At 40.3% G+C, this 576,716-nt stretch overlaps 6 protein-coding genes and 3 long non-coding RNA genes across 10 annotated transcripts; 3 read left to right on the forward strand and 6 right to left on the reverse strand.

The window, feature by feature from the left end:
• The first annotated feature begins 13,900 nt into the window (after positions 1-13,900).
• On the forward strand, positions 13,901-142,442 carry ubr1 (ubiquitin protein ligase E3 component n-recognin 1). Its single transcript, XM_048227879.1, has 47 exons — positions 13,901-13,969; positions 22,806-23,068; positions 38,156-38,234; positions 38,383-38,493; positions 39,205-39,332; positions 44,395-44,533; positions 44,704-44,766; positions 45,140-45,263; positions 45,397-45,504; positions 50,794-50,882; positions 56,717-56,815; positions 57,023-57,180; positions 57,330-57,429; positions 58,015-58,143; positions 59,361-59,541; positions 60,141-60,202; positions 60,319-60,429; positions 63,907-63,972; positions 64,080-64,181; positions 64,323-64,386; positions 68,568-68,692; positions 69,490-69,542; positions 75,656-75,758; positions 75,849-75,897; positions 76,456-76,610; positions 78,646-78,745; positions 81,995-82,098; positions 94,251-94,331; positions 94,633-94,826; positions 102,644-102,843; positions 106,609-106,702; positions 111,464-111,616; positions 112,109-112,209; positions 112,678-112,774; positions 114,108-114,256; positions 114,606-114,661; positions 114,749-114,845; positions 117,165-117,232; positions 121,424-121,571; positions 121,800-121,887; positions 134,597-134,733; positions 135,234-135,342; positions 135,464-135,520; positions 135,618-135,695; positions 137,132-137,302; positions 137,399-137,500; positions 141,597-142,442. Exons 1-47 carry the CDS (start codon positions 13,925-13,927, stop codon positions 141,736-141,738), a joined length of 5,232 nt encoding a protein of 1,743 aa, XP_048083836.1. The 5' UTR covers positions 13,901-13,924; the 3' UTR covers positions 141,739-142,442.
• Positions 142,443-158,394: 15,952 nt separating this feature from the next.
• Positions 158,395-314,530, reverse strand: LOC125291159 (basal body-orientation factor 1-like). The gene is made up of 12 exons (XM_048237750.1): positions 314,434-314,530; positions 313,964-314,216; positions 301,039-301,104; positions 251,154-251,297; positions 250,991-251,071; positions 249,181-249,251; positions 242,520-242,664; positions 207,035-207,387; positions 200,762-200,902; positions 182,136-182,240; positions 166,435-166,494; positions 158,395-158,653 (listed from the first exon to the last, which is right to left on the reverse strand). Exons 1-12 carry the CDS (start codon positions 314,472-314,474, stop codon positions 158,563-158,565), a joined length of 1,551 nt encoding a protein of 516 aa, XP_048093707.1. The 5' UTR covers positions 314,475-314,530; the 3' UTR covers positions 158,395-158,562.
• A 47,007-nt stretch (positions 314,531-361,537) lies between these two features.
• Positions 361,538-379,838, forward strand: LOC125289375 (ectonucleoside triphosphate diphosphohydrolase 5-like). 2 transcript variants are annotated; one of them, XM_048236163.1, is made up of 14 exons: positions 361,538-362,101; positions 362,513-362,592; positions 362,785-362,928; positions 363,426-363,501; positions 364,004-364,039; positions 364,472-364,560; positions 366,099-366,178; positions 366,272-366,333; positions 367,097-367,198; positions 376,614-376,757; positions 377,529-377,585; positions 378,308-378,423; positions 378,573-378,584; positions 379,269-379,838. In XM_048236163.1, exons 1-14 carry the CDS (start codon positions 361,741-361,743, stop codon positions 379,308-379,310), a joined length of 1,401 nt encoding a protein of 466 aa, XP_048092120.1. In that variant the 5' UTR covers positions 361,538-361,740; the 3' UTR covers positions 379,311-379,838. The 2 variants fall into 2 exon arrangements, with proteins under 2 accessions (XP_048092120.1, XP_048092111.1); XM_048236154.1 differs by having other exon boundaries at positions 378,573-379,838.
• Positions 379,839-409,470: 29,632 nt separating this feature from the next.
• Positions 409,471-498,261, reverse strand: igsf5a (immunoglobulin superfamily, member 5a). The gene is made up of 8 exons (XM_048237730.1): positions 498,210-498,261; positions 497,047-497,098; positions 436,131-436,457; positions 434,358-434,648; positions 434,060-434,185; positions 411,299-411,394; positions 411,158-411,192; positions 409,471-409,585 (listed from the first exon to the last, which is right to left on the reverse strand). Exons 2-8 carry the CDS (start codon positions 497,084-497,086, stop codon positions 409,487-409,489), a joined length of 1,014 nt encoding a protein of 337 aa, XP_048093687.1. The 5' UTR covers positions 497,087-497,098; positions 498,210-498,261; the 3' UTR covers positions 409,471-409,486.
• Positions 441,375-462,070, reverse strand: LOC125291147. Its single transcript, XR_007192938.1, has 3 exons — positions 461,909-462,070; positions 460,977-461,283; positions 441,375-441,738 (listed from the first exon to the last, which is right to left on the reverse strand). It is a non-coding gene; the product is annotated as an uncharacterized LOC125291147 (long non-coding RNA).
• On the forward strand, positions 464,462-465,455 carry LOC125291148. Its single transcript, XR_007192939.1, has 3 exons — positions 464,462-464,542; positions 464,953-465,012; positions 465,308-465,455. It is a non-coding gene; the product is annotated as an uncharacterized LOC125291148 (long non-coding RNA).
• Positions 498,262-501,708: 3,447 nt separating the features above from the next.
• Positions 501,709-506,706, reverse strand: LOC125291336. The gene is made up of 4 exons (XM_048238046.1): positions 504,695-506,706; positions 504,314-504,541; positions 503,985-504,129; positions 501,709-502,503 (listed from the first exon to the last, which is right to left on the reverse strand). Exons 1-4 carry the CDS (start codon positions 504,961-504,963, stop codon positions 501,709-501,711), a joined length of 1,437 nt encoding a protein of 478 aa, XP_048094003.1. The 5' UTR covers positions 504,964-506,706.
• Positions 506,707-517,765: 11,059 nt separating this feature from the next.
• On the reverse strand, positions 517,766-536,661 carry ei24 (EI24 autophagy associated transmembrane protein). Its single transcript, XM_048237618.1, has 11 exons — positions 536,524-536,661; positions 526,896-527,025; positions 525,790-525,935; positions 525,034-525,094; positions 524,882-524,948; positions 523,167-523,291; positions 522,885-523,004; positions 522,445-522,556; positions 522,229-522,340; positions 518,550-518,624; positions 517,766-518,440 (listed from the first exon to the last, which is right to left on the reverse strand). Exons 2-11 carry the CDS (start codon positions 526,935-526,937, stop codon positions 518,296-518,298), a joined length of 1,005 nt encoding a protein of 334 aa, XP_048093575.1. The 5' UTR covers positions 526,938-527,025; positions 536,524-536,661; the 3' UTR covers positions 517,766-518,295.
• A 15,527-nt stretch (positions 536,662-552,188) lies between these two features.
• On the reverse strand, positions 552,189-552,985 carry LOC125291400. The gene is made up of 3 exons (XR_007192977.1): positions 552,917-552,985; positions 552,726-552,796; positions 552,189-552,237 (listed from the first exon to the last, which is right to left on the reverse strand). It is a non-coding gene; the product is annotated as an uncharacterized LOC125291400 (long non-coding RNA).
• Positions 552,986-576,716: the final 23,731 nt, after the last annotated feature.

Consider the following 576,716-nt stretch of genomic DNA (forward strand, 5'->3'; position numbering starts at 1 on the left):
CTGCCACTGGATTATTTTCATCTTTGAGCCTTATACTGATTCTACGTATCAGCAATACGTGTTTTGAGGCATCGTGTTGTCTTTCCAATATAAGCTAGACCACAAGGACATTTGATTATATATATTACATTTTTGGTATTGCACGTTATGACTCCCTTTATTTTGTGTGCCTTTCCTGTATGTGGATGGTTAAAGGTTTTACATTTATATGTAAAGTTACATTGCGCACAATTCGCGCACCTGTAATTGCCATCAGGAATAGGAGGGAAGAATTGCGCTGCGTTATCTGGTGGTCGGTCTGCTCTGACAACAAGGTTGCGTATATTACAGTGGGCATCGATTTCAAATGGCCACTTCAGTAGCGCATTACGAGGCGTGAAGCTGCGTGAAGCTTTAGTACCACTTTCAGCGGTGCGTGCCACTGTACATCGCTCTGCCTGCCGCCCCTTCTGAAAAAGCTCAATTTAACTCGATTTAGGCTACTTGGGTATGGCTTAAGGCTTGACTACACGGTGGTAACGGAAATTTGCTGTCTACATTATTGTCAGTGTTGGGTTAACGCAACTACGCAAATCAAAACAGTGCTGTGATAATCGAGCCAGTAGAGAAATAACTGTTCAGAATTAATCTGTAGCCTTGGGTAGGCTTCTGCGACGTTTTTAACCAGATGGGAAGTGTCAGGAATTTTCATACGAGAGACGCTCTCATTGGTGGTTATATGAAGTAGGGAATTGACAGCAACATATCCAATCACATTATGAGAGATGCTGAATTTAACATAAACTGCGATGTTTGATTTTAAATGAATGTAAATTTAGCGGGACTGTAAGCTGGCTGCGTGGGTGCTTCGATGTTTTCAGTGGGTGCCCGAGAGACGGAGCACCCACGGTATCGGCACCTATGACAAGCGTATCTCGCGATTGCATCCATTACACACAAACATGCAATGTGAACGCCTGGGACTGGGGAGAGCACTAAATGGTCTTCTGAATAAGCACGAAGTCAAGCCTTTAAATGAAAAACACTCTTTAATAATCAAAGAAATAAACGCTAATGAAGTAAACTTGTGACCATCAAAATAGTTTATCGCCTGTAACTCTGTGATAACAGGGCCCGTAACAGGAAGGCATTTGGCTGAGCAATGGAGGTTAATATGCTCTATATTTTGTCCAAATGATGTCTGTCTATCATCGTTGCACTCAGAGAAAACCAGAATGTTTAATTGTTCTGCGTTTCTTCTACGGCTGCAAACGGGATTCACTTGCCGTTAACCTAATATTTCTTTATTAGGGCAGGGCAGGTATATTTCTGGCTACTAAATTATTTCTAAACCAGTCTGCTAAAGTCTGTAGTGAAGTCTGTGTAGGGTTTTCCAGCTCCATTTCTTTTTACGAGACACCCTGCTCACTTGAGACCTCTGCCGGTTGTTGCAGCGTCACTGGAAAAAATACAAATTAAAGTCGCGTGATGCCGCGTGATCCCGCGCACAGACCACAAGGGAAGCTGGCCAAGTCGAAGCACTGCCCACTGTAGGTGAGCTTTTAAAGACAAAACGTGGGGGTTGCCTGAAGGAAACGTCTTTTAGTGTAGGGTCTGAGCTAAGGATATGCCAGTGTCTTCTCACTATCGCTTCAAACTCTCTACTTAGTGGCGAGTACTGTGGAGAGTCATCTTTTTTATTTCTCTTTCTATTTAGGCAATGCACTTGGGCTGTGCTACTAAACCTCTCTACTGCATTGCTTATCCATGCTTCTGTATACTCTCGATCCCTAAAGCGCTGGGACATAGAGGCACACTGCACATTATAGTCTTGATCGGAACTGCAAATGCGTCATACTCTATTAAATTGGCTGATGGGTAGACTCCGGCTTTAGACTAGAGGGGTGGTAGCTTTTCCCATGTAAAATAGTATTCCTGTCTGTAGGCTTTTTATAGAGATCCGTTTTTAACACATCGGCGTCTTTGGATATCATACTATCCAAAAAGCTGATTTCCGCATTGTTAAAATCCCCAGTGAATCTCAGATGTTCATTCTTGCTATTTAAAAAGTCTTGAAAATCGGAGAGTTTGTTTTCTGTACCCAGCCAAATCAAAAATATGTCATCAATATACCTGCGCCAAAGGACAATCTTGTAAAAGAAGGGGTTGACAACATGATTCAAAACAACATTGTGTTCGAAATGGCCCACAAACAGATTTGCATAGTTAGGTGCCATAGTACTTCCCATAGCAGTCCCTTTGATTTGCAAGAAAAAATCATCCTAAAACATGAAGAAATTCTTGGTTAGCACAATCTCAGTCAACATTTTTATGCAATCAACACTGGGGGTCCTGTTTGAATGATGTTCTCTTAAAAAGAAATCAATAGCATTAATGCCCCCATCGTGCGGGATGTTCGACATCAAAAGTGGCCAATAATGTGTTCGCTGGCAGTCTTACTTCATTAAGAAGTTTGATCATGTCCATAGAGTCTTTGATTAAAGTGAAACCACAAGTTTTCCCACATCTCAACTTTGGCCAAAGTTTTCAGAAATAATCGTTTTCAGTGATACAACCTCATAAAATAATATGAATTTTCCATATTGGGTCTTAAAAGCCATGTATCCTTCTAGCCACAGCGTTTTTTTTCAAACATAAGCCTAATCAAAGCGTGCTCAGATGACGTGATAGACCAGGTGCTGTTGCTCACCTGTCCATCATCGTAAAGCCTGATTTGATTGGTCTGCCCGATATAGGACGAGCATACTTCCACCACAATGGAACAATGCCAGACCGAACTTCCCGACCTCAAATGTTGTGGGCGGGACTAAGTTCGGAATGGCACCCAGGCTAACTTTCCTTAGGAACTCCAGACACATCTTACTCTTTACTGTGGGATACCCTCAAAGCTTACCTTAGAGGATACATTTTATCATATGCGTCACACCAAAATAAAATTAGGAAAGCTAAACAGACAGACCTTTCCAGTGCCATTCTTGACATTGATCGTCAGTGTGAACTGAACCCATCTCCTGAGCTTTATAAACAACGCCTTGACCTTCAGGCAGAGTTCGACCTCTTGTCAACAGGGGTAGTAGAGAGGTTATTGCTTAAAGGAGAACTTTGGTGTGATATTGACCTAAAGTGTGTTGAAACATGATACCGAGTGTGAACTTTTGTCTCATAGCTCATCTCTGCTTGTCCCCTGCACTCCGAAATCTGGCGCTAGTTAGCCGATGCTACCAACAGGTTTTCAAAGGGTGCCTCGGGCATCGGCCTAGCCATAAATCACTGTTTTACACCATTTACGAGGCTCAAAGTAGCTCCTCATTGGTAGACTTCCGAGGGCCCTGACATTTAAAACGAGACATTGAGAACTTTGAAAAAGCACTGGTAGTTTATTTACAAGACGATTTATACAGACAGTACCTTCAGGAAGTTTACCGTTCGCCGTATGATAAGGGATCAGATTTAAAAACTAATTCTGTGAAAATGCAGGGATTCCAGTTGCTGCAACTGGAATCCATGCATTTCCACAGAATTATTTTTCCACACTCGGTATCATGTTTTAACACACTTTAGGTCAATATCACACCAAACTTCTCCTTTAAGTCTCGTGGTTCTTACTATGAATATGGTGATAAAGCCAGTTGCCTTCTAGAGCACATCAGCTAAAGCGTCATGCAGCAGGACGCACTATTCCACAGATAAAAAATATGTCCGGTACATTAACGCTCAACCCTGTTGAGATAAACACTGCTTTTAAGTCTTACTATTCTTCTCTTTACTCCTCTGAGTTCCCACCCAACTCCGATAACATGATCCATTTTCTTAATAACTTGGATATCCCCAATATAGATTCCACTCTAGCTGATCAACTTGATGGCCCTATAAATTTGAATGAGGTTGTGTGTTCTATCATGTCTTTGCAATCAGGCAAAGCCCCTGGTCCAGATGGTTTCCCTCCTGAATTCTATAAGAAATTTCACATTCAATTAGCCCCGTTACTTCTTTCTGTGTTTGAGGAATCACTCCCCTCCACTCTAAGACAGGCTTCAATTTCTCTCCTGTTAAAGGAAGGGAAAGACCCTGAGCTGTCTCCTCAATACTGATGTTAAGGTCTTAGCTAACATTTGAAAATGTTCTTCCTTGTATAATATCTGAAGAGCAGACTGGTTTCATAAAAGGCAGACATTCATTTTTCAATATTAGAACCCTGTAAAATATAATCTATTCCAAAGACACGTGTGAACTCCCTGAAGTAGTCATCTCTCTGGATGCTGAAAAGGCGTTTGACAAAGTTGAGTGGGAATACCTTTTCACTGTTCTGAAGAGGTTTGGCTTTGGGGACACACTAATATCCTGGATATGCCTCCTGTACACCTCGCCCCCCGCCTCTGACGACACCAATAATACCAAGTCTGAATATTTCAACTTATTTTGTGGTACTCCTCAGGGTTGTCCACTTTCTCCCTTGCTTTTTGCCATTGCTATAGAACCCCTCTCCATAGCTGTCAGGAAGTCAACCTCATTCCTGGGGATAACCCGTAGGGGACGGTGAACACAGGTTTGTGTTGTATGTGGATGATTCACTTTTGTACATTACTGATCCTCTTTCTCAATTACCCAACATTCAATTACGGTCATTATTACAAAACTTTGGCTCCTTTTCTGGGTACAAGCTCAATCTACAAAAGAGTGAATGTCTCCCCATAAACTCAAAGGCTCTCCTGCTTTCGCAATCTGATCTACCATTTCAACTGAATACCTGTAGCATCAAGTATTTGGGAGTAACTGTTACTCGTACACTGTCTGCTTTATTAGATGCCAATTTTACCCCCTACTCAGCTATATAAGGTCTGCTTTTCAGAGATGGTGTAATCTGCCCCTGTCAATGCTCAGCAAAATTAATGCAGTCAAGATGAACATTCTTCCAAAATGTCTATATCTTTTACAATGTATCCCTCTATTTTTACCAAAATCATATTTTAAATCTATTGATCAAGCGGTCATTTCCTTCATATGGAGTGGAAAGACTCCTAGGATTAGGAAGTCCCTCTTGCAACAGTGCTCACTTAGTGGAGGACTGTCTTTGCCAAATTTTATGTATTATTACTGGGCAGCAAATATCCATAAACTTCTGTTTTGGGTACGTAACCCCCAACCCCTGTGGTGCCAACTTGAGTTGACGTCATGCGTGTCACTTCCGACATCTCCCTCTTGTTACACAGATAACCAAATTGTCTGTAACTCCTTGAAAATTTGGTATCAATTCAGGCGCCATTTTAAGTCATATTCCCCCTCGACTCTCATGCCAATAACCCACAATCAACCACCTTCTTTTCTAGATACTGCATTTCAGTTGTGGGAGAGAAATGTTATACAGACGTTCAATGACTTATACTTAGGCAGAGTTTTTGGTAGCTTCACAGACCTATCTGCTTTACATGACTTGCCTAAGGGTATGTTCAGACTAAGCGTCTTTTTCTCAGCTGCGGCGTCCGTTTTACATTATAACCCTATGGAGTAGACCGTGTTTTCAAAAAAGTCATCGACTTCTTTTAAAACGTGACTGCAACCGTCTTTTTCTGCAGCTCAGAAGTTGAGAAATGTTCAACTTCTAGCGGAAAAACGCCATACGTCATGCTGTCTTTTTTACGGATGACCAATCACAAGCAGATTACCGAGACCTGTGGTTTCCCATCACCGGTCGAGAGACTCGTTTTAGTGTCTGAGCATAGGGAATTGTTTGACATGACTTCACATCTTTACCATAACATACCAAAAGCAATAGCCAACTCCATTTTTTTCTTCCGCAATATTTTTTATCCACACATAACGTTAGTTACTTTGCCTATCGCGAAAAAAACGCTTCCGGCTGCTTTTTGAAAGAAGAACGCTGGCAGATTTTTTTTCCAAACTGAAAAAGCGGTCTGCATAACTTCTTTTGTCAGAAAAAGACGCGAGAAAAGAAGTCTGAACGTACCCTAAGGCACACTTATTTAGATACTTTCAAATTAGGCACTGTGTCTTAAAAACGTTTACGGACTTCCCCGCTTTATCCTCTAAGCAGCCATGGGAAGACCTCTTTAAACTCCAACCCAATCAGAGGTCACTTGTTTCCCACATTTATCGGGCTCTTCTGTTGTTTAACACAGAGCAGTGCTCTAAAAGTGCTGCTGCCTAGGAGCAGGAGCTGGGTGTGGAATTTGAGGTAGATTTCTGGGAGAGGGCCATTAATAGAATACGCAATTCTTCATCATGTGCCCGTTTGGGCCTGACTCAGTTTAAAATTGTTCAAAGATTGCATCTGTCAAGTTCAAGGCTATCAAAAATGTACCCTGACACTGAGGACATTTGTGTTAGGTGTAGAGGTACACCCTGCCACTTGTTTGCATCATGCACCAAACTTAAGCATTACTGGAATTACATATTTAAAATCCTATCAGAAATGTTAGGAATCACTTTGGAACCATGCCCGCTTGTAGCCATATTTGGTGTTTCACCCACCCCACAAGTCCTCAGCAAGACCCAGGCAAATGTTTTGGCATTTGCCACCCTACTGGCTAGGCATAGAATTCTACTTAATTGGAAATCACCACAGCCCCTCTTGTATCTGTCTGGTTGACAGACATCATGTTTTTAAAATTAGAGAAAGTCAAATTTACTCTACGTGGGGACACAAGTAGATTTTTGAGCACTGGCATCCTTTCATACAATATTTTACAGACTTACAAACACTCCCATGACCTGACTTTCTATGCTCCTTCTACATGCCTTATAGGACATATCTATATCTCAATAATAGGGTAGTTGTGAACTCTTCCAAACCTTCACTTTAGGGCCTCTGACCCCCATTTTATGGCATTAGCACAAGCACATCATACTGTGATTGTTATGCAACCAACCACCAATGATCTTTCCACCATGGTCCCTTTTTTGGTTTTATTTATTATTTTTATTTTATTTTATTTATTTTGTTTTTGTTTTTTGTGTGTTTTTAGGTTCATCTTTACTGTGCTTATGATCTGTGTGTCTGTGATGTATTTGTATGCCTGTAGTGTCAAGGGAGGGGGACTGGGTGGGTGTGTGGGGAGGGGGTGGGCGGGTGGGAGTCTGCTCCTTGATTTTCTAATGAATATTTGTAAATGTAAAATTTTTGCATTCATGCTTTGAAAATGAATAAATAAACCGTGACCAAAAAAAGAAATTATTGCATTTCAGCAGTGGTGGAGGAAGTACTGAAACTCAGTACTTAAGTAAAAGTAGAAATACACAGAGAAATATTTACTTTAGTAAAAGTAAAAGTACCACAATGACAACCCTACTTAAGTAAAAGTAAAAAGTACCTGCTTTTAAATGTACTTTAAGTATTAAAAGTAAAAGTATTTGCATAATGATTTATATACTATATTCTAAAACGAAAAATCAGTATGGGCTGTGGCATTTTAATTAAGCTAGTTTTAGGTTATAGTCAAGTCAAGTCAAGTCAAGTCAAGTTTATTTATATAGCACATTTCATACACAGAGGTCATTCAATGTGCTTTACATAAACAAAACCAAACGATAATAACAAATAAAAGCATAGAAGGGCAATATAGTCAAAGAATAGTTAAAAGGTAAAGATCATAATAAAAAGAAAACATAAAACACAAGGTAAAATCATTTAAAAAATAAAGAATAATTAGTAAAAAAAACAAAGGCAAAAGTAGTAAAAAAAAGTAATAAAAGACAAAGTAGAATTATCGAGGCAGATTCAGAATTTGTAACTTCGGCACAGTTAGCAGAAAGCGCCTGAGAACAGTTTGGTCTTAAGTCTAGATTTAAAACTGGCTACAGTTGGGGCCTTTTAATGTCATCCGAAAGTTGGTTCCACAGCTGAGCGATAGCAGCTAAAAAGCTGCTTCACCATGTTTAGTTCTAACTGTAGGTTTTACTAGCAGGTTTTTCACCTGGGACCTGAGAGGACGAGAAGGTGTGTACTGCTGAAGCATGTCTGACAAGTATTTAGGTCCTGCTCCATTTACTGATTTATAAACAAGCAATAGTGCTTTAAAGTCAATTCTGTGACTTACTGGAAGCCAGTGCAAGGACTTAAGAATTGGAGTAATGTGGTCAGTTCTTTTTAGTTTTGTTAGAGTCCTAGCTGCTGCATTTTTGTATCACCTGAAGCTGTTTAATAGTCTTTTAGGAAGGCCTGTGAACAGTCCATTGCAGTAATCAACCCTGCTGGAGATAAATGCATGAATGAGTTTTTCTAAGTCATGTTTTGACATCAGCCCTCTGAGTTTGACAACATTTTTGAGGTGGTAAAAAGCTGATTTAGTTATCGCTTTCATGTGGCTGTTGAAATTTAGATCACTGTCAATTAATACACCAAGATTTTTAACAGTATCCTTTGCCTTCAACCCTTAGGTTATACTCGACTAGATAGTTTTAAGCCAATGCAATTGTACTTACCATCTGTGGCCCAGTTTACATTCTGACCTACAATTCTAGAGACTGTAATTCTGGTTATCTAACTAGGGTGATCTGCTGAGTATATCGGTCAGCAAAACACGAGAGCCTGAAGTTTAACGGGGTAGACAAGGGAAACGTCGGGTGGATCGTAATGCCAATTATGCTGATTGAACAGAAAAGTTGCTGAGAAAGGTGTCTTTATGATTAGGTTCAGACGCATAGACATTGAATGAACGCTCACATTACTACCACCCAATTGTAGGCTATGCATCTTTATTTGATCACACACAATTAAGGAGTATTTCCTAATCTGGAAAATGTTACGTTTTTTTCCGGCCACCGGTTCATTAATAGTCTACCATTCATTTGTGCCGCAAATGATCAGACGTGTGACAGAAGCATGGACATAGCCTGTAACTTTGCTGATCCGCGGATAGCAATCTCATCGGAGAGGAGGCCCTAACGCTGCAGATAACAGACAGAGAAAGGCACAGAACACAGTTGCATGTACAGTGTAGCCATGGGTCTGGTGAATATAGCCTACCGAATGCAGATGGCTACAAGCTCACGCTTTGCCTGGTCTAAACTAGAAGCTTATGTTTCTAAGAATGCACGTAGCGCTCCAGAATCTTTGGTAGCAACCCCGCCCCCTGGTAAAACAAACGTGTTTGTCAGAGAGAAAAAAAAAACTGATCATAAAATGTATCGTAAAAAGGAACGATGGTGTTGTAGAAATGTAGCGGCGTAAAAGTACAGATAATTGCTGTAAAATGTAACGAAGTAAAAGTCAAAAGTATGCACTATAAATTTTACTTAAGTAAAGTACAAATACGTGGAAAATTTACTTAAGTACAGTAACTAAGTATTTGTACTTCGTTACATTCCACCACTGCATTTCAGCAGTTACTAGGTGAAATGTAATCTGTCTTTATCTTGATGCCAGCCAGGCAATCAGATTTGGGTAGCTAACCCCATGTGTAATAAAATGACTTTTCATACTTCTAAATATTTTGAGTTACTCAGAATGCTTCAATAGTTTAGGCTACCTCTTCTTGTGTGTGTGCATACATGCACACATCTGTAATTTTGTGATTTTATTTTTTAAATGAATAATTAGGTATTACATTTGTATGATTTTACTGTTGTTTCAGATGGAGGATGACAAGACCTACACAGACCTTTTTGCAAGCCTGAATAGGAAGAGGTAGCTGACTGCTGATGAGCTTGCATTCACAATGCTGAAGACCATGAAGAGATAGAGGAAGAATGTATAGATTTAGGTGGTGTGCATAGGGTGGTGCAGACTGCCACTAAATCACTGTGTGAAATAGACTTGTTTGGTGTTTTTTACTCGTTATTGTCTCAGGCATATACCAACCGGAAGGGGTTTTGCAGGCCGTCGTATGCAAACAGTGCAGGGGCATGGGACGAAGAGACCCTAGAAGAGTTTCACAGGTTTCTGGGATTGATCATTTATCCCTTCCCTCCCTAATATCCTAGCCTTGCGAGACCATCCTGATCTTGCGAGCTTCAGGTTTCCACTCGCAGATCAGTCTGGCATCTTTTCGATAGAGAAGATTTGGAGCAGTTCACCAAACGAACGGCCAATCAGCGTTGGTTTTGAGGCGGGTTTAGGTGTGACGCAACGTACAACATGACGGCATGAGCAGCATCCATCTGGCATCCATTGCTACTGGGGAACCAAGTCTCTGCAGGGATCATGGGCGAAATTGTTTATGTTGCGTTGTGGCGATCAAACCTGACCCCCTATAATAAAATAATGTAATGAAAACATGGCGGCTACATACAGGAGATGGTCAGTGTCCATAAATACCAGCCCAGGTAGCGGTGTCTCCGCCTCTCTCGTTTCCCTCTGCCGGTGTCTCGTCTGCTGTGTGTTTCCCCGCTGAACGTGACGACAGGTAGAGTGTTTTGCCTTGTGAGAGCGGCCTGGTTTGGTCCTTGTCTCGGACGCTCCGTGAGTATTGCCTAGCCTCAAAGAACTGTCTTTCCATTGTTCGGCAGGTTGATAGGCCTACACCACCGAGTGGTTCAGAGTTTTGTGCGTGTTTGCACAAGTCCAAAGCGAGCTCCGTGATTGCTTTGCAATATCGAACTGTTTTACCATTGTTCAGCTAGCGATCACGGCAGCAAAGTTGTTGTTCCTGGCTGGTCTTTTGTCTTGCTCCATTCGTTCCGTGATCTCCTTGCGCTAACTGTTTTATTATTGTTTGCAGGAGTCACGCAACGTGGGTGGTAGTAATTTTGTGCGAGTTGTTTGGTCTTTTGGCGTGCACTCCATTCGCTCCGTGATCTCCGTGATCTGAACATTTATTCGAGGGCACATCTATTCCAGAACTATAATGGGTGTTAAATATTCCACAACCACTAGATGGCAGCATGACAGCACATAAAGTACGCCTACGTGTCGCTGCGACCTGAAGGATGACGTGGTTGAATATCCACTTCTCCTGCACTTCGGGTCTAATAGTGGGTGAATTGTATGACCACCAGATGACGCCATTTTACTGCACCTCGGGCCTGTGCTGCAGTAACTTCGTTTAAGTAATAAGCCTCGAGGAGCCGACGGTTACACTTGTTTTAGGGGCGTTGTTAGCCACACTGCGCAAGCCGGGTAGGCTACAGAAGAAGCCCATAGGCTACAGTCGCGTGTGTTTGTGGTGATTTATTTCATGTATTAACAAAATAATAATGTAACATTAAAGAAATAGCCTACATAGATAAAAAAAAGTAAAGAAACTTTATCATTGATATATAAGCTTACTGAAAATCAAATATAGGCCTAGCCTACAATTGTGTTCCACAGACAATATGTCCTACAGATAATAACAACAGTAAGAACATAGGCTAACCTAAGTCATGACGACACGGGGGCTTAAGTCTCATGTTGGCCTATGACTACGTAGCCTAGGCTACCAAGCACGTCTGGGTCTGCGACAGTGAAATAGCTCCAATATTAATTGTGTCGCCAATGAATATATGCTAACATGAATCTCATCAGTCACCTATAGATAAGGGTTAGGCTATAACATATGTAGGCTATAATGTAAAAATACGGTCATATCATATAATGTTGACTTATTAAGATGGGGGAGAGAGCTGAACATATTACACTGAACTAACTGTTCATTGTTGAAAATCAATCAAAAGTTTGTAGTTGATCCGGATGTCACTGGTCGCAAGGACTGTTAACGGGTGAATCCACAATTGGGACCTTGTTACAAGTTGGTCTTTCAGCTGCTATTGCAATCAGTGGCCGTCAGAAAACATGTTAGACAACTGAGGAATGAGATGGCACACATAAAATGTACAGAACGCACAAACATCAATGGGAATCCACCAAACACTGCAGGGAACCATGTTATGGTCAATCACCACTCTGCCACGCTAAATCAGACCCTGCTTATGTTTGTGCAGAGCAGAACAGATATTTGTAGATATGATGCAGGACCTGTTAAGAGAGATTGGCAGCTCAGTCTCCCTCATACCTAGTCCCTACGGTGAACGATGTAATAGCATAGTGCTGCTGCTTCTGATGTGCAAGACAAGACAGGGTATATTCATAATGTGACAGCATGTATTTTACATTATGTTACAACCTCTGTACAACTACTATTGATGTTAGAAGAACAAAACAATACATCTTCAAATGTTAATTGCTTATTACATGTGTTATAAAAACAAAATCCTTGTCTGCTTTCTGTGTTTTTGCATGCACCTGTCAACAGGGGTGTAAAGACATATTTGTTCACCATGCACTTAGGCTGTTCTGAGTTATTGTTTGTATGTTATAGTATTTGTTGATTTCCATTTATTACCCATTGATATTGCATTCACATTATTGTTTATTATTGCTATTCTCCTTATTAATGTAGTGTCACCAACATTTCTTGACCTGTCTCACCACCTGCCTATAGGCTACTTACACCACCTTACTTACAACAGAGCAAAAGAGCAAAAACAAAGCTCAGCACACCTGTTCTGTGCATCAGCAAAGATGGAGGGTTAATTTATGAACCATCACTTCTAGCTGAAACATCACTTCTAGTAGGCTACATATGACGTGTAGGCTAGAAGAGAAGTCTTTATTGTCCATTACTGGGGAAATTCATCGGCAACACTTTATTTTAATGTGTCGCTGTTACAGTGTACCTACCTAATTAGGTACAGTGGTACAACCTGTGTAACAACATGTACTATCAGGTACTGTACTATCATTGTACTATCAAGACACAACATACATGCCATATGTACATGTAAGTAATTAACTGGTACACTTAATAGATTTATTCCACTGTATCAAAGAGTAACAAGGTTGTAGCAGCACAGCTGTTACAGTACATGTACACTGAAGACAATGAGGCCTTGACTGGAGCTAAGAATGGTTTGCATATCAAATCTATCATGACCAGATTTACCCCATCCAGCAGGTTTCAGGTCAGCTCTTGACGGCACGCACTTATAGCGCTTTTCTTAGTAGGCTACTGTTGGATTGACTTTGTTTACTTCTGTTAGATAATCAAAACAGACTAGCGACAGCCTGCCATGAACGTGAGATGACGTTTCATGGCCAAATAACCAATCGGGCGAGAGCCCTTCTAGCCAATCAGAGGCAAAAAAGGCGGTATAGGCCTACTTTCTTTCCCCTACCAACCTGGGAAAAAATATCACTCACAGGGGCGGTCCCTGATATTCCCAGGTGCCATGAACGGACCATTAAACTTGTGTATCACAGGTGTTCAATAGGCTACTCACAAAGCTGCACACTGCTGCAGGAGCTCTCCTATGAAGGATGAAAAGGATTGTCTGTCGAGTGCCCGTCCCCTAGCTCTACAGATACAGATTCTATGGCTCTGGTACGAATCAGTTTTGCACCAAATATCTGTCACGTGTGGAGCAAAAGTGAGAGCTGCAGAAAACAGCATTGGAGAGTATAGCAGCAGATTCAAGCAGTTATAGTTATTGACTTGTGTGCATGCGAGAAAATGGTCACAGACCCAGATGATTAAATAAATGCATTTGGAAGAAAATATTCTACAGATGTGCAACTCTTGTTGCATTAATTCACATGCAAGTTTACAAATGTACAAATTGTTTTCATGTTCTCACATTTTAAATACAGGTGTGCAAATGTGTTTTGCACCAAATATACTGAGGTGATAGTAGCAAAAATGTAAGCACAGCGACCGCTGTGTTGTGTTTGTAGGATAAAACAAATATCTCTGTGACTTCAAATTGACTGATACACATTTGTGACTTTTGGTTATAGGTACAAAATCTATTGCCACAAGTGCTCCGGAGTTTTGCACCAAATATACCTTTTCATACTCTCCGTTCACGAACACCTCATCCACAAGGGGGCACCAGCAACTGCTTCTTGTACTTGTGTAGTGTACGTTCGTCGCGATATAGTCCCTCCACAGCACTTTGCAGTGGGCAAGAAACAGTTTACGGCAGAAGGAACATGGCGGAAGATGAAAAAAGACTGGACGCTCTGGAGCTTAGCAAGGTACATTATCTGTCTTAGAAGACGTGCTTTTGATGTTTTACGCACATACACTGATATTTCACGTTATACTATCCTCTGTGTAAGTGTGTCAACTGCTGGTAGTTCCAGGTGCCTTCGATATCGTTACCCTGGTCTGTATGGCAGATGACACTGCGCTAACAGTGTCATGTGCTAACGTTAACATTGGTTAAAACCTAACGTTAAATTAACAGTAGCCTATGACGTGAATTTTCAATGTAGATAAACTAACCTTAGTTTTAACCTCTTGTATTGATAATTAAGCCTGTGTGGATGATACAGGAAAACACAGCATGCTCCATTAACGTTATCTTTTCATTAACAAGAACTTAAACGCAATTGCTCGTTATCCAGTTTGCTGTTAGTAAACGAACGATGTTCTTTTCTTTAGATTACCTTGTTAATTTAAGATAAAGTAGACACGTTTCATGTGTCTTAAATAGCATGAGCACACACACGTAGGTTTAGTGTAAAGGCCTTTACGCACCGAATAAAACAAGAAAGTGCAACATAATACGAAGCCATGGATGCAGATTTTTACTGTAATTATGTGGTGCCTGGTTTCGTGCATGACTCCCAATCAGTGGAGTGGTGCATTCTCTGAAGGAAACATGTGTGCACCCTGGGTTGTAACAACAATTACAGCTGCAGAAAGGGTCCTGTATTTTGATAGGTCTATACATTGCTTTACACTTCTACACCTATGTCTGGATGATGGCAGCAATGACTCAGTGATATCAGCGGCTGCCCAGAGGGAATGCATATTCAAAATATCTCTTCTTTGTAGTCTATTTATCCTACACACAATTGAGCTCAAATTGATATCAATCATTTTCATAACCTTGTTAGAGAGAAAGCAGCCTGTATGAGATTCTCTAAGCACTGTGCAGCACATCCAGATTTTATCTAGATAGATTCTTGATAGAAAAAATAACACACACATAGGCTAAATAGGTTTTACAGAGGGCGCCTGCAGGAGTGAATGCTATGGTATACACACCCATCTATTTCTGTGAATGTTTCTTCTTCTACTTGCATTGGAAGTGAGTAAATTTGTTTTTGAATAAGTAGGCTAGAAGATGTGCTGAAGATTTTATTTTACTAAGATTTTATTCATGTTTAGTTCATATTAGATGGGATTAAAGTATATTCAATACATAATGAAGACGTGGGTGCGCGTCCATTGCACGAGTGAAATACCAGTAGCCTTAAAGCAACACCAAAGAGTTTTTCTACCTTAAAATAATGTTTCCAAAATTGTTTCAGTGGTTCATCAACTCGTAACAGGGTGAACGGCACTTCTGCATTCGCTTTGCGACCCTCTATCGGCTATAACTGCACTATGTAAGTTTGCCAGATCGGGTAGCGGATCTTTAGTTCGATGGAATGAGACATAAGAAACTACAAATTTGACTTGCATGATGTCGCAATACATCATACTTTCATAAAATCATGCAACATATTCTACCTTGTCTGTGGACATCGTTATTTGCAAAGCCGGAGCTGGATGAACAAATAGCGTGCGTGGCGTGCGACAATTGACAAAGGAAAAGTTCTTTGGTGTTGCTTTAAACGAAATGCAGTTTTACATGTAACCAGTGGTGCAAATGAGTACTAACTGACATGTCCAGAAGTGCATCCATGAAATGAGTCACTAGATCGTTCCGCATACAGTAGCCTAGGTAGCCTACCGAAGATAACTGAAGGTATGTGGCTAAAGCAACCCTAATGAAAGTGTCATGAAGTTTTTTTTTTCTCCGGTAGTGAGATAGTGTTCTTGTATAAGTCAATTAAGCTCTAGGCCTACTAAGCGAGACTAGTGTTATGTTGCGCATAGAGCATGAACTGGGTTCAAGTTTTACAGATAGGAGTGAACGTTCCCGGCAGACTTTCTTTGACTTTTTAAATCTGAATGGTGGTGTCTGGGTTTTCAGTTTGTTTTAAACTGAAAAAAAGCAAAGGAACAAGGTGATTGCCATAGACGTCTACGTCTGCTTGCCTAATCTGAATAATTGACAATAGTAGGCCTAAAAGAGATCTTAATGCATCTCTGCCCGATTTTAAGACACTTTTGCTTTAGGCAAAATTTAACACTTGCTTGGGAGAATAATTTTTGTTGTTATTGCGAGCGTGCAATAGGCTATGATATGGGAAATACCGTATTTTCCGGACTATAAGTCGCATCAGTCAAAAAATGCGGCATGAACAGGAAAAAAACATATATAAGTCGCACCGGACTATAAGTTGCATTTATTTAGAAATGTATTTCACAAAATCCAAAACCAAAAACAGAGACTATGTAACTGGATTATTGAGGCCAAAAAGATTAATGTTAATGAAGACGAAGGAGTCAAGGCAGCCAAGTGGAGGGCAGGAAGGTAATTGCAAAGCAAAAGATTCACTGAAAGAAAATGCCATGTGGTACACCAAAATGTATCTAAAATGTGGAGAATACAATGCAATCAAGCATTTTGGGCGATGTGGAGTCACAAACTGGCATCAGATTAAATGCTCACGAGAGAGAAAAAGATGCAGTTTTAGACGAGACTGAATCAAGCCAGGCGATAGGCCCGACGCTAATTGTAAAGCAATTTACAAAATATTCACTGAACAAAAATGCTGATATGATACATGAAAATTTAGCTAAAAATGTGGAGAATGCAATGCAATCAAGCAATTTGGGCGATGTGGAGTCACAAGCTGGCAGCAGATTAAATGCTCACGATAGAGAAAAAGACGGTTTTAAAAGGACGTGACCGAAGCTGAGGCAAGCCAGGCAATAGGCCCGACGGTAATTGTAAAGCAATTTACAAAAGATTCACTGAACAAAAATGCTGATGTGGTACATGACAATTTAGCTAAAAATGTGGAGAATGCAATGCAATCAAGCATTTTGGACGATGTGGAGAGACAAGCCGGCAGCAGATTAAATGCTTGAGAGAGAAAAATATGCGGTTTTAAAATGATGTGCAGACCGAAGCTGCAGCAAGCAGGTGACATTTAGACATTTATTTCACAAAATCCATGACTAAGAACAGACAGACTATGTAACTGGACACATTGAGGCCAAAAATATTGAGAATTCTACAGGGAATGTTGAAGACGAAGGAGTGAATAGTGGCAAGAGGCAAGCCGAAGGCTGCTGACAAGGGCCCGACGCTATTCTAAAGCAATTTACAAAAGATTCACTGAACAAAAATGCTGATGTGGTACATGAAAATTTAGCTAAAAATGTGGAGAATGCAATGCAATCAAGCATTTTGGACGATATATTGGAACAATCTGGCAGCAGAACAAATGCTCGCCGAGAGAGCGAGAGAAAAAAAAGATGCACATTTAAAACCAGGGCCTAAATTTCAGCGCGGGATTGCAGGTATTGCGCATAAATGATTACTAAGTATTGAGCATACTAATTAAATTAGGTCAGGAACCGTCAGGTATTTTGCAAACACAGAAGCATGAAAGCCTATAATATAACGCGAGAGAACATGGATGTGTTCTCCATTTGAGGAACGTTATAATCGATTGCGGACGTGAACAGTCAGCTACAGACTACATAATAAGGCCTACTTTCACTTTCTGTGCGTATTCACATGAAAGATAATTAGTAGCAAAACAGCGATCAAATATTACATGGCAGTGAGTTTTGTTTTCAAATGTTTTCATGCATGTCTAGATAACGGGTGAGGAATGTTTAGGGGACAGACTATCGTAGCCTAAATCCTCAAATTGGCTGGGCAAAGCACAGCACCTTTATTTGGACCATGGCTTATTCGAGTCAGCTATAGGCCTTTATTTCTTGCGTTTTACTGTGAGACATAGGCCCATACTTTTCGTTTGGAGCGGCATACCGGTAGGCTATCAATGGCAATGGTTCACTATTAAGTTTCATGTATGAAAGAGTGTCGGGATTTCCATCCGCTTATGGCGAGATATAGCATCCGCTTTCATTCATTCAAGGAACGTGTGCTGTGCTGCAAGGAAAACCTTATTCCATATAGCCAAAGAGGTCTAAGAGCCTAAATTTAGTTCTTTTTTAAATTATGCATGATTTACTTTTTTATAAAATTCATAGGCTGATGCCTGGCAGCAACAATTGTGTTTAAATGTAGGTTATTGCTTCAGCCTCTAGCTCAGGGCTGCTTGCGACTGGTAGCTTGAGAGCAACGTGTTGGAGACGATGACTTTTCATTGGCAACAATATTAAACCAACCAACAATATAAATTATTAAGAAGAGCTCTTTTATGAGTTAAATTGAAACAAAATTATACTGGCTTTTATTTGTCTGAATCTGAGGCCCGGCTAGGATTTAAGTAGCCTATGCACGTGTGTTTCAGGCATAGCGCAAGCACTAATCTCTGACTGAAAGTGCACAGGTTTTGTGCATTTGAGAGCGCTCTCTCAAGGCTGTAGACAGTAATGTTTCATGTAGGTTTCATGTCAGTTAACATAAATTAACATTTAAAAACATGTTCAATTATATAATTGTTTTCATATATAAGTCGCACCTGACTATAAGTCGCAGGACCAGCCAAACTATGAAAAAAAGTGTGACTTATAGTCTGGAAAATAAGGTACTTTCAATACAATCAGCTTCAGAAATGAATGTGTTTTCCTTAGCCTGTGCTACACCTTTCCACCAAGTTGTGCGGAAATTTTAGTTTTTGCGATGTTGACAAACATGCGTAGCACATGGAAGCTCTTGATAGCGCATGCCAGTGACGTCTATAAAAACAATATATTTATGGAATAAAACTATACAGGTAGCTCGGATAAGCATTGCTGTTTATTGTTAAACTGCAATTTTCAGCAGCAAGTGGAGGGCATTTAGCCTACTATGCTTCCGGATATATATTTTGTGTCTACCCTAATTCTGAAGCAGTGGCACCTCTAAATGAAGAGGAAACACTGAGAAGAAAGTTAATGTTTTAATGTTGGGCTTCTAGGGCAGCATGACAGCATTGGTTTGGTAAAATATGATGACATTCAGAATGTGAATACACCATAGACTGTATGGAATGCGCACAGCACAGAAAATGTATAGAAATTTTATCGAAAATTATGTAATCTTTGCGGTATGTCCATCGCAAGCGTTGATATCGCGATAACGATAGATTTTAGATATATCATGCAGCCCTAGTAGCAACTGGACAATTCAGCCGTGGATGTGTTTTTTTTTTTGCAAGAGAACATCGAAACTTCCCTACGAAAAAACCCATCACAAATTAGCGCATCCCAAATAACGTATGAGGAGGAGACGCGCAACATATGCCCACAGCTCGCATTCACAGCATAGAGAACAGTGAAGGTGAAGTTTTGGTCATTAATGACTTGGCATAACCCTCCTTCATCAACCCACGACCCACCGGCAATTAACAATTTAGTTATTTTTTCTTTACCCGACCTGCTTAATCCATGGTGTTAGTGCCATTTTCCATATTGTAATTTAGACTCAGATTTAGATAATATTATTTAGATTCATTTTTTGGTGATAGCTTAATTGTGCTATAATAAACAATGTTATAATTGCATTATTGTATTTCATTTTGCATTCTAGTTAAGTATGTTTATGCATTGCATTGCCTAGAGTAACCAAAAGAGCGCGCCCTGAGCTATGACGTGGTCAGTTCACGTGTGAATAGAAAGTGAAACTGTGATTTGTATCTTTGGTCAGTATTCAGTAAGTAAAAACACACTGTTTTCTACCGTCGTTCAACAGTAAACACGTAGAGACTCCTTCTTTCCGTCTTAGAGTGGTTAAGTGGATTAATACATTGAGAAATACTTACCGATGACAAGAAGGGAACTTTCACCACTACACATGGTTTATCCTCAGCCAGTTACAAGTCATCCATGCATCTCTACTGTGTATCCATGCATCTCTACTGTGTATCGTCGAACTAATGGGATGTAGGACCAATGGGCTTCTTTTTTTCAGACTAATGGTATGTCGGACTAATGGGATGTCGGACCAATGGTCCGTCCCCATGCCGGACAGGGCTTTTAAAACCCATATGTCCGGGCCGGCCTAAATTCGAACGTATGGCCACCCTATTGCTAACTGGCTCTTAGGAACAAGCTGTTCGTCCATTTTAAAATCGTAGTTCGCTTTAGGTCGCACTGTCTACGCCGGTGTTCGAGCTGCAAATCGACAGGTCGCGCGGGATTGGTTTGTGAGTGTGTGACGCTTTTTTTTTTGTTTGTTTTTTTACCCCTCAGTCACTCACGTTACTGCCTGAGGGAGAGGGAGAAAGCTACCGGAGATTGTTTTAAACACGAAACCAGGGCAAGTCTCGGCTGCCGCTTGAAAAATGTATGACAATAAATATTCGAAACCTACGATATACTAATTTTATATATCTCACAAATCTATTTCTGAGATATATCGAGTATATTCGATATATCGCACAGCCCTACAAACACTACATAAAAGTACAAATTGACAAACAGGTAAATCCTGCTTAAAGTTCACTGTGTGTGCTGTAGGGATGGGCGATAAAACGATAGCGATATATATCTCAATAGACATGTAATCGATATCAATAAAAAATACGTTCGACATAACATTTGATAATTAAAAGCAACACACACCTCCCGCCTTACGTTGTCCATAAATAAATAGGCTAAATATATCTTGCATTGTAGGTACTTATGTGCAACTCTACCAGAATAGGCGTCAGAAGTAGGCCTACCTCAACCCAGACTCTCAATGAGTCCTTGCCCCGTGCACACTCTCTCTCTCTCTCTCTCTCTCTCTCTCTCTCTCTCTCTCTCTCTCTCTCAATAGGCGCATCCCTCCTCATGCACATGTAATCCAAACATTCACAATCGTGCAAGACAGTGCTGCTTTTCATTCAGACTTATGTGCACATTTATTTATTTGAGTGTTTTTCAAGATTGTGTTGCTATTTCTTTTCCCTGTTTGCTTTGATTGATAACTGAGGTGATTAAAATCAGAGGAAGGTTAAGTTTAAAATAAAAGTGTTTAAATTGAACTTTTTTTTCTTCTGGTTAGTGCTGGGCTACCGAAAATGTATATCACAGTATTTTTCAAAATTCTTATGGTTTCACGGTATATGACAGTGTTTTTTTTTCCATGCATAATCAGATGTTCACATAGTGCTGGGTGGTATGACCAAAAATGTATATCACGGTATTTTTCAAAATTCTTACGGTTTCATGGTATATGACAGTATTTTTTTTTTCCATGCATAATCAGATGTTCAGCATTTTCTACAGGTTGAGAGAGGAATTGCTGCAGTACATTGACTAAGGATGGTCTATTTTACTGTCATGATGTAGAATAACTCCACACTAGTGGTAATGCAGATTTGCATGGCCCCAGAAAATGATGCTGTTTACAGAGCCACTCATGATTCTAATGAAGAATCTAATCAGAATGCAAAGACAAAATACCGAACTTTTACTGTGCAAATTTCACAAACATCTTGTATAAAACCAATACAAAAAGTAGTGCAACTTGCAATAATTATACTTTACTTAAAATTATACAATTTAAAATAAAACCTCTCTGCTAATATGCTTACTCTGTCAAATAGGCCTATCAGAAACATGCCTTATTGTTATTGTGTGGTTTACATGACGTTAGTGGTAGGCTAACGTTAACTTCATGTGGATGTGGATCTTGTTAGCCTGCCATGAGCTTCGGTTTGGTTCGCTAGGCAAACAAAAAAGTTTGTTTTGGTGCACTGATGACAGTCAGGATCATTTCTAACTAGCCAGCTAGTATTGCTCAGTTCATGTCTATAACATGCTTTACTTGCTACCTGGATAATTTCAGCGAATATTCTTAAGGTGAGATGAATGATAAGAACATTAAACTTCACTGTGTTCGGTGGGTTGCTAACTAACGACATCACCTACAGTAGCCTTGTTGAACAATCTCAATAGAATTTTCGTGACGGTAAATCCCTTTCAATGCAGTATCCCTTAACTAATGAAACAATTTAAGGTATTCTGTGCAACACCCTTAAATAAACCCCTTACCTAAGAAGAAATTAAGCCTTAAGGGTCATACTTCAGGGGAAAAACTTAAGGTGTTTGTGTTTACGCTCACTATGCCTGGCAGTCGCACCATGCGTGTATGTGAAAAAAGTCCCGTCTGAAACCCAGTCACACGGCGCAGCGTTCCAAACGTTGTGTAATCAAATACACCGGTATGGCGGTATATTAAAAATTAATATCATAACGAAAATATACACCGGTATACGGTGTGAACCGGTATACCGCCCAGCACTACTTCTGGTCCTTATCTGAAATAGATTTTAACAAAAATCAATAATTATCGATATCGCTGTAACATATTGCTGTGACGATTTAATCTTCACGGATCTTGTCTTGTTTCTGCAAGACCCCACATGAGAGACTAGCCTGGCTAGCGCCACCACTTCTCAATGAGATGTGGTCTGGGAACCAAACGTTCATTTTCTCGTATTTGAAAAAAATGCCCAGATCCGTTTATTGGGTGCCACGGATGTCTATCAAATGCGTCTGTGCATAGCTCATCATCGTCTTGCTTTCCTACCTGTTCTGTGATTGGTTCCCTATCTCAGGTGAAAATTTGCTCCATGGTCTCCAGGCTGCCTTAGCAGCGTGAATCAAATCGCGCGCAAGGCAGCAGGGGAACACCCAGGCTAATGAGAGACAGGGTTTAATTCTTTTTTTTCATTCTTTTTTATTCATTTTTTAATTCAGGGTTTTCAGAGTCTGAATCCCACATGAGAGACAGGGTTTAATTCTTTTCTGCTTTTAGTTCTATATGAAATTGTACTGATTCAAGTTCTCCTATGGGTTTAGAGATGGAAGGAGGCACCAGACAGTGGCACAGCCATCCTTTGCCATTTGATGGAGCAGGTGCCACAAGTCTACTGCTTGGAAGCAGAGCCCCGGCCAAAAGAAGAGGAACTACTGGCACAGGAGCGACTGCTATTGCCATTGGAGTGTTTCCTATTTGGGGAGGAGCCTCATGTTGGCTTGGAGAAAATACAGCAAAGAGGAGGGGCAGCATCACAGCTGTGTGGCAAAGTCTTCAAGGAGGGAGAGACTGTCTACTCTTGCAGGTCAGAGACACATCAGCTTGTGCACTACATGGAAGGTGGTGTCAGCATGGACCCTATAATTCCAGTACTAGTTGCCATGATCGTAAATATTGTTAAGTAATTCAGTTTTGACTATACATCAGATTTCAAAATGTTTATAATTTGCATTTGGAACATACACTACTATTCATGAAACTTTTTTACCATGAAGGAATCCTTGATTTGCAGCAATTGCAAGTGGCCAGTACAATTGTTTTTATAGACTGGAGTGAGACCAAAAACATTTGAGAATGCTCTTGTCATGTCACTGTATCCTTCTCAAGAAAGCGTCTTTGATATGAACATGGAATAGCCTGTAATTTTGACGAACTACAGTAATTCTGACGTAACCTAAAGTGCACCGCATATATACAGTAGGCACTGACATGAGAGCAAAAATACTTTTTAACACTTGCCCAGATAAAACCATTAAATACACAATTTAGTGGCACCAACAAAAATAGGGGTGAATCATAATCTACAATCAACAGCGGTGAAAGGGTTCTCAGGGTTGTGGAGGGCTTAAAGTAGAAATCCAGTGATTTTTCATATAGGTCTCCGTTTCTTGAGGTCATAAGTACTTTCAAACAATTTTCAAACGTCTTTGTAAATGTCGTTTAATTAAAAAACGGTTTTGTTCGCACCTTTCATTTGTTCGCGGCTGTGCTTGCCTAGCGGTACGTGTCCATTATTGCGGCGCGTAGACGCTTGCAGACACCTAGCCTTCTCTCCCGTCACCGCTTGTGGGCGTGTATAGGCTAAAGTGTATGGTGTAACGTTTTATTATGACCGCCGCTAGCGAAGCGGTCATATAGGGATTGTCAAAGTCCCCGTCATCTACTTCCTGAATTTTTGGTCAACGATACCGGGACACGAACCACGGGACACATGAAATTTGGTGGGTATGTAGCCCCACTAGACTTTTACGGAAAAAATTTGTTTTGTCCCTGGGGTCCACTCCCCTCCCCCGAACCGCAAAAAAAGCAGTTTTTCCTAAATAACTACCTGAACCGTGGCACCGAGGATGAAGAATATTTTATGGTATGTTGGTCTCAAGGGCCCACATCAGTCTGGCCCATAATCACTCATTTGTGATTTGCACCCCCCCGGTAAAAAATGAAAATGCAATATTATTCTGCTTTAATCGGCCCTATCTTCAGTTAAGATGTTCAGAACTGCACCAAATTTTATTTATATGATTGACCTGGCATTCTCATGGGTCATCCATGGGGGGGTCTTAAAAAAATAGATTATGTGTACATTTAGTGACTGTACACTCATTGGCCTGTAGATGGCGGTGCACACATATACACATGCACACACACACAGGCACCCACATACTATCGGTATTAGAACGGCCGATACATAATTACAAATTCAGTAGGATTAAAAAGAAAGCCAAAATATATATTCATCATCATCATCATGGCTGCATTTCCAGTATTGGCGATAAGTAGTCGTTTGTCCACTAGATGGCGCATCGTTGCAGTGAGATGTAATTTTGTTGGAAGTTAAACGTGGGTTGGAATAACAATGGACGCTTCCTACAAGGACTATAGTTTACCGCAGAGAACGTCTAATAAGGATAGGATGATGTTCACATGAAATGTAATTCCCATTTCTTCTTGAAGCCGAAATAAATCTGAGGATGTTTATCGGACATGCTTGGTTTTTACTGCAGGTACGTTAATCTTATAATATCAATAAGGACCTAGGTAATGTTACCGTTAAGCGTTGGTGGCATTGATGGAGGCCAATTTGATTGATTGCATTTGTAGAAAACTATAAATGCGGTTATACCAAGCAAATTGATAGCAGCACTGTAATTGTATCTTTCGACTGTCATTTGTTGCACGCGTGCTACAAAAATCATTCTGTGCAATGGAAGATTTACCAACGTTATAACCGGTCTGATACAGTTTTGCCTGTATCGTGAGACTGAGGCGCCTGTTTATTTTGTTTTAAGTGCGTGAGGGGTGTGAGGGGAATCGATGTGCTTTGATTCCAGCTTGGTAGTTATAGTCTGTGAAATTAAAAGCATGTGTGTGTGAAGTATCCAAACAATGACACCTTCATTTCATTATGGTTGCTTTAGCAACACACCTTAAGCTACTGTGTAGTGGGTCCCATTTAGAAGTGGCTACTTCATTCGCGCTTTCCTTGACTCATGGAGCTGCGTGAATTTTATTACAACTTTTCGCCACGATATGGCAGTTTAAGTCCGCTTGATACTGTAAGGCGAAGCCATTGGTTTCAAAGGAGATTTTATTTGTGTCGCCAGCATAGCCTATTGACAATTTATGTTGTAAATAGGCCTACCTTATAAGCCTACCTGTAGCTTAGGGAAGCTAACAGCTTTCTATTAGGATCTAGTGTGTTAGTTACAGTTTTGTCATAACTCCCTGATGCATTTTTGCATTTAGAATAGCCAGAGCGTGAACAATATCGGGTGCCTAGGACTAGGCTTGGTGAACCCAGCCTGATCTGCCCGCTATTTATTTTTTGATTTCTTAAAAGATTGAGGTTGGTCTGGTGAAAGCCAGACTAGCCATGGACCTCAGTTACACAATGCAAGGGAACATGAATCAGCCTATATTTGCACAAACAATAACGGACAACAGCTCTTCAACTTTGGCCCGTTAAAATGTGTATGAACAGTCTAGCGGCGATTTCATCAAGGCCCATTTGGACATGTCAGTTATTTGCACCACTAGATGTAAAACAGCATTTCGTTTCAGACTACTGTTACTTAATTTGTGCATTGACAATAAAGTATTACATGAACTAAAGATGACTAAAATCTTATGTAGAAGAAGAAACATTCACAAAAAAATCCATCCATCCAAAAAATGACCTTTTTTTTTGATAGCTGTTGAAAACGGCACGGAACTGACAGAGATGTTTTTGTTTATAAATAAATAAATAAATAAATAAATAACATTATGCTGATACCTTTTGCTTTTCCCAAATACAATGTAGCCTACAGGTGTAAGTGACCTTTCATCAATCCAGTTGCAATGGATGAACTGTGATGAACTGCCCTACTTGTGATTGTTTAGAGATGTTAAAGGTTTTATAACAATGCTACATCTTCTTTGGCTATTCTACAATCTATTCACCTTTTCAGCACCAGTAGGCTACTCTCTGTGCAGCGACACACACACTCAGGCATGCCAAACAAGCATACACAAAAGTTTCAAGAGTGGGGGATGGAGTAAAATATGGAGACAAATTGAAGTGTGATTTATTTTCGCGGAACGGATGTACAGGACTGAGCGGCGGCCATATTTTGTACCGCTATGCGGTACATCTAGTTTTATCTAATTACACAACGTAGGCTACTAAAGTGGAGGTAGCATACTACTGTTAACATCTTTTATTGAAACACTCACAAATATCATTGACATGTTCCTCCAAAGCACCTTCTGTCTTGGTTCAAGTCGCCAACAAGGTCTTTTTGATGGGGTGCAGTGGCGAACTTGTTGTAAACTTAATGGCTTTGCCAGTATAGCTTAATATATTTTCATGAAACCAACATAATTATCTGGCGGAACAAATATTTTTGGCAGGCTATAAACCTCTCCGGAATAAGTCCCGCCTCCAAAACATCCGGACCCACCCAACTTCTGGGCGTTGAATGTCTATGGGAAATAACATGGCATTTCGAAATATCATACCTGCCAAACATCTGTAGGTGGCGAAGTAGAAAAAAATGGTGGCCCGATTGGACTACACACTTCTGCCATCTAGTTTCCACTGGATTTTTTGATTGTCGTTGCCGTTAAAGTAGAAATATATCAGTAAGAAGCACTTGGCTAACGCACGCTTCAGACGCCGCGACTCCCTGAGTCAAGGTTGCATGGCAACGGCAATGTTTCATAGTTTGTCTTCACCGAAATGGAGTTTGTGGCACCAGAGCCTGTCTATGGAGGTGGCACTAACCCTGCGTGAAATCGTCATGTTTGATAGGTTGTTAATACATTCTGAAAATGTTACTGTTCTGATCAAGGTCATGCAAAATAAAGCTATCGACTCAGTACAACTCTGCCTCTGATTCCTAGTCTGCTTATCATTATCTGTTTTTCGTGAAAAAAAGAATCTCGTCATGTCTTTGTCGGCGATGGGAATGTGTAAAATGCATGATTTCCGTGCAAACAAGTAGCCTAATGATGTGCTGGTAACGTTTGCAAAATAGCAATTTTTGAAAATGTCCATATGAAGAACAAGACCTTTTGATATATGGCCACAAGAATGATTGTAACATAAAACGATGATCGTTTTAATTTTAGAATCCTTATTAATTAGGGCTGTAACCCAAAATCGACACTCATGTCCACAAACCTGTGTCGCGGTATGAAAAGGCAAAACCACAACACACACTTTCTAGTGTTTCACGCAGTGCTTTGCAGCTTACGCGGCTGCATAAGCAACAAATATTTCCCGCTTTACTTACAGGTAGCCTACGTTGTCCAAAAATAAATAAATAAATCATAATTTCATCAGGGCTCTCAAGTTTTGAGGACAGGCAAGAGTGACATTCCCCGTCAACCCCCCCCCCCCCCATATTGTAGCCTAAATCATTTTTATACATCAGATTGTTATGTAGCATAGCCATAATATATATCATTTGAAAGCTTGGACTCAATTAAATTTAATCAGTGTTACCTTGCATTTGAGGCCAAGATTATGCTTCTAAGAGGTTCATATGCAGTGGGTAGATGACAAATGGCAGAATTCAGACTGTCCATGTGTCACACACTTATAAAAAATGGCAATTGTTAAGAATTTATATGGAAATGTTGTAGGTCTGGTAGGTTCAAGTTCTGTCATATTAAATTTATTGGATTTGTATTTCACTTTTGACTTAAAATAATCATCCAAACATAAAAAATGTCATATGGTGTGACTGTCCACCATGTGTGCGAACTTCCTAAAAAGAGTGTATATCAAATAAAAAGTATAATTACTTTAAAGTTTTACCATGCATATAAAATAATTGGATGTTTTTACAACCACAAAAAAGTTTTGATGTTTATGCATGCTGTCCAACTAAGTTATAATCAAATATATTTTGTCCATAAAATGGTTGTCATATGGCGTGACACTATATTGTATATTTTGACTGGGCATTCATTTGGACATTATTATTGTGAAGAGGACCCTGCTTAATCAGGAAGTAACAATAGAATGTCAGGAGTAATTGGCAACGTCAAGAGGTGAGTTCTGCTTTTTAGATTTTTATATAAAAGCTTTGAATTGGACATCATCAATGCATTGGCCAAATTTTAGTGTCTTATGGTGTGACATCATTTGCCTAAAAAAGTAGCTATTTTCCACAAATATTCTTCATGAATTCTTAAAAGCACTGCTGTCATGTGGTCAGTTGCATGCTAAATAATAGTTAGCTGTATTTAACTGTCTAGAAAATTAGCTTAACTGTCAAAATGTCATATAGTGTGGCTGCATCATATGGTGTGACAGCTTTTTTTTCAAGTCACACTATATGACATTTCTGTCACACCATAAGACCAAATTGCATTTTTACATAAAAGTTCTTGTAAAAAATATGTTTTAAATTCAGATATTATATGTTTTTTGTTAAATCTGTGATAATTGGGAAAAAATGTATCTGTACAATTCATATTTCTCATACTTTTTTTCTTTTATGTTACCATGCCATGTAAGTTTAAAAAATAAATACTAAACTTTCATCTATTTTGCTGTTACACGATACACCATTCATAGAGTGACTTCAAAATTCATTGTTAATGATTTTATTGTCATTAAAAACCCTGTTTTGCTCTGACACATGGTGGAGTGGTGCAGTTCATCATATGGCGTGACACCATGTCATTTGGTGTGACATTAAATAATGTCACAAAAAAGACTTTATAATTGAAAAATCATTAAAACATCAATAGCACATAAAGGAAATGGTATCTGCAAGAACCTCAAGAATTTTGAGTGAGTTCTTACAAGAAATGTCAGAATTAAGCTAAAATATCTAGTTACACTTAGGAGCATTCTCCACCTTGACAAAATAACTTGTTAAATTTTAGGTTTTTCTTCTAAATATTCATAAGGAAATGTTGCAAATCAAAGCAAACGTGATTAAAATGTACAGTGACATAAATTAAAGTAGAAAAAAGTATCTAATTTTCATTTTATTTCAAATTATTTTCACGTCACACCATATGACAATTTTAGGCACTAACATGACAAATTGACATATAAATATATATTTCACTTTTTTTTTTTGGAAAAAAAATGTATATTAGTCAAGTTTAGAGATACAGCAACACATATAAACACTTTTTAGGGATGATATTTGAAGTTTTTTTAAATTCCTTTTTTCAGGCTTATTTGTCATCCACCCAGTAAGCATTTCATTGTCAGTATGCATTTTGGATAACCAAAAGTCCTATGGGGAGTTTCCATAGGGCATTTTACAAAACGCATACCTTGGAAAAAAAATGGTCTAAACTCATTTATTTAGTGCTGCCACTAACGACTAATTTTCTAACGACTAATCTTTCGACTAATTTTTAGATTAGTCGACTAATCTAAAAGACTAATTTTAAAAAAAAAAAATCAAGTGTTTGTTATTTCGTTGTGTCCATGTGCTCTGTTTTTATGGAAGTTGCATAAATCCACATTGTTCTATTAAATGTTGTTTCATAATTAAATAGCCTTCCAATAGGCGAATCGGAGCTTTGCTACCAACGTTATCGAGTGGTTTCAGTTTAAGCTTTCAAGACACGCATGCATTGAATAAACGCTCATACCACCATTTAATTGTATGCCTCTATCTTTGATGACACTGATTGCAGAAACGTTTGTTTTCTTTTTCTGTCAGTCCGCGGTTCCTTGATCAATTGCGCAGCAATATTGGTGTATATAATAATGATGTGCAATATTGGGCCAAAAATCAAAATGGGACATACCTAAAATTTATAATTGCTCAGACTTGCAGAAGAAATGATTTGACACATGACACTGACAATTCAATAATGGGCCTACCCTTTTCACCACCTTCTCTGTGCAAGCATCCACTAACCTGGCCTTTTTAGGGGGCTTTCCTCTCAGGGCAAATGAGAGAATGCTTAATTGCTTTTTACCTGACATTTTTGAAAAACAGATGCAATGATTACTGCATCCATGGCCAGGATATAATTATGATAAAATATTATTATTATTATTATTATTATTATAAAATATGACAATATTTTAAAAGTGACTTATAACATTGACTATGCAATACACTTTAATTGATTTAGTATTTATTTACTTTTATTTATTTAGTGCTAATAAAATGATTAAGCCTATTTGGTAAGAGAGAGATGTTTATAATGCAGGGCTTAAAGCAATACAAATTGTCTGTGCCTGAAGTTATCAGACATTTATGAGGATGTCATAATATCAAAGTCAAAGTCAGCTTTATTGTCAATTTCTTCACATGTTCCAGACATACAAAGAGATCGAAATTACGTTTCTCACTATCCCACGGTGAAGACAAGACATATTTTACCAAGTTAGGTCCACAGACAAACATAACATTCAAGTAAACAAAAAAGTAAGTAAATAAGTAAATAAGAGGGCACATATAATAATGAAAAAATAAGAGCAGCAAAATGTGGTTGAAATTGTGCATAGACAGTCAATAAAAATACTAGTGCAAATTCAGGCCAATAAAAGGCTTGGGTAGTTCTGTTTGACCTAAGTAAGAAGAAAGTGGCATAGTGGTGCAAGTTATGTAAGAGCAGCAGAAGTGTTGTGTTTCAGGACAACAACACCAGTTGTAAAAAGTGTACAAGTGTGCAAGTGTGCAAGTGTGCAAGTGGAGTAGTGCAGGCTGCCATTTTTGGGTCCAATGTCCAGGATGTTATGTAGCTGAGGGTGGAGGGGGGGGAGGGAGAGAGTTCAGCATCCCACGGCTTGGTGTATGAAGCTGTTGGTGAGTCTGGTAGTGCGGGGGGCGCAGGCTTCTGTACCTCTTCCCAGAGGGCAGTAGATCAAACAGATTGTGAGCGGGGTGACTTGCATCACTCACAATTTTGGTAAGCCTTCTTGCGGGTGAGGTGGGTGGTGTAAATGTCCTTCAGGGGGGGAGTGAAGCACCAATAATCCCTTCCAGCTGTGTTCACTATGAGCTGCAGGGCTTTCCTGTTGTATTCAGTGCAGCTTCCGCCCCACACAGCGATACAGCTGGAGAGGATGCTCTCGATGGTGCCTCGGTAGAATGTGGTCATGATGGCTGGTGGAGCACTTGCTCGCCTGAGTTTCCGCAGGAAGTACAGGCGGCGCTGAGCTCTCTTCGCCAGTGATGCAGTGTTGGTGGTCAGGAGAGGTCTTCACTGATGTGCACCCCCAGGAATTTGGTGCTGCTCGCTCTCTCCACCACAGCACCGTCGATGGTCAGTGGCAGGTGTTGGGTGTGACCTCTCCGGAAGTCAACAACAATCTCTTTGGTCTTGCTGACGTTCAGCAGGAGGTTGTTGTCCCTGCACCACGTGGTCAGATGGTCGACCTCCAACCTGTATTGAGTCTCGTCGCTCTTGGTGATGAGACCCACCAGAGTTGTGTCGCCAGCAAATTTCACTATGTGATTGTTGCTGTAGGTTGCAGTGCAGTCATCGTCAGCAGGGTGAAGAGCAGCGGACTGAGCACGCAGCCAGGGGGGGCCCCTGTGCTCAGTGTGATGCTGCTTGAGGTATTGTTGCCAACACGTACTACTAGGGGACTCTGACAGAGGAAGTCCAGTAGCGAGTGGCAGAGGTAGGTACTGAGTCCCAGTTTGTCAAGTTTGCAGATGAGTTGTTGTGGTATTATGGTGTTGAATGCAGAACTGAAGTCTATAAACAGCAATCTCACATATGAGTCTCTTTTTTCCAGGTGGGTGAGGGCTGGGTGGAGGGCAGAGCAGATTGCATCCTCTGTAGACCGCTTGGCTCGGTATGCAAACTGGAAGGGGTCCAGGGTGGGGGGGAGATATAATATACTGTTGTCTCATTGCCTATTTTCAAATCTTAAGCATACCAGCTCACGCCTGAATTCAGGCACGGTGCCTGAACACTTTAAGCCTGATAATGTGACGATATGTCAGTCATCATAACGAAAATATGACTAGGCCTAGACTACTTGTTCTGAGCAGGTGTTGTCGGTGAACAGGCTGTTGACACTCATTAACAACTGATGCTAATTATCTGGAAAACATTCTCTAACAGCAGTCAAGTTGTCATTGTTCGTGTCAAACAAGTTGTGAATTTGTTGTAACATTAAAAGATGACTTACTCTGTGCTCAAAGTGATGCTCGAAGCTCCAGTGGTTTACTCTGAGGGTGAACGAAACTTTCGGTAGCAGAATCACGTGAACAATTCCAGGGTATGTTTTTTTTTCATTGGTTGTTGTGTTAAATCTTACCCAGATACAATAGTGCTATTTTCTGATTGGCTATTGTGTAGCCCATTTCTTTTCTTGATTGGCTGATAAGTGGCAGACTCGTCTAAGAACTCCAGGGGAGACGCGCTTGATTCCTGTTGGTTCCATAGTGAGAGCGGCGCAGCCATAGAAATTTTGGGCGTTGCGGCATATATTATAAATAGTTTTTCTGCGTGAGAAATACAATGTGTGGCGGGAGTGCGTGACAAAAGACCGAAATGAGTGACTGTCACGCTCAATGCGTGACACTTGAGAGCCCTGTTTCATACCTCTCGTTGCTTTCATTGTAGACTTGTGTTCAACTTTACCAAACAGTATAGAAGTAAACCCCCTCTCCTTGCCCCGCTCTCTCTCGTTCTCCCTCCCTCCCCCTTCCGCTCAATGGACACGCGCGACTCAGCCAACACAATCCAAATAACATTCACAATCGTGAAAGCAATGACACATAGAAGACGATTAGCTAAATTACTATTAAATCAATTTATCATCATTAGCATGCTGCACATATTTATTTAAAACTTGCATTCAAGTTGACTGATCATCTCAATACCAATGTTTCCCAAAAGGGCCTGTCCCAAGGAGAACAAGTATTACCTTGAAACTTAAACACACATGGGGAAACTGAACAGTCTAATCAGTACACTATCATAAGCTAGCCAACTATGCTACTTTGTTTACAATATTCCCAGGCTTCAACCAGACAGCTGAATTAAAGAGGTAGAGTTGTAATGAAAATAGTAGGCCTAAGCTATAGGCTAATCTGCATATCTATCTAATAATCTGCACGCTATTGAAGTATTATTTAATAAAATGTCTAGCCCCCTAAAAAACCGTGGGTTAAAAATCGTGATACACCAACCTCACGATTCGGTTTGTATCGTTACAGCCCTATTATTAATGCCAAAGTGGTACATTAAAGTGTGCTTGTAGCCAGGCCTCGGCTACTTCCTGGGGGAGTGGCTTGGTAGGGCAGCGAAGAGCTGTGAAAGGCAGGAAGTTATGGGAGTTGTTGGCTTTCATCAACACATTTTTGGCTTTTTCTCGGTCAAGAAGGCACTGGCTTCAATGATTACTCCACATTTCTACTACAAAAATGACCCAATTTAAATACACATTAATCTTCCCAGCAGTGAAACTCTCCTTTAAGTCTGGCATACCCAAGTACCAAAGCAACATGTGGGACACATATTTTTCCAGTGTTATTTTGGTTACACACACATTTATCTAACAACCAGAAGGGTAATGCTACAACAAGATAAATCCTCCTACTTGGGTGTGTTGCTCTTTCTATTTGCGCTTAGCTTTAGGCTACATTTCCTGTTGGCATGGTCAGGGGTCGAAATTAACTTTTTGGCCTATTAGCCAAAGTCTCCATGATCCCTTCTTTTTAAAAACACCAATTTGACTTGTCTAATGCAAATCTTTCTTTTTTATTTTCCACCCTGATCATGGGCAAAATGCACCATTGAGATCAATACGTTTTATATAGAGTTACCACAGTGCCACCTGTGGTTGTATAGAGTAACCTGTGGTAACTACTAAGAATACTTTTCTAACCCCCACAATTGAAATGGACATGGTGTCATTGGAATTTAATGCTTCTTTTTTTATGCCAATCTCAGGCCATGTCCCTGGGTCATAAAAAATTCAGCGAAAGCTAAATTCTTTGTCCAGGTGTGCCCTTATAAAGGTTTAGCTGAGTTGTGCATGTTTGGAGAAGAGTAATCCATGATCAGCATCCAAGATGATCAAGTGATCCATTTTGAGATGGAGTGAACATTTCAACCACCAAAACACCATCCACAATGTGGATAATAGCTATAGAAATGTATTAGTTTTGGGGTTTTTTCAGACAATGGGACCTGGTGAACTTCTCAAAGTAAACGGTAACACTAAAACAAGGGGCAAATTGAGAATTTTGGAGGAGAAGATCAGGCTGTCTGCCGAGAGACCTGCCCTAATAGGCGGCATTGGACACACAATGATCCAAAACATGCAGCTAAACAAGGCAAGAAATGGTTAACCGAGAACAATACCAACATTTTAGAGTGGCCCAGCCATAGTCCAGACCTCAATCCATCAAAAAAGTGAGAAAGGCCAGAGGGATGGCAAATAATCGCTCTTGACTCAAAACCCAGATTGCTGTTAAAAAGGTGCAGTCTAGAATCATTGTGGAGACATGGAGAGGCTTGGTAGGTATTATAAGAACCATTTTGAGAGCTGTGAATGCAAATAAAGATGTTTCCATTGATTATTTAAAAAGGGTATGAATAATTTTGGACACGCCATTTTTCATAAAAATGTTAAAGATCAAAATGCTTCTTTTTTTGATTCCATGTTTCTACCACATTGTCTTACAATCTTTTGACATGTGGTAGTGTAATTTTCAGTCAGAATAAACATATCGATAAAGAGAAAATCAACATTGAATCAATATGTGCCAGGGGTATGAATAATTTTGTTCTTAACTATATACTTACTTATACTTAAGAATTTATTTTCTTAATGCACTAGCAGACAAATTTGCTTGTTTTTTGGACAAATTGCTTAACCAAATAAATTTCAGTGTCCCGCTGGCGGGATGGTTAAACCACTCCCCCACCTCCCCCAACATTCTAAATCAATTGTATGCACCATATTGCTATGTTGCATAGTAATGTTATACACCATTTCAAAGCTTTGACTCTTGGGAATCCAAAAATGACAACTTTTTTTCATGTACCATCTGTATAGTGCTTTACATTCTCAGATTAATTTTATTATGTCTCAATTAAATTTGATCCAAAATGCCCCCCTCCCCCTCCGCTTTTGGTGATACCCTGACTTCTGGCTGCAGTGTAGCTGCAGCACAATAAGTAGATGCATCATATTGGGTACTGAAATATTCACAAGAATCCATAGAAATTGAATCTTCATGTTGTATTATCCAATATTAGTTGTACAGATGTAAAGTCTATCTTATACACACTCATTGAACCAACAAAGTAAATGCAAAAATAGAGACTTTTTTGTAATTATTCCATATTTTGTGTAGTCAGTCTATATCAGAACACCTGACATACAATCGAAATAGTCCACAACAAACCTCAAAGTGTTACCTTTCATTTGAGACCAGGATTATGCTTCTACACAAAGGGGTGTGCAGTAAGCATTTGATTGTCAGTATGCATTTTGGATAACAAAAAGTCCTATGGGGAGTATTCATAGGCATTTTACAAAACGCATGGGCATACCTTGGCAAATAATAGTCTGAAGCACTCATATTTTCATTCTATATTGATCAACTTTTGCACACAGCTTCACGAGACTTGGTGCTAGGGCTCAGTTGTGTTTCTAAGGGATATCAAGTGACCTAGAGGGCTGAAATGTGGTCAGTTCAGAGATGCTTGTAATCCGGCAGAAAGAAAAAAAACTATATTCTGTATTCTTTGTAGTAGGTCACAGTTATTTTGACTGCTTGACAGGGCTTAAAGGTTCTCAGCTTTCTGTAGAGGTCCAGCACTTGATGGTTGACAGGGCTTAAATTTCACTGCGGGATAATTTGTTCATAATTTGTTCAAACTCTAGCCATCATAATGCGAGAAATTCCCGCATACACTTTTACAGCCTGTCTGATGACGTTAATATAGCCTAATCATTAAGTGGCGTGAATGCGGTGCTATTGACCGGACTGATCAACTACCAAGTTGAATTGAACATAGCCTCATGCAGACACACACACACACACACACACACACACAGAGAGAGAGAGAGAGAGAGAGAGAGAGAGAGAGAGAGAGAGAGAGAGAGAGAGAGAGAGAGAGAGAGAGAGAGAGAGAGAGAGAGAGAGAGAGAGAGAGAGAGAGAGAGAGAGAGAGAGAGAGAGAGAGAGAGAGAGAGAGAGAGAGAGAGAGAGAGAGAGAGAGAGAGAGAGAGAAAGAGAGAGAGAGCTACGCTACCATGGCAAACTTTTACATCTGGAAAGAGCTCCTTGGTAACTATCCTGCTAGCTCAGTCAGGTCACGTCAACACTTGATCCCAGAAAGATTGTCTTCGACATGTTAGTTTTTTCAACATTTATTGTATCTAATGACATAGAAAACATAACGATTTGCATACACATACCGCACTGTGCACAACTTTTATTCACTAGCGACTATAGCCTAAAACGTCAGGTTGAAGGGGGGCTAATTACTCCATAGAATTAATCTCACGTATTTTCTTAAAGTGACAGGCACTCAATTACACCTACTCATCAGCAATGTGCACTCAATTGGACCTACACACCACATTAAAGATATGCCTAAGTGTTATAGGTTAAACGTCAATATGAGGCATTCAAATTACTAAATATGTTTAGCTACTAGTAATTACTAGTAAAATGCTATACTTTAAAAAAATGCATTATTAAATAAATACACTCTATATGAATTCAAAAATATATGATAGAAACATATCACATAAGCTATCATTTTCAGTGTGTGTTTGTGTGTGTGGAGAGAGTCAAGCAGAATCTAGGATGTCCACTGTTGTGAATGATCCCACTATAGTATATATTACTGATGACGTCAGGGTGGTGGGGGCCCCAAAATCAAACACTTTCTTAAAAAAAGTATCGAAGTATTGAAATCGCAATTCTTGACTTGGTATCAGAATCGACCCCCCCCTCCCCCCCAAATTGTGTAAATCCCCCCTACATGAATAACCTAAGGGGGGAATTCCCCCCCATTTTGAAAAATGAATTTTAAGCCCTGGTTGACCCCAAAAGAGGTGGGAACAATGCCCTTGTAAACAGGCACAGTGCAATTTCAGGCAAAAACTTGACATTTTTACTGAGAACTATGCCGAACTGGCAGACAAATTTGCTTGTTTTCAGTCTTAAAATGAGTCAAACTCTTCTTAAATTAAGTCAAATTATTTTACAAGAAAGCACTAGATAAGTCTCTTTATACTGAAAACAATATTAACTAGATTTTTTGATCTTGATAAGATTAATAACACTTGGTTAGATTTTATTAGATAAGCAGTTTTTTGCAGTGTAGTGATTGCAAAAAAAGAGAAAACTGTATTAGGCTACACGCAAGGACACAAGCTACTGACAATGACGTTGTAGAAGCTATGTTGGACCCATAGCCTGCAGACAGGACACTTTTAATGAGGAAAGGTAACCCCTGCATCAGTTGAAACACGTCCCATAATCATGTTCCAATCATGCAGTACCAGGCTCAAATTCTGAATAGAATTGCATCTGGTTACATCAGGCTACCAATTTGCATTATTCACACACGAATTTCGCCTATGTTTAGGATAGAAAAAAAGAACATTTGCATTTACAGAACATATGTAAGTAAGTTCTATTTATTGAGAAAGAAGGGACATTGTAGAATAAAGTAAGAAATAGTTAAACAAGATGTGTGGACAGTATGGACAAAGAACAGTCGATACTACGTGACAGTTGGATGCTCGCACGCAGTTCGGATAAGCTGTATATGTGTACACGTGGTAATTGATAATTCAGTATTATTTTAAACCAGAGTGTGTGAGGCATTTTTTTTAATTGACCATTATAACGAATAATACAATAATGCATGTTGTAGGTTTCATTTTGTGTTACCAGCAAATGTCAAGTCACCACTGGATCTTGTTTTGCAGAGATTGTGCCATAGACCCCACATGTGTGCTGTGTATGGACTGTTTTCAGAACAGTACACACAAAGGGCATCGCTACAAGGTAAATTCCAGTTCCAGTTTTCATTAGTTATTTTAGTTATGCTAGTTTGTTATCTTTTACATTCTACTCACAGTATGCATACGGCAAATAGATATTTTTACAAATTCATCTCACTTATTGTGATTTCTCTTGTGTGTGTGCACAACAGATGCACGCCTCATCAGGTGGTGGCTTCTGTGACTGTGGTGACCTGGAAGCCTGGAAGACTGGCCCCTGCTGCTCCAAACATGACTCTGGGGCTTCTATTCCCATGGAAACGGTATGTGTTAGTGCCAGCTATGAGGAAAGAATTATGTGCATTATCTATTGGGAGTGTTTCGATAATGTGTCCCATGTCCTATGTGTTCTTTACGCTCTGGAGTTACACGCATGCACACTTCCACACACACTTCCACACACACAAGGTCAACATTCACTTTTGGCCTCCCATTGGGGAAAACTGATGCGTGAGAATGTGACATTCCAGAAGTTTGCAGTTGTCAGAGCCATCAGTTCTAGATAACTAAAAATAGCTAAATAAACAAATAAAATGAGTCTTCTGAGAGGAAGTACATGAGTTGTTGATAGTGACGACTTTGTGAAAAATCCTTTATTAAAAAACATGTAGACAGTGTATATAATCAGTTTTGCTCATTGCTATGGTTTAAATTCAGCTCCATCATTTTAATGCCTTGTAGTAAGATACGAGAGATTCAGTATATCTAGAGCAATAACCAGAGGAGCTCTTACTTCATGTTACTAGTTTTACAGTAAGTCAGTGTTGTCTCCATGACTCCACTGTTCTTCATAATTTGATAGAAATATTGATAGAGACTTCTGGACTTACTTTCTTTATTTTCATGTCATTGTGATGTTTTTGATCCATTACCTGACCCCAGTGAGTGTTTTTGTGTCTGTGTAAGAGAGCATGAGAGAGGGGAGGACAGAGTGCTGATGCATGATGTGTTGACTGCTGGTCATCTCCTTGCAGGTAGAGTGTGCACTAGAGACAGATCTACAACAGCGTGTTAAGCTGCTGTTCCAGGTCCTTCTGCATTACTGTACGCATCTACTGGTATGGGAAGAGGGCCATGAGCTTTCAGCAGAGCTCCAGCCCAGGTATTATACACTACATACATTGGTTTTCACTGATGTTGTTCATCATAATACCTGTGTCATTTGTGAAAAAGATACTGGCATAATTTAAGTCTCTTAAAGTCTTTAAGTCATTTAGCCTATGGATTGTGTCATGGCAACTGATATAGGACTAAAATTTGGTAAAAAATCTTACCAACCCATACTTAACCATGGTATTTCACTGGTTAAAAAGGGAGAAGTAGGACTTCCAACTTTTGCAATTTATTTGATTTCAAGATATGCATGTGAAATCTGTGTGATGAGTACTCTGGGATCAATTTAACAGAGAAGAATGGGTGAGAATTTGGATGCAATATGCATCTGCCGTATTTTCCGGACTATAAGTCACACTTTTTTTCATAGTTTGGCTGGTCCTGCGAATGATGGTCAGGTGCGACTTATATATGAAAAATATATAATTAAACATGTTTTTAAATGTTAATTCATATTAACTGACATGAACCCTACATGAAACATTAACGTCTACAGCCGCGAGAGAGCGCTCTCAAAGATCAGTCAGAGATTAGTGCTTGCCCTATGCCTGAAACACACATGCATACCTAAATCCTCAAATTATGGCCGGGATTCTATTTATAGCCAGATTCGGACAAATAAAGGCCAGTAATAATTTTGTTTCGATTTAACTCATAAAAAAGCTCTTCTTAATATTTTATATTGTTGGTTGGTTTAATATTGTTGCCAATGAAAAGTCATTGTCCTACACCATGGGTCTCCAACACGTCACTCTCAAGCTACCAGTCGCTTGCCGCCCCCTTCTAAGCTTGCCAGAGGCTGAAGCAGTAACCTACATTTAAACACAATTGTTGCTGCCAGGCATCAGCCTGAGAATTTATAAAAAAGTAAGTCATGCATAATTTAAAAAAATAACTCAATTTAGGCTATCATAGACCTCTTTGGCACAGCACACGTTCCATTAATGAAAGCGAATGCCTTATCTCGCAATAAGCGGATGAAAATCTCGAAACTCTCTCAACTTCATGAAACTTAATAGTGTACCATCAAATACCCCGCAGATTTCAGTGGTCATCAGTCTCCATATTTAGCAATATAATCAAACAGTCCAAACATAAATTAAATCCCAAATCGAACATCTTCTGCTTTTGATAGCCTACCGGTATGCCGCTCCAAACGAAAAGTAGGCCTATGTCTCACAATAAAACGCACCACGTAAGAAATAAAGGCCTAGCTGTCTCAAATACAAGCCTGCCCCAAATAAAGGTGCTTTGCTGTGCCGAAATAAAAGACCCCAGCCATAATTTCAGGATTTACGATAGTCTCTCCTAAACATTCCTTACCCGTTATTCAATCTTTATTTATTCTCGGAGGTTCATTGAGGGTAGTCCTCATTTTCAGTGGAATAACAAGAGATATAGTATAATAATTATGAAAAATGAAACAAATAATAAGATAACCTACATACCATTATAAAGGAGGAAGGGAAATAAAAATACAGAAAATATTAATAATAACAGTAATAAAATAACATTTACATAAAACAGGTACAATTTGACATAGGAAGGTTTGTGATTACAGATTTGAATTGATTATAGGAAAGTAGAGAGTTCATTTTTATGTTACATTGGAGATTATTCCAGGAAGAAGGGGCACAATAACAAAAGGCCGACTTTCCCAAACTCGGTGTGGATACGAGGAACCTTCAGCATCAAACAGTCATATGATCTGGTCTGATAGGGACCACAATTCCAAACAAGCATGTTGGAAATCTAACCTGGTAATTTTCCAACATTACCTTTGTAAAGAGATACCAATGATTATGTCTCCTTTCAGTCAAAGATGACCAACCCACTTTACCATAGAGGACACAATGATGAGTGCTATAGCCATCACCAGTAATGAACCTCAGGGCAGAGTGGTAGACTGAGTCGGAGTCCAGGGCTTTAAGTGAGCAAGCACTAGCATTTCTATAAATCACATCACCATAGTCTAGAACTGACTTAAAAACTGCTTCAACAACTTGTTTCCTACATTCCATGGCTTTGTTTCTGTAGAAGAAACCAATTTTTTGTCTCAGTTTTTTTTACTAGGATGGCTATATGGTAATTAAATGTGAGTTTTTCATCCAGCCATATACCAAGATATTTGTACTTAGAAATTCTATCAATGCTGGAACCATTTACAGTGGTTATTTGCAAACCATTAACCTCAATGTTCCTTGCTCTAGTAAATAGCATATATTTAGTTTTCTTTTCATTTAGTACTAATTTAAGATTGATGAGAGCTTCTTGAAGAACCTTAAATGAAAGCTGAAGATTATCAATGGCAAGTTGAACTGAAACTGAACTGATTGCTGAAAGTCAGCAATACAATAGAAAATAGTGTCATCAGCATGAAGGTGGACTTGACAACCATTTAACCCTCCTGTTATCCTTGGGGTCAATTTGACCCCAAGCAACGTTTAACATCATAAAATATATGGTTCACTTTTTTTTTTTTTGCTTCATGTTTCATGACTTTTCCTCAATTGAAGGGTACAACAGAGTTAGCGTGAAATTTGTACAATAATATGTTTTCAATGTCCTATACAAATATTTTGTACATTGATGTGACCCCAGCTGTATGAAACCTAGGATACATGAATATTTGACACATTATGGATATTATTATTTGAACATATTGTTATTATCATTATTACATACACAAGTACTTATTACATATAAGTCATTTTGGCAGGACTTATAAGTCAAAAGGGGAAGCAACAGCAAGCATTTGGGCTGCTGACACTGGATGGGCAATATTGCCAGCCAGGGTTCCAAGGTTCATAAAGGGGTGTGTGTGTGTGGGGGATTGTTTTGTAGGGGTTTTGGTGGTGGCTATTACACTCTTGTTAAGTACCTGTCACAAAAAAAACTGGGTAACAATATGAATTATAATAATTTTCTGAGGGTTTATTTAGCTGGGGTCAAATTGACCCCAATGATAAAGAGTGTTGGTAAGATTTGAGGATAACACAAGGGTTAAGGAAGATACAATATCATTAATATAGATGGTGAAGAGAACTGGGCCCAAAATGGACCCTTGTGGAACACCCTTTGTGATTTAGTTATCTAGACATGCATAAAAACATTTGAAAACAAAACTCACTGCCATATGTAATATTTGATCGCTGTTTTACTACAAATTATCTTTCACGTACGCACACTAGAAAGTGAAAGTGGGCATACTATGCCCTCTGTGTCTGTAGCTGTCTGTTCACATCTGCAATCGATTATAACATTCCTCAAATGGAGAACACATCCATGTTCTCTCGCGTTATAGGCTGTCATGATTCTGTGTTTGCAAAATTCCTGATGGTTCCTGATCGCTAAACTTTTGTTTTCCTTTCCTGTCGCTAGTGGTTGATGTAGAGGCACCTAGGCTATAATTTGACTTCAGCGGTGACAAATCCTGCTAAGAGAAAGAGAGAGAGAGCGAGGCACCCGCAAAGTGGTCCTGCGAGCGTACATCTCTCCATGGGGCTACGTTCTACGTCAACAGTCCCACATTCAAGCCGCTCCATTATTAGATTAACGTTATCAGAAAGCACTGAAATGTGTACGGGAATTTCTCACATTATGATGGCTAGAGTTGCGGGAATTATTATTATGCACAATACTTAATAACTTAAGCAATACCCTCACTGCAAAAACTGCTTATCTAACAAAATCTCACCAAGTGTTATTAATCTTATATCAAGATAAAAAAAAACTAGTTGGTATTGTTTTCAGTATAAAGAGACTTACCTAGTGCTTTCTTGTGAAAACATTTGACTTAATTTAAAAAAAGTTTGACTTATTTTAAGACATCTCATCCTGAAAACAAGCAAATTTGTCTGGCAGTGCGTTAAGCAAATGTGTCCTAAAAACAAGCAAATTTGTCTTGATAAAACTCCTTAAAATAAGTCAAAGTCTTCTTAAATTAAGTCAAAATGTTCTTTTGGGAGGGTGCTAGGGAAGTCTTTTCATACTAAAAATAATACCAAATAGATTTTTTAATCTTAATATAAGATTGATAACACTTGGTTAGATTTCATTTTTTGCAGTGCTCAATCCCACGCTGAAATTTAGGACCTGGTTTTTAAATGCACATCTTTTTTTCTCTTGCTCTCTCGGAGGTGGCCTGGCGAGCATTTTCTCTGCTGCCAACTTGTGTCAATATATTGTCCAAAATACTTGATTGCATTCCATTCTCCACATTTTTAGCTACATTTTCAGCGTCGGGCCCTTGTTGGCAGCCTTTTTTATCGCCCGGCTCGCCTTAGCTGCCAGCCATTCACTCCTTCCCCTGCATGTTCTTTTAAAACGTGCATCTTTTTCTCTCTCGTTCTGAGAGGTGGCCTCCCGAAAAATTTGCGCTGCTGACGGCTTGTGCCTCCATGTCGCCCAAAATGCTTGATTGCATTCTCCACATTTTTAGCTAAATTTTCATGTACCACAGCAGCATATCTGTTCAGTGAATCTTTTGTAAATGGCTTTACAATTGGCGTCGAGCCCTGGTTGGCAGCCTTCGGCTTGCCTCAGCTTGCCACTATTTACTCCTTAGAATTCTCAATATTTTTGACCTCTGTGTCCAGTTACTTAGTCTGTCTGTTCTTGGTCTTGGATTTTGTGAAATAAATTTCTAACTATCACCTGCTTGCTGCAGCTTCCGCACATCTTTTTTTCTCTCTTGTGAGCATTTAATCTGCTGCTGGCTCGTCTCCACATCGCCCATAATGCTTGATTGCATTGCATTCTCCACATTTTAGCTACATTTTGGAGTCCGGAAAATACAGTAATTGCGTCAGACAAATTATTGCCACTTTTCTGAACAACAGATTTGGATTCGGTTGCAACCCTAGTTTCCATCCATTGTGTAATGCAAATTGAAAGTAGACATTCTCAACTGTGGGATCATATGCATTATGGAAGAAGGTGTGACACACACACACACACACACACGCAAAATTCAATTGATGTAGTACTTTGTCTGTGGTGAGAACAACCAGTTGTTTGTTAACTGAAGTTACTGACTGTTGTGTCTATAGGGTGAAGCAAAACATGTACTTCTGTGTGCTGTATAATGATGAGCACCACTCCTACGATCATGTGATCTACACCCTCCAGCGCTCCATTAACTGTGACCACAATGAGGCACAAGCACATACAGCTCTAATTGATAAGGAGGTACAGTGCCTTGTACAAACACACACACCGTGGCTTATGATTATGTATGATGCCTCTAATGCTTAGATGGTATGCTGTACAGACATTTACCTCTCATTGACTCAAAGGTAATGTATATCAGTGCACACACATTTTAAATGACCATATTGCTTTTTTCCCAACTTCAACAGGGGCGCAGAGCAGTGAAGAGAGGAACTCTAAGGACTTGCCAACAAGCCAAAGATCTTATTAGGGTAAGCCTAAACACACTTCCATCTAGAGATGTGAATCCTCACTGGCTTAATGATTCAGTTCAATTATAGTTTAATTATAAAACAATTCTCAATGCTTCATAATGCATCATCCGTTTTTTGCTTTTTTTCCTGACATAAAATCTGCCCTTATATTATTTTTATATATTAAAAATAGCAGGAATTAGAATAGAACTAGAAATGTTGTAGCCTGAAGTAGCCAGAACTCAATTCTATTCAGAATATGAGTCTGGAACTATGGCTGGGAAGGTATGGATCTTTTCTCTCCGCGGTTGGAAAGCAAGAAATTACCGCGAATGAATGTGTCTTGCCTTGCCTAAATAAGACCTTTGGATTTGTGTGACATCCTCTACAGTCAAACTCAGAGCACATCTCGCTGCAGCCTCTCCGTGTGGAGATCCTACATACAGCAGTCATGGCCCACCAAAGTTTTGCCTTGCGACTTGGGGTCTGGTTTCAGCAGGTCATTGGATACTCTGGTAATAGGCAATTTCTCTTTTTCTCTCCCTCTCACACACACACTTATTTGTACTTGTCTGAAATCTTGTTTTCCATTCCTTTTAACATGTTTTTGTTTATCCTTGTGTGAATGGATGTATGGATTTTTGTCAGTTGGTCTCAGGCAGGTGTTCTGTCAAGTTGCTCTGCAGCCTTCATCTGATGGTGACAAACCAAGTCCAATCTGCCAGCTCATGCTGCATGATTCTCGTCTCTACAAAGGCCAGTACACTTATGAGATAGATAGAGATAGTCTTTAATGTTCCCAGGGGATAATTGTTTTCACACATCATCCCATGTTCCACAGCTAAGAATGTGGGCACAGCACCACACTGCAAAAACTGCTTATCTTATAAAATCTAACCAAGATTATTAATCTTATATCAAGATATAAAAAAAACTAGTTTGTATTGTTGTGACTTTCCTAGCGCTTTCTCGTGAAATCATTTGACTTAAAAGTTTGACTTATTTTAAGACATCTCATCCTGAAAACAAGCAAATTTTCTGCCAGTGCGTTACGCAAATTTGTCTTAAAAACAAGCAAATTTGTCTGCCAGTGCGTTAAGTAAATTTGTTTTGATAAGACTCCTTAAAATATGTCAGTCTTCTTAAATTAAGTCAAAATGATCTTTCGAGATGGCACTAGGTAAGCCTTTTCATGCTAAAAACAATACCAAATAGATTTTTTGAAGATTAATAACACTTGGTTAGATTTAAATTTTTACAGCGCACATATACACTGCAAAAAATGGATTCTAACCAAGTGTTATCAATCTTATATATTAAGATTAAGCACAGGGGTGGTGGTATAATCCCAGATGTTCATTCAATATCTTGTACAAATTCTCATTATCCATTTACTTGTTTGGTATTGTGGTAGTGTTCATGTAACCAAATTTTATTAATATTACCTGGATAATTTCAGCGACTATTAGTAAGGTGAGATGCATGATAAGATCATTAAGCTTTACTATGTGGAGAATTTTTGTGCTGGAAAATCCCTTTCAATACAGTAAATCCCTTAAAGGAACACGCCACCCAATGTCAGTAGTAATATATGTTCTTACCTTAACTTTCACGAGTTGAGTCATACCTCTCCCGTGTTGGTACGTGCACTCAAACGCTCTGGTGCGCGGCGCGAATGTGTTAGCATATTGCTATGCTAGCGGGCTCAGACGTAGCCAGACGTAGAAGTAATCAAAAACATCCACGTTTTCCCGACTTGAATACAGTTGCACGAGTAGTTGATAAAAATGTCTACGGTCACACAACATGAAACGTGGCGATTTTCCAAGCGAATAAACAGGAGAACTACAATGTGTGCCGCAATAGCACTTGGGAGTACTTCGACCTATAGCTTAGTAATATTAATTAACACCTAATTGTAGATCCTATCCACCACAGAGTTTAGAATCCATGCTTGATCGACCCCTCAGCCTCCCCCTCCCCTCTGAGCGAGAGAGAGGCACTCACACTAGAGATGCGCTGATGGGCTATTATTTCAACCATAACTGCATAGCAAAACTTATCATCCATCAGCCATCCATCAGCACCAAAGTTTTTTGACCAATTTTCAAAACCGCACCCGCCCATCATCCGCTGGTTGTTTTAATGTATATGGGTGATGCAGCGCTGCTGACGTGAGGCTAGAAAGCTCTTGCCTGTTCTAGAAAGACTGATCCAATGCAGCAAATATATTAAAAGGCTAAAGTCCTACATTGGCTATATGTTGTAGCCTATCCCCAGAATATCAGCAGCAAACTCTCTGTCTCGCAAAACAGTCTCCAAATAAAACGCACATCGGCATGTTGCCTATTCTGCCAGCTTGTGCCAATATCGTCCAAAATGCTTGATTGCATTGCATTCTCCACATTTTTAGCTAAATTTTCATGTACCACATCCGCATTTTTGTTAAGTGAATCTTTTGTTAATTGCTTTACAATAGCATCGGGCCCTTGTCAGCAGCCTTCGGCTTGCCTCTTGCCACTATTCACTCCTTGTCTTCCGATGTCATTTCTGAGTCATCTATAGATGTTTCACATTCACCTCCCTAAACAGAACCAACTTGACGTTGACTTCAACCTGTGTTATATCCTAGATGAGACTGCCTGGGTTATTTTGTTTCGATATTAGCCTATATATAAAACACATAGTAATTGTAGCCTACCATTCAGGGAATAGGCATTTAAAAGAGAGACAGAGAGTGATATGACTCAGAAATGACATCGGGCGATGGCAGTGCGAGATGTTCAGAACGTAAGAGCTAAAACTTCTACAAACTCAATAACATCCACAGCGGAAAAATAAGGTAAGAAAAATAGTCGGAAAACTTGGATGTGTAAGGCAAGCAAGCAAGTTTGGCGGTTGTTAGGCTACTAAAAATGTGAACATGCACGTTGCACTGTTGTGCGGTGGACTTTCAGAATGAATGGAGTCGGCGTTTCTTTAATATCGAGGCGCCATAGTTTGTCCGATCGGCCTGCTGGTATAAAATTAATTGCGCTGTCTGTCTGAAAAAGACGCGCTTTCTTCCCGTGCAGTTAAAATGAATGGGAGTCTTCAGAACAGGCTTGTCATAGTGTCACCCTGACATGACATGCATAAAGTAGCCTATAATGTGAATGACTTGTTATTGGGGGCCAAGCAGAGAAGCTGCAGGACCCCATTGAGTTAGTAGCTTTTCCTATTATTATTCTGCCATTGGAGTCTATGGCAGCCCATAGAACGCCTGGCAGAAAGTTTCGGGACACTCCACTGACCACTCACTCACACTCATTTACGGACCTCTAAACCCAGCCATCTAGCGCCACCAACAGGTCAAAATCTGTCCGAAAATTGAACCGCTGGGTCTAAAGTTATGAAATTTGGCACACTGATTCAGCACTGTCCCATGATCACTCTCACCAATTTACAGAACTCTATGCCCAACACTCTAGCGCCACCAATGGGTCGAACCTGGATTGCATTCACGCATGTGACCATTGAACGGTGCGTCCGATTTTTACATATCAGGAACCGCTGGAATCCCTGGACCAACCTCAGTTCAATGACCCTATTATGTCACTTTCCGCCATATTGGACCTCCGCCATATTGGATTTAGTCCAAACACTACGAAAAGTTTCCAATCCGATTTTCACAGAACTTGGCGGAGATGATCTTCTGCCCGAGCCACACAAAAGATACTTGTCAGATTTTTCAATTTCATTTTTGTTTGCCCGTGGCAGCCAATCAAATATGGCGATGAAGCCGCCAAACAGGAAGTGGACTAACATCTCCGTGGTACTTTGAGTTAACATAACAAAACTTGATACCATTAGTCAGGATACTGTCCCAATCACTCACAGCAATTTTTATGCATGTACATTGAACACTCTAGCGCCACCACCAGTTCAATGTTGGACATGCGTTCATGTGCGTGATCCTTGACTCTTTTGTCTGATTTTCACAATTGAGGTAGCGTCTGAATCCTTGGACCATCCCGAGTTCATCGACCCCTATCCCGTCACTTTCTGCCATATTGGATCTCCGCCATATTGGATTTAATACAAACTCTATGAAAAGTTTCAGCGGTTACACATTTCATCCGATTTTCAAGGAACTTGGCGGAGATGATCTTCTGACCGAGCCGCACAATTTTTTTAATTTCAGTTTGTTTGCCCGTAACAGCCAATCACACATGGCTATGATGCCGCCTAACAGGAAGTGGGCTAACATCTCGGCTACGCTTTAATGTATGAAGTCCAAACTTGGTATAAGGACCTGCTACCATATTGTGATGACGCACTAGGAAATTGGCACCATTTGCCCTCTAGGGGGCGCTGCAATACAGGAAGTGAACTCGTATCTCAGCAACGCTTTGATGTATGAAGTCCAAACTTGGTATAGAGACTTGGTACCTGATTGTGGGGACGCACTAGGAAATTGGCATTATTTGGCCTCTACAGGGGGCGCTGCAATACAGGAAGTGAGCTTGTATCTCAGCAACACTTTGATGTATGAAGTCCAGACTTAATACAGAGACAAAGTAGCTGATTGTAAGGACATGCAAGGGAAGTGGTCTCATTTGGCCTCTAGAGGTGTTGTAATAGACAACACGTCAGCAACACGTCAGCAGCGCTGCATCACCCATATAGGTTACATTAAAACAACCAGCGGAGGGTGGGCGAGTGCGGTTTTGAAAAAACTTTGGTGCTGATGGATGATAAGTTTTGCTATGCAGTTATGGTTGAAATAATAGCCCATCAGCGCATCTCTAGTGTGTGTGCCTCTCTCTCGCTCAGAGGGGAGGGGGAAGCTGAGGGGTCGATCAAGCATGGATTCTAAACTCTGTGGTGGATAGGATCTACAATTAGGTGTTAATTAATATTGCGACGCTATAGGTCGAAGTACCCTAAGTGCTATTGCGCCACACATTGTAGTTCTCCTGTTTATTCGCTTTGAAAATCACCACATTTCATGTTGTGTGACCGTAGACATTTTTATCAACTACTCGTGCAACTGTATTTAAGTCGGAAAACGGATGTTTTTGATTACTTCTACGTCTGGCTACATCTGAGCCCGCTAGCATAGCAACATGCTAACACATTCGCACCGCGCACCAGAGCGTTTGAGTGCACATACCAACACGGGAGAGGTCTGACTCAACCCGTGACAGTTAAGGTAAGAACATATATTACTACTGACATTGGGTGGCGTGTTCCTTTAACGTTTTTCCTTAACTAAGGAAACAATTTAAAGGGAACATGGATGAATTGAGTATTGTACTGTGTTTTCTGATGTTAAAATAGTATTCAACCGATTTATCAAAAATAAACTCAATTGCAATTTTACAAGCCCAATTAAAACCTTATATTTAGGCTGGGTATTGAAATGGTCCATTTGACTAAATGGCGCCCTCTTTGGCAACCACAATTGAACTATAATTGCTTTGTGATATTTGACATCACATGTAGGCTTTGTTCTAATTCACCCATGTTTTAGTGGCTATTTCTAAGTTCAAGATTTTCATATGAAGGAAGAGACACAACCATGAAAGCTCTTTGATTATGCACAACCTCTCCTAATTCATCAAAACCAAGGCAAAAATTATTTCCATTCTATGTGTTCTTTAAGGTATTCTGTGCAATACCCTTATTTAAGGAGAAATTTAGCCTTAAAGTTTTGTGCAACCAGCACAAGCTTTCCAACCAACCTTCAACCTCAAACCACCAACCTATTCTAATAGGCCCGCACACTAATGGCTGCATTAGCTAACCTATATAGTTTGACATATTCAGGCAACTTTATGCTTGCCATCAGTGTGCCCCAACTACAAGGCACTGGGGCCTCAGATTCTGATCTGTCTAGCATTGATCTTTTGTGAGCCTGCGGATGATCACTTGTTTATGCATCTTACCTACATTAAGGTTGTATATAATATGGATTTTATATGCAATTTGTCTAGAGGTCAGTTGAATTGTAACAATATGGCCCATTTTTTAGAATGTCTGAGCAGTTATTTCTTTATCCAGGTGCCCGAAAAATCATCCATGAACTGATCTTCAGTAGTCTCCTGATGGAAACTGAATACAAAAAGCAGTTTGCAATAGAATTCACTAAGGTATGACCTAGTTTGATATATGACCCTGCAGCTGATTCTTCTAGATGGAATTTATAGGGTAATTCCATGTCAAATCAGATAAGGTTGTTGCTGCACCATCTGAGATTTTGTTCAAAAATTGTCTAGATCATCAATGGGTCCCAAAACCATGGCCTGTAAAATATTTCTGTTCAAATCATATGTCTTCATATTATTTTCAGCCCTTGAAACTATTGTTTTAGCCTGGAAACACATTATTTTGGAAGCAATGTTTGGGCATTAATATCATGAAAAGTATTATTTATAGCCAACACAGCAAAGTATGGTACATAAGCACATGAAAATCTATTGTGGTAGTAGGTCAAAATGGCAATGTTGTACCATAGACAAATAAGTAAATTGTTTTACCACGGGGGGACAAGAATGAAAACACGAATGTAACCAAGTAAGTATATCTATGAATGATACATGGTACATCATTGGCACTTTGTACATGAAATTACTATAAACTGAGCAGTGTTTTGTGCGGTCCACCCGAAATTGAGCGGTCGCCCACGGTCACCCGCGGTTATGAGTCATAAAAAAATAATTTTGATGATATTCGGGTCATTTGCGGGCGGGTCAGTTAAAATTAATTAAATATAGATATTTTTTAAATACTTAAAGTATCACGAGACGGCTAGCATCAATTTTTAACTCATAATTGCTTTTCAAAGATATCATTGGTTGAAGCATACTCACCACATAGGTGAAGACGGTAGAGAAGCTGAGGTTAAAATAATGAAGACACCCCTCCAGAAAAAGCGATATACTGTATGGGAAATATTTGGAAAGGTTCTTAACTTGCACTACAGTCATCTTCTTTATGTTCTATGTACTTCTTGCGAAGAAATGTAAAAGTATGACAGCCACAAAACGGGCACGACCAACATAACTAGTCACAAACGCGGCACTGGCAGACTAAGCCCTCCCAGCCAAACTGAGTAAGTGCAATTCCCAAACCTCAAGCAAGCAATAGATAGCTTTATATTCTACACTGACCTGGAACAGCTTTTTTAGACTAGGCACAAGACCTAATGACAAGTCGCTCAGTAAAATAATGCTGATACTTTGCCCACGTTAAACTTTTAGCCTACAGTCATGAACAGGCGCCTGCAGGAATAAGTGTTATGGTACACAGACTACACAGACATATCTACCAGAATGTATAGGTCACAAGCCAAGGCAGCAATTTCATTGGATCTAAACAAATCAATCTAACCATTGAAATCACCATAGCGGTGGCTTTCTTAATCTATTTCAATAATTTTACAATGTTTCTAAGATGTTAGTATATATTTTTTACACTGTAGGAATCACATACTACAACATATATTCATGCCAACACGGCAAATTAACAATTTATTAGCTAGAAATGATGCCACATGTCTACATTCAATGCTATTTAAGCCACTTTGAAAGTTTGTTTAGATCCAGTGATTCTGCCGTCAGACTTTATTGGTACTCTATTGGTATGCGCAGAAAAGTTACCTTAGTTTGTTGTGTCAGTGACTTTAAACAGTGTATGTGCTTCAGTAAAGCTTTGTGCTTCATTCAGCATTATAAACCAGTTCTTATCTAACGTTTTGACCAGTAATGTATCTCTCTTGCCTACCTTGCTGCCTTCACCATTTCTGTTTTCGAAAGAAAAATGTATGTCCATGGCCATGAAGTCTTGTCTTAGTGTTTAGAATCAGAATCAGTTTTATTGGCCAGGTTTTGTACACAAACAAGGAATTTGACTCCGGTTAATCTTTGCTTGCAAGTACAACATTCACTTAACATATAAGGATAAAAAATAAAAACATAAAAGGAGCAAAACAAATAAAAACAGAACAGTAAGAATAGAATAAAGGCAGTAGAATATGTCTATACATATATATACAGTTGAAAAAGGGTGGGGATAGTGCAATATCAGTACAGACTGAGGTTTAAGATTAAAAATAAATATAGTGCAAGGCAATGATCAAGGCATGATCAATAACACTATTGTAACTGTAAGGTTGTACACATGAGGTACTGTAGATTAGCAGAACAGTGTTGATAGACTTGTTCAGTGTGAGGGTGGGGGCTGTTACTGAGTGTTCAACAGAGTGACTGCTTGGGGGAAAAAGCTGTCTTTGTGTCGGCTGATTTTGGCAAACAGTGCCCTGTATCGTCTGCCAGAGGAAAGAAGGTTTAACAGTTTGTGACCAGGATGTGAGGGGTCTGTAGAGATTTTAGCAGCCCTTTTCCTGACCCTGAACCGGTAAAGGTCCTGGATGGAGGGAAGGTTAGTTCCAATGATCCTCTCTGCAGCCCTAATTTGTGGCAGACCCAAACCAGACAGTGATGGAGGTGCAGATGACCGATTGAATGATGGCTGAGTAGAAAGTGGTCAGCAGCTCCTTAGGCAGATTAAACTTCTTTAGCTGTCTCAGGAAGTATAACCTCTGCTGGGCCTTTTTCTGGATAGTGTCGATGTGGAGAGACCATTTTAGACCATTCATGCTCTCTCCTGCGCAAACATGTCCTGCATGCCTAGCTGTGTGTAGTTCTACTGCATAAGTTTCGCAAATAAATTAGTTTGTTTTACAGAAATGGCCTACTGTCACATTGCATGGTAGGCTATAACCAAAAGCACACATTTTATAAATAAGCGGATCGGATCACAGGTCGGGTATAATTTTTTATAATTTTTTTTTAAGCACAATCTGAGATGGGCAACCATTTTCCTGGATTCTGTCTGATTTGACACAGAATCACCCTATAGTGTTAATGCTGTATATTTTGTTTTGATAATGTGATGAATTGTGGAATAGTGAATAGTTGGCTTAATCTCACATGGTTTATAAAGAAATACACAGCAAAGCTAGCAAGTTTGAATGTATTATATTTAATACATTCAAACACATATAATATCTATCTACTCTATCTATCTATCTATCTATCTATCTATCTATCTATCTATCTATCTATCTATCTAAGTTTTAAGGTGTACAGTGTTTCCCACATAATTGAATTCCATTTGTGATGGTTGGTTTGCAGAATTAAATTGAATACAACAGTTTTTAACAAATTAGCACAGCGTGGTTATGATGCTAACCAGAAAATCATTGTGTGGTGGTCATTGTTGATATTGTGGTGGGCCGCCACAAATAAGTCAATGTATGGGAAACACTGGTGTAATTAATGATATGTCAATGGGTAATTGATAATTTATAACTGCACTAAAGTGTTACCAAGATGAATGGTGAGTCATTGTTTTGATTGTGAAAACTACATGGGCATTTCCAGCATTATGGATGTAATATTATATTGTTATATATAATTCATAATATACATAGGGCATACGGTATGGATGTTTTCTTACCGCGGTTGGAAAGCAAGAAATGACCACGGTTTGGCGGTATACCCCCCCCCCAAAAAAAAATAAATAAATAAATAAATAAATAAATAAAAATAAAATAAAAATCTGATTGCGAGTTATGGATTATGAATTTTGTGCCACTATCACAGCCAATTAAACTTTAGAAAGCCGCAGCAACTTCAAAGATCACTGGACCAGACATGAAAGAAATAAGCACTAAGAACTTCATGTAGCCACCTGCAGACGTCTTAAGCTGACTGCATAACTGCATGATTATTTCTGAGATTCTGCTAAGTTTTTAACCCGAAATTGTGCATATGTCATGGTTGAAAAGAATCTCTGAAATAATCACGTTATGCAGTCACCTTAAGACGTCTGCAGGCGGGTAGGCCTACATGAAGTCGAATCTCCCAAATGTTTCGAAGATTTATTTTTTATTTTTTTGCGGTGATGACGGTGACAAACTCAGACCCGCGGTTACCGTGCCAGCCCTAAATATACACCAAATGTATGTTCATCAATAACCAAACATAGCCATAACACAGCCTAGTTATTCATAGCAGTTTACAGCCTAGTTGCCTGCAACATATAGATAGCATTATCAGCTAAATATGACAGGAAATGTGTACGGTAGATTAATATAGAGAAACTATAGTGCAAATGCAAAACATTATTACCAATTATTACCCATCAACTTAACTAAGAACCATGTACAGTAGTAGTGGGTGGTTTAGGCCGATAATGAGTCAAGATAGAGTTGCATACTTTTTATAACCGTAGGCAAGTAATTCTTAGAAACCCATTTTATATTACCTATCAATTTCTGTTAGACTTGTAGTTATCCAAGGTTAATATTGGTACTTAAAACCCATGTGAGTCAGCTGTGATAAATAGGGGTGGCACGGTTCACAAAACCCAAGGTTCGTTCGTATCATGGTTTTCGATTCTGTACAGTTCTTGTTGTTGTTTTTTCTTTTAATATTTAACACTCCAGAAATATCATTATTCAGCATTTGATGTATCTTAATTATCCACCATTTAGGCTACAGTATTACAAATAATTATTAGGTATGCAACAGTACAGTCTGCACACGGTTTGGTATGCATTACGGTTTGTGGGCCACAATAACGGTATAATTTTGGTGTTTTAATATAAAAAAAAACACTGATTTAAACAATTAACTATATTTTGCCTATAGACAAAAAAGGGTAGTTTGACTGGCTGACTAGACCTAATTTTTAGTATAAAAATTATAGGGTAGTTTATAGGGTAGTTTTCAACTGCTTTGTTCAAACTATCAGTAGATAGAGCTGGGGCGCCCCTGTGTCTATCTATTAAATTTCTCTCACTGCGATGTTTCATAGAATTTAAAAGTTATGTTGCTGCCTAAATGTGCGTGGAGGGGACATTACTGATATAATTGAATATAACTGTCTAGGCCTAGCCTAGAACATTGTACTATTTTTTCCATTGTGACAGAATTCTGAAGCAGTAACGAAATACACCCGTGAATGTGACTCTCCAGCTTTTATTATCATCCTATCTGGGAGATATTAACCATGTTTTTGGTGCTATAAGGACAATTCCAAGCTACCGGCCGAATTCCCATGAAACGCTCTTACAAACATTTAATATAACTTGGCCTATAAGGAGGCCATAAAAACAGCATTACAATGGTGCCGAAGTGTGAACGGGACCGTTACCCATGACCTGGCAGTTCCAAGCCAAGCCATTTTAACATTTAGAGATATGGCAAGCCATCTGAACTGGATAAACTTCAAAGCAGAGGAAAGATTTATTAGGCTACTTTCCATTGTTTGTGCATCCATGGTAAGCTGTTTTAATATTTAAAGTTATGGCAAGCCATCTGGAATTAGAATTATGCCTAGAAACAATAAAACTACACATGTTGATAATAAACTAAATGTACAGTATATTCAATTTCATGTTCAAATTTGTGTTATGAAAAAAAAAAAAAAAGGCTTTCGACCATTGTTTTGGGCACTTTATTTTAAAAACAAAGTACCGGTTCAGGCACCGTTTTGGCACCAGTCCGATTTAAGAGTAGATAGATAGATAAATACTTTTAATCCTCCCCGCAGGGGAAATTCAGATGTCCAGCGGCAGTGTGTTGTCTACCAATAAGCAGTGTAAGAGTATTGGTTTAGCACTAGTATCGGACAAAACACATACCCAACCATACAAATGTCACTGCGAAATTATCGCGATTAATCAGCGTTATTTTTTTATGCGTTATTCTTTCTGAAATTAATTAATCAAAATTAACACATTTTTTTGACAGCCCTAGTTATTTTAACCCACTTTAGATATATTTGAACTAAGGAATGAGTAGAAAGTGGTATGAGCCCCCTGTCTGTATATTTAGCCCCTTACTTCCAGAATCAGGTCGGCTGATCTAGGAATACAGGTGAATGTCTAACTCTGTGATATCTCCTTGCTCTCCAGTTGTATCAGCAGCTCCAGAAAGACTTCATAAGTGATGATCATGAGAGAAACATATCTATCACAGCACTTTCTGTCCAGATCTTCACAGTACCAACACTGGTGAGCACTACTGCAACAGTTTCTCCATATCAGCAATGAATAGTTAATATGCTAAATCTTTGGTTTGATGAGTACAAAAAAGTAGCTGGTCATACTGTTTCATCTCAATCTTATCTCAATCACCCCTAACCCCCTAACCCCCCCCCCCCCCCCCCACCCTACACACACACGCACACACACACACACACACCCCACAAACACACACAGGCCAGGCAGTTGATAGAAGATGGAAACGTGATAGCTGTGATCACAAACACAGTGATGGAAATGCTAAAGGAACATCTGGACTCCAACCAACGATTCCATTTTCAAGGCTACAATTCTGACAAGTTCTTCCGAGTCCAGGTCATCTTCCACGACCTAAGGTGCCTTTCAACACGTGCACATATACTATATGGACGAAAATATTAGGACTCTTAAACCACTTAATCACTGAATTAATTTGTTTCTTTCTGACTGTTGACAAAGGTTTATAAAATAATACTTGATACTTTTATGCTTTAATTATCCATAGGTACATCCTGATCAGCAAGCCCTCTGTGTGGACAGACAAGCTGAGGACCCATTTTCTTAATGGTTTCAAAGTCTTTCTAGACCTCCTTAACTGCATGCAGGTATCTATGTCTATGCACCTACTGTGGGCAGGATTATTATGAGCCAATGGACAAAGGTCAATAAAACGTGAAGATCATCTAGAAATGGTTATGATTGCAGCTGCAGTAGTGTGTTCTTGCATTCTCTCTCAGCAATTTTGATTGAATGATACTCAGTTTCAAGATTGTGTCCCTAGGTAGGTGTGTCCCTTTGTGTTTTTGTGAAATAATTTGACAACCATTGCACCAGAAATTACAAATAAAAATGTGTATGCTCTCTAGTGTAAGCTCTCATTAATGGAGTAGCGCCACCTAGTGAATGACATCAAAGATAAATCTGCGGTGTGCAGGCGGCATTTTGCGCACCTGTCTCCACATCACAGGGTAAAGCGCGACATTGCAGCCAGCAGCTTTCTTACAGCTTGAAGCGGAGGATTCCTAGTCTTTCAATGGGAGAATCCAGTATTCTTTGCGCAAACTTAAGAACTGTAGTATGATTTTAGAATAGTTACACTATTAAATACAAATGTAATGTGATGACACCCAACACTGATGATGACTGATTGATGCCCTCTGTATATTGTACTATTTCTCTTTCATTTGTAGGGAATGGAAGAGGTGAAGAGGCAATTTGGGCAGCATATTGAAGTAGAGCCAGAGTGGGAGGCTGGTTTCTCCATTCAGATTCAGTTGCACCACATTTTGTCCATGTTCCAGGACTGGTGTTCTTCTGATGCAAGTAGTACACATTATGCACATACATACTTTAAAACTCCCTAGCTGGTGTGAAAATATTGTGATGATAATGACATATATATGTATGTTGTTATTTCATGTTATTTTAATTACTCTATCACTTTACAAACATTATGAGAAAAAAAAGTAATAAACTTGGATGAAAATAGTTTTAGGTGATTAACAATGATGTAGGTCCACTGAAATTGATAGCCAGCAGTTCAAAGGAGGATTGATCAAGCATAGTGAGTAGTGTGAGTTTAATAGTCTCCCAACATACCAGTGCAAGACTGCCTCCTCTCCCAGAATAATTGGATTTTAAAGATGAAAACAATCCAGCGGTACTGCTTGATTAAAAGTCATTGGTTTACTGCCAAGTTTCCCTGAGAGTCCAGGTCATGGTCCATAATAAAATCACTGATTGGAGGAGCTTTGTTGGTTAGAGACCGGATGTTATATAATCTAGGGTTCAAGTTGGTGTGTACATCTGACCAGGGCAATGAACCAAATACAGACTAGAGAGAGGGAATAGTTTCTCAGTAATTTTTGATGTGGACTCGGTGGATGTATTTTGCCCATCAAAGAATGTCATGTTGGCATAGGAACTCTACAGGAGGTTCCGTAGCTTTCCCGCAGCCAGTAGAGTTCACTCGCTGAGTAATATCCCTCCTTCTTAATGCAGCAGATGAAGTGTCTATGAACTGATCACTGACAGAATGTAGGATGATCAGTGTTTCATCTAGATTCTTTTAAAATGAATAACATCGGCACTGATTTTGAGCCTCTAAAAATGCCTTATCTTGGGAGCCATGTTTGGAAAGTATTATTGCGCTGTGGTGCAACTGGCTACTGCATTCGTACCACCTTGGGTCCTGGTGCCCACAGGGACCCGGGATGAGTCCGACCTGGGTTATTTCCCATCATCTCTCTCTCCCACTTGCTTCATGTCACTATTCACGGTCCTCTATCAATAAAAGGCGAAAAGCCCATATATTTATATAGACAGGTGCATCTCAAAAATATTTGAATATCATGGACAAGTTAATTTATTTACATCATTATTTTTCCATAATTTCTTTCTTAGATTCATTACACAGCCTAATATATTTCAAACCTTTTTTTTTTTGTTTTAACCTTGATGATTACGGCTCATTTAATTACAAATGCTGGACCATGTTATGAATTTTTTTCATTCTCTTTGTGTTTCTTTCCCACAGGAGATGGTACTTCTCATGGCATTTAAAGAATGCCACAGGGCCCTTATGGGCTGCACCAATCAGCCTTTCCACAGTGAACCAGTAGATATATACATGTGTAAGCATGTACTCAATCACCGGCCCTATAAGGTATCTCAAGAGCCTGTCAGCATCCACCTGCCCATCTCTAGACTGTTAGCAGGTAAATCAAATTGATCTAAATGCCTGGTTATGTCAAAGTGATTAGTGTGTGGGGGTGGTGGTAGTTTAGTGGTTAAGGAACTGGGTTAGTATGCAGTAGCCTGAAAAGTTTTGGGTTCAATTCCCAGCTTCCACAGTTTTGCCCTTGATCAAAAGGCACTTACAGTAACTCGTAGTTGCTCTGGTAACAGTGGCCCTGCAATTTAATTGACATGTACACTACCGGCCAAACGTTTGGAGTCACTTAGAAAAAGCACATAATGTAATCTGAAAACTACTGCCCTGATTAAAAAACAATGCAACTGATATCAGCTGGTATTCTGTCTATAATGGAGTGGAATGGAAATTTCTAAGTGACCCCAAACTTTTGACCGGTAGTCGCTTTGAATAGAAGCCTCTGCTAAATGAACAAATGTAAATGTCTAGTTGTTTTTGTTATTTATTTTCCTTCCATTCTTATATTACTGTCTCTGTTATGCTATGACATTTAGTCTGCAATTGATTCCCTTCCCTATCCTTGTCCTTGACTTGTAGTGGCTGTAAGGGTATAGATAAAACTACATCCTAACTTGGTGGTCTTTGCACTTTACTATTTGTTAGGTCTTTATGTACACTTGTGCAGGACAGGAGCCATCAAACATCTCCCTCAGTATATGGACAAAGTAAGTAGTGCCATATGCTGTTAAATTGTCAGTCTGATACAATATATTGTAGCGTTCATAGTTGTATTGCTTCTTTATAAGATGGTCTGTGTGTTTGTGTGTTATGCATTCTATAGGATAGTTTAGACCTCTCATTCTTGGCTGAGCATCCATTGCGTTGTGTGGCTCTGGCGGCTCAGGTGTCTGCAGAGATGTGGCGCAGAAATGGGCTATCTCTTGTCAGCCAGGTTAGTATTTGAGCACCCTCATCTTTCTATTCTAATCTTTCACTAAAATAGAATGGGAAGACATTTTTATCTTGGCTTTGTTGAATAAGGAGAGTGCATGGTCACAAATCTACCATGAACAGGAAACATGGTTGTTTTCTTCCTTCATGTGAAAATCTTGGACTTTGTCACTGTCTTGGAAATGACCACTAAAAATTGGAAACAGTCAAAGACTGTTGAGAGACACGAGTTGGAGAGTCAGGAAGAAGTTGCTGGAGCCTTTTGTGAACAGTCTTTGGCTGCAAGGACGCCAATCAGCTTAAAGTTCACTTAATCATTCATGTGGATGCCAGATTTCATGAGAGAACGCTAGATATCTGCTAAAATGGGCAATTTGATTCCCCAGCCAAATTATAGGGTAGTAAATTGGCTTGTAAAATAGCATCTGACCATGTTTTTGGTAGATGATGTAGAAGTTGCATCTTCTATGTTAACATCAGAGAAGAAGGTAAAATACTCCATTCATCCATTCTATATTTGGATATGTCACAAAATACATGTACCTGTCTCAAGTCTCATGAAATTGGAAAACCGTACAGATTATTATGACCACCGCACTAGCGAAGCGGCGGTCATATGAGTTTAGTTAGATTTTTTCTTTTATTCCGTTTTTTTTTTTTCAGTGGATTTCCGTCAACGATTGCTTGCTATATGATTGCTTGCTATATGTACTTCTTATGCCTATACCCAGTGTTGGGGGGGTAACGGAATACATGTACCGGTGTTACGTATTCAGAATACAAATTATAAGTAACTGTATTCCGTTACAGTTACAATTTAAATAGTTGGTATTTAGAATAGTTACATTCTTGAAATCAATGGATTACATGATGATACTTCTGTTTCACAAGTTTATTAACTCTCGAAATAAATTAAGGCAACTCCATGTATTTCCCAGAAGCCCCTGAAAGCAATCTATGATGAAATTGTTTCCATGATTAAATCCAAGCCCCGCCGTCTTGCACTAGCCTCACATTGCACCCGTCAAAACACAGCCAGCGCGCATTATGGAGGAGCCATCGGAGACCCTGAAATAACTGTTTGCACAGCAAATTAGGAGAAAAGTAAGAGCTGGTAACTCCTGTTCCTCACTGATCGTGATTCTTGATGTCTGTTCAAAGGATATTTTCCCAAGCAAGTTTGCTGGCAATTGGATAAAGAACGGCTGAGAAATAAGCTCATTTACTTTGTTACAGTGCCTCTAGAGGCCAAATTACACCAATGTCCTTGTGTGTTCTAAAAATCAGCTACCATGTCGCAGGGGTTACAGCCATTGGTCAAGTATTGAGTATAAGGTATTAAGCATCAAGTACGCACACAGTCCAGGAGGGAGGGAGGCGGTTGTGCAAATGTGCTAATATAAAACAGACTATGCATAGAAGTCTATCTCTCCTCTACCCTTAAGTGAAGCGTTGAACAGTGAACAGTTCAATGGCCCTGAGGAATGACTTCCTCAGTCTATCAGTTGTGCATGACAGTGAGCGAAGTCTCCAGCTGATCAGGCTCTTCTGCTTTAGAATAGATGCCAATTTCCTACTGCGTCCTCACAATCATGTACCTTATACCAAGTTTGGATTTTGTACATCAAAGTATTGCTGAGATATGAGCTCACTTCCTGTATTGCAGCGCCCCCTATAGAGGCCAAATGATGCCAATTTCCTAATGCGTCATCACAATCAGTTAACAAGTCCCCTTAGCAAGTTTGGACTTAAAGGAGAATTTCGGTGTGATATTGACCTAAAGTGTGTTGAAACATGATACCGAGTGTGAACGTATGTCTAATAGCTCATCTCGGCTTGTCCCCTGCACTCCGAAATCTGGCGCTTGTTAGCTGATGCTACCAACAGGTTTTCGATGGGGGTGCCTCGGGCATCGGTCTAGCCATGCAAATAAATCACTGTTTTACACCATTTACGAGGCTCAGAGTAGCTCCACACTTCATTGGTAGACTTCAGAGGGCCCTGCCATTTAAAACAAGACATTGAGAACTTTGAAAAAGCACTGGTAGTTTATTTACAAGACGATTTATACAGACAGTACCTTCAGGAAGTTTACCGTTCGCCGGCATCTTGAATTTAGTCACGATAAGTTGAGCGACGAGTAGGAATGAACAGGTATGTCAAGGGATCAGATTCCAAAAATAATTCTGTGGAAATGCATGGATTCCAGTTGCTTCCAGTAGCAGCAACTGCAATCCATGCATTTCCATGGAATTATTTTTGGAATCTGATCCCTTATCATACCTGTTCCGTGAAAATCAAAAGAAATGTGTGACCGCTGAAACTTTTCGTAGAGTTTGGACTAAATCCAATATGGCGGAGGTCCAATATGGTGGAAAGTGATGGGATAGGGGTCGATGAACTCTGGATGGTCCAAAGATTCAGACGCTACCTCAATTGTGAAAATCAGACAAAAGAGTCAAGGATCACGCGCATGAATGCATGTCCAACAATGAACTGGTGGTGGCGCTAGAGTGTTCAATGTATATGCATAAAAATTGCTGTGAGTTTGGACTAAATCCAATATGGCGGAGGTCCAATATGGCTGAAAGGGACGCAATAGGGGTCATTGAACTCCGGTAGGTCCAGGGATTCCAACAGTGCCTGATATGTGATAATCGGATGCACCGTGCAATGGTCCCGTGTGAATGCGAGTCCAATGGCAGATATATAATAATAATAAGAAAAGCTAGTAACTCAATCAGTGCCTTCGCAGCTTCGCTGCTAGGCCCCCAATTATGGTGCAGCCACTGAAAGTGAATTAGCCTATTCTTGCGGGTAGCATATTTTAACGTGCGGTTTTTGATTGTCATTACGCGATCACGTTAATTTTGAGAGCACTGATAGGCTATACAATATAGTATTTATATTTCCTGGTCATTTGCGTCACACCTGTCATATCTCTGCGCCCAGTGTTCTCTGGGCCTAACACATTCAGCCATTTGGAACAGAAGAACACCCCAGAATAGGCCTGTTTAATAAGCAGGATTTGATGGCCGCATTCCTGCACTTATAAAATGCAATTCAATGTGGAAGTAATCCAAGTATTCAGAATACGTTACTCAGATTGAGTAATGTAACGGAATACGTTGCAAATTACATTTTTGGGCATGTATTCTGTAACGGAATACGTTTTGGAAGTATCCTTCCCAACACTGCGTATACCTTATTGTACAGTACCCTTGGGCAGGCTAGTCGTGGCAGCTGCAAGCTGGCCTTCTTTAGATACATTTGGTAATTTTTTCAGTAGCTCTGAAGCTTTCTCTTGTTTTTTGCATGCATTTTTCTTATTTGGGTCTAACACCGAGAACCGAGACTGTGTTACGTGTTACGCTGATGGTGGAAAATGGTTAAAGGTCTGAAATGATTGCAGAACTGATGCATCAAAATGATTTAACACTGTTCACAGTTTCTCCCTATCTTTGTTATTGCGCGACAGGTTTACTATTATCAAGATGTGAAGTGCAGAGAAGAGATGTATGATAAAGACATAAGCATTCTTCAGGTACGTTAACGTTACTGTTTTCTGTGGAGTGCAACATTTGTTTTTGGTATAGACCTTTTTGTTTAGTATACTTCATTAGTACTCTTCTTCCACCCGCTCACATACAGATTGCTGCCTCTAAAATGGACCCTAACCACTTTCTCATGTTAATTCTGTTGCGATTTGAGCTCTTTGATGTTTTTAATGGGAGTTGCTCAAGCAAAGACCAAGTGAGTTGCGCATATCCTGAAATCATATTGTAATCTTATGTAAATATTTTCTGTCAATGACACATTATGCAGAGTTGTTTTCATATTTCGGAGTGGTTACATTCTGGTTATTGGGAGTTTGATCTATTCTTCTTTTTGTAGGAAATTCTGAGACAATGGAACAAACTGACAGAGGAGATGCTGTATCTGCTCATTGTCATCACTGGTAATCCACCAATCTTTTTTATTATTTGATTTATTTTGGATTGACAGACAACATAATCCAAAGGATAACATGAGTGAGAACAATTATTTCCTACATGACCCTTAGACAGTAAAATTTAACACACCATCTACGTCAAGTCCAAATCATTGCTAAAATTAGAAATGGGACAGGTCACATAAAATAATAGATACATCTAAACTAAACAGTTAGATAAGATATGCTGTTCCATAAAAAAGTCTTTACCTGACTTCTAAAAGCCTTTCTGAGATTTAAAGTTTGTTCCATAACATGGTACCTGTGTAGAAAAAAAACAAATGTTTGGATGATTATCATGTCTGAAGGTTCCCTGTATGCAGATTGCTTGCATAAAATGATTCCGCTGATTTTGCAACAACATGCCAATAAACACGGGTATGCAGTGGCTATTCAAAATTGCATAAAAACGATATACAATAAACTGACACTTCGAATAGGCCAGGCTACTTTGGACTTCCGATTGCAAGGTCCCTAATTGAAACGAGCGATAGGCTAATGGTCCCGAATTTAAAAATGTTTCAGAATGCCACACAGCTAGACAACGAATGGCAGACAGAGCGACATGTCATTTATGCTACCAAAGACTGTTTTAGAGTCACATCGTTGCAAATCTCATATAATGATTAGGGTTGGGCACCGAAACCCGATTCTAATAGGGCACCAGCACCAACGCAAACGGTATAACGACATTTGAATAACAACGTGGATTTCGGTGAATAAACTTCAAAGCAGAGTCCCTCGACGTTAGATTAGGTTACTTGCAAATGTCGTTGTCCATGACCTGGCAGTTCCATGGCAAGCCATTTTGGCATAAGTTATGGCAAGCTGTCTACACTGGATTAACTTGAAAGCAGAGCTTACCATTGTGTGTGCATCCAGCACAATGGTGTTTTAAGTCCCCAACGTCCTCTTCCAGGCAGCGCTGCATGGAAGGCACTAGGGTTAGGCAAGAGTTAGGGTTAAAGGTGCGATTTGTTAACCTGACCCTAGCCAGATGAATGTCGTTCCGCTTAGCTCCGCCTAGCTTCACTCACATCCATCTGGGACCTCTTCCATTGAGAGTGATTTCTCCAACCAACTTTATGGTTTAGCCAATCAGGACGCAGGGCGGGAGTTTCATAGATGTGACCTAGCGTAGACTGTGAGTCTGTTATTAGCGTCACGGGTTTGCTTCGATGTGAGTGGTTGAAGTAGCACGTCAATAGATGACGGACAAGTGGCTTATTCAATCATATGCAAGCATTTTTTGATTAGGCCCAGCCTTCTGAAGCAACACTTCAATGGATCGGTTCCAGATGGATGAGTGGAGCTAGGCGGAGCGAAATTCATCTGGCTATTGCCAGGTTAGCGATTTGTAGGATTGTTACCGAACGTTCTGTAGGCCAAAATCAAAACACTGGTGAACGTTCTCAAGAATACCAGACGCGAGCCTCTTCTGGGTTGCCAGATGTAATGAAGACTTAGCTAACGTTAGTTGACCTGCAGCTGCTTTAACGTTTCTCCAACCATGACCCAGCTACACATTACGGAAACAGTGAAAACAAACCTCTCTAACCAACGTAACATATTTAGCTGAAGTTAGCGATGCAGATGACGATAGCCTAGGCTACCTGTTGTGGAGAAATATGGCCAGCTAAAGGCCAGACTTGATATTCTTCGTTTGATGAAGACGTCACCATCTCAGGAAGCTCCTCTGATGTCCACTTAATTTGTTTCTTGTTTTAATTTTGGAAATTTGCCTGCCTCTCATAGGCGTTCATGACTACAACTGACAGCTGTTGACAGTTGGCCTTTGCTAATTTGGCAACCCAAATAGGAGGAGGACGCTAGCCCATTATTAATCACGCTTATTCTAGAATTAATCGTTCAAAACATAAACGAAAATTCCAAGAGATTCCGCCCCGTAACTCTTTTTTTTCATGGGTTTTACGGGTTAGAGTAATGTTGTCAAATAAGCCATTACTTCAATTCATCGTGTTTACTTACTCTCTGACAACATATGGTGATAATTTTTGGAATGGTTACAGTTTATTTTCCATTATTTCCTACATACTGAACCTTTAAAGAAACAGCAAAGAGTTTTTTGTACTTTAAAATAATGTGTCCAAAATCGTTTCAGTGGTTCATCAACTCGTAACAGGGTGAACGGCACTTCGGCATTCACTTCGCTATGGAATCAGAACAATGCCATAAAGATTGTGTGCCCGTGAAAAGATATTCACATGTGTAATAGAGTTTTGTTTTTGAGAATATGATTTGCACAAGTGTAGAACCATTTTGTAACTGTGGAATTAATTTGTCTGTGTGCAAAAAAAATGCGTACCTGCAGAAATATTTTGTGCACTTGTTAAAAACATTTGTCCACAGGGATTTAGTTTGAATGTGTGTGGAACAGCTTTATATAGCTACAGGCATGGGAGAAGTGTGACATCTATCTTTCGTGTGCAAACTGGATCTACGAAACTACAAAACTTTTTTACAGACACGAATTTTGGCAGTGTTTTGTCGTCGTTTCTGAAGAGCCAATCAGCGAATTTTGGCACTGTCTTGACAGTTTCTGCAGAGCCAATTAACACATTGCATCGCCTACTGACTAGCCAATCAGGGGACGTCCTGCGTCACTGCTCTCGACCAGGGTCGGCAGCAAAGATTCTAGAACAGAGCTGGTCGGCAGGCACAGAGCTAGCGAACTTAGGTCGTAAATCTTACAAGTTATGCCTTTTACAACAAGGTTTTTGATGGAACTGTGGTGTTTAATTTCCATAATCTTTGTTTAGTGAACGCATAAAACCGTCAGTTTTTTGCTAAGCAAGAAGAATCAAGAATTACGATCTTTGAGTTTGTTTATCGTAACCTAGCAACCGAGGCTTTAAGTGTTAAAAATTATTGCAGTTCCAGTAGGCCTACAAGATGTGCTGTAGCACAGTGGTTAGAGGAGCGAGCTTTGATCTAAGGATCTTTGGTTCAAGTCCAGCATCAATCATTCTGCCCATGTTAGTTTTGCACTGATATTTACATGCCAACACAAAAGGTTGTATGTTTTAACAGGCTTGTTGTTTATTCAAGGCTGTTTTTTTTTCTCTTGAGGACTTGGTCCTAACCTTAAGAGGTGCTATTGTATTAATAGAAGATTAACAGATGGAATTAAAATGCTCAGTCAGATCATTAGTACAGTGATTTTCAGATAAGGTTGGACCATCACTATCAAATAAAGCACAGAATTTTGAGGCACTAAACTCATTAAAGATGCAGGCGATCGGGGTGAGATTGTCATTAGTAGGTGGTTCATAGCTAAAAAACTATATATTTGTGTTCAGAAATAGTCATATCCAGGCAATTGACAGAGGATATTTCTACACCCAGGGTAAAAACAAAGTCCAGTGTATGGCCTTGGTTATTCGTTGGCTCACACACATAACTTAGTAAACATTAGTTGAGTCATCAACATGGAAATTAAAATCACCACAAAGAAGAATTCTGTCATACTTCAGATGTTCTTATCAGCTGAAGTGAACACATTATGTTACGGCTAATGACACACGGCGTCATTACCGGCAAAAATGTTTTAAAAATGATTTTGATGTAATAACATGGACAACAAGTATTAATTACTTAAAAAGATTTGTTTTTACTTTAGTTGATCCAGCAGTTTCTCCTTCAGATGACGTGAAGATGAGTCATGCATACTGTAGTGCTTCCTGCTGTTTTTCCTCCAGCTGAAGGAGATGTCAACTCTTGATTTTTCTCACTTAGAAAAAGAAGTTCGCACCACAAATCCCTTAATCAATCATATTGCCAGAAAGCCTATGATGTGACGTTTATGAGGAAGTTTTCATTAATAAAATCGGTTGGGGCATAGCAGAGTTATTAAACTGAATGTCCTACTTGAAAGCCCTCATACAGGCATATGCTACTTCCAAACCGAAATTAAAATGGGCCGTCTGCAGGATTAAATCCAATAGGGACTGACTATTAACAGACACTCTATTAACAGATGCTCAGTCTTTTTCAAAAATCTCTCACACAATCACCATAAAAAACTTACTTTAGTTGAATGGTCACAACATTGTTGACTCATTTGGTCAGTGTGTGTTACTGTGTCAAGTACTATAATTTACACTCTTCCCTGAATGGGTGTTGTGCAGGGGAGCGGTATGTTCCAGGCATCAGTAATGTGACAAGAGAGGATGTTACAATGAGGGAGGTGATTCATCTGCTGTGTATCCAGCCTATGGCCCATAGCAGTCTCGTCAAGAGCCTTCCAGAAAATGTGAGCTTCTTGTTTCTGTTAAGTCACTCTACAATGTCAGCTGTGAACATAACAAAAAAAAAACATTACGTTGTATGGGATGCCACCACTACCATACAATCCTATTGTCTGAAAAGCAATAAGCTGTCAGTCAGTTTTGTCTTTATGAATACATTGTTTTCTCCATGAAGACATTATCTAATCTTTATCTGATTATGAAGCATAACATCTACCTAACAATGTGATGACATTTCCACCAAATTCTAACATTAAAGGTAAAGAGAAGACAAAGTGGTGTTGTGACAATTAGTCAATTGATTGACATCGTGTTTCATTGCATGTAAATTAAAGGAATCTTCCGGAGCAAAAACAACCTAGGGTCAATTTCCAGGAGCTAATAGGTTCAAACAGTTGTTTGAGACCATAATTACGTAAATCGGTGCAGTGCAGTGAAGGTTGGCTAAAAAAACACACTCTTCGGAAAATAACATTTTTATTACCTTTTGAAACACTTACGTTTGTAATACTTCGATTTGTCTTTAGAGAACCTCACCACACTACCACAGAAGTGTCGTTCTATTTTGAACATTGTCAATGGTGAAAAATAGAGTTTGTTATGCCCTGGGCACTTGCATTGTAAGACAATTTGGTGTTAATGCAAACCATTGTCTTTCTCAAAACTGCACTACAGTAATTAACATAATTATGCTCTCAAACAACTGTTTGAACCTATTAGCTTCTGGAAATGGACCCTAGGTTGTTTTTGCTCCGAAACATTTCTTTATTATATTTGATCTGTGTGAATTTATTTCATTTAGGAAAGCCATGAGACTGGCCTGGAGACGGTCATCCCAAAAGTCGCCACTTTCAAGTATGTTTCTAATAATGTGCAATGTGCATACTGTACATTCCAAATATATGCATACCAAACAAACACACATATTTATTGAACAGAAGTAGATGTAGTCATGAGGAAATTAGTTTGGACCCTTATTTGAGCTCATTGAAAGAATGCTTAATTTCTTCCTGAAAAGACAAGTGAGGAGTGGCAGGAAACAAGTGGGACAGAGAGGGATTGGAGTGGGAAATGACTGCAGGCTAGGTTTGAATCCGGTTAAATCCAAATTTTCTTATGTTTGTTAGATTCTTTGGTTGCCCAAGGAAATGTTGCTTTGTGTTTTTGTATCAATGTCTATATTGAAGTTGCACTCAAATAAAGCTTGATAGGTGAATCAGGAACATAAATAAAGTGATTTATTGTAGGTGATAAAATAGTTAAAGCAAAGGAAAATGACTTGAACAGTCACTCTACATAGTCTAACAGGCTTCTTCTTAGTTGCTGGTTGAAGACGGCTGACTCGGCACATGGCAGAGGTGCGAGTCCAGTCGCTCCATAGATCCATCTCCTTCTCTCTGTTGATCTAGCTCTATCATTCTATAGATTCATCTCAGAGCTAAATCCCTGAGACAAAGCAATTTAGATTTTAGGTAAACAGACAAGTCTTTAAACGCATTTTGAAGATCCCAAAACTATCGCCAGAATGATTGCTGTGCAGATCTGGCTGAATGTGATGCATGTTTGTAATGTAAAATTCAACCAAATCTGCACAGCGCTGCAAAATATTGAACTCATACTGATTTGATGCTACCGGAACATGAAGTAAGGCAATGCGCTGCCTTCAGAAATCAAGGACCAAATCCTAAATAAAATGAGTTAATATAGGTTTAGAGTTTTTTTTTTTTTTCTTCTTCTGGATGTTTTTTAAAACAAACAAAAAAATTTGTGTCAACGATTCCCGCGACACTGAAAGACCAGGCTGCACAGAAGTTGGTGGGCATGTACTGTAGCCCCACAAGGATGACATGGAACCATTGTTTTTCATTTTGATCCGTTGCTGGGCCCCCCAAAGGAGGGTTGGCCAGACACAGTTTTCTGTGAATATCTTGAGAACCGTTAGGTCTAGGATGACCAACTTTTTTCGAAATACAAATTAAAAGTCACGTGATCGCGCGTGAAGCCAGCCAATTTGAAGTAATGCCCACTGTATATTGGCCTCAAGGGGCCATGTCAACCCATCCCATGTCCACACATTTGAGGTATAGCGCCACCTAGTTAAAAATTAAAAGGCAAAAACGATGCGTTGTAATTGCAGGTTTCTTTGGCTGACAGGTTCAAAACTGCACGGAATTTGAAGCGTAGGATCATTATGACACCCTCTGAATGCATGCCAAGTTTAATGGAATTGACCCGTCGCAAAACCCCGCCCATCGAACGCAGATGAGCCAATGGCAGTCCTGTAGCTCCGTGCAGGCAGACATGGCCCGTCAACTTCACCTAACGGCTCCATAGAAATGTATTGGGAGCCTTGATATTTGTCCGGTTTTATGGGATTTTATAGTGATATTGAGTTGAGTGAGTTGAAAAGGACAGTCAAACGACATGTGGGATTAACACAACACCGATACACAGAAAAATGCCTTTCAATCTTACGTTTTCTGTAATTATGTTAAATTAGATTAAATTCTCTAGTCCCAGATCTCCACTATTTTGTTAGCACTACTCCTTAGCAAACCATAACGAAACAGTGCTCCACCATCTGTGGATTAAGCCACACAGTCAACTCAATGTAAGTAAGATAAATACGGATGTTAATTGTTTTCAGCATTGCCAGCATTGTATATAAAATGATTGTCACTTGGAGGAGACTTGTAGATAACTAACGTTAGCATAGTTAGCTAACCGCTGCTAATAACATGCTAGCTTCGTCACGTCAGAGAAGCATGGGGCTGTGCCACTGATCTTTATAGATCAGTGGTCTGTGCACAGTAGTGTAACATTTATTCACCATATAATAAAGTTGAAGTGGCTCTGCAATGTAGGCTATGTTTCCGTTTTTTGGCAGCACCATGTTCCTTACATGACATGGCCCAGTGTCCTTGTAACATGCATTCAAGTCTATCTAGCACAGCTAATATTAATATCAGTGAATCACACTCGCCTCCCGTTTAAGTTTGTCACCCAACAAAGCTAGATATGAGTTTTTATACATGTGTCTCCATGTCATACTTCAGTCTTTCAACGGATTGTAAATGATTGTAAATTAATTTAGGTCCGTGGCTCTCTAAAAGAGCCTCTTGTTCTGTAACTTTTACAGAGTCTGAACAGCTACTGTACCACTGAATTTCTCACAACTCCGTTGAGTTTGACGGGCGTAGTAACAATAACTTGGAGGCGTGGCTTTCGCGAACGGTCAATTCTGTTCATGCGGGGCCATTTCAGCTACACACACACGCATGCTACACATACACACACACACACACACAGATAAACATATACACACACACATTTTTTTGTGGAGCTAATGTGCAGGACTGTGCAGCGGTCATATTTTGTACTACTTTGCCGTACATGTAGTTGATAAATATGGCTCAACCAAAATTTGGCAAAAACAAGGTTTTAGGCTAGTTGGCTCCCTTAAAGTGCAACTGACAGGTTATGGTTATTGTACAACCCCAAAACAGAAAAAGTTGAGACATTGTGTAAAATGAGAATAAAAATAGAATGTAATAATCTACAAATCTCTTAAACTCATAGTTAGTTGCAAAAAGGACACAGACAACATATCAAATGTTGAAAATGACAAATTTGACTATTTCATGGAAAATATATGTTAATTTCAAATTTGTTAAAAAAAGTTGGGATTGGGCAACTAGCAAGACGATTGGGTATGAAAAAGAGCATCCTAGAGAGGCAGGGTCTCTTAGAAGTAAAGATGTAGGGGTATTTATCACTCTGTGTAAACTTGTGCGCACAAATGATGAAACAATGTAATTTTAATGCTTCTTAACATAAAATTGTGATGTATTTGGGGAGTTAATCATCTATAGGACATAATATTATTAAAACATTCAGATAATCCAGAGAAATCTTTGCAAACAAGGGAAAGAGCTGAAAAACAAAGTGGACGTCTGTAGTCTTTTGGACCTCAGATGGCACTGCATCAATACCAGACCTGTTTCCAGACCTGTCATTGTATGGGCTCAGGAAAACCTCTGATAACCATTGTCTATGTGCACAGTTTGATACTCAAAAACTCAAAAACTGCAGCCAAAATTGTAACAGCTAAAATTGTATTGAGACATGATACACAAAATACCACCCTCTTATCTGGGCCTGAGCTTGTTTAAAATGGACTGAGGTCACATGGAAAAAGGTCCTGTGGTTAGACCAATCAAAGTTTGTCATTCCTTTTGGAAATTATGGACTCATCTGGGCTAAAAGGAGAGGGCCTATCCAAGTATCCATTCTATCCAACTTGTTTTAGTGCTCAGTTCGAAACCCAACATCTACAGTATGATGGTGTGGAGGTGCATTAGTGCCTATAGCATGGGGATCTTGCACATTTAGCAAAGCACAATCAGTTCTGAATGATGTATACAGGTTTTGAGCAACATATACTGCCATCCAGACAATGTCTTTTCCAGGGATGACCTTGAATATTTCAGAAAAACAATGCCAAAAGGAATTCTGCAAATAATAAAATAAATAAAACAGTATTTCTCCATAGAGGAAGAGTTCAGGTGCTAAAATGGCCAGACTGCAGTCCAGATTTGTCAAATTAGGTGCATAATGGAATGAAAAACATGACTAAGAATACCCCATACTGTTGAGCAACTGAAATCCTATATCGGGAAGTAATGGGACAACATTTCATTCTCAAAACTCTAGCAAATGGTCTCCTCAGTTCCTATACATTTACAGAATGTTGTTAAATGAAGATGTGAAGCAGCACAGTGGTAAACATGCTCCTGTCCCAACTTTTTTTGAAACATGTTGCTGGCATCAAATTCAAAATTAACATATATTTTCCATGAAATAGCCCAAATTTTCATTTTCAACATTTGATATGTTGTGTATGTCCTTTTTGCTGCTAAATATGGCTTTACGAGACTTGTATATTATCACATTCTGTTTTTATTAGCATTTTACACAACCTCCCAACTTTTTCTGTTTTGGGGTTGTATTTAGAAGACCAAATCTTACAATTGTTAAGATTAATAGTAAACCGATTTTAAAAGTTGGTGAGCTAAAACTAAGCAAAATAATTCCTAATGATTTACATTTTACATTACATTACATTACATTTGGCTGACGCATTTTTAGCCAAAGGGACTAACAACATGCTAAACAGTTTTAAAGCAATTCTCAACAATTTTAGGACAAACGGTAGAGTACAGTAAGGATAAGTGCATCAGTGAGTGCTGTTTTTAACAGCTACGTGTCAGTTCAGTAATGATAACAATAATGTAAATGCAATTCCAAGGAATTACCAGTGCATAAAAATGCAAAATTGCCATGTAAAATAACTTGTATAGTAAATTATGCTAAATAGCTTATATAGTTCATTATGCTAAATAAAACATTTGATATGCTGATTCCTAGAGTAATCATGTTACCAGTGTTAATGAAATGGTTGCTAGCTTAGATATGGTGTCTGCTATGCTATATAAAGTTGTTGCTATGATGGTTACTAGGGGTATCATATTGACTCAGGGCTCTACAGTGCGCCCATTTCACTCGCACATGCGAGTAAAAATGTGGCATGCGAGTGCAAAAAAAATTTTAGGCGCACTGGTGCGAATGACTTCTAACCATGTCAATGTTTGTCTACAAAATACACCGCAACATCGAGAAACATGTGCAAACCATAGAATCACGTCGCGAATGCAGCATAAAAACTACACCTCCCATCAACGTTAGCAGTTTCGCGTTGTGACTCGCTAGTAATCGCTTCTATCAAATCCAAGAGCGCGCAGAAAAAGCGGAAAGTTAGACTAGCCAGCCAAGATGCAAAGATTGAAAAAATTAGTTCTTCTATCCACCGAATTCATCGGATATAGGAGGAACAGGATGAGATTCTGAGAATGCAGTGAGAGAAGGAAAGGTAACCTAACATGCCTTTTAGCCCAGTTGACGTATTGGCTGCAATATGCAAAATATAGCTGTAGCGAACAGGCACAAAAGTAGCCTCCCGTAATACTCCCATTTTATTCAAAGGTAGAACGCTACTGACAACTCCAGGCTTCCACGCATGCTTGTTTGTTTACACCGAATACAAGCTGAAGTGAAAAACGAAAGTAGGCCTAACGTTTGCCTACTGCCCCCATCAATGCAGATATTTAAAAAAAAAAAAAAAAAGGATAAAAAATATATATTTCTTTGATAGCCTATGTTGGGTTTTGTGGAAGAGAAAATTGACTGTTTTTAGTAGTAGGCTAGTATTAGGCAGTATGCAGTGAGATAGGTCACCATGGGCATATTTGGATTAGCTACAGATGGATTCACAAATAAATAAATTAGCCAGGATACTTGATATACAGGCTAAATGCAAATATGGCAATGTATTATAATATTTTACATTAACAAAATGTAGGAAAATAGAACAGACTGAAAATAAAGTAGGCACTGATCTTTAAAATCCTGTTTCCTGTAGCCTAAATGTTGTCAGTCATTCTTAAAATTCGCAATTGGTACACTGGCATGTTTAACTGTTAGCTGCAGTGTAATGTTAGATGTGTAAGTTAAGTACAGAAGTGACTGTGCGCCCAAATTTTTGTCTGTGCTCCTAAATTTTTTAACTTGGGCGCACAAGTGCTCCTGGAAAAAAATGTTAGTGTAGAGCCCTGTGACTGCTAAGGAGGTTGCTAGGTTGACATTACGTTAGTGGTTGCTAGGTTGTTGCTTGGGTAATTGAGGTAGTTACTAGATTGTTGTTATGGTAGATTGTGTGCATGGATTATATTCCAGCCCTTTTGGCTAGCCATTTGGTAGCCTTTAGAATAGAAACATTTATTCACTCATTACTGCATTTATTACATTATAAATGACATTTCATGTATTGTCTTGTCTCTGATAAAGTAATGAAGTTACTTATAGGGGTCAAGTCCAATTTTCCTAGAATGACAGTTTCCCCCCTGACTCAGGAAACCAGGGGTATCAGGGCATGGACTGTATGAGGTGAAAAAGGAATGTCTACAAGAGTTCAACCCCTTCTTCTATCATTACACCAAGTCTCAATTCAGCAAGGTGATGATTTCTGAGATTAATCAAAACAGCTGGTATACAGTCATGTCTATGCAAACACAAAAACCCTGTCTATGTCATTCTTTGCTCTAGGCTGAAGACACACAGAAGAAGAGAAGAGTGCAGGAAGGAAACGATAAAGGTAAACAGTAGCAGTCAGATGTTGCTAAACCATTTTCTCTCTTAAGTACAACAGTTACTGGCTGCACAATAAAAGTACAGAAAATGTTCTTAGTAAGAAATGTCATTTAAGTATAAGTATATATAGTGAGTAAGTATATATACTCTTTTGATCCCGTGAGGGAAATTTGGACTCTGCATTTATCCCAATCTGTGAATTAGTGAAACACACTCAGCACACAGTGAACACACAGTGAAGTGAAGCACACACTAATCCCGACACAGTGAGCCAGCTACAACAGCAGTGAGGGGTTAGGTGCCTTGCTCAAGGGCTCTTCAGCCGCTTCCTACTGGTCGGGGTTTGAACCGGCAACCCTCCGTTAACCATTAGGCCACGGCTTCCCCACAATTTGACTTGTTAGTTGCATTTTCAACTCTTTGGATCAGATAGAAAGACATAATAGCCACACATAAATGAACAAATACTTATTACTACTAAACCATGGGATATGTTAAATTGTATGGTTAAGTTGGAATGCCAGTTTTTAATGTGCTTGTGTTTTTGTGTTTTTGTACTCAGCGCTGAGGCCCCCTGTACCTCCTGCATTCACTGAAGCCTTCTCCACTGTTGTGTGTCTCCTAAGCTGTGATGTATTTATCCATGTGCTCAGGCACATCCTCCAGAGAGTTGTCGAGGACCATGCCCCTCTCTGGACTGAAGCCATGATTCATAAGGTGTGTACTTTTTTCATTAGTAGAAGACTGTGTTTGTGTAGTGTTTGTGCAATATTTGTACTTGATAACAAGTTGGCTGCAATTCAAATGTACAGTTACAGCCATTGATTAACCTCTAAAAACCCATCTTAGTTCCTGAAAGATAGTTTCCCTCAGTTGGTTGGTTGTCACTAGGGGTGGGCAATATGGACAAAAAATAATATCTCTATTTTTTGTGATTTTGACGATAACGATAATTAGTCAATATCCTTTAAAAAACTGTTTTTAAAAGTCCAAGTTACTTTACAGCTCATTATTTATGAATAGCATTATTACAATAATAACCAATAACCTAACCTATGACTTTTTAACCAAACCAATGCATTGTCACTATGACGACACATTTCCAATTCTGCCCCCACTTGTATGTGTGGCAATGACATGGTCTAGCCAGCTACATTACAGAGGATTGATAGGCCTGACAGTTTCCCAAGAGAAAGTCTGAAGCTGAAGTTCCTTTCAAACCTTTACTTAGGTTTCACCAGAGCCCGTCTATGTCCTTATTAGACATTCTCTGGTTTCACTGTAAAACTAAGCAGACCTTACAGAATAGAAACTAATGCATTAGCTTATGGCTAATGTATATGAGAAATCCCATAGAGATGCTAACGGTTAGCATAATCTATAAAAGTTTATATTTAGAGCGAACTTCAGTCCATTTACAAAAAGGTAACATAAAAAGATTTCTTTCTTTACAACTGACTATTAAAATACACAAAGGCTAGCCTAATGTTTACATATAATACTGTGACTTTAACTCATCAATGCCACTTGAACGAAGTAGCTGCACAAAATAAACATTAGGCTGCGTGTGACAACGTGGACCACTAGCAATCACGTGACTTGCTCTGCTGCAGCCAGGGGCTTCTCTCGCATTCACCTCCTGGCTTAGTGAATGTATGGGGGTTCAATGCGTGATTTCGAGTGTTTTCCCCTTAAGTAATTTAAATACTTGATAATGTCAATTTGCACATTGTTAAAACAGCAATCACGATATTATCACAGACAATATATATCGCCCACCCCTAGTTGTCACTGTGGTGCAGAGCTAGAGTTCAGTAGGATGACAGCCACAGGGAAGAAGTTTCCTCTGATCCTGCTGGTTCAGGTGCGGAGAGACCTGTAACGCCGTCCCGGAGGGGAGTGCGGTGAACAGTCTTTGGTTGTGGTGAAAACAGTCTTTGATGATGCTGTGTGTCTTACTTGAGGAACTGGTGATGCGTTGTACAGTTTTCACCACCCTCTGCATTGCTCTCCCAGGGTCCCAGCTCATCCTTAAAAAGTCTTAAAATGTCTTATATTTCATTTCTGATATTTAAGACCTAAAAATGTCTGGAATTGTATAAGCATTACATTTGATCTGAAGCAGAATGGTTGTTGTTTAGCTTATTCAGACTTGCCAACCTGTACGCATTTTGCATATTAGCTGCGGTTTTTGACCTAGAAAGTGGACCTACGCTAGTACGCTTTTCCCCTTTTTTATAAGTTTGACCTGGTGAACAGTTAGCTTGCCAATGAGCGTTGAGACAGCTGAAATTTTTTTGACCAATCACAACGCAGGATTCATTTCCCTGGCTTTCATCCATTGCCTAAAACAAGCGGGAATGAATGTGTAGTCTAACGCCACAAGTCAGCACCAGCCCTGTTTACCTCTTGTTCCCCTTCTCCCATTCTGCATGTCTGGCTTCTCAAGTAAGGACTGTTCATGAGCTCCTTTGCAAAAGTAAACGGATAGAGAGGGTTATGGAAAACGATTAAGAAATTAAGAATTAAGTTAACATTATGTATGTATTTGCAAGTTTTTTTGGATGTTCATAATCTGACAAAGGAAGTTACATTGTCCCTGTAAGCTATGTTGCTCAAAGTGTTTTCCATAATACTGTTTAACGTTAAATACAAACAAACAAACAAACTGCGGCAAAAATATATATATTTTTTTAACTGACATTGTTTAATAAAATGTTGAGTTTATGGGTCAATTTTGGTGTGTTCATAGGCCCTTCACCTCATAGGTCAGGCGCTTGTGGAGGAGAATTCCCAGTTGGAGGCTGGCAGTGTGGAGGATGTGACCTTTAACTTCAGCCTGAAGGCTTGCAGTGAGTTTGTTTTTGTATTTAATAATGGGTGCATTAGCTGTGATTTGGATTGGAATGGACAGCCCCTTGATTGTGACTGTAGTTCAGAGTTCAGTGTTGCAGGGAGTATTGTAATAGCTGTGCAATGATGGTAAAAGCAATATATTACACCATACTGATGTCATCAAGGTATAAGCATTCTATTATTATTATTATTAGGGATGTCACTTTTGTGAAAAAATCATGTTCGATTTTTGAGACATAAGTGTCATGTCTACCGACGTTTCTATTTTCAACGGCAAATATAGGTCTAGGCCAATTCACAAACAACTAACAGGCATTAGGACGAACGTAAAGTGGGCACTTGTAGACGCAAGCCAGCAATATTTCTGATGATTTATTGGCGTGAAGTTTCGTGCCTGCAGTACTGCTGCAGGTGTTGTGCCTCCTGGTTTTTCCCACCTACTGGTTTCCTTGTGCGTGCTCGTGTTTCTCACCACAGCTGCAGGAGTTGTCAAACATTCACAAACAAGTTGTTTTAGACGGATTTGAAGTCGCATTTCATATCTATCCCATGATCATTACACTACAACCACTCGTACAAAATACATGTAAAATAAAGGCTATAATTTTGCACACTTATAGCATTAAAATGGATTCGAACCAGCAATAAATACGCACACCTATGAATCAGACCGACCGATCAGCGCATTATCTCTTTGAGCCACTCCAATTCGCTGAAAACCGTCATCAAATCACCTATTAATTAACCACGCAAGCAACATTTTGTCTTGCATTAGGTGACACAAATGGTATTGCCTTTATCTTCTAACTCCTTGTCTGAGCGACTACCAGTCCTATGGTTTTGAAAAGTCAAATGTTCCCTGACAAAGACATTCGTAAGAATGTTTATTGACTTGAAAAATACGCTAATTTTTTGCAAACTCCCTTCATTCAACCGCTTTGTTTCTCTCCATAGTTTGATATACCAAAAATCCGAAGTAGGCCTACTTCCACATTGAACTCCTCAAGTTATTAGGGCCTATCACTCGTCTCTCATGTCGCACAGGTTGATCGCGTTGTCCTCCATTTTTTGGCAGAACACGAGCAGCACAGCAGCTGATTGAAACAGCTGTTTCCGGTGCGTAAAATTGGTGGGAATTTTCTTTTTAGCTTTCGCAATGCTTACTGCACTTCGGAATTCTTTTATATTCTTATATTCTTGTTTGTTTTATTTGTTTAATTCGTTTAAAATTAATAGTGTACATATTTGGTTAAAATCGATTCCCTATTTTAGTTTTCGAAACTTGTGTTGTTTGGTCCAATCGATTGTGCAATCGATTTCCGAACGTAAAGTGACAGCTCAAATTATTATGAGTGACAGTAGACCTGGGCAATAAATTGAATAAATTATTATGACCGCAGTGCTATGCACAAAAGCAAATCACACATGCACACACTCATTTATATACACAAATGTTGCAAGAGTAAGGAATGGAGAAGGAGATGGAGACAAATTGACAAGCGTGATTTATTTTTGCGCAGAGACTGTGCAGGACTGAGCGGCGGTCATATTTTGTACTGCTTTGCGATACATCTATTTGTTGGTAGGTCTACTGTACAAACAACCTGAATTGCAAAATCAGCCATCGTTCAGAAATGTATAGTTCCCAGTTTCACAGAATAAGCATGACCTTCTACACCTTGTCGTCTACTATCCCTTACACAACTCTTGATGTTTAATCAGTCATGTTCATGAAGTTTGAACTGTTTATTTACTGCAATAATTTCATGGAATTTGTCCAAAACTTGTCAGATCAACCATTGAATGAAAGATTAGACCAGTTTGACGGCAAAGCAGCCAAACAGGAAGTGTCTCCTTTCCAACTTTGCATTTACAAAAAGCTTTGTAGGAATGCGTAGAACCATGTCCTAAGGGTTTGCAATTACATTTGTGACATTGGGCAGCTGGGTCCAGTATCTTATAAGATCTTCCGATGTTATTTGCTGGTTCCCCAGATTGTCTGTTTTTTAGCGCTGAAAAAAGTAATTTTATTGATTTAAAGGTGGGGTTTGCAAATCTGGTGATTGATTGTTGATATTTGAACAACACTATCAATGCAATACACCCTTCCCAGGGCTCATGTAGAACCAAATGATTGAATAATTTCCTGATAATGTAACTCTCAATGTATGTATCTCCTGTTAACTTCATCCATAAATCTTTAAACCCATCCTCATAGATGGATATGGGCGTAACCATGGTGTAGACGTGCACTGCAAAAAACTGCTGATCTAATAAAATATAGCCAAGTGTTATTAATCTTATATCAAGATCAAAATAGTTGCTATTGTTTTCAGTATAAATAGACTTCAGTATAAAGAGTATCTGAAAGACTGGGGTGCACAAAACTTGGTGTTTGTTTTTAGGACAAATTTGCTTAACACACTGGCAGATAAATTTGCTTGTTTTCAGGATGAGACCTCTAAATTTAAAAGGAGTTTACCTTATTTTAAGTCAGATTATTTTACGAGAAAGCGCTAGGTAAGTCTCTTTACTGAAAACAATACCAACTAGATTTTTTAATCTTGATATTAGATTAATAACACTTGATTATATTTGATTAGATAAGCAGTTTTTGCAGTGAATGCAATAGTAGTACTCAAAATTAATGGAAATGCTCTTAAAGGTAGCCTATTAATGCGTAGTCACACTATCAGAAATTGTGCCGCCGAACAGCCATAACATGACCTCTGTATCATTCACAGCACATGTAGCCGTGAATCGTATCAAAATTTAAAACTGATGTTATCATACCATGACACGGTATGAAGGGATTTGTTAAAACATTTTGTCATTCAGTGTTGAAGTTGCTGTAATATCACAATTTTTAACTAATTGAAAATGCTTCAACCTCTGTGGGAGATGATGGTCAGAATATACTGCTCCACCCAAAAATCATGTTCTTGGCCCAACTAACTCATCACAGGCGAATGGAGGTCAGAAAAGCTGTTTCCAGGAATAACTGAATGACTGTCTGCCAATGTCTGGCAATTTTACTCCGAAGTTCTATGTTCACTTGTCACTTCTATCACAACTTTATTGATTCATTCATTATGACCTCCATGCAAGCATTAATGTTATTAATTAACATTCAGATCATTGGATTAGAATTGCAGACTGCACTTTTTAAGTCATTACATTGTAATACCTTGTAGCGTTGGAAATGATGTGCGTGTGTGTGATATTAGTACTGTTTACATTTTCAGGAATAGGACCTGAGCATGGCAAGTCCTTGTTTCATTTCCTGACCAAAATGAAAACACTACCGTCTTTGGAGGCACAGAAGGACATGATCGCATGGACATTGCAGGTAGGTTGCTACTTTTCTTTAAAAAAAAGTAAGGCACTGACGAGAGTGGCAGCAGTACTTGTAGCTCTGTGTCTTTGTATGTTTTTTTTGTTTACTTTCTTTACTTCACAACTTCGGATTACACACTTTAAGGAGTGTTTTTTATTCTTATGGATATGGATCAGTTATTGCAATGCTCGCACTACGAAGGAATGCTGGTGGTGTTCACGTTAACATCCCCGAGGAATTGTGGTGCTTTCGGGGCTATAGAGCAGGACGAGGCGACAGGAGAAGAAGTGGAGATTCCATCAATTTCCTCAATTCCATCGATAGTGATGGGGGACTCACTGGCTAACAAAACTGGCTGTCCTGGTAAGAAATCAGAAGCTGTACAGAGAATGTAGCCTGATATGCCTTATGGAGACGTGGCTAACTAGCTGCATCCCTACTGCTAACATTGAGTTACCTGGCTTCAGTGTGGCTGGTTAGGACAGAGACAATAAACTTCTGGTGATTTCAACCACATAACGCTGGATTCCACCCTCACTAATTTCTACCAGTTTGTTGATTGCCCAACAAGGAAAAACAGGACAATAGACCACACGCACTTTCAGGAAGTGGACACCAGAAGAGGATGAGGCGTTGAGAGACTGTTCTGTGACAACAGACTGGAGTGTACTACAGGATGGAGAGGATTTGGAGGACTTCACACATTGCACAACTGACTACCTGAACTTCTGTTCCCACGAGAACTGTAAGCTGCTTTCCAAACAACCAGTAATTTCAACACCCTTCTAAATAGGAAAAATATGGCGTTCAGAGAGGGGGACTCAGGGGAACTCAAAGCCAAGGGAACTCAAAGCCAGGCTGAAAGCGGACAAGGAGGAATACAGAAAGAAGGTGGAACAATGTGAAGGTGGTCTGGGACGGAATGAAGACAATCACTGGCCTGAGGAATAGTAGCAGCTCTGTGGAGGGAGATCTGGACAGAGTGAACCAGTTGAACCACTTCTGCAACAGGTTCGGCTGCCCTTTTCCAGCTTCCAGGTCTGTCCACCACTCCCTGCTGACTCAGACACTGCTCTTCTTTGCTTGCCTGCCCAACTTACACCCCCTTCCCCTACACTCTCAGCAGTGTTTCCCCTAGAATTTTTTCCAGTAGCGGTGCTGTTAATCGTAGGATGCCCCCAAAAAAAAAAAAAAAAAAAAAAATATATATATTTTTTTTTTAAATGACTCCTTAAATGGTGACTTCTGGCGGATCTTTAGTCAATTTCAGCATGGGTGTCTTAACTTTTGCACAGCACTGTATAAACTATATAGACTTCTCTTTCATGTCATTACACTGTATTGGTGCTGTGCAAGTCGAATTGAGTGCCTGTCACTTTAATGCCGTGACGGCTTGCTTGATTCTCACGGTTTTAAGCTAATTTAGTAGCGTTGTTGTGCATGGTGCATAAGAATATGTGGATGCAATTAATTATGTTTCCCATGTCATTTGGTAAAATAAATGCTCAAAAACTCTATAATAAACTATAATTTTGGTGAGCTCTACAGGAATTACAAACTATCTCAGATGTAAATGGTTGCGTATCCTATTACTCAAATTCAATTAAACCCACCAATAGGCTAGCTAGACCTTAGTTTCACAGCCTACTGTAGGTATGTTAGCAACACGGCTTGAAAGCATTGCTTGCCCTGTATCACAAACAAAAACGAAATAATGCGTGGAATTTATCTGGGAATAGGCTAGCCTACTGAAGGTAGGGGCGAGCGATCTCGCTGGCGTGTTTAATTTGGTTCCTTGGTTAACATAATGTAGGCTACGTTTTTTTGCATAAAATTGCGTCTGCTAATAAACTTAAACATAAACACAGACAAGCATGATCTCCTGTGGAATCCTGACTGCGCCTTCAACGTTAGCCTACTATTATTTGTTGACATGAAACCTGAACGAACGGCAGCTGTTCCTGAGTGTTCACTTGCGTCTATTTTTTTTTTTTTAATTAGGCAACTTTTTTTGCAGTGGCGCTTGATTTCCAGGAGCGGCGCTGCGCCACTGATGAATACATTGTAGGGGAAACACTGCTCAGTGCAACACGCACCCCCATCATCTCTCCTCCCCCACAAGTTGACCATGAACAATGCGACTACACTGACATTGGTCACCAGTCTCCAGTCACCAGACACCCATCCCCCATCATTACGGCAGAGCAAGTTAGAGGACAGCTCAAGAAACTCCGTCCCAGGAAGGCAGCCTGGCCTGACAGACTGTGTCCAAGGCTGCTTAGGGTCTGTGCTGCTGAACTGGGGGAGCCACTGAAGCACATCTTCAACCTGAGTCTCAGTCTTGGAAGAGTCCCAACACTGTGGAAGACATCATGTCTCATCCCTGTCCCCAAGAAGCTACACCCAAGTGAGCTCATGACTTCAGGCCGGTCGCTCTAACATCACACGTGATGAAGACCATGCAGCGACTGGTTTTGGGGATACTCAGACCACAGGTACCCTATGCACTAGACCCGCTACAGTTTGCATACCAGGAGAAAGTGGGCGTGGACGATGCCATCACATATCTCCTACACAGGATACATTCTCGCCTGGATAAGGGAGAAAGTGCTGTGAGAATCATGTTCTTTGACTTCTCCAGTGCTTTTAACACCATCCAACCCCTCAGACTCGGTGACAAGCTCCTGCAGATAGGTGTGGATGCTGACCTGGTGTCCTGGATTGCAGACTACCTGACAGAGCGGCCACAGTTCATCAGACTGAAAAACTGTCTCTCTGACACTGTGATCAGCAGCACCGGAGCTCCACAGGGAACTGTGCTCTCTCCAGTCCTGTTCACCCTGTACACGTCTGACTTCTGCTACAACACAGAGTCATGCCACATGCAGACGTTTTCAGACGATACTGAAATTGTGGGGTGTATCAGGGATGGGCAGGAGGAGGAATACAGGAGCCTGGTGGAGGACTTTGTGCTTTGCTCTGCTGCCAGTCACCATTGAGGGGGTCAATGTGGAGGTGGTCAACACTTACAAGTATCTGGGGATACATCTGGACAATAAACTGGACTGGTCAGTCAACACTGAAGCACTCTACAAGAAAGGGCAGAGCAGGCTGTACTTCCTGAGGATGCTGCAGTCCTTTCACGTCTGCAGCAAGCTCCTCTGGATGTTTTACCAGTCTGTTGTTGACAGCGTCCTCTTCTATGCTGTGGTATTCTGGGGAGGAAGCATTAAGAAGAGGGATGCTGGGTGACTAGACAGGCTGGTAGCTGAAAGCTGACTCTGTTGTAGGAGCTGAATTGGAATGCATCACTTCAATATCAGACAAAATGAACAAACTAATCAACATCTTGGACAATGACTGTCATCCACTCCACAGCACTATCATAAAGCAGAAGAGCTTTAGTTGGAGACTATGCGCACTGCCATGCACAACTGACAGACTTTAGAGCCTTCTCTGTTGTTGCCCCCCAACTCTGGAATAGTCTACCTGTACATATTAAGTCTTCTCCAACCATTGACTGCTTTAAGTCTAACTTAAAGACTTTCATTTTCTCCCAAGCTTTTAATCTACCTTAATAGCCCCCCTCACTCACTCTTTATTCTTTATTTTATTTGACCAATTTGTTTATTATTTCAATTATTTATTTATTTTCCCCTATGTAATGTTATTATTGTTGTTGTACCATTGTCATTGTTTTATGTTTGTTTGTAAGCACTTTGGTTCAACTCAGTCATACAACTCTTCAATGCTTCACTGAAGGGGAGATTAGAGAGATTTATCTGCAGATCTATCTTTCTACACTTCCATGGCCTCCTATAACAATGTTATATACTGACTGTCCACTGGCCCACTGTGTTAATGCTTATACTGTCTACTGGCTATATTAGCCCACATGCACAACCCATCCCCCCTCCATCATCCACCCAGTCTGGAGCCCAGGTATTGGTATCAGGACAGAACAAAATGCGATCAAAGCATTCCTAATGCAAAGGCCTTTCTTTATGTTACAAGATGTGCAGTTTGTAGTCCTTCAGCTATTAAGGCGAGACACTAGAGGTGAATAGGGTAACATTTTTAACAAGCAGATATCACTATGAAACTTCCCCAGTTGATTACTTACATTAATATGAGAAAAAATGTATTACAAGTTTTCTGTAATTTAATGTTTACATATGCAAATTAGGCATTATCTAATTAAATATGCGCTATTTTGCATACATTTTAAGGCATGAAACCTGAGTATTGGATACAGCCAGGTTCAAAATTATGTTTTCATTGTGTTCAGATATTAGATGGGGGAAAATGTACTGAGGGATTTATGAATATCTACTTTTGTTATCCTGTCAATCAGAATATGCTGTCAATAGCCCTAAAAAATAGATTTTTGCCGTGTTTTTAGGCATAAAATGTCATGTAAGGAATAATATATCAACCAATATATCAATATGTCCATATATGGATCACATAGCGTGATACAGGAAAAACAGAGCTTTCCAACGGTACTACACTGCAAAAACTGCTTATCTAACAAAATCTAACCAAGTGTTATTAATCTTATATCAAAATAAAAAAACTAGTTGGTATTGTTTTCAGTATAAAGAGACTTACCTAGCGCTTTCTTGTGAAATTATTTGACTTAATTTAAAAAAAGTTTGACTTATTTTAAGACATGAGTGAGATTTGTAAATGCATGCTTGTTGCCGCCCCTTGAGTTGGGCCATTACATTGCTCTTTGCCAGACCCTTAATCTTTCTAAATTATCAGGGTCTGGATTAGAGCCCGACCGATAAAGGATTTTGAATCGGTAAAGGATTTTACCCATACAAATATTTGTTGATTTAAAAATCCGATATGCCTATATATATATATATATATATATATATATATTATTTTTTTTTTTTTATTTTTTTTTTTTTTTTTTTTTTTTTATTTTATTTTTTTATTTTTTTTTTTTTCAGAAAGCAAAACAAAACATTAACAGATTTCCCTAACATTAGTTATTTGTAGATATTATTTATGAGTATTGACTAAAATAATATGATAATGCATTTTAAAAACAAACTTGTTTATTTTAAATAATATTGTCACAGTGGAACAGAGGAACATCAAAATATATTAAAGTTCTGATAAATAAAACGTATAAAAACAGAAACTTCAATATGAAACTTAGTCTTTTGAACAAAAACACAATAACAACAACAACCAAAACAAGTTACCAGTATTAAAAGACTTGGTAAGCTTCATAAATATAACTTTGAACTAAGACTGGAGACAAATTCTGTTAAGTTCTGATAAATAACAACGACAGCAAAATATAAATCGCAAACAATATATGAGGTAGTGTACTGAATCAGTCAATCCTCAATAGCTCCAGTCCAGACGTTGCACGTGACTGCACCTGATGGGCCTTTTGTGAAATACTCCCATACTTGACTTCGTCCTCCACTTGCCATCTGTCAAAAAATAAAGTAAACAAGCCAGGTGAGATATACAAAAAATAACATAAAACATAACATAAACATAAAAATAAAATGATTGCTGCTACAGCCACAACTATTACTACCAGCAATATTATTATTATTGACAGTAATAATTACAAAAAATAATGATGACATTATTACTATCATCATTTGTATTATGATTAAACAAGATAAAGGTCACTCCTAAATGTTTGAGTGTGCGTGTGTAATAATTAGTCCCTATTGCCTTATAAGCTACCTTATAATTACAATGTGTCAGCTTGCTTATCCCTTTACCTGCACTTTTAAATTATTTCCATCAAGCTACATCAAACCATTTTCAATCATCAGTTGCTGCCTGCATTCTAAAACCTACTATTTAGTGTAGTGTAGTCTGTTAATGCTGCAGCTGAACGACAGTCTGAAACGCACACTTGGCGTCATTGGATTTCACACACGTGTAAAAGAAAAGCTAACTTTTATGCACAAGCTACGTTTTGCACAAGCTACGTTTTATACTTTTTCTCTAAGTCTAAATGTTCACTCCTCGTACGTCTAACTTACATTTTACAATGCAGGGACTGTAACTACAGATATACTAGTAATAAATACAGTAATCATTACTTTATTTAGGCAGAATAAGTTCATTGTGGTTTCCAATCTCATTAATGTTAACGTTAGCGGTCTTCCACTGATAGTCATGGCATTAGCTAGCTTTGTGGTTAGCTAGTCTATGATGAGCCATAATTTAGCAATGGATAACGTCATACTGCAAATTGTAAAACATACGCTTTCAAAATTACAGGCCGGGGAGAGATGATACGTCTCACTGCTATAACTGTCACGCTCTTAAAGAAATACATCTTCAGTCACATTGTCAAAAGTTAAAAGGACAGACAGTCAACTACACTGTAACAACGTAACATAATTACTAGCTAATTCCGCTTCACTCTCGGCTTATTTAACAACAGCAAAACTGGACATTGTTTTCACGAATTTTGTCATGCTTATTTGAGTTAAGAGAACTGATTGGGATGTTCTTTTAATTGTTATTCAAGCAATGTATGTCTCGTGACCAACTCACCATGAACACACTTCACCGATGATCTCACTTGCGGATAACTGGTTCTCTTTGCCCGACTCTGGCTGGATCAGCAGGTTGCAGGATGTGTGGCGCGTTATACACAAGTGTTGTCAGCAGGGACAGTGTAGAGTGCCCTCTGGTGGACAAACTATACAACGCCAACACTCATGACATGATTGTGTTTCGTCCGTTATTATTTTATTTTTAAAATATTCATTTATTGGCCATTATAAATGCCGATACCGATAGTTTGGAAAATGCCTAATATCGGCCGATAATATCGGCCTGCCAATAAATCGGTCGGGCTTTAGTCTGGATTTTCCAGGCTACTTACCTAGGGCTTTCTCATAAAAATAATTATAAATTATAATAATATAAATTATAATAATAAATAATTTAAGAAGAGTTTGCCAGTCTGCCAGTGCGTTGAGTAAATTTGTCTTGATAAGACTCCTTAAAATAAGTCAAAGTCTTCTTAAATTATGTCAAAATGATCTTTTGAGAGGGCACTAGGTAAATCTTTTCATACTAAAAACAATACCAAATAGAGTTTTTAATCTTAATATAAGATTAATAACACTTGTTTAGAATTCATTGCATGCAAGGTTAGAATGCTAACTTTTGCTGAATTTAGGAGAAATATACAGGCGCGAGTAGACACAATCTAACAATAAACACCTAAATGTGTAAATCGGACTTTTTTGTTGTAGTAGTGTGATGGAATACATGCTAAGGTAACATACTAGCTCAAAATCTCGAAATTGACCAGTGCATGAAAAAACAATGTTTTCACCTGCCGTGTCTCGCCTTAACATGACTACTTGAATGACATGAATTACTGTATTTTCCGGACTATAACTCGCTCTGGAGTATAAGTCGCATCTGTCAAAAAATGTGTCACAAAGAGGAAAAAAAACATATTAGTCGCACCGGACTATAAGTTCAATTTAGACATTTAAGACCAAGGATCACCGAACAAAAATTCATGAAAACATGAAAATTTAGCTAACAATGTGGAGAATGCAATTCAATCAAGCATTATAGGCGATATATAGGCACAAGCTGGCAGCAGAGCAAATGCTCCCTCTGAGAGAGCGAGAGAGAAAAAAAGATGCACGTTTAAAAGAACGCTTTATTAAGGAAGCTACCATTATTTTAGAGAATGTTCACATGCCTTTCTTAGCCAGTATGGACGTTTAATCTGGAAAGGCAAGTTATTCAACTACCACATAGAATAGGGTGACCAGACGTCCCGGTTTTGAGTTGCGTGTCCCGAGTTACAACAAAAGCCTGTCGGGAAGCTAAAATGTCCCGGTTTACACCAACCACTGTTAAAGTTTGGTCTTATAGCCCGATCATTAACTAAACCCATGTAGAATGACTATAGCCTAAAGCGTTCGGCATATCATTTCGATAATTTGTGTGCGCGTGTCAGTCAACCGTAACAGTCTGCGTAATCTTTGCAGCCCACCTTACAGTGCATCTCTGTAAACATTATTGCAATGCTTCGTCATATGCTTCGTTTTAACGGTTAAGACAATGCAGAAGAGAAAGTCATCATTCTCAAAATAACCTATGGCTGTGAATTTTGTTTTTAAATGTTTTCATGCATGTCTGGATAACGGGTGAGGAATGTTTAGGAGACAGACTATCGTAAAATCCTCAAAGCACAGCACCTTTATTTGGGGCCTACATTTCGTTTGGTACGGCGTACCGGTAGGCTATCAAAAGCAGAAGATCTTCGGTTTGGTTTGGGATTTAATTTGTGTTTGGACTGTTAGATTATATTGCTAAATGTTGGGACTGATGGCCACTGAAATCTGTGAGGTATTTGATGGTTCACTATTAAGTTTCATGTAGTTGAAAGAGTGTCAGGATTTCCATTCGCTTTTTGCAAGGCATCCGCTTTCATTCATGGAACGTGCGCTGTGCTGTAATGGAAACCTTATTTTTTATAGCGAAATACAGTGGGTCCCAGTTAAGAATTGACACTTCATTCACCATCAAGGTGATTCACGCAGCTGGGTGAAATGTAAGTACAACTACAGCCGCTCGAACCGGACGGAGCATTCGACAGCAAGGGCTGTGGTTGGCCCTTGGTTGGAGTTTTCAGTGCGTTTCTCTGTGTTTTTAGCAGCCCCTGCAACATAGTCCACTGTAGCCTATAAGCTTTGTACATAATGTTAAACATAGTTTTGGATTCAGTGGCAAGATGTCTTGATTGTACAGTGCCTGTCTCTCAGTAATGTTTTAAAATGAGAGCTTCGTCAGCTGGCAGTAGGCTACTTTGTCGGCAGTCATGAGAAGTTCGCTTGCTAACAGAACATAAATATGCTGCCCAGAAACCTTGTGAATAGTTCTGATTTGTTTTACTACACTAACAGCATCTCCTTAACAGTAATGTTAACAAAATGACAGCATTCATATGACAAAGGAAAATGAATTCGGTCACTCAAGACTGTGCCACAGCAACCAGTGTAGGCTACAGTCTTACCCAATAGGCCTACTCGAAGCAGATAGCGTTGTCTGACGGTCGAGTGGGTTAATGCGCGTATTTCCAGAACAGTTCTGCAACTTTCAGGCAGTTCTGAGTTCGAATCTAGGCAGGAGCAGAGCCATATAAATGCCTAGGCCTATTGTTATAATTTTTTGCAAGGTGTTGCTCCTGGCAATACTTGTTTATAAGACGTTTAGTGATTAGTTGATAGCTGTTTTGGGACACGTTAAACGTTCTTTATAATGGCGATAATGGGGAGTAAAACGACTGTTACGCTGTTACAACTGTAGGCTACAATGATTGCAATACAAAAAAATGTGGCGTGTTAGTTTAGTTAGTTTTGTGATGTTTTGCACTTTTGCCTCATGTGTTTTCAGGTTTGAGGGCTTTTTTGGCAAGATTGACCTTGGTTAGACTCTGCATATTATTTCTCCGTATGGAAAATAAAGTCAATTTTCGACACACGTCTCTTATTAGTTCAATAACCAGTGTTCCTTGTTAAAAAATGTGACTAGTGAAAGTCCTGTACAGGTAAATGTTCAACAATTGCTGGTGTAGGCCTACAGCTATAATCAATTAGGGACTGTTCGTTATTTATTTAAGGGGCTACCGGAGGAGTTTTGGGAGCGTTAGTCAAAAAAGACGTGACCCTCCCTCACCAGCAAGACATTTTTCTATGACCCTCCAAAGTGATTGAGAAAAAACGCATGACCCTCCCCAGTCCCAACAATTTATTGATGCCTTCTGTAGGCTACTGGGTTAATTTGGGAGCTTGCATGCTACGACACCTTCCTTGAAATGCCTTGAAAAGGCTGTCATTTGCACAATTTCACAAATAATCACCGGGACCGAAACAAACCTGTCAACTTTTCCCGGGTTTATCGCGTAGACCTATTTTGACAGATGCATGAACTTACGTGCATGAAATCATGCGATAGCTTACTTTACACATAGCCAAGGCTACCGTCGGTGCATTTTAGTAGCCTAGTCTAATAAGCTACACCAACTTGTCTTTAAGAGGGGAAATTGTATTACCTATAACATTAGCTGAGTCACATATTTGGCCATATGGTGTTTATAGGCTACATCACGAAACCAAATAGTGTAACGAAGGCGAACACTTTAACAGGGGAAATTAATTGGGCATGAATCATTGTGCTGAACGGTATTTGTCAATGAGCAGAAACACACACAACATTTAAACTGTTGAAAAGATGTGCACTATGGAAACTGGTCTGTAGGCATTGGACAAATAAATGACACTGACTCGCCATATCCTGACTCTGACAAAACATTGTCTTGCTTTGCCGCAAACTCAGCAATGAAATCATAGGCCAGTTTGCAGGTAGCATAACGTCTTTTTCAATTCATAGAAGGGAGAGCCCAGTCTCTCCTGTGACATTGAGGTGCGCAAATAGTTTTTAATAGCCTGTTCAACTTCGAAAAGCTTCACCCGATGCCAGTCCCTATATCTGCCCCCTTTGGAATTATTATAGGGGGCCTATTATAGGCCTAAGGTCCAGTGCGTTATGTCCTGGGATTCGGACGTGCTCAAAAAGAAAAGAAAAAACACTTTTTTAATAGATGGTTATGAGGAGCAATATGAGTCTGAACTCCGTGTCATTCAGACTCAACCCTCTTGCTTTGATATCTTTTTCGTTGTCGTTTGAACGTCGGCAAGCAGGCATGTTGCGGTTGCAATTTAAATGAAATTTCTACAGTAGGCCTACAATTAGCTAAATCATTTGTCCAGCTGTTTAAAAAAAAAAATCGTGCTACATTCAAACGCAAAAGGTGCTTTGATATCTTTTTCGTTTGAACGTCAGCAAGCAGGCATGCTGCGGTTGCAATGAATGAGGATAATTGGTTTTATCTGCTGATTTTATTTTTTGCATTATTTTGAATATGACTCACTACAGTCTCAACAGCACGTCTACTTTTTCCACACGCATCTAAGTTCTAACACACATCCCCTCTCGCTTTCTCTCTTTCCATCCCTGCGCACGGGCTTTCTTAAAGGAGCTGCACCATTTTACAACAATTGCGATCTTTCATATTAGAATGTTTTGTCTGTGCGTGTCTGTCTGTGCGTATTCACGTGAAAGATAATAAGCAAAACAGCGATCAAATATTACATGGCAGTGAGTTTTGTTTTCAAATGTGTTCATGCATGTCTAGATAACGGGTGAGGAATGTTTAGGGGACAGAATATCGTAAATCTTCAAATTATGCCATCGGGACGGATGACCTGAAATCTGTGGGGTATTTAATGATTCACTATTAAGTTTCATGTATGAAAGAGTGTCGGGATTTCCATCCACTTATTGCATAAGGCATCCGCTTTCATTCATTCATGGAACGTGTGCTGTGCTGCAAAGGAAACCTTATTCCGTATAGCCAAAGAGGTCTAAGATAGCCCAAATTTAGTTATTTTTTAAATTATGCATGATTTACTTTTTTATAAAATTCGTAGGCTGATGCCTGGCAGCAACAATTGTGTTATTGCTTCAGCCTCTAGCTCAGAAAGGGGCTGCGTGCAACTGGTAGCTTGAGTGCAAGGTGTTGGAGACTCATGGTGTAGGACAATGCCTTTTCATCGGCAACAATATTGAACCAACCAACAATATAAATGTTTAAGAGCAGCTCTTTTATGAGTTAAATTGAAACAAAATTATACTGGCTTTTATTTGTCCGAATCTGAGGCCCGGCTATAAATAGAATCCTGGCCATAATTTGAGTATTTAAGTATGCACGTGTGCTTCAGGCATAGCGCAAGCACTAATCTCTGACTGAAAGTGCACAGGACTTGTGCATTTGAGAGCGCTCTCTCGAGGCTGTAGACAGTAATGTTTCATGTAGGGTTCATGTCAGTTAATATACATTTTATATATATATATATATATATAAACATGTTCAATTATATATTTTTTTTCATATATAAGTCGCACCTGACTATAAGTCGCAGGACCAGCCAAACTATGAAAAAACGTGCGACTTATAGTCCGGAAAATACGGTACTTGATATAGTGATTTATACAAGCAAATGGCAACCTTTGTCTGATAACCACTGTTTGTAAACATTCCTGCTGAGAGCTGACTCATATTTTCTATCCCTTTTCAGATGTTTGAAATGGTTAAGTGCCTTCGTGAAAATTCCAGCCCTGCACCCTCACAGAGTGTTGAACAGTCAAAACTAGAGGAGGTAAGCACACTGCAAAAACTGCTTATCTAATAAAATCTAAAAAGTGTTATTAATCTTACAGAATATCGAGGTCAAAAAAATCTAGTTCATATTGTTTTCAGTATAAAGAGACTTACCTAGTACCCTGGAAATCCAGAGTTCTTTGTTGCTTTGGGAAATAATGATTGGAAAAATTGAAATTTGGAAATTGATTGTTCTCTGTAATGTTAGTGTAATATGTAAAAATAATTTCATGTCTGCTGCTCTTTAATTCATGTACTTCATGTATTTTATTGTTGCTATTTTTCCCTTAATGTCTTAGAATGTACACGATGAGGAGAAGACAGAGCGTAAACGGAAGGCAGAGGCCGCAAAAAGACACCGGCAGAAGGTCATGGCTCAGATGTCTGCAATGCAGAAGAATTTCATTGAGTCGCACAAGATGTTGTATGACAACATGCCAGACAGTGGGAGTCAGGGGGACCCCACCAGTGAACTCACCTCTGCCAGTGAGAGGTGAGATACCATATCAAGCTCAGTTGTAGTTGGCTCTGTCATGTGTATTATAAATACATAGCTGTGTATTTAGGCCTTTTATATTGGCCTTACTTTTTATATGTTTGTAAAAAAGACTGAATTCAATCTTATATTCCAAATCTTGTGTAATTGGCGAAAAGTTAGGTGATATGTTCGATAATTTCTTTGCATGTATTTAAAAAAACTAATAATCTCTTATTAATAATATTGGCAGGGATGTACACCCTCCTCTCAGAGGACAGAACTGGATGATTGTGATACACCTGATGCCACATTATGCAAGATTGGGTGGCCCCTAAAGTTGTAACGTGTACTACTAGACTAATAAATACCAATAAATATAAATTATAGTCTTCACTTCAGAGGTGGACTGGCAACAAAAAGCAACCAAAGGAATTCCTGTCAAGCGACCCCAATATGACACGTTAATCGATCAACTAACATTAAGTAGGCTAATTATTGTTAGTGGTATGATGGATTATCATTTCATAAGGGCTTTCTTCCCTATATTTGTGTACAGAAAATTAAACTTCACCACGAGTCACTACAGTCTTCTTCCTCCAACCTTTCGTTTGTTCTCTTGCGTGTTAGAAATGTCACTAAGAGCCTAAGAGACATTATTTAGTCTATCTGTCATGATTATCAAATGTTAAGCTACGTTTTATCCATAAATTCAGAATGAAAATTTCATTAGGTAGAGAGGCCACATAATGCAACATCGGCTACTTGCCATTTATATCTTATATCAACCCTGTCCTGATCAAATGCATTAATGTGTTGTGCTATGTTTGTCCTCAAAGCAACATGCAATAGTCCCCCCCATGCCATTTGTTGTGATGCATAGTAGCAACAAGAGTATTTGACAATTGAACTGCAAAGTATCCAGCCCCATGCGTTCATTATCCAGGGCTGAATATGCTGTACATCTATTGCAGGTGTAATGTTAAATACTCTCGTTGGTCCTAATCTTGGTTTGGACAAGCCACAGAACTTCGAATAGTATGACACAGTACCATAACTATATTACACATAATACACAGGTCTCTACTTAATATTATATTATTTTCTATTCACACATGCACAGCTACAAAGTCAACTGTGCTGGCTAAATAAACAAAATATAGATGCAGCATTAGCCTCTTATGTACCAAAACAGCACGGCAGTGCACTTCTAATAGTGGAAATCTATGGTGGTCAATCATCAAAATGAAAAAGAGGTTGTTAGTAAATTGGTTGGGGAATGGGGCTGAGGAAAGCAATTGCTTAGACATGCAAGGAATCTCCAGCTTACTTAAGCCAAAGATGTTATAGGCTAATGCTAGCCAGCATTTAAACTTGTTAGCAATGATTAACATACCTTGAAAGATTAACCCACACATAGGTTCTCCTGCTTCAGATGTTAGTATTTCATCTAGTCTGTTATTCCTCAAAGTATAAGCATTCATTGTATCCTGTAGGCAAGCCGGCGACACGGGGGATATGCGGGATATGACACCCGCAGTTTTGAAGAGAAGGCGATCGTCCCCCTCACTTTTGATAAGGAAAAAAGCTTGCACCGCTAAATAATAGCTTATACACTAGGCTAAATAAAATGTATCATTAACAGCATTACTAACCACAGCCATCTAGACTGCACAATCTCACTTTCACTCTGCTGGTAACAGTTGGATATCTGAAATGTTTGATCAGTTTTGCTAACCATCATCATAAACTAAACCAGGCTACTCACTTCTGTAAACCGTCTCCTGCTCATCCCGGCGTTAGCTATTATGTTTAATAACAAACTCAACTAGCCAACTGCTTATCAACTCGTTTTCACAAGACAAAATGAGTAACTCTTACACCACATTTAAGTTCTAAAACATTTATTTCAGACATCATTAAGAGACAATTAATTTACTTGAATTACCTTGGTGCATAAATCCGTTATAGACAGTAAAGGTATCACTGTATCAGCTTAGTTGGTTGGATGTCACCGGGATGCAGAGCTAGAGTTCAGTAGGGTGACAGCCACTGGAATGAAGCTTCCTCTGAACCTGCTGGTTCAGCTGCGGAGAGACCTGTAACGCCTCCCGGAGGGGAGTGGGGTGAACAGTCTGTGATTGGGGTGAGAACAGTCTTTTATGATGCTGTGTGCCTTGCCCTTGATGGCCTCGATGGAGGGGAGTGAGGAACCGGTGCCATACCAAACTGTGACACAGTTGGTGAGGATGCTCTCGATGGTGCAGCGCTAGAAGTTCACCAGGATCTGAGGAGACAGGTGGACCTTCTTTAGTCTCCACAGAAAGAAGAGACGCTGGTGAGCCTTTTTGATCAGGGTAGAGGTGTTGAGGGTCCAAGAGAGGTCCTCAGAGATGTGGACACCCAGAAACTTGAAGCTGGTGACGCGCTCCACCTCAGTCTCGTTGATGAGAATGGGGATGTCTGTGCTAGCTTTAGACTTCTTGAAGTCCACAATGAGCTCTTTCGTCTTCTTGGTGTTGAGAGCCAAGTTGTTGTCAATGCACCACAATGTTAGGTGCTGTACCTCCTCCGCCGTCTCATCGTTGTTGCTGAGGTGAACAATCACCGTAGTGTCATCTGCAAACTTGACAATGGTGTTAGAGCCATGTACAGGTGTGCAGTCGTATGTGAAGAGGGAGTAGAGGGCTCAGCACACATCCCTGTGGTACACCGGTGTATAGGGTCATGGTTGAGGAGGTGTGGTTATCTTAACCTAACAGACTGAGGTCTGTTGGTTAGGAAGTCCCGAATCCAGTTACAGAGGGAGGTATTGATGCCCAGATCACTGAGTTTGGTGATCAGTTTGGAGGGGATGATGGTGTTGAATGCTGACCTCAATCAATGAACAGCATTCTTACATAGGTGTTGCTATTGTCAAGGTGGGACAGGGCAGAGTGAAGTGCTGGCATCCTCCATAGAGATGGCATCCTCTGTGCTCCTGTTCTGACGGTAGGCGAATTGGAAGGGGTCCAATGAGGGTGGTAAGCAAGTCTTGAGGTGGGCCAGGACCAGCCTCTCGAACCACTTCATCATCATAATAATAATAATAATAATAATAATAATAATAATAATAAGCTTTATTTGTATAGCACCTTTCATACACAGAATGCAGCTTTACATTTGGAGCATGTAACACAATAATAAAGTCAGTCAGTCATTATCAATCATGATGATGGGGGTGCAACTGGACGGAAGTCATTAACCAGTTGAATGCCGCGCTGTTTTCAGAAGCTTTGGCTCAGAGTGGCAGCAATCTAGATCATTGTTGACGATTTTTGTAGAGACACAGCGTATTCTATTTATAGCTATGGACACATACTATGGCTCGTTTAAAAGGTGAGACTTTAAGCTCTCAGTGGGTACAAACTATTTATTTCTACATGCCTCCCCAAAAACCCAAGCTAAACAGTGGTTAGTTTTCATCAAAATCCCTGGTTTTTTTTTTTTTTTCTAAAAATGGAGATTTAGTGTATTTTATTAAATATGCACTGTTTGAGCCTGTCACTCTTCTGACACTTACATTTCATTTTTTCGAGTTTTCGATCGTCATGTATTTCAGTTCTGATCATGATAGAGTTCCCAAAATCGCACATAAGGTGTGTTAGAGTGTCTATTTTCGTAATTTAAAAAAAATAAAAACGCAATATTGTGTTTTTGGCACTCAACGCATGAGAACAAAAAACGCAATATTTTTCCTTCATTAGTCCTGCTCAGTGCCGCACACACATCGGTGGTGGAGAGTGTGAGGGGCTGGTTACTGGTGTGACGGGGCGTGGAGTTAGTAGTTTTGTAATCTGTGATGGCCTGGATGGCTTGCCACATGTGTCGGGGGTCAGAGTTGTTGTTGACATGATCCTCAATCTTTAGCTTGTGGTTGTGCTTGGCCTTTTTGATGCCCCTTTTCAGATTAGCCCTGGATGAGCTATAGGCTTGAGCATCACCTGATCTGAATGCGATGTCTCGACTCGTCAAGTCTGACCTCACTGTTCATCCATGGCTTCTGATTAGGGAAAGTCGTAATCTGTTTCAGGGTGGTGACACTTGATGTTGGAGTTGATGCAGTCCAAAACAGAGGACACATATGAATCAATGTCTGTTTGGAAATCATGGGTGGCCTGAGTTGCGAACACTCTCCAGTCAGTGTTTTCAAAACGCTGCTGAAGTGCTGAGTCAGCTCCCACTGGCCACACTTTGACTGTTCTTACTGTTGGTTTCACACATTTGATGTGCTGAATACTTGGCAGTAGAAACAATGAGAGGTGATCAGAGTGTCCTAGATGGTGGAGGGGAGCGGCTTCGTAGGCATCAGCTATGTTTGCGTAGACATGGTCTGAAATATTATCTCCTCTTGTGGGGCATGATACATTTTGATGGAATTTGGGCAGTACAGTTTCTAAATTCGAGTGGTTGAAGTCACCCGCGACAATGTAGGCTGCCTCGGGATGCAGAGTTTGTTGTTTACTGATAGCAGAATGCAGTTCTTTCATGGCAAGCTTAGCATAAGCATCGGGTGGTATATACTGTAGGTTGCTGTTACTACAGTTGATGTAAACTCTCTGGGCAGATGGAAAGGTCTACACTTAACCATGAGATACTCTAGGTTAGCTGATTCAGTGACTCTCGGTGATGGTGGTGTCTGTGCACCAAGTTTTGTTAACATAAATGCACAAGCCCCCACCTCTGGTCTTACCATAGTCAGCTGTTCTGTCAGCATGGAGAATGCAGCTTCCACCTAGCTCGATAGCGTTGTTGGGTATTTCGCTGTTAAGCAAAGTTTCTGTGAAAGTCATGATGTTGTAGTCCATATTCATTCTGTGTGTGGTGATCCGCAGCCACAGTTCATCCATTTTGTTCACCAGGGAGCGAAAATTGGCGAGGAAAAGGCTTGGAAGAGCAAGTCGATGTGGAGTTAGCTTTAACCTCGCTCGAACTCCTCTGGTCCGTCTGAAGTTCCTTTCGGTCAGTGTGGCGGAGTTCATAGGTCTCGTTGATTTAGAAATCTCTGGGATTACGCTGATAATGATGTCGGGATTGCAGGAACCAATGTCCAAAAGTTCCTGTCGAGTGCATGATATGTACACTAAACTGTTTTCACCGAAAATACTTGAAATAAACAAGCATATTACCACTAATTTGCAAAATAATATTCTGACAAGTTTAAAATATTATGATGGTCGACAGTGGGTCAGAAGTGGTGATCTGGAAGCTGGATTTCACTATCTGGGTTTTTGCTCACAATTTGGTCCCCCTCACTTTGAAAATACCTGCGCCCTTGACAATACTGTCTCATTGCAAGTTCTAAACATACTCAGGAAAACATATCTGCCTATCTATCAACTTGGAAAAAGGTCAAATAGGAGATCAAGTTTTCAACATTTCAACATGTTTGACTTGTTTTAGTCCATTTTTTTTAAATACAGTTGACAAAATTATTCAAACCCTTGACAAATATTTTCTCTTGACCAATATGTTTGTTCTGACTGAAAATGGCACTGCCACATGGCTAAAGGTTGTAAGACAATGTGGTAGAAACATGATATTGTTGAAACCCATTGCTCGTGGTGAAATATCTGACTAATTCTTCCCTTAAACACATGGTAAACCATATATCACAATAAGCAGCAGAACTTACCGAATATGAGGATGTAAAACATGTCTCTGTACAATAAGAGGTTCCTGAGTAATCCATAATCAACACATTTCTGCATGGTCTTCGTAACATATTTTAAAGTAAAGTTTTATGTCATAACATTTTTGTAAATTGCTTAGCCATAGATTATCCCATCATCATGGTTCTTATATAGCCAGATTCCAGACAATCCCACGTACACGGTTATGAATATATATTTCTACTGGGATGTTTGACATTAATGCAATAAAAAGATTATTTCTTGATATAAAGCCTGTCATAAGACATATGCAAATATAATCACATCAGAGTTACCCATTATGGGTAGCCCAGACTGTCCAGAAATAGGAAGATATAGCATCTATAGATGGCCATTACATTACAATTAGATTAACTAGCTGAACAGAACAGGTGACCACTTCTGCATAATTTCATGGACTGCTGAAATGTAGCCTACACTATTTTTGACTATTTTTGAACTTTGTAACACAAATGCTTTGTGGTTGTGAACTTGCAGTATCATCAGAACTATTCCACCTGTGTTTGTATAGTTACAATTCTGAAGTGCAAAATAGTTTAGGCTACAGCAGAAATATTTTCAGCCATAGATAAAAAATAGTCTAACCTCTGAATTTCTTTTCAAAGTGCGCCAGACTGATGCATTTAAACGTTAAAATGTAAAAAAAATCTTCCGGGGGGGGCATGCCCCTGGACCCCCCTACCGTGGCTTGATTACAACTTCCGGCATGTAACAGCACTGCTGCTGGAAAAATTTCTAGGGGAAACACTGGATTGAGGTCTTAACTCTGGCTGAGCCACAACACTTAAAATGTTGATATTGTTCTCTGTTAACCATTTCTTGCCTTGTTTTGCTGTATGTTTTGGATCATTGTTTGGTTTAAAGGGGAATGATGCAGTTTGTTTAGCTTAATTTACCTTAACTTAACAGCTTCAGAGTCATTGGAATGGTTACATCACTTCTCAAGGGTTTTCAGCATCTGTGAGTGGAAAAACCTTGCAACATAGGGCCGGTGGGAGACAGAAAGTCTTGCGGTCTCGCAATGTAACAAATTGCTTTATTGCACTACACACATACACATCAGGCACCGGCTAGAACAAGATGGCGATGGAGTTTCTCAGACATTTGTCATGGCAGAGCCAGCGAAAAAGAAGCAGAATGCGAGTAAACCATTGTCGGAGGAACAGGGAAAGAGGAAATGGCAGACTGACCAGGGGGAGATTGTAGGGGGAGATCTGCAGACAAACCTGCGAGCAAAAATCAAAAGAACAGCAAAGAAATTGCCAAAAGTGCATAGGGGGGGCTTTAATGGTCCAATGCATCTATTGTGATCTTTTCCTCCAGAATCTTAATGTAGCCCCTTGTTTTAGTGTTACCGTTTACTTTGAGATGATCACCAGGTCCCCCTGGTTTAAAAACATCCCAAAATAATATTTTTCTCACCCCTACACTCCAACGTAAGCTAAATTTGTATTCTAAAGTCCAGGTCTGCCCTTATAAAGGTTAAGCTGAGTTGTGCATGTTTGGAGAAGAGTGATCCATGATTAGCATCCATGATGACCAGGTGGCCCATTTTGGGATGGGGTGAAAATTTCAACCATCAAAACATCATTCCCACAGTGGAGAATAGCTGTAGAAATGTATTAGTTTTGGGTGTTTTTCAGACAATGGGACTTGGTGACCTTGCAGTCTAGAGGCTTGGTAGGTCTTTTAACCATTTCGAGAGCTGTGATGGCATAAAGATGTTTCCATTGATTATTTAAAAAGGGTATGAATAATTTTGCACACACCATTTTTCATAAAAAAAAAAACACGTCTTTTTCTGATTACATGTTCTAACACATTGTCTTGCAACCTTGTGGCATGTCAGTGTCATTTTCAGTTAGAACAAACATATTGGTAAAGAGAAAATCAACATTAATATTGGCCAGGGGTATGAATAATTTTGTTCTTAACTGTATATATTCTGCTAAGGCATTTAGCTATAATTGCTCATTTATTCATACTTGTGTATGTATTTTCACATACAGTATATTATACATTGTTTTTCTGTAGCTAAACAATCATTTCTTTTCTTCTTTTGTTGGAAAAAATACTCTATATGTTATGTGGGAACTTTTATTTTGTGCTTTTTCTGTACTGTAGTCCCATGGAGCTGAGTGAGAGTCGTGTGGCTGTGGGCCCACAGCAAGGAATGGGAATAGCAGAGAGAGAGTCTCTAACCTGCATTTTATGCCAAGAGGAACAGGAGGTTATGGCTGGTGGTACCTCTATGGTGCTGACTGCTTGTGTTCAGAGGTCTACTGTTCTTACCCAGAGCCATGGCCACAGTTTGTACATACCAGGTTAGTGAGCATGATGTATATTTCTTTGAGTAAAGGGACTGGAAATTAAAAACACAACTAGATTGCATTTCTGAGAAAATGCGAACTGTGATGACTTGTTAGACTGTATATAATTCTGAATAGTATATGCCTTTGGGTTGATGTTAGATGTGAAATTATGATAGCTGTGTAACAGTGTATATTTCCTGAACCTCATTCTCATAATAAAATAGTAATTTGAAGTTTTAAAGCAAGTCTGACTGACAGTCTTTTAATATAAGAAATGTGGTTGTTAACTTTACAGAATAAACAATTTCACCCACATCTATCGTCTGCATACCACCAAACAATTTCTAAATAAAAATATAGACTTCAATGAAATAGTACAGCTACACGTTTAATCTACAAGGGTATTTAGCCTCAGTAAATTAAGAATCTAGCTAACAGTGCCAACATTCGTATTAGCATGTAATGACAGATAGTTTGATAGATGGATGGCTGGATGGATGTAGATAGATAGATAGATACACTGCAAAAAATCAAATCTAACTCAGTGTTATTAATCTCATATTAAGATCAAAACAATCTATTTGGTATTGTTTCTAGTATGAAGAGACTTACCTAGCGCTCTTTCGAAAGATCATTTTAATTAATTTAAGAACACTTTGACTTATTTTTAGGAGTCTTATCAAGACAAATTTGCTCGATGCACTGGCAGACAAATTTGCTTGTTTTTAGGACAAATTTGCTTAACACACTGGCAGCCGTGGCCTACTGGTTAGCGCTTCGGACTTGTAACCGGAGGGTTGCCGGTTCAAACCCAGACCAGTAAGAACGGCTGAAGTGCTCTTGAGCAAGGCACCTAACCCCTCACTGCTCCCCGAGCGCAGCTGTAGCAGGCAGCTCACAGCGTCGGTATTAGTGTGCTTCACCTCACTGTGTGTTCACTGTGTCCTGAGTGTGTTTCACTAATTCACGGACTGGGATAAATGCAGAGACCAAATTTCCCTCACGGGATCAAAATATATATTATATACTTATACTACTTATAGACAAAATTGCTTGTTTTCAGGATGAGATGTCTTAAAAGAAATCAAACTCTTCTTAAATTAAGTCAAATGATTGTATGAGAAAGCGCTAGGTAAGTCTCTTTATACTGAAAACAAAGAGATCGTATCACACTGAAAGCTCATATTTTGTCACTAGCAACCTAGCCTATAGCTGTCCCTTGTCAAATACAGTTGCATTATCAGCCCTGACCAAAACAGTTCAGGAATTGTTTATGCAAAAGTGGAACGTGCGTAATGTTTCATTCTCCCAACTTTTCGGCACGAATGAAACAGCATGAGAGAGCATGAACCATATCGTTTCTCCCTTATTTTATTTGACAGTCAGCTTACATTTCAAATCATAGCCTACTTCTTTCTCTTTATCGCGAACCCTTCTGTTTTGTTGGCAGCATAAAAACAAGCTTACCATCATCCTATCTGCAAATTTGAAACAAAAGGGATGAATTGAACTATGACGAAGTCGGACATATGGGCATAGTTCATATTGAAAAAAGTTATCCAATTTGGAACTTTTCTTTTCTAGCTTTTCCCCACCGCAGTCTTTTAATGCCACCTAATCATAACGTTAGTCCATTTTCCAAATCACAGTGAGTGCAGCCTATGTCAAAGTGCCATGGCTCTCTCCTCTAACCTCGTCTTTGTTGCCTTGAAGATTTCCTTTTATAAGTTTCTTATATTAAAAATGAGATATCAATTATCATCAACAATGACAAGCCAGCTGGAACCTGTCACTCGTTTTCTCTCCCTCTCGTGTGCGCTCAGACACGTTCTCAATTAAATGGAGTAGCATACGTTCAAGTTGGATCGGACCCGAAAAGTATCATCTTTATGTAACATGCTGTTGGTGCATTTTGACATTGTAAACATTCTCTAACAAGAGTGAAAAGCAGTTTGCAATGAAGCTACTATTTATTGGCTAAATGTTGGTCCCTTCTCTGTCTCTTGCCCTACGCACAGTGGGTGATGCGTGTGGTGATAGCAGCAGCACTGATCACTGATCAGACAACTTTTTAAACTAAAACTTTTTGCCTACAAGCTCCTCACATTCCTCTCCATCTTAAGCTAACTCCATAGACAATAAAACAAACTCACAGGTTATGTGGCTTCCGTTACATGACATCAGCCCCCCACAAAGGAATAGGTAAACACAATGTTAAGCGTTAATATTTTGTAACACTTTAACATTTCAAAATTAATCGCAGCGATTAACACGTTAATTTTGACAGCCCTATGTATTAGATAAGCAGTTTTTGCAGTGCATGTTTTTGGAATGACCATTAGAATCCTTGAATCCTTCTCACAAAATCATTAGACTTCATTTAATAAGAATTTGACTTATTTTCAGATGTCATCATGAAAACAAGCACATTTGGCTGCCAGTGCATTAAGCGAATTTGTCTTGATAAGACGCCTGAAAGTCAAACTCTTAAATTTAAATTTAGTCAAAATGATCTTATGAGGAAGCACTAGGTAAGACTCTTTATACTAAAAACAATACCAACTAGATTTTTTGATCTTACAACACTTGGGGGGTATTCCATCAACCTCGCTAAAGGCCAAACCTGGCTTATTTCGATAAGTCTCACTAATTTTAGTGAGAATTCCGTTCCATTAATGAGGTTAACGTGAATCCCAGCTTGGTAACCATGGGAATTTATGCCACAGAACTAACCTGCTCCGTAGCAGGTTAACTTTCAAGCTAAATTAAGTTGTGTTGGAAAAAAACCCAATCTGTCGGAAAACGAGTCCAAAAAGATGGTTCCTTCAACCTGTGCTCTCGTCACCTGTAGCCAACTTCAAAAATAGAAGTAGGCCTATAGAAATGTTTTTTCCGACAGTGCACCAAGCATGGATTTACACATTCACTAGCTCCAAAGAATGTATGAAGATTATACGATTAAAAATGTTTTAACTTCACATGCGTGTGGTTCAAGAAATTGTGCTACTTCAAGGCCACTTACGCTCGGGTGGTGGTGTAACGCAGCTTAAACGGCATAGGAAAGGAATTCCATTTTTGCGTGTTTGCAGGCTACATTGTTTATCACCTTGATAATGGCATTTTTAGTTATAATCTTTGATGAAAGACATATATGTCTACTGCTGATAAAGGGTCATGCACATTTGGTAGGCTGTTCAGTGACAGCTTTGCCAGTGGGGCTATATTATATCTTTCGATGAAAATCCTGTAGATGGCGCTTGCCTATCGAACAGGAATCGTCTAGTATTGTCTTAATTTTACGACATATATCGCCTTTTCGTCAATCTACTGTTTTGGTCTACTGTTCTACCTCGTGCACGAGCAGAGATGAAGCTGAACTAAACCTCGCTTGAACAAACGAGGCCAAGATGCCGCTAACTTGAGTTAATGGAACGGCTTCAGCCCCAAGTGAAAGTCTACGCTAGTTCAAGCCAGGCTATTTCTGTTAAGCGCCGCCTTTATTAGCGAGGTTGATGGAATACCCCCTTGGTTAGATCTTAGATCCTTTCAAATGTTTGTATGGGTTTCTGTGTTACTTCAAATTTTTACTAGATTATTTTTTCCATAATCACTTTTGCAAAGTTGGAAACATTGTTGATAACTGTCTTTCAGTATCACACGATTTAACTTTAGGGGAAGACATGTGCAACATGAGTGTTTCTACTATAAATGACATCACTTTCTCAAAATGATTTAGTTGTGTGTGTGTTGTTTTGTGTGCTGTTTTGTGTGTCTCAGATGGCTACTATCCCCTGCTTATGCCCCCTGGTTTAGTGGTTGGGACACACACAGGCAGCTGTGGCCATGTTATGCATGCAACTTGCTGGCAAAAGTGAGTCATAACTCTCTTATTTGATTTCATGTTATAGTGGAAAATGGGGTAAGTGTGTCTTTGATTACTTCTAAATGAATTCAACCAATAATTGGAATAGTACTGATCATCTCCTTAAATTCCTATTAAAGTGTATCACTTGTCCACCATTGTTCCAATTGTTCAATCATGTGTGCAGATATAGATAGATAGATTGTATTTTATTTAGGAAATTAAAGATTTTACAGCAGCAATTAATAATATTAAGGCAAGACACTATAGGTGAATAGGGTACAATTTTAAGATAATAGATATCACCATGAAACTTCCTCAGCTGATTTCTTACACAAGTATGTATACAATTACAAGTTTTTGATTTTTAATTGGGCATTATCTCATTAAATATCCACAATTTTGCATATATTTTAGATAGATAAAGCCATGGCTTTATGACATTCAAAGTACATGGAAATGACAAGATATTGACTCTTGGACTGTCTTAAGTGTGTCAAAGATTGGATGGCCCTTTCTAATGTTTAATCCAGCGCTTTGCAGCTTACCCGGCCGCATAAGCAACACCTCCTGCCTTACTTACCGGTAGCCTACGTTGTCCAAAAATATAAACATAAATCATAATTTCATACCTCTCGTTGCTTTCATTGTAGACTATGCGTGTAACTTTACCAAACAGTAAGAAGTAAACCCCCTCTCCTTGCCCGCTCTCTCCCTCTCTCGCTCTCCCTCTCTCGCTCAGTGGACAAGCGGGACTCTGCATGCACTATCCAAGTAAAACATTCACAATCGTGAAAGCATGGCCGCATAGAAGACGACTAGCTAAATTACTATTAAATCCGGTTAGCAACATTAGCATGCTGCACGCATTTGTTTAAAACTCTTGCATTCAAGTTGACTGATCATCTCAATACTAATGTTTCCCAAAGGGGCCTGTCCCAAGGGGAACAAGTGTTACCTTGAAACTTAAACACACATGGAGAAACTGAACAGTCCATCCAGTAGACTATGATAAGCTAGCCAACTATGCTACTTTGTTTACTTCCAATGTTTGTGTATTTCCAGGCTTCAACCAGACAGCTGAATTAATGAGGTAGAGATGTAATAGAAATAGTAGACCTAGGATATAGGCTAATCTGCATAAATTGTGCTGTCATGAATATCAGAAATTCGGTATTCTTTCTTTTTATATCAGGATATAAAATATTGAAATGTTATGTAATAAAATGTCTAGCCCCCATCCCCCCAAAAAAAGAAAAAATCGAGGTATGCTTGCCAAATCTATGCGACAACAGGTTCGCGAGTAATTCGAACGAGAGTAATGGGTGCGCAGGTGAACGCAGAGAAGTATAGACTAAATATGATGCAATTTTTTTTAATTTTCATACTTGATCGTACAGACAAGTGCGTAGTCTCGTTGGAAAGCCCCACTTCTGCTCTGTCGCACAGTTTCATCTCGCTGCGATGAACAGTTCCAGAGCAATGTAACAGAGAAGAAAGGGTGTGTTTATTGACACACTTTGCGTCAATCCGGTTAATAATAATTATATTGTTGATGTGATTGTCATTACCCTTGTTATTATGACCGGCATAAGCATAATTTTTTTTTTTCTTTTTCGCGATGTCCAAATTTCCGTCAATGATTCGGGACACTGAAAGACGGGGTAGACAAAACTTGGTGGGCATGTAACCCCATATGGATAGCATGGAACCATCGTTTTTTCGTTTTGATCTGTAGCCCCCTGGACTGGACCCCGAAGGAGGGTAGGGCAGACACAGTTTTCTGTGAATATCTCGAGAACCGTAGAAGGTTTAGGAGGACCACCTTTTTTGTATGTTGATCTCAAGGGGGCCATGTCAACCCATTCCATAACCACTAATTTCATGTATAGCCACCACCTAGTTAAACACAAAAAGTAAAAATGAGGTGTTGTAATTGTAGGTATCTGTGACCTAACATAGTCAAAACATTTAAATTGGAAGTGTAGGATCATTTTGACACCTTCTGAATGCACGTTTCAAGTTTGTGGAATTTTGTTCATGGGGCCACACAATAAATTAATTTATATTACTATACACCAACTGGCCTGTAGGTGGCCGAGACAGTTTTCTGTGAATATCTCGAGAACCGTGGGGCCTAGGGGGTCCACCTTTTTTGTATGTTGGTCTTAGGGGGCATGTCAGCCCATCCCATTACCACTTATTTCATGTATATAGCCACCTAGTTAAAAATTAAAAGCAAAAAATTAAGTGTTTTCATCTCAATATCTCTGGCTGACAAGGTCAAAACTGCACGAAATTAAAAGTGTAGGATCATTATGACACCCTCTGAATACATGCCAAGTTTTGTGTACTTTCGTTCATGGGGGCCTTACAATAAAATAATTTATGTGTACATTTAGTGGCGACATACACCAACAGGATTCGGGACACTGAAAGACCGGGTACACAAAACTTGGTGGGCATGTACCCCTACATGGATAGCATGGAACCGTCATTTTTCGTTTTCATCTGCAGCCCCAGCTGGACTGGACCCCCAGAAAGGAGGGTAGGGCAGAAACAGTTCTCTGTGAATCTTTATGGTATGTTGGTCTCAAGGGCCCACATCAACCTGGCTCATAATCACTCATTTGTGATTTTAAAAAAAAATGAAAATCAGTAGGATTAAAAGAAAGCCAAAATAAATATTCATCATCATCATCATGGCTGCATTTTCAGTATTGGTCGTTTATCGTTTGTCCACTAGATGGCATCGTTGCAGTGGTAATTTTAATTTTGTTGGAAGTTAAAAGTGGGTTGGGAAAAACAATGGGCGCTTCATACAAGGACTGTAATTTACGCGAGCGAACATCTAATAAGGATAGGGACGATGTTCACATGAAGTGTAATTCCCATTTCTTGAAGCCGAAATAAATCTGAGGATGTTTATCGGACATGCTTGGTTTTTACTGCAGGATGCGTTAATCTTGTAATCAATAAGGACCTAGGTAATGTTACCGTTAAGCGTTGGTTGAGTGATGGAGGCATTTGATTTATTGCATTTGTAGAAAACTATAAATGCGGTTATACCAAGCAAATGTATAGCAGCACTGTTTGTATCTTCGACTGTCATTTATTGCACGTGCTACAAAATCATTCTGTGCAATGGAAGATTTACCAACGTTACACGGTCTGATACAGTTTGCCTATACATCGCGTGAGACTGAGGCGCCTGTTTATTTTGTTTTAAGTGCGTGCAGGGTGTGAGAGGGGAATCATGTGCTTTGATTACAGCTTGGTAGTTGTAGTCTGTGAAATTAAAAAGCGTGTGTGTGAAGTATCAAACAATGACACCTTCATTTCATTATGGCTGCTTTAGCAAAACACCTTAAGCTACTGTGTAGTGGGTCCCATTTAGAAGTGGCTACTTCATTCAAGGCTTTCCTTGACTCATGGAGCTGCGTGAATGTTATTACAACTTTTCGCCCGCGATATGACAGTTTAAGTCCAGCTTGATACTGTAAGGCGAAGCCATTGGTTTCCAAAGGAGATTTTATTTGTGTAGCCAGCATACCTTATAATCCTACCTGTAGCTTAGGGAAGCTAACAGCTTTCTATTAGGATCTAGTTTGTTAGTTACCGTTTTGTCGTAACTCCCTGATGCATTTTTGCATTTAGAATAGCCAGAGCGTGTATATCTCAATCGAAAATTAAACAATATCGGTGCCTATGGACTAGGCTGGGTGAACCCAGCCTGATCTGCGCCCGCTATTTATTTTTGATTTCTTAAAAGATTGAGCTTGGTCTGATGAAAGCCAGACTAGCCATGGACCTCAGTTAAACAATGCAAGGGAACATGAATCAGCCTATATTTGCACTAACAATAACGGACAAAAGCTCTTCAACTTTGGCCCGTTAAAATGTATATGAACAGTCTAGCGACGCATTTCATCAAGGCCCATTTGGACATGTCAGTTATTTGCACCACTGGTTAGATGTAAAACAGCATTTCGTTTTCAGACTAGGCTACTGTTACTTAATTTGTGCATTAACAATAACGTTTCAGACTACTGTTACTTAATTTGTGCATTGACAATAAAAGTATTACATGAACTAAAAGATGACTAAAATCTTATGTAGAAGAAGAAACATTCACAAAAAAAATCCATCCATCCAAAATGACCTTTGTTTTTGATAGCTGTTGAAAACGGCATGGAACTGACAGAGATGTTTTTGTTTAAAAATACATAAAAAAAATAAATAAATAAATAAATAACATTATGCTGATACCCAAATGCTTTTCCCAAATACAATGTAGCCTACAGGTGTAAGTGACCTTTCATCAATCCAGTTGCAATGGATGAACTGTGATGAACTGCCCTACTTGTGATTGTTTAGAGATTTTAAAGGTTTTATAACAATGCTACATCTTCTTTGGCTATTCTACAATCTATTCACCTTTTCAGCACCAGTAGGCTACTTTCTGTGCAGCCATTAACACACACTCAGGCATGCCAAACAAGCATACACAAAAGTTTCAAGAGTGGGGGATGGAGTAAAATATGGAGACAAATTGAAGTGTGATTTATTTTTCATGAACGGATGTACAGGACTGAGCGGGCGGTCATATTTTGTACCGCTATCGGTACATCTAGTTACTGTTGTAATTAGCTATGAAAATGATAAAGGTAGTGATATTATTCCAATCTTATTCCTGTGTAATCCAATTGTATGAAAGAGGTGAATAAGCTCCAATTTAACATAATTGACTTAACATTTTTTTTATGGAAGGTATTTTGAAGCAGTTCAGAACACCACACGGAATCGCCTACATGCCGAGATGATTATTGACCTGGAGAATGGGGAATATCTTTGTCCCCTCTGCAAGTCGCTATGCAACACGGTGATCCCACTCATTCCACTGGAGCCTGTCTCCCTCAACTAGTGCGTCAGCTGTGGCTCTTATCCTCTCTCATCTCTTTGGTGGCATTCACACAGAGAACAAGGCACTCAAAATTAAACATAGTTTACATTTTGAGGTTGCATTTATTTCAACATTGGGTCATTGCTTAGCTGTCTGTCTTAGCTAAGTCAGGGAGCTAGCTATCTAGCTAGCTATCAAGTGTAACATGTCAGCAACAGCAAACATGAAACCAATTTTCACTTCACTTTTTTAACTCTCATATTCTGGAATTCGGATTAAGCAGATTGAAGGTAAAAAAAAAAGTGTCTCATAGTCTCAATGTGAATGCTGCCTTAGTTTTTTCATATTTTGGTAAAACTCCACTCTCATTTTTTGAGGCATGCTTGCTAGTATGCCTTAACATTTTACTCTGTTGGATTGCTGTAGCACCAGTCATCTTGTTCTGTCATCATCTTCCTTCCTATCTTTATCTTCTCACTCTAAATATCTCTGTCCCTCTGTCTCTCTCTTAGTGAGAGTGCTGAGATAGTTGGCCAGCTCCTTACTCTTCAGCGCTGGATTCAGATAATCATTGCTCGTATCAAAGGACTCCATGATGCAGCACAGGAAGCTGGTAACATACTCCTACCTAACACACTTTAACACAGACACTCTTGTATTGTAACAGTATAAGTATATATACTCTTTTGATCCCATGAGGGAAATTTGGTCTCTGCATTTATCCCAATCCGTGAATTAATGAACACACACAGCACACAGTGAACACAGTGAGGTGAAGCACACACTAACCCAGAGCAGTGAGCTGCTACAGCGGCGCTCGGGGAGCAGTGAGGGGTTAGGTGCCTTGCTCAAGGGCATTCAGCTGTGGATGTGGGCATGGGACAGCAGTGCTCAACCACTTCCCCTGCCCACATTTTGCCTACTGGTCGGGGATCGAACCAGCAACCCTTCGGTTACAAGCCCAAAGCCGTAACCAGTAGGCCACGGCTGCCCCATTCAATTCAATTCAATAACATTAAATTACTTCACACAGTTATAACAAAGAATCCCCCTCAATATTTTGTGTGCTTTTGTGTGACAGAGGAAAGCAGTGAGAGTGCCACTGTGGCTGAATTGGGCACATTTGGAGAAGAACAAGCTGAGTTTCGCTCCATTCTCAGCTTTGGTGTGCAGGAGCCGTGAGTTTTCTGATACTAATTTTCAATTTTACTGTGATATGTCACTGAAGTTTCATAATTGGAATTTATGAATCTTTGTTGTACTTGCTATTAGGGCTGTCACTTTTGTGAAAAAATCCTGTTTGATTTTTGAGACATAAGTGTTCATTGAATCGATTGTAAAATCGATTTTTTATGTCTAAAGACGTTTCCATTTTCAACGCCAAATATAGGCCAATCCACAAACAACTAACAGGCATTAGGACAAACGTAAAGAGGGCGCTTGAAGACGCAAGGCAGCAATATTTCTGATGATTTATTGGCGTGAAGTTTTGTGCCTGCAGTACTGCTGCAGGTGTTGTGCCTCCTGGTTTTTCCCACCTACTGGTTTCCTTGTGCGTGCTCGTGTTTCTCACCACAGCTGCAGGAGTTGTCAAACATTCACAAACAAGTTGTTTTAGACGGATTTGAAGTCGCATTTCATATCTATCCCATGATCATTACACTACAACCACTCGTACAAAATACATGTAAAATAAAGGCTATCATTTTGCACACTTATAGCATTAAAGTGGATTCGAACCAGCAATAAATACGCACACCGATGAATCAGACCGACCGATCAGCGCATTATCTCTTTGAGCCACTCCAATTCGCTGAAAACCGTCATCAAATCACCTATTAATTAACCACGCAAGCAACATTTTGTCTTGCATTAGGTGACACAAATGGTATTGCCTTTATCTTCTAACTCCTTGTCTGAGCGACTACCAGGCCTATGGTTTTGAAAAGTCAAATGTTCCCTGACAAAGACATTCGTAAGAATGTTTATTGACTTGAAAAATACGCTAATTTTTTGCAACCGCTTTGTTCCTCTCCATAGTTTGATCCAAAAATCCGAAGTAGGCCTACTTCCACATTGAACTCCTCAAGTTATTAGGGCCTATCACTCGTCTCTCATGTCGCACAGGTTGATCGCGTTGTCCTCCATTTTTTGGCAAAACACGAGCAGCACAGCAGCTGATTGAAACAGCTGTTTCCGTTGCATAAAATTGGTGGGAATTTTCTTTTTAGCTTTCGTAATGCTTACTGCACTTCGGAATTCTTTTATATTCTTATATTCTTGTTTGTGAATTTTGTTACATCTATCTTTTTTATTTGTTTAATTCGTTTCAAATTAATAGTGTACATATTTGGTTAAAATCGGTTCCCTATTTTAGTTTTCGAAACTTGTGTTGTTTGGTCCAATCGATTTTCGAACGTAAAGTGACAGCCCTGCTTGCTATACTGATTCATATGAAAAGCTATGGATTTTCTACAATTTATCTTTGTTACCTTGGCTTATCTTTTCCAGGCGCAAGTTCTCAGACAGCATATTGCAAATGGTGCAGGTGTGTGCCACAACTGTTCACCGGGTAGGCCTGCAGGTACCACCTAATGAGCAGTGTCCACACGTACCTGTTATGTCATGGAACACTTGTGCCTACACCATCCAGGCAACAGGTATGAAACTGTGTTTTCTAATCATTTCACTCCTCACTTTTCTCCATATGGTTTAATTTTAGAACAGTTATTTCACTGATTTCACAATGATTTTCTCTGGTAAAGCACAGCATTTTTGGTGTTCTACAAATTGTTCCCAATGGCAAAAGCTTGAAGACTGTGCAATGTTTGACAGACATACCAACAGTAACTAAGAGAGGCGGGACTTGCCAACTGATACATCTGCCCGGCACAATTAGAATTTCTTGGAATTATTTTGTGTTCTGCCACTTCCTCTGTGATGTCTCCATTTATTTTTTCTCTACTATGTATTTATGTAATGTAATGTGAGTCTTTGTCTCTCTTTCAGAAAACATGTTGGTGGAGGAGGGAAAGGCCCTATTTGGCTCCTTACAGGGCAGACAAGTATGTCAAGGATATAGTCTTTTTTTAAAAAAGAAAGATGAGCCTCTTTGTGTGTGTATATGCCTGATTTTGATTACTGTGCTTCAGCTGGCAGGTTTGAAGGCTCTGGTTCAGTTTTCTGCAGCCCAGAGGCTAAGGAGTTCCCAGGCTGTTATCCAGAAGCATTTTACCAACATGTTAACAGGTGTGTGATGGCTGAACAGTTCGTAAATGTGTGTTCAAAGTCCTTAACCCCCTTAGGTAGGGCTGTCAAAGTTAATTACAGCACATGCAAATGTATTGTACTGTTATTTGTAGACTTCTTATCGTCTACAGTGTATGACCATGAACTGTACTGTTATCACTGGACTTCTCTTTACGGTGCATGCAAATGCACTACTGTTATCCGTGGGCTTCTCTTTACGGTGCATGCAAATGCACTACTGTTATCACTGGACTTCTCTTTACGGTGCATGCAAATGCACTACTGTTATCACTGGACTTCTCTTTACGGTGCATGCAAATGCACTACTGTTATCACTGGGCCTTTTCTTCTCCTCCTTCTTCTTCTTATTATTACAGTGCATGCAAAGCAATTCACTGTATTGTAATTCAGTGGCTTCTTCTGACGTATTACAGTGCATGCAAAGCAATTAATATGAACGATGACGTTCACACATACTATGATAAAAACGACATGAAGAACGATATCGTTGGGCATCACTTTCAGAGCGAATTTGAGAATGATAAAAAGCTAACAGCGAATCAGAACCCATCGAATTTTAGCCATCACATTCATTAACACAAGGAGTGACTTTGCTTATGCTTGGTCAGTGGTCGCTTTTATCATTATGGTTGTAGTTATCGTAATAGTTATCATTCCTGGTGTGAACAGCCCTTTACACAGATAAACCTTACAAACATTTAAAAGGAGCATTAAGTAAAACCATCTGTTGCTAATCTTATATGAAGATCAAAAAATAAAATAAAAAGTATAAAAAGACACACCTAGTGCTTATCATTTGACTTAATTTATGGTTGTGGGGTTTGGATACTCTTTTGTCCAAAGCGACATAAATTTAACTATTGTATTGTTGTTAATTGTAAGAGTAAACATTTTAAAGTTCGGTAAGACTATATTAAGGGGAATAGCAATGATAAACAACAATATCAATTCAATCAAAAGAATGAAATTAATCAAATACTATAACATACAAATCATAATAACGCAAAAGAAACATTTAATAATCTAAGTGCATGCTGAACAGATATGCCTTTAGACCCCTCTTGAAAGACCCAAAACTACCACAGGAACGGAGAGCACTGGGCAACTCATTCCACCAACATGGAACCACTGAGGAAAAGAGTCTTGAATTTGACCTAGCGTTTATGGCTGGTTGACACAACAGACGCTCATCAGAAAATTGCAGTGGATGGTTGGGGATGTATATCTTGATCATTGAATTGAGATAGTTGGGAACAGATCCAGTCAAAATTCTAGGTTTTGGAGAAAGTGGTCTTCTATTGCTTGAAGACCACTTTCTCCAAAACCTCTGTCAAGAAATGAAGGGAGACAGGTCTGTACATCAGTTGGATTAAGTGTACTTTTCTTTAGCAAAGGTGTAACCCTTGCCTGTTTAAAACAAGAAGGAACTATTCCAGAACTGAGTGAAGTATTAAACACATGTGTGACAGTCTATGGCATGTGACAGCAAGGGGGGACCCTCTATAACACTTTTTATTTTGAAGTGATTAATTTGGCTTAAAATGTTTTAGTTTGAAATTTTCAATTTCAGCACAGTGAAGCACTTAAAAATAAAACAAAAATAGATAGATAGATAGATAGATAGATAGATAGATAGATAGATAGATAGATATATGTAGTTGTGCTTCAAATAAAGACAAACATTTACCTACACTTTTTTCTTGTTTAAAATCATAATACATATGAATGTATTTGGAGAGCGAGGACAATGTGACCTTGAAATTGTGGCATTATAGGCAACACGATGAAAAATTTGGGTGCACCTAAATTTTGTGCTGGTGCCCCTGAATATAACTTAGGCACACCAGTGCAACCAATGCAACATATTAGTCTGGAGCCCTGCAATGTATTATTTTATACAGCATTCTGCATTTTCATGCACTGTAATTCCTTGGAATTGCATTTCTAGATGAATTTGTTTTTAGTGTTTTAGTGTTCAAATTAGAACACTTTAGAACTTTTTTAGTCTTTTAGTGTTCAAATTAGAACACTTTAGTTAGACCTCTTACATTAAGTTAGCTTAGACCAGTAATGGAGTCACAAATGTCCAAAGTAAATTGTTAAAAATGTTGTCTATGAACTAGAATTAGGCTATCTCATTCGCAGCTGGAATTTCGTCACTAGGATTTATTGTTTGCTGTCATTGTGAGTGAAAATGAAAAGTGTGACAACATGCCGTGCAGTCCCATCTGTTTCTGCTTCTTTTGATACTGTTTTGATTCTAACTGTTGATCTTGTATTCATGGTGTTCTCCTGTAGTCCTGGTGCCTGTTGCTAATGTAGAGGAGTCACCATCTATTCTAGAAGTGGATTTTTTCCACCTTTTGGTAAGTTACTTTATAGCTCCAGTAGCAATTTCTCTAACATTTTTTGTAAAAAAAATGCTAGTTGCTAGTTAATTCACTTATTACTTCTGTGTGAGCAAGTAGTACAGTGTCTATTAATTTGTTTATAAAATAGCCCCACATCATCACATACCCTTCACCATACCTGGAGATTGGCATGGGGTACTTTCCATAAGATCATCTCTCAATGCAAATCAAACCAGCTATTAGGCTAAAATAAAACCATGCCAATCTCTAGGTATGGTGAAGGGTATGTGATTATGTGGGGTTATTTTAATTCCAAAGGCCAAGGGAATCAGGATGCATAGTATCCTGGATCCATGAAATAACTGGCCTTTAATCTGCATTCCTCTGAGAATTTAGGGGTATTCCACCATTAGCTAAAAATGTGGAGAATGCAATGCAGTCAAGCATTATGGGCAATGTGGAGAGACAAGCCGGCAGCAGATTAAATGCTCATGAGAGAGAAAAAGATGCGGTTTTAAAATGATGTGCAGACCGAAGCTGCAGCAAGCAGGTGACATTTAGAAATGTATTTCACAAAATTCAAGACCAAGAACAGACAGACTATGTAACTGGACACATAGAGGCCAAAAATATTGAGAATTCTACCGGGAATGTTATTGAAGTCGAAGGAGTCAATAGTGGCAAGCTGAGGCAAGCCCAAAGGCTGCCAACGAGGGCCCGGTGCTAATTGTAAAGCAATTTACAACAGATTCACTGAACAAAAATGCTATAGGCACAAGCTGGCAGCAGAGCAAATGCTCGGCAGGCCACCTCCGAGAGAGCGAGAGAAAAAAAGATGCGCATTTAAAATCAGGGCCTAAATTTCAGCGCGGGATTGCGGGTATTGTGCATAATTTATTAAGTCCCGCAATTCTAGCCATCATAATGCGATAAATTCCTGCACACATTTTACAGCGCTGTCTGATAACGTTAATCTAATAATGGAGCGGCCTGAATGCGGGACTATTGACTGGACGGACCAACTCTGACTTCAATTGAACATAGCCCCATGCAGAGACAAACACGCGTGCAGGACCACTTTGTGGGTGCCTCTCTTTATCTATCTCTCTCTCTCTCAGCGGATTTGTCACCGCTGAAGTCAAACTATGCTAGGCCTAGGTGCTTCTACATCAACCGCTATCAACAGGAAAGGAAAACATAAGTTTAGCGATCAGGAACCGTCTGGAATTTTGCAAACAGAAGCATGACAGCCTATAACGCAAGAGAACCTGGATGTGTTCTCCATTTGAAGAACCTTATAATCGATTGCGGACATGAAGAGACAGCTACAGACACGGAGCGCATAGGCCTACTTTCACTTTCTAGAGTGCGCACTCATTACGTGAAAGATAATTTGTAGCAAAACAGTGATCAAATATTATGGCAGTGAGTTTTGTTTTCAAATGTTTTCATGCATGTCTGGATAACGGGTGAGGAATGTTTAGGAGACGGACTATCGTAAATCCTCAAATTATGGCTAGGGACTTTTATTTGGCCTGCGCAAAGCACAGCACCTTTATTTGGGGCAGGCTTCCAGACTTTGTTTGGAGCGGCATACTGGTAGGCTATCAAAAGCAGAAGATGTTCGATTTGGGATTTAATTTACATTTGGACTGTTTGATTATATTGCTAAATATCGGGACTGATGACCACTGAAATTTGTGGGGTATTTGATGGGTCACTATTAAGTTTTATGTAGTTGAAAGAGTGTCGGGATTTCCATTCGCTTATTGCGAGATAAGGCATCCGCATTCATTCATTCATTCATGGAACGTGTGCTGTGCTGTAATGGAAACCTTATTCCGTATAGCCAAAGAGGTCTACGATAGGCTAAATTGAGTTATTTTTTTTAATTATGCATGATTTACTTTTTTATAAAATTCGTAGGCTGATGCCTGGCAGCAATAATTGTGTTTAAATGTAGGTTATTGCTTTAGCCTCTGGCAAGCTCAGAAGGGGACGGCAAGCGACTGGTAGCTTGAGAGCTACGTGTTGGAGACATGTAGGACAATGACTTTTCATTGGCAACAATATTAAACCAACCAACAATATAAAATATTAAGAAGAGCTCTTTTATGAGTTAAATTGAAACAATGTAGGCAATTATTACTGGCCTTTATTTGTCCGAATCTGAGGTCCGGATATAAATAGAATCCTGGCCATAATTTGAGGATTTAGGTATGCACGTGTGTTTCAGGCATAGTGCAAACACTAATCTCTGTCTGAAAGTGCACAGAACTTTGTGCGTTTGAGAGCGCTCTCTCGCAATTTCACCACAATGCGTACTGCTGTCTGGTTGCTAGCTAGCTAAAGAGTTAGAGATAGCCAAGATAACATTTGAAATATACGTGTCTGTGTCTGTAAGAGTGCTTCATTGGCATCATATCAAGCAATGACAATAGAACATCACACAAAATTATATTTATCTTCTCTTATTGCTTAAGAACACTAAGGACATGCCTGTTTGGGAGATCAGAACTAAGTGCCATTTCATCCCATTGCCTGAAATGCTTAATCTTGGTGTTCTAAACAGTCTTTGGCTTCATGACAAGCTACAATGACAAGTTTTATAAAAATTATATTGGTCTAGATCAGGGGTTCTCAAACTTTTAGTAGTAGCAGTAGTATAGCTACAACTCTGTTCTATGCAAGTCAAATTTGTGATATCAGTGTGTAAATGGCTTTTATATGGTAACATAAACAATCTAGTAATAATCATAATATGTACATCACATTTAGGAAATCGGTTTGTTAGAATTTTTGCATACGTTAAGTATGGGTATTTGGGGCTATATAGCCCTGGATGTATTTTTGTTAGCCCTGGATCTCTCGCAACCCTTTTTATTAAAAAAAAGAGCAAGTAACACATAACATCCCGCATTAAAACCTTTTTTTCCGATCGCGCATTAAAACCTGGACCTATTTATCAAACATACAAGCAAGATACAGGTGTCCTCTCACTCTTCTTCATGCAGCAGATCTTACTTCAACGTTACTTACCATAAAACATAATTTGGAACGTAGGCTACTTAGAGCGCACACAAGAAAGAAAAGAGACAGAAAGAGCCAGTTCCAGGGCTGGGCATGTCATTGTTTGTGTTTCCTATTTAGTAGTTGTAGGTAGGTATAGGTAGGTAAGTTATAAGGAAATCAAGGCAACGAGGATAAGGAGGTGGCTGAGTTATGCTGTTCTCGTAATTTACAAGTTCAGGTTGGTTATCAACCTGCCCTGCACTCACTAGCCTATAGTTTAAAGCATGGCCAAATAGTGCTGGCATATAGTTACTTTGCCTTTGTAGAACTGAATTCTCCTTAAGCTAAGCATAACATAAACTATATGATATGCATCTTTGCTAATTAGAACATATTCCACTCTGCTAGGTGGCTAGCCTATATAGTTTTTTTTAATAGTAAACAGAAATGTCAAGATAGCAATTAATAGTCATTCAGTGTTTCCCAGATAACTGAATTCCATTTGTGGTGGTTGGTTTGCAGAATTAGCTTCAATGCAACAGTTTTTAACAAATTAGCACAGCGTGGTTATGATGCTAACCAGATTTAAGCACAATTTAGTACAACCTGGAAAGTCATTGTGTGGTGGTCAAGGTTGATATTGTGGTGGGCCGCCACAAATAAGTCAATGTATGGGAAACACTGTCATTACATCCTTTTATTGTCAATGTAATGATGACTGCTTCTGATAAGTTAATTTATGCTTTTTGTCAATATTATGCAATCAATGTGACACAAATGAGGCTACGTGTAGAGTCAGTGGATTAATCTATCAAAAGGGAGCTGCAAGAGCACTTGAATTTCCCCTTGGGGATCAATAAAGTATCTATCTATCTAAAATGGGAATTATGAGAACTGTTTAGACTCAGTGGATTAAGCCCTGAATGTTTTCACCTTCTAGCGACACCCCTGTACTCCTTCTTATGGATAGACGGATCCACCTTACCAAAAACATTATTTCCTGTTTCAAATACAACCCTGTCCCAATTAGCTGTACTGAGAGCTGCTCGATTATTTAAATGGAAATTTCATAAAAACACTTAATTTAGCCTACGTATAACTGCAAGGATACAGCATAGTCCTCACTCTCTGGTTTCAGTAACTTCATTGCTGTCTTATTCTCTCTTTTTCTCTATCTTGGTCTCTCTCTGTCAGGTGGGTCTGGTTCTATCAATCCCTTCTTTGTATCAGGAAGAGACAGTTGATCTGCAACCTTCATCCATAAGCACTGCCTATAACCACTTACATCTGCTGCACCTGGTCATCATGGCCCATGTCTTGCAAATTATGTTGTCATCACAAGGTAATCCATTTAATAGACACATATACATACACTGTCTTACAAACACCCAGACTGCCTGTTCTCTTTCAGTCCAGTTCACTCACAACATTTCCCTAAGACGGGTGATTAGAAACTGGTTCAGATTGGTTACTGTCTCGCGTTGTCCTTCAGAAAACCTACGTTATATCCATAACCATAGGTTTTGTCTAGTTTTGTCAGTCATGTTGTATTATTTGCAATTGTGACAAGATCCTTCTGTTGGGATGGAGGGAGATAAGGAAGAGGAGGCTGAATCAGCAGCCGCTGTGTACTCAACATTGGCCAAATACACTGTAGGGTAAGTACAAAGAATGTCACTTCTTGTTAGTTAGTTCTTCTTGTTGTTGGTTTCACCACATCAAACTGAATGTGCTATCCTACAATTCATGAGTTCGGTACAATGGAGGGAAAAGCAAAACAAAAATGCAGAATGCATTTTTTTTTTTTATTGTGCATGTCTCAGGCTGTACCACCTAGTGTCATACAGTCTCTTCCCTGAGCTATCTGCAACAGCCTGAAGTGTGTAAGATGTAGGCTAAACAGTACAATAAGTACCCAGACTCGTGTAACTTGTAAACAAAATAAGACAGCTATAAACTCCCTGCTCTACAAGATATCTATTCCAGAAGAGTACTCCTAAGAGCCCAAAAGATTCTGAAGGACTCTTCTCATCCTAACAATGGATTATTCCTACCGCTGAAATCAAGAAGACGCCTATGTAGTCACAAAGCCAGAACTGAGAGACTCAGGAGAAGTTTTTATCCCCAGGCCATCCGAACTCTGAACACACACTATACTGACTTTGTAACACACACCCCACACACACACACACACACACACCCACACACACCTACAAGACTTTTAGCACTTTTACATCCCTCTCCCTATGCTACAGACCTTTTATTTATTTTCTTATTTCATCACACACACACAAAAACACACACACACACACACACATATCTGACTTTCTCCAACTTTTTGCACACTTTTTATTTATTATTTTTGATTTCTCCTCCATCTACCCATGTCCTTGACTGCCTAGCCTTTCTGCCACCCCCATCCCCAACACAGACACTTACATCATCACTGTCATCACTTCACATACATACAGCACACTGCTTGCTACAGTAAGCCTCCTCTACATACTTGCTGCACACTGCCCCCACCCCACACACACACACACACACACATACACAGTCTTCAGGATCTTCTCCAACACACATCCTCTACATACTTACAGCACACTGCCCCCACCTACCCACACACACACATACACTACACAGTCACTGCTCCCTCCCCTCCCGCCCACACACACATCTTCACTGTCATCACTCACATACATTACATACAGTACTCTGCTTGCAATAGTAAGTCCCTGCCCCCTACATACACAGCACATTATTTCATCAGGAAGCTTCTCCAACACACATCCCCAACATACTTACAGCACACTGCCCCCCAATACACAGCACATTGTCTCATGAGGAAGCTTCTCCAACACACATATTGCACACTGCCCTCTCCCCACATACACAGCACACTATCCCATCTCCCCTGTCATCCCCCCACATACACAGCACACTATCCCATCTCCCCTGTCATCCCCCCAACACACACACCAAGACCCCTGGCAGTTGGGTTAGCCCCTTGAGCCGTGGATCTGCCCAAGGTTTCTTCCTTGGTAAGGGAGTTTTTCCCTGCCCCTGTTGCTCTTTTGAGTGCTCCTTGTTGGTGCCCCCATTAATGCACAAATAGGCTGACACCAGACATAATTTCACTGCATTTCTTACTTCCAGTAACTATATGCATGTGACAATAAACTTCCTTGTATCCTTGTAAAACTGAAAATAGGCCTACAGCATCTCTTATTTCTGAAAGTGCAAATTAGATAGAATAGAATAATAATTTTTAAAAATCCACTTAAGCAAGACCTTCAACATCTGTGTTTAGTTGTATATGGAAGGGTCTACAATTTGCCTCAATATATTTCAGTGTGTGTACAGTAATAATCTAGCCTACTAACTGTGAAAATATCACACTATTTTACCTTCTTTTAAAAAACTAAATTGCTCCTTTCATTTCATAAACAGACTACAACTAGAAGTCATTGACTTTTTGCCCTTCGAACGTTAACTCACCGTGAGCATGGTTTGTTTATGGTTAGCGTTGACACTGTTCTGTTACTGTCCATGCACTTAACACTACCAGCTCCTCATGTGAGAAGTTACAAGTTACCCCAACATAAAGGTAATTACCAAGCGATTTACATAGCTTTCTGTCATTCTGAAATCGTTTTAATTTAAGCCATAGGTTTTGGCCCTATTTGTATGTGTATCCAAAGGCTTGTGAAGCGCAGGGGAAGTTTTTTTTTTTTCGTTTCAGTGATTGGTAGCCTATCATCTGGGTGTTGGCTTTGAATATGTGTAGCATGTTATATTTCCACTCACATACCCAACAACTGCTGAACAACGCCGACACACAATTTCATCTTATCCACCACTCTCTCGCTCGCCTGTAACTGTAACTGAAGTTCTCAAACTTGTGATCTTAAAGAGACCAGCGGATCCTCTAACTCTTGTGGGTCGCACCTTAGTGCTGCTATCTCTGACTGACTGACTCAACCGACTACCTGAAAAAAAAAAAACATAGGCGCAAATCAGAGCTAAGGAGGCTACAGATTAGCGTTAAGTGTCGCTAAAGAACTCCTGTAACTCTCGTACGGTAGGCTACTTAACAGTAATTGCGCATGACATTAATTAATCCGCACACGAGTTTTATGTATTTTTATACCGTGTATTCTCCGTGTAAATTCATGCACCGAACCGTGACGCCCGTACCGTTTCGGTTCAATACGAATACATGAACCGTTAGACCCCTAGTGAAGAGCATCCCCTCACCATCTTTATCTCATTTTTGACATAGGTGGCATTTAGAGGCTTTTGCATCTGAACCCTTCATATATATAACATTACACATGTTTAATGGCGCATTCAGAGAGAAACATTCAGAGAGAGCCCATGAGTAACAGGGGTGAGGGAAAAACTCCCTAGAATTGGAGATACATATAGGAAGAAACTTCGAGCAGATCCACGACTCAAGGGCCAGACCCATCTGCCTAGGGTTAGTTACAGGGCAGTAAGGTCTGTATACATGATAATGAATAGGTTAGTTAGGGTAGAGAATAAAACATGGTGTTTAAGGCCATGGTATAACCAGTCACAGAAAGTATCAGAAAGTTCAAATAGTCCAGTGTAAGGAATGTATTGTCCATTGGGATTAGGAATTGTCATAGGGACGTAGTGGGTCGCTAGGACCAGGAATCCAGGCAAGGTGGACAGCAGCAGGCGATGGTAGTACAGTCATAGGGAAGGGTCTTCAGGTGCGATGAGGGCCAAAAACAAGGATGTATATCAATGGTACTATATAGTGTTATACTATAGAGAGAAAAGGCAAGAGATGGAGAGTTGAGAGAGGGAGAGAAGAGGGAGTTGAAAGGCAAGACAGAGAGAAGAGGTACAGTGGGTCCCCGTTAAGTTTGGACGGGTTCCTTCAGGAATCACGATCCCCATTTTCTCAGCAGAAATGGCACAAACTGCAGTTGACACAAACAACCACAAGGTGTCACTTTGGAGTTCTGCCACTACTATTTTTGATGCGACTTGACTTACTGCTTCCATGATGCAGTTTCCAAGTCAGTAGAACAATCAGAGAAAGCTGAGCCATTACCAAACATATATGATAATACAATAGCGTGAGTTTAAATATCTTATACCCTATTTGTCACGGTTACTTATAGATTTGATAGTGTAACGATAAGCGCATAAGAGCATATAGAGACTTTCAGCGGGGGCACGGAAACTTAATTTGATCACGGTAGTTTAAGCTTACACTTGCCAAAACATTCTAATATGAAATGAGATGCAATTGTTGTAAGATGGTGCAGCTCCTTTAAGAAAGCACCGTGCAAAAAAGTAGACGTGCAAAAAAGTAGAGGAGCGAGTCATATTCAAAATGCAAAAAATAACACCGCAGATAAAACCAATTATCCTCATTCATTGCAACCGCAGCATGCCTGCTTGCCGACGTTTAAACAAAATATATCAAAGCACCTTTTGCGTTTGAATGTAACACGAAAAAATGTTTAAACAGCTGGACAAATGATTTAGCTAATTGATTATAGCCTGTACACCAGCAATTGTTGAACATTTGGAAAAAGATCGCTCAGCTGTTGCCACAGTCACAGGCAATGTAGAAACAACATGAGAGCAGTAGGCTACACACTTCCCCGAATGTGGATGTTACACTGTCATAATCTACCACCAGCCTTTTGGCAAGTTGAAAAATAGATGACTTCTGTGAAATCTCTGCTTTAAAGCAAGACCTAAATGAGAGGAGTTGTGTTGGGAATGTCGGGTGCAATGTCCATGCTATAATGGTCTGACAAAAGCGTGCTGCCTTTTCAAGCAGTTCATCATCACCTGCGAAGTTGAAGGATCATAGGGCGTAAAGACTCAACCACATAACAAGTTTTCCGCGATGCTTGCACATCTTTGGGAGAGCTGACTGATTATGATGTCCAGAGTTGCATTAAATACCTGCACTTTGAAGTATCTCTCTGCATCGGTTAAGCGTTCATCTTCGATAGTTAAAGATCAAAGTGGCGCTGCACTCTCCGTGCTCTAACATTTTCAAATGTACTCTGAACCCCATTTATTTGCGAGTGTCGCGCTGTAGCCTTGGCCTGGCCAAAGGCACGCAGGTAGTCAGAAAGGACCGGTATAGAATTTTCCAGCAATTGCATTGGGGGGGGTAGCGACGGAGGTCACAGGCCCTGGTGCGACTGCACTTGCTGCACCTACTAGGCCTAGTTACGCCACTGCGTGGGCGCTAATGTGTCTACTGTAAATCATTCATGTGTGAAAGTCATTAGGCTGGAAGCTTAATGTGTCTAAGCTCATTAGTCTACTTTCAATAGGTCTACTGTACAGCCTGAGAGGGGGAACATAACCTATAGCCTAGGCTACTGTAGGCTAAACAATCAGTTGTGAAAGTCTGCAACGAAAGTTTCTAATGGAAGCTAACGTGTCTATTGAGCTCATTAGCCTACTTTCAATAGGCCTATTGTACAGCCTGAGAGGGGGAACATAGCCTACTGTAGAGTAAACAATCAGTTTACTTAGTTACATTTGTTTAGTTAAATCCAGTTTTCTACTCTATCTCCATGATATGCTTAGCCTATAGAAAGGCGAAGTTGGGAAAGTGCTTCAGAGAAAGCGTATTTATTGAAATAATGAACAGTCTACATTCTACATTCTACAGTCTAAATTTAAAAGCACGTTGAATCCCTGGGAAGATCTGCGTGTTGCAGCGGAGGATTCGTTGATCTTATTGATGCAGTCCTTCAGTTCCTCCTCCCCATAGCAGGGAACTTTCGTTGTAGTGTTGAGACCACAAAGTTTTTCACATTTTGGCGGCAGTGCTCGCTTGCCCTTCGGCTCCATCCCAGTTGGTGGTTTTGCTCCAGGCTTTATAGTGTTCCTCTGTGACGATGGACCTGAAGAGCAGGCATCCGTGATTCGCCCACTTGGCGTAGCTCTGTTGGTGAATCTTGGCGTGGTCTTCGGGACCAACATCACGCAAGGTCCGTCTGCGTGTTGACTAGGAACTTGGATGCTGTCGTTGAGTGTGACGGAGAGGGCCAATGGAGACATCTGCAAGGAGGACGTTTCTGGAGCTGGTGTCGAGGTGCACCTGGGGATTGGTCTCTCAGGCGTCGAATAACTTCTCTGCTCACGTGGCCGCCTGAAGTTCTCGATTCCAGCTCTCATCTCCTGTAAAATGTCTCTGTGGCTCTCCAAGTGGCTGCCTCTCGAGTTGTTGAAGCTCTCGTTTGAGGTTTTGACCTCCGCTTTCAACCGATCATTTCGGCGTCTCTCTCGGCTACTCGAGCTTTCTCTGCTCTCTCGGCTACTCGAGCTTTCTCTGCAAAATGTGTGAAAGTCATTAGGCTGGAAGCGTGTCTACTGTCAGTGACTAGTGCGAGCGGGTTCTGTGTTGTAGGCTATGCATTTTTTCCGACACTTGGCTGCAAGCTCCCCTCCCCACCCCTTCTTTCACAAGCAGTGCAGCTTTCTGAAGCGGTGCCTTTTGAAGCTAATGTAACAAATACCACCAATATTGTTGTGTGGCAATAAAAGTATCCAGGGTTTTGCGCAAGTAGCCTAAATATATAAATAAATTAAGGACATACAATCCTTAGCGTGAAAAAGCTTAACGTAGCTTAATGTCCCAAACAACAAGTCGTTTTATCGCTCATTATAAAGAAAGTTTAACGCGTGTCCCAAAACAGCTGTCAATTAATCACCAAACGTCAAGAGGGTTGAGTCTGAATGACACCGAAGTTTTAGACACTGTGTTTTTGAAGTTAAGAAATATTTTCGTAATAAAATGGTCATTTAACCAATAAAGGCTGGACAAATGTACAGTAAAACTAGGCTATACAGTACATGCAACCCAGCAGAAGACTATTATAGGCTATTGGCAAATCATTGAGCATCATTCACACATTGTATTCTGCACAGTCTCTACACGTGGGCTTAATGTATAGGCATACTTTAAATCATTCAAAATGTGTGAAAGTCATTAGGCTGGAAGCGTGTCTACTGTCAGTGACTAATGCGAGAGTTCTGTGTTGTAGGCTATGCATTTTTTCCGACACTTGGCTGCAAGCTCCCCTCCCCACCCCTTCTTTCACAAGCAGTGCAGCTTTCTGAAGCGGTGCCTTTTGAAGCTAATGTAACAAATACCACCAATATTGTTGTGTGGCAATAAAAGTATCCAGGGTTTTGCGCAAGTAGACTAAATAGGCCTATATAAATAAATTAAGGACATACAATCCTTAAAGCTTAACGTAGCCTACATGTAGATTAATGTCCCAAAACGTCAACAAGTCGTTTTATGCGCTCATTATATATGGATTTCTATGAACGTCCATTTAAAACATGCGGCGCAAACCAAGAGGCAGAAAGCACCATAGAACAGCATAGAGCAATGCAAAAGAGCAAAAGAATAAAAGATTTTTTGTGCTGACAACTGCACCAATTCAAAACACGATGGTTAGAGAATGTTAAATATGTTCAATATCCCTAACGGAATGCATGTCTTCGCTTAAAAATGACAAAATAATGATGTTATGTTAATAATGCAAATGAAGCGGCACACTTTGAAATATAGTCGAAATGAGATGTTATCATCATTGAGACAACAGGGGTATACAATACAATCCGATTGTAGCTTACAGCAGCCGGCTATTTAGGTTAAGTTTATAACGTTGTGGACGGCCACTGCCGCCCTTCTGCCCCACGGCTGCGGCACAGTCTTGAGTGACCGGATTCGTTTTCCTTTGTCATATGAATGCTGTCATTTTGTTAACATTACTGTTAAGGAGATGCTGTAGGCAAATGCTATATTTCAACCTCGTTAGTGTCAGAACTATTCACAAGGTTTCTGGGCAGCATTTTTATGTTCTGTTAGCAAGCGAATTTCTCATGACTACCGACAAAGTAGCTTACTGCCAGCTGACGAAGCTCTCATTTTAAAACATTACTGAGAGACAGGCACTATACAATCAAGAAATCTTGCCACTGAATCCAAAACTATGTTTAACATTATGTACAAAGCTTAGGCTACAGTGGATTAGCATGTTGCAGGGGCTGCTAAAAACAGAGAAACGACTCTGAAAAACTCGCCAATCACAGCCCTTGCTGTCGAATGCGCCGTCCGGTTCGACCGTTGAACGCCACAGCGGACTATGCTGCCCCCAAGCGGCTGCAGTTGTCCTTACATGTCACCCAGCTGCGTGAATCACCATTATCGTGAATGAAGTGTCAATTTTTAACGGGGACCCTCTGTAAGAGGGGGATTTGAGAGAGAGAGGGAAAGAAGCGGAGTAGTACGGCATGACACATGCAAAGTCCATGACAGCGCTATGCTATAGCAGCATAACTAAGGCATGCTGAAGGGTAGTCAACACCAACGCAGGTATGGTCAGTGGTCACCATGGCACACATGACTGTGGCGCCAGTCACACGAGGACACAGCAGAGGTGGTCCATTCCAATAAAAACCCTTAGGTGGGTGAAGTTCCACACTGCACCATACCTAACTATGGGAAGCACTAAAGAGGCATGTTTTAAGTCTAGACTTAAAAAATAAATGTAGTTTTTGAAATTCTTGGGATTACAAGAAGATTACGATTCTGTGATCGTAGCGGTGTAGGTGGATTATATGGCACTAGAAGATCTTTAATATATTCAGGTGCCCAGCCATTTATGGCTTTGTATGTTAGAAGTAATATTTTGAAGTCAATGCGACTTTTAACAGGTAGCCAGTGGGTTGGGTGAAATGTGTTCATATCTTTTGGTTTCTATTACACCTGCCAGGGAATCCGTGTTATGTGGCTAGGTTGCTGCCTAGCAGGTAAAACACCTTTAAATGGCAATAGCCTACATTTCAAACAATTTATTAGCTAGGAACCATTTCACATGTCTACATTTAATGCACTTCGAAAGTTTGTTTAAATCCAGTGACACTGCATCATGGAAACGGAACGTCACACTTACGGTACATGGCAAATGTTGATGTAGATTGACGTAATGGAAAAAATGGAAAAAAATCAGACCTCGGTCTGATTTAGGACCACATATGGAAGTGGTCTAAATCTGATTTGAAAAATTCAGATCTTGGCAAGATTTGAGTGTTCACACTACTTCTGAAGAAGTCTGACCTGGTCACTTGACCCCAAAAAAAAATCAGATTTGAGCCACTTTTGCCTGTAGCCTGAACACTGTTTGGCAAGTCACAAGTAGGTCTCAAGTCTTAACGCTGAACGCTGACAGAGATGTCACAAGCAAGTAGTCCTAAGTAAGTCACTGTCATATTATGCAACTGCATATTAATGTCATCAGTCATGCTTTCTATATATCATTCTTATCTATCATACTTGTTGAAGTTTTAAAACACTTACTGTATATTCACAAGCCCAACGGCAAACAAAGTATCCTTTGTTCTCTTACTGAAGAGAAGAAAGATACTGATTTTGAAGATTTTGGAATGAGTTTACTAACTGGTAATACTATGTCCCAACAGTCATGCTAATGAAGCAACTTTAATTGAGTGAGGGGTGAGGTACATATGTGAGGTGTGTGTGTGTGTGAGTGACTTGCTTTTACAGTGTGTCATAATGTTTCCATTAATCATATTAAGAATTTATATTTCAATAAAAAACATGTTTAAAAGGGAACTTGGCAACTATTTCAACGTAATAAACCCATTTAGAAATCATTTGGATGGTTAAATGACCTGTTCTGGTGAAAATGGTGACTTTTCCCGCTGCCCCTAGCGTCCCCAGACGGAAAACCAACCTTGCAGCATTGAGACTACCGTCCCGGAAAGAGAACTGAGAAACAAGAAACTCGTTTTAAATCGTGTTTCTTACCTTGTAACATCCACATTGTCTGCCGAACTTATGCTAACCGTTTTGCTAGCTTGTAAACAAATCCATGTGCTTTATCGTTACCTTTTACCACAGTTTGAAATAGCATAATGCACAATTTCTCCAGCAGAGGGGGAAATCCTGCCAAGTTTCCCTTTAATGTTGAGTCTGTATGAAGCCTTCCGAAATTATATATCTATATAGCCTCGGAAACATATAGACGTCGAGCTATATCCTCACTTGAAAGAGCTTGTGTGGACAAATAGGGTGAAGAGTTAAATGGCAATGATATTATTACATACTCGTTAATCTGACTCCATTTGATTAATAATTTGTATCACCAATCAATTACCAAGTAACTAGTTTATCAGCTATGGAGGAGAATGGCATGGCACACTACGAGAATTGAAGTATTATTCACAACACATAATTACAGAGCAATACTGTATGATAATGAGGTTGGCCTATCTCACCACAAGACATCAAGTAGGCCCAGGACTGAGTTATCTCTCAGTAGAGGGGCCAGAACAAGGAGCAAATGGTCACTTTATGCATGAGTTGCATTGTTGGGGATATTTGGCCATGGCCAGCTAAGACAATACAGATCAAACACAGGCATCCACACATGTAAATTGAATGCAAAAGGGCATTCTTTAGAAATGCATAAGGTTTGGGCAAAAGACGGGCCTTACAAATGTTGGCAAGTTAGGCAACGGCCAAACTAGAATGCAGTAGGCCAACATACAACAAAAATGGAGAGAGGTTTCCCATCTTAGAGATGATAACAGGGGGAGCCACTGAAGCACATTTTCAATCTGAGTCTCCGCCTCGGACTAGTACCAACACTGTGGAAGACATCATGTCTTACCCCCATCCCTAAGAAGCCACACCCAAGTGAGCTTAATGATTACAGGCCTGTCGCTCTAACATCACACGTGATGAAGACAATGGAGCGACTGGTCCTGCGCATACTCAGACCCCAGGTGCGCCGTGCAGTAGACCCGCTACAGTTTGCATATCAGGAAAAAGTGGGCGTGGACGATGCCATCACTTATCTCCTACACAGGACACATTCTCACCTAGACAAGGGGAAAAGTGCTGTGAGAATCATGTTCTTTGATTTCTCAAGTGCTTTTAACACCATCCAACCCCTCAGACTGAGAGACAAGTTCTTGCAGATGGGTGTGGAAGCTCACCTGGTATCCTGGATTACAGATTACCTGACCGAGTGGCCACAGTTTGTGAGACTGAATAACTGTCTCTCTGACACTGTGATCAGCAGCACCGGAGCTCCACAGGGAACTGTGCTCTCGCCTGTCCTGTTCACCCTGTACACATCTGACTTCTGTTACAACACCGAGTCATGCCACATGCAGAAGTGAGGTGTATCAGGGACGAACAAGAGGAGGAGTACAGGAGCCTGGTGGAGGACTTTGTGCAATGGTGCAAACTCAACCACCTTCAACTCAACACTTCAAAGACCAAGGAGATGGTGGTGGATTTCCGCAGGTCAAAGCCCTCTCTCCTACCAGTCTCCATTGAGGCATTCCTAAGGAGGCTGCGGTCCTTCAATGTCTGCAGTATGCTCCTCAGGATGTTTTACCAGTCTGTTGTTGCCAGCGTCCTCTTCTATGCTGTGGTATGCTGGGGAGGAAGCACAAAGAAGAAGGATGCTGGGCGACTAGATAGGCTGGTAAGGAAAGCTGGCTCTGTTGTGGGAGTCGAACTGGAGTGCATCACTTCAATATCAGACAAAAGGAACCTGAACAAACTGATCAGCATCTTGGACAATGAATGTCATCCACTCCACAGCACTATTGTTAAGCAGAAGAGCCTGATCAGCTGGAGACTTCGCTCAGTGACAGACTGAGGAAGTAATTTGTCCCCAGGGCCATTGAACTGTTCAACGCTTCACTTAACGGTAGAGGAGAGATAGACTTCTGCATAGTCTGTCTGCCTCTTCACCTTCTCCATGTTTGTGTACGTACTGTCCACTAGTCGCCCTCACCCGGAACAGGTCAATCAACCCTGTTCTGCTCATCTACCTCATGTGTACTTCAACCTTACAGTTACAATAGTATTATTAATACATGATCATTGCACTGAACTGCCTATTTATTTTTAATCTTAAACCTCAGTTTATACTGATATTGCACTATCCCCACCCTTTCAACTGTATATTGCATCTTGCTTGTGTCTGTTGAGGGGTCCACGACCATGGCACCCTTGACAGGGACAACAAGGAAGTGATCATCCTCAGCTGCACCCCCCACCCCGACTGTTGGACTTACTTATTTGCACCATCACTTATTTAGGGTGGTCCTTATCAAGTCCATTTTTTTTTTTTGCAAAATGTTAGTGTCTTAACCTCTTAAACTGTTCCTTTTAACTTCAGAATTAGAAATATGCAAAAATGTTGACAAAAAATGTATATTTAGAGGTAGCTCAATCATGTGGAAGATTGCCTATGTTAAGCTGTGCTGCGTTATTGTGATATGCAAGTAATATTAAAAGTTGCTGCAAATGAACTACATTTTATTGAAATCAGAGCATGACAACAATGACAACAATCTCAAAAAAAGCACAACGTTTTCAACAATCCCTCATTTCTGATGCTGAGTAGCCAGTGTTGACTTTTTGCAGTCTGGATAGATCCGTCAGTGATCTTCCATTCTAATAGATGGCAGATTTGATCCAACTAATTCTGGTATGTTGGAACCAATCAAATAAACTTCACTTCTTGTTTTTGCCATGATTTTGCTCTTGGTACACAACACAACTGCAAGCAAAGCTGAGCAAGTAATGGTGAAGATGCTTTTTCCTCATACAGTTTTGTAGCACATATTTGGGGTTCCGTGTATACAATTGTTTGAATGTTTTAATGAAGATCAAAAAATGTGCTCTAAACCCAAACAATAACCAAGGTGATCAATAGAAATATGTATTGATTCCACCAGGAAAGGTAAATCTGCTAAACCGGGTCATGGATGGATTAATTTGGATTTAGTTTCTACAATAAGTAAACTGAGATATGAATGTAAAATATGTATCTAAAATACATATTCAGGAATATATGGTGCATTAGATGCTTTTATGGAGATTGTTTTGGAATTTAATTAGCCAGTTACAATACCAATTCAAATGATCTGTTTTTATGAAAATCATCAAACAGAAAATCATCTCAAAGTTTAAAGCTATTGACCTACCAGTAATTATTATGTTACTGCCATAAAAATTGGCATGCTGTATTTTCTTAGATAAAGGAACAATTTGAAGGGTTAAGAGCATGACAATTGGAGACTTTAAAAATAAGGACCACCCAAAATATTGAAGTGGCTACCACACTGTATTGTTAATCATACTAGATGTGTGTTGTAGAGATCAATAAAAACTTTTTAAGCCTAGATTTGAACATGTGTGTGATTGTGTGAAAGTTCCATTGCAAATGCATTTAAGCCCCATTCTGTGTGATATTTGATTTTCTTGCCATGTAATCTCATGTTATTCCTTCTTAGTTTAAGAACTGATATTTCGGGCTATTCTGTGGCGGACTCTGTGAGAAAAGGGGTCCTTCCCTTTCTGCGTTGTGCTGCACTGTTCTTCAACTGTCTGACAGGAGTGCCCCCCCCTGAGGATCTTTTGGATAAAGCAGGTAATGCTCAGAAGTGTGACTAGTAATGGAATGTGAGAGCTCAGTCTGACCCCAGCAGTTTATTGCACCCCTAAAACTCTGTTTGTCAAAAGTACACACTTTCATGAAGAAAAATCCCCTTATGGCCTTAAAATGCCAGTAATAACCAACACGAGCAGTTTTACTGTATATCACAGTCACAAGTTTCACTGCCCTTATCTCTAGCGCTAATGTTTTTTTTTTTTGTTTGTTTGTTTTTTGTTTTGTTCTTTTGTTTATGTGAAGCACTTTGGTGCAATGCTGTTGCTTTTACATGTGCTATAAAAATACATTGACTTGACTTAAAAAGGAGCACCTACAGACTGTAATATGCATGTCAAAAGTACTCAAAGTATGTTCTAATTATGTTGCTTATTGATGACTATGCTACTTAAACATGAAATATGTAGCATACAGTAAATGTGGTTGTGGCTACCTTACTACTGAATGTTGTAAGTAATGTTGTTTGTTGCTGTTTGTAGTTACTTCAGAGGTCCAAGCAGAGGCACTGTGCTGTTACCTTGCTCTTCCCTCTAACTTGTTCCAACTGTTTCACAACCACTCAGACATGGTTGACCCCCTGATACAGAGGTACACAAAACAGATATATCCATACACAACATTTACCCCAGATTGTTATTTTAAACCACATACATATGATGTTTATGAAGCATGCCATCCTGAATTTGGTTTATTTTTATTTTTGTCTTAGATGGTGTGGGAACCCTGCCATTTTCAAAGCATTAAATGGTCAATTGCTAGCCATCAGGTAAGTTTTCCCCTTTCCTGTGATAGACTGAAGAATGATCAGTGTTCCAAAAATAATGCAACCTTAATAACAACTTGACAAATGGTCATGGTACCAGGTATCCAAGGAAACGCAATCGACTAATCAATCTTCCAGAGGATTACAGTGTACTGCTCAACCAGGCCAGCCACTTTAAGTAAGTATATATACATCTGCTGGTGTTGACCTACAGTTGTTTAATTTATGATTTAGCAGAACTTAATAGTCCAGCCACCTTTCACAGTGCTCCATCTGACATTCACAAGTTGTAATCAGTTGCATACACTTGATGACACTTGACTCGTAGCGTCTGGCATCAGGAGTGAATCTTTTGTAAATTGCTTTACAATTACCATCGGGCCCTAGCCTGGAAAATCCAGACCCTGGTAATCTAGAAAGATTAAGGCTCTGGCCAAGAATAATGTAATGGCCCAACTCGAGGGGCGGCACCAAGCATGCATTTGAAAATCTCACTGCACGCAATTGGATAACACTAAACCAATGTTAACTCTGACTGATTCCGGACTTGAACGCTATTGGATAACACGATGACCAATATTTACTGACTGATTCCGAACTTCCAACGTTGCAGCGTTGTCGTCATCTGTTTAGCTTGCCTCTGGCCTGCCTATATCATACACCGATGTGATTGGTAAATCTGCCAAAACAGTTTTATCCCCCAGCCTAATTATAGGGTTGTAACTGGGATTGTGAAATCTGAGCATTTCTTGGACTGACCTAATTTGCATACCTTTTGGACTGACCTAATTTGCATACCTTTTTCTGTTTTTGAGAATGTGTGGTACTATTATTATGGCATTTCACATATGATATCCCCCCTCCCCAATATGTTTATATTTGTATATTTTATTTTATTATTTGTAATGTTGTAATGCCTAATGTAAGGTCTAGGCATTTTGGTGAATGATGTTTGTAATGGATGTTTAAAGAAAAAGGCTGGAAAAGAAAATGAAAATTGTAATTTTTTAATGATACACATTTTATTCTTTGTATTTCCTGTGGAATTTCCATCAATAAACAGATTTATGAAAAAAATCGCGATTTTACATAGTTCATCAGAATCCTGGGATATGCCCACTTGACAACAAGAGAAAGGGAACTAACAACTGGCCTTTGGCCATAGCATCCATCCATTTAGAAGTAGTAACGGGAGTTTGTCCTGTACGTTGATAAGTGGCGGAAAGAAGTGTTTCCCACAGAATTTAATTCTTTTTGTGGTGTTAGGTTTGTAGAATTAACTTGAATGCAACAGTTTTTAACAAATTAGCACAGCGTGGTTATCATGCAGATTTAAGCCCAATTTAGCCAGTCGACTTTTATGGCAACAGTTTTGATTTGTGCCAGTGTGATTGTGTGCCATGTATTTACTCTGCCACTAGCTGATAAACCACTTGGTAATATTGGAGTCCATTTAACCTTAATAGCCAATGCCGTTCTCTTACCGACTTGTCTCGTGCTGCCTTCCACCACAAGCCATTGTTTTTTTTGTTTTTTTCAAATCAATATTTATGGAAAGTGCAAAGCATAAAGTTTTGTTCCCTGTATTTATTTCTGTATTCCTTTGCCCCTGAGGTGCCCTGTGTCATCAGATGATGACCGAAAGCATCCTACCCTGTGTCTTTTCTGTGGCGATATGCTGTGCTCTCAGAGCACCTGCTGTCAGAAGCAGCTGGATGGGGAATATGTGGGTGCCTGCACAGCTCATGCTGCTATCTGTGGGGCCGGAGTGGGATTATTCCTTAGGTGAGTAGGGTCAGTGTAGTTCATGTGACCTCTAAGCAAAGACTGATGATGGTGCTGATCTTTCCTGTCTTTTTATTTTTTAATTCCTTTCAACAGAGTGAGAGAATGTGAGATTGTTCTTATGGCCAGTAAAACACGCGGAAGCACATATCCAGCCCCATATCTTGATGATTATGGAGAGACAGATCCCCAGCTTGGGTAAGACCGTATCTTTGAGTTATTGTTACACCCACTAACGTAATATTTCCTGTAGCACACTGTTACACTGTAAAAAATGAATTCTAACCAAGTGTTATTGATCTTATATTAAGATTAAAAAATCTATTTGGTATTGTTTTTAGTATGAAAAGACTTATAGCGCCCTCTCAAAAGATCATTTTGACTTAATTTAAGAAGACTAACTTATTTTAAGGAGTCTTATCAAGACAAATTTGCTCAACGCACTGGCAGACAAATTTGCTTGTTTGCAAGATAAGATGTCTTAAAATAAGTCAATTTTTTTTTTTAATTAAGTCAAATGATTTCACAAGAAACCGCTAGGTAAGTCTTTATACTGAAAACATACCAACTAGTTTTTTTTTTTATCTTGATATAAGATTAATAACACTTGGTTAGATTTTGTTAGATAAGCAGTTTTTGCAGTGTGGTAAGGATGCCCTCGATGGTACAGCGGTAGAAGTTCACCAGGATCTGAGACCTTCTTTAGTCTCCTCAGGAAGAAGAGATACTGGTGAGCCTTCTTGATCAGGGTATAGGTGTTGCAGGTCCATGAGAGTTCCTCAGAGATGTGGACAACCAGAAACTTGAAGCTGGGGACACACTCCACCTCAGTCCCGTTGATGAGGATGGGGCTGTGTGTGCTAGCTTTTGACTTCCTGAAGTCCTCAACAAGCTCTTTGGTCTTTTTGGTGTTGAGAGCCAGGTTGTTGTCGGTGCACCACGATGTTAGGTGCTGGACCACCTCCCTGTAGGCTCTCATCGTTGTTGCTGATGAGACCAATTACCGTAGTGCAAACTTGACAATGGTGTTAGAATCATGTACAGGTCTGCAGTCATAGGTAAAGGAGAGGGCTCAGCACACAGCCCAGTGGTATGCCGACCAGTAGGAAAAATGTGGGCAGGGGAACTGGTTGAGCACTGCTCTCCCATCCCCACATCCACGGCTAAAGTGCCCTTGAACAAACCACTTAACCCCTCACTGCTCCCTGAGCGCCACTGTAGCAGGCAGCTCGCTGCGTGTTGTGCTTCACCTCACTGTGTGTTCACTGTGTGCTGAGTGTGTTTTACTAATTCAGGGATTGGGATAAATGCAGAGACCAAATTTCCCTCACGGGATCAAAAGAGTATATATACTTATACTATACTTATACTTAACGTAACAGACTGTTTTGTTGGTTAGGAAGTACAGAATCCAGTTACAGAGGGAAGTATTGATGCCCAGTTAACTGATTTTGATGATTTGTTTGGAGGGGATGAGGTGTTGAATGTAGAGCTAAAGTCAATGAACAGGATTCTGACATAGGTGTTGCTATTGTCAAGGTACCTTGTCAGAGTTGTTCTTGAAGGGATCCTCAATCTTTAGCTTGTGGTTGTGCTTGGCCTTTTTGATGCCCCTTTTCAGGTTAGCCCTGGATGAGCTATAGGCCTCATTGGTGAGGAAAAGGCTTGGAAGCTCGAGTCAATGTGGAGTTAGCTTTAGCCTGGCTCAAACTCGAAAAACTCTGCAAGAGCATCTTTGTTTACATTTTCTGGTCTGTCTGAAGTTCCCTCTGGTCGGTGTGACGCAGTTTGTAGGTCTCAGTGATATGGCCATCTCTAGAATTACGCTGATAAAGATGTCGGGATCGCAGGAACCAATGTTCATGTAGCTCAGAATGTATTGCAGGTACCTTGAGCATCAGACAGTCCTTTGATCTGGTCTGATAGGGACCAGAATTCCAAACAAGCATATATGAAACATAACATGGTAACTTCCCAACAACACCTTTGTAGATAAATAAACACCAATATTTATTTCTCCAATTGCTAAAGATGACCAACCCATTTTTATTGTAGAGGACACAATAGGCATTTTTCCACCCCCAGTGAACCAGTTTTTGAACCGGTTCTGTTCAGAATTCTTTGAACCTTGGTGCTATCTAGTGAACCAGCCCGCATTTCCACCAGTTTTGAACCGAAACCAAGGGTGCGTCATCAACAATGAGTGTTGCATGCAAAACAAAAGTTAATGAGATGCATGAACGGGAGAATCACATGACAGTTGTCCCATAAAAATGGCAGAAATTAATATTAGTAAATATTAGTTAATGCCTGCAGACTAATGCTAGTTGACTAGTTTTTTTCTCATGGCAACAGTTGATAAGGAGGGAAAATGCATGGTTTAAGCCAGAGTCCTGCATGGTTCCGTTTTTGGAGACCCGCTGCCGCAGTTCAGCACCAGATCTGACCCGTCACCCGTGATTATATCAAAATTAAATCTGGGCCCGCCCGGACCCGTTAATATTTGGCCCGTTACCCGACCCGTGCCCGCACACAAGCTAAAATCATTCCAATTAAAGTGCTTTATCTTAATCTCGCACCTCTCAATATCACAATATACTGTAGGCTCTCTATGAAACAGCCTAACGAGTGCTTTCTTTCGCGTAATATGACAAACCTAATACAAATATCTAATGCGCCCCTGTCAACTTTCACATTCAATCTAAATCTGAAGCTAATAAACAATATAGCCTAAAGTGCGCTTTCTTTTGCGCGATGCAAGTAGCCTATATCGGCACCTTTAAATAGGCTATGGCACCTGATAACTCGTGCATTTTTCTTTAACATTTTATGTTAGGGCTAAATCTTACAATAACAAACCATAGCCCAGAGCTTGCTGCATCAGAACATTACGCAAATAGACCTATTAATATTACTGTAGGCTACAAGAAAAAATACAACCTGAGCATCACAAACAATAGCTATTGGCCTATGCATATGCTGGCAACGCTACAACTACTACCTTTCTGAAGACTTTGTTTAAGTCATTTCTTTCAGTGTGCGAACTACTCCTCTCTCTCTCTCTTCAATGCTACAACTACCAAATGCATCGAAGAAAGAAGTCGTCGCAGTAGTGACGTGATGGTCAAAGGTCGTAGGCTATCGTTGACTAAAACACATATTTGTGATGTGGTAATGGTAATTTAGACATACAAATATTGAACATATTTTTCAGTTCCTTATCCGCCCGCAGCCCCGCACGTGAATTTTAGAAATGTCACAATCCATCCGTTTGAGCAACTTTTATGTGGGTACCCGATCCGTGGCAGGACTCTGGTTTAAGCCTTCTCCCCTTTGAACGGTAAAGTGACACGCCCGCTCCAGTTCGTAGGAAAAAACAACTATTTTTCTGGTTCAAGCTCCGAACCAAAGTGCCACGTTCCGACCATTTTGGAAAAAGGCTAAAAGTGGAGTACTATAGCTATCACCAGAGTGATAGACTGTCCAGGGCCTTGAGTGAAGAAGCAGCAGTATTTCTATAGATCACTTCGTAGTCGCCATACATAAAAACTGACATAAAAAGTGCTTCAACAATTTGTTTCCTACTACACATAGGGATGGCTGGTTTTGTTTCTGTAGAAGAAACCCATTTTTGTCTCAGTTTCTTTACAAGGTTGGCTATTTGGTGATTTAAATGTAAGTTTCTCATCCAGCCAGATGTCATAATATTTATATTCAATGTTCCATTTACGTTGGTTATTTGCACACCTTGCTCTGGTAAATAGCATATACACAGTACTTAGTTTTATTTTCATTCAGTACTTGCTCTGGTAAATAGCATATACACAGTACTTAGTTTTATTTTCATTCAGTACTTGCTCTGGTAAATAGCATATACACAGTACTTAGTTTTATTCTCATTCAGTACTTGCTCTGGTAAATAGCATATACACAGTACTTAGTTTTATTTTCATTCAGTACTAATTTAAGATTAATGAGAGTTTCTTGAAGAACATTAAATGAAAGTTGTAGATTCTCAACGGCAAGTTGACTCAACAATCCCATACAACATATTTATTTAGGTTTTAGACTGAAATCATCAGTCATTGAAGCAGAATGACCACCACATATTTAGCATATTTGGCACCTAAACTATATATATGTGTGGAATTCATTATGTTTTTGTGATTTTGTTTGTATGTATAACATGTCATGATGTGTTTTCTAAGCTGATGAATAAGTTAAGACTGATGACATTTGTAGATAATAATGGTATACAGCTTTGGAGGTTAAGTTTACTTGTTTTTTTTTCCAGTCGTGGAAATCCTCTGCACTTGTGCCCTGAACGCTACAGGAAGCTACATTATCTGTGGTTGCAACACTGTATCCCAGAAGAGATTGCCCGGAGTCTGGAGGTGCTAAATGTGATGTTCGCCTTCGAGTGGCACACACTGTAAGAATCAGCCAAAGTGCGACAGAAGGGCTCAATGCTCCATTTTGTGAATATGATGTAAACCTTTTGAGAAAAGGGAGTGCATAAACAATTCAACTTTTTAAGTGAAAAAGGATGTTTGACTATGTATAATAGTGTCTAAACCCACACTTAATAATACTTATCCAAAATGACAAAATATATTGTAGTTTTGTCTAGTTTCGGTGTTAATTTAACAATAAAATTATAGCAATATACAGTCATTGTAGCCAGCATTCTACTACCCGCCTTTTCTGTTCATAAATGCTTGTTTGAAGGCATTTTAGGGAAAAATGCTATGAAAAAGTGATTTATATTTTTAAAAATACAAGCACTGTAGTGGTTGCAGTGACACAGCTGTTTATTGGACTACTGTCAAATATAAATTCTGCAATACAAGTTCTGGTTTATAAATTCTAAAGGAGAGGTTTCAGTCAGCCTGTCTCACAAATATCTCACTGTAGTTAACTAGGTAAAGTCAAAAAAGCATATTACCACTAGCTAATTGCACTGTGTTAAAACATACTGACAAGATTTAGAATGTGCATTTCTTAAAAGAAACACACCACATCAACACATGTTGCATACCTCTGTACAAAAAGTGCATATTCATTATCTACAGCATTTTCTCTACTATTGCCTGAATGTGTTACAACCATACAATCCTAATAAAATTATCTCAAGAAATCATTCCCTGTATCCTCATATGTCCTCTCGCAGTGTGCAATACAAATAAAAAAAAAAAAAATCCAGGATTATGGCCCTCATGAAGCTTTGAATCATGAATTGGTTTGTCCTTTACATCAGGAAGATCAGACCTTATCTGACACAAGACCCCACACAACGTCTTGTACAGGCAATGGTCATCTCCAAACTGGTCTGTTGAGATTCACTGTTAGATGTTCTGCCTGCTTGTGTAGTGAGATTGTTACAGTTGATTCAGAATGCTGCAGCATGCCTGGTCTTTAATCAGCCAAAGAGGACACATGTAACTGCTCTCCTAGTTAGTCTTCATTGGCTTCCTACAGTGGCCAGAATTAAATTTAAATCCCTCACCTTGGCCTATAGAACACTTACTCAATTTTATGATCCCGCTCTACATCCCAATCACCCACTACAGTCTTCTGAAGAGCGTCTGTTGTGTTGACCACTGATGTATCTGTTCAGCTAACACTTAATTAATTAAGTGTTTTTTATGAGTTATGGTTTGTATATTTATGGTATTGTTAATTGTCATTATTGATATTGCATTGACATCATGTTATTGCTTTTTTACTTAATGTAGTCTTATCAACTTTTTAAAACTGTTTACTGTTCATTTTTAACTGTTATATTGTTTTATTTTGTGAGTGGATTTGGACAAAAGTGTCTGCTGAATTCCATAACCATAACCAAATCTTGTTTAACATTCAAAAATGGACAGAATGTGTACTGGGCTTTTAATCAAGTCATGATACAAAATAACATATAGCAGCAAGCAGTGATGGTGAGCCCAAGCATCTGTGGTATTCATCGCTTTTCGCATTATTCATCCGGCGGCTGGACAAAAAAAAACTTACAGAAGAAGAAGGTTGTTCTGGCAGGCCAGTGAACCCTTTCTTCTTCTGTGAGTTTTTTTTTGGGCAGTTTGCAAATAGAGTGCATTACCGCCATCTGCTGGACTGAGATGTGATGCCAAGTAGCCTCGTTCTGGCTTACAATGGCTGCTGGATGAATAAGGCGAATTTCGACACATTTCAACGTATCAACAATCCCTTCAACATTTAATTTAATGTTGAAGGGATTGTTGATTTAATGTTGATTTTCTGTTGACCAATATGTTTGTTCTGACTGAAAATGACACTGCCACATGCCAAAAGGTTGTAATACAGTGTGGTAGAAACATGGAATAAAAAAAGCGTTTTTCATCTTTTTAAACATTTTGATAAAAAATGGCATGTCTAAAATTATTCATACCCCGTAATCAGTGGAAACATCTTTATTTGCATTTACAGCCCTCACAATTGTTCTCCATGCCTCCATGTTTCCACAATGATTCTAGACATTTTTAGCAGCAATCCGGGTTTTGCTGGGGGTGGGGGGCATCATACAAGGTAGGACCGCCACTAATTGCAAAAACTGTCACACTCGCACCTACACATACATCGGTGCATAAAGTCAAGGCCAAATTGTTACCAGCTTTGCGAACGTGAAACCAAATTCACAAATCTCAGATTAGCTTAAAAATGTAATATCTTCACCCAAACTACACTTTTCCACCAAAGTTTATGAATATCAGTCCTGTAGCTTTTCATTTTGTTGTATCATACAATAAACAGACAAACCATAATGTAGAGTAGCCTATGTAATCTAGCGTAGTCTAATCTCTAACACATAACATGTGGCATCACTGCATTCATTACCACACAAAAACCATGCCAATAACAGAAGCACACGCAGGATCCACAAACTTTACAAACGCATTCAATATGCTGTGTCCAGTGTAGCTTAAATTAAAGGGGCGTCATATCATTGTCATTGCTTATACTTAAAATGCAGCGGTGCACAGTCAATAAAACAAAACAAAACAAAAAACTTAAAAGAAAGAAATACATTGCAGGCAAGAAAAGAAAGAAAGGTTTTTGTTTGGATGCTGGAAGTTTGGAAGTTGTTTCGTGTGCAGTTTCAGTGTTGGGTCATTGCTTATGGTTAAATATCACTTGTATTGGTTTACTATGCATCAGTGGGGTTTTGGGGGAGATCTGGCTCCTCTAACAAACACCAGGTAGATGGGTGCCACTAGCTAGCCACCTTGTATACATTTTACACAGTTAACAGTTTACATGGCTGTTCACTCCCTTCCAAAACCTCCAAGCACAACAATAATCTTTTGCTCTCTCCCCTTCTCACCCGTGCTTTTCTCAGCAGAGCAGCCAGGTGGTTGCAACCACATTTGCAAATATTAGATGAGTCTGCGCCAACTTCCAGTGTCTTCCCCTCAACCAACAACAAAATGTATTGAGTAATGAAAGCCTTCTCTCTCTCTCTATTTTTAAAGAACTGCATCAGGCCCTTCCAAGGCCATAAACAAGTAACTGCTGCTTCAAGGATCTGTGGGATTATAGGCATAGACACTTTGAGTTGTTTGAGTAAGTTGTGAATGGGACCCATAGAAATGGGACTAAACTAGAACTGCTGTGCAGCTGAGCCATAGCATATCACACACACACACACACACACACAGTCACTGCTACACTCCCCTCCCGCCCACACACACATCTTCATCACTCACATACATCATACATACAGTACTCTGCTTGCAATAGTAAGTCCCTTCACCATACTTGCAGTACATTGCCCCCCCCCCCCCTCTCCCCTACATACACAGCACATTATTTCATCAGGAAACTTCTCCAACACACATCCCCAACATACTTACAGCACACTGTTGCCCCCCCCCCCCGCCCACACACACATCTTCATCACTCACATACATCATACATACAGTACTCTGCTTGCAATAGTAAGTCCCTTCACCATACTTGCAGTACACTGCCCCCCCCTCCCCTACATACACAGCACATTATTTCATCAGGAAGCTTCTCCAACACACATCCCCAACATACTTACAGCACACTGTTGCCCCAATACACAGCACATTGTCTCATGAGGAAGCTTCTCCAACACACATATTGCACACTGCCCTCTCCCCACATACACAGCACACTATCACATCTCCCCTGTCATCCCCCCACACACACACCAAGACCCCTGGCAGTTGGGTTAGCCCCTTGAGCCGTGGATCTGCCCAAGGTTTCTTCCTTGGTAAGGGAGTTTTTCCTTGCCCCTGTTGCTCTTGGGTGCTCCTTGTTGGTGCCCCCCCCCCCCCCAATTCCTATCCTCCCTCACCTTTCTTGTGCAGCCCTTGCCACTTAATCTACTAAACCCCTCTTCTACTGCACTTTTCCCCCCCCCCCCCCCACTTTGCACAAATAGGCTGACACCAGACATAATTTCACTGCATTTCTTACTTCCAGTAACTATATGCATGTGACAATAAACTTCCTTGTATCCTTGTATCAATAATGGTAATATCATTACTTCCACATGAGTTTGGACGGCATAAATTCAGTCAGTTATCAAACTAGTACTTATTTACAAGTCATTTAAATGTACTTAAGGGGCAAACTGTGCAACTGCACAGATACCTTATTTGGGACCATGCAGCAAAGTTGCCCATGATATTTCTACCATCTAACCGGGGCAAAGCTGCGATGGCACTCTGCCTTTCAGTCCAAAATAGAACTTAATGTTTTTTTATGTGATAAAGTTATAAAGTGAACATCACTATCTTTTTTTTCTTCAGTAATTTTGTGTCAACGATTCCCGGGACACTGAAAGACCGGGCTGCACGAAACAATGTGGGCATGTAGCCCAACAAGGATGACACTGAACCATTGGCTTTTGTTTTGATCTGTCGGATCTGCCAGACTGGGAGTGTAGGCCGGACACAGTTTTCTGTGAGAAAAAATCTCGATCAAGATATAGCCTACATGGTTGGCTACTAGTTGGTGTTATCAAGGGCGGAGACACAACATAGTTGGTAGAGCTCAATGTGTGTGCGCGTCTGCAAGTGAATCCGCAACCTGCAGAGTTGCAAATAATCATAGGCTCTGTTCGAAACAGAAGACAGCTGCCCGCTGCCTCCCTCCCTAAATAGAGCCGTCTCACTAGACATGACTTTGGATTGAATGCATCTTGAATACTAAAAATGAGTGTAGTACTCTAGAATCTTTGGTTAACACTACGGTGTCGTTAGCAAAGCCGAAACTTTAATCTAAACTAGCTTACGTAAGCTAGCAGGCTAACGGTAGACATCGGTTTGACGGGCGACACATACAGTATCAGACCAGACACCATCAATGGTTACAACAATGGTATAATCAGATAGTAAAATGTTTATTTCTCTCGCGTCAAATCTACAAATATAAGCAAAATAAGAAGTGTGCACAAGGGGGCAGGCTTCATATAGCATATATCCTGTGCCAACATTGTTGCTTCTGTATTATCTACATAAACAATACAAGGAGCCAAGCATAGAGCCAAGTAAACCTAATGAAAAACGGCTCTAACGATAATCATTTCCGAGGTTTTCGATGGATTTGACCGTAGGTCGAAAAAGTCGAAGATTAGCTTCTAGGCTATAACTTTTTTGTTTTGATTTACCATGACTGTTTTTGAAGATGATCATGTGTGGTAGTTTCAACATTAACACGACTTGATATCACTTGTGAGGATGATAATAATAATACATCAATAACTTAATTTAACGTTTAACTTTGATGACTTTGAAGGCGAAGGAAGTGTCAGAGGAATTTCTGTGTAGCCTATCTATCATATGAGTTACAAGTACTGATAGGCCTACAGTACATCTCCTGCGACAGTCCCAACATTTAGCACTATAATCAAACAATATAAGAGATTAAGATGGGATTTTTTGGTTATCCTGGATGAATTTAACCTGGACTCCGAGATGGCACATAAATTACCATGGGGATTTATTCTCCTAGCCTGGTCCCGAATAGGCTAACAACCAAGCTAAGTTAATTCTAAAGGTAATTATGTTGTCTTATTAGTTCAACTAGCTGTCATTCAAAATCAGACCTCTGTGTGAATTTTAAGGCCTTTATTCCATTTATATAGGCCTACTATTTGTTAAATGTATTGGCTCACAAATGAAAACACATTGGCTGCCTACTGCCTATTATTTTAATTGTGATAGCCTTATAATTATTAACATAGGGTCTACAGTGGGTACTCATTCAATTGTCCGGCTTCACGTGTGATTCTCACGTGACCTAATGTGTGAATCACGCATCTTTTATTTATATTTCCCCAGTGAAGCTGCAATGACCCAAACAACCACCAGGTGGTACTTGTGAGCAGGGTTAGGAACGTCGGCTTTTGTCGCTTTGAGGCTGTATGCGCCAGTATGCTACAGTATGGACCATAAATTTAGCCTACCCAACGTTTGTTTCCACAATATTACCCCCTGATGAGCTTTCATTTCATGGCTGATAGGCCGCCCTACACTAGGCCTACATCTCCTGCGATGAATATCACAGTCCCAACAGTTATCACTATAATCAAACAATCCAAAAGTGAATTACCGGTAGGCATAAATCCTGAAGCAAGCTTCTGTTAATATAGGCTAGCCTACCGATACGCTGCTCCAAACGACATGCAGTCTCACGATAGAACTTGTTATTGTTTTTGAAGGTATCTTTGTTATTTTATGAAGAGGCATCTGGCTGTTTTGAATATGTTTGTTTTACTTTCATTAATGGTTAAGCTCATGAAAATTTTGACTGCTAAAAACACTATTTTAACGCAGTTTTCGGAGGGACAGAAATACCAACAGAGAAATCAGTGCCCGTCTTCTGTCTGAATATTGCCTAGGCTACCTGCAATAGGCTATCACTTCACTGCTTGACACTACCCCACATTCACATGGAGAAATGTTGAACGTTAACAATGTAGAGAACCTCTAATAAATTATTAATTGTGCAAAGGGGTTAGCAAAACCATAGCTTTTGGAGCGGAACGGAGATGCAGATCATCACCCTAATTAATTTGTTTGTGCAACAGCCCGTTCTCCAGCGAAAATGAAATAAATGTTTTAAAAGCGGTGTCATCACCAGGCTATTTGCTATGATATTTGCTACTAAAGGCCTATAACAGTCTAATTTTTTTGCGTGCAAATTCAAAGACCTGTTATTTCCATTTTTTGATTAGACTAGACGAGACTCTATGCTGTTTTCATGGACAGCAAGGATCCACTTCGTTCGTTGTTTCAAATAATGTTGTTTGTTGCTTCTACACACGTCATCTCCAGGTTCAGTTTTGCACAGACGCGCACATAGCCTACATTGAATGAGCGCTGACACCACTACTCCCTAATTGTATGTCTCTTTATTTGATAACACTAAATTAAGAAATATTTCTAATCAGGAAAATGTTTTGTTTCTTTTTCTTTCGGTCCGCTAACCTACCATTCAATTTCTCATTTCCCGACGCACCACAAAACATCTTGCCTATGTCTGGGGCTTTCTATAGTTTCAGTAGGCTATGGGCTGTATCGTGAGAAAACAGCAAGAACAGAATAGGTTGATGTATTTCACTTAACCCGCTGTCCAAACCCCCTGCGCGCGTGGATACCTAACATTTCATTCGTTGCCTACATCTTTTTTTTTGTCTTATTCGAAACAATTCTTGTAGGTATCCATTACTCTACCACCAGAAATAATCATCACTTACGCGCGCGCACTCTTATCTCCCTCTCTCCTAGAAATGCACATTTTTGTCGGAAGATCATTCTTGAGTTCGAGTTGAGGGGGTGGGTCGTCTCACCTGGTGAAAATGTGTGTATTCCTTTTCCAATTATTCTATTCCAATTGCTATTCGTTTTAGCGAACATTTATAATAAAGTAGGCTACTTTTTATATTTTATAGCCTACTATCTCCTGATTGATTCGTGTCCCCTGGGATTTTTTAATATGGAAAGGAAAATATTCACGACACTTTAAGTGTTTTTTGACTCAATTTACCCCTGTGCTGTTCGATGCAAATTATTGGCACTGCACTCCGAGGGAGATTGTTGGTCCACTGTGAAGATTTTCATTGTTAAATAAGTGTCAGGAATTTTGCTGGCCTGTCGCTGCTGGCTACTCTCATGGAAATAAGCTGGGGTAGGGGAGCTAGTGGCGTAGCACGTCTTCTGAAGCGCAGAAGTCAGCCTCATATGAGGGGGGATGGTAGGCTCCAGCACTGGGGTGAAAAAGGAATATGGAAAGTTGCCTTCCTCGAAAATTATTTTACTCGTGTGCGTTACTTGTAACGCATTACTACCCACCTCTGATACATTTTCATGTTATGCTGGCGACCCAAATAAAATCCCCATTGGGAACCAATGTAGGCCTATCAATCACACAGGGACCGCCATCAATTCCTACATACCCCCACTCGGACATTGACGTCTAATTGTCGGAGTGGCGGCCCTTTCATTGTTTTCAAACGTCCCACCACTCCGACAGTTTTTGTTTCCATTGTCGAAGTGGCGGTACTTTACTTTTTTTGAAATGTCCTGCCATTCCGACATGTGGTCATTAATGTAAATTTCATTACTATTATAATTGTACTTATAATACAATTGTACTTGTATTAATGTGATTATTTCTTAGTTTAATGCACTTTAGTCTCCTACACTGACATTCGTCATTGGGGATAGGCGTCGACCCTTATTCGCTGTGGATCTTTGGCCCAAGGCATAAGGCCCTTCTCCAGTCTCTCCCAAAATCCCCACTGACCCAATTAACGCTTGGACTTTTCGATACTGGTTCTAAATGTTGGGACTAATGGAGACTGAACTCTGGGGGTTATTAACAGGTGTTTAACAGTAACACATACAGTACAATAAAGTCCCATAGCTGCTGCTCGTCGTTCTCTAAGTCCGATCAAACTTCATTCAAAGGCAGTCCATAATTCAAATGAAACTGTTTTCTAACGAAAAAGTCCAAACTTTGGCTCCTAGAGCTCTATTCAAGTGCTTCTCCTTTTTTTTTCAAATGTAAGAGACGCCTGCCCGCAACATCAGAGATCGTGTGGTCACAGTGGCAAATGCCTATTGAAGCTTGGCCTCTATGGGCTGCATAGAACAGGTGCAAACAAGACGACCATTGTATAAATGCATAGGCTACTCTGATCCTGGAATTAATATTGCTGCTGCTGAAGCTCATAACTGGCTACTCGGTGGCAGTTCGCCTAGGCTATTTCTTTACGTTTGAGATCCAGTGAGGGCAGACAATTATGCCACCCAACTTTTTTTTAATTGCAGTAACAAAACCAAACTATTTGAAAAATATTAGACATGTTAGCAAATTGGACCAGACAGAGTTTGCTATGTTTCGCTGGTTTAACTTTGCTGGTGAGAACGTCATCAGACACAACCAAGCTAAAACACAACTGATGGGCTTTGAGGGCGAGCGACTAGTAGTGACGTGTCTGCATATAGGCTAGCCTAGGCTACTATAATGAATGATAGCAGGTAGCAGGCAGGTGCGGATATCTGTTGAAAAAAACATTGCTTCGGGTGGATGGCGGGTGGATTATTGATATTTAGCCGCAGGTGCAGATGACATTAGGCCTACAGCTCATCCGCGCTTCTCAGGACGTTGGAATTTGATACAGGAACCGCGGACGCTACCTCCGTTGCACTCCTCAGACGAACGACGTCTAGCTCTACCACCGGTACGCTCAGGCCAATCCAAACTTTTCTTATCTGTTGTTCCTCGTTGGTGGAACACACTGCCAGTTCCTTCAAGGGCAGGGACATCCCTCTCCATTTTCAAATAACTCATGAGGTCCCATCTCTTTAGAGAATATCTCCTCTCATAGCACTACTTACAACAAGTCTTGCTGATCCTAGCACTTACCACCTGTCTTGAACTGACACTCAACTGTTTAAAAACAGCACTCACTGATGCACTTATTCTTACTGTACTCTACCATTTTTAAATTGTCCTAAAATTGTTGAGAGAATTGCTTTAAAACTTAAACTGTTTAGTCGCTTTGGTTAAAAATGAGTCATCCTAATGTAATGTAAATGTAATGAATTTGGGTGACCTTATCCCCAATAATCCGTTGACAAATGTGATTCCATTGCAGCTAAATGGGGACATCCAGCCTTGTGACCCAGTCACATTGATTATTAGAAGGGGGCATTGCCTCAGTGATCTCATAAAGGCCTTCAAAAATCCAGAAATTGTGGACATGGAGGTATTTATTAAGATGCGGCTGCCAAACGGAACATTTGAAGAGGGAGAGGGCAATGGGGTAATGAGAGACTGCCTGTCTGAGTTTTGGGGGGAATTCTATGAACGATGTACACTCGGTGGAGATGTGAAAGTACCATTCTTACCAGTGTGAAGAGTGGCAGGCCGTTGCCAGGATCATGGTTGTTGGCTGGAGGCTTGCACGCCATTTTCCCAAAAAACTGGCACTGGCCTTTCTCGAAGCCGCCATTTATGGGGCAGTTACCAACAGTATGAAAGACAACTTCATACAATATGTTTTCGAAAATGAGAGAGTGGTTCTCTGGAAAACCTTGGAGGACTTTGATGCAGTGGAAAATGAGGCACTTTTTGATGCACTCGAGGCACATGATTGTTTACAAATACCAACAAAGACAATCTTATCCTTCTACTCTCGTAAATGGGACACAAGGCCCTCGTACAGGCACAGACGTATGTAATTGAGTGTTGGTGTCCTATCCTGGAAAAGTTGGCCACTGCCAAGCCCGTAGACATTTTACATGAAACCATTCACCAAAAAAAACTCCATGGGCTGTGAAGGCTCTTCTGGCATTCCCAGCTGACATGTCTCCTCCTCAAACAGCTGTTGCCCGATATCTGAAGAGATACATAGGAGAGGTGGATGTGGGCACACTCCAGCTCTTCCTCCGCTTCTGTACTGGGTCTAGTTTGATTGAGGGCAAAAATATCCAGGTGGAGTTCATTGAGACCTCAGACTTTCAACGGAGGCCTCAAGCACACACTTGTGCCTGCATTTTCAAACTGCCCCAAGGGTACCACAATTATCCAGAGCTGCGCAGCAATTTCAACACTTTGGAAAAGATTTTTGAAAGACTAGTGTCAGACCCTCTCACATCTAAAGACAAGTAATAGAGTTTTAAGTCACAGACTATGATTTTGCAATGACTAGGGATCTTGCAGTCACTATTTACAAGACTGCAACTAGATTCCTTTAAATTATTACCCATCGTGCAATAGATATCAACAGGAACGGAAATGATAGCCTACTAAACTCAGTCATATTTTCGTGTTTCTGCAGCATTGTTTAATGCGAGACAGAACAACTCTATATCGGTTATGTCACGTGGAAGAGCTGACTAATGATGTATAAGAAACGAAATAACAAATTATCATATTCATGGGTTTCATCAGGTCTTGCTACAGCTGTCACCTACTTTGCCCCTTCCTGCTTGGTGTTGGAGAGAAGTCACTATTGTTTTTTATTGTTCACTTCACTATTTGCATGAGCCACGACTAGAAAGACTTTCGATAATATCAAACATGTTTGATATTGTCGTAACGGCAAAACTAGAAAAAGACTGACTCCGACTGACTTAAAACCGCTAAGATTGGCACCTTACACTTAACGATCTAGTTGACGGGAGCACGCCACGATTCCAGTACAACTCCCATGATTTCTGTTTGACTTTGGTAATGTAGTCGCCGATTGTGAAAACAGACCAAAATCGTACAATGTAAGGCCGCCATAAGCTAGATAAGTGTTTGTGGGGAGAGGAATGAATGGATTTCAATGTTTTTGATGCAAGTGAACTATTTAGTGAATTTGATTCTGAAAAATAAAGTTAGTCTTCGGAATTAGGAAAGTTGAAACTTGAAACTGGTATTGAGAACCAATGCGTTAGGGCCAGGCCAAAGTAGCCCATTGTCTTCATTCAAACAATGAAATTTGATGCGTTGGTGATTGAAAATGCCTGTAGACTGGAATGTTTACTCCACTTGTCTACCAGTGCAGGGTGCTTGCATCAAGAAAAGAAAAATGTACATGAAATGAAAGGGATTTCAAAATTGGAGGTGGAGGATCATTATAACACTCTGAATGCATGGCAAGTTTCGTGGAATTTTGCTCATGAGAGGCCATACAATAAATTAATTTATGTGTACATGTAGATGAACGGACTAAGTTTTCTGTGAATATTGAGAACCGAAGGACCTAGGTTGACCAATTTTTTTTGTATGTTGGCCTCCAGGGGCCATGTCAACCCATACCATATCCACTCATTTGATGTATAGCGCCACCTAGTTGAATGAAAAACACAGCATGCACACACACACATAAAAATACACATACAGGCAACCAGGCACACACACACACATATATACACACACCATTACCTCCCCACACACACTCACATGCAGGCAAGCAAGCACACACACACACCATTACCCCTCCCACACACTCACAAGCGAACACACACACACACAGAAGTGAAGTGAACATGAAATGAATAACGCACAATGATAATTTGATTGTTTCAGCACATTCTGGAGAGACACAAGGTGTTCATGGAATATTGCACTTATCAATGTGCATGTTATGCTTTAAAGTAAGCCTAATTTTGGACTGTAACTATAACTTATTTTCACTGGCTGTTGAGTAAGTTAACGTTAACTGACGTGAATGAACAACAAAATAGCCTACTCCCATACCGGAGATTTCAGAGTAGCAGGAGAGGCTTTGAGTTTGTGTTTTTTTTTTTTTTTTAACTGGCTGCAGCTTGAAGTTAGAAGAGAAAATACGGCGCAGTTCAACACGTGTGTGTGTTTGTTTTTTTTTGGTCTCTTGGCATGCATGCTGGATTTGACATTGGGGGTGTGACTGCATCGTCGATTCTACATTTGATTTTGAAGTTCAAGATTGAGATGTAACAGAAATCGTGACACCCCTAATTGGCAAGCAGCAGATTTCCTATTGTAACGGTGACCTCTGACACCTCTGATGTCGGGCCCCAGGCAGGCAGTAAACTGGCATGTCAGTAATTAGGCCCATTCACCCTTTTTGTTTTAAGGTTTAACACAAAAGAAAAAAATCATAACACAGATTATAGTTTTCAGAAATTTAGGTGTATTAAACAAAAAGTGTCATTGAGTTCAAATAGTAAACACACGCAACTGTTCAAAACACTTCAAGTAGTAGTCTTGGGTACATTTGTATTGCACACAACAGTTCAAACATAGTTAAAAAAGTATGCAGCACACGGCGACGCACCCAAACAAAAAAACAAACAGAAAAAAAGAAAACGAGCGGCATAGCTTGCAGGCTGGGAGTGAGAGAGTTTGTGTGTGTGTGTGTGTCGTGAGGAGAGCAGCAGGGGAGAGATGGAAACAATGTAGGCTAGCTGACCAGGTAGGGAAACAAAGGGTTTGGAGGAGTGTTGATAGGTGGTAGGTTAGATTAGCCAGGCAAAGTTGTAACCTCACTCTTCCCACTAATCCTTAGATAACACAGTACCTTTAAAGGGTAACTATGCAGTTTAGTCAAGTCAAGTCAAGTCAAGTCATATTTATTTATATAGCACACTTAAACGCAATGTTATTGACCCAAGGTGCTCAGAAATAAAATGAACAGTAATAAAAACAAAAAAATAGACATAAATGACAAAAAATAAAAATAAATAAATGAAAATACAAAATAATAATAATAATAATAAACAGATTATGATTGTAGATAAAAATAAACATATGGTTACTGAAACTACTACTACTATAGGCCTAGAGAAAGATGTACAGTAAAGATGCCAGTTAATATAATGCAGAAAAGAAATAGAAATAAGATTTAAATAAATAAAAAATAAAATTAAAATAAACAACCAAACAAGGGGAGAAATTAATGGACATTATAGGCCAAAGAAAATAGATGGGTCTTTAAATTTGGGAGAGGACTTATTTTCTATAGGGAGAATTAAAATGAATTCTGTAATTGACAGGTAACCAATGGAGTTGGGCCAGCACAGGACTTATGTGCATATGTTTCTTTGTTCCAGTAAGAAGCCTAGCTGCTGCATTTTTGACGAATTGAAGTCTAGCAAGGGTAGATTGGTTCAGACCTAAATACAGAGAGTTACAATAGTCCAGCCTAGATGTAACAAAAGCATGGATTACAGTTTCTAAGTCAGTATATGAGAGCCAGGGCTTTAATTTAGCTATTTGTCTTAGTTGAAAAAAGCTTCCCTTAACCACACTACTGACTTGCTTATTGAAATCCAAAGAGGAATCTAGGAAAACACCTAGATTTCTGACTTCACCATGGCAATTTACAGCCAGTGGCCCAAGTGCATTTCTTATCTTAGGAACAGAGTTGAGTGGACCAAAAATTATTCTCTGTTTTCTTTTCATTTAATTGTAAGAAGGTTGCAGCCATCCAACTCTTTATGTCATTAAAGCAGAACAGGCTTTCCAAGGTGCAGGCTTGTTATCGGCTGTTAATGGCAGATAAAATTGAGAGTCATCAGCATAGTAGTGATATTGAATGTTATGTTTGTTAAAAATGGAACCAAGAGGCAGCATATATAGGGAGAATAGCAGAGGGCCTAAAATGGAACCCTGAGGGACACCACATTTGATAGGTGCAATGGACGAAGAGCAATTACCTAATCTTACAGAGAATGTTCTATCATTCAGATATGATGTGAACCATTTCAACACCACCCCTTGCAGACCAACTTCATCCTCCAGACGTTTTAACAGGATGCTATGGTCAATGGTATCAAAAGCAGCACTAAGGTCAAGAAGTGCTAAGAGGGCACAAGAACCATTATCTACTGAGCAAAGAATATCATTTTGCACCTTAAGTAGAACAGATTCGGCGCTATGAAGTTTTCTAAAACCTGACTGAAATTTATCTAGGATGTTGAAAGCATTCAAATAAGAAGTGACCTGAGAGAGAACAACTTTTTCCAGGATCTTTGAAACAAAAGGTAATTTGGAAATAGGCCTATAGTTTTTCAGGTCACTGTAATCAAGACTGGGCTTCTTGCAAATGATGTTAAAGACTTCCTTAAACAGGTGTGAAGGTAAAACATCTGAGTGGCAAGAGGAGGATTTCATATGAGAGACCACTTCAAATAGTTGGGAGGGAGACACAGGTTGCCACTGCTGAAGGCAGCTGGGTGAGTTTTATAACTGAGGGATCAGAAATTAAGGAAGGAATTTGAGATTTAATGTTATTAATCTTATCAATGAAGAAATTGAGAAACTTCTCACAGTTTTCAGTGGTAGGAGTAATAAAGAGAACAGCAGCAGGAGGATTTAAAATAGAGTTGATGGTACTTTGCGGTGTTTGCGAATAAAGCCCTATTACTCATGCAGGGCTCATTTTATTGACTCTGTTTGCAAAATCCCGATGGAAATGGAAAAGTGTTTTCCAAGACTCAAAAGTGCTTGTCCAAAGGACAACTGAACTAACTACGTATGAATTGCATCCACACATCAGCTACTTTGCTAAAGTAGTTTAAAGTGGGTTAGCCAGTGATCGTTTTTTGTCTGATATACAGGAGGATCTATGCAACTATATGATCTGGAGGCAGAAAAGGCTAACATATTTCTCTGTAACATTTCCAAAATCCAAAATACAAATCATAAGTAGGCCTATATACTGATATCTTTCTCCGCTGAGCTTGTTCCTACTATTTGCCACTTGCCGTGCCACTAAGGGGCCGTGCACACGACGCCGGTTTTTGTGAAACCGGTGAGGTTTTGTTAACGACGAGCTGAGAAGGGCAGCTCAATGAAATTATTTGATCTTATCTTTAATTTAAATAGCAGGCCTACAACATAGAACATCAATGTGTGGTGGCCGGTTTTGATTTCGTGGTGCCCAGCCACAGATTAGTCAACGTATGGAAAACACTGAAGGTGTAAAATTAAAAATATTTATCAGCACACGTTATGCTTGACTAATCGACGCTCATATTTTGCGTCGACATTTTTTTTGCGTCGACGTCATCGATTTTAACACATCCAAAAGGGCACTGCACTTTTGCCTGTTTAGGCTGTTTGTGTTCTCTTGTTGGTCGTGACTTTTCCATGCTGCGATATCTGGGTTGAAAGAAGACTATCCATGCATGCTAGGCTTTCTTTTATTTATTTTTTATAAGATTTGGCAACACACCAAGGCAGTAACTCCGCTGACACTAACAGCCTATCATCTATCAAAGTTGTGTTTAGTGTGTTAACATTGACATGTCCCCGTGAACGAATAGGGTAGGTTTTTTACCGTTTAGACTGTGCATCGGGGCAGCCTATCCTGCGATTCCCGGGACACTGAAAGACCGGGGTAGACGAAACTTGGTGGGCATGTAACCCCATATGGATAGCATGGGGGTCTCTAGATGGGTGTGCGTACCATAGCATTCATTCCTGCTGGAGCGCCTGAGAGTGATTGCTGTTGTCGCGGTAAGCTTATGCTCCTGTAAATAGACACAGCGTAGACCAGACCTACTTGTGTCGCTTGATTTTCTATTTTCTGTAATAAATGCAGCCTGTAGTCTAGGCTACTTCGGCAAACCCAGACCGGTTGTGGCATCAGTTTCACTTTTAAAACCCAACAGTGTAGCGAGAGGGAGAGTGCGGGCTGTTTACAGTAATTTGCAGTATGACAGACGAACTCCCATTGTGAGCGCACTCTACGGACCAGTGGCATTTTTAGTAGCATTTTCTTTTATTATTTCTTCCCCCTGCAATCAGTACAAATAAGCATCGATAAATACAAAAATTAATCAAGATAGATTTGGCCAAAAGCGGGCCCCCTTTGTGGGCGTGAGCCCGGAGCGACCACCCCCACCGCCCCCGCGCTCCCTCTGCTTATGCCTGTTTATCTTCACTAAGTAGTTAAACTTTTGAACTACTGTAGCCGATAGCCTAATTAGCTCGCTAGCCACCGCTTGCAGTCACTACAGCCAAATAATCTGCTGTTTTCCCAGCAACACCCCCGAGGCCAAATTTCATTGGGTGAAAATTGTGAGGTGTTCCGCTGTGTGGAAACTTACCATTAGAAAACAACAGTATTTTTAGTATGCCCTTTTTTATTTTCATCTGTATGATGTAAAAGTATGTTATTTTCCAAAACATTCATGAAATCAATTCCGGGGAAGTGTTAAGATGATAATCATGATGTAGGATGTTGACTTTCTGTACTCAAGGTATGAATCCATTCAATCAGCAAATCAAGAGGTGTGTAGATCTGGAAGATCAGAAGTCTGGTTCGGTACTGGGGCCTGGGTGATGAAGGTGTGGTGGGAAAAATCATCTGCAATTCTGCAAATAAACATATGACTCAGGAAAACATCCTCTACAGAGAGCTTGTTTGGTTGTCACATTTTTTTACCTCTTCATAGTACAAATCACACCCGACTGTTTAAAAGCAATTCTCAGTTTATATATAATAGCGAGCTGAGTACCATCCTGAAATAAATAAACACGGCAATTTACATCTCTACAAATGGTTTCATGTTATTTCATTTTCATGTAGATGTTGACACCATACAGGTATATGTACATCATTTTCATTTCCTTTAACCCATTGGGACATTGTCTCTTTTAAGGGTAATTTCAATTTGGTCATTAAGAGCCTTATGCATGCTATATATCTTTGAGTTTTTTCAGGAGTCCTTGCTACCCATATCTGGGAATATATGATCTGATAATACTTGCATGTTTCTTGTATTAGCCTTTATATCGTGTTTCAATTTGTGTCTCAAATTGCTTTCATGTTTTTGCATAGGGCAAAATACAGGTACATTTACAAATATATATATAGAAAATTATTTTTTCCCCTGTAATTTATTTCAAAAACTGAAACTTTCATATAATCTAGATTCAATATGCATGAAGTTGAAATGGAATCAAAAATCTAGAACCTCAAAAAATTAGGAAATGTATACAGTCAATATACAGAATTATTGACTGTATACATTTCCTAATTTTTTGAGATTCTAGATTTTTGATTCCGTTTCAACTATATGTTTGTGTGTGTATATATATATATATATACACACACACACACACACAAACACACACATATACACATACAGTTAAGAACAATTATTCATACCCCTGGCAAATATTGATTTAATTATGATTTTCTCTTGACCAATATGTTTGTTCTGACTAAAAATGACACTGCCACATGCCAAAAGGTTGTAAGACAATGTGAGGGACGAAAGAACCTTAAGACGCCCACCCAAAAGCAGTTCTTTTGTCCCTCATTCAGTTCACTCAAGGAACTCAATACCCATGCACGGTTATTAGAACGTTAGAACGTTAAGGCAATGGACTTTTAAGATAAATACTCTACTGTTATTGACCACATATTACTTGCGAGTTGAGACTGATTTCATGTATTTATATGCATTTATTATATTATCTGGATTTTATAGTTCTTTGAATGTCACTGGCACTGTCTACCGTTATTTCACGTCACCTGGCAATGGGTGCGTGTAGCCCAGATGTTGATGCTGGCTGGATTGACCTGCTAATGGGTGGGTTGCTATTGTCTTTACATAATTATTGTAAAATGAACATGTCCTAGGCTCATAGGCGTTGTAGGCTAGCCTATTGGCTATTAGCTAAACTTCATGTCTGATTGGAAATGACAGGGTGGCTGCAGTTTGTGCTGGGTGTTGTGAAATATCGATATGAAGTGAAGGATCCAGTTATGTTTATTGAGTTTGTGGTTGTATTAATCTTGTCAGGTGCATAATGCCTTTTTAAATGTCCCCGCTTGCAGTTGTTTAGGCCTAGGCCTACCTTCCATTCATATTTTCAAAGTAATTTTGTTTGGGAATGACCAGCAACACCTGGCTGCAATACAGCAACAGTGTAGCTGAAGCAAAGATTATACATAGGCGGAGCAAGATATTTCATCAGGATCCACTTCCAGGAACCCAGATCGCATGAGGGGGGGGTCAAAATTCCCCTTTATGCAGACCAGAGGAAGCGACTGTTCCATTCAAGTCTATGGCCATAGCTCAGAATTTCACCACATATGATTAGATTTTGGTTCTATAGAGTTAAGAATGTGAATTGTGGGCACATTTTCATGACCCTCAAACCCTTTTGACCATTTCAGGTACAGTTTCAGCATTTTTGTGCAATCCAGTCTGGAGAAAATCGACCTTATATCAGGTGTGCGCCTGTTATTTTTCTTGCTGCTGTTGGCCGGTTGCTACGTACGCTCAGCAATATGTCAACGATGCGCCTCTTTATGCATACAGGACTCGGATCCCCATTTTGCGCCCGTAGACATGAACTGCGATAGCCTGACATTGTCATTTTCAAAATTCTAGTCAGAATATGAGTCTTATACTGCTCCATTGGGATGTGATTATGTGGTGTGTTTCAACCGATATCCTAACACGCAAACCATCCTTCTTTTCCACAATTGCCTTAACATTGTTTTCTGGTCATTTTTTAAAAGCTATTGCACTGTCAATATCTTCTACAACAGACGCAATGCTGAAATCTAATGTCGACCTATGAGCAACAGCGTTACATCTGCCCTCTGTTAAACACAGTTGCATTTTCAGCTCTGAACAAAACCGTTCGGGAGTTTTTCTGGCCCGAACCACTCTGGTTCGGGCATAGTTGCTCCAGAACGGAGCAATGCCAGACCGAACTTCCCAACCTCAAATGTTGTGGTCAGGGCTAAGTTCGGCTGGCACCCAGGCTAGAACTACGACAAACTATCTTGCTCCGCCTATGTATAATTGTTGGCTACAGCAATGAAAAAAATCCTTGTACTGCCACTGCTCTAGCTGCTGGCTCACCCAGACCTTCTGGCCTTCATGCCAGTTTCTGGCCTTGCAGGAGCCCATGTAATGCATCCTGCATCACCTGCATCTGATGTTGCAAATGCTCAACCTGCCCTACACACAAACTTGCGCTTACGGGAGTGCTTTTTGACAACTGTCCTTCGCGCCCAATCTTCCTCGGTCCCCTCACTTTCAGCCAGTGGCTCCTGACCACTAAGGGTACAAAAGAAGAGAGGGTATCCTTATCCTCCAACATAATGACAGAAGAGGTAATGGTGGGTCGGTCCAAGCGAATCAGTTCGTTCAAACAGGTCTTTAAAGTGAATGAACTGTACTGATTTGCCTTTCCACTTCTTGTTCGTTCGTTCCTTCCTTCCTTTGGTCGCTGTGTTCAGTGGTGAATCCGTGAATCACACTGACCGACAAGAGCCAAACCTATCGTATGCTGTTGTCTGTATTGATCCTAAGACGTTCTCATTGAATTAGCCAATGAGGGGCATAAAAGCATAGCAAAAAAAATCTACTTAGCGAGTTGGTTAAAATTTACAGTAAAAACCATTGCAATAGTAAATGCATGATGTCTATGTATTTTCTGTGTTATGTAAGTTTAATAAAATCTTATTGCCACCTTTTTGAATAGCTCATCAATCTGTCTCGTTCGGTTCGATCTCAGGCACAGAATGGCAATAACATTAGCCGCGCTACTCTGAAGACGCCATTGTTTTGCGCACTAGTCTGCAGTAGTAATATAGGCATTGTAGGTCATTTTTTTAAGTCTAAAGTCTTTAAGTCTTTAAATCTTTATGCTTTTACTCTATTAAAGTCAACCAGAACATCTCATGTCATCTGGTTAACCCTTAGAACCCGAATGACGCAAAGTGCGTCAAAAAACACACCCTTCCTTCTCTGTTACATTGCTCCAGAACTGGGGCTTTCCAAAGAGACTACTCACTTGTCTGTACGATCAAGTATGAAAATGAAAAGAAATCATGAAATTAAATCAAATTGCATCAAATTTACAGTCTATACTTCTCTGTGTTTACCTGCGCACCCATTACTCTCGTTTGAATTACTCGCGAACCCGTGATCACATCGATATGGCAAGCATATCAGATGAAAGAGGAGACACAGGGCTATTCATTGGTACCATGCACATCCTTCTGGGTTATACAAACAGACGAAATGACAGCAAAATAATAACGTCATGTACACAAACCAATGCTGCACACCCATTACTCTCATTTGAATTACTCGCGGACCCGTGATCGGATAGATATGCCTCGGATAGATATGTATGGGTTATACAAACAGACGAAGTGACAGCAAAATAATAACTTCATATAGCTGGACTTACCCCACGTTTTTGTCTGTTCTTGTGGCAAAGCATGTTTATAATCCAACGCTATCGTGTGTCTCTCTATGGCAAAGCATAATACGGTAGATCCTAGCAAATTCCTGCATGGCTTTGTTCATGGCAATGCAGTAAAAAGTTGAGAATCATTATGAGTGCATACACCATAGGCACGCAGGCTAACACGCAACCTTGGGTCAAGTCAGGTCAGATCAGTTCGTGTCACAGATATGGAGCGCAGAAAGGTCATTTTTCATCACTAAATAAAAAATGACATTTATTTCCGTAAATCACACACCACATATTTCTGTAAATTGCTCAGCCCCAGAGTATCCCTCCAACATGGCAATTATATTGCCCGATTCAGGACAGTCTGCCCTACACACACATGAAATGCATGTAGAGCTATAAGCTTGCTGTGGTGAGATACATGTCGAAATATAAGAATTTTTATAATACGCTTTTTATATTTTAATTATATATATAAAATCAATGCTAGTACTAATACATGAAATGATGGCAGATCTGGATAGCCTAGACTCTGCTGAAAAAAAAACCAATATGTGTGTGTGGCACTTACAATGACCAGAATAAATCCTTATGAATAAAGGTAGTGAAAATGCCCTAAAAACAGCTTAGGGTTCTAAGGGTTAAGGCAGATCCATTCATGTCTCTCACATGCAACATGTTTCTCTTTCTGCTTCCTCTTGTTCATCTCGTTCGCGAATCCTTTCGTTCGCGAGTCAGCGTTTCTCTTCGTTCGTAGCTTGCTAGCTCCACATTAGCGGTGTCCCCACCACTACTACTGCAAGCTACTAACGTTTATTTTTTATCGCGTTCGCGAATCAGCATTTCTCTTCGTTTGTAGCTTGCTGCCTTCACTAGCTTGCGGCTTAATTGCAACGGTTCTTTCCTCTCATGTCATTCTAGTTAAAGGGGGTTGAAGCCTTTATTTCATTAATCTCGTGTTTTTGACATGTTATTATGTTTATATTATTATGTTTTGAACTTGCTGCCAGACAATATTGTGCAGAACATGTGACTGAACGAACTGGTGAACGAATCAGAAGAACGAATCATCTTGGCGAACTGAACGACGCAAACTGTGTCATGACAACGAACAATAAAATCCACCTCTTAAAAGAGGTCTAAATTTAGCTAATATTAAGTTGGCTTGAGCACGGACAAAGAGGCCCTCAGAGGCTTAACACACCTTAACAACTACTTGAGCACAATTAGTACCCAACTGCTTTGGCTATGTGCCAGAATAACTAATGAATACAGAAAACACAGAAGTTTTATATGTATAACTAAACAACACTGATCAATAGTCACTATACAAAGGATACGCCGAAGTTGCTGGGGCCTAATGTAAGCTGTGGCGACAATGTAAGCACAGCGCTCTAACCAAGGGGGTGTCATGGCAGGCAAAAGCTTGTCCGTCTAACTGCGTAACTTGCCCAAAATAGCCGTGTTGCATGCCTACTCTGTGACTTACTCTTTAGCAAGAGAGGGTCGATTCTGTTTCCTAACTTGAAAACTACTTACGTGTCTTCGCTCCACTCATTCTAGGAGGCAAAAAAAGGAAGTGCCGGTGTGTACACACCTGTTATATTAAGGTTTTTCATGTGAGGTTCTGTAACACTTTGTTTACCTCCACCTGGTAGGCAAGGGACGTGTTGAACCTATTAAATGTTGTTGTCTGCAGATGCCTCTCGGTAGGCTACATCTCTGCATTTCATCAATATCTGATGTCAAACATCAATATATAATCAACCAGAAAAAGTCAGAATGTGAGATTGTTAAAGCTCATTTATTTTATGAAACGATTAGCCATTGCAGCATATACTAGGCTGTTATGGTAGTAGTGTTAATTTTGTCACCTATTTTTAATTTAGTCTTAGTCTTAGTCTTGTGACGAAATGTCCTTTTTAGTCTTTGTCATATTTAGTCATTCAAATATCATTTTTGTTAGTCAAGTTTTAGTCGACTAAAAGTCTCGTCATTTTAGTCTAGTTTTAGTCAAAAGAAAACTAAAGGTATCTTAGTCTTAGTCAGTTTTAGTCAACACATTTTAGTGTTTTTTTATAACAAATTATTTCTGATTACCATTTGAGTCAAATAGTGTTTCACACACCTCAATTTTCCAATAATATTGTGTGTCCACAGGGCTACTCGTCTGTTATAATTACTCATTCTGATTTTTTGTCAGTCAGTATGTTTACATGCACAGGTAAGTCGAGCTACAGTTATAGCTCGGCTGGGATTTGACCATAGACAGTAAAAGATTTGACTGGACCACTGTCATATTAAGTAGACCAGTGTTTCTCAAAGTGTGGTCGGGGGATCACTGGTGGTCCCTAAGTTATCGCAAGTAGTCCACGAGCAGATGTGGTAAAATATAATATAGCCTATATGAGTTGTTTGCAATATTGAACCAACTTGTATGTAAAAACAGTTCTGCAACACTGTCTATGTAAGATATGTCAGTTTAAATCATACAGTATGAATCCACACAATAAGCAAAGTGCAAAGACAATAAGCAAGGTGGTTCAGTGAGTAGGCCTATTGTGTAGACTAATTATAGGCTACTGTTGAAGTAGGTCTAATCTTCTTTTTTTTTTTTTTTTAGCTAGGGTTAGTTAAGTTGTCCTGAAACTGAAAAAAAGTTTGAGAAACACTGTCATAGGCCAAAGTATTAATGTTTTACTCATACCGCTAGATGGCTATATATAACTAAACACAACACATTCCCCAAACAGACTCTCCATCTTAGCCATAGCTAACTTGCTAGCTTAACTTTCCATATTAGCTTACTTGCTAGCAAACTTTGCATCATCAGTCTAACTAGTTAAATAGTTGACATTACATGATGAACATTTTCGTTTGGACATTCTGGGGGATGTTGATTTGTATGAGAGAAGCTTCAACTTCTGGGTATGTAGCATTGTGGCATAAAGCTTAGGTAGTTAGCTTGCTAACTCTGGCATAAATCTCCAGTGTTCTTGTTCCATGTAGTTTCGTGTTGCAGCCACAGGGTTGCAGCAACAGCACGTAGACTAGCCTACAGGAAAGCTGTTGCGTATGAACTCATTCGGAATATTTTGAAAAGTAACAGCTAGATATTTTGTCTTCTCATTTTGTAGACGAAAATGAAGAGAGATTTTATCTTAGTTTTTATTTCATGCAAAACATTTTAGTCTCGTCTTTTTTCGTCAACAATAATGCATCTTAAGATAGCCTTAGTCAGTGTTTCAGGACATTACTGCCGTCTCGTCATCGTCTCGTCTTAGTCATGAAAAAAAAGGTTGTTGACGAACATATTTCCTCTCGTCTAGTCTGACGAAATTAACACTATATGGTAGCTTACAACAGTGTTTAAATATGCTAACATTATTATTTTGGTCATAATATGGAGTTGATAAAACGGTATGAATGGGATAGTTCATAAATTGCTTATTTCTTATTATGAAGCATTAGTTTCAACAGTGGTGTTTGAAGTTGCTCTGTTAAGTTCAGTTATGTTTCAGTTAGCCATGCTTAAATGTTACACAAGTGGCTGGCATCTCTCGGTTAATTTTTTATAATAAAATGTTGAAGCTATTTGTAACTATTGTAACTGTGTAGTCTATGCAACCCGACTGTTGTAGACTTGCCTACCATTCTGCCTACCATTTCAGTTGTAAACAAACGGTGACGTGACATTATGACGTAGGTGCAACACCTTAATACGGGCTAATTCATTGATTCGGTATTATGCTTGCGAAGACGGTGTCACTGGCCCTTGCCGTTTTTCTGCCATATTGTTTTTTTTTTTTAAAGCGTTTAAAATAAAGGTTGAATGAATTAATTAATAAATAAATGATAATCAAAGAATGTTTCCAGATTTAGGGTGATTTGACATGAAATAATCAATCAGGTTTGATAGATCTTACCCTGGAGCACTGTTGCTTTGGTCCTGTTCACTTAAAGCTTTCAAAGTCTGGGCTGGTTTTCTGTTAAGGAGCAAGAGCAGTTACAGTACACAGTCAGTGGAAATCACAAAGTGGATTCACAATTCTCTGATTTCATATGGAAAATGAGTCCAAAACAAAAAATATCAAGAGGTACCATTTCACTATTTTCTTAGTCCTGTGGTCAATGGCCACTGTCGGCATCTGACAAACATCAACGAATGCCAACGTTTTGAACTCCATTACTTTTAATGGAGCAAAGCCCACTGGTGGCGTCTGACGTGTGTCAACGCCAAAGTTTGGGAAAATCTCTTGAGCGTCAAATTCATAGACTCAAATGTTGCCACTAGTGGCTGTTGGCTTTAAGGTCAGCAAAGTGGGCTTCCTATCTGACCTATAAGCCATGTAAAACTATCTGCCATGTCCACAGTCACAACTGACCCCAGTTCTGTCACTACAAGCCTTTTAAAATGGTTCGGTCTAGGCATGAGTAGCCCTATATATTTATAGTTAGGCTATAAATAAACAACATTTCATTTGATCATGCCTGTACCTAGTCCAGATATTGTTACATATATTGATATTATTACAATATTATACAATTACCTTTGGTTTAAAAGTTCTCCAGGGTCACAGACCCAGGGTCCCAGTCACAGAAGGCACAACATCATAAAAAAAACAGCCCTGACTGGCAAGCAAGACACAAGCCAGTCCAATAGATACCAGACAGACTGAGAGAGATGTACTGCACATCTTATTATTAGGGGTCCGAGCAGCGTAGCTGCAGGACCCCTATTGTTTCTGTACCGTTCATTTTTGGCCAAAATTCTGTAAAAGTCATACTGCAGCCTAAACCGTAACTCTTCAAATTTCCAGGTATGGTTACCAGTACCCCCCTCTACCCATAACCCAAAATTTGGGGTACTGCACCCAATGGTGGCGCTATTGGAAAAAAAAGTTAATTATGCTAATTTCTCCTTACCAGATTGACCTAGACTCAAAATTATTTCATAATATTAATCTCTAAACTCAGATGCATCTTTTTGGCCCTGGTCTTATGGTCTAAAAATGTTTACTTTTGACACAATTTCAGAGAAAAGCCAAACATCATAAAAAGTTTCACAGGCTTCAAAAATTATCACATCTTCACCAAAATTCTCACAGACAATGTTTAGACCAAGCCTCACAAGTTATCAAAATAATTTGGATATGTTGTGCCATTTCACAGATATAGGCCAATAAAGTTCGACCACTCAGCCCATTTCTCCTATATCACCTATATTCCTATATGAGTATTTTTTTTCCCTTGGATAACAACCATACAACCATCATTAGGTGGATACCATTAACAGTGCACATTTTCAGATCTCTATTCTTTTTCATAAAGCCCTTAATTCTATTGTCAAATGTATGCTAGGAATTTTCTTGATGTTGTGTGTTTGCCAACACACATTTTCACCATGTGAATGTGACTGCCCATTATTTAGGATTGGCAGTGGCTCAGTGGGATAATGCCTAGTGCTGGTGTTTGTTAGGTTGAGAGTTTGAATCCCTGGTAGAGCTTTAGGCTCATGCTCGAATGCTATTGGTTATTGAACATTCACACAATTGAACAGCACCTGAATGACATCATGCAATCAAAATACACAGTCATTAGTTGCCAAGAATCAGAATGCTGAGACACTCTGACATTTAGGGGAACTTAAAGTTTTTAGGTGTACTCTTTCAGGTAAGCCCTTCATTTTATTGTCAAATGTATGCTTGGAGTTTTTTTTTACCAACACACATTTTCACCATGTGAATGTGACTGCCCAATGTGTATGATTGTCAGTGGCTCAGTGGGCTAATGCCTTGTACTAATGTTTCTTAGGTTGAGTGTTCAAATCCCGAAAAGTTTATACTTTTTGAGAAATAGGGGATTAAAAATGTTAAAAAGCTCATTTTCCCCCCATTGACTTGAATGGCTGTGTTGTCATAATGGCCTAAAGCCAGCTGCGCTCGTTAAGCTCCCAGAGTAGTTCCCGGGCTAATCAGAACACTGGCACAGGTGTCACCTGTGAAGCCAACTGTCTCAGCTTCTAATGCATACAATCTGGCGCTCCCTAAAACTACACATCCAGTTTAAGTGTTTCCCATAAAAGTCACAGCCATATCTCATGCTTTGCGCATTATATCTCCAGAACGGCTTGACGCATATGCTTCAAATTTGGTACAAGTGTTCGTATGGACTTAAAGATGAAGTGAGTTGATGTTGGAGGTCAAAGGTCAAGTCCATGAATACTCTGAGCGTGATATCTCAAGAATGCCTTGACATACATGCCTGAAATTTGGTATGAGTGTTTGTATGGACTCAAAGATGAAGTGAATTGATGTTGGAGGTCAAATGTCAAGGTCAAAAACACCTTGAGTGTTATATCTCAAGAACGCCTTGACATACAAGGTCTTTTGGTACGAGGGTTTCAATGTTTTTTTTTTTTTTTCCAGGAATCTCCCCACCAACATTAAGCCAGCAGCTTTCCATCCACTATTGTAATTCCTCTGGCATTACATTTGTAGTTGCCTTTTGAAATTCATTCATGCAGGTACAGGTTAATCAAGGCTTCATAGATTCTGACATTAAACTGGTCTTTTGTTATGTCAACACTTTGAACGCCACACTGTTTTCGGAAGCTTTGGGCCAGAGTGCACAATAATACCACATCAGATAATTCCTCCTCCTCTTGATCGGTAACATCTGTGTCGCTATTGCTATCTTGCAAGCGCGACTCGGCCTATCACCCGCTCCGCACGGCCCGGCCCATGGTGGAGATGGAACTCCCTCCTCAGCACGGTGGTCAGTCACACTTTCTAATGTTTTTGATCTGCCGTGTGGTATCCCCTCATTGTCGTGGTCAGTCATCTTGTCTTAGTAGAAAGGTGGACTCATCCAGTGTTGTCTGGCGAAAACGAGCCTGCTGCAATATCTTTTTTTGACCAGAGCCGTATCTGGAAGTGCTGGCGTGCATGCGTCACTGATTCGACCCAAAGCGGCAAACCATCAAAAGCCGATGAAAAAAAGCCGATGATAAAATGTCCAGATTGTGCGTTTTTATGAGTTTTCGATCGTCATTTATTTCAGTTCTATTCATCATAGAGTTCCCAAAATCGCACATAAGGTGTGTTACAGTGTCTATTTTAATAATTTAGAAAAAAAGCTAAAATGCAATATTGCGTTTTTGGCACTCAAAGTGTTAACGTGAGCTAGAACTAGAATGTGAAATATAAACAAAATGGAGCCATCTTTTTGGGAGAATTAACATTATAAGACTTGAATTAAATGCCAACTGAAATCAAATGAGAAATAATGTTAGCTAATGCTAGCTCTGCTTAAGTTGCTCTATGCTGCTTTTTCATAAAAACATAGCCTAGATTGAATGTTGGTGATGAATGTGTTGAATAATCGCCTACATTAAGTAACTTCAATCGAGAAAATCAATAGGCTTACCAGTGATGGTAGGCACATATAAAGTCATCCGATATAAGACCCTAAAGATTACATTAAACTGGCCTTTGGTTATGCTAACTAGAACTAGAACTATAATGTGAAATATAAGAATAAGTGACACTCTTTTCCGGTAAAGACAAAGCTATTTTAGCTGCCTGCGGTCTCCAAAGTTGGAGCCATCTTTTTGGGAGAATGAACATTATAACATTACTTGAATGCCAACTGAAATCAAATGAGAAGTAATGTTAGCTAATGCTAGCTCTGCTGAAGTTGCTCTAAGCTGCTTTTTCATAGAAACATAGCCTAGGCCAGGGGTCGGCAACCTTTTCTCTTAAAAGGGCTTTTTTTTACCAGAAATAAAAATAAATCTGTCTGGGGCCGCAAAAATATCGGAATCAATTGAAAGAAATTAGTTTAAACATCTCTTATCTTTATTAGCCTCAAGCACATGGCATACTCGCCATACTCTGCATATATTCTGTATTGTACAGTATAATATTACCATTAAGTAAGTATATAAGTATATAAGTATATATACTCTTTTGATCCCGTGAGGGAAATTTGGTCTCTGCATTTATCCCAATCCGTGAATTAGTGAAACACACACAGCACACAGTGTACACACAGTGAGGTGAAGCACACACTAATCCCGGCGCAGTGAGCTGCCTGCATCAACAGCGGCGCTCGGGGAGCAGTGAGGGGTTAGGTGCCTTGCTCAAGGGCACTTCAGCCATGCCTACTGGTCGGGGTTCGAACCGGCAACCCTCCGGTTACAGGTCCGAAGTGCTAACCAGTAGGCCACGGCTGCCCAATAGAGTGCGTAGTCGGCAGGATTATTAGCCACTAGAGAGGAGCTAAAGGGCTGCATGTGGCCCTCGGCCTGCAGGTTGCCTACCCCTGGCCTAGACTGAACATTGGTGATGAATGTGTTGAATAATCGCCTACATTAAGAAACTTCAATCGAGAAAATCAATAGGCTTCCCAGTGATGGTAGGCACATAAGCTTAGAGTCATCTGATATCAGACCCTGATGTTACTATCCTAGTTAGCCTCACAGTAAGTGACATCTTTATTGCTTTCAGAATTCAATTATGTCAGTAAACACTCCCGATGTTCATTTTGTGAATGACACAAGAGAACGTACAACCCTAATTCCCAAAAAGTTGTGACGTGTAAAATGCAAATAAAAACAGAATGTAAATATTTTCAAATCTTGTGAACACATATTTAGCCACAAAAAGGACATAGACAACATATAAAATGTTGAAAATGACAAATTATATTCATGGGAAATATAAGTACATTTTGAATTTAATGCCAGCAACACGTCTCAAAAAGTTGGGACAGGGGCAAGGAAAGGCTGGAAAAGTTGTGTAATGATAAAGACAACAAAAGGAGGAACATTTCACAAACTAGTTATGTGAACTGTAACCATGAATGGGGATAAAAAAAAACTCCAATAACCATTGTCTATGAGCAGAGTTTGATGTTCCATTCACAAATGCTAGTGTAAACTCTACCCTTCTAAGAAGAAAGGGTAACCTTTAATTCTCAAAACTCAGCTGGTCTTCTCAGTTCCCAAGCATTTACAGGATGTTGCTAAATTAAGAGGTGGAGCAACACAGGGGCAAACATGCCCCTGTCCCAACTATTTTGAGAGGTGTTGCTGGCATCAAATTCAAAATGAACATATTTTCAAAAAAAATAAATACAATTTCTCAGTTTCAACAACTGATATGTTATCTTTGAACTATTCTCAATTAAATATAGGGCTAACATGATTTGTAAATCATAGCATTCTGTTTTAATTCATATTTTACACAGCGTCCCAACTTTTTTGGAATTGAGGTTGTACAATAAATACTACCTTTACATACAATGTAAATTAATTAGAGGATGATGGGGCAGAAGTTTAACTAACAACAAGAAGTAATCAAGTGACAACCGACGTTCCTTGGAGAAGCGTAGTGCAGAGTCCTGCACGGGTCCATTTTTTTAGACCCACCCAAGCCTGCAAAGTTCAGCACCAGATCCAACCCGTTATCCGTGACAATGTCAAAATTAAATCCACACCCGCCCAGACCCGTTAATATTTGGCCCGTTACCTGACCAATGCAATTAATCACAAACAAGCTAAAATCATTCCAATTAAAGTGCTTCATTTTTATCTCGCATCACTGGAGTGTGTTACAGAATGGACGGGATTTAGAGGAGGGACACATTGCACAACTGACTACCTGAACTTCTGTATGGACATTGTTGTTCCCACGAGAACTCTACGCTGCTTTCCAAATAACAAGCCTTGGATAACCAGCAATGTCAAGACCCTTCTCAATAGGAAAAAGATGGTGTTTAGAGAGGGGGACATGGCAGCGCTGAGGGGGAACTCAAAACCAAGCTGAAAGAGGCTAAGGAGGATTACAGAACGAAGGTGGAACAGAAGTTGCAGGAGAACAACATGGAGGTATGGGATGGAATGAAGGCCATCACTGGCCTTAAAAAGAGCAGCAGCTCTGTGAAGGGAGATCTGGACAGGGTGAATCAGTTGAACCACTTCTACAACAGGTTTGACTGCCCTGCTCCAGCTCCAATGGCAGTGGTCTGTCCACCACCCCCTTCTGACTCAGACACTGCTCTTGCTTGCTTGCCTGCCCAACCCACACCTCCCCCCTCACTCTCAGTGCAACACTCACTCCCACCATCAAAGGCTATCGCACCCCTCCCCCACATGGTGACCACGAACAGTGCGGCTACACTGTCTATAGTCAACAGCCATCAGTCTCCAGCCACCAGACAACACCCTCAGACCTCAGACGCACCACTCCCCCTCCCCTCCTCATCATCACGGCAGATCAGGACAGCTGATGAAAAGGCTGCTCAAGGTCTGTGCTGCTGAACTGGGGGAGCCATTGAATCACATCATCAACCTAAGTCTCCGTCTTGGACGAGTTCCAACACTGTGGAAGACATCATGTCTCACCCCCGTCCCTAAGAAGCCACACCCAAGTGAGCTTAATGACTACAGGCCTGTCGCTCTAACATCACATGTGATGAAGACTATGGAGCGACTGGTCTTGTGTATACTCAGACCCCAGGTACGCCATGCACTAGACCCGTTACCGTTTGCATACCAAGAGAAAGTGGGCGTGGACGATGCCATCACTTATCTCCTACACAGGACACAATCTCACATAGACAAGGGAAAAGTGCTGTGAGAATCATGTTCTTTGATTTCTCAAGCGCTTTTAACACCATCCAACCCCTCAGATTGGGAGACAAGCTCTTGCAGATGGGTGTGGACGCTCACCTGGTATCCTGGATTACAGATTACCTGACCGAGCGACCACAGTTCGTCAGACTGAAGAACTGTCTCTCTGACACTGTGATCAGCAGCACCGGAGCGCCAGTCTCCAGTCCTGTTCACCCTGTACACATCTGACTTCTGCTACAACACCGAGTCATGCCACATGCAGAGGTTTTCTGACGATACTGCAATTGTGGGGTGTATCAGGGACGAGCAGGAGGAGGAGTACAGGAGCCTGGTGGAGGACTTTGTGCAATGGTGCAAACTCAATCACCTTCAACTCAACACTTCAAAGACCAAGGAGATGGTGGTGGATTTCCGCAGGTTTAAGCCCACTCTGCTACCAGTCTCCATTGATGGGGTCAATGTGGAGGTGGTAAGCATCTACAAGTATCTGGGTCTCCACCTGGACAATAAACTGGACTGGTCAGCCAACACTGACGCACTCTACAAGAAAGGGCAGAGCAGGCTGTACTTCCTGAGGAGGCTGCGGTCCTTCAATGTGTGCAGCAAGCTCCTCAGGATGTTCTACCAGTCTGTTGTTGCCAGCGTCCTCTTGCAGTGGTATGCTGGGGAGGAAGCACAAAGAAGAAGGATGCGGGCCGACTTTACAGGCTGGTAAGGAAAGCTGGCTCTGTAGTGGGAGCTGAACTGGAGTGCATCACCTCAATATCTGACAAAAGGACCCTGAACAAACTGATCAACACCTTGGACAATGAGTGTCATCCACTCCACAGCACTATTGTAAAGCAGAAGAGCCTGATCAGCTGGAGACTTCGCTCACTGCCTTGCACAACAGACAGAAGTAATTTGTCCCCAGGGCCATTGAACTGTTCAATGCTTCACTTAAGGGAAGATGAGAGATAGACTTCTCCGCATAGTCTGTCTGCCTCTCCACCCCCTCCATGTTTGGGTACTGTCTGTCCACTAGCTACTTTTTACCACTGTCTTACTGCCTATCTGTTTGCGTACTATATTAGCACATATACATAACCACTCCCTCCATGCCACAGCCGGATTGTGGCCACACTTATACCTTTTCTTAATATAGATTTAGTTATAGATATAGTTTTTTTCTATAGTTTTTTTATATTACCTTGCCTACTCTCTGATGTTTATTTTATGCTGGTCTGTAGACTTTATTCTTGCACTGTTGCACTGTTGGACTTACTCATTTGCACCATCACCATGACACTCACTCACACAGATCACCTTACCTTACCTTACTATGCACAGAGAATCACAGGCTCAGTCCCTGCCTGTCATTGCAAGCGCCTCTTGATTAATCACCCACTATGTGGATACTGTTTTTAGATTGATTTAGAGTGTTATTTAGTATAATTTGTATTTTAGTATATTTAGTATATTCTTTATCTTCTACTGTCCTTATTGCTTAGTTGTGTTTTTTTATATTATATACTTTTAATTACTTTTTTCTGCTGTTAGTGAATGTGTGTGTGATGTCTGTATGCTACTGAGACCTTGAATTTCCCCTTGGGGATCAATAAAGTATCTATCTATCTATCTATCTCTATCTGTACACAAAAACAATTGCTACCAACAAGGGTTGGCAACCCCCTCAAAGGCAAAATAAAGTGTTTTAACCAATAACCGACGAGGGTACTGGTTACCATACCTGAAAATTTCAAATTTCTAGGACTTACGGTTGAGGCAGCAGTATGACATTTACAGAATTTTGGCAAATTTGAGCGGCACAGAAATGAGCGGCACAGAAACAATAGGGGTCCTGCAGCGGCGCTGCTCGGACCCCTAATAATAATAATAAGAAGAAAACTAAGAAACACAATGTTGCACATCAGTTGCAAATGGAATATCCATTTTAAAGGAGCATTTCACCACTGGGAAGATAAATGTGTATTTAATTTGGGTCATTTATGTAGTAGAAATGTGGAGTCATCATTGAAGTCAGTGCCTTCTTGACGGAGAAAAAGCCAAAAATATGTTTTTTGCTCATGTGGATGAAAGCCACCAACTCCCATAATTTCCTGCCTTTCACTGCTCTTCACTGCCCTACCAAGCCACTCCCCCAGGAAGCCTAACTGAACTACAAGCACAGAGGGACTCATTAATGTAGCATTTTGGCATTAATAAGGATTCTAAAATTAAAATGATCATTGTTTCATGTTACACTCATTCTGTCCATATGGACATTTGGTAACTTTATTTTAATGTGTCGCTGTTACAGTGTACCTACTTAATTAGGTACAGTGGTACAACCTGTGTAACAACACGTACTATCAGGTACTATCATTGTACTTGCATTATGTATTTGTGGGTACCTACATATAGTTGTTACATTGTAATACTGAGTGCTTTTACAAAACTTTGCCAATTTGCCTAAATTTTCATCAGAGGCAAAGAGCTGACCTGAGACCTGCTGGATCGGGTAAATCGGGTCATGATAGATTTGATATACAAAGCATGCTTAGCTCCAGTCAAGGCCTCATTGTCTTCAGTGTACATGTAACAGCTGTGCTGCTACAACCTTGTTACTCTTTGATACAGTGGAATTAACTGGAACAGGTCTTGTCTTGGAACAGGTCTACTAATTCACATGTACTGTGTGGTGTAACAGCAGACACGTTTCAACACATCAATTACAGGATGCATAACATCATTGACAGGATGTATATATGTAGATGTAAGTACTTAACTGGTACACTTTATTTTAATGTATCAAAAGAGTAATAAATGTGTACCAACACAGTTGATACATGTACTACAGTATGTAGGGTAATGGCAGACATGTTCCAAGACACCAATGACACAACATATATGTAATTGTAAGTACTTAACTGGTACACTTCATTTTAATGGGTTTATGCCACTGTATCAAAGAGCAATAAGTGTGTACCAACACAGTTGATATATGTACTATGTAGTGAATTAGTAGACCTGTTCCAAGACATCGAAGACATAACATACCTGTCATATGTACATGTAAGTAATTAACTGGTACACTTAATAGATTTATTCCACTGTATCAAAGAGTAACAAGGTTGTAGCAGCACAACTGTTACATGTACTGAAGACAATGAGGCCTTGACTGGAGCTAAGAATGCTTTGTATATCAAATCTATCATGACCAGATTTACCCCATCCAGCAGGTCTCCGGTCAGCTCTTTGATGAAAATTTAGGCAAATTGGCAAAGTTTTGTAAAAGCACTCAGTATTACAATGTAACAACTATATGTAGGTACCCACAAATACATAATGCAAGTACAATGATAGTACCTGATAGTACATGTTGTTACACAGGTTGTACCACTGTACCTAATTAGGTAGGTACATTATAACAGCGACACATTAAAATAAAGTATTACCGGACATTTTCAAAAATTGCTACTTTGCAAACGCTACCAGCAAATCATTAGGCTACTTGTTTGAACGTAAATCACACATTTTACATATTTCCATGTCAGATGTCCCGCGAATTGACAGCATAGACTAGCATATCCGACATTTAACTAATGTGCTAGCCATTTGTGCATAACCTATTCCCTGCTCGAGACAGATTCCCCTGGCACCTTCTCCGTCCCCTTCCCGTGGGTGTGTGAGACCTTGGCACAGACAGACGCCTGCAGTGCAAAGTAGCCAACTAGGGTAGCTTACGCACTGCCCATACAGGAATATATGATCGACTTGATGAGCGATTGAACCGATTAGCGCAAATAAAAGCTAAAATGAAATACTTTGACTTTTTTTTTTTTTTTTTTTTGCGAAAACTCATGCCACACTCGGCGGCTGGCCAAAGCCTACTGCCCATAAGAAAAATTTAGGATCACCAGGGATCAGTATTAGGGCCCCTGCTTTTCTCTATATACACCACTTTCTTAGTCAAATCCATGGGAGCGAATGGTCTCACCTATCACCAGAGAATGTCTCATAAGGGGAGAACTCTCGGAAAACTTCCGGTTTCTGAACTGGTTGCAGTTTCTTCTGTGGTTCCACATGAGGGCGCTCGTCCACGAGTGCAGAATGAATGGAGGTCTATGGAGCTGTACCCCTCAAAATCCACTTTTCTCAGGATATAAAGTAATTTGAATATTGTATTCGAAAGGGCAGGCAAGAAAGAAAATACACTTAGTTGAATATATATATATATTTTTTTTTTTTTTACTACGACATGCACATGAATACTACATACGACAAACAGACGTACATTACATAAACACATACTGTAACTTAACAAGACATAACATTGACTTGGCTTCCACAAACATAACACAACATAACATTAATAACAGAAAGGCTAAGGATGATTTGCGTCCAGGATGATTACAGATATGATTATCAGGGATGAAATTGATGACCGGAATGAAAAGAAGGGGGGGGATGCGGATGGTAGCTCTAACAGTGTGAATGAGGTGGTGTTAGGATGGGGTGGGGATGGGGGTGAGGGGTAGTGAGTATGTGAGGATGTATGTGTGTGTGTGTGTGTGTAAAAGATATGTATAAGGCTGGCTTGCTGTTGGGCCAGGAGGAGAGAAGCTGGAACATAGAGAGGGAGGGTTTCAGAGGAGAGGGGTTGTAATTATTCTATTAATGATAAGTATAATAATAGGAATAACTGATTGCCTGGTTGATTGCCTGACTGATTGCCAACCTGGGCACCCATTAATGGCCACAGTTCCACCCAGCCCCTGCAGTTATACTGCGACGAGCTGACAGAGGGGAGGACCTGTGTGCCACCCATCGCCCCAGGCCCCCAGCATATGCACACATCCCCCACTACCACGACCAACCACACCTGCCCCCAGACCTTCACCCAACACGCCACTCTTGACCTAAATATGTACAGTATGTGAATGGCTAGGTTGAGGGGGGCTATCTAGAGTGTAGCATTAAAGAAGTGGGCATGCATGGTGAATATCTGTCAGGATTTCCCCATGCACACCACACTTACCCTGTGTAAGATGTATGCCTCCTCAATGTGTGCATTAAAATAAGTGAGGCATGCAGATAGACACCTGATGAGGCATCTACCTGCACTCCACTCTTACCCTAGCCTGTTTTGTAGTTTTTGTTTATGTATGTCACCTAACATGTAGTGCGATTAAAAGAGAGTAAAAGCGTGCTGTGTGCTTCCAGGACAAGGCGTGTGCATGAGCTGCATGAGGAGGGGGTGCACACCGGGGCCCAGGGCCAATAGATAACCCACAGGACCCAACCAATGCCAAAACCACACAGCGACCGGGCCAGGACCGAAGTCTCCCAAGCCATCCAATGGGGCCCGGCAGAATAACGAAGGGAGAGGCAGAGAGAAAGAGTGAAATTAGTAAAGTTATCAGAAAATGTAAATAAAAGGGGGAGGGAAAGAAGGGGATGCTATTTATATTACTACTAATAATAATAATAATAATAATAATAATAATAATAATAATAACAACAATAATAGTTCCAGCTACCCTCCCCTGCCTAGTGTTCGATGATATGTGTATCTGTTGATGAAGTGTGTTATGATCGTGTGGAGATGGAACTCAGGCAAAGAGGGTCAGGACTGTGAGTAGGTGATAAAGGGGTACCAAGGAGAGGTTGTATCCTGAGTATTGATTAAGTTTGTAGTTGATAGGTTTTCTAATGATATATAGTCTGTTAACAAGTTTTTCCAATGAGTGATGTGAGCTTTTTTCTTAGATTTCCAGTTCATGAGGATTGTTTTCTTGGCGATAGTCAGCGCTACCAGCAGTGTTTTATTGCAGGAGTTGCTTAAATTGACTGTGGATGTATCACCAAGTATGCATAAGGAAGGGGATGCTGGGATGTGACAGCCAAAGATGGAAGAGAGAGATTTTGTGACACTCACCCAGAAGTGGTTGATTGGAGTGCAATGCCAAACCGCATGAATGTATGTATCTGGGTTATTTTGTGTGCAGTGAGTGCAAAGATCCGAGCCAAACCCCATTTTAGCCAATTTATGTGCAGTGAAGTGGAATCTGTGAAGAACCTTGTATTGTATTTGTTGTAGATTACTATTCTTTGTCATGAGGTAGATGTTTTGCACATTTTGGTCCAGAAGTCGGCACCGGAGTAATTGATAAGTCTGATTCCCATTTGTGATATGGCAGGCCAATTGTTTTTCTGAACGAGATATAATTTTGTAAATTTGGGAGAGTATTTTTTGGGAGAGGGAATATTAAGCAGCTCTGAGATTGGTGGGGAATGTCAAGGTTAGCTGTCTGATGTTAATTTTTCCTAGGATAGATGATTTAATTTGCAGGTATTGTAAGAAGTGTTTACTCGATGCCGTGCTTCTGGACCAAACAGGAAAATGAGGCCAGATTATTGTCTTGAAGAATGTGTTGAAGGTGAGTGATGCCCTTCCCATCCATGTGTGAAAGTTAAGTGTTTTTTATTGACGGTGAAATCTGGGTTATTCCAAATCGGGGTGCGAATTGATGGTGCTATAGGTGAATCAGTGATGTGGTAGAATCTCCACCAGGCTGTCAGAGTAGCTGAAATTGTTGGGGCTTTGAAGGATGGATGTTTTTTGACCGACTGACTGCAGAAAGGGAGATCTGAGATTTTAATTTCTTTACAGATTGTTTGTTCTAGGTCTAACCAGGTGTTGTCTGAGGGGGTGGGGTGTAGCCATTTGTGGATGAAGTGGAGCTGGTTGGCCAGGGCATAGTGCTGGAAGTGTGGGGCCTCTAGTCCTCCCATTGCTTTTTGGTTTTGGAGAGTGGCGAAGTTTGATCCTTGGGGTCTTATCTTTCCAGTAGAATTTAGTTATTAATGAATCGAGAGACTTAAACCAGAGGGTGGTGGGCTGGGTTGGAATCATAGAGAATAGATTGTTTATTTTGGGCAGTATTGTCATTTTGATTACTGAGATTCTGCCCATGATGGATAATGGGAGGTTCTTCCAGCGTTGAAGGTCATCATCTATTGAAGTGAGTAGAGGGGAATCATTTAGGCTAAATAAGTCTGACAGCCTGGGGGAGACTTTTATCCCTAAGTAAGTGATATAGTTAGTGCAGAGTGGGATAGGTGAAGAGTTGGCTGTCACATCCCAGCTGTTGGGATGTAATGGGAGAACTGCAGATTTATTCCAATTGATTGTATTCAGAAATTTTAGAGAATGTGTCAATGAGTTTGATGGTTTCTTCTACTGATGTTGTGGGGTCTTGAAGAAAGAGAAGAATGTCGTCAGCATAAAGGCTGATTTTGTGATGCATATATGGAGTCTGGACACCTTTGATGAGGGGTTCTGACGGATGGCAGCTGCTAGGGGTTCAATGAAGATTGTAAATAGTGAGGGGGAGAGTGGGCACCCTGTCTAGTTCCCGGTGAAGAGTGAAACTTTGTGATGTTAGTCCATTGGTGATTACTGTGGCTGAAGGAGAGGTATATAGAAGTTTAATCCAGTTAATGAACGACTCCCAAGCCAAACCTCCCTAATGTGGAAAACAGGAAATTCCAGTTCACCCCTATCAAAAGCTTTTTCTGCGCCCAGAGTTGCTATGATGGTATTATCTTGAAATTTTGTAGAGTGATACATTATATTTAACAGTCTGCGGGTGTTGGTGGATGAAATTCTACCTTTAATGAAGCCTGTTTGGTCTGGGTGGATAATGGATGGGGTGACCTCTGCTAATCTGTGTGCTAGCATTTTGCGATTATCTTATTGTCCACATTGAGGAGAGAAATTGGTCGGTAGCTGGATGGCAATGTTGGGTCCTTATTGGGCTTGAGGAGCAGTGAAATTGAGGCTGTGGTGGAACTAGTTGGAAGACGCCTTTCTGTTTTGATTCATTAATCATTCTGATGAAAAGTGGAGCTAAGATGGTCCAAAATTGTTTGTAGAACTCAGCAGGAAAGCCATCCGGACCTGGTGCTTTATTATCGGGCATCTGTTTCAGGGCATCAAACAGTTCTTGTTGAGTTATAGGTGATTCTAGGTTTTTATTTCGGTCTCATTGAGTTGTGGTAATTGATGCTGTTTAGGAAAGAGTCTATGAATTCCTGGTTGGGGTTTATTTCTGAAGAATATAGTTTATTGTAAAACTGGTAAAAAACATGATTTATTTCTTCAGGTGAGCTGGTTAGCTTCCCCTGCTGAGTTCTTTATGACCGGATTGTTGATTTTCTTTGTTACGTTGGATTTGATTTGCTAAGCATTTACCTGATTTATTGCTATGGTGGAAGTTTTCCTGCCTTAGACGGTGAATCATAAATTGAGTGTGTTTATTGAGTATTTCATTGAGTTTGAATTTATGTTTCCTAAGTTTTGCCTGTGTTTCTTCAGTTGGGTTGCTTGCATTGGTTTCTTCTAACTGTTTAATTATTATAGTAGTATTATATATTTTTAAAGTCACTTAATTGTTCTAAAAAGCCTTTCAAATGTGTCAATGACGTCATTCATTACCACAATGCTAGCGTGTTATGGGCAACAACGACCCAACCTGTAAGAAAACGAAAGGACATGACTCCCGAATTATTTCACTTTTGATTGATAATCCATATCCATTTTGCGAGGGTTTCAGTCGTTAAATAGGTGAAAACAACAAATTTAGCCATGTAGCTCCATAGGACCCCATGTATTTTGGACTCGCCCACGATCGCCATTTAGGTGAACTCTGGTGAACTGCAGCCAAATTCGGTATGTATGGGATTAATAGAGAGTGGGGAAGGCCCTCCGTAAACGGCTCTGCGATCACTGTTTGACTATCGACAAAGATATGGGACTTCCTGCTTCCTGCTGCAAAATGACTATTTTTACATCATTGTAAGCAGGAACTGCAACACTGAGATCCGTTTTTCTCCCATCTGAGGGGATAATGAGGGAATGATGCACAACCATTCAAAAACATGTTCTAACGATACAAAGCTTAATGCAAATGGGTGAAGTGTCCCTTTAAATCTACTGGTTACCTGTATTTGAGACTGTTCATTTTGGCAAACAAAAGCCGGAGGACCTTTTCTTTCTGTTCCCAGGTGAGCTCAGCAATGTCCACTTTGGTGCTTTGCATGTTTGTCCTTCAAAAAACAAAAGACAGGCTCCCATGTAATATTCAATTAAAGGGAATTTACACAATGATTGAGCACTTGTCTTTTATACATGTTATATGAAATTAAAACATATTTAATTCTACACAATAAAGTTATAATATGAAACCTAAAGGAATAACCATTGCATGGTCAATTATCAGAGTTATCAGTCAGATACAACAATTATGTTTAATGAGTTTGATTATGAGTTGACAAAATTATACAGAATGGACTTTATTTACTCTGTGATTCTAACTTAGATACTAAATTTTGCATTCAGTAATTAACAAACCTTGTAGAAATGGACTGTGGGGAAAAGGTCAAGTACTGTTGATTCTCTTATTGATATGAATGTTCATTTTCACATCATTACAGCTACCGACCTGATTCTTTATATAACTGTACACACACCACCAGATATGGTCTTGCAGCTGGTACGGATACCTCCTGCACTGTACTGTTATCCATCTGCTTCTTACTCTTCTTCCGACCAATTTGTTTGTTCAACCTAGTCTGGCTAGCGCCACCACTTCTCAATGAGACGTGGTCTGGGAACCAAACGTTAATTTTCTCGTATTTGAAAAAAATGCCCAGATCCGTTTATTGGGTGCCACGGATGTCTATCAAATGCGTCTGTGCATAGCTCATCATTGTCTTGCTTTGCCCCTGTGATTGGTTCCCTATCTCAGGCGAAAATTTGCTCCATGGTCTCCAGGCTGCCTTAGCAGCGTGAATCAAATTGCGCGCAAGGCAGCATGGGAACACCCAGGCTATGTTCAACCACCATTGTGTAGGTCTTGTAAATGAAACTTCCGCTATTTATTTTTCATTTTTCAGAAATTTCAACTTTTTAAGATATTTGCCAAAAACGAGCGGAAATGTCCCATTAAAAATGAGTGGTAGAATGTGACTTTAAACTACCGACATTGTAATAGCCGATTAGCTGCTGCACCTGTGTTCTCAACGTAAGGTTTTTACCTTAATATAACCTTTACAAAGCCAATTTGACAGTAGAAAAACTTGTAATAGGTGAATAGTTCACCTAGCATAGCTATACAGCATAATGTAGTGAGCTATACCTGCATAATGTACCTTTAACCACCTCCTAGCTTAACTAGTTGTAACTGTCGCTAAGTTTAATGTAATATAGATGCACGTAGCAAACCATGTTCAATCGTTCTGCCAACATTAATGTTACTGTAACTTAATTAAGTCAAACTTCGATGTTGATCCCGTCATCAGTTTGCACCCTTGATTAACGTTTCTCACAGTAAATGCTGTTGTGACACTTATATCCTGCTTCATATACTGCCAGGATAAATACTATTAAATTATATCCATCTAATTTAGGCTATGTGAGCCTGCATAAATTACCATTGAAGATTTCACCAGTTTGAAAAAGTTTACACAAAATCCACTTATGTTTTGTGATCACTGACTGACATCCAGGCTAACCCCATCCTGTTGTAGAGTTTCTAATCGACCAATATGGATTTTTTAGTGCTGATACCGATTTTTCTTTTTCATCAGACGTAGCCGATGACCCATACGGGCTGCCAATATTTGGAGCCGATACCGCTTTTGCTCCCTTAATTTACATCATACAAATGACACATAATAGTCAGGGGGCCTATGTGGTTTCTGTGGGATTGAAATGTTAATTTTTGGAGAGTGGTTGGACTGTCTCCATTTTTTTTTACCTGTTTTAACCCTATTTTTGTGAATTTGTATATTTCACTATAATTAACACCATACATTTCGCCTAAATCACTGGCTATGTTGAATAAAGTTCACAAAACAGTTATGTTCTTAATTTAAACAGTATGATTGTATGTCAGTATTATGATTGTATGTCAAACAATTAGAGATAAGATCAATAACCAATCAGTTTCACCAAATACACATACTCCATTGCTGAAAGATAGCAAAATCACAAAATCACAGATGAGACCTCAAACAACATTTAATTCATTTACATATACACAACATATTAGATCTCACCTCCACAATTTCGTCATCAAAATCTACAACTAGTCTACTAAACCTTATTCCTACTCACCTTCTTAAGACTGCTCTCCCCTTCCTGGATAATGTTTTGCTCTAGATTATAAATAATTCAATGCTATCAGGGCATGTACCGCAGTCGTTTAAGACATCTGTTATTAAGCCCTCCCTCAAAAAACCTAGCCTTGTATCGATACTGGTCTTCCTGGACCTCAGCGCTGCCTTTGACACCATAGACAATGACATACTACTTAGGCTTGAAAATTTGATAGGCATCAAAGTCTCAGCACTCGCTTGGTTTAGATCAGTGTTTTTCAACCACTGTGCCGGGGCACACTAGTGTGCCGTGAGAGATCATCAGGTGTGCCCCAGAAAATTACCCAAATGTCACTCACTGGTCCAGAAAAGCAACTGTTGCATCAAAGAATTTATAACCACATACTCTCATTGATTGTATGATTGCACTATTTGTGGTATGCACTATGCAGGCATTGTACAACGGGGGCCCCATATCCAGTATTCACAGAATCCTCACATATCCAGTTCAAAACAACAATTAAATTAGATATAGTCACCTACAAATGAAACCGAGGGCGCTTGTTATATTGAGCAGGTCTTGCATAGAAGCCATTATAAGGCCATATCTGTGTATTATTTGAAATTTTAGGCTATGGTATGTTTATTTTTTCTTCACACAGGATTAGTGTGTTAGTGTGCCGTGGGACATTTTAAGTGTCAAAAGTGTGCCGTGGCACAAAAAAGGTCGAAAAACACTGGTTTAGATCATACCTTCCTAACCGTCAACAATTTGTACAGGTCCATAATAAACCATCTACCCAGATTATGGTAAAATGTGGAGTGCCTCAAGGCTCAGTACTGAGGCCCCTGTTGTTTAGCAGATGATACATAACTATACCTCTCCATAAAACCTGATGAATTCACTCCGTTAACCAAACTTGACACATGTATAAGAGACATAAAGACATGGATGACAAATAATTTCCTGCTTTTGAACACGATAAAACAGAAGTCATGGTTTTAGGTCCTAAAAAGACGAGGGATATCCTATCCTCATCACAGGCTACATTTACTGATCTTCGACTATCCTCATCCACAAGTGTTAAAAATCTAGGAGTTACAATTGACCAAGACCTATCACTAAGTAATCACATAAAACAGATTTCAAAGATAAGGAAGTCTTTATCCTTACCAGACGCTGAGAAATTAATCCATGCTTTTGTCACCTCAAGGATTGATTATTGCAATGCTCTATACGCTGGCTGCAATAACACCTGTCTAAAGAGCCTACAGCTTATACAAAATGCAGCTGCTCGCAACTGCTCATTAGAACTAAAAAATATGAACATATTTCCCCTATCCTCGCATCTCTACACTGGCTGCCTGTTAAAAGTCGCATTGACTTCAAAATATTACTTCTAACATACAAAGCCATTAATGGCCAGACACCAGAATATATTAAAGCTCTCCTATTCCCATATAACCCACCTAGACCGCTACGATCACAGAATACTGGCCTTCTTGTAATTCCAAGAATCTCAAAAACTACAGTAGGAGGCAGAGCTTTCAGCTATCAAGCAAGACCCCTCCTCTGGAATAATCTTCCTTCCTCAATTCGACTAGCAGACACCCTCCCTATTTTTAAGTCTAGACTTAAAACATACCTCTTTACTGCCTCCCATAGTTAGGTATGGTGCAGTATGGAACTTCACCCACCTCAGGGATTTTTGGAATGGACCACCCTGCTGAGTCCTCGTGTGACTGGCACCCCAGTCGCGCGTGCGATGGTGGTCACTGACCATACCTGTGCTGGTGCCGACTACCCCTCACCATGCCTGTTATGCTGCTATAGCATAGTGCTGTCATGGACTTTTCATGTGTCACTGCACAACCCCCTCTCCTCTCTCCCCTCTCTCTCTCTCAACTCTCCTCTCTTGCCTATTCTCACTATGATATACTGTAACAATATATAGTACCACTAATTACTTATTGACATTAACCATTTTGATTTTCAGTAATACTAACCCACTCTACATCTTTCTTTTTTGTGAGGTATATCATCACCAGTCATCAACCATCCATGTGTTGGCCCATCCTCACCCATCTCACCTGAAGTCCCATCCTCGACTGCCCTATTACTGTCCCCCTATCTGGATTCCTGGCCCGTACAGCCTAGCGACCCATGACCTGCCTTTGACAATTCTGCCCGGATTCCTGGCCTGTCTGCCGACCCACCACATGCCCCATGACAACTCCCTTCCCCTGGACAAATCCAATGCTGGACTATTTGAACTTTCTCTCACTAAATCAGGATTAACGAATTATCAAACCAGATACGTAATCACCCCACCTCTTGTAACTTTCAGCTCAAGTGCTTTTTAACACCATGTCTTATTCTCTACACCTGACTATCATATGCATTTGTCATGTATACAGACCTTACTGTCCTGTATTGACCCTAGGCAGATGGGTCAGGCCCTTGAGTCGTGGATCTGCTCGAGGTTTCTTCCTATATGTATATCCAATTCTAGGGAGTTTTTCCTCGCCCCTGTTACCCATGGGCCTCTCTCTTGCTTTTCTTTTCTTCCTTTCTTCCCTTCTTTCTCTGATTGCCTACATTCTGTAAAGCGCCATGATACATGTGTAATGTTTTGGCGCTCTATAAGCACAATAAATTGAAATTGAATTGGAAGGAAAGATCTCATTGTAAATGCTCACATGTCAAAGCTTTTGAATCTCACTCCTGTAAAGAAAGCATCTGATGTCAGTGCATTGAGGCAGTTAAATGATAATGATGTGAAATTCAAATCAGAAGCCTAGAATCATTGGGAGTGATATCAGACACCTATGGCGGTATGTTATGCCCAATATTACTCCAGATGATGCCAGACGACATGGCTCTTGAATACAGCCATCACAGAGGAGATGATGATGAGTGGAATGTGCCTAATGTGTTGAAGTTCCTGCAGAAAGAGGTTCAGAGCAGAGAGAGAACTTTACAAATGATGAAATCATACAACCAGAGAGAAAACCAGTATGCTAACAAAACATACAGCAAATCATATAATTTCAAATTTGAAATAATTTCTTTAATTTCAAATCAGCCAGTGAAATTAAAGAAACCAAGCATGACATCTGCAGCTGCAAACATTGCTGACCAGAAAATGCAAAACTGCCTGTTCTGTGATGGCGCTGAACACAAATCTGAAAAATGTCCAGACCACGCGGTGTCAGCACGCAAAGAAACTGAAGAAGCTTGGCAGGTGCTTTGTGTGTCTGGGGTCCAAACACATCGCCAAGTTTTGTAGGTCAAAGGGCATGTCGTGCCACATGTGGAGGCAGGCATCATGCAGCCATTTGTGAGAAAAATGAGGCATCCCCACCTGCTGCGTCAGCCAACATGGACACTGTTATTTTCTCCGTAATTCCCCAAGCAGAGAAAGGCAAACCTGACATTGAGAACACTGTGCTGCTACAAACCGCCAAGGCATGGGTCGTAGGGCCCACAAGCAGGAAGATGGTCCGCTGCTTGCTAGATGGAGGCAGTCAGGGGAGTTTTGTGCATGAGAATGTGGTGAAGGCACTGCAGCTACCTGTTACTAGACAAGGGACCCTTACACACATTTGGCTCCTCTGCTCCAACAACGGTGAGTCTCAACATAGTGAAGCTCAGCTTGGAGAATGTATGGGATAAACAGCAGAGAATTGAAATAGAGGCAGTTGTCACCCCCAAAGTGTGCACAGCCTTGATGAAAGTGCCTGGTGAACATATACAAAAAGAAATGAAAAGCAGAGGTCTTCAACTAGCAGATTGTGCTGGAGATGATAAACTTGAACGTGCTGATTGGCTCTGATTATTACTGGCAGATAGTATCAGGCTGAGTAGAAAAACTGACAAAGAGCCTAGTGGCACTGGAGAGCACCTTCGGATGGGCAGTGCAAAGCCCCGTAGCAGTGTCCAGCAGGCCAGAGACAACCTGCATGCATATTCAGCTTAGCGAGGATGCACAGATTGATAAACAGCTGCATGCATTCTGGGAGCTTGAGTCACTGGGCATCACAAGTGAGAAGTCCGAGAGTCCAGAGGATGTAGAAGCGTTGCAGCGGATGGGCAACACCAAGTGGAGTTGCCATGGCGACATCATCATCCTCCACTTCAAGACAATTACTGCATCGCAAAAAAGAGACTTGAGAGTTTGAAAAGGAAACTAAGCAAGGATGTTACACTCTACAGCATATACAATGAAGTGGTGGAGGACTACTTAAAACACGGAATGGCTGAGGATGTGCCAAGGGAGCATGCATCACCACAAGGCAGTCATATTACTTACCTCATCACACTGTATTGTATAGAGGATAAGGCGACAACGAAACTGCGGGTTGTGTTAGATGCTTCATCCCACGAAGATAGAAGTCCCTCACTAAATGACTGTCTCTTAACAGGTCCCAATATGAATCCGATCTGATGAGTATTTTGATCAAATTTACACTGCATGAAATTGCATATACGGCAGATATTAAGAAAGCATTTCTGCAAATTTCACTCTCAGAAAGAGATCGGAACGCTGTAAGATTTCTGTGGTTCATAGGACCACCAACAGAGGAGAAGGATGTGATGCTCAGAATGACGAGACTGGTGTTTGGAGCTTCGTCAAGCCCATTCTTACTCGCAGCCACCATTAGGAAGCATTTGAGACAGTATGAGCTAGAACACCCACAAGTGGTAGAGTGAGGAGCTGAGGATTTCTATGTCAATGATTTTATTTCAAGTGCAAGTGAGGTGACAGAGGCACACACAGTGACAACAACAGCCAGGAACATTATGTCTGCTGCAGGAATGGAGCTGAGCTAAAAAAAAAAGTGTCAGAAAAGCTCGATGGATTGCACTGTGCAGCCAGAACCACACGGGTCTGTGCTGAAGGTGCTGGGCTTGGTGTGGAGACCGGCCACTGATGATTTTGTGTTCGACCTCAGGGGGCTGCTTGATATTCTGAAAGAAAGAGAAAACACAAAACAAATCTGCAGTCTTCTGCTCGCATGTTTGACCCTCTATGATGATTGCTGACTCCCTTCACCATCAGGATTAAGTGCTTGTTCTAAGAGATGTGGGAGAGAGGGCTCAAGTGGGACGAGGAACTGCCACCTGATCTGACAAAGAAATGGCAACAGTGGTGTTCAGAGCTCCCTCAACTGCATCAGGTCTCCATTCCACAATGGTACAAAATACACATGCCACAGCAGGACGGTCAAGAGTTAAGGCTACATGTATTCTGTGACTTGAGTGAAAGGGCTTATAGTGCAGTTGCTTATCTTCAAGGAGAAACAAGGGAAGGAGGGTAGGAGCACTGCAGCTAGACAAGACACAACTAAGACTATGGACAGACTCAATGATAGTGTTGCATTGGATTTGTGGTTCTGCTCATTAGTGGAAACAGTTCGTAGCAAACTGAGAACAGAAATCCAGTCTCTAACTGACCCACAGTCATGGTCTCACTGCAAAGGGAAAATGAATCCAGCTGACCTTCCCACCAGAGGCCTAACTGTGCAGGACCTGAAGCAGAGTGCATTGTAGTGGAGTGGACCTTGTGTTCTGATGTCACCTGATCGGTCAGAGAGCACTCAGGAAGATGTTCAGGAAGATAAGGTAAAGTCTGAACTCAGATCCAAATACCAGATTGTTGTACAGCTTGTTAAGCAAGACCCGCTCAAGCACAAAAATGAGTGGTGAACTGACAGCAAAAGAGCTAAATGAAGCAGGGAAACATTGGATAAAGGTGATTAAGAACCAGAGTTTCATCTCCGAAATTGATCTGCTGAATGCCCCAACACTGACTTCAGAATCAGAGAACTAAAACCATTTCTGGATGAAGATGAGCGTGGCAGGAAGGCTCCAGCATTCTGATCTCTCTTACAGAAAAAAGCACCCATGGATTTTGCTCAACAACCACAGACACACAGAAATGTTGGTGCAGTATGAACATGAGAAGATAATGCTTGCGGGTGTACGAGACACTTTAGTGCAGACAAGAGAGAAATATTGGATTTTGAGGGCACGACAGGTAGTGAAGAAGGTTGTAACAATTAACCTTTTACCTTTGGCTGTGTTAACTAAAACGCACAAGGGGTTCTTTTGAAAGATTGTGCAGATTAACAATAAACACTGTCAGTTCGGTATGTGATGCATGAAACAACGTACAAATCAGAGTGCATCCGACACTTAATCAAAACTATAGCATTGACAACGGTATCTTCAGTTTACCAGCAGTAAAGGAAAACACGCACCAAACAATAAACCAGAATCGCGCACAGTATAGCGCTTTATATTTTCACACATTAAATGACCCACACAACCCCAAATTATTTCAATGTCCTTTGTTTTAGTCTCAGATATGGTCTCAGATATGTCTACAGAGAACTTCCTGCTAGCGTTGAAAAGATTCATCTCAAGAAGAGGATTATGCAAGGTGATCTATTCAGATAACGCCAGGACGTTCAAGAGAGCTGATCAAGATTTGAAGGAGTTCTGGAAAGGCATTAAAGATCCACGGCTACTGGAGTTCTTCTCAGAGAAGGGCATCACTTGGCGGTTCATCGCCGAAAGAGCAGCCTGGTGGGGGGCATTCTGGGAGTGGCTTGTAAGGTCAGCAGGGCTCTACACTAACATTTTTTTTCAGGAGCACTTGTGCGCCCAAGTTAAAAAGTTTAGGAGCACAGACAAAAATTTGGGCGCACAGTCAGTTCTGTACTTAACTTACACATAATCTAACATTATACTGTTATTATACATACATTATACATTATAACAGTTAAACATGCCAGTGCACCAATTGCGAATATTAAGAATGACTGACAACATTTAGGCTACAGGAAACAGGATTTTAAAGATCAATGCCTACTTTATTTTCAGTCTGTTCTATTTTCCTACATTTTGTTAATGTAAAATAATATAATACATTGCCATATTTGCATTTAGCCTGTTTATTAAGTATCCTGCCAAATGTAGGCTAATTTATTTATTTGTGAATCCATCTATAGCTTATCCAAATATGCCCATGGTGACCTATCTGACAGCATACTGCCTAATACTACTACTAAAACAATCCATTTTCTCTTCCACAAAACCCAACATAGGCTAATCAAGGATATATGTTTTATACTTTTAGTTTTTATTTGAAATATCTGCATTGATGGGGGCAGTAGGCAAACGTTAGGCCTACTTTCGTTTTGCACTTCAGCTTGTATTCGGTGTAAACAAACAAGCATGTGTGAAAGCCTGGAGTTGTCAGTAGCGTTCTACCTTTGAATAAAATGGGAGTATTACGGGAGGCTACGTTTGTGCCGGTTCGCTACAGCTATATTTTGCATATTGCAGCCAATACTTCAACTGGGCTAAAAGGCATGTTAGGTTACCTTTCCTTCTCTCACTGCATTCTCAGAATCTCATCCTGTTCCTCCTATATCCAATGAATTCGGTGGATAGAATACCTAATTTCTTCAATCTTTGCATCTTGGCTGGCTAGTCTAACTTTCCGCTTTTTCTGCGCGCTTCTTGGATTTGACAGAAGCGACTACTAGCGAGTCACAACGCGAAACTGCTAACGTTGATGGGAGGTGTAGTTTTTATGCTGCATTCGCGATGTGATTCTATGGTTTGCACCAGTAATGTTTCTCGATGTTGCGGTGTATTTTGTAGACAAACATTGACATGGTTAGAAGTCATTCGCACCAGTGCGCCTAAATATTTTTTTGCACTCGCACGGCATCATTTTTACTCGCATGTGCGAGTGAAATGGGCGCACTGTAGAGCCCTGGTCAGTCAAAATTATACTCAGAAAAGTGCTCGGCAGAGCTAAACTTTGAAGAAATGTGCACCATTCTGACTGAAGCTGAAGACATAATAAACTTGAGGCCGCTCACTTATGTGCACAATGATGTGGATGAGCCAGAGCCACTAACACCTGCTCACTTCTTGGTGGGTCAGAGACTGACCTGCTTGACTCCTAAGCCATGTCCAGGTGAGACTAACCATCAAACAGCGAACAAGGAGGAGATGACCAGGAGGTGGTGCTACAGACAAAGACTTATGACCAACATCTGGAACGGATGGCGGTGAGAATATTTTCTGGATTTGAAGTCGGCCCATCGCTGCGACACCTCACAGCCTTCTTTGCTGAAGGTTGGAGATGTTGCACTCATCGGAGAAGATAACACCCCAAGGCAGAGCTGGAGGCTAGGAAGAATTGAGGAACTGTTCCCAGGCCTTGATGGCCTTGTGAGGTCATGTGCAGTTCGCACAAGTTCAGGAACTGTTCTGCGGAGACCCATCGCTGTGATGTGTGTTTCCCACTGAGTGAGACAGACCAGACGCACACAAATTTCTGTTTGGTAGCTGACGCTGACTGAATAGCTCAACCACCATTGAACTGGGTTGATAATGATAACGTCAGCAAACGGCTCTAAACACAAGTAAGGCATACACGGTGCACTTATGTCTGGTACATGATAAACGTTAACACAAATGATTAGGGCTGTCAAAATAACTGATTCATTTCGATTAATTAATTTGAGAAAAAATAACTGATTAAAAAAAAATGAGTGCAGATTAATCGATTTCGTATGACCTTTGACCCCGAGCCGTTCTAGTCAGTAAAAATTAGACTGTAAAATGAAGGAGAGAGAAGAAAATGTGCTGCCTGGATCATTGATTGGAACATTTACTTTTAAAAAACGGCCTGATGGTGTTGATAAAAATAAAGTGTTGAAAATAAAGTCCTTTGCAATGTCTGCAAGTGTTGACATTGAGGGGAGTGTTAATTTATTTTCATTGTGTCCCCTAGGTTATATCTGTGGCCTGAAATGCCTTGTATGTGAAAAAAAAACTTCTTCCCGAAGCACTTTTGAATTTATTTCCTCAGCATATTAGGTCATATCATATATTATTATGGCCATTATTTGAACAGTGAAAATAATAATAAAAGAGTTTTTGAACTTTAATGTCACTAATGCTGATTATTCAATGATTCATTTGAATTTAAATATTTAAAATACTTTCACAGCAAAAATTATTTATGTGATTAATTTAGATTAATTAATCACAGAGTATGTAATTAATTAGATTAACTTTTTAATCGATTGACAGCCCTAAAATTAATATTTAACTACGTATAAAACGTCTCATCATTAAAGTTCTGATATCACTGTGATGGCAACTCCGCCCAGCTCAAAGAAGGGAGAGGGGGAGGGAGACACACACACACACACACACACATATATACACACACACACACACACACACACACACACACCCCCGACACACGTCCAAAACTCAGCCAGGAATAAGCTGAATAAAACTCCCACAAATACCACGGAACAACGTCGGCATTACTTAATCATATGACCAGTGTTCATAACAGCTACCGCATGCATACGGATAGCCTACGACTTAACTATTTGCAGCTACCTAAATACAATGGCAAGCAGTTTTATAGATGAGGCATTTAGCATTAAATAATCTATCTATTTATCATTCACGTTTTCCTCAGCTTGCATATTAAGGCGACATGCAGACAAGCCTAGATGATAATTGACCCTTTGCTAAGTCCCGCCCCCTTACTGTAGTTACTGTTGGTAAGGCCAACAACCTCAGACCGGAGTTGACTAGAACGTCAATGGTAGCTGTAAGCCTGTCTGTAAAAGTTACATCCCAAGAGGCACTTTTATAGCTCCTTTTACACTGAGATCACATAAAATTCGAGGGAGAAGGAGACGTCTTTTTGCCGCATCGTGCGTCTAAAAACGAGACGAAAATTTGCCGGCCCGCTGTGTCTGTTCACATGATCCGGCATTTTGGGGAGCCAGGAGGCAGGACCAACTGGCAAATTAAAATGTGACTTGCAACAGGGGCCGTGTGATAAGTGGGCCTTTAGATGCAGCAGGTGTGTGATTTTCAAAACCATGGCGGGAGAACTGACTGCACTTTGGTTAGCTGCTGCCCACATTTTTAGTAGGTCTGCCCTACAAATAGATAGATAGAGATAGATAGATACTTTATTGATCCCCAAGGGGAAAATCAAGGTCTCAGTAGCATACAGACATCACACACAACATGCACTTACAGCAGAAATGGTAAATATAAGTATGAACATATAACCAAACTCCAGTGTACAATAGAGACAGTAGAAGATAAGAAAAACTAACAAAACTAAATACTAAATATACTATATAAATTAAAGAAAAAATCCACAGTGTGCTTGAGGGTGATCAAGCATGAGACGCTTGCAGTGACAGGGCCGGGACTGGCCTGTAGTTCTGTGTGCATGGTGAGGTGCTCAAGAGAGTGAGTGTCATGGTGAAGGTGCAAAAAGTAGTCCAACAGTAGTCCAACAGTGCAAGAATAAGGTCTAGAGACCAGCATAAATAATATGGACAACTAAGAGAGTAAAGTATAATATAGACAAGGTAATATAAAAAACTATGTCAGTGCAAGAATAGGTTGAGGTAATAGGGTTACAGCCATTCAGTATTGTAGCAGAAGCATTGGTCATGTTCGCTAATATAGCATGAAAAACAGTGTAGCAGTAAAACAGTAGTAAAAACATTAGGCTGTGGACAGTAGTAAAACAGTAGTAAAGCAGTAGTGGGCAGTCAGTACTCAAACATGGAGAGGGTGGAGAGGCAGACAGACTATGCAGAGAAGTCTATCTCTCCTTTACATTACATTACATTACATTTGGCTGACGCATTTTTAGCCAAAGCGACTAACAACATGGTAAACAGTTTAAGTTTTAAGCAATTCTCAACAATTTAGGACAATTTAAAAAACGGTAGAGTACAGTAAGAATAAGTGCATCAGTGAGTGCTGGTTTTAACAGTTACGTGTCAGTTCAAGACGGCTGGTGAGTGCTAGGATCAGCAAGACTTGTTGTAAGTGGTGCTATGAGAGGAGATGTTCTCTAAAGAGCTGAGTCTGAGCTGAGTTTTTTGAAAATCTTCCCTTTAGTGAAGCATTGAACCTATTGAACATTGAACAGCCTTTCAGTTGTGCATGGCAGTGAGCGAAGTCTCCAGCTGATCAAGCTCTTTTGCTTTTTAATAGTGCTGTAGAGTGGATGACATTCATTGTCCAAGATGTTGATCAGTTTGTTCAGGGTCCTTTTGTCAGATATTGAAGTGATGCACTCTAGTTCAGCTCCCACTACAGAGCCAGCTTTCCTTACCAGCCTGTCAAGTCGCCCAGCATCCTTCTTCTTTGTGCTTCCTCCCCAGCATACCACTGCATAGAAGAGGACGCTGGCAACAACAGACTGGTAGAACATCCTGAGGAGCTTGCTGCACATATTGAAGGACCACAGCCTCCTCAGGAAGTACAGCCTGCTCTGCCCTTTCTTGTAGAGTGTGTCAGTGTTGGCTGACCAGTTGCCTGACCCCATCAATGGAGACTGGTAGCAGAGCGGGCTTAGTCCTGCGGAAATCCACCACCATCTCCTTGGTCTTTGAAGTGTTGAGTTGAAGGTGATTGAGTTTGCACCATTGCACAAAGTCCTCCACCAGGCTCCTGTACTCCTCCTCTTGCTCTTCCCTGATACACCCCACAATTGCAGTTTCGTCAGAAAACTTCTGCATGTGGCATGACTCGGTGTTGTAGCAGAAGTCAGATGTGTACAGGGTGAACAGGACTGGAGAGAGCACAGTTCCCTGTGGCGCTCCGGTGCTGCTGATCACAGTGCCAGAGAGACAGTTCTTCAGTCTGACGAACTGTGGTCGCTTGGTCAGGTAGTCTGTAATCCAGGTTACCAGGTGAGCGTCCACACCCATCTGCAAGAGCTTGTCTCCCAGTCTGAGGGATTGGATGGTGTTAAAAGCACTTGAGAAATCAAAGAACATGATTCTCACAGCACTTTTCCCCTTGTCTAGGTGAGAATGTGTCCTGTGTAGAAGATAAGTGATGGCATCGTCAAACTGTCACGGGTCTAGTGCATGGTCGCTCCATTGTCTTCATCACATGTGATGTTAGAGCGACAGGCCTGTAGTCATTAAGCTCACTGGGGTGTGGCTTCTTAGGGACGGGGGTGAGACATGATGTCTTCCACAGTGTTGGACTTGTCCGAGACGTAAACTCAAGTTGAAGATGTGCTTCAGTGGCTCTCCCAGTTCAGCAGCACAGGCCTTGAGTACCCTTGGACACAGTCTGTCAGGCCCGGCTGCCTTACGAGGATGAAGTTTTTTAAAATGATAACTTACTTGATCAGCCGTGATGATAGGGGGGGTGAGGGGAGTAGAGGGGGAGGAGGAGGAGGGGTGCTTCTGAGAGGGTTGTCGTGTGGCTAGAGACTGATGGCTGTTGACTGAAGCCATTGTTGCCGCACTGCTCGTGATCACCATGTGGGGGAGAGGTGCGATAGCCTGATCTGCAGTGATGATGGAGGGGGGAGGGGAGGAGGAGTACATCTGGGGTCTGTGTGTCTGATGGCTGTTGACTGAAGTCGTTGTCACCTCGTTGTTCGTGGTCGCCACATGGGGGAGGGGTGCAATATCCAGTGATGGTGGGCTGAGTGTTGCACTGGTAATGAGGTGGTGTGGGGGTGGGGGCTGGGGGATGACCACCTCCTTGATGTCCCTGTCAAGGCTGCCAGAGTCTTGGCAAACAAGAGCAGTACCTGGAGCTGGTGCAGGGCAATTGAACCTGTTGTAAAAGTGGTTCAGCTGGTTCGCCCTGTCCAGGTCTCCCTCCAGAGCTGCTGCTCTTCTTAAGGCCAGTGATGGACTTCATACAGTCCCACACCTCTTTCACTTCTGTTCCATCTTCTTCTGTAGTCCTCCTCCGCCTCTTTCAGCTTATTCTTGAGTTCCCCCTGTACTTGCCCCAGCTCTGCCATGTCCCCCTCTTTAAACGCCATCTTTTTCCTATTGAGAAGGGTCTTGACATTACTGGTTATCCAAGGCTTGTTATTTGGATAGCAGTGTACAGTCCTTGTGGGAACAACAATGTCCATACAGAAGTTCAGATAGTCAGTAGTGCAATGTGTGACCTCCTCTAAGTCCTCTCCATTCAGTAGCACACTCCAGTCAGTGGACTCAAAGCAGTCTCTCAGAGCCTCATCCGCTTCTGGTGTCCACTTCCTGAAGGTGCGCGTGGCAACCGGTAGCCTCTGAACTTTTGGCTTGTACATTGGCTGAAGATGAATGCAAGTGAAGCTGCTTTGCATCATAGTTCAGTAGCCTAGGCTACTATGTGTCGATGCTTAGAATGTCGGATTCTTGCGATCAACGTCTACAGACAAAAAGTCCTTTGTAAGGGAAATTGAAGAGAAGCAGGGAGCAGTTTGAAGTTGAAAGACTCAATGATATGTTAAACGGCGTAGACAAAGACGTTTGGCTCTTCTTGGTCAATTTGCGTTGGGGTCTAAAAGAAGGATGTGGAGCATCCTCTGTCCTCTGTCAAACACAGTTGCATTTTCAGCCCTGACCAAAACCGTTCAGGAATTATTTAAGCAAAAGTGGGACGTGCAACATGTTTCATTCTCCCTCTTGGTTGAGATTAATGAAACAGCATGAGGGATGAATGAAACATAGGCCTAAAGTTTCTCCTGAATTTTGTTTGGCAAATTTGAAAACAAGGAAAAGCAGGTCGAATCATACCCAGGGCTCTACACTAACTTTTTTTTTCAGGAGCACTTGTGCGCCCAAGTTAAAAAAGTTAGGAGCGCAGACAAAAATTTGGGCGCACAGTCACTTCTGTACTTAACTTACACATAATCTAACATTACACTGCAGCTAAATGCCATGCTAGTGCCAGTGCACCAATTGCGAATATTAAGAATGACTGACAACATTTAGGCTACAGGAAACAGGATTTTAAAGATCAGTGCCTACTTTATTTTCAGTCTGTTCTATTTTTCTACATTTTGTTAATGTAAAATAATATAATACATTGCCATATTTGCATTTTGCCTGTATATGAAGTATCCTGCCAAATGTAGGCTAATTTAGTTATTTGTGAATCCATCTGTAGCTAATCCAAATATGCCCATGGTGACCTATCGGACTGCATACTGCCTAATACTACTACTAAAACAGTCCATTTCTCTTCCACAAAACCCAACATAGGCTATCAAGGATATATATATTTTTTATCCTTTTATTTAATTTTTTTTAAATATTTGCATCGATGGGGGCAGTAGGCAAACGTTAGGCCTACTTTCGTTTTGCACTTCAGCTTGTATTCGGTGTAAACAAACAAGCATGCATTGAAGCCTGGAGTTGTCAGTAGCGTTCTACCTTTGAATAAAATGGGAGTATTACGGGAGGCTACTTTTGTGCCTTTCCTTCTCTCACTGCATTCTCAGAATCTCATCCTGTTCCTCCTATATCCAATGAATTCGGTGGATAGAATACCTAATTTCTTCAATCTTTGCATCTTGGCTGGCTAGTCTAACTTTCCGCTTTTTCTGCACGCTCTTGGATTTGATAGAAGCGACTAATAGTGAGTCACAACGCGAAACTGCTAACGTTGATGGGAGATGTAGTTTTTATGCTGCATTCGCGACGTGATTCTATGGTTTGCACATGTTTCTCGATGTTGCGGTGTATTTTGTAGACAAACATTGACATGGTTAGAAGTCATTCGCACCAGTGCGCCTAAATATTTTTTTGCACTCGCACGGCATCATTTTTACTCGCATGTGCGAGTGAAATGGGCGCACTGTAGAGCCCTGATACCCTACTTCTTACTTCTTTCTCTTTGTCCCTATGGTGGTATTGAAAAAAAAATGCATTTAGAAAAGAAGAACGTTCGTGAGCCCTTGTTGACGGCCTATTGCCTTGTCATGTCAAGATCAAATATTTTCTCTAATGTGCAAATTTTAAACAAAATGGGATGAATTGAATGTAGGACATAGCATAGGCCTATAGTCCATATCTATTGTTTGAACAAGAACTCTGGATTTCACCACCATAGTCTTTATTAATGCTATCTAATCAGAAATTTAGCTTGCGCAATCTTCACCAGAAAACTGGCTTAAACAAACAATCTAACAGGTTTTAGGAGATGAAATAGGCCTACAAAAAACAGACCAGGCCTCTATTTGAGACTGGCCTTTATTTATCCAAACCTATAGCCACACCATACGTGTAAAGAGACAGGTGTCTATTTAAGACTGCTTTTATTTGAATTTCTACAGTAAGCAGGTCGGATCGAGGGTAGGGAATCATTTTGTCTTAATATTTGCAGTTCAAGATGGGTGGAGTCAGGGCCAGTGTTGGAGGAAAGAGGGTAGGACCATTTGAGTTGTGTATTTTCAAAATCTGCCGGCCGTTTTGCGAATCCCACACCCCACCTTTAAGTATTTCGGTTACTTTACATCTCTGATAAGCTGTTCTAACATTTTAATCTATGGCAAGCCATCTGCAATTACAATTATGCCTAGAAGCAATGAAACTACAGATATTGATAATAAACTAAATATATAGTTAAATTTCATGTTCAAATTTGTCTTATCAATCAAAAACCAGGGGATGTTAGGATCCTGCTGTAGGACGGTCTGTAATTTGCTCGGCGTGTTGGAGGCTTTTCGAGTGTTGGTTCGAATGATTTCAAATCACTAAAAAAGGATGAGAGGATGACTTTCTCTTGACATGCACTTACAGGACCAAAAAAAAAAATCATAAAAAGGGGTTGTTGGAGATTGGTTCAGATCGATGATGACTGCGGTATAAAAGTAAACTCGGCTGTCAGAAAAGGGCTGTTGGATTGGGAAAAAGAACATGATTTGCATTCCAGTGCTTGCAAAGTATCCCATTGATTTCTAAGAGAAATTATTTGGAAAGTACTTTCAACATTCATGACAAACTAATTAGTACCACAGTCAAGATAGGTAGTAACACTATTGGCTCCTTACAGATCTCCATACCCATCTTTATAATAACTACACACAATTCATAATTTATTAAGCCTTTGTTACCTATTAGTTAATGGTTTGTTCATCATTAGTAATTTATTGTTCATACATAATTTATCATCAGTAAAGCATTTGTTCACACAGTTATAAATGGTTTGTTCATAGTAAATAAGCATATATCTAAAATAAGTTTATACATTATTGTTAATACTTAATAAATGATGCAATAATATGTTTTTGCTAAAGTAATATTTCCATTATTTAACAGTTGTTACATACACATGCACTAATAATTAGTTAGGGTGAGGATACATATTTTATAAACCACTTCCTAATACTATACCTTATGATTAACTCAGGAGTTACAAGTGGTTAGTTAATGATATTTTGTGAGCTCATCTAAAGTGAGGATGTTTTATGCCTTGCAACCTTTTATAACTGTGTGAACAAATGCTTTACTGATGATAAATTATGTATGAACAAGAAATTACTAATGTTGAACAAACCATTAACTAATAAGTAACATAGGCTTAATAAATGATCAATTGTGTGTAGTTATTATAAAGTGTTACCACAATCCATTTTTCTCACCATTTTTCTGCCTCCTCCAAGTCAGCAAAGACACTATTGGTAGAATAGGGCTTCCTATGAAAGGTGCGGATGTGTGGATACTCCTGTCCTCCTGCTCGTGCATCACTCATCCTCCTTCGGTATGCTTCCAGTGCTTCTTGTCTGTAGATTGTACAACCCCATATCAGAACAATTTGGAATGTAGGCGGAAGTTTGAATAAAAACAGAATGTAATCTCGTAAACTCATATTCATTTGCAAAAAGGACACAGACAGCATATCAAATGTTGAAAATGACAAATTTTGCTATTTCATGGAAAATATATGTTAATTTTGAATTTGATACCAGCAACACGTTTCAAGAAATGTTGGGGCAGGGGAACAAAATGCTGGAAAATTTGAGTAATGATAAAGAAAACAAAAGGGAGATTGTGGAAATTGTTTGGGGAGTTCATCCAGCAGGGCCGTAGTCACCATAGACATTGAGGGGGACGTGTCCCCCCCAATATTCAAATATAAACCAAAATAAAGAAAGAAAAAAGCGCTAGACTAGGCCTACAGGAAACCTACACGCATCTGAAATGTAATCAAACGTAAATAACGCACAAATTAGTGACCTAGTGATGGTTCCAGAGTAGCCTAGACCTGAGTGGTTTGTCCTGGTGGTTTTCCGTTTTTTCGTTAGTGGGCGGCGGGCTATCAAAGCTTCCATTTACTGCACCCTACTGCGGTGAGGTAGGGCTGTCAACAATATCGCAAAAGCTACCGGTACAATTTTCACAAAACTTGTTGGAAAGGTGTAGCACAGGCTAAGGAAATCCCATACATTTTTGGAGCCGATCAGACTCAAACATTTGAAACATTTTCCATACTGTATTGTAGCTTGAAACGTTTTATTTTAAATCATGAATTTGTGCAAGCCTGTGTCATTCATTTCTTTCACATGTCTTTCATATGCTAGTAGTAATGCCAGACATTACCGTTTATAGGCCTCTTAGAAATGGTTGTTGCATCTTGCATATTCAAAAGTGCTTCGGGAAGAAGTTGTTTTTCACATACATGGAATTTCAGGCTACAGATATAACCTTTTTAAAAGTAAATGTTCCAGTCAATGATCTAGGCAGCACATTTTCTTCTCTCTCCTTCATTTTACAGTCTAATGGTTACTGACTACAACAGCGCGGGGTCAAAGGTCATACAGAATCGAATAATCTGCGTTATTTTTTTTTCAATCAGTTATTTTTTTTCTCTAATTAATTAATCAAAATTAATCAGTTATTTTGACAGCCCTAAAAAAATACTAAAATACTTAATACTAAAAAAAAACTAAATCAAATATCCACATAGTATGCTTACGGATGATCAAGCATGAGGCTCTTGCCATGATAGGGCAGGGACTGAGCCTGTAGTTCCATATGCATGGTAAGGTGCTCTATGAGAGTGATGGTGCAAATAAGTAAGTCCCAACAGTGCAAGAATAAAGTCTAGAGACCAGCATAAAATAAATATGGACATATAAGAGAATAATGTAGACAAGTAATATAAAAACTATATCAGTGCAAGAATAGGTTGAAGTAGTAGGGTTACAGCCATGGTCAAGTATTAAATAAAAAGTATTAAGTATGGCCACAATCCAGGCTGTGGGAGGGAGGGATGGGATATGCATATGTGCTAATATAGCATGTAAACAGTGTAGCAGTAAAAACAGTAGGCTAGTACGTACACAAACATGGAGAAGGTGGAGAGGCAGACAGACTATGCAGAGAAGTCTATCTCTCCTCTACCCTTAAGTGAAGCATTGAACAGTTCAATGGCCCTGGGGACAAATGACTTCCTCAGTCTGTCAGTAGTGCATGACAGTGAGGGTCTCCAGCTGATCAAGCTCCTCTGCTTTGTAATAGTGCTGTGGAGTGGATGACATTCATTGTCTAATATGTTGATCAGTTTGTCCAGGGTCCTTTTGTCTGATATTGAAGTGATGCACTCCAGTTCGGCTCCCACGACAGAGCCAGCTTTCCTTACCAGCCTATCAAGTCGCCCAGCATCCTTCTTCTTTGTGCTTCCTCCCCAGCATTACACAACATAGAAGAGGACGCTGGCAACAACAGACTGTTAAAACATTCTGAGGAGCTTACTGCAGACATTGAAGGACCGCAGCCTCCTCAGGAAGCACAGCCTGCTCTGCCCTCTCTTGTAGAGTGCTTCAGTATTGGCTGACCAGTCCAGTTTATTGTCCAGGTGTAAGCCCAGATACTTGTAGGTGTTTACCACCTCCACATTGACCCCATCAATGGAGACTGGTAGCAGAGCGGGCTTAGACCTGCAGAAATCCACCACCATCTCCTTGGTCTTTGAAGTATTGAGTTGAAGGTGGTTGAGTTTGCACCATTGCACAAAGTCCTCCACCAGGCTCCTGTACTCCTCTTGCTCGTCCCTGATACACCTCACAATTGCAGTATCATCAGAGAACTTCTGCAAGTGGCATGACTCAGTGTTGTAGCAGAAGTCAGATGTGTACAGGGTGAACAGGACTGGTCAAGAGCACAGGTCCCTGTGGAGCTCCGGTGCTGCTGATCACAGTGTCAGAGAGACAGTTCTTCAGTCTGACGAAGTGTGGCCGCTCTGTCAGGTGATCTGTAATCCAGGATACCAGGTGAGCGTCCACACCCATCTGCAAGAGCTTGTCTCCAAGTCTGAGGGGTTGGATGGTGTTAAAAGCACTTGAGAAATCAAAGAACATGAGTCTCACAGCACTTTTCCACTTGTCTAGGTGAAAATGTGTCCTGTGTAGGAGATAAGTGATGGCATCGTCCACGCCCACTTTCTCCTGGTATGCAAACTGTAAAGGGTCTAGTGCATGGCGTACCTGGGGTCTGAGTATGCACAAGACCAGTCGCTCCATTGTCTTCATCACGTGTGATGTTAGAGCGACAGGCCTGTAGTCATTAAGCTCACTTGGGTGTGGCTTCTTAGGGACGGGGGTGAGACTTCCACAGTGTTGGGACTCGTCTGGGACAGAGACTCTAATTGAAGATGTGATTCAGTGGCTCCCCCAGTTCAGCAGCACAGACCTTGAGCAGCCTTGGACAGTCTGTCAAGCCCGGCTGCCTTCCTATGTCAGAGTTTCATCAGCTGTCCTTTGACCTGATCTGCCATGATGATGGGATGGGGGGGGGGGTAGGGGTGCGTCTGAGGGGGTTGTCGGGTTGGCTGAAGCCATTGTCACCATGTGGGGAAGGGGTGCGATAGCCTATGATGGTGGGGGTGAGTGTTGCACTGGGAGTGAGGGGGGAGGTGTGGGTTGGGCAGGCAAGCAAGCAAAGCAAAGCAGTGTCTGAGTCAGCAGGGGGTGGTGGACAGACCACTGCGCCATTGGAGCTGGACAGGGGCGCAGCTACCCATTTTTTGGGGGGTATGCAACAACAAATTGGCCCCCAAAACAAACAAGTAAAGTAAAACAAAAGGCCAATAATTTACACTAATAGGTTATTATCACTATTGTCACTATTATTTTTAAAGAAATTCTAACAATTTGAACTTAACCAAAGTATTGTTAAATGGTGCATTGTCACTTTAAGCGAGTCTAAACGGTTCTCATAACATCCTTTTACCAGCTGTTGCTCACAAAGGATAAGGCTGATCCAACTCTAGCCTTTGTTTGCCACATTGACAGCACAATATTAAGCTATTAATATTAGGATTGTTAGGAAATGGAAACATGTAATGAGTTGTTGCTAGCGTGACATTTCTGTTTGCAGTTTGCCATTAAATGTTCAGTATGAGCATGGTAGCCACCTAGCTATCTTAATGGAATAGGTTATATTTCAATCGGCATATGCTTAGCAAACGCTAGTTAGTCTGGTAACATGAATAACATGAACATGAAACATGTGCCTCCTCCAAGCACAGACGTCACACTTTAAATCCTACCTGTTGCTTTTTACCATCCACTTATTTAACTGCTGTCGCATCCCATCCTGACATGCCATCTCATTTTCCCTTTCTTTTTCAATTTTTAGCCCCCGACAGCTTTTATGCGTTATCCATCTTTTTCAATAGACGAAAACTCACTACTCGTAGGCTACCTCCTCACTCAGCGCTCACAACCCCCACTCCCTTTTCTATGTCAAAATTCTATGATGAAATCTTATGAGATATAGGCGCCTACTCTAGCCTGTTAGTCCTCTAAAATGCTATTTAACATTGAGGAAATCCAGAAATGATTTAAAAACCTACAACAGTAGCTACATATAGAATATACCAAATATATTATTATTATTATTATTATTTTTACCATCGCTTTGGCGCCCCCACGGTGATGCGCCCCTATGCGCCGCATATAGTGCATGCCCACTTTTTGCGCCACTGGAGCTGGAGCAGGGCAGTCAAACCTGTTGTAGAAGTGGTTCAACTGGTTCGCCCTGTCCAGATTTCCCTCCACAGAGCTGCTGCTCTTCTTAAGGCCAGTGATGGTCTTCATTCCATCCCATACCTCCTTCATGTTGTTCTCCTGCAACTTCTGTTCCACCTTCGTTCTGTAGTCCTCCTTAGCCTCTTTCAGCTTGATTTTGAGTTCCCCCTGTACACGCCTCAGCTCTGCCATGTCCCCCTCTCTAAACGCCATCTTTTTCCTATTGAGAAGGGTCTTGACATTGCTGGATATCCAAGGCTTGTTGTTAGGAAAGCAGCGTACAGTTCTCGTGGGAACAACAATGTCCATACAGAAGTTCAGGTAGTCAGTTGTGCAATGTGTGACCTCCTCTAAGTCCTCTCTATTTTGTAACAAACTCCAGTCAGTGGACTCAAAGCAGTCTCTCAGAGCTTTGTCCGCTTCTGGTGTCCAATTCCTGAAGGTGTGCGTGGCAACCGGTAGCCTCTGTACTTTGGGCTTGTACATTGGCTGAAGATGAATGAAGTTGTGATCTGACTTTTCCAGTGGGGGGAGGGGGGAGGCGCTGTATGCATCCCTCACGTTTGCATACATGAGGTCTATTGTCCTGTTTTTCCTAGTTGGAAGGTCAACAAACTGGTAGAAATTTGTGAGGGTGGAATCCAGTGTTTTGTGATTGAAGTCGCCAGAGATCGCAAAAAAGGCATCAGTGTGTTGAGTTTGAAGCCTTGCAATTGTAGAGTGGATGAGATGTAATACAGAAATACCACCATCTTAGCTGGGCCTGAGCTTGTTTCAAATGGACTGAGGTAGCATGAAAAAAGGTCCTGTGGTTATGCATATGCCCCATTTAGAGTTTTTTTGCTCGACATTGCACATCCTTAAGGGCTCTGATAAGGAATGATACACTGTAACATTTACAAAAAATTCTAAATCTTTACAATTTCTATTTCAATTAAATTGGTGGACTATACATCTCCATAAATAATATTGGATCAAATGATATGAATATTCAATTTCTATGGATTCTTGTGAATATTTCAAGACCCTATATGCTATATCTAGCATATTGCTAAGGATATACACTGCAGCTAGAGGGTAGGGAGGCACCAAAGGCGGGGGAGGGGGGTAAATGACCCGGGGCTGTAACAGGTTAGCATAACGGGTTAGACCAATCAAAATTTGAATAATTTGCAATTATTTTTGGAAATCATGGACTCCTTTGGGCTAATGAGGAAAGGGCCTATCCAAGTATCCACAGTAGCCTACAGCATGGGAATCTTGCACATCTGGCAAGGCACGTTCAATGCTGAATAATGTATACAGGTTTTGAGCAACATATACTGCCATCCAGGAAATGTCTTTTCCAGGGAAGACCTTGAATATTTCAGAAAAACAATCCCAAAAGGAATTTTCTTCATATGTAAAGTATGCTAGTCAGTGCTAAAATGGCCTGTGTACAATCCAGACCTGTCAAATTAGGTGCATCATGGAATGAAAAAACATGATTAATAATACCCCATACTGTTCCTGAACCCCATACTGTTCCTGTTCCAGCAACTGAAATCCTATATCGGGCATCCTATATAACATTTCATTCTCAAAACTCTAACAACTGGTCTCCTCAGTTCCTAAACATTTACAGAATGTTGTTCAGTGAGGTGAACCTCACATGCCCCCGTCCCTGCTTTTTTTGAAACATGTTGCTGGCATCAAATTCAAAATGAATATATATTTATACATACATAATAGTTAATATTTTCATTTTCAGCATTTGATATGTTGTCTGTCCTTTCTGCTGCTACATATTGGTTTACGAGATTTGTATATTATCACATATTATCACGTTCTTCCTTCTATATCTAATTATGTATACAAAGAAAAGAACCAGACATTTTCTTTTACCTATATTGCAAGCGATTGGACAGAATCTCTTGTTTCACATGTTCCAGGGCCCCATGAAGGAAGAGTTCTAGTTCAGTGCGCTGCTCCAGAATTATACGAGCAAGACGCTTGACCCGAGTCATTTCACATTCACGCAGTGCCAATAGCTTCTGCAATTTCTCAAGTTCTGCACAGTTGGTCTGTGTGCTGAGAATAACTTTCTCCTGGATCTCATTCTTCTCATGCTCAAACTGCACTGACATGATATTAAGTGCCCGCTCCAAAACATCGACCTTACTCCTCAGTTGCAAGATCTCTTTCTTTTGGGCAGCCATCTTACAAACGTTCTGTTTCATCATGAACTCACTTGTATCCTGGAAGAATAAAGAAAATGAGAAGAGAAAAAAAAAATCATTATTTCCCATGTTCCAAGTTCCTTTTTATAAATAAAATGTTGTTCTCTGGCCAGTCACTGTAGAACAAATTAGACCAATCTGCGAAACAAATAATTATGGCCAGACTTATGGCATCTCATTTAAGAAAATACTCAAACTATATATGCACGTAGGCTATGACAGATTTAATAGCCACATTTTGCAGGTAGGAAAGTTTAAGTGGATGTGAAATTGAAAGCAAAGATTTTGACATCTATCTAAATAACAGGATCTATCTGTGTGTGTTATTTGCATATCTGTCGAACCATTTGTCCGATTGATTACAAACTTGACAGGTGTATGACATCATGAAGGGTCGTTTAAACTGATTTGCACCTGTTTCAACGGCCATCTGGTCAACTAGGCTCCATTTCTCTCTGTTTCTCTCTCTATTCCACAAGAACACAAGGCACCTTCCATCCAACTGTCTCTCATTCATTCACTTCAAACCATTCATTCATCCATTAAACTATCTATCTATCAACATCCATTAAACTATCTACCTATACATTCATTAAACTATTTGTCTATCAACATTCATTAATCAATCAATCAATGCCTTTATTTGTCCCCCAGGGGGGCAATTAGTTTCACAGCAGTAGCACACAAAATTACAAAAAATATACAAATACACACAGTATAATAAATAACACAATACTCATCCTGGGGCCTGTACTACGAAGTGGGGTTTCTGGCTTATCTGGGTAACTTCGAGAGTAACTTGATCACGTGTGGCGTAACTTCCCGATTAACCCGCATCACTTAAAGGTGGATAGGTTTTAACCGAGGTATGCTGCCATGGCAATTTACGCTTCATCTCAAACCTGCTCCGACCAGGTTATGTTCTTGGTTAACCCTAGGTTTCCGTTAACCACACCCTTTATAAGTACCACCCCTCCTCTAACAATTTCTCCCGAGACATGTCGGCGTACCTGGATGATCCATACGACATTGGAGCGCCAAATCGTGAGGGACTCTCTTCGCAGGGCTTAGGGTTTTAGAGACCGCCAGAAAAATATATATAGCCTACCCGGACAATATTCTCTATGAAGATATAGATTGTCAGCCGAGGGAATTCGTTATCTTTGTCAGATGATCTAGGAAGACGTCTCATAGCAATGCCCGTACGTGGACATTCATGTTTTCAATCGGTGATGCAAGAATACGGTGTGTCCGAAAATAAATCGGACATAGGCCTACATTAAGCTGAACATCTGAGCAAGAATAGCCTAAAATAAATCGGACATAGCCTACAGTAGGCCTAATAAATAAAAATCACCATTTTAACAAACTTGTTGAATTGAATGTCATATTACTGTACCCTGCACATAAAGGCTACACATTTCCACAGCACCAGAATCTGACCGAATGCCTCCCTCAACCCCCTCCATAATCGGCCTTCCACTATTATTTGCGATGGCCAACTCCTCTGCTACTGTAAAACACTCTGGTTCCTTTCCTCCTACAGTAGTGTTCGAAGACACTGTTTCTTGTTAGCTGTAAAACAGAGGCCAAGTGAAGGCTATAAGCTAGGCCTACATGTTTTCATAATTAAGAAATATTAATGCAAGCTATAACTATATAAACCTACTATTCTGAATAATGTTTTTGTGTTTCATTTTCACCTGCTGCCATGTGCGTTTGGCAATGGTGTTGCATCTGAAATGTTCACAGGATTAGGCATTCACGAAATCAGTCAATGGGGGCTACTTAAACATTTAATTATCCTTATTACTGTAATCTATATGCCCACTTCTGAATTGGGTTGCATCTGTAGGCCTTTCTATGAACTCAAATTAGGCTATTTAATTATTTCAACTCATTTCAGACATTCCGCAAGCTACTAATCCTCCGTAACACATATTTGAAGAACATGTGGGAATAAAACTTTACTTTTAGCCATTTAGGCTACCCGATCTGTAATACGTTGCCAACAGCCTTGCTTTGCTCACTGCCGACGTATTTTATTTTTGTCGTAGAGTGGGTTTTAATTCCTCATAACTTGTCATAATAATTGTTAATTTCTATTCTGAATAATGTTTTTGTGTTGCATTTTCACCTGCTGCCATGTGCGTTTGGCAATGGTGTTGCATCTGAAATGTTCACAGGATTAGGCATTCACGAAATCAGTCAATGGGGGCTACTTAAACATTTAATTATCATTATTACTGTAATCTATATGCCCACTTCTGAATTGGGTTGCATCTGTAGGCCTTTCTATGAACTCAAATTAGGCTATTTAATTATTTCAACTCATTTCAGACATTCCCAAGCTACTAATCCTCAAGAACACATATTTGAAGAACATGTGGGATTAAAACTTTACTTTTAGCCATTTAGGCTACCCGATCTGTAATACGTTGCCAACAGCCTTGCTTTGCTCACTGCCGACGTATTTTATTTTTGTCGTAGAGTGGGTTTTAATTCCTCATAACTTGTCATAATAATTGTGCATTCCTCATCCGTAAAATAAGGTGATCGCTCATCATTGAAAGTGGTGACTGGCGCTGCAACCCGCCCTTTTATGTGAACGCCAGCACAGGTTAACCCCCGCTCAACAAATCAACTTCATAATCAGTCGTAGTACCGATTAACGCCACTTAAGATAACCAGGTTTTGTCAACCCTGGTTTAACAAAGTAACCCTGGGTTACATCTGGGTAGGTTAAGCTCCCTTCGTAGTACAGACCCCTGATCAATAATGGGTAAACTACCTCTTCCTCCTGGCATTTAGAAGAGAGACAGCAGAAGGAACAAAGGAGTGTTTAAATCTGTTTGTTTTTGCAAATGGGAGTCTGAGCAATGAACCTGATGGTAGAAACTGTAGATGTAGAGGATGGGAACAGTCAGACAAGATGGAGTTTGCTTTCTTAAGCAGTTGTTCCTGTAAAGTTTCTTGTGCAGACCCAATTATTTTGCTACTAACACTAACAACCTTGTTCAGTAAATTCCTTTCTTTTACCCTTAAGGATTGAAACCAACAAATAAAGGAAAAAGTAATAACAGACTCAATAAAGGAACGATAAAACATAGTCTGCCAACCTGGAATTTAGAGTTTTCTAAGACAAAAAAGACGCTGCAGGCTTTTCTTATAGATCGAGTCAGTATTTTTCTCAAATGTCAGCTTGTTGTCAAGATAAGTGCCTAAGTACTTATAAGTAGGGCTGTCAAAATAACTGATTAATTTCGATTAATTAATTTGAGAAAAAATAACTGATTAAAAAAATTTGTGCAGATTAATCGATTCCGTATGACCCCGAGCCGTTCTAGTCAGTAAAAGTTAGACTGTAAAATGAAGGAGAGAGAAGAAAATGTGCTGCCTGGATCATTGATTGGAACATTTACTTTTAAAAAATGGCCTGATGGTGTTGATAAAAATAAAGTGTTGAAAATAAAGTCCTTTGCAATTTCTGCAAGTGTTGACATTGAGGGGAGTGCTAATTTATTTTCATTGTGTCCCCTAGGCAACCAATACAAATGCAATAAAATAATATTTCTTTTAGTAGGCCCAAGTATTGTGAATATAAATTGCCTACATGCAAAAGCGTGGCTCACTTAAATCTCTACACCATTGGTTTTCGCGATGTCACACTATGGCCTACGCCGTTTCATTCACACAAACTGATAATGCTTTTACTTGGCATGAAGTTCTGGAAGAACTGTGGCCAGATCTTTTCATCCCTTCTCCCCTAGTCTACTTGGTGACCGCGGTCGGAGTATAGAAATTGGTTGTGGTCTATTTAGCATTTTCAAAATATGGGTCCATAACATGGAGACTGATGGTCCTTGAGTCGTGGAGGAAATTTGGCCCGGTGCTTCATTTGATAATTTGCTGCGTAGTTGATCAAGAAACCATGGATCGACGAAAAAATAAAACAAACGCGTTTCTGCTATCGATGTCATTAAACATGGAGCCCCTACAATTAAGTGGTGTGAGCATTCATTCAATGCGGCGTCTCATGGAGTTATATCTGTGGCCTGAAATGCCTTGTATGTGAAAAAAAAACTTCTTCCCGAAGCACTTTTGAATTTATTTCCTCAGCATATTAGGTCATATCGTAGATTATTATGCCCATTATTTGAACAGTGAAAATAACTAGATGTACCGCATAGCGGTACAAAATATGACCGCCGCTCAGTCCTGTACATCCGTTCCGCGAAAATAAATCACACTTCAATTTGTCTCCATATTTTACTCCATCCCCTACTCTTGAAACTTTTGTGTACGCTTGTTTGGCATGCCTGAGTGTGTGTGTGCGGCTGCACAGAAAGTAGCCTACTGGTGCTGAAAAGGTGAATAGATTGTAGAATAGCCAAAGAAGATGTAGCATTGTAATAAAACCTTTAAAATCTCTAAACAATTACAAGTAGGGCAGTTCATCACAGTTCATCCATTGCAACTGGATTGATGAAAGGTAACTTACACCTGTAGGCTACATTGTATTTGGGAAAAGCAAAAGGTATCAGCATAATTTTATTTATTTATTTATTTGTTTGTTTATTTATTTATTTATAAACAAAAACATCTCTGTCAGTTCCATGCCGTTTTCAACAGCTCTCAAAAACAAAGGTAATTTTTGGATGGATGGATTTTTTGTGAATGTTTCTTCTTCTACATAAGATTTTAGATCTTTATTGTCAATGCACAAATTAAGTAACAGTAGTCTGAAACGTTATTGTTAATGCACAAATTAAGTAACCGTAGTCTGAAACGAAATGCTGTTTTACATCTAACCAGTGGTGCAAATAACTGACATGTCCAAATGGGCCTTGATGAAATGCGTCGCTAGACTGTTCATACACATTTTAACGGACCAAAGTTGAAGAGCTGTTGTCCGTTACTGTTCTTGCAAATATAGGCTGATTCATGTTCCCTTGCATTGTGTAACTGAGGTCCATGGCTAGTCTGGCTTTCACCAGACCAAGCTCAATCTTTTAAGAAATCAAAAAATAAATAGCGGGCAGATCAGGCTGGGTTCACCCAGCCTAGTCCATAGGCACCCGATATTGTTTAATTTTCTGATTGAGATATCCACGCTCTGGCTATTCTAAATGCAAAAATGCATCAGGGAGTTATGACAAAACTGTAACTAACAAACTAGATCCTAATAGAAAGCTGTTAACTTCCCTAAGCTACAGGTAGGCTTATAAGGTAGGCCTATTTACAACATAAATTGTCAATAGGCTATGCTGGCGACACAAATAAAATCTCCTTTGAAACCAATGGCTTACGCCTTTACAGTATCAAGCGGACTTAAACTGCCATATCGCGGGCTTAAAAGTTGTAATAAAATTCACGCAGCTCCATGAGTCAAGGAAAGCGTGAATGAAGTAGCCACTTCTAAATGGGACCCACTACACAGTAGCTTAAGGTGTGTTGCTAAAGCAGCCATAATGAAATGAAGGTGTCATTGTTTGGATACTTTACACACACGTGCTTTTTAATTTCACAGACTACAACTACCAAGCTGGAATCAAAGCACATCGATTCCCCTCTCACACCCTGCACGCACTTAAAACAAAATAAACAGGCGTCTCAGTCTCACGCATGTATATGCAAAACTGTAGGCCTATCAGACCGGTGTAACGTTGGTAAATCTTCCATTGCACAGAATGATTTTTGTAGCACGTGCAACAAATGACAGCCGAAAGATACAATTACAGTGCTGCTATCAATTTGCTTGGTATAACCGCATTTATAGTTTTCTACAAATGCAATCAATCAAATTGGCCTCCATCACTCAACCAACGCTAACGGTAACATTACCTAGGTCCTTATTATAAGATTAACGTACCTGCAGTAAAAACCAAGCATGTCCGATAAACATCCTCAGATTTATTTCGGCTTCAAGAAGAAATGGGAATTACATTTCATGTGAACATCATCCTATCCTTATTAGACGTTCTCTGCGGTAAATTACAGTCCTTGTAGGAAGCGTCCATTGTTTTTCCAACCCACTTTTAACTTCCAACAAAATTACGTCTCACTGCAACGATGCGCCATCTAGTGGACAAATGACTACTTATCGCCAATACTGGAAATGCAGCCATGATGATGAATATTTATTTTGGCTTTCTTTTAATCCTACTGAATTTGTAATTATGTATCGGCCGTTCTAATACCGATAGTATGTGGGTGCCTTGTGTGTGTGTGCATGTGTATATGTGTGCACCGCCATCTACAGGCCAATGAGTGTCCAGTCACTAAATGTACACATAACCTAATTTTTTAGACCCCCATGGATGAAATTTACTTTAAACTTGGCATACCCCCAGAGAATGCCAGGTCAATCATACACATAAAATTTGGTGCAGTTCTGAACATCTTAACTGAAGATAGGGCGATTAATGCAGAATAATATTGCATTTTCATTTTTACCGGGTGCAAATCACAAATGAGTGATTATGGGCCAGATTGATGTGGGCCCTTGAGACCAACATACCATAAAAGATTCTTCATCCTCAGTGCCACGGTTCAGGTAGTTATTTAGGAAAAACTGCTTTTTTTTGCGGTTTGGGGGGCCCAGCACGGGGGGGGGGAGTGGCCCCCGGGGACGAAACAACTTTTTTTCCGTAAAAGTGTAGTGGGGCTACATACCCACCAAATTTCATGTGCCCCGGTGGTTCGGTGTCCCGGGTATCGTTGACCAAAAATTCAGACAAAAAAATTCAGTCTTTGACAATCCCTATATGACCGCTTCGCTAGCAGCGGTCATAATAATAAAAGAGTTTTTGAACTTTAATGTATTTTAATGCTGATTATTCAATGATTCATTTGAATTTAAATATTTAAAATACTTTCACAGCAAAAATTATATATGCAATTAATTTAGATTAATTAATCACAGAGTATGTAATTAATTAGATTAACTTTTTTAACTTTTTTTTTCGATTGACAGCCCTACTTATAAGACTAGTGTTGTCACGATACCAAAATTATGACTTCGATACGATACCTGCCATAAATATCACGATGCTCGATACTGAAACGATACTACGGCGAAGAAAGGACTCATACCTCCTCCAAGTGTATTGAGTCATTTGTGTTGAATTCGGTGCACTTTTGTAGTGTGCAGGTCAATTCTGGGTTCTAAACTTAAAAAATAATTATTATTTTTATAGTCAGTAAAATAGTAGGCCTACTTTGTGTGATAAAGTCCTTAATTTTTTGTTATAGTTCATTTACATTGTGTTGTGTTTTGCCAATAAAGTAGCTTTAAATAGCCAAACTAGGCTAGATCAAGGTCAGTGTTGAAATTACTGCATGCTAATCACTGAATGCTATGCAGAGGGGCCTAATCTTTAGGCCATCTGATGTACAGTATAGGCTTCCCTAGGCCTTCCCGTGTTCGTGGGATTTCTTTGACAGTTGCAAAGAGAAAAATGTGAGGATAGTCTTCTTTTGCCCAGTGTACAAGCACGACGTTCCAACCACTCAGGTCTTCGGCCAGATAGGCCTACAGCATTACCTGTTGCAATATGTCTATGTGCATTCCTACATTAGCCTACGTCTATTTCTTTGATAACATGATTTGCTACCACGTAACAATAAGCCGCTATTATTATTAGGACTCAACACGCTTTGGTGGTATTATATGCTGTGGGCTTTAATTAGCGCATTTCGGGTATCCTATCCTACATCTGGGCAATACTTATTGAACAAATTGCAGTCTACATGCCATGACAAATATTACCAGTAGTACTGACCGAACATGAAATAGATTGTTTACAAGTTATGGTAATGTTATTCTGGCGTGAACATTGCGCTTTCATCACGTTAGCACCCTATGATTACAGCTCGTTATGTCTCATCAAAATGATTACAGCTTGTTATGTCTCGTCAAAATTCATTGATGAAGGAAGGTTCGCTTTATCCCAGAGAACCATACTCGTTTCACTTAGGCTAGACTTAGAAGAGAAAAACTTGCCACTAACCATGTAGTCGTGTTTTCTATAGCATATTCGTTAACCTGTCGTTCTTTGAACAAAAATGTTGGGATATGTCTGCGAGGTGTTTAGCCAAGTTCCATGCATTGCGTAGCCTACTGCTTTTAAATGACTTTGAAACAAATTTCACAAACGGGCTTTCTGTGTACCTGATGGCTTGACTTCACTATTCGCGATGTATCCGAAATAGTTGCAGATTTCACTTCACCTTTTGTTTTATCCACAAGGCCGAGGACGGTCGGTCGGCAAAGAACTACTGTATGTTGACATTGGCTGCGCACTCACTAAATTGATCACGGTAGTTTAAGCTTACACTTGACAAAACATTCTAATATGAAAATGTAGATGCAATGGTTGTAAAATGGTGCAGCTCCTTTAAGAGTGCCCCGTGCACAGGGATAGAGAGAGAGAAAGCGAGAGGGGATATGTGTGTTAGAACTGAGATGCGTGTGGAAAAAGTAGATGTGCTGTTGAGACTGGAGCGAGTCATATTGAAAATAATGCAAAAATGAATCCGCAGATAAAACCATTATCCTTGTTCATTTGCTAACCACTTTCAGATAGAGTGTCAGGGAGGAGTTAGCCCCGAAGTTACGGATAACTCCGGCCTGGAGCGGTAACAAGCTCTCCGACTAGGTCAGAGAGCTGTAGAAAATATTACAGATTCACGCCCCCCAGGTATTGATTCGAATGGCATTATACATGTGGATGAGTCTGAGAATGTTTTCTGCAGGGTAACATACAATACTACTGTGGTGTCAAATCCACATTAAATAATACAACATCAAAAGAAGTCCGCACACCGTGGATGTATACTGCAGATGATGGCTTTAATGCACTCCGGAGCATTAGTGAAGCAAGCTAAGCTAAGCAAAGTAAGAAAGTGAGCAGTGAGCAAAGTGAGCTAACATCCTCTGGCTGTTGTCCAGCCTTTATACCCCTTAAAGTCATCCCAGACAAGTCACTCTATGTTTACAGATAACTGACCAAGTAATATATGGTACGTCACCTTTGCCCTCTCATCCTGTTATTCATACATTCTTTAGGTTGTGCCATTCTTTAGGTTTTGCTTACATTTCCTGGCACCAAACCTTGTCTATGCCATTTTCTGCCAGGCCTGCTCTTTCACTTAAACCAGTCTTCCTTTCCCACACTGAACATACTACAGACTTCAGTTTCACAAAACAGTGATATTACACAGAATGAAGATACTACATAAAAGATATATAAACTAAAGGATATATGTCAATAAAAGTCACGACACTACTACCATAGATCAAGCTGTGTCATGCAATAGCATGACTTATGCTTATAGTTCTATTCCAACGTTGATTTCTACCCAACGTATAGTAAAAAGAAAAGACAAATTTAAAACTAGAAACCTAACAAATATTCTTTCCATACCTCAGCATATTCCTCAAAAGCCAGAGGCATTTTCAGCTAACATGGGTTTACTAAATATAGGTGCACTTACTACCAAAACCTTTGCAATCAATGATTTTATTAGTGAAAAAAATTTGGATTTTCTGTTTCTTGTTGAAACCTGGCTGACTTCAGACAGCGAAGCTGTTCTTGTTGAGACTTGTCCCCCAAATTATAATTTCTTCCACTCAATTAGACAAGGCAAACGAGGTGGTGGAATTGCCTCCATTCTCTCAAACAAATATAGTTGCACACGAGTCAACTTTGGCTTAATTCGCTTCCTTTGAGTATATTGCCCTCACTCTGAAGGCTGACCCAGTTGTACTTCTATTAACCTTATACCGCCCTCCTAAACTATGGACTGGCTTTCTCGACCAGTTTTCTGAACTTATGTAAGCTCATCATCACTAGCTATGATGGGATAATTGTAAATGGCGACTTCAATATTCATGTCAATAAGACAACTGATGCTAAAGCCAGTAAGTTCCTTAATGTGTTGGACAGTTTAGAGCTAAAGCAGCATGTTACAGGACCCACCCACAACCTTGGCAACACCCTCGATCTAGTCATTTCCAGAGGGATAGAAGTCACAGACTTATCAGTAAATGATATAAATATGTCTGATCATCATTGTGTATCTTTTAATATTGTACTACATACTCCAAAAATTCATCCCGAAATTGCAATCAAATGTGACTCTTGGACATTAGAGCAGAACAGCAGTTCATAGCTCTTATAGACTCCATAAATTTAGATATTTTACATCATCCCATTGATCAAATGGTAGAAGCTCTTAATCGTGAATTAGGCTCTGCTTGACAGAGTGGCACCCTTAAAGACTAAAAAAAGGCCCTGTAGCAAACTGACACCTTGGATGAACGAAAATATCCATGATCTAAAAAGATCATGTAGGAAAGCTGAGAGAACATGGAGAAAAACTAAGTTACAGGTTCACCGTGCCATTCTAAAAAGAAAAAATTGCAAATTATAATAGAGCTATTCGGGAATGAGAGGAGGAACCACTTCTCTAAGGTAATTGCTGAAAACAGTGGAAACTCTAGGGTGTTGTTCTCTACCATTGATAGGCTATTGCATCAAACACCTTTTGATACACTCAGTCAGGCATCCTCTCTAAGATGCGAAGAATTTGCAGACTTCTTCAAAAAACAAAGTCATTTCTATAAGGGAGGCTATTGGTAACACAAGTAATATGTTTGATAGTACACCCAAAAACAGCCCCCAAAATTAAGGTCCTTTAGCACTATTACTCAATCTGAGCTTGGTAAAATTATAACTCAAACCGGCTCCTCAACATGTGTTTTAGATCCAATCCCTACTACATTCCTCAAAAAAGTATATGATGGCTTAGCCCCTTTTTTTTCTCAAGGTAATAAATACCTCATTAGAAACAGGTATATTTCCAACTGCTTTTAAAACCGCTGTTGTGAAACCTTTACTTAAAAAGTCAAAACTTGACCATACCAATCTGAGCAACTACAGGCCTATATCAAATCTATCGTTTTTTTGAGCAAAGTACTTGAAAAAGTTGTTTGCAATCAGTTAAATACCTTCCTCAACGAAAACAGTATCCTTGAAAAATTCCAATCAGGTTTTAGATCAAATCACAGCACAGAAACGGCTCTAGTAAAGATAGTCAATGATCTCAGACTAGCTACCGACTCAAACAAAGTCTCAATCCTTATTCTTCTGGATTTGAGTGCGGCATTTGACACCATTGATCATAGCATCCTAATTCACGCCTGCTAAGTGGGTGGGTCTCTCTGATAATGCTCTAAACTGGCTTCAAACCTACATTACTGGCAGAGATTTTTATATCAGTCTAGGAGATCATGTATCTGAAAAACATGACTTGCGTTTTGGTGTGGCCCAGGGAGCTGCCTTGGTCCCCTGCTATTTTTCTATATATGCTCCCATTGGGAAACGTCATAAGTCAGCATAATGTAAACTTCCACAGCTACGCAGATGATACCCAATTGTATCTTTCTGTGGAGCCAACTAACCCAGATGGCCTTTTGCTCCCTCACTGCTTGCCTAACCTCCATTAATCAGTGGATGAGCAAAAACTTTTTGAAACTAAATGATGACAAAACAGAGGTACTTCTGGTTGGACCAAAACTAAAGCGAGATATTATTCTTAGTAATCTGGGGAACTTGGCACACCAGGTCAAACCAAAAGTAACAAGCCTCGGTGTCATCTTAGATGCAGAGTTAAGTTTTAAGCCCCATATCAGTAAAGTTACTCAGACAGCCTATTTCCACTTGAGAAACATTGCCAAAGTCGGCCCTTTTAACTCAACAAGATGCAGAAAAACTAATTCACGCCTTTATCACTAGCAGGTTAGACTACTGCAATGCACTTTTCACTGGTCTTCCCAAAAAACATCTAAAGAAATTGGCACTCATACAGAACTCTGCGGCTAGACTTTTAACTAAGACAAAGAAGAGAGAACACATCACCCCTGTGTTGGCTGAACTGCACTGGCTCCCTATTTCCTATAGATTGATTTTTTTAAGGTTATGTTAATTACTTACAAAGCTCTGAATGGCATAGCACCTTCATATATCTCTGAGCTTTTAATATCTTATCAACCACAAAGGAAACTTAGATCATCCAATTCTAATCTTTTAATCGTACCCAAAGTGCTCCACAAACAAAGTGGAGAAGCTGTGTTTATCCATTATGCCCCCAAACTATGGAACACCCTGCCTCTGTACATCAAGCAGGCGCGAGTTCAGTAAATATTTTTAAAAAGATCTGAAAACATACCTGTACAGGAAAGCTTTTAGTTAACTCATCTTATCCTGTAGACTACATTTTCAGATTATTCTACATCTGCTACTATTGAGGGGCGCAGCCAGCCAGAAGCAGATGGGCTCCCCTATTAAGTCAGGTTCTGCTCAAAGGTTTCTTCCTGGAATATGGGAGTTTTTCCTTGCCACAGTTGCCATATGGTGCTTGTGGGGGGTAAGAGGGTTAAGGCTGCCAGTCTTATGACGTCATTTTCTATATTTTTGATATGTTGCTGAGTATAACATAAACAGCAAAGAAAAGTGATTGATAATGACTGACTGTCTATTATTGTGTTACATGCTTCAAATGTAAAGCACTTTGAGCTGCATTCTGTGTATGAAAGGTGCTATACAAATAAAGCTTTTTATTATTATTATTATTATTATTATAGAAGGAAAAAACAGTAAAGGTTAATGCTATCAAACAAACCCAGAAACTACTAGGCCTACTTCTACTACAGTAACTGCGATACGAGACATAGCCTACCTGCGAGCTGATAAGCCATATTTGTCATCGGATGACAGGGGTTAGTGCAGAAGTGAAGTAGACTACGCCACTAAAACCTCCTCTCCATTTATGTGATAGGTGGGCTTACCTAATGTTCCTGATTGATTAGCTACAGAATAATACAGATTTTACAAGTTTTATTTGCTACTTGCTATATTGACAAACTTATACAGTAATATAGGCCTACATTTAATTAGTGATCAAAATCAAATCCATGGGATTGGGGAAGTGGGGTTGGTTGGTGCAGCCAAGCTCGTCCAGGGTGGCCCCCCAAAGCCCATTTTGTTTAACCCAAGTCAGTAGAACAGTCAGAGACAGTTGAGCCATTTGTCACTTCGTTCACATGGAGTTGACAGACTAATGAGAATGCACAGGACTGCGACGAGGGCGAGCAGGGTTCAATTCCTGATCGATGCATAAAGTTTGCCAGGGCAGATAAGCATAGTTGTAAAGGACATGAATAAAAAAGGCAAAAAACATCCTTTGCCGAAACAAACATTTTATTTTGGGCGCAAGAATTTTATCTTAACGAAACAACTAAATATCAGAGTGGGATAGGTTGGGATATTGTAGAACTTTCACTTAAATTGCAACCACAACATGCCTGCTTGCCGGCGTTCAAACGACAACGAAAAAGATATCAAAGCACCAAGAAAGCAACAAGAAGGTTTAGTCTGAATGACACTGAGTTTTAGACACTGAGTTTTTGAAGTTTTAGAAATATTTTCGTAATAAAAATGGTCATTTAACCAAGAAAGGCTGAAAACATGTAGGGTACATGCAACCCAGCAGAAGACTATTATATTGGCAAATCATTGAACACCATTCACACATTAGTCTTTAGGCTGGAAGCGTTAATGTGTCTATTAAGCTCATTAGCCTACTTTCAATAGGCCTGTACAGCCTGAGAGGGAGAACGTAGCCTACTGTAGAGTAAACAGTCAGTTTACTTAGTTACATTTGTTTAGTTAAATCCAGTTTTCTACCCTATCTCCATAATATGCTTATAGAAAGACGAAGTCGGGAAAGTGCTTCAGAGAAAACGTATTTATTGAAATAATGACCATTCTACATTCAACTGTCTCATGGCCGCCGTCACCAGTATTGCCTCGGCAATACTACTTTTCAAAGTAGCCTAGGCAATACTAGTTTTCATACATGAAGTTACACTAATAAACAACGTCACAAACTGCCACTGCGCTGCGCTTATCCCCGAAGGGTTTTTCCTGATGCATAGGCTATAGGCCTATTCTAGCCTACTGTCAGTGACTGATGCGAGAAGTGGGTTCTGTGATGCGTTAATTTCACTGACTGACGCGAGAGAAGCGGGGTCTGTGTTGTGTTGTGACTGCCCTGCCACAGCATAGAGACTGACTAGTCTAATCCAAACAATGAAATAACAGGTCTTTGAATAGAGCATCACAGTCCCGCCCACAGGAGTTTCCGGAAGTAAGAATTCAATGCAATTTCTCCATTGACAATTCGGGTATAAGCCATAAAAACTTAACTGCACATGGTAGACTCAAAACCAGCTACGGCTGTACTAAGCGATTGTGTATGCTCATATAGACGCCAAAAGTTCACGGGGCACTAACCTCGTTTTGAGATAAATGTCTTTTATCCGCGATGTCTTGGATAAGTACTTCATTACCCACAATCCTGAACAATCCCACAGTGATGCCTCTGATTGGTGGAAAGGCCGTTATGATCATAGTTTGAAACTCTTTAGCGAAAATTATTGACAAAGATGGCGGAGTCTTTTACTGCATACGGCGAAAATCTTCATGTGAATAAAAACTTTCTAGACGAACATTGGTACTTGTGGTTTATATATCACACGAACTTAGTCAGGGCCAATACACCATCAAATAGGACACTGTAAATGCTAGTTTAAACACTTAACGAATTCAGGTAGCCGATAGGCTAATCATTAGCCTTTCAGACAACTAGAATGTCATTATAATGCTGCTAACATTAGCCTACATGCTGCAACACAGGTATGACATATATTATGTTTTAGTGACCTTGTTGTTTCTATGAACATGAATTGTTGTTTATAGGAAACAACAACTTAGTCGAGGCATAAAAAGCCCTGTATATCCTCATTAAGTACTTAAACTTTTGAACTAGCTAGCTAGCTGATAGTACAAGCTGGATGCTACCACCGGCTAGAAACTGCAGTACCTGCTAAACTGGTTAGCAAACCGTCCATGCCCCTGTGAATATTTCACTGTTTCAAGGACGAAATCAAGAGTGTCCAAAGGGGTGAAAACCACTTTAAATCGGGTCACATTATTGACTGTTGTGTGTCCGAGGGTCAGCTTGTGGGCTTTGTAAGGGCCAGCATGAGGGACAAGACCTACAAAGTTGTGTGGTGAGTTTTGCAGGGAGGTAGGTAATGCTAGATCTAGTTAACATTAGCTAGGCTACTGTAGCCTTCATACTGTACGAGTCATATCATTAATCATTAACCTAGAAATACTTCTTTGTACATTTAATGAACATTTTGTGTTAATAAACTGAATATGGTGGTCCAAGAGCGGTCCATGCATCAGGATGGCAGTCAGATACGAAGCACTGCACAATGTTGCTAACGTTAACGTTAAAGGAACCGTATGTAAGAAATGTATTTCAATTAGGGCTGTCAAAATAACTGATTCATTTCGATTAATTAATTTGAGAAAAAATAACTGATTAAAAAAATTAGTGCAGATTAATGGATTCCGTATGACCTTTGACCCCGAGCCGTTCTAGTCAGTAAAAATTAGACTGTAAAATGAAGGAGAGAGAAGAAAACGTGCTGCCTGGATCATTGATTGGAACATTTACATTTAAAAAAAACGGCCAGATAGTGTTGATAAAAATAAAGTGTTGAAAATAAAGTCCTTTGCAATGTCTGCAAGTGTTGACATTGAGGGGAGTGTTAATTTATTTTCATTGTGTCCCCTAGGTCAGCGGTCCCCAACCACCGGGCTGCAGGACATTCCTAACCGGGCCATAGCCTACGACATGAGTTTAAAAAAAAAATGCATATAAACGAAACTAAATTTAATTTGCAATAATGTCACGTTTTTACATGGCATAGGCCTATATGCAGTTGTTTGATTGCACGTATGTTTGCATTTTGCAAGGTCTATTTTCTTACGTCTGTCTGTCCCGCCTTCAACACTTTTACATATTGCCTTCAGTGCTGCGCAGCCTCAGGTCAGCTCACTTCACTTGATCAGTTCTTGGCGAACGGTAGTGTCACACGAAGTTAGCTAAACTGCTAGAATGAGCAACAAAAACAAGCATCTTTAGCAGATCACTGGCCAGAGTGTTTGAGTTGCGAGAGCCTCTGCAGAGATTTCTTACAGAAAAAAAGTCACCGTTAGCTGCACATTTTAGTGATGAGGACTGGGTGTCAATTGGGTGACATATTCGGGTTGCTTAATGACCTCAACCTGTCACTCCAGGGGAGAATGACGACTGTCTTTAAACTGGCAGATAAAGTCGCTGCATTTAAAGCCAAGCTTGATTTGTGGGGACAACGAGTGGACTGGGGTGTATTTGATATGTTCCAAACAGTAGTTGGGGTTTTGGGAGAGACTGCAGGGCCCTTTCTCTCGCAGCTGGTGCGCGATCACCTTGTTGCGCTTTCAAATGAGTTTGAGCGTTACTTCCCATCCTCCAAAGATCCACGGCAAACCAATGTGAGTGGGTCCGCAACCCATTTGTCAATATCCCGAATAGTCCTAACTTGTCAGCGCAGAAGGAAGAGCAGTTGATCGAAATTGCAAATGACGGTGGTCTTAAGAGTGTGTATAAGGAAACCTCTCTGGCGGGTTTTGGATCAAAACCAAAGCAGAATATCGAGATAGCCGTAAAAGCGCTTGAAAACGTTTCCCACCACATATCTATGCGAGGCTGGGTTTCGGCAATGACTGCAACTAAGACCAAATTGCGCAATCGACTGGACATTTCAAACACACTGAGGGTGTCACTGTCTTCCATCACCCCCATATGGAATTTATTTCCTCAGCATATTAGGTCATATCATAGATTATTATGGCCATTATTTGAACAGTGAAAATAATAATAAAAGAGTTTTTGAACTTTAATGTCACTAATGCTGATTATTCAATGATTCATTTGAATTTAAATATTTAAAATACTTTCACAGCAAAAATTATATATGTGATTAATTTAGATGAATTAATCACAGAGTATGTAATTAATTAGATTAACTTTTTTTAATCGATTGACAGCCCTAATTTCAATTAATCATAAAATGGCCCTGATATGTCACTAAACATTAAGAAATCATTCATTTCAAATACTTAAATCACTGACAACAGTAGTCCGGCCAGGATATTGTCATTTAAAAAGTGAAGTTGCAGCTCTCAACTGATGTTGATGTTGTGTTTTGTCATGTCATGTTGTGTTTTGGCCTGATGCGCCACCCTCCACTTATCTACTAATCAGGAAGTCAGTGGTGTTTTGGCATCCAGGTTGGCAACCTCGAGTCAGGGGGGAGGGGGAGAGGATACACCGCTCTACAGTAATTTGAAAGTGATTGCAGTACCAGTTTTGGCCACAATCTTACATATGGTTCCTTTAACTGCTTTCACACACACACACACAATATAAAATACACGATGGTAAATATAACATTCAATACCAAAACACTATTATTTACACAATTACTCCTGAAATAACTGCTATTAACTGCACTTTCATTGATTGCCAAAAGACGACGAATCAAAAAGAAACTGGCTCAAGAATTTAAATTTGAAGAACCCGCCCAAATCATTGTTTGTTTGTTAATGCCACTTTGTTGACAAACAGCCAACAGAGGTTAACCCATATCCGACTTTATGGTTGGGCTACGATCGACCACCGGAGAAAAGACGTCGGATCCTCACCTGGATTGACAACACTTCAGGTAAGGCAATGGTAATTAGACCAATTTGTTTTATATAACACCAAAATACAACCTAACAGGTTGATTTTGGTTAGAGTAACGTGTTTGTATCTTGGGAAGACAGAAATTTAACTTTCAGAGGGACAGGGCAAGGCTAGGCTACTACAAGCTTATGCTACTCAGGACTCCGGAGTAGGCTAACGCATTACAGTTAATGTACTAAGACACAACACACAAAACAATCCTGCTGTATTGGTGTATTATTACACAGTTGCCCTATTAACATATTGCACCCCCCTCTACATTGTACGCATCTTGCAAAATATATATATAATTAAACACTCCACAAAGATTCACTGAACAAAAATGTGGATGTGGTACATGAAAATTTAGCTAAAAATGTGGAGAATGCAATGCAATCAAGCATTTTGGATGATATATTTGCACAAGCTGGCACAATAGGCAACATGCCAATGGGCGTTTTATTTGGAGACTGTTTTGCGAGACAGAGACCGAGTTTGCTCCTGATATTCTGGGGATAGGCTAACATAGCCAATGTAGGACTTTAGCCTTTTAATATATTTGCTGCATTGGATCAGTCTTTCTAGAACAGGCAAGAGCTTTCTAGCCTCATGTCAACAGCGCTGCATCACCCATACATTAAAACAACCAGCGGATGGTGGGCGGGTACGGTTTTGAAAATTGGTCAAAAAACTTTGGTGCTGATGGATGGCGGATGGATGATGAGTGTTGCTATGCAGTTATGGTTAAAATAATAGCCCATCAGCGCATCTCTAGTGTGTGTGTGCCTCTCTCTCGCTCAGAGGGGAGGGGGAGGCTGAGGAGTCGATCAAGCATGGATTCTAAACTCTGTGGTGGATAGGATCTACAATTAGGTGTTAATTAATATTACTACGCTAGGTCGAAGTACTCCCAAGTGCTATTGCGCCAAACATTGTAGTTCTCCTGTTTATTCGCTTGGAAAATCGCCACGTTTCATGTTGTTTGACCGTAGACATTTTAATCAACTACTCGTGTAACTGTATTTAAGTCGGGAAAACGTGAATGTTTTTGATTACTTTTACGTCTGGCTACGTCTGAGCCCGCTAGCATAGCAACATGCTAACACATTCACGCCGCGCAACAGAGCGTTTGAGTGCACGTACCGACATGGGAGAGGTATGACTCAACTCGTGAAAGTTAAGGTAAGAACTTATATTACTACTGACATTGGGTGGCGTGTTCCTTTAATGCACCATCAGTAAGGCCCTTCTCTATAGGCTACAGCAAACTGCCCCTCCCCCACCTTAACCTTACTCCCCTACCCCACATTAACACACTGGCCACCCATAGGCGAAGGAACTGAAATTCATTGAATTCTTTACATTAGTAATCATACACATGTGACAAATAAACTTCGTTGTATTCCTTGTATATTGATGTTAAATTATGCACTGTTTTTTTCACCATTAGATAACTCCAATGACTGCATGGCTGAGCCATCAAATAGCACCAGTGATGCTCAAACCCAGTGGTCAGACCCTGCGCTGGAGGACCACACCTATTCAAAACCACCAGGGATGTGTGCAGTCAGTATACCATTACCTGAACTGACACCAACACCTGAACATCAATCAGTTGCAAGTAGCATTTTGGAGTCTGATGCCGATTCTCTGTTGTATACAGGGATTCCACTTTTATAATTTCATACCCTTGTATCCTGCCTTCATCCATTTAGTTCTACATCATTATTGGTGCCTGTTGTGGATCAGATTCTTATAACATTAATGAAATTAAGGCAAAACTTTCTTATGGCAGACTTAGCGCGACGATTTAAAATGTAACAAGGCCGAATAAGCAAAATCATCACAATGTGGATTGACATCATGGCAGAGCACACAAAAGACCTTGTTCCATGGTTACCCCGCGACACCATAAAGGCAACCTTGCCACAAGCTTTTAAAGACCACTTCCCAAACACAACTTGTGCAATTGACTGTTCAGAGACAATCTTACAGAAGCCAAAAAATCTAGACTGTAGAAGTGAGTCATACAGTCACTATTATGCCAACAACACTGTGAAATATTTGGTTGCCATTTCTCCCTCTGGAATTATTATGTTTATCTCAGATGCTTATGGTGGTAAATGTAGTGACCTCTTCATTACTCAGAATTCTGGGTTTTTAGACTACTTGCGTGCTGGGGATGAAGTGATGGGTGACCGAGGCTTCACAGTGAGAGACTTACTGGAGGAGCGTAGAGTGAACTTAACAATACCATAATTTACCCACAAGGGAATCCAGCTCACCAATGAGCGGGTCACTCACACCCGGCGCATTGCTCATGCCCGCATTCATGTAGAGCGAGCTATTAGGAGACTGAAGGTGTACAGGGTGCTCTCTCAAAAGGTTCCAATCAATTTGGCCCCAAAGCTAGACAAAATCCTAAAAATTTGTGCTGGCCTTGTAAATTTAAGAGGTGAATTAATTGTAAGTACATGCAATGAGATTTAGTAGGCCTATTGTAAATACTGTCAATTTAATATCAAAATGTAATATTTACACTGTCAATGTTACACTGTTTAAAATTAACTTTGTAAATACAAATATTTGCTGTAAATACAAACAAATAAGTAATTAAAAATGTAAATGTACATATGTATGATAAATATGTAAATATGTATAATAAATACTAAAAGCAATGTGTGCTTCTGTGTATAATTTCTTGGCACTAAAACATATTTGCTCCTTGTACATTTACAAGATCAACATAGTTTTGGCAGAGTTTCAAAGTTTTTGAGGTGGCACATTTGTGTCTTGGTGTACTCTTTATCATATGGAACCTCAAGCTCCAGGTGCTCAGTTGATGTCCAGATCACAAGCTTGCAGCTCTGTAGTCCTGTAGTCCTGTGCACATCATTGTCAGCTGAACCTAGAAAAGATATGTTAAAAGGTTTACTTTGCTGTGGAGGTTAACACGTACAAGTTCACAATCATGTTCATTTAAATCTAGCCAAATCAAGTCAGGGTAACCCCCACCTAGATAGTATCCATTTTGCCCATTGGGGTGAATGCGGTATTGTCCATTGCTCAAGCATTGAATGTCACAGTTAGGTCGACCAAGAAACTCTCTTATCGACATCTTTAGAGGACACTTAATTTCAAGGAACCTGTGTGTTGTCATCCGGGCTGGCTCCAAACCATGGTTGGTCAGAACAAACGACCAAGCCCCTCCTCTCTACTCTGTACCCTTGAGCCTCCAAGTGCTGTATTGCTATTTCCTCATTATGGTTATGGTTATGGTCATGGATTTAGCAGACTATCTCTCTAGTAGATTATCTCTACTATGTTTCGTTGCTGTATTGCCTGTAAATGTTGGATACATATGACCAGCCAGAAATTTCTGAGGGTTTGTGGAGCTTCTTTTAGGCACTCTTTTAGCTGTACTGGCCGTCAGGCGCAGTTTCCTTGCATCATGCCACAGCTGAGATTCCCCCTGCAACTTTGTCTCTTCTGTCAACCTCTCAATTTGTGCTGGGCTTAGTTTGACAAAGGAGTCATAAAAAGGACAACACTTCTGACATGTCAGTGTTGTGCCATGCTCTGTGTGTGGCATCTGGATCTGAGTATCATGATTGTCAATATTTTCTAAATGTAAATTGTAATAGCGCTGAAGAAGGCCATTTGTCTGGAGCTGTGCCATCGGTGATGAACCGATGTAAGACTTGATTTCTGCATGATTTTTGAAGATTTGGGGGGAACTTATTGCATGATCTAATATTGTTTTTGAGGAATCTGCACACATGATATTATCAGGTTTGCAGTGCTTGAAATGTATGTCCTTAATCCTCTTCTGCTCTATATTTCTCTTCGTGCCTGAATTCCACTTTCTCTGGACGTCTGTACATGCTACCCCTGTCTTGCCCTGTCTGACTGCATTCTCAACCTAAAAAAATCAGATATAGACTAGGTTATAGGCTTAATGGCATGGCTAGCGTCTAGGTTATAAGCTAAATTGCACTGCTAGCGTCAAGGCATTAACAGTGACAATCGTGCGTTAATTAAGCAAGATTAGTTAACATGTAAATAGTCTTGATAACTTACCTTCCACAGTACCGCAGCTGAGTGACTGCAAGACCGCCCCGGTCCAGCGATGCAGGAGCACCCAGCCGTTTGTATCTCTCCGGATGAAGCGGAAACCAAAACCCAGGCCCGGTGATGGGGTGATTTGCAGCTCTGGCTGGGTTCAACGTCAGCTTTTAAATAAACCATACCATTTGCCACCTCCTTCAGGAGAACGGGTCCAATCTTGTGACTATGTAGATATTGATATGTCTCTGAGCTTTTGATGTTATTCATTGCTTCACCGTCCGTTGCAACAGACTGGATGAAATATCTAAATATTTCGCCATACGTTATCCGAGGCCACTTTTTCATATCATCTTCCCAATCCGCAAGCATAGACGGCAGTGGTATGATAACGTTTTCCCTTTTCAGGTATGATGGCCCTTGTTCCCACATATTTAGGATGTTTTGGTCAGCTGAGCTTTGTTTTGGTTTTTAAAAATGCCGGCTCGGAGGCGTAACTAACCGGAAGTCACACCCCTTTTTCGCGCAAGGTATCATGGGAGCTAGGAATAAGGTGGATAGCCTAAGTTAAAAGTTGAATAGGCAGACTTGTTGTAACAGAGGTGGCCTAAATATCATAACAAATAGCCTATGACACAGTGAGTACGGAGCTCCAGGATCGGCCACTGCTTCACTGTTCTCTTGGTTTGTGCTCGCATGCATTTTTCCGACACTTGGCTGCAAGCTCCCCTTCTTTCACAAGCAGTGAAAGCTAATGTAAGCTTTCTGAAGCTAATGTAACAACAAATACCACCAATATTGTTGTGTAGCAATAAAAGTATCCAGGGTTTGCGCAAGTAGCCTAAATATATAAATAAATTAAGGACATAAAATCCTTAACATGAAAAAGCTTAACGTAGCTTAAGGTCCTAAAACGGCAACAAGTCCCAATATGCGCTCATTATAAAGAAAGTTTAACGTGTCCCAAAAACAGCTATCAATTAAATCACCAAACGTCTTATAAACAAGTCTTGCCAGGAGCAAAACCTTGCAAAAAAAAAAATGATAAAAAAAAGGCCTAGGCCTAATAATGGTTGGAATGGAAAGATGACAAATACAAATGCTCCTGTTACCCCGCAGAAGTTTCAAGGTAGCCTACACCCCGCCTAAGCCTAGGTTACTTCAGAACACCTCAACTGTCTGTAGTAGGCTACAACATCGATTCAATAAAAAGATTTCTTAAGAAAAACGTCGCACCATTACTTCTGCCTGGATTCGAACTCAGGACTGCCTGAAAGTTGCAGACCTGCTCTGGAAATGCGTGCAATAACCCACTCAACCGTCGGACAAAGCTGCTTCGAGTAGGCCTATTGGGTCTGTACACTGGTTGCTATGGCACAGCCTTGAGTGACCAAATTCATTTTCCTTTGTCATATGAATGCTGTCATTTTGTTAACATTACTGTTAAGGAGATGCTGTAGGCAAAGGCTAGCCTATATTTCAACCTCGTTAGTGTAGTAAAAAAAATTCAAAACTATTCACGAGGTTTCTGGGCAGCATATTTATGTTCTGTTAGCAAGCGAACTTGATTGCCGACAAAGTAGCCTACTGCCAGCTTACGAAGCTCTCATTTTAAAACATTACTGAGAGACAGGCACTGTACAATCAAGAAATCCTGCCACTGAATCAAAAACTCGGCCAATCACAGCCCTTGCTGTCGAATGCTCCGTCCGGTTCGACCGCGGAACGCCACAACAGACTTATGCTGCCCCCAAGCGGCTGCAATTGTACTTACATTTCACGCAGCTGCGTGAATCACGTTTTTCGTGAATGAAGTGTCCATTTTTAACTAGTACCCACTGTACATGAATGGCATGCTTGAACGGGCACTGCACTAGGATTAATACAAACCACTTTCCATTCAACTTTCTACTTCCAACCATTCATTAATTTATCTGCCTATCAACATTCATTAAACAATCTGTCTATAAATCATGTCAACCTAGCAACCACCATAGCAAACAACATAATTACCCTAGCAATCAGCATAGCAACCGCTTTATTTATGGTGGCATAACAACCACCATATGTACCCTAGCAACACCCTAGCAACCATCTTAATTACCCTAGCAACAATTTAGCAACCACCACTATAATGACAACCTAGCAACCACCATAGCAACCAACATTATTACCCTAGCAACACCCTAGCAACCATCTTAATTACCATCTTAATTGAGGATTACAATTAGTCGATGTGCGTTTGTTCAGCCAATGTTGTCATTGGCTATACTAATTGAAGAAAACCCAGCGTCAGTGAACTACCACTGTTCATTGACCCCTAAAACCTTGTGCTGAATGTGAATGTTTGTCAGTGTGCTTTTGCAACTGTCAGACAAACGACAAACCAACCAGTCGCTGTGGATCACCTGGGGCCTCATGTACAAAGCTTGCGTACGCACAAAAATGCTGCGTACGCCACTTCTCACGCTCACATCCGGATGTACGAAGACTGACTTGAACGTGAGAATGTGCGGTCCTCCACGCAAACTTCATGTCTGGCGTACGCACATTTCCAATGTGTTTCGTCAGTTGGCGACACTTAGAGGCAATGCAGCGCAACAACATTAGTTGATCGCGAGTCTAGGCCTTTATTTGCACAGTATATTGTGAAACGTGGGTTATTAAAAATTATAACACTTTGAAAGTAGGCCTATGTGTCTATATTTAAATGGACATACAACATGCGCAACTGACAACTGTAGACTTATTAGAGGATAAGAATTAAAAGGGAATGTGAAACCTAGCCTACACAGCGCCGATATTTGGTTACACGATTGTTGATTACTGGCTTATCAAACATTTCAGATTTTGAAGAGCTTTCCACAAAATTATTAATTAATTATTAAACTTTGGAGCAGGTTCGAGTATGAATGGATCCACAAATTAGTTTTCATTGTTATTAATATTACGGGATAGGCCATTTTGTCTTCGTGGAGGTCTGCGCTCTCGAGTGGCCTTCTAGTTAGCATATTAAAATGGGTGTGATTGAGGGAGGAGAGAGGGTGGAGTGTAATGCTCGTGCATGTACGCTTAATTTCACGTTAATTGGGATGTACAAAGAAAAGCTGCGTGGAATGCTGCGTACGCACAGTTTCATACATCAGGATTTTTTTGTGCGTACGCTACTTTCTAGGTTTGCACGTACACAATGTTTTAGTATGAAATCCACGCAAGTCTTTGTACATGAGGCCCCTGGTGATTTTTCTTGTCACTACGCACGTGTAGTACATTTCACCTGTTAATCTGCTGAAGCGGACGTGTTAGAGCCAAGTCGCAAACATAAATGATCACATTCATTTAATCTTTCCTAACGATCCACTAGCTGCCTGCCCCATAAGCAGGCCGTCAAAAAAATGCATCTCTGTAGTTAGCTTAGGCTCCGAGATCTGCACACAAAAACAAAGGGTTGGCAACCTAGCCTAGAAATCTAGAAGCACCCTAGCGGCTGCAAATTACATTTGCTTCCAGGGCTAGTCTAGCAACTCTCCGTTGGCTTGTGAGCTCGAAAAATTTAACTTCTATCAGGCCAATCAAATGTATAGTCGTTAGGCGGGCTTAACATAATGTTTGATGGCAGAGTTGCAACGGTTTGGCTTGAATTCCCTGCTACAAAGAAGATGGATGTTGCTGTTGGCCAACAGTGTGACACGAGTTAAGCTTTTTTTAAGTTGGCAAAAGTTTGAACTAGCCAACTAGCTCCGCTGGTGGGAAAACGCATAGTACTCATAGCGCTGTCCTATTGCGTACAGAGGGAATTTGAAAGACAACCAATTATCCCGCCCCTCGGACTGAGCACTGCGAACGGTGAGTGCCCAGACCCTACATTTTAATGTGGGTCTGGTTCATTAGGCTATTGGCAACCCACTCAAAGGCAAAAAAAGCTAGTTCTCTGTTTTCTTTGAACATCAACAGAAGTGTCGTATCCTCGCTATCGCTGATACAACCTTTAGGCGGAGATCCTTGGGAACCTCCCATTTGCCAGTGCAAAGGCAGACGTGAAGACTCAACCCGCTGATAATTCTCTTTGTGTCACAATGTGTGCACCAGCTCTGCTTTAGCATTATTATTGACTTATTACCTGCCAATGCGGAAGTGTAGGAGAATACTCATAATGTCAGAATTTATATTTATAACAGAGGCCAAAGTGTATACTACGTTTCATTATCGGTTCCCAGTGAACTATGTGGCCACAGCTGTGATGAGGGCTATGGTAAAGGTGTTCCCACTGACGTTGAGAAAACAATCCAAAAGTTAATTACCGGTAGGTCTAAATCCCGAAGCAAACAGAAAATCTTCTGTTTTTAATATAGCCTACCGATACGCCGCTCAGTCTCATGATAAAACGTGTTATTGTTTATGAAGGTGTCTCTGTTGTTTTTTGAAGAGGCATTTGGCTGTTTTGTTTAGTCAAGTCAGTTTTATTTTTAAAGCGCATTTAACATGCACAGAGTGCAACCCAAAGCGCTCCACAAACAAGACACATAACAAAAAGACAAAGATGCCGGATGGAGCGGCCTAGTCGCCAGCGTGCCCGTGACATCAAGACATGACAAATACATTTAAAAAATAACAAACACAAAAGATGCCGGACGGAGCGGCGTAGTCGCCAGCGTACCCGTGACACCAAGACATACAAGACAGACAAAAAACAAATTAACAAATAAAAAGTAAAAAGAAAATCAATTTCAAAACAACAACAAAAAAATCATGTTAAAATATAGCTGCAAGCAGCAATGCGGGGGCCAAGCAGTGCGCTATAGCAGGAATGGCATTGCCATGCCATGAGCAAGCACTCACAGCAAGTTTGATTGCCATTGGATAAAGAATGGCTGAGAAATAAGCTCATTTACTTTGTTACAGCGCCCCTAGAGGCCAAATTACACCAATGTCCTTGTGCGCTCTCACAATCAGCTACCATGTCCCTCTACCAAGTTTGGACTTCATACACCAAAGTGTTGCTGAGATGTGAGCTCACTTTCTTTATTACAGCACCCTTAGAGGTCAAATGAGACCACTTTCCTTGCATGTCCTCACAATCAGCTAATATGTCCAAGTATCAAGTTTGGACTTCATACAACGAAGCGTTGCTGAGATAGGAGCCCACTTCTTGTATTACAGCGCCCCCTATAGAGGCCAAATGATGCCAATTTCCTACTGTGTCCTCACAATGAGGTACCAAGTCCCTGTACCAAGTTTGGACTTCATACATCAAAGCGTTGCTAAGATAGGAGCTCACTTCCAGTATTGCAGCGCCCCCTATAGAGGCCAAATGATTCCAATTTCCTAGTGCGTCATCATAATCAGGTAACAGGTCCTTATACCAAGTTTGGACTTTTTACTCCGAAGCGTTGCTGAGATACAAGCTCACTTCCTGTATTACAGCGCCCCCTATAGAGGCCACATGATGCCAATTTCATAGTGCGTCCTCACAATCAGATACCAAGTCCCTGTACCAAGTTTGGACTTCATACATTAAAGCATAGCGAGATGTTAGCCCACTTCCTGTAAAGGCATGCATTGTCGCCATGTGTGATTGGCTGTCACGGGCAAATAAACTTGAAATTAAAAAAATCTGACAAGTATCGTTTGTGCGGCTCGGTCTGAAGATCATCTCCGCCAAGTTTTGTGTAAATCGGATGAAATTTGTAACCGCTGAAACTTTTCATAGTGTTTGGACCAAATCCAATATGGCGGAGGTCCAATATGGTGGAAAGTGATGGGATAGGGGTCGATGAACTCGGGATGTTCCAAGGATTAAGACGCTACCTCAATTGTGAAAATCAGACAAAAGAGTCAAGGATCACGTGCATGAACGCATGTCCAGCATTGAACTGGTGGTGGCGCTAGAGTGTTCAATGTATATGCATAAAAATTGCTGTGAGTGATTGGGACAGTGTCCTGACTAATGGTATCGAGTTTTGTTATGTTAACTCAAAGCGTCACGGAGATGTTAGTCCACTTCCTGTTTGGCGGCTTCATCACCATATTTGATTGGCTGTCACGGGCAAACAAAAATGAAATTGAAAAATCTGACAAGTATCGTTTGTGCGGCTCGGGCAGAAGATTTTAAATTTTACTTGATTACATTTTGAGTGAAGTATTGTACTTCGCTACATCAAAAATCCCATCCATTACTTGAGTAAAAAAAAAAATTAAGACTAACGAAAACAGAAAGGGAGAGAAAAGAAATCGCTCCCTAAACCACTAGCCTAGTGATAATGATCAGCATGTAGCCTACAACAGGACATGAATTAAGCTGGCGCCATGCAGTCTTTCAAGTGATGGAGATGGAGCTGGATCATGAGATGCATCAGATTACATGTGTAGCCTAACCTATGAAAGTGTATTTTCCGCTATTTCAATGGGTTGTCTCAGTTCGTTTTAGCATCAATGATTGCGGATATATTCAAGCAAACACCATAGGATTTCGTGTTTTAACGTTTGTGCTCACCTTTCTTTGGAAAGAAGTTTATTAGCAGTTGTTTCCCCTCATTTTGATGTCTCTCTTTTTTGTAACCGGACTTGGCTTTCTTGGAGAAAGACATTGCACCAGCAGCACAACAATTAGCGGTCCACTACTAGCGATGCTCATGAGTGACCTTAGACAGTTTTCACTATGTTTTGTATACAAAATCCAGTCAATCAAACTTTAAATTCCGTCTGACCTTCATTTTGACATTTAATTTGGAAGTTCAAATATTCAGGTAAAATAAATATATGGTGGACATTTATATATATATATATTTTCAGTAATTAGCTTAAACGTCCAGTGAGTCTATTCAAAATTTTCACCACACATTGTATTAACACACATATAAAAAAATCCAAACATAAGAGTTATGTGTATTAAAGTGGAATGACACAGGAAAAAAATATTGAGCGTGCCTACTGAAATTTCTTCAATACTTTGTGGAAAAGCCTTTGTTTGTAAAGACAGCTTCAAGACATTTCCTGTATGACAAAACGTATTAGTCACAGTATCAGGTGTGATTTTGGCCCATTGTTCTATACAGATTCCAGGGGTCCCTCTTGTGAATCCTGTGAATTGAATTTAATTGAATTGGCTGCCTTCAAGTCTTTCTGGAGCTTTCTCCGAGTGGTCCTTGGCTCTTGGAATTGACTATCCTTCTGACTCCCTGGTCAGAAATATTGCGAGGAGATCCTGCATGGCCGGTTGATGATGCAGTGATGTTTCTTCCACTTGCAGATAATGGCTCCTATGCTGCTTACTGAAGATTCTGAAGTTTTGAAATGCATCTGTAACCAGTTTCATTGATATGTTTTGCAACAATAAGGTTGCAAAGGTCTTGGGAGAGCTTTTTGCTTTTATCCATCATGAAATGTTTCTTGTGTGACACCTTGGTAATGAAAAACCTTTTTATAGCCCATCAATATATAGGCTACTAACCAAGCTTATATTAATTTGCACAGATAGAAAGGATAACTACTCTAATTACTTACAGATTCCAGCTCGTTCCCTCCCTTTCCTTGCCTTAGTGCTTTTTCTTAGCTTGTTCAATACTTTTTCCCTGTGTTATTCCACTTCATTACACATGACTCTACTTATGGAGTTGTTTGGATTTTTTATGTGTGGATTACCTTAGTTATTACTAATGCCTGGTGAAAATGTTGTACCCCCCGTATTCCACTTTTCAAGGGCCCTCTCCTCCATTGGGGCCCTATACTTCCCACTCTCCCCCCCAGTTCGACACCCTTTAATCTGCTGAACCTTCTGCTCGTTTCTAAATATAAAAAAAAACTCTCTGCAACTCAACATTGGCCTGCCTGCCTCAGCTGCCTGTGAGGGGCTTTTCAGTTGTGCTGGATTACTGTTCACTGCAAAGCGACGCAAGGATGAGTGCAACTAACTTTGAAAATCAACTAATGCTCAAACTTAAAGGAGAACTCCGGTGATTTTTCACATAGATCTCCATTTCTCAACGTCACCGAGTACTGTCGGTATGAACAAAACTGAAACAATCGGTTTTACCTAGCTTGAGTTACAGCGCTACACACTGGGAGCATGAACATGGCTGCCTTAGCTGCTGGCTGCAGCAACTCGAGCTAGGACCAAAGTCCTTTTTAAGCAAGTACCTCCACTCGGCGGCCATATTGCAACACTTTTTGGGCACTTATCGTGCATCTATTTCGGCAGAAATGTGTGTGCCGAAGGCTTCACGACACCAATCTTGCTCCAGCAGCGAGATCACAACAGATGATTGGCACGATGTCTTCACAGCACACCACATGATTGGCTCAATGTATTTTACAACACACCACATGATTTACTTAAGTAACTTTTACTTAAAGTACATTTTAAATTAACTACTTTTTACTTTTACTTGAGTACATTTTCAGATCGGTATTTTAACTTGTACTTGAGTAATATTTCATCAAGGTATTGGTACTTTTACTTGAGTACAATATTTTCGTACTTTTTCCACCTCTGATCATTTCAATCCCGATGCAAATGGAAAAGTGGAAAAAAAATGTTCCAAGACTCAAACGGGCCTGTCCCAAGGAGAAAAAGTTTTAAACTTAAACACACGTGGGGAAACTGAACAGTCTAACCAGTAGACTATGATAAACTAGCAAATTAAGCTACTTTGTTTACAATATTTCCAGGCTTCAACCAGTGCTGCTTATCATTCAGACTTATGTGCACATGTATGTATTTGAGTGTTTTTCGTGATTGTGTTGCTATTTCTTTTCCCTGTTTGCTTTGATTGATGACTGAGGTGATTAAAATCAGAGGACGGTTAAGTTTAAAATAAAAGTGTTTGGTAACACTTTATTTTAAGGTTCACATGTTAGCCACCAATACATACCTAATTAATACCTGTATTAGTGACTTGTAAGGCATGTGTTAGGCAACATTAACCATTTGTTAGTGTGTATTCACAAATTTCTTGTTCATGACAAATTAGGCCTTTATTAATGATATAATCTTAATAATGACCTTGTAAGCCTTGATCTCTACATACTAATTCGTAGTAAGTACCAAAATAGAATATGCATAACCTACTTGTCTACTGTCTGAATAAATCCCAAATAGTAGGAGAACAGTTGTAGAATACGCAAGTGTATGGCTTAACCTCATTGCTGCATTTCACTGCCCAGGTTGCTGTGTGAAATAGCACTTAATAACTGGGAAATTGGCTCCCATTCTAAAGTGGAAACTGGTTCCTTGGCAGCAAGCACATTATCATCAGTAATACCTCTGCAGAATGTACTTATTAGTCATGAATTGGTTCCATATTCTAAAGTCAGGCATTATTATTATTAAGAATTATATGATGGGAACAGTCTAGACTACTGTATAACTCCTGGTCAATACAGACATTCTTTACCCTTAATACATTGCTAGTGCATACATTGATCATTCAAAATATGGTCCCTGTTCTAAAGTAGAGGCTGGGAGGGTGTTAACAATAGAAAAGAAGATGAGAAAAGTGACAGCACTGACAATGTTTATTTAACAAGTTCTGTAAACATGTTACATTGTACTCTCAATGAGCTCACAAAGCACAAAAAGACTAGCAAAAGCTAGTTTTAACTAGAATTGACAGGATAAAAACACGTCTTTTAAACAAATAAAAAGGGCAAAAGAATTGTCATTCAACACATCTGTGGTGGTCTTCTTTGAAAATGTCACTTTTCTCATTTTCTTTTCTATTGTTAACACCCTCCCAGCCTCTACTTTAGAACAGGGACCATATTTTGAATGATCAATGTATGCACTAGCAATGTATTAAGGGTAAAGAATGTCTGTATTGACCAGGAGTTATAGTCTAGACTGTTCCCATCATATAATTCTTATTATACAACAATTGGGTTCTATGGAACTATTTATTTGTTTCTGATTGGCCGAGAGACGTTCCATGAGTTGGAATATCCCTGGACATTTCAACTCAGACTCAGCACAGCTAATAATAAATCACTCCGCGATACAATGCGAAGATTTGAGACCCAGCTCTCCACTATTTCAAGCAATGGGTTACTCCTTAGCAAACCATAACGAAACAGTGCTTCACCACATCTGTGGATTAAGCCACACAGTCAACTCAATGTAAGTAAGATAAACGAGGATGCTAATTGTTCTCAGCATTGCCAGCATTGTGTATAATATGATTGTCACTTGGAGGAGACTTGTAGATGCTAACGTGCTAGCATCGTCACGTCAGGCTGTGCACAGTAGTGTAACATTTATTCACTATACATTAATAAAGTTTAGTGGTTCTGCAATGTAGACTGTTTCCGTTTTTTTTGCAGTACCATGTCCCTTACATGACATGGCCCAGTGTCCTTGTAACATGCATGCAGCAAACCTTGATATGAATGTGATTTCAACATTTCTTTCAAGAAGACATGTAAACCACAAAGACCCGTAACGAGGGGTCTGGAATGTTGGTTACCTAGCAACCAAGACGCTGTCTATTGAAAAGGGAACTATTTTTTGATGCGTAAGAACAATGTCGAAATTAACATTTTTAAACAATAATGGGTGTTTTCAGATTATTTAGTTTGTGGTAGAATTGTTGTATAAAAGCAATATAGCACTTGTGATCGTGGGATTGGTCATGGATATTCCCACGGCTGTTGTTGCCTGCGCCACTCGGCCTCCGGCCTCGTGGCTATGGCCGAACAACACCCGTGGGAATATCCATGACCAACCCCACTCTCACTCGTGCTATATTGCTTAAATAATAATAATGCCTTTAGATAATAATAATGACTTTAGAATATGGAACCAATTCATGACTAATAAGTACATTCTGCAGAGGTAGTTTTGATGATAATGTGCTTGCTACCAAGGAACCAGTTTCCACTTTAGAATGTGAGCCAATCTCCCAGTTATTAAGTGCTATTTCACACAGCAACCTGGGCAGTGAAATGCAGCAATGAGGTTGAGCCATACACTTGCTTATTCTACAACTGTTCTCCTACTATTTGGGATTTATTCAGACAGTAAACAAGTAGGTTATGCATATTCTATTTTGGTACTTACTACTAATTAGTATGTAGAGATCAAGGCTTACAAGGTCATTATTATGATTATATCAATAATAAAGGCCTAATGAACAAGAAATTTGTGAATACACACCTAACAAATGGTTAATGTTGCGCATGCCTTACAAGTCACTAATACAGGTATTAATTAGGTATGTATTGGTGGCTAACATATGAACCTTAAAATAAAGTGTTACCAAGTGTTTAAATGTAACTTTTTTTCCCTTCTGGTCCTTATCTGAAATAGATTTTAAAAAAATCAATAATTATCGATATCGACCGATATGAAATACTTATATCGTGATACAGTTTTCAGCCATATCGCCCAGCCCTGGTACACATCCTCCAGACCTCTCAGGTCCCAGGAGAAAAATCTGTTAGTAAAACCTGCTGTTAGAACTAAACATGTTGAAGCAGCTTTTAGCTGCTATGCTTCAGATGCTTTCTGCTAACTGCACTGTTACAAATTGTTACAAATTCTGAATCTGCCTTGAAAATTATTCTACCTTTTGTCTTTTTAATTATTCTTTATTTTTAAATGATTTTACCTTGTGTGATTTATGGTTTTTTTTATTTTTATTTTTTATCTTTACATTTTACATGGGGCAGCCGTGGCCCACTGGTTAGCACTCTGGACTTGTAACCGGAGGGTTGCCGGTTCGAGCCCCGACCAGTGGGCCGCGGCTGAAGTGCCCTTGAGCAAGGCACCTAACCCCTCACTGCTCCCCGGCGCCCGCCGTTGTAGCAGGCAGCTCACTGCGCCGGGATTAGTGTGTGCTTCACCTCACTGTGTGTTCACTGTGTGCTGTTTGTGTTTCACTAATTCACCGATTGGGTTAAATGCAGAGACCAAATTTCCCTCACGGGATCAAAAAAGTATATATACTTATACTTATACTATTTTAAACTATTCTTTCACTATTGCCCTTTTATGCTTTTATTTGTTATTACTGTTTGCTTTTGCTTATGTAAAGCATATTGAATGACCTCTGTGTATGAAATGTGCTATATAAATAAACCTGACTTGACTTGACTTGCATGGACTGGAGGTAACAGACATAGAGAAGCGGGGCACATTTTAATGTTGTGGGAGTTAGAGGCAAAAGGACTGGTTGCCTTTGTAGGTGCCCTGTGCTCCGTGAACTTCTACAGGTAAACTTTATCTTCATCTGTGTACGATTTCACACAAGGAGGGCTTCATGTGAGGGTTGATGCGCTGACACTTCAGCAACAGCCTTCACTGAAATACTTTGAACTTCATTGAATGTGGCTGTTCTCCGTTAGCTGATTGTGATTAGCGTACACCAATATTATTACCAATAATTCATTATACTACACATCTGTGTAGTATCTACTATTTTGCCCACACTCCACTCACATCATTATTTTTTCACATCACATCATTACCCTTACAGAAATTTCAGGTTTCTGGCGAACAGTTGCCGCAAATTTGCAGCAAGGTCATATTTTTACATGCAAATTACATTTCTGGCAAACAGTTGCGGTTAACTTTTGGCAAGGTTGCAGCAAATTTGCAGCAATGTCATATGCAAATTAGGTTCGTCACCAGAAGTTCACTGGAAGTTTACCATTATTGGCTAAATGTGGTGGCAAATTTCTGACGAACACATTTGCCACTAGTGGCAAACTTCTCATTGTTGCCAGAACTTTGTTGGAAGTTTGCCTCTAGTGGCCAACATTGGCAAACTTCTGGCAATATTTTCTAGTGATCTCATTTGTTTCCCACAAATCACCCACAAGTTTACTGCAAATCTGCTGCAAACATTTAATTTTTGTAAGGGTAATCACATCATTATTTTATGGAACAATAATATTATTAATAATAGTATTAAATATTAGTATTAAATAATAGTATTATAATAGGCTATTATAGTGTTATATGAATATATTAAATGTAATACATATACATTTTAACATCAATATCAAGATAACCTGTTTCTTTTGACTTTTTACAAAATGAATTTGATTGAATATTTCATTTAGCTAGTTGCTATTTTCTGTTTTCATCCTTTTCCACCTAACAAAATCCGTATTTGTTGGCTATTTTGAAAAATGGCCACCATGGCCCCCAGGGGCCAAATCCAAGGCGCTTACGGTCCTAAATCTGATCAGACCCCCTTTGTGAGTTTCTCTACCAAATGTGATGCTTCTATGTTGACCTTAAGTTGGCACAAGTGCTAGTACTTGTTAGTACCTTGCATGTAATTTGTGCATATGCTGCTCCCCTCTCTTTATGCTTTATACGTTTAGGCTAATAAAAAGCCATGCTAATGAGAACAACACTCCACAGGCTTTGAATGTTAGAACAGTGTAATGTGTACCTTATGCAGGGTGAGTGATGCATTTTCCTCTTCCAGGATTTCACTTCTCCCTCTCAGGTGTTCCACCTCACTCATGTGGTAGGTGAGAGCCTCATTGAGACGCATATTCTCCTTGAACACTGAACAAGAGGCATCATCTAGTTGCCTGCACAAATAAGAAAAAGAAATAATGAAACAAGGTTTATTTAAACTTGAGGTAGAATAGGTCTTTGGCTGAAACCAAACTCATCCATACTAGCCTATTATATAGATAGATAGATAGATAGATAGATACTTTGTTGATCCCCAAGGGGAAATTCAAGGTCTCAGTAGCATACAGACATCACACACAACATTCACTAACTAGAAGGTGCAAAGTAGTGCGTCACAATCATAGCATGTCCGAATAGTTAGTAGGCATCGAGTAGTAGATGAAAAGTACTCGGATGGCCTACTACCTCCACAGTGTCCAACGGTAGCTCACTGTGCTATCCCACAAGTCAGTGGGAGGCCGATAACAGCAGAAGAAGAGAAATCAACCCCGGGAAAATCAAATCAAACATAAATCAAACATGGCGGAGGTTAACACAACTACAAGAGCCGGCTGCTTGGTGTACAAATGTAAGTATCAAGAACAAAGTTTGAATTTCGGCGCCGAAATTACTTAATTTCTTGTAGTAAGCTAATGTAGAAAGAAGCAACAAAATGGACCATTATAAATTGAATAAATCTTTCTGATGTTTTTATAACGCTCAAGAATAGACTGCTTGAATCAGATGAATCAATGTTTATTTACCAATGTTTATCAGAACATTGTTTGTGGGGCAGCCGTGGCCTACTGGTTAGCGCTTCGGACTTGTAACCGGAGGGTTGCTGGTTCGAACCCCGACCAGTAGGCACGGCTGAAGTGCCCTTGAGCAAGGCACCTAACTCCTCACTGCTCCCCCCGAGCCACTGTTGTTGCAGGCAGCTCACCTTTGCCGGGATTAGTTTGTGTGCTTCACCTCACTGTGTGTTCACTGTGTGCTGAGTGTGTTTCACTAATTCACAGATTGGGATAAATGCAGAGACCAAATTTCCCTCACGGGATCAAAAGAGTATACTTACTTATACTTACTTAGAACATCGTCAGCAAAGAGAGCTATTTTTTGCTCTCCAGCTTCCAATTGTATACCTGTAATACCATTGCTTTTTCTGATCCACTGTGCTAAGGGTTCTATAAAGATTGTAAAGAACATTGGACTTAATGGACAGCCTTGTCTTGTAGACCTCTCCAACTGGAAGGAGTCACTAATATAAGCTCACCATTAATTTTCAGTCTAGCGGCCAGCTTGGTGTATAAAGCTTCCAATATCTTAATGAATCGTTTATTAAAACCAAATATGTCCATAACATCAAAGATAAATTTCCATCTTACTGAATCAAAAGCCTTCTCTGCATCAATACTGATCAACATAATCTTTTAGCATAAATAGAGGTAAATAGTTTGTAGTCAATATTAAGTACGCTAATTGGTCTATAGCTATAACATTGTAATTTATCCTTTCCGCCTTTGGGTATCACAGATATGATTGCCTCCCTCCAAGACGGGGGAATTTCTCCCTTTTGCAGGACCCAATTAAATATCATAAGTAGAATGGGGGACAAAGCCTCTTCCAGACCCTTGTACCATTCTGATGTAAAACCATCTGGACCTGGCGATTTATTAGATTTCAATTTAATTATGGTTGAATGCAGTTCTTCCTTCGATATGGGTGACTTTAATGTTGAATATTTATCTTCTGTCAAAGTTGGTAAATCCAGCAATTTGACTACTTGAGATTGTGAGTATATTGTTCATAATAACCTTTGAAACAACCCTTGATGTCTTTCAATTCGTGGAGGATGTTTTTAGTCTTTGTATCCATTATTTTATAGATTGTGTTTTCTGCCTCTTGCTTTCTTAGGTTGTAAGCTAATAATTTTACTTCCACCCTCATAATATTTTTGTTTTGTATATATCAATTTATTTTGAATTTCTAATCTATATATTTCTTCTATTTGATTTCTTTTCTTTTTTATTTCTGTTTCGATACTTGAGTTAAGGGAGTGTCTATGTTCAGTTTCCAACTTTTTAAGATCAATTTTTAAATCATTAAGCCTCTTGGTTCTTTGTTTCTTTAGGAAGGAAGTTACTGCAATGACCCTTCCTCTCATTACAGCTTTACATGCATCCCATAAAATGGGAGAGGAAACTTCACCATTATCATTCTCTTTTATGTATTCCAGTGTGTCTTTTCCAAATCCTGTCTTTGATCAGTATAGATTAATTTAGTGTCCAATGTGTAAGTTTCTTCCTATACACTTCAGACAGTCATATATACTGGGCAATGGTCTGAAATATCACTGGTTCCAATATGACAGCTATGCACTCTATCAATATAAGTTCTAAATACCAGAAAATAATCGATTCTTGCGTATGAGGAATGAGGGGATGAGAAATGTGTGTAGTCCCTGACCGACGGATTAAAAAATCTCCATACATCAATCAAGCCTATGTCTGACATTATGGTATTCATTTTTGTAGTTAATTTCCTGGATTGAGAAATTCGGCTATTTGAGGAATCAAGGTGCGGATTCAAAGTAATATTAAAGTCGCCTCCACATACTAAAATGCCCTGCGCCTCTGTCACTGTCCTATCAAGTATCTGCTTGTAAAAGTCTGTCCTCGAACCTGGTGGGAAGTATACATTATATAAAGTTTCCATCAACTTTTCTTTTAATTAGTATAAAATCTACCTTCCCTGTCTTTAATAGTAGTAATATGTTCATACACCACTCTTCCTGAGATCAGAATAGCCACTCCCCTACTATGTTTTGATCCATTAGAGGATGAGAAGACATATTTAAATCCCTGTCTTTTAAGCTTTTGATGGTGTACCTCAGTCATATGGGTTTCTTGCAAAAATGCTATATCAATATTGTCTCTTTTAAGCTTTATAACAATTTTGTTACCATTAGAAGCCCATTAACATTAAGAGAAATTAAATTAACCATGTGGTAAGTCTAGTGTTTAACCAAGTTACAATCTCCATTTTGCATAGTGTCACCCTCCATTGGTGCAATTTTCTCACGCTGAGAAATAAAAAAAGATCCCCCCCTCAACTTAAAACAAATATAATTACAATTATAGTGGAACAGAATAAATTTAAAGACTTCCCTGGGTAAAAGGGTCACTAAAGTCCTTGTTGGAAAAGGATGGAGGGAAAACCTCACAAAAGGTGGGGCAGGGGCCCTCCCTAGTGGTGGAATGACTTGTTCGTACATTCCGTATCCTCTAGATAAGTCCAACATAAATGCTGATAAATGTCATATATATGTTAAAATGTCCTTGTGGACTAATGTACATAGGCCAAACTAAACGCAATTTAAAATTAGGAATTGCGGAACATAAAGCAGCAATCAGAAACTTTGATTATGCAATCGCAAGGCATTACAGAGATAAGAGTCATGGACCAAGCACTAACCTTAAGTTTATAGGTATTGAGAGGATCAAACCTCAACCACGAGGAGGTAATTTAATCAAACAACTTTTGCAGAGAGAGGCCTTTTGGATACATGAACTCAACACAGTAGAACCATATGGTCTGAATGAGGTATTGGATTTAAGTGTATTCTTGGGATAAGATGTGTATGTAGAGTATATTTTTGTAAATAGATTATATTTTTGTAAATAGAGTATATTTTAGTATAGAGTGTATTTTTCTATGTAAATGAATTATTGGTTGATGGTAATGACCGAAATTAAAATCTATTGTATTTTTGAACATGCAATATGTTTTTTGATACAAATATGCTTAAATGACATAGATTGTGTAGGCCTATATGTAAGCTAAAATATGCAGGATATTGAATTGATGATATTGATTGCAATTTCTGGTGTGTTAGAGTGTGGAGTACTTTCACTGGGTCTGGTGTGGTCATGTGATGATGTTACCACCTATTTCACCTGTGGGTGTCAGATTGACTGTGAACGCGTTGTTCACGCCAAATAAAGTCAGCAAAATATACCCTCCAGTGTGCGATGTATACTACTCTTTTGACTTATAAATGCTGATCCGTTTGATCTGATTCATAGTATAGTATAGCCTACCTTCTCTGTTGTTTGATCTATGGGGAACAAGGCAAAGGTTAAGAAAGAAACAATACTAATCAGTCCCATCCTCTTTCATGCATTTAAGTCCTCCTCCATGTATTTTTTTCATTATTGAGATAATCTCCTGAATTCCTGAAGTCTCTCCTTCGCCCTCATCTCTACTCGATTCTCCTTCCCTCCCGCGTCTTCTCGTTGCCAATGAAACAAGTTCTGTATGCTCTCCGCCAGATTGGCTCCCGGTTCTTTTCTGAGACTGGCCACTTGAATATGTCTAATAAGTCTGCGGACCAGTGTTCCAATGAATTCGGACCTTTGTGAATGGAGTTTGAAAACGAATGCCTTTCTCTTTTAGTTCTTTATTAACCCCTGCATAAGCTCTGCGCTTCACCACCACCTCCGATGTGTAGTCGTGATCAAAAGAGATTAGTTTATTCGTTATGTAGATCTTTTTCCTTCATGCTAGCGTCAGAACAATATCTTTAACATTGTACTGCTGGAAGTTCACCACGATGGATCTTGATGCAGACTCGGGGGGCGGTTTCTGCGTTAAAACCCTATGAGCGTGTTGAATTTGGAGGGCCATGTCTTCAGGTAGTGGGAGCTGTTCCACCAGAAACAACGACTTGTATTATAGAGTCAACAACGACTTGTATCATAGAGTCACCCTCCATATCCTCAGGGACACCATAAATCCAAATGTTGCATCTCCTGGATCTGCTCTCCAAATCTGTCACTTTATTTTGAAGTTGTTGTCTTTCTCTTAGTAGATACAGCAGGCACTCTTTAGTTACATTTCGATGATAGCTTGGCCTTGAGATTGAAGTGATGTACCTATCTCCGTTAGCTTCTGGTTTATCTCCTGGTTAAAGCTTGTTAGCCCTTCCTTCAGGTCCGACTTCAAATCCTCCTTTAATTCAGAGATAGCCATGTCTTTTTTAAAGTCTTGGAGGTCTTTACCGATAGAGGTCAATTGACGGAAGAGCTGGTCTCCTGATTCGGTGGTGTCTCTAGGCCTGGTTGGGAAGCCATCGTCGTTGGTGCACTAAGCTGGTCTCTTTTCGTCCTTGTTCGTTCCATAGTCTGTTTTTTTCGAGCTCTTTAGGCTTTTCTGCGATTTCCCCACAATCATTACTTTCTTGTATAATACTTTGAATTAAAGGGCTGTATTTTGCACACTGGCGCATGGCGTAAAACTCTTTTTCCACCCGCGCAAAGTTTAATTCGGTATTTTGCACGTTTATTTTTTAAACAATGCGCCCAGGGGTGTGGCAATTAACAACCTAGGGAGGGGCCTGGCGCATTGTCTAAAAATCGCTATTGTACACCTGGTCAGAAGTCTATGGCGAGTTGTTTATATGTTATTTTAAGAGCGCATTGTCAACAGTCATATTGGCAGGTGCACGCACCATCCTTCTATCATTCATGAACGCACACCAGCGCACGTCCATGCAAAACATTACAAATTGCACGATTAAACATAATTAGAATAAAGATATTACGAAATACTGTACATCTCATGATGAGTAGTTATTCACCATCATTTGCAAATTGGTAATGACGGTTAAGTGATTAGGGGAGAGGCGAGAGACACATATGGAGCACAGCTGAAGACGCACTGTCACGAGATATAAGCAACTCCTCTGCAGGATAAATGTTGTTTTACTCAGTCATTTGAGCAATAGTAGGGTAAGTGTTGCTTTTTCCAGACTATGTTTTCGATGGTAACCCATTGTCAGTCAATAGTGAAAGTAACTGCATATAACTGTCTTGTCGTTGACTGACACCTTGGTGAAGTAAGTTTCACTTTGCCAATGAGTTCAAATAATAGACGAGTGCAAATGCGTGAAGGCTATGCTAGGTTTTAATAAAGCATGGTTTAGGAATGACTATTCCATACGGTCTCGCAAGCAGCCTCCTTCAAATGCGCCGTTAAATGCCAAAATACCGATACCGATTATTTGACATATCACGCTTTGCGCTGTTAAAGGGAATGACAGATGTCATTCTTATTGGTGTAAATGATGTTACGCCCCAAACACACCCATATGACTGATTAAAAAACCTAGGAACACCTTGTTGCGCCATGTGCTTCACGTTTGATAACGAAACCCCTCCCAATGTGAACTGGACATCCTACTAAATTTGAATAAACTTTTGACGAGTGACGATGCGCTTTAGAATGTCATGATAGGGCCCAAAGATTTCGAGTAGGGGAATACTTTTAAAGATGGATTGAGACGGAGAGTTGCACTGCACATGTGTTCTCAACATGAAATCAGCCAGAAGTCAGCAACCACTTTATTTGGCATTGCAACCACCATATACCCTAGCAACACCCTAGCAACCTTCTTAATTACCCTAGCAACAACCTAGCAACCACCACTATAATGTCAGCCTAGCAACCACCATAGCAACCAGCATAGCAACCACATCAGCCACCATATCTACCTTGGCCACACCTTAGCAACCATCTTAATTACCCTAGCAACAACCTAGTTAGCATGTTACTAATGGGAAATTTCAAGTAAGTGACAGGGAAGTACTCACACAACAGCTTCATTGTGGGCACGTTCAGCCAACTGAGCAATTCTCTGCTCTGCTTCCTTCTCCAGGCGAACCTGACAAAAGATTCAGCATTTTTTATTTCATTTGTCAGTTTTCTATTATTCTTTCAATTGTCTTCATCCTAAATTCCAGAGAAATCCATAGCAATTCAATTCAATTCAAAAAATGTTATTTATCCCCGAGGGGGCAATTTTCTCTATGCAGGCATAGTGACATATAAGACATAACACAACATATAAGACAAAGAAAGAACAGGACAGACAGGAGTGTGGGGGGGACTTAGTCCCAGGAGATGGAGGAGGAGGGGGCTTGGAGCATATTCAAGTTCAAAAGGTGAATAGCCTTGCTCCTTGTTGGTGCCCCCCACCCAATCCCAATCCTCCCCCACCTTTTTTATGCAGCCCTTGCCACTTAATCTACTAAACCCCTCTTCTACTGCACTTTTACCCCCATTAATGCACAAATAGGCTGACACCAGACATAATTTCACTGCATTTCTTACTTCCAGTAACTATATGCATGTGACAATAAACTTCCTTGTATCCTTGTATCCTTGTAGCCTCAAAAGTAAAGGTGGCCTTCCTCCTGTTAGTCCGAGCCAGAGGACAGCGCAGACGCCTGCCAGATGGCAGCCATTCAAAAACTCTGTGTAGGACATGGGTAGAGTCTTCTAAGACGTAGTTGGCTTTCCTTAATGTTGCCTTGTCATGCAGTGATATCAGAGACTGAAGAGGGTGGCCAATGATTTTAGAACATGTGTTCACAATGCTCTGGAGGTGTTTCTTATTTTTGACTGAGATTTTTGACATTTCCTCAAGAAATACTGCCTCTGTTGACATTTTTTAATAATCACCTCTGTATTAGAGTCAAAACGCAGTTTGTCATCAATGACAGTGCCCAGGTATTTATATTCATGTACAACTTCCACTGGTTCCCCGTGGATTGTAGTTGCAGTCCTGCTTCCTCCATGCTTAGTGAAGTCAATGAACATCTCCTTGGTCTTTGTAACATTTACTGTAGCTCCAAAAAGGAGCTATCACACCATTCCACAAACTCACTGAGGACAGGCCCGTGATCTTGGACAGAACCATGTAGCAGGGAAAGGAGAACAGTATCGTCAGCAAACTTCACTAGATGACGATCAGCATGGCGGCTTCTAGTTATCTGTGTACAAGATGAAAAGTAGTGGTGAGAGGACACAACCCTGGGGTGAGCCAGTGGACGTGTATCTGATGTCAGAGAACCTCTTGTTGACCAGCACCGTCTGTGTTCTTTGGGTCAGAAAGTCTGTAATCCACAGAATTAGCTGATGATCCAGGTTGAAATAGTCCATACATTTTTTTAACCAGCATGTGAGGTTGAATGGTGTTAAAGGCAGACGAGAAATCTGCAAATAGGAGCCGGGCAAAAGAATTTGGGCTTTCTACACGTTCATGGATGGCATTCAATATGTAGATCATCCACCCCTCTTTTAGCATGATATGCAAACTGAAGAGGATCCATCTTTGAAGCTGTGGCGCTGATAATGTGAGCTTTATCAGCGCCACAGGTTTAGGTCATTCAGGACTTTAAGGCTGCTCTTCTTGGGAATGGGAATATAGCAGGCTATAAGGCAACCTTCACAACTAGTCCAATACCTGTGCAGTGGCAACTTGCATTTGTTAGCAAAAAGTCAGTTCTTAACTAACTGAAAACAGTCTAGGACACCACGCTATGGATTCCTACTCAAATTATCCAATGATTAACTGTCTTACAATTCCAGAGGCACTGACAGTAATTGATTTGAACATACCTTTTCAATGAAAAATTTGTGCTCCACTCTAGCAAGCATCTCTTTGTGCTCCCGATTTTCAATGTACATGTTTTCTTTAAGCTGAATAAAAGAAAAGAAAATGATCTTCAATACCTTATACTGCTCAGTTTCAAAAAGGATTATTAGTAGTTGTTCTACATACATTGGTAAGTTCTTGTTCCATGTGGGCTTTCTGCTTGCGAAATTCCTTAATCGTCTTCAGCTCTCCCTGGATCATACGAAACTCACTGAGTCTCTTCTTAAATTTCTCCTCCATATCATTGATTGTTTGGGTGTATTCACCAACCTAGGATAACAAAAAATACACCCAACAAGACAATGGGTGGGTTGCACCAACAAGGATTACATTTGAACCTGGATTAGGTTCCTAGGTAGGAACCTAGGTTTATCCATTAATCCAGTTGCACCAAACTTTAAACATAGTTTTAACCTGGATTCATTTTAATCCCGTTGCTCAACTGCTTTAAACACAGATTTAAATTTCAGTTAGGGATTAATTTTAATCCTGCTGCTGAGGTGGTTTCAATTTCTGAAATGACTGCATATATTGTATTGAATAAAAAGTCCCACAAAGGAAAATAAGAGACTGTTTCAACCCTACAGAGTTCTATGATGATGAGGAATTTTCAAGGAGGTACCGATTCAACAAGGAATCTGTAATAATACATTTTTTAAAAATCATGTACACAATTAAACATGGCAGTGACCAGATTATCTTTAAACTAGGTTTAAAGTTGGTGTAGGTTAAAATGTAATTCTTGTTGGTACAACCCACCGGTCAAGGTTTTAATCACAGAGTAAGGTTTTAAACATGGATTTGTTAAACAATGCTAAAAATTGAGTGATGCAACAGAGCTCAAATTACATTTAAACCTAGATCTACAAATCCTTGATTAGGACTAAAACAAGTCTAATGTAATCCTTGTTAGTGCAACCCACCCAATATGTTTTATTTGGTTGGCAAAAAAAAAAATCACAAAAGGGATCAATAGTTGCCACTATAATATTAGGCTCAAGCTGGGGCAAGCTAGTGTGTGACAAGGCGTGATAGTTTATAGATTGTTATAACAGCCTGTTTTCTACACCTGGGCCTGTATAAAATCTTAAGGTTAAAAGTAGCTCCTAACTAGCGGATTTAGGAGAAACTCCTGACAACAATGGGTGTGTCCGTCATAACTTTAGGACTAGAGTCATTCACAAAGCATTTTAGCCTTACAAGTAAGTCTGGAACAGCTTAGAAGTAGTTGAGAGGACTCCTAACTCAGTAAGACCTATCCACAAACAATCGTAAAGCAGCTACAGTATTTGTATCATTCCACGTAGCAATGTTTTGACATGCACATACAAAATCACTTACTGGAGATCTCAATCGTGATGGAATAATTGTGTATTGTAAGGAATGGAATAATGCCACCAACAACCAAAACCATTCATTGTCAAGATTTTAATTAAAGGTGCTCTAAGTGATGTTACGGCAGTTTCTAAGCTAAAAAATGTTTTGTCACATTGCAACAAACATATCCTCACAATCCCAGTGTTTACCCTACAATGTATTCAGCAGCGGCGCAGCGCCGCTCCTGGAATTCAAGCGCTACTGCAAAAAAGTTGGCTAATTAAAAAAAAAAAAAAACGCAAGTAAACTTCAGGAACAGCTGCCGTTCGTTCAGGTTTGATGTCAACAAATAATAGTAGTGTAAATGTACAGACTAAGGGCCCGTACACACCAGATACGATATGAAATAACAGTGTGAAAATGCGAAAAATTCATGTGCGAAATTTTACTCAAAGTGTACACACCGAGTCCGATGCGATTATTTTAATATTTCGCATTCTATTTCACGCTCACGTTACGCAGGTTCACACAGCGACTTTCAGTAAGCAGGGAGAACTCATAAAATCATCAAGATTTGAAACAGATTATAGCATTGATCATACATGGAACCGTGCATTGGCTTGAGAGGTGCTGGGGAAATTAAAGCTTACGGCCATCCTTCCCATCCCTTGTCTATTCTACTTGTGCTATTGTGACGGAACACATATAAGTTGCTTGGGCTCATTAGTGCACCCATACACCCACCCCACTACACAACACACATGCAACCAGATTCTATAACGCTAGGCGTTAAAGGTCTCATCTCATCGTTTTTTCATTAATTTTGCAGTGGTCTGCAGTATTGATGAATGCCCTGTGAGCCGGTTTTGGTGAAAAAAATGCTGACCTGCGTCTGTTTCATGCTGTTCTAGTTTGGTGGGAAGGTGGGGAGGGAGGAACGACTGGATTTTCGCCTCTAGTCATGAATATTAATGACATGCTAATGAATTCACATCTGATTGGCTAACAGTACTGTGACGCTTCCTCCAGTGCGTCCTCATCCGATTCTGCCTGTGCTATGCTCCATATTCAACTTTACAGTGCTAAAACCTGGCTAAAACTTGAGTCAAAACTGTTGCACAAAATGTCTTCGGAGATACAACTTCATGTGTTTGATCCTAGTATCCGAGTAGGAAGAAGAACCGCTTCCTGATCGTTTGTCGGTGAACGTTGGTTTAATAGAATGGTAACAATTGCCTGTCAGCTTAAAATTTCTCCTAAAAGAGGTGAACGTTTGTGACAATGAACGTCATCTTGCTTTCAAGTAATAAACAGTTGGAAACGTTTTTAAAATAAAGACCTATTTCTTTACACAGTCAAAAGTCTTTGCAATCTTCCTAGTAGATATTTTACTTCACAACACAGGTAAGCACCCTAAATGCAGTTCAGCCACTGACCTAGCCTGCTAATGCTATCGGAATAGATTGTTATGGTTTGAATTCCATGATACTATCATTTAAAGACCACTTGGTCATAGCCCAATATATATATATATATATAGATCTAAATGCAAACACACCTACCTAGCTATATTTTGCTGGAATTGTACCAGAATGCCTACAGAAGCAGAGAATGTGTGCTGCAAGACTTCTCCGGTAATGAGAACTATGGCTTTGATAGCCTGACATCTGGCAGAGGTTAGCCTACTCAAGTTGTTTTCTGTCACGTATGACAGAAAAAGTAGCCTACTATAGGAATCTTATAGTATTTTGGGACTAAATATTACAGTAATCTTATAGGAATACTATAGTATTTGGACATACTATAGGTACTATAAGACTACTATAGAAAAACTATAGCGGTTACAGGATATTATAGTCAAGTCAGTTTTATTTAGTATAGCGCATTTAACATGCACAAAGTGCAACCCAAAGCGCTCCACATACAAGACATTGACAAAAAACAAAAGACAATAAGTGTTGACACCACATTTAAAAAATAACAAACACAAAAGATGCCGGACGGAGCGGCGTAGTCGCCAGCGTTCCCTTGACACTAAGACATACAAGACAGACAACACAGCAAATTGAAAATAAATAAATAAAATAATAATAATAATAATAATCATGTTAAAATTAGTCCAATTTCCAACCGGCTGAAAAAGTCCAAGGGCAATGATGACCCGCGTGAAACTGCCAATGCAAGACCAACAAAGTTCTTTCACTGACCAACTCAGAGAATTTACTGGCAGTCTGGAGAGCAGAGCACCAGAAGAACAACAGTCTGAAGTCGTGATGGGCGATCTTCCTGCTGATCAGCAGCTCGGTGGCTTTAGCAAGGACCGTTTGTGGCTTCATGGCTCCCGACGTCGCCATCAGAGCTCCCCACGTCAGCACTCAATCCAGACTGCAGGCACCCAGCGTCAGAGGCGTTAACGTTATTGCAGCTCGCAGGTCTGCCGCAGCTTGATGGTCGTGGCAGCTGCAGATCTCTCGCAGAGTAGGCCCATTGCCCTGAGCAATCTTTCCGTCCAGACGAGTCCAGACAGAGGATGTGCAGCGTCAGATGGAAGAGGGACGGCTAGTCAAGGCAAGCTCATCAGCCCAGTAGAATAGAAACGAACGTTACCGTTAGTTATCAGCCAGAAAAAAGGACCAAGAATAACACAAAACTATCGAAAATAACGTAAATAAAAGGTGAAAACATTTAACTTGACTAATAAATACAAAAAAAAATAACAGAACATTACATAAAATTACGAACATTACATAAAAACAAACAAAAACATGATGCCAGACGGAGCAGCATGTCTCGCCAGCGTCCCCGTAACCTAGCAACTTATAGAGTTATTAGTAGTACTTCTACAGTATGTCCCAATTATTCCTATAAGATTACTATACTATTTTGTCCCAAATACTATAAGATTCCTATACTACTTTTTCGTAAGGGCTCATGTGGTTAGAAAAAAGGGCAACACCAGTACCCCTGTTGTCTGTATGACCCTGTACCCAGGATTAGAACCAGTCTGCCTTAGCATAATGTACTCCCTTCAAAATGCACTAAACATTCGACTATGACGACTATGGCCCTCTGTGAGACAGAAGATATGACAGGTAAGATAAACCTTTAGCTTAAAAGGGACAAAAACTGATGAAACTCCTAAAACAAATATACAAAACAGGTCAATTTTCAATAAATAACTTTATTATATTTACATACAGCAGTGGTTCTCAAAGTGTGGTCCGCAAGCTATCTCAAGTGTTCCACAAGTAGATGTGGTAAAATATAATAGATGAGTTGTTTGCAATATTGAACCAACTTGTATGTAAATCCAAACAGTTCTGCAACAAACTATGCCAGTTTAAATCATATGAATCCTCTGACACCATAAGCAAGGTGCAAAGACAATAAGCAAGGTGGTTCAGTGAGAAGGCCTATTGTGTAATATACTGTTGAAGTAGGTCTACTGTTTTGTTTTTTGCTAGGTGGTCCGTGAAACACTGACAAATAGTAATATTGCAGTCTATTAAAATAATGCAAACACAAAACAAGAACATTGTCCTGGGGATCCGAAGGGACAACACACAAAACACATTCGTTGGCTGTGATGATTCTATTACATTGCTCTTTGATTGCGCTGGGCCATAGGTGGAGCCAGGTGTTGAGGTGTGGAGGTGTTGAGGTGTGGAGATGTCGCTTTCATCCTCCTCCTCCTCTTGATCAACCCGAGGTCTTCTAGCTGGTTTTTTGTTTTGTCTACACAAATGTATTATAGGTAGAGCAATGAAAATCTGGTGAATTGTTGCCCTGATGAAGAAATGTGTGTATATAAAAAAACTTGTGCTCAAAGTTGACCTTTGACCCTTATTTGTCAGATACTGTACTCTGCCTTTGTATTATGTACTAAAAATAAGGAGTCGTGCAAAGGCAAAAGGCAGTAACTGACATATAATCAATATTTGCTACCAAAGGCAGAGTATGGTAACTGTACTTGCACGTCGAAGAACAAAGCCAAAGAACAGTAACTGCAGGTGTGGCTCTCTGCCATGGTTGCTTGTATGGTTTTGGGAGTTACGGTGAACACAACCCTCTATTTTTTTTTAAAAAAGTCAAATTGAGTATAGATATTTATCCACATGATAAAGGAAGTCTTTAATATCCCAAAAATGACATTAACTCATTTTCGACCAAAAATGCAGTTACTGCCTTTTGGCTTTGTAGGGCAGTATTAATCAAGCACCATGCAGTCTGCATTCACAATCGAGGTGCTTGATTTTATACACCTGTGGAAAGTGACCTGAAGAAACCCATGAATTGACTTTCCCAAACATTGACGAGCACATAAGAACCTGTATTAGCCTACTAGAAAAAGACTTCTAGAAACTAACTAGCACAACAATAAAAGTTAGATCACAAACCTATGCTTCTAACGTGATGACCTAATGTAGGCTAGAAAGCTGTGTAGCCTGACATCAGGATGTGCTCTGGAAGACATACAAAACACTAAGTAAACACCAAGTAATCAAACAAAACATCATTGTAGGCCTACAAAGGTTAATGTAATAATGGCAAGAAGACATAAATTAGACTGAAGTGTAAATACCTGAGTTCTAGTGATAGCAACTTAGCCTAATAGTGCACGGGTATTGTGTTTTTGATTTTCCCTGTTTAGACTAGAATACCCGTACTTAGTTGAGCATAAGATATTGTTGCTAATATTATTATTTGTGGTTTAACGATTATAGGTTCAACAAGCTAAATCTCTGGGTAGTATGGTCAGTTTCTTATGAGTGTAGCTACACCAGGCACGTAACTGAAGCATTCCGTTCCTGGCATGCTAGTGGCCTGTAGGCTACGTTCAGGAAAATAGACCATTCCTCTAATGGATTTTACCAGAGCCCTTCCTATTAGACATTCTCTGATTTTACACGTCGCGAACAAAACACTTCATGATAGCAAAATTCATGATAGCTTAATACGTGCCTGGTGTAGCTTCCTGTAATATAGGCTAGCCTAAGCCTAGCTTGTACCCTTTTCATGCATGCTAACGTGAAGAATATGAACATGCTATTTTGTAACAGACGTTAGGTGGAAAGGTTTGTTTGTACTTACAGCCTGTGAGCTGGTGGTCGATCGTCATGACGGTACAGAACCAGGTTTTCAGAACATCGATGCAAAACCACTTTCTAACTGTAGGCAGTGAGTGTGGTCGAAATGATTGGAACACAGAACTAATGTTGCACTACTTCGGTGGTGGTGTTCCAACGATAAATCCGAACCATTTCTTCCTCAACTCTTGTTTCTAAGGCAAGACATGCAACATTGATGTGTTATTGCCACAAATAACACAGGCACAGGATTTTTTTCCGCCATGTTAGCAACTTGCTGTTAGCTCCTACTAGCTGCAGAGAGACAATCCCCTAGCCGCAAAATCTTCCAGTCTTCCTGTAGGCGGTCACAAGCCAAGGTGGGCGAGTCCATGAATAATCAGTTTCCCTTCGGCGTCATTGGGAAGGGCTCTTTCTGATTCACTTGTTTTTCCGTGTATTTTCTTTCATTGGCTAATGCGGGCAATGGGGGTAGAAGATAATTTTCACGTATGAAACTTGGAGTGAGCTATAGTATTTCGAAAGTAACAAGTATTAAACGGTTTCTCAGTGAATGAGACCTTTAAGGGACATGATTAACGTGGGCATAAGTTCAAGGAGGATACGCTTTTATAGAGTTAAGCATTCTTATCTTCCTTGAGAAAAATTCTATTAAATGCTACTACATTTAAACACAATTGTTGCCGCGAGGCATTCCAGCCTACGAATTTAATAACAAGTAGGCCTACATCATGCATAATTAAAAAATAACTCGACTTAGGCTACACAATGGTTTCCATTACAGCACAGCGCACATTCATGAATGAGTGAAAGCGGCTTCCTTGTCTCGCAATAAACAGCTGAAAATTCTGACACTTTTTCAACTACATGAAACCTCACAGTGAGCCATCAAATACCCCCTATATTTAAGTGCCTATCAGTCTCAACATTTAGATATAATAAAACAGTCCTAAAGTAAATTAAATCCCAAGCCAAACCGAAAATCGTCTGCTTTTGATAGCCTGGTATGCCGCTCCAAACGAAACACACGTCTCACAATAAAACGCACAATGTAAGAAATAAAGGTCTCCCAGGCATACAATCCTGCCCCAAACATACCAGCCTAAGCCTAAGTAAATAGCAGACCACAGACATAATTTGAGGATTTACGGAAAGTGTGCAATCATACATGGACGCCTGGCGATGCTCTGGCCGTCTGTGCCTCTGACTCCGCTGCCTCATTTGGATGGTAACTCGACAGGTGAGCGTGAAAATTTGATGTTGTGGATGCGTAAGTAAACTGTTTTTTGCAGAGTCCGCAGACTACATCCTCTTTAAGGGTTACTTTACCTTCTGCCGTATACAACCCAAAGTAGGCTATTTCCAGACACCACATAGATGAGTTGGGGACGTAATTGTCCACTCAGGCTGGCCGCTCTGTGCGTTATCTTCCATTTTCGAAACAGGGTGGCTATTGAGTAATCCGACTCTCGCCAGATGAATTTCGTTCTCTGGCTCCAGTCATTATTGTGGCTACTGGATATTATTGGCTTGATTTGGTCATGGGCCAACGCTAGAATACGTTTAGAGACGTTTTATGAGATGGCAAACAATAAAATAAAAAACAAACTAATCATAGACTGTAAAAATGCGCTACACATGGCACTAAAAACCGAATAGTTTATTTATACTACAGGTATTTCACATCATGTTCGAATGCATTTGCAGCAGCAGGCAGACTGCTCTTCGTTAGAGCCGCTGTTATCCAATGAAATTAAGTTGCGCTCCAGGGCGACTCCACGCGCGTTCCCGAGCAACTTTTTCTTCTTCTTGTTACGTGGCAAGCAATTTATGTGCATTATCGCCACCCTCTTACTGGAGGACGACTTTCTTTTTACAGAATATCTAATAAAAATTGACGTTGGTCCATGCGTCATTTCCAGCTTTGGAACTTGGCGCATGGTCAGAGCCGACTGGCGCTGGATCCGAGCCCCAGTGTTCAATATGGCGTTGACTATGAATTGGCCGGATTTACTAGCCTAGTCACTCTCTCCAGTTATATATAATACCTCCATGAGCCTAACAAGTTGTAGGGTAGGCAAGGCCTCATTTAAAATGTTACATGCCAAAATGCTATACGCCAACACGCTATAAAACGGCCATAGCCTATATCATGTACATCTCACGAAACCATTTCACATGGATGCATAGGCTATGTCAAAATTTAGGCACAGAGCCAGCCTGTAGAAATGAGCATGGGATAAAATCGCACTGTTGCAACAAGTGGTTAAAATTGATCAGCTTGTATGACGATGATCCAACACACAGCAAAAGCTAATAATGATAGCCTACCAGTTATTAGCTTACCTTTATAAGATCCACAGAAAGTTTTTCACAGAGTTCCACATTGGGCTACTTCAGTTATGAAGCATAAAGCAAAGTTAACGCACCAGGAAATGTGAGGCAAAATTACGATAGTGGTAACCCTGGACATAATGCTGTTGTCAGCAGCATAGCCCATCATGACCTATTCTTAAAACTTCCATTTTCATGAATGCATGTTGTATTTTTTCACGCAAATATGTGCAGTGAGAAGGTCTGTTCACTGCTGCAATGAGATTTCATTATTTTTGGTTGAGTGTAAAATGGGACGGTGGTAAGAAGTGGGGAAAGATGTCTGTAAGGAGTTCGCACTACGTAAGGAGTTCGTCAGGAGTACTCGAACACCTGAGAGAGTCTACTGTAACGTAAACTCTTTGTAACTTTGGCATACCGGTAGGCCTATTAAGGAGACTAGTCATCTGAAGACTTAACATGGACTGTTAACACTCAATATGTTCCGAAGAAGTCCAGACAACGACTCTACTTCCTTCGTCAGCTAAGGAAATTCAAAGTTTCTACATCCATCATGAAGGCCTTCTACACTTCAGCGGTTGAGAGTGTTCTAACTGGTAGCATCATCACCTGGTATGGGAACTCCACAGTTAGAGATTGTAGTACTCTGCAGAGAGTATTGCGCTCAGCTGAACGTACTATAAGAACTCAACTCCCTGCTCTACAATATATCTATTCCAGAAGAGTACTCCTAAGAGCCCAAAAGATTCTGAAGGACTTATTTATTATTTTTGATTTCTCCTCCATCTATCTACCCATGTCCTTGATTGCTTAGCCTTTCTGCCCCCACCCCCCACCCCACCCCCATCACACACACAAAAAAAACACACTTACATCATCACTGTCATCACCTCACATACATACAGCACACTGCTTGCTACAGTCAGCCTCCTCTACATACTTGCTGCACACTGCCCCCCCTCCCTACATACACAGCACATTGTCTTCAGGATCTTCTCCAACACACATCCTCTACATACTTACAGCACACTGCCCCCACCCACCCACACACACACTACACACAGTCACTGCTTTACTCCCCTTCCGCCCACACACACATCTTCACTGTCATCACTCACATACATCATACATACAGTACTCTGCAATAGTAAGATCCCCCTTAGTAAGATCCCCCTGACCCCCCCCCAATACACAGCACATTGTGTCATGAGGAAGCTTCTCCAACACACATATTGCACACTGCCCTCTCCCCACATACACAGCACACTATCCCATCTCCCCTGTCATCCCCCCAACACACACACCAAGACCCCTGGCAGTTGGGTTAGCCCCTTGAGCCGTGGATCTGCCCAAGGTTTCTTCCTTGGTAAGGGAGTTTTTCCTTGCCCCTGTTGCTCTTGGGTGCTCCTTGTTGGTGCCCCCCGCCCAATCCCAATCCTCCCCCACCTTTCTTATGCAGCCCTTGCCACTTAATCTACTAAACCCCTTCTACTACACTTTTTTACCCCCCCCCTAAAATGCACAAATAGGCTGACACCAGACATAATTTCACTGCATTTCTTACTTCCAGTAACTATATGCATGTGACAATAAACTTCCTTGTATCCTTGTATCATGAGCAGCAGGATCACCCAATCTATCAGCTTTTTTTCTGCTCGTCGTTCTATTGTGACATCAATAGAACCAGGGTACGATTTGTAGGGGGGGATGGTGAGGATTTCCCCCCTCTGGTTTTCCTATCCCTACCTCTGCTTAATTATTTTTATCCCCAGTGGGGACAACATTTATCCCCCTCTGCCCCTCATATTGATTAATGCTACTTCATATAAGTAAAGCGCTGCAACGTGAGAGAACAGTCTAGTAGGCTAGCCTACATAATAATCTGACATCAGAAACGCACCGTCAGCATCAGCACTCATGCTGCTGACAGAGTGGCTGCGTGATAACGTAATTTGGCCTTGATCGTGCAGGACATTTCAGAATGTCGAGTGTGTAATCCATCATAAATGGCTAGTTTCAATGGAAAAGTTGAAACAAATGACAAAGAAAACGAGAAGTATTCAGTGAAGCATATCGTCATATTTTAGAACCTTCAAAATGTAGAAAACTGATGCAACTGAGATGGAGGACAACTGCACGTAGAGTAGAACGTAGGCCTATTGTCCGAAGGAACTTACATTAAATGAGGAGATATTTGCTGAATGTCACAAAAAGTGTTACAGAAATGGCTTGGCATCGCTTATTCAATGGCTCTCTACCGAAACACCCATAGTTTGCGGAGGACGAACGAGAAAGCACTCGTTTGATAAATCAGCCAGTAGGCTAGGCCTAGTAGACAAATAACTTTCAGAAATAATCTGTAGGCTACTGCAAAAACGAATGTTGGTGGGTTTATTCAAACTATCTAGCGGGTGTTTTAACAGCTGCAAGAAATAGAAGCTCCATATGGTCTTTATGTTCTGGTTCGTAAATTATTTTCATAAAACTTCAAGTTGCCCTATAACTTTACTCTCCAAACTCTTCACTGCACTGTAGCCGATTAACTGACAGTATGATAGTAGGCTATTTATTTTCTGTAGGCTAATAAACACATTTATTTTTTCAACTTTTGCAATATGCACTTGGCTACTGAACGCAAATCAGCAGGAGAGAGAATGCACGTAGCCTACGCAGCGTGTAGCGCAATGTGTAGGCTATAGTTACCAACTAAGGCCTAGTCCACACGTATCAAACCGATCTTTTTTTCCTCCGTCTTCCCTGGAACCGTATCAAGAATATTTGCGTCCAAACGGATCCATCTCAACACGACTCAACACGTTACTTCATACCCCAGGCCTATAGGTGGCACTGTGTCTTTACAGAAATTCACCAAAACTTGCAAAACTTGCTTTTAAAACAGACAGAATAGGCTACTGGCTTAAATGGCTAGTGCAAGGAAACCAGAATTGTTTGTGTGGACTGATGGTGAACTGTCAACTGTAGTCAACTGTAAAACTAACTAGATGTACCGCAGAGCGGTACAAAATATGACCGCCGCCCAGTCCAGCACATGTTTTCCACAAAAAAAAGTCACGCTGAAAGGCATATATGATTCTAACTGTCTCACTGAATTGCATTATGCACACTCAATTCTCACTGGTATCTGCTAGACAACAAGTACCAAAACATGATTAGTTCATAGATTTCACATGTAATATACATTTTATACAACCCCACCCCCTATCTTGCCTGTTCATAATTCTGAGAAATTCTTGAATTGTGTGCATGTACATGTTTATGTTTATGTGTGTGTGGGTGTGTGTGTGTGCGTGCATGTGCATGTGCTTGTGTGTTTGCCTGTTTATGTGCCCGTGTGTGTGCATGTGCATGCATGCGTACATATGTCTACTGTGTGAGTATGTGTCATACGTAGGATTACTGTGAATGTTTGTGTGTGCGTGTGTATCTGTTTACCCTCTATACCCCAGTGGAATTCTACAACAATGCCCCAGATTCCTGGGAATTCTAAGAGAAAAGGGCATTTTGAGAAACATTTCAAATAACCAAGAATAACTAAAAATCTAATGAAAAGTGTCAATTGTAAGTTTCTTTCAGTTTAAAGATTAGAAATTGCTCTTTAAAATGATATATGATCCATTAAAAATTATATATTCAAAAATTATAGACGGCCATATTACAGTCTCAAAGTTTTTCACTAACACAAAGTTATAAATATGGTTCACATATTTCTGTATTAGAAGCTGGGAAACAAGATACTATATGAGTACTGATTTCATTGAAATAGACTGGCATATCTTGCACTTATTTGGGATTTAGCTGGACAGTGAGCCTTACAGCTAAAAAAAAAAAAATTATGAGGATATGAACTAACGAGGGCCATGAAGCATAGCGCATGAAATCGCGGACTCATTTGATAAGCATGTCACCAACAACAGGGACTGTTAATCCTGACATGGATTTACGTTTTTGTTTTATATGCACATCATGTTATATAATTTATCTAAACTTGATCAGTTGATGATAATGAACCTGTTGCACTCGTTCACTAACCTTCAACCTATCCTGTGCTAACATTACAAGTCTCAGACTAACGCTAACGCTACATCAGTGAAGGTAGCAAATTAGCAGGCTTTTTTGTAATCACGAAGATGACTTAGACATTTGCCTACTTGTATACAAATACATTTTCCTGACATCCATAAGCAGAAAACAAAACGGTGGTTCCCGCTTTGGTTATTAGTCAACAAAAACTCATTTAGAGAGACATACATAAGTAGTAGTTTGCAATAACTATCTGTAAGTGGGATAACGATAATGTTAGCTTTACTGTACATGCCAGAAAGGGGTAATGTTAATGTTATGTGTTAAGATATAACTGCAAATAAACCTGGCATGAGTTTATCATAAACTTTATTGTTAATTAGGCCATGACCCATCATTGAATTATGCCTATATTTTGCTGGTGCTAGCTAAACTCAAACTGACTTTCACAGTGACAGCCATACGATTTTTTTTATGCCAGATAGGCAGCTAAGTCAGTCATGACAGACGGGAGGATGCTAACGTTAAATTTATTACACTTTCATATTTTTATTTTGTCATTTTCTTACATCAATATGATCGTCACTTACATCAAAACATGGTGGATGCACATCAATACCATCTCATCTAATGAGAAAAGACGCGGACGCTTGTTAGAAGCCATAACTCCAGAGGCACAGTAAGTCCTCAGCCGGTCAGTCAACAGGCTAAACTCAAAAATACCGGAGAAATGTCAATAGCAACCTAGCCATTTAAGTGTGTCAAAATAAAAGTCTGGTCCACTAACGCTGTATTATTTCATGTATGAAGGTTATACTGTAGCAGATGTCTCTTTAAGAATTGCGGCCGTTACAGGAGAATACAGAACGGCCGTCGACGGCCGTTACGGGGTATAGAGGGTTTATGCACATGTGTGTATATGGAATGGGTTTACATGACCCCTGGAGGCAAACATACGCAAAAAATTGGTCATCCTAGGCCCTACGGTTCTCAAGATATTCACAGAAAACTGTGTCTGCCCTACCCTCCTTTCGGGGGGTCCAGTCCAGCGGGGGCTACAGATCAAAACGAAAAGCGATGGTTCCATGCTATCCATGTGGGGTTACATGCCCACCAAGTTTCGCGGTACCCTGGTCTTTCAGTGTCCGGGAATCCTTGTTGGTGTACGGTCACTAAATGTACACATAAATTATTTTATTGTAAGGCCCCCCATGAACGAAAGTCCACGAAACTTGGCATGCATTCGGAGGGTGTCATAATGATCCTACACTTTCAATTTCGTGCAGTTTTGACCATGTCAGCCAGAGATATTGTGATGAAAACACCTAATGTTTTGCTTTTTAATTTTTAACTAGGTGGCGCTATACATGAAATAAGTGGTAATGGGATAGGTTGACATGCCCCCTTAAGACCAACATACAAAAAAAAGGTGGACCTCCTAGGCCCTACGGTTCTCGAGATATTCACAGAAAACTGTCTCCGGCCACCTACAGGCCAGTTGGTGTATAGTAACATAAATTAATTTATTGTGTGGCCCCCATGAACGGAATTCCACGAAACTTGGCGTGCATTCAGAGGGTGTCATAATGATCCTACACTTCCAATCTCGTGCAGTTTTGACTATGTTAGGTCACAGATACCTGCGATTACAACACCTCATTTTTACTTTTTTGTGTTTAACTAGGTGCCGCTATACATGAAATGAGTGGTTATGGAATGGGTTCACATGGCCCTTTGAGATCAACATACAAAAAAAAAATGGTCCTCCTAAACCCTACGGTTCTCGAGATATTCACAGAAAACTGTGTCTGCCCTACCCTCCTTTCGGGGGGTCCAGTCCAGCGGGGGGGCTACAGATCAAAACGAAAACAGGAGGTTCCATGCTATCCTTGTGGGGTTACAGTGTCCCGGGAATCCTTGACGGAAATTTGGACATGCGAAAAATAAAAAAAATAAAAATCTGACTAAACTTTTAAAAGCTTCTCTGCACGGCGGTCATAATAAACTTTATTTTACGGTTTGTGAAGGGTGCAGTCCCGTCCTTTATTTGGCTAACGCAGGTAGGCCTACTAATCACCTTTACTTTCTTTGGTTGTAGGATAGTCCGTGATTCACATTAGTTTTGGCTATCACAGCAATTAGGCTACTAAACGCAAGGCTTACCCAAGTTCTAGGCTATTCTGTCGCCACATTTATAATATTGCTATAAAACCTCGTTAGTAACTAGTAACAGTCAATACTTTTGCCTGCATCAAATCGTGCATTCGCATTCAGTGTGCTACCATCTGCTTAACGTGAGTTCTAAGCGTCTTTGTAAGCGTCTTTGCTTACATCTGATTTCACTCGACTGTGACTGCATGTATATATGTTGTAAGACATGTAAAATAAATGAATGACACTGGCACTACGCACAAATTAATGTAGCCTAAACTTACACCGCACTTTCCAAATAACTTAAGTTCTCTCGCGTCACTGACAGTAGCTAGAATGCATAAAAAAACACCGGGAAAAAAACAGTGTTCAGTCCACCAAGTCATAAGCTATCGGCGCTGCTCAGCATCAGTTGTGATATTTATCTTAACGGAGTGTAATCGTAGGTAATGTCATGTATGAAAACTAGTATTGTTAGGCAATACTATAAGTGCAAGTCCAGGGCAGCTGAGGTGTGGCGATGACATCATCGATACGCAAGCAGGATGTGCGGTTTCGCTGTCTAAATGAACTCAAACGGGCTACGGTTTCAGATTTCTCCATTCTGGGACCAGGTTTCAGAAAAGTGCGGTTTCGGGCAGTGCGTTTACAGGATTCGTTTGGACGCTCGGCCAAGACGAAGCAAAACCTCTGCGTTTAACCTAAAAAGCGTCTCCGTGTGGACAGGGTCTAACACTGCACACCAATTCACTAACTTAAGACTTCAGTGCCATCATATACAACGTTTTTTTACACAACAAATACAGAAAGGATGGAGGCAGCAAAAGTAGGAGTCATTTCAGATTCAGAAGAACAAGGTGAATTTGTATGCTTGTCAAAACGTAGTCCTATACCCTTAGAGGAGCTGATCATCATACCAAGCACACTCGCTGTTTAAAGTCAACCACCACGGTACACTAAAACTAAAATGTTACAAAGGTGGCAAAATTAATATCTTATTAGCCATGACATTATAGGCTATGAATCGTTCGTTCGTTCATTTTTTTTTTTTTTTTTTTTGGGGGTTAAAAACTTATTACAGTGCATGAAAATGCACTGTACTGTTCTTCCTAGGCAACTTCTTATTATTATTATTCCGCTTACCACTTTTTCCGTACGCAATTTCTCTTGAACAGTTTAACCCTCTGTACCCCGTAACGGCCGTGCTGTTCTTCCCCGTAACGGCCGTGAGCGGCCGGTGTTTTTTCATGGATGAATACAGGCGATCACTTAATTTCTACAGCTTATGTACACTACAGATCAATATTTTAGATCCCCTTCGATGTATTGTCATAATCAAACACATATGTTTGTATTGATTTATTTTTAGATATTTGCGTTTTTTTACGATATGTGCCTGTTTCTGCTCCGTGGCCGCTGTGGTTCAGCTGATATGAATGATGGCATGTGTCCAAGATATCTAACAAACGTCACTCATCTTGCCATGATCAATTTGGCACAGCAGTCGTAGGATTTGTAACACTTTACTCTTTTCCCCAGCCATCAAAACAAAAAAAATCTGCTTGTAGGCTTTGATATATGTTGATCTTTTATGCTACGAGATGTGCCTATCTGCTCCATGCGGCCGCTGTGGTTCAGCTGATATGAATGATGGCATGTGTCCAAGATATCTAACAAACGTCACTCATCTTGCCATGATCAATTTGGCACAGCAGTCGTAGGATTTGTAACACTTTACTCTTTTCCCCAGCCATCAAAACAAAAAAAATCTGCTTGTAGGCTTTGATATATGTTGATCTTTTATGCTACGAGATGTGCCTATCTGCTCCGTGCGGCCGCAGCAGTTCAGCCGATATGAATGAGGACTCAAGTCTCAAAGTTACAGTAGCCTATGCTATCTGCCAAATCGTCACTCATGTCACTGTGTCACATCAATCATAGGATTTGTTACAATTTACTTCTTTTCCCGCCGTCAGGACCTACAATTCTAAACATTATAGCCTCCAAATCACGAGACAGAGTAACAGGCAAAGAGATAATGTCTTCTGCAACCAAACGCCAAGAGGTTTAGTCTGGCGAGACGGTTTTGATGTGCACTGATCCATCTCAGGTGCTGGAAGAAGATCTTCCCATATTGGATGGCAATGACACTGATGTAAGTTGTAAATGTAATGTCGGCAATAAAAGAATATGACCGTAAAACAAAATATGTCAGTGATCGCTAAGTTGATTGCTAAGTTTAGCTTAACTTTCTAACGTTGAACACTAACACTAGTTACTGTAACACTTCAACAAGTGCAGTGCGGCGCTGGGATGTCTTTTACCTTTTTGCCGAAAAATTCAGAAAACATGAAATTTCTTCATTCCTGTCTTCTAATCTGCTAGATCCATACAAGACATTGGCATAGATTTGGCATTACTTCCATACGTTGTTAGCTAGCTCACTATGGCAGTCATCAGAGTAGGCTAATCCATATCGAGTGACAACAAAACTTCTGAATGGATGTCAATTGGTTACGTCAGGGGTGTTCACCTTTGACCTAGATTTTGTTGCGAGAGCTGGATGGATGGATGGATGGATGGATGGATGGATGGATTATTATTATTATTATTATTATTATAACAGACTGTAGATAGGGCTAATATTGAATCCGAACAGACTTTTGGTGTGCAACTTTCATTGTCAGATCAATCTGTCGGATGTGTCAGATCACAGCTCTCAAGGTGAGGAGGACAATGAAGTAGGAGAGGATATGCGAGAAGAGGAAGAGGTAATGATGGAGAGAGAAGAGGCGGAGGAGGCAGGTGAAGCAGTGGAGGAAGAAGTGGAGACCAGAGTGAGAGCCAGGGCAGAGTATAGAAGAGGTCGAGGGATAGGAGGAAGAGGAGCAGGGTGAGGAGGAGGAGGAGGGAGAGGAAGAAGAGGAGGAAGCTTGGGAGTGAGAGGGAGAAACAGTGGGAGAAGGAGACAGAGAGGAAGGGTACAAACACACGACGATCCACCATGGTCTGACTCTATCCCAGTTCCCTCCATCCAGCCTTGTATGGTTGATCCTGGCCCCAGATGTATCTTGACCAACGTGCTGGATATCTTGTGGCAGATGGTTGGGGTGTTATTCATCTCAAATTTAGTGCAGTTTACAAATATGTATGCTGCATCCAACAATCCCCCCGCCACGTGGTACGATACAACAGAGGAGGAGATGAGGGCCTTCATTGGTTTCAATATCCTCATGGGTATCATCGTTTACCCTGCCTCGCCGACTTCTGGAGCTCTGATCCATGTGTCCGAGTGCCATATATCGCTGACCGGATATCTCGCAACCGTTTTGAATTAATTTGCCAATTTTTTCAGTGCAGTTCACAAGGAGAGGATACAGATAAGCTGGCAAAAGTTAGGCCATTTATACAAGTGCTACAAGAAAATTTCCCAAAACTGCCAAGTGCCCTGGTCTGCGCTGTCTGTGGACGAAGCGATGATTAAATTTGATGGGAGACTGCGTTGGAAACAATATATGCCGAAAAAACCAGTGAAATGGGGCCTAAAGTTATGGTGCCTTTGTGACTCTTTGACAGGTTATTGTCTCGCCTTCAATGTTTACACGGGAAAAGATGACGTACAGGGAAAAGGTTTGGCCTACCGAGTAGTTATGCATCTGCTTAGAGGATATTTGGACAAGCACTATCATGTCTATGCAGATAATTTTTTTTCTTCCATTCCCTTGGTGAGAGACTTGCTTGATCAGAACACCTACTATTGTGGCACCATCAGAAAGACCTCCAAAGGCTTTCCAACGCAAATCACGGAACCAAAAATTAATGATAGGGGAGAGCAGAAAAGTGGGAAGGGATGGGATGATGGTATTGAGGTGGATGGACAAAAGGGATGTGTATATAGTTTCAAGCAATCATGCAGGCAGAGATCAAATGAAGCAAAGATCCAAGTTTAATGCTAATCTAATCTCTTGCCCAGAAGCGGTCCTTGATTACAACAGGAAAATGGGAGGGGTTGACCATCTAGACCAGTTTGAAGCTACTACAATGTTGGGCTTAACTGGAAAGAAATGGTGGAAGTACCTGTTCTGGGGACTGTTTGACATAGCAATTATAAATGCATATATTGTGTGGCAGCTTCAGCTCAGGCCACTTCCTAAGGGCAGGAAAACCTGGGGCCTGAAAGCCTTCAAACTTAAAATCGTGCATGCCCTATGTGATGATTTTTTTGGCAGGAAGCGGGGTGTCCAGGGCATCAATACCCTGGGTATCGACTTTGTAGTGAGTAGGAATTTAAAAGAAGGCCACTCACTTGTGCGCTTTGAGGGCAGGAAAAAGGGATAGCTGCATTAGAGCAGGGCGCCGCACCAATAGTGGGCGGTGCATTGAAACTTCTTTTGGCTGCTCAACTTGTTCTGCGCCATTGTGCAAAATGTCACCATGTTTTCATGAATTTCATGGTATGTTATAGTTTATTGAATAGTTAATGAAATGTAATCTGTTAGGTTTGTGTTGCTTCGGTCTAATTAATATAATACTGGTATAATAATAAAAAATATATATATAAATAGATAATGAGGTTTTAGTCGGAAGTTCTTTCTTGCTGTTTTTTATAATAACAATACCATACCTAACAATACCTTTTTATTATTATTATTATTATTATTATTATAGTAGTAGTAGTAGTAGTAGTATTTATATTACTATTATTTTATTGTGTTGTATCAATGTAATGGTCTCTTATCACTAATAATATTGGCCTATTCTAACTGCTGTAATGTTCTGAAATGGTAATCGCTAAATGAAAATGACAAAATTCCATCTGCTGCTCTTTGCAGACTAGATAAAAAAAATATTAACCCCTGAACTACTCAACAGTTTCATATTTTTTGCAATGTAATACTTAAGTTGGTCTATCATATATTTTTAGATGATATTTTAAGATTGAAAAGCTTCTCTTTTAGTCTTTTAGTTGTCATCATATCACAATTTCTATCATTTCATTCAGATCAATGGCAGTCAATGGAAATTGTGCATACATAATTGGCAATGAATTATATATCATTTAAAAAAGCAGTTTCTGACCTTTAATATGAATGTAACTTGCATGACACTTTGCCTTACTTTAAGTTATTTTTCATTATTTAAAATATTACTGAAATTGCCTTTTTTCCCTGGAACTTCCAGGAATCAGAGGCATTGTTGTAACATTCTATTGGGGTATAGAGGGTTAACTTAGAAACTTCATTCAAACTTTGTAACGTAGATCCCCATAGACTTAACATTGCCGATTGTGACATCATAATACGGCCGTTAAGCAATTAGAATCCTATGGCAGGTGTTCAGGCCACCTGCAGCCTCAGGCTTTAAGCATACAATCTGGGTCAATTAAGACTACACATCCTATTCAACTGTTTCCTCTGCCCAAAACTGTTTCAAAATAAAAGTCCTCACTACAATAATCCACTGTTAAACAATGTAACCCATTAAACTACTGAACTTTTTACATTAAACTTTTAAGCGGTCTACTTTTAAAATCATTAAACTATCTATCATTCAGCTTTCTATCAACAACTTTTAAACTATACATTCAACTTTTTAAACTTTTAAACTATATACATTCACTAGCTGTCTATCAACAACTTTTAACTTGTCATCAACTGTCAACACTTTTCATCAACTATGACTCCTACCCACTGTAGCTAGTTAGCATGGTTAGCAAAGTTAACATGTTAGCATTGCTAGCATTGTTAGCATTTTTAGCAAAACTGCTAAAAATGATTAGCTAGGTTAGCTAAGTAACATGGTTAGCATGCTAGCATGTTAGTTAGCATTTTTAGCAAAACTGCTAAAAATGATTAGCTAGGTTAGCTAAGTAACATGGTTAGCATAGTTAGCATGCTAACATGTTAGCATGCTAGTTAGCATAGTTAACATAACTACTAAAAATGATAAGCTTGGTTAACTAAGTCACATGGTTAACATAGTTAGCATGTTAACATTGCTAGCATAGTTAACATGTTTAACAAAACTGCTAGAAAATGTTTAGCAAAACTGCTAGAAAATGTTAGTTAAGTTAGCTATGGTTAGCATGTTAGCATTGCTAGCACTACTATAAAACATTAGCTAAGTAACATGGTTAGCAGAATTACAAATCTTAGCATAACTGCTAACAAACATTAGAGCCATTCCAACTTTCAGTTATCGTCAAATATCTACCTATACACAGCCATTAAACTATTTGAATATCAACATTCATTAAACTGCTAGAAAACGTTAGCTAAGTAGCATGGTTAACAGGTTAGCATTGCTAGCACTGCTATAAAACATTAGCTAAGTAGCATGGTTATCATAGTTAAAAATCTTAGCATAACTGCTAGCAAACATTAGAGCCATTCCAACTTTCAGTTATCGTCAAATATCTACCTATACACAGCCATTAAACTATTTGAATATCAACATTCATTCAACTTCCAGTCTGTCAACAACTTTTAAACTATTTACCTTCAACTTTTAAACGGTCTACTTTTAAACTATCTATTAAACTAGCTGTCTATCAACAACTTTTAAACTATCTACTGTCTATCAACAACTTTTAAACCATCTACATTCAGCTTTTAAACAGTCTACTTTTAAACTATCAACTTTTATTAAGCCATGCAACCACCATGTCTATCCTAGCATCACCGTAGTAACCATCTCTGTATTATCTGTTTTAACTATACATAATATTTTACATCACAACTTTAGCATTTTCATGCACTGGTAATTCCTTGGAATTGCATTTCTAGTTCAAAATCATCCCCCCCTCTGGTTTTTACACAAATCGCACCCTGAATAGAACCCTGTGAAATCATGATTTGATTGGTCAACAGCTCATTTTCGCATGAAAATGCGATTTTTTTTATTAATTTCGTCCTCGGTGTGTACAGACTAATACGAATACATGTGTTTAATAGGCTGCGTAATTTTGTGCGAATATTTGTGAACACACAGTGAACACACAGTGAGGTGAAGCACACACTAATCCCGGCGCAGTGAGCTGCCTGCAACAACAGCGGCGCTTGGGGAGCAGTGAGGGGTTAGGTGCCTTGCTCAAGGGCACTTAAGCCGTGGCCCACTGGTCGGGGCTCGAACCGGCAACTCTCCGGTTACAGGTCCAGAGTGCTAACCAGTAGTAGTCACTTTTACCACTTTTCCGTAATAATTGTGCATTAAGTGCCGGTTAGTGCGGTCTTATCTTGCCTTAAGGAAGGAGGAAGATTCGAGACCACTTTCCGAAGAGGACGGGTCGGTACAGGGAAAGCTGATAACGTGATTGAATCAACCATTGCTGTGGTGAGGCTAACCAGCTAGCACAGCGAAGTTACGGTGGAGGCTGCTAATGTGAGTGAATCACCAACTGTTGCTGTGGAGCTAGCAGCTAACCAACTAGCACACCGAAGAAGTAGGGCAACAGTGTGCATGAAAACTCCTCACCTTTCGGCGAAATTCGCCGTTTTGAATACAAAATAGGGGACTTACGTGGTTCGCGCAGATCCGATGAGAAAATATTGTGGTGGGGTGGGGGGGTCGGGGGGTATGGGGTTACAACTGAGTTTACAAATCACGCGCAGACGCGAACGCATCTTGATGCGTTGTAAGACAAGAGCCCAATTAAAAACTTGTCTGATCCAGCAACGACTATGTGAATGCAGCAACAGTGGAAGCTAAATTTTGCCGCGGATGCAACGCAAACAGAACGCTTGCGCTGGAATAGCCTCCCTGTCTGGTGGTTTTGTCGAGTTCAGAGACAAACACAGTGTTTGACATGGTAATGGCGAAACGCTCAGTGGCCTGACACACTAGCACAATGCCACAATCTGTAAGTAGCCTAGCTGCAGGTTAAAACATTTCAAACCAATTTTACAAATTAAAGCCTAGTCTACCCTACCCAAGTTTATTTATTACCTGGTTTGGTCCAACAAATATTCAGACTTATTCTAAATCTTCAGAAATGTCTGATAACTTCAGGCACAAAGAAAGAAAGAAAACTCATGTAGATCACTGAGAAGTGAGCCAAAAAGAAGAAATAATACGTTTTTTTGTAAAAATTAGTCATTTTGTAGTTTGCTTTCTTTATAAATCTCTGGTTTTAGGCAACTTCATACTCCATGGAAGCTATGCACTATTGGCAACAATGTCACTCGCGCCTGTTTTGCTATGAAATGGCCATTTCCCACTTCGCGCGCCCTTCTCACCTTTTTCACCCCTGACCCGTTTTCATGCCTGATAGTGTAGTCCGTGCTGTCGCTTTACCTTTTTTGCCCGTTTTGTTATTTTCTCCTGGATTGTTGCCCGCGACGTTTGTACAGTGGCATTCCAGAGAAGATGTCCCGCTCCCTCCCGCCTCAGCTAAGTACCATCTGCTCTGCTTCAACGCAAGTTGTGGGTGTGACATTTATAGCTAGCATTCTCTTACTGGCTGCATACGTAGGCTATTTGCCTGGCAGTTGAGTCTCTCCACTGCACACCGAGTGTAATGCGCAATATAAACATTGCAGACTGCTAATTGCACTTTCATATTACATTAGTTTCATATAGACCCTTTCAACAATAAAAACAAAAACAATGCTTGAACATTCTATTTGGTTCCCAATCTACTTCCTCTGCATTAAAGGTCCAGTATGTAGGAAATAATGGAAAATAAACTGTAACCATTCCAAAAATGATCACCATATGTTGTCAGATAGTAAGGAAACACGATGAATTGAAGTAATGGCTTATTTGACAACATTACTCTAACCTGTAAAACCCATGAAAAAAAATGAGTTACGGGGCGGAATGTCTTGGAATTTTCGTTTATGTTTTGAAAGATTAATTCTAGAATAAGCGTATTAATAATGGGCTGTAGCGTCCTCCTATTTGGGTTGCCAAATTAGCAAAGGCCAACTGTCAACAGCTGTCAGTTGTAGTCATGAAGTCCTGCATCACGAGGCAGGCAAATTTCCAAAATTTAAACAAGAAACAAATTAAGTGGACATCGGAGGAGCTTCTTGAGATGGTGGCGTCTTCATCAAGCGAAGAATATCAAGTCTGACAAATTTCCAGAGCTGGCCATATTTCTCCCACAACAGGTAGCCTAGGCTAAACTTCATCTGCATCGCTAACTTCAGCTAAATATGTTACGTTGGTTAGAGAGGTATTTTTTGTTTTCACTGTTTCCGTAATGTGTAGCTGGGTCATGGTTGGAGAAACGTTAAAGCAGCTGCAGGTCAACTAACGTTAGCTAAGTCTTAATTACATCTGGCAACCCAGAAGAGGCTCGCGTCTGGTAGTCTTGAGAACGTTCACCAGTGTTTTGATTTTGGCCTGCAGAACGTTCGGTAACAATCCTACAAATCGCACCTTTAAGATAACATATGGAATGTTAAAAAGGAAGTCTTGTGGGGCCAACTATGATGCTGATAATGGAACTCTCTTGAAAGGGTCCATACACTGACTTATCACCAAAGATTCTAGAACAGAGCAAGATAGATCAGTTACGTCATAGGCATGAAGTACGCTCTGAGCCCGACAGGGCGCCATTTTGGTAAGCTCAGCGCAACATTTCATATGCAGTTCAATTCTATGAGCCCACCTGAACAGCTGTTTTTACGCGTTGCCAGCTGTTTTTTTTTTACTCGGTAATGAACTGCAAGAACTGACAGTGTGAAAGGCCTGATTTATCTTTTTCCAAGTTTACACTGAATAAGGAGAGGTAAATAGGCCTATTTAGACAGAAGTAGCTATTGCACTGGTAAATAGATCACATAAATTCCCATTGAGAGACTGTATAGCCTACTGATAAGCTAGCTAGCAGGCAAACTAACTTAGCTAACGTTATATTATCACCATTGTTCTTTTTTCTACCTGTAGGCTATACGTTAACATTTTGTTCACGGCCTAAGCATAGGCATAGGCTATTATTATCAATCACTAATAAGGTCAAGATTTCACCTGCAAGCCTGATGTAACTTAAATAAATGCAAATAGTTGGCCTAGGCTAAACACAACCGTGCTTGACACTAATTATTATCGTTTCCATGCAGTCAAAAACTCCCAAATTGTCCTGCTTGCCTATGTGAAATGCATAGGCCCTATGACCACAGAAGTTCGTTTTCAAAAATCATTAGCCTATATACAGGCTGGAGCCAAATTAAAACATGTCTTTGTAAATGGCTTTGTAAATTAGGCTACGTTTAATTAAAAGTGTTTCTTGCGTCGTTCATTCTCTCATTCCCTCTCCAAAATGTTCCTGTTCTAGGCTGGCCAAGTGCATGAACCCAGCATCGATCTTGTACCGCGTCACATGAAACACAATTGAGACAATAGATTGACCATATTGTACAACTGCAAAGCCTTATCATAGGCATGTTATATTCATGACATGAAAAGTGGAACTTATAGAACGAAAATGAGAAATTGCGCGAGTCGGCTAAACGTTTTTAAACTTGCGCAAAACTGATGAACCCAGCATCGGTGCGTCACATAAATTAAAACACAAATTGAAGCCTTTTAGCTTGACCATTGGACAATCCTACCACAAAACCTTTCCATAGGCATGCAACGTTTATGACATAAAAAGTGGAATATGAACGCATTTCATCACACCTGACAAATAAACAGGGCTGTGGTCGCGATTTGACTGATTTATTGAGCTCTCAGCGCCAGTGCTGACGGCGGCGTCTTTGATGGCGTATCGGAAAGCCCTCTAATCAGGCGGGCAAGACTGACAAGGAGGCCAGCCCGTGGCTACGCTGCGTAGCCTATGTCAAACAGGTGCTTTCTCTTCACAAATTAAGCTACAGTTAATTCCGTAGTCGTTTGAATAAGTTTGCGATTGACAACGCGACTGACAACGTTGTGATAAATAGGCATTCTAACTTTTTTGCAAAGTCAACTTGAATGCATCAATTTTGAACAAAGTTGTGTGAAGTTCTTGCACAAGGCTACAGGCCCCCGCCAGGCCAGTTGTAGTCTGCATGAAGTTCTTGCACAAGCCACCGCCTTTTGATTCGGGCTGGCCGGGGAGCTTTTTCACAGAACACTTCCTTGAAAGCAAGCCATCGATCCCATCATGTTTCAAAGGCCACCATCATACCTGTACCGAAGAAAACGCTCCATCCTGCTTCAATGAGTGGCACTGCGGGCTGAACCCGCTGTGAGGGAGAGAGGTGCAGGGAGAGAATGGGTGCAACAATCACTCTACACCACGCATCTCTATGAAATAATGTAGCCTACACTAATCCATATTTTAAATATATTTTAAAAACAATCATGGAAACAATGTCAATAGGCTAGCCAGATATTGTGAGTAGGCCTAATGCAGGAATGGACGTTACAGTTATTCAGTAACTATAACGAATTACTGAAATTTAAATTGTAATGTGTTACCTTTAGACTACTTAGTTTCTTCGGTCTATTGGGTTTCACGTAATTTCAACATACAGCTTTACAGAATAAATATTGTTAACATGTTAGGATCAGCGCCATAGGATTCCCACGGTAGCCAGCATCTGTGACGACACCTGAGCTTACCAAAATGGCGCCCATAGAGTCATAGAACGTACTTCAACATATCCAACGTATTCTCTATAATAATCTATCTTGCTCTGTTCTAGAATCTTTGCTTATCACTGTATGTCCCCGAAAGTGTAACGGACAATGTGAATGTTCTGAACTGCTTACTGCACTCTTGACGTCCCCAGCTAGCACAGTTAAGTTGCGAGTACGTTGCTGCAATGTAACTGAATGACCCAAACTACATTGCCACAACGTCGCATCCAACGTTGCCACAACATGCAAAGTGAAAGGTGACAATTCGTAACTGCAACGTAACTCCCCAACCTCGCCACTCCGTAACCACAACATCAGGTGACGTTGCAGCAATGTGGAGTTGAAAGTTGCCGTTCGTGAACCGTAACGTAAAGTTACCGACGCCACCAGTCCTGTTTAGCAGCGTTGCCACAACATGCAAAGTGAAAGATGACAACCAGTAACCATAAGCGTAACTCCCCCAACGTTGCCAATCCGTATCTGCAACATTGTTGTAGCAACGTGGAATTGAAAGGTGCCATTTCGTGAACCGTAACGTAAAGTTACCCGACGTCGCCAGTCCTTAACAACAACTGCAGGCAACATTGCGGCAACGTCGCAAGTGAAAGGTTTCATTACGTAACCGCAACGTAACTTGCCAATCCGTAACCGCAACAATAATAAAATTATAGGATGTGCCTTAGATGACAACTACCCTTCTTACAGCACTTGTACATAGGCCAATTAATACCTGTAGGCACAGCGAATGCTTTGATCCGGTTGATATTACTGTTACTGTGGGAGAGAGACAACCTATGTAACATCAGATCCCATCTTCATGGTTTTGCTATTAATTGCATACAGTCTATGTATGAACTTACCTTATGTGTGTAGCTGATTTTCAACCATTCAGGCTTATGTCCTCCAACAAGATACACAATGGAATTGTCAGCTGGACTTTTATACTGGGTTAGAACTAGTAGTTTCACATCCACGGTTTCTTTTTAAAAAAAAATAAACTATTCAATTTATTGTTCAAAAAATCAGTAAGACTTGAGCCTAAGCTAAACTGTTTCAACCATATTGTTTCAAAATCAATAACAATAATAGCCTATAAACGAGGCAACTGACTTGCAATGCATGCTGGGAAGCAAACCTCAACATGAAATAAGAGACACCTTAGGCTACATTAGTTCCCCCCTCATTATGAAATACTTTTACAGTTTTTCTCAGTTGCACAAAACACTAAAACCCATTGGCTGAAGAAGGTTCTCAGTTGCCTAAACTCATTTAGCTAATTGTTCAGTCTGTTGTCAATACCTTAAACCATTTCACATGGTAAAACACAATTTGCAGATCCCACTTACACTTTTCAGCAAAACTCTAAACACATTCGCATTCTCAAAACACATTCTGAACTCTAATGCACATGTCATCCATACTGGTAAACACAAGTGACAACAATTACAGTTTTTTTCAATTGCTAAAACACAATTTCTGAAACTTTCTCCATTTTCTTAAAGCATTAAACACAAAACCCTATTTACAAGCACTATTTACAAAACCTCTGACTCCTTGAAAATCAAACTTTCACCTCAAAACAGGAAACATCAAGTAGAAATGACTACTTTGCTTTGCTCTTTGCATTTTTTTGTTCTTCCTCCTCCTTGTACCTCTATTTTTACAGTATCCTGCATCTCACAAACTTGTCCTTTGATTCTTGTTCTTTGTTGATATGAACTTGCACCAGTCAAAATCTATTGAGCAGTCAGTACTGTAAACAAATGGAAAGCACAATGTTCAGGGCCATACGATTTGTTTACAGTATTGTACAGTATACAGCCTACAATGCACTGTACTACAGTGTCCAATAAAAAATCCTCTTTCTTGCCATCCTCCCCTTCCTCCTCATCCCCCACCTTGCATATGCACTCGTCCTCTTACATAGTTTCTTCTATCCATTTTCATTCCCACCTTCAACAACCTGTTTGCTTTCTGAACTGGCGTATATTGGTTTTGTCACATCATTTGAAACAAGTGAAATCAATTTTGAGTGGTTGTGTTTAATCGATGACATGTGTATGTCTATTTCTATTTCATTTTTGCCACTTGTGTTTACCAGAGTGGATACAGTACATGAACATTAGTGCAGAATGTGTTTTGAGAATGAGTGTTTAAAGTTTTTCTAAAAATTGTGTTTTACCATGTGAAATGGTTTAAGGTATTGACAACAGACTGAATAATTAGCTTAATGAGTTCAAGCAACTGAGAACTTTCTTCAGCCAATGGATTTTAGTGTTTTAGCAACTGAGAAAAACTGTAAGTACTCATATATTTTAGATGTTACATGTAATGTACATATACAGTATTTATCACCACATATGTATTGTGCATACATTGTATGTGCATGGTCTCATATATACATATATATTGTAACATATATTGTGCATATATGTTACAATATATATGTACATATATCTTTTACAAATATTACCAATACATTTCCCCATATACATCTGAATACATTATGGTGGATATTTCTAACTAATTTGGGGCAGTCATGGCCTACTGGTCAGGACTTGAAACCGAAGGGTTGCTGGTTCGATCCCCGACCAATAGGTAAAATGCTGACCTGATCACGATGTTGTGGCACCATTCTTCATAGTAGCAAATGGCAACATCATCAGCTGACCAGTTCACAATGTTGTGGCTACATCACTCACAATAGTACATGGCAACGTCATCGGCTGACGTCGCAGGGACGGTTCCCATGACACCAAATGGTAACGTCATCAGCTGACCAGTTCACAACGTTGGGTCAACATCACTCACAGTGGCAACGTCATCGGCTGATGTCGTGGTGACGTTTCCCACAGCATCAAATGGCAACGTCATCAGCAGACCCGTTTACAACGTTGTGGCAACATCACTCCAAATACTACATGGCAACGTAATCGGCTGACATCGCCGGTACATTTCCCACAGCACCAAATGGCAACGTCATCGGCTGACCTAATCACGATGTTGTGGCAACATCACTCCAAATACTACATGGCAACATCATCGGCTGACGTCGCCGTACATTTCCACAGCACCAAATGGCAACGTCATCAGCTGACCTAATCACGATGTTGTGGCAACATCACTCCAAATACTACATGGCAACATCATCGGCTGACGTTGCGGGGACGTTTCCCACGGAACCAAATGGCAACGTCATCAGCTGACCCGTTTACAACGTTGTGGCAACATCACTCCAAATACTACATGTCAACGTCATTGGCCGACGTCGCGGGGACATTTCCTGATACTAAAGCTGACCTGATCATGATGTTGTGGCAACATCACTCACAATACTACATGGCAACATCATAGGCAGACGTCGCGGAAACGTTTCCCATAGCACCAAATGGCAATGTCACAAGCTGACTTAATCACAATGTTGTGGCACCGTTCTTAACGGTACCAAATTGCAACATCATCAGCTGACCATGTCACGACGTCGCTGCAATGTTACTAATGGTACCAAGTGACAACATTGTCTTGCAAAGTATCTGTGATGTTGCAACAACGTAGCCAGAAGGTAATGTCGCGGTGACCAAATGACAACTTTATGGCGAAGTTGCTGCAACGTCATGTGTTAGCTGGGTCAGCTCACAAACTCACTGATTACCTCTGACATTGCCGCGTGGCGTGCACACACTGACATAACACATCACGAGTGCAACGGACAATGTGAACATTGCGGACTATTTGCTGCACTCGTAATATACACGTACACCACATACACTCCTCTGAGTGGTGCTCCAGTCAAAGTGAACATTCTGAGATGCTACCAGCACTTATTCCCACACACTCACCACACTAAATGCACATTTGTGGAAGACCATAGTTATTAAGACATTTTGATTATTATTAGGCATATTTTTGGGTATTTCTGTTCATACTGTGAAGTTGACCTGTGTTAATGGAACCTAACTGTCACTGTGTCTGAATGTGAATTTACCTGCCGTTAGTATAACAATCTACTGGATTCTGACATTGAACGCCTATTAGAGGCAAGGGTAAACATTGTGTTGCATTTGCCTGTAAGCTCACTCATTGATGAGTTATATCTGTCATTTGACGACCAGTTTATTTCAAGGTAACATGATTACAGTTTGTCCAAGGTTTGTGTTACATCTGTTGAGCAGTATGTAGTGGTTCGAATGTGTTGAATTTACTGATTTACTAATTCTGAAGGGTAACAATTTTGAATTCTAATTGTGGGCTCACACTGCAAAAACTGCTTATCTAACAAAATCTAACCAAGTGTTATTAATCTTATATCAAGATAAAAAAAAAAAAAGTTTGACTTATTTTAAGATGTCTCATCCTGAAAACAAGCAAATTTGTCTGCCAGTGCGTTAAAGGGGTGGTTCAGGATTAGGGCTGGGATAAACGATTATTTTTTAAACGATTAATCTAGCGATTATTTTTTCGATGCATCGATCAATCTAACGATTCATTTTTTTCAGTTCGATTTGATTATCTCCCAATTAATTCACTAATAGCAACTTATACATGTTTATTTACATATATGAATGAAAAAACATGAATTGTTAAACATTGTAATATATTTTATATATATATATATATATATATATATATATATATATATATATATATATATATATATATATATATATATATAGTTTATTGCTCTTAAGATTCCAAAATAAAAGACTATAAAAGGCTGCTGATGTGTGGATGCAATCCATAACGTAGTTAGTTCAAATAACGGTTCGTACTTCTCCTTTGGACAAGCACTTTTGAGTCTTGAGGAAAACACTTTTCCATTTACATCGGGATTTTGCAAACATTCATAGTCAATAAAATGAGCCTGAGTAACGAATACAAGCAGCTGCAAATAAGCATGCTAAACTTGACATCCAAACAGTATTCTAACGTTAGCTTTGAAATACTGCTTGATTGCATACTGTAACTTAACTTAGTACATTGAGGAGACTAAACTATGTTACATGTTACGTGTACAATAGTAGGACTACAACATAGAACATCAATGTGTGGTGGCCGGTTTTGATTTCGTGGTGCCCAGCCACAGATTAGTCAACGTATGGAAAACACTGAAGGTGTAAAATTAAAAATATTTAGCAGCACATGTTATGCCTGACGAATCGACGCTCATATTTTGCCTCAACGTATTTTTTGCGTCGACGTCATCGATTACGTCGATGCGTTGTCCCAGCCCTATTCAGGATTTTGGACATAGGACTTCATTTCCAAGTAAGCAAGTGTGATATTTATCAGTGGAGAACGTTTTCAGCACGTTTCATCCAGTCTTTCTAATTGCAGAGTTGGCAGGTGCTAGGCTAGCGCAAGTCAACGGTATGTGTTAGCCTGCCACTAAAAACAGTCTTACCACTCCACAGTACACCCGAGGCAAATTCCAGACAATCGATGTAAATGTCTGTGTTGATAGAATAGTGTATGAAATACAACTACCCTCGCATCACGTTGCAATAGTTATACTTTGTTCCCTGAAGTTGGTAGTAGGCATTTAAACAACTCTGCGGCAGACTGCTACTACTAGGTATCTCCATTGGAGTGCGCTTTACTGTTTACTGTTTACTTTTCGGCACAGTACTACTAACCGGAGCAAGTATAATTCCGCCGCTGCTAAGAAACTAGTCCCTCAAAATGTAATGCGATCGTTGAAATGCAAGGATAGAATAATGTTAGAAATAAAACTATCAACACAGATATTTACATCGATAGTCTGGCGTTATAATTTATTTGCCTCGGGTGTACTGTGGAGTGGTAAGACTGTTTTTAGTGGCAGGCTAACACATACCGTTGACTTGCGCTAGCCTAGCACCTGCGAACTCTGCAATTAGAAGGACTGGATGAAACGTGCTGAAAACGGTCTCCACTGATAAATATCACACTTGCTTACTTGGAAATGAGGTCCTATGTCCAAAATCCTGAACCACCCCTTTAAGCAAATTTGTCCTAAAAACAAGCATATTTGTCTGCCAGTGTGTTAAGCAAATTTGTCTTGATAAGACTCCTTAAAATAAGTCAAAGTCTTCTTAAATTAAGTCAAAATGATCTTTTGAGAGGGCTAGGTAAGTCTTTTCATACTAAAAACAATACCAAATAGATTTTTTTATCTTAATATAAGATTAATAACACTTGCTTAGAATTAATTTTTTGCAGTGCATAACAGTGTTTGATATAGGTTCTGTTCACTGGTGAGAATAGGCTACACAGTGGCAAGTTAGTTTAAATATCCATACTGGTGAGACTAGGCTACACAGTGGCAAGTTAGTTTAAATATCCATACTGGTGAGACTAGGTCAAATGAAAACCGGAGGATTATATGTTAAACCTGAGTGATGAACTGTCATTTTGTTGAATTAAAGCATTTTATTGTTAGAATAAAGTCCAGCAATTGTTTCTTATAGTGGGTTGATTAATGAATACTCTCCAGAGTATGGGCAACTTTTTCTTAGTACTGCTGTGAGTTGGGTAAAGGGAAATAGCTTGGTGTATAATTTAGGTCCAAGTTGAATTGTGTAGTAGGAGTCAGGACGTGATCCTGTATTTCCCTGCCGTCTGGAGACATTAGTATTGAATAGCCTCCCCCTACCATACGGGTACTTACCACCCGTTACAGTAGGCTAAAGTTGAAGGCGCAGTCAGGGATTCCATATGAGATCACGTTTGTTTGTGTTTATGTTTAAAGGATAATTCCGGTATTTAGCACTTTGAGTCCCTTTTCTGGTTTGTTTTGGATGAACTAGAGAGGTGGACACCGACATTTTGAGGATTGGTCCTGTCTCGACTTTTCTGACTCGTTTTGAATTGCCTTTGACTACTACTACAGAGAGGCTGCCTATGGGCATGCACAAACATGTCCTTAAAACAACCCTTAACATTCGTTTTCAAAACTGTGCAACTCACCGAGTGGTTAGTGGTGTTCGTTGATTATTGTTGATATATTTATTTAAAGGACAGTGCACATTATATATATATATACAGTCAATGCTTTCAAGCCCTGTGTTGCTAACATACCTAGGCTGTGAAACTAAGGTCTAGCCTATTGGTGGGTTTAATTGAATTTGAGTAATAGGATACGCAACTATTTATATCTGGAGATAGTTTGTAATTCCTGCAGCGTTCACCAAAATTATAGAAATGATACAAGACACTTATCTCCTATAATCCAAGATAGATTTTCTTTGAGTTTTTGAGTATTTATTTTACCAAATGACATGGAAAACATAATTCATTTCATCCACATCTTCTTATGCACAACAACGCTACTAAGTTAGCTTAAAACCGTGAGAATCAAGCAAGCCTCACGGGCCGTCAAGGCCTTAAAGTGACAGACACTCAATTCGACTTGCACAGCACCAATACAGTGTAATGACATGAAAGAGAAGTATATATAGTTTATACAGTGCTGTGCAAAAGTTAAGACACCCATGCTGAAATTGACAAAAGGGAGGAATAAAAAACATCTTTTACCTTTTGTCTTAATGTCTTAATTTAAAACAAATAGGAAAAATCAAACCTTTAAGGACATCCATTTTTGAATGCATCATGTATCGTAAATAAATAAATGTTATTATATAAATAAATGTCTTAACTTATGCACAGCACTGTTAATTCTAAATAGTAATAGTTTGTACAGTGGCCTGTGATTAAGCTTTATTTTTTGTAATTAATTGTAAATAATAATATTCTGTTGTGCCATTTCATTTTTGTTTCATTTCAAATTCTAATAATAATGTAAGTAATAATTACTAATAATGTAAAAATGAAAAAGGTGAAAGAAAAACATGAATAATCCTGTTCAAGTACTGCAATAATCATGCTTTGTTGTAAATGCTTGTGTTGATAGTTATGTCATAATTTGTAACTCAATCTGTCAATTTCTTTCAACAAAATCCACCAGAAGTCACCATTTAAGGAGTAATTTTTTTCACATTTTTTTTTTTTTTGGGGGGGGGCTTCCTAAGATCAACAGCACCGCTGCTGGAAAAATTTCTAGGGGAAACACTGCAATCCACCTAGCTGCTTGTCCCCTGTATGCACTGTAAAAAAAATGTGGTCTCTGTAGACAGCCCAGGCTCCAAAAACAGCCAAATTTGCAAAGATGTGACTTAAAAATAACCTCTGGTAGCCTATAAGTGGCATCACGCTCTGTCTGCCACTCGTTATCTGTAGCTGATCAAAATTACATAAGCCTACAAGTGGGTACCATTTGGAATTGTCCGGTTTCACGCGTGATTCTCAAGGGACCTCACACGTGAATCACGTGTCTTTTATTTATATTTCCCCAGTTAAGCTGCAAAGTTGTAAGACGTTGTACGTTATAGGCTGTAAAACATTTCACGCAGCTGTGTGAATCACAGAAAGCGTGAATGAAGTGGCCACTTCTAAATGGGACCCACTGTATGCTTTGAGTTAACACTATATGTTTAGCCTATTGAATAACTTGATGATGGAGAAGACAAACCACTTTGTGGAATGATGCGTCATCATATGAAATTTGCAACAATGTGACTCAAAACCAGTCTCTGGTAGCCTATAAGTGACATCACACTCTGTCTGCCACTCCTTACCTTTTCCTGGTTATGCTTTGCATGTGTGGCATTCTGAAATGTCCTTAAATTCAGGGCATTATCGCTCATTTCAATTTGGGACCTTGCAGTCAGAATTGTCATTTATTTATTCAAAGTCTAAAGACAGTCAAAAGTAGCCTATGTCGTTTTGAATAGCCAATGCATACCTGTGTTTGTTGGTGCATTGTTGCATTGTAAATAAATATTTCTTGAGCCGTTAATCAGATCAATCTGATTAACGGCTCAAGAAATATTTATTTATTTATCTCTTGTCTTTCAAGGTACTTATGTAGTGCATGCCTTCTCACCAGCACAGACCTGTCATTCATCAGCCAATCGCCCTGGGGTCGTATTCACAAAGAATTTTAAGGCTAAAAGTAGCTCCTAACTGGCGAATTTAGGAGCAACTCCTAAAAATAATGGGCGTGTCACTCCTAACTTTAGGACTCCTAATTTTATTCACTAAAAGTAATCCACGAAGCATTTTAGACCTAAAAGTAGCACCTAAGTCTGGGACAGCTTAAAATAAGTCGAGAGAACTCCTAACTCACTAAGACCTATTTACAAACCGCTTTTTGTGGCATTTCACGTTGCGATGTTTTGAAATCCTATGCGGCTACAGGAGCTTCCAATTACGAGGAAACAATTCTGCATTGTAGGCATAACTAACTGATGCAATAATGCCACCAACAACAACCAAAACTAGGCTACTCATTGTCAACATGTAAATTAAATGTAACGTTTCATTGTAAATCAAATTAAAATGTTCTCCTCTTTGCAAACGTAGGCATAGGCTATGGTGACAGATTAATTTAATAATGTTAAAGATACTGCATCAATCCGTATGTTTCATTAGGCTACTAGGCTATTTGTTTTGCCTTACTCTTGATTCATTTAGGCTAGGCCTTTTTATTCAGTTATTCATCATCTTCTGTCCTTGTGTAGCGACGATTCTCAGACCTGTCACCTGTCACTCATCATCGTAAGGGAGGTGTTTGGAATCATTCAGCGTTACAATCATCAGCCAATCAAGGTGGTCACTTCAGTCAAGCTCGTGCATGAGTAATGACGTCATCCATAGCAACGAAGACTCACTCTTAGTTTAGGAGTTGTCATTTTTCCTTACTAAGAGTAGGTCTGAAAGGCTTTGTGAATAACTTTTAAGAGAAAACTCCTAGCTAAAATATTTTAGTGTGATTAAGGAGTACTCCTAGTGGTAAGATTAAAAGCTTTTCGATATGGCCCCTGGTCACTGCAAGCAATTTGTATTTAATCTAAAACCCTCCTCTTATCCACTCAACTGTATTCCACCAAGGGTGGTAAAAGAAGCATTTGATAGAGTGGGTCCCTCCATCCTCTCTATTATCAATTCATCACTTATCTCTAGCCAAGTACCAACTCATTTTAAACATGCAATAGTGCAGCCCCTGCTGAAAAAGCCAGAGCTTGATGACACTGACTTAAACAATTATAGACCCATCTCAAAATTGCCCTTTCTTTCTAAAATCCTACAAAAGGTTGTCTTTCAACAACTCCAATCCTTTCCATCAGAGAATGAGATGTTAGACATCTTCCAGTCTGGATTCCGACCTAAACACAGCGCGGAATCTGCTTTGATTGAAGTCACTAACGACTTGTTACTATCAGTCGATGCAAAGAACTGTGCATTACTTATGCTGCTAGATCTTAGCACCGCCTTTGACCCTGTAGATCACGGCATTCTTTTATAGCGCCTTGAGCACTGGGTTGGAATTTCAGGTACCGCACTGAAATGGTTTGCTTCCTTCTTAGAGGGAAGAACCTTTTCAGTTTCTTTCAATGATACTTCATCTTTATCTGCCCCCTTATCTTTATGGTGTTCCACAGGGATCAGTGCTTAGTTGTATTTTATTCTCACTGTACATATTGCCACTCAGTCAAATTATGAAAAAGCACGGTATATCCAATCATTTCCATGCGGATGATACACAACTGTGTAGATGTGGTTCCTCTGGTGCTCTAAACCCATTGCTTGATTGCCTAAAAGAGATTAAACAATGGATGTCCACCAATCTTTTTAAAACTGAATTAATCCAAAACAGAAATTCTATTTTTTTGGTTCACATGAAGCTAGGGTCTTTTGCCAGATATGTAAAACCTTATGCAAGAAATCTTGGCTTTCTACTTGACCCTGATTTTAAATTGGAGAAACAGATTAATGCTGTTGTCAAGTCATCTTTTTACCACCTTAGAATCTTAAGGTAAGCCAAAACTATGTTTTCTTTCAAAGACTTTGAGATATTGATTCATGCCTTTATTTCATCCTGCCTGGACTACTGTAACTGTCTTTAACAGTCCACTCTATCCCGACTTCAGATAGTGCAAAATGCAGCTGCAAGGCTGCTCAAGTCTAAAAAGACACAAACATATTTCTCCAGTTTTGAAATCTCTGCAATGGTTACCAGTGAAATTTAGAGTAGATTACAAAATTCTTCTTTTTGTCTTTAAAGCTTTAAATGGACAAGCTCCCCAATACCTGTGAGTTTGTACACTTTCACTGCCCTCCCAGAACTCTGAGGTCCTCAGATAAACTGCTGCTCTCAGTACCTCAGAGTCATTAAAAAATAAAGGTGACTGTGCTTTTTCAGTAGCTGGGCCCAAGTTGTGGAACAACCTGCCTTTTCACATTAGATCCACACCAACTATTGGTGCTTTTAAAGCCAAGTCAAAACATATGCTATCAATGGCTTTTAAATGAAGTGTGGAATGTAATTATATAGGCTATATACAGTTAAGAACATAATTATTTATACCCCTGGCAAATATTGATGTAATGTTAATTTTCTCTTGACCAATATGTTTGTTCTGACTGAAAATGACACTGCCACATGCCAAAAGGTTGTAAGACAATGTGGTAGAAACATGGAATCAAAACAATTATAGTTATTATCTTTTTTAGCATTTTTTATGAAAAATGGCAAGTCCAAAATTATTCACACCCTTTTTAAATAATCAATGGAAACATTTATATTTGCATTAACAACTCTCAAAATGGTTCTTATAATATCTACCAAGCCTCTCCATGTCTCCACAATGATTGTAGACCACACCTTTTAACAGCAATCCGGGTTTTTAGTCAGGAACGATTATTTGCCATCACGCTGGCCTTGTGCTCACTTTTTTGACGGATTGGATCTGGACTCTGGCTCTGCCACTCTAAAATGTTGATATTGTTCTCAGTTAACCATTTCTTGCCTGGTTTGGCTGTATGTTTTGGATCATTGTGTGGTTTAATGGTCCAATGATGCCCATTAGGGCAGGTCTCTCGGCAGACTGCCTGATCTTTTCCACCAAAAATCTCAATGTAGCCCCTTGTTTTAGTGTTACTGTTTACTTTGAGAAGTTCATCAGGTTCCATTGTCTGAAAAACACCCAAAACTAATACATCGCGTCCACCATTTCCATAACAAGAAAAGCAAGGGTTTCCATGCTTGGGTGCATTTTGTGCAGGTATGAGAGGGGACTTCACTGCCTCATCTATCACAAAACACTAAGGGCTCTATCTTGGCGATCTAAAACTCAGTGCAAAACGTATTGTTATCATGACGCAAAGCGTATTCCTACACTCCGATTTTTCGCCATTCGCATCTCTTTTATTGAACAATGCGCTCAGGGGTGTGGCAATTAACGACCTAAGGTGTCGTCTTGGCACATTATCTAAAAATCTCGGTCTATAGCAAAAGGCGCATATGAAGCACAACTGAAGATGCACTATCACGACATGTAAGCAGCAAGTCCTCTGCAGGAATCAAATGTCCTCAGGTTTTTTATTCAGTCATTTTAATATTATTAGGGTAAGTGTTGCTTTTTTCAGGCTATGTTTTCGATGGTAACCCATTGTCAGTCAATAGTGAAAGTAATTAACTGTGTATAACTGTTGTGTTGTTGACTATGACACCACGGTTAAGTTAATTTCACTTTGCCAATGAGTTCAAATAATAGACGAGTGCAGGCGTGTAGGCTATACTCTACTATAGGTTTTAGTAAAGCGTGGTTTAGTGGAATACCTATTCCATACGGTCTCACCTGCAGGCAGATTTCTTCAAATGCGCAGCTCACTGTCAAAATACCGATGTGCTGTTTGAAACTGCGCTGCTTGCTGTTAAAGGGAATGACAGATGTTTAAAGGATGTTACGCCCAAAACACACCCATGACTGATTAAGAAAAAGAAGAATCGCTTCGTTGCGCCAGGCGTTCGTATGGCAAATAACAACAAACTGTTTGACGGCCCATGGTATTTCTTCTGCCACGACCATCTGGCTGCAAAGTACAAAGTTATTTTTGAGTGGAGCTATGTGCCACTTCAGAAGAAATGTCAGGAATAAAGAAGAAGATAGGCTTTTGGGGCGTGGAAGAAACACATTTTAAGACAGCATAGTAGCGACATTATGACATAGTGGCAGTATAGCTTAGGTAGTGATAAGGTTACCATGATAAAGTTGTTATTAATCAGAATAGGCTGTGTTACATGTAAACCGCAATATGAACGGAATATTCTATTAACAACTCAATATATTCGCAATATTGTCTCATTCTGAATAAGGTCAATACTCGGATGTGAACGTACTCATCTACACAGATACAGCGTTAGCCATCGTTAGCTATCACTGGGTCACTCCCTAAGAGATCTGCCTAATTCACCACTGGTTCTCCTGACACCACAACTCTGCCAGTTCTCTCCCTGGCCCCTATCTTGCCTAGGAAGCTCATAATTATAGGGCTGTGGCCCGTTATAGGCTTGTTCATTTACAATCTCCTCTGAGTCTGTGTCAGGATCCATTACATATCATTGATTGAACTTGACCGGACTCTCCTCTGCTACCTCACTTCCAGTTAGTGGTTTATAGATGCGGAAGTTATTTTCTAAAAGTTTTATCACAAAATTGTGAATATCATATCAATGCTCATTAAATGGTAACTATAACAACCATAGTAAACAAAGTTGTGCAACAAACTGAACAAGTCGGCTTCTTTTTAAACTGAACTGCTTGTTTCCTTTGTGTGCTATAAAGGCATGACTATTGCCTATTGAGATGTAGAGGTTGGCGTCATAAACCATATTGGCAGGAAAGTTCAGAGTGGCACCAGTTTTTTTAACTGGAGTTTGAAAGGACAAACCGGTAAGAAAAAACTATATTGTCGAGAAATTAGGCTGTAGGCAATTAGGCTACTTTACAACGGAATACAAAATAAACTTTGGAAAGACAAAAATTGTTTTCAAAGAGCCTCAATGACCGAATCAGTGCATATACCTATTGTCAGTTGAGTTTATTCATTGCAGCTCTACAAACACAGCCTATGCTATTTTAGCCTAAATCAGCCATGAAGTTGACTGAAAAACGTTACCTAGTTTGAATATTTGCATTAAAAGCACTTATAGAATAGTATCCTAGTTTTTAGATGAACTGCTCGTTACAACAGCGAGCGTAGCTAAAATATTTTTAGCCACCTAAATTGACCAAGCTAGGCTACAGTGCTTTGTCTGAGAAGGTGTAGTAGGCCTAGGCAAATATGAAGCGGAGATGTAAGCCTAATAATAGGCTACCAGGAGTATTTTGAACTTGCATGTTTCATGCATTTAGGGACAAAAAAGACCTTCCTCGACACCAACAGATGTTAACCAACACCCCATCTCTCCACTCTGAGGGTAGCCTGCCCTATTATTCCACAGTATGAGTCAGCTATCAGGCATGAGCCAGTACACAACAAGCAATGTTTGTTGTGAGCACAGCAACAGCAAAATAACTATAACTACAGCAAAATAAAATAACTAGCCTACTGTTTAAGCTTAGCTTTATGTGTTCCATGTGTGTGGCTGCTGTGCTAAACCTGACGACTAGAAAAGGCTAATGTTAGATTACTTTGGTCAGAGTTGTGTCATCACAGACACAAAACATGGCAAACAGATCAATATAGAAACTATTAGATAGTGTTAGAGTATTTGAAATATGCATACTCAAGTCAAGTCAACTTTATAGCGCATTTCATACACAGAGGTCATTCAATGCGTTACATACTGCCATTAATATGTTTCTAATATTAGAAATACATGCATTTAACAGCTAAATGCACTGGGACAAGGTAGCATCCCATCAGGGTTATCACAGCATAGGCTACATAATGCAGGCTAATCGCGTTTCCTCCCCTCGCTGTGCCTTACGCATTGTTTTTGCGTTTCTCTGTCTGCGGATGAGATAAAGTCAGATTTTGTGACTCACGTGTATATTTATCTATAATAATTTATTCTTCATACATTAGTATGTTTTGGTAGTGGGTTAAGTGGTGGGTATTCTCACTGATATTAGGCTGCGAATGGCTGGCTGGCTACTGATCAGAACACAGTTTTTTCTGCCAGTGTGTCAAAATTCTGTTTTTGTGATGTAACCGCTACATCTCTATAATGGTAACTGGGCAGTATAATAGCCTTTGAGTTGTCTGGATATACATAATTAATGGATTGGCACAGGAAACTCCTCTCCGCCGGACGCGTTGTGGAGTTCTTTGCTTCCGCATCGTCTATTAATTCCATATATCAGGACCAGGCTTGGAATTTCACCATTCTGGGGGCAAGGCCACTTGGCCTTCAGTTGGGCATATTTGGTGGGGGGCACAAAGGCCACATGTCAGGGCACCAAGGCAAAAGTTAACTATACAGTAGTAGGCTATAAAAATTATCAAAGTTTTATTTAGCCTATTCACTGCAGTAGACCTGCATCATTGTATGAAACATTACAAAAACATGAAACATGACATATTACATATAACTGTAAATCATCTGATCATCTAATAAAAACAGATATCTAGGCTATATATAAAATTTATTTTATATTTGGCCTGCTATGAAATCATGTATTGAACAATTTAAATTTAAGCACAGCTCAGCTTTAAGAAACTCAAATAGCCTAGATGCATGCTTAGCATTTTATGATCATTAAGGCTACTTTCACAAACTCTTAGTCAGTTGTCCTCTGATTTACAAACATTTATTTTGTATTTGGCCTGTTATGAAATCATGTGGAACAATTTAAACACATTGTAAAACTTAAAGCCCAAATTTGGAGACATCCATGCATGTCGAAATGTACTGCAAATTCAAAACTGGATTACTCTGGAACGTCTAACTGTACAGGGGACTGCTTTACACTTTTGTGTTCGGTAAGGTCTGCTGTTTATTCTGATATGTGGTTTGTCATGTGTTAAAAGAAGGGTTCGTGAAATATTCTACCGAGATGAGTGGGTAGGGAGATCATGGACGCAAAACCTTCAGTAGAATGTATTATTAAATTAAATTATATTATTTACTTTTCTCACGAACCGTTCAACACAGCAATTATCGGCTAACATCATTTAAAAGCTGAGAAAAAGCTCTTTCATATGATACTTGTGATGTCTGTGTGATGAATAGGCTAGTTCGCGAGTAGTTCAACTGAGAAGAATGGGTGAATTTGGACGCACTTTCTTGCGCTGTCACTTTCTCTACTGCGTAAAAGACTAAATTAATTTGCGCTGTGAATGCTAAGATTATTTTGACAGGCCACAGGCTAAATAAAAATCGCTATTAGTAGGACACAAAGCAGAATTTTGAAAGAAGGGGGCACCAAGGCCACCGTGGCCTGTAAACCTATGATTTTCAAAGGGGCTTCACGGCCAACGCAAGGGGCTACGACGGCCATGGCCGTCGTGGCCGCCGTGAAATTCCTACCCTGATCAGGACACTTCGGTGGCCGTTATGCCTTACTTATCTTACTTCTTCTATCGCCTACTCTGGTAGAGTTGTACATACAATGCAAGATATTTAGCCTATTTATTTATAGACAACGTAAGGCGGGAGGTGTGTGTTTTAATTATCGAATGTTCTATCGAACGTATTTTTTATTGATATCAATTACATGTCTATTGTGATACATATCGGTATTGTTTTATCGCCCAGCCCTAGTGGGGACATATTCTCATGTTCAGCAGCATAACTGATGACTGGATTAAAAATACTGGAATCAGGGCCTTGCAAATAAACCTTTACTAAAGCATTTCTTAATTGTGAGTAACCTTTACTTAAATTGAAATTACTAGCAGTTTATTTTTTTTGGACTTATGCCTTTAATGTGATAGGAAGTTGAGAATGACAGGAAGCGAGTGGGAGAGAGTCGGGGTGGGATCCGGAAAGGACCACAGGGCGGGAATCGAACCCGGGTCGCCGGCATACGGTACAGGTGCCCCAGCCCGTTGCGCCACGGCTGGGGCCTACTAGCAGTTTTTACATGGAAATCTGAGGCACATAACTAGTTGCTAGGTTACGGGGACGCTGGCGAGACTGACGCCGCTCCGTCTGGCTTATTTTTGTTTGAGTTTTTCAATTTTTCGCAATTTAATTTTATTTATTTTTTCTAACAAAGTTTGTCACACGCTTAAACTACGTTTCGGCTATCTAATGTTATAATTTTCTTGAATTTTACCCCATCGTGGGTTTTGTTTTTTGAAGGACTAACACCTGACCTGGACTGACTGGGCAATCGTTGCGCTGGTTGCGCTGTGTTCCACTGTCTGCTGTTGAGCTTGAGGCTGTTTTTGGGACTTTGGCTACACGGTGTCTCTCTCCCTCTCCATCCCATCCTGTCAGCGGATTTGACGCCGAGTTTGTTGACCAGCTGCTAGGTTAGTCGGTTGACTAGACCTTCCAGGGAGATTGAGGCTTTGTGCTGTGTTGCCTTAGCTGCTGCGCCTCCACATACAAGACCTACAGTGTCTGTCTCTTGGACATTTGTACTAGCCTACATGGGATTTCTCTACACCGCTGAGCAGCTCCAACAACTTGCCTCCTCAAATGCCAGCACTTCTATCGATGAAGCTGTGCTCCACCTTTGCCAGGCTACGGGGATTCTTCGGAGGAAGCGCTACATGCACAGAGGGTCGCGTCGCTCCTTTACCATCTATCATCAAGCAACGGAGGATGCTATCCCGACTCTCCAGTCCCGGTGTGGCTCTCCTGTGTGGTCCACTCCTGTAGGCAACTCTGCTCCCCGCAAGAAAGTCTTCCATCAACACCTCATCACCATACGGACTATGCCTGTTACCGCTACTGCTGCTGCTACTGCTCCCGTCACTGCTGCCACTGATTCCACCTGTGCGGGCTCTGGTGGAGAGGCTAATCTCTGCCGGGTAAATCTCTCTAACTGCGGCCCCTTCCAAGTAGTGTTAATTTCGTCAGACGAGACGAGAGGAAATATGTTCGTCAACAACCTTTTTTTTCATGACTAAGACGAGACGATGACGAGACGGCAGTAATGTCCTGAAACACTGACTAAGACTATCTTAAGATGCATTATTTTTGACGAAAAAAGACGAGACTAAAATGTTTTGCATGAAATAAAAACTAAGATAAAATCTCTCTTCATTTTCATCTACAAAATGAGAAGACAGAATATCTAGCTGTTACGTTTTCAAAATATTCGAATGAGTTCATACTACAACAGCTTTCCTGTAGGCTAGTCTACGTGCTGTTGCTGCAACCCTGTGGCTGCAACACCTAAACTACATGGAACAAGAACACTGGAGATTTCTGCCAGAGTTAGCAAGCTAACTACCTAAGCTTTATGCCACAATGCTACATACCCAGAAGTTGAAGCTTCTCTCATACAAATTAACATCCCCCAGAATGTCCATACGAAAATGTTCATCATGTAATGTCAACTATTTAACTAGTTAGACTGATGATGCAAAGTTTGCTAGCAAGTAAGCTAATATGGAAAGTTCGCTAGCAAGTTAGCTATGGCTAAGATGGAGAGTCTGTTTGGGGAATGTGTTGTGTTTTACAAGATATCGCCATCTAGCGAGGCGGAGTAAAACATTAATACTTTGGCCTATGACAGTGTTTCTCAAACCTTTTCAGTTTCAGGACCACTTAACTAACCCTATCTAAAAAAGATACAGTTCACTTCAACTTCAACAGTAGCCTATAGTTAGTCTACACAATAGGCCTACTGAACTACCTTGCTTATTGTCTTTGCACTTTGCTTATTGTGTGGATTCATACTGTATGATTTAAACTGGCATATCTTAGTTGCAGAACTGTTTTTACATACAAGTTGGTTCAATATTGCAAACAACTCATCTATATTATATTTTACCATGTCTGCTCGCGGACTACTTGGGATACCTTGCGGACCACCAGTGATCCCCGGACCACACTTTGAGAAACACTGGTCTACGAATATGACAGTGGTCCAGTCAAATCTTTTACTGTCTATGGTCAAATCCCAGCCGAGCTATAACTGTAGCTCGACTTACCTGTGCATGTAAACATACTGACTGACAAAAAATCCGAATGAGTAATTATAACAGACGAGTAGCCCTGTGGACACACAATATTGTTGGAAAATTGAGATGTGTGAAACACTATTTGACTCAAATGGTAATCAGAAATAATTTGTTACAAAAAAAAGACTAAAATGTGTTGACTAAAACTGACTAAGACTAAGATACCTTTAGTTTTCTTTTGACTAAAACTAGACTAAAATGACGAGACTTTTAATCAACTAAAACTTGACTAACAAAAATGATATTTGAATGACTAAATATGACAAAGACTAAAAAGGACATTTCGTCACAAGACTAAGACTAAGACTAAATTAAAAATAGGTGACAAAATTAACACTACTTCCAAGAACGTCATGAACAGGACTTTTCTTTGGTTAAGTTTGCTGTCTTAAATGCTCGCTCTGTTTCCAACAAAGCATTTATTCTGAATGACCGTTTTACGTCCCACCATCTAGACTTTCTGTTTATCACCGAGTCTTGGCTCTCTGGTGATGACATCATTGCACTTGGTGACCTTTGCCCTGCTCACTGTAGTTTTTTAAACTCACCTAGGGTCTCTGGTCGTGGTGGTGGTCTTATTACAGTGTTTAAGAACAGTTTTAAATGTAGAATTGTACCAACTGATCTGTTTTCTACTTTTGAACTACAGCTGTTTAAGATCAATGCATCTGTACTTTGTGCCTTAGTCTACCGTCCACCAAAAATTAATTGTAATTTCATTCAAGAATTTGCTGAACTTCTATCTTTTATGGCCTCTCGTGCTGATAAGTTATTAATCTTGGGGGACTTTAACATCCACATATGCTGCCCATCTAAACCTTTGGTCAATGAGTTTTTAGGCCGTGTGGACTCTTTTAACCTTGTGCAGTCAGTTATGGCCCCAACACATCAGAAGGGTCACACACTAGACCTAGTGTTGTCCTCTGGTTTCTCAGTTTCCAATGTTAAAATAGTTGATACTGGTGTGTCTGACCATTTTATGATTTTATTTGAATCTTCACTGTTTTGTCAACCCCCCCTCCACCCCCCTCATCCTACTCCCTTGTCAGGGCTATTAATTCCACCACAGCCTCACAGTTCACTAATACTTTTATGCTCTCTCTTTCACCTGCTGTCTTAGATTCTCTTTCCACCTGCACCGACACTGAGGATCTACTTACTCTTTTTAATACATCTTGCCTTGCCACTCTTGATTCTGTAGCTCCTTTAAAACAAAAGCGGTGTAAATCCAATAGGTCAACTACTCCTTGGCTAAATTCCACTACCTGTTCGCTCAGAAAGGCTTGTAGGAAAGCAGAGCGAAAATGGAAAAAAGATAAACTTCAGGTCTCCTATGATATATTTAGAGATTCTCTTAAGGCTTATCAAATCACTGTCAAAGCAGCAAAGGCAGCTTTCTATGCTGAGCTTATTCACAAAAATGCTCACACACCAAAAGTGTTGTTTAACACAATTAATAAAATCATAAATCCTCCTACTACAATGTCCTCTCTTCCTGCTACAACAGAAACCTGTGAGATGTTTCTCAATTTCTTTATTGACAAAATTGACAACATAAAGTCTCATATCACACCCTCAATTTCTGATCCTGCTTTGTATCAGTCTGTAGTTTGCCGCCTCCAACAATTCCAACCAGTCTCTTCCTCACAGTTGTCAGACTTGGTCTCTCATATGAAGCCCTCTTCTTGCCACTCTGATATTCTTCCATCTCACCTTTTCAAAGACGCTTTTGCGGCTATTTGCGGCTTTTGCGGCTATTTGCCCTTTTATCTTGAGCATCATTAATAGCTCCCTGGCTAATGGAGTAGTACCCTCTGACTTTAAACACGCTATTGTGCAACCTCTCCTGAAAAAACCTTCCCTTGATCCCATTGATTTGAAAAATTATAGGCCCATTTCTAAACTGCCCTTTCTCTCTAAGATCTTAGAAAAAGTTGTTCTGTCACAAGTCTCTTCCTATTTAAACACCTCTAATATCCTTGACAAGTTTCAATCTGGTTTTAGACCACTTCATAGTACAGAGTCTGCCTTACTTAAGGTCCATAATGATCTATTGCTCTCTGTTGACTCTGGCTCTTGTGCCCTATTGGTCCTGTTAGATCTTAGTGCTGCTTTTGACACCATTGACCACAAGATCCTTTTAAAACACCTGGGTGTTGAAGTTGGTCTGCAAGGCACTGTATTACATTGGTTCAGATCTTACTTAACTGATAGATCTTTTTCAGTGCATTTAGGCAATACTTCTTCGTCATCTGCTCCCATTAAGTGTGGTGTCCCCCAGGGTTCTATTTTAGGGCCTCTATTATTTTCTTTATACATGCTTCCCCTGGGCTCCATTTTCAATCAATTCAATATTCGTTATCACTGCTACGCAGATGATACCCAATTTTATATACCGGTGGCCCCTGAAAATTCCTGCTCATTGACAAACCTTTTTCTTTGTCTTAATGACATTAAGAAGTGGATGGCTAACAACTTTTTACAGCTAAATGACAGCAAAACTGAAGTAATCATTTTTGGACCACCAAATTCTGTCAACAATGTAAGCAAGTCTCTTGGCCCTCTGTCTGTTAACCATCACAGTGTGGTCAATAACCTAGGTGTTTTCCTAAACTCTTCTCTGACTTTTAATAAGCAATTCAACAGCGTTGTCAAGGGAAGTTTTTACCAACTTAGGACAATAGCAAAGCTCAAGTCTTCTCTCTCCTACAGTGATTTAGAAATCCTTATACATGCCTTTATTTCCTCTAGGCTTGATTATTGCAACTCACTGTATGTAGGTGTAACTAAATCTACTCTAAACAGACTCCAGCTGGTCCAAAATGCTGCAGCCAGATTACTGACTGGATCTAAGAAACGTGACCACATTTCACCTGTGTTGGCTAAACTGCACTGGCTTCCTGTGGAACAAAGAATTAATTTTAAAATTCTTCTGTTTGTTTTCAAAGCTTTACATGGTTTAGCACCTCAGTATTTATGTGATCTTTTAATTCCTTACTGTCCTCCTAGACCTCTTCGATCATCTTCCCAGTGTCTTCTTTGTGTTCCTTCTGCCTCTCTTAAATCCAAAGGTGACAGAGCTTTCTCTGTCTATGCTCCCCAGCTTTGGAATAGCCTTCCTGATGTTGAGGTGAAATCCTGCCCCACTATTAGTAGTTTTAAATCCAACCTAAAGACCTACCTCTTCTCCCTAGCTTTTAACACTCCCTGACTCCCTCACCTCTCCCTTTTTTTTAATATGTTTATATGTATGTATTTGTATTATTATTATTATTATTATTTTTATTATTATTATTATTTATTTTTTTATTATTATTATTATTATTATTATTTTATGTAAAGCACTTTGGTGCAATGCTATTGCTTTGAAATGTGCTATATAAATAAATTTGACTTGACTTGACTATAACAAATGAAAAGATATCCCTAGCATGGTTTGTGGGTGCTTTGGACCTTGTAAAGTGTATAATTTGTAAAGTGTAAAAATAATCTTTTCATCACCCATCCATCCATTTTACCACAGCACTGGACTGGAGCCAATTTCATCCTTCAACAATGTAGTGACCCAAGGCATTGCTCCAAATTATGTAAGATCTATCTAAGGAAGAAGCAGCGAACCTGCAAAGTTTGTAATAGTACAATAGTTTATACTGTATGTGCTTAAAAGAAGTGAGGCTGTATCCAAAGTCTGTTCCTTCAAAAAAAAACAAAAGAACATGATTCTTGTTTCAGAATGTGGTCCTGGCTTTCACATTACATTTCAAAAGCTGACCACAACATATTTTCCAGAATAATGCTACATGGGCACAGCAATGCTGCCACTACATTTTTAACATGGATATTTCAAGTTGTTCCAACTCTTACCAGAGTTTATTTCTATTCTGAGATCTTATTGGAAACCATTTTAATAGAATAAGAGTCAAATGCAAGATGTAAAACAGCTTTTCAAAAAAACATATAGTTTAACTAGTTTTGCATAACTGTTTAAACAAATGGTTTGTCATGGGCTGGCATATTCCCATTCAGGTATAGGACAATAAAAAGCTTTTGCTGAGTTTTAAAAACAACCATGGACACGTGAGGGACGGATAACTGGTATGAGTCTTCCAAACGTTTGGGTTTTAATTACAAGCTGCAGCACCCTCCCCCCAACACCACAGTTAAAGGCTTACAAGACACAAAATGCAGTGGTCCTGTTTTAGTTTTTATACTTGTTTTGTTACTTCTTCATGTATGAACACTACATCAGTGTAATTACAGAAAGAGAAGTGTGGCTCAACTCCAAAACCATTTTTAGAAATCCAGTATGATTACACAGGGTTTTTTTTTTTTTTTTTTTTTTTTCAAGAAAACAAGATGCACCCTGGAGAGCATGACAATGTGATTTAGTAGACATTGTGCAGAGCAGAGTGTGGTAGGGTGTTAAGTTTCTCTGCATATTTACAGACTAAGCACCTCTGCTCAAGTCCCTTTCCCCTCTAATGTTAGGCTACATTTCTTTGACATTCTGAAAAACAAGCCAAGTGGTCATTTTTATCACTTACAATTTGCTCTTTCTCCTCCAATGCCTTTGTTTTTTCATGGTGTAGTTCTTCTTCAAGTTCTGCAATCTGAAAGGGAGACACAAGTGACAAAAAAAAACGACCATAACCACAGGAACGATTTAATATCCTTATCGCAAAAGCTGACATTGGTAAGTGATTAAGGTGATAGCCAAACCTGAAATAAGTTAAATGTGGCTTGATGCACTAAGACAATAAGCCAATCCCATATTTGTTTCACATGCCTCTTTTTCTCTGCTTTTGTGGGAACTGACCTTGTATTGGTGTCATCACATACCTCTAATACCCTCACATTTTTTTTTTTATGTCTGATGTGTCTGACTGCATTGCCCATCATTTAGTCCTAAAGATAGCAACAGCGGGCCTACCCATATTGACCCAAGTCTATTAAGCAATTATAAAGTTTTATATCTGATTTTTTACAAAACCTTGATTTATCTTGATTTTACCCCTGGATCATAATTTTTGCTATTCTAATAATTCTGCACTATGGGCTAGACCAGTGTTTCCCAAACTTTTTTTTCTGGGGACCCACTTTTTAAAAATGACAAACCATCGCGACCCATTTCACTTCAGATCTAACATGCAACCATATTGTTTTAGGCCACAGGTTCTCAAACTTTTCTTGGGGGTATTCTTGCATGCTACGCAGTCGTCACTCTTCAGCATAGTAAGCTGTATTTCTAAAGAGTGATGTTGTAGGCTACGTTGCGTTGCAGACAAATGGATCCATAACACCGTCAATTCCTATGTAAACATAGCAAGTAACTCAAGTCGTTATATTGTTGCCTATTTGTGGAGGTTTCTTGTGCAATTCTTGTTGAGGTTTCTTGTGTAAACCTAGTTGAGGTTTCGTATAATTATTTATTTTGCTTTTTTATATGTGATTGTTATGACTATGTGAAGCACATTGGGCTACCTTTCTGTGTATGAAATGGGCTATATCAATAAAACCTGACTTGACTTGACTTGACTTCTTTATTTGGAAAGTTGAATCCGAATTTTCCTCTGGAGTTAAACGTTTGTTTGTAGGCCATATACCAAGGCCGTGTATTGATGTTGTGACAAGCTATGTTGTAAGAATGTGAAATGAATAAATATCAGAACGAGGCTTTTGCGTAATAGTCAAAAGATAATGCGCCTTTACTTTGCCTCCAGTATAGAGTTTGCGAGGTGGAAAACAAGAGGAAATAATTTAAATACATTTTAATCCATTTAAATTGTAGCCTAATAATGCACTGTTGAGCGCTTTAAATCCGAAATAATAAGGAATGTGAGGAGGTTGCTATTAACTTTAAAGAGTGCATCTACAATCAAAACTATCTACAGCCTTTGACGCAAATTGAATAGCCATGTCCGCATACGGATGTCTGCTTTAGGCCTAGTCCACACGTACCAAACCGATCTTTTTTTCCTCCGTCTTTCCTGGAACCGTATCAAGAATATTTATGTCCAAACGGATCCATCTCAACACGACTCAACCGTTACTTCATACCCCAGGCCTATAGGTGGCACTGTTTCTTTACAGAAATTGACCAAAACTTGCGCTTTACAAACAGACAGAATAGGCTACGGATTGAAGTGGCTAGTGCAAGGAAACCAGAATTGTTTGTGTGGACTGATGGTGAACTGTCAACTGTAGTCAACTGTAAAACTAATCAACTTTATTTTACGGTTTGTGAAGGGTGCAGTCCCGTCCATTTGGCTAACGCAGGTAGGCCTACTAATCACCTTTACTTTCTTTGGTTGTAGGATAGTCCGTGATTCACATTAGTTTTGGCTATCACCGCGAATTAGGCTACTAAACGCAAGGCTTACCCAAGTTCTAGGCTATTCTGTCGCCGCGATTTATAATATTGCTATAAAACCTTCGTTAGTAACATTCAATATGTTTGCCTGCATCAAATCGAGCATTTGCATTCAGTGTGCTACCATCGGCTTAACGTGAGTTCTAAAGCGTCTTTGTATGCTTATATCTGATTTCACTTTCGACTGTGAATGCATGTAGGCCTATATATGTTGTAAGACATGTAAAATAAATGAATGACACTGGCACTAACGCACAAATTAATGTAGCCTAAACTTACACCAAGACTTTCCAAATAACTTAAGTTCTCTCTGACAGTAGCTAGAATGCATAAAAAACACCACGGGAAAAACAGTGTTCAGTCCACCAAGTCATCAGCTACAAGAAAGCACCAGTTGTGATATTTATCTGACGGAGTGTGTCGTAGGTAATGTCATGTATGAAAATTAGTATTGTTAGGCAATACTATAAGTGCAAGTCCAGGGCAGCTGAGGTGTGGCGATGACATCATCGATACGCAAGCAGGATGTGCGGTTTCGCTGTCTAAACGAATTCAAACGGGCTACAGTTTCAGATTTTTCCACTCTGGGACCAGGTTTCAGAAAAGTGCGGTTTCGGGCAGTGCGTACAGAATTCGTTTGGACGCTCAGCCAAGACGAAGCAAAACCTCTGCGTTTAACCTAAAAAGCGTCTCCGTGTGGACAGGCCCTTAGTTGACTAGATTTTAATCGGTCAAGTTGAAGAGCTGATTAGGCTGATGTCCCTTGCATTTTGCAACTGCGAGGTCCGCACAGAAATGTTTCATTTTGCGAATGAGATGTCCACGCTGTCCCCTGTGCGACGTGTTCGCCCCCAGTTTCAGAGCTATTCTAAATGCAAAATTGCACAGAGGGCCGTGACTGTGGTAAACTATCCTAATAGAAAACTGATAGCTTTCCTGGCTAAATGTAAATGGTATAAATTAGGCCTATTAGACAACATAAATTGTGCTGACGACCCAAATAAAATCTCCTGCGACCCACCCGTGGGTCGCGACCCAGTCTTTGGGAAACACTGGGCTAGACGTACTAACACATTTGTGCCAACTTCAGGTGTAATTTCATAAAAACATGGCATAGTATGTACAAACAGGCCACACTTTGGTAAAACCGCAGACTGCCTGTCGCAGGAGCAGAGAATGGCAAGTTGCGCTTTTCTGTATAATACAGTATGCATTTATGGGAGGGTCATGGGACAAGTGGGTGTTTCACGTAAAAAGATGGAGAGAAGCATAAAATGTGCCTAATTATGTATTCCCAATGTTTCCCAAACATTGACTTTTTTGTGGCGGCCCACCACAATATCAACATTGACCACCACACAATGCTTTTCCAGGTTGTACTAAATTGTGCTTAAATCTGGTTAGCATCATAACCACGCTGCACTAATTTGCTAAAAACTGTTGCATTCAAGCTAATTCTGCAAACCTACCACCACAAATAGAATTCAATTCTGTGGGGAACACTGATTCCCCTGTATGTACGAAATTTTGGGGTGAAATATTTCCACCCTTTAAAAGCAGGCATAATCCAAATTGTGATTAAATGCATCAGTCAGAGAAATGTTCAAAGACAACAGAATTGGTATTCAAAACATCAGTTTTGCTTCTTTGTACTAAGTCCTATGTCAAAAGCAACCTTAACTTTCATTAGCCTTTCTAATGTCTTACTTTCACTTTTATGTCATCAACTCTCCTACCTGCTAGATTTGGCTATTAAAACTGGCATAGCCTACAGTACGTGCACAATTGACCGTTCGCAAAACCCCGCCCATCGAACGCAGATGAGCCAATGGCAGTCCAGTAGCTCCGTGCAGGCAGACATGGGCCGTCAACTTCACCGTACGGCTCCATAGAAATGTATTGGGAGCCTTGATATTTGTCCGGTTTTATGGGATTTTATAGTGATATGAGTTGAAAAGGACAGTCAAATGACATATGTGGGATTAACACAACACCGATACACAGAAAAATGCCTTTCAATCTTGATTACGTTTTCTGTAATTATGTTAATTTAGATTAAATGCAGCTCACAACATCAAATAAAATTGACCAATAAAAACTTAGCTAAAACAAACACAAATCTTTGACCAGGCAGAGTTCGATGCAAAAACGATCACAGAGAGATAGAGAGACACAGAACACACACAAAGAATGACTTTGGTAGGACATTGGTCAACCACCAACACCACCCACACACACACACACCCTATAACCCCCCCCTGCCCCAACACACACACACCCCATTACACCCCACACACTCACACACCATACCCCCCAAATGTGCATACACCCCACATATCCACGCACACCATTACTCCTCCCCACACACACACACACACCAATTCATCACCCTGCCCACCACCCACACACACAACATACCCCTCCCCACCCACACACACAACATACCCCTCCCCACCCACACACACAACATGCCCCTCCCCACCCACACACACAACATACCCCTCCCCACCCACACACGAAGCTATGGAACTCACTTCCAAATGACATCAGGCAGTGTGAATCCACTGCCCAGTTTAAAAAGGAACTGAAAACCTATCTCTTCAGACTAGCCTATGGACTATGATATGGCATGAGTCAATGACATGATGTCTAGAATTTCTGTCCAACAGGATTTTTATAAATCAGCAAGTTTATAAAAGGTTTGAATGTCTGAAGACACACCATGTGGGATCACTCCCATATTTGTAACGACTTTAACTTTTCAAAAATCATTAGGTATTTATTAAGCTTATGTGTTGCAACCGTCCGGCCATGACTGCTGTTTGGGAAACTTTAGAATTACACCATCAACAAACTACCATTTTGGGACTTGTTACCACAAGTTTAAACTTATTTAAATATCTTGAGTTACATCATAAACTAGTTTGCCAGGCACCCATTGGAGCAACAAACAAGTTTATAATTCTCTCTCATATCGCCAAATTTGGACGTCATGTGGTATGACCTCAAAAATACAATGAATATATATTTTTTGATTACAAATAAAATAGTGACCTTTTAGAGGAATCAAGTTTGTTTTGTGTAGGTGGTCAATTCTGTGCCTGTAAATTTGACCATGCGATGCAACCAAACATCATGTGGTGCGAATATTACAAAATGCATTTTGTTTGTGGTTTTACATTTAATTTACACTTTATGTCTACACACTTTATTTTAGTGTTATATGGAATCATTTTTTAAATTGAGTGATTTCTTCAAATATTTCAGAAACGACTATTTACATTTACATTTACGTTGGTATATTTACATGCCAAAAATGTAAACTTTTTAATTTTACATGTAAGTTTACTTAAACTGTGCATGTTAATACAGGATTTTATTACCATTATTGGGGGCCAAGCAGCGAAGCTGCGTAGGCACCCATTGTGTTTGTATGTTTTCTTCCCTATTATTATTCCGCCATGGGAGTCTATTGCAGCCTATAAAACCGTCTGGTAAAAAGTTCTGAATTTGGCATGCTGATTGGGGACAGGCCCATAATTAATTTCACCCAGTTTGATGTTGGCACCTCGAATGCTCTAGTACCACCAACTGGTCAAAGTTGGAAGTGAGTTCACACACATAACTTTTGACTCATTGGCCCGATTTTCAAAAAAGAAGTATCGTTGGAATCCTTAGACCAAGTCGAGTTCAACGCACCTTATGTCGTCAATATCGGTCATGATGATTTTTCCGCCATATTGGATTTTATCAAAAGTGAAACAATTTTCTCACAGGTCACAAATATTGTCCGATCGACACAAAACTTGACACACATGATTTTCAGACCAAGCCTTAAAAAAGTCATGCTTTTTGTAGCAATATCTAAAAGCAATCGCCCGTATCAGCCAATCGAAATTGGTGGTGAAGCCGCCAAACAGGAAGTGAGCTCATATCTCAGCAACCCTTGCATCAAAACTTATCTTACCTAGCGTTCATGGGCTTCGGAAAAACCTTTTTCCCAGTGAAAACATCATCATTCCGCGTCATTCACGTCACGTAATGTGTGAGTCAGAGGTCGGAAACTGGGGCTAGATTTTGCTAACAGAGTTGCCCAGTTAGGGGCTCGTCATTACTTTTGTCGTCACGTTGTAGTTTGTTTGTAGTCCATGTGGCCTTTCATGTCCAATAGTTTTAATGTAAACTTGGGAATTTGCCGTTTTTGTCACTTTCTATCTTTCACAAGCGTCTTACACCATATTTTAAGCAAATACAGTTGTTTATTTAGGATTAGTGAGTGTATGGTTTTATAATGTAGAAAAAGGTGCACACATCTAAATGTTAAAAAAGTAGGTGCTGGACTCAAAAAGTGACAATAAAAATTACATTATCCATCCATTATCCATCCATTATAAATCCATTATTTTTTTTCCTTTTTATTCACCACATGTGACGTTTCGGGACACACTGCCCTTCCTCAGACAAAATGACATAAGCCTAACAGCTGTTTTAAGTTAAGGCTGATTATTGTTAAGCTTATTGAATAACTTCCTGATTCTGAAGACAAGCCATTTTGTGGAATGATGCATCATCGTTTGAAATTTGCAACGATGTGATTCAATCTCTGGTAGGCCTATAAGTGACATCACGCTCTGTCTGCCACTTGTTGTCTGTAGCTGATCAAAATGGCATAGCCTAAGCCTAAAGCTTTAATGTAAGGCTATGTTTAACCAATTTGGGCTTCTTTTACCGATATATTTAACGATATGTTTTGCATTACTTATCCAAACAACGGCAAACTTGGCATTGCACTTACTCGTGCCCGTAGCAAGACATCTGTCAAGTTTGAAATCAATCGGACCAACGGTCGAGAGATATGCGAATAACAGACACACACACAGACAGACACACAGACACACACACAGACAGACAGAAGTTCCTGCAATTTAGATAGATAACTAAAAATGTCATTATCAAGGTGATAAACTATGTAAATGCTTTGTGTGGGAAGCGAACCTGAGAACACGCACGAATATGCCTTTACTATGCCATCTCGCTATGCGTTGGATTCCTAGAACCACACACGTCAAGTTAAAACATTTTAAGTTGCATAATTTTCATAAATTCTTTGGAACTAGTGAATATGTAAATCAATGCTTGGTGACACTGTCGGAAAAAAGTTTCTACTTCTATTGTTGAAGTTGTAGGCTACAGGTGATGAAAGCACGGGTTGACGGAAACATCTCTTTGGACTCGTTTTCCGACTGATGGGTTTTTTTTTGCAACACAACTTGATTAAGCTTGAAAGTTAACCTGCTACTAACCAGGTTAGCTCTGTGGCATAAATTCCCATGGTTACCAAGCTGGGATTCACGCAATCCACACTAATGGAACGGAACTCTCACTAAAATTAGCAAGACTTATTGAAATAAGCCAGGTTTGGCCTTTAGCGAGGTTGATGGAATACCCCTCTGGTAATACTGCAGGAGGTCCTTAGGCCTTGATACAGGCCAACTTGTCAATGTAATTGATCTGGGGCCGTATTCACAAAGAATTTTAAGGATAAAAGTAGCTCCTAACTGGTGAATTTAGGAGCAACTCCTAAAAATAATGGGCGTGTCACCCCTAACTTTAGGACTCCTAATTTTTTTCACTAAAAGTAATTCACAAAGCATTTTAGACCTAAAAGTAGCACCTAAGTCTGGGACAGCTTAAAAGAAGTCGAGAGGACTCCTAACTCACTAAGACCTATCCACAAACCCTTTTTGTGGCATTTCACGTTGCGATGTTTTAAAATGCGTATGCAGCTACAGGAGCTTCCAATCGCGAGGGAACAATTTTGCATTGTAGGCATAAAATGGATGCAATAACGCCACCAACAACAACCAAAACTACTCATTGTCAACATTTAAATTAAATGTAACGTTTCATTGTGAATCAAATTAAAATGTTCTCCTCTTTGCAAACGTAGGCATAGGCTATGGTGACAGGTTAATTTAATAATGTTGCAAAGATACTGCATCAATCCACATGTTCCATTAGGCTATAGGCTATTTGTTTTGCCTTACTCTTTATTCATTTAGGCTAGGGCTTTTTATTCAGTTCAGTTTATTCATCATCTTCCGTCCTTCGCACTACTTGTGTAGCGCACGCATTCTCAGACCTGTCACCTGTCACTCATCATCGTAAGGGAGGTGTTTGGAATTCCCGCGTTACAATCATCAGCCAATCAAGGTGGTCACTTCAGTCAAGCTCGTGCATGAGTAATGACGTCATACATAGCAACGAAGACTCACTCTTAGTTTAGGAGTTGTCATTTTTCCTTACTAAGAGTAAGTAAATTAGTAAGTAAGTAAGTAAATTTAATTTATAGAGCACATTTAAAACAGTTTCCACTGACCACTGTCTACTGAAGTGCTGTACAGAGGATATGGCTAAAAATAGAAAATAAAAGCAAATCAGAACAAGCAAAATATAAAAGGCAAGCACAGAGAAAGTAAGCAAGACAAATACAGAAATACAATAGACAAATAGAGAGCCCTAAACAAATAAATAGCAACAGTACAGAAGACACTTGAATATGAAGAAGAGAGGAGAGAGATGGACAGCTAGGAAGCAGGGAAGGCCAAGGAGTAAAGGTGGGTCTTTAGTCTTGATTTAAAAGTGGTGATGGAGGGAGACAGTCTAACATCTGGGGGCAGAAAATTCCACAGACGTGGGGCTGCTACCGCAAAAGCTCTATCGCCTCTTTGCTTGAGGCGGGTGCGGGCCACAGAGAGAAGACCCTTGTCGGCAGATCTAAGGAACCTGGATGCTAAGAGGAGATGGAGGAGGTCTGAAATATATGAGGGAGCCAACCTATGCAGTGCCTTATAAACAATCAGAAGGACTTTGAAGTGGACCCTAAAGCTAATGGGGAGCCAGTGTAAGGAGGCCAGTACAGGGGTGATGTGTTGGTATTTCTTGGTGCCAGTAAGCAACCTAGCAGCTGCATTTTGTACCAATTGCAGACGAGAAAGTTGGGACTGGGGGAGACCAAGATGGAGGGGAGTTGCAATAATCTAACCGGGATGTAACAAATGCATGAATTACTGTTTCTAAGTCCTTGGGAGACAAAGAGGGTTTGAGATGGGAAATAATTCTCAGCTGATGGAAGCTACTCTTGATAACAGAGCTAATCTGCCTTTTAAAACAGAGCTCTGAATCAAGGATGACACCTAGATTTTTGGCATGTGGCTTGACAAAAGAGGAGAGGTGGGCTAATTTTCCTTCAATCAGGGGTTTAGCTTTAGAAGGACCAAAAATTATTACCTCTGTCTTATCATCATTTAGCTGAAGGAAGTTATTATTCATCCAGCACTTAATATCCTGGAGACAATCCAGAAGAGGCTGAATGGAGTTATCAGATTTTAAGGGCAGGTATAGCTGGGTGTAATCAACATAGAAGTGAAAAGAGATGTCATATCGGCGGATGATGTCACCAAGGGGGAGCATATAAACAGAACAGCAAAGGGCCCAAAATGGAGCCTTGCGGGACCCCATAGGAAACAGGAGCTGAGGAGGAAGAGGAGCAACCAAGGGATACTGAGAAGGTTCTGTGTCTGAGGTAGGAGCTGAACCAAAGTAGTGCTGTCCCCTTTATGCCTACCCAGTCCTCAAGACGGGTAAGGAGGGTGTTGTGGTCCACAGTATCAAACGCTGCGCTGAGGTCCAATAGAACCAGGATTGCATTTTGACCTGAATCTAGAGTGAGAAGCAGATCATTGGTGACTAGGGCTGGGCAATATGGCTGAAAACTGTAGAACGATATAAGTATTTCATATCAGTCGATATCGATAATTATTGATTTTTTTTAATCTATTTCAGATAAGGACCAGAAGGGTAAAAAAAATCTAATTAAACACTTATTTTAAACTTAACCTTCCTCTGATTTGAATCACCTCAGTTATCAATCAAAGCAAACAGGGAAAAGAAATAGCAACACAACCATAAAAAACACTCAAATAAATAAATGTGCACATAAGTCTGAATGAAAAGCAGCACTGGTTGAAGCCTGGAAATATTGTAAACAAAGTAGCTTAATTTGCTAGTTTATCATAGTCTACTGGTTAGACTGTTCAGTTTCCCCACGTGTTTAAGTTTCAAATGAATGCTTTTTCTCCTTGGGACAGGCCCTTTGAGTCTTGGAAAATACGTTTCCATTTGCATTGGGATTGAAATGATTAGAACTTAGCAGTCAATTTGAATGCAACAGTTTTTAACAAATTCGTGCAGCGTGTTAATGATGCTAACCGGATTTAATAGCAATTTAGCCAGTCGTCTTGCACGATTGTGAATGTTTGGATTACAAGCTGAGGAGGGATGCGTCTGTTGAGAGGGAGAGAGAGAGAGTGCACGGGGCAAGGACTCATTGAGAGTCTGTGTTGAGGTAGGCCTACTTCTATCGCCTACTCTGGTAGAGTTGCACATACTAGCTACAATGCCAGATATATTTAGCCTATTCATTTATGGACAACGTAAGGCGGGAGGTGTGTTTTTAATTAGGCTATTGAATGTTCTATCGAACGTATTTTTTATTGATATCGATTACATGTCTATTGCGATACATCGTTTTATCGCCCAGCCCTATTGGTGACTTTTAGCAGAGCCGATTCAGTACTGTGGAGTGTTCTAAAACCTGACTGGAAGGGCTCAAGGATGTTATGCTCAGTCAGGAAGGGAAGCAACTGGGCCAGCACTACTTTCTCCAGTACCTTGGAAAGGAAAGGGAGTTTAGAGATGGGGTGGTAATTATTCAAAGAATTTGCATCCAGGTTGGGCTTTTTAAGCAGGGGTTGGACCACCGCATGCTTAAAGCAGGCAGGGACAGCACCAGATGTCAAACAGGAGTTGATAACTAGCTGTATGGAAGGGCCCAACACATCAAAGGCATCTTTCAAGATAGGAGAGGGGACAACATCACCAGGGGAAGATGTGGGTTTCATACAGAGGACTATGTCCTTGAGATCTGCTAGCGATACATCAGCAAAGTGACTGAAAGTAAATAAAGGGCCTGAAGACACCTTAACTGGGGGGGAAGGCAGAGGAAGGGGAGAGAACAGTGCACTGATGTTTTCGATTTTATCAATGAAAATTTTCTTAAATTTCTCACAAGCATCAGCACTTGTGAAGGGAGCAGGTGAGAGTGGAGGGTTGGTGATTTGATTAATAGTGTGAAACAGAATTTTGGGTCTGTTAGCATGATGATTAATAATATCAGAGAAGTATTTAGCTCTGGCTGCTTTGGCGGCTGCCTGGAAGGATGCTAAAGTAGATTTAAAAATGTCATGGGAGACTGTAAGACGGTCTTTTAGCCATTTCCTTTCAGCTCTCCGGCAGGCCTGCCAGAGTGAGCGGGAGGCATCATCTAACCAGACTTGAGATTTAAATTTTGGACGCTTGTGACAAAGAGGAGCCACCATATCAAGAATGGCTGAGCAGGAGGAGTGGAAAAGAGCAACCAAATCATCTGGGCTGGATGAGGCAGAGGAGGCTAAGGACATGATAGTAGCAATGGCCTCTTTGACAAAAAAGTCAGAGAACTGAGCTGCTGACTGAGAATTTATACAGCGCGAGTAGCGGCCAGTAGCTTCCAAGGAACTGCAAGAGTGGGTTTGATCAGAGGCATGGAACTCGGCTTCATCCAAGGATTCCAACGGTACCTCAATTATGAAAATTGGGCACACGGATCAAAAGTTATCTGCATTAACGCAACATCCAATAAGCTAAAACGCATAAATATTGTGGTTGCTTTGCTGGTTTCTAGGGCAATCATGCTGGTTGCTGTGGTGGTCACTAGGTTAGATACTTTTTGGGTCCTCTCTATAAAGATCCAACTTGAACTTAGGCCCTATGCTACTCCATTTAATCGAGAACGTGTCTTAGCACATAAGAGGGAGAGAAAACAAGTGGCAGGTTCCATTTGGCTTGTCATTGTTGATGATAATTGATATCTCCTTACAGACTTATGGGGGCGAGAAGAGGAATGAAGCAGGGGATGAGGATATCGACAGAGAAATAGATAGATAGATAGATAGATAGATAGATAGATAGATAGAGATCCCAAACAGGAAATTAAGTGTTTGCACTTTCTGTGTATATTTTGTGGTATGTATTCATGCCAACAATGTTAATAAAATGATCAAATGCATTCAGTGACCCTCATACAGTAAACTCAAAATTCTCTTATTTTCACCGGGAAAAAATTGGCTAGTAGAAATTCTTATTGGCTAGTAACTTTAGAAAGTTACCAGCCACATTGGCTGGTGATCAAAAAAGATAATTTAGAACCCTGATTATTATATCTCACATTAGTAAAGCAGTCGTCTGATGTGCATGTTTTCACAAACTTTGTGAACAATGTTAAAACTTTAAACATTGACTGCTTTCAATTGCAAGTGCATACGACAATATAGCATAATAGTAATTGTGAAAATGATAAGCATAATGATAATTTGATTGGGGGGGTGCGTGTACAGCGTGCGTGTACATAGGTGGGCCCAATGACTCCAAAGTCTGCCATGACCGGGCCTCAAGTCAAAGAAGTTTGAGAAAGGCTGCTTTCAACAACTAGGCTATTAACGTTTTCAGTACCACTGTAGCAGAAATCACATGAGAAGATGATTTTTTTTTTTCATCAAGGAGGCAGCATGGGAAACTTGTCGTTTTTCTGCCTTATTTTTCCGAAACTATTTTATTATTATTTCCAAGCCTTATGTAGGCCTACAGCTGTTACAAGAGGGTCTGGTGTCACTTTGTTATGATGCCCTTAACTCCCTCTCCAGATGTCGATTGGAGAAATGAATGGGAAACTTACTTCCGGAAACTAAGCTCTCTCGGAGGAGGGGCGGGATTGGTGAGCTCTATAAAATAAAAAAGAAATATTCGAAATAAATTTGCATTTGTGAATGCACATTGCCGGTTCTGACCTCGCGGCACGTCCATGTAGCCTCTTCACATTCTCAAACGACACAATAAGACAGAAGACTTCTACACTCAACTCTTCTAATCTACTCTAACGTTACTTATAGACACCATCGATACTTGTAGTCAGTTCTCACTGTGAATTGACATGAAGCTACCTTGGCTTCCTTTTCGGCTTCTTTCTTCTTCAAGAATGCAATGATATCGACAGTCTCTTTTTCTGCGCGGTACTGTTGATTTGTGAGTTCTTCATTAGCACGGGCAAGTCTGCGGGCGGCCTCACGGTACTCCAAGCGTGAGCTCTCGGTGATACCCAGCCTGGTTTCCCAAAGAGCAGCATTTGCTTTCGCCCTCTCGATTTCAGACTCTCTTTCACCTTTTGACTCCTGTTTTCCCTCTTTTTTACCTTTACTGCAACAAAGTGAACGAAAAGCAATTAACAATAACAGCAACTTCGTTCGGTAGACACGCATAATGCACGAATGGGTTGTTAGAAACGTCAATCTAGCTAAAGTATAAGATCTATCTAACGATAGCGTTACGTTACTAACGTTAATATTTCACGCGTAGCATAGGTTTGTGCATATTTGCGCATCAGCTAACGTTAGAATAATTCAAAAAGTCTCACCTTTTCCCCTTCCTTCCCTTTTTTCCTTTCTTCTTAAGCATGGTCCTTGAGTGTGATGAAGAAGACACTTAACGTTTACAAGTAACCTTTTGTTTACCTGTGTTGCCACAGCAACGCAGGACAAATACAGTCGGGCTGTTTCCATAGGCTGTTTCTCAAAGTCTAAAGTGGCATTCTTTTTTTTTTTTTTTTTTTTTTTTTTTTAAAGTGTTACATCATCAAGTCCCGCCGAAGTAGGCTACTGTTTCAACGTCAAGCATCCATTCAAAGTCCAAATTCTACAAAGGCCGTCCTTTTGCCGAATTTTCGAGGATGCGTGTGTATCATAGACATAATATACATAGACGCCGCATCGACCGCTACTCCTTACTAGCGCTGACGAGATTTGGAGCCGCCATCTTGGACCGGTCATCCACTCCACTCAGTGTAATCTGTTTGGCCTGTGAGATGAGCTGTCAGCGCACTTAATTAATCATATCTCACTGAATACCGAACAGATTCTCACTCGGTTTTTTTTGCTGCAAAGGTCATACATGTAGCTATGATACAGGACACATGATTTAGCGTATTTTAATATTCATAGTGGGTTTAACAGTAATAGAATATTCTGATATATGATATAAAGTGACCTGACGTCCGATATCAAAACTGGGAACATAATCCATGTTTGACAGCATAGACAAAACTAGTTTGATACAAGTTTAATGAGTTAAATATAGTTCACAGTTGACAGAAAAGTTCCATCAACAGCATTATTCACAGAAAGGTTCTATAAACATTTAAGTGAGATCAGTGCCATTCAGACATCTGAGGGGTATTCCAAGTAGGCCTATGTGGTTTAGTGACAAACTTGGGTAAATTGACAGAATAAGTTGTAAACCTTCCAGTAGAAAAGCTGTATACAGAAAACATGGTTGTGTGTATTTTAATATTCATAGTGGGCTTAATAGTAATAGAATATTCTCATATATGATATATTATAAAGTGATGACATCCAATATAAACACTGGGAACATAACTAATCCATGTTTGACAGCATAGACAGAAACTGGTTTGATACAAGTTTTAATGGGTTAAATTGACAGAAAAAATCCATTAACATTTTCAGTTCAGTGCCATCAAAAATAAAGTTTGATGAACAGACATTGGTGTGGCATAAGTAAAGGAAATGGAGTAACTGGGTTCAATATCAACAGCATTTGTTAGACAAGTTCCATAAATATTGTAAAGTGCAAGTTTGTAGGTTTGTTTCTGATCCTTAAAAAACAGACATTGGTTTGGCATAGTAAGTGTAACTTCATCAATTCAAGACAAAAAGGTGACTTGTCACTTGTACAGTGTCAATGGGTTCATCAACAGCATCTGTTATTTACAGTTCACAGAAAGCTTTCAGCCCCAATGAAGAGATTAAATAAATAAGAATTAAGAAACATTTTAGAAACTGCTAAGATCAGCCCCGTTCATTGCAATCAGTAAAGAATCGGGAGTGTCTTCACAGGCTCAGTGAGACAGAGGTTACTGTCATGCAGTTGGTTCTATGATTTCGATAACTGGTGCATGTAATTTTGTATGTTCCCACCTTGCTAAAATTGCTTGGGTACACAAAAAAAAAAAAAAAAGTGCTTCAGACAGCAGGTGGGCAAATAAGATAGCAGTACATAGTGAAACTGGGTAAACTCCCCTAAAAGAGGACCGAGTCAAACCAGGCGATGGGGAAATGGGACACAGAGTGGTGAATGCAGGTGATGAAGGTGGAGCTCATAAATCAAATATTCAGTCACAGTGTAGCAGATGCCCTCCAATACTGCAATGAAGAGCTGCACCTTCCTCAGTTCCAGGGATGTGAGGAGACTATTCAGTTCATTCACAGTCTCCTTGAGCAAGGCAGTTGTTCTGGGGAGATATAAAATAAATAAATGAATAAAATGAATAAAGGAATTTGAGAGGCATCTTATTCTTGTTAGGGTAAATGACATGTGAATAATACAGTGTTGGGCAAGCTACTTAGACATTGTAGTGAGCTAAACTATCAGTTACTCTGCTATGAATAAAACACTACACAATACTACCACCCAGTCAAATGTATTATTAACACAAACACAGCAGTAGGCTAGTTCTCTACATAGGAAGCTACTTTAAATTGTGCCAATTACACATGACAAGAAAAGTGTAGCTTGTGTGGCTAAGCCACTTGATAAATAAAGAAGTTAAGCTATTGAAAAGTTACTTTATTCAGAAAATAGTGAAGCTACCAACACGCTCAGGCTACAAGTAGCAGCTAGCGATTGCCCAATAATATAGGCTACAGTCTGTGCCACTTGTGTAAAATTCGCCAGCCAAATCTAGTATGATTTATTTCTACAATAGCCTTTTTGTGTCAGTTGTAATCTAAGTCAGTGTTATGGAATATGACTTATTAAGTCTCAGTTCATAGCCAGGTGAACACCGAGTAAACAGCCTAGCTAGCTGGCTACGATTCTCATACAGTAATATCAAAGATCCTTGCTCCTTCTCAACTCTCTGGTAATATTCTATTCACAAAATACAACCATTAGTACGGTAATGTTAAATCTTACTTGAGAAAAGTAAATCCCCCCGAGCCCTGTTTTTTGCGATGGTTCGCCGATTTGAGCAGGAACATGCTGCACAGTACTGGCATCTTGTGTCTTCTGCTGCAACATAACGAGGAGTATGACCGGTCCAAGATGGCGGCCGCATTTCTCGTTTCCAGCAGCCAATGCGGCGTCTATGTATATTATGTCTATGGTGTGTATCCTTTGCGTGCTCGGAACACCCACAATCCTGTGCGCGCAAGGCCTAGGACCTACTAAACAAGGCAGTTCACTATGTATTTAAATTGAAACATTGTCTTAATGTCACTCTGTAGCCTAAATGAATGGGCTCAGGTCATTTTTATAACTTTGAACTCTTACACCGTAATCATGTAAAGAAGGCATTTAGGAAGGGTATTTAAACCCAGTGGCAGAAATAATGGGTGTGCATTATGCGGTGCATAGGGGCACAGTACCATGAGGGCAAAAAGGCTTTTTGAAAAAGCAATTTTTTTTATGTTTTCTTTATGTAGCTGGGGTTGTGCGTTTCTAAATCATTTCTGCATTTCCTCAATGCTATAGCCTAACATTTTAGAAGACTAACAGACTAGAGTAGGCGCCCTATCGTAAGATTCCATCATATAATTTTGACATAGAATGGGGAACGGGGGCGCCGTGAACGAGTAGCGAGTTATTTTCTATGGAAAATGATGGATAAAGCAAAATAGCTGTCGGGGGCTAAAAATAGAAAAAGAAAGAGGGAAAAGGAGATGGCATGTCAATAGTTAAAAAAGTGGATGGTGAAAGGCAACAGGTAGCCTCTCAGTGCTACATCAGTGCTAAATAATAATTAGTCATCAATTGGGTGGCAGCCCCACCCAGGGACGGACTGGGACCAAAAATCGGCCCTGGCATATTTGGCCCAAGCGGCCCTCAAATCGGTCGGGCACACCTAATTAAATACAAAATCTTTGCATTACCCTTAAATATGTATATATTTTCAACTGTCATGGAGCACTGAAAGTGATGTAGGCCTCATTGGCTATCACTCTGACTGATCAGAGGTAGCCATGGAGCACATGATCTCCATATTCAAGTAGACTATACAAGCAATTAATAAAGAAGAGTTTCTGCTTGAATTCAAAGTATCATTTCAAATTATTCAATAGGCTACATTTAAACTATACAATGCTCAACTGACAGCAGCACAAAACAGTTACTGAAGCCTATGTGTAAAGAGCTAAATTGCCTTGATTGTCTTAGACATGAATCACTGTAGGAGAACTGAAACATGAAATAAACAGGGCTGTTGCTGAAAATGTTATTCCTGTAGGCTATACTACCTACCTACATTGCTACATTTTGGAACAGTATAGCTACATTAACTAATTATCAATGTCTTCCAGTAGCCTATCGTATAGGTTACTGTATAGCTTAGTTGGCTTGTGCATGAATATGACTTGATGTTTTGTAGCCTACATTTCCGTCAGTCTACAGTCTTTTAGCCCATCTTTACCATGATAACCCTTCCAAGATAGAACCCTTTCGACGCTCTACTTTGAGAGACCAATCACCACTCATGCCATCGACGTTGAATTTTGGGCATCTGACGGAAACTGATCAATCTGACCAACAATTAACATCGATTTGACACTATTTTGCTGTCCGGGTTTGCAAATCATTTTTAGAACATTTAAATTGCACTATTTGTTATTATAATCACAGCACGGCCTTACTATGTTATCATTACCATATCATTACATTATCGCAATTAATAAGTCATCATAATCATCATCGTCAGCATGGCATGTCACACATAGCCTACCTGCTCCACCACTGAGTTCTTATCATGTAGCCTCAACTAGGCTCCACCACCTGCTCACTGTCCCTCTGCTCTGTATGCTTGCTTACATCGTTCAAATTCAACAAACTTCAACATGTTGCTGACATATGCTAGCCTACTTGCAATATTGTATTTTTGAAGCTTCTACATTGGCGTTACTTTTGCACTATTGCCACTACCGGCAACCGCCACAATTTCGTGTAGGCAACTTCGATTAACTTTTGATGCGCTCACAGAAGCCAAAATGCAAGGGGTGGGGCCTGACGTGAGCTGTTATTGGATCAGTCGAGTGTCAATATGGAAATGTAACCAATGGGCCGCTGATTGTCCTTCCTTTGGGCCGATCGTTGGCCAAAATGATTAAATTATATATATAGCCTATTCTATCGGCCCAAAAGGTGCGTCGGCTCACCGGGGAAATGCCCGGTATGCCAGATGGCCAGTCCGCCCATGGCCCCACCCCTCTGTAACTGTAGATGCTATCTCTCTCTCTCTCTCCCTCCTCGACAGGAAACAGTTGGCCTACACTGGTGGTTTGCAGTCTCCGGGTGGTGGTCTTCCTCACTAGCCTCCATACTTCCACGTGGTGTGTCTGACGTTGCAGTGTCGTCACTTGGTTGCAGTGTGAGTTGTGTGCGTGTGAGTGTGTGTGTAGGAGATATTTCTTTTCTCTCTCTTTCTGCTTCCTGCCAGTGTCAGCCTTTAGCCGCTGTGTTTTGATACCAAATAAAAGTATATATATTTCTTTATTCACGTCTCTGCTATATGTGTTTTGAACCTGTGTTGCCTATTGATCAAGGTATCATTAAGTGAAGTTGTAACAGTGATGTCCTAGTGGTAACCATCCCCTAGGTAGCGTAGTCATCTATAACTTCCTCTATGAATCTGCCACACATGCATAGATTTGCTACCAAACTTGGAGGCTTGCAAATTTTCATGTTCATTAGGGTTCTAAATGAACTTTGTTGATTACCAGCCACATTAACTTTCTAAAGTTATTAGCCAATCAGAATTTCCACTAGCCAAATTTTTCCGGTGAAAATAAGAGAAATTATGAGTGCCACTGAATGCATTTGATCATTTTATTAACATTGTTGCCATGAATAGATAACAAAATATACACAGAAAGTGCAAACACTTCATTTTAAGTTTGAATCTATCTATCTATCTATCTATCTATCTATCTATCTATCTATTTCTCTGTCAATATCCTCATCCCCTGCTTCATTCCTCTTCTCGGCCACAGAAGTCAGTCCCAACCACCGCCGCGTTTAGTTTAATCTTAACTTTTTACTAGGGCTGTCAAAAGATTAAAAACAATTAACTAATTAATCTCATATTTTGAAATTAATTTTCACGATTAAAAAGTAAATTTTCTCCCTAAAGCCTAAAGCTTCTTAAGTGGCATATTAAATACAACATAAATCACAAAATTAATGAGTAACCACAAAGGTAAAAGTAAAACACTTTTATATTATTTAAATGACAATAATGACACAGTAATGTTGTTTTAAAGTATGAATTTCTTAAGAAATATTACTCATTTGATGCTGTTTAACTCTTTTGATGCTGTTTTGATGCTGTTTAACTCATTTGATGCTGTTTTGTTCACACATTCTCACAATGATCTTTTTTTACCAGCTCCATGCAAATAAAGCCTATGGCTAGTCCACAAACTTTAACATTGTTTGTGCCATATGCATAGCACAATATTAACAATGATAGGCATGTTGGTATCAACAGCTTTTATTCCTTTGGAAATAGAAGCATGTAATGACATGATGGTAGCGTTCTGTTTGCAATTAAAAGTGAATTATGAGCTTGGTAGCCAGCCACCTAGTTAGCTGAGTGGAATGCATTTTAATCGGCATATCATGTGCCTCATGTAAACAAATTATTGAAGACTTCTAGACTCACCAGTTCCATTACACAAAGGCAAAGACAACTCTTTATATTCTTGTCCATTATCCAAATCACAGTGAGTGCAACCTATGGGTGTGTTCGAAACGGGTAAAGTTGCTGCCTTTTAAGATATCTACATGGGGAGCGAGGCAGCAAGTGCGGTTCGAAACCGAAAAAACAAAGTCTGCTGCCTTCTAAGATATCTTAGAATTCCCAAATAACGGTCATTTTTGGAGGCAGCATCGATGCACACTTCATGCTCCCTCATACCTATAATCCCTTGCGGCAACGTCTGAAACAGCTGTGAAAGGTAAACAAACATGGCGGATGACATAGGTAATAGCTGCTGAATCTGTTTAAAATGTCATTTGTGTGACCTTATTTTGCTTAGATTTGTAGATTTGAGATGAGAAATAAACAATTTACTATCTGATTATGCCATTGTTGTAACCATTAATAGCGTCTGGTTTGATATATCTGCCGGCCGTAAAACTAATTTATACCATTAGCCTGCTAGCTTACGTAAGCTAATTTAGTTTAACGTCAGGTCGTAGTGTTAACCAAAGATTCTAGAGTGCTACGCTCATTTTTAAAAGATGCATTTAATCCAAAGTCATGTCTAGTGAGATAGCTCTCTATGTAGGGAGGGAGGCAGTAGGCAGCTGTCTGCCATTTCAAACAGACCCTATGTCAAAGTTCCCTGGGTCTGCACCATTTACTGGTCAGTAGTGGGAACCGGATAAATCCGCAATCTCCTCTAACCTCGTCTTTGTTGCGTTCATGATTTCGTTTTATAACTTTCTTATATTAAAAAGGAGATATCAATTATCATTAGGGGTGTGCATTGGCACTGCCCTCACAATTCGATTCGATTACGATTCACCAGGTAACGATTCGATTCAATTCAATTCTACGATGCATTGCGATGCATCAAAATTCTACTGCACACAACAAGGCAAAATTTGAGGTCATGAGGCAATACAAGCAGTCAGATATTGAACAACATATTTTATTGGCTGCTGTGTGAATTATCACTCTCCTGTATCTTTGACATAAATATCATTAAATAAAATAAAATTGAATGGTACAGGGTATTGGATATGGCATTTTAATAAGTTTAATAATTTGATTGTAAAACTTAAAGCCCAAATTTGGAGACATCCATGCATGTCGAAATTTGCTGCAAATTCAAAACTGGATTACTCTGGAACGGCTAACTGTACAGGGGACTGCTTTACACCTTTCTGTTTGGTAAGGTCAGCTGTTTATTCTGATATATGGTTTGTTATGTGTTGAACGAAGGGTTCGTGAAGTATCCCACCGATATGAATGGGTAGGAAGATGGGCGCAGAACCTTCAGTAGAATTTATGATTAAATTGAATTATATTATTTACTTTTCTCATGAACCGTTCACCACAGCAATTAATGGCTAACATCGTTTTAAAAGCTGAGAAAAAGTTCTTATTAAAAGCTCTTATTAAAGACTGAATTAATTTGTGCTGTGAATGCTTATTTTGACAGGCCATAGGCTAAATAAAAATCGTTATTAGTCTGACGCAAAACAGAATATTGAAAGAAGGGGCCACCAAGGCCACCATGGCCTGTAAACCTCTGATTTTCAAAGGGGCATCACGGCCAACTCAAGGGGCAACGATGGCCATGGCCGTCATGAAATTCCTACCCTGCACATACTGCACACACAGTAATGAAGTCAACTCAGGATGCCAACAATCGACATGGTTCGTGAAGTTAGTTGTATTGCCAACGTGCTTGATTTTAGTGTGGCAGGTTTTACACACCGTGTACGTCTTGTCTAGTTTCCCATTAACTTCGTAGAATCCGAAATGTGCCCAGATGTCCGCTTTTCAAGCATTGGGTGCGTTTTTAATTACCCGTCTATCGCGTTCATCTCCCTCCGTCATCTTGATTCTTTAGTGTTTTTGTTATGCTAGCTAGTGCTGCTGCTTAGCATGTAGCTACAGGCTGTGCATGTCATTACAACGTTGCTCCGGAATTGCCCCCAGAAGTAATTGAAACTTCACAACTTTATTGTCCACTCAAGGCCAGAAAATAAACAGTGACATAATCGATTATGGCATGTTGCCGCATCAATGCTGAATCGTGCATGCCCCGCATTGCAATACATCGCCGAATCGATTATTGTTGACACCACTAATTATCATGAACAATGACAAGCCAGCTGGAACCTGCCACTTATTTTCTCTCCCTCTCATGCGCGCTCAGACGCGTTCTCAATTAAATGGAGTAGCATAGGACTATGTTCAAGTTGGATCTTAATGGAGAGGACCCAAAAAGTATCATCTTTATGTAACATGCTGTTGATGCATGTTGACATTGCAAACTTTCTCTAACAAGAGTACTATTTATTTACTATTTATTGGCTAAATGTTGGTACCTCCTCTGTCTCTTGGTGCCCTACGCACAGTGCGTGATGCCTGTGATGGTAGCGGCAGCACTGATCACTGATCAGGCAACTTTTTAAAACTGAAACTTATTTTAGTATCTATTTCAAAATCACGTTACTTTTGACAGCACTACTTTTTACTTTACTTTCCTAGCTAACTCCCTCCTCTGTGTCTCAGCTCCCTGCTCTGTGTCTCAGCTCCCTGCTCTGTGTCTCAACTCCCTCCTCTGTGTCTATGCTCCTGCTCTGTGTCTATGCTCCCTGCTCTGTGTCTCAGCTCCCTGCTCTGTGTCTATGCTCCCTGCTCTGTGTCTCAGCTCCCTGCTCTGTGTCTATGCTCCCTGCTCTGTGTCTATGCTCCCTGCTCTGTGTCTCAGCTCCCTGCTCTGTGTCTATGCTCCCTGCTCTGTGTCTATGCTCCCTGCTCTGTGTCTCAGCTCCCTGCTCTGTGTCTATGCTCCCTGCTCTGTGTCTATGCTCCCTGCTCTGTGTCTATGCTCCTGCTCTGGATCCATTCGTTCTTCTTCCTTGTGTTCTCTGGTAGACGCTCAGTTCGTTTCCATGGTGTCTCGCGCTGGTTTCACTGCAAACTGCGTGCAGCCAATGGGCGTATAAAAAGTAATTACGTAGCATTACGGCACAGTGGTCATGGGAAAAGTAAGAAGTATTGCCATGGGGATTAATGACCAAGAACAGAGGCTTATGTATCATGCATGTAATGCCTCATGCATCACCGGCCAAACTGGCTAGTAGGTTTTATTAACACCCGCCAAAATGAATTTTAACCCGCATTTGCCGGTGTTAATTTAGAACCCTGATTAGATTAGTGTATATAGCTCATTTGCATATTAAAATTAATTTTCAAAGAAACTTGTAATACAAAAATGTTTACTTTTCATGGGTACCTTCATTTTGTAAAGTTTCATTTTGATACGAGTAAAGGAAAAAAATAGCCCCACTGAGGTGTATTGTTGCCTAGTCTTATCGACACACATCTCGGATGGATGAGTATTTAACATATTTCCTCAACTAGGATTTCTTAGGACTTTTAGTATGTTGTTCTGGACACCTCATAGAAATTATCTAAGCTGCAAAAAAATGTTTTACAATAGTCTGTTGTAAAACGCTACTTGGACTATAACTGCCTGGACTATAACTGACAGCGTTAACAATGCCTTAACCGCCCTGGCCGTGGCACAACTGGCTGGGGCACCTGCACCGTACGCCGGCGACCCTGGTTCGATTCCCGCCCCGTGGTCCTTTCCAGATCCCACCCTGACTCTCTCTCCCATTCACTTCCTGTCATTTTCTACTATCCTGTCGCATTAAAGACATAAAAGTCCAAAATAATATACTTTTAAAAAAAAAACAATGCCTTTGCAAACAAACCACGGCATTGGATTCTATCGCTCTCCCAAAAATTCGGAGACAAACCTGGTCTAAACTAGCCCCATGGTTTAATGACAATATCCGTACACTAAAAAAGAACTGTAGGAAGTTGGAGCGAAAGTGGAGGTCGACTAAGCTAGAGGACCACCAAGAAGTATGGATGGACAGTTTTAAGATCTATAAGCAAGCAATGTGGAGTGCCAGGACAGCTTACTATTCGAGGTTTTTAAACTCCATAGTAATAACCCGAGGTTTCTTTTTAAAACAGTCACCAGTCTCACACATAACAAAGTCAACTTTTACTGCTGAAAACTTTTTAGATTTTTTTTATGGCCAAAATTGATCTGATCAGAAATACGATAACGGATATGACTGATGCCTCAATCAGTGAGGCTGACGCCGACACAATAGCCCAACACCACTTGCACTCTCTCCCAATTCACCACCGTCTTCCCAGAATCATTCATGAGCATAGTTACCACCTCTAAATCCACCACATGTTCATTAGAGCCAATTCCAACAAGTCTATTTAAAGAATTACTACCTGCCTTTTTCAGTCCCTGTCTTCTCATTGTTAATAGGTCATTATCAGCGGGTTCAGTTCCATCAGCCTTTAAAAAAGCAATTATTAAACCACTACTAAGAAAGGCAAACATTGATTCACAAATCTTGTAGAATTACAGACCAATATCACATCTACCGTTTATGTCGAAACTACTCGAAAAAGCTGTTGCTACCTCGGGGGTCAGTAATTGGCCCTATTTTATTTTGCATTTATCTACTCTCTCTTGGCAATATTATGAATGCATTCAACATAAAGTTTCACTGCTATGCAGATGACACTAAACTCTATGTCACTATTCATGCCAATGACTCCACCCAACTGAACCAAATGAACAAACTAGAGGACTGCCTATCCGAAATCAGGAGATGGATGTGTAGAAACTTTTTATTGTTGAATGCTGATAAAACAGAGCTCTTGGTAGTAAGGCCGCCTAAGTGCAATAACTCAGAGAAACTTAGATTCTGCATAGATGGCTGCGACATCACTGAGAGCAAAACTGTTAAAAATCTTGCCTTTATTTTCGACTCTCAGCTTAACTTCCGAGACCACATTAAGTCTGCCACAAAAACTGCCTTCTACCATCTGAGCAATATTGTATTGTATTGTATCGATTTTAACAAAGTGCAATGCAGAAACTTTGATTCACGCCTTTGTGTCTTCTAGGCTAGACTACTGCAATGCCCTGTTTTCCAGCCTCCCTGCATGATCACTTAGAAGCCTGCAGCTCTTCCAAAATGCAGCGTCCAGGGTACTGACAAGGACCAGGAGATATGACCACATAACTCCTGTTTTAATCTCACTCCACTGACTACCCATACAGGCAAGAGCAGATTTTAAAATCAAATCACTGAATGGCACTGCACCCTCATATCTAGCCGAACTGATTAACCCCTATACCCCCGCATGGCCACTCCGTTCCCTGCTTGCCAATCTTTTAGAAATGCCTAGGGTAAATAAGATATCGGCAGGCAACTTTGCCGTTTCTTACCGAGCACCGTACCTCTGGAATAACCTTCCACTGCATGTCAGAGAAGCCAGCTCTATCACCACTTTTAAATCAAAACTCAAAATATTTATTTTTTCCAAACACTCAGGGCTCTACACTAACATTTTTTTCCAGGAGCACTTGTGCGCCCAAGTTAAAAAATTTAGGAGCACAGACAAAAATTTGGGCGCACAGTCACTTCTGTACTTAACTTACACATCTAACATTACACTGCAGCTAACAGTTAAACATGCCAGTGCACCAATTGCGAATATTAAGAATGACTGACAACATTTAGGCTACAGGAAACAGGATTTTAAAGATCAGTGCCTACTTTATTTTCAGTCTGTTCTATTTTCCTACATTTTGTTAATGTAAAATAATATAATACATTGCCATATTTGCATTTAGCCTGTATATCAAGTATCCTGCCAAATGTAGGCTAATTTATTTATTTGTGAATCCATCTGTAGCTAATCCAAATATGCCCATGGTGACCTATCTGACTGCATACTGCCTAATACTAGCCTACTACTAAAAACAGTCAATTTTCTCTTCCACAAAACCCAACATAGGCTATCAAAGAAATATATAGTTTTTTATCCTTTTTTTTTTTTTTTTAAATATCTGCATTGATGGGGGCAGTAGGCAAACGTTAGGCCTACTTTCGTTTTTCACTTCAGCTTGTATTCGGTGTAAACAAACAAGCATGCGTGGAAGCCTGGAGTTGTCAGTAGCGTTCTACCTTTGAATAAAATGGGAGTATTACGGGAGGCTACTTTTGTGCCTGTTCGCTACAGCTATATTTTGCATATTGCAGCCAATACGTCAACTGGGCTAAAAGGCATGTTACCTTTTCCTTCTCTCACTGCATTCTCAGAATCTCATCCTGTTCCTCCTATATCCGATGAATTCGGTGGATAGAAGAACTCATTTTTTCAATCTTTGCATCTTGGCTGGCTAGTCTAACTTTCCGCTTTTTCTGTGCGCTCTTGGATTTGATAGAAGCGACTACTAGCGAGTCACAACACGAAACTGCTAACGTTGATGGGAGGTGTAGTTTTTATGCTGCATTCGCGAAGTGATTCTATGGTTTGCACATGTTTCTCGATGTTGCGGTGTATTTTGTAGACAAACATTGACATGGTTAGAAGTCATTCGCACCAGTGCGCCTAAATTTTGTTTTGCACTCGCATGCCATCATTTTTACTCGCATGTGCGAGTGAAATGGGCGCACTGTAGAGCCCTGCAAACACTATGGACCATTATTATGACTTCTTTTTGTTTTTACCCTTGTACCAATTTTTACTTCAATGTTATGTACCTATATATCTGAAATGATTTTAACATATTTTTTTAATGTATTTTTATCCTAATATTTACTGAAATCCCTGTTATACAGTGTTTTGAGACTGGTGATATTGCACTTGGAATGAATTTAATTGAATTGTGGGTGCATCTATTGTAAGCTGTTTTACAAGTTATGGCAAGCTATCTGCAATTACAATTATATCTAGAAGCAATGAAACTACATATATTGATAATAAACTAAATATATAGTTCAATTTCATGTTCAAATTTGTCTTATCAATCAGAAAAAGTTGCTTTGCTTTCAACCACTGGTTTGGGCATTTTATTGTAAAAACAAAGTACCGGTTCAGGCACCGTTTTGGCACCGGCACGGTTTTAAAAGTATTGATTAAGCACCGGTATCGGATAAAACCCAAATGATACCCAACCCTTCGGACAATGCTAAATAAACCGAATAAACAAATCTACCCGGCAGGTTGGTTTCCGGTTTTCAGTTCAATCCTAAAATTGATGTTCCTGAACCGGTTAGAACAAAAAAATAAAGTTCCCGAATTGGTTAATAATGTTCCATGTCAGCTGCAGGAAATACAAATAAGTAGGCTGATCTTTAGGACTTTAAAATTATGTTGTTAGTCTACATAATTTTCTTTAAGTTTCTATCCTGTCATCAAACCACATTTTACCGAGGCACCATTGAGAGCATCCTCTCCAGCTGTATCGCTGTGTGGGGCGGAAGCTGCACTGAATACAACAGGAAAGCCCTGTAGCGCAAAGTGAACACAGATGGAAGGATTATTGGTGCTTCACTCCCCTCCCTGAAAGACATTTACACCACCCACCTCACCCGCAAGGCAACCACAATTGTGAGTGATGCAAGTCACCCCGCTCACAATTTGTATGATCCACTGCCTTCTGGGAAGAGGTACAGAAGCCTGCGCTCCCGTACCACCAGACTCACCAACAGCTTCATACACCAGGCTATTAGGATGCTGAACTCTCTCCCCCCTCCACCCTCAGCTACATAACATCTTGGACTTTGGACCCACAATGGCTGCCTTGCACTACTCCACTTGCACACTTGCACACTTTGCACACTTGTTGTTGTGGTCCTGTAGTCCTGAAAACACAACACACTTCTGCTGGTCTTACATAACTTGCACCACTATGCCACTTGCTTACTTAGGTCAAACAGAACTACCTCAGCCATTCATTGGCCTGACTTTGCACTACTATATTGACTGTCTATGCACAATTGCACAATTTCAACCCAATTTTGCTGCTCTTATTTATTCATTGTATGTGCCTTCTTAATTACTTTTTATTGTTTACTTGAATGTTATGTTTGTCTGTGGACTTAATTGGTAAAATTATGTCTTGTCTCCACCGTGGGATAGTGAGAAACGTAATTGGCATGTGAAGAAATTGACAATAAAGCAGACTTTGACTTTGAAACATTAAAGCACTTCATTATACATGAATTTAGACAAGGAACATTTCTGCCATGTCATTTATTGGCAAACAACTGAACACATATCCATTATACTTCTTACATAGCTCAATTGTTGCAAATGACAAATAGGGCAGGCTACATAGCTGTCACTGAGAACTTCAATTGACCAAACCTGGTCAGGGCCCAATCAGTGCATTTGTTTCTCTTATGTCTGTATCACTGTAGTTCTTACATCTTTTTAATCGGGGGGTGGAGGGTGGGGGAACTTCATCGACTGGATCAAACACTGTTCTCTCAAATCAGGCTATCACTCAGATAAAGCAAGTGGCTTTGCAGGCAGGTCATTCATCCAAACCTGTTGGCTACCACTATTATGACTATTATGCCTGTACACCAGTCGTTTTTTTACCTTTTAACATCATGCTTGCATTAACAAGTCCAAATATACTCATTATATTTCCCTAGTATCTCACTCATGTTGTGCTTCATGTGTACGTTGCATACTTGAAGCAAAAAATGTTTGCAACAAGTATGTTGGAATTTTGTTTTCAATTATTTCAGAAACGGCAAAGATTAATCATTACACATCAATTTTGCACATTACACGCTGCTTTCTTTGTCTCAGTTTATTTTTTGTTTTTTCTTCCTGCTACTCTAGTCGAACTGCACTATTCCTTATCCAACATGACCACCTACTGGTTACAAAATGCCAATACATCGGTAAGGCAATGGTCATCCTCAGAAACATTAAAGGTGCTCTAAGTGATGTTACACGGTTTCTAAGCTAGAACATTTTTTGTCACATACAGCAAACATCACCAAAACATCAACAAAAACAACTTGGTCTAGCCTGGACCATAAAAACTGTTCCAGCGAGCTAGCTCTCTGTTTTGTTTGAATGTCAACAGAAGTGACGTTACCCAAAATCGCTTGGAGCACCTTTAAAATCAGTAACCTTCTAAGTCTGAAATAAAGGCTGTGTTGCAGGCCTGACAATATGATATAGCTAGTTTTGGATATTTCTATTATATTGTATTGATATCGGCCAACAAAACATTTAAAAGCCGTGTTTTGAAATTAATGTGTGTAGTGACATTATAGCATAATAGTTCTACACTAAAACATTGGCTATTTATTAATAGTAATAATAATAATGATAATAATCTTTATTTACAGAGCGCTTTTCTAAACAAAGTTACAACGTGTTTTACATATATAAAAGAATAAACAGAACAAAATTAAATGTCTCAAAACAATACAAATAAGAGCATATCAACATTGGCAAGAATAATGGAAATGTATCTTTTAAAAAACAAAAACAAATACAAGACAAAACAAAACAAGACAAAACAAAACATAAATAAAGTATTTAAAGGCTTTGCAGTACAAGTGAGTTTTAAGAAGACATTTAAAAGATGTCACAGAATCAATTAACCTTATTTGCTCAGGCAGTGCATTCCAGAGCTTTGGGGCTAACACAGAAAAAGATCTGTCCCCTTTAGTAGCAAGCCGGAGACTTCTGTGTCTTTGAATGATAAAATACCGGTAGGTCTTATTATGACCGCCACACATATAGGTTTAGTCAGATTTTTCTTCTTTTTTTTTCTTTTTCGCATGTCCAAATTTCCGTCAAGGATTCCCGGGACACTGAAAGACCGGATAGACGAAACTTGGTGGGCATGTAATCCCATATGGATAGCATGGAACCATCGTTTTTCGTTTTGATCTGTAGCCCCCCGCTGGACTGCACCCCCGAAAGGAGGGTAGGGCAGACACAGTTTTCTGTGAATATCTCGAGAACCGTAAGGTTTAGGAGGACCATTTTTTTGTATGTTGATCTCAAGGGGCCATGTCAACCCATTCCATAACCACTCATTTCATGTATAAGCCACCTAGTTAAACACAAAAAGTAAAATGAGGTGTTGTGTCGCAGGTATCTGTGACCTAACATGGTCAAAACTGCACGAAATTGGAAGTGTAGGATCATTATGTCACCCTCTGAATGCAAGCCAAGTTTCATGGAATTCCGTTAATGGGGGGCCATAAAATAAATTAATTTATGTTACTGTACACCAACTGGCCTGTAGGTGGCCGGACACAGTTTTCTGTGAATATCTCGAGAACCGTGGGGCCTAGGAGGTCCACCTTTTTTGAATGTTGGTCTTAAGGGGGCATGTCAACCCATCCCATTACCACTTATTTCATGTATAGCCACCTAGTTAAAAATTAAAAGCAAAAAATTAGGTGTTTTCATCACAATATCTCTGGCTGACATGGTCAAAACTGCACGAAATTGAAAGTGTAGGATCATTATGACACCCTCCGAATGCATGCAAGTTTTGTGAACTTTTCGTTCATGGGGGCCTTACAATAAAATAATTTATGTGTACATTTAGTGACCGTACACCAACAAGGATTCCCAGGACACTGAAAGACCGGGGTACACGAAACTTGGTGGGCATGTAACCCCACATGGATAGCATGAAATCATTGTTTTTTGTTTTGATCTGTAGCCCCCCCGCTGTACTGGACCCCCCGAAAGGAGGGTAGGGCAGACACAGTTTTCTGTGAATATCTTGAGAACCGTAGGGCCTAGGATGACCAATTTTTTTCGTATGTTTGCCTCCAGGGGTCATGTTAACCCATTCCATGTGAACACATGTGCATAAACAGATACACACGCACACACATACATTTACAGTAATCATACGTATGACACATACTCACACAGTAGACATATGTACGTATGCATGCACATGCACAAACACACATACGCAGGCAAACACACAAGCACCCATACACACACACACACACCCACACCCACACACATAAACATAAACATGTACACACACACATGCACACAATTCAAGAATTTCTCAGAATTATGAACAGGCAAGATGGGGGTGGGGTTGTATAAAATGAATTTTACATGTGAAATCTATGAACTAATCATGTTTTGGTACTTGTTGTCTAGCAGATACCAGTGAGAATTGAGTGTGGATAATGCAATTTAGTGAGACAGTTAGAATCATATAGGCCTTTCAGCGTGATTTATTTTTGAGGAAAAAATGTGCTGGACTGGGCAGCGGTCATATTTTGTACCGCTCTGCGGTACATCTAGTTTTGGAGATATTCATCTAGCCTATGTTTATATAGCTGTGGTAAGGTTTCAATAACCTTTGCTTAGACACTTCCGGTTTCATATCTGAATACTACGGAGCCCTAGAGGGGTCATCGCAAAATGTTTTGCATGTTGAGAGAATGTGCGCTCGTTTTACTACATTGTGCGCTCGTTTTACTAAATTGTGCTCTTGTTTAACTAAATTGTGCCCTCGTTTAACTATATTTTACACTCGTTTTACTAAATCGTACGCTCGTTTTAACTAAATTGTGCGCTCGGTTTACTAAATCGTGTGCACAATTTACTATATTGTGCTCTCGTTTTACTATAGTGTGAGCTCATTTTACTAAATTGAGCTCTCATTTTAAGCATAGTAAAAGCGAGGGCACAATTTATTAAACGCAGTGCACTATTTACTAAAAGCGAGCGCATGATTTACTAAAGCGAGGGCCGCGATTTATTAAAACGAGAGCACAATTTGTGAACATGGTTATAAAACATTGTGTGCACGATCTACTTAAACGTGGCCACAATTTGTAAAACGTGCACTCAATATTGTCTTGACACATGTAAACATGAGCACGTTATAGTATATTTGAGATCTCATCTACTAAAACGCACCCACGAATAATTAAAACGTGGGCTCGAAGAGATTAAATTGTGTGCACAATAACATAGTGTGGTGTCAAGGGGTATCCCCGGGAATGACGTGGGGAGGTGTGTCGCTTGAAGTGACGTAGAGGGAATCTCATTGATTGCCGTGCACCTGGACCATAGCTGGCGATTGACACCACAGTGCCCCTGCTACAAAGAGTAGAAGTCCGCTATAAACCATGACGACCTAAAGTCTTTAATTAGCTGCCTACGGTTATCATCACATTACCAATATGAACTGTTACAGACAGCTGTAGGCCTAGTCCATGTCAAGGTAACACGAAGTTGCCACCACAGTACAGCGAGCGGTGAGAAAATGTCGGGAATTACTAAATGTGAGCACGAAATACATATTTCGAGAGCTCAATTTAGGCCTACAACGGGGTCACGTTGTATTAATTCGAAGGCTTATTTAAAGGAAAACGTGCTCACGTTTTATTAATTCGAGGGCTTAATTAAAGGAAAACGTGCTCACAAATTATCACGACCAGAAAAAATATCACTTAAAGTGAGCTCTCCCGGGCTCCGTAGAATACAGATACAGATAATTTTGTGGGTTGAACAGATACAGATAATGGTGACACTGAGCACGCACAGGCGTTGTTTACTTTGCTTAGGTGTTGTAGACTTTGTTTATCACAATAAGTTTTGATTTCGTCATCCCCTCTCGTCGTTGATTGGCCTGACATTGTCTTTGTCTGAGGGAAACGTTAGTGAACTATCGTTCCAGACTAGTACTGTATCTCCATGAAAGGATCTTGGTGAAAGAATATTTTTGGGGGGCTTTTTGCCCTTATTTTGACAGGATAAGAGATGGGTAGGATCGCGAAATGACCCGTATTGGAATGGAACCCGGGTGCCTGTGGGCACTTGGACCCGAAGGTACCAGTTGTGCCACAGTGTCCCCCTGTTAGGCTTTTGAATACAGGCCTTTATTTTGTGAATACAAGCTTTATTTTGACATAGAAAATATGTATATCCCGAGCCTATTATAAGGTCCAGTGCGTTATGTCCTGGGATTCGGATGTGCTCAAAAAGAAAAGAAAAAACACTTTTTTATAGATGGTTATGAGGAGCAATATGAGTCTGAACTCCGTGTCATTCAGACTCAACCCTCTTGTTGCTTTGATATCTTTTTCGTTGTCGTTTGAACGTCAGCAAGCAGGCATGTTGCGGTTGCAATTTAAGTGAAATTTCTACAGTAGGCCTAGGCCTACAACATGCAACATACTTGTTAGGCTGGGCTACTGTCTTGTACAGGTAAAATGTTTAACAATTGCTGGTGTACATGCTATAATCAATTAGCTAAATCATTTGTCCAGCTGTTTAAAAAAAATCGTGCTACATTCAAACGCAAAAGGTGCTTTGATATCTTTTGGTTTGAGCGTCGGCAACAGGCATGCTCTTGGTTGCAATGAATGAGGATAATTGGTTTTATCTGCGGATTTATTTTTTGCATTATTTTGAATATGACTCACTCCAGTCTCAACAGCACGTCTACTTTTTCCACACGCATCTAAGTTCTAACACACATCCCCTCTCGCTTTCTCTCTTTCCATCCCTGTGCACGGGGCTTTCTTAAAGGAGCTGCACCATTTTACAACAATTGCATCTACATTTTCATATTAGAATGTTTTGTTTGTTTAAGTGTAAGCTTAAACTACCGTGATCAATTTAAGTTCCCGTGCCCCCGCTGAAAGTCTCATGCGCTTATCGTTACACTATCAAATCTATAAGTAACCGTGACAAATAGGGTATAAGATATATAAACTAACGCTATTGTATTATCATATATGTTTGGTAATGGCTCACTGCGTCATGGAAGCAGTTAAGTCAAGTCGCATCAAAAATAGTAGTGGCAGAACTCCCAAGTGACACCTTGTGGTTGTTTGTGCCATTTCTGAGAAAATGGGGTGCGTGATTCATGAAGGAACCCGTCCAAACTTAACTGGGACCCACTGTACTTCTGTTATCCTGCATATACAGTTAAGAACAAAATTATTCATACCCCTGGCAAATATTGATGTAATGTTGATTTTCTCTTAACCAATATGTGTGTTCTGACTGAAAATACACTGCCACATGCCAAAAGGTTGTAAGACAATGTGGTAGAAACATGGAATCAAAAAAAAAAATCGATTTGATCTTTAACATATTTATGAATAATAGCCTAGCACCTATGAGCGGAAAAACCACCCTTGCAACTGTGGGCCGGCGGGCCGACGGCCTCAGTGTCAGGAAGTATAACGAGTGTAACGAATTGATTTACTGCATTCAAATACACATACACGCCAGGCACCGGCTAGAAAAAGGTAGCGATGGAGTTTCTCAGACATTCGTCATGATGGAGAGCCAGCAAAAAAGAAGCAAAAACCGAGAAAACAGTAAGGAAATTGCCAATACTGCATAGTTTACCTTTACATTCCAATGACACCATGTCCATTTCAGTTGTGAGGGTTAGAAAAGTATTCTTTTGGGATATGTTTCAACCAGGGGGACCTGGTGACCTTCTCAAAGTAAACGGTAACACTAAAGCAAGAGGCTACACTGAGATTCTGGAGGAAAAGATCAGGCAGTCTGCCGAGAGACCTGCCCCAATAGGCATCATTGGACCATTAAACCATACAATGATTCAAAACATACAGCCAAACAAGGCAATAAATGGTTAACAGAGAACAATGTCAACATTTTAGAGTGGCCCAGTCAGAGTCCAGACCTAAATCAGTCAAAAAAGTTAGCACAAGGCCAAAGTGATGGCAAATAATCGTTCCTGCCTCAAAACCCAGACTGCTGCTAAAAAGGTGCAGTCTACAATCATTGTGGAGACATAGAGAGGGTAGGTATTATAAGAACCATTTTGAGAGCGTTGATGGTAAATAAAGATGGTTCCATTGATTATTTAAAAAGGGTAAAGCTGTGGCCCACTGGTTAGCACTCTGGACTTGTAACCGGAGGGTTGCCGGTTCGAGCCCCGACCAGTGGGCCGCGGCTGAAGTGCCCTTGAGCAAGGCACCTAACCCCTCACTGCTCCCCGAGCGCCGCCGTTGAAGCAGGCAGCTCACTGCGCCGGGATTAGTGTGTGCTTCACCTCACTGCGTGTTAACTGTGTGCTGTTTGAGTGGTTAGAGTGGGGGGTCTGACATCTGACTCATTAACCATCAGCACTGGTGCTCCCCAAGGCTGTGTTTTGAGTCCACTGCTGTACAACATCTACACACATGACTGCAAAGCCAACAGTAGTCATACCTCCATCATCAAGTTTGCAGATGACACAGTGATCTTGGGCCTGATTAGTAACAACAATGAACAGTTCTACTTGGATCAGGTTGATGAGGTGGCACAGTGGTGTCAATCTAACAGCTTGACACTGAATATCAATAAAACCAAGGAAATGGTAGTGGATTACAGAAGGCAGCAGCAGAACTACAGTTACACCCCACTAATGATCAGCGGGCAACCTGTAGAGAGAGTCACACGTTTTAAATACCTATGTGTCCACATTACTGAAGACTTAACATGGACTGTTAACACTCAATATGTTCTGAAGAAGTCCAGACAACGACTCTACTTCCTTCGTCAGCTAAGGAAATTCAAAGTTTCTACATCCATCATGAAGGCCTTCTACACTTCAGCGGTTGAGAGTGTTCTAACTGGTAGCATCATCACCTGGTATGGGAACTCCACAGTTTTGATTGCAAATAAATTGTTTGATTGCAGAGATTGTAGTACTCTGCAGAGAGTAGTGCGCTCAGCTGAACGTACTATAAGAACTCAACTCCCTGCTCTACAAGATATCTATTCCAGAAGAGTACTCCTAAGAGCCCAAAAGATTCTGAAGGACTCTTTTCTCATCCTAACAATGGATTATTCCTACCGCTGAAATCAAGAAGACTGAGAGACTCAGGAGAAGTTTTTATCCCCAGGCCATCCGAACTCTGAACTCACACTATACTGACTTTGCACACATTCACTCCTCAGCACTCTCAAACATTTCCCAACTCTGAACTCACACTATACTGACTTTGCACTCATTCACTACTCAGCACTCATGACCCCCCACACACACACACACCTACAAGACTTTTAGCACTTTTACATCCCCTCCCTATGCTACAGACCTTCATCACACATCAAAAAACACACACACACACACACACACACACATATCTGACTTTCTCCAACTTTTGCACATCTCCATAGAACTTTTTATTTATTGTTTTTGATTTCTCCTCCATCTACCCATGTCCTTGATTGCCTAGCCTTTCTTCCCCCCACCCCCCCACAACCCCATCCCCAACACACACACTTACATCATCACTGTCATCACTTCACATACATACAGCACACTGCTTGCTACAGTAAGCCTCCTCTACATACTTGCTGCACACTGCCCCCTACATACACAGCACATTGTCTTCAGGATCTTCTCCAACACACATCCTCTACATACTTACAGCACACTGCCCCCACCTACACACTACACACACACACACACACACAGTCACTGCTCCACTCCCCCCTCCCCACACACACATCTTCACTGTCATCACTCACATACAACATACATACAGTACTCTGCTTGCAATAGTAAGTCCCTGCCCCCTACATACACAGCACATTATTTCATCAGGGAAGCTTCTCCAACACACATCCCCAACATACTTACAGCACACTGCCCACACACACACTACACACACACACACACACACACACACACACACACACACACAGTCACTGCTCCACTCCCCTTCCGCCCACACACACATCTTCACTGTCATCACTCACATACATCATACATACAGTACTCTGCTTGCAATAGTAAGTCCCTGCCCCCATCCCTACATACACAGCACATTATTTCATCAGGAAGTTTCTCCAACACACATCCCCAACATACTTACAGCACACTGCCCCCAATACACAGCACATTGTGTCATGAGGAAGCTTCCCCAACACACATATTGCACACTGCCCTCTCCCCACATACACAGCACACTATCCCATCTCCCCTGTCATCCCCCAACACACACACCAAGACCCTGGCAGTTGGGTTAGCCCCTTGAGCCGTGGATCTGCCCAAGGTTTCTTCCTTGGTAAGGGAGTTTTTCCTTGCCCCTGTTGCTCTTGGGTGCTCCTTGTTGGTGCCCCCCACCCAATCCCAATCCTCCCCACCTTTCTTATGCAGCCCTTGCCACTTAATGTACTAAACCCCCTCTTCTACTGCACTCTTTACCCCCCATTAATGCACAAATAGGCTGACACCAGACATAATTTCACTGCATTTCTTACTTCCAGTAACTATATGCATGTGACAATAAACTTCCTTGTATCCTTGTATCCTTGTATACACCCCATGATTTGGATCTGCTCTAAAATGTAATGGGTTCTTCTACACCCTTCAACCAGGTTTAATGAAAATCCATGTAGGCAATATTTACATAATCCTGTTGACAGAAGAAAAAAAACAGCAGAGAAGTTATTGTTTGTTGGAAGCCTTACCTTAGCAGAATGCAATTCTCATATTGTGAATGAACCGCTATTTTTATCTGCCATACTTTCCAGTATTTAAATCTGTTTGGGAAAAGGAGGTGACTCACAAGCATTTTCATCATAGTACAAAAACTTTACTCTTGAAATATAAAAATTGAATTTAATGTTACATCTCACGCACATCTAACATCTCACCCTGGGAAATGTTGTCCATCTGTAACACTGGCCACACACCATGAACTAAAGTATATGGAATGTGGCATACATTTGGTCTGGAACCTTTGGCTAGTTTCTACACATTGATTTGCATTACTACACATCCATCACATTGTAACTGGAGTCCTACAATCCCTGATTAATGTCCTGTAATCTCAATTTGAAGGAATTCCATGCTTGTGGGTGTTCTACCCAAAAGCCTAACTGAAGAAACCTAAACCTTGTCATTACAATTCTGTGATAATCACAGCTTTGAAAATGCTCTAGGTTATTTATGTTTTCCTCTTTCTTTCTTGTTTTGGGGAGTCTCTTTCATAGCAATTACCTTTATATATAGCTCCTAAACTCCATACACGATGCCAGTGAAGAGAGCTATAAGATTAAGTTTACAGTAGCTACACCCTGACATTTTGCAGTATGTTCTTTTCATCGTTAGCCTCTGCTGCTTCTGGAATGCTCCCTGGGCTCCATCCAGTTCTGTCAGAAAAGTAAAAACAAAAATGAGTAGTTTGAAAACCAACAAAGGACTCAAGTAAAAGCATGCAGTGCATGGGTGGTGCCACTGCATGGATTGAAATTATGTTCTGTGCTAAGATTACATTGTTTTTCAGAAGGCCTCCTGTTTCTCAGTATGTTAAGTCAACTTCTGTCAGTTCTACCTCTGTGGCAAGGGGACATTTTATTGAATATATTCTTAATTTAAATACTTGATGGCTAGTCAGTATCAAGCTCCTTGCAGGATTACAAAGACCTGACACTTATGCTGGGGCTATTAACTTTTGTTCTTAAGTATGCATGAACAAACATTAATGTATGCCTACGTCATTTCTCTGTAATGATCAAAAAACTATCAACCAAAAACATTCAATGAAACTATAACAATATACTGTGGGAGGCTGACAAGAATCCTTTAATAGTAAATATGTTGAAAAAGTAGCAAAGGGAACGGAAAAGCACATAAATGCATACCATTGAGTTCTGGCATTAGTTGAGCTATAAGTGGTTTTGAACAGGCCTCTAGAACAAGAAAGTATTAATTTGAAATAAAAAAAAAAAGAAATTGTTAAAATCAACCAAAAAATCTCTCAAAATGTATGATACTACCTTCACTGCAGATTAATTACCACTCATATGTCATCTGACATTTCCTTATGTTTATTCAAAGTGACAAGGTCATATCGGTGGTAACTAATCCCTTTTGGGGCGGCGGCTCAGATGGACAAGGAGTTGCTCAGCTACTGGAAGTATACTTTCGTGTAGCACCCTATGTGCACTGTGTGCTTACTGGTGGAGTGTTCAAATTTTAACAGAATAGTAGCCTAGAAATCTAGATGCACCCTAGCGGCAGCAAATTTAATTTGGGCTAGTCTAGCAACTCTCCGTTGGCTTGCGAGCTGGAAAAATGACTTGACTTCGAACTTGAACTTCGATAGGGCCAATCACATTGTGTATAGAGTCGATAGGCGGGCTTTACATAATTATTGATGGCAGAGTTGAAACGGTTCGGCGTGAATTCCCTGCTACTTGAAAACAAACAAGGTGGATGTTGCTGTTGGCGAACAGCGTTGTAATATTTGCACACCGGCTAAATATTTTAACGCTATTAAATAGCAATAACTGAGACGCATACGGCACTGGTGACTGGTAGTTTATTCCGCCATTCAGATCACACACAAAACTCGCGTGAGTACCGTGAGAGTGCCCTGGGGCTACGGTGTCCCTTAGGAGACATACAGTCAGGATGTTACATCTCCCTTCTTAAGAAAAAGTGGAATCTCATAAACACACAGTATTCATTTTGTCATTTTCATTATTGACATCCAATAACTTCATGAACAAGGTGTGCTTACAAACACTTAAAACATATGGCATTCAATAACTTCATGAGCAAGGTGTGCTTACAAACACTTAAAACATATGGCATTCAATAACTTCATGAGCAAGGTGTGCTTACAAACACTTAAAACATATGGCATTCAATAACTTCATGAGCAAGGTGTGCTTACAAACACTTAAAACATATGGCATTCAATAACTTCATGAGCAAGGTGTGCTTACAAACACTTAAAACATATGGCATTCAATAACTTCATGAGCAAGGTGATTGTGCTTAAGGCACTCGCAAGGAGTCTGAAAAGTACATTCTTTGGTCATTAGTGCATTACTATGTAAACAAATATGCAGTAGACATAAGGTAGGTGCAATAGATTCATTAGTGTTCTAGTTAAGGAGTGAAGTGTAACTTTCTTCTAAGACTCAGGTCACAGGTAAGTATACTCAGGTAGGTGAACTCATTTTTTTCAAGAAACAGGTACAGTAAACCAGGTGGATTCAGGTAAATGAACACATATTCAGGTAATTGATTGGCAAGTGATTACATTTCTCTTTCTTTCTTTCTTTCTTTTTTTTTAAGTAACAGGTACAGTAAACCAGGTGGATTCAGGTAAGTGAACACATTTTTTTAGGTAACAGGTAAGTGATTAGATTTCTTTCTTTTTTTTTTTTTAATTTTAGGGCAGCGATCCGCCTACACCCTTTACATTACAGGTTGAGAGTTAGCTTTGGTCTGGAGATGCGTCCAGACCTTGTCATGTAACCAGGCTGCTGTTGGTCTGTGGGTCGCAGGTGGTTGGCAGGTGCAGGGTGAGGGGGTTGTGTGTTGTTGTGCGTGTCTGCGTGTTGCATATCTGTATGCTGTGTGTCCCTGGTGTCTGGGGCGTCTCTGGGGTTGGCACGGAGGTGTCAGCGGTTTCTCCGCAGAGTCTGTCCGTCTCCTGTCTGTACGTGGTAGCTTCTGTGTGTGTGTGCATGTTTTGTTACCGTTGCGGGTCTCCATGATCCGTCTTCCTGGCAAATGCGGACAGGTGTGCCAACAGGTAGGTGAGGCAGTGGCTTGGTGCCTCTGTTGAAGTACACTTGTTGACGATGTTGACATGCTTGTCGCCTAACTTGGACCGCTGTCTGGGATACAACCTGTGGCTGCAGTCGCCTGCTGGTAACTGGGAGTATGGAGCGTAGACGCCGACTCATCAGAAGCTGTGCAGGTGATCGGAGGTTGTCCACTGGAGTGTTCCTGTATTCCAGCAGAGCGAGGTAGGGGTCTTTGTTTGAAGCTTTTGCTTTGTCCAGCATGCGCTTTGCTGTCTGGACAGTCTTTTCGGCGAGGCCGTTGCTCTGGGGGTAACGTGGACTTGTGGTGGTGTGGGTGAAACCCCACGCGTCGGTGAAGCGGCGGAACTCCTCAGAGCTGTAGTCCATTGTCGCTGATGACTGTCTCTGCGATGCCGTGACAAGCAAATGCAGACTTGAGTTTTGTGATAACTGCAGGTGATGTGCAGCTGGTAAGTCTCTCCATCTCGAAGAATCTGCTGTAGTAATCTACAATGATAATGAATGCTTGATTGTTCCACGTGAAAAGGTCTGTACTCACTACTTGCCATGGTCTCTCGGGTATGTCGTGTGACAGCAGGGGTTCTCTGGGGTTGGCACCACGTCTTTCTTGGCATATGCTGCACTGTTCCACTGTTGTTTCAATCTGTTTGCCCATGCCGGGCCCGAAGAGGTCTCTCGCTCTGTGTTTACTTTTCTCCACGCCCATGTGTCCTGTGTGTATGCGCTGAATCATGTCTCCTCTCAGACTCAGGGGGACTATTATCTTCTCACCTTTGCAAAGTATGCCTTCCATCTCAGAAATCTCATCCCGGTGGTTCCAGTATTCCTGGATGCAGGGCGGGCATTTCTTCCTCTCGTCAGGCCATCCATGCTGTGTGGCTCTTTTCAGTGCAGTGAGCTGTGGATCACGTGCTGTAGCGTCTTTGATCTCTGTCTGCTATCACTCACTGGCATGGAGCTCATGAGTGTGTGTACCTGTGCTTCCATGCTCTCCATGAGGCTGCGGTCATGGTGCTCAATGGACTTCCGGGACAACGTGTCAGCAACCGGAATGTCCTTACCAGGGCGGTGGATGATGTGGATGTCATATTTCTGAAGCTGTAGTATCATCCTCTGTAGCCGCGGTGGTGCTGCAGCCAGCGGTTTTCGGAGGATCGCTTTTTTTTTTATCGGTTTCTCAGTTCTTTGTGAGGGTCAAATTACGCTAGCGCTAGCAGGGGTGATTTGTTATCAGTTCTTTAATCTGCGTGAACGTTTTGTCATGGTTTTATTCCCATATGAACTCGCTGTCTTGCTTTAATATTTGACGCAATGGTGCATTTACCTCAGAGAGACGTGGTGCGAACTGGGCCAGATAGTTGATCATTCCGAGGATGGTCTCCAACTCCCCTCTGCTTGTGGGCGGCTGCATTTCTTTAATCGCCTTCACCTTATTATGGGTCCGGCTTGACGCCTTCGCTTGAGAGAGTATGCCCAAAGTAGCTGACCTCTTGCACGCATATCTGACACCTGTCAGGGTTCAGCCTTTTTCCTCTCTCTCTCGTGCGTCTCAGCATGGCTCTGAGGTTGTTGTCGTGCTCAAGCTTTGTTTTGCCAAAAACAAGATGTCATCAACTATGGCAGCTACACCTGGGAGGCCTTCGTACGTTTCGTCTACCCGTCTTTGAAATTCGTCCTGGGCGGAATTGATGGCGAAAGGAAATCTGAGGAACCAATATCTGCCAAAGGGCGTATTGAATGTTGTTAGCAACGAAGACTGTTTGCTTAACTTGATGGCCCAGTAGCCATACCTGGCGTCTAGGACGCTGAAGTACCTTGCTCCGGTGAGCTTTGTCATTACGTCCTCCAGCGTCGGCAGCGGGTAGTGGGGCCTCTGGATGGCCTTGTTGAGGGCCCTGGGGTCCAGGCAGATCATCAGCTTGCCGGTCTGGGGCTTCTCCACAACTACGAGGGCGTTGACCCACTCTGTGGGCTCAGTCACTTTACGGATCACGTTGCACACCTCCATCTTATCCAGCTCTTGCTTCAGCCTCTCCCGTAAAGCTAGTGGCACTCTCCGTGGGGGGTATACTACTGGCGCTGCATACGGGTCGATGTGGAGGTTGCACTCACCAGGGAACTCACCTATGCCTTGGAACAGGGCTGTACAGTGACATATATGTCGCACATGCTATAAAAAAAATAGTTTGTGCGATGGATGATTTACCAACGTAGCACTGGTGCTACAGTATACAGTTTTGCTTATGGCAATACAATGCATGCGTGTGAGACTGACAGGGAGGCTACATCAATTACCTTCTACTGTGATCAGTGCAACTGGCTACACCAGATGTGATAGAGGCGCGTAGGCTACGTAAAAAAAAAAAAATAGACCCGTCTTCTGTTTTTGCGGCGTTAACGGAGCTCTTCGATTCTGCGTGCCGGTGTAGGCTCCCCGTGAAACGCTTGTTTGTTTGTTTGAAGTCGCATTATAGACTACTTCTGTGAGCGGGAATTGATGTAGGCTACTTTGATTTCAACTTAGTTGCAGTCTACGCGATTAAAAAGTATGTCTACTTGTTTGTGGCCTAGTATCCAAACAATCCAACTCCAAATCAAACAACACCTTGCAAATTATCCTCGCGAGTCGAACAAGTGATAGCTATGTTTAGCCTAAAGCGAAAGTATCTTCCGACCGGGACGGGCTGAGGTGATTAGATTAGGCAAGCAAAGGTAGAAGTTTGTGGCAATCGTCTTGTTGCTTTGCATTTTTAGTTCAGTTTTAAACGAACAACTTTGTATCCAAACAACACCATTCAGATCTAAAACTTAGAAGAAAAAAGTCCACCGGGACGTTCGCTTCTATCTGTCAAATATGAGTCCACTTCATGCGCAACAGTCTCGCTTAGAAGTGCTTAATAACCTATACAAGATCGGTTCCGAAAAAACCTTCACGACACTTTAATTACAACTGCGTTTAGCCACAGACCTTCAGCTATCTTTAGTAAGCTACATACTGTAGCCTATGTGTATGGAACAGTCTAGGGATGCATTTCATGGGTGCACTGTTTGACATGTCAGTTAGCCTTGCACCACTGGTTAGATGTAATTACAGTATTTCCCTCGTGCAATGACAATAAGGTTGAATGTAGGGTAACTCTAATCTAAAATCTTAGAAATATGAACTAAACGTGAATTAAATCTCAGTGGAATAAAATCTTCAGCATATCTTCTACTTATTAAATACTTACTACTTGCTACTTAAATAGCAATAACTGAGACGCATACGGCACTGGTGACTGGTAGTTTATTCCGCCATTCAGATCACACACGAATTTCGCGTGAGTACCATGAGAGTGCCCTGGGGCTACGGTGTCCCTTAGGGGACATACAGTCAGGATGTTACAAGCGTGACACGAGATAAGCTTTTTTTAAGTTGGCAAAAGTTTGAACTAGTCAACTAGCTCCGCTGGTGGGAAAACACATGGGATTCATGAGTTGTATTGCTATCCTATTGCGTGCAGAGGGAATTTGAAAGACAACCGATTATCCCATCCCTCGGACTGAGCACTGCGAATGGTGAGTCCCCAGACCCTACATTTTAATGTGGGTCTGGCTCATCACGCTAACAGAATAGACATCAAACACTAACTCCGTGCACTTAGCGGAAATGACGATCATAACATTTAAATATAATTTTATTGGTGTCCTCTATTCAGTGGTGGAGGAAGTACTGAAACTCAGTACTTAAGTAAAAGTACAAATACACAGAGAAATATTTACTTTAGTAAAAGTAAAAGTACCACAATGACAACCCTACTTAAGTAAAAGTAAAAAGTACCTGCTTTTAAATGTACTTTAAGTATTAAAAGTAAAAGTATTTGCATAATGATTTATATACTATATTCTAAAACGAAAAATCAGTATGGGCTGTGGCATTTTAATTAAGTTTTAGGTTATACTCGACTAGATAGTTTTAAGCTAATGCAATTGTGCTTACCATCTGTGGCCCAGTTTACATTCTGACCTACAATTCTAGAGACTGTAATTCTGGTTATCTAACTAGGGTGATCTGCTGAGTATATCAGTCAGCAAAACACGAGAGCCTGAAGTTTAACAGGGGTAGACAAAGGGAAACGTCAGATTGGATCGTAATGCCAATTATGCTGATTGAACAGAAAAGTTGCTGAGAAAGGTGTCTCTATGATTAGGTTCAGGCGATAGACATTGAATGAACGCTCACATTACTACCCCAATTGTAGGCTATGCATCTTTATTTGATCACACACAATTAAGGAATATTTCCTAATCTGGAAAATGTTACGTTTTTTTCCCGCCACCCGGTTCATTAATAGTCTACCATTCATTTGTGCCGCGAAATTATCAGGCGTGTGACAGAAGCATGGGCATAGCCTGTAACTTTGCTGATCCAGCGGATAGCAATCTCATCAGAGAGGAGGCCCTAACGCTGCAGATAACAGACAGAGAAAGGCACAGAACACAGTTGCATGTACAGTGTAGCCATGGGTCTGGTGAATATAGCCTACCGAATGCAGATGGCTACAAGCTCACGCTTTGCCTGGTCTAGACTAGAAGCTTATGTTTCTAAGAATGCGTAAAGCTCCAGAATCTTTGGTAGCAACCCGCCCCTGGTAAAACAAACGTGTTTGTCAGAGAAAAAAAAAAATGATCATAAAATGTATCGTAAAAGGAACGATGGTGTTGTAGAAATATAGCGGCGTAAAAGTACAGATAATTGCTGTAAAATGTAACGAAGTAAAAGTCAAAAGTATGCACTATAAATTTTACTTAAGTAAAGTACAAATACGTGGAACGAAGTATTTGTACTTCGTTACATTCCACCACTGCCTCTATTCGACAGTAACGTAGTCATACTGTGTCAAAACATGAACAGTTTATGTTATAACTTGCTTGTACCTCTGTAAAGTGTGTTTTCCACTGCTGCTGCTTCAGCTTTCTCAACCATGATTACCACGAGTTTGAAAACGTTCCCTCCTATCCGCTATTAACGTTTTTCATGTGACGTATTCTAGGTTCTATAGCTTTGTTTACATCCAGCTGGTAGGCAAGGGACAAGTTGAACCCATTGAACATCGTTGTCTGCAGCTGCCTCTCAGTAGGCTACATCTCTGTATTTCAGCAATGTCAACATTTCAGGCATCAATAAAGGTGATGATGAAACGTTATCCCATTGTTCAATATTTGATAGCCTGTCACAGGAACGTTGTTTCGCTAAAATCGCCCTGATTTGGTGCATTGATCTGTATCGATAACGTTATGGGAGAACCTGCATGTAGCCTAATGGTAGCCTAACTTTTTTTCTCTGTTCAAAACTCGGTTTACACGAAGACGATATCCTTTCTTAGAAGCTGTGAAATTTGACCAGAAAGGAACATGTCTTCCTTCTGAAAGCTGACACAAAATCAAACAATATTTGATCATTTAACTTCAACTGAACAGAGACAGGTCTTGGTAGGCAGACTCAGCAGACGTTAAAACGGTAGCCTACTGTTATAGCCAGAGTCAGTCAGCATCATGTAACATTATTGGCGTTAGTCATGAATCCTGTAACATATTATATCATATAACAGCGATGGCTTATTCGAAGACGATCTGCATGGATATATAACCACCCAGAAAAACTCAGAATGTGAGTGATAAAGTTCATTAATTGTATGAAACTTTTTATTAGTTATCCATTGCAGCATTGCCTATATTAGGCTGTTATGCTAGCTCAGCCTTTAAATGTGTGGTTATTTTGGTCATGTGGACTTGATTAAACGGGTAAAGATAATTCATAAACTGCTTATTTCTTACATAACTGAAGCAGTAGCCTAGGTTCAACAGTGGTGTTTGAGGTTGCTGTGTTAAGTTGTTGTGTGTGATCGCTAAACAATTAGGATCAAATCAGTTTATTTTGACATACGGGAGTTAGCCTGACCTATAACGTTAGCCTATAGCACAGCCTATTCTGTTTTCATGTATTAGCATTTGTTGTGATTATATAATCAAATGACACTCATGATAACTTGAAATAGAAGGACAGAAGATAGGTGATTGATGTCCACAAGCACGAATTTCACGAGACAAATTAGAACAAACTGTTCCGGTAAAAATAATCTTGCCATGTTTAAAATGCTGCACTTTTTCCCTTCATAGCCTATCTCTGGCAATTAATTTTTGGATGACTGTAGATAGGAGTATTTTAGCCTACGTCTTCGTAGACAGTAGGCTACACCATTAGGCTATCTTGAGAATAAAAGACTTCACAGCTGCTAACGATCATCCTCCACAACCACGAGGATAGGTAGGCTAAACTGTAGTTCGTCGCCTTTTTGCTTCTTATTGTAAAACCAACTGTTAGGGCCTACACAAGTGGTCGGCATCCCGGTCAATATTTGATATTAAAATTTCAATTTTGAAGCTATTTGTAACTATGTGTAGCCTATGCAACCCGACTGTTGCAGGCTTGCCTACCACTCTCTGCAGTGCTTGCCTACCACTCCAGTTGTAAACAAACGGTCACATGACATTATGACGTAGGTGCAAAACCTTAATATAGCCAAGATGGCATCCGTTGAGGGCGAAAAGTGTCCAGCGTTCCACACTCAGCTTTTTGACCGTTATGTGTGCACCATCTGGGGACTAGCAGTGCACTTTGTGTCGTTGGAATGGTCAGTTTGAACACCCTCACACACTCAAATTAGTTATATGATCGCCATTTCCGCTAAGTGCACAGAGTTAGTGTGCTGTAATGTTTAGAAGACTGTACGTTTAGACGACTATACATTAATGACACAAACATAATGCAGAAGTAAGTCATTTGAGACACTTAGCTTAAGGTACTAATGTTTGTGTCATTAATGTATAGTCGTCTAAACGTACAGTCTTCTAAACATTACAGCACATGTTATGAAAGACATCGTCCCTCAAGATCAACAAATAGATAGCATTCTATGCTATGCTATGCTATGCTATGCTATTCTATTCTATATAGCTACATTTCCCGGCAGGCCTTGTTCCTTGTTCCTCCTAATTTTAGAAAATACATATAAACAACAAATAAGATAAGTTGTGTATTTTTATCAGCTTATTATTATTTCTGAATAACATTTCATTTGGGAACATCTAACGAGAATGAAAGCACACTACAAAAATATATAGGGTCACCATGACCGTTATGTGTCCGATATGTAGCCTACGCTGGTTCTTTGCAGATTGTTTGATGATTATAGTGGATGGAATCCACTATCTTGAAATCTCCTGGCTTCTTCTTCTTATAACCTTTTCTTTTTACCTTTTCAAGAGTGAATGCGACTCTAACCGCTTAACGTACAGACATGTTGAAATAACCGTTGTGTAGGTCTGGAGTTGGACAGGAGAGTTGTTATTTCAGATTTTTTTAAAAGTTTATACTTTTTGAGAAATAGGGGATTAAAAATGTTAAAAAGCTCATTTTCCCCCAATAGACTTGAATGGCTGTGATGTCATAATGGCCTAAAGCCAGCTGCGCTCGTTAAGCTCCCAGAGTAGTTCCCGGGCTAATCAGAACACTGGCACAGGTGTCACCTGTGAATCCAACTGTCTCAGCTTCTAATGCATACAATCTGGCGCTCTTTAAAACTACACATCATGTTTAAGTGTATCCCGTGTGTCAAAATAAAAGTCACACCCATATCTCATGCTTTGCGCATTATATCTCCAGAATGGCTTGATGCATATGCTTCAAATTTGGTACAAGTGTTTGTATGGACTCAAAGATGAAGTGAGTTGATGTTGGAGGTCAAAGGTCAAGTCCATGAATACTCTGAGCGCGATATCTCAAGAATGCCTTGACATACATGCCTGAAATTTGGTATGAGTGTTTGTATGGACTCAAAGATGAAGTGAATTGATGTTCAAGATTCAAGATTTCTTTTATTACATCTTATTATAGGCTTATAATAGAGTAAAATTCAAGATGCTCTCAATGGTGCCTCTGTAAAAAGACCTTAGGATCTTGGGTCGCATACCAAACTTTCTCAATCGTCTGAGGTGGTACAGACGTTGTTGGCCTTTTTTTACATTGTTCTGAGTGTGACTGTCCCAGGTGAGGTCTTCTGAGATGGTAACGCCCAGGAACTTAAAGTCTCTCACCCTCTCCACTGTCTCACCATTGATGTTAATGGCTTCAAACTGTTGTTCTTTCCGCCTGAAGTTAACTATCAATTCCTTCGTCTTGGACACATTCAGAGACAAGTTGTTTCCTTTACACCAATTCATAAGGTTGTTGATTTCGTTTCTGTAGGCTGTTTCGTCATTGCTTGTGATTAAACCGATTACAGTGGTGTCATCTGCAAACTTGATGATGATGTTGGTGTTGTGTATAGCCACACAGTCATGCGTATACAAGGAGTAGAGGAGAGGGCTCAGAACACAACCTTGCGGAGCTCCCGTGCTGATGGTCAAGGAGGAGGATGTGATGGAGCCCATTCTCACCACCTGTTTTCGTCCAGAGAGGAAGTCCAGTACAGGGGCGATTCTAGACCTAGAGCTTTGCTGAGGCACAGGCCCCCAACACCCAATACATTAAAAAAAAAACATTTAAATGTGCGCGCAATATGAAATAAATGGCTTTTACGTCTAGCCCCCATCATGTCCTCATCCATTTCTTGCCTGTCTCTCTCCTCCTCCTCCTCCTGCCTGGTATTGGACTGCCCAGCCTGTGCTCTTTCTCCCCTCTCTTCTTCTTTTTGACCTTCTTCTCCTCCTCCTTCTCCTCCTCCAGCACTCTCTCCCTCAATTGTTGTAGCAGCCACTGCAGCAACATCCAAACACATAGGCATAAGTTAGCCTACTGTATACTCACTGTATGAATTTAATAGGCTTTCCTACACAAGGGAAGCTTATTTTTAGTCAAAATTAAGATATACTTCCCTCCCAGGCAAGGGTCCTGTAGTCATCATGGCAATACTGCAGTTCTTTGTAGCTTAAATAGCCTACTAAAGCCTTCATACTGACTTTTGGTGATAATTTGCAAATATAGCCTAATAATCTACACAGAAGTCTGATTCTGTGTAGATTATTATAGGCTACATTTACAAATGCAGCAAACTTATTTAAGTTTGCCATTAAACCATTGATCAAATCACAGCACTGGCTATTACCAGCATAAATGTTACCTTTAATGTGGGCAATTATCATACCTCCCTCGTCCTCCTCATCTCTCCTCACTGTTCCTTTCCCTCTGCCTCTGTTCAGGAAGCAGGCCTGTTCTATTTTCCTACATTTTGTTAATGTAAAATAATATAATACATTGCCATATTTGCATTTAGCCTGTATATCAAGTATCCTGCCAAATGTAGGCTAATTTATTTATTTGTGAATCCATCTATAGCTAAACCAAATATGCCCATGGTGACCTATCTGACTGCATACTGCCTAATACTACTACTAAAACAGTCCATTTTCTCTTCCACAAAACCCAACATAGGCTAATCAAGGATATATGTTTTATACTTTTAGTTTTTATTTGAAATATCAGCATTGATAGGGGCAGTAGGCAAACGTTAGGCCTACTTTCGTATTGCACTTCAGCTTGTATTCGGTGTAAACAAACAAGCATGCGTGGAAGCCTGGAGTTGTCAGTAGCGTTCTACCTTTGAATAAAATGGGAGTATTACGGGGAAGCTACTTTTTGTGCCTGTTAAGCTACAGCTATATTTTGCATATTGCAGCCAATACGTCAACTGGGCTGAAAGGCATGTTAGGTTACGTTTCCTTCTCTCACTGCATTCTCAGAATCTCATCCTGTTCCTCCTATATCAAATGAATTCGGTGGATAGAAGAACTAATTTCTTCAATCTTTGCATCTTTGCTGGCTAGTCTAACTTTCCACTTTTTCTGCGCGCTCTTGGATTTGATAGAAGCGACTACTAGCGAGTCACAACGCAAAACTGCTAACGTTGATGGGAGGTCTAGTTTTTATGCTGCATTCACGACGTAATTCTATGGTTTGCACCAGTAATGTTTCTCAATGTTGCGGTGTATTTTGTAGACAAACATTGACATGGTTAGAAGTCATTCGCACCAGTGCGCCTAAATATTTTTTGCACTTTCATACGGCATCATTTTTTACCGCGTAATGAAAGTGAAATGGGCGCACTGTAGAGCCCTGGGAAGAATTGTCTGATGTCCATCTCTGAATAGTTTATCAGAAGGCTATGTTTAGTTTTACAGTAGGACAGCTTCACAAACAGTATAGGCTACTTTTACAGGACTCTCTCTCCAGTATACGTATAAATCATTATAAATTGTCCGCATGTGCATGCAGCCTACACATGGTGTGAGTGTGTGTGTGAGGGAGAGAGCGGCAAGCTGGTAAACTGTTGCTAAATTTAGGCTACGACACTAAGCATTGAAAAACAGATGCTAATTATGTGGGCAACATTCTCTAACAGCGATCAACTTGTCATTTTTTCTGTCAAACAAGTTGTGAATTTGTTGTAACATTAAAACAGGGGACGACTTACTCTGTGCTCAAAGTGATATGACAAGCTCCAGCGGATCAATCTTAAGCTACAGAGGTGCTATATCCTGATTGGCTATTATGGCCCCTTTCTTTTTTCCTTGTTTTTTTATTGGCTGGTAAGTGACAGGCTCGAGTCATGACTAAAGCAGGCACGGAGATGCGCTCATGAATGCCATTTCCAACAAGAGCAGCGCTAGAATTGTACTGGGGCACTGGAGACTTTTACTAAGGCGCGTGCCCCAGTGAATGAGGTCTAGTGACGCCCCTGGTCCAGTATCCAGCTACATAGGCCGCTGTGCATTCTTAGACTCCTGAGCTTGCCGTCAAGTATATTGGGGACAATAACAGATGACTTAAAGCTGCTTGGTACAACACACGTGGACAGGGAGAAGTTGAAGATGTCTGTAAACACACCAGCCAGTTGCTCTGAACACACTTTGATTACACGGCCTGGAATCCCATCAGGTCCTGCTGCTTTCCGAATGTTGACTTGCTTGAAAGATTTCTGCACATCAGCCACTGTGAGCATTAGGCCTGGGTCAGAGAGGTGAGAAATGGAGGGGGCTCTTACTGGAGGTTTGATGTTAACCTCAAAACGTGTATAGAACTGGTTCAGCTCGTCTGCAAGTGAGAATCATGTGCAGTCCCTGCCACATATTCCTTGAATCATTTCTTTCCAGCTGTTCATCAATCTTGTGCCTATATTCTCTTTTTGCTGCTTTGATTGTTTTCCGCAGGTCATATCTGGCTTTTTTCTCCAGCTCTTTGTTTCCAGAGGCAAACGCACAATTCCGAGCTCTGAGAGCAGATTTTACTTGGCTATTTATCCATGGTTTTTGATTTGCAGGGTTTCCCGCAGCACTTTGCAGTCAAGGCGGCTGCCTTGGCAAAACAAGCCTGCCGCCTTAACTACGTCGTCAAAAAAAACGTGTTACTTTGTCCTGTTTTCTCCCTTTCATTCCAAACCGTGACCAACGCCAATCTCCCTTCTCCGCAGAACGCATTAAAAAATAAGAAGAAACGTGTCATGAATCGAAAAATAATCATATTTTATAATCTTTACATATGTGAAATGACTCCGAATCAGAGCTAGTGAGCGGAGCTGAGCGGTGCAAATACCTCTCCTCGCTCCTCATTCTCAAGAATCAGTCAAATCGCGAACAGCCACAGCTCCGTTTAATTGTCAGGTGTGATGAAATGCGTTCATATTCCACTTATGTCATAAACGTTGCAGGCCTATGGAAAGGTTTAGTGGTAGGGTTGTCCAATGATCAAGTTGTTGCTTCAATTTGTGTTTTAATTTATGCGACGCACCGATGCTGGGTTCATCAGTTAAAAATATTTAGCCGACTGCGTGATTTGTCATTTTCGTTCTTTTGGCAATTAATCCCGACTGATCCCTTTAGTTAACGTTGCCAAGCTTGTTTGTTGTTGCAGTATCAGTGTTGCAGTCTTTTAAAATAAATGTTCTGAGTGAAATATATTGCCGTTGCTCTTAGTTCTTTGGTACCGGGGAGCTAAATTGACCTGACGCGAATAGGGCCCTAGGCCCGTCCAGGCCCATCCGTGCCTACGCGTATGCTTTCTAATTTATTTAGCTAACTCCATCCCCATCAACGGACTTAGGCTATATGGCCAATATCTTTGAAATTTAACGGTCTTAGTTTTATTAGTGGGCATGCCTCAGACTCGTGGTGTGAGCAGTATGGGAGCGGAACAGAGCGGCCACTCCGGCCTCTAAATTAAAAAGCGCTCCGCGCTCAAATTTCATCCATATTACACAAAACTATAAATCTAAACTTCATTCACTCTCGGTGTATGGATCAGGACAGACTTGCGGAACAGGCTGCAGGTCAACAGTCTGACAGCCTCCATGAAGATAAGCATTAATGGTCCAATAGTAAAACAGTGCAATTACCAAAGGGCCCTTGAAATGATCTTTTTAAAGCCAAGGAGGATGGCTTGAAACAATGCTAGTCGTCAGCTCTGCCATAAGTAGTGACTGATCACATTTGCACATTTTGTTGTTTTGCACTTTCTTTTGCACTTGTCCTATAGTTTGTAATAAGAAGAGGAGAGATAGACTTCTGTATAGTCATAGACATAGTCTGTCTGCCTCTTCACCCCCTCCATGTTTGGATACTGTCTGTCCACTAACCACTTTTACCACTGTTTGCGTGCTATATTAGCACATTAGCACATATGCATAACCCCTCCCTCCATGCCACAGCCGAACTGTGGCCACACTTATACCTTTTCTTAAAATAGTTAAATATATAGATATATAGACTTTACTTTACTTTATTTCTGCATTGTTGCACTGTTGGACTTACTCATTTGCACTATCACCATGACCACTATCACCATTGCACTCATTCACACAGAGCACCTTACCTTACCTTACCTTACTATGCACAGAGAATCACAGGCTCAGTCCCTGCCTCAGTCATTGCAAGTGCCTCTGATTTATTAATCACCACTATGTGGATACTGTTTTTAGAATTGATTTATATTAAGTGTTAGTTAGTATAATTTGTATTTTAGTATATTTAGCATATTCTTTATCTTCTACTGTCCTTATTGCTTAGTTGTGTTTTTTTATTATATACTTTAATGACTCTTTCTGCTGTTAAAGAATGTGTTTGTGTTGTCTGTATGCTGCTGAGACCTTGAATTTCCCCTGGGGATCAATAAAGTATCTATCTATCTATCTATCTATCTATCTATCTAATAGTCTTTGTTAAAATTGCACAAATTACACAAATATTTTGAAATATTTGTATACTGTTGTATAGTTTGTTTGGTGTTGTTACTTTGTTCTTTGTTAACTGTTATTTTGAGAAGCTGGTTATTTATTTATAATGTAGTGTTAATAACAATAAATAATTGTTAAATATACAGAGTCTAGTGTATCGCACAAACAAGACGCCAACACCCACCACCCACACCCCCCCACCGATGGCAACCGATACAAGAACCCCCTACACCCCCGGGACCTACGACCTACCACCTTGACTAACACATTTCCTGCGGGAAACCCTGATGTGGATACATTTTGACTGTTTTTGTTGGAACAATATCTTCTACACACTTCTGTATGAATCCTGTGACTGTCTCTGTGTATTCATCTATATCCCCATTTGATGCATCACGGAACATGTCCCAATCAGTGCATTCAAAGCAGCCTTGCAAACCAGTCTTATTCCTCAGACCAACAGCAAATGGTTTTGACAGTGGGTGGGCTCTGTTTCAGTTTCTGCTTGTAAGCTGGAAGGAGCAGGATAGAAGAGTGATCCGATTTGCCAAACGGTGGGCGGAGGAGGGGCTTGTACCCATCGCGGAAGGGAGTATAGCAGTGGTCTAGTGTGCGATTTCCACGTGTGTTTACCTCTATGTGCTGGAAGTATTTGGGCAGTATCTTTCTCAGAGATGCGTGGTTGAAGTCGCCTGCAATGATAAAAGCAGCGTCTGGATGTAAGCTCTCCGTTTTGCTGATAATCGCGTACAGTTCTTTTAGCGCAAGCTCTGCATCCGCTTGCGGTTGAATGTATACTGCGGTTGCTACAACAGCCGTGAATTCTCTTGGCAACCAGAATGGACGGCAGAGAATGGTGAGATATTCTATGTCTGGAAAACAAAAGGACTTGATCGAGTGGATATTCTTACTGTCACACCAAGCACAGTTAACCATGAAACACACCCCTCCACCCCTGACTTTACCCGATAGTTCTTTTGACCTGTCGGTCCGAAACACAGAGAAACCAGTGGGAGAAATAGCATGGTTTGGCGCATCTTCCGATAACCAAGTTTCCGTGAGACAGATGATATTACAGTCCCTAATTTCTCTCTGAAAGGAGATCCTTGCACGCAACTCGCACATCTTATTGTCCAAAGACTGAACATTGGCCAAAAGGATGCTTGGGAGCAGTGGTCGATTTGCACGTCGTCTCAGTCTCACTAATACACCCGCTCTCCTACCTCTTCGGCGGCGGCGGCGTCTCGTCCATGGCAACAGTGGGGAAGGTGCGTCCCGAGTGAGTGCGGGGTCCCAGTTTAGAAACTCCGGCTCCACATGAGCTGACAGTGAGTTGTTTATGTTCAGTAATGTCTCTCTGTCATACTGAATAAGACCGCTTGCTTTTTGTAGAAAAATGAAGTATATACATAGTAATGTTATCAAAAATAGATAGGAAAGATGAGGAGCGAAAAACAAAGCTGCCATTTTCGGCGCTATTGTTACGTCATTTGTTGGAGGTCAAAGGTCAAATGTCAAGGTCAAAAACACCTTGAGTGTTTGGTACGAGGGTTTGTATGAACCCAAAGATTAAGTGATTCAATGTTTTTTTTTTCAGGAATCTCCCACCAACATTAAGCCAGCAGCTTTCCATCCACTACTGTAATTCCTCTGGCATTACATTTCTAGTTTTCTATTGAAATGCCAACATCACCCCACTGACCAAAATAACGTTGGCCCAAAGTCAGGTGAACAATGTAATGACAACGACTGCTATGCCGTGGGGCCAATGTGTGCTTGCTATCTGGATAGCAGTTTAGCAGGATGGCTTTGCCATGGAAACATCATGGAGTCATTTCAAGGGTAAGGTAATAACAAAGATTGTGTGGTTACCAAGATGAATCATAAAAGGATTCGCCAATGGAACAAAATGCCACTAGTTCCGGACTCCTAAGTAGGTGTCAAAACATTAACTTTTAAAGCAATAAGAGAATATAAATATAATTATGAATATAAATATAATTATGCAATAAATAATTTAAGTTTTGCCCGCTTTATTTAATTTCTTCCAAGACATACTCGAAATTACGTTTCTCACTAGCGGTGAAGACAAGACATATTTGACCAATTTTAACGACAAACATAACATTCAAGTAAACAGTAAAAACAGTAAATAAGAGGGGCACATATAGTAAGGGAGCAGCAAAATTTTGTCCTGGTGATGTTAAAATACTAGTGCAAATACTGTAAAATACTATAAAATACTGTTTGACCTAAGGACTTTGGTTAAAGTTTGTACTGTATATTGTTTTGCAAACTAACCTGAAAGTGTTAACATGCGTTCAGCATGTCCAGGATTTATGAGGGTAGTCTCCTAGCCTAGAAATCTAACGCTTCTGTACCTCTTAGTAGATCAAAAAATGTAATTTGCAGCCAGGGTAGTCTAGCAACTCCAGCTGTGTTCTGTTGGCTTGCAAGCTGGAAAAATAAAACTTCAATCAGGCCAATCACATCGCCTGAGTTTTAGCCCAGGAAGTATAGTGATGGTGATGACGGTTCCTAAGGACATGAATTAACCTGAAATAACCGTTGCTACTTGAAATCTAAAAAACAATGAAGATGGATGCTGCTGTTGAAAAAATAAATGGATGCTGGTGTTCGAACAGAGTCTTTGAATTGAAGTTCGCGATTCGAGTTAAGCTTTTTTTAAATTGGCAAAAGTTTGATCAACTAGCCAACTAGCTCCGCTGGTGGAAAAATGCATGGGACTCATGAGTTGTAGCGCTATCCTATTGCGTGCAGAGGAAATTTGAAAGACAACCGTTTATCCCGGCCTTCGGATTGAGCAGTGCCAATGGTAAGTTCCCAGACCCTACATCTTGATGTGGGTCAGGCTAGTAGTCTATTAGTTCTAGCAAAAATATGTCAGGTTAGTTTATCAACCATCTCTGGGTGTAGAGTCTTTGACAGCAGGTGGCTGTGCACAAGAGATTTGCTGAGACAGTGGCAGATCAAACAACTGCTTGCAATAGTAAGTCCCTGCCCCCCCCCCCCCCTACATACACAGCACATTATTTCATCAGGAAGCTTCTCCAACACACATCCCCAACATACTTACAGCACACTGCCCCCAATACACAGCACATTGTCTCATGAGGAAGCTTCTCCAACACACATATTGCACACTGCCCTCTCCCCACATACACAGCACACTATCCCATCTCCCCTGTCATCCCCCCAACACACACACCAAGACCCCTGGCAGTTGGGTTAGCCCCCTTGAGCCGTGGATCTGCCCAAGGTTTCTTCCTTGGTAAGGGAGTTTTTCCTTGCCCCTGTTGCTCTTGGGTGCTCCTTGTTGGTGCCCCCCACCCAATCCCAATCCTCCCCCACCTTTTTTATGCAGCCCTTGCCACTTAATCTACTAAACCCCTCTTCTACTGCACTTTTTACCCCCATTAATGCACAAATAGGCTGACACCAGACATAATTTCACTGCATTTCTTACTTCCAGTAACTATATGCATGTGACAATAAACTTCCTTGTATCCTTGTAAAAGTTAAAACAAAGTTATATTTTTCTGTCTTTATTTTGTTGGAAAGTAACATTTCAATGTCAGAATGTTAGGAAGAACATGTCTTGGGAAAATGGGTTCATTACTTACATTTCTGAATGTGGGGCTAAGTAGCCTACATGCGCACATATGCACACATAGTGCATAAATAAAGTATGCATGCACACATATTCCCTCACGGGATCAAAATAGAATGCTTAGGCTATACCTGTGTTTATAGCCTCCTATGTTTATTGCAGGTGAGACATGGAAAAGCAGTTTTAGAGAAATTAGTTAACCTATGGAGAGTGACGGCCTGTGGTTCGTGAAGGGCAGTTATTTGAATGTGCGGTGGCCTTACCCACGTAAAACAGAGTGAAAAAGCATTTTGTATATAAACATTATATAATTGGATACATGTATTATTCTAGCTATATAGCCTAAACGGCATATTGCATGGTATTTCCAACTGCGAGATACAGCACTTCACGATGACGGCAATGAGTAGTTAACAGACAAGACACAATCTATCTGAATATCTGCAATCTAGCAATCTATCTGAAATAACACCTATTTGATTTTAAGCCCATTATTCATGTAACATATTGTGTGTTAGTGTAGGCTAGCTTAAACTGTGTATGCTATGTTTAAACTGTATTGCGAGTTTAATGTCAGCATGTCGACTTTAAAGTCGACACGTCGAGATTAAAGTCGACATGACATCTCAACTTTATTCTCGAAATATCGAGTATAATGTCGACATGGCGACTTTAAAGTCAACATGTCGAGTTTAATCTCGCCATGGCAAAAATATTTTTTTCTTCATGTGTGGCCCTAATACTCCGTCGTAATTGGGCATTTGTAAATCTAATTGCCAAAAAAAAATGAAATGCTGCCACTCTATTCATATTTTTGCCACTCGATGATAACGAAAATGATGTGTGCTGAGCACCAAACATTTATTCAGATATCCACTGAAGCAAGAATGCAAACCATCTAGCACCAGGCCGGCTCACTTTGTGCCACATGTGGTTCTGTATTAAATACAATGTAAGTCAATGGAAAAGTCTTGTGTGGCTGCATTCAAGACACCTCAGATCCAAACTTGTTATTATTGTAGTTATTGTCTCAATTATAATCATTCATTTTTCAAAATTTGTTTGATTCTAGAGTGTATCTTGATCCTTAATGTGAGCTTTCTCAAAAACATTTAATAATGTACTGATTAAAATGACAGCATTACACACCCTAAATTAATACTAACTTGAATAGCAACATCTTGTAGTTTGACAGCAGAGACAACAAAATAATAATTGTTTCAGGATGTCTCATGTTATTGTCTCCTGCAAGCCTAATGGCTTCTGCTGCTGCTTAACATCTATTCCTTCTGCACCAGGTGCAGTAATTGTGTTGTCTCTAGCAGTTCATGTTTGGATCCCTGAGATATAGAGGCAGTCCTTTCAGTAATTGTCTGTTATATGTGAACATAATTACTAAGTATGTCTTGGCAAGCTTTTGAGAAAAAAGAAAGAACCAAAACAAAACATGACAACAAAGGATATCTGCTGGGATTCCATGTGAGAAGACAGTAGACCGGATATTATGGCCCTTTACAAAGTGAGTCAGATTTTATGATACTTCAATCAGGGCCAGCCACCTACTGAATTAGCTCATAGCTGGCATAATATGTAGTTGCCATGGCAGGGAGTGCTCCCCAAATCATCAGATGTTAGTGAGGGATGCAACACATACATGCTTGGCAAAGAGGAAAAGACCTTAACAGAGAACCACAAAATAGAAAAAAAGAGAAAGAAAACCACAGTATTTAGGAAAAAAGAAGAGGGAGGAGGAAAGAAAGTGTCATATTTTTAGGCTAAAATTACAGCGTTGGAACAGTTGTGCAGCTTGGTGGAATAGCTGGGACTGGTATGCCAAACTCTACTCCTCCCCTCTGCCCTCTGCATGGACCTGTTTTCCACTCTCTTAAAAAACCTTTGCAGATTTCACATCCAAGTTCAGCTCTCTCAGCCCATGGCGTCAGGGAGAGACCTTTTTTTTTAACCAATATCCTTTGTGTACTGTTGTAAAAGATAGAAGCTAGGGGACTTACTGAGGTCACACAGTGTTCTCGGTGAGCCAGAGTTTTTCAGAAGTAACACGATGTACATGTGGCTGTGTTTGGGATAGTGGAATTTCAGTTTCACCGAAGAGAGGAAAACCCACACTCACACTGTAGTTCAGATAAGGTCTCAAGCATTTCTAAGTGTGTGTATGTATGTTCATGTTTCATTTCATTTGCTGTTCTTGCTCTTCTTCATTACCTATAAAAAATATTTTTTTCTGTTCTAAAAAGTTTCACTAAGAAAACAAAAATAAGAAATATACAATATAATGTCAAGGCTTTTCTGTTACAAACACTTACTTTGACTTGTAGAAAATCTTGTGGCTGTCCCAGTGGTCAGTGGTAGAAGGCAAAAGCATATGTTCTTAATTTCAGAGAGTATGCCAGCTCATGTGACAGAGAGTGTGCGATTTGTCTGTGCAAAACATACCATGGATTTTCACGCACACATAAAATTCTGACACTGATATTGGAGCAGTAAATGGTCTTGTGTGCAGATTTTGTTAGTCTGCCTGGCTGCACGTGGGTTGAGGCTCTCACCAACAAGTGCAACTTTCACAGGCTTCTTGTGGAGCGTCAGGTCAGGTGGTAAAGTGCAGAAACATGGTTCACAACCCCTGCCCTGCAGTGACTCACAGTCTCAGCCTAAGGGCATTCTGCAGAAGTGCTTTAGGACTCTCTAACAGTAATGATGTTTATAACCTTACCACAAAGTCCCACAATAAATTAGATAATGTCTACATATCTTTTTTAACACACAATTTTTAACTACACGGTTTAAGAGCGAGAACACAGGAAATAATGACATAAATAACTACACATTTAGACAAGAGTGTGTATAGACTGGTGCATACTTCTGCACACTATCATTTAAGAAGAAAATGTTCAAAGAAGTTGTTACTTATACTTTTAATACTATATATGACATCATACTCATTTCACCAGAGGTCCAATGCAGTAACTAAACATTCATCAGAAATTTGAGATCCTTGTTAGTGTGGAGTGTCTGCAATTTAATTAAGCAGACATATAAAATGTATTTTAAGACCATGCCTTTTACTTTATGCAGAGTGAACCTGTTTTGATGTGTAAGTGTAGCCTAGTCTTGGTCATTGTTTTAGGAGCTTTTCCAGCTGTGGTTAAACCATTCAAAAGTGGTAATGGTGGGGAAGGAGGACTAGCTAAATCCTCTCTCTCTTGGAAAAAAAACTTGCTGCTGAGCAGGTAGTTTTTTTCTAAAAGGAGGGGTCCTTCTTGATGAATTGTGATGTAACGCCACATGATTGGTGGATCGTTTTGCTCAGGATGGGCATCTGGCCAAGCCCGTATGTCTTTAAATACTGTAAACAGATGGCTAGCCAGTCCTGAGTTTGCCTGTGTTTTCTGTCTCTGCCTCTGTCTCTGTCCCTCTAACTTTTCCACTCTTCATTCTCTTGCCATCTCTTCTGCATGCTCAGGCTGCCCATTCAGCCACTTCTCACTGTCAACGCCAGTAAACTAAGCCAGAGAAAACTTTCTCATAGCAAAACAGCTACTGTGCCTATACTTCCTTTCTGTTCTGTTTTTTCTTTATTGCTGTCAGTGTGATAACATGGCTCAGCAGAGGTGTTTCACACGTATGGGCTCCATATGGGCTTTCATGTGGGGGCTTTTCCTGGTGGAGGGAACATACTATGGCCACATCTACAACTCACATATCATCAGCCATCGTATGCCCAGTCATCCTGCCCCTAGACAGTATGGCAGCATGGACAACCAGCTTCCATCTGAGCCTGAGCCTCATGCTCCAGAGGTCTCCGGGGGTACTGACATTTCTGGGCTTCCAGAGGTGTCTGGATCTCCTGACATGCAGCAGCCAGTCAATGTGAGCCGTGTGTACTATGGGATAATGTTTGATGCAGGCAGCACAGGCACACGAATCCACATCTACAAGTTCATCCAAAAGGATCCAGGTGAGTAATGTTGCTGTAATGTTTTACTCAGCTGTATAATCAAGATAAATATAGCAACAACAAAGGGAGTTTTAATTACATATAGTGTATGTTGCTTTCACCAGGTTTATTGTGCAACTTCAGGTAGCTAATTGAAGGTAGTTATTTGAAGACAACATTAGCACTTTTACAATGTTTTATAAACTCAATCTAGATATAATGTCAGCAATATCATTGAAAGAATATGTTAAATAATCCATCTTCAAATTAGGTTATTGTATTTTAAGATTGTAATGTAGCATTTCATGATTAAAATGTTTCAGTATTGCACATGTTCTGACATATGCTTCTCTGACTATGCTCAGGCTGAAAAAGTGATATTTCTCTCACAATCTTTGACATCATCACCTGTTTTCTTAATGCTGGTTTCAGTTGAGTTACCGGTTTTGGACAATGAAATGTATCATGCTGTGAAGCCTGGACTCTCTGCATATGCAGATAAGCCTGACGTGGTAGGTTCATAATGAATATTTTTAACCGTTTTTTTATTTTTTTATTAATTAATTTAAAGTTACTGGCAGCCAAGATATGTCAACCGGTAAAGTAATGTAAATATTTGTATGTAAAGATATCACAACGTGGCTTGGTAGTCATTCTATAAGAGTGCAATCCTTTAAAGTTTTTGTAATGATTTTTTTTACAAGGGTGGGGACACTATAAGGCAGCTTTTGAAGGTGGCCAAGAAGACTGTGCCCAAGAGTGAGTGGAAACAGACCCCTGTAATACTGAAAGCCACAGCAGGCCTCCGCCTGCTACCAGAAGAGAAGGCCAAAGCCCTTCTGGATGAGGTGAGACTTTGGAGTCCATGCTGTTCTTTTATTTTCCCCTCATATTTCTGTAAGTTTACCAGAAAAGAAAACAAATCACACCAATGACAGTTTGTGATTCATGAAATGAATATAGAGAACAGACATAAATAGTGGATGTGTAAAAGTGAATAGTTGACGGTTCTAAAACTGTTCTCCAGAGGCTGTCTGGGGCATATAAGTAGGCAGTCTTTTGTTGTATATTATCATAGAAGCTGAGCTTTGTATACCCTCAGACCAAGATTAATTCAGATCCCTGTCATGCAGGGAAGAGAAAAGCCTCATAGCTATGCTATTGAGATAATCTATACTGAAACAAATACAATATAGACACCAATGAAATGAGAACAAAACATGATACTCATTCCTAGTACTGTTGGACATTTGCCATATATTTTTATAAATAAAACATTTCTGAAAAAGTAAGTAATGTTTTTGAGTCTGAACATATGGCTTATGTTTCTTTTATATCCTTGCAGGTTAAAGAAGTTTTTGATGAGTCACCTTTTTTTATTCCAAACAACAGTGTGTCAATTATGAATGGTACTAATGAAGGTATATAATACATATTTTCTTTTTCGATGAGATCATTTTGAATAACATTCTAGACCACTTATGGTCTGTGAGCAGCAGATATCTATACACTATGGATGTGAATGTTTTGTTGGTCTTCAACACAGTGCAGCAAGTGCTTTGCCATAGACATGCACACACTATGTTTTACAAACAACTTTATTTTCATCATTTATAAAACAATAATTAGCTTCTCTGACAAATTACAAACATATAACCAAACCAATAACCTACCAAGTAATGAGTAAAATTCTTTGACATATTCATATAAATGATGCAACATGGCTGACAACTACAATAAAGGTTAAATTATAAAGGCTGTATTATTTGATACTTACAGTAATCAAACAAAATGCAGTGTAAAAGGCTCCTTTTATAAATGTTAGTCTGTTCTCAGATGCCTCACTTATTAGACAACAGCAGGAACCTTCTTATTCACTGAGGCTACATGAATGATTTACCTTTATTTACCTCTCACTCATAGGAGTGTTGGCTTGGGTGACAGTGAACTTCTTAACAGGTAAGACGGTTATATTGTAAAGTGTGTCAGAGGAAGGGGTGGGTAGTGAGTTTGAATGTTTCCCTCTCCTCCAACATTCAAATCCCTTTACTTGGTTTTACAGTGCCCTACAACTGGTTGAGCACCTGGTCACATATTTCTTGCATGATACTGGTCTCATTGAATTGTTTCTTCACTTTTGTCCAAAGTCTACTTCAGAGTGTACTTCACAGTATCACACACAACAGCTGAGAGATTCCAAGACTAGTGTATTTCCATGAAACATCACTGTTTCAGGAAAGCCAAGTTTGTGAGATGTAAAAACAGTCCATAGTGGTTTGAGTGTTGGAGTGGAGATTTACTTAATTTTTATAACATCCAATCCTGTTATTATTATATGGCACCTCCTTCCAAACAACAATTTTGCACTTACCCACCTTTTTGACACTCCAGGTCACTTGTATGCCAAGACGAGGAAGACAGTTGGCATCTTGGACTTAGGTGGAGGGTCTACCCAGATCACATTCCTCCCTAAGTCAAAGGTTGGTCAAAGAACAGCTATGAAGTAAAACTTGTGTCACTTCAAACCGAATCTAAATATTTGCATTTAAATTTGAATGGTAAAGGCTATTTTGAAATTGAAGGTTGTAACTGAATCCCATAAACTTGAAACTGAATGTACTATTTTGAAATTGAATTAAAGGAGAATTCCGGTGTGATATTGACCTAAAGTGTATTGAAACATGATAACGAAAGTGTGAGCATTATGTCTCATAGCCCATCTCGGCTTGTCCCTGCACTCCAAAATCTCTGGCTAGTTAGCCGATGCTACCAACAGCTTTTTCAATAGTGGTGCTTGGCATCGGGCTAGCCATGCAAATAAATCACTGTTTTACACCCATTTTACGAGGCTCAATGTATCTCCACACTTCATTGGTAGACTTCCGAGGGGCCCTGACATTTAAAAACGAGACATTGAGAACTTTGAAAAAACACTGGTAGTTTACTTACAAGACGATTTATACAGACAGTATCTTCACGAAGTTTAGCGTTTGCAGCCATCTTGAATTTAGTCACGATAAGTCGAGCAACGAGTAAGAATTAACAGGTATGATAAGGGATCAGATTCCAAAAATAATTCAGTGGAAATGCATGGATTCCAGTTTCTTCCAGTAGCAGCAACTGGAATCCATGCATTTCCACTGAATTATTTTTGGAATACACTTTAGGTCAATATCACACCGGAATTCTCCTTTAATTTGCTCTGCTAAGTAAATGATCCTCACTGAAAATCCCACTCTCTATGGACTTCCACATTCAGTTCTCACAATTCAGTTTCAGACTATGAAGTTCAATTTCAATCTAGTGAGACGCAACAGCTGTTGACAGAGGAAGAGCAATCAAGTGCAGATCACCGCGCAGCTCTCCCGCGTCGACATAAAGCCATGGACAGTACAGAAATAGCCTAATAGCCTAATTGCTAACTGGGAGAGATATCAAAGCAATGGTCCAGTGTACTCACAACCTAGGATGATAACGAGTTCAAACTTTTGTTTGGGAACAAACAAACAAAAAAAGGTTAATCGGAAGAGTTTTAAGCAACATTAGCAATGAAATGTCTTATAGCCTGTTCAGAATATTCAGATTGGCTGTGTCCGAAACAGAAAAAATCTTGCCCTCTAAAACAACATTTGGTGGCATCAAGGCATGTCCAAATAAAATATTTATGCCTTCTAAGATTGCCAGGTTTTTAAGGCAACGCATAAGTCCTTCATGCTGCTTTCAACCAAACATTCTTTAGAACGTCAACTCTCACTGATCAAAGTTAGCTGTCAGGATTCTAGTAACAGTGTTCTGTGTTGCTATCTTGCTAGGCCATCAAAACAAAACATAGATGAACAGTTGAAGGCAGCTGCCATCTGTTTTGAACAGACCCAGTGTTATGATTAAGGATGAAAAAGATATGTTTTTATATTAACATATATGGTGGTCATGCCTGTGTCATTTTGTTTTCTATCTACACATTAATATATATTGTGCATATGAACACATTTTGATTTCTAAATATATCTTTACACAGAAAACTGTACTGACTGCCCCTCCCAGCTACATTGCCAGATTCAACTTATTTAACAGCACATATGAATTGTACACCCACAGGTAAGCTGTTTGGCAGCAGAGAACCATTATTAATTTTATATTATATATAAAGTATAATATGGAATATGAATTGAATCTATTCTTTCTGATTAGTTATCTGGGCAATGGACTCGTTGCTGCACGATTGGCTACACTTGGGGCACTTGGAGCTGATGGTAAATGACCTGTTCTGAAACATACCTGCACAAATATGTAAGGGATAATGGACGACACGGTGGTCTGTTCACAGAAGTTAATGCACGGTCGAGGTTGTAAAACGGCCCCGATGCGAAGCGGAGCACTACCTCGTAGTGCATTAACTGTGAACAAACCACCGTGGAGTCCATTATCCCGCTTATTCCACTGTTGCCACTTGTGTTATGTTCATTTCCTGTTACAATTTAAACGTTTTAATCGCTAAAACTGTCTTGTTTGTAGAACTAATTTCTTCCGACACATATCAACTAATTTCTCAACTCACAGGACAAACTGCCGTTACTAGTTCTAAATGGATGGTTGCTTTCACGCCAAAGGCCAGTCGTTAGTTCTATCTCTCCCGTTGTCAAGCGGGCGTATCCCAAGATTCTGATGAACTTTAGCTTTGAAACATCGCTATTTTACTTAGCCTGCTGTCATCCATCTAGCTTAAAGCTACCTCTGTCATATGCTACAATGTTGCAATGTTCTGAACGTCTGCATTTTACAGCTCGGATGCAACGTGACAAAGTTCATTTAAACTTCACAACGAGTTTGGCGAATTAATATAGGCTACAAGTGTGATACGGCCAAAAAATGGATCTACTTCATAGGTGTGCAGATAACATACGGTCAATGGTCGTTCTAAATTACGTAGGACAATGGGAAATTCAACCAAGCAGTGGAATAAACCAGTATAAAGACATAATGATATGACAATTTGATTTGGTGCATTCCTCACAGGTCTTGATTGGAAAGTCTTCACAAGCTCTTGTCTACCCAAGAAATTCAGAGAGGACTGGACCTTTGGTGGTATCACATACAAAGTCAGTGGGATCCCAGATGGTAAGAGTAAAATAACTTGACAGTGCCCATTCAATACATAGTATAATATTTTTATTACAAAGGGTGTGTTCGAAACGGGTAAAGTTGCTGCCTTTTAAGATATCTAACTGGGGAGCAAGGCAGCAAGTGCGGTTCGAAACCGAAAAAACAAATTCTGCGCTTTCCTGTTGCGCTCGGGCAAATTCATGAGCAGACTCAAGCCGATCCTGGAGCCTTCTTGCGTACTGCCGGCGTGCGGAGTTCTCTCCCCAGCATAAGGAGAGCCGGGGTGCACGCCGTTGACTCCTGGACCGCTGGCCGGCACGCCATGAGCACCAGCGGAAGATGCTCATCCCAGTCTCGCTGATGCTTCGATGTCAATATAGCCAGCTGCTGACCCAGTGTGCGGTGGAGTCTCTCTACCAAACCATCACTTTGAGGCCGTAATGGGGTGGTGCGCGTCTTTTTTATGCCCAGACGAGTGCACATGGCGGCAAACACAGCGGACTCAAAATTTCTCCCCTGGTCACTGTGCAGCGTGTCAGGCAGCCCAAACCGGCTGAATATGCCTCCCAGCAGGGCACCAGCAACTGTCTCTGCCTCCTGATCTGGGAGGGCGTAGGCCTCAGGCCACTTCGTAAAATAGTCAATGGCAGAGAGAATGTAGACGTTGCCCTTATCTGTTTGTGGAAGTGGGCCCACAATATCGACAGCCACTCTCTCCATGTGGGCCTTTCCGCGCTGTGCACAGGTCACAACGCCGGCAAAAGTCTTCCACGTCCCTCCGAAGACGTCCCCAATAGCAGCTCTGGCGGAGCCGGCGGAGCGTCTTGGTCACACCAAAGTGGCCTGACCCCGGAGCTCCATGCACAGCCTGCAGCACAGCTGTCCTCAGGCCCCTGGGGACCACCAGCTGCCAACGCTCTTCCCCTGTAGCCGGCTCTTTCCACGCCCTCTGCAGCATGCCATCACTCAGGCGCAGCACGTTGAACTTGGACCACAGCCCCTTAGTGGCCTGTGAGAGTCTTGCCACCTCTTCCCACGAAGGTCTCTGCTGTGACTCCACCCACTGACGCACCGGCTGTAAGTCGGGGTCGACCTCTTGCTGCTGCCTCCATTCCCCGGCACTCACCGTCTGCAGCTCCCGACAGACAAACACCTCAGCCTGCCGTACCAACAGCTGCAACTGCTGGAACAGAGGAGCAGCTATGCATGAGAAACCCCGTACAAATCTTCTATAGTATGAGGCAAGGCCCAAAAAACTTTTCACCTCCTTTTGAGTGGACGGGACAGGCCATTCAACCACTGCCTGCAGTTTGTCCTGCACAGTGCTAATTCCCTCCTGGCGCTGCATAAAATGACACTTATCTGGGTGGAGCTTCAGCCCCGCATCCCTGATTCTTCCCAGCACGCGGTGTCAAACGATGGTCCATGTGCCAGGATGTCGTCCAAATAGACCAGACACTCCTGGCGTGGTATGCCAGTCAGCACCCGGTCCATTAGTCTGGCGAATGTTGCTGGCGCATTGCACAAGCCAAAACTGAGGACCTTAAATTGCCAAAGCCCACGCCCAGTGCAAAAAGCAGTCTTTGGTCTGGCGGACGAGGAGAGGGGAACCTGGTAATAGCCGGATCGGAGGTCCAGTGAGGAAAACCAGGCCGAGCCTGAGACTAGGTCTAGTGACTGGTCCACGCGGGGCAGTGGATACGAGTCTTTCTTTGTTACCCCGTTCAGTGGTCTGTAGTCAGAGCAGAGGCGCCACTCACCGTTCTTTTTGGGCACCATGACCACCGCCGCCGCCCAGGGGCTGTCTGATGGTTCGATGATGCCGGCCTGAAGCATGTTCCAGACAGCTTTGTCACATGCCTCTTGACGCGCCAGTGGAAGCCTGCGAGGCCGACACTTTATGGGGTAGGCGTCGCCAGTGTCAATCTCATGCTCCACCAGCTGTGTTCAGCCGACCTCATCCTCATTCAGTGCAAAGCTGTCCCTAAATTCAAATAAAAGCATCCATAATGGCATACATACGGTCTTGCACACCTGCCACCCATACTGGATGGCGGACAGCCCTGCCCCCCACAGTCACAGTCATCATGCCTTTGCCTTGCATCGGTGCCAGTCCGCCCGTGACTGTGCGCAGCTGCACAGTGGTGGGCTCTAACTGAGTACAGCCTGGCACCACATCAGGTCTTATGAGTGTTACTGTGGATCCCGTATCCACGAGGGCAGAGCAGGGGACTGCTACAGTCACTGGGACGTGGCAAAAGTCCCCAACACATGTCCGTCCCACCACTACCACTGACCCCGGGGAAATGTTGTCGTCTGCTTCTGGGGAAAGTAGGGCCTGACTTCCCCGGCTGTGCTGTTGGGCCCCTCCTGTAGACGACGAAGAGGAGGAGGAGGAGGTTGGGGTCCGCACAGCCACCCCTATGCGGACCGCGCACCGTTTCCCGGGCCCGTGGAAGCTTTTGGGCACTGCCTGAGGAGGTGTCCTGGTTGTCCACACCCCCAACACAGCCTGGGTGATGTGCGCGGGGCACGGGTTGTTTGGAGAGACATAGCCCGTATCAGTTCAGTTATCTCAGTTGCCCACGCTGGCTTCTCCAGGCCTGGGCTGGTGCCCATCGCCACTCTAGTTGTAGGCATGCCCTCACTGCGGCTACTTCCAGCTGACACGCCCCACACAATCTCTCTCTCCACCGCCAACTCCAAAGCAGTCTGCAACGATCGTGGATGCTCCAGCTGCACATGTACACGCAGCTCAGTGGGTGACAGAGCTCTGATGAACTGGTCTCTTGCCAACTCACTTTGCACATCAGGTGGCATGTGTGCATATGCTCGCCTAGTAAGGCTCTCTATATCATTGGCCAAGACCCGCAGGTGCTCCCCTGGGAGCCTACATCGACTGCTGAGTTCATTTTTCAGTAAGTCAGGCTGTACACACTGTCCAAAGCGCGTCTTCAGTGCCCCCACTAAAGCCTCATAATCATGCCTGTCCTCTGGGCTAAGCAGCAAAAGGCATTTTAATGCATCGTCTGTGAGGCACATAGCAAGCTGTAGTGCTTTCTCTTCCTCTGTCCATTTACCCGCGTGAGCAAGCAACTCAAACTGTGCATGGAATGCCTCCCAATCTGACTTACCCCCGTACTTGGGTGTTTTCAATGGGGATGCGGTGTTATGGGCGCCGCCATGCCTGTTGTTATAGTCCCGAGGCTCCGCACGGGCACTTGCGGCCATGCCAGCATCAGCAGCCGAATCCCTAATGCGAGCTCTTGCTCTTGCTGCTCCATCCTCTCTGACCATTCGCCACTTGCTCCCTCCTCCTTCACGTTTGCGTTCGAAAAATACTTCTCCGCCGCTACGTTACGTCTCACACAGTAGCGCGACTGGTCTGCCAACTTAGCTAAACTGATAGGTAACTACTAGCATATAAATCAGTCCATGAACACTTGCCTTCCGAGCGTAATTGCTTAACTTCTGACACCAGTTGTAACATTCTCAGTTACTCGGACAGGAAACCACTTTCATAAACCAGCATTTATTAGGTACAAGGATACAAGGATACAAGGAAGTTTATTGTCACATGCATATAGTTACTGGAAGTAAGAAATGCAGTGAAATTATGTCTGGTGTCAGCCTATTTGTGCATGTACAACACTTGGTCGCCATTACGGGCTGCGACTTGCCAATATCAGTCCTTGTTTTTTCCTAGAACTTCCGCGAACTCCACACAACAGATAAACAACACTGTAACTTTTCTGCTGCTCAGGCGTGCCCGCCCCCCCTGCAGCGCCTCTACAGGCAGTTAACATAAAACACAGCAAGGCACAGAGACAACACAATGCACACAAAACATTAACATAGACCCGAACTGCACATCAAAACACACCCAGGACGTTACAATATATTGACATTTTTGTTCTGTTACTACCACTATCAAGCCCATCACTGTTGTTAATCCCATGGGCTTACAGTATGTCTACATTCACATTCATGAAAGTTTTGTTAGACTTCTGCTAAATGTACTGCAATTTATTTATTCCGTAGTCCACATAATACAATATGGCTAATTCCAGAAACAAAGACAGTTTCTCTCTTTTTTGGAGAGCAGGGGCCGGATTCACAAAGCCTTCTTAAGACAAAAATACTTCTTAAGTGGTGCTTTCTTCTTATCTTTTGTCTTAAGAACAAATTTAAACTTAAACATGTTAGTGTAAAGTTGAGCGTCTTAAAGTCATTCATATAAACACATTTAACAGTTTTAGACAGCGCATTTGAAATATCAGCCTTTATTATGTGTACTTACAATATATAAGCTTACCATTTATTGCTAACTTTAGCTTGCTGCTATTGTTTTCAGTAAGCCCTCTGTCTACTAAAAACTGGCATAACCGAAGGGTTCTTGGCAGCATGTGACACACATTGACGTCAGCGTTTAGAACATGTTTCATTTCTTAAACACAAAGTCCATGGAAATTACCGTATTTTCTAGTAAAAACTGCACATTTCAACCTAGAAATACCTAGATCTAGATAATAGAAATACTTAGCCTACCGTTTCAAAACAAAAAGATTTTTTTCTTGAATACGGCACTCAACTGGACTGTCGTTAATCCCATGGGCTTACAGTACAGTATGTCTACATTCACATTCATGAAAGTTTTGTTAGACTTCTGCTAAATGTACTGCAATTTATTTATTCCGCTAGCCTGGGTGTTCCCATGCTGCCTTGCGCGCGATTTGATTCACGCTGCTAAGGCAGCCTGGAGACCATGGAGCAAATTTTCGCCTGAGATAGGGAACCAATCACAGAACAGGGGGGAAAGCAAGACGATGATGAGCTATGCACAGACGCATTTGATAGACATTTGCATAGGCATTTGAAGATAAATCTTAAGTAGATTTCTAAGAAAAAAAATCCTTAAGAAGAATCCTTAAGTCCTTAAGAATGTTCTTAAATGCTATTCACCAATATTTTCTTAAGAACTGTCGTATTTCTTAGGAACTTCTTTATTTTCTCACTTAAGAACTTCTTAGATAAGAAAGGCCTGCATCATTTATCAACAGTGTTAACGTTACATATACTTTTAAACGATGAAACCCCGTTTCAATGACAGAGTAGACACACACCATACACGTGTTTCGCGTTTACCAACAAAACTAGATGCGCACGCAGCCGTGAGGCAGATGACGCTTGGTGGCCGTCCACAACGTTATAAACTAAACCTAAATAGTCAGCTGCTGTAAGCTACAATCGGATTTTTGTGTATACCCCTGTTGTCTCAATGATAATAACATCTCATTTCAGACTATATTTCAAAGTTTGACGTTAATTTGCATTATTAATATAACATCGTATTTTGACATTTTTGGCGAAGACATGCATTCCATTAGGGATATTGAACATATTTAACATTCTCTAACCATTGTGATTTCGAATTGGTGCAGTTTTCAGCACAAAAACTCATTTTATTCTTTTGCTCTTTTGCATTGCTCTATGCTGTTCTATGGTGCTTTCTGCCTCTTGGTTGCGCACGCATGTTTTCGTGACGTTGCATAGAAATCCATGTATTCAGTGCCAATCATAGACTGTATAAAGTGCCACTTGAATCTGACTAGCGAATTATCTGCTACAAACTTAATGTTAGTTTTGTTTACAAGTGGCAACCGTTGCTAAGGGGGAAAGGCCATGCCTTCAACAGCACTCGCGTTAGCTTATGTTTGAAACGGTAGGCTAGGTATTTCTATTATCTAGATCTAGGTATTTCTAGGTTGAAATGTGCAGTTTTTACTAGAAAATATGGTAATTTCCATGGACTTTGTGTTTAAGAAATGAAACATGTTCTAAACGCTGACGTCAATGTGTGTCACATGCTGCCAAAAACCCTTCAGTTATGCCAGTTTTCAGTAGACAGAGTGCTTACCGAAAACAATAGCAGCAAGCTAAAGTTAGCAATAAATGGTAAGCTTATATATTGTAAGTACACATAATAAAGGCTGATATTTCAAATGCGCTGTCTAAAACTGTTAAATGTGTTTATATGAATGACTTTAAGACGCTCAACTTTACACTAACATTTTTAGGACAGGTGCAGGGTTGTCTTAAAGTTACGAGGAAAATTGAGAAGAAATGGAAGAACTTTGTTTTCAAGAATCTCATTTGTTCTTAAGTGTTTTCTTAGGAAACGTCTTAAGAAGAAAGTTAAGAAAAATCATAAGAACTTTATTCATGAATATCAAATCTTCTTAAATTTGTTCTTAAGACAAAAGATAAGAAGAAAGCACCACTTAAGAAGTATTTTTGTCTTAAGAAGGCTTTGTGAATCGTTGACGTATTGATGAGCGTATGTAGCAACCGGCCAACAGCAGCAGAATAAATAACAGGCGCACACCTGATATAAGGTCAATTTTCACCAGACTGGAATGCTCAAAATGCTAAAAATGTACCTGAAATGGTCAAAAGGGTTTGACGATCATGAAAATGTGCCCAAAATTCACATTCCCAACTCTATAGAACCAAGACCTTGGCATATGTGGTGAAATTCTGAGCTATGGCCATAGACTTCAATGAAACAGTTACTGCCTCTGGACTGCATACAGCTCACAGTGTAACAGTCAAGTCTTAATGTTGCTCCTTTCCCACAGAATTACCAAAATACTAAATCTCTCTTTTCTATTGTTGCGTTTAAGCTGTGTCCACCAATCACGTTTTTTTGTGCTGACAGTGCCCTCAACCTCATTTTCAGTGCCAGCACGTCTAACTAGCTAACTGAAATGGCAAAAATCGTTCAGGACTCAGCTCACTAAAAAATGATTTCGACAGACAAAAGGTGATTGAGCTTTCCTCTCCAACAGTGTAGGCAGAGGACACCGACAGTGTAGTTGTCCCGTCCCTTCCATGATTTTAATTGGCTAGCAAGAGAGAAGTTATATTGACAAGTCCAGTGCTGTTCTAAAAGTTGAGAGTGGCATCTGCCATTCCCTTTAACAGCAAACAGCGCAACTTCAAACACCGCACCAGTATTTTGACAGTCAACGGTGCATTTGAAGGAATCTGCTTGCACGCGAGGTGTCCGTGTATGAAACAGAGGGATTCCACTAAACCTTGCTTTACTAAAACCTGTTTACTAGCAGGTCTACATGCCTATAGCCTACATGCATCTGCACTCACCTATTATTTGAGCTTATAGGCAAAGTGAAACTAACTTCACCGTGGACTCATAGTCAACGACAAAACAGTTCTACACAGTTATTTAGTTTCACTATCACCATCAAAAACATAGCCTAAAAAAACAACACTTACCCCAATAATGTTAAAATGACTGAACAAAAATCCTAAGGATATTTATCCTGCTGAGGTGTTGTTTGAGACTGGTTGCTAAGGGCTGCTTACACCTCATGACAGTGCGTCTTCAGCTGTGCTTTAGATGCGCCTTTTGCTATATATCGGAACTCCCCCTATTACCGTCGGTCCCGTATATCCGCCGTCTTGCGTGTATGTGTCACTTAATATCAATTTCTATACAAACCAAGACGGCGGACTCCTAAAGAAACGCAACCACCCACACCATAGGTGTATCTAAATTAGCTATGTACCAAAAATGACATTTTACCGTGACTCAAAGAGCTGTAGACAGTGTTGTAAGGCTGCGTGTACACAACTGCTTGGAGCTCCAGTGGAATTTTAATTTCACGACGAGAATTCTCGGTCTAACCGTTCATGTGCCGTTGAAACGGTGTAAATAGGCGACCCATCAGGCCAGCACTATAACTCCGAGCGTGGTAAACAAAAACGGATATTTCAGGCAGTAAATGCTCCCGTTAACAAACAAACCAGATTTTGTTCAAATCTACACACCTATGGCTACTGAAAAATGTCAGGTTAATTTAGCAAATGTTATTTTGAAGTGTTAAAAAACATCGTTGTTTTAGAATTTCTGAACAAAAGTGGTGATAATTGGGGGTGTTACGATACCAGGTTTTTCTTGGTCAGTTGCGTAATGATTTTTGGTGTGTTGGATAGACATGAGGGTGTAAGATAGCGATTTTTAGATCATGCGCCAGACAACACCTTATGTTGTTAATTGCCACACCCCTGGGCGCAAGGTTAAATAAATCTGAAGCGCATGGCAAAACGTTGTTCCCTTTATTAAGTGTAAGATAAGAATGAGCCTTACGTTGTGTTTTCTGCCGGGTGTGAAATAGAGCCCTAAAAGTCTTACAGTCTGTGGAACAGTTTATCAGCTTTCATTTACCTAGTTCATTCATATGTGTACAATATGTTGTTGTTTAAGAACCAACCAACAATTCTAAGCCATTCTAGTAAACAAGGTTACACAAATTGGGCACCACTTGTAAACAGAATGTGTTAATGTTTCAGTTAGTTTTCATGGGTTTCAAGTTTTTGTTCTCAAAACCATTTTAGTCCAAAAATACTAAATACCTGGCTGTAACTAATTAATTACATTACAACAGCAATTCTTGAATGTGGTATAGAAAAGTGTATGAAAAGAGGACAGCAAAGCATGGATGAACTTCAAAATGAAGTGGTGGACACAAGATACCTTTGAGATTGGGAAAAATGAAAGTCATGTATTTTTGGTTTACTGTTAGAACTACATTATATTTTAAATGCAAAGTCATTAGTAATTTAAATGGAAATAGGGTACCCACACAAGGTTTCCCAGATCCCTTACAGGCAAAATTTAGGCTAGGCTAGGCCTACTATGAGCAGGTAAGATGGATTCCCTATCCAACACTATCTGACAGTCTTTTCCGAATAAATTACTGAAACGTTGTGTGAAATACTAGCCTGATGTAGCCATACTGATTCTATTAAGAATTCGAGTCTGATACGGCATTATTGGGATGTGATTATAGGGTGTGTTTCAATCGATAGAGGGGGTGGGGGGTTGGCTCTGCACTCGACTGGATAGACCTAACCAATCAGAGCAACGAAATAGCCTACCGTCCTGTAAGGAAATCCTGTTGGGAAAACAGCCAAAACATCCTTCTTGACAAATACCTTAACCCTGTTTTCTGATAATTTTTTCTACTGCACTGTCAATATCTTGTACAACAGATGTTATAGCGAAATCTAAATGTCGTCATAAATCATACATGAACATGGTCACATCACAAGAGGGACATTATACTATACTATTATGTATATAAGTACAAGTATTATGGGTGGGGGTTTGATTGTATTTTGCCTGATAATCTTTTTCAGGTGTTATTGATTATATTATTGTCATGTTCTGGGTTTGTGTCTTTATAAATGAAATTTGCTGCAGTTATGGTTCATTCGAATCTGCCAATTTTTTGGTCAGACACACTGTGTGACAGATCTAGTGTGTTATGGTGTGGAAGCTTTTTGGAAATAAAATTCACTGTAAGTAAAATATAAATGATTGATTGTTTTGTATTCCTTTGCTTAGGTTACGCTGGATACAAGCTATGCTACTATGAAGTGATGCGTGTGGTGAAGGGTATTGTCCATCAGCCGTATGAAGTGAAGGGAAGCAGCATCTTTTATGCCTTCTCTTACTACTATGACAGAGCAGTTGAGTCCGGACTCATTGGTAAGTGACCAACCTCATTGCTGGATTATTTTCCTAAACTCATAGTTTATAATTAACACAACACATTGAGAGTAGTGCAGCAGTGTAATTCTATGTAAAATCGCATTCTGAGCATTTCCATGTGGTACATCTGGGATACATCACAAATAAGCAAACCATTATTGATCTTTTGTACAACAAAATAATTAATTTCTTGACTGATTTATTCATGAAAATGACACAGTACAGAAGTTCACCAAGTCTAAGAACAGAATATTGACTTGTTAGGCCTTATTTTACTGGTTAGGGCTTGCAAGGCATGCTAAAAATAGTCATTTGAAAGGTCAGCTCATGAAAGTTTTAGAAATTGGTATGCTCTGCCTATTCAGTCAACAAACATGGGTTCCTCTAAGCAACTAACAAATTCTGAATGCAGCCATTTCATAGAGCTTTAGTTTAATTTACTCGGTCTAAAAATCTCTCAGAAAACATAAATGCAAAAGTTCTGACTAGTAGAGTGTCCAAATTTTGGCATATGCCACTGGAAATGTTGATCTATTCTTGAATACCTGGTAACACTGCATTAAGTCCCCTTAATTTCCAGTTGAGTGTTTTTCAGTTCAGGGCAAATGTATGAACTTACTAATAAATGTAAGACTGTGGACCCCAATCATTTCAGGGTTCTTGGAATCATCCAAACCTGTAAGGGATACAAAAGGATGTTTATAAGTGTATAAGTATGTAACTGGATAACAGGATTGATGCAGCTGATTTTTCCTTGTTTGCATTCAGATGGCTCTCGTGGTGGTGTAGTGGAGGTCAGGGACTTCAAAAAAAAAGCCAAAGAAGGTGAGAGATGAGGCCCTCCTGTGACTTTCTCTGCTCTTCCCCTCAATTCCATTCAGACTGTACACTTCGTGCAAACATAAACTCTCTGTGCTTATTTGCATTTGAGAGACCACTAACAATCACACAGGCTTCCCAAAACGACAGCCCCACCAGCACAAGGTCTTCTTGCAAAATACACCCTGTACTCTCACAAACACATGGGCCCAGTGTGAGATTCTCAAGCAGCTAAAATCTCACTAACCAGCTTATTTGGTTCTTTCTGTACTTTACAGACTCATAACAATTTCTTACATGTGCACACATTGCAGTCAATGTATATAGTTGACATAGTAGAGTGTGAAAAAATTAGCTGTGTAGGTACTGCACCAGATTTAGTGCTCCATGAGCTCCATTATGTAAGATTTTTCTGTGCCAATTGAGGAAATATGTTTGACCAAAAGGGGGAACCTGGCAGAAGATGTGCAAACCTAAACATGCATTGCAGTCACATGCACACAAATACTTCCAGCCAATAAAAAGAGGGTGAAGACATACAGGGCACACCTTGTGTCTACATTTGGCAGTTTGCCCCCTGTGGGTTGGCAAGGACATCAATCATATGCAGACCCTCTGGCACAGCAAAGGACTCCTAACACAACTCTCCTGTCCAGTCAGCTAAACCTCAGAAAAGACAAATTGTGCTCATTTGTGTTGTCATATTTGTGCTTGTGCTTTTCTTGCAGTCTGTAATAAGATGACAAAATATCGCCCTATAAGCCCTTTCTTGTGCATGGACATGACCTACATCACCTGCCTTCTGAAAGAGGGGTTTGGATTCAAGGACAGCACAGTGCTGCAGGTAAGGCAGATTAACAGTAAACAGTAAAATACATAAAGCAGAGCTTATGAAATCCTGTAAAGCTTATGTTTTCCTCTAATTTGTATGTACCTGGTCCAGTGTATTAAGAAAGAATCCTCAAATGTCACATTATATTTCCTCTTTCACAGCTCGCCAAGAAGGTAAACAATGTGGAGACAAGCTGGGCACTGGGTGCCACTTTTGATCACTTTAACAACTTTAATATTCACTAAGACCATTGGATATAAGGAAACTAGTGGCATGGAGTTGATGGATTTGGGATTCTAAGTGTTGGACAGCTAAGGAACATCCATGCTTCACCAGAGATCGCTTCATCTTCATCTCCTAAGCTGTTTTCCCCACCTGGCCCTGCCCTACGGTCACCATATCCTCCTGTCATCAACAACCATTCAGCCAACCTCTGTTCTGTGTTGACTTGTCTACTGTACATTGTAACTAGCGTAATTTGAGCTCTGTCTGTTTTTTGTATGTGTTGCTATGGTTTTCTTCTTTCCATCAGGAAGGATAGTATTTATGCTACAGTGTATGTGGAATAGTCAGGCTATTTTAGGAGCCATTTCCTTCTGAGGAGCTACACATATATGCTACATTATAGTAGCAGACAGAGAGGGAGTCAGCTCCTTATAGTTTCTCATCAGACAAATGTAACTCTTGTAAAGTTCCATGAGAAAGATATTGATTACTACATCTGGATAACCAACATATATATTTAAATGATTTTAATATTAACATAATTGTATTGCGCTACAATCAAATGCATTTGGATCCTGCATATATGATCCACCTTTACTGTGGAGGCTGAGTAGTTTTTCTTTTTGACACAGAAAGAAAACGTTGCAGAAAGAAGGCATTTTCTGGGTTTATGATAAATGTACAGTTTTATACAATTGTAAGGACTCCACAACTTCCAGCTTGGACATTGATAGGACAATGTTTCCAATGTTTGAAGACTCAGGTATCAATCCCAGTTTTCTCCATATTATCCATAATGATGACACATATAATGATGGTGTACAATAACATTAAACCTCAATAAAATCTAGACAGGGATGTGGCTGTTTGTTCAAAGCACTGTTGATCTTTGTGAATACTAATGTTTTGTAATGCTACTACGTTTTTCTCCTTCCAAGCTGTCACAATGATTATTACTGTCCTAAATTGCAGGTTTAATTTTATTTCTTCAATTTAAACATGATCATGCAACATTTCTGGTATGCTTTCGTGCACATTAATTCACAATGTATATAATGAAAAAGAAAACATTCACCATTGTTCGGTGTTGTGTGAATGTGCTCGACTTGCTTTATTTTATCATAGCTGTTGCTACAAAACACCTATTTTAATGTTTATTTGGCTAACTTAAAGCTTGTGCTGCTTTTATTGAGTACAATGTGACATGAATAAAATATATCACATAAAATGATCAAATGAATTATATGATAACCAGACTGTTTGCCTCCTTGGGACTACAGTATCCACTTCACTAACATATACTAAAATGGGGGTATCCTTCATCAAAACATCTCAGATCCATCTTAAAAACATGAGGCACATTTGAACTACCACATTTTTATCTTACTTAAACTTGCTTGACCTGGAGCCTTAAAAAACTATTAAGATTGTTGCCCCAGGGTGCATTTACACTAGACCCTTTGGTCTGGACCCTAGTTCGTTTGGATCAATGGTTCGGTTATTTTTGCTAATGTGAAAGGAGTCTACCAAATCTGGTTGCGGACCTGGGACCACCAGAAAATAGTGGTCTGGGGTACAGTTGGCTAGAACTCCAGTGCAGTTAGATTGCTATCTGTTCCGAAACCAGGAAATAAACTTTTTTGCGACATTCCCAAGCGATATTGGTAAATAAAAGCTAAAATGTAATTTGAACAGAGACCTGCTAGGGAGCGTTTTTGGGTCATTGACAAATAAGGCTTTTAAAAATGTGTTTTTAAAATAATCTTTGAAGTTGGAAGACTTTAAGTGTTTAAACTAGGACTGTCAAAATAATGTGTTAATTTTGATTAATTAATTACACAGAAAGAATAACATGTTAAAAAAATTAACGTTGATTAATCGCATTTAGTGACATTTGACCCAGTGCAGTCTGGCTACAGTGACTGAAGGAGGAAGATGAGAAAGCACTGGTTGGTCCTGTGAATGAAACATTTAGACTACGTTTAAAAAAGGCCAGAACACTCACGTTGACAGGAGCATCATTGTCTACTATTTCTGCAGTAAGGAAAATCCGTTGCCTACCATAGGAGTTCGTCAAGTCTGAAGTATCACCTCAATGCAAAGCAATCCGGAGGTACGAGTTAGCACACCTCTTGATGATAATAATGCTAGCCGCCAGCTAGGGCTGGGCGATATGGACCAAAACTGATATCCCGATATTTTGGGGCTGATTGGCGATATACGATATTGATATTTGAAACAGAAAGAGCGAAGTGCTTCATATATTCACTCAACACAGCCGGTTTTAATTATATTCATTTCAGACTGCTCTAACAGAGCTGTGCAAAAAGGTGTAAACAATAACATATACCAATAGGCATACAGTTGCTCTGAGGGCTGTGCAAATAACAATATTCGGTAGACCCTGATTGGCAACACAGGCCTACAGCTTTACAATAAAGGGAACACAAAACATAGGCTACCGTTAAAAGCCAATATAATAAACCAATTGGCATACAGATAGAGCTATGCAAATAAGAAAAAAGTAGGCTACACAGCACATACCTGTTTGTAAATATTTAACTGCACAAGGAGTAGGGCTGGGCGATATGGACCAAAACTGATATCCCAATATATTTTGGAGCTGATTGGCGATATACGATATATATCGATATTTTAAACAGAAAGAGCTAAGTGTTTCGTATTCACTCAACCAGCTTTAATTAGAATGATTTCAGACTGCTCTAACACAGCTGTGCAAAAAAGTGTAAACAATAACATAGGCCTACACTAGGTATAGGCTACAGTTGCTCTGATAAAGCTGTGCAAATAACAAGACCAAAAGTTGACCCTGACTGACAACGCAAGCCTACATTGAACTGCACAATGCAATATTTTGGGCACAAAAATATTGAAAAACCTGCAGTTTTGTCACACAATGCAGTTTTTTTACCCGTAAGGGTTTGATAGGGCCTAGATCAGTGGTTTTCAAAGTGGGGGCCGCGAGGGGGTGCCAGGGGGGCCTCAGCAAGTTGGAAGCCCCAAATACAATTTTTACACACTGTATGCTCCATCACGAAGTGTTTGTGGCTAAAATAATTATTAGGATTAGCTTAATGTAGTTTTACATTTGCCGTAGTATTCTCGATGGGTTTAATAACACATCAAGGGGGTCCTTGGCTAGAACCTAGTGGTATTTGGGGGCCTTGTCGTGGAAAAGTTTGGTAACCCCTGGCCTAGATGACAAGCAAATGTAGCCTATGATGGCCTAGACATGTTGCTATCAACAACAAAAATAGTTTTAAACAATTAGGCTACTTAAACTGAGTCACCCATCAAGAGTGTGATAGACGCTACCGTCGTTTTGTATGCGTTCATTTTTGCATGTTCCGGTTCGTAAGAAAAATCCCTATGCACGATTGAATGGGGTTTCATGATGCCCCTAACTGCTTCGCTGGCGAGTCCCCCGCTGCATATCCTCTTAATAAAATCAGCGTGTAGGTTGTCTCCCTGAGGACTTTAGATCTGCTACTGTATATCGCTAAACGCAAGCATTCATCAGTGTATTTAAATTAGCTTTATGTATGTACCAAAAATGACATTTTACCGTGAGTCAAAGAGCTGTAAACAGTGTTGTAACTTAAATCTGCGTGTACAAAACCACTTGGAGCTCCAGTGGAATTTTGATTTCACAACGAGAATTCTCGGTCTAGCCGTTGATGTGCCGACGGAATAGGCATCAGCACCAACCTCTGATCAAGGTAAACAAAATCTGACTCAGTGTCTGTCATGTTTGAAAGTTTGTAGTGCTGCGAGAGAGAACGTGCACACACAGGGGCGCAGTTGAGCAGAGCTGTGGCTATCTGAATGGTCTGAACACAGAAGAGCAAGTGGCTTTGATAAAATGGCCCATTATTTGACATAATACCGGTATTACGATATTGTCTCAACTACATATCGTTTTCAAAAATATATCAGTCATTGTCGTAATACCGACATATCGCCCAGCCCTACCGCCAGCCTTGTCAAAGTTATCTTTGCAAACGTATTGTTTACTTAGCCTAGGCTACCCTATGACCGACTAACTAACAACCCGACAAACTATCTTACTAAATTGACATTTGTTGCACACTTGAAACAAAATGTCTTCATGAGTATGTTGAAGGTGATTACATTTATTTCCATTCCAATAACTTCACACATTACATTTCCGTTCGCACTTGAACTGCTCTATTTCTTATCCTGGACTGCCACCTACTGGATAGAAAAGGCAACATAGCAATATGTGAATAAAAATCTACAACATGCTTGAATGGCCAAAAAAGGACAAATCATGGGGGTATACCACACAATGAACTTTAAAGTCTATAATGTTGGTTTGGCTCTTCATTGATTCACTCATCTGCCAAAATTGTTTTAAAAATATGTTCATAGCAAAAATATTTACCTGGTTGCACCGCCTGACAAGATTCATAATGACAAGAAATATTTGAACCAATGTCGGTACCAATGTTGGCTAATTACTAATCACCAGTGTTGGGGGCGTTACTCAAAAAAGTAATGTACCCGTAAAACTCCAAATAATAGCCCGGGCTTTTATTTTTCCCAAATCGCCAAACTGCCCCAGCTAGTATTAGAGACAGGCATCTATATGAGACAGGCCTTTAATTCCCTTTAGGCCTACACAAAACTTTTCCTCTGCAAAGATGGAAAATATTATCGAATTAATTATTTCAAACACACTGAATGTCTACCTATATGACTAGGCTATCTGATGACAATTAGGCCTACGGATCATCATTCATTTAGTGTTGAGATGTTGTTCATTGAGTGAGATACAGTAATAGCGTGGATAGCCAGTACAGATGAAACACGTTTTAATTAAAGTAATCTACAAAGAGATCGTATTACACTGAAAGCTCATATTTTGTCACTAGCAAATAGCCTATATCGGTCCTTTGTCAAATACAGTTGCATTATCAGCCCTGACCAAAACCGTTCAGGAATTATTTATGCAAAAGTGGAATGTGCTTAATGTTTCATTCTCCCTCCTTTTCGGCACGAATGAAACAGCATGAGAGAGCATGAACCATATTGTTTTTCCCGTTTTGTATTTGCCAAATTTGACAACAGTCTACATTCAAATCATAGCCTACTTCCAGGCGCGCGGGAACATATTTTTGACCAGGGGTGCTGAATAACAAAATAATCATGGATGTCCGACGATTTCTCCCCCAGCATATGATTCGAATTTAGACAGCTGAATACGCCATTTCACCGCCGTGTATAAGTCGGTCTAAGAGTGCGAAGTTTAACTAGAAATGCAATTCCAAGGAATTACCAGTGCAGGAAAATGCTAAAGTTGTGATGTAAAACATCATACAGAGTAAAAACAAACTATATTGGTTGCTAGGTAGATGAGGTTTAATATAGTTGGAATGACTGAACAGTTAAATAGATAGGTAGATAGTGTAAGGTTAAATTATTTAGGTAGATAGTTGACGATAACTGACAGTTGGAATGGCTCTAATGTTTTCTAGCACTTATGCTAACTATGTTAACAAAGATAATAATGCTAACCAAGTTACTTAACTTAGTTAATTTAGCTAATGTTTTCTAGCAGTTTTTTTAAAATGTTAATAATGATAATGCTGTTAACTATGTTAACAATGCTAACTATGTAACTTAGCTAACTTAGCTAATAATTTATAACAGTTATGCTAAAATATTAAGAATGTTAACATGCTAACCATGTGACATAGCTATTCATTTTTAGCAGTTATACTAACAATGCTAACTATGCTAACCATGTGACTTAGCTATTCATTTTTAGTAGTTATATTAACAATGTTAACTATGCTAACCATATTACTTAGTTAACTTAGCTAATGTTTTCTAATAGTTTAGTCAAAACTATAATGATAACTATGCTAACAATGCTAACAAGCATGCTAACAATGTTAACTATGCTAACCATGTGACTTAGCCAACTTAGCTTATCATTTTTAGTAGTTATGCAAACTAGCACGCTAACTATGCTAACCATGTAACTTAGCTAACCTAGGTAATCATTTTTAGCAGTTTTGCTAACTATGCTAACTAGCATGTTAACAATGCTAACTATGCTAACCATGTGGCTTAGCTAACCTAGCTAATCATTTTTAGCAGTTATGCTAACTATGCTAACTAACATGCTAATCATGCTAACTAGCTACAGTGGGTAGGAGTCATAGTTGATGACAAGTAACAGTTACAATGGCTGAACAGTTGAAAAGTTCAGTAGTTTAAAGGGTTAAATTGTTTAACAGTGAAATATTGTAGTGAGGACTTTTATTCTGAAACAGTTTTTTGGCAGAGGAAGCAGTTGAATAGGGTGTGTAGTCTTAATAGGGCCAGTTTGTATGCTTAAAGCCTGAGAATGGCAGTTGGGACAGGTGGCCCGAACACCTGCCATAGGATTCTAATTGCTTAACGGCTCTATTGTGATGTCATCAGCCCATGTTAAGTCTATGGGGAAATTTTGAACAGTTTTTAATTAATAGTTTAAAAAGTATAAAAGTTACAAAGCTGAAAAATACATAGCACCCATGTCCTAAGTAAGACCTACGTAACATAGTTTGAATGAAGTTTCTACGTTAAACGGTTGAAGCTGCATTAAACGCGTTAGAAGAAGAAGAATAAGAAGAAGCCTAGGAAGAACAGTACAGTGCATTTTCATGCACTGTAACTAGAGAATGTAATTTCGAGGAAATTACCAGTGCATGAAAATAAACATACTGTATATTAACATAAAATGCAAAACAAACTTTTATTTGGAAACAGTTGGCAGGAGTCATAGTTGATAACAACTGACAGTTGAAATATCTAAACAGTTAAATAGTTGAGTAGTTTAAATAGTTAAATTATTTAATAGTGAATTATTGTAGTGAGGACATTTATTTTGAAACAGTTGTGGGCAGAGGAAATAGGAACAGAATCTGTAGTCTTAATAGAGCCAGATTGTATGCTTAAAGCCTGAGACAGTAGCCTGGCGAGCCAGACCCACATTAAAATGTAGGGTCTGGGCACTCACCGTTCGCAGTGCTCAGTCCGAGGGGCGGGATAATCAGTTGTCTTTCAAATTCCCTCTGCACGCAATAGGACGCAATAGGATATTTGTTTTCAAGTAGCAGGGAATTCAAGCCAAACCGTTGCAACTCTGCCATCAATCATTATGTTAAGCCCACCAAACGACTCTATACACGATTTCAATGCCTGATTAAGTTTCGATTTCTGGAGCTCACAAGCCAACGGAGAGTTGCTAGACTACATTTGCTGCCACTAGGGGCGCGTCTAGATTTCTAGGCTACTGAGACAGAGTATATAGTTTAAAAGTTGAATTTAGATAGTATAATGGATGTTGATAGACAGAAAGTTGAATGGATGTTGATAGGCAGATTGTTTAATGGATGTTGGTGGATAGTTTAATGGGTGGATGAGTGAATGGTTTGAAGAGGATGAATGGATAGAAAGTTGGATGGAATGTGCCTTATATCTTTGTAGAATGGAGAGACACAGAAAGAGTTGGCCTAGTTAAGCAGAAAGCAGTTGATACAGGTGCAATCAGTTTAACTGGCCCTTTGATGGGTCCTAATAGTGAGCAGCTGGAAGTTGATACAGGTGTGCAAATCAAGTTGATTAGTCCATTGTGATGTCATAGTGCTAATGCAAAGTCTATGGGGAAAAATAAGCTTGTTTTTTATTAATATCTCAAAAAGTATAACGTTTACAAAAGTGAAAAATACATTCCCCACGTGTCCTTTTCAAGACCTACGTTACAAAGTTTGAACGAAGTTTCTACGTTAAACAGTTAAAGCTGAATTAGACGCAGAAATTTGGTGGGAAGAATAAGAAGAAGAACTAGAAAAGCATTTCCTGAAGGAAATACAGTGCATGAAAATGCAAAAATATGATGTAAAATATCATACAGAGTAAAAACAAACTATATTGGTTGTTAGGTAGATGAGGTTTAATATAGTTGGAATGACTGAACAGTTAAATAAGTGGATAGTTTAAATGGTTAAATTATTTAGGTAGATAGTTGACGATAACTGACACTTGGAATGGCTCTAATGTTTGCTAGCAGTTATGCTAACTATATTAACAAAGATAATAATGTTAACCAAGTTACTATGCTAACTAGCATGCTAACAATGTTAAAATGCTAAGTATGCTAACCATGTGACTTAGCTAACTTAGTTAATCATTTTTAGCAGTTATGCTAACTATGCTAACAATGTTAACCATGTTACTTAGCTGACTTAGCTCATCATTTTAAGCAGTTTTGCTAAAAATGCTAACTAGCATGCTAGCATGCTAACTATGCTAACAATGTGACTTAGCTATCTTAGCTAATCATTTTTAGCAGTTTTGCTAAAAATGCTAATTAGCTAACATGCTAACATGCTAACTATGCTAACCATGTGACTTAGCTAACTTAGCTAATCATTTTTAGCAGTTTTGCTAAAAATGCTAACTAGCATGCTAACTATGCTAACCATGTGACTTAGCTAACTTAGCTAATCATTTTTAGTAGTTTTGCTAAAAATGCTAACTAGTATGCTAACATGCTACTTAGCTAACTTAGCTAACTAGCTACAGTAGGTAGGAGTCATAGTTGATGACAAGTAACAGTTACAATGGCTGAACAGTTAAAAAGTTCAGTAGTTTAAAGGGTTAAATTGTTTAACAGTAAAATATTATAGTGAGGACTTTTATTTTGAAACAGTTTTTGGCAGAGGAAGCAGTTGAACAGGATGTGTAGTCTTAATAGGGCCAGTTTGTATGCTTAAAGCCTGAGACTGGCAGTTGGTCCAGGTGGCCCGAACACCTGCCATAGGATTCTAATTGCTTAACGGCTCTATTGTGATGTCATCAGCCCATGTTAAGTCTATGGGGAAATTTTGACTAGTTTTTAATTAATAGTTTAAAAGTAAAAAAAGTTACAAAGCTGAAAATACATAGCACCCATGTCCTAAGTAAGACCAATTAACATAGTTTGAATGAAGTTTCTACGTTAAACGGTTGAAGCTGCATTAAACGCGTTAGAAGAAGAAGAAGAAGCCTAGGAAGAACAGTACAGTGCATTTTCATGCACTGTAACAAGAAGAAAAAGCCTTGGAATAACAGTACAGTGCATTTTCATGCACTGTAATAAGGAAGAACAGTACAGTTCATTTTCATGCACTGTAATAAAGAAGGAAGAAAGAGTACAGTGCATTTTCATGCACTGTAACTAGAAAACGCAATTCCAAGGAATTACCAGTGCATGAAAATGCAAAACATATGGTGTGAAATATATTGTTAAAACAGATGATGTGCTAATTGGCAACCAACATGATGAGGTTTAATATAGTTCAAATGACTGAACTAGGTAGATGAGGTTTAATATAGTTGGAATGACTGAACAGTTAAATAGGTGGATAGTTTAAAAGGTTAGCCTGAGAAACTGATAGGGTGCAGGTGGCCTGGCCACCTGGCCTAGGATTCTAATTGCTTAACGGCAGTCTTAATAGAGCCATATTGTATGCTTAAAGCCTGAGACAGAGTATTTAGTTTAAAAGTTAAATGTAGATAGTGTAATGGATGTTGATGGATAGTTTAATGGGTGGATGAGTGAATGGTTTGAAGAGGATGAATGGATAGAAAGTTGGATGAAATGTGTCTTATATCCTTGTAGAATGGAGAAACACAGAGAGAGTTGGTCTAGTTCAGTAGAAAGCAGTTGATACAGGTGCAATCAGTTGAACTGATTCTTTGATGGGGCCTAGATGAGCAGCTGGAAGATGATACAGGTGCAGATGAAGTTAATTAGTCCATTGTGATGTCATCAGCCCATGTTAAGTCTATGGGGGAAATTTTGAGTAGTTTTTAATTAATAGTTTAAAAAAGTATAAAAAAGTTACAAAGATGAAAAATACAAAGCCCCATGTCCTAAGTAAGACCTCCACATAGCGCCTTGAAATGATTTGAATGGGGAACACCAACCTCGTTCTAATTGCTAAGCGGTCTTAATAGAGCCATATTGTATGCTTAAACCTGAGACCAGAAGAGTATTTAGTTTAAGTTAAAGGTGATTGTTTAATGGATGTTGGTAGATAGTTTTAATGGGTGGATGAGTGAATGGTTTGAAGAGGATGAATGGATAGAAAGTTGGATGGAATGTGCCTTATATCTTTGTAGAATGGAGAGACACAGAAAAGTTGGCCTAGTTAAGCGAAAGCAGCCGGATTACAGGTGCAATCAGTTTTAACTGGCCCTTTGATGGGTCCTAATAGTGAGCAGCTGGAAGTTGATACAGGTGTGCAAATCAAGTTGATTAGTCCCTTGTGATGTCATAGTGCTAATGCAAAGTCTATGGGGAAAAATAAGCTTGTTTTTTATTAATATCTCCAAAAAAGTATAACGTTTACAAAAGTGAAAAATACATTCCCCGTGTCCTTTTCAAGACCCACGTTACAAAGTTTGAAAGAAGTTTTCGTTAAACAGTTAAAGCGAATTAAGCTGCAGAAATTTGGTGGGAAGAATAAGAAAAATAACTAGAAAAGCATTTCCTGAAGGAAATACAGTGCATGAAAATGCAAAAATATGATGTAAAATATCATACAGAGTAAAAACAAACTATATTGGTTGTTAGGTAGATGAGGTTTAATATAGTTGGAATGACTGAACAGTTAAATAAGTGGATAGTTTAAATGGTTAAATTATTTAGGTAGATAGTTGTGATAACTGACACTTGGAATGGCTCTAATGTTTGCTAGCAGTTATGCTAACTATATTAACAAAGATAATAATGTTAACCAAGTTACTATGCTAACTAGCATGCTAACAATGTTAAAATGCTAAGTATGCTAACCATGACTTAGCTAACTTAGTTAATCATTTAAAAATGATTAGCTATGCTAACTAGCATGTTAACTATGTTAACCATGTTACTTAGCTAACTTAGTTAATCATTTTAACAGTTATGTCCTAAGTATGCTACGTAAATAGTTTGAACCATGTTTCTTAGTTAATGCTAAATCATTTTAAGAAGAAGAAGAATAAAAGAAAAGAATAGTACAGTACTTTTTCATGCACTGTAATAGCTAACAAGTTACTATGCTAATTAGCATGCTAACAATGTTAAAATGTTAACTTTGCTAAAAACTTAGCTAATTAATCATTTCTTAACATGCTAACTATGCTAACTAACATGCATGTGACTTAACCATGTGACTTAGCTAATCAATCATTTTAGCAGTTTTGCTAAAAAATGCTAATAACTAAGCATGTGACTTAACTATGCTAACCATTTGACTTAGCTAACTATTAGCATAATCGTTTTTTAGCAGTATTTAACCAAAAAAATGCTAACTAGTAATCATTTTTTAGCAGTTTTTACTTAACAATGTTATCAATGCTAAGCTTAACTAGCTACAGTGGGTAGGAGTGATAGTTGATGACAAGTAACAGTTACAATGGCTGAACAGTTAAAAAGTTCAGTAGTTTAAAGGGTTAAATTGTTTAACAGTAAAATATTATAGTGAGGACTTTTATTTTGAAACAGTTTTGGCAGAGGAAGCAGTTGAACAGGATGTGTAGTCTTAATAGGGCCAGTTTGTATGCTTAAAGCCTGAGACTGGCAGTTGGGCCAGGTGGCCTGAACACCTGCCATAGGATTCTAATTGCTTAACTTGGCTCTATTGTGATGTCATCAGCCCATGTTAAGTCTATGGGGAAATTTTGACTAGTTTTTTAATTAATAGTTTAAAAAGTATAAAAGTTACAAAGTTGAAAAAAATACATAGCACAAATGTCCTAAGTAAGACCTACGTAACAAAGTTTGAATGAAGTTTTCGTTAAGCGGTTGAAGCTGCATTAAAGCGTTAGAAGAAGAAAAAGAAGAAGAAAATTAGGAAGAAGGGTGGTACAGTGCATTTTCATGCACTGTAACAAGAAGAAAAAGCCTTGGAATAACAGTACAGTGCATTTTCATGCACTGTAATAAGGAAGAACAGTACAGTTCATTTTCATGCACTGTAATAAGAAGCCTAGGAAGAACAGTACAGTGCATTTTCATGCACTGTAACTAGAAAACGCAATTCCAGGGAATTACCAGTGCATGAAAATGCAAAACATATGGTGTGAAATATATTGTTAAAACAGATGATGTGCTAATTGGCAACCAACATGATGAGGTTTAATATAGTTCAAATGACTGAACTAGGTAGATGAGGTTTAATATAGTTGGAATGACTGAACAGTTAAATAGGTGGATAGTTTAAAGGTTAGCCTGAGAAACTGATTAGGGTGCAGGTGGCCTGGCCACCTGGCCTAGGATTCTAATTGCTTAACGGCAGTCTTAATAGAGCCATATTGTATGCTTAAAGCCTGAGACAGAGTATTTAGTTTAAAAGTTAAATGTAGATAGTGTAATGGATGTTGATGGATAGTTTAATGGGTGGATGAGTGAATGGTTTGAAGAGGATGAATGGATAGAAAGTTGGATGAAATGTGTCTTATATCCTTGTAGAATGGAGAAACACAGAGAGAGTTGGTCTAGTTCAGTAGAAAGCAGTTGATACAGGTGCAATCAGTTGAACTGATTCTTTGATGGGGCCTAGATGAGCAGCTGGAAGATGATACAGGTGCAGATCAAGAGTTAATTAGTCCATTGTGATGTCATCAGCCCATGTTAAGTCTATGGGAAATTTTGAGTAGTTTTTAATTAATAGTTTAAAAAGTATAAAAAGTACACAAAGATGAAAAAATACAAAGCCCCCATGTCCTAAGTAAGACCTCCACGCTAACCAGTTTGAATGAAGTTTCTACGTTAAACGATTAAAGCTGCATTAACTGCGTTAGAAGAAGAAAAATAACTAGAAAAGCATTTCCTGAAGGAAATACAGTGCATGAAAATGCAAAATATGATGTAAAATATCATACAGAGTAAAAAACAAACTATATTGGTTGCTAGGTAGATGAGGTTTAATATAGTTGGAATGACTGAACAGTTAAATAAGTGGATAGTTTAAATGGTTAAAATTATTTAGGTAGATAGTTGTGATAACTGACACTTGAAATGGCTCTAATGTTTGCCAGCTGTTATGCTAACTATGTTAACAAAGATAATAATGTTAACCAAGTTGATATGCTAACTAGCATGCTAACAATGTTAAAATGCTAAGTATGCTAACCATGTGACTTAGCTAACTTAGTTAGCATAACTACTAAAAATGATTAGCTATGCTAACTAGCATGTTAACTATGCTAACCATGTTACTTAGCTAACTTAGTTAATCATTTTTTAACAGTTATGTCCTAAGTAAGACCTCATTAAGATAGTTTGAATGAAGTTTCTACGTTAAACGGTTGAAGCTGCATTAAATGCGTTAGAAGAAGAAGAATAAGAAGAAGCCTAGGAAGAATAGTACAGTACATTTTCATGCACTGTAATAATTATAACCAAGTTACTATGCTAATTAGCATGCTAACAATGTTAAAATGTTAACTATGCTAACCATATGACTTAGCTAACCTAGCTAATCATTTTTATTAGTTATCTAACTATGCTAACTAACATGCTAACTTGTTAATTATGCTAACCATGTGACTTAGCTAACTTAAGCTAATCATTTTTTAACAGTTATGCTAACTAGCATGCTAATATCTTAACCATGTGACTTAGCTAACTTCGCTAATCATTTTAGCAGTTATGCTAACTATCTTAATTAGCATGCTAACATGTTAGCATGCTAACTATCTTAACCATGTTACTTAGCTAACTTAGCTAATCATTTTTTAGCAGTTTAACTAAAAAAATCTTAACAATGTTATCAATGCTAACATGCTAACCATGCTAACTAGCTACAGTGGGTAGGAGTGATAGTTGATGACAAGTAATAGTTACAATGGCTGAACAGTTAAAAGTTCAGTAGTTTGAAGGGTTAAATTGTTTTACAGTGAAATATTGTAGTGAGGACTTTTATTTTGAAACAGTTTTTGGCAGAGGAAGCAGTTGAATAGGGTGTGTAGTCTTATTAGGGCCAGTTTGTATGCTTAAAGCCTGAGAATGGCAGTTGGGCCAGGTGGCCTGAACACCTGCCATAGGATTCTAATTGCTTAACGGCCGTATTGTGATGTCATAATCATAATGTTAAGTCAATGGGGAAATTTTGATAGTTTTTAATTAATAGTTTAAAACGTATAAAAGTTCCAAAGTTGAAAAATACATAGCCCAAATGTCCTAAGTAAGACCTACGTCACAAAGTTTGAATGAAGTTTCTACGTTTAACGGTTGAAGCTGCATTAAACGCGTTAGAAGAAGAAAAATAAGAATAAGAAATTTTGGAAGAACAGTATAGTGCATTTTCATGCACTATAACTAGAAAAGCATTTCCTGAAGGAAATACAGTGCTTGAAAATGCAAAAAATATGATGTCAAATATCATACAGAGTAAAAACAAACTATATTGGTTGCTAAGTAGATGAGGTTTAATATCGTTGGCATGACTGAACAGTTAAATAGGTGGATAGTTTATATAGGTAAATGATTTACTTGGTAGATAAGGTTTAATATAGTTGGAATGATTGAACGGTTAAATAAGTGGATAGTTTAAATGGTTAAATTATTTAGGTAGATAGTTGACGATAACTGACACTTGGAATGGCTCTAATGTTTGCTAGCAGTTATGCTAACTATGTTAACAAAGATAATAATGTTAACCAAGTTACTATGCTAACTAGCATGCTAACAATGTTAAAATGCTAAGTATCTTAACCATGTTACTTAGCTAACTTAGCTAACTAGCTACAGTGGGTAGGAGTCATAGTTGATGACAAGTAACAGTTACAATGGCTAAACAGTTAAAAAGTTCAGTAGTTTAAAGGGTTAAATTATTTAGGTAGATAGTTGACGATAACTGACACTTGGAATGGCTCTAATGTTTGCTAGCAGTTATGCTAACTATGTTAACAAAGATAATAATGTTAACCAAGTTACTATGCTAACTAGCATGCTAACAATGTTAAAATGCTAAGTATGCTAACCATGTTACTTAGCTAACTTAGCTAACTAGCTACAGTGGGTAGGAGTCATAGTTGATGACAAGTAACAGTTATAATGGCTAAACAGTTAAAAAGTTCAGTAGTTTAAAGGGTTAAATTGTTTAGGTAGATAGTTGACGATAACTGACACTTGGAATGGCTCTAATGTTTGCTAGCAGTTATGCTAACTATGTTAACAAAGATAATAATGTTAACCAAGTTACTATGCTAACTAGCATGCTAACAATGTTAAAATGTTAAGTATGCTAACCATGTGACTTAGCTAACTAAGCTAATCATGTTTAATAGTTTTGCTAAAAATGTTAATTAGCATGCTAACATGCTAACTATGCTAACCATGTGACTTAGCTAATTATTTTTAGCAGTTTTGCTAAAAATGCTAACTAACATGCTAACAATGTTATCAATGCTAACATGCTAACCATGCTAACTAGCTACAGTGGGTAGGAGTCATAGTTGATGACAAGTAACAGTTACAATGGCTGAACAGTTAAAAAGTTCAGTAGTTTAAAGGGTTGAATTGTTTAACAGTAAAATATTATAGTGAGGACTTTTATTTTGAAACAGTTTTTGGCAGAGGAAGCAGTTGAACAGGATGTGTAGTCTTAATAGGGCCAGTTTGTATGCTTAAAGCCTGAGACTGGCAGTTGGTCCAGGTGGCCTGAACACCTGCCATAGGATTCTAATTGCTGTGATGTCATAAAGGGCAATGTTAAGTCAATGGGGAAATTTTGATAGTTTTTAATTAATAGTTTAAAAAGTATAAAAGTTACAAAGATGAAAAATACAAAGCCCACATGTCCTAATTAAGACCTACAGCGTCAATGTTTGAATGAAGTTTCTACGTTAAACGGTTGAAGCTGCATTAGCTGCGTTAGAATAATAATAATAATAATAATAATAACTAGAAAAGCATTTCCTGAAGGAAATACAGTGCATGAAAATGCAAAAAATATGATGTCAAATATCACACAGAGTAAAAACAAACTATATTGGTTGCTAGGTAGATGAGGTTTAATATAGTTGGAATGACTCAACAGTTAAATAGGTGGATAGTTTATATAGGTAAATAATTTACTTGGTAGATAAGGTTTAATATAGTTGGAATGATTGAACGGTTAAATAAGTGGATAGTTTAAATGGTCAAATTATTTAGGTAGATAGTTGACAATAACTGACACTTGGAATGGCTCTAATGTTTGCTAGCAGTTATGCTAACTATATTAACAAAGATAATAATGTTAACCAAGTTACTATGCTAACTAGCATGCTAACAATGTTAAAATGCTAAGTATGCTAACCATGTGACTTAGCTAACTTAGCTAATTATTTTTAGCAGTTATGCTAACTAGCATGCTAACTATGCAATTAAAAGCGTGTCGGCTGGGGGGTGGCGACTGTCTGGATCTACAATTGTAATAAGGACTAGGGCATACAGTAGGCGGGCTGACGAGGGTCGTTGTCAATGATCTGTTGACCAATTGTAGGCCTGACCTGACCTACAAAGTAATGTAATGTCATATTACCAGCCTACATTTTAAATGGTCAGCCCCTAAGGTTTAAAATCCCTGATAGAACATTCTGCCAGGTATTCATCAGTCTTCATCATTGACTTGGCTGTTGTCAGAAGATAGCTGTGCAGCATGGACCTCAGTACATGTGAGTATGTATTTGCATTAAGATCTATTTACCCTTACTGTCAATGGTGGTCTATAACATACATGAAATACTTTAATTGGCATTAACACATTTTATGTTTTTGTTTTTAACAGGTTGTCAATCCTTGATGGTTCATTGAATACATCTGATAGTCCTTTAGCATCTAATGATAGACCCAGATATCTGAGCCTACTTTGTAAGTATCCCAAGCTAAATATTATCTAGTGTGGAGATTTGTATTTGTTTATGGCTGTTTCCTTTTCTTTTTATTAGTAGGCTATTTGTTAACTTTGTATTCTGATTGTTTCTACATTTCAGTGCATGGTGATATACTTAACAGGCTGAGAGTGATCGTGCTTCTGAAGGTATGGTTTCCCCCCTGAGTTTTCTGCTTGATTTCATGTCGGAATCTAAAAGTGTTTCTTTTCATATTTACACATTCAATATCCATTCTACACCACCGGTTCTATCTGATGATAATCAGGTCATCAGAGACTCCGACACAACAGAGTCCATTCTGCTTGGCGAACACAAATTGGATATACCGATCGGGGTGGCTGAAGTGGAGGTCACAACAAGTAGCCCCGCTGCATCTACAGACGCTACAGCGGGGGTATCATCCGACGTCATTGCGATGTTGAAGAAGATCTAACCAAAACTGGGGGGTCTGCTAAGCGGCTATATGTGGGTGTTCAAGAAACGATTGGTAAGTTGAAATTCACCAATATCTATTTATGATCAAATAAAACATGTGCTAAGCGCGGCATAGTAATGTGTTTGCAATCATTTACAGACCTGACTACGACAGATGACGCGATAGGCCTTGGAGACGCATCTATTAACAACGGGGTTACTTATTCAAAGGACTATCGACCTATTGTCAAGACTCAATCTGAGGATATTAACCGCACGGATTTATGGACTGATACACAACTTGAAGCATGGGATATTAATGGAACAGATTCTGATGATATATCTGACGGGGATATACTAAACGCTGTGGAAGCCATCGAATCCTGTGAAGTTCATAAAAGGTCAGTTTTAACGGTTGTTGATGACTTGGGGTCAGCTGGGCCCTCTGTAAGTAATGCAGTGTGTGATGTCAACTCAGGTCACTAAAAGTACACAGATACAGAATCAGCCTTGGATACTGTTGTGTTGATGCTAAATTATGTTAAGGCAAAATGTGGTGAGCGTTTAATACACACATGACTCCTAGTGCTACCGGGATAGTAGATCCATGCGGCAATGCGTTAGATCTGGTTGTTGGTGCTATGAAAATTCTGCAGGAGATCTGCAGGGATAATTACGTCGCTACAAGAAATCATGCGAAGAATTTCGCGGTTGTTATGGATGGTATACAGAGCAGGGATGACCCCCCACGTCAATCCACCCCGGTGGAATAGAAGGCTGGGTGGTGAAGACGCAAACTGGAAGGTGGCAAATCAGCCATTCTGGGGATCACTGGGGTGCCTCGCCATTTCTGGCACTCAGGACAACTGTGCTGGTGTTTTCTGATAGCTGATCTCCCACGCAGTGTCCAGAACCGCCTGCGTAGCTCAGCATACACTCTCTCAGGTCCTGGGTGCGCGAGCCGACTGTCAAAGTCCTGAATGATGAGTTTGGTGATGGCATGATGAGGGTCCAGCACAATTGGATGCAGGGTCTTTTCGTCCAAGGCCTCACATCTGCGGAGCCGCCCCCCCACTCGGATCAGTTGGACCTCTGTGTCGTACTCTGGAGACAAGGTAAGTAGTCTGCTGCCTGCAGAGACAGGCTTACCTGTTGCGAGCAGAGCGAAGTCCTGAGGAAAGCAGTCTCTCTGCACCTTTCTGATGAGCGCCATCTCTGCTTGCCTGTAGTCATCTGCTGTGAGCGCGGTGGATGTGGCCGCCCCATGACAGGCTCTGACAGACTCTTCCAGCAGCTCCTTATAACTACTACAGCCTCCAGCGTCAGGCAATGAAGGGTCCGGGGTCACAGAGAGGTGTCCACAGAATTGTGATTTCCGCAGCTCAGCAGGCTCATCAGGTGATGAGGAGAAGTCTGGACAAGCTGGCCACTGCATTTCGTCCTGCCACAGGAATGTGGGTCCACGACTCCAGCGGTGTTCACTGAGGAACTGTGACAGGGTCAGGCCTCTGGTGATGTCGTCGGCAGGGTTGTCTGCTGAACTCACATATCGCCAGGGACTGCCCTCAGTCAGCTCTTGGATGTCAGCAACCCTTGTGCCAACAAACACCTTGTAACGGCATGACTGAGACTGGAGACAATTCAGGACAGTGGACGAATCAGTCCAGTACGTGATGCTGGTGATGGTTAGTGTCAGCTCCCTCTTCAAGACTGCAGCCAGCTGGGCACCGGTGTGGGCAGCACAGAGTTCCAATCTGGGGATGGACTGCTGCCGGACTGGAGCTACCCGGGATCTGGCTGCCAAAAAGGCCACTTGGATGTTGCTTGATTGGTCCACCGTCCAAAGATAGGCCACTGACCCATAGGCTCTCTCTGATGTGTCGGAGAAGATGTGTATAGTCTGAGTGGATGCTGTCACATCAGTTCCCCGCTGAACATAGCACCGTGGGAGACAGATGGATAGAAGCTGATGGAGTTCACTCTCCCAAGTGTGCCATAACTGGAGAATGTCCTCTGGAAGTTGTGGGTCATCCCAGTCTCTTCTCTTACCCCAGAGGTGCTGCACGAGGATCTTAGCCCTGGTGGTGTAGGGAATGAGTAGTCCGAGGGGGTCATACTGCCTTGCCAGGACCCGATAGATGCTACGCATGGTGGGCTCAGGATGCTCTGAATGGCGGAGCCGATAGGTGAGGGTGTCAGACATGCAATGCCATAACAGTCCCAATGTCCGCTTTTGTGGATCCATGTCATCGTGTGACAGCCAGAGCTCACAGCTCTCTGACCGGATGTCTGCAGGCATATGGCTGACAATGTCTGGCACATTGGTGGCCCACTGGCGTAGCTCAAACCCACCAGAGTGGAGGAGAGGCTGCAGTTTGTTGACCAACTGCTTAGCTTCTGGGATGGAGGCGAAGCTCTGCAGTAGGTTGTCAACATAAAAGCAGCACTCGACTGAGTGTCCTCAGGTAGGAGACGAACCTGATGGAACATCCCCTTTATGTCGCTGCTCACTGCAACGGGATGCTGTCTGAAGCGAAGAAGCATACCTAACAGAGATGATCCTAAGGTGGGTCCAGGGAGGAGCTGTTCATTCAAGTTGCCGCCTTGATGCGTGAATGAACAGTTGAACACAATGCAGTCCTTTCCATTGTGATGGACCATGTGATGTGGTACGAACCACGACCTGTCACTAGACTGGGCTGCAGCAGGAGTGAGTCTTTCCACATAGCCGGCATCCAGTAACTTCTTAATCTCACGACTGTATGACTCTGCTCTGGCTGGATCTTGAGATAGCCGCTTCTCCGTCCCCCGCAGATGGCCTAGGACAGCCTCCATGGGTGCATTGAGTGATGGGCTCTCTTCCTTCCACAGCAGGGGGGTCGCGTAGCGATGGACACCATCTACCACAACTCTGACTGTGTTCTCCTCCAGCATTCTAACAGCTGCAGTGTCCTGCTTTGACCGGGTGATGAACTTCTCATTCAGGTAGGGCAGGACATCTATCTGCCAGAGCTTGGACACATGCTGGAGCAGTTCAGTTGATGGCAACAGGGTGCTGGTGAACAGACAAGCAGATGTGGATGAATGATGCATGACTACTTTGGCTGGGCCTTGAAGTGTCCAGCCGAGGCGTGTCTTCAGCGCTACTGGACCTCCTGGAGGGCCCAAGTGCACTGGCTCAACTGGAGTGAGCAGGTGGGGGTAATCCGAGCCAATGAGAAGCAGCGGCTGAGCTTGTGAAAATGAATGAAGAGGCAGACCTCTGAGGTGGCGATAGGTCTTTTGCAAAGCCTCAACGGGATGAGAATGTGCAGACAGGCCCAGTTCTGCTGAGGTGAATGCCCGCTGAATCCGAAACCTTGTCTGTGGTTGACTGACTGATGACACAGAGAAAGACACTGACCTCCCAGACACTGCTCTGATGTCTTGTCGGATGGTTCGGAGGGCAAGGTCCTCTCTCTGTCCCTGGAGGCCCAGCTGCTGTGCAGCACTATGAAGGATGATAGTGCGCTCAGATCCATCATCCAGAATGGCATAGGTCTCCATCACTTTCCCCCGGTGATGGAGGTACACTTTCACCATCTTCAGTAGCACACAACCGCTCCTCCTGGCTGGATCCAGGTAGTAGTTCGCTGGTTGACGGGGTGCGAGATCAGCTGCTTTCTCTTCTTTGGTGGGGCTGTTAACCTCATGCAAAACTTCAAGGTGCGTGCGCTTGCACTTCTGGCAGCGAGCCTTTAGATAACACTGTGCCGCCAGAAGGTCTCGTCCACACCTCCAACACCTGGTTCCTGCTTTGATCCAATCCACTCTCTGTTCTGTGGTTAACTGCTTAAAAGCAGAGCACTGATTGAAGTAGTGCTGTACATTGTCACAGAATGGACAGTACTTCTTCGGCTTCTCTGCCTTCTGAGGTGAGGATGAATCTGGTTTGGATGGTTCTGGTTGCTTGACTGGTGGGTCAACCAGCAGGACAGTGGTGGAGCGTGTGGCTGGATTCTGCTTTGCCTTGGAATTCTTTCGATTGTCTGACTGGCTCTGCACTGATGATCTAGAATGACTGGTTGTTATCTCATCCTCCTGCACTCGGACTTCATACTCCAGCCATTCAGCGAAGTCCTGTAGTGTGGGGATGGGGACTCGAAGCGGGTTGACAAACCTCTTGAACTGGGCGCGGAGGTCATGTGGCAGCTTTGACAGCAGGCGTGTCACATGTGACCCGCACTCCAGCTCTGTCTTCCCCTCTCTCCCCAGCTGATCTAACATCCCCACTAGGGCTCTCAAACAGCCGGAAACCTCTGATTTCTCCAGTCTTGACTGGTGGCTCGGCTAAGACTTCATTGATTCGTTGGAGGGCTAGCTTGTCCGTACAGCTCAGTGAGTGAGGCCATGGTTCTGGTGTAAGGATACCTGCTATTGCTATAGGAGTCCGCGATGAGCAGAGCATCTTCTAGCTTGAGGTGGTCCACTAGGATCTGATATTTGAAGCGCTCGGTAGCGTCAGCAGGCAAGAGATTGTCCAACACCAACTTTAGTCGAGCAAACTGGCGAGGGTCATCATCAGTGAAGAGGGGAATCTGTGGCTTTGGTCCACGGTAGGATGTTTCCTGCCGGGACGGAGATCGAGGTCGACTAGGCCGGTGAGGAGACGGTGACTGGCTGTTAAGTCTTTGACTCCATGTCCTGAGATCTGCAGGTGAGCGAAGTGGTGGCTGGGGCAGACGTGCAGATGAAGGACGAGGTGGGGTGTACGGCGACGTATAGTCCGGGGTGCGCAATGGATGAGGGGGCGCAGGGGCAGCCTGGCCAGGTTCTGCCAGGAGATGGAGACTCCGCAGATGTTCCGTGAGCTCTGCTACTAGCGGTGGTTGCAAGGACGGAGGCGGTGGCATCTGCTGGGGTAGCTGCCGTGGCAGAGGTGGCTGTGCTGCTGCGCTGGGTGGCACGACATAGGTCACTGGCGGTGGCAGTGGATATGGGTCACTGTCTGGCTGTGCCGGTGGAGAAGGGAATTCAGGTGCCAGAACTCCTGAAGACTATTCTGGTGTGGAGGCAAGGTGCGAAACAGGTAGCCGGGCAAAGGATACGTCACTGACGGCTGAGGGGTGCTGTGCTGGAGGTGGGGCGTCGTCACTGGCAGATGCAGCTTGAGGCGCAGCGGATGGACGCTGTGAGAGGGCGTTGAGGAGATGCTGCATATCCCTCCGCAACTGCATTGTGTCATTCTGCATGTCTCTCCGAAGCTGAAGATTGTCTTCCTGCATCTCCCTCAAAGCGGTGAAGACTGCATCAGGGACAACGTTTGGAGATGTCTGACCAGTGGGGGAAGCTGGAGCAGCATCCCATGACCTGCTGTATCCAACGTTGGAGTGGGCATGTGATGTGGAGGTCTGTGGTAGCTGTCGCATTGGTAGATTCACCAGGAAGTCGTCCAGGTGGCGGGGCCGATGAATCTCCCGCCGAGGGCGGACACTACCATCAGAGAAAAACATCGTAGACTGAGGAAACTGCTGCCTCCGGCTCGAAGGACCTTGTAAAAGAGGGTGCTGGGAGATGAACCCGACACAAGACTGATGTGTACTAGTGCTGATTTGGTTAGGCAGCAATCGTCTCAGGTTGTCCGATAAGAACAGGAAGATGTCACTTTCCAAACTCTTGGTTTATTCACACATTTCAGAAACATGCCACTCATTTAGTAGATCTCTTGACATACTTGACATAAGACCGTGGTTTAGTCTCATGGACGGTAGCAATGATAACAGAGAAATGTCCTAGTAATATCCACCGAACTCCAACGACAGGAAAAGTTCCTCCTCCACTCTGTGCAGTCGTAGATCCATCTGCCGCCGGTGCGAGGTAATTGACAGTTCTGATTGGTTCTCAAGCTGAGCACTGTCTGGCCACTAAGTTAGCACGTGAACAGTGTGCAGAATCCTTGGACCACGCATCATGGGCTGCGCAGCTTTTGAACATTAGGGGCTGACCATTCAAAATGTAGGCTGGTAATATGACATTACATTACTTTGTAGGTCAGGTCAGGCCTACAATTGGTCAACAGATCATTGACAACGACCCTCGTCAGCCCGCCTACTGTATGCCCTAGTCCTTATTACAATTGAAGAGTTCAGATGCAAAACCCTCTAAATCCGTCTGACCACTTTTCTTTTAAATGAGCATTTAAATTCAGGCTCCTATAGGTTTTTGCCTATAAATCGATATTTCAGACCAGGAAGAGAGTGGTATTTAGTGGGTTTAGAAGTTAAATTATTTGATTAGCGTATACTATGTGTGTAGAGCATCCCCTCACCATCTTTATCTAATTTTTGACATAGGTGGCATTTAGAGGCTTTTGCATCTGAACCCTTCAATTGTAGATCCAGACAGTTGCCACCCCCCAGCCAACACGCTTTTAATTGTTTGAACATACGCCCAAAACACACACTACTTACATTACAATATGCAGAGTAGTTAGTGACACCAGACGACAAGTATGAGGCTCTAACCATCACGCAGTTAATTGTTTGATCCTATGACCAATACACTAATCACTTACATCACAACATGCAGAGTGGTTAGCGACATCAGACAGCAAGTATCAGACTCTAACCATCACCCATTTAATTGTTTGATCCAAAGACCAATACACACACTACTTACATTACAATATATAGAGTAGTTAGTGACCTCAGGTCAAACACGTGGTTACCTAGCACACCCAAAACACATCATTACAATGACCCTATGTGCATGCATACAGTCGTCACTAGCCATATACAGTTCTCACAGAGACCATTGTGTTTGTAATCAGTTAAACAGTACGACTGAGTCTAGCCTGTTGTTTGATGAGCCACATGAAAGGGGTCTCAAACAACACACTCAGAGACATGTCCGGACCCAACACCTCCTCTACAAAGTGAGGGGGTTCATAGACCCCCAATACATACATACATACATAATTAACCATTGTGTTTGTAATCAGTTAAACAGTACGACTCCGGCTAGCCAACTATATGATAAGCCACATGAAAGGGGTCTCAAACAACACACTCAGAGACATGCCCGGACCCAACACCTCCTCCACATAGTGTGAGGGTACATAGACCCATTTGGTTACACACACACACACACCTCCATGATCCTAGTTATAAAAATTACAGTGCATGGGATTTGGTTGACACCTTTTTAACCAAAGCGCCTAGCCGCCCAGGGGTTTGACACCAGTCACATGTCTGTCACATGACACATCCAATATGGCTGCCAAGGGGGGCGTGGCATTGTTTGACACCAGACACATGACTGTCACATGACTCTACATCCAATATGGCTGCCCAGGGGTTTGACACCAGTCACATGACTGTCACATGACTCACAAAACAATAACAATAACAAACAACACGTGGTGACAACCACATGGCTAATTTGCATAAAAAGGAGGCGTGGTTATGGCGTGCTTTATGACGTTCCAGGGGGCGGGGCTTATTTTTGACAGTTTGTTCGTGATATAGACTACTTCTACCTGTGTTTAATATAGAAATCTATGATGCTCTTTTCTCAGATCACGCGCCTGAAATCTCTCTCCCTTATCTAATAATCTGCGCGCTACCACCATATTATTAACCCTACCACTGCAGAACGTTTCTCTGTTGCATTTAAAAGTGCTGCTGGGACTCAACCAACAGTTGGCCAGAATATTGTGGAGCTAACCTCCACATTCTACTCAACCTGTAATGGTATCCTCGACACTGTTGCTCCTTTTAAAACACTTTATTCTGAAACTAAAACCAGACCCTGGCTGACTGGCATTATTGACTAGTATGCTGGAGGGCTGAACGTAAGTGGAAAAAGATAAGCTGCAAATATCCTTAAGGGACAGCTGGGTCAAATACCAAAAAAATGTAAAATCAGAAGTCAAGTCAAGCCACTTTTATTTCTATAGTACACTTAACAAGCAACAGCAGTTGACCCAAAGTGCTTCCCAGTAACACAATTATGGCAGAGTACAAAGATACAAAGACTCAAGTGCCTCACAGTTAAAATAAGTCAATAAATAAAAAGGGGGACTAGCAATGCAATCAAATACTAAAATAATACATAGTTAGGCTAAGGGGTAAAAACACAAAACAAAATAGATTATAAAACAATTGGGTTCTATGGAACTATTTATTTGGATATTGGATATTGATTTGGACAACGCTTTGACACAATGTTCTCATACCACATCTGTGGATTAAGGTACACAGTCAACTCAATGTAAGTAAGATAAACGAGGATGTTAATTGTTCTCAGCATTGCCAGCATTGTGTATAATATGATTGTCACTTGGAGGAGACTTGTAGATAACTAACGTTAGCATAGTTAGATAACCGCTGCTAACGTGCTAGCATCGTCACGTCAGAAAAGCATGGGGCTGTGCACAGTAGTGTAACATTTATTCACCATAAATTAATAAAGTTGAGTGGTTCTCTGCGCCACTCTGCCTCTGGCCTCGTGGCTACGGCCGAACAACACCCGTGGGAATATCCATGACCAATCCCACTCTCAATCCCACGAGTGCTATATTGCTTAAATAATAAACAGTAAGGCTAAAGGGGTAAAACACATAGCAGTAAAGTGAAGTGAGACATGAAGTGTTGAGAAGATGACCTGAGCGATGTGGAGTATGGTGTCAGCAGATCAGTAACCAGAGGCGTATCAAGCTTTTTAAAAGTGTGAGGGTTGTGGGATAGGAAAGTGAAACAATCCGGCTAAATTATAAATAACTCCCTACAGGGACGTTGTAAGTATCTTCTGAGAGGGGTGCGGACTATATTGGTGGGTGTCCGGGAGTTTCTCCCCCGAAATTTTTTTGTTATTCTGATTGCTAAACACACCATTTTAATGCAGTTTGGGAGGGACAGAACAAGCAGCACCCCTCATCTGTGTGGCTCATGTGACATGTAGGCCTACATGATCTACCTGCTATCACTTCACTATTTGACACTACTCTACATGGAGACATATCTCATGTTATAAAATTCAGCTTAGCCATGCCAGCTAGCTATAAGATGGCTTCATTTTTTAGATGTTCATCATGGCAGAGCCAGGGAAAAGACAAAAGAGACGGTTGTGAAATATGCACCCCAAAACTGTAGGTGGAGTGCTGTAGAGAAAAATGTGAATTGGCGAAGAAATTACTCAGTTACAGAAACGCCATTTAAATGCAAGAATTTCACTAATTCGAAGCCAATTTGATGGTAAACGGGGCAGTTGTTCACTTAGCATAGCCATACAGCACAGCCATAGTGAGTCGCTATGAGAGAATCAGCCATGCAACTTCAAAAAAAGCGTCCCGAGGACATCTCGCGAGAATCGTGAAAGTTTACCTTAATTGATATAGTTTCTGCCTTAATCTTAATTCTGTTAATCCTTCACCTCCACAACAAAAGTATTTTCATTGTGTACAGGGGGAACAAGCCACAATAATTAGGCTATTTACAATGGCAGAGTAAAATATAAATATATTCTCTATAATATAACTCTAGGGGGAACTCTACACCAAAATACCAAAAATACCTGAACCTGCATAGTATACTTAAGCAATATAGCACGAGTGAGAGTGGGGTTGGTCATGGATATTCCCACGGGTGTTGTTCGCCGTAGCCATGGGGCCGAGGCCGAAAGTGGCTCAGGCGAACAACACCGATGGGAATATCCATGACCAATCCCACTCTCAATCCCACGAGTGCTATATTGCTTAAATAATAAACAGTAAGGCTAAGGGGTAAAACACATAGCAGTAAAAGTGAAGTGAGACATGAAGTGTTGAGAAGATGACCTGGCGATGTGGGTATGGTGTCAACAGATCAGTAACCAGAGGCATTATCAAGCTTTTTTTAAAAGTGTGAGGGTTGTGGGATAGGAAAGTGAAACAATCCGGCTAAATTATAAATAACTCCCTACAGGGGCGTTGTAAGTATCTTCTGAGAGGGGTCACCGGACTATATTGGTGGGTGTCGGGGAGTTTCTCCCCGAAATTTTTTGTTATTCTGATTGCTAAACACACCATTTTAATGCAGTTTGGGAGGGACAGAACAAGCAGCACCCCTCATCTGTGTGGCTCATGTGACATGTAGGCCTACATGATCTACCTGCTATCACTTCACTATTTGACACTACTCTACATGGAGACATATCTCATGTTATAAAATTCAGCTTAGCCATGCCAGCTAGCTATAAGATGGCTTCATTTTTAGATGTTCATCATGGCAGAGCCAGGAAAAAGACAAAAAAAGGCGGTTGTGAAATATGCACCCCAAAACTGTAGGTGGAGTGCTGTAGAGAAAAAATGTGAATTGTGAAGAAGAAATTACTCAGTTACAGAAACGCCATTTAAATGCAAAATTTCACTAATTGAAGCCAATTTGATGTTAAGCGGGGCAGTTGTTCCTTAGCATAGCCATACAGCACAGCCATGGTGATTTGGCTATGAGAGAATCAGCCATGCAACTTCAAAAAGCGTCCGAGGGACATCTCGCGAGAATCGTGAAAGTTTACCTTAATTGATATAGTTTCTGCCTTAATCTTAATTCTGTTAATCCTTCACCTCCACAACAAAAGTATTTTCATTGTGTACAGGAACAAGCCACAATAATTAGGCTATTTACAATGGCAGAGTAAAATATAAATATATTCTCTATAATATAACTCTAGGGGAACTCTACACCAAAATACCAAAATACCTGAACCTGCATAGTATGCTTAAGCAATATAGCACGGTGAGAGTGGGGTTGGTCATGGATATTCCCGCGGGTGTTGTTGACGTAACCCGCGGGCGGAGGCAGTGGCGCGGGCAACAACAGCCGTGGGAATATCCATGACCAATCCCGATCTGAATATATTCTCTAACAAATTCTCCCACAAACTAAATAATCTGAAAACACCCCATTATTGTTTTAAAAATGTTAATTTCGACATCGTTCTTACGCATCAAAAATAGTTCCCTTTTCAATAGACAAGCGTCTTGGTTGCTAGGTAACCAACATTCCAGACCCTCGTTCACGGGTCTTTGTGGTTTTATGTCTTCTTGAAAGAAATGTGGAAATCACATTCATATCTAGGTTTGTTGCATGCATGTTACAAGGACACTGGGCCATGTCATGTAAGGGACATGGTACTGCAAAAAAACGGAAACAGTCTACATTGCAGAACCACTCAACTTTATTAATGTATAGTGAATAAATGTTACACTACTGTGCACAGCCTGACATGACGATGCTAGCGTTAGCAGCGGTTGGCTAATTGACCGATCCCAAGCCCGCCCCCTTTTGCCATGTCACAATAGGGACTTGGAGGACCTCTGTCAACCTCGGTCAATTTTGAATTTTCTAGTGGCCATTCGGTATGACAATCGCCAGTTATCACGAATGCTATAATGCTTCTTTGCGAGTAGCTTAAGTAACTAAATAACTAAAAAGAGCTCAAAAGGTTCAAAGATAAGCCTGGGATACTTGTAGAAGTGACATCGATATCCTGACCCGTGTGAAGCGTTAACACACATAGGCCTAACTTTGCATAACTTTGGATAGGCTGCTACTTTTCAGTAAAGAAATCTGAGTGTTAATGCGAAAATGTTCCCTTTATTTGTGTTCATAACTAGGCTACACACAAAACATAACTAAATCTGGTTTCCACTGATGAAGCGACAACATAAGCCCTCATAAAAAAAATTATACCTACCTTGCAGGAACTGAACTTGCATATTCATCCGATTGGAAGACCGCAAAAGAATACACCTTCAATCACGTATCGCCTTACACACAACAAGAATACTTTCAGCTTTGCTACCTTGCCATGTTTAACTTGGGATAGAAGACTGTTCACAGAAATAAGCTAATGATCATTTTTCAACAAGCGCCAATAATAGCCTATACTGCGATGCATTATTGATGGCTGAACGAGAGATAGCCAATGTCTTCTAAAGATTGAATCATGTGCAGATTCTATGCAGTCTCGAAATCGCCCATATTAGACCTAGGCTACTACATTGCCCCGTTTAAATTAATTATAGCATAAGCGGGCAAGTCTAGTGCAAGACAAATCCGTCTGCAAACTGCAGATATGTCAAGCGTGATAGGCATGGGTTTGAACTTCGGGTGGTTTCTTTTCAATACACTTGTATCATGTTTATTTGAACTCTTCCTTCTAAAGCAGCCATTCAAAATAATAAGTAGGCTATCGGCCTACCGAAGAAAACTATCTCTCCACCTCCCCAACATGAGCTGCTTGGCTAGTCACTCTCCCAAGTTGCGTGGGAACTTGGATCTGCAGCACTTGGTCCCGTCTTGTATTAATCCTCAAAATATGGTTCGATTTTGTTATGGACACGTCAACACCATATTTTTGCACAGACCTGTTTATTGAATCAGTCACATCTGCAGCAAATAAGGTAAACTACCTGCTCGTGATAGCGTGCTAATTGTTTATCCCAGTTAACATGCATCCCATTAAGAACCGGTTGTTTGTCCTCAATGTTCCACCATAACAGCAGACATTGTGAATGTGTCCATCTGCATACTGAAGGCCTTTCTGGCCTCTGTTTTTGAATATATCAAGATTACTTGGCCCAGAAATCCAGCATACACTGTTGCACTCGGCTAAATGGGGGTGCTGCGTCCCCATGTTGAACACGCGTTCTCGCACACTTTCCTGCAAACTTGTCCGACTTAGCAACAGTAACTATGGGACTGACAATGGGAGGAGGGGCTTGGGATCGGTCAATTATGCTAACGTTAGTTATCTACAAGTCTCCTCCAAGTGACAATCATATTATACACAATGCTGGCAATGCTGAGAACAATGAGTTGACTGTGTGGCTTAATCCACAGATGTGGTGAAGCACTGTTTTGTTATGGTTTGTTAAGGAGTAACCCATTGCTTGAAATAGTGGAGAGCTGGGTGTCAAATCTTCGCATTGTGTCGCGGAGTGATTTATTATTAGCTGTGCTGAGTCTGAGTTGAAATGTCCAGGGATATTCCAACTCATGGAACGTCTCTCGGCCAATCAGAAACAAATAAATAGTTCCATAGAACCCAATTGTTGTATAACTTTAAATGAAGTCTGTTAGAGAGCTCTGACAGTGTGTTCACCAGGAGTGCTTCTCCAAGGAAGAAATAACCATAAACCTCGAAGGCTCACTGAGGTCCATGCAGCATGGGAGGAGTTAGCTGCCACCCTGAACAACCATAGTCTGGTCCACTGAGAACCGCAATTGTATGTAGAAAGCAGTTCAATGATATGAGGGGATTGACAACACTAAAGTTGGCGCTCTTTGCAGGGAGGAAGGACAAGAGGGGGCCCTCCTCCTGTCAGTGTCTCACAGAGGAAGAGAGGTTTCTTCCCTCTAACCTTAGGAGACGAGAGGTTGAATTTTAGGTTAATCATTGAGTTCATATGGAGTTCCATGCTGGTGCATAAAAAGATTGAGAAAAAAATCTAAGAATTGGCAATAGGTTTTTAAACAATGGTCACATGTCTGAATGTTGTTGTGGTCATTCCTTCATGTATCTTGAAAACATTTTGCTGATCACTGCTTGTCTGGTTCATGTCTGGAATCTAGAAATCAGAAAAATAAGATTTGTTTCATATTTTCATAATGCATTGTATCAATTCATGAGAGAAAATATAAGAAATTTGTTTGTAATGTATAATGGTACAGTCAGTCAGTCAAGTTGAATATTTTGTACAATCATATTTTGTCAATTAAAGAATGTAATGACCTGTTGCCATCTTGACATTTCTGTTTGCTATTAAAAACGAACTATATAGACTATAGCCAACTAGCAGAATGGAGTTTTAAATAACAAGATGCATCGGTTCATGTTATGCTTATCTTAAGGAGAACGAGTCATTGAAAACTCAAATTCGATTCTACAAAGGCAATGTAAGTAAACTCCAAACTGTAGGCTATTGAGTGCAGGGCAGACCTAAATCATAGCGAGAACTCCAGGAATCAAAAGAAGTGTTCTACATTCTGATGCCTCTCCAAACGCAGAAATGAAGCACAATCACGCCATTACGTTAAGACATGTTAAGCAAAAAATATTCATATTTTGCTGTAATCCAATGACACGAAAAAAAAGTAATCCACAGCGATCAGTAGGCCTAGATGCACAAAAAGGATCATGGTATATCTAGCCAGGCCTACGCGCGTCACATTCACCAGCCAGTTCCAAACAGGTGAACGAGGCTTCGCCACTTTGCTGTTTAAACAAGTGGACAGGACATTTATGTACATTTAGGCAACGTTTATTGCAACGTTGGCACGGCAAGATGTCCGGACTAGTGCAACAGTCATTTTCGTTTTTTGATAACGATATGAAGGATCGCAAGAGAAGAAAACCTGACTGCTCCCATCATCAACCGCAGCCCATTCCTTATATTGTTGTTTTGTGTTATTTAAATTATTTTTTAAAATATCTGGTCATGCCAGACGTAACTCCTGTATGTATAAGTATATATATACTCTTTTGATCCCGTGAGGGAAATTTGGTCTCTGCATTTATCCCAATCTGTGAATTAGTGAAACACACACAGCACACAGTGAACACACAGTGAGGTGAAGCACACACACATACTGGCGCAGTGAGCTGCCTGCTACAGCGGCGCTCGGGGAGCAGTGAGGGGTTAGGTGCCTTGCTCAAGGGCACTTCAGCCACGCCTACTGGTCGGGGTTCGAACCGGCAACCCTCTGGTTACAAGTCTGAAGTGCTAACCAGTAGGCCAAGGCTGCCCCTAAGGGTATGCCCCATCGTATGCCGCCAAGGTGTCCTGATGCAATTAATGGCAGAGGCAAAGAGTTTTCTTTCACCATCATGTAGTCATCATTTTTTCAATAGTGTTTGTAATGCTGTCGAAAGATAGGTCGGTACAAAAAAGAATTGGTTTGCGCTTCCCAAGTAAGAATGGTTGGTTACACTAATAGTGACATGACACTGTCATGAACGTGTCATAAACAAGTCATAAACAGTCATGACATAACGCTTCTGTTAAGTTTTTTTAAGTGTCGGTTATTCGGTTTTTGTCATAACAAGTTAGGGTTAGGGTTCATGTGTCATAAAGTGTCATGTCACCTTGTCAGGTAAAGTGTGACAGAATGGTCTTATGTTCATGGAAGTAATGACTTACCTGGTAATTATTTACTGTGATGAAATTGCTATGACCTGTTGAAGAGAAAGCTGTATTTAAAAGGAATGTAAAAATGTCTATTTGGTCTTCCTGTTTGTGTGTGGATGGATATATGTTTTGGAGTGTTTTTCGTAGCCTTACTTCTGTCCCCATTTGTAATGTATCCAGGGTTATCTTTTCCATGGGTTTCTTCTGCATTCTGGCTCGGATTCATGACATTCCCTTTAGAGCTGGACTCTTGAGAACAATAGAGTGAAACTGTATTGAACATCGTCATAAATGTACTTTTTTGAACATAATATTCCATTAATCATTAGTACCCCTGTGTTTGACATGTACACATAATAATGTAGGGTGTGAGACATAATAATTGCATGCAGATTATTTTACACAATTGTAGGTAATTTTACTATGTCTATAATGGCTGTGTGATTCTATACTCAAGTAGTTGTATATCACACACTATCTGCCCAGCAACATGATCACAGGATTCATTTGAAAGATTTCTATTAAATTTCAATTGTCTGTTTGTTTGTCTTGTATGTGGAGTAGTTTTTGTATTAATAGTGGAGCCTGATATTTGGCTGATATTTCCCCCTCAAGAGAACCCTTGCTTACACGTCACAAACGATAGCCCTATGTTTGGGGCAAAGAGAGTGGACTTTCCCTGATCATCAACATAAGGCTGATGATTGGTGTAAATATTGTCATGACATAATAAATGATTCTGCTGCTTAAAAACACAACGTGGTGGGCCGCAAGATGTAGCCTACATTTTTGTATTTATTTCTTATTTTGTATTTGTGGTTGACGTTCTGCTGATTGGCCCAAAAAGCATGCTCTCCAATCTCACAGTCTCACTCTCAACATTGATGGTTCACCTGTCCACTCTACCCCTGTTGTCAAGAACCTTGCCATTCAACTTGACTCCACCCTTAGGTTTGATCCTCATATCAAATCTCTCACTAAGACTGCCTTCTTTCACCTCCGCAACATGGACGCAACATGGTATATAGTATAGTATATTTACCCTTTTGATCCTGTAAGGGAAATTTAGTCTCTGCATTTATCCCAATCTGTGAATTAGTGAAACACACTCAGCACACAGTGAGGTGAAGCACACACTAATCCCGACACAGTGAGCTGCCTCGGCGCTCGGGGAGCAGTGAGAGGTTAGGTGCCTTGGTCAAGGGCACTTCAGCCATTCCTACTGGTTGGGGTTCGAACCGGCAACCCTCCGGTTACAAGTCCGAAGCCCTAACCAGTAGGCCACATTGCCTGCCTCCGACCCTTCCTCTCTGTTAGTGATGCACAGACTGTGGTCCACTCCTTCATTATGTCCCGTCTAGATTACTGTAACTCACTTTTCCTTGGTCTCCCCACTAGAGACTGTAATACATTCAAAACTCTGCAGCCAGGCTCCTCACCCATACCAAATGATCTGCACACATCACCCCCGCTCTCCATCAACTCCACTGGCTACCAGTTGCGTGCAGGATCAAATACAAAGTACTACTACTAAGGGCTCCGAACCGGTTCAAGGAACGAAAACGAAAACCGAAAACGAACGGAATTTTACGAGGAGCGGAAACAAAAAGAAAATGGTCTTCAACTGTTCCGGAACAGAAACGTTATTCTGAAATCCACAAAACCGGTTAATAACGTTTTTTTTTTTCGTTCTCTATATATTTTATACAATTTCACAAAAGCATATTCTATGTCAGGGAGACTATTTCCGGTTGTGCGAAAAACAAGCCCGCATCTACACTGTTAATGTGAGCTAACAAGCCGCTATGTAGCCAACTACCTATCCGTCTGCTACTTCGGATCTTAGGCCAGCTCGTAGCGTAGGCTACTGAAACTGATTTGGAAATTGTTTGTAGCCTATGCGTAATAGCCTATTTTGCCTGTCCACGCCTTGTTGTTTTAAAGTCGGGATTTGAAATGTTTGCGCAATTATAGCCTATTCTATGTAGAAGAGTTAAACGGGAAATTTGAGATAGGCCTTGTCAGCAACAGACAGGTTCGTTTATGAACAGGGTTGGAATTATAGCGCAAGCCTTTGAAGATCTCCATATGGATAAAACTTAGGCTACAACCAGGTAAGGAGTTTAGCACGTATCCAGAAATATTTTTGATAAGAACTTATTTATAGGCATAGGTTAGGCCTACAGTAAGTCTGTAGGCTATGGGATGGATAGCCCATCTGAATGTTTTTGGATGCCGCCTGTGATTTATTATTTTTGGGCATAGTACGGTATAGGCTAAATCAAGGGGAAATAAGGAGTACGTCTATTCTAAGGTAAAGTTCACAAAAATAGACTTGATAGGCCCGCCAAACACTGCCGGAACTTTAAGAACGAACGATATGTTGGTGCCGGAACGCATGCAAGAACGAAAACGTTAAACATAGGCCTACCTGAACCGTTTGGAACGGTACGTTTGAAAAATAATTTAGTCTAAAAACTCACCTTTAAAGCCCTCCACAACCCCCACATCTGCAACCTCTTGACCCCTTAAACTCCCTCCCGCTCACTCAGATCCTCTGACCAAAATCTCTTAGCTATCTCCCGCACCAGACTCTCCACCCTGGGTGGCAGATCCTTCAGTGCCTTGGCCCCCAATCTCTGGAACACCCTCCCCCAAACTCTTTGTGACTGTCCTTCTAAGTATAAGTATAAGTATATATACTTTTTTGATCCCGTGAGGGAAATTTGGTGTCTGCATTTAACCCAATCAGTGAATTAGTGAAACACAAACAGCACACAGTGAACACACAGTGAGGTGAAGCACACACTAATCCCGGCGCAGTGAGCTGCCTGCTACAATGGCGGCGCTTGGGGAGCAGTGAGGGGTTAGGTGCCTTGCTCAAGGGCACTTCAGCCGCGGCCCACTGGTCGGGGCTCGAACCGGCAACTCTCCGGTTACAGGTCCAGGGTGCTAACCAGTGGGCACACTTCTCTTCCTTTCCTCAAAGGACATCTCAAGACCTTTTTGTGTAATGATCACTTCTCCTCCACACCCAACACATAGCTCTTAACATAGCTTGTCTTTGTTGTATTGTTATTGTTTGTCTGTTGTTGTGTTTTCCTTCTACTATGTAAAGCGACCTTGACCATTGGGCCAATTGCTCTGTCAGTTAGCATGGCGCTAGCTGCGCTGCGACTTAAAACCACAGCCTACTCTTTAAAACTGAGGTTTAAGGAGTTTAAATGAGTTTAAGGAGTTAAACCGAGAGTTTAACATGCAGCTGAGCACTAAGTTAAACGTGATTGCTGTGTAATGACTCACACAGGATTAGCTGATTCCAAGTTAAACTCGGGTTAAACCAGAACTTCTCTGATTTCGAATTTTAACCCAATGCAGATGCATTTCAGGATCTTGGGGGGGGATATGTTTTTATGATTGTTGCAGCTAAATAATTTTTTTGTGTTATAATTACCAGGGGCCGTATTCACAAAGCCTTTTATCTTACCACTAGGAGTACTCCTAAATCGCACTAAAAGATTTTAGCTAGGAGTTTTCTCTTAAGTTATTCACAAAGCTTTTCAGACCTACTCTTAATAAGGAAAAATGACAACTCCTAAACTAAGAGTGAGTCTTCGTTGCTATGGATGACGTCATTACTCATGCACAAGCTTGACTGAAGTGACCACCTTGATTGGCTAATGATTGAAACGCGGGAATGATTACGAACACCTCCCTTACGATGATGAGTGATAGGTGACAGGTCTGAGAATGCGTGCGCTTCAAAAATAGTGCGAAGGACGGAAGATGATGAATAACTGAATAAAAAGGCCTAGCCTAAATGAATAAAGAGTAAGGCAAAACAAATATCCTAGTAGCCTAATGAAACATAGGCCTATGGATTGATGCAGTATCTTTGCAACATTATTAAATTAATCTGTCACCATATGCCTACGTTTGCAAAGAGAACATTTTAATTTGATTCACAATGAAACGTTACATTTAACTTACATGTCAACAATGAGTAGTTTTGGTTGTTGTTGGTGGCGTTATTGCATCCCTTTTATGAATGCAAAATTGTTCCCTCGCGATTGGAAGCTCCTGTTGCCGCATAGGCTACGCATTTCAAAACATCGCAACGTGAAATGCCACAAAAAGCTGTTTGTGAATAGGTCTTAGTGAGTTAGGAGTCCTCTCGACTTATTTTAAGCTGTCCCAGACTTAGGTGCTACTTTTAGGTCTAAAATGCTTCGTGAATTACTTTTAGTGAAAAAAATAAGGAGTCCTAAAGTTAGGAGTGACACCCATTATTTTTAGGAGTTACTCCTAAATTCGCCACTTAGGAGCTACTTTTAGCCTTAAAATTCTTTGTGAATATGGCCCCAGTAGTTTAAAAGAGATCTTGCAAACTATGGTTTAGTCTCTCCTTAAACCACGTCTGTTTCAAGATTAGACTCTCCTTAAACCACGTCCGTCCCGCACGCAATTATTCATTAGAACACTACAGAACACAACGTTTCGGTCTCAGACCTTCATAATTACCACCAAAAAACTTTGGAAATGTAAAGTCAATTTTAAAAGTGATAAAACGCAAATAATGTTGCAATATATTGTGAACTAGTCTTGTGGAAATCTGGAATCTGATTCTTCCATCAACTCATCCACTGTGTTAATGAAATTAAATCAGTCAATCAATTGTCGCGAATAGAACATAACAACAAGAAGCAAAAATTATATTGATCGCTGCACTTCACCCCAACTATAGCTATGGCAAACGAGGAAGAGCAGAGAGACATCTCCACGCCGTTTTACATTTATGTATGCCTGGGGTGCTTGGAATAGTGGACTGCACCCACATTCCACTCATTTTCCATGGCACCGTGCGTAATCCAGCCTTTACGAATCAACGTAAGGCTACATCCCCTGATATTTGGTCTGCCTAAACATAACAAATATAGGCTACACTAAGGCAAAATGCATTTGTGCGGTGTACATAGTTAATGTCACAACTGACTTTAACGCCTGTGAAACACTTTGATGTGTCAAATAGTGGAGCAGACGTTTTGCAATAATATTAGTAAGTAATAACAGTATTTTTTTTTAATATTACCGTTTCTATTACAGCTCTATAAACTGTCAAATGGTTTTGGATAACAACATGCACATTCACAATATAACCTAGCGAGATGGCCCGGCAGTGTGCACACATTTTCAACAGCTGCCTATATGAACCACACCACAAAGGGCAAGGAACATAATAGTCACCTGTGCAGTCCTCCACAATTTGGCAATCGACTGGGATGAGCCCCGTTTGTCACAGCTTTGCCAGGTTCTTCAGCAGCACCTCACTCTGCACCAGCCACGCCCACTCATCAGACTCACACTCCTGTCACTCATTCTCTCTCCCCTGCCTACTGAAGCCTTACACCTGCAGCTGATCAATCAGCTGATCAGCTGCACTATATCAGGCCTCCCTCCACACACACACTTTGTCTGGCCTCGTCAATGCTGTATGAAGGACCCAGCCAAAGACTCGCGCCCTCGCCTGCTCTTCAGTATTTGTTGGATTCAGTTAAGTTATGGACTTATGAACTTTGTTGGACGTTGCTTTGTCTTGAATTCTGGACCTGCAAGTACTTTTCTGTTTACCATTCAATAAATCTCCATCACTGTGTTCAATATCTCCTAGTCCTCCTTCTGTGTACCGTGACCGAAGGCCAGACTAGGCAATGCAGCCTCAAAATGCAGACCCCTTCCGGGAGCTTGTGAATGAGTTTCGCCAGGCCCTCACAGCTGCACTAGCCCACCCTGCTCCTCCACCAGCAGTCCCCTCCAGCCCAGTAGTCAACCCCACGCCCTATTCTGGTGCACCCGAGGGATGTAAGGGCTTCCTCCTGCAATGCTCCCTGGCCCTGGAGATGCAAGCACACCGGTTTCCAACAGGGCGATCTCGAATTACATCATCTCTTTGCTCTCTGGGCGTGCCTTGCAATGGGCAGAAAGTGTATGGAGCCTCGATGGCCCTGCGACGACTTTGTGGAGCATTTCGCGGAAGTGTTTGCCAGAGGGTGATTCATCGGCCCAGGCCCAGTTGAATGCTTTGAGGCAAGGAAAACGATCAGTCACCGAATACTCCCTCCAATTCCGCACCCTCGCTGCAGCCAGTGGATGGAATGAGGCCGCACTCATCACAGCTTTCCGACAAGGACTAGAGCCCAACCTGCATCTCCAACTCTCTACCTACGATGATGCCATGGGACTGGAACGGTTCATCCAGCTAGCAGTCCGAGTTGCTCCCTGGAGGGACAGTTGCCTACAAAAACTCCGCTCAGCCCCATCACCAGTACAAGCACCACCCAGGTGGGATGGAAGTTCCATCAGATCTTTTGAGCCCATGCAGGTTGACACTGTGCGGCTTACACCAACTGAACGCCACCGCCGTCTGACTCAGAGCTTATGCCTCTACTGTGGAGCCTCAGACCATATCATTGCTCAATGCTCTACAAGACCACCCCGACCGGTGGTGAGTACTGTATGTAACCCTAATGTTCATCTGAAACTTCCCCTCATGCCTGTAATTCTAATGGACCTGTAATTCTGTGTCCTCCCATACGGCCTCCTCTCCGCTCCGATTCCGGTTCAGCTGGGAACTTCATCTCTGGCTCCCTCTGCCAGCGCCTCCAGCTCCCGAAGACCCGCTGTGCGACCCCCTTCAACATCCACTCCATAGTAGGTAGGCCTCTAGCCCGCAAGCGGGTCCAATACCAAACACCTGTTCTTGAAATGCAAGTTAGGAGACTCCATGCTGACGCTATCTCGTTTTTTGTACTCGTTGAGTTCCTTCTATTTCGTTTACTTTTATTTTTATGTATTTTTTTACTCTTATTCTTTTCTATGTATTTTATCATGATATTTCAACTCGTATGTCTGAGATGATATTGTGGCTGTATGTCTATCTGTCTTTTATGTCTGGTGAGCCAAAGAAAAATTTCCACCTTGGTGGACATTAGACTTATTCTATTCTATGAGTCTACTACTGATTTGATCTTGGGGCGTCCATGGTTAGTGCAACACTCACCTACAATCTGTTGGTCTAATAGTGAAGTTCTTTGTTGGGGTGATCAATGTCAGGTCTTGCTTCCCTGAACTCCCACTTCATAACCCCAACTGGTTGTTCCCCTTAATGCTACATCGATAGAAAGCCCAGAGCTTAATCAACCCGTTACTGTTCCACCCGAATATGCTACCTACCGTGATGTTTTTTGCCCAAAACATGCAGCTCAGTTACCTCCTCATAGACCATGGGACTGTGCGATTGATCTAGTGGCAGATCAGCCATTACCCCATGGAAGGGTCTACCCACTCTTTCCCTGAGCAAGAGGCTATGAAAGAATATATTGCAGAAGCCCTAGAGCTGGGATATATCGTCCCTCAAAATCCCCAGCTGCCTCTTCCTCCTTTTTGTGGCCAAAAAAGATGGGGGTCTTAGGCCCTGCATTGATTTCCGTGCCCTCAACAAAATCACAGTGAAGTTCCGCTACCCATTGCCACTTGTCCCTGCTGCCTTAGAACAACTACGAGGTGCATCTGTGTTTTCCAAGCTTAACCTACGGAGTGCCTATAACCTTATGCGCATTCGTCCAGGGGATGAGTGGTGGCAAGGTATTCATAGTGGCCAGTAGGTGTGATAAAGGCGGTCATTTATCACACCTACTAACCACCTATGAATACCTTGTGATGCCCTATGGATTATCCAATGCTCCCTCTGTCTTCCAGGGGTTCATGAATGAGGTTTTCAGAGATTACATCAACCAATTTGTCAGTCTTTATTGATTTCCTCATTTACTCCCCCGACTCTCCAGACACACATCCAGCATGTGCGCCCTGGTCCTTGCTAGCTGCGTGAGTTCCAACTCTTTTTGAAAGCCGAAGAGTGCACCTTTCACCAGACTTCCACCCAGTTTCTAGGCTACAACAGGTGTAACAGGGAAAGGTGACAGCGGTTTTGTCAGCCCTCCACAGTCCGTCCAAGGACCTCCAGTGTTCTTGGGCTTTGCAAACTTTTATTGAAGATTCATTTGCAACTTTAGTCAGCTTCGCTTCTCCATTAACCTCTTTGCTCCATAAAAACCTAAACCCTCTCCTGGGTGATGAAGCCTCCCAAGCCTTCCACCTGCTGAAGAATCCTTCACCAAAGCGCCGGTCCTCTGTCATCCAGATCCAGACTGGGAGTTCATTGTGGAGGTTGATGCCGCCACCTCTGGAGTTGGAGCTATTCTTCAATAGCGCCATGGAGACCCTCAGCCTCCATCCCTGTGCTTACTTCTCCCGAAAGATTAGTGCAGCAGAGTGCAACTATGACGCCGGCAACCAAGAATTGTTAGCCATTAAACTAGCCCTGGAGGAGTGGGCACCATTGGCTTGAAGGAGCTAAACATCCTTTCCTGGTTCTTACGGACCACAAAAACCTCCAGTACCTCAGGAAGCCAGGTAGGCCTCAATCCCGTTTGGCAAGATGGGCCTTGTTCTTCACCAGCTTCAACTTGTCTATTAGCTACCGCCCTGGATCTGGCAGAGCTGATGCACTCCCGTCTGCACCACCCGGGAAAGTGAGGCAGCCTGAAACCATACTCCCCCTTGATATGAGTGGTAGGCCCCATCCAGTGGACCCTAGATGAGCAGATCGTGGGCCACTACTACTGATCCTGCCAACCTCCTGCTAACTGCACTTATGTTCATCAGTCTCTGAACTCAACTACTAACCATAGCACACTCCTCCCTGGCACAGGACACCCAGGGATCAATGCCACACTCTCTCTTCTGCAAGATCGTTACTGGTGGCGGGTATGGCCAAGGATGTCGAGGGTTAAGTGGCGAGATTGTGAAGACTGTGCCATGTAAAGACCCAGCGACACCTCCCAGCAGGGAAGCTAACCCCTTGCCAGTTCCCAAAGACCATGGTCACACCTGGGTGTGGACTTCGTCCTGAACCTTCCCCTTCAGAGGGCCACCGCGTGCATCCTGGTAATTGTCGACCCGGCTTTTTCCAAAGCATGCAAGCTAATACAGTTGAAGGCTTCCAACAGCTGCAATCACCCTTGAAGCCCTGTTCACACAACTTTGGAATCCCAGAAGATGTGGTATGGGATGAGGGGGCCACAGTTCATCTCGTTTTCTGGAGAGCTTTTCCTGCAGCTAATGGGAGTAACAGTGAGTCCTAACTTCAGGATATCATCCTCAAACAAACCCGACAAAAGCGGAGCGAAAGATTCAGGAGATTGGCCTTCCTCCGCTTACACCTATTGCCACGCCACCAAAGCTCCTGGAGTTGCTTCCTGCCCTGGGCGAGTATGCACAAAAACTCCCTGCGGCAGCCAACCACAGGTTTAAGCCCGTTCCAATGCATACTGGGTCCACCAGCCTCCACTTTTCCCTGGTCTGGACTCTTCCGAGGGTCCCAGCTGTTGACTCCTGGTTCGGGAGAGCAGGCAGGTCTGGAGTGAGGCCAATCACCACCTGCAGCAAGCCATCCGTAAGCCCAAAAGGAGCATGCATACACTAGGAGATCAGCCCACCACAGTATGAAGCAGGCCAAGGTCTGGCTCTCCACCCGGGATATCGGATGCGACTTCCTTCCGAAGTTTAAGTCCTAAATACATTGGCCCCTTCACCGCAACACACCGGGTGAATCAGTCACTTACGCCTCAACCTCCACCCAGTTACAAGATCCACCCACATTTCATGTATCTCTCCTGAAACCCTACCACTCACCCCATTCTCCTTCCTCCACAGAACCTGGTGATGCTGCAGAATCCCCATTACGCTTCTGCTGGGCGAGGGGTTAGGTCTATGCCATCAGCGGATCGTTGACTCTGTCGTCGCCAGGGGCTGTCTTGAATACCCTAGTAGAGCTGGGAGATTCTGACTAAAAAGGGTCCTCCTGGGTCAGCCGTGATTACATCTTGGATCCCCGATGCTCCACTGAGTTCCATCAAATCCACCCCAGTCGACCAGCCCCCCCGTCGAGGCCGTCCATGTCGCCCGGGCACCCTCGTCCTCCAGGCGCCCCTGGAGAGGGGGTACTGTCACAGCTTGCCAGGTTCTTCAACAGCACCTCACCTCTCCTCTGCACCAGCCACTTCCCCAGCCATTCGCCCACTCATCAGACTCACACCTCCTGTCACTCATTCTCTCTCCCCTATATCAGGCCTCCTCCACACACCTTTGTCTGATCAATCAATACTGTATGAAGGACCCAGCCAAAAAGACTTCGCTTCGCTCGCCTACTCTTCAGTATTTGTTGGATTGAGTTTTAAGTTTATGGACTTATGAACTTTGGTTGGGCGTTGCTTTGTCTTGAATTCTGGACCTGCAAAGTACTTTTCATTTTACCATTCAATAAATCTCCATCACTGTGTTCAATATCTCCTAGTCCTCCTTCTGTGTACGTGACGAAGGCCAGACCAGGCAATGCAGCCTCAAAATGCAGACCCCTTCGGAGCTTGTGAATGAGTTTCAGCCAGGCCCTCACAGCTGCACTAGCCCACCCTGCTCCTCCACCAGCAGTCCCCTCCAGCCCAGTAGTGGCCCACGCCTATTCTGGTGCACCCGGGGATGTGGGGCTTCCTCCGCAATGCTCCCCTGGCCCTTGAGATGCAAGCACACCGGTTTCCCAACAGGGCCATCTCGAATTACATCATCTCTTTGCTCTCTGGGGTGCCTTGCAATGGGCAGAAAGTGTATGGAGCCTCGATGGCCCTGGGCGGCGACTTTGTGGAGCATTTTAGGAAGTGTTTGGCCAGAGGGTGATTCATCGGCCCAGGCCCAGTTGAATGCTTTGAGGCAAGGAAAACGTCACCGAATGTCTCCCTCAATTCCACACCCGCACTGCAGCCAGTGGATGGAATGAGGCGTGACTCATCACAGCTTTCCGACAAGGACTAGAGCCCAACCTGCATCTCCAACTCTCTACCTACGATGATGCCATGGGACTGGAACGGTTCATCCAGCTAGCAGTCCGAGTTGCTCCCCTGAGGGACAGTTGCCTACAAGAACTCCGCCAGCCCCATCACCAGTACAAGCACCACCCAGGTGGGATGGAAGTTCCATCAGATCTTTGAGCCCATGCAGGTTGACACTACGCGGCTTACACCAACTGAACGCCACGCTGCCTGACTCAGAGCTTATGCCTCTACTGTGGAGCCTCAGACCATATCATTGCTCAATGCTCTACAAGACCACCCACCGGTGGTGAAAGTACTGTATGTAACCCTAATGTTCATCTGAAACTTCCCCTCATGCCTGTAATTCTAATGGACCTGTAATTCTGTGTCCTCCCATACGGCCTCCTCTCCGCTCCGATTCCGGTTCAGCTGGGAACTTCATCTCTGGCTCCCTCTGCCAGCCCCAGCTCTGGAAGACTGAGGCTGTGCGACCCCTTCAACATCCACTCCATAGTAGGTAGGCCTCTAGCCCTCAAGCCGGTCCAATACCAAACACCTGTTCTTGAAATGCAAGTTAGGAGACTCCCATGCTGACGCTTATCGCTGTTTTTGTACTCGTTGAGTTCCTTCTATTTCGTTTACTTTTATTTTTATGTATTTTTTTACTCTTATTCTTTTCTATGTATTTTATCATGATATTTCAACTCGTATGTCTGAGATGATATTGTGGCTGTATGTCTATCTGTCTTTTATGTCTGGTGAGCCAAAGAAAAATTTCCACCTTGGTGGACATTAGACTTATTCTATTCTATGAGTCTACTACTGATTTGATCTTGGGGCGTCCATGGTTAGTGCAACACTCACCTACAATCTGTTGGTCTAATAGTGAAGTTCTTTGTTGGGGTGATCAATGTCAGGTCACTTGCTTCCCTGAACTCCCACTTCTACGCAACCCCCAACTGGTTGTTCCCCTTAATGCTACATCGATAGAAAGCCCAGAGCTTAATCAACCCGTTACTGTTCCACCCGAATATGCTACCTACCGTGATGTTTTTTGCCCAAAACATGCAGCTCAGTTACCTCCTCATAGACCATGGGACTGTGCGATTGATCTAGTGGCAGATCAGCCATTACCCCATGGAAGGGTCTACCCACTCTTTCCCTGAGCAAGAGGCTATGAAAGAATATATTACAGAAGCCCTAGAGCTGGGATATATACGTCCCTCAAAATCCCCAGCTGCCTCTTCCTCCTTTTTTGTGGCCAAAAAAGATGGGGGTCTTAGGCCCTGCATTGATTTCCGTGCCCTCAACAAAATCACAGTGAAGTTCCGCTACCCATTGCCACTTGTCCCTGCTGCCTTAGAACAACTACGAGGTGCATCTGTGTTTTCCAAGCTTAACCTACGGAGTGCCTATAACCTTATGCGCATTCGTCCAGGGGATGAGTGGTGGCAAGGTATTCATAGTGGCCAGTAGGTGTGATAAAGGCGGTCGCCTTTATCACACCTACTGGCCACTATGAATACCTTGTGATGCCCTATGGATTATCCAATGCTCCCTCTGTCTTCCAGGGGTTCATGAATGAGGTTTTCAGAGATTACATCAACCAATTTGTCAGTCTTTATTGATTTCCTCATTTACTCCCCCGATCTCCAGACACACATCCAGCATGTACGCCTGGTCCTTGCTAGGCTGCGTGAGTTCCAACTCTTTTTGAAAGCCGAAGAGTGCACCTTTCACCAGACTTCCACCCAGTTTCTAGGCTACAACAGGTGTAACAGGGAAAGGTGACAGCGGTTTTGTCTTGGCCCACTCCACAGTCCGTCAAGGACCTCCAGTGTTTCTTGGGCTTTGCAAACTTTTATTGAAGATTCATTTGCAACTTTAGTCAACTCGCTTCTCCATTAACCTCTTTGCTCCGCAAGAAACCTAAGCCCTCTCCTGGAGTGATGAAGCCTCCCAAGCCTTCCACCTGCTGAAGGAATCCTTCACCAAAGCGCCGGTCCTCTGTCATCCAGATCCAGACTGGGAGTTCATTGTGGAGGTTGATGCCGCCACCTCTGGAGTTGGAGCTATTCTTTCGCAACGCCATGGAGACCCTCCGCGCCTCCATCCCTGTGCTTACTTCTCCCGAAAGATTAGTGCAGCAGAGTGCAACTATGACATCGGCAACCAAGAATTGTTAGCCATTAAACTAGCCCTGGAGGAGTGGCACCATTGGCTTGAAGGAGCTAAACATCCTTTCCTGGTTCTTACGGACCACAAAAACCTCCAGTACCTCAGGGAAGCCAGGCGCCTCAATCCCCGTTTGGCAAGATGGGCCTTGTTCTTCACCCGCTTCAACTTGTCTATTAGCTACCGCCCTGGATCTGGCAGAGCTGATGCACTCTCCCGTCTGCACCACCCGCAGGAAAGTGAGGAGCAGCCTGAAACCATACTCCCCACTGATATGGTCGTGAGCCCCATCCAGTGGACCCTAGATGAGCAGATCCGTGAGGCCACTACTAACGATCCTGCCAACACTCCTGCTAACTGCACTTATGTTCCGCTCAGTCTCTGAACTCAACTACTAACCATAGCACACTCCTCCCCTGGCACAGGACACCCAGGGATCAATGCCACACTCTCTCTTCTGCAAGATCGTTACTGGTGGCCGGGTATGGCCAAGGATGTCCGAGGGTTCGTAGCCGGGTGTGCAGACTGTGCCATGGCAAAGACCCCGCGACACCTCCCAGCAGGGAAGCTAACCCCCTTGCCAGTTCCCAAAAGACCATGGTCACACCTGGGTGTGGACTACGTCACAGACCTTCCCCCTTCAGAGGGCCACACGTGCATCCTGGTAATTGTCGACCGCTTTTCCAAAGCATGCAAACTAATACAGTTGAAAGGCCTTCCAACAGCTGCAATCACCGCCGAAGCCCTGTTCACACAACTTTGGAATCCCAGAAGATGTGGTATCGGATAGGGGGCCACAGTTCATCTCTCGTTTCTGGAGAGCTTTCCTGCAGCTAATGGGAGTAACAGTGAGTCTAACTTCAGGATATCATCCTCAAACAAACCGGCAAACGGAACGAAAGATTCAGGAGATTGGCCGCTTCCTCCGCACCTATTGCCACCGCCACCAAAGCTCCTGGAGTTGCTTCCTGCCCTGGGCCGAGTATGCACAAAACTCCCTGCGGCAACCAACCACAGGTTTAACGCCGTTCCAATGCATACTCGGTCACCAGCCTCCACTTTTCCCCTGGTCTGGAGACTCTTCCGAGGTCCCAGCTGTTGATTCCTGGTTCCGGGAGAGCGAGCAGGTCTGGAGTGAGGCCAATCACCACCTGCAGCAAGCCATCCGTCGGCAAAAGGAGCATGCATACACTAGGAGATCAGCCACACCACAGTATGAAGCAGGCCAAAAGGTCTGGCTCTCCACCCGGGATATCCGGATGCGACTTCCTTCCAGAAAGTTAAGTCCTAAATACATTGGCCCCTTCACCATAACACACCAGATGAATCCAGTCACTTACCGCCTCCAACCTCCACCCAGTTACAAGATCCACCCCACATTTCATGTATCTCTCCTGAAACCCTACCACTCACCCCATTCTCCTTCCTCCACAGAACCTGGTGATGCTGCTGATCCCCCAGTACCGCTTCTGCTGGACGAGGGTTCGGTCTATGCCATCAACGAGATCCTTGACTCTCGCCGTCGCAGGGGCTGTCTTGAATACCTAGTCGACTGGGAGGGTTACGGCCCAAAGGGTCACTCCTGGGTCAGCCGTGATTACATCTTGGATCCCACGATGCTCACTGAGTTCCATCAAATCCACCCCAGTCGACCAGCCCCTCACCGTCGAGGCCGTCCATGTCGCCGGGCACCCTCGTCCTCAGAAGCGCCCCCTGGAGAGGGGGGTACTGTCACAGCTTTGCCAGGTTCTTCAGCAGCACCTCACTCTGCACCAGCCACTTCCCCAGCCACGCCCACTCATCAGACTCACACTCCTGTCACTCATTCTCTCTCCCCTGCCTACTGAAGCCTTACACCTGCAGCTGATCAATCAATGCTGTATGAAGGACCCAGCCAAAGACTCGCTCGCTCGCCTGCTCTTCAGTATTCGTTGGATTCAGTTAAGTTATGGACTTATGAACTTTGTTGGACGTTGCCCTCTATCTTTAGTTGCCTTAGTCTGATCTCCTGTGTGTTTGCTTTGTTTTGAATTCTGGACCTGCAAGTACTTTTCTGTTTACCATTCAATAAATCTCCATCACCATGCCGTGAGACCGTTTCCCTCAGCCACAAGGCCTTGGAGGACTTTAACCCTCTAGGCGCCACAGTCGACAAGATGCGGTACTGAATAAAACGGCCGATTTAGTCAAATAGGGTGTCATATTTTGTTCGACTTCCACTCCACTAGATGGCAGACATGTCATCACGCCATCCCCGAAGTGAAAAAAGGGCACGCTTTTAAACAAAACTTTCTAGCTACAGCGCATTGAATCAGTGCGTGAAATACCGGAGCTAGTGTGCGGTGAGCCACTTTGTCAGAGCCGATATTGTCAACGCCAGCGTAGTATTTGCATTAGATTATCGCCTAATGGCATGAAAAAGTTTTACCTGAAATGAAGTGTTGGGTCTTCTATTAGCGGACCCTGATTCTGAAGGGGAATATCTGCCTTCAGAAAATGACGGTGATTAGTTTAGTGAGGCTTCAGATGCGTCCCTGCCTTGCAATGATGCAGCTGGACAAAGTGAGAGTTTACTCCATAGTTTAGTTTACACCAAGCACAAACGTTGAATCGCTTGCCCAATGTCACTGGTGGGAATAATGTTTCACCGGGTTCGTAGTGTTCATCGGGAAGTTAGCAGGGTGATAGTGGTGTGGCTTAACGAGGCTGGAGGTAGCATAATGTCCATAGCTTAGCTTCTGTCTTATGAACGTGTGCCTCTCCACAATCGCGCGGCGATAGTAACGGTGGAGCCTTTGTCTAATGCCACTGGGTATGTTAGACGAGGTCAAGTGCTCATAGGACAGTTAGGGGGGAACGAGTGGCAGTGTGGGGAGTCGCGAATGAGACAGTAGGCCTAGTCCGAAGGCGCAAAGTCTCGGCCACTTAATATAGGCGAGGCAGATCTGGCCATATAAACATTTAATCTACATAAACTTTGGTCATTCTCTAATTTACAGAAAGTCTCTATCTCTTATCACTTTTAAGATATAGCCTTTTGAAATGAAGATGTCAAAATTGATCGTTTCGGAAAAAAAACTCTGGCGCCTAAAGGGTTAATAGGCTACTTCTAGCCTGATGCTGCTGATCTAGCAGGCAGGGAGTGCATTTCACCAAGCCATTATTGCAAACCATTTCCGTTGACTGCATACAAGGGAATTTACCTTTTATGTTTTGTATAGTACGATCTACTGTGCGTTCATTTATTTTACTGACAAATAATCTGGGTTTTTTTTGTCGATTTTAGTTAGGCATTTGCCTATTTAAGCAACTCCTATTTTGTAGCCTTTATTGTAGGCTACTTTATCTGGTCCAAGTCCAAATGTATGGTTTAGTCTCTCCTTAAACCACGCCTGTTTCAAGATTAGACTAACACGCGATAAATACGCCCTCTAGTGTGTGATGTGAATTTCCTTGAAGACACCCCAATTGAGATCAAGGTAAAACACAGCAACAGGTTAACAGGTACATATGACACAGCAATGGAGCTTAAGACGTTACGTGACTTTCTTGCATCACCGGCGAGTTTAAAACAGTGTTAAACTCTAAAAAGTGGCTAAGCTCATGACAGAGCAATTGCCCCATTATTATTATTATTATTATTATTACTATTATTATTATCATAGTTACATAGTCAAAACATAGAGATATTAGGCCTAAGCCTATTCATCAAACTGACGTCCACTTGATGTTGATCCGGAACATACAGTAGTAGCCTAGGCTATCCAATGGGGTTATCTTCACCTCATCCTAACCTACAGGCAGAAACTAAAAACTTCTAAACCTATGGAAAAGACTGTAAAGAAATGGACAAGGGAATAGAAGCTGGAGCTGCAGGCTTGCTTTGAAAGCACCAACTGGAGCGTTTTTGAAGCTGCAGCTACAGACCTCAATGACCTCACTGATGCTGTAACGCAGTGGCGGACCGTGCGTTCAGTGGTTAGGCCTTCAATGATGACTATTTTTTGACAAAAAATAATAATAGGGGGGTGTTCCGGGGGGGATACCCCCCGAAGATTTTTTTTGCATTTCAGCGTTAAAATGTGCAATTTCCCAGCATTTCACGGTGGGGGGAAAAGTTTTCTCTCTCACGCAAATCTATGTAGGCCTATCACTCTAGAATCTTCGTTAGACAAACAATTAATGTTCCGAGCTGAATTCCGCATTGCTTAGATCTTTATTAGGCGAATAGCACCCGACCATCATCCTTATCAGTAGCAAAGTGAATAGCCTGCTAGGCTAGGCTACTTATTTATCACCCATATTCATTAATCTGCTGCCTGCTACTGTCTGGTGAAGACGTGCAATTTAGTCCATGTCATATTGAAAGTGAACCCCAAGTGCGCTCAAGTATGGGTTTGTGCAGGCTATTTTTAAATAGGCTATCGGTTGCCTAACTTATGTTCATGACTTGCACGCACATATGGCACTGCCACAGGTCTGCAATGATGTGTTAATTTAATAGTTTAATCAGCAAACTTGCTTCAGACTGTTTGTAGGGCTCTCCTACTTAGCTGTAGCAAAGATCCTTGATTACTAGCAAGATGGAGCAACGTAATTCGTTAATATGGGAGCAAAATGGGACAGTTCCGGTCTGCATAAGTGGGAGTGTCACCTTACGTCACTAAATAAACTTTCTCTCTTAATAAGCAATAAGAACAGATAAACATAATTGTGTTCACAATATCATTGACTATAATCATGTATGATACCAATGAATCATTCTTTAGGACATGATATAAATAATTTAATTAGTCATGTGTACTGAGCTAGCTAGCTAGCTAACGCTAGCTTAAAATGCCATACAAGTGGATGGGAGTAGCTATGGCAATACAGATATGCGCTAACAAGTGACTAGTAGTTGAAGGACTTCGCTTAAACTTAATATACTGTTCCAAATTCGCTTGAGTATAAACTATCCACTTTAACTAATGTCAGTAATGTTATTCAGCTAGTTGTCATTTCAAAGAAATTACACTTCTCCGTTTAAAATGTTACCTTAGCTAAGAGGCTAGCTAGCATGCTAACAACTGGACAGTAACTGGCAGCAGCATGGTCTGATATTAAGTTATTTTATTACAAATCCGAACACTAAAAATTACACTTTTAGGCTTGAAATGATCCCAATCACTTACAGATTATGACAAAATGTTCCAAAAAACCCTCAACAAATCCAGAAAGACATAATGACCAATTTATTGGTAAAATTCCACAAGCCTCCATTGACATTAGTGCAGCGAGGGTGTACTCTGGTCTGCATAAAGGGGGATTTTCCCCCCTCCCCCTTGCAATAATCGAACGCGGAAATTGTCGAACGTTTGCGCCTCTCGCTCCGCTTTAACTCTCTCTGGCTGTAGCTTTAACGTTAACGTTACAGTGCAACTGTTTTAGGTTGTGCTGCTGCTCTGATTACTCAAAAGCTAATGTGGAACTACAGAAGGCTATCAGTGTTTGCCAAACGTATTTATGAGAAAGTGTCTCAACAGAAAATGCTAAGAAAATTTCTCAGCACACCACCATGATATCAAACATAAAAGTCAGAAAATGTATTGCCCTATGCTGCTACTACTGCTTGTTGCCTATTTCATAATGTCTGATGGCCACGCCATTGATTTCACCAATAATGTCCACAAAACACAGATATATAAATAGTCAGACTATAGCAGGGCAAGAAACCCAAGGCAAATGACAATTTTCACATAGATGCCGATCCAGACAGCTTCACCAAAGCCACATCAACATACACACAACTTCAAGCTAGCATACAATCTAGTATAGTAACCAAGTACTGCGGTTTGCAAGCAGCACAAAAACACTTTTTATAAAGAAAAGGGCCAGATTACAAGCATGTACTGTATTACAAGTCTATGTTATCAAATAAACATGAAACAAAACGTACCAATTCCTGCATAGGCTATTGACCAGCTACGTGCAGAGCTAGCTGCCATTATGTGCATCTTGCTAACATGTAGTCCTAGTTGATACTGTAACTTTACATGATATAATTTTGCTTAATGAAGGCTTATCAATATATATTTTTTAAACAAAAATGGTCAATATACTGTCCATAACTATAACCAAAGCCATACCAGTGTGACATGTACTTTTCCAGTAAATGTCAGTCTGACTGACAGAAGATGCTCACGAAGTTCCTCAAGTCAAATAAATAGCGTCAAAATTCGTGATGAACGGTTCCGGGTATTCTTTTGGAACATTGCAGGCCCAGCTGCAGTCAGACCTGCCTTCCTCGCCATAATAGGTCGATTTGATTGGCTAATCAGTCAGATGTAGCCATCAATCAACCAGAATCCAAACATATGATTTCTAATGGTTGCTTAGGTACCGAAAACGCAGTGATTCCTTGTGAAGGCCTGATGCGGGCCTTATGGCCTTAACAAGGGAAGACACGCGATTGGATAAAAATGTATCGCACGCCCTCACTATTTGTTCACACAATCTGTCAATCAAATATAGCGGACAGTGGTAGGATATGTTTAGCCTAGTCAAGAACGATCGGGAAGGAGGAGAAGAAGAAGCGAATAATAAATGGTAAAGTAAAATGATATTAAAGACACTATTATTTTTCATTTGTTTAATAATAGTTAGGCCTTCAGAGAAGGCCTTGAAGGCCCTGACGGTCCGCCACTGCTGTAACGTCTTATATCAGTTTTTGCGAGGACATCTGTGTGCAAACCAAGACCTTCTACACATACAATAACAGCAAACCTTGGTTCACTCCTAATCTTAGGAAGCTACGCCAAGCCAAAGAGGAGGCCTACAGGAGTGGGGACCGGGACCTAGTATATAAGCAGGCCAGGAACAAGCTGACAAAGGAGATCAGGGTAGCCAAAATAAGCTACACTCAGACCACGATCCTGCAGCAGTTTGGAAAGGCCTGCAACAGGTCACGAATTACAAGAGCCACCCCCCATCCTGCAGAAAATCCCAGACTGGCTGATGACCTGAATTACTTTTATTGCAGGTTTGAAAAGCACCCATTATCACACCCCTCACGCACAATAGAATTCCCCTCAACACCCAACCCCCTCCCCCACCTGCATTAACAATCTGCGAGAAGGATGTGTGCCGGCTCTTTCAGAAGCAGAAGATCAAGAAGGCTCCAGGACCTGATGGTGTGTCCCCCTCTTGTCTGCGTGTCTGTGCTGAACAGCTGGCACCAATCTTCACGCAGATCTTTAACCGGCCCCTGGAGCTGTGTGAAGTGCCAAGTTTCAAATGCTCCGCCATCATCCCAGTCCCCAAAAAATCCTCCATCACAGGATTAAATGACTACAGGCCCGTTGGTCTGATGTCTCTGGTCATGAAATCCTTTGAAAGGCTGGTGTTGAGCCATCTGAAGGACATAACAGGACCCCTGCTGGACCCCCTGCAGTTTGCCTACAGGACAAACAGATCGGCAGATGATGACGTCAATATGGGACTGCAATTCATCCTGCACCACCTTGACTGCACCACCCCAGGGACGTATGCCAGGATCCTGTTTGATGACACCACAATCATTGGTTTGATCCAGGATGGTGATGAGTCTGCGTACAGGCAGGAGGTAGAACAGCTGGTCCAGTGGTGCAGTCAGAACCACCTGGAGCTTAACCCCAAGAAGACTGTGAAGATGACTTTGTCTGTGAAGAAGACTGTGGACTTTGACAGTGGACTCACCATTCAGAAGGTGGATACCTTTAGGTTCCTGGAATCAACCATTTCACAGGACCTAAAATGGTCTCTCCACATTGACACTATCCAGAAAAAGGCCCAGCAGAGGTTATACTTCCTGACAGCTAAGGAGCCATCCTAAGGAGCCATCATTCAGTCTGTCATCTGCACCTCCATCACTGTCTGGTTTGGGTTAGCCACCAAACAGGACAGGGCTAGACTGCAAAGGACAATTAGGGCTGCAGAGAGGATCACTGGAGCTGACCTTCCCTCCATCCAGGACCTGCACTGGTCCAGGGTCAAGAAAAAGGCAGCAAAAATCTCTACAGGTCCCTCACATCCTGGTCACAAACTGTTCAACCTCCTTCCCTCTGGTAGATGATACAGGGCACTGTTTGCCAAAACCAGCCGACACAAAGACAGCTTCTTCCCCCAAGTAATCTCTCTGTTGAACACTCAGAAACAGCCCCCACCCTTATGTCACAGAGTGCAAAATGTCATGTCTTCACATTTGTTGTGTCTTAATGAACTTTTGATTTTTGGATGTTTGTGTGCTGTGTTATAATTTTGGGTTGTTTTGCGTGCATGTGTGTATCATCCCGTCACGGCTTATCCAAATCATGAACTGACAATTAACAAACTCAAAGACTCAACAATAATTAATAATTTACTGAGGGGGAACAGGTGTGTGGGAATGTTGGTCTCCCTATAGGCATGGAAGTGTGTATCGAGTCAGGCAAAGAACTGCACAAGACACAGCGGCCGAGCCAGAGGTGGCCTACACAGCCGGACACACATTAGAGCAGTTCCACAATTTTGGCATCACAACGCGCAAAATACAAGCTATATTCCGGGTGGCAGATTTGGTCTGCACCCGGCAATGTGAGTAGCTCCTTTTTGCCTCAAGTGACATAACGTGTATTAGCATCTTGGTATACTCCGTACTGCCCAAAGTCTCGTTTTGTTTCAGCGGAGCGATTACATCGCTGCTCGTGATCGGGGTGGAGAGCTGAGTAGCCTACGATCTGTGGAGGACTTACGGGATGGTATTGTGCTATTGGACCACTTGTGGGTTGCCTTGTGGACGACTGTTTGGCTAGGCTAGGCTGGGCGAACACGGAAGCAACTTGCTCGCCTGCTTACTTGCTTGTTTACTGCTGGGACTGTGGGAACTGCTGTGGGGCATCTGGCGCTGCTGGTGGCTGGCCGCGGTATTACTGGCTGTTGTCTGGCTGTTCTGTTACTGGCTGTTCCTTGTTTATTGTATAGGCTACAGTGTTGTATTCAATGTACATTTTAACTGTACATTTCTTGTGATCAATTGACTTGATACTTACACTGAACAAAGTCAATCAACTCTGTTCTGCTCATCTACCTCATGTGTACTGCAACCTTACAGTTACAGTATTGTTATTAATACATTACCATTGCACTGAACTGCCTTGCACTATATTTATATTTAATCTTAAACCTCAGTCTATACTGATATTGCACTATTCACACCCTCTTTTCAATTGTATATTGCATCTTGCCTGTGTCTGTTGAGGTGTCCACGACTTGGCAGCCTTGACAGGGACATTGCATTACCCTATACTACCCATAGTGTCTAATGATTTATTTGCAAATGTACATACTGTATTCTTATACATAGCCATATTCTACTGCCCTTCATTCTATTGTTACTGTAAAGTGTGTTGTACTTTGAGAGCAAAGATTAACCGAAGTCAAATTCTTTGTTTGTTTACACAAACCTGGCCAGAAGCTGATTCTGATTCTGATTATTCACAGGCTAAATGGGTAACGCTAAACTAAAATGTATTAATGGAGTGGTGATTGTCAGGTGGAAAAATTGAAAGTGAAGTGAAGTTGTTAATAACTCAAGCAAATCAAAATATCACAGTAAACCAGTGAAGAACAGCGGTGTGTTCAATTTCGCAAACATATGCAAACATTTACGAACAGGTTTCTGTTTACCTTGAGTTTTTGGCAAAACCCTACTAACCCTAGCAGAGCCCCTGGCTATCTGTATACTCAATGATATTAGGACGTAGTAAGCAAACTGATTCTATACTGCTATTGCAGATATCACACATTATAATTTACTTACTATTTGCATTTTTTCTTTTACAAAATAAGATAATCCCAATGATGACCAACACTACCAGTGCAACCAAACTAAAGGTCACAATTATGGCAATCAGCCACGTTCTGTCAGGTTGTAGATTGGTCTTATCTGGAAAAGATGTAAAATGCACAAGATAATCTTCATATAACTGATATATAATATATTAATCTTTATTTATACAGAACTTAAAAGGTGCTTTAAGGCTTGTATTTACATAGTTCTGTTTATTAATTGCTGTTTATTATGTTGAACATTTTATGAGACAAAATTGTATTCTTACCAACTATCAGGAAAACACTGGTGGTTTGTGGTGTGAACAAAGCAGGCACTTTGGCCAGACACTGAACTTCAGCACTTTGAACTGCTGAAATTGACAGAGTGCTGTTGGAGTTTAGTAGGGTTCCTGCAGTCTCAACAGTGGTGTTATAGTTTTCAGTATCTGCCATTTTGCCATTTATATTCCAGGATACTTGTGGTTCAGGAAACCATCCAGATGCAACACAGACAAAAAACACTTGCTCATCAGGTCTCACAGTTATGTTGCCACCTTTAATGCTAACAGTCCCACTTTCTGAAATGAAATGAAAGCATATAGTAAGACTTATAAGACAAAACCAATAAAAGAAAGAAACTCCACTATAGTAATGTTCTATGAAAACCTTTAATCATTTGTCACATAAATCCTATTTGTCAGTTAATAATAGATACAATAATAGATTTGGCAAAGACTGCAAAATACAATGCAAAAATTCCAGAAACACAAACAAGTACATGCATTAAATTATGAAATGAGGCCTAGCCTAATGTTAGAAAGTTCTGTCAGTCTTATTCTCTATCTCACACACACACAAACACACGTACGGAGCCCGGGAAGGGTCACGTTGGTAAATATTTTTAGACCGCATTATTGCGTTGCTCCTCATAATACTTTTATGTTCCCCTCAAGAACAACTTTTATTCCCCTCATAATACTTTTTTATGTTCCCTCATAATACCTTTTTGTGTTCCTCAGGATCAATTTTTGTTGTTGTTGCTTTGCAGTTTCAACTTGGGCTCCGTACATTTCAGTCCCCATTCACGCAGCGCTGTCAGCGCGTTACCTGAATTCATAATTTATAACTGTAGAATACCTAATATCTTATATTAATATCTTATAACTAATATTTAGTTCATGGTCAGTGTCATATCAGAGCGCACAGTGAGTGAGTGGGATCTAGTGGGGGGAGAGCTGGGGAGAGGGTAGGCTAACTCAGTGCATGTGGCGCGGCTCGCTGAGGGAGCAGCAGCATCCAGGGAGAGCGTGCTCTGACTATTGACTAGTGACTGAGTGTTTCTCCAAATGTTAGCTCAGTTGTTGTTAAACATGGTAGCGCGACACAATGTTCCTCAAACTGCTGTCTGCAAAATGACAAGCACTGTCGTTCAAAACACATTCACATGTTAATGACGTCAAGCACAATATTTCAGGGAGAGAACACAAAAAGTATTGTGAGGGAACTCAAAAGTTATTGCGAGGGAACGCAAAAGTATTTCGTGGGAACGCAAACTATTGCGAGGGAACGCAATAGTGCGGTCTAAAAATATTTACCAACGTGACCCTTTCAGGGGAATACCTGAAATTAAAAAAAATGTCATGTTATCTGGCATATCATGTTGTTTTCTACGTATGCATGTTAAATAATACAGTTTTGTCAGAATATCTGATAGAACATAGAACTGAACTTAGGACCCATTGAGTAAGTTTTTGGTCATGGTAATGTCAATGTTTTTCAGAGAGAACAAAGATTTTTAAGACAACCAGGTAAATTTCATGAAATGTTAATACAAATACTTTGTAAATCCAGGTAAGCTCCAAGTTCAGACACACTAAAAATACACATTGATATAGCAACAAAAACATAATTTAGGTTCACATTGATTAAAGATAATATTGCATTTATGAAGAATCTTTAGTTGACTTTTAGTTTAATTTGAGTAGACTCAACAAATTGCAACAAATTACCAGAATTTCTTGTGAATGAAAGTGAGTGTTAATTGAGATCAGTACACCAACCTTGAATAGACAAGTGTGCTCTTCTCTGTATATTTTGAACATCACATGTGATTACTCCTGAGTCATTCCTTGTCACATTCATGATGGTAAATTCCCATTTGTAAATTTCATTTGTGGTGTAATTAGCTGCTGTGAAACGTGTAGTGTTTTGAAGAACACCATAGTCCTTGGAAATTGTAAGCGCCACTCTGCCATTGAACAGCCATGTCATAACCGACCAGGGATCCTTTAGGCTACAGTTAAAACTGGCTTCTGATCCAAGCAGTACAGCACTATCCCTTGGCTCCAGCTGCACTTCAGCTACCACTTTTGTTGGCAGGAAAAAATCTGAATTAGACAAAAGACAGTGTCAGCTAACAGAGCGTGAGTTTTGCAAAGAAAAATGGAGTAAAATTGCAGTATATGTGCAAGCCTAACTGAGACCTATCCATGCAGGCTCCATACTTTAATTGCGGCTAAAGTTGCATCTTCAAATGCTGACTTGAAGGGGGTGAATATTTATGCAATCACTTATTTTGCATTAGGCCTATATATTTGTAATTAATTAGCATTACTTTGTAGAAATGTGCTTTCACTTTGACATTAAAGAGGGGATTTTTTTAAATTATTGGGTAACACTTTACTTGACAGTATCGACATAAGAGTAACATGACAGTCATGAACGCATGACACTGTCATGACACATGAACCCTAACCCTAATCTTAATCTCTAATCCTAACCCTAATTTGTTAACCGAATGTCAATGTTAACCGAATAAAAGAAGCATTGTCATAAACATTTATGACTTGTTCGTGACAGTGTCATGTCACTCTTGTAAAGTGTAACCAATTATTGTAAAAAAGGGCAAATTAAATTGACAAAGACTCCATTTATTTCAGCAATACAAGGAAAAATATCCAAGAAGGGTGAATACTTTTTATAGGCAATCTATGTATATGGATAATATAATAATACTGCAATGCAATTAACATTAACAATGGCTTTATGTTGTTTATAATTCATGTATTACAGTATCATATTTGGGTCCAATTCCAAATTGTTTACAGCACATAGTTATTGCAATATGGCTCACAGTTCTTTTTCTCCATTAAGTGTTCAGGGTTCCTACAGGTTACTTCAAGTCAAATTCAAGTCTTTTTAAGATAATTTATATTAAAACTTAATACCTATTTCATGGCCTATTTCACAGACCTACCGACAAAGAAAAACTAAACTTTGTAAAGCATTATGGAAGAATGATGTGACATTGTAGCATAGTAGTGAGTACTTACGCTACAACACCACAGCACAGGCACAGACCACAGACAACAAGCCAAACAGAGGTGTGAAAAATCAAAGAAAATTTCAGCAGACCACAAATATCTCATATATCATCTACAAGTGATATGCTTTAAGAAAATATATAGTTTAGGGTGTTTAATCTGTTTTCCCTAGACAGTATGTCAAAATGTATCCGCTTTACACTAGATTCGCCTATACAGAATAAAGGGCAATGTATTGTGCATGGCATAGAGGAAGATGGGAAATGTCCTAATTGGTGTTATATCACATCTAGAGGTTATACGTATGCTTTTAGAAAATATATAGTATATGGTGTTTAATTTGTTTCCCTTAATAATGCAGGCCAAAATTACACAGCCTAATGTTTTCATTACTGTTTTACTGCTACACTGTTTTTCATGCTATATTAGCACACATGATCAATGATCAATGATCAATGGCTGCGGTCAGGCTTCTGATACAATACTGAATGAATGAATGGCTATAACCCTATTACCTCAACCTGTTCTTGCACTGAAATAGTTTTTTATTTTACCTTGTCTACATTACACTTTACTCTCCTATTTGTCTATATTATTTATGCTGGTCTCTAGACCTTACTCTTGCACTGTTGGACTAATGTTGGACTACTTTTTGCACCTTCACCATGACACTCACTCTCTTGAGCACCTTGCCATGCACACATAACTTAGGACTACGGTTGGACTATTGTTTGCACCTTCACCATGACACTCACTCCTTTTAGCACCTCACCAGTCCTGGCCCTGTCACTACAAGCGTCTTATGCTTGATCACCCTCAAGCACATTGGACTTTCTTAATTTAACTTATATAGTGTATTTAGTATTTAGTTTTGTTAGTTTTCTTATCTGTCTTATCTTCTACTGTCTTATTGTACAGTGGAGTTTAGTTATATGTTTATACTTATACTTATGTTTACCATTTCTGCTGTAAGTGCATGTTGTGTGTTATGTCTGTATGCTACTGAGACCCTTGAATTTCCCCTTGAGGATCAATAAAGTATCTATCTATCTATCTATCTATCTAAATGTATCCGCTGTTCACTTGATTCGCCGATACAGAATAGAGGAGTATGGTGTGGAGGAAGATGGGACATAAGTTGATCGATGCTATTTCATGTACAGGGCAAATGCTTTTAGAATATGTATAGTTTTGGCTATTCTATGACTTTGGTAAAACCATGACCCATGCATAGGCATGCATTGTTAATTTTTAATCTCAAACTATATTTATTCATATAGTATGCACCTTTTTGCCAGATGTCACAACAATAGTCACCTCTTTGGAGGCTAGCTGCAGTTGTATGTACCCTTCTGTCAAATTTGGACATTATCATGTCCATCTTAAACTTTGCCTTTACAATTTTCCTTCATTCACTTACATAAACATAAGGTGCTGTCTGATTACTGTTTTATCTATCAGTCAACCCCCGGGCAAGAGGTCAATTACTGATGATACTTTATGTGATATACTATATATGATTCAGTGACCTCTAAATCAGATTAAAGACCAAAAACACTTTCCTAGGCTGAATAATACTTAATAACTATGTGTTTGTACAGCTTTAACATTGTGGAACACTTACATGCAAAAACACACTGGCTCTATTTAAAGACTCAACAACCATTTTTCTATTGATTCAAATGTAAAAATAGACATCAATTTTGCAACAAACCAGGGCCCAGTTTCTCGATAACGACGGAGACACGCTCTTAAGAGGGTTTTCTACGATTCATCTTACGATCGTTCGTTTGGTTTTTCCGACTGTTTCCCGAACATGCTCGTAGCGTGAACGCGCGTGCACTGCTCTTAAGACGCTCTTAAGGGGAGCTATCCACGTTAATAGTTCTGAAATATCCTCTGATTTGACGGTGATGTCAGGTGACTGCACGTCACAGCTATAGGTCTACCATTTAAACTTCGGATCTACACACCAAGTAGGTTATATACCACACAGAGACATAAATAATTGTAATTATTTTAAGATTAGATTGTTGCACCATGCAATATTTTTTCGCGGTGTCACTTAAGAACATGTTTGAAGATAAGAAAGAAGTCGAGTAAGAAAGAGAGGAAATGTGTAGGCTTAGATTTTGATGCAGTAGGCTACAGACTACACCACATGTTGCTTTCTCGGCTTTTTACCTCATAGGCCTAATAAAATATTCACTTAGCAAAGATAATGTCAAACTATTCTGGCAACGTCTCGTTTATTAACTTGATTGCATTTTTGTCCGCTTTTCATCACATTATTATGACCATTAAATGTAGGCTATTTTGCACGCTAAAATCTGATTCATCACAGGTAAACACAATAAAGAATGGGAACGTAAGTTGGATTATGTATTCTAAATTGTAATTCCTCTGTATGTCCTGTTGGTGACCTCAGTGAGAAGTACTGTTAAGACGCTCTTAGCCGGTAACTAGTACTCTGGAGGAGCATTCAGATCTACGAGTGTTTTCCGAAGCTCTTAAGCTACGATGGTTTCGGGAAACAGTCGGCAAATCTTAAGACGTTCGTAAGAGGGACTTTACGACGCTCTTAGGCTTAAGATGCTTTCGGGGAACTGGGCCCAGTCTGACATAAACCTGAGAAATTTACTAACTCTGAAAATAAAAGAATGTTCCTCAACAATGCAATATTCTAAAATTCCATGTTAAGTTAGATGGGGTCTGATATTCTTTAGAATGCTTATACTACAACATTCTAATTACAGTTTTGTCAGTATTGGATAATGCATAAAAAACCCTCATTTTAACATATTTCCACCAACTGGATTTTAATGGACTTTTATGTTGTTTACATGACCAATTGAAATATAAAAATGTGAAAATAAATTCTGTTGCAATTAGTTTTGGGTCAGACCTTACTTTGCCTGGACTACACCTCTGCTTTCATCGTTGGTGTGGACCCAAAAGCTGTGCGCAGATCCACTCTAGTTGCGGTCGTAACTGGAGGGGCTGTAGTACTAGCAGCTGGCTGGTTAACGTTATCTGCTTCTGCTTCAGGCACATTGACAGATTCAGGCTAGCTGGCTAACAGAAACACTCCAGCGATGGAATGAGTTTGATCCTTCCCTTGGATAGAATTGATGTGCTTGGACGAGTTGGCATGAGACATACTGTGCAAAAGTGACAAAATGCTTGTTTATCTCACCACGCTTCGTTACATTTATATTTCCCCACCACAGCATGAAATGATTAGCTAGGTAACGTAAACAAACTTTAAAAAATATATAACGGCGTTATATACAAACTTTCTTGTGTTCTGCTTAGATTTTCTTTGATTTTTCGCGCTTCTGCTTGGCTTGTTGCTTGTGTGTCTGTGTTGTAGTGCTGTAGCAAAGTGACGTCCCAGCAAACACATAACCGGTAAAATATTTTGAACCTTTAAAGAACCTTTAGGGAACGTTCCCTTAAGGTTCCCTAACCTTTAGGGAACGTTCCCTAAAGGTTCTCTTAAGGTTATTTTTGTTAACCTTCAGCTAACCTTCTGTGAACGTTCCTAAAGGTTCTCTTGAGGATGCATAGGTAAATATGGGATGTCTTAATTAGAAGACTCTGAATAAGCAAAATCGATTGTGGGGATTATGTGTCTGTATTACATGTATAGAAAAGCTATACATGTAATACAGACAAGCTGATGATGTCTGCTTTTCTGTGTGCTTCTAGTGGAGCTTGTTGCTCTGAGTGTGTGTGCGTCGGAATCTCCTACAGTCTAACTTAACTTAACAACCATGTTGGTCCAGTTTAGATGGCAGTCCTACACCAACACATACTAACACCACTGTTTATCCAGTTTAGATGGCAGTCCAACAAAAACGCATGCCAACACAATGCTAAAAACCATCTTGGCCTAGTTTAGATGGCACTCCTACAATAAAGAGACACTGACACAAGTGTTAGGTTTATAAAACGACTTTATTTGTATGTTCTATTTAGAACTGTCTTAACATGGTTAACAAAACTTCAATTAAATACACACACACACATACATATACATATACACACACACACATACATACATATGCACACACACAATTAGTATACACACACACGCAAACACAATTAAACTATACAAGACATTCAATGCATTTTACAACCATATTGATACCAGATCTGTGGTGTGTGCGTTCCATTACAACTGTATCTAAGCTGACTAATGTTAACTATAAATGGTTTACCTAATTGTTTTAATGCTGTGGCTGATATTCTAGGTAAACATGGTATGGGATCCCATCCGCGCATCTTCCAGTCCTTGTCCTTGACAGAACTTACCCCACAGGACCTTCGTCCTCATGAAGACCTGTGAAGAAAACAGATCATACACACATTTAACTGGGTACCCCACCCCACACACACTCACTTCCACTCAATTTGTTTCACAGATATGGGCCAAACACCACTTTATTTTTTCTCTTCTATGTCCGAGGCTACTCATTCTTACTGTTGTTGACTTATTGACAAACATTTCATTTTAATTTCTAATGTTAGTTGAGCTGGCACATGTGCATAATAATAATAATAAAAAATAATAGCAAGAACTCATTGCCGGTTAATTGTTATCCATGTGTACTTTACATCCCAATCCTATGTCTTGTTTGCATTTTTGTATATTATGTTGATATGTGCCTACATTATTATTTATTATTATTAATTGTTGTCTCTATTGTAGCCTACAGTATGTAGCCGATCTATATTACTCTTTGTTTATGTGTACTGATGCTGTCAAAATATCACGTTCATTTCAATTTATTAATTACAGAAACTAAATGTCTTCAAAAGTTTGTTGAAGGTGGTTACATTTATTTCCATTCCAATAACAATCCTTTTCTTTGTCTTGTTTTCCTACTGTTTAGTTAAATATTTTCTTGAACTGCTCTATTTCTTATCCTGTACTGCCACCTACTGGATAGAAAAGGCAACAGCCCAGTAATTATGTGAATAAAAATCTACAAGAGTATATATTTAATTAGATTATTTGTTTAATCGATTGATAGCCCTAGTGTATACTAGTGCATGTCTATTTGTTGACTGTACATAGAGTTAACACATACCAAAATTAAATTCCTTTTGTACCTAAGTAGGCCTAAATAAAATTCCGATTACCTTAACTATCACACAGTAGGCCAGTGGTTCTCAAACTTTTTCTTTCATTCCCCACTTTGATCAAGGGGCATTTCAGCCCCACCTGTCCCTCATCGCTCTAAAAAAGTGGTAGGTCAAGCTTAAAATTGTCAAATTTATTGAAATAATGACAAGGTCTAAATATATCCTTTTCAACAGAGTTAAAATCAGCTGGTGCTGCAGATATAATAATAAATAAATACATAACACACATATTTCTGTTTTCCAGCAACATATTAGGAAGCAGGCCATTTTACAGCATTGTACAATATATTCAATGAAATACCAACATGCTGCATTAAATGGATCCATAATCCAGTCATACTGAGCACTGCTGGCTGGGAAATATTTTTGAAACTAGATGTACCGCATAGCGGTACAAAATATGACCGCCGCTCAGTCCTGTACATCCGTTCCGCGAAAATAAATCACACTTCAATTTGTCTCCATATTTTACTCCATCCCCCACTCTTGAAACTTTTGTGTATGCTTGTTTGGCATGCCTGAGTGTGTGTGTGCGGCTGCACAGAAAGTAGCCTACTGGTGCTGAAAAGGTGAATAGATTGTAGAATAGCCAAAGAATATGTAGCATTGTTATAAAACCTTTAAAATCTCTAAACAATCACAAGTAGGGCAGTTCATCACAGTTCATCCATTGCAACTGGATTGATGAAAGGTCACTTACACCTGTAGGCTACATTGTATTTGGGAAAAGCAAAAGGTATCAGCATAATGTTATTTATTTATTTATTTATTTATAAACAAAAACATCTTTGTCAGTTCCATGTCTTTTATCAAAAACAAAGGTCATTTTTGGATGGATGGATTTTTTGTGAATGTTTATTCTTCTACATAAGATTTTAGTCATCTTTAGTTCATGTAATACTTTATTGTCAATGCACAAATTAAGTAACAGTAGTCTGAAACGTTATTGTCAATGCACAAATTAAGTAACAGTAGTCTGAAACGTTATTGTTAATGCACAAATTAAGTAACAGTAGTCTGAAACGAAATGCTGTTTTACATCTAACCAGTGGTGCAAATAACTGACATGTCCAAATGGGCCTTGATGAAATGCGTCGCTAGACTGTTCATACACATTTTAACGGGCCAAAGTTGAAGAGCTGTTGTCCGTTATTGTTCGTGCAAATATAGGCTGATTCATGTTCCCTTGCATTGTGTAACTGAGGTCCATGGCTAGTCTGGCTTTCACCAGACCAAGCTCAATCTTTTAAGAAATCAAAAAATAAATAGCGGGCAGATCAGGCTGGGTTCAGCCAGCCTAGTCCATAGGCACCCGATATTGTTTAATTTTCCGATTGAGATATCCACGCTCTGGCTATTCTAAATGCAAAAATGCATCAGGGAGTTGTACTCTGTAACTGTACAGTAACTAACAAACTAGATCCTAATAGAAAGCTGTTAGCTTCCCTAAGCTACAGGTAGGCTTATAAGGTAGGCCTATTTACAACATAAATTGTCAATAGGCTATGCTGGCTTACACAAATAAAATCTCCTTTGAAACCAATGGCTTACGCCTTTACAGTATCAAGCCGGACTTAAACTGCCATATCGGGCTTAAAAGTTGTAATCAAATTCACGCAGCTCCATGAGTCAAGGAAAGTTTAAAATGAAGTAGCCACTTCTAAATGGGACCCACTACACAGTAGCTTAAGGTGTGTTGCTAAAGCAGCCATAATGAAATTAAGGTGTCATTGTTTGGATACTCACACACACATGCTTTTTAATTTCACAGACTACAACTACCAAGCTGGAATCAAAGCACATCGATTCCCCTCTCACACCCTGCACGCACTTAAAACAAAATAAACAGCCGCCTCAGTCTCAACGCATGTATAGGCAAAACTGTATCAGACCGGTGTAACGTTGGTAAATCTTCCATTGCACAGAATGATTTTTGTAGCACGGCAATAAATGACAGTCGAAAGATACAATTACAGTGCTGCTATCAATTTGCTTGGTATAACCGCATTTATAGTTTTCTACAAATGCAATCAATCAAATTGGCCTCCATCACTCAACCAACGCTTAACGGTAACATTACCTAGGTCCTTATTGATATTATAAGATTAACGCATTCTGCAGTAAAAACCAAGCATGTCCGATAAACATCCTCAGATTTATTTCGCTTCAAGAAGAAATGGGAATTACATTTCATGTGAACATCGCCCTATCCTTATTAGACGCCCTCTGCGGTAAACTACAGTTCTGTAGGAAGCGTCCATTGTTTTTCCAACCCACTTCTAACTTCCAACAAAATTACGTCTCACTGCAACGATGCGCCATCTAGTGGACAAACGACTACTTATCGCCAATACTGGAAATGCAGCCATGATGATGATGATGAATATTTAATTTGGCTTTCTTTTAATCCTACTGAATTTGTAATTATGTATCGGCCGTTCTAATACCGATAGTATGTGGGTGCCTGTGTGTGTGTGCATGTGTATATGTGTGCACCGCCATCTACAGGCCAATGAGTGTACAGTCACTAAATGTACACATAACCTAATTTTTTTTAGACCCCCCCATGGATGAAATTCTACGAAACTTGGCATACCCCCAGAGAATGCCAGGTCAATCATACACATAAACTTTGGTGCAGTTCTGAACATCTTAACTGAAGATAGGGGCGATTAAAGCAGAATAATATTGCATTTTCATTTTTTACCGGGGGGGTGCAAATCACAAATGAGTGATTATGGGCCAGGTTGATGTGGGCCCTTGAGACCAACATACCATAAAAAAGATTATTCATCCTCGGTGCCACGGTTCAGGTAGTTATTTAGGAAAAAACTGCTTTTTTTTGTCCAGTCCAGGGGGGTGGCCCCGGGATCTAAACGAATTTTTTCCGTAGAAAAGTCTAGTGGGCTACATACCCACCAAATTTCATGTGCCCCCGTGGTTGTGTCCCGGTATCGCTGACCAAAAATTCAGGAAGTAGATGACGAAAAAAAAAAAAAAAAAAAACTTTGACAATCCCTATATGACCGCTTCGCTAGCGGCAGTCATAATAAACTTTGCAGGGATGTGATGTAGGCCTACTGTTTAATACATGGGATCACAAGAGTGCCTCCCAATCAGACGTTTCAGCGATTTCGCTCAGAAATCCCATACTCAAGTTTTTTTGGTGAATGCAGTAATCTTATTTGCTAGGTGAGGTAGGTGCTTGTCTTTGCCTTGTAACTGACATTTAACTCAAATGTATCGCTAAGATATATCAAATATATCGCTAAGATAGGCCAGCTTCGTCAAGAAATGTTCATGAACGTGCTTGCAGATTCAAACATGCGCTCTTCCTCCAAGAAGTGGCGACTCAGAGCTCAAACACGTGTGACAGCACTTTACCTCGCGAAAGCCACCTTGCCTAGCTGTGAAACAGTACAGCCTTTTGGTCAGCTACCATCTCTTCGCAAAGTGCGGAGAATAGATGCGCTTTTAAGGGCCGGGTTTTGATGAAATTCACCACTCTCACAACAACTTTCAAAATCTCATGTAGGTCGGGACTAACTAAGCTGCCTTGACACGAGCGCTTCCCTGTAAATAACACAGTGCATCCATTGCGCATCGGGTGCTACCTGGGCCCAGGCTACAGATAAAAAATAAATAAAAAAACTCCTGTTTTTCACGTCAGTTCGCGCCCCACCTGGCATGTCTCAACTGTCTACCCAGTAGTGGGTCGCAACCCACAGTTTGAGAAACGCTGCAGTAGGCCAACAGGCCCGCCGAGGCACCCACCAAAACAGATCGAACACTATGTTTCCCGCACTCTGATTTAGAAAAGCATTCTAAATTCTAGAAGCTCGCGACAATAACGTTACTTCACTAAACTGCCACTTACTGAAGTGACTTCTCTGCTGACGACTGTCTGCTTTCACAAAAAGTCCTTGTTGAAGATCTGCTATTTTTAAATATTTATCATAATATCAAATCACCGCTAGAGACCACGGTCACCACCACCGGTAAGTTACGTTACGTTACGTTACATTAGCAGAGAGAGCTAAGCTAGTTAACGTTACCACTAATTCTATGGGAGCTAGACTATGCTAGCTAGCTAATGTCTGAACAGTTAGCTCGGTAGATAACATTATTTACCATCCATTTCCTTATTATATTAAGTTAGGGTGACCAGACGTCCCCGGTTTCCGGGGACAGTCCCCGATTTCGGTGACCTGTCCCCGGCTGGAACTGTCCCCGGAAAAGTCCCCGGTTTTCACTGTGACTGACAGACCCGAAATTGGAATAAAAGAAAGAAAGAAAACAGTGATCAAACGTACAGTGGGCGCGACCCTCTTCGCACAGGCTCAAGCCAGTCAAAGCAAGCGCTCAGCTCAGACCTCCAAGATATTTTAGAATGCCCATATTTCTGGTAGGCTATTTCGATTGGTGAAATAGCAGCTCGGTAGAATCTTTAAAGTGAAACCACTTGTGCTGGGGACTTATTCAACAACAGGGGCGGATCTAGAGATTTTTTCCTGGGGTGGCGAAGGGGTGGCATGAGGTTCCAGGAGGGGGGCCATGGACATTATTCAAAACTTAACATTCTACGGATTTCATTGAATATGTTTTGTCTACATTACATTACACGAGGTGGGAGGCAAATCGGAGATGTAGCTGGCTTTTTGGATGATGTGGGTCTTAATATGTGAATTTCTTTCTCTGTGTAATCACTATACAGTCTGTGTAGTCTGTACTTAAATTATACAGCGTCAAAAAGCAATTCTAGGGGGGTTTGGAGGTATGTTGGAGGTAATATGTAATGTAATTATCTACCACCTCACTAATAAACATGCAAACACACACACTGGTGGACAATAACTAAGTACTGGGTATGGGTATCTAATTCAATTATTTAATTCTTTGGAAGGTTTTTACTTCAACCCCCACTACAATTAAAGGCCAAATATCTTTAGCAGGGATTAGAAACGATTCAAAGAATGAAAATGAAAACCGGAAACGAACACAGTTTTTTGGAAGGACGTAACTGAAAACAGGAGCAAAACCAATTGTTCCGGAGTGAAAACGTCATTTACAATTTTAGATAACCGGTTAATAACGGTATTTATCATTCTGATTAACCTTTGTTTGAATATTATTCAAAACTCCATAGGCTTGGAAAGTCACCTGCCCACACAGTGTTCCCCAGACCCCTTATGAGATGAATTTAGTCCGATGTTATGAATCGGTACCTCCCCTGCATAATTGGCTAGAACTACTAGTTGATGTGTAAAAAGAATATTAATATCCAACACTATCTAACTGCCTTTTCCAAGTATGTAGTCTAAATTACTGAAACAATTTGTGAAATAAGATACCAGAGACACTAGGCAAATATTTATAGGCCTGTCTTGCAGTTGGTAGCACCATACATAGGTTAGGCTATTGCAAGGCTTAAAGCAAGGACATTTTCTGTGCCTTTAAGTTAGGCTATTAAGACCTAATATTATATAGGTATTATAATATTATGATATCAAATAATGTTTTTGCTCAGAACGAACCTAAATGGAAATCGGTCCCCCTCAGTCCCTGATCTTTAGTGCCAAATGTTATGTTTTGCCATTCACAATTTAGGCTACTCACTCACTCACAAAGTGGTGAATAATGAAGTACATGTATACTGTATTAAAGTACCTTTATAAATATCCTATTAAGAAACAACCTCAAACACGAGTGAACAAGTAACATGTTAATTTCTTGAGGACACAAACTCCTGTGCTGGCCTCAGCTTGTTGGTTCATCTACCAGCAAATGATTGAAATCTATCACCCAATGAAACTGGAAGATTTAACTGGAATCTAGACAATTACATCTCATGCACAAAGCTTCATATGTGATGTGCTTTGACATCATCAAACGTCTAGTCTATAGCCTACTCTGAGTAGGGTTTGTTTGAAAATAGTAGGCTACTTTTACTTATTGTGATTGAGTAGAATTTCAGTCATGTAACTGTAGGCCTACTTTACTTGTGTAGATTGATTTACACCATATATGAAAAGAAAGGAAAAAGAAAAACGCAACCGCCACCAGCTTGACGTCGATTCTAGTTTGATTTGACATGTCGACCAAATTTGGATAGTCATAGATGCTGGGAAAGTGGATGCATGACAATTTTGAGAACCCGTGTTGAATTATCACGTGTATTAATGGGTTGACATTGACAGCAGTATTTACAATCAAAGGTTATAAACTAGCGACACACACAAATAGACTTTAAACGTTAAACGTTAAGCTACGCATGAGCATGCCCTTATTATCTGACCTGACCATCATCGAAAAATTCGATTAGACAAAGTCTTGCGGAGGTAAATGACGTAGACTAACAGTGAGGTTGTTGCCGGGTTAACTGATTTATGGACTGACTATGGGTCTGATTATGGACTTGGTGGTGAAACTTACCACTTCGTTGTAGGCCTACAGACAGTTGGCACATAGTTGCATGCACTGTGCAATCTGCTGCCAATGGTGAAATTTTGCGGGGGTCACTGTGCTCAGTGGGCTGATGGTGATGGGTGAAACCATTGTGAGGGGGCGGGGGATTCTAAATCGGCGATTTCTGTTTGAGAGAAGTTTGGTGCGGGTTTCACACCTTCTCACAGTCCAACATGTATGAACATAAAATATACTAAATATAATAAAAAATATTATCTGATTTATATAAATGGGGTGGCAACAGGGGTGGCAAGACTGTGTGCCAGGGGTGGCAGTTGCCACCCTTTGCCACCCCGTATATCCGCGCATGTTCAACAATTCATCACGAACATGCCAGCTGCTCAAAAAGCTGCTTAAAATTGCGGAGTACTCGTCACACAGATAGCATACAGTACATATCATACGCAAATATCACGTGAACGACCGGAATCTAAGCTTTTCAATGATATTAGCGTCAAGTTGCTGTGATAAATGGTTTGCGAGAAAATTAACTATGAACTTATGTAACAACTCTAGCGTAGGCCTACAACAAGCGGTTCCTGAGTAGTCCGGTTTTGAAATTGCAACACATTTCTACAACTCCAACTTTGGGCCAAAATTATAATGTAGGCCTATTACGATTTATGCCAGTAAAACATTTTTGTAAGTTGTTTAGCCAGAGTTACAGGGTTGCCAACTCTCACGCTCTCACGCACATGCAAGAAATATCACGCCAAATCCATTCTTATTTTTATTTTTTTGCAATCTGTTAATTTTTTGTTGATGACTAGATTATAGACCACAGAATTGTTTCTAAATAACAGGAGAGTTTAAGAGATACGTATATGTCTTTACACCAACAGCAGGTATTAGGCTAGGTCTAATATCTGCCTGTAACGTTTACAGCAAAGTTTTCTGTTGATTCGCCTACTTTTTTAATCGCGACACCTTCACAGAACACGTTGCTATTTAGACCTACATGTATGAGGCAGACGGACGCGAAGTGTGGCCGCCCATTCTTCTCTGTTGAACTACTCACAAAGTAGGCTAGCCTAGTCATCACACAGATATCACATTAAATAACCTTTTCTCGTCTTTTATACGGTGCTATAGCCGCTATTTGTTGTGATAAACGGTTCGCGAGAAAATTAACTTTCAAGAAATAATCATATTACTCTACAACTCGGTGCTGATCTCAATTCATATAGGTGGAATATCTCACACACTTTTCGTTCAACTACAAACTGTAAATCAGAATAAACAGCAGAGTTTACCGAACACAAAGGTGTAATGCAATCCCCTGTTCCAGAGTAGGCCTAATCCGGTTTTGAAATAGCAAATTTCATATTGTCTCCAACTTTGAGCTTTAAGTGTCCTAAAACTGAGCTGTGCTTAAATACCTATCTGTAAATATTGAAATCAGAGGATATACAGCTCATAGCTAAGAGTTTGTCTATGTAGCCATAATTTTTATTTTCACAAAATGCTAATCATGCATGTATTTAAGTGTCTTAAAAAAAGTTTGCTTAAATTGGGCAATGCATGATTTCATAACAGGCCAAATAGAAAATAAATGTTAAATATAGCTGCAAGCAGCAATGTGGGGGCCAAGCAGGCAGTTCAGCAGGCCAGATTTGCCATGCAACTCAATGCTGTGGCATCAGGCATATAGAATTAAGCAGTCACAGCAAGTTCCATGCAAAACAACCCAAGATTGGCTGAGTTACAAGGTCAAGTTTCACATCAAAACATAACTGATTTTGTGTGGCTGAACCAGGGCTGAGTGTCGCCGCCCCCTCAACCAGCCAACTCACCGCTGCAATCGGCGTCAACCTCGGCCATCGGCCACCCTGCCCCAACCTTGCACGCACGCATTAAAATTAATTGAATGGAACTCGCTGTATCAGTTTCACATCAAAAATAAAAGATCGATTGAGATATGATCATGCTTGCTGTGATTTCAATGCCCCCATAGAGGTCAAAGGTCACCAAATTATTTGTGCATCATCAGGATGAACCAGACGGTTCTATGGGCTGCCATTGACCTCCATTGCAGAATAATGCAGCAACTACAGGCCAAAATACATTTTTGCCAATTACAGAGCCCCCTAGAGGTCAAAGGTCACCAAATTTATTGAGCGTCCCCCTGATTGGGTCCTGAGTCCATGCACCAATTCTGGCTTTGATAAATGCAAGGGTTGCTGAGATATGAGCTCACTTCCTGTTTGGCGGCTTCGCAGCAAGTTTCGATTGGCTGTTACAGCCGAATGCTACTGTCAAATGTTCCAAAAAGCAATGCACTGATAAGGCATGGTCTGAAGATGGTCTCTGCCAATTTTGGTGAGGATCCGCTGAAATTTGTGACCTGCGAAAACTTGTATGTGTTTTTGATTAAATCCAATATGGCGGCCGAATCAATTACGATGACATCACAAATTGGCTTGGGTCGGCCTAAGGACATTCAACAGTACTACCAGACACCACTAGTGCATTTTAATTCTAAGCAAAACTGCTGCTACAGGCCAAAAGGCATGATTCTTAATTACAGCGCCCCCTAGAGGTCAAAGGTCACCAGATTTATTGAGCGTCCCCCTGATTGGGTCCTGAGTCCATGCACCAATTTTGGCTTTGATAAATGCAAGGGTTGCTGAGATATGAGCTCAATTCCTGTTTGGCGGCTTTGCCGCAAATTTTGATTGGCTGTAACGGGTGAACGGTAATACTTCTGAAGACGAAAAGTGATAACTTTTGTGAGGCTTGGTCTGAAGATGATCTGTGTAAAATTTGGTGGGAATCAGAGAAAGTATGTGACCCCTGATACATTTTAAGTGTTTTTGATGAAATCCAAAATGGCGGAAAATCCATCCTGGCGGAAAATGACGTCATGGGGTGCGTTGAACTCGGCTTGGTCCAAGGATTCCAATCGATACCTGACTTTTGAAAATCGGACCTACGGGTCAAAAGTTACGTGAGTGAACACACTTCCAACTTTGGCCTGTTGGTGGCGCTAGAGGGTTCGAGTTGCCGACATGAAACTTGGTGACATGAATCATGGGACCGTCCCCAATTGACCGATCCCAAGCCCCGCCCCCTTTTACTATGTCACAATGAGGACGTCGGAGGACCTCGGTCAATCTCGGTCAATTTTGAATTTTATAGTGTCCATTCTGTAGCCTACAATATGCTGGTTATGTGAATGTTAATGCTTCTTTTGCGAGTAGCCTAAGTAACTAAATAACTAAAGAGCTCAAAAAGGTTCAATGCCTGGGATACTTGTAGAAGTGACATCCGATATCCTGACCGTGCTAAACGTTGACAGACATAGGCCTAACTTTGCATAACTTTGGATAGGCTGCTACTTTTCAGTAAATAAATCTGAGTGTGTACGAAAATGTTCCCTTTTTTGTGTTCATAACTACATACAAAAACATAACTAAACCTGGTTTCCACTGTTGAAACGACAACATAAGCCTACGCAAAAAATTATACCTGCAGGAACTGAACTCACACTCATACAATTGGAAGTACGCAAGAAATAGGCTACACCTTCAATCGCGTGTGACGCCTTACACACAATAAGAATACTTTCAGCTTTTAGGCATAGGCTACCTTGCCATGTTTAACTTGGGATAGAAGACTGTTCACAGAAATAAGCTAATGACCATTTTTTCAACAAACGGAATAGACTACTGCGATGCATCATTGATGGCTGAACGAGAGATAGCCAAAGTCTTCTAAAGATCAAATCATGTGCCGATTGAAAACCTTGCTGTATAGGCTATGCAGTCTCGAAATCGCCAATATTAGGCCTACTACATTGCCCACATTTAAATTAAATTATAGCATAAGCGGGCACTGATGAAGTCTTGTGCAAGACAAATCACGTCTGCAAACTGCAGATATGTCGTGCGTTGTATGGGTAAACTCGGGTAGATCTAGTGGTTTCTTTTCAATAGCCTACATTTGTATCATGTTTATTTGAACTCTTCCTTCTAAAGCAGCCATTCAAAATAATAAGTAGGCTATCGGCCTACCGAAGCGAAGCTATCTCTCTACCTCCCCAACATGAGCTGCTTAACAGGCTAGCCAGTTAGTTACTCTCCGAAGTTGCGTGGGAACTTGGATCTGCAGCACTTGGACCCGTCTTTAATTAATCCTCGAAATATGGTTAGATTTTGTTATGGACACGTCAACACCATATGTTTGCACAGACCTGTTTATTGAATCAGTCACATCTGCAGCAAATAAGGTAAACTACCTGCTTGTGATAACGTGCTAATTGTTTATCCCCAGTTAACATGCATCCCATTAAGATCCGTAACACCAGATTGGTTTGTCCTCAATTTGTGGTGTTCCACCTCGTTGATAACAGCAGACATTGTGAATGTGTCCTTCCGAATACTGAAGGCCTTTCTGGCCTCTGTTTTTTGAATATATCAATATTACTTGACGCCCAGAAATCTAGCATACACTGTTACACTCTGCTAAATGGTGCTGCGTACCCATGTTGAACACGCGTTCTCGCACACTTTCCTGCAAACTTGTCCGACTTAGCAACAGTAACTATGGGACTGACAATGGGAGGAGGGGCTTGGGATCGGTCAATTAGTGGGCTGCCATTGACTTCCATTGCATATAATAATAATAATAGGAAAACGTAGAAACACATTGAGGTCCTCGCAGCTTCGCTGCTTGGCCCCCAAATATAGCCTAGATATAATATTAAAATTAGATGATATAGGAGTATAGAGTTCGATAAAGTTGGATGGCTCCAGAACTCAGTGGATTATGTCTTAAAGGGACCACACCACTTTTATGACACTAGTGCTGTTCTGTTGACCTTTAGTTTTGTTGCTACTGTGCATGAAGGACAGGCAAATTATGAGTTCTGTCCAACATTGATGGTAGGTTTATAAAAAGTCAGCACATTTTAATCATATCGCAATAATACCAATAACCGTGATCATTTTGGTCACGTTTTTTCATCAAATGTTCATACATCTCTAGTGGCTGGTAAAAAAGTTGAGTGGCTGGTAGATTTTGGAATCCACCAGCCACAATGGTAGGTGGAAAAAAATATTTTATTTCCATCCCTGATACATACCTACACTCATACACACATTCATATTTGTAAGTCTCAATCTGTCCATTTCTGTCCACAAAACTCGCCAGAGGTCATCATTTAAGGGGTTATTTATAAAAAAAAATTCTACCGGGGGGCATGCCCCCGGACCCCCCTAGAATTGCTAAGCTACTACCTTTTTCAGATGGGCAGGGCGGCCCTTTTCATGTCGTGCCCAGGGGCGCAAAGGCTCATAATCCTCCCATGCCACAGGGTAAAAACACTGGTTGTTTCCAAGTGCAATCAATAAATTAATTGTACATTTTGAAGAAACTTTTCCATTCTATTAGTTTTTTTTTTACATAGGCCTAAATCATGGATTATACATAACAAAAGAGTCAGGGGACAGACATTTTTTAAATTAGGTTTAGGGAAAAATTTAACGCACACGCACTATGATCTCACAAAATCTCACTCCAGCCAAACACCCAAAGTTGGCAACCCTGGATTAGGCCTATCCCACCATAATGGTTCTCATATTGCCAGTTTCCAGACAATCACCTACAAATATGAATATAGCCTATATTTCTACTGGCATGCTTCCTAGTGACATTAAGACAAAAATATAAAGGAAACAAAATCATGAGACGTGAGTTATTTTTTCTTGATAAGACTGACAACACATAGGCCCTATTAGGCTACATAAGACAAATATTATCACATCATACATTCTCAGATGGGTAAAGCACAGACTGTCCTGAAAAAAGATGATATGCATTACAATAACCAAGATAACTAGCCAGAATAACTATCTGAACAACACGGCCACTAGGATATAATTTCATGGAGTGCTGAAATGTAGCCAATACTATTTTGAACCATTTTTGAACTGTGAAACTGTGAAGAAAGTATGCTTTGTGGATGGGCAATATCATAACTTATTGCAATATTATAACTATTCCACCTGTGTGTGCATGGTTAAAATTCTGAAGTGGAAGTTTAGGCTATAGCACAAATATTTCCATCCATAGATAAGAATAATGAAGTCTAACCTCTGAATTTCTTTTCAAAGTGCACCAGATTGATGCATTTAAACGTTAAATTATACCAAATTTTCTTACGGGGGAGCATGCCCCCGAACCCCCCTAGGGGTGCCTGTGGACTAGTGCAGCTCTAGTCTAGTGATGCCCCTGGGACAGTGTCCCCGTTTTAAAGGAATTATCCGGAGTAAAATGCACTTTAGATCAATTTACGGATGATTGGGAGTACATACGTTGAGTTGACATCCAAATCATGTCATTCGGATGTGTTTTGAGAAAGTTCGATGTTTTTAGTCAAAACTCGTTAGCGTGGAAGTAAGAAGGGCATATTATTTCGCCGCTACAAAACGCTATTTTTATACCTCTTCTACAGTTCCAAACAACATTACACTTACGTGGTAGTGAGTAGAGGGTCCCTAAAGCCAAACCGAAGTATCCCGAGGTCTTTATGTGGTCGGATAGAGAGTCCAGAATGAATTTCATCAAGCCAGTACCTTTCCGGAAATGTTGCCATCTTTGCTGCCAGCTTTAGGGGAAAGTCCGTAGGAGTCGATTGCCAAGTGTGCTCTGGAAATTTACAATTTCATCGCCTTTTTAAAAAAAAAAAAAAAAAACATAGTCCAGTCCATACAACTTCATTTCAATTTCAAAAGAAATACTGGACTATGTTTTTTTAAACGGCGACGAAATTGTGAATTTCCAGAGCACACTTGGCAATTAAGTTTGCAAAGATTAAGACATTACGTTTTACGCTTCTCAACTGAAAATGTCCCCGGATTTTGTCTCAGAAATCTGGTCACCTTATATTAAGTAGTTAAACAATCTAGTAGCACCACTTTTTCAATGACCGAATCGTGTAAGCCAACAATTTCCCCCATAACGTTAATGAAATAGTTTGAAGCGAAGACCGCAATCGTAACTTAAACATAGGAATGTCACCTATAATCAACCGTCCTGTATTTCCAAACCTCTTACGTGTAATAGTATCGAAACATATAAGGTTCATTCTTCAAATGTTATTTTGAAGTAAAGTTAAAGGGGTGGTTCAGGATTTTGGACATAAGACCTTATTTCCAAGTAAGCAAGTGTGATATTTATCAGTGGAGACCGTTTTCAGCACGTTTCATCCAGTACTTCTAATTGCAGAGTTCGCAGGTGCTAGGCTAGCGCAAGTCAACGGTATGTGCTAGCCTGCCACTAAAGACAGTCTTACCCACTCCAAAGTACAACGTTAACGTTATGCACGCTTCATTCTCCCAAAACAGTGAAGGCAAGAAATCCACACAGTCGTATAACACAATACTGAATTTTGGGATAAAAGTACCAGTCAAGTCAAGATTATATGTGTGCATTTAGGGCTGGGCGATATATCGGCATTACGACTATGACTGATATATTTTTGAAAACGATGTGTAGTTGAGACAATATCGTAATACCGGTATTATGTCAAATAATGGGCCATTTTATCAAAGCCACTTGCTCTTCTGTGTTCAGACCATTCAGATAGCCGCAGCTCTGCTCAACTGCACCCCTGTGTGTGCACGTTCTCTCTCGCAGCACTACAAACTTTCAAACATGACGGACACTGAGTCAGATTTTGTTTACCTTGATCAGAGGTTGGTGCAGATGCCTATTCCGTCGGCACATCAACGGCTAGACCGAGAATTCAAAATTCCACTGGAGCTCCAAGCGGTTTTGTACACGCAGATTTAAGTTACAACACTGTTTACAGCTCTTTGAGTCACGGTAAAATGTAATTTTTGGTACATAGCCTAGCTAATTTAAATACACTGATTAATGCTTGCGTTTAGCGATATACAGTAGCAGATCTAAAGTCCTCAGGGAGACAACCTACACGCTGATTTTATTAAGAGGATATGCACGCGGGGACTCGCGAGCAGTTAGGGGCATCATTTTTTATGATTCCTGAAACCCCATTCAATCGTGCATAGGGATTTTTCTTACGAACCGGAACATGCAAAAATGAACGCATACAAAACGACGGTAGCGTCTATCACACTCTTGATGAGTGACTCAGTTACGTTGTTTAAGTAGCCTAATTGTTTAAAACAATTTTTGTTGTTGATAGCAACGTGTCTAGGCCATCATAGGCTACATTTGCTTGTCATCTAGGCCAGGGGTTACCAAACTTTTCCACGACAAGGCCCCCAAATACCACTAGGTTCTAACCAAGGACCCCCGTGATGTGTTATTAAACCCATCGAGAATACTACGGCAAATGTAAAAATACATTAAGCTAATCCTAATAATTATTTTAGCCACAAACACTTCGTGATGGAGCATACAGTGTGTAAAAATTGTATTTGGGGCTTTCTGCTATATGAGAGCTATCGCTCTACTATAATGCCAAGTCATTATCATGGAAAATATAATGTTCAGATATGCGACACATTATTATAATGGCATTGTATAACAACCCTCATAGTAATAGGTATATGTTAACATTTTCAAATGTATTTATTTGTTGCTTTTATTTATTTTTCCTTCCAACTTGCTGAGGCCCCCCTGGCACCCCCTCGCGGCCCCCCACTTTGAAAACCACTGATCTAGGACCTTCAAACCCTTTACCTTACGGGTAAAAAAAACTGCATTGTGTGACAAAACTGCAGGTTTTTCAATATTTTTGTGCCCAAAATATTGCATTGTGCAGTACAATGTACAGTAGGCTTGCGTTGTCAGTCAGGGTCAACTTTTGGTCTTTTGTTATTTGCACAGCTTTATCAGAGCAACTGTAGCCTATGCTTAGTGTAGGCCTATGTTATTGTTTACACTTTTTTGCAACTGTGTTAGAGCAGTCTGAAATCATTCTAATTAAAGCTGGTTGAGTGAATACGAAACACTTACCTCTTTCTGTTTAAAATATCGATATATATCGTATATCGCCAATAAGCTCCAAAATATATTGGGATATCAGTTTTGGTCCATATCGCCCAGCCCTACTCCTTGTGCAGTTAAATATTTACAAACAGGTATGTGCTGTGTAGCCTACTTTTTTCTTATTTGCACAGCTCTATCTGTATGCCAATTGGTTTATTATATTGGCTTTTAACGGTAGCCTATGTTTTGTGTTACCTTTATTGTAAAGCTGTAGGCCTGTGTTGCCAATCAGGGTCGACCGAATATTGTTATTTGCACAGCCCTAAGAGCAACTGTATGCCTATTGGTATATGTTATTGTTTACACCTTTTTGCACAGCTCTGTTAGAGCAGTCTGAAATGAATATAATTAAAACCGGCTGTGTTGAGTGAATATATGAAGCACTTCGCTCTTTCTGTTTCAAATATCAATATCGTATATCGCCAATCAGCCCCAAAATATCGGGATATCAGTTTTGGTCCATATCGCCCAGCCCTATGTGCATTTATACCTACTGTGAGAGCTCCAGTGGCAGTGATCACAATCAGTACAGTTTTAACGTGTCTCTCACACCACACAATGTAACGACGGGCTCTGGTAACGCAGATAAACAGGAAATCATGAACATCAACATCCGGATGCACACCATTTAGACTGTTTCGTGGGGGAATGTCAAGCTCTTAAACTAGGTTGTCATCAGTGGTGGACAAAGTACACAAATTCTGTGCTTGAGTGAAAGTAGAAATACACATGCCATGGTTTAATGTTACTCCAGTAAAAGTAGAAGACCTCCTTTTACATTTCTACTTGAGTGGAAGTACAAAAGTACTTGCATTCAAATGTACTAGTATCTAAAATGTATTACGACTAACACAGTTGCATTTACTATTGTTGAAATGATTCAGCACAGACATAGGCATTCATTTTTTCATATCTTATCTTAGATTCTTCAAAGTAACCACTTTTTGCTTTGTTGAATGCTTTACACTTTCGGACCAAAGCAAGACGTTCCCTTTTGTGTTTGATAGTGTCAGATTGTCTGTCATCGTATATCATTATATATCTATCTGTCATTGTCTATCATCATTTGCTCAATACCGTCATATGGCTAGTTATGGTAACATTAATGTTGTGAAAAGGGGTCAACAAGGTACAGCAAATAGTGGATATAGCAATAACCTAGCTTAGGCAAGACCATTAGTTAAAGCCTAGCTCACTTAATAGAACATACACATTGAAATACTCAAGTAAAGTACAGTTCCATGAAAAAGTGACTTATGTACAGTAATTGAGTAAATGTACTCAAGTAATGTCCACCACTGGTTCTCATTGTATACTACGACCTATTCCATGAGAAAAAGATGGACAAACATTTCCATAACAATTGGGTTCTATCAAATTATTTAATTATTTCGGATTGGGCCAGAGCCGAACAACATCCACAGGTAAATCTATTAACCCCACTCTTACTCATTACATTAAATTATATTTGAGCTATTGGTGTAGCAGAGTTTCTTCACTTCTCTGTATTGCCCATTTCCGTCCAGCACACAATTTTAGAATTTGGATGTGCATTGCTGTTGAACAAGACGGTAAACTTTGAATAAGTGTACTTATAAATGTCCCAACACTTTTTGTCAATAGGGTTTTGTTTCTCTCTATTTCTTTTTGTGAAAACAAAATAGTAATCTAAGGCTGTTTTTTTGGGTTATATACAGGAGAATAATTTTGCATGGTAAGTATCAAGTGTCAGGTAAGTAAAGTGTCAGGTTAGTATTAGCTCTTCCTTGCTTGCTTGGACCATTCAAGAATGGACAGGTTGCAAAGACAGCAGTATACTCGTCGATGGAAGCTTGCTCAAAGGACTCTGATGACTGTCAACCAACAGCAAAGTGAAGAGATTGAAGAGGAGGAACAAAACAATGGAGCAGGAACAAGACAATAATGATTCTGACTTGGAGGTTACCCCAGAGAAGTTATTGAAGTGGTAGGAGAAATAGAAATCTCTTTGAATGTGGATGGCTTACCACTTTTCAAGAGTAGCAAGACAACAATGTGGCCTGTCCTTTGCTGTATTCACCTACAACCACAAACGGTGTTTCCTGTGGTCCTAACACTAGGCTCCTCTAAACCAAACTCACTTCAGTTCCTGGAGGAAATGGTAGATGATCTTCAGGGCCTACTGAGAGATGGTCTCAACAATGGAGCCATCAAAGTGAAAATTCGCTGTATTGTCTGTGATGCACCTGCTCGAGCTTTTGTCAAACGCATCAAACAATACACAGGTTATCATGGCTGTGACAAGTGTGATCAGAGAGGTGTATGGGAAGGAAGGATGACATTCCCAGAAGTGTATGATCTCAGCCTAAGAACAGATGACAAGTTCCGCCGCCGGATGGAGGACCGCCAACGCAACAAGGACATTCCGCCAACACCACTGATGAGGCTCCCAGAAGACATGGTTGAGCAGTTTCCCATTGATTACATGCACCAAGTGTGCTTAGGAGTCATGAAAAAACTCCTACAAGTATGGATAAAGGGGCCGCAGAGGACACGCATGTCTGCTGGTCAAGTAAATCAGGTAAGCGAGAGGTTGTTGTCATTGAGGAAATCGATGCCCAGCCCTCCCACCTCCTCCAGAATGTAAGTACAAGTCTTCATTGCTGCCACTTCCCTCTCAAACCGTGACCGCTCCAACCTAACCACCTCAAAATCACCCTTGAAGACCCACTTTATCAGATCTGCTGTTGTTGGTGTTAACAAGCTAATTTTTCTTAACTTTGCAGATGAAATCCCCCCCCCAAAAAAGCCCTCCCACTTCCTCCAGAATGTAAGTACAATTCTAGGTTTCAAGGTTCTAGGTCTATATTCAGCTATTAACGACTTCTATTAACTAAAAAAAAAACATTCTACTTGATAGACAACAACGGAAACACAAACGAGAGTGATGACTCGGAGACTCCCGGTAAAGCGTAAACAAAACCCTTAAATGTTCTGCTGTACTCATACCTTCACTGATGGCGTCTCCTTTTTCTTTTGGATCACTAGACAAGCTATCTGAAGACATGTTTTCCGGGGGAAAACAATGTGGGCCGGGAAGCCTGGAGTCTCCAGGGTCTCCAGGGAGTCTAGCGTCACTGACAAATACACTTGTGCAGGGTAAGTGAAATACACACATCGAAATTACAAATAAAAATATTAAGTGTTTAAGTGTTAAAACTGCATTTCACAATCATTCATTTCTTGAAATTCCAGTTACTGGTCTATCTCCACTGGCGGGTCCTTCAAATGGTAAGCACAGCGTTGTGAAATAATCCTGTAAATACAAACAAACAAACAAACAAATATTCCAAAATTCAGTAACATTGAAAATCACTAATATTTCTGTTTTACAACAGGCAATTATACAAACTGTTCTATCACTGTTCCTTTGATCACCTTCCTGTCCTAACTATTGTATTGGTGTCACAAAACAGTGTATTATTATTATTACTTATTATACAGCTCTTCACAATGCAAATAGAACGCTCCATTGACTTGAATGGGATTTCAAGTTCTACCGGTCATTATTTTCATCTTGCTTTGCCCTGAAGTACTTATTTTCCCAATAATAATATACATTATCCTTTACTAATACATCATATAATGTATTAATGTCTCAACATTTGTAACATCAAAGAATTTGCAGTGTGCCCTAGAGTTATTAAAATGTCTGGAATACCTCCTAGCCAATTTCCCCAAAAAAGTGGAGTGTTACTTTAATTGCAAAGTCTTTAATAAGATAGTATCTACATAAAATATCCAGTTCTTTATTTCTTTACAAAATTGTGATACATTCCTTTTTTATCTTTTAGATTTTCAGAGGAAAGTGCTGATGAAATTAGATATAATAATTGAACAGCAACAACAAATTTTAAATTTGACCAAGCAAAACATGCCACCTGTGAACGACACAGACAACGTCCTCGACCATCCCTGCGAGACCCTGGAGGACCTGGAGAGACTGGAAAAGGAGATAGAAGACAGGGCAAAAAAACAAAGAATGGTGACCAATTCCATTTCATGCGCGCACACACACACACACAGACACACACACACACACACACAGGGCTATAGGGGCTGGAAAATATAAAAGGTATATTGTATAAAAGGTATACATTTCTCAAAAGGTATGCATTTTGATGACGCATAGCGCAATATAGTCATCTTCATCATTGTGCCCACAACTGAGCTGATGATGTATAACAGGGCAGTGGCAGCTAACAATGATCTCTCCGTGTCTTTCAGACTATGTACCTGCGCTCACTCGGCGGAGCAAACCTGAATGCTGCCATTAGGCGAATGCTCCGCCGAGTGGGCAACAATGACCTCTGGTCAACTTTCAGCTTCAAGGGAAGGCTTGGCAAGCGCCCTTTCAGTAAGCTAAGGCTATGCGAAGCAATGATTGGTAAGCTGTTGCTTATTGCAATAAATACTTTATTTACTTATTACAAGTAAAGTTGGGTATTGTTTGGATTTTCGGTGTCACACCATATGTACGATGGTGTTAAAACACGGATCTGTTTGACAACTCTAAATCTTTACTATGTGTTTTAGGAGCATGCCAGAAATTATTTAAAATAAAGGCGGACGAAGCAGAAGATGCCATTGGCCAGGCGCTTAAGTTGGCGCCACACAGGAAATTAAAGTGGTAAACAGGGCTTGAAAACGAAATAATTTTTCAAACGTTCCGTTCCGAACGGTTCAGGTAGGCCTATGTTTAACGTTTTCGTTCTTGCATGCGTTCCGCCACCAACATATCGGTCCTGAACCGGTTCCGGCAGTGTTTGGCGGGCCTATCAAGTCTATTTTTGTGGACTTTACCTTAGAATAGACGTACTCATTATTTCCCCTTGATTTAGCCTATACCGTGAAGCTATGCCCAAAAATAATAAATCACAGTATGCATCCAAAAAACATTCAGATGGGCTATCCATCCCATAGCCTACATACTTACTGTAGGCCTAACCTATGCCTATAAATAATTTCTTATCAAAAATATTTCTGGATACGTGCTAAACTCCTTACCTGGTTGTAGCCTAAGTTTTATCCATATGGAGATCTTCAAATGCTTGCGCTATAATTCCAACCCTGTTTATAAACGAACCTGTCGGTTGCTGACAAGGCCTATCTCAAATTTCCCGTTTAACTCTTCTACATAGAATAGGCTATAATTGCGCAAACATTTCAAATGAAATGACTTTAAAACGACAAGGCGTGGACAGGCAAAATAGGCTATTACGCATAGGCTACAAGCAATTTCCAAATCAGTTTCAGTAGCCTATGCTACGAGCTGGCCTAAGATCCGAAGTGGCAGACGGATAGGTTACATTACAACAGCAAGACAAAATATACACATTTGGACCAAAGGTCCATTTATTCGTTTTTTTTTTTTTTTTTCAAACTGCAGAAATCAAATTATTAGGCCTACATAGCAGCTTGTTAGCTCACAATAACAGTGTAGATGCGGGCTTGTTTTTCGCACAACCGGAAATAGTCTCCCTGACATAGGATATGCTTTTGTGAAATTTTATAAAATATATAGAGAACGAAAAAAAAAACGTTATTAACCGGTTTTGTGGATTTCAGAATAACGTTTCTGTTCCGGAACAGTTGAAGACCATTTTGTTTTCGTTTCCGTTTCCGCTCCTCGTAAAATTCCGTTCGTTTTCGGTTTTCGTTTTCGTTCCTTAACCCGGTTCGGAGCCCTGGTGGTAAATGAGTCATAATGATTGCACCATAACAGCCCTCTTAAAATTATTTTAATCAAACATTACTAACAATCTTGCAATGTTTTTCTTTGTTTAAGAGGAAAGAGGAAAGGAAACGTAATGTAAAATAAAATCTGTTTTATGGATCTCATGTCATGTCATTTACTTGATATAGTGGATAAGGTGTATGATAATTAGTACAAATTCCAGTGATATCTGTGTACAAATTCAAGTAATGTCTGTGTTCTACTAATAGTAGTGGCCTAGTGCTATATATGTATATCTATAGAGCAATAACTGCAGATCAGTGGTACAGATAGGTGGACAAGTGGTAAGGTGAATTGGAGAAAACAACTCTGCAAATATGAATGAAGCTCCAGGGAAATGCTGATAAGTATTGACAACTCATGATGGGTCAAATTAATTGAGAACGTACTTATAAATATCTGCCATTTCCTGTGTGGAAAATTAAAACTATCATTTATTTGTTTCAGTGTTCAAGACCTTTACATGGATCCCTGCGATGTGCACTTTCAACCTCTAATGTAAGTTGTGTACGCACTATTACTGCTTTTAAACAAATCTTGCAAAGGAAAATGAATCAATATCAGTCTATAAAAATTGTGTCCTTTTATCCAAATACAAAAACGTGTGTCTTTTCAGTGTGCACTTGTGATTCAATACTCACATTTGATTTTCGCTGTCCTCCCAAGGATGCTATTGGAAAGGACATGAAAATTAGCGCTTTGGTCAGCTGTCACCCATGGCCCATGTCTAAACCCACTTGTGACCACACAACAGAGGCCTGCTTTGGTAAAGAAAACGGTACGACTATGTCTTGAGCATTATGCATTTACTAGAGTATAGTATATATACTCTTTTGATCCTGTGAGGGAAATTTGGTCTCTGCATTTATCCCAATCCGTGAATTAGTGAAACAGCAGTGAGGGGTTAGGTGCCTTGCTCAAGGGCACTTCAGCCGTGCTTACTGGTCGGGATTCGAGCCGGCAACCCTCCGGTTACAAGTCCGAAGTGCTAACCAGTAGGCCACGGCTGCCCCGTAACTAGTCATAGCATGTAGTCAGTTTCAGATCATGCAGGTTTTACAGGCTCAAAATATAATATGGGCTATTGCCATTCGCTGTTAAATTACATTTTCTGAAAAAGTTAGTTATACTACCTGTGTCTATGCATATCACGAATTGTTTGACAACTGGCTTTTTTGTGTCTTTTAGACCAACACATGGAGTGGAGGCCAGACGTGTCACTGGATTCTAGAGACCATATCAGCTCAGGTACTGCTAGGCTACTGCACACATAACGTTACATTGTAAACATGGAATCAAATACTAGGCCAAAACCATGCCTTGGAAAATGCACTATGTTTCACACACACGTGGTTAAAACAACATGCCTGCATAACGATATAGCCTTTTGGTGCGGGACATGTTTTCAAAAGCATTGTACAATTAACATACCTGCCAATCTCTCGTCCAGTAATGTGCTTTTTGATCCAAGGAAAACAGGTAACCCAGATGTGCATTTGAAAAGAACACGTAGATTTATTGTCATGTCTTCTCTCGTTCGCAGGAGCTGCATTGAAAGACCCATCATCCAAAGGCAGAAGAAGGACTCCCGGATTCTCTCGAATTTAAACCAAGTGTCGCCTGAATAAATTGTGCGTCATTCTCGTCTGCAATTCCAGCGAATACTTAATAAAACATTTCATGTTTAACATGCCGTATGCGCATTGACCATTATAAATCTAGTGTTGTGAACATAGCCTGTCTTATAAGGTGGCAGGGGCGTGCAGAGACCTTTGAAGGGGCAGGGGCTCAAATTTAAAAAAAGGGCACATGGAACAAATTTTTCAGGAAACGTGTTAACTTTATTTAAAACTTAAAAAAAAATTTGATTACAACCCAATAGAGAATACCTAGGCTAAATGCAAATTATATCAAAATAAAACATCTTCCATCACACTGTATCCACATTTTATACAGAGTAGCCTAGTAGTGCCCAATATTTGGTTCGCTAAAGGTTCCCGGAAGGTTCGCTGAAGGAACTGCAAACCTGCACTGACGGTTCGCTGAATGTTCGCGGAACTTTTAGGGAAGGTTCGGCGAACATTCAGAAAACTTTCCTGCGCTACCGTGAGCGAACCTTCGGAGAGAACCTTCCGCGAACCTGCAGCGAACGTTCCCGGAACCTTTAGCGAACCAAAAATTGTTATGTGGGGTGTTCGGACCTGGGGCAGCATTGCATTCTAAACGACTGGTTCCGCCAATCTTTATTCAGGCTACGTTATTTCAATCAAAATAATAGTGGTTGGCAAATGAAACTTTTGAGGAGAATGCGATACGGAGAAGTTACATAGGCTACTGCACAAATTTTAAGATCCAGATATGCTACAAAGCTGCTACAAAGTTATTGGGGGTGTCGGAGTGAGAGTAGTCCAATGTCAATGAAAATATAATCTTTTTATACACCATTACAATATTAAAAAACTGTTTTTCCCTCATACTTGGTGAGAAAAATGCATAATGTAACATAAGCCATCCAGTGTATGCCCATGCTGTGAGAGAGCAAAGCTGTGGCAGTTCCGTTGCAAAAATAGAACTTGAATAGCCTAGGAATACCCATACGATCCTTACGATCCATAGGATCCCTCTGCAGGTCCGTCTGGCCAAGAAGCCATTGAAGCCCAATTCCAATGTCACTAAAACACGGACATGCAAATACAATCGCTAATCCGGCATGGATGTATATGTCTTTGGAATTCAGTAGACAACTGCATCTAAAACCTTCGTTTACAAGATTGCTGCACTTCTGAAACGATTTGGTAAGAGTTTCATGCACCAATTTAAGTTTAAATTCACTGCTAGTTACACCCGTCCTGGAAGTCATAAGTCATATGAACCTTGTCCAGACCCACTCTCAATTCCAATTGAGAACAAGGCCAGGCTAGAATTTTAACCCAAAGGCAGAAAAAATTACTGATTGGAATGTCTAATTGGTAGCCTGCCAGCAACTCGCCCCCTGATATTGACGGATATCTCCACTACCAAAACATGATGTGTGAAGAATGAATAATTTTATATCAATATACATGTGAGGGATAACATCTGAATGCACCACATCAGTGAACAGAGCAATGCAAAGGCAATACATGAGAAGACAACGAGAAAATGCATTAGGCTACTTAGCACTGTGGTGACCCTGCTACGATATTACTTTCTTCCAGTGCATTTAGTTGTCAAATGCATGCATTTTTAATATCAGAAACATCCTTATGTGTTTTTCAAATGCCCAGAGTTTCTAATAGGCTTTCACATAATCACAATGGCTCTGTTAGCCAAGTTGTTGTTACGACTTCGGAAAAGTCTGTTTGATGACACTAGCAATTCTGGCCAAAGAATGTTAACTAGTTTCAAGCTATCATGTCTAGCATACAAACATTACCTATTCATTACTGGATGGACTTACCACATAAAGATATGCAGTGCAGTATGTTTTGCTGTATTACTTTATTGTTGTGCCAATAGCAAACCAAATGTAATTTTGGTTGTGCTGGCTCATGCCTGTTGCTAAAATGCTGTGCCATGCCATCGGTCAAAGCCAATATTTGGGCATTGGGCTATACAAGATTTACTTTGTCCTACAGCGTATGTCAAGAGGAGTGGGTTGCTTGCTGTAATGTGTGTGATTGCGCAATGTGGTTTTAAATGTAACATTAGCTAACTTTACAAATTTACATTAACATACTGTACACACACACACACACACATTCTCAAATACATGCATGCACACATACACACACAAACACCCCAGCAAACACGCAACATTCCGGGAACATTCCCTAAAAGTTCCCTGAAGGTCACACAAACTGGGAATGTCCTCTAAAGGTATTCTGGGAATGTCCTCTGAAGGTATTGTGTTGTGCAGCCTTCAGAGAACGTTCTCAGAACGTCCCCTTACAGTTGTTTTTGTGTCAGGGAACCTTTTGGGAACGTTCCCTGATGGTTATATTAAGGACACATTTTTGATCCATTAAGGAACATCCCCAGAACATTCCCTAAAGGTATAATTTTGTGCAACTGTCAGGGAACCATTTGGGAACGTTCCCTGATGGTTATATTAAGGATACATTTTTTATCCTTTAGCCTATATGCTTCCCAGCATGCATTAAAAGTCAGTTGCCACGTTTATTATTGTTTTGAATTTAAACAATATGGTTTTTCTTAGTGCTGCCACTAACGACTAATTTCCTAACGACTAATCTTTTCGACTAATTTTTCGATTAATCGACAAATCTAAACGACTAATTAAAAAAAAATCAAGTGTGTACCTCTTGCCTGATGGCAACAGATGCTACCGCTTCTGCTGCTGAGTAGAAGCCATTAGGCAAGAGTTATTTAAATAAACTGCTGGTGTAGGCTACTTACAAACTTTCCAATGCTTCGTCTTATCAGTACAGACCCTTTTTGTACTACTGTAGAAGTTTGGTACTATTCCGGGCATTATTAGTGGGGTAATTTATGAGATACTCTCGTTGTCAGATAGCATGTTGTGAGTAAAAGTGAGTCAACCAAAAGAAAAATCCCTAATTACTTCTTGTGGCCTGCATATTCACAACGAGTACAAATGGCAATGCAGATTAAGACGAGGTGATTTCCTAAGCAGGTATTGACTTGGAATTGACTTATATTGGGGCGAAGCACAGGCAAAGCACTGCTACTTGGGCGCAGAGATTTTCTGTGCTGTGGTTAGTGAGACAAGGTACTCATGTGTTGCGTGATATGTATGCACCCAAGTAGCAGTGCTACGCCCCAATACGATATACCTAATACCCACACACCTAGATAACCATACTATTATTCTAGTCTTGTCATATACAGTAGCATAAGCATAGAGCAGTTAACAATCTGACCACAACACTCCACCTTAACTGACCACCATCTAATTACTTTTAAAATGACACTACATTATGCAGTACCTAATTCAGCTGTCTACTACAGTCGCGGCTGCAAAACTAATGCAGAATAAGAACAGAATCACAGATGAGACCTGGAACAACATTTAATTAATTTACACCTATCGACATATTAGAACTCACCTCCACAATTTCCTCATCAAAATCTGTAACTAGTCTACTAGACTACTATTCCTACTCTTAAGACTGCTCTCCCCTTCCAGGATAATGCCTTGCTCCAGATTATAAATAATTCAATGCTAGGGCATGTACCGCAATCTTTTAAGATGTCTGTTATTAAGCCATCCCTCAAAAAACCTAGCCTGGACCCTAACAGCCTGGCTAACTACAGGCATATCTAATCTACCTTTCATGTCAAATACTCGAAAAAATAGTGTCCAAACAAATTGGTGCCTTCTTACATATGAAGAAAATCCAGGAATTATACCAGGCTGGCTTTAGAGCTCACCACAGTACTGAATCAGCCTTAGTTAAGGTTTTCAATGACCTCCTCATTGCTACAAAATATGACCGCCGCTCAGTCCTGTTCATCCTCTCCCGCTTGTCATGCTTGTCAATTTGTCTCCATCTTCTACTCCACCCCCTACTCTTGCAATTTTTGTGTATGCTTGAATGTGCGTGCCTGTGTGTGTGTGTGTGTGTGTGTGCCAGTGTGCTTGCACGTGCGCGTGTGTGTGCATTTGGTGTGTGTATGTCAATTTGTCTCCATCTTTTATAAAGCCTGACCAATATGGGATTTTTAAGGCTGATAACCTACCGATTTCGATATTTGAGTTATTCAAAAACTGATAACCGGTATATCGGCCGATAGTCATTTTTAATAAAAAATGTAACATCTATGTTCTCCCATAACAAGGTTCTAATAAAGTTATGTATGCATTATGTATTTGAATAGGCCTAACTATCTAGATTCCTAATGAAAGGCTCTTCATATACAGTAATTTACTTAAGAAATAAAATAGTGTATAAAATAGAAAGACTAAGAATAAAATAGGTATTTTTTCTGTGATCACCACAACCACAACATGCTATTCCTGTAGAAAATCCATAGCCCAATTGCATGCCTGTAGGTAGGCATGCTTTAAAAATAAAAGGATATGGAAAAGCACCATTCCAATAATGAACATTAAATATTATATTATAATCAGGGGTGTGTCTGGGGGGCAGTGCCTCCCCTGAGATAAACCCTGCCCTCCCTGAGAAATTATCTGCGAGGGGTGAAAAATGCAAAATGCACACCCATTCTTCTCTGTTGGATTGCTCACAAAGTCCTAATCTCACTGATATCACATGTCACCTGACAGATCACAATCTGAGCTTTCCGATGGTATTAGATACTAGTTGCTGTGATAGATGGTTCGCGAGAAAATCAATGTGAATTTATTTACATTCCATCTCCACAACTATTACTCTCGGTGGAATAGGCCTCTCACATGCTCAGTCTTCACTCAACACATGGCCACTATATCAAAATAAAGTCAAGTCAAGTGGACTGTCGGCCAAAGTTTGCAATATTCTAAGTGAGATTTGGAGATCTTGAGGGCCTGAATAACTTTTAAGTGCTTACCCTGGACTATGACAACCAAGGATTGCATACCTGGTGCCTCCTCCGCGAACGCCGAGGCAGCCAACCTGAGGTCTGAACTCCGCTCCATAGAGGCCCTCCTGGATGATGTTCTCCGGCGACAGTCTTTACTCGCGGGTGGATTAACTACCTCCAGCTTCTAAACCCGGCGTCATGGATGATGCCGCCAAGGTCTCCGCCATTAGCTTGCCATTACCTTGACCGACCCACTGAACACCTGGACAACGAACTCCCCGTGTAACGGGAAACAGCCTGCCGTAACCATCACATCCACAGCCCCGGCCGTGCAGCCAAATGCTGGGCGCCTGCTAACCCTGCGAAGCCGGGCAAAACTTCCATCCACAAGTCAAAAAAGCGGTCCACCTCTCCCCTGTCTGCAGAAAGATGTGAAAAGCGCCGTCACTGCCTCTCTACCTCGGAAGGTAGTGGCGACATCGGCCGTGCTCCACCGGCGTTTCCACCTGCAACAGATGCTACTGTAGACCAGGCTCCTCCACAACGAGTGATGACGTCATACACCTGGGGTCCTTTTCTAGATTATCTGACCCTGCGACAACTGCTGGCCCTCAGCCAGCAACGCCCCCTGGCTCAAGGGAGCCTCAGTCCTCTGCCACACACATAATTCACCAGAATCTCTCTCCCTACATGTATAATGACACCTCACTGCCACAAGCCCTCCTGCTTGGTGACTCTTCCATCAAGGGAGTTAAACTTCCAGCTTGTATCACCTACTGTCTGTTTAATGGTAAGATTGGTGATTTCAACAAGCTTTTGCCTAAACTTCTTCACTCACATACATCTGTCAAATTAGTCATTATACATACCGGGACTAATGAGATAATGGACAGGCAATCAGCCAGACTGCATTCAGACATTGAGGAACTATGTTTTCAAATTGAATCCTTGGGAAAGCGCTGTATTCTATCTGGTACCCTCCCCTCTCCTTCCATGGGCTCTGAATATTTTAGTCGTCTCTATGGACTGCACCAATGGTTATGCCACTTCTGTCTGGCTGCTGGTTTTAATTTTATTCCTAACTTTGACTCCTTTTGGACTCGGCATGACCTTTTTAATGCCAACAAATTTCACCTGAACAGGGAAGGAACCAAGCTGCTCACCTCCAACCTAGTGAACTATATAGCCTTTGGTATTGACTGACATAATCCTCAGCCTGACCCTCCTCCAGTCTGCACCTGCTCCACCCAGCATAGCAATTATAAGGGTCCTGCTGAACTGTCCCCCTGCACAGACCTATGCATGACCCCTGCATACCTGCATACTCCTACCACGTCCTTACAGGCTCCTATCACTGTGCAAATTGGTTCTACAGCAGCAAAGTGGAATAGACCTAAATAGTCCCTGGCTCGCAGAGCTAATCCATATACTTCCTGTTTTAAGAAACCACCTGTCCCAGTGGAAAAAACATTTCTCTTATAGTAAAACTTGCTCTGCTAAACATCAGGTCACTCGTAAAAAAGTATTTTTTAATCAACAATCTTATCTCTACATATAAACTTGATTTCTTACTTTTAACTGAAACCTGCTCAGTAAATTATAACACTACCCCAATTGAATCTTCTCCCCCCGACTACAACTTTATAAGTGTCAACCCTGAAAATAGACGTGGGGGAGGAATAGCTAAAATACAATCTTATTTCTCCACCATCATTAATAGTAAACCAAATAACACTTGTGCGCTATTCTCCACTATTGAGAAGCTAACAAATCCCTCCCCTCATCTGGCACCTGAGCTACTCTCAGTCGACAAGTGCAATGAATTTGCCTCTTTCTTTAAAAGCAAAGTAGAGAACATAAGACATTATATCTCATCTACGTCGCATAGCATCTCTCACTTTGAACCACCAACTATTCTGAGATGAGCTCAGCACTCTGTCAAATTTCAGCCCTGTTAACTTTGACACTCTTGAAAAGACTGTACAAAGTCTAAGTTCCTCTACATCTGAGCTGGACATTTTGCCCACTAGCTTTTTCAAATCTGTGCTTCATCTGATAGCAACTGATGTGCTTTTAATAATTAATTCTTCTCTACTGACTGGCACTTTTTCCAAGTCCCTTAAAATGGCCGTTGTAAAGCCTTTACTTAAAAAGAACAACCTGGATGGGTCTGTCCTCAACAACTACAGACCCATATCAAATCTACCTTTCATCGGCAAAACAATTGAAAAAATTGTTTTTAATCAAGTGTCTGCCTTCCTGACTTCAGCTTCTTGTCTTGATCTCTACCAGTCAGGCTTTATAGAATACCATAGCACTGAAACAGCCCTGGTAAAGGTAGTCAATGATATTCGGCTAAATAATGATGCTGGAAAAAACACTGTTCTTATGCAGTTGGACCTCAGTTCGACACTGTTGACCACAGCATACAGAAAGACTTGAATGCTCTGTGGGTCTCTCTGGCTCGGGCATCTGCTGGTTAAGGTGCTATTTAGAGCACAATAGTTTTTATGTGTCTATTGGTCATCATGCATCAGCTCCTACGCCCTAACATGTGGTGTCCCTCAGGGTTCAATCCTTGGCCCTCTTTTGTTTAATCTGTAAATGCTCCCAATGAGTTTGCTCCCCTTGAATCCCTTTACCATTGCCTCAATGAAGTTCAAGACTGGATGTCTAAAAACTTTCTCAAACTAAACACAGACAAAACTGAAGTAATTATCTTTGGGAAAAAGGATCAGAGACTAAAGACTGCCACACTATTGGGAATGAAAGGTTTTGAGGTAGCGGAAACCGTAAAGAACCTCGGGGTCATTATTTAAAGAACCTCGGGTTCACTGGTCTCCATAAAAAAAACAATAAAACCTCTTCAAATGATCCAAAATACAGCAGCAAGGCTATTGACCAGAACCAATTTTAAAAGCTCTACACTGGCTACCAGTGACCTACAGAATTGATTTTAAAGTGATTTTACTTGCTTTTAAATCACCAAATGGCCAAGGACCTCTCTATATAGCAGAGATGTTAGCCCCTCAAGATCACTCAGATCAGCGGAAAAACTCCAACTGGTACAACCCAGCTCCCGCACCAAGCAGGGAGAGGCAGCATTTAGCTGCTATGCGGTCCGTCTCTGGAACAGTCTTCCTATAGACATCAAGACCTCTCCCACCATCTCCATTTTTAAATCCAGACTAAAAACCAAACTTTTTTACGATGCCTTCCACTAACCCACCCTTGTACCTGTCGTCTGTTAGCTTTCATGTTTTTATATGTGCTGTGTTTTGTTTTTATTTATTTGTCTTGTAATTATTTATTAAGCTTTTTTCATTTCTGTATACTATGTTCCCTGTGAAGTCCCTTGCTTTCATTTTATTCAAATTATTTTAACTATTTTAATAGATTGACATGACATTTTAAAATAGAATAGACTATAGAATATTTTAATCTATTTTATTTAATATGTGATTGTTATGATTATGTGAAGCACATTGGGCTACCATTCTGTGTATGAAATGGGCTGTATCAATAAAACCTGACTTGACTTGACTTATAGGTGCAAAACCGACAATTGCGGGAACAGTGGCATAAACATTTTCTTGTCAAAGGTGATCTCTACCAATCAAAGGCTCTGCTTTTACCAGCTTTTACAAGTTAGGATTTTGGGTAGTGTAGTACTTTTCTGTTAAATTGCGAATAAAACATTTTTTTTCTCAAAACAAGGTTGATGCCTCATGAACTTTTAGCGTATATATGAGCATATACAATTGCTTAGTCATGTCATAACTGGTTTTAAGTCTACCATGGACGGTTACGATTTTATGGCTTATACTCTAGGCCGTATTCACAAAGAATTTTAAGGCTAAAAGTAGCTCCTAACTGGCGAATTTAGGAGCAACTACTAAAAATAATGGCCGTGTCACTCCTAACTTTAGGACTCCTAATTTTTTTCACTAAAAGTAATTCACGAAGCATTTTAGACCTAAAAGTAGCACCTAAGTCTGGGACAGCTTAAAAGAAGTCGAAAGGACTCCTAACTTACTAAGACTTATTCACAAACCACTTTTTGTGGCATTTCACGTCGCAACGTTTTGAAATCCTATGCGGCTACAGGAGCTTCAAATCGCGAGGAAACAATTATAGCAATAACATCACCAACAACAACCAAAACTAGTCTACTCATTGTCAACATGTAAATTAAATGTAACGTTTCATTGTGAATTAAATTAAAATGTTCTCCTCTTTGCAAACGTAGGCCTAGGCATAGGCATAGGCTATGGTGACAGATTAATTTAATAATGTTACAAAGATACTGCATCAATCCGTATGTTTCATTAGGCTACTAGGCTGTTTGTTTTGCCTTACACTTGATTCATTTAGGCTAGGCCTTTTTATTCAGTTATTCATCATCTGTGATCTATACATCATTGTGTAGCACAAACATTCTCAGACCTGTCACCTGTCACTCATCATCGTAAGGGAGGTGTTTGGAATCATTCCCGCTTTACAATCATCAGCCAATCAAGGTGGTCACTTCAGTCAAGCTCATGAATGAGTAATGACATCATCTATAGCAACGAAGACTCACTCTTAGTTTAGGAGTTGTCATTTTCCCTTACTAAGAGTAGGTCTGAAAGGCTTTGTGAATAACATTTAAGAGAAAACTCCTAGCTAAAATCTTTTAGTGCGATTTAGGAGTACTCCTGGTAAGATAAAAGGCTTTGTGAATTTGGCCCCAGATGTCAATGGAGGCATTGTATTAAATTCTTACTTCCGGAATCGGCAGTGGGCAGGACTGTTCAGCTCTACAGCAAACACTTTATTTAGCATAGCAACAACCATGATCACCTAATCAACACCATTGCAGCTACCATAATGTCAACCTAGCAACTGCCATAGCAACCAACCAATGTTAGAAACCAGTATAATGTCAACCTAGCAACCATCATAGCAACTTACATGATAACCCTTGCTACCAGCATAGCAATCACTTTATTTTCCTAGTAATATTGATACAAGGCACCTTCCATCCAACTTTCTCTCCATCCATCCATCAAACCAGTGATCCCTCCAGTAAACTCAAAACTCATCACAATTTTTGCATTTTAATGCATTGGTAATTCCTTGGAATTGAATTTCTATTGTTTTATTGTGTTTTAGTATATTTGTACATTTCACTTCAACTATTGTGAACTATTTCATTGTGATTGTAATCTTGGCATCAATCAAGTCCTCAATGACTTTCTGAGAAATAAATGTTTAATAGCCTACTCATTCGTTCTTATTCATACTAATTCCTACTCACTCTCATTTTCTGTCAATCATATTAGGCCTTTTCACACAGAGATCCCGCTAAATTTGCGGGAAGAGGAGACGTCTTTTTGCCGTCTTTTTGTGTCTGAAAGCGAGGTGAAAATTTGCCGGCCTGCTGATCTGTTCACATGATGCGGCATTTTGGGGAGCCAGGAGGCAGGATCAGCTATAGCAAAGTCCTTTTAGGCAAGTCCCTCCACTCGGCGGCCATTTGACAATGCTTTTTGGGCACTCGTCGGGCATCCATTTCGGCAGAAATGCGCATGCGCAAGGCTTCACAACACCAATCTTGCTCCAGCGGCGAGATCACAACACATGATTGGCACGATGTCTTCACAACACACCATATAATTGGCTCAATGTATTCACATCACACCACATGATTGGCTCAATGTATTCACATGTTGACGTTTTGCCGAGGAAGGGGTGGGATATGCGTAGACAACGGCCATATTGGCGTGACAAACTAGCCCCATGCATTTCTATGGAGTATTTTTTGAGTGCTGTCTCCACATTAGAAAGTCTCTGGCTATAGTAAATTAAATTGTGACGTGCAACAGGGGGCGTTATCATCATTGCTTCCGATTTGTTAGTATTTATCTTATATCCTGACACTGCACTGTATTTATTTAAGATATTTAGAAGTGCAGGGATAGAAACCATGGGACGCCCTAAGAATAACAATATGTCATCAGCAAATAGAGCTAGTTTGTGTTGAATTCCTCATCAGGAATACCCAGTATGAGGGGGTTTGTCCTTATTAATTCAGCCAATGGTTCTATGCTTAAGGCAAATAAAGAAGGACAAAGAGTCTCCCTGGCGGGTGCCACGTCCCAGTGGGAAGAAGTTGGAGCAGATTTAGGGTTTTTATAAAATATGCCTATATCCAATTAATAAATGTGTCATTGAAACCCATATATCTGAGAGTCTGATAGAGGAAAGACCAGTCAACCCTATCAAATGCCTTCTCAGCATCTAAGCTGAGAAGCATTGAAGGGGTATTCCTTTTGGCTGCAATACATTGCAGGTTTAAAGCCCTCCTGACGTTGTCTACTCCTTGTCGATTATTAATAAAAACCTCTCTGATCCGGTTTTACCAGCTTGTGTATGAATTTTTGTACTCTTTTCGCTATAATTGAAGTAAGAATTTTAAGATCAACACACAGGAGGCTGATTGGACGATAGGAGGTACACTGGATTGGGTCCTTGTTTTCTTTGTGGATAACACTAATTATCGCTTCTGACCAGGATCCAGGCGGATCTCCCTTATTTAATGCATGGTTATAGACCTTACACAAGATTGGGGTCAGATAATCTATAAATGTTTTGTAGTATTCTGCTGGGAAACCATCTGTTCCTGGGGATTTGTTATTTTTAAGTTTTAAGATATTGTCTCTGATTTCTTTTTCTGTAATTGGCAATGACAGCATGTCAGCCTCTTCTGATGTTAGTTTTGCCAGTTTGATGGATCTAAAAAAAAGACTCAATCTTGTCTTTTTTGTGTGGGTCCAGCTGCTCTTCATATAACTTTCTATAGTATGTGGCAAAAGCCTCTGTAACATCAGTAGGTTGTGTTAAGATTTCGTCACTGTCTGGACTTTTTATTTTGTGAACTGTCCTGCTATTTTGCACTTTCCGCAATTGGAAAGACAACAGGCGACTTGCTTTGTTTCCCATTTCATAATATTTTCTATTTACAAATCTTAAAGCCCCCTCTGTTTTGTAAGTTAGTAGGTCATCCAATGTTTTCCTTTTCTCTGTCAATGCATGCAATACTTGTTTCTTAGATTGCTGATGTTCTGTCTATTTGATTGAAGTATACAGATTTATTAAAGAGAATGGCCACGCCCCGTTTTCCCCCCCTTTCAAAAGAGGAGCTGAACACCTGATCTACCCATTCTCTTTTAAGCTTTAGATGCTCTTTTTCTGACAGATGGGTTTCTTGGATCATTGCTATAGAACAATGTAATTTTTTAAGTTGGCTAAATATTTTTTTCCTCTTGATTGGATTGCCTAAGCCCTTAACATTATAGCTAATGCAGTTAAGACTATTCATACCAGTTATATGTACATGTTTGGAGCCTATCCTTAAGCCTACATATATCACTCATTCTTAACATTTAAACTACCTGCTCCACCAGTAACTAGACTAATAATCTCAAGGTGACAGTAACAAATCAAACATAAAATAAAACGTCTAACTATAAGAACAATACACTTCCACATACCCAAATGGTTTGCTGTATGCCTACAGAGAAAGAAAAGAACATTGGCCTCTAAACTAAGCAAACCATATCCCGATGTAGCCTGGGCAGAGGATGGTGACAGTTCCTCCGTGGGATTAACACAAAGTGTCTTGGCTGCTGTCGTCCAGTTCGTGGAGTGGTTGCTGCTCATCTGTTCTCGTGCGTATTCACTCACAGTTCAGCTGAGTTCCGTCCATTAAAGAAAAGAAGGAAGAAATATTCAAAGAAAAGTCTCGGCGTTGACCTCACTCTTAGTCAAAGAGGGCCGCAAGATCCGCAGAAGGCAACACTCCCGCTGCATCTTCCCCACGTCTCTCACCCACAACATTCCACCTGTAGCGGGACATCTCGCCCTCCATCTTAGCTCTTTCGTCTACTTTTGGATGTCATACTCCGCCAAGACTGGAAGAGCCTCTGTGAGCATAGGGTAGGTCTGTTCCCCTGTTTCCATGGTCAATTTCAGTTGCGCTGTATAGAGGCACTTGGCTTTAATGTTCTTCTCCTTACCGTGCCCAGATAGCAGAAGATGTTATTTCAACATGGAATTTTGGTTGAAATGGTTGATTTATGGTTATGGTTGAAAATGTGTTGGTGAATCAACCACTGAAGAATTGAAAGTTGAAAAAATGTCATTGAATCAACGTTGAATTATGGTTGAATTTAATGGTTGAATTGCAAACATTAGATCAATGTTTAATCAATGTCAAAGTTAAACAGATTAGGCGGGACGCACGAGGAGTGGCGGTTACTGCTAGGTGAGACCATTAAGATGAGGGGGTTTATATATTTGTAATTATTATATTTTTAATTAAACACAATGCTTGGACGATTGATTGTGATGTTTTTTTTTAACATGTATCTTAGGTTATGTGTGTAACCTGTAAGAGAACAAATAAAAAACAAGTAAGAAACAAAAAATATATTTGTTTGCAACGGTCCATATCAGTTTCTAGCTGCTACCGTTAGACCTGCAGTTAGCCGGCGCCATTTCCAGTGACTGCTCATAGAGTGTCCCAGTGACTTCCGTTTTACTTCCGCTACAAGGGACCTATCTTTCAAAAAAATATAAACGGGAGTTAATGGAGAGATAACAATTATTTTTTGGTCCAGTTTGAATTGTGCCACGAATTTCACATATGATGTGTGTGAATTTAAAAGATAATTTTTCACGTCAAGAAAGTACTGTTGTTCGATAGACTTCAAAAGTTATGTTGGTTTTGTGCAAATCCGCTCAGTGGACTACATCTCTCGTCTCGAACGATGTACGTCACCAACGTAATTAACGATAAGATTAGCTGTTATGCTAGTTAACAGTTGCATCTTGCTGCCTGCTATGTCACTTATCAGTGTACAGTCTATGGACGAATACAACTTACCTGGTGTGTTTAATCCTCTGACTCATGGTATTTTCATCGGCAAGGAAAGCCCAATTAAGACCTGTTGCTCGTATGCTTACAATCTAGTGTGGCTGTGAATGAGCTAATGTCACTAGCGCGACTGATGGGTTTGTAGTCGTTGGAATTACGATCTTTCACAATGTTGTAATTCAATAGTTACGAAACAAACTGCAAATGTCTTTACATGAAAAATTTTCTTTAAAATTGACAAACATCATATGGGTGATTCAAGGCACAAGTCAACCGGGACCAGAAAATAATGTATTTTTTGCCATAGACTGGCGTTCAAAATTTTTTGAAAGATAGGTCCCATGGAGGCAAATGGAAGTGGCGTCACTGGGACACTCTATACCCACTCCTGCTTGTGGTAGGTTTTAACTGACTTATGTTTTTTAAAAAAATAATAAAATAAATATGTTGTTTGTTTTGGCACTTTGTCGTTAAATGGAAACGTCACTCAATAAGGGAATGACCATGACTCAATAAGGGAATGATTTATTCATTCATGATTGATTTATGTGAATAGTTAGCTAGCAGGTAACTCTAGCTACAATTTAAACAGTTGCTGTAGTGACAACAAATCAACGATATTGTTGCAAAAGTGCGAGCAGAGTGTGTCACTAGCGAGGAGGGGATCAGATCCGTAACGTTTCAAAGTTCACAGAAAACTTGTAAAATGTATGCGTCCATAAACAACAGCAACCGTTCAAATTGTACCTAGCGTTAGCTGCTAACTGCTGTTCGATGAGCACATCCATTCCAAGCAAGCACGGCAGTGAAATGAGATCTGGCTGCAGCCTGTGACGCTATGACGCCACTTGCCTCGCCCACTGCCGTCGCTGGCGAATCACGGGAGTTTCCTCGACTACTTAGCTACGATGACCACGCAATTCGTTTGCAATGTTTGTTTATGTTCATGCATTGTTACTTTACTGTACACATTTAATTAACTGTGTTTTATACCATTTTGCAATAAAAAAAACCCGCTATGTCAAGTTAATGCATCGTTAATGTCGCTGTCCGATTTGAGTCTACCATAAACATGAGTCGCTCATGCGCGGACAATTGTTGATCTACCATGGTGGCTTTGTTCCAGTGTATCCCACAAGTACTTCCGGGTCAAATCGATGTTTGGGTTATTTAATTGTACGAAATATACCAAATAGTATACTAGATATGTATGAATATAGACCAGTGTTACTCATTGGGCGGCTCGTCAAGCTATAATTGGTGGCTCGCATGGTAAATTTGGTTTTACTCATTTTGAGTAGGCCTAACCTGTTCGCCAAAGGCCATCATCTCTGGCCCCAGCTTGATAAAAATAAAAGTAGGCTCTGATTTAGCCTAGTCTACTGTATGACTTCAACAAGGTGATCTTAAGTTTCGTTCTGCTTACAGTAACGTTATCTCACTGCCACTGCAACGCCTTTGAATGCAATCCGCTGCCCTGTTTATAAATGCTACAGTGGACTTAAACTGCCACCTTGTGGCGATAAGTTGTAATACATTCCACGCAGCTTCATGAATCACGGAAAGCGCGAATGAAGTGGCCACTTCTAAATGGGACCCACTGTATGTGGTAACTAACAGTCAATACATTTTTTCAAATGTGCTTCATAAACATACAATATTGCACTACAAAAACGCAAACATCTGAATTATACTTCACCCAAATACAGTAATGAAGGTGAAAGGAAGTTATTAAGCCTTGGTGCTTCCTAAAGGGGGTATTGTCAAATACTAGCCTACTATTAATACCCCTTACCACTTCAAAAGGTTGTTAACTCAGCTTAGTTAGAGTGGTCTGGGGGCATGCTCCCCCAGAATTTTTTTTTTTTTTTTAAATAACCCCTTAAATAATGACTTCAGGTGAGTTTTTTGGAAAGAAGCATTAACCCTTTGAGACCTTGAATTTGTCATTGTATCAATACATCCTATATCTTGTTTTTGTTTATTTTTCAGAACAGTCTGGGATTTGTACCCATCTTGCATAGCCTATGTCTCTTATGTCAGCCTTTATATCAACGGGAAACCATTTGTGTTTTTATGGCACCAGGAAGGATAGGTGGGATAGATGGAATCTTGAGATGGAATCTTGAAATATAACTAGAAATGCAATTCCAAGGAATTACCAGTGCATGAAAATGCTAAAGTTGTGATGTAAAATATCATGTATAGTTAAAACAGATAATACAGAGATGGTTACTACGGTGATGCTAGGATAGACATGGTGGTTGCATAGCTTAATAAAAGTTGATCGTTTAAAAGTAGACTGTTTAAAAGCTGAATGTAGATAGTTTAAAAGTTGTTGATAGACAGTAGATAGTTTAAAAGTTGTTGATAGACAGCTAGTTTAATAGATAGTTTAATGATAAGTAGACCGTTTAAAAGTTGAAGGTAAATATTTTAAGTTGTTGACAGACTGGAAGTTGAATAAATGTTGATATTCAAATAGTTTAATGGCTGTGTATAGGTAGATATTTGACGATAACTGAAAGTTGGAATGGCTCTAATGTTTGCTAGCAGTTATGCTAAGATTTTTAACTATGCTAACCATCTTTACTTAGCTAATGTTTTATAGCAGTCTTAGCAATGCTAACCTGCTAACCATGTTACTTAGCTAACGTTTTCTAGCAGTTTAATGAATGTTGATATTCAAATAGTTTAATGGTGATAACTGAAAGTTGGAATGGCTCTAATGTTTACTAGCAGTTATGCTAAGATTTTTAATTCTGCTAACCATGCTACTTAGCTAATGTTTTATAGCAGTGCTAACAATGCTAACATACTAACCATGCTACTTAGCTAACTTAACTAACATTTTCTAGCAGTTTTGCTAAACATGCTAACTATGCTAACTATGCTAGCAATGCCATGTAACCATGTGACTTAGCTAACCAAGCTTATCATTTTAGTAGTTATGTTAACTATGTTAATTAGCATGCTAACAATGCTAGCATGCTAACTATGTTAACCATGTTACTTAGCTAACTTAGCTAATCATTTTAGCAGTTATGCTAACTATGCTAACTAACATGCTAGCATGCTAACTATGCTAACCATGTTACTTTAGCTAACCTAGCTAATAATTTTTAGCAGTTTTGCTAAAAATGCTAACTAGCATGCTATCATGCTAACTATGCTAACCATGTGACTTAGCTAACCTAGCTAATCATTTTTAGCAGTTTTGTTAAAAATGTTAGCAATGCTAACATGCTAACTTTGCTAACTAGCTACAGTGGGTAGGAGTCATAGTTGATGAAAAGTGTTGACATAGTTGATGACAAGTTAAAAGTTGTTGATAGACAGCTAGTGAATGTATATAGTTTAAAAGTTTAAAAGTTGAATGTAGATAGTTTAAAAGTTGTTGATAGACAGCTAGTTTAATAGATAGATAGTTTAATGATAGTTTAAAAGTAGACCGTTTAAAAGTTGAATGTAAAAAGTTCAGTAGTTTAATGGGTTACATTGTTTAACAGTGGATTATTGTAGTGAGGACTTTTATTTTGAAACAGTTTTGGGCAGAGGAAACAGTTGAATAGGATGTGTAGTCTTAATTGACCCAGATTGTATGCTTAAAGCCTGAGGCTGCAGGTGGCCTGAACACCTGCCATAGGGATTCTAATTGCTTAACGGCCATTATGATGTCACAATTGGCAATGTTAAGTCTATGGGGATTTTAAAAAGTTTTTCTTTAATAGTTTAAAAGTATAAAAGTTTCAAAGTTGAAAAGTCATACCAACCCGATCTGTTTGAAGACCTACGTAACAAAGTTTGAATGAAGTTTCTAAGTTAAACTGTTCAAGAGAAATAGTGTACGGAAAAAGTGGTAAGCGGAATAATAATAAGAAGTTGCCTAGGAAGAACAATACAGTGCATTTTCATGCACTGTAATAATCTTGATGGTGGGATATTATATGGCTCACCAATTTACGAGATATTTGTACTGAGACAAATATTTTATTTATTAGGCTAATTGCTTTATTCACTTGAGTAGCCTATTGTCACTTGGACCAAGAATATATATATAAGGACAGCAAGTTCATTATTTTGGGTTGCTATTACATTATGGTGGTTGGCAGCTCATTGTCTGCAGCAGTCCTGTATCTTTAGAAAAAAATGTATGTGTAGCATACTCGCTCAAATTGATAACACTCATTGATAATAAGCTAATTTTCATTCATTGTTGACAATGTCCATGGAGGCTCAGACGGGTGTCCCGGGACCTGATGAACACGCCGCTAAAAAAGCACAAACGAAAGCGTAAAAGTTGCAGCCGGACGCACAGGGAAAGTGCGGGCAGCCACAAGAGTGATTGGTCGTATAAAATGAACGTTGCTGATGTCTGGGTTACACAAAGCTACAACAACACAATCATTATGTTTTCTTAATGACCAATAGTTTAGTTTATAAGTAGGCTGATTTACAAAATGACAGTTGAATGGAAACCATAAACATGTGCATGTGCGGACAACAATTGTTGATCTACTCTGGTGGCTATGCTCTGTTCCGCACCGGTGTGCAATCAGGTGAAAGAGACAATTTTAGCCGTCTAGCTCCATTGACTCCCATTCATTCTGCACTCATGGCGATCGCCCCCAGTGGAACTCTGGTGGAACTGCATCCAAAATTCGGTACAATGGGACTTAATACGGAGTGGCAAGGCTCTCCGTAGACAGGCTCTGTGGCTATGCTCTGTTCCGCACCGGTGTGCCCCACAAGTACTTCCGGGTCAAATCGATGTTTGGGTTATTTAACTTACCAAATATACCAAATATACCAAATAGTAGGCCTACTATAATGAATATATAAACGGAAATAGAAGCAGCTAATGCTACTGCAAAATTATTGTCTTTTCCAACAATAATCAGTAAACTAAAATGATTGCAGGTCGATAGGAAATTAAATTCTTCCGGGTCATGACAAGGCTTCAAAGTTTCAACATAGCAAATTTGATTGGCTGTAAACAACAGCTATCAGCTGCTGAGTCACAGGCACTCCCACAGACCTCAAACTCAACTCGTCTTCCCCAGAGTGACAAAAATAGGCCAATAATAATAACAATGATAATGATAATATACACTAGTTACTATCATTAATAATAATGTTATCAATTTTATTAGTAGTAGGCCTATCATAATCATACAATTTATATACTAGTATCTTATTATGGTGATGATTATCATTAGTCGAGAGCAGAGTTATTAATATTAGATATCTATCCATCTATCTATATATCTAATATTAATACTATACAGCTAATGATAATGAGCTAATTTTCATTCATAGTTGACATGGTCCATGGAGGCTCAGACGGGTGCGAAAGTTGCAGCCGTGACGACAGGGAAAGTGCGGGCAGCCACGAGAGTGATTGGTGGGTCGATAAAATGAACGTTGTTGATGTCTGGGTTACACAAAGCTACAACAACACAATCATTATGTTTTCTTAATGACCAACAGTTTAGTTTAGTTTATAAGTAGGCTGGTTTACCAAATGACAGTTGAATGGAAACCATAAACATGAGTCACAAGCATGCGGGACAGCAATTGTTGATCTACCTGGTGGCTATCAGAGAATGTCTAATAAGGGAGAACTGCCACTCTCGAAAAACTTCCGGTTTCTGAACTGGTTGCAGTTCCTTCTGTGGTTCCACATGAGGGCCATCCACGAAAGTGCAGAATGCATGGAGGTCTATGGAGCTGTACCCCTCAAAATCCACTTTTTCGATATCAATTTTTTTTCAAGTAATTTGAGTATTGTATTCAAAGGGGAGGCAAAGAAAAATATACTTGGTTGAGTATTATATTTTTTAAAGTCACTTAATTGTTCTTAAAAGCCTTTCAAATGTGTCAATGACGCCATTCATTAGCACAATGCTAGTGTGTTATGTGCAACCGCAATTCAACCTGTAAGAAATCAAAAGGACATAAGTACTGCTCATTCAACTTTGACCTATAACCCATGTTGAAGTTATACAATCAACTACAATCAAATCTGAGATTTGTCAACGACAATCAGGTGAAAGAGACAATTTTAGCCGTCTAGCTCCATTGACTCCCATTCATTCTGCACTCATGGCGATCGCCCCCAGTGGAACTCTGGTGGAACTGCATCCAAAATTCGGTACAATGGGACTTAACACGGAGTGGCAAGGCTCTCCGACAGACAGGCTCTGTGGCTATGCTCTGTTTCAAGACCGGTGTGCCCCACAAGTACTTCGGGTCAAATCGATGTTTGGGTTATTTAACTTACCAAATATACCAAATATACCAAATAGTAGGCCTACTATAATGAATATATAAACGGAAATAGAAGCAGCTAATGCTACTGCAAAATTATTGTCTTTTCCAACAATAATCAGTAAACTAAAATGATTGCAGGTCGATAGGAAATTAAATTCTTCCGGGTCATGACAAGGCTTCAAAGTTTCAACATAGCAAATTTGATTGGCTGTAAACAACAGCTATCAGCTGCTGAGTCACAGGCACTCCCACAGACCTCAAACTCAACTCGTCTTCCCCAGAGTGACAAAAATAGGCCAATAATAATAACAATGATAATGATAATATACACTAGTTACTATCATTAATAATAATGTTATCAATTTTATTAGTAGTAGGCCTATCATAATCATACAATTTATATACTAGTATCTTATTATGGTGATGATTATCATTAGCCGTAGTATTAGTATTATTAATATTAGATATCTATCCATCTATCTATATATCTAATATTAATACTATACAGCTAATGATAATGAGCTAATTTTCATTCATAGTTGACATGGTCCATGGAGGCTCAGACGGGTGCGAAAGTTGCAGCCGTGACGACAGGGAAAGTGCGGGCAGCCACGAGAGTGATTGGTCGTATAAAATGAACGTTGCTGATGTCTGGGTTACACAAAGCTACAACAACACAATCATTATGTTTTCTTAATGACCAACAGTTTAGTTTAGTTTATAAGTAGGCTGGTTTACCAAATGACAGTTGAATGGAAACCATAAACATGAGTCGCGCATGCGCGGACAGCAATTGTTGATCTACTCTGGTGGCTATCAGAGAATGTCTAATAAGGGGAGAACTGCCACTCTCGGAAAACTTCCGGTTTCTGAACTGGTTGCAGTTCCTTCTGTGGTTCCACATGAAATTTCGTCCACGAGTGCAGAATGCATGGAGGTCTATGGAGCTGTACCCCTCAAAATCCACTTTTCTCGGGATATCAATTTTTTTCAAGTAATTTGAGTATTGTATTCGAAAGGGGAGGCAAAGAAAATATACTTGGTTGAGTATTATATTTTTTAAAGTCACTTAATTGTTCTTAAAAGCCTTTCAAATGTGTCAATGACGTCATTCATTAGCACAATGCTAGTGTGTTATGTGCAACAACGACCCAACCTGTAAGAAATCAAAAGGACATAAGTACTCGTTCATTCAACTTTTGACCTATAACCCATGTTGAAGTTATACAATCAACTACAATCAAATCTGAGATTTGTCAACGACAATCAGGTGAAAGAGACAATTTTAGCCGTCTAGCTCCATTGACTCCCATTCATTCTGCACTCATGGCGATCGCCCCCAGTGGAACTCTGGTGGAACTGCATCCAAAATTCGGTACAATGGGACTTAATACGGAGTGGCAAGGCTCTCCGTAGACAGGCTCTGTGGCTATGCTCTGTTCCGCACCGGTGTGCCCCACAAGTACTTCCGGGTCAAATCGATGTTTGGGTTATTTAACTTACCAAATATACCAAATATACCAAATAGTAGGCCTACTATAATGAATATATAAACGGAAATAGAAGCGGCTAATGCTACTGCAAAATTATTGTCTTTTCCAACAATAATCAGTAAACTAAAATGATTGCAGGTCGATAGGAAATTAAATTCTTCCGGGTCATGACAAGGCTTCAAAGTTTCAACATAGCTAATTTGATTGGCTGTAAACAACAGCTATCAGCTGCTGTGTAACAGGCACTCCCACAGACCTCAAACTCAACTCGTCTTCCCCAGAGTGACAAAAATAGGCCAATAATAATAATAATAATAACAATAACAATAATAATGATAATTGATAATGTTATCAATTTTATTAGTAGTAGGCATATCATAATCATACAATTTACTTGTATTAGTAGTATTTATACTAGTATCTGATTATTATGATGATGATCATTAGCCGTAGTATTAGTATTATTAATAATAGATATCTATCTATCTATCTATCTATCTATCTAATATTAATAATACTAATACTACAGCTAATGATAATCATCATCATAATAAGATACCACCTAAGCCATATCTTTTCTGAAAGCATATACCCTCAGGATGAGATCCAACATGGTCTGACATATCCCACCCTTACCATTATTATTATTAGACCTGCATCCATCCATCCTCCTTATCCTTTCTTTCCTTGAAATACTTGTATGCAAATTAGTGCATAGTTAAGAACTTTATGCCTCATTTGCGAATACAAACATAAAAGCACTTGGATATGGATGTCCATGTCCCACAGGCCGCAGCCAGACATTAATGAGGCATTGGGAAAAGGGGCAGTAGCCCCAGGCCCTTGCCACTAGGGGGCCCCAGAGCGGTAATTGAAATGCTTGCTTTTATCCTATAAACCCTTATTGAGTGGTAATGTTTAAGTTTGTGGGGTGTGTGTGTGTGTGTGTGTGTGGGGGGGTTATGAAATTAGACGTGAATGCATCCGAAGTGAATGGAGCTTATAAGTACTGGAAGTATAGGTATTGCCTGCTTGATTCAAATCTGTATGACAATATGGCCGCACATACTTCTAGAAGGCTTTGTGCTTCATCAGTGCCTCAAATTTTTACTTAACCTACTTAGCAGAAACAGCTTTAATGCAACAGTTGTTTGCAGCACATTGATTTTCTCTCTTCTCCTTTTCAGGATCCAAGACAAGCAGAGTCACATTTATTGCTACCAATTAAATACAAAGGTTTGTACTCTGGTGACAGCATCTGCATAATGTCTTCTTATAGGGCATCTTGTAAAGCTAAAAGACGCAAAGTCAAAAAATTAGTGAGGGACACAGAGCAGGATATTCTCTTTGAATATAATTTATCAGCTGCTAATTCCAGTTTTGAAACCACAAATCCTATCACAATCTCTTCTGAGTGCCAGTTAGATGGTTTCCCAACAACTTCTGACTTCTCACTAAACAGACCACTAGTCAACAGTGATCTGCAGGAACATATCGACTTGTGCACTGCACAGATAGATTCAGATTTAGATTGTGAACCAGTGGCTGACGAAATTGAACCTGAAAGTGACAGTGACAGTGGCCCTGGCAGTGATGATGATGAGCCTAATGAAGACTTCTTAAAAACAAGCTTAAAATATTGGGCCACATCCTATTCTGTGTCTCTTGTTGCACTGTCCTCTTTGCTCTCCATCTTAAGGGTGTTTCACCCCACCCTTCCCAAAGATGCAAGAACATTACTTGGAACACAAGCAAGTGGGCCTACCACTAAAATAGAAGGCGGAGAATACTATAATTTTGGGATAGTACAGGGAGTACTTTCATGGTTGCAATGTTTGAGTTTACCAGCAACTCTGACTACTCTTGTTTTACAATTCAATGTGGATGGTCTACCTTTATTCAAAAGTTCAAAGCTTCAGTTCTGGCCCATACTTGGGTGTCTGAAATGTGACTACACTAAGTCCCCTTTTCTTGTTGGTATCTTTTGTGGTGAAGGCAAGCCAAAGAGTCTTTCTCAGTACCTTGAACAATTTGTTGGAGATCTTAAGAATGTTCTAAGTAATGGCATTATCTATCTTGACAAGCAGTTTGAAGTTCTGGTTTCCTCTTTTATTTGTGAAGCTCCAGCCAGAGCCTTCGTTAAACAGATTAAGTCCCATAATGGATATGCAGGATATGACAAGTGTTTTCAAGAGGGAGTATGGCGAAACAAAATTACATATCCAGAAACCAAAGTGAGGCTAAGGACAGACGACATTGGAACCAGTCCTTTATCTGAGGTGGTTAATATGGTGTCGATGTTTCCAATAGACTACATGCATCTCAGCTGTCTCGGGATAACTCGAAAACTTTTGAATATGTGGTTAAAGGGGAAGAAGACAACGAGGCTTCCGTCACACACTGTAGGGACAATTTCTGAGAAACTCCTCAAGCTGCGCTCCCACATGCCCTGTGAATTTAATAGAAAACCAAGGGCACTAGCTGAACTGGATCGGTGGAAAGCCACTGAGTTCCGTTCATTTATGCTTTATTGGGGCCCAATTGTTTTGAAGGACTGTGTTCCAAGTGACATATATGACAACTTGATGTTGTTTTCCGTTGCCATGTATTTGCTGCTTTCCCCAGGTGTTTCTGAGGAAATGCTCTCTTTTGCAGAGAGGTTAAATTTGTCTTTTGTCAAAACACATCTATTGCACTCAGGTAACTGCCCTACACAGTGCACAAAGCTTATTTTTTCCAAAAACTCCCTCTTTGATTTTATATCAGCATTTTTGAATAGTAAAATATTAATATAAAATCAAAGAATGAGTTTTAAAAAAAATAAGCTTTGTGTAATATGTAGGGCAGTTACCTGAGTGCAATTCTGCAACGTCCTGTTCTGCAAATCTTCACATCTAGCTGTTAGGTTCATCTCTCGGTGTAACAGATAACGTATAGCCAGAGCCCGTCTACGGAGAGCCTGGCCACTCCGTATTAAAGTGGAAATGAAGCAGTGAGAACTGTGACCATTTTTTGGTTGCTTTTTCATTTTTGAAGATACATGGATTTTCATTAAACCCGATATTCAAGTAGTTTCACTGGAAAATGACATGTCAATAACGACTTTCGGCACTAGGGCGCGGCCATGTTTTAAAAATGCAGGCGCTACATCATCAGAATGGTTAGCGTTTGTTCGTGGATGTTTTATCCATTAGCGGACGTTCACTTTATTTCAATATGCCTACGCAAATTATGTTGATGTTTGTTTTTGTGTTTGTACAAGAACAAGGGCCGCTGTAATGTAGCCTGTAGGCCTATCAGAGACATTACTTAATTCAGTTGCAATAATGTGTTTGGATGTTCTCGCACAACTTGATAACCGCGACCTGAAAATTTGCATCATTGATGAATTGGTGAATAAACTCGGGGGAGCGAACTTCTCATGTGTGAGTAAGATGTTTCTTTTTGTGATTGAGTAGTATCGATGATTGCATTTGTTTCGCTCAAGTAGTTGTGGAAACTATTTGCAGAGACTTGCGAACCTGGTGAGAACCTGTTGTGGGTACGCTAGCCTACGTCTGACTTGTGTAGGCTACTCTAGTAGCCTAGGTCTGTGATTGTGACAGGCATGGTTTTGTGGGTAGATGTTGTTTATGGACTGTAGGCTAGGCGTCTGAGTTTTTATTTGTTTATGTAAGCTGACATAAAATAACAAGCTGTTCACTTTAAGTAAATAAATGCACGGATGTGCCGCTTGTAGCAACCATAGATTTTAGGGTTCATGCTATGCTAGTTACAGTATGTGCTTGTTATGTTATGCTATGCTAGTACTGTATCGCAGCTTCTACCATGATAATGCATTGCAGAACAACAGTATGGGTGTAAAAATTAGTGTAGTCTCAGGTGATCAGTACGTGTAGTCCCCTAGCCTACCCCCTCCGCACAACCTATCAAGAGTGTGTTAGTTGGTTAACTGCTGTTTTTTGGGCGTTCCAGTGTTTCAGCTCGGATGTCCCTCAGCGACCGCATTGCGACCTCCAACGTCTCGCTTTAATGATAGCATTTGGCACGTAGGATTGGACGTGTTATATCTGTTATTTTGGATGAGATGTCCCAGGTTCATTTCCTGGCAGCAGACACTCTCCATGTGTGCCATGTCAGTGAACATAGGGACACAACCCCCACATAAGCACCACCGATGGTTTTCTGTGCGCTCAGATACACCTCTCTCTCGATCATCTATTTCTCCTCCATAGTCAGGCTCTGTGGGGGGCACTAAAACTCCCACTGCTCCTACTGGCTCAAAAGCATAGGCAATTGGATTGCTGTCCTCATTGGTGGGTCTATCCCATTCGTCCATATCCATTTTGTTGAGGCAGTAAGCTAACTGTGAGGCTACGACAGCCGCTGTGTAAACAGCATAGAATGTTGTACCAACCATTCTTGTGATGTCATCATTTTCTGAAAACAAAGATGGTAGCACAGCTGAAATTAATGCAACTTGTTTGTGCTTTATTCTGAATAACGGGTCATATTTCTGACTTTATTTGTATTTATGGTATATTTAAATATTTAACTAGTGCTATAGACACCTGTTTTATTTGACTGCTTCATTTCCACTTTAAGTCCCATTGTACCGAATTTTGGTAGCAGTTCCACCAGATTTCCACTGGGGGCGATCGCCATGAGTGCAGAATGAATGACAGTCAATGGAGCTAGACGGCTAAATTTGTCTCTTTCACCTAATTGTCGTTGACAAATCTCAGATTTGATTGTAGTTTATATAACTTCAACATGGGTTATAGGTCAAAAGTTGAATGAACGAGTACTTATGTCCTTTAGATTTCTTACAGTTTGGGTCGTTGTTGCCCATAACACACTAGCATTGTGCTAATGAGTGACGTCATTGACACGTTATTGACTTTAAAACATATAATACTCCACCAAGCGTATTTTCTTTGCCTCCCCTTTCGAATACAATATTCAAATTACTTTTAAAAAAATTATATCCCGAGAAAAGTGGATTTTGAGGGGTACAGCTCCATAGACCTCCATGCATTCTGCACTCGTGGACGAGCGCCCTCATGTGGAACCACAGAAGGAACTGCAACCAGTTCAGAAACCGGAAGTTTTCCGAGAGTGGCAGGTCTCCCTTTATTAGATATTCTCTGGTATAGCTCTCTCGTACCTTCTCTTCGGCAGCACTTATACGATCTTCCGCCTCCTTGGTTCTTTTCTCTAGCTTTGTCATTTCACCTTTCAGTTCTTCCATTGATGTTTCCAGTTTCATAAGGCATAATTTAGTCTGATTATGTCCTTCCCGGTTTTCTGACCTTAGCTTTTCTAGCTCGGCTAGTATTTTGGATACTGGGCTAGCACTATCGTTACCCGCATTTTGATTTAATTTCAAATTATCATTCTTCTCTTTCGAAGCATCTTGTTTAGTCGCAGGTCTATTTCTTGAAAATGTTGCCATTGTCAATTTGTGATGAAATGCCGAGTTTTAAGAAGTTTGTTAGGTTATTTAGTATTTGGTTGGACGGAGCTCAACTTTTAGGTTGCTGCTTAAAGCATGTCGTCACCGGAAGTCCCCTCTCAAGTTTTTTTTTTTTGTTGACGGTTGTCAGAAACAATACCTTAAAAAGATACATATCCTACATATTAAATGGAAACGAGACGTTTTAACCATAACCTAGGCTATAGCATACAACATGCATTATGCCTTGGCTTGTATGCTATGCTTAAACTGAATGTTAGCCAAATATTCTGTCTATTTTACTCTTTCAGCACAGACTTTTCAACTTCCCGTGTTTCCAACTCTCCTGAAATGAAAGCTAGCTGCTAACGTTAATGGAGGAAGTCCTGACGTTCATACTGCTGCACACAGATCATACAGGTCCTATTTGATTACATTTCTATGTATGTTAAGTGTATAGCATGAGGTACAGCTTTACTTAGTGTTCTTCATTTGCATTCATGCAAAACAACAACCAGTCATTTAAAATATAGGCTACTCCATCTCTATGTTTAATTTCAAAGGTATCCAGTATCATGACATTTGTGCTGCTGCTCTAAGCACCCTTTCCTCCGGGATCGCACAGGACCAGGATATGCATGTAAGTAGATTATTAAAGTCATAAACATACAGGTAGGCCTACTGTCTACCTTTCTATTCACACAGATACCTGCTACCCAGGATGCAAACACTGTAGTTCAGGTATGGTGTGTATGTGTGTGTGTGTGCGTGCATGTGCATATTTCACTGATGATCTTTTCTGACAGGTTGTAGATCTCGGTGATGAAACCGTATCCAAATACAATGTAAGTTTTCAGATGATGATTAAACACCATATATTACTACTTATTACATTTCTTTAACCAAATTGACCTTTACTTTAAATTGCATGTAACATTTACAGAGCAATGAGACAAAAATGAAGGAGTGTTGAAAAGTAAACTCTGATCTAAATACGATTGAAAACAGAATGAGGAGAACAATCAGTGACAGAGTGGCATTTATTCAACGCCACTCCACACAGGAAATCCTTACCAGATCCCCAGCTTTACACCACATTTGAACTGTGAGTTAACATTTGGCATTTAGTTCACTGCAAAATATTTTTCAGATGTTCTTCTGCCTAGCAATTTGTTCCCATCTTTTTAAAGGTTTTCTCTGAAATTCAGCACCTGCATAACATTGACCTAAGTACCAGGCCTGTGAGGAGACAACCTACAAATACAAAGGTATTAAGAAGTTTGATTTACACTTCATGTCATTACTGCTATAAAACTGTATGGAATTACAAGTCTGTTATTACTGCTATAAGACTTATCCAGTGTATTGTTCAAATTCAGGGCTCTGTGCAGCAGAGCGGCCATATCTGTTTGGGGACAATCCTGACAAGCTCATACGTTGTGGATAAGGTAAGAGTACCAATCATTTGACACTGTTAGAAACTTCCCCTGCCAATGGGCTTGAATATCACCAATCACCATTCTAAATACTGTTATTCTGCACTTTTCAGATATCCAAGACACCCACACCTACCCTATGCATGAGAGGCAACCCCTTCGAGGAAGACAGCACCATTACACTATGCATGAACGGACAAGACGTCGTAACACCAGAAGATGTGTCGATGGGCATTGGAGCATTGCTAGCAGTTTATTTAATTTTCAATATGGAATACCTGTCATTTCAGCAGTGCAAGGCAGGGATCAAATCAAATCAAAAGCTTTCATTAGCTGTAATTAGAATGTCCAACATTCTCCTGTAAAATATGTAATGTAAACATGTGTAAATATTGATCAGTGTCATGTATTTTATGTATGAATGTATCTATCTATTAATGTATGTATATGTTTTTTCTATTCTATTGTGTTGTTGTATTTTCTGTAACTTGCTGTGTAATAAATTCTTGAAACAATGTCATTATGGCCTATTTATGATAGCATTATACAAATTAGCAAGTAAGTAGCCTAAGTAAATAAATAAATAATAAAGGTTTTAAATAAATAAATAAATAAATAACCTAAGTAAATAAATAAATCCATAAAGGTTCTCCAGAACCTCAAAAGGTTCCTCAAGTAACCTTGAGGAAAGGTTCTTTGAAGAACCTTTTCTTGAAGGTTCCTCAGAGTACCTGTAGAGGTTCCCCCACAGTGGCAAACTGAAGAACCTCCAAAGGTTCTTCGAGGATCTTATCATTTTTACTGTGCAGAGCCGATATGGCCAGAGCTGCTGCTCTGTAAAGGTATTTCTGTCCTACCCAAATTTGTTGAACTACTTGCGAAGTAGCCTATTCATCACAGGCAGTGGCGCAAAAAGTGGGTATGCGCTTTATGCGGCGCATATGGCGCAGCTCCATGGGGGCGCCAAAGCGATGGTAAAAATAAATAAAAAATATATTTGGTATTTTCTATATGTAGCTACTGCTGTCCGTTTCTGAATCATTTCAACATTTTCTCAATGTTTTATAACATTTTAGAGGACTAACAGGCTAGAGGCGCCCTATCTCATAAGATTCCATCATAGAATTTTGACATAGAAGAGGGAGTGGGGGCGCCGTGAGCGCTGGGCAAGCAGATAGGCCTACGAGTTGCCGTCTATGGAAAAAGATGGATACAGCAAAAAAAGCTATTGGCGGCTAAAAATAGAAAAAGAAAGAGGGAAAGGAGATGGCATGTCAAGGGATGCAACAGCAGTTAAATAAGTGGCCGGTGAAAGGCAACAGGTAGGATTTAAAGTGATGACGTCTGCACTTGGAGGCTTGCAAATATGAATGTTAACAGACTAACTAGCGTTTGTTAAGCATAATGCCGATTGAAATATAGCCTATTCCATTCAGATAGGTGGCTACCATGCTCATACTGCACTTTTAATGGCCAACTGCAAACAGAAATGTCATGCTAGCAGGAACTCATTACATGTTTCCATATCCTAATAATGAAGGCTCCTTGTAATAACTTAATATTGTGTTGTCAATGTGGTGCAAACAAACAAGGCTAGAGTGCCTATCAGCCTTATCCATTGTGAGCAATAGCTGGCAAAAGGACGTTATGAGAACCGTTTAGACTCTCTTAAAGTGGCAATGCACCATTTATCAATACTTATCACGTATAACATCAAGTTAAACATCAAATTGGCAGCATTTCTTTAAAAACATATTCAATAGACACTAATGCACAGTAATAGTGTAAACTATTGGCCTTTTGTTTTGCTTTTTAGTTGTTTGTGTTTTTTTTTTTTTTGGGGGCGCCAATATTGTTGTTGCATACCCCTCAAAAATTGGTAGCTGCGCCCCTGATCACAGGTATCACATGTATCACACGAAAGAGCTTTTTCTCAGCTTTTAAACGATGTTAGTGGTTAGTTGTTGTGGTAAACGGTTCGAGAGAAAAGTAACTTTAATTTAATCATATTTTTTGCGCCCGTCTCCCTACCCATTCATCGTGAAATACTTTTCGTACTTTACCTCAACACATGACAAACCATATATCAGAATAAACGGTAGACCTTACCGAACACAAAGGTGTAAAGCATTCCCCTGTACAGTTAGCCATTCCAGAGTAATCCGGTTTTAAATTTGCAGCAATGTCTTTATGCATGTCTCCAACTTTGCGGTTCCTAATGTGTTTACATTGTTCAATAGGTCTACATGATTTTATAACAGGCCAAATACAAAACAAATGTTACAAATATCGCCTAGATATCTGTAAGCATTACAATCAGAGGATATACATACATAGGGCAGACAGACGCTCATGAGTTCATGCTTTGTTTTTTCGCTGGATTTTAGGATAGCCTATTATGGCAACTGATTGCATTCCATACAGGCAACTCTAGCAGGCATTGAATGACTGGAGGCTTTATGAATTTATAGATTCATATATGTCATAATATGCATGTGCTGTCTCTGCTATTGCTGCTTTTGATCAGTTCGATTTATTTGAAATCTCCTGTGGTGGGCTGGACATAGCATCGAAATGCCCGCCCAGATTCCCCTTTCTGCCTTGACCCATTCACACTGGTGCCGGAACGAAACAACTCAGCAAAATGTCTAGGGGGCTTGGTAGTAAATTTGGCGAGACACTTTGTCCCACCGTTCCGCCTCGGTCTATGTGAAAGGGACAGTCGTTCCGCGATTCTGGTACATAAAATCGCGGCGATTTTGCCAGTGTGAAAAGGCCTATTAACTCACATTCTGGATGCACTAAATTGCACTTGCAACTGAAAACTTTTTAAAACTTAGCTTTGCATTTCCTTCAGGAGATCCTCAAATTTGCGGCAAGGTCATATCTTCACATGCAAATTAGGTTTCTGGTAAACAGTTGCAGTTAACAATGTTACAGCAAATTTAGAGCAACGTCATATGCAAATTAGGTTTGTCACCAGGAGTTCACTGTAAGTTTGCCATTATTGGCCAAGTGTAGTGGCAAATCACTGGCCAACACATTTGCCACTAGTGGCAAACTTCTCATTGTTGCCAGAACTTTGGAAGTTTGTCTCTAGCGGCCAAGATTGGCAAACTTCGGGCAATATTTTCTAGTGAACTCATTTGTTTCCCACAAATCACCCACATGTTTGCTACAAATCTGCCGCAAACATTTAATTTTTGTAAGGGCACTTACCTATGAGTGGAATGAACAGCAGAATTTTTAAATTTCTCATGTTGCACAAATCCTTAACAGAAATGATTTATATTAGTCCTTTGATATTTGATAGAACTTCATTTCATTATGATTCTACTTTTTTCATTCCCTGGCACAAGTCACCTGATATTTTACTAATATTTTACTTCTTTCTGTGTGTGTGTTTTAAAGCCTGATATTTGTTGACAAAAACTTGCAGATCCAGAGGTTACACTAATTGGGTTTCCATTCAACTCATTTGCATATTCTTGACACATTCATGAAAATAGGCTACGTGCATGAAAGGCTTTCTGTGCACTCGTTTGTTTCCGATGGAGCCAGGTGTGTTTTAACCTGCCACTCCTGTTGTCTGCATGTGTCTACACAGACCCAATTGGGTGTTGCACTAGGGAAACAGCACGTTACAACAAAGGATGATTTGTGTGTTAAAATTGTTATTATTGGGCAAACAAGATATTCAGTGTCGGAGTGAAGATGTGAGGAGCAGAATATAACAGAAAATGCAGTCATAACACAGTTAACGCTCCACCAGAAATAATGAGCGTACAGGAAAAGCCTTTTGTGCACCTAGTCTGTTCCACTCAAGAATAGGCATTTCTGTGTGTGTATATGGGTTAAAAACAAATATTGTCCTAATCTAGAGAAGAGTTATGATCAGCTGTGGGATCAAAACGTTACGTTGTGAGGTCAAGGTTTATGGAAACGCAGGTGAAAATGCAACAAATATGAATATATGCCCATAAATGGTTTCTGTCAAGGTTTTCCATTATACCTTATGGGAATTGAGAGTTAATCCACCCTCCTCTAGCAAGTTCCGTTTTCTGCCAGGATTTCTTATTCAAATAGTTATAATTGTACATTAAAAGGTTGATTGGAAACCCAATGTTTCTGTTTCAATTTGTATTGTGTACTTGAACGTATATGGTACTTGTAGAAATAAACTAACATGTGATGACCAGACCTCATGCACCGAAACATACGTAATGCGTGAATGTGTAAAAATCAAGTGTAGTTTTAGCTTAATATTAGATTAGCTCAAACAGCTTAGAGTACATTTCTAATCATTCAAGAATTGGTTCCCCACAAAGCAAATTTGACAATTGAGGTAATTCTTTCTAATAGTATATCAAACAAGAACTTACCAAACTCTTAAATGGATAACTTGATTTCCAGTTCACGCAGACCGACACCTTATTTGGCTAAACACTTTCTGTGTAACTTCACCATGAGGACAAAGTCCAACACCCTGCCATTCATCTTATCTAACAATGTGTGTGAAGTAGCCTAGTGCCTCTCAGTATATCAGTAAAATATCTTTGCATATTGTAAGTCCCCTGTTTACACTTAGGGGATTGGCCTGGAAAGTGTCATTCATGAGTCATCTAAGGCTAAACAGATTACTTTGAAAGGTTATGACTTCATGACTTATCTGCCTTTCAAAATTAATTAGTCTAATATCTTAGACTAGTGATTTTCAACCGCTGTTCTGCGGCACACCAGTGTGTGTGAGAGATCAGGTGTACTGTGGGAAACTGTCCAATTTCACTAATCGGTCCAAAAACATTTATTATTTAGTTGTTGCAAATAGACTATGCCATTGTTGAGCATCTGTGCCTGCAATGTAGTGACTTGTTAAAGGTGACATAGAATGATTGAACGAGGTATTTATCCTTGTTCTGTGATGTGATATATAGACAACAAAATTTTGGTTGGGTCTGTAATGCCTTAGAACAGGGATGTCAAAGTCATTAGAGGGACATTAGAGGGCCAAAAAAACTAATTTGCTACAAGCCGAGGGCCGGACTGGTTCAATGTTTATTAAAATATATTAAAATGACTGCACGTAACCTATTGAACCAAGACGTGTACTGTATTTTATTTAATGATTAAATTAATAATGACTGTGACTGAAGGCCTACTTTGGGGTCATAGGGCCCACCTACAGTACATGAACCCACCCCCTCCTCCCACCCCCCATTAAATTATCATAATGATATCACAATTATTATATCACAATTATTTTTATACTATATTGCTATACATGCACTTCAAAACAGTCAATGTTTAAAGTGCTAAGATTGTTCACAAAAGTTTGTGAAAACATGCACATCAGAGTACTGCTTTACTAATGTAAAATATAATTAGGCCTACAATAGTTTCATTGTTTTTGCATGCATTTAGCATGATGCTTGCATGAGAATACTTCTCAAAACAACAGCAGTTATATGGGTGCCGTTGTTTTGGGATGTTTCCCTCATGCAAGCATCATACACTGATAGAATATTTATATGCTATTTAATTACATTTGAATTACATTTGAATGCCTGAATGTAAGGATTCAGGAGACACAATACCAGCTTGTGTGAATGGTAAATGGCGGATCAGATCATGCGTAAAATCACTGATCTGGAGATCTTTAACTAAGACTAATTAATAGCTTTTGGCTGACTTTAATACTTAATGCCAAACAGTGTTTCATATAGTCTGTGCTCTGTTTTTTATGGAAGTTGCATAAATCCACGTCGTTCTATTAAATGTCGTTTCATAATTAGCCTTCCAATAGGTTGAAGCTTAGCTTTGCTACCAACGTGCACACGCATGCATTGAATAAACGCTCATACCACGACTTAATTCTATGCCTCTATGTTTGATGACACTAAATTAACAAGTATTTCCTACTAATTGCAGAAATGATGGCCCGGGAATAATTTCACTCTGCAGACCATTGTCCACATTGCGGACCGCGGCCCATAGTTTGACAAATGGTGACCTGCATGCTGCCATATTAAGGCCTTTTTACGGTGTGTTTTAGCCGGGTTTTCGCGTGGAAGGCTCTGTAGAAATCTGGCACCCTAACGAAGTTAAACTGAAAGAGCGTGCTGTTCACAGACACCAGAATGAACGAGTTCACAGTAACGTTCATCAGGCAGTAGTAGCCTAATACAGAACGTTCAGTTCACGTTCGCTCAAAATACATATGAACGAGTGACTTTCAGGCACAACACTGGGGAGGGGGGTAGTTGAAAGTTGACATCTGCCCTGACTGAATACTGATGACGTATGAAGCCGAGGCCCACTTGCGGCGCCGCAGTGAGTTCATGGGCTACCGTTGCATTGTGGGGAATGGAGTATTGATGCGCAAAACAGCAGCCGGCGGCTGCTGCCTGCGGGCCGGTTCTAAAGGCCCATTCACACCAAAAACGATAACGATAACTATAAATAAATATCATTCTCGTTAATATGAATGACGACGTTCACACATGAACTATAACAATAACGACATGAAGAACGATATCGTTGGGGATCACTTTCAGAGCGATTTTCACAACGATAAAATGCTAATAGCCAATCAGAACCCATCGAATTTTAGCCCTCACATTTATTAACACAATGAGAGACTTTGTTTATCGTTGTTCAGTGTGAACGCTTTTATCGTTATGGTTATAGTTATAGTTATCGTTCTTGGTGTGAATGGGTCTTAATACTAATCAAATATCATCCCGGGGGCCGTAGATAATTCATTCGCGGGCCTTGACTTTGACATGTCTGTTCTAAAGAATCATTGACAATGGCATAGGATTGAGCCTCACCTTTGCACCATCCATAAGCTGGGAAAAGTGTGACTTGTCTACTGGTCCAATGGGCTGCCTGAATTCACCTTTGGCTAAGCCACACCCTAGAATGTAGATTGACCAATCACAGCGCAGCCAACAACGAGCTCCCATAGAGGTCCGACACTTTTTCACATCGCTCCATTGACTTTAACGCAGGCGTCTCATATTTTCGGTCTCGGCAGGTAGTTTGATCAAAAATATGGTTAAACGTTGTGCCTGGGGCATTTGTAATACAGATACGCGTTTCCCAGACAGGTTGGAGGGGGGTGTCCGTTTTTTCCCCTTCCCAAAACCGAAGTCAAATCCTGACAAGTGTCGTCTTTGGATTAAACTGTGTGGACGTCCTCAGTCAGCTAAACCCCTCGAGGATCAACAAGCACACTTTTGTGTGCTCTAAGGTAAATTTTGCTTTTAACCTTACTGTGAAGTTATATGATATACTAGTTAGACAATTTTATGCTGTGTTAGGTTATGATTTCGGTTCTCTACCCTAATTATTGAAGAATCAATGTGCTAGCAAGCAAGTTTAGGGATAGCTTAGCTATCACGTAAATCAGGATTGTTTTCTTTGACTAGCGGCTGGATGTTAGCTAACCGTTATTAAAGATACAAACACCTAACGTTAATGTTACAGAATCGCTGTGGTAGTTTTAAGGTGACTACCGCCAGCGTGTTGCCACAGTCCAACAATATTTTACATCACTATTTCAGCATTTTGTTAATGGAGAACCAAGTCCCGAATCCCCAAATCCAGTCCCTGCTATTCCTGGTGGAGGAAGTGCAGTCAAAAGTCGAAGACTGCCAACTAAGAGGTAAGAGATATAATTAAATAATTCAATCACAGAAAAAATATTACAGCCACAACACAGTATCAGAACAATATCAAACACTTTAATCGATTTTACATATGTATTTATTTGTATGTATCTATCTATTTACAGAGGCATCTCCACAGTATCAGGCTCATCAGTGCAGGACACCACATCAGAGGAGTTTTCCATGGTCATTGAAACAGGTAGGCTACAGTTCATGTGGACGGTTGTGGACTGTCATTGCACATTGTAGGGAGAAAGTGCTCAAAAAAGTACCAGTCAAGTTTATCTTTTATTTTCCTCCACATATCGGGATCAAAACAAATTCGCTCCAGGTGATAGTCACTTTCACATGACACAAAAAGGTCACACCATGGCATCCCAGTTATCCCCAATTGTCCCATGATTTGGAAGTAATATTCGTGAGTACGATTGAGCCTGTAGGTGTCATCGCTACCCTTTTTAAGGTACTGGCAATCGGTGTAGCTGACTTTCATTGGACATTTAATTTCGAGTAGTCCATAGGTCTCACTCTCACCACTCTGAACCCTTCTGTCAGGGGATGTACCCAAATAGGGGGCATTAGGGTTGATGACAAACCCACACACTTGCACATCATTACCAGTGATGACCGCATACTGGGCTGCAGCGGCTGGCTCAAGCTCCAGGCCTCTCTTCATGGCTTTTGCCATGATGCTCTTCTTCTTCCTCTGCATGATGATGGCAAGTTGTTCAAAGTCAGCTCTTCTAGAGATTATTCTTTTGAAGGACGATGAGGTTAGGCGAATAGAGCGGACATGATGCCAGATGTTGTTGCTACTCTGCTGTCTGGTGTTTTTCTCAAGTGCCTCTGCCTCAGCCTTTGAGACTACTATGGTACTGAACCTTTCCATTTGCACTTTATTAAGGACAGTACAGAAAGAGCCTGGCTGTGGTGGCAAAGGGAATGCTGGGAAGTCACTGGAGTTTGATAGGGAGGATGCTTGTGAAGTGTTGTCCAAAAGTGGGAGCTGTATGCATTGAAGGGGAAAAAAAACATTTATTATTTACATTACGTTTCTTGTTTTTTTTTTTTTTTTTTTTAACTAGGCCTCATTTTATTAATGTCATTGTTATGATTTACACAGAAAACCAGATTCACACAGCAGACCAGATTCCCACAGACCACATTCCCACAGAGGATCCACACCAGGATCGCACAGAGGACCAAGAAGAAATAAATCAATTAAAGAGGCAACTTGCCGATAAAGAAAAAGAAAATGCCTTGCTGAGGGAAGAGATTCAAACTCACTCATCTCACTCACTCACCCACACCACACCCACTCAAGCTCATTACCAACTCACACCAGAGACTATATCTAACTGCAATGTGCCTGAGTACTTTAAGTACAGCACAGGTTTTAGTTATGATGAGTTCAACAAGCTGTGTGCTTTTTTTAGGATACCCAGTACTGCAACGGATACACAAACACTTAGCCCTGTGACATACCACAGAGTAGATCAGCAAATCAACCTCATGCCTTTAAGACAACAGTTCCTACTTGTGCTTATGAAGCTGAGGCAAAACTTTGATCTGAAAGAGCTGGCCTTCAAATTTCAAATTCCAGAACGAACTGTTAGCACTTTATTCAATTCATGGATTGATTTCATGTATGGTAGGCTAGGCAACATGTCTATTTGGCCACACAGGGACACAATAACAGAAAACATGCCTGACAACTACAGAGCAGAGTTCCCAACAACATTTGCTATTCTTGATGGTACAGAGATTAAGACAGAAAAACCAACATCACTGTTACTTCAAAGTCAGACTTACTCAAACTACAAATCTGCCAACACACTTAAATGTCTTATTGCCTGTGATCCTCATTGGTGCCATTATCTTTGTATCCACACTTTACACGGGATCAATCTCAGACCAAGAGCTATTTAGACAATGTGGGATCAAAGATTTACTGAAAGGTCTGCTTCAGTGTGGCTATCTTAAGGCAGGTGATGGGCTCATGGTGGATAAGGGTTTTCTTATTGAGAAGGATGTAAAGGAGCTTGGGCTTAATTTGAACATTCCCCTTTGCCAAATCAAATAGTCAGATGCCAGCTACAGGCGTTGAGATGACAAAGAAAATAGCCAAACACCGAAAGTACATGTAGAAAGAGCCATAGCCAAAGTGAAGAAATTTAAAATGGTTTCTGGACGGATCCCTAATGTCAGGCTTGGAAACATAAATCAGATATGGTTCGTGGTCTGTATGCTGTCCAATTTCCAGCCGAACATTATAAAAGCATAGGATACAGCACAATGATCTGTCTACACACAGCTAAGCTCCTAAATTTGAATGTTTGTTTTTTTTAACATGGTTCATAAATCAATTATTGTGTTGTTATTGTAAATTAAATCAAATGTATGTTGGCTATGTGACTGTAATAAAATGTCTTCCTGCAAATGATAAATTAGTCATTATCTGTAACAGTTTTACATAATCTGCTTTACCTGGTAGCTCAAGCCACTTCCAAGAGGGTACTTCTCCTGACCTATCACTACATCTATCTGGGGTTTGCTTGCTATGTAGCTCATAGGTGTCCCTGTCAGCTGTCTCAATAACAACAAATCCTGATCTGTTACCTCAGAGATGGCCCTGTGAGATGGAAAAGTCACACATTTCTACGTATGTCAAGTAATCTGAAATACAAAATACATTTCTGCCTATGTCATGTGCTCTCAAACACATAGGCTACATACAATTAAGTTGGTTATGGTGGAAGGACACAATGGGATAGCCAGCCTACATGGTGTTAAAAATCAACATAGCTGTGACTCACCTGTCATTGCTGTATTGGCAGAAGATGGGTCTCCGTTTTCGCTCTGTCTTGGCCCTGGCCACAACGACTGCTGTCACAGGCTGTGGTGCTACTTTAGCACCTCTTGGCTTATGCCATTGTTGGGGTAAGCTTGTGGAGGACTGAACTGGCACAGCGTTTATGTGTTGTGCCTTGCAGAGATCCAGGGTATGGATAAGCCCAATGATGTGCGCGCAAAACCCTGTGGAGCTAACCATAACATCACCTTAAGTTAGAGTTTAAGTTGAATAGTCTACCGATTGTTGATAGCACACGCTGAATAAATACAACGTAGAACTATACGTGCGTAACGTTAGTCCGTTTGCTTCGTAATAACGATTTTATAAATGAATAGAGACGTACCCAGCTTTGCATGAACAGTGTTGCTCCTTGATATTGTCAGTCCCAGCCTCCGTCTCGATTAGTAGGATATGCGGTGGTTCATTTTTTGACTGTGACCGGTATGCTTTTGCCTCTATTTGGATGCCTTGTTGTTCTTTGCGTTTCACCTGTATGTCCTGAATATAGCCTTCGAACGCATATTGCAGACCCTTTTGTCTACTCCTATCGGACACTTTATTTGCTGCTTTATAAAAGTTTGACAAAAGTTCAGCAGGAAGAGCTGTCAGCATAAGCCATGTTGTTGATACCTAACCAGAGTCTTAGGATAACCAGTCAGAAAACCAGAGCCCAGAAGTTGTCGGACGTAGCAACAGTAACTAAGGGGGGCGGGGCTTAGCCAAAGGTGAATTTCATCTTGATATGCAGGGGTGTAGTTTTCTGCAAAATCAATCTGTAACACTGCAACAGCTTCACTTGTGTCTTTTCTCTTCTCTTGGAACATTGCACTTTGTTTTCTTTTTATATAGTGCTTAAGAAATGTAGTGGCTGAAGCCAACAGTGATGCAAGCACATCCCCCAATACTACACTCTTCATCAGTTTAACCTGAAACCCCCCTTCAGATTCCCATGAAGGCCATGTTGTTTGGGTGTTCTTGTCTTCATCTGGGATGTTGCTAATAAGGTTCTTAAGGAGAATTGCATCACAGCAGGTCTCACATCTGTTCAACATGCACACAGAGTCAGGACTGCAGACCAGAGCTCTGATAAAGGTTGAGATGCTTTGGAAGGCATGTCGAGGAATGTGTTTGTGTAAACTCTCAAGCAGCATTTGTGTGTTTTCGTGATGTTTACAGAGGCAAACATTACGAGGTGTTTCTGCTTTTGTGAAGACCTCCCCTGGCCGCAGCTCTGCAAATTTTGTTTTTCCTATCCTCCGGGTTCTAAATGCCTCTAAAATAGACATAGTTAAGTGCCTCTTTTGATATTCCTTATTAACTCCACCCTCTTTTATAACAACAGCATTTTTCTTACCAGGTGCCTGTCGAGAGATGTCATAACGCACATAAAACTCCCTGACCTTTTGTTTTATGAGCTCTGTGGTGACTAATACTTTCCTTTTTTTTCAGTGTAGCCATTGAATCCAATTGCCTCAGAAATCTTTTGCCTTTTTTTGTTTGTTTGGACTTTGAGGAAGAGCAGTAAGGACTCGTTTGACTGCTCGCCCAAGTGACTGCTTTGTCTTATATGCACACTTGGGAGACCCGGGTACAGATAAACTTTGGTTTTTAAGTCAAAGTCGTCTTTTCCTCTGTCTCTCTTGCCAGAGCCCGCATCCTTTCTTTCTCCTTACTGACATTTTGCTCTGGCCTTTCCTCTCTCTTTCTTTTCCTCTTTTTTTGTAGTTTTCATAATTTTTGTGCCTTTCCCGGAAACCTTGTTGACACTCAACATTGGACAAAACTTTTACCTGTAAATTAGACGATGTAATCAATAAGCATAGTAGCCTATTTTTAGTGTTGTAGGCCTATCAATATGGTCCACTAAGGTCCCTATGAATTACTCATGCAATAGGCATTTATATGTTGTTGTCTTACGTCCATTAGGCCCATATCTGAGCAATAATTCAACATATTATTTTTTTAAGTAGGCCTTTTAATTCATATTATTACATTAATCAGAGGTGCAAGAATAGCCGCTAGTCAGCTTAGCTGTTACTGTCAAGGTCTACTTGATATGACATATTAATATTTAACTAGATTTCAAATCGACTTCACAAATGGTAATTGTCATGATTGCTGTTTTTAATGTCATCTTACTGTTTTATCCATCTCACATTTGTGGTAGGCGTTCAGCTTTAAGATCTTCGATCAGACCTGTCAAAATACCTCAGCTTGATAGACATGTAGCGCAAGCAAATTAGGGTGCATGTTTCCAAACCAATCGGGTTCCTCGCGCATTTTGGGGATGTCTCCTAAATGAACATTTTAACAACAGTATTTTTTTGTGTACACAACTTTTTTTTCATGCTATATATATATGCAGTTAAGAACAAAATTATTCATACCCCTGACAAATATTGATGTGATGTTGATTTTCTCTTGACCAATATGTTTGTTCTGACTGAAAATGACACTGCCACATGCCAAAAGGTTGTAAGATAACATGGTAGAAACATGGAATCAAAAAAATACTTGTTTTTATATTTTTTTTGTGCAATTTTAGTAAAAATGGCAAGTCCAAAATTATTCATACCCTTTTTAAATAATCAACGGTAACACTAAAGCAAGAGGCTACACTGAGATTCTGGAGGAAAAGATCAGGCAGTGTGCCAAGAAACCTGCCCCAATAGGCATCATTGGACCATTAAACCATACAATGATCCAGAAACATACAGCTAAACAAGGCAAGAAATGGTTAACAGAGTTCAGACCTCAATCAGTCAAAAAAGTTAGCACAAGGCCAAAATGATGGCAAATATTCGTTCCTGCATCAACCTAGATTGCTGCTAAAAGGTGCAGTCTAAAATCATTGTGGAGACATGGAAAGGCTTGGTAGGTAGGCTACTATAAGAACCATTCCGAGAGCTTTGATGGTAAATAAAGATGTTTACATTGATTATTTAAAAAGGGTATGAATAATTTTGGACATGCCATTTTTCATTAAAAAAGATTAAAAAAACTATTTATTTTTTTTAATTCCATGTTTCTACCACATTGTCTTACAACCTTTTGGCATGTGGCAGTGTCATTTTCAGTCAGAACAAACATATTGGTCAAAAGAAAATCAACATTACATCAATATTTGCCAGGGGTTTGAATAATTTTGCTCTTAACTGTGTGTGTGTATATATATATATATATATATATATATATATATATATATATATATATACCACCTATATATATATATATATATATATATATATTAGGACTGTCAATTGAAAAAAATAATCTAGTTAATTACATACTCTGTGATTAATTAATCTAAATGAATCACATGCATCCATTTTTGCATGAACATATCTTAAAAACAAGTTTGGCAAATGAGTGAATCAATGAACAGCCAAACCAACATTATAGACTTTAAAGTTCAACGTCACTCTCTGTTATTATAATTTTCCCTTTGGGTCAGGCATCAGCATAGTGGCTGGTGTCCGATTTTTAGCATGATAAATGCAAATGACTGAAGTTACCACTCACTGTCAATGACATGTGCAGAGTAGGCTACCTTAACACCAAGGTAATGTGTGGAATACCACCTATGATCTATCCTTTTTTTTGGCCATTCAAACATGTAGATTTTTATTCACATAATTATTAGGTTGTTGCTTTTTCTATCCAGTAGGTGGCAGTCCAGGATAAGAAATAGCAGTTCAAGAAAATAAACTAAATAGTAGGAACAGAAATTAAAGCAGCATAGCCTACAAGTGCAAGCGGAAATGTAAATGTGAAGTTATTGGATTGGAAATAAATATAACCACCTTCTACATACTTTTGAAGACAGTTTGTTTCAAGTGTGCAACAAATGTAGTCCATTTATTAAGGGAGTTTGTCAGTTAGTTAGTCGATCATAGGGTAGGCTCAGCAAAACGGTAGCAAAGTTAACTTTGAAAAGGCTGGCGGCTAGCATTATTATCCTCAAGAGGTGTGCTAACTCGTAACCATAGACAGTAAAAGCTCGTAACTCCGGATTGTTTTGCATTGAGGTGCTACTTCAGACCTGACGATCTATATGGAAGGCAACGGAAATTCCTTACTGCAGAAATAGTAGCCTAGATTGATGCTCCGGTCAACAGGTCTTGAGGCTAATATGTTTCATTCAAAGCAGTGCTTGCTCATCTGCCTTCAGTCACGATAGCCAGACTGCTCTGGGTCAAATGCCACTATAAAAGGAGATTAATCAGCGTTACATTTTTGGAATTAATTAATCGAAATATAATCGAGTTATTTTGATAGCCCTAATGTGTGTGTGTGTGTGTGTGTATTATTGTATTAACAAACCTTGAAATTGTTTGTATCTTATAAAAAATATAGCCTAAAAAAAACTATTTTCTGCCCATACCAACTTCAGCAGTTTCAAGTTCATTGTTAACGTTACACCTGCAATGCAGCGTTATTTTGCATGGATTGCAGGGTCTTTTACCTAGTATGAGAACGGAAAAGGGATTATCATCACTGAACATGCTCCCATTTGTCGTCTGACTAAGTAGATTCTGTGATATTGTGACGGATCCTCTGATTCTGTGACGTGGTTCATTATATAGGATAGCCACTTTAATTTTGTCCATGGAGCTAACCAAAACTATTACGAAATTACCATCAATGACTGATGGCATTTCAAACTTACACCCATAGCAGCGTTATGTTCAGCAAGTAAATAGGCTCATTGTTTACTCAGCTGGTGTTGAGTAGCCTAGGCTATGGCCTTTATGACATTAAAACGCTCTTTGAAATGCTTATAGGTAGGTACAGTATTTGTGTAGGCTAACTGTGGGCATTCAGTAGGCCTAAATAACTATAATACTGCATAAGGCTATCTGTAGTGTAGGCTACTTGGACAGGAGTAGGCCCTGCGATGTTGGAATTAATTTTGAAAGTGCAGTGCAAATGATTCAGAAATAAGTATAAGTATAGTATAAGTATATATACTTTTTTGATCCCGGGAGGGAAATTTGGTCTCTGCATTTAACCCAATCGGTGAATTAGTGAAACACAAACAGCACACAGTGAACACACAGTGAGGTGAAGCACACACTAATCCCGGCGCAGTGAGCTGCCTGCTACAATGACGGCGCTCGGGGAGCAGTGAGGGGTTAGGTGCCTTGCTCAAGGGCACTTCAGCCGCGGCCCACTGGTCAGGGCTCGAACCGGCAACCCTCCGGTTACAAGTCCAGAGTGCTAACCAGTGGACCACGGCTGCCCTATAACTATGGTGTTGGATCCTGATATGGGCGATGTTAACACTTTGAGTGCCAAAAACACAATATTAAGTTTTTTGTTGCCATGCGTGGAGTCAAGTCAAGTAATTTTATTTGTTATTTGTTTATGCTTGGAGTGCCAAAAACGCACTATTGCATTTTTAGCTTTTTTAAAAAAAATTACGAAAATAAACACACCTTATGTGCAATTTTGGGAACTTGATGATGAATAGAACTGAAATAGATAACGATCGAAAACTAAACAAATACGCACAAACTCTGCTTTGGGTGGCTGCTGTTTTGGGTCGAATCAGTGACGCATGCACGTCAGATCAAAACCAGGCCATTTATTTTCGTGGGTTTATCACTAGGTGGCAGTCTCGCCAGGTATCGCTAGGTCACTTCCCGGAAACTTTACAGGCAACACTTCTCAGGTCAAACAGTGCATATTTCATAAAAGACGCTATATCTCCATTTCTAGAAAAAAACAGGAATTTTGATAGCCACTGTTAGCGTGAGATTTCTCAGGAACAGAGGCATGTCAATAAACGGTTTGTACCCACAGAGAGCTTAAAGTCTCACCTTTCAAACGAGTCATAGTATTTGTCCATAGCTTTAACATAGAATATGCTGTGGCTCTACAAATATGGTCAACAAAACAGCGCGGCATTCAAAGTGTTAAGTATAATTTTTGGATAACGCTCTTATCAATACATTACGGTAATTACGGTAAGTGTTGGTTGTTATATTTTAGGTATTACGGTTTCCCATACCTGCATATATGCCAGTTCACTTGTATGCAATGATGGTGACGGATGAACAGAGCCTTACACATGTATGGAATAAATAATTATATATAAAACAGACGCTCCGCTTATACTTTCACGTCAAGTTAAGCCTGCGCAAGTCAGTTATCGAAACGTCACCTATTACCAACCATCCCGTATTTACGACCTCTTACATGTATGCGTCACTTAATATTCATTTCTATACAAACCAAGACGGTGGATTTCTAAAGAAACACGAGCACCCACACCATAAGTGTATCTAAATTAGCTATTACCATTTTAATCTGTTGATTCATTTGACATTATTGTTTATTATTGATATCCTCCTTAATGTAGTCTTGTCCATGTTATTGTTTTTATATTATTGATTGAATGGACATTATTATTTATTATTGCTTTTTTTTTTCTTTTTCATTTTTTTTTAAGTATTTTTTTTTTTTTAAGTATATTTTTTGGGCTCTTCCCTCATTTGCATTGCTATTGATTGAATTGACATGGTTGTTTATTATTGCTTTTCTCCTTATTATAGTTTGACCAACATTCTAATCTGTTCCTTGTTAAATTTTAAGTATTATATTGTTTTTGTATTTGTATGTCGTTTTGGACAAAAGCTTCTGCCAAATTCCATAACCATACCAAAAATAAAATTTTAGCGTGGCTCGAAGAGCTGTAAATAGTGTTGTAAGGCTGCGTGTACAAATCCGCTTGGGCTGTGAGAAAGGTCGGAAATAGGCACCCAAATTGTTCAAATCTACATACCTATGGCTACTGAAAAATGTAAGGTGCATGACACACTGTAAAAGCTATTCACTCACCCATCCAAAATAGTCATCCACACACTGTAACATAGAATTTCCAGTAAGTCATTCATTTCAAAACCAGTATTTTACTTTTCCTCTGTAAGAGAACAAAGGATACTTTGTCTTTGGGATCGTGATAAGTGTTTTAAAACTTTTTCAATTTGTAAAGTATCATGTATTGATAAGAATTATCTTGAAAGCATGATTGATGGAATATTAATATGTGGTTGACTTGTTTAGGACTCAAAAAAATAAGGACTTATACTTGGCTTTAGTAAGACTTGACTTGGACTTACTTGAGACATCTCTGTCTTGACTTGGGACTTGACAGCGTTAAGACTTGAGACTTATGCCACCCATACACCAGAAGACTTTGACAAGATTTGGGAAATACTGTATTCTTGAAAGACTGGAGATAGATAGATAGATAGATAGAAGAGTTATTCAAGCTTTACAGTAATCCATCCCTGCCCCGCAGCCACCTTAATGCATTCCACCTTAAAGCGTAACTCTTGCCGAAATGCAACCTTGGGTCTTTTTGTGAATGTACCTGAGTCAAACTCATTTAAAAGCATAATTAGGACGGAAGCGCCACTTTTAAGATTGACCGTATTGTCGGTATCTTGTCAAATGGCCTTTTGAATGGGAGTGCTAGGGGCACTACTATGACCGCATCAAAATCGCTATTTTTAAAACACTAAGAAGGCTTGACACAACATGAAACTTTGCTTGAAGTATCACCAGGGTCTCTACATCAACTCGAGCATTGAGAACATTGTTTTCAGCTTTTAAACAAAAATTTGACTTGATTGATCCATTCACAAAAAGACCCTAGGTTGCATTTTGGCGAGAGTTATGCTGTAACGAAGTTGGGATAGCTATTAGGCATAGAATTAGGTGATGACCCAAACAGCCTCCGGGCATATGCATTAGCTTAGAGTATAAGGCTGAATCTGTGAATGGGCCATAGCTGTAAAAAGTTGGTTCTGAAGCCAGCAAAGTTACATTCTTTTGAATGGCAGCAAAGGCAGCCAGTCAGAGCTTGCATTTCGTAATAGGGTTGCCAGTTAAGCCCAAAAGGACGCCAAATAGGTGCAAAGCCACGCCTTCAAAATCCCCCCACCCTAACTAATAGAGGTTTTTAGGAAGCTTCTAAGGCAGACATGTGCGAATGAATTATCTATGGCCCCCGGGATGTTATTTGATTAGTATTAGAACCGGCCCGCAGGCAGCAGGCGCCGGCTGCTGTTTTGCGCATCAATACTCCATTCCCCACAATGCAACGGTAGCCCACGAACTCACTGCGGCGCCGCAAGTGGGCCTCGGCTTCATTATTCATCAGTATTTAGTCAGGGCAGATGTCAACTTTCAACTACCCCCCTCCCCAGTGTTGTGCCTGAAAGTCACTCGTTCATATGTATTTTGAGCGAACGTGAACTGAACGTTCTGTATTAGGCTACTACTGCCTGATGAACGTTACTGTGAACTCGTTCATTCTGGTGTCTGTGAACAGCACGCTCTTTCAGTTTAACTTCGTTAGGGTGCCAGATTTCTACAGAGCCTTCCACGCAAAAACCCGGCTAAAATACACCGTAAAAAGGCCTTAATATGGCAGCATGCAGGTCACCATTTGTCAAACTATGGGCCGCGGTCCGCAATGTGGACAATGGTCTGCAGAGTGAAATTATTCCCGGGCCATCGTCTGATAATTTGCGGTCAAGGAGCCGCGGACAGAAAAAGAAAAACAAACATTTCTGCAATTAGTAGGAAATACTTGTTATTTTGGTGTCATCAAACATAGAGGCATATAATTAAGTCGTGGTATGAGCGTTTATTCAATGCATGCGTGTGCACGTTGGTAGCAAAGCTAAGCTTCAACCTATTGGAAGGCTAATTATGAAACGACATTTAATAGAACGACGTGGATTGATGCAACTTCCATAAAAAACAGAGCACAGACTATATAAAACACTGTTTGGCATCAAGTATTAAAGTCAGCCAAAAGCTATTAATTAGTCTTAGTTAAAGATAGTTAAAGATCTCCAGATCAGTGATTTACGCATGATCTGATCCGCCATTTACCATTCACACAAGCTGGTATTGTGTCTCCTGAATCCTTACATTCAGGCATTCAAATTAAATGTAATTAAATAGCATATAAATATTCTATCAGTGTATGATGCTTGCATGAGGGAAACATCCCAAAACAACGGCACCCATATAACTGCTGTTGTTTTGAGAAGTATTTCTCATGCAAGCATCATGCAACAATGCAAAAACAATGAAACTATTGTAGGCCTAATTATATTTTACATTAGTAAAGCAGTACTCTGATGTGCATGTTTTCACAAACTTTTGTGAACAATCTTAGCACTTTAAACATTGACTGTTTTGAAGTGCATGTATAGCAATATAGTATAAAAATAATAATAATTGTGATATCATTATGATAATTTAATGGAGGGTGGGAGGACGGGGTGGGTTCATGTAGGTGGGCCCTATGACCCCAAAGTATGCCTTCAGTCACAGTCATTATTCATTTAATCATTAAATAAAATACAGTACACGTCTTGGTTCAATAGGTTACGTGCAGTCATTTTAATATGTTTTAATAAACATTGAACAGTCCGGCCCTAGGCTTGTAGCAAATTTGTTTTTTTGGCCCTCTAATGTATTTGACTTTGACATCCCTGCTTTAGAACATGGTAAGAAGGCTGTGTGTACATTCCTGTCAAAGGTGGTGGAGGACCTGATGGAAAAAACCCAAATGTGAGTTGTCTGCACATCTTTAGTGATGGAGCAGCATCACAGTTTAAAAACAAATTCATCTGGACCTTCATGTCCACGACTTTTAGAACAATCTTTCCAAACCGACCCACACCGAGTGAACCTGATGGGCATCTATCCCCTGAGTAAGTGCCTGCTGAAACCATTCAAATATGCCTATCTAACGTAACATGCTACTGTTTATGTGCATTATACTTAGCCTATCTTCTCCTGTCTTCTCAGTCAAACTCGGTTGGTGTCCTATCGGATCGTGCTTGAATGGGCCCTACAGGGTGAAATCTTGGGCAGAGAGCATCGGAAACCATCATGTGTTGTTGTGGCCATAAGACGAAAATATCCTTCTGAATCAGGTGTTTCACCACACAATAGCCGATAGCATTTACACTCCAAGAGCGTAAATGACATGAGAACTGTGAAGACAAGTTTCAAAATAAAAGTTATTATTACAGTGCATGAAAATGCACTGTACTGTTCTTCCTAGGCAATTTACTACAGTGCATGAAAATGCACTGTACTGTTCTTCCAAGGCAACATCAACAACTTATTATTATTCCGCTTACCACTTTTTCCGTACGCAATTTCTCTTGAACAGTTTAACTTAGAAACTTCGTTCAAACTTTGTAACGTAGGTCTTCAAACGGACCAAGCTGCTATGTCTTTTCAACTTTTATACATTTTAAACTATTAAAAGAAAAACTTTTTAAAAATCCCCTTAGACTTAACATTGCCGATTGTGACATCATAATACGGCCGTTAAGTAATTAGAATCCTATGGCAGGTGTTCAGGCCACCTGGATCAACTGCCAGTCTCAGGCTTTAAGCATACAAACTGGCCTTATTAAGACTACACAACCTGTTCAACTGCTTCCTCTGCCAAAAAACTGTTTCAAAATAAAAGTCCTCACTACAATATTTCACTGTTAAACAATTTAACCCTTTAAACTACTGAACTTTTCAACTGTTCAGCCATTGTAACTGTTACTTGTCATCAACTATGACTCCTACTCACTGTAGCTAGTTAGCTAGTTAGCATGGTTAGCATAGTTAGCATGCTAGTTAGCATTTTTAACCAAACTGCTAAAAATGATTAGCTAAGTAACATGGTTTTAAGATAGTTAGCATTGTTAGCATGCTAGTTAACATTTTTAGCAAAACTGCTAAAAATGATTAGCTAGGTTAGCAAAGTCACATGGTTAACATAATTAACATAGTTAGCATGTTTAGCAAAACTGCTAGAAAAAGTTAGTTAAGTTAGCTAAGTAGCATGATTAGCATAGTTAGCATTGCTAACATAGTTAGCATGTTTAGCAAAACTGCTAGAAAATGTTAGCTAAGTAGCATGGTTAACATATTAGCATTGCTAGCACTACTATAAAACATTAGCTAAGTAGCATGGTTAGCATAGTTAAAAATCTTAGCATAACTGCTAGCAAACATTAGAGCCATTCCAACTTTCAGTTATCGTCAAATATCTACCTATACACAGCCATTAAACTATTTGAATATCAACATTCATTAAACTTCCAATCTGTCAACAACTTTTAAACTATTTACCTTAAACTTTTAAACGGTCTACTTTTAAACTATCATTAAACTATCTATTAAACTAGCTGTCTATCAACAACTTTTAAACTATCTACTCGTGAGCTTAGAATTATAAGGTTCTATCTCCGTTTAGGGTAGTTCTGAGATTTTGAGCATCAAAGTTTTTACACCCCAGCTGGCAAAACTGTTATGTAGTATAATCTACTATTATAGCTCAACAAGACCATCACCCTACAGGTACTTTGAGGATAGAATATCAAAATCCTGGCACATTTGGAAATGGGATTTTTTTAAGATGACATTTTAAAAACTGGTCATTTATTTCATTAAACTATGTCACTTTTTTATTATTTATTATTCTGTATGTCTGTTTTGTTATGTATCTGTCTCTGCTGCCCTGGCCCTGGGTGTCTCTGCTACTGTCCCTCTCGCTGCTGCTCTGGGAGTCTCTGCCTCTCCTGGCATGGCTGCAAAAAGTAATACAGCTGAGCATCACAATAGCATTTACAGGAAAGTAACTAATGGTGAGACATACATTTTGCAGAATACTATCATCTATACCAGGACAATCTGCGTGAATTAACTGGTACTGGACCCACTGAGACACTGTTCAGGACTACTACCATCATTTTCCTTACAAAGACTGAACAGGATAAACAGTGAAATAGGCCTATTGATTAAGTACTTCTTAGTGTACACACTGACAGTGGCATGTTTGCCTACATAGTAGTGTCTGAAAACATCTGTGCAACTCGAGCATCACTGCCCATCAAACCTGCAAAAACATAACCCCAGCAGTAGCCAAAAGAAGCTAAAGATTCTTTATTATTACATGATCCAATATTATAATAATGTGTCAGTTTATTATTTTGTTTCATGACACTGATAACATAGTTTGGGTATTTTACAAACAAAGGCACGGTAAATACAACAGAAATTCCACCCATCTATAGAAGTACCCACCACTAGATACTGTCCTCTTTGCCGCTCCCACTCTCTTTGGAGGACTTCCACCATTATCATCATTTCTGTAACAAAAAACAATTTAATTATCATCCTGATATAAATGGGCCAACTTTTATCAGTATCCAATAATCTAGCAATCTTAAAAAGCTAGTTAACTTGCATTTATGGAAGGGGAGTAAGTTAGAAATTGGCATTATGTTAGGCTGCAGTCATTAAGACACCAATAATCTAGCTAGTTTAAAAAGCTAGCAGCTAGCTAGCTTGCATTTATGGAAGGGGAGTAAAGTTAGAAATTGGCGTTATGTTAGCTAAGCTGCAGTTACCCATCTACAAGGATACAAGGATGTTTATTTGTCACATACAGAGATTTACAGGTACAAAACTGTTGGTGAGCTATCAATCTAATTCTAACGTTTGCTAGCAAGCTAATGTTCGCTAATGCTAATGTTCGCTAATGCTAAGCTAGCTACCTTGGCAAACAAGCTGGTTTACATAAGCTAGCTAATGATTTGTAAATTAAGTATTATATACCAGCTCTATGTGCTTCAACTTACCGATCTCTTCTAGTGGTGTCTGTACATTTAAGTCTTTTGGTCGCCATCGCTGGCTTCAGATGTCCAGGGCAGGCTAATGTCCAGCCCTTAGCTCTGTGTCCAGGCTACAGAGCTAAGAGGTGGGATTTGATTGGTCCGTCTGTGTTCATTCAGGGTTTTGATTGGATATTGAATCTACTGGAGATAGAACCTTATAATCCCAACTCGGTTTATGTTTTGTGAGATGGAACCTTTTTATTTTATTAATAGTGGAGTGGAGATAGAACCTTATAATTCTAAGCTCACGTACTGTCTATCAACAACTTTTAAACTATCTACATTCAGTTTTTAAACAGTCTACTTTTAAACTATCAACTTTTATTAAGCTATGCAACCACCATGTCTATCCTAGCATCACCGTAGTAACCATCTCTGTATTATCTGTTTTAACTATACATGATATTTTACATCACAACTTTAGCATTTTCATGCACTGGTAATTCCTTGGAATTGCATTTCTAGTTATTTTTACTATCCCATTCGCCAAGAAAGACGTATATTTTGGGATCTACACTGATATGGCCTTATGGAAACCAATTGACGGACATCCATCATAGCGACGGAGAACTTTAATCCCTGTCAATTCTATAACCCTAACAACTAATTAATATAGGCTCATATCTGTAAATATGTGAATTTAAGAAATTAACTTTAAATTAATATTGGTCAATAATCACATATAAAACACTTTAAAATTCTTTTCTTTTCTTTAATTCTTCTGACATTAACATTATCTTCAATGGTCAAAGTTTTGTTTTTACCTACATGTTGGCCACAAGTGGAAAATTAGCTAACAGGCCCAAAGAAACCGTGCTCTTAAACATTTTGTCTATTAGCGTGCAAGACATACTGAGGAAAAAAAAAAACAGAAAGTATTATATTTTAATCAAAAGGCCACAGGTTAAATTAACAAACAGTAATTTGGGGACAACACAAAAATTTGAAATATGGGCCATGCTGTTCTTAAAAACCCAAACCTATTCAGATGGCACACAAACACAGGGACTGTGAGATTAAGTGTTAAACATGTTAACATTTTTCATTAACATTTGCTTAATCCCTTTTTTAGGGTATACAGACGGTTGAAGGGCTTAAACATGTGTAATCCCAAACGATAGCAAAAAGAATACTTCTTTCTGGCTCCCCCATATAAATACTTCATTGCCTTAGAAACAGATTGTGCTGTCAATATTCTCACTCCTGGATGTCACTGAGAAGGCATTGGTTACTGAAGAACTGGTGACATGTGAGGGGAAGGCAGTTTCTCATTAGAGGTAGAGGATGTTAGAGAGGACTGTAGATGAACTGTTTTGTGAAACAGCTTGTTGCTGATGAGCACAACAAGGGAGAAAAGGCGCAGCTGAAAATGGCTGTTAAGAGACAATAAAAGAGTAGAAATGTTAAAATGTCATGTTAAAAGTTACATCATCAAGAAATCTGGAGAGGCTAAAAAAGGACAAGTTTAAATGTGATACTCACTATAACTTTACTGGAGTCTTGGCTTCATTAGCGCTGATGATGAAGAGGGGAAACAGGATGGAGAACAGACAGCCACTAATAAAAGATGACAAAATTGATCACAATAAATTGGAACTAAAATGAATGTCAATCTATGTGGCTTGATACAAAGTAAACATTTATTTAAGTAACACAGACCCTCACATACATTTTGTATACAGTTAAATGCATCATATTATGAGGTTATATTTGTTTATTTATATTTATATTTAAATGATATCGACCCGAATCAGTGGTGGTGAAAGAGTTAAAAACAACACAAACAAACAAAAAGTGGAATTGAAAGTCTAGCTTACTAACAGGTTGGAATTTTGAAATGTCACGTGACGTGATGTTGACTCCAATCGACTCCTACGGACTTTCCCCTAAAGATGGAAGCTGCAGCAGCAACATTTCCGGAAAGGTACTGGCTTGATGAAATTCATTCTGGACTCTGACCACATAAAGACCTCGGGATACCTCGGTTTGGCTTTAGGGACCCTCTACTCACTACCACGTAAGTGTAATGTTATTTGGAACTGTAGAAGAAGTATAAAAATAGCGTTTTGTAGCGGCGAAATGACATGCCCGGGTCACTTCCAGGCTAACGAGTTTTGACGGTAAAATCGAACTTTCTCAAAACACATCCGAATGACATGATTTTGATGTCAACTTAACGTATGTACTCCCAATCATCCGTAAATTGATCTAAAGTGCATTTTACTGCGGATAATTCCTTTAAGAGGAGAAGTAGAGAATAAAGAGTTAGACTGGTTGAATTTTTGGAAGGTAGTCATCAGCTGGTCAGATACATTAATAACATTGTTTTTGCATTCTTTTATTTATTGCAAAAAATTAAATATTATCTGCTTACTTCCTATCAGATCTTTTATTTTTTAAGCTGTTTCATTTTATACATTCAAAGCGGTTTCATAGTATAAGGATGAACAGGGGCAGAGACTTATGAAGGGAAATCAAATCAAACAAAACTACAAGATGAGTTGCAACTACTTGAAACCGCAACTTGCTGGAAAATAAGGGATCTGAGGGTTAAGACCACTGGGACAGTGTGCAGCAGCACATGTTTCAATAACAACAGCTTTGTTATACAACTTGTAGATATGACAGTTGAACCAACTATCACTAGCCAACTTCTGATAGTCAGCACTGTCAGTAAAATCATGTTCTTTTGTGTCTTTATTTGTTTAAGATTTTAGATACTTAAGACACTTGCATTCTCTAAAACGAAGTTAAAGGAAACGTCCAGTGATTTAGGGTCTATTTTTGGATGATAACAAGTGTAAACAACGTAAATCTGAGTAGGAGTTTTACAAAGTTATACTGGTCCGAGTCCCAAATAGACGCCTGTCTCTTTAACCCAAACCTGGCATGGCTACAGGTTTGGGTTAAAGGCCGGTCTCCAAAAGAGGCCTGGTCTGTTTTTTAGTTTCGGGTTGTATTTAATCTTCTAAAACCAGTCAGATCGTCTGTTTAAAGCCCAATTCACACCAAAGATTCGCAGTGATACGAACCCATTGCAGAAAGGAGTTGCAGAGGTCTGAATTAGATGTTGCACGTCGTTGCAAGCCGTCGCAAAGCATTCACCATGTCTGGTCACAGTTTCAAGGTTTTAGAATGTTGCATCGAGTTGCTGGTTAACAGAATGTTGCAGCTCATCTCGTCGCGAATCTTTGGTGTGATTTGGGCTTAAGTATGGTGCAGACTGCACACGTTATGATTAGATGGCATTAAAAGACTGCGGTGGGGGAAAGCTAGAGTTCCAAATTGTATAACTTTTTTCAATATGAACTATGCCTATGTCCGACTTCGTCATCGTTCAATTCATCCCTTGTGTTTAAAATTTGCGGATAGGCCGATGGTAAGCTTGTTTTTATGCTGGCAACAAAACAAAAGCGTTCACAAACGTTATTCTTTATTCTAAATGCGTACCGCCATGGCGATTAAGAGAAAGAAGTAGACTTTGATTTGAAATGTAGACGGTTGTCAAATTTGCCAAATAAAATACGGGAGAAACAATATGGTTCATGCTCTCTCATGCTGTGCCTCGTGCCGAAAAGGAGGGAGAACGAAACGTTACGCACGTTCCACTTTTGCATAAATAATTCCTGAACTGTTTTGGTCAGGGCTGATAACGCAACTGTATTTAAGAAAGGACTGATATAGGCTATTTGCTAGTTACAAAATATGAGCTTTCAGTGTGATATGATCTCTTTGTAAATTACGTTTGTTTTATCTGTTCTGGCTATCCCGCTATTTGGATCTTACTGTATCTCACTCAATGAACAACATCTAAACACTAAATGAATGATGATCCGTAATTGTCATCAGATAGCCTAGTCATATAGGTAGACACAGTTTACAGTAGTAGTTAACAGTTTCCTGAAGAGTGGATAGGCAGAGGGGCCTCTCAAAGAAGGTAGGGAAAGAAGAAGAGAGAATGATAAAGCCAAATCCCATGATGAATGCTCTGCAAATAGGCTAAAATAAATCTATTGATGTACCCTATTTAGGTGTGTTTTGCATGCACACTTTTCCTTATGAGAGACTTTCATAGTAGGCTACTGGCAATAATTCATAACTACTTTAACCCCTGCTTTTACATTCAAATGTAAAATAGAAACCACCTGTGAATAACCAATAATGTTTAAATGCGGATAGAATTTGCAGGGATTGGACTGGTATTATCCTAGCCTAATGCATCCTACTGCATGATTTAAAATATCACAGGGTGAAAGTGAGAATTCATGAATGAATGAATTCATTCCTTTTGAGAACATTTCAAAATATCGAGATATATAATATATTGTGAAATAGACTAAAAATATCTCAATATTATTTTTTTGTCATATCGCCCAGCCCTACTTGGAATACTGATTTGGACATATAAGAAAGCGATGAAAATAAAATTGCATGTGTTTTGGATCAATATTAAGGGAGATTTGGCCTAATGAAGTTTGAATAAATTAGGGGGCTATGCCTTTGAATTAATGTATCTCCCTCAATTGTAGTCACAGACAAATTAAAAGTAACCATTTTATAAGTGATTAGAAGTTTAAAAATTGAATACAAAAAGTTAGCTTGTACCATCATCAACATCTTCAGAAAGTTTGGTGTTTGGTTTTCATTTTGTTGTCGATATATCATTGATTACATTTTTCATGGTGAATGTTTTCTTTTTCAAAGTAACTTTTGACTTTGTTCACTTATACCATGTGCTTTTGTGTTTACATAGCCATGTGTTTCTTTTCCTTGTGTCTCTGTCTCTACCCCCCACCTGAATCTGATTATTGGCCCGCTCATTGCTTCACCTGTGCCTCGTTGTGTTTATTAAGAGCCACTTTCTTTAAGATTCAGGCATGTTGTGATGCATCACCTTTACCATGGCACACCAGCTATTTGATAATGATATAATTCAATTTTTATTTTTAAAATTTACCCTCTGATACATCACTACTTTGAACACCTTTAAAACTTATTTAAATGACTTGAGTGGGCCAAGATGGCAGTGACCAGAATAATAGTACACTTCACTTACAAAATTAAAAATATTTTGGTTTGTCTCCAGGGTAGCTTCTTAATTGTCCAACATGCCCTAACTAATCCCTGTAAGCCAAAACAGTGTGAGAGGTCAAATAACTACCTTATTATATATGAGGATGGAAGAGCAGTCAGCAGAGCCATAGGTAGACCAAAGCCAAAGTAATAAGGCCAATTTCTCTCAATGTTTGACAGCCGTTGATGCATTTCAATACCTAAAAAATGCAAGTTAACAAATTTGCAACTGAAGACTAAGCAAATACTTCTGATTAAAAGCATAATTTGAAAGAAAAAAAAAAAAAAAAAAAAAAAAACTCACCATGGTTGAACCAGCGGTATTCAAAGCAGTACAGAGAGTAAAGCAGAGACATGTGTAGGAGACTAACCATCTGTCCAATCGCGTCAATAGGAAAGAGACTGACAATCATGCCCTTTATAAAACAGCAAATGAAGGAGACAAAAACTGTAATTTTTCTTTGATCCCTTAAAGTTTAACTCCAGTGAAAATTGACCCCAGGATCTTTCGGTCATGGCCCTTAGCTAATCCACTGTTTGCGATTTGGGGCTATAGCATATACCGGAGCAAGTTCTGTAGTGGTTGATCAACGAGAAATACCGTCTCCACGGCTTAGTTGATGTGTTTTAATGCAGAAAAAGACCCTGGGGTCAATTTTCACTGGAGTTACACTGTAAGAGTGACAGAAATATTGAAGAAAAAAGTAACTTAAAAAGACTGACTAAAAGTGCAGCCTCTCTTACTTGAATAAGGAAGAGGGCCTGGAGGATGAGATTGAAGAGCATGTCTGCAACAATCTTACTAACACTGGGAAAGGGCTGGGCCTTTCGTCCAGAAACTTCAAAAGCAAGATCAGCTATATCCTTGGGTAGGTATAAAACAAACAAACAATACTGAAAACTCATCACAGGCTAAAAGTCATCACAGTGTTTTCAACACAATATAGTTGATTTAATGAGTCTAGCCAATAACTGGATATCATGGATACAACATTCAGGAACAGGACACATTCAGCTAAGACTCACCTGAAACCAAATGGCATTAACAATTTTGCTGAGCACAAAAAGAGGAAGCACCCAGAGAGCACTAAATACAGAGGTCAAAATGAACTCCAGCCAAGACCACACATTTCCATGAAGAGATGGGTCACCTGAGAATAAAAGCCATATTTAGTACATGCTGACTGAGAACTTAAAACAAACAAACTAAAATAAAAAAGGCCAAAATGAGACACTGCCATAAGTTCTCCTTCTCAAACAGAAGCTGACTGGCACTGCCATGGGCCACACCGCTTGCCTCAACTGTTCACAGTGGGAACACACCTGTCTACCATCAGAACTGTTTGATAATGGCCATCAACAATAGCATGTTTGATTAAACATTTTTTTTATATAAATAACATAACTGTGACACCATTGAGGTCATGCCATGCTGGTTGATTAATTAGCCCTACGAGGTTTTGAAAATTATATAGGCTTATATAAGGTTACACAAAATGAAGTCATTATTATGCAACTGATTTTGGGATCCATGTTTAGTATATGGCTTTACTTTAAGTAAAAGTGTTTGCATTGTCAATGCACTATTTACATTGCGCACATCTTTTTTATGGGAACGAGAAAATAAACAGTCTACAGGTGCTGCTTAGCCTACCTTACAGAGCAGGGACGGCAGAACGGTTGTCCATGTTTGTACATAATGGAATTTTAGCATTTAATTCACACCTTCAATGTATTTCACCACTCTAACAAAATCTGTGGATATGCGTTCATTTGGGAATCTGTGCATATCAAAATCCTCTCGTGAATGATCCGCCATTTAACCTTAACAGAGCGGAGCTCAGCCCTATCTAGAGCCGTCTTGTGCTGGTGTGTTTGCACTTTACCGCGCTGGTCGGGGAAACAAATAAACAAACTCGTTAGTGGGACGAGTACATAAGTAGGCCTAAGTTGTGTTTTAGTATTATATTCGCATTACTTTAGCTTGGGTTTTGTATTATTACCTAGAAATATGCTAGCCATTCGTGCTTCAGTTCCAGACAGGTCATCATAATAAGTTATTAAAACCTTCGGGGCTAACGCCTTTAATTTCTGCTGCAGCAGGTTGTACGCAACAGAGTAGACGGACATAAGATACAGTCTGAGGAGTTGCAGCTTTATTCAGTTACCTGCAGTTGAAACTAAACTAAAGTTTCCCTCACAAACTCTGATTTGGTCGCTATACTGTAGCTTATTCCAAGCTGAGCCGTTTAGTCCTAAATGAAAACTATTCAAACTCTCTAGCCACTCACTCGCAATTCACTGACGTAAGGTTCACTTAAAGGGGCCACACATACTGTAGGGCTAGGCTACTGTTATGTTGTTGACTGCCATACTATTGAGGACTATTATGAGTTCTGTCCATCATTTGGTGGTAGGTAAAATTACTGCAATAAAATTATGCTTATTAAATGCTTTCCCCAAATCACTTCTCACAAATTTTTTCAAGAGTAATATTATCGGTTATCGTATCGGTATCGGCCACAACAAACCAATAAATATCGATTATCGTTATCGGCCCTAAAATTCCATATCGGTGCATCGCTATATTGAATAGTGCCAAAAGACTGGAACATTTCCCATTTGTACTATCAGACACATCCGTAAGCCTGGATCACCACATTTTCCAATATTTTTGACTGGTATTGAACATATTGTTTATGTAAATGACATATTCCAAATAAACGTGACAACATACATACCTATGACTTTGGCTGTTACAGTCTGTAAGAGTGGAATAAACACTCGGTAGAAGAGTAACATACTGAGCTGTGGAGAGAATTGCCATGATTTACCACACTATGAGTTTAATTAACAGTAACTGTCTCTGTAGTTTGTTTTCATAGAGACTTACCCAAAATACTCCTCCATTCCATGCACAACACTGAAAGATTCTGCTGGCTAATTTTGGTTCACTGAATGGAAGGGAAGATGACAAAAGAGATTAAATGAATGAAATGAATATATTACGGCTGTAACGATACACCAACCTCACGATTTCGTTTACATCACAATTTTTGACCCATGGTTGAACCTAAATTTTTCTCTGTGGGGTAGATGGAGTTAAAACGCCAGAGGATTACAATATAATATATCTATTATTTTATATCCTGATATAAAAAAGAGAGAATTCAGCTGTCTGGTTGAAGCCTGGAAATATTGTAATCAAAGTAGCATAGTTGGCTAGCTTATCATAGTCTACTGATTGGACTGTTCAGTTTCCCCATGTGTGTTTAAGTTTTAAGGTAATACTTGTTCTCCTTGGGACAGACTTGGGAAACATTGGTATTGAGATGATCAGTCAACTTGAATGCAAGAGTTTTAAACAAATATGTGCAGGGAATAATTATTACAGTGGTAGAAAAACTGTACTTTACACTATTATGGCTAAACTTTGCAATCAATAAGTGGTTCACCTGTGTGCTGAACTGAGGAGGTTGGTCCATACAGATCAACTATGGTCCATACACCAATAAAGAGCAGTACACAGCCATGCTCCCTTTTCCCCCATTAATAAACCATGGTCTGCGCCCAGGTGCTCCTTCTCAACACTCTTCAAGGTCACCATGTAACTATTTAGAGCTACAACACTCACCTAAAACTCTCTTACCTCTCTGGCCTGCGCTCATTCATTTGTGCTCTCCGTTGTGCCAGAGCTCCACTTGTTCGTCTCCGCCTCTGCTCTTCCCTTTTTTGCTGTATGCGGGCATCAAGTTTGGAGATTGTCCCAATCCCTACAATGGAGTCCTTTACCCCCTATAATTACACAATGACATAATTTCTGCAGATAATCACAGTAATCATTCAAGCAGATGCACACAAAAAAAAAGTACTTTCCCTTATAATGTCCTACGATTGACATGAATAATAACCTTTTATTTAATTATAATTTTTGTTCAACATATTCCATCTCTTACTTTTTGGAAATAATAGTAACCCAAAGGGACTTGCAAGACATTTAAAGTAAAGTCGTAAAGACATAAAGTTAACATTTCTCAGTAGGTTTCAAAGCTACCTAAAAAGCTACTCCCTTCCGCTTCAGAACCCACATCTCATATGACCCATCATCCGCCAATGTTTAATCTGCCATGTATTGATGTCCCAAATAACAGTACAACAACAGGTCGGTTTCACCTGATGCATCATTTAATGGACTTTCCTGTGTCACTTAAATTTTTACATGTCCCAACACCATTAACAGATCATCGTAAATCAAATTTACTGAGGATCTGAATATAATTTATAGGCATATATTACCCTATTCAAATTCATGATTTTTTTAGAAGATGCAGTCTGTGATTCTACTGAAAGGTTGATTTCTCAGCTTTACAGCTAATCAAATTACAGCCTCCCTTCAGTGATGTGTTGGTTGGCTGGAATTGTTTATGACTAGACCTAATTTCTGTTTTTTTAATTTACAGAATGGTATTGTGTGCAAACATCTGGTTTCTCATTTGGAGCAATTTGCTGAATGTGCTGAAAATATATTGAATTAGAATAGCTGACTGCACCTTCAAAAACAATACATGTATGTTAATTAAAGATACTAAAGAAAGAACTACTTGGACAGTAATAATAAACTGCTACTAAAAATAACAAATCCCCAATACAGTATATAAAAAAACATTATTTGGTACTGCTGCCAAATAAATCCTGAAAAGTACATATTATTTTTCTTAAATGTGTGTTATACTGTTGTTATATTATTTGTCTGACCATTGCAACATTGCGCAGGAAGGTCCTCACACTGTCTGCCATGTCTGGACCAGCTGCAGATCATCAACTACAATGGGAATGATGTATCTGGATCTGCAACGCTTTCATGATAAGACAAGCCCACCACGACCTACAAAAGCAAGACCATAAAAATAAAAATACATTTAAATATGGTAAGTTCTTTTTAGTAGTTGCTTTAATCAGATGGACGGTATTGGCAAATATTTATATAGCAGTATAATTAGAAGCATGGGTGGCAACAACATATATCAGAGTATATTTGTTTATTTTAAAAAATCACAATATAAATGCTAAAGCACAAGCACAGTTATGGGTACAGGGTAAAGCACAGTTACGAGTATTACTAGGAGATGTTTCACATACTAGAGAGGCATTTTAAAGTAACTGCTCTTCAGTTACAATATTGACAGAATTGGCATCAGTGCTTCTGTGTAATCTAAAATAACTTTGTACATCTTCTTTACCTAAACTACTATCCTTAATAAAATCTAGCAACATAGCCTAAATTGAAAAGAAAATTCAAGAACATCTGGCTGAACGTAAGGCATGACTGTAGGGCTGGGACAGTAACCGCAATACCACAGTCACGTGGCGCCTACCGCGGGTCTGAGCTCGTCACAGTCATGACCACAATTTCTTTTTTTTAAAAATTCATCAAACATTGGCCTGCACATGTGTGCACATAGTGTGTAATGTTATGATGTGTAATGTGAGGAACTATCTTATGACATGGATTCATGTTTTTTTTCTGTCGTTTTACGTGTGTTGGGGAGGGCAATGTTCCAACATTCCATTTGTGTATCTGCGAGAGTAGGGGAGAAGCGGCACAATCGCAACACATTTCTGTTCTCTCTGTTCAAACTCAATGTCCACAAAGACGTTAGACTTGAAAGAGTCATACATGTTCACTCCATGAAAGTTGAAACAACGACATGTAGCCTACCTTTGTTACAACCTGACGCAGCCATTAACAGAAGACAAGGCTGTAGGGGGGCGCTGTGGCGCAACAGGCTACAGCGCTCATACCACGAATGGGCCCCGAGATCCCATGGGGACCCAGGTTGAAGTCCGACCTGCGGTCATGTCCCAATCCCACCCCATCTCTCTCTCTCTCCCACTCACTTCCTGTATGTCTTCACTGTCCTGTCCAAATAAAGGCAAAAAGCCCCCAAAAAAAAACAAACAAAAAAAAGACAAGGCTGTAGCCTACCGTTGTAACAGTAGCATAAGCGTCATGAATGTAACTAAAATCGTGATAGCCTGATTTCTTTCATGTCTGAAGCATTTGGTCCAGTGATGTTTGAAGTTGCTGTGGCTGTCTAAAGTTTAATTGGGTGTGATCGCGGCACAATTACTCCATAACTCGCAATCAGAAGTGTTTTTTTTTGACAGCATCAACATTCAGTCAGATATGTACAGCGCTGCAAGATCGAACATGCCCGCTGCTTTGACACTACAAGAACAAAAAGCAGGCAATGCTTCCTTCAGATACAGCTCTTGTTATAACACTTTCAAAGTTTACAATATTTCTGTTTGTTTGTAGGGACCCTCACCACACTACCACAGAAGTGTATTTTGAGCATCGTCAGTGGTATAAAATAGCATTTGTTTTTCGACGTGCTAGCTGGCCCTCTTAGCTTTCACTATAAGCCCATTCAGTGTAAATGCAAAAACGGTCTTGCTCAAAACTCCACCAATTCACCCTAACCACCAATTAACCAATTGTCCTAACCCTAATCTAACCCTCCACCAATTAATTACATTTAACAGAGCTTATTTCTGTGGGGCGCTGTGGCGCATACCATATACAGGTCAGCACCCGGCTTCAAGTCTCGCCATTCCCGAATCCCACCATGTCAGGCCTTATTTTTTTTTTAAACAGAAATACTTTCGTCTATGACTTAGCTGATAACGGGTTTAGGTCATAATGTTATTTGCATGAGTCCTCCAGTTCGTGGCCCAGGAATTGTTCCAAACTCGACATCATCGAGGATGTCTCATTTGTCTAATTGCTACCAAATGATGTGAGGAACGAGGAGAGAGGAGAAAGTATAAGAGGTGATGATGCCACATCATCAATAACTGACGTCTCTTAAAAGTGATGCTTAAGTGAGCAGGACATCTCATTTCTCATCTCTCTCTCCTTGATTCCTCCATCCTCCTTGCATTCATTCCTCGTTTTATTCACAAAATTAATTAGAACGAGAGGCTAGGACAAAAGAAAGGAAGAAAGGAAAGAAGTAAGGAAGGATGGACAAATAGTGTTGTGACCTGAACCAATCACGTTGCAGTTGCCGTGTCACATCACTCAGCATTTCAGTGTGACATTTCAAACTGAGGAAGCCCCAACATGAATTCGGATGTAGAGACAAGGGAAGGTAGTGAGGTGCACCTCAAAAAATGAAATCTAACCAAGTGTTATTAATCTTATATTAAGATCAAAAAATCTTTTTGGTATTGTTTTTAGTATGCGGCCGCACCCCCACCCCCGAAGCCAGGGTTTCCAGCAGCACTTTGCAGTTAAGGCGGCCGCTTTAGCAACATACGCCTGCCGCCTTAACTAGCCTACGTCGTCAAAAAATAATAATAATAACTTTCCCCTTGTCGTCCAATGACTGAGCTAAGTAGGCTAGCCTATTAAATAACATGTTAGCTTTAATGGTGACCTATCTAGCAATGAATCTGTATGACCCTACATGATATCTGTTCAGCAGTCCGAAATAGCTGTTTTCTAACCAGCGCTCATTAAAACGGCAACCTCACTGCATGTTGATGCAGTCTAGAGCCATAGTTTTATCTACCGCTCGGGTGCAGTCATCTCCGACTGTGTGCAAGGGGGCGGGGTCACGCATTAAAACGGACTGGCAGATCACGGTACCGATCCACTTGTACTTCACTTTATTTTGTCGTGTTGCATTCCACTCTAGTCCTATGGGTGACGTCAAGCGACTTTAACGCGCCCGCAAAGCATTCCGGGAAGGCAGCGCTGCATTTGAAATAATGTCGCGTGTGAAAAAGCTGGCTGATGCCCAGCTTTATGCAAATGAATCCGTTGAACGCGAGGCGACTCTCCAATGAAAGGACGAGGTTGTAGGTCCTTTGTTGTACCACAACAGTGCTTGTGAAACTTTGGTTCCGCTTACAAGACAAATTATGTTTTAATGATCTCTTCCACGACCACCTAGTAGTCCATAAAACAAACGAAACTAGGATTTGGATGAATATATTGGCTGTTGGTGTTTCTGGTGAGGATTTGAGATTGCATTGAGTAGTTTAAATAAAACAAGATTTTGAAATGGCTTGCATAGTTTGTTTAGGCTATTACTGTGTTGTATACTGTTAAGTACATGCCTAAAATTGTGGTCCATTTGTGGAAAAACACTTAAGATACGTTAAAACGAACTGAATATGAGCTGATAACTGACATTTTAAACGAAACGCCCACACACGACTGAACGAAGGGAGGCAGCGCGACCCCCATGCGTATGACGTGTCGTGCAAGTGGATCGGTACCGCATGTCACACACGCAGAGGCGTCAACATTTTAAACTCTCAGACTTTCTGCATCTAATAACCTAACTATTCCGTCAGATAGCTATTTGTATCAAAAGAAATACAGTTACAATTTCAAGCACTTTATCCAAAATGCAAGCACTTTTCAAAACTTGAAAATGCAACTCCTTAAAATTTAGGTATTTGGATAACCCGTAACAGCTCCTACACACAGTTGCGTTCCGTCAACGCATGCCAGTGGGTGTTCCCGACGGTAGCTATGCAAATGACTTGAAGTCTATCCGTAATTTGATTGGTTGGTGCCGTCCGTCGATTGCCTTGATTGGCCGGTGCCGTCTGTCGTGCAGCATCAGCTGAACTTCTCAACGCAAGCGGCGGGAGAAAAGCGACGCACTGGACCCACAATTCAGTTCGGCAACGGATCACGTGAGCCCATGTAAAGTGAATGGGATGCGTCTCCAGCAACGCGATGCACGCAGCTGTGTGTAGGAGCCGTTAGTTTAAAGATCTCTATGAAGCTAATTTCCCTCCACTCTTACATTGCTTAAAAAAGATTTGTTCGTTGGAATCTCCTTCCCCTGTCGTTAGGGGGGAGAATAAATGTAACCAAAATTAATATTATGCCCCGATTTTTGTTTCTTTTCCAGTGTATCCCCATCTTCCAAAATCTTTTTTTCATAAATATAGATAACTTTTGTCCAGTTTTATTTGGAATGTTAAAAACCGACATACGTAGGGAAACTCTGCAACATCACAGATTACATGGTGGGTTTTCCCTACCCAATTTTCAATACTGGTCTGCTAACAAAACATAATGCACTGGATTCATTCCTAAGAAGACAGTCCCAAGTGGCTACAGCTTGAACGTGCATCCTGCACATAAGTATCTTTACATGCACTAGCTTGTTCTAAAATACCCCTTCCAGAATCTATATCAACATACTGCATAAATCCAGTTGTGAGGCACTCTCTCAAGATATGGCTACTAGGGCTGGGCGATATGGCTGAAAACTGTATCACGATATAAGTATTTCATATCGGTCAATATCAATAATTATTGATTTTTTAAAAATCTATTTCAGATAAGGACCAGAAGGGGGAAAAAAATTAAATTTAAACACTTTTATTTTAAACTTAACCTTCCTCTGATTTTAATCACCTCAGTTATCAATCAAAGCAAACAGGGAAAAGAAATAGCAACACAATCACAAAAAACACTCAAATAAATAAATGTGCACATAAGTCTAAATGAAAAGCAGCACTGGTTGAAGCCTGGAAATATTGACAAAGTAGCTTAATTTGCTAGTTTATCATAGTCTACTGGTTAGACTGTTCAGTTTCCCCACGTGTGTTTAAGTTTTAAATGAATACTTTTTCTCCCTGGGACAGGCCCGTTTGAGTCTTGGAAAATACTTTTTCATTTGCATCGGGATTGAAATGATTAGAACTTAGCAGTCAATTTGAATGCAACAGTTTTGAACAAATTTGTGCAGCGTGCTAATGATGCTAACCGGATTTAATAGCAATTTAGCCAGTCGTCTTGCACGATTGTGAATGTTTGGATTACATGTGCATGAGGAGGGATGCGCCTGTTGAGAGGGAGAGAGAGAGAGAGAGCACGGGGCAAGGACTCATTGAGAGTCTGAGTTGAGGTAGGCCTACTTCAATCGCCTACTCTGGTAGAGTTGCACATACAATGCAAGATATTTAGCCTATTTATTTATAGACAACGTAAGGTGGGAGGTGTGTGTTTTAATTATCGAATGTTCTATCGAACATATTTTTTATTGATATCGATTACATGTCTATTGCGATACATATTGCTATCGTTTTATCGCCCAGCCCTAATGGCTACAGTTCAGACGAGCTTTGTCTATAACTGAGATGTCCATAGATACCCCTTTGGTGAGAAAATAACATGTTCGCTCTGTCCACTTTTAAAACGGTGCCACTGCCGAAACGGTGCCTGAACCAGGACTTTGTTTTTAAAATGTTTTAAAATGGTCTAAAGCATGAATTGCTTTTTTTTTTTATTGATAAGACAAATTTGAACATGAAATTGAACTGTTATATTCAATTTACTATCAATATCTCATTGCTCCTATGAATAATACATTTAAATGTTAAAACAGCTTGCCTTGCATGCACACACAATGGTAAGCTCTGCTTTCAAGTTTACCCAGTGTAGGCGGTTTGCCATAAGGCATGTTAAAACCGCTTGCCATAGAACTGCCAGGTCATGGACAATGGCATTTGCAAGCAAGCTAATCTAACAGGGACTCTACTTTCCAGTTAATTCAGTGTGTTCCCAAATGCTTCAAGAAATTTCATGTGTTAACCCATAACACGCAATAGTTTTGAACATGTTAGGCTACATGTCGGTGTTGAAGTGTTTAGATTCCCAGCGCTGGCATAGTAGGCATTTTAATAGCAACTATGGCTATGCACTAACACCAGTCAGCTGAGTTTAATTAGCGATAATGTACGGAGATGGTTTCGTAGCCTCTTTGACAGCTCAGTGACATCAGATATGTAACCTACATATTTATGTTTTTGCCAGCAAACTTTTAACATGATCTTCATATGTTGTGATGCTACATGGGCCTCATGCACATGAAAGATTAATATCATGCCGTTATGTTGTTTAGAACACACCATGAAATAAAGTTTTCACCTTACAACTTTGATATCATTTCAAATAAATGCCAGTTAGCGCATTAGCAAGGATATTGTATAACATATAGGCTACTGTTGATGTTGTTTCATAGCCTTTTGCTTGTGTGTAGTTAGGCCCACTGCTAGATTTTGACAGGAGCTCGCGATATCGCTTTAAAGTAAGCTACTTGGGCTCATGCAAGCTGTCAAACACTGTCCACTCACCTATGTGGTGCACCCCTCGGGTTTATATTGTACATCCAGTGTTTATGTTAGCTAACTGTATCTGGATACGTGTTGCTGTCAGAGCAAGACGTTAGAGATGGCGCATGACATGCAGTGATGCCTCGTTTAAAAAACAATAAATAAATAAATAAAACGCTATTTAAGCACCGAAATGAGGCACCGAAATCCACGTTGTTATTCGATGCAGTTACTACCGTTTGCGTCGGCACCGGTGCCATATTAGAACCGTGTTTCGGTGCCCAACCCTAGTTTTGAGAAAGTTCGATATTACCGTTTTTAGTCAAAACTCGTTAGCCTGGAAGTGACGCGGGCATGTAATTTCGCCGCTACAAAACGCTATTTTTATACCTCTTCTACAGTTCCAAACAACATTACACTTACGTGGTAGTGAGTAGAGGGTCCCTAAAGCCAAACCGAAGTATCCCGAGGTCTTTATGTGGTCGGATAGAGAGTCCAGAATGAATTTCATCAAGCCAGTACCTTTCCGGAAATGTTGCCATCTTTGCTGCCATCTTCAGGGGAAAGTCCATAGGAGTCGATTGCTGAGTGTGGAGTAACACGCTCTGGAAATTCACAATTTCGTTGCCGTTTTTGTTTTTTTTAAAACATAGTCCAGTATTTCTTTCGAAATTGAAATGAAGTTGTATGGACTGGACTATGTTTTTTTTTTTTTTTTTAAAAACGGCGACGAAATTGTGAATTGTGAAATAATAATATATAATATGATACATATTATATAACATAATATGTAAAATAATAATACGTTCTCTTCACTCTCTAGGTGGCCAACTGAAAATGATAGCTAACTAATGAAGGTGGTGATTGGCCAGAGTATCAATTATACTGTATATTCAACTGAAGGAAGTGCAAATTTGTACCCTATCAGTCACGGGTGGGACTTATCGGTCATAAAAGTCCATTTACACATAGAAAAAACATGAGCCGCTAGGGTCTGATCTAGATTTTACATCGAAAGTAATGGGAAATGATATCCATCAGTGAATCACTCTGCCTCCCCTAATCCTGTTAACGCATGTAAGGGTAGCACTGTTTCACACTCACAGATTGTTATACTAGTAGAACTGAATTCAGGAAAACACACTGTCACCACACTGCCACCTGTGGTTGTACAGAGTAACCTGTGGTAGCTCTATACAAAACATATGGATGTCAATGGTGCATTTTGCCCATGTTCAGGGTGGATAGTGAAAAAGAAAGATTTGGATAAGACAAGTCAAATTGGTGTTTTTAAAAAGAAAAGATCATGGAGAATAAAGAAAAAAATATTTAAAAAATCTTTGTATATTCCCACAAGGTGTTTAGGTGCTCTGAAAATGAGAACCAAAATGATTTTTTTGACTTGTAAGGTCTGCTGTTCAGACCCTGAAATGATTTATTTTCTGTTCATTGTTTTTTGTGAGAGTGTTTCTACTTATCTCAGTAAGGAAAATAAATCAAGAGCCTATGTTGAGTACAAATATGTCTTCTGAAGGCTTAAACAGAGCCCAGCCAAAAACTCCAATAAAATTTGTATCAACTTTGAGGGACAGCTATGACCATGCAGGATTATCCAGACCAAACGTGACTATTTTGCTACATACTATTCCTATTTATGTACCAGCATGCAAAATTTGAGCCTCCTACATGGTTTAGTTCTTGCGCTGTGGGCTTGTGAACTTTGACAAAAAAAAGAGGCCGAACAAAATCGACATTCCCTCCCCCTGTAAAACTGGCTGTATCTTGGAGAGTATTGATCTTACATAAGAGTAATTTTACACTGTGTCTCCTAGGTAACATAGGTACACCTGGTAATTTTTTCAGAATTTTTTGAGACCTAAGTGCGTGGGCCCTGGTTGAATTGACGTGGAATGACCCTAAAGCACTGCTTGACCTGTGGTCTTACAGAAACCTACTCTGGCCTGTAGGCTATTTCATACACAATCTAGCAACTTGGGAAATGTCAGACAAACATACAAAACTAATGGATCTGTAATATTCATAATAAAGTTTGATGGTAATGCAAATTACGGGAGTTTTCCAGGGGAAAAACTGGGAGGTCGCCGGGAGCTCACCTTGAAATACAGGAGAAACACAGGGCAAACAGGAGTGTATGACAATAACAGAAAAAGTTAGGCTACTTAAAATGCCTCAGTGCAATGCTAAACATGTCCTAGTCATACTGTTATTAGTACAGTAAATAGGTATCATGTAGTTGCCGTGCTTTACCCATTCATTTGCATTTATATTTAAATTCTAACAAAAAAGAATACAGTGATATTATTGTCGATGCCTCAAATTACACTGTGACATTTTACGCCACACCACCCAGCCCTATTTGAAGCGACTTGTTTTATTTTCTTAATTAGGAATATTTTACAGAGTGAGTGAGAAATAATTGTTGCAAATGCCAGACACAAGATACAGGGAAAGAGTTGGTTAAGTCAAAGAGCCAGGATGTTGCTCACATTGCACATGAATCAATGTAAACAGGAACAAGCAAGGAAAGGCCAACAAACTCAATTTTCTGCATCGAAAATGTCGCCATCATCACTAACTTACAGTAACGTTAGGTTCCTTTTAAGTCATGTCCAGCCACAAACTGAACACCAGTAACGTTTACGTCCCCATAGGCCTACAATGACAGACTGGGGTGGGTGTTGTTGGTCTCATTCTGTTGTTTGCTGAGCATGTCCCTCGACACCTACTTAGATTGATGTCAACTATGTTTCTGTGCTAACAAATTGTTCTGTGCCGCTAGCTAAAGCTAAATAACTTACGATAAGTAGCTAACGTTATTGGAGAAACACCTCAACGTTATCTTGAGTGCCTAGCTTTCCAGTTGCTAATGCCTTGCCCGTTCTGATACAGTATTCCACAGCTATCAAGCTAACTTTGGATAACAATTGCAAAGACAAATATGCTGAACTCTTAGGTAAGTGTCCTCCAAAGAACCGCTCTTGTGCATAACTTTGCCACATAAAATATTATGATGATTTACGCTAATGTAACTAGCTTGCTATCCCATGTTATCTTTGTTAAAGTCAGTTAGCAAGCTACCGCGAAGAGCAATGGACGTTATACATTGGTTAAGATTTACCGTTAGGTAAGGTTTTTTAAAGGCGTTTAGCAACTTCACACTGTAACGATATAGGTGAATAGGTATCACATATGCGCTGACTGTATCCCCACTTACCACGTATAAAGTTAACGTTAGTTGTCAAATTAACGCTGTTGTTATGATGTCTTGTTGATGGAGCAGCGTGAACCTAGCGAAAATAGAATGTTCGTGCCGGATGTATCTATTGCTAGCAAAGGCGGCTAAGAGTTAGCCATTTTTTCAAAATAAAAGTCCCGCTAACCACATTGGGTTTAATGGAGATCGTTCAGAATAATGAAACAAACTTTTGATTTGACTAACCCTATAACATAAACCTATGTGAAATAAATAATTTATTAGGAAAAAACTGGTTAAATGTTCAAAAATACGTTTAGTTTATGAAGCTTCTTATGTGTTATGATTTGTATAGTATTGTTTATTGTTTATTAGGCTGTTAATTAATTAGACATTGTTGTCAAGTTGTTGAGCTGAGAAAACTAAGTCTTGTGCCACCTTAACATGGGGGTGAAATGACATCCCCACATCATCAGCTTTCTGAAAATATACAATTTTATGTCGGGACTGCCAAATAATTGACCAAGTTGTTGGCGTCTTATGCCCCTTAACGTCATCATCTTTCTGGAAATGGCATCATGTGCCAATCATGTTCGTCATAAACAATGGTATGGTATAGTGACATTCAAGTTGTTGAGCTGAGAAAACTAAGTCTTATGCCCCCTCAACATGGGGGTGAAATGACATTCTCACATCATCAGCTTTCTGAAAATATACAATTTATGTCGACTGAGATAAGCCGGAGGCGTCACGAACGGGCATCATCATGTGCCAACTGCGTCATAAACAATGGTATGGTATAGTGACATTCAAGTTGTTGAGCTGAGAAAACTAAGTCTTATGCCCCCTCAACATGGGGGTGAAATGAAATCCCCACATCATCAGCTTTCTGGAAATGTACAATTTATGTCGACTGAATCGCCCGGGCGGCGTACGGGCATCATCATGTGCCAACCGCGTCATAAACAATGGTATGGTATAGTGACATTCAAGTTGTTGAGCTGAGAAAACTAAGTCTTGTGCCCCCTCAACATGGGGGTGAAATGACATCCCCACATCATCAGCTTTCTGGAAATGTACAATTTATGCGGATTGAATCGCCCGGGCGACCTAAGGGCATCATCTTGTGCCAACCGCGTCGTAAACAATGGTATATGGTGACATTCAAGTTGTTGAGCTGAGAAAACTAAGTCTTGTGCTCCCTCAACATGGGGGTTAAATGGCATCCTCACATCATCAGCTTTCAGAAAATGTACAATTTATGCGGATTGAATCGCCCGGGCAGCGTACGGGCATCATCATGTACCAACCGCATCGTAATGTGCCTCGTGGGCATGGAGGTGTGCCTGGTGGGCATGGAGGTGTGCCTGATGTGTCTGGTGGGTATGGAGGTGTGCCTAATGTGTCTGGTGGGCATGGAGGTGTGCCTGATGTGTCTGGTGGGTATGGAGGTGTGCCTAATGTGTCTGGTGGGCATGGAGGTGTGTCTGATGTGCCTGATGGTTGTCCTGGCCGTGGAGGTGGTGTGTCTGTTGGTTTGCCTAATGGGCCTGCTGGTGGTTTCTGTGGTGTCTGGTGTCCTTTGGAGTAGATGACATTTTGTTAAAATGTGGATATCAGCGTAGTGAGTGTAGATATCCGTTGAAAGGTGGTGCAAGGCAGAACCAAAGGCATAAATTAGATTATCAAGGGATAGCTGATGCTATAAATAATACATGTATGGTTAGGAATATGGATGATTAGGATTTTTGGGTTAGTGTAGTCAAACAACTTGGGTGGCCTCATTATAGGCCAGTAGACTTGCACCGTAGTTGTGTTCATGTGAAGAGAATTTGGGCTGAAAATAGAGGGAACATCCACCAGCTAGTTAATTCAACCCAGACTAATTCACCTTCTATTGCAGAACCAGAGGATATCTGTGCTGATGCTGTGAGTGATGTGGTGTCAGAACATTCAGGTAATGAACAACACGACACAGACGATGACACGTCCAGCACTGCGTCTGAGGTTATCTCGCATTCAGGTAATGAACAACACATTACATTTATATAGCGCTTTTCTCGATACTCAAAGGGCATCACATGGATGGGGGGGACATCACTAGTAACCACCACCAATGTGTAGCACAGCAGCCATTATGCACCAGAACGCTCACCACACACCAGCTTGAGGTGGAGAGTGAGGGAGTGAATGAGCCAATTACAGTGGAGGATGATTAGGGGGCCAGATTGAATGAGCCAGGTTGGGAATTTAGCCAGGACACTAGGGAACCCCCCTACTCTTTGCGATAAGTGCCATGGGATCTTTAATGACCACAGTGAGTCAGGACCTCAGTTTAACATCTCATCCGAAGGAGGGCATCTCCTACAGTGCAGTGTCCCCGTCATGGCACTGGGGCATTGGGATCGATATTTTTTGGCCATAGGGAAGAGTGCCACCTACTGGCCACCCACCAACACCATTTCCAGTAGCAACCTAGTTTTCCAAGGAGGTCTCCCATCCAAGTACTAACCAGGCCCACACCTGCTTAGCTTCAGTAATTCAGCTAAGACAAGGTATCCATTGGTCTGGCTGCTGGCGACGGAAAAACACAAGACACAGACGATGACATGTTCAGCACTGTGTCTGAGGTTATCTCGGATTCTGTGCATGACACGACTGAACCTCCACAAGTTAGTGAAGATACTTTAAGAAGTATTTTAACTGAAGCAACTTATGGTAAATCTATAGAGAAACATGCGCAATTCACCTTAACACCTGAGCAGTGGTCCAACTTAGAGAAAAACAGACAGGGTCAGCATTTTAAGAAACACAGTTGGGCTTCAGTATTTGCCGATAAAGTGAAGGAATCAAATCCATACTGTGTTTTTAGTTTTAAACAACATTATTTCTCTTGTAGCTCAAAGAGGAAGACGAATAAACCACATCTAAAAATAGCTGGTAAATGTGTCCATAAGTCATGTAAAATTACTTTTATTATCACGTTAAGTTCCACACAGTCATTAAATTTCCTTGGCTGCTTTTAATCAGACAGGAGTTGGTTCTAATAGCTCGGTTCTGTACAGGGTAAAGTACGAACATAAATATAATCTCCTACACCAAGACGAAATTATTGTGTTGCGTAAACTTAAAGGGAAATTAAAGGAGGATAATGCTTAGGATAATTGCAAGGTTTTATACAAGTGATACAGGCCGTTCCACTCAGAATGTGTTTTTCCAGACTGATATCATGAACCTAACCTAACCATAACCCTAACCCCAAATGGCACCATATACTTGGTGTTGACATACACGTGGAAGTGATACGATAATGGCGTGTATGTTAACGCAGATAGCTCAAAATGTGTACAGATAAAAGCCTTCAATGTTTAAATGATATAATTATTGACTCTAACCTCAACCTTTTAAACAAACAAAGTCTAAAGGTCTAAAGGCACCACCCTAATGCAAGTCAAGACCTATACAAATCATATATTTTAGATCTGGGTTGTTACCAGATTGAAAACAGAACAGCTGATGGCAATATCACAAAGTAAAGTTGATTAAACAAGATTTGCTCTTGGGGTCCCCTACAGTTGAGAAGTTTAATAATAAACTAAATATGCATCTTTTGCAACAAAAATGAACATAACTCTCCTATAATATAGAGGGAATGTACTGAAGGCAGTCTGTAGAAAAGGATCGGAAAGTGGCCACGCCTTGGAGTGAGGTATAGGTCAATCAATGAGCACCTCTCTCTCCATGAAACAGAACTATGGTGTAGGGACGGTGTCCACTTGAGTGATGACAGAGGCATGCTTGTGTTGGTGGACCTTCTGTGGTGTGCTTCGTACCAGCTCCTGAACCCCCCAACACCACCTCCATCAAGGCCAAGGTCTGTGCCAAGAGTAGCCCCCCAGATTGTGGTCTAACATGCCTTCTAAGTAATGTGTACTTTGCAGTTCTTAATCAAATCTAACAATTTCTTACCAACTGTACCCATTTGTTGAAACATTCTAACAGGTCACATGAAAAGGTAGCTGATGTTGATATCGATAAAACTTTTTTTGGTACATTCAGTGGAATACTGATAAAACGTCTTGTTTGATAGCATGTGCGACATATGTCACACTGTACATCCTTACTGTTGGATGTGTGCTTGTTTGTTTGCCTAGTGGACCTGCTGGTGGTTTCTTTTGTGTAGGTCTGGTGTCCTTTGGCATGGATGACATGTTGTTAGACCTTGTCCGAAGTGCTTTACACCACTGGACAAGGGTAAGTACGCTTTAGGGTAGGCTAGACTGTGGTGTTTTCATGCTCCCAAAATATGCAGTAGACTAATGTAGTAAACTGATGTTAGAGAAAGCATTGCACATACAGTAAGTTATAAAAAGCAATGCATCCATCATGATTTTAACAGTGTTTTGCGTTTTTGGTGTGGCTGCTCTGAACGCTCACTTGAAAAACTGCGCAGACCGACCTGGAGCTTGCGTGCAAGTGTAGGCTATTTGCGTGTATTTCTGCTGTCACTTGCCATACACATTAGGCTATAATAGCGCAAGAATTGGATAAACAATGGATTTTATTAACATCATTTGCTCTCGCATCGCATGTGTAAGGAAAAATGAACGCAATGCATGCATGGTACAGGATATCGCCACCGTCCATGCAGTGGCCGAGATCTGAGCTCACAGGTCAATACCACAAGACGGTCTTTCCAGACCCATTGACAGACAAGAAGGTGAGTTAAGTTAAGTTTAGCCTACTTCAGTTAGGATAAGTTATAAGTAATGCAATTTCAATCAGGGTGCCATACGAAGATCGCTATAGGTTTTTGCAGTCTGACTATTCCATTTAGGACTTATAATTTAGAATAAAGACATTGTAATTAGTGCCTTGGCACTAAAACTCAATTTTTGACAACTGGTTGTGTGAGCTATTTGACTTGTCATTTGCAAATGTGTGTATTTCTTTAGTTTGTCATGGTATTTGGGGCTTCCCATCTTCGAAGTCTGGTAGATGGGATTGTGACCATGTCGGTCAGCGGTCTGACCTTCAGGTTCGACAGCACGCCGGGGGCTGCTGCTAAGGCTCTCCGGCAGGATTTACAGGCAGTCACCATGCCACAGACTCCTGACCTGGTATGTATTATGGCTCCAAGTAATAACATAACTTGGAGTCGCACAATTGAAAAGGCCGGGAAGGATTTTGAGGACCTTGTCCGAAGTGCTTTACGCTGGGTAGGCTAAAGCGTACTTACCCTTGACTGTGGTGTTTTCATGCTCCAAAAATATAATTGTAATTGTCAGGCTATGTGTGATGTGAAAAAGATCGCTGAATTCCTGTAGCGCAGCAGCTCTTTTGCGTTTCGAGGTCAGATTTTTCTTTTGTAGCACTGTACATCCCTGCTGTTGGTTGTGGTGATACCCGTTGAAAGGTGGTGCAAGGCCATTTTAAAAGTAGATGTTGTCTAGCGATTAAAACCACACTCATCACAGAGCCGACATTTGCCTCAGAGTTATGTAAAATATTATATTTTTAATATAATAATAAACAATATTTTAGAGGGTGTTTCATCTATCCATCAAGGTAACCACAATGATCCAGCAGACCTTGTGTACCCCATAAATTTAGGCCCGAGAAAGGCAGTTTTGTGATAGTTAGGTTAAAGATGAAAACAGAACAAGTTGAGCCAGAGCCAGGGAAGGCTGGAGTAAAAAACAGAGAACACAAAATTTAAAAAGGTCTTATCAGTCCACCGTCACCACAGACAAGAATGTGTGGGTTAAATGAGAAGCAAGCGCATATAAGGCTTAGTCGAAAAAGGAAACTTTGCCCCAAATCTGTCCAACTTGTAACAGATTTGAGAATCGTATGAATAATCGTTGGTTTAATGCTGTAACGCAAGCCATTTTAAATGTAGGTGTTGTTATCCAGAACTTGAGAGCGCACCCATCACAGAGCCGACATTTCCCTCAGAGCTATTTAAATCTCCTACGGCTTTGTGCTCAACAAAATAATTGTACAATCAGCATGTCACACATAATGCCTGTGTTAGAGGACATTAGCAGGCTGTTCCCATCTATCGATCTAGGCAACCACAATGATCCGGCAGATCTCGTGTACCCCATAAATTTATGGTTTAGGGAGATAGATTTGTGTATTTGTGTAGCTTAAACATGCATTTCAATGTGGTTGCAAGTAAAGACACCATACGTTTTACACACATTCCTGACATTTTAATTGTAATCATCCCCAGGGCAGGTAAGAAAACAGTAATTAGGAAATCCGTGTCATACATCCATAATGCAATATCAGTCAACTGATGTGACCTATGATCTTAAATCAATAATATGTCACAGGGGAACACCAACACATGGACATTATTGGACCATTCTTTGCCATCGAGATCTGGGTATAAAGGCAGACGGTGTAAATAAAGAGATCATAACGCGATAAACATCATGATAAGGAATGTGTCGTTTCAATGAGAAGCAAGAAAGCTCAGTGTGTAGGCTTAGTCGAAAAAGGAGACTTTATGCCAAATCTGTCCTATCATTCAACCATATGAAGAATTGCTGGTTTGATATTGTAACTCAAGCCATTGTAAATGCAAATGATGTTATCCAGCACTTGGCGTGCCGCAACCCTGTACTGTGGTCAGAGGTAGACTATCAGACTTCTGTTTTCATGTGCAGTTATACAGAATACTTATGTCGACAAAGGTGAGAATGTATGATCGCAAAGCCATACATGGTTAGTGTAACGGTCAGTGTTTTGTAAAGGTCAGCTGTGTGCGGTGTGAAAAAAAATTACAGCGCAGACAATTTGAGGTCAGTAGGGTGAGTAAAAATACAATGTAGGCTATGCAATGTTCTAACTTTCCAGCATGGCAAAGGAATTGTTTTTGTAGGGTTCGAATGGTGGCATTGTTTACCACCTCCTGGGTGTAGATGTGCTCCGCCATCCCTAAGCATTAACTGGGCAGAGAGAAGAAACCATAAGAAAAGAAAAGGCATAAGACCAGACAGTCAGGATAGGAAGGTAACAGGTACTGTAGGGACAGTTGGAGGAAGGGCAAGTCATACATGGTTACAAGTGTTTTGTAATTGTCAGGCTATGTGTGGTGTGAAAAAGATTGCTGAATTCCTGTAGTGCAGCAGCTCTTTTGCGTTTCGATGTCAGATTTTTCTTTTGTAGCACTGTACGTCCCTGCTGTTGGTTGTGGTGATACCCGTTGAAAGGTGGTGCAAGGCCATTTTAAAAGTAGATGTTGTCTAGCGATTACACACATCACAGAGCCGACATTTGCCTCGGAGTTATGTTGCATAGTCAACTGATGTGATCTATGATCTTAAATCAATAATATGTCACAGGGGAACACCAACACATGGACATTATTGGACCATTCTTTGCCATCGAGATCTGGGTATAAAGGCAGACGATGTAAATAGAGATCATAACGTGATAAACATCATGATAACAACGGTGTCATTTCACCTATGATCTTAAATCAATAATATGTCACAGGGAAACAAATCCCAGAGTGTTAATGTGAACATAGAAGACATCCATGTCTGCCTGTTAAATGAAACCAGCATAGGCTTAAATATTCTACAGACTTGTAAGGAAATATGCAACGTACCTAGCGATGTACAAGACTTGCGAAATGCAATAATAGCTGACTTTTGAATATTTCAAAGTAATAGACAAATAGGCCTAATTTGTAATCTAATGTAATGCATTATACTGTACTGAACTAAATGGATGGTTGCTATGGGCAGAAGCCAGTCGTTAGTACATTTAGATTGTTTATTGCGCTTCTCAACCAGAAGAGGGACCCCGACAGCGAACACGTGTCATAGTTGTGCAAATAACCTATGTTCTAAAGAGCACATGACCATGGGAAATTCAACGAAGCAGTGGTATACTATACTATACTATAACCTACCTTAATATGAATACTCTTTTTCTATCTGAATACTCTTCAATACTCTGGTTCAGTGTGAATTAGGCCTATGTGATGCAGACACTTGCCACAAGTTGTACAGAGTGTTATGAGTGGTAGCCTAGCACTCTCAGGTCACATATTATTTGTATTATTATTATTGCCTGAAAGTGTATAACTGCCTATTCCCTGCGTTAGCAGGTTAGACATGAAGCTTCTCTGGTCCTCCCAGCTGGTGAGACAAGGAATGGACTATGTAGTTTATCTACAGACATAATTTCTGAAGTACATTGTATTTGTTTAGTGCCAGTTGTATGCACTGTAAGGTCCTTCAGCTCTCGGAATAATGTACTAGGCTATGTTGGTAGAAACCTGACTTTAAAGCTACCAAAGGGTACCACACACACATTTGCATGTTATGTCCATGTAGCTTCTTATCATATAATGCCAGCTTAAACACAAACAATTCAGTTTACTGATTAATGTCTACATTTGAAGGCTAATTGGTTTCGTTTTCCCTGCATTACATATGTATGTCATTAATTAGCTTAACACTAGGCTTAATTGTATCATATTGTGTGTAATGCAGGTTTTGCTTTTCCTACAAAAAGGCAAAAAATGCTGGTGGTGGCACTTCTGGTTTTACCAGGGTGGGGTTCAACTCCCCATAGCATTGCCTTGTGTTGGTAGAAAAGTATTTGGCCAATTGGGTCACTAATTGGCTAATTATTATGTATTCTTTTGGAAATTATAATGTACTGTAGGCAACTTTATGTACCACTTACTGAATTACCTGGTAAACTGCCTTAGTGTTATTTTAGGCGTAGTGTCTTTTGCTATATTTAACTACTGTTAACCGTTTTGTACTTTCTGTGCTGTACGACGTTACTGTGACTTGACCCTCAGATTTTGAATATAATGCATGTGTCTTCCAGCTGTTCACTGTTCCTGAAGGATGCACCGCAGGATGAGAGCTACGACTCCAGTGCCTGAGTGTGGTCATCATCATTGACCAAGCATCTGCATAAGATGACCACAAATTCGTTATTACTGAAGTTGTGTGGATTAACAAATGATCAAGTATTGATCTTATAACACTAACATGGGGTTAAAACATCAGCTTAATTATTACATGTGCATGTTTTGTACTGTCTCTGCTGTTTTTAAACTACTCTACATTTCAGTGCTGTACGACGTTACTGTGACTTGACCCTCAGATTTTGAATATAATGCATGTGTCTTCCAGCTGTTCACTGTTCCTGGGGTTAAAACATTAGCTTTATTAATAAATGTGCATTCTAAATTGCGGCATTGTATCATTAATTCTTCAGTATTTATGTGTAGCCTAAATAGGCCTAAACAAACAACTGATTGTTGATAAGGAAACAATGAAACTACTCATGCAATAGAATTACACATTCTTAAACCTATTAAATATTTATTGCAAATGAAATGAAGAACAATAAAATAAAATTTAAACAAAACATTTACCACATTTGTTTCGCTTATTTTTTATTGTTAGGCATAGGCTGGTATTGTGTCCTGTAAACAGTAAAGCATATTAAATGGATATAAAGCAAATCAAATGGACCGATATTCTGTATGTAATTAGTGTCTGCACGGACCCATTTGGGTGTTGCACCTAGTGAATCACTACATTATGAAGAATTACGTGCAGACACTCAGAATTCACCCCTTGCAGACACGTGACTTAAGTCACGTGACGGCTCCATGCTGGACGGCAAAAAGATGGGAGACGGACGGCAAATTACATTATGTCATAAAGATTATGATGAACTGAACACCATTACTATAACATCTTTGTAGTTCAATGTATTGCTGTGTGGGGTCTGATAGTCAAAGAAGATGCCAGTGGTGTTGTTAGATGAAATGGGTCATGATCGCAAATGTAAAGTTATTAAAACTGGTGGTAACAGCAAGGGGAGATAACGTTACGTTAGGCTACTGTAATTAACATTATGGTAAATGAACACCCATAAGTATTTCTGGACTAAAATATTGCAAAGCGATTTGGTTACTTTATTTGTCTTGCTTTTATCAGTTGTAACATAGTCAAAACGTTAAGAATGTCATATCAGAACATGAAATAATAACTAGCTGCCACACTTAGAAGCTAGCTATTCTAGCTAACGTTTATCGTAGCTCATAGTGCTAGGGCTAATGTAACTCGTCAGTTTGTACGTTGCCCAGCGAATAAACTTACTTCTTACATGTCTTAAGTTAAAGAATTGAAAGAAATAGGAAATTAAAAAAAAAACTTGAACGGTATTATCTGTTTACATTCAGATCTTGCCAAAGACTTTGCCTAAGTGCTATATGCCGTCCTGTTCAGAGTCTATGGTTGCTATAGCAACCGCTGCTGTGCTTCATACACTGAGGAGATAAGCATGCAATGTGGTTGAAATACTCCCGAAACACAAAGAAAACAAACCAAAATATATCTATGCAAGAACATGGGATGTTGTTGTATTCCAAACAATAAGCCAACAGTCGTGGAAGGGCATTACTACGGTTAAATCTCACTATAATCTCCTAGCTGTGCGATATGTCCCATTACAACCCATTGATTCGTGTTCTTGCCGTCCACTAGGCTATTTTGCTGTGGCGCGAACAAAACGTGACGTCACTTGCGAGGGGTGAATAGCGACAGGTTCAAAATTCTCCATTTGAATCAAGTCAATCGAACGTTGTGTATTACGCGACTTTTATTTAACAAATTCGGCTCAACCGGAAGTGTTATTTTGGCTGAACAATCGCTAATTTCGCTAGAATAACGGAACTTGCTGATGGTTCTTCGCCGGATGTTTTTCTTCCTCACCACTCCTTGTTCTTTAAATTTGTTGGCGGTTGGCATACCGACTTGGTGCATAACCGCCAACTCTCTTTGGGGTGTGGAGCTTCAATGCTGATTTAGACGTATCAGAGCCAGAGCCCGTTTGAGTTGGCCCGTTTACGGAGAGCCGGAACTCTATTGTACCTGCAATCTGTTGCAGTTCCGCTAGGGGCGATCACTAATAAGTGCATAAACTAGAGCATCATAGTCCCGCCCACAGGAGTTTCCGGAAGTAAGAATTCAATGCAATTTCTCCATTGACAATTCGGGTATAAGCCATAAAAACTTAACTGCACATGGTAGACTCAAAACCAGCTACGGCTGTACTAAGCGATTGTGTATGCTCATATAGACGCCAAAAGTTCACGGGGCACTAACCTCGTTTTGAGATAAATGTCTTTTATTCGCGATGTCTTGGATAAGTACTTCATTACCCACAATCCTGAACAATCCCACAGTGATGCCTCTGATTGGTGGAAAGGCCGTTAAGGTCATAGTTTGAAACTTTATCAGCGAAAATTATTGACAAAGATGGCGGAGTCTTTTACTGCCTATGGCGAAATTCTCAATGTGAATAAAAACTTTCTAGACGAACATTGGTACTTATATAAACCATATATCACACGAACTTAGTCAGGGCCAATACACCATCAAATAGAACACTGGAAATGCTAGTTTGAACACTTAACTTTTCAGGTAGCCGATAGGCTAATCATTAGCCTTTCAGACATTAGAATGTCATTATAATGCTGCTAACATTAGCCTACATGCTGCAACACTGGTATGAAATATATTATGTTTTAGTGACCTTGTTTTTTCTATGAACATGAATTGTTGTTTATAGGAAACATCAGCTTAGTCAAGGCATAAAAATCCCTGTATATCCTCATTAAGTACTTAAACTTTTGAACTAGCTAGCTAGCTGATAGCACAAGCTGGATGCTACCACCGGCTAGACACTGCAGTAAAATGGTTAGCAAACCGTCCATGCCCCCGTGAATATTTCACTGTTTCAAGGACGAAATCAAGAGTGTCTAGCCTGGGTGCCATTCCGAACTTAGTCCCGCCCACAACTGAGGTCGGAAAGTTCGGTCTGGCATTGCTTCATTGTGGTGGAAGCATGCTCGCCCTATATCAGGCGGACCAATCAAATCAGGCTTTACGATGATGGACAGGTGAGCAACAGCGCCTGGTCTATCACGTCATCTGAGCACGCTTAGATTAGGCTTAGCCTATGTTTGAAACAAAAACGCTGTGGCTAGAAGGATACATGGCTTTTAAGACCCCATATTGAAAATTCATATTATTTAATGAGGTTGTATTACTGAAAACGATTATTTCTGAAAACTTTGGCCAAAGTTGAGATGTGGGAAAACTTGTGGTTTCACTTTCACTTTCATCAATAGTCCGGTGGACAGCCCATAGAGCCCCATTGTGGACCTGGAAATGTTGAGTACACCAAAGTTTTATGATGGAAATATATAGTATGGGTTCCCAGCATGCAGAAACTGCCAGATGCTAATTTGCATAAATTAGCATAATAGCCTATATTGATCATATTATAAGAGCTGTTTGGCCAAAATGGACAATGTTAGTAAGTTTTTAGGGGTTACTGGAGATGCTGAGTCCATATCTGACATTTTCAAGATTCAAAATCACTATTTAAACTTGGTTTGGTCACATTTTACTCTCATTAAGCTGATTTTGCTGAGTTTTTTGGTACAATTTAGACAGATTTTTGGAGGATAGGGCTGTAGTGATGTACAGTAAGGGCTGTAACAATCCACCAACCTAACAATTCGATTCGTATCACAATTTTTGACCTACGGTTTGATACAAACCTCGATTTTTCTTTTTTTGGAGGGGGGGTGGGGCTAGACATTTCAATAGCCTACCTTAGAGTATACCAGAGGATTACAATGTAATATATCTGTATTATTTTATATCCTGATATAAAAAGAGAGAATACTGAATGTCTGATATTTATGACAGCACTTTATGCAGATTAGCCTATAGCTTAGGCCTACTATTTATATTACAACTCTACCACATTCAGCTGTCTGGTTGAAGCCTGGAAATATTGTAAACAAAGTAGCATAGTTGGCTAGCTTATCCTAGTCTACTGACTACCCATTAATTGTCGCATATGTGGAAGGGGGGTTTGGAGGTCCTTCCAAACCCCCCATTTGTTTGATGTGACTTCCTGTATTCTGGTGCATTTTGGGGATGGCCAATACTAAATTCAATCAGATTCATAGCCTACATCCTGATGACTGTTGATATTGAGGCAATGATTTCATTTTCAAGGCTTGGGCTTCAGGGCTCCCTGATCCCTTGGGCCCCTGGGCCGGGCCCAGTAGGCCCGTGCAGCAATTCATCTCCGTGCAGCAATTCAATTCAATTCTCCTCCATGGAAAACGTGCCCATCTACAGGTGCTGCTTTGGAAAGCAGCAGACCGTCCTGATCCACCGGCTGTGGATATAACCGCGTTTGGAGGGAGTTAGAAGACAGGTATGAAGAAAGGAGAGAAACTTGCCCACCCTCGATTCAAGTCCTGTTGCTCCTCCTGATTTGTTAGATGTTATCAGCTGTAACTGCAAAGCTGGGTTAAAACTGTGTATACAGTACATGTATCTGGAAAGTGCAGCTGTGCAGCTGCAGGCCTGGCCTGTACTAATTATTGTTTCTGCAAAGGCAGTGATGTTACATGTGGCAATATATTTACACAGCAAAAACAGCAGAAGGACAGGGATGAAGAGTCTGGAGAAGATGGCGACAGGACAACGGATGAGGACAGTGAGAAGTAGTAGAGGCTAGCTCTTCCCTTTGTTACTCAATTGTGAGTCACAGCAGAGGGCCAGTGAATAGCTATTTCCAAAATGATTGTGGAATTCAGAAATAACTCGAGGATCCAAATTATTCCTAAACACTGAACATTTTTATCCTCCAAAAATCCGCCTAAATCGCCCAAAAAAAAACTCAGCAAAATCAGCTTAATGAGAATAAAAAAATTGACCAAACCAAGTTTAAATAGTGATTTTGAATCGTGAAAATGTCAGATATGGACTCAGCATCTCCAGTAACCCCTAAAAACATACTAACATGGTCCATTTTGGCCAAGCAGCTCTTATAATATGATCAATATAGGTGATTATGCTAATTGATGCTAATTAGCTCAATTACACAAATTTCCCAACATATGCAAATTAGCATCCGGCAGTTTCTGCATGCTGGGAACCCATACTATATATTTCCATCATAAAACTTTGGTGTACTCAACATTTCCGGGTTCACCTTTCTGTCCACTGGACTACAAGGGAAAACAGCGCTGTTGCAGCGCTGTTGCATTGCATTGCAAAATGTTCCCTCGTTCGTTTGAAATCTCTGATTGACCACCTGTTCGAGGGATTTGCGACAGCCTTTCCCAGCTGTTTAACATGTTTGTAGCATATCACTGTTCAACAGATTTATTTTTAAAAACGGAGGGGATATAGGAGAAGAAGGATGGTTCGTGTGTTTTCTTCCTACACCTCATGGTAAGCTATTTTGTTGCTCTGATTGGTTAGGTCTATCCAATTCAGTGCAGAGGCATTCCCCCCCTGTATCGTTTGAAACACGCCCCATAATTACGTCCCAATGGAGCAGTATCAGACTCATATTCTGACTAGAATTGAGTATGACTACGTCAGGCTAAAGAGTGTCCAAAGGGGTGAAAACCACTTTAAATCGGGTCACATGATTGACTGTTATACAACAATTGGGTTCTATGGAACTATTTATTTGTTTCTGATTGGCCGAGAGACGTTCCATGAGTTGGAATATCCCTGGACATTTCAACTCAGACTTTGCACAGCTAATAATAAATCACTCCGCGATACAATGCGAAGATTTGACACAATGTTCTCATCCCAGCTCTCCACTATTTCAAGCAATGGGTCCCTATCTTTTACTGTCTATGATTACTCCTTAGCAAACCATAACGAAACAGTGCTTCACCACATCTGTGGATTAAGCCACACAGTCAACTCAATGTAAGTAAGATAAACGAGGATGCTAATTGTTCTCAGCATTCCCACACAGCAAAAGGACTCAAAAGGTATGACGGCTTCCGGAACGGACACACGAAACGGACCTGTATCGGAGTCCACTTGCTCTCAGGAACGGATCCACTGCGAAGGCTGCATCCGCCCCGCATCCGCGATTAAAACCTTACCTCCGTGGCGGGTCCGTTTGGGACCCGCAAATTGATACATACATCCGCCGCGGACCCGCAACGGACTCATAAAGGCTCATCTGGCCCGGGTCCGTTTCGGACCCGTTTGTCTCATTTTCAAAATTCCTTCTGTTCTTGCTGTAGGATTAAATAGGATAAACTATAGGATAAAAGTAAAACTATCACTAGGCCTAGCCTAGGCTACTACAGCAAGATAGGCCTACGATTAGCATCGCCTCGTATTTTTAACTTAACAATACTGTCAATAAACCTAACAGAAAAGGCAGAAGTCAAGACATTTACTGTACAAACAGAATTTACTGTACAAACGTGATCACTACTCAATGGAAATATAAAATGGACATTTATGGAAAGTTACAGGTTATAAGCTATTCTGTTTTTGTTAGGCTACTCTACATTAATTTTGAGGTCAAAACCTAATTTAGTGCTTTATAGGCCTAGGTCAGTGCAGACATGAAATATTTTATCTAATAGGCTACAACTTCAATGAAATGCGCTATGCACATCTAAAATATCAGAAAATGAATAACTGGTGAATGACAAGAAGTTCAATGAAAAGATTGTTTAATGCTTATTTCTCCTATTACTCCATTTGTGTGGATGGAGGCGGAACACGTCTCCTTGTTGCCCGATCCACCGCCGGTTGAAACACCTAATTGCGTGCTTGGTGACCTCAGCGTCCGTGGCTGACCGTGTCACCATGTTTTTCCTCACAGCACCTGTAATCAAACAGACAGATATGTTTATGTTTATGGTATGTAGCATCCAAAGCCAAGTATGCTTACACAATACAATATATGAGATAGGTATTAAAGGTGCCATGTGTAATGTCCGCCAAAAAATTAATTCATACTCCACATTCCATAAAAGATGGGGCAGTATACCTCCAGAAAGTGAGTTGGTCTACCCTAGAGTAACAACCGAGACACGTGTATTGCAGTTTGGCTGGCGGTTATGTTGCCCGCATACCGCCTCCCATGGCCGAAACTGGTATTATGACACCTGTCGGGCTGTGGCTAGTAATTTAGCATGCTAATTTAGGTTGATCTCTCTGCAGCACTATACCTTGTCATTTTTTTAATGACATCATCGCCCTTATTTCTTCTCATTCTTTTGATGCGTGTAGCTCATTTTTTGGATATTTTTACCTCAATTCTTACACATGGCACCTTTAAGGAGATTAAATTTAAAAAGAAACATGACTTACAAAGCTCCTCTGTTCGCTGCACGTTGAGGGCTGGTGTGGGGGTGGAGGGAGTTGAGGAGGGACTGCCGTTCCTGGCCCATAGTGAGGTGGGCGGTGTGCGAGAGGGGGAAAAAATGTATTAAATGGTAGTCATCATTGATAATACACATGGGGCCTTTCTATTCACTAATATTTCAGAGATCAGTCCCTACCTTGAGTAACTCTCCGTATGTTAAATGCAGGTGCAGCTGCAGGGAGTTAAGGTGGTGAAGAGTGTTGCGGTCCTGCCCCATGGTGAGGTGCTAAGGGAGATAAATGGTTGTGATCTGTTAACCATGGTAGGCTGAGAGCTACAGGGCCAAACAATGGCAAACAAAAACAAATCTCTGGTCATACTGGACATGAATTTGTATGTTTCAACATTTTGGTATGCACTATCTATATCAACTCCATGAATGGATTGACATTGAAATCAATGTGTTTCAATACAATCTGATAATAATGAATGAACTTTTCAGGCAAATTTGCATGAATGCAGATGTTTTAACTGACAAAATATTTGGCTGAGATTTTGAAAGTAATGTATGAAGTATGCAGAAAATTTGAGATGGTAATGCAGATGCAATCTGTTGATTTGAAATAGAGTGACTACTGCTGTGTTAATATAGATGGGGCCACTGTATTCAATTTTATTTCAGAGATCAGTCTTTACCTTAACAGTTTTCTCCAGGTTGAGGAGTAGTGACTCTGCTGCCTGGCACTCGGCAAGATGGTGGAGCTGGAGGAATAGATACAAGGAGAGGGGAATGTCTTTAGCACTAAGAATGTTAACCATATCTCTAATATTAATATTATGATTTAGTTATTTCAATGTTAAGAGATTATTACTTACTTTGCCAGTGCAATTGGCTTGGGCTTGAGGCTTCAACTGATATACCAGGCGAGTTGGAAGGTACCTCAGAGATGCAAAGTCACAATTTTCTGGCTCTTCTTCACTCTCATCAGAGTCCCCGAAACGATGGCTGTTAAATAATCATATCATTATGGTTATTGCAATCCCAAAATTTCCAAATATACATATAGTACAAGCATCTCTGGTCTATTTTGGAATGCTACACATTACATTTTAACAACCCAGAAAGTATCTTCATCAAGCGAACCCAACAGAGGCAATCGTAACGTTAGATGGTAGAATCCAGCCGATAAAAGTTGACGCTGCAGAACAAACAAAATAGAAGATGGGGACATACAGTTAAGTTACGTTAGCATAATAAATCACAAACAGACGCCAATACCCATTAGTTGTCTGAACCGACTTAAACAGTGATTAAAATGCCGAGGCTTTCATTACAAAGATGGCAGAAGGACACTAAAGTTACGTATGAGACCAAACTTGGCAAAATGCAAACGTTAATGCACAGCTAGCTAGAAGCTAGGGCTAAACCATTATCAGTGAGTCAACATGCTAAAGTTGTAGGTAGCCTTCATAGCAGACGAGTGCTTCACTGACTTCATTGACTGAAATACCAGTGCCAATGTATCAGCTTAATCAAGGTTTGGATCGCAAACGTGATCTCAAACATATATATGTATAATAGACATTAGCAATAACTTATGCAATTGCACCTAGCAGCATGCTAGCTAGCAGCTATATGCCGATAGCATAGTAGCACTATGGACTATGGACAACAGCAACACATTAAAACAGACAAGACCAGACTAACGTTAAATAACAATGTGTGTTTTTTAAATCACACTACCATAACATATTCTGCCGAAATTGCTAACCCATTTTAAATCAAATACAGACTCATATGAGCATCACAGCTAACAATAACGTTAACTTAGCCTGTTGCACAAAATTACAAACGTCTCTGGTTGCACTAACGTTAACGTTAGTCCTAATATCAAACAACGTCATTACAATCAATAAACATGATAAGTATAAAACCACAAAGGCCAATGTTTAGCTATTGTGAATGTCGCAATATATTAATAAATATCACTTACTCGAGAGGGTTCAGCGCAACCGTGTCCCAACAAAGAAAATATCCACTAGTATGACTCTTCTCGGCTCTTGGTGTACAGTCATGTTCCACCGTTACAGTAAAGGCGCCGTCCAGCGGATCCCGACATGGGTCCACTCAGGATCCACTGTTTGACAGTAGAATTCTGGAACGCCTGGAGGCGAGCTGATCCTCTGTGCGGCACCAAAACGAATGCGACAGTCACGCGGGTTTGGCGACTTGAAGGCGGATCCGCCTAGGAGTCTACTGCTGTGTGGGTTGCCAGCATTGTGTATAATATGATTGTCACTTGGAGGAGACTTGTAGATAACTAACGTTAGCATAGTTAGCTAACCGCTGCTAACCTGCTAGCATCGTCACGTCAGGCTGTGCACAGTAGTGTAACATTTATTCACCATAAATTAATAAAGTTGAGTGGTTCTGCAATGTAGACTATGTTTCCGTTTTTTTTGCAGTACCATGTCCCTTACATGACATGGCCCATCCTTGTAACATGCATGCAGCAAACCTAGATATGAATGTGATTTCAGCCCGACTTTCAACATTTCTTTCAAGAAGACACGTAAACCACTAAGACCCGTAATGAGGGATCTGGAATGTTGGTTACCTAGCAACCAAGACGCTGTCTATTGAAAAGGGAACTATTTTTTGGTGCGTAAGAACGATGTCGAAATTAACATTTTTAAACAATAACAGGATGTTTTCAGATTATTTAGTTTGTGGTAGAATTGTTGTATAAAAGCAATATAGCACTTGTGATCGTGGGATTGGTCATGGATATTCCCACGGCTGTTGTTGCCTGCGCCACTCGGCCTCCGGCCTCGTGGCTACGGCCGAACAACACCCGTGGGAATATCCATGACCAACCCCACTCTCACTCGTGCTATATTGCTTAATTGTGTGTCCGAGGGTCAGCTTGTGGGTTTTGTAAGGGCCAGCATGAGGGACAAGAAGTTGTCTGGTGAGTTTTGCAGGGAGGTTGGTAACATTAGCTAGGCTACTGTAGCCTTCATACTGTACGAGTCATATCAATCATTAACCTAGAAATACTTCTTTGTACATTTAACGAACATTTTGTGTAATAATTCACAGCAAGTTAATAAACTGAATGGTGGTCCAAGAGCAGACCATACACCGGTCCATGCATCAGGAAGGCAGTCAGATATGAAGCACTGCACAATGTTGCTAACGTTAACCGCTTTCACACACACACGATATAAAATACACGATGGTAAATATAACATTCAATTAGGCATATTCAATCTACGTAATAATCAGGTAATAACGTTTGCAGCGGCCATTTTGTTGATATAGAAAATGCATAGGTGGGTCTATTTAATGCAGCTGTCAATTGACAAGCGCGACAGCGCCGGTATGATCGCTGTAGGCTATTTATTTATTTGTACAAAATTTAACGTGATGGTAGTCCTATGTTGTGCAATAGGCTACAGCGGTTCTAACAACAGCAATACAGGCCGTTCTAACAACAGCAAAGAGTAGAGTCACTGTCAGAAACTGTCATCTTTTTTCACGCAGTCTTCCTGTTTTAATATTTCCCCGTAAAATATCCCATATTTTATTATTACTTTCATAACATTAGCCCCATCGGACTTGTCCGTCTCTGTACTGTTGTCCTGTTGCTACCCCCTGCCCTTCCAGCGAAAATATGTTTTTAAAGCATCGTTTTGCTTGCCTGAAAGACCTTAGAGTGATCAGATCAGTGTGAGAGAGAGCACGATTTGACGCCAATCTTTTAAGCAAAGTCTAGACCTAGCTTCACCCTCGTTTAAATAGTGCAGCAGTTTTGTAGTACGAATTCTTGCTCTCATCAGAGGGATAGCAACAGAAAGACGACTGTTGAAATTTCCCTGTATCTTGGGTGAGTAACCCGGAAAATCTCCCTTATTTTCAATGCTCAATGTTGACAGCTATAGTCAGAAAACGAGGAGAGAATGAAACTGAGTTGAGTCAGCGCAGGAGAAACTTGTGGCTAGGATAAATAGTCTAGGCTAAACTTACAGCCAACTCCTCACATCCATCGCCATTATTATATTTGTATTATTAATACTAGGCTATTATGTTGTCCTCTGTGGGCTTAAGTTAAATAACTTTTAGACAGTGCAGACAGCTGCCCCTATGCAATGCGGAGACATCGGCAGTAGCCTGATGTCGTACCCGACAAACACGGGACGTCCCCCGGACCTTATGCCGACATTCTCGACGTCCCCGATTGGTCCCGAACGTCATGTTCTCTAGCGGACGTTCCGGTGACCTTATTGACGTCCGGAGCAAGTTATCGTTTGGTTATTGCGTGACGTCCGGTGCAGGACTTTCTGGGGACGTCCCTCGGATGACATTTACATTTGGTCATTTCAAATACCTTCTAAGGACCCGACAATAACGTTATACCGGGGACATGGGGGGGACGTTTGTTTATTCACACATGGCAGCGGAGTTGAGAGCGCTCTGGTTACCGCCTGCAGGACGGAGACATCACATCCATGCACGACTTCACGTTATACGTCTGGGGATGACTAAAGTATCTATCTATCTAGTCTGTTAGTCTCTCTAGCAGGAGCTGCATTAGCCTACCGTAGTCTAAGGCAACATATCATACAGTTTATAAAGTTGTGCGTCTAGGCTATTTGCCCATAGACACAACTTCATAAACTGGGAAAAGGGTTGTTAACGTAAAACTCAAAATGTAGGCCTATGTGCTACATTATGTGCTACATTATGTAGCACATACATTTTGAGTTTAACGTGAATGTATAACGTTACAAACTAGGGAAGGGATTTTATCAAATTCATGTTAGCTGATGCTTGGTGTAACGTTAGCTTAGCCTACAATGCGCATTTCTTCAGATAACTGTCATTACGTGATGCATGTAACATGCTCTAAATAGGCAGTGGTTTATTTAATGTAGTCACGTACTTATTATCTGTTTTATTTTCAGAAACACACACACGGCCGAATTGGGACTGAACCGACTTTTGGAGCTGAATACGATGCAATAAAACTAGACGTAATAAAACCACGTAGCATTTGTTTAGGGTTGTCTAGCAACAGAAGTGACTACTTAATTTGTAAAGCAAAACGATCTAGCTCTACATTGCAGAAGAATTAAGAAATTAAGGATACTGCTTCTTCATGACTTGTTTAAATGTCATTGTAATTTATTTGACGCATGCTCGCGTTTAAAGCATAGACTGTAAAAAATATTTAAAGGTGTCACGCATAGCTGTCCCCGATGTTACAGCAGCTCCTTGTGGAAACAGCAAAGAGTGCACATATCCGATGAGATTTTTGACGAGGAGCAAGCTCTCTGCCTCACCAGAGCCTTACTGTTTATTAATAAAACAATGATATAGAATAGAAACATCTGAAATCTATTTCATCTTAAAGTTGGCTACAAAGAGCATTCAGAGAAAACAATACATTTTTCTTTATCTGCAATGTTCCAGGAAGATAGGCTTACATTAGGTTGTCCCTGTTTGATCACAGGTCCAAGAAAACGAGTGGATATAACGTCAATGCATTCTAGTTATGTTTCATGTACTTTATTTCATGTTGAGTTCTGCTTCCCAGCATGCATTGCGATTCATTTAGTATTTTTGGCTATTATTAGTTTTTAATATTTTGAAACAATATGGTTTGAACAATTTATCTTAGGCTAGTCTAGGCCTACTCTGATGATGTTTTGAACAATATGCTACGGGATATGCCCATTAAAACGTTGTATTAGTTTATTAAGAGACACCATAGATGTGAAAGCAGCACATCCTAGCCCGGTATAAATGTCCATGTCTACTCATCATTAGAGTAATGCATTCGGAGGACGTGATTTCATACATGCGTGAAAATATGAGGTGAGTAAAGTTGATTGTGTAGTTGTAGAACAAGTCATTAATGCGTGTTCATGTTCCTTCTCTCCTAGCAATGCTGAGACTTATAGGATGTAATAGCCTACCATACTAAATCGCACTTAATGTTTTTTTTTTTTACAAATATAAACGTTGCGCGCATAACGTCGCGGTGACCATTACAGGACGTCCTCTCAAAGTCTCGTGGACGTCTTTTAGACCTCCCGAACAGAGGTCCGCGGGACGTAAAGGGAACCCTACACAATGTCGTGGAGGTGACGTTCGCCAGGGGACCTTTAGGGGACGTCGCCAGGACTTTATTTTGTTTACTGGGGTAATTACCTTTGGACATATTGCATTTGCATAGATAGCATTGCATAGGCAATGTTAGCCAACGTTTACAGTAGCGTATAGGCATTGATGGTGCGCCCTTCTCAGCTCGTTTTAGGCTATTGCACGGCAAGTGGCAAATAGTAATAACAAACTCAGCTGAGAAAGATATCAGTAGATAATTCTGATTTGTATAGTGTTTTGTTCACTTGGATTTTGGAAATGTTACAGAGAAATATGTTAGCCTTTTTTTGCCTCCAGACCATATAGTTGCATTAGATCCTCCTGTAGAAGTTATCAGACAAGAACGATCACTGGCTAACCCATTTTAAACTACTTTAGCAAAGTCAAAGATGGTTGATTACGAAGATACTTCATGAGAGGCCATTTCCTGTCCCTGGAAATTTATGCAAATAGGGTAGTACACACCCCCGCACATTTATGCAGTGATCGGGCTCCCTTTTTAACATTGAGGTCTATGGCAGAATCCAAGAATTTCCCAGAATTTGTCAAAGCCTTATTTTTCTGAGCAATGGATGCACATTTCGGACACGGTATCATGATCTCCAAACCCTCCTCCCCATTTCAGTAGAATGTCGTGACAGTATGACCCTCCAGTCGGGAGAAAATCAACATTAATGAACGTGTACACCAGTTTGTTTTGTACTCAGGCTTCTGTCTGGTTGCTAGGTAACAGCCACGCCACCGGTTCTCCAGCCGATCAAGTAAACTGGGTTGCCAATAGGCCTATTCAGAATAAAACATCGAAAAAATAAAGCCTATGTATTGCGTCTATGTTTGTTTGCTTCTTTTGTCTTTAATATGATGTCTTTCATGTAATGTTTAAGCGCAATACTGTCAAATGGCTAATGTTGCTGAGCACATAATTCACCAAACTTACAAAATGCAAAGGCGCACAATATTTATTAGATTAAGTTGACAGCTAAAGAAAATAATTTGTGAAAACTCACCATTATGATGGTAGGATTAGACAATTATAAGCAACGACAATATAGGCTACCACAGGTGTCTAATTTAGGCTAGGCTACTCGAAACACCTGTAAAAGCTCTAAGGATTTGAGAACTGCAAGCTGTATTAAGGCATAGATCTATGTAGGCTATTAAGGATCTATGATGCAACAATGCCGCAAACTTGTGCAGCTATTGCACTAAAACTTGTGCAGCTATTGCACTAACTGCAAGAACCACCAAGGAGTGACCTCTGTTCTCTTTTCCAAAAGACCCCCAGCGGTAAGTGGAAAATGTTTTGCGCCGCGGGTGGTCATTATGACGCGATGTAGACTACAGTAGGCCTAGTTTAGGCTACAGTCGCAACTTCTTGCATAAAATAACTCAATGTGTCTGCTTGTCATCGTATTGTGTAGAACTAGAGTAAGCTAGCCTAATTGTTGAGCTTCTCATTTTAATGGATCACTTCGTCTTCATCATAGCTCTCAATTTATTAATTGTGATTGTACTGTATGACAAACTCAGGACATTGACATTTGCTCATTAGCCTACATTTTTCCTGAATAGACTTTTGAGACTTTGAGTCGACTCCTTTTTCTTACAAAGCGATATGCTTCTTAACAATTGATAGACCCTTATTGTGGACAGTAATGCACTTCATTTTTTTGGGGGCCAAGCAGCGAAGCTGCGAAGGCACCCATTGTGTTTCTACCTTTTCTTATTATTATTACGCTTCCGCAATGGGAGTCTATGGCAGCCCATAGAACCGTCTGGTGAAAAGTTGTGAAATTTGGCACACTGATTAGGGACAGTCCCATGATTCATGTCACCAAGTTTCATGTCGGCAACTTGAACCCTCTAGCGCCACCAACAGGCCAAAGTTGGAAGTGTGTTCACTCACGTAACATTTGACCCGTAGGTCCGATTTTCAAAAGTCAGGTATCGTTGGAATCCTTGGACCCTATGACGTCATTTTCCGCCATGATGGATTTTCCGCCATTTTGGATTTCATCAAAAACACTTGTTGATGTATCAGGGGTCACATACTTTCTCTGATTCCCACCAAATTTTACACAGATCATCTTCAGACCAAGCCTCACAAAAGTTATCACTTTTTGGAAGTATTACCGTTCGCCCGTAATAGCCAATCAAAATTTTCGGCGAAGCCGCCAAACAGGAGTGAGCTCATATCTCAGCAACCCATTCATCTGTCATAACCAAACTTAGTACATGTACTACCCAATCAGGGGGACGCTCAAGAAATCTGGTGACCTTTGACCTCTAGGGGGCGCTGTAATTAAGAAACATGCCTTTTGGCCTGTAGCTGCTGTTGTGCTTAGAATTAAAATGCACTAGTGGTTTCAGGTAATACTGTTGGAGGTCCTTAGGCCAACCCAGGCCAACTTGTGATGTCATCATAATTGATTCGGCCGCCATATTGGATTTAACCCTTTAGGCGCCAGAGGTTTTTTTCCAAAACGATCAATTTTGACATCTTCATTTCAAAAGGCTATATCTTAAAAGTGATAAGAGATAGAGACTTTCTGTAAATTAGAGAAATATTAAGGATGACCCAAAGTTTATGTAGAGATTAAATGTTTATATCTAATTTGCATATTATGACGTCATATGGTGGCGGCCATCTTGGATTATAGAATTTTCATGAAAAGTCGCATGTGTGAATGATAAAATGCACCACTTCTTCCCCCCCAAAATGTCCCTCACCTTCTGTATGCTATATTGCACAATACTGAATGCTCAGGTAAATAGTAAGTAGTGAACAAACTGTGTAAATCATTACTAATAAATGGCAGAAACAAACCAAATGCATGTAGCGGTAGACTGGCCTTTTTGCTGTAGAGATTTTCCATTTACTACATACAGTAGGCACTCTGATTCCATGTATGGGGCACATATATATTATTCAGATGACACACAAACAGAAGTAGACAAGACCTGTTTAGTTCAAAAGCTCATTTGCCACGGCAAGGCACAGATCAGGAGTGAGATGTGAGACAAGACAAGAGACAATGTTAGTATTTTTTTTTCTTTTTGTTGTTTTTGTTGATGTTTTTTTTTTTTTCTTAGCTGACAAAGACACACACATCACAAGGACATGAACACACAAAAAGGAACACATAGTGTATGTCCTAAATGATCAGGGAAATAGATAGCAAATCAACAGTGTAAATCATTACTAATAAATGGCTGACATTTTTTTTTTTTTTTTTATGTAGCAGGCCTTTTGCTGTAGAGATAATGACTCCCTATCCCTATCCATACAGGGCCGGCATTCCCATCATCTTGTGATAGACTATGCATGACCTAATGTGTGTGTGTGTGGGAGAGGGAGAGGGAGAGAGCGTGTCACCACTTCCACCATGCGAGCAGCATGGCCAGATCTGCCTCGCGCGCGCGCCGAGTGCAAAGTGGAGAGAATTTGCGCAGCTCGGACTAGGCCTACTGTCATTCTCATTGCGACTCCCCACACTGCCACTACGTTCCCCCCTAACTGTCCTATGAGCACTTCGACCTCGTCTAACATACCCAGTGGCATTAGACAAAGGCTCCACCACGTTACCGTCGCCGCGATTGTGGAGAGGCACACGTTCAGAAGACAGAAGCTAGCGCTATGGATATTAGGCTACCTCCAGCCTCGTTCGCCACACCACTAACACCCTGCTAACTTCCTGATGAACACTCCGAACCCGTGAAACATTATTACCTTACCAGTGACATTGGGCAAACGATTCAACGTTTGTGCTTGGTGTAAGCTAAACTATGGAGTAAACTCTCACTTTGTCCAGCTGCATCATTGCAAGGCAGGGACGCATCTGAAGCCTCACTAAACGAATCACCGTCATTTTCTGAAGGCAGATATTCCCCTTCAGAATCAGGGTCCGCGAATAGAAGACCCAACACTTCATTTCAGGTAAACTTTTTTGATGCCATTAGACGATAATCTAATGCAAATACTCGCTGACGTTGACAATATCGCTCTGATAAAGTAGCTCACACGCACACTAGCTCCGTTATTGCACGCACTGATTCACTGCAGCTGTAGCGCGAAAGTTTTGTTTAAAGCATGACTTTTTTTCGACTCAGGGATGACGTGATGACATGTCTGCCATCTAGTGGAGTGGAAGTCGAACGAAATATGACACCCTATTTGACTAAATCGGCCGTTTTATTCAGTACCGCATCTTGTCGACTAAAGTCGACTGTGGCGCCTAGAGGGTTAATCAAAAACATCAAAAAGTATCACCTATTTTTAATTTAGTCTTAGTCTTGTGACGAAATGTCCTTTTTAGTCTTTGTCATATTTAGTCATTCAAATATCATTTTTGTTAGTCAAGTTTTAGTCGACTAAAAGTCTCGTCATTTTAGTCTAGTTTTAGTCAAAAGAAAACTAAAGGTATCTTAGTCTTAGTCAGTTTTAGTCAACACATTTTAGTGTTTTTTTATAACAAATTATTTCTGATTACCATTTGAGTCAAATAGTGTTTCACACATCTCAATTTTCCAACAACATTGTGTGTCCACAGGGCTACTCGTCTGTTATAATTACTCATTCTGATTTTTTGTCAGTCAGTATGTTTACATGCACAGGTAAGTAGAGCTACAGTTATAGCTCGGCTGGGATTTGACCATAGACAGTAAAAGATTTGACTGGACCACTGTCATATTAAGTAGACCAGTGTTTCTCAAAGTGTGGTCAGGGGGATCATTGGTGGTCTGCAAGCTATCCCAAGTGGTCCGCGAGCAGACGTGGTAAAATATAATATAGATGAGTTTTTTGCAATATAACTTGTATGTAAATCCAAACAGTTCTGCAACACTGTCTATGTAAGATATGCCAATTTAAATCATACAGTATGAATCCTCTGACACAATAAGCAAAGTGCAAAGACAATAAGCAAGGTGGTTCAGTGAGTAGGCCTATTGTGTAAACTAATTATAGGCTACTGTTGAAGTAGGTCTAATCTTTTTTTTTTTTTTTTTTTTTTTAGGGTTAGTTACAGTAAGTGGTCCTGAAACTGAAAAAGTTTGAGAAACACTGTTGTAGGCCAAACTATTAATGTTTTACTCCGCCTCGCTAGATGGCGATATGCGCCCAAACACAACACATTCCCCAATCTTAGCCATAGCTAACTTGCTAGCAAACTTTGCATCATCAGTCTAACTAGATGAATAGTTGACATTACATGCTGAACATTTTCGTATGGACATTTTGGGGGATGTTAATTTGTATGAGAGAAGCTTCAACTTCTGGGTATGTAGCATTGTGGCATAAAGCTTAGGTAGTTAGCTTGCTAACTCTGGCAGAAATCTCCAGTGTTCTTGTTCCATGTAGTTTCGTGTTGCAGCCACAGGGTTGCAGCAGCAGCACATAGACTAGCCTCCAGGAAAGCTGTTGCGTATAAACTCATTCGGAATATTTTGAAAACATAACAGCTAGATATTCTGTCTTCTCATTTTGTAGACGAACATGAAGGGAGATTTTATCTTAGTTTTTATTTCATGCAAAACATTTTAGTCTCGTCTTTTTTCGTCAACAATAATGCATCTTAAGATAGTCTTAGTCAGTGTTTCAGGACATTACTGCCATCTCGTCATCGTCTCGTCTTAGTCATGAAAAAAAAGGTCGTTGACGAACATATTTCCTCTCGTCTCGTCTGACGAAATTAACACTATGGTGATATAGACTGAAGAATAAAACAGTCAGCCCTTCAGATGATCAGTTTTAGAAAGAACTTAGGTTAGAATCTTAATTTTCACACAACACAGTTCAGGTCTAACAGAACAGCTAAGTTTCACAGATGTCACAGCACAGGTATGATTCAAAGGTATGAATGGTTGACAGATATGATTCACAAGTTGTTTCATATGGTTGTCAGTATAGTTGTCATGCATCAATATAGTTCTCAGAATAAGTCTCAGAGTAGATCTCAGGATAAGTCTCTGTATAGTTCAGGTACTGTATGTGCACAGATATGTTGAGATATGAAATATGAAAGTCATATTTGGGTATACATTTTACTCATTCAAAAGTTGGTTTACTTGGTTTACATACAAAAGAAAATACATAAGTCTTTAACGTCTTTTGCTCATAAGGTTAAAAGAACCTTGGGAATAACCAGGACAAATACCCTTGGTGAAAATCATTGCCATAAATTAAATGTTATTAAATGATATTTGTTTATTTAGGCTACCACTGAGCTTAAAATGACCATGTACAACTTAATATCAGTTTAAAAAATAAGTTTTATTTTTTCACTTGTTCTGAAAGTCAACGCCATAGTCAGAAATCCACCCCCTGGTCTGACACCGTGGAATGAACTGGCCTATATCAGAGAGAACGAAAAAATATACTTTAGATTTAATAAATAAATGGTGACTGTGATACATTCATACACGGGCTACATTCAGGTAAATAGTTGTATTTAGCTTGTGAGCAGCATTGTAGAACACAATAGTCTATACATTAGTAATACTAGTTGGGAAGTAAAATGTTTACCGTTTAAATGACAGGCTAAAGATGTGATGGCATAAAGTCATGAGTTGTCTACACTACATAATCACCCCAGTGTTTTGACAGCAAAATTAGACCAAATAACTCATAGATCTACTTACCATGAATATGATAAACTACTCACTACTCATAAGCATTTTTTAACTGGCGTAAAAGTTGATTGCAGTTAATATTAACAGTCTTACAGTAGGCTTTCTGACAATTATAAAGGACTGGGCCTATACAATTAGACAATATGCAAGTGAAGGGTGTATGTAAATAGTAGTCTAATGAATTTAGTTAACCCTTAACCTTTTTGTCTGACAATTAAACGATAAACTGCCATACGCTCAGTTTACATTGAGATTATCCACTTTTAGTTGTATCACTGTTTTATTGGCTAAACATACATAAGTAAATACCATATTAGCATTATCTTGATCAAATAACTTTAATTGTTTATCAATGTTTGTCATTATCATTACAATGTTTGTCATTATCATACTGTTTGTCATTATCATTTTGATAAAGTAAATAACTACTTAACATTATGTTAACAATGTCATAACGGTTAAGATAGCACAGATTTTTTTGTTTAAATGTTATGCATAAGACAACACTGTTGCCCCAGTGATTTAAAAACAGCTATGTAGGGTGTTTATATGTGTTTAGAAAATAACATAAAAAAACCTTTTGAAATGAACGCTACCATAAATATTGAGTAAGGTAGGTATATTTTTATGTCAATAAAAGTAGGAGGTCAATAAATACATAACAATATTTACATGTACATTGTTTGCAAACGAGGCAATTGCCAAGTTGCATGTGTAGTTACAAATGTATTAACTAATACACTGCAAAAACTGCTTATCTAACAAAATCTAACCAAGTGTTATTAATCTTATATCAAGATAAAAAAAACTAGTTGGTATTGTTTTTAGTATAAAGACACTTACCTAGCACTTTCTCATGAAATCATTTGACTTAAAATAAGTCAAACTTTTCTTAAATTAAGACATCTCATCCTGAAAACAAGCAAATTTGTCTGCCAGTCGTTAAGCAAATTTGTCCTAAAAAAAAAAGCAAATTTGTCTGCCAGTGCGTTGAGCAAATTTGTCTTGATAAGACTCCTTAAAATAAGTCAAAGTCTTCTTAAATTAAGTCAAAATGATCTTTCGAGAGAGCGCTAGGTAAGTCCTTTCATACTAAAAACAATACCAAATAGATTTTTTGATCTTAATATAAGATTATCAACACTTGATTAGATTTCATTTTTGCAGTGTATATGTCATGATGTCATGGATTAGTTTAAAGAGAATTTTGAATTTCCCCTATTGGGGATCAATAAAGTATCTATCTATCTATCTAAATTGCCACAACTCCAACAAATTGCCATTATAATTTTGTTTACCTAAAAACTTCACTTTAACCATAAATATAACTATTATATATCCTCACTCAAAATGTTCAACTTATTTCATATTAGATTTTGTTTTCATTCTGCAGTTCACATTAGGTTACAGCAGCAAGATACAGAAGAAGGTGGTGGATTCAATAATTAAGTTAAAATACAAAACACAGGATCATGATAACTGTAATATGTTTGAAGGACACCTGAATGGGCACAATGCTGGGGATCAGAAATTAAGATATTGTCCAACAGTGTATTTTTCTCAGTGGTTGCGGTGGTTATTAGATTTGTGAACCCTCTAGACTGGAACAACTCATAGATTGGTTTCCTTCCATTGGCCAGCAGGTCCTCGTTGAAATCCCCACAGACAATAACTGGACCATCAGCTATGACATGTAAAGAGTCCAACAGATGACAGAGATTTCGCATGAATAAGTTTGTGCTGTAATCTGGTGGTCTATATATCACTGCAATTAGTGCTGGAACTGGGGACATCACTTTCACTACCAAGAATTCAAGGTCAGTCACCCCCTGTATGTATGGCACATGATGGGCTTGAACATGGCTTTTCACAAACACAGCAACTCATTCTTCTGTGCTAGATGAGAAAGAGTAAAGTATGACACGTGTCTGTTGCGCTTATACATACGATAGTTCTCCAACTGGATGTTTTCTGGAACAAATGTGCCAAAAAGGTGTGTCTCTGTAAAACACAGTACGTCTGTGAGGCACATTTCATGGTGTTTCTTGACATCTTGAATATGAGCTGACAGTCCCTCTGTGTTATGGTGAATCAGTGTCAGACTTGATGATGAACTGTTTGATGGGACATGGTGGAGAAGGGGCATAGCATTTGCAAAATCTGCTCTCTGCATTTTTTCCAAAGAGATTGATACTTCTGGATCGGAGTAAATCTTTTTTTCGTCAAAATCAATTATGCGCAGTCCACGCAATGAGGTAGTTCTGCTTAGGCCCACATATGCCATACCTGGTTCAAAGATTCGGTACAATGAGACCACGGCTATAGCACGGGACATTCCCTGGCATTTGTGAATGGTCACACTGTAGCATAAGGAAATCCCGAACATACATCTAATGACACCTTTTTTGCTCAGACGTTCCTCCATTCTTTCAATATACACCAGGTTGTCTGCTCTGCCCGGCACTTTGTTGCGATGTCTCTGGCCAGCGTTTGGATCGTCTAGGTCAATGCCTATCTTCTTCACATCAGTTTTGCCATTTTGGACCTGGTAAACGATTTTGCCAATCTTTCCAAATGAGCCATTCACGAGTCCATCTTCTACATCTATGTTTCTGATGAGCATCACACGGGCACCCTCAGTAATTTGCAGTCTATCAGGTAGATCCCCTTTACGTCCTTCAAAGGGTGCTTTCTGTTTCTCCATACGACCAGTTTGAGGATCTTTTCTGTAGTCATGGGCTTCCACATTGACCAGTTCAATATAGCAGAGATGGTGTCTGCATTGCGTTTATCCACTTCTTTGTAGCAAAAACATGCAGGACGTCTTTGGGAGAATCCTCAGCTTGACATATGGCCTGGGAAAGTAGAGATCTGTCTGCTTCAGTCAATGGCTCATCCTTGCGTTTCACTCTAATCCTGTTAAGCAGCTCAGCAAATGCCACATCATCTTTTTGGCGCATTATTTCTGTGAGAGTGACCATTTGGAAGTGATCCTTCCAGAAATCAACAACATGATTCTCGTATACGCAGAGTGGTTTAGCTTTACCTGGCGCAGGGAGTTGGTAAAAATCGGCAAAGACTAGCACACTCACACCACCAAATGCCTTTTTACTCCCCTTTATTTCTTGTAACCTCCAATTGACATAGGCAAAGAGTGGTTTTGATACCATGGACACTTCATCAATAATAATAATCTCAACACTGGACATGGTTACTCTCAATTCATCCAGACGGTTTCCAAGGCACTGGTAAGGTGGTTTAAGGCTTCTTGGCAGTTTCAGGACAGAATGCAGTGTCTTGCCTGATATGTTAAAAGCTGCTGTGCCGGTAAATGCTGTGAGAAGGACAGTGGGCATGGACATGTCTCTTTCCTCTGTGATGCGGGGTAACTTGCGGAATATCTTTGATGCCTCTGTGTAGATGCATTTGATAAGGTGAGATTTGCCAGTTCCAGCTCCACCAGTGAAAAATTGATCGGCACTCTGTCCACACACGCGTCTCATGCACCACTTACGCACTGTATAGAATATGGATGCCTGCATTTGATTTAGATTTTGGTACATGTTTCGGACAACAGTGGGGTCTATTTGAGGAGCCTCAAACATTGGTACCTCACTTCCTCTGCTTGTGGTACTTGTGCTGTATTCAGGAATATAATCTTGTTCATTTATATTGTCCGAGGTTATTTCCTCACGCTCTGAAATGCACTCAAGGCGAAGAAGCTCTGTCTCAGGAGCGAGGGTTGTCCATGCATCCTCCACAGGCCCATTTTCTTCCAAACTCTCCCTGGCTTTCTCGATGGCCTCACTGTTTTTTTCAAACTGTGATCTTCTCTCTTTGACAATAGAAAATACATTCTCTGGATCGTCTTTTCCAGGAAGCTTTACAGAACCTGTCTTGTAAAATGACTCGTACGTTGGAAAACCAGTGGGTTTCAACTGTGAATCTGATCGGTAAGGGAGGTACAGTTTGAGTAACGTGCCATAGAATTTCTCTGGAGCTTTTGTCTCTGAAAATCGGGCGTATCTGATGATGGCAGGTCTACCAGTTCGCTTCTGGATAAATCCCATCTCATTCTGGAGAGGTAAAACTTTCTTTCCTTGTTTTTGCATACACCACTCTGTACGTGGAAGCAAAATCGGCCAAACACATTACTGTAAACTCTTCAGTATCGGGTCTGTTAATGTATTTGTCTGCCAATCCAGACATCCAAACATTCTCTGACTCTGGAATTCTGTCATTCAAAAACCTTAAAGGGACGCTCATTTTCAAAGCATTGTCATCAGTTGGTATAAATATCACATTTCGAGAGCAAGATTTCAGTTTCAAGCTACAGACTCATGCAACAGCCTCTTGAACACTAACTTCTCTGTTTTTGGAGTATGCTTGCATGATCTGTTTCATTTAGTCACAATCAGATGTATTGGCTTGAGAGGTGTCTGACACAACTCGCTTCAGATACTCACTCATCTCATGTTCAGCTTTGGAAATATACGACAAGATGTACATCAGACAGGAGTAAGGGTTAAGGATGAACTGAATATCCATGTTTGCATTCCATGCCCTCAGCAAATGTGGGTTGTAGCCATTTATCCAGCAGTCTTTTGGTTTACGTTTCATCACCAGTGTGCTGGACGTTGTTAATGAACTTACACAGTTTAAGTATTCTTCACAGTTTAAGTTGCATTGTGCAAGTAGCTGTGGGATGCTTTCACATGATGATGTTGGATCACTCAGTAATTCCCACACAGGCTTCAGTTTTCTTTTGGCATCTTCAGGAGACATGAAGGCACGGTCACAATCTGCCTCATCTTCAGATTCGTCCAAATGCTCAACTGGCATCGGTCGTGTTATGAATGTGTTCTCTACTGCCTGTTTAGGAAATCCAAAACGACAGTGCTTATTTCCCTTCTTACATGACTTGGAGTGACGTTTGCTGTGAGTCTGCACTTCTGTAACAATTTTAAAAAGCTCAGGGTCTGTGTTTGGATCAGGCAGCTGGCATGTTATATACTTGTCAACAAACTCACACACTTTCTCATCTGGGTCCTCCTCAAATACAGGTGCATTCTTACACCAAACCAACATATGTATATGTGGTGAGCCTCTAGCTTGATACTCCACCCGGAAAAAGTAGTCAACAACCTCACCAATGGGCTGCGCTGGTGACAGGATCAGGTGTCTGAGTAGTGCATCAACGCGTTTGTCAAACATGCGCATGGTGGTGACAGGGTTGCTACGCAATATCTCGCATTTTGAGGCCCAGTCAAGCTCAGAAACGTCAACCTGCTCTCCTTGCTGTGTCTTTATTGTTTGTATGACCTCTGGCCATCTCATTTCGGCAGCACTAAATGTACAGAAGAATGTTGGGGTACCCAGCTGGCGAATCATTGCAAAGAGATCTCTGAGGGTCTTTTCCCAGTAGGCAGGTGTTCCTCCCAAAGGATGAACACCTGCCTACTATTTTGCGTCCATCTCTGGTCATGGGTTTTCCTTTACGGAGTTGAATCGACATAGAAGACTTGGCCAAATTCATTTCTGTGACAAACTGTGCAAAGAAAATGTAATTGGAGTCGAGAGCAAATCGATTGTCAACAGAAAAAAGACGTGCATTGAAGTATCTGCTTGGCAATAATTTGCTGAGTCTATGTGTTTCATCTAAAGTGTTTGTTCCGGTGGGGAACTGCACAGGGAAAGCCATTGCCTCTAGTTTAGGAACTCTGAAAAAACTCACTGGCCTGTTTCCTTCAGCTGGTGCCACACACTGCAAAAACTGCTTATCTAACAAAATCTAACCAAGTGTTATTAATCTTATATCAAGATAAAAAAAACTAGTTGGTATTGTTTTCAGTATAAAGAGACTTACTTAGCGCTTTCTTGTGAAATCATTTGACTTAATTTAAAAAAAAATGGACTTATTTTAAGACATCTCATCTTGAAAACAAGCAAATTTGTCTGCCAGTGCGTTAAGCAAATTTGTCCTAAAAAAAAGCAAATTTGTCTGCCAGTGCGTTGAGCAAATTTGTCTTGATAAGACTCCTTAAAATAAGTTAAAGTCTTCTTAAATTAAGTCAAAATGATCTTTCGAGAGGGCGCTAGGTAAGTCTTTTCATACTAAAAACAATACCAAATAGATCTTTTAATCTTAATATAAGATCAATAACACTTGGTTAGAATTCATTTTTTGCAGTGCAGTGAATATGCCCTCTCCAAATGTCATCATTTCCTGTGCAAAATCAGCTGGCTGTAAGCATGAATCTATTGAGCAACCACCATTCTGCTGACTTGTACCTTGCTCAGTGTCAGGTGAATCCTGGTCATCGTGGAACTCCTGGTTTTCAATATTGTGCTGATTGTCTACAGTATTTCTTTCCAAAGTTCTCATTTCAGTCATGTCACAATGCATCTGTCGTCCAATGCATCTGTTGCCATGACACTGAGCTCATCATTGATTCATTCTCATTTGTCATGCCACTCATTCCGTCCTCAAAGACCAGTGTGTCATCTTTTATACTCATGTCCCTGTATTCAGAATGAATCTCTCTCAATTTTGTTAGGGCACATAATACTTTGGTCATGTCAACAGTCTGGAACTGGTAATGCCCTGTATAGGCCATTCTTCTTTTTAACTTCACTTTCAAAAGCTGCGACTGGCTACTGGGCCTCGGCAAAGCATCGACTGTTGCTTGTATTTCTGAGGGTACACAAACAATTCCACCATGTATTAATTTCTGTTGGCCTTTGGGGAGACTGATTATTTTTGCAAATGGTATGTACTTTGCTATTAGGTGCCTCTCAAGTATATTCATATTGCTGAGTTCTGGGGGAATTGGTGAGAGTTCTAACATATTGATGACAGCAATCGGTGGCATTTTTCCTATTTTCAAGTTATCTTGGCAGCTATAACAAATCCACTCTGCCTTTTTTTCAGGTGAACAACAAGATTCAAGGGAACTGCACTGATCGTTACATGTATGCACATATTTCCCTGTCAAGCATCTCTTCACCATGTCTGGGTTCCTTTGATAAGATTCATGATTGCACTTTTTCACCTGATTATAAAATAAAGCTCTGTGACATACTGTGCACACATAAGTAGGGCCGTTCTGTACAGCCATTCTGAAAGATGCAATACTCGAATGCAAAAGGGTGCTTTCTATCGGTGTTGACTGTTCAGTGTCTTGCTCAGATCTATGAGATCTTATCTGTTGGTACTTGCGCTGTATATGTAACGCACAACGCATTTTATGAAGCATTTTCTGGAATCTGTCATTGCCAGATTTATTTCTCTGTAGATAACGATAATACCTGAAACAGGGATCATTTCTGTATCTGTCAGTGAAAGTTTCTCTCTTTTTTTGTCTGTAATTAAGAACGCGTGCATAATGGCTTCTCATGGCCAATTTCTGCCTTGAGCGGAAATCACTTTGTGAATAACGCTGCACTGTAAAAAATGACACTACATCTTACTGCAGTAACACAAGTATACTTTACTTACTATAGGCTGACCTAGTGTTCTTACTAGAGTAACATTAGTAATGTGCCGAACTTGCAACAATGGGGTCTAAAACTTGAGATACACGAGTAAGCTTCACAACTCAGACCTGAGTAAACTGGACTCACGCAGTGTGCACAGCGCACAGTTAGCAGAGGGAGCATTCTGGATTCCACAGCCAACAGTCGGCAGTGTTACGGTGGTGCTGACTTTTGGGATGGGAGTGTAACGCAGCTTCACCAGTGACTTGCTCTGTCTGGTAAGTTTACAGTATGTATTAATGTGTCAAATGTTTACAGTATAGGTTGAACTAACAGCATTTGTGCAAAACTGTACATTCGGTTTCATTAACAGCTGGGGTAATGTTAAGTTCAACTTGCTAAGTGGCCGATATATGCGCTAGCTCCTAACAGTTTGCAGCTAACTGATAGCAGCTAGCTTCTATGCGAGTTAACACCAAAGAACACTGCCTCAGACCATGCAGAGCAGAAAACAAATATTCTAGGTATTCAAGCCCTTTGATATTTTTTATGTTATCGAAGTTATGAGGAAGTGGTGGCGCCTGGGGTCTAGAACTAGGCTGTATAAATTTGCCAATAGCAGTTGTCTTCATGAGCTCTCTTAATGAAGTTTAGTTCTAACGTTAGCCATTTCTCATGAGAAACGCTTGCTAGCATGCTAAGTTGATTCAAAACGTGTAAAGATTAAACTGTGTATGGTTTACGTCGATATTCCTACTGTATTGATAAAACAATTAGGATAATTGGACTCATAACCTTACTGACTGAGAAAGCCATGGTCTTTTATCTAAAATCTTTCGTTGTGATTTAGCAAGAGGACTTAGGTTGCAGTGTGTGGAATTTGAATGAATGTGCCGTTATTGAGGTGCAAAATGGCATCCATATAATTCCAACGTATGATTGACATTTTAAATTCTATTGTGATAAATGTACTAGGCCTGAAGCAATAGAGAAAATTAAGTTGCCAAATCATAATATTTTTAGCTTAACAGTATTAATTAGGTCTCTGGAGAAATGATTTAAATTAACATTTAATGTAATAAACTTAATCAGCTGTTTTAGTTAAACATGGCCAATAGATGCATATTGATAATAATTTTGCCCTCTTTTTCTTTTTGCAGTTGGAAAACTGAAAATGCAGAGCAATGAACTGGACATGTAAGTTGTGCTTGTTTGGATGTGAAGTCAGAGGTCAGTTGCTCAAACACTACTGATTGAAACATGGAGGTTACACCAGAATATGACCGAAAAAAACTGCAGAGGGTGGTGAAAACTGGCCAACGCATCACCGGTTCCTCACTCCCCTCCATCAAGGCCATCCAGGGCAAGTGATGCTTGCGTAAGGCGCGCAGCATCAAAGACTGTTCTCACCTCAACCACAGACTGTTCACCCCACTCCCCTCTGGGAGGTGTTACAGGTCTCTCTGCACCCAAACCAGCAGGTTCAGAGGAAACTTCTTCCCTGCGGCTGTCACCCTACTGAACTCTAGCTCTGCATCCCGGTGACAACCAACCAACTAAGCCCCCGCCCAATGCCTCCTTGCCTGTGCCTGTTGAGGTGTCCACCACGACCATGGAAACCTTTGACGGGGACACCCAACCCCCCATGGACAATTGCACTACCCTATTCCACCCATAGTGTTCTATTTATTTACAAATGTACATACTGTAATTACACTTATACCTGGCATTTTCTACTGCTCTTCATACTATTCATCCTGCACATACACGTATTCTTACTACTGTTATAATGTTACTGTTTCTGCACTACAGTACTGTTACCACACTGCACATAGCTGTATACTGTACATATATGTCTATATGGTTCATACCGAATATCCATATTTATTCTGCTAATACACTGCACATATTTATACCTAATTTATATTACTCTAAACCACCTTCTGTAAACCAACTGTATACTACTGTTTTACACCGTGATATTTCTTATCCTGTCTATGCACCACCTGTCTTTGTATATCAGATTGCATTTTTTCTGCTTTTTGCACTTCTAGTTAGATGCAAACTGCATTTTGTTGTCTTTGTACTTGTACTCTGCAAAATGACAATAAAGTTTTCTAATCTAATAGTGCCAACTATTTGTGTATATTCTGCAAGTAAACTTTACTATCCAACATAAAGTACCCTTTACAACTTAAAGTAAGGGTAACTCATTTAACAGTAGTAAATACAACTTTGTTTCAAGTAAGCTTTACTTGAGGGCATGAAGTAAACTTTACTAGTTGGAAGTAAGTAACCAGAACTTTAAAGTCTTAAGTAAGGATAACTTCTTCTAAGTAAGCATTACTTGTAGACATCAAGTAAACATAACTTGGAAGAGAAAAGTTTTGTTTACTTAACTTATTTAAGGCAACGAGTTTCCACCCTTTTTTCAAGTAACCATTACTTATTATTTTTTACAGTGTGCTTAATGTAAGCTTGTTGCTTCAAACGGTAATTTTCATCACAGCTGTAACGGTGCTTAATGTAAGCTTGTTGCTTCAAACGGTAATTTTCATCATGGTTGTAAAGGAGCTTTATATAAGCTTGTTCCTTTGACCTGAAAATTGGATCCTGAGCGTAACGACTGGTGATGTATGATTTTTTTTGCAATTTATAGGTAGGGTCATGCATGTATTGATGTCTGTAGTGACATTTCTTACGCTGATTGTGTTCTGTGTTTGCATATCTGTTTCTTGCATACTCCAGCTTTTTTGCCCGGTTCTTTTCATACTTTTGATGTTTTGCCCTATTCTTCTCTTTGGTTGACATTTCAAAGCTTTACTTGAATTTTCCTTTCCTTGATCTTTGTTATGTTTACATTTAGTTGAGGAAACCGTAGGCTGCACATTGTTATTAATGGTGTCTGTCTGTTCATTGTGGATAGTTGCCGATACAGTAGACTGCATATTGTTATTAATGGAGCATGTCTGTTCATTGTGGATAGTCCTATCAGATGTGAACGATACTGGCATCAACTCGTAAATCCATTCATCGCTTGAATCAACCAGGGCCCAGAACACAAGCAGCCGGTCTACCATATCAGTAAAATTAGTAAAGGTCAACATTGCTGCAGTACCATTCTCAACTTGGAGTCCTTGAGCTGTCCTACTGTGATCAAACCACCCATATCTCTCACAGTTATCCTTAAACAAAGCAATCGTAAGACTCCCTACAGTTAGTAATGCATAGTTGACATCACTTGATAAACAATGCAGTCTGTCAGAGAGCTTTAAAAAGTCTGCAAGATCAGGTCCCTCTTGTCTAAGATAACCATAACCTGATGGGTACTTGTGAACATGATAGATCTCTCCGTAGATTTCAACATGGTCAGGTAGCTCATCCATAGCCAAGTGAGCTGGTGCCACATTGCCACCTGTGCTTAACATTATCTGTGCATCACTATACATCGAGTTACCTTTCTGCAAAACGTAGTCGAGATCATCACTATTCAGCATAGCTCGGTGATGAAGAACAGCAAGAAATGTCAAGGAATTGCATGTGCACTGCTTGTTGGCGTTTACACCATACCTGTTATGACCTTGACTGTGTGATCCCATAATGTGGAAAATGCCATTCTGTTCCATCTCCCTTTGGGCAACACTGAGCTCTTCTCTTATCTCCAACTCCTGTTGTGTAAATGAAGACTGACCGGTTGTTTCAACTTCAGTGAGGGCCAACA

Source organism: Alosa alosa, chromosome 2 (assembly GCF_017589495.1).
Source record: "Alosa alosa isolate M-15738 ecotype Scorff River chromosome 2, AALO_Geno_1.1, whole genome shotgun sequence".
Classification (NCBI taxonomy): domain Eukaryota; kingdom Metazoa; phylum Chordata; class Actinopteri; order Clupeiformes; family Clupeidae; genus Alosa; species Alosa alosa.

Coding starts and splice junctions, on each gene's coding strand:
- ubr1 (XM_048227879.1), top strand. CDS start 13,925: ATGGCGGAAGATGAAAAAAGACTGGACGCTCTGGAGCTTAGCAAG. Junction 112,210..112,677: donor TGATGCAGCACAGGAAGCTG/GTAACATACTCC, acceptor TTTGTGTGACAG/AGGAAAGCAGTGAGAGTGCC. Junction 117,233..121,423: donor TGGATTTTTTCCACCTTTTG/GTAAGTTACTTT, acceptor TCTCTCTGTCAG/GTGGGTCTGGTTCTATCAAT.
- LOC125291159 (XM_048237750.1), bottom strand. CDS start 314,474: ATGCTTAAGAAGAAAGGAAAAAAGGGAAGGAAGGGGAAAAG. Junction 251,072..251,153: donor TGGAACAAGAACTTACCAAT/GTATGTAGAACA, acceptor TCTTTTATTCAG/CTTAAAGAAAACATGTACAT. Junction 158,654..166,434: donor CAAAGCAACAGTGCTCCAGG/GTAAGATCTATC, acceptor GTTTATTTGCAG/AATTGCAGATGATTTTTCCC.
- LOC125289375 (XM_048236154.1), top strand. CDS start 361,741: ATGGCTCAGCAGAGGTGTTTCACACGTATGGGCTCCATATGGGCTTTC. Junction 362,593..362,784: donor ATGCAGATAAGCCTGACGTG/GTAGGTTCATAA, acceptor TTTTTTTACAAG/GGTGGGGACACTATAAGGCA. Junction 364,561..366,098: donor CATTCCTCCCTAAGTCAAAG/GTTGGTCAAAGA, acceptor ATCTTTACACAG/AAAACTGTACTGACTGCCCC.
- igsf5a (XM_048237730.1), bottom strand. CDS start 497,086: ATGAGAAATTTAAAAATTCTGCTGTTCATTCCACTCATAG. Junction 411,395..434,059: donor TAAAAGAAAAAATGCAAATA/GTAAGTAAATTA, acceptor ATTGTTCTCAAG/AGTCCAGCTCTAAAGGGAAT. Junction 411,193..411,298: donor CATTACAAATGGGGACAGAA/GTAAGGCTACGA, acceptor TCTCTTCAACAG/GTCATAGCAATTTCATCACA.
- LOC125291336 (XM_048238046.1), bottom strand. CDS start 504,963: ATGCTGACAGCTCTTCCTGCTGAACTTTTGTCAAACTTTTATAAAGCA. Junction 504,130..504,313: donor TGCCAATACAGCAATGACAG/GTGAGTCACAGC, acceptor TCCATCTCACAG/GGCCATCTCTGAGGTAACAG. Junction 502,504..503,984: donor GAAGTGGCTTGAGCTACCAG/GTAAAGCAGATT, acceptor CAATGCATACAG/CTCCCACTTTTGGACAACAC.
- ei24 (XM_048237618.1), bottom strand. CDS start 526,937: ATGGCAGACAGTGTGAGGACCTTCCTGCGCAATGTTGCAATG. Junction 525,095..525,789: donor AATGAGCGCAGGCCAGAGAG/GTAAGAGAGTTT, acceptor CCTTCCATTCAG/TGAACCAAAATTAGCCAGCA. Junction 523,292..524,881: donor TGTAACAGCCAAAGTCATAG/GTATGTATGTTG, acceptor TTTTATTCTCAG/GTGACCCATCTCTTCATGGA.